Genomic DNA, 576,716 nt, shown 5'->3' with positions numbered 1-576,716 from the left:
TCCCATTCGTGTGTATGTTTGTGTTTATTCGTGTTCTTCGTCTTCTACACCATAAACGAGTCTTGGAGGATTCCGTACTCCTAGACCTCGTGCGAATCTCGTATTGATCACCGACAGACCGGGGACTTACAGGTTGGTATTGGTAGGGTTAGGAATAAGTTTGGGAATGACGTGGTTATGGCTAACGGTAAGCTGGTAGGTGCGGTTGTGGTTTCTATGGTGGATGTGGTGGTTTGGGATTGTATGGATGACATGAATGTAGAGGACTAAAATGTTATGCCTCTGATTGGTGAAGTGAATTGGTAAGTTGGTGAGGTAACGGGTGCGACGGTCCTCGGTGAGGTTAAGGTTTCAGCTTGGGTGGTTAAAGGAATGCTTTCAAACATAGATGGTGTGGGCTCGTCTATTCGGGTTGATGAGGTTTCAGGAGATGTGGTGGGTTCGTATCTAAGGGATTGTTTCTTTAGTTTGGTTTTGGGTTTGGGTTTCAGGATAATCCTTGGGTTGGGTTTTGTTTGAGATTTGAGTGGCGATTTGAGTTTGGTTTTGGATTGGGTTTTTGATGTGGTCGAGGTTTGGGCTTTTGTAAATTTATCTATTTGGATTTGAGAGATTTTATGGTCTTGGCTAACGTTGTGGGTGATCCTATGTGTGGGTCAAGTTTGGTGGGGGTTTGTGTAGCTAAGGATTCACACATCATAGCCGAAATCGAAGGAAAACGTACTTTAAAGTGAGGTACTTTGGAAGGCGAAGACTTTTTAAAATATTTGGCCTTCTTCAAGCGTTTTAGTGGAAGCTTTGGCTCGTCTTCTTCCCCCCCCCCAGCAGAAGCAGCATATTTCTTAGAGGATTCACCAGCTTTCCTCTTACCATTGTCATGTTTCTTTATCAACCTTTGTTCCACAACAAAATCCACTTCTGGCTCTGTTTTAGTCTCAGTAGTCGGTTCATCAACAGGCTCATCCTGTTCCTCTTCTTCATCACTTCCATCATCAACATCATGATCATCACCACTATCGTCACCTTCCTCCTCTACCTCAGTCTCATCACTATCAATTTCTGTTTTAGCAAACTGACCAAACATCACTCTAGGCTCCTCACCTTTATACTTGTGTACACTCCTCCCAGTAGATTCAAGAATAGCCTTCATAGCAGACTGTCGAACCACCTTCACATGAAATGGCTAATTTTCTTCAATAACATTTCCCTCTTCATCAACTTCATCCGTGTGGACAGGCTTGGGTGTGTTAGGAAGCAAGTAATCCAAGACCAACTGAATTAAACTAGGATACATCATGCTTCTATTCTTGGAAATAACATTCAATTGCATATACTTGAAAAACAGCTTTGAGTAGTTGTACCTTTTACGTGTAAGGAATAACATCACCACAACCCAATCTTCATTTAATTTGTTAAAGCCACCCTTTTGAGAAGACAAACAGTTTGAAATTACGTGAAATAGAAGCTTCCAGTAGATGGGAAGATGATTCTTCTCACACGTAGACCACTTGATATCGTACCCTATCTCCTCCAAATACTCGGAAATGTCTTCCTTGGTGAATGTAGTAAATGGGTCAGTAACGTTATCTTTGATCTCCAAGGCTTGTCGTATAACTTCTTCATTTACCATCACGTTCAGTCCATCTATCTTGGTATTGATGTTAGAACTACCCTTCTTTGTTTTTGCCTTGGTCCAGAAGTGCTCTACCCATGAACTGTGAACTTCTGGATCAACAGAGATAGCATAGGATAGTGGACAATCCCGTAAGCCCTTGATCATAGATATAACTACTTTATACAAAGGAACATTAGTGTGTGATAATTTGAGTATTAGAGTAAAAATTATATACAAATATAAACTAAAGATAAATTAGAAATAAAATAAACCTTTACAAATTTATATATAAGTTTTGGACTTGAAAAATAAAAACTGTCTAAGTATGGAGTATTCGAATTGAATGAACTGAGACTTTAGTTTAAGTTTATATGTATAATAAAAATACTATGTCCCAAGTAATCGAATCAAATGAAAGGTTTGATCATTTTTAAATTTTACAAGTATAAGCTTATTTTAATCGAATATGCACATAATCTAATCTAATCGAATGTGTATTCGATTAGATGTCTTATTGGACAAATTAGATTAGATTCAGATTTAACTAAATAGAAACTTATAAGTGTCATATGATCTAATCGAATGAAGAGCTCAATCTAATCGAATGAGGATCCAATTGAATCGAATGGTCATTGATTCGATTAGATAGTCAATTCTATTCGAATACAACCCTTATTCGATTAGATTTTCCTTAGAAAAATAACAGTTTGTTAAAAGCTTTTCTAATCGAATGGTGATTCGATTACATTGTCCTTAATGTATGTTCGATCACTTGGCACTTGGCAAATTTCATTCAAAGATTTATGTCTAATCGAATGGCTATTCGAATGCATGGTCCTTGGTTGTTTTCTCAACATATATTTTCTAATCGAATGGTCATTCGAATACTCAGTCCATGACCTATATCATTCTTATTTCTTTTCAATAGAATCTCAGATCGATTATATGTCCCTTAACTAGTTCTCACAACCATTCACTTGCTAATCGAATGATCCATTCGATTTCACAGTCCATTCGAATATAATACCAAAACTCCCAAAAGTCTATACCATAGTCTTTCAACACATTTCTGGGTTCATTCCCACCCAGTGGAAGATCTGGACAATTATAACCCATGTTCAACCTCTTTTTTGGGTTCATAAGTCCAAGAACTGTCCGAAGAACCCTAAAATTACAATAACTATACAAAGCATGATAAAAACTCAATTAAATCAAAACACACACTCTTAAAGATATTGAAAACAAGATTAGAACAACAAACAAAGAACATCATATAGACACCCTATCGGGTATGAACAGTTCCGTCAAGAACTGTTCATGTGTCCCAGAAAACAAGAACAAGAACCGAAACACGAAAATATTTTTCCACGGGAAACAAATCCATGTTTGATGAAGGATTAAGCGTGATTATGAAAGCAGATGATTCTGTTTTCTTGAAGATCTGGAGATATTTGGTAATGGAGGCGGTGGGTTGAGAGAAAAGAAGGAGAGAGAAAATTTTGTGGATAAGATTTTTGGAGTGAATGAAAAGAAATATAATTTGAAATGACCTATTTATAGGGTCAGCCTATATCGCGATAGGGTCAAAACATCACGAATTATAAACGATTTTACACTCTTAACCTCCGAACTCATGAAAATATTTACAAATTTAAACCCGCAAAATATTTACCCACTGAATCAAATCACTTTAAATATATACAAGATATATTTTTGTCGGGTCAACATTTGACAAACATTTTATAGAGGATCTGGTTGTAAAACATTAACTCTTTTTAACTAGACACCAAAAAGTAAGATAAAAAGAAATTCAAATAAAAATTATAAAATAAAAATTAAAGATAAAAATAATTTAAAATTAAAAATAAAACAAAAATAAAAGTAAAAAAATAATACAAGTAAAAATAATATTTAATGTAAATGAAAACAAAAGAAAAACTTAAGAAAACAAAAGAATATGAAGTAAAGATGAAATTAATATTATATTAATCTTAGAGTTAATTAATTTACTTAAGTAAAGCATCACATTGTCTATAACGTCCTATATCACACTTCTATTTGGATATTATTATACCAAGAACCCAAGGTCGATTGTAGATATATTTTTTCCACTTTAAACTTAACAAGTATTTTGATTTCACTGTGATACGTTAAGGTATGAATTAGGCACAATACTTGTGTGGTGCCCTGTTAATCTGACATGTTACAAACTCCATCATACCTCGAGCATAATTTATGCTCATCGGTATCACCCCGAGTTGACTCCGACCCCCTAATGATTGATCAAAACATTTTTGAGCTTATTTGAACTTTTGCAAATTTTCTTTCAAACAATATTAAAGGTTGAACCATGGACTTACATGCCATACGGACTTACAAGCCTTCATATAAAGTTTTAGGACTTACTTGTTTTCCACACGTTATGTGATTCTAATATACCCCTTTTTGTTTGATAAATTACCAACATTTTTTTTGTTGATTTTAAATACTTTTAAGCATTTTACAGTTTTTCTGCTTTAATAATTTTTCATTTTCAATATTTAAATTTAAAGAAAGAAATAACTTATTGTGACCAATCATTAACACGCTTGTGTATGATTGACTAATAAAATTTTTGCCTTCATCGATATGACTTATTTTGGAGTCGGCAACCGTTTCATAAGAGTGTAACCACTAGCATATGCGAGTATTTAAGTTTATATCACTGTGATACTTACTGATTTGTCAAGCCTATCTACACATCAAGCAATGATCTTGTTGGCTTTTGATCTACTCTTTTCATGTGCTAGGATCATTAAAGACAATTTCTTATCATATTTCAAAGGTCGGATCAATTTCTTAAAATTTTAGAGTTTTAATTATCCGACTCCGTCTAAACGGAGGCTCCTAAGAGAGAATATATTTTTGAAGCTTTTTCTGTAGTTTTCTTAATAAAACGTAATAAAATATAGAATATTTTTGGTAAGTCAAGTGACTCATTTTTGTTTTTCTTAAAGAAATTGTAACAATCTTTTTGGTGAGTTACACTTAACTCATTTTCTCCTTCTAAAATTGTGACATATTTGAAAATATACAAAATGATAAAATTAAAACATAATAAGAAAAAAATAAAGACAAACTAAAAAAATAAAATTAGAAATAAATAAAATAAAATTAAAATAGATTAAAAATAAAATAAAATAAAATTAAATTAAAAATAAAAAAATAAAAAAATAAAAGCTTAATTTTGAACAAAAGAGATCATGCCCAATGACTCAACAACATACAAAAATCGGGCACGATCAAAGGCTTTTGTAAACAGGTCCTCAAAGTTGTAATTTGTGTCGAACTGTTCAACAGTGACAAGTTTCCGGTCTTAACAATCACGAATGAAATGCATTCGGATGTCAATGTGTTTTGTCTTTGAGTGTTGGACCATGTTTTTGACAATACAAATTGCTGCCTCATCATCACACTTAATGGGGGTGTTAAAGAAATTCAAACCGTAATCCAGCAGCTGATGCTGGATCCATATTACCTGAGAGCAGCAAGCAGAAGCAACAATGTATTCTGCTTCAGCAATAGAGGTGAACACAATGACTTATTTCTTGCATTGCCAAAAGATCAACCTATCACCAAGGAACTGACATCCTCATGATGTTGAATTTCGATCAGGATTGCAACCCCCATAATAATTGTACGTGTAAGCATGCAGCACCATAGGGAGTCTTTGGGATACCAAAGACCTAAGTAAGGCTTTCCCTTATGGTACCGAAAAATACGCTTTACAGCAGTTAGGTGGGATTCTTTGGATTACATTGATATCTGGCACATTGACACATGGGAAACATGATGTCCGGCCTGCTGGTAATGAGATACATCAGGGAGCCGATCATGGATCTGTAAAGATGTTGATCAACTATAATTCCCGATGGATCTGGAGCAAGCACAGGTCTGGTAGCAATCGGAGTGAGAAAATGAGAGGAGTCTTTGAACCCAAAAAGAAAGTCATCTCTCCTAATGAGATCATCTCAAACCGGCTTTGCATGACCTCGAAAAACCCCCTACACAGTTTATCAGATTTAGATCCAAAGATAATATCGTTACACTTGAACCAGGTCCTGATCATCCTCACCTTCTTGATAAATAGCTTTTGATCGATAACTCCTCTTCTATAGCCGTTCTTTTGCAAGTGTTCTGCTAGGGTAGCACACCACGCACGAGGTGCCTGGTGAAGGCCATAAAGAGCTTTATCAAGACGGTAAACATAGTTTGGACGATTAGGATCCTCAAAACCTGGAGGGTGCTTCACGTAGATCTCCTCCTTTAATTTTCCATACAATAAAGCGGTCTTAACATCCATTTAATACACTTTGAAATTCATGTACGAGACATAGGCCAAGAAGAGACGGAATTCCTCAAGCCTAGTCAAAGGTGCATAAGTTTGATCATAATCAAGACCTTCACATTGAGAGAAACCTTTCACAACCAGTCTTGATTTGTTTCTTGTAATTACCTCCTTATCATCTTTCTTGTTTCTAAAAACCCATTTTGTCCCAATTGGTCTCTTGTTTGCTAGCATCTTGACCGGTCTCCAAACATGAAGTTTGTTAGTGCACTGTTTTGGTTGTCCGTAGCGATCGAATAAGTTATAGATAGTCTAGAATGTATATTTAATGTGAATGGCCAATTCGCTATGGATTGTATAATGAATGAGGCCCATTCGTAATAGTCTAGGCTAGTTCGTTAAGTTTATAAGCCCATTCGTTATGTAATAAAAAGAATGGAGGCTGGTTCGTTAAGTTATCATCATTCGTTATGGAATCATGACAAATGGAGTCTAATTCGTTATGAAGATATAACGAATTAGACTATATTAACGAACTGGAGCATATTGGCTATAAATAGGCTAATCCATGCTCATAATTAAAAGATCACACACATAAAATAAGTGAGATCCATGAGTTATTATGTATTTACTCTCCATAATGTATTCATCACATATTTATCAATAAACCGTATTTAAAGTATTCATGTTCTATTATGTAATCGATTTATCGACGTGGCTAGATCCATGGCGGGTTCTCTCAAAGTTTCTTGAACTGCAACAGCTCATCTTGCATAGCTTTAACCCACGAGTTTTCCTTCAAGGCCATCTTGTAGTCCTTTGGTTCAACCTGTGAAATAAAACATGCAAAAAGACATATGTTAATGGTACCGGATTTACTCCTTGTTTGGATGCCAGTAGATGGAGATCCTATGATGTTCTCTATGGTATGACGTCGATGAATAGGCAACTGAGGAATGTCTTCAACAGTGGTGTGACAGTCTCTTCTTGAAGATTAATAGACATGTTCTCTATGGGATGAAAAATGCGTGGAGCCCTTTCAAGAACATCGGCGATTGATTGAATAGAGTCAGGTTGATCAACTCTATTCTCTTGAGAAATTTGTTCTTCCCTATGATGTTCACCATATGGAACAACAATGGTATTGATGGGAGTTGGTGCAGTGTTGTCAAAATCACCAGCAGCAGGTTCTTCAACGGTAGCAACAACTTGAACAGTTTCATCTGTAGAAGAAGGTGTGGCAACAGATTCTACCACGCTAGGAGCTGCTTGATGATCTGTCACGGGTTCAGTCTGGTGTTGTTCCACATTTTTGGAAGACTAAAATGGGTCATCTGAATCGGTGTCAGATACATCTTCAACTTCAACCATCTCAGTTGAATCGGCAGTTTGAACAGCAGGATTGTCAGCAACTTGATTATTTTCTGGATGTGGAGGTGGAGGTGGGACAACATTTGGTGCAGGTGTGTTGAAAGGTCCAATAGAGAGATCCACCTCAGACAAATTGTTGATTAAATATTACATTAACAAGGGTTCCTGTAAAGAAGATGGAACTTGAGTATTTACAGGTTGTGGAATAGACATGCCGCGAAACTGTTTGAACAATTAATCATAATAAAACATCCAATCAGGTCCCGTGCGAGCATCAATAACATTTAGCTCTTGCCAGTCAACATTAAAGGATTCCAATATCAGCTTGGTCTTCTTATTGTAGACTTGATAAGCGGTTTTGTTAGAGGCGTACCCAACAAAATAGCACTCATCAGCCTTTTTAGCAAACTGAGGATCAAGCTGAGCACCCGAATCGAGTAAGGTGCAAGGACATCCAAATGTCTTGAAGTAATTTACTTGCGGCTTCGTCTTGTAGTATACCTCGTATGGAGTCTCCTTCAGACGCTTGTTAATAAGTACACAGTTTTCAATGAAGCAAGCCGCGTTGATTGCTTCTCCCGAAAAGAACAGTGGAACTTTGAAGTCTGATAACATTGTTCTCGCAACTTCAATCAGTGTTCGGTTTCGGCGTTCAGCAACTCCATTTTTTTAGGAGTATAGGGTGCACTGAAATGACGTTCTATTCCATTCGAACTGCAGAAGTTGTCTACCATTCTATTATAAAATTCGGTTCCGTTGTCGCTCCTTATACACTTGACCTTTTTATCCGTCTGCCTCTCCACTAAAGTAATGAACTTAATCAGAAATTAGGTGGTTTCATCCTTGTGCCCTAAAAGGAATGTCCAGCTGAAACGGGAAAAGTCATCAGTAATCACAAAACAATGGGCTTTTCGGCCGATTGCCAATGGATGGATAGTACCAAACATATCCATATGTAACAGCTGAAGAATGGAATCTATGGAGTTGATCGTATTGGGTTTGTGAAGGAGCTTGTGTTGCTTGTATTTAGAGCATGAAATACATTTTTCAATGCAAGAGAAAGATTTAACCGGCAATCCCCTCACATGTTCCCTTTTATCCAATTTGTTTAAGTTTTTGAAATTCACATGGCCAAGACGTCTATGCCATAGGGATGAGTTGTTCTCCGAGGCCTTAGATAATAAACGAAGAAGCGATCTTACGTGACTAAGAGATATTCATGTCTATTATATAAGCATCAGTATGCCTCGGAGTACGTATCAAAATCCATTCTTCTGGGACTTTGAAACCTGGTTTAAGAATCAAGCATTCATTCTCAGTGAATAATGTGGAGTACTGTTGGTCGCAAATTTGCGAGACACTGAGCAAATTATGATTCAGTTGCTCCACCAGATTGACATCATCGAACGTCAGAATTCCATTTGACATTCTCCCTTGTTTTGTAATGTTTCCTCCCATATATCCGGTATACGAAACGTATCCACCATCAAACGGTTTAACTTCGAACAACAAGGATTCGTCTCCTGTCATGTGTCGGGTGCAACCGCTATCTAAGTACCAAATGCTATTGACAGGCTATCTTGGCTGACCCTACACACATTAACAGCTTAATTAGATACGGGTTCCCAAGACTTAGTTGTCTCGGGAGGATCAACCATAAGGTTGTCAAATTTTTTTTCACATTGTGATTTATGTAGTGTTGGGATGTGTAAGAGTCAGAAGAACAGTCTCTAGGAGTCCATGCACGTGCAGGTTTCCTATTTTTGGAAGATTTTCTAGACTGTCTTCTCTTTGGTTTTAAAACAAAATCCTCAGATTTCTCAATCTTGGGATTCCTTTTCTGATTTCTCTTTGATGAATTCTTAGACTTTTCAGTCTTGGACTTCCTTTTTGCTCTCTCCTTTTTGGTTATCCAGAATGGAGGTTTACTATTTTTCTTATTTCTGGATCTCACATCCATTTCAATGGCAAAACTATCAGATTGATCATTTCTTGTTCTTGAGCTTGGTTTAGCTTTGAAACGGAATTGATTAAATTGACTGTTCATTTCTCTTTGCATTTTATGCTAGTTCTTGCAATGCCTTGCAAGGTGAGATGGGTTACCACACATATAACAAAGTCTTTTCCTATTATCCCTATAGAATCTGTCAGAACTATAATGCATGGGCTGTGGTGAATAAGGTGATGCTTGGAACGGAACAAACAGGTTATCTGATCTATAATCCCGATCATCAAAAACATTTGAATAGAATGAGTTGAAATAATCTTGTTGATAACAATCGTAGTACCTGTTATCAAACTAATTGTAGAGTTGAGGTTGATAAAATTGATTAGTCGATTGATAAAAATTGTTTCTATGAGGTGGAACATATATACTCTAAGTACTAGCCTTTTCTTTTTTCAAAACAATTTTCTTTAACTTTAACTTCCTCTACTTTACGATCACTTGATGAATAGCTAGGTATGCTTGTATTCACATACACATTTTCTTGCACATTTCTATTATAAACAACCTCATCAAAAATAGTTTCACAATCACTATCAGAAGTGGAAACATCATTTTCATTCACATCATCATGAGAAGTGCCAACATGAACACTCTCAGAAATTACATGATTGTTCAAAATATTTTTAGAAGTATTGTTAGTATAGACCAGGTTAACAACAGATGTTTTTAGATTCACATGAGAATTAAAAAGTGAATTTAAAATCCTTTTAACTCCACAACCCTTGTTTGTTTCCACACAATCACTTTCTTCTACACAACCTGTCGAAGAAGATGAACCACCATTAGGACTAATTGATGGTAGAATTGGATCAACTGATTTGGAACAGCAGGGACAAATGTTTTTGGTTTTCGCATGTGACCAATACCATAGAACATTTCCTCCTCAGGTGGGGAGTTAAAGCTAAAGTGAGGAAGGCTAGTATAGTTGTCGTTAAATGGAGGTGGAACTTTGGTACTATCATAGCCTATTCCTGTCTTTATATTTAATCTCATATGTGCCGCAATTATTCCGTTAAGCTTTTCAGAAGCTAACTCAAAATTCTCAATGGTTATTTTCCTTTGGGCTAAATATAGCTCTAATTTGACAATTTTAGCATTTAACCCAATCACACATTTTTCATGATGTTCAGCTAGTTTTTTTAGTTTGAAAAAGTTTTTCATTAAGTTTAGCAATGTCATTACTATGAGTTTTAATCCTAGTGGCGTAGATCTTTTCTGCTTTCTTAAGTTCATCATTCTGACACTTAATGCTAAAGATTTGATCTAAAATGGTAGCATTATGGTTTCTATAGTGCACAACTTTATCAACTCAAGCTTGTGAGTAGAGTTTGTGTACCTTGGGAATGAGAGATGCAGGTGTAGGTATTCCAATAGTAGAGCTTGACGAGGTGCTTGCTTGATTAGTAAAGGCCATTCCAGCAAAGGTCAGTGGGTTCTTCAACTCCTCAAATTGGTCATCTTCCCAATCTGGTTGAGTTGGTTCAGCAGTTCTTCTGATCATGGCCTTTGAGCTCGACTCGAAGTTTCCCTTTGATCCACTTCCTTGACAGATTCTTGGGACTCTTGGCTTCAAGGAGTAACTTGGAACGTGCCTCTTTTCGGGTCTTTTAGCACCTTCATTATCAGACATCTCGGTGATCTTGATGTCATTGACAACCATCAGTGGATTGGTGCATTCTCTAGAAAAATGACCAGTTTCGTTGCAGTTGTAGCAATACAGCTTGTCTTCTCAAAACCAATATTCTTCCCATCAGCATCCTTGAAGCTGTTCTTCCCATACTTTTTCATGAAGTTTGAAGTTCGGTGAACGGTCATGGCCATATGGTACTTGGTGTCCATTTTCGTGAGATCTTTCTTGTTGATCTCGAGAAGATCTCCTTGCTCAAAGGAAGGAGGGAGCATCTTTCCTTGCAATAACTCCTCATGGCTTGCCATAAAGGCATGAAATAGTGCCACATTGGAATCTTCAGGTGAGATGGTTTAAGGAGCAGAGTAAGCTTGATTGCTAGTTGATGCCTTGATTCCATGAGTCTTTAAGGCTTGTGCAACTGCTTTGTCAAATGCAATTTGAAAGGAGCTTGAGCTGATGGTGCTTGAGGTATGGTAGTGGTCTTAAAGGCAGAATTAGCAGTGTGAGTAACATGATGAGTTTGACTTAAGAATGATGTGTTTACACTTGACCCAATAGTTATACCAGCTTGAGTAAGAGAACTAATGTGATTACCCATTCTTAATTTCTCATCCATTTCAAATGACTTGACAATGGAGGTCAAGCCAACAAGGGTGGTGATCTGAAGGTTTGTGGTTCTCTTGATTGTTATCACAGTACTGTTCCAAGCATAAGGAAGGGAATTGAGCAACTTTTCGTTGATTTCAACCCGATCATATTCAATGCCAGCAGTTTTGATCTTAGTAATCAAGGTTTCAAATCTCTGAATGAGACTAGAAATTGATTCTCCTTGTACATAATTGAACATGTTGAATTCTCCCTTCAACATTCCCTTCTTGTTGTTTCTCATCTCAATATTTCCCTCAAACTTGTTTACCAATGCATCCTAAAGACCCTTAACTATGGTGTAATCCCTCAAGGTTAGTGCAATTTCACGTAAGAGGCATACACTAAGAATACCAAAGGCTCTGTTGTTTTCACCAAGCAATCTTCTATCAGTATCATCATAAGCACTTACGAGTTTTGTAACTTCTCCATCAGTAGTAGTAGTTGTGGGACGATATGGACCTTGTTCAATTGGCCTAAAAATACTATCATCAATGATTTTAAGGTAGTTTTGAAATCTCCACGTGAATTCTTCAAAGTCACTTTCCCAAGTCATTAGCTTTGGAGGTTTTGTCGTAGTTCCGGCCTCGTTTTCAAACATCACACAACTCCTTACGGCATCGTTTCTAACTTCTTCATTTGGATTGGCAGTTGCTTAAACAACTTCAAGATAAACACAAATACAATCTGATAATGCTGAAAATCACAAGTACAAGGTATTCGAATGAAGTGTATTCGACTGTAAAGTAATCGAATGCAAGGTAATTGAATGAGCATGCAGATTCTAAGAAAATGATTAAGCATAAAGTAATCGAATGACTTGATAATATAACCAAATGAGATTATAATCTAATCGAATGGACTATTCAAATCGAATAGGGATTCAATTCTATTAGGAGATGATTCAATTAGAATGTAATCTGGACTCGATTCGACTACTTTGGAGATTCGATTAGATTACTTTTTAGACTCGATTCGATTATGCTGACTTGATTCAATTCGATTAAAATTGAGTCCGATTAGATTACAACTTGTATCGAATCTAATGGTGATTCGATTCAAAAAGACACTCGATTCGAATAGAATATGTACTTTCGGAAGGTACAGCGTGTACTTTTCTGCCACCGTTTTCAAGATATTGCTTTTGATGAATGTCACTTCAATCAAGTTTGACCCTTTATGGATCTACACAAAACCCAATATTTTAACACCTATCTTGAAGATTTGAAGCACACTAACACATGAATATTTAACTTTTAACACACAAACTTGAATACTCGAAGCTATAACACACTTTTTATGAACTTTTTGAACACTTTTATGAACCCGTAATCCACAAAGGCTCTTGAAAATCCGTCTTTAACACAAACAAGACCAAAATCAAAGGTTGTGACCCATGATCTACAGCTAGTAGATCCCGAAAGCTCTGATACCAAATGTAGGTCCCTTGACCGGATCTAACAACACAACAACTATTACTAGTTATCTTGGATCAACATCTACACTAGTTAGCGGAAATAACTTGATAGGACCGAGATCTTGGATCTTGTTTGTGTGTGTTTATTTCCAAGAGTAAAAGAGATAAAAAAGAGAGTTTGTGAGTTATAGATAAGGTTTTGCAAAAGGTTAGGTTGTGCATGAGATACACACACCTTATATAGTGTGTGTACTCATGCACATCTATTTCATATTTACAGCCCAATGGGCTCAATTACATATGGTCTTGGGCCCAAACATACATAAACAAAAGTTCAACAAGCTAACATAACATAAACAAAACACAAAATACAAATACGAAAGACTACTCTAGAAATGGGCCTTACATGTAGCAATAGTGATACAACTATTACCTTGCTATGTGCCAAATTTATGTCGGTGTTGAAGAAAGGTGACGTAACATTCTTGAAAAACGACGGTTTAAAACCCTAACCCGATATACATTGCAAAACCTATAGTGTTAATCACGCATCATCAGAAGTATAGGGGTCGTGCTGTAAATAGTTGAAACTATGTTTAGTTGTGATTTAATAGATGTTGTAAATCTAGGGTCTAGATATGTTAAGTTGGAAGATTATAACTTCCATGTACATGTGTCAATATAGGATTGGATCATGTAATCTATAAATAGTGGCAACAATCAGTAAGTTTATTTCATTCATTCCAAGTTAGAGATTGAATCAAAGTGTTGTTGTTTATATTATCTTCTTGTTCATCTTGTAATCATATCAATTCAATATCAAAGATCTAGTTTTGGGCCAACATTGGTATCAGAGCATCAGGATTTTCATGAATTAATTGATTAGATAGAACAACTGAAGATCGGTGGTGGTTAACCCGTGTTTAGAAAAGGATTTCCGGGTAGAAAACATTCACATTAGCAGGTTTCTGGCCAGGTTTGTTTTCCGGGGTCTATCCGGCAACCCAGTTTCCCAGTGGGCCTTTTTGGGTGAAATTGAACAAGTGGTGGTTATCAATGTTGTTCTCCGTTGATATATAGAAGCTCCCGACAAAAAATAAAGGCAGCAGTGGTGTTTTTCCGCTGAAATTGGTTTTCCGGCGATTTCGTTTTTTCGGCATGGCAGTTTTTTGGGGATTTAAAGAATTTGAATTGTCGGTGCATTTCTTTGTCAAGAGGTTGAAGGTTGGTGTAAAAAGATTGGGTTTAAAGTCCAACAAATCAAGGTTTGATTTGTGGTGGTGGTCGGCGGTATTTCCGGCAAAGAAAGAGAAACCAATGATGGTGGTTCTGTGTGTTTTGGGCCGCTGATTTTCGGGGCAGTAAAATTGGAAGCGATGGTTGTTTGTTTTGTGTTTTTCAGCTACCTAGGTTTTTAATGACTACTATGTGATTTGCGGATTTTTATTGGTTTTTGGTTTCTAATGTTGGATTAATACTAAAGTAAAGAATCTTTTTACAATTGATTTGATATGCTTGCGTATCTAGTTTTGATTTATTATTGATCTTTGTCCCGCATGTGTCTAGTTGAATGTCTTATAGTTATAGATGCATGTTTAGGTTGCTTATTGTGCGTTTGTGGTTGTTTATGGTTTTTACAGACGTAGTAATCAATAGGAACATTCATTGGTGGTTTGTTAAAGCTTTATTTTCTACCTATCTAGAGACTGAGAGGTAATAGATAGTCGGGTTGTCCTTGGGATTAAGTGTTTAGGCTAGAACGCTCTAACATGAGGTTTCCTTAGATTTCCCTAGTTTCATTTTAATTTTGTGTCTTATTGATTGTTCTTAGGTTACCCCTTGCACTTTAGGGTGTATTGAGATAGTGAGGCTGACAGGTAATCTATCTTTTAGGGTACCTTTGTGTTGTTGGAGAGACTTACAGGTAATCTGACTAAACAGTAAGTTCACATCCCTTAGGGTTTCCTTTTAGGTCACACCCGGAGAATGATCAAGGATTCGTTAGGTCGCTTAAGGGTGTCGTATTTTAGAATCTCGGTTCCACAATAGTTTCCATAGCAAAGAGAGGTTAAAGATTCACAAGTAGGATTCTAAACCTATGTAGTGCTTCTCCCATCCTTGAGTTTGTCTAGGTCATAGTGTTGAAGTCTGTCAATGTAAGTTTTAGTTTAAGTATAATTTAGTTTATTACTAATAAATAAGAAAACACAAAAATCAAGCATACTTTAGTTATTCCTTAAGTTTCATATTTTTAGATACCGGTTACTAATCAAAAATTCAATTTCTTAGAGTTTACGAGTTGACTAGTAGGATTCCTTGCCTAGGTAGTTATTTCCCCTATTTGAGTTCCACCCTTATTTTTTTTATGTCAGTTTTAGTTTAAGTATTCTTTATTTTATAGTTAATAATTAAAAAGACAAAAGAACAATTAAATATATTTTGTTAAGTTACTAGTCAGAGTCTAGTTTAGGTGTCGCTAGTGTCCTTGGGGTTCGATATCTCAGACTTCATTAGGCTTTACTACAGTCGATAGGTACACTTCCCTGTCTAGTGGTCTAGCATTAAGAGATTCTAGGTTTATAAATTTAAAACAAGAGTGTCTAGGTTAGGTTAACTTTTTATAGACCACTTTCAGCACATCAGTTCCTTACTGCCCGACCTTCAGGGGTAACTCAACAAAGTTCCATACTTGATTGCCATGAATATCTCTCGACGCTCATGGTCTCTTGCCATTTCTCATATTCCAGATCTAAGACATCATATTTGTATTTAGCAGGTTCGTCATTAGATTCAGCTACTAATAGGACTTCAAGACCATCTAGATGCTATAGGTACCTATTTTGTTCTTTGCAATTCCTACTAATTGTGGGAACGCTCGTGTTTATGTCTGATGTATCAGCAACATATTTTTGATCTGACGTTCTGACTTCCTTAACAGTTGTTTGTGGTTCTCGAATTTCTTCAATATCGACAATATTATTTCCAGTTCCTCGATCGAGAATTTCCTTCTTGAGGAAGTGACCCTTCCTTTTGATAGAAATCCAATTTTTATCTGGACGGAAGAACGAATTTCTACTTTGGTTATAGTATCCAGTGGAAACAACCTTTACACCGTGAGGATCGAGCTTGTCATCAGAATCACCAGTGACATACGCATCACATCCCATACTCTATGGTAAGACAAATTGGGTTTACGCCCATGCCATATTTCATTTGGGGTTTTGTTTACCTTTTTAGTCAGAGCCAGATTGACAATGTGGGTGGCGGTCATAAGGGCAAAGCTCCAAAAGGAGTGAAGCAAGTTAGGTCTACACATATTGATCAGGCCATGTTCAGAAAGGTTCGATTTCTCCTTTGCTCAAGCCATTATGTTGGGGTGTGCCAGGTGGAGTGAGCTGTGAGACTATTCCATGCTCTTTTAGATGATTAGTGAACTTTGAGCTGAGATATTCTCCACCTCGATCTGATTGACGTATTTTAATGATTTTACCCAAGTTGGTTTTCCACTTCGTTTTGAAACTCTTTGAACCTTTCAAAAGTATTTTTCATGATTTCTAGACATGGTTCTGAAAGGGCGGCAAACATCAGTGTGTTTGAGTCCTTGCAGATCCTTTGCTCGTTCACTTATATGGGTGAAGGAGTCTTTGGTGAGTTTTCCAGCTAAGAAAGATTCGTAGTTGTCAAAAGAGTCTGGTCATGTGGATTCAAGTATCCCTTCGGATTGGAGTCTCTTAACTCATGCCCTGCTTATGTGACCAAGTCGGCAATGCTATAGAAATGTATCATTGATGCCGGTTCTGATACGTTTTAAAATATTATATACGTTATTGTTTATTTGAACATCAATCTCATAAATACCGTTTTGAGGTTTATCCTCAAAGTAAAAGACATCATTCAAGTATGTAGAAATAGCAATACCCTTAAAAGTGTACTTAAATCCTTATTCAAAAAGTAACAAACCTAAAATAATGTTTCTGGACAATCCAGGTTCAAACAAACAGTTATTCAAAGTAACTACAAGGCCAGATGGACTAACAAAACGATGTCTTCTGGTCACAAGAACTGGAACTCTCTTTCCATCACTAACAATGAGTTCCATGTCGCCTTGTTTCAGCTTCTACCACTTTTCAGGTTCCTACAAGATATTAGTGTTGTGGTAACACATCCTCTATCAAATGCCTATGTGTTTCCTTGAAACGTTGAAAAGTTCAATAACATTAATAGAAATGCCTTTAGAGGAGCCTTCACCATTGGCCCTCTGTTTCTTCAACTCGGCAAGATAGTCAGGACCGTTATGTTTCCAATGTCCCATTTTGTTGAATTTGTAGCATTGATACTTCTCAGGAGGTGGCAGTGGTATCTTTGCAACATTCTTGTCAGTGTTGTTGGCATGCTTCGCGACAACAATAACCCTTTTTTCCTTTACCGTTATGACCCCAGTTCTTGGGGTTTGGGCTTCTTGACATTAGAAGATCTAACCATCAGAATTTGATTAGTTTTATTTGGAATATTCATCTCGGTTATTGATGTGTGTCTAATGATGCTCCTTTTAAGTAACTCACAACTAAGCTTTAAATTTATAAACGAAAATCCTAACGAATCCACACACATTCGGCAAGTGTACCGATCACTAATAGTATAGACCTAAGGAAGTCCGAGTGTCGAACACAAGGACACGTGAAAACGTACTTAATACTTAACCCTAACCAAGACTCACCTAAGAATAATATTTTTTAAATGATTTTTATATTATTAATTATTTAACCTAACTTACTTTAATTAACTTAAAAGACTTAACTTAAGAAAACTAGACGAAACTTTGAGAATAAGATTTATCAATGGAGAAAATGTATACCTAGGTAAGAATCCTATTGAAGGTATAATAAGCTAATGGATTGTAAAATCTCACGACACTGGTATCTAAGGATGACACAACTAAGGTTCACTCGAGAAAGCTAGATCACCTGTCGGTCTCACTAACAAACTCTAACCTACACTTAGTTGATTTTAAGAACTAACCGGGTAACGAATTGTTAAAGTGTTCTAATGCCGACTCTCCTCTCAGTCTCACCGACACACTACCCTAATGGAGACGAATACTATGCAACCAAGGATAGAGGAACAATTTAGTTTAACTTAAACTAGGTAAACTAATCGCTCACAAACCCAATCCCGACAAGAACCGAACCCGCTCTCGCGCGATCCGAATCCTAACAAGTAAAAGCTATGAGACGACCCTACTTCCTATCACCTCTCGGTCTCTAAGAAGGTGTCTACCCGCTGATTTTAATTAATTAATATACCCACTTAAACCCTACGGTTGATCACCCCGCAAACAATCTCTAAACAAAAAGTAAAGAGTTCAAACAAGCTAAAATTAACCAAAACCGATCCAATCAATCAAAGCAAGAGGTAACTGAGTATTATTAATCAAAACACAGCCACTAAACACAACCTAATTCAATATTAAACCAAACTTTTCATTAACAATTCAATTCATGATCATCAACAATACAATTTACTTACTAAAACCTAACAATATTCATCTAACCTAGGTAGAACTAACTAGTTTAACCTAACATTAGTTTTGGATAGTAGCTAATACTTAAGTTAAACATCATAAACATCAATATAAACATAAGTAAACTCATTCAAGATTCAATAACAATCAAACACAAGTCAATCTTCAAGTTACTGGCAAAACAATCCAAAGCAAAAGATCAAATCAACTAGTTAACAATCTTGAACAAAAACACAAAGTTTATGAGTGATTACATAATGTATATGGATGAAACAAACGATGAGTAAGACCCGTAGCTGCTATATACAACCTTCCTAGGTTTTCTTCTTCTTCTTCCAGCCGCCTCCTAGCCACAACTCAGCCGCCACTTAGGGTTTTTTCTTTCTTCCCTTCCTGCTGTTTCGATCGGACTTGCTGCATGGAGTTAGGGTTCTTTTTTATTTATTTTTCTTCATATAATATGCATGTAAGGCTTCTAACTTGTGGGCTTGGGTCGAGCCTTGAGTTGTAGTATTCAAAGTTGATCAAATAAGCCACTGGAGTCTTCAAATTTGACACTTTTTCTTCCTTAAACTCATAACCTACAAGTAATCAATCCATCTTTGTAAAATCAAGTAAAAACAAGCTATAACTCTTAATAATTAAACTATAAAGCAATTAAATCATGATAAAACGATTAGGAAAGTAAGTGTGTTTTACAACACATCAAACATCCCCACACTTAAGTCTTTTTCATCCCTGAAAAAGTCTAATGCAGTTGGATCAAAATCGAAAAATACAGTCTTAAAAACATATAGGTTAATTTTTTAAAGCTTAGAAGAATGCAAAAACCGCGACACCAATATTGTTATCCACTTAAACCCATGCCTTAATCTTTACCGGGACAAATAAGATCTGACAATAATATTACTCAGTGGTTTACATAATTAAGACCCGCTTATTTTCAGCTTTTATCGGGCCAGGCCACCCCAAATTGACTTAAACCTCAAAATTAGCAGAATTAAAACTTTTGTTGCTCTATTTTTTTCATGAATAGTTAAGACGATCAAGGGTATGGTTTATCCACCTAAGCTTAAGCATCAAAGTCTACCAAGCATCCATTAGATACAATTAAGGTTCAATTAATTAATAGCTAATGTTCCCCACAACATAACATACCCCCGTTATCAAGCAATACACCGAAACCATCACCATAGGTGAGTATGCAAAATTTCATCTGTAGGGCTTACATGTAGCGTGTCCCTTGTGGTCTGTTTTTAACGGTAATGAGACGCGACCAAGGGGACCCCACATGACTAACAGCGTGGATGATCAAGTCTGTAGTGTATTTGTACTTTTGTGATCATGTTTAAAGACTTATAAGGATTTGCTCTTTTTGGCTTTATTTTAAATATCCACAACCCCACTTAGGAATTGTGAATACCTAGATGAATAGATTGCATACAGACCCATGGTCTCCGGACCCGAAGCATCCCATCAATATAAGATTTAAGGTTATAAAACCATACGCCAATGATGTGTAAAACACTAAACAAGTAGTTTAAGATTTATATCACATGCTACACGGCATACTTTAACGTTAAACCTACCCAAGCATCATATGATAACGTATTCAAATTTTTAAAACTCATGATATTTCCACTCTTTCATACCAAAATTTGAGGCTTGAGTATGGCCCGACCTTTCATTACTTATCTTCCACGGACAAAACGCCTTACCTACAAAAGATTACCGTTTTAACCATTTTATCAAATTTGCCCTTTCATTTTCAAGGATGAGCCTACCGACGCATCCCAAGTTAAGTGTGTTTTTTTATTTATCTCATATTATTAGTAGTTTGAAAAACCGATTTCCGACAAATATCATCATCTCTCAATTTAACGCAAAAAAAACTAAATTCAAGGGGCATTTTTCTTTAAAACTTTTTTTGTTTTGTTTTTTTTATATAAATATTTTTTTTAATTTATTTTTACAACTAAGTAAAACAAATTCCCATCCCCACACTTAGAACGAAATCGTCCTCGATGAGAACAAGGAAAAGAAATAAATTTAAATAAAAATAAAACTTAAAAAAAAAAGTAAAATAGAGAATATGTTACTCCCCTGGTTTAGATGCAGATTCTTCATCAGCTGTGTATCAATCGAACGACCTTATAACATTTCATTCGCGGCCGCAACCTCGGGTGAACTAGTTCCAAAACGCTATCAGAGCTACCATGCGCATAATAGCGGCGTACAAACAGAAAACAAAAACATATGAAATAAACATATTTTTGTGTTTTTGTATTTTTTAATTTTTTTTTGATTTTTTTTAAATATTTATTTTTTTTGTATTTTTATGTTTTTATAAATAATAAAAATAAAACAAATAAAAACAGATAATAAAGAAAATTATAATACAAACTCTACAATTCGGGCTGTCTCCCGAGGGATGCATCCAACACTTCTACGCCTCGGTGAATGAGTCAAGGTAGAATACACCGACTGTCTGATCAGTTACTGGCTCGCCAATGTAATGTTTCAACCTATGACCGTTCATCTTAAACTTCCCGCTCGAATCTTGTAACTCAATGGTGCCATACGGGAAAACCTCAGTGACTGTGAACGGTCCCGACAATTGGGATTTCAAATTTCCCCGGAATAACCTCAACCGGGAGTTTACACCCTATCCCCACACTTGAACTGCTTATTACCCTTCAATTTTCTATCTTGCAGTTCCTTCGTGTGCTCCTTATAACGAAATAATTGTGCATATGCGTGATCTCAGAGCTCCTCCAACTCATGCAACTGATGGAAACGATTACCCTTTGCGGCAGATAAATCAAGATTAACCCTCTGAAGGGCCCAGGAAGCGCGGTGTTCCAACTCAATAGGAAGATGACAGGCCTTCCCATAAATCATCCGAAAAGGTGTAGAACCAGTCGGAGTCTTGTAGGCTGTACGGAAGGCCCACAAAGCGTCATCTAACTTGTCGGACCAATCCCGACCATTTGAACCAACCGTTTTCTCGAGAATACGTTTTATTCCCCGATTACTCACTTCCAGTTGCCCACTAGTCTATGGGTGGTAGGCGGTTGCAAGCCGATGGTGACCCCATAGCGCTGCAACGCCTTATCCATATGCGAATTGCAGAAATGAGTACCTCGATCACTGATCAAGGCTTTTGGGACTCCAAAATGAGCAAATAGACTTTTTAGAAAACAGACTACCACTCGGGCATCATTGGTGGGTAGAGCTTTGGCCTCAACCCACTTAGACACGTAATCGACAGCCACGAGTATGTACTTGTTCCCACGCGAAGATGGAAACGGTCCCATGAAAACCTGTAACATTTCATAAAATAAAGTTTATCAACAAAAAGTTTGGTGAGCAATTCATAATTTTTAGCATATAAGTATATAATAAGAAAAAGCCACAATCTTGTATACAAAACAATAAATCATAGCAATAACTTGGATAAAAGATATCGCTAAACACATTAGCGACACCTAGCTATAAGGGGATGCCAAATAGTCTAGGATTTTATAGTTATCGTTAATAAGCATACATTAACGACACCTTGCTATAAGGGTTTGCCAAATAAACTAGGATTTATAGTTCCACCAACCAAAAGCGGTAAACACATAGGCATATAATCATGTAAGCATAGAACACCAAATCGAGCAATTATTTAAATAAAGTATATAATAACGTTTGTGGTTTAAGACTCAAGTATAAAGCATTTAGTTTGAGTAAGTATGAAATGTCACCCCCAAAACGAAGATGGAAAACGAGGTATGAAAGTACTCACATTCAAGTAATAAACTTGAAAGGTCGGTAATTTGGAGGTTAACCGGAACGACGAGTTTAACGATCAAAGCCTAGATAAGAGAAAGTCTTGAATTAAAAGGTTGTCTTGAAGGTCTTTAAATAAAATAAATGTTGAGAAATGTAAACAATTAAAGTTCAAGGTTTAAAATGCAACTATTTAAGAATTTATAATAATAACCCTTTAAAAATGTAAGTTTTCTCGAAACCGGGTTAAAGTATCTAACTTTAATATTTACTCAACCTATGTTAAGTAATAAGGTGGGTAAAAATTCAAGAATGCAAGTCCCTTTAGAATAAAGATACTAAAATGAGTTTTAACGAGTGTTCGGGTTGTTGGTTCGGGTCTTGATAATTGGTCAAACCCAAAGTAAACTTTCCAAAATAATGAATGTTATAAGATAACTCAATAATACTTAATAAAACTTAACCAAGTATGTAATTCTATTATTTTAGAACTAACAACACACGTTAAGCGAGTGTTTGGTTTTGTCGGTCCAAACTTTTTTATGAGATCAAGTTGGATCCAACATTTCCATGTACTTAAGAAAATAATTAAAATCATTTTGTAAACTATTTTTTAAAAAATATACAAGTCTTGATAGCTAAAAACACACTTGTGTGTCTTAAGCGAGTAAAAATTGGTTTAGTTCGGTTTGGTTCGGTTTCCATCTCACAATAAGTTCATAGATGGTTTCCACATGCCCAAGCATCAAAGAACTTGTATAATAATGTACAAAGTAAAATACTTAAGTTTTACAACCAAAAAGTTAACAATAAAGTCTTTAAACAAAAGTTCGGTTTTCGGTTCGAATCTTGGTTCGGGTTAAGACCGAGGTAAGATTATATAAACCCATAACGATAGAACTCATAAAAATGATTTTAGAAACTTAAATCTAACATTAAACATGTTTAAAGAATTATTTAACAAAAACTAGTAAACAAAGTTCGGTTTGCGGTTTGGAGCTAGTTACGGTTAAACCATGGTTAGACTCTTCAAACCCATAACCATGGAACCTGTAGATATGACAAACAAACTAAAATACGCAGAAGTTAAGCATGATTAATATGTATAAACAAGTTATATGGTCATATATATATTAAGGACTCGAAAGTCCTCCATGAAGCCTTGCCTTGCAAGGTCCGAAACCTCACCAATCGAGACCGGAGAAGTAACTACCAAAGGTAACAAGGGTTGTATATTATATATATGTTGTACAATCATAAACAAGTATTAATAAGACTACATAAGCTAATTAGAATGAAGATTTAATTCAGTTTGACTTTTGGAAGTCAAACCTTCAAGAACACTAAGAAGTCAGAAAATAACCTTTAGATCTTTGTATTTGAGAGAGAATTGGAAGATGTAGCAGGGGAAAATGAAGGGAAATGGTGGTGTATATATAGGGTAATGTTTGTGGTCAAATATGGGTGTGAGTTATAAGAGTTTGCATGCAAAATGGATCAAAACAAAACACAAAACAACAAAATTTGGGTCTGCAGCAGATGGACATCGCTATACGCGATGCCTTAGGGGTCTCCCCCATCGCGTATTGCGATGGGGTGGTGACTGGTACTTTCCAAACTTTCAAAAATGGAAGATTTGGCCCCCGAAGTTCGTTTTAAGTGAATTTTACGCGTTTTAAGGACTGGAAAGGATGTTTTCAAGACCCAACAAGTGTAAAACAATATTGTAAAATAAAATCCATCATTTTGATTATATCATAAGCTTCGGTTTACAAAACAGGTCTGTTTACATGATAAAAGATTATAAAACGAATACAAATCGAGACCCGAAATTGACGAATGTCACAATATCCACCTCTTCCTAGCCGGTGGTTGTAACGTGTTCGCACGAGATTCCTTCCTTAAGTCCGACGAATCCTTCATGAAAATTAAATCTCACATATGTCAATTTTTAATTAAATTTTATAAAAAATAAAATATGAAAATGATGAAATTATATATCTTGATAATAATTAGAAGATTGACCTATACCTTGAATTTTTCGGATTGTGTATACACGACATAGTTGTCCCAGTGATCTTGGTTAAGGATTATTGTCCGAAACCGTCATGGAATTTTAGATAACTTCTCTGGTTTGCCTAGGTTGGGTGTATGTCCCGTTTATACACCCTACTTCTAAAGCTTCTTAAGAGCAAACTGAGACGAGTCATTACAACTTTTCTTTTTCAACCGCTTGTATTGGGTTGTCAACGTTGGTAAAATTCAACCGATTTTATGTACATTTCTAATATTTAAGATTTCAAAATAAGTATTTCTTTTAAAGCACACAACGTAACGAACCATGTGAACTATACGACGATCTAAATAATTATGGGTGCAAACTTAATTATCGAAACCCTCGTATGGAAGCCATAGTAAGTACGCTTGTGTGGATAACTCGGACCCGAGAATAATAGACGATCTAAATAGTTATGGGTGCACACTTAATTATTGAAACCTTCGTACGGAAGCCATAGTAAGTACGCTTGTGTGCGATAACACGAACCCGAGAATGATAGAAGAAAAACGGTATAAATGCAAGATGATAAAGGCATAGTGGATACGCCGCAGGTACATCCTATATATAAGTGCCTTTATTATGTTTCTCATTTGTGGCATTTTTTCGAGTCATGCAAGGATTTATTGTTATTATTTTGCTTAATTTTTTTTAACAATTGCTTTACTAAAAACGACATTCGTTAGTAATTACCTATTTTCCTTAAGTTTATTTTAATTTCGGGACAAAATTTTCTAAAGTAGGGAAGACTGTGACATTCGTGATTTTCCGAATCGATTCGTTTTTGCCTTCATATTGTAAACCGACCCGATTCGTATCCTGAACCCTTCGATATTATTAAAATGATAGATTTTATGCTCATAATCATCTCACGCTTTTCGGATCGCAAAACACCTTTTATGGCTCTTAAAACGCTTCTGAAACGCTTAAAATGCCTCGAAACGAACGACAGGGACCAAATTTGCCAACCAACCAAACCTGACCCCCTAGCACGCCGCGCCGCGTGGCCAGGGAGATCAGGCTGGTCGCCCGGCGCCTAGCTGCAGTCACCAACTCGTTTTTGTTGTTATTTATCACATGTTTGACCCTTGTTAACCAATAAGAAAGCTTGGAAATCTCGAAAACAACCTTATGGATGACCCTAACACCTTATCCTTCGTAAAAAAAATCCAAACCACTCATTCCAACCTACTCTTTCACATTAAACTCTCTCAAAAAAAGTTCTAAGCTTCAAACTTCAAGTTCCTTCTTGTTTGACTTCTAAGAGTCAAACAAGAACCATTCTTTGATTCTAACTAACTTCATATAATTAAAAATTGTTATTACAACACATATATAATATTTACCCGTTGTTTCCTTCGGCTTACACTTCTCCGGTCATGGTCGTTTGAGGTGAAATGCTTGTAAGGTAGGGCTACATGGAGGATTATTGCAATCTTTGACTAACTTTCTAACTTGCTTAATGTTTACTAATCTTGTTTGGTTTCTGTGTATTTTAGTTTGTAAACTCATTTTTGCAAGTTCCATGGTATTGGGTATGTGGCCACTATTTTTGGTTTCATCCTGAGTTAAGAGTCGAACCAAAACCGAACATTTTGTTTAATACTTTATTGTTAACATATTTTATAAAAGATTTGAGTATTATTATTTTTAAGTTTATCTTAATGAGTTCTATGGTTTTGGATATTTGGCAAACATCCTCAGTTTTATTCTGAGTTAAGGACCGAACCAAAACCGAACTCTTGTTTAAATGCTTTATATTTAAAATCATTTATTAATATGTTAGAAGCAAGATTTGTGTATTATAATTTCTTAATTCATTTTAATAATGGTATTGGGTATGTGGCAACCATCCTCGATCTTATACCAAGTCAAGGACCGAACCAAGACCGAACTAAACCGAGTTCACTCGCTTAAGACACACTAGTGTGTTTTGAGCCACCAAATCTCACATTTTCTCTAAAACTATTTTATAATCTAATTTTAAATGTTTTCTTAAAATACTTGGTATGTTGGATCCAACTTGATCTTCTAACATGGTTGGACCGGCAAAGCCAAACACTCACTTAACGGACGCTGAGGTTCTTCCTAATAGAACTACACACTTGGTTAAGTTTCTTTTAATTTTATTGAGTTATCTCATGACATGTATCACTTTGGAATGTCAGGTTCGAACTTGACTATTTATCAAGACCCGAACCGACTAATCGAATACTTGTTAAAATCCTGTTTTGGTATATCTAACCAGGGGTCGTGCACCATTGCATTAAACCAATCCCCACATATTTACTTAACAAAGGTTAAGTACAACTAATGAGTAGAATACCAAAACCCAATTTCGAGCAAACTTACTTTTCAAAAACCGTTATTTAAAGTTCTTAAATATTTACATTTTAAACCTCAAACTTTGGTTAATTATTTAACTTGTCATTTTATTTTACTTTAAAGTCTTTCGAGACCATCTTCTAATCCGAAACTCTATTAACCTAGACTTCACTCGTTGAAGTTACTATCCCGGTTTATCACAAACAACCCTTCAAGTTATTTATTTCATGTGAGTACTTTTTCATCCACCGTTTTTCATATTACGTTTTGGGGGTGACATTGCATACTTATTCAAACTCAAATGATTTATACTTGTGTCTCAAACCACAAACTCATTAGTATATGTTACTTAAATAAATGCTCGATTTGGTGTTATATGCTTTACATGATTACATGCTAAACGTTTATTGCTTTAGGCGGGTTGGCCTCTATGAAACTATTAAGTATGATCATACGCACCCCTAACTAGATTAGCCTCGTGCTAGTAGCATAGGGAAACTATTATCCGAGTATATTAGGTTGTTACCATATAGAAAGGTGTCTCAAACTATTTACTATTTGCGTATCTAAATTGTTGCTATTATTTATTGTTCCATTTACGAGTTGTTGATTTCATCTATTATATACTTATTGTTTAAAACTATGAAAATTACTCACCAACATTCGTGTTGACAAATTTTATTTTATGCAATGTTACAGGTTTGATAATTTCTTGAACGAAGAATTGAGGAACGTAGCTTGTTTTGAGACCACTAGGAAATTAGATGAATAAGTAATATATATTTGTTTGCTTGTATTCGATTTGTTTGTACGAACAAGATGTGTTGTTTATTGATTTATGAAATTAATGAGTTGATTAAATATTATCACTTTAATTGTCTTTTGTTCTTGGGCAATCCGTTGCACCCCGGCATGTTTCGCCGCCTTTAGTCGGGGTGTGACAGATTGGTATCAGAGCCAGGTTATAAGATAGGTGGTTACGTAACGACCTAGTAAATTTTATGCTTTCGGGTCACTATACGTGTTGCCTATACGTGTTTACCCTACTTGATTGTTCATTACACTTATTTGTTTATATACTTGTTCACACACTCTCATAATAATCTAAGGTATCCTTACCTTAACACAAAAACATTAGGTTTTATTGTGTTTTATGGATCACGAGCTTAATTTGGATCCCGTTGTTTCAAATCATCTTAAAGATTGTCTCATATGAGACCACCCCTTCAAGTTGTCGAATGCAAGTGTTCAGGTTTCCTCCCTATATTTTGATGTTAAGACATAAAAGCCACGATGATAAGTGGACTAGTATTTTTAACATCTCATTGTATCTAAATTTTATTGGTTTTATTATTGTGATTTGAGTCGCAATCATGAAAGACACGGTGATACGTGCACATGTTCGACTCCACATTTTATCTTATTTAAGATTTATCATCGGGACATTATGTCACACCCTCAAAATCCACTAACGGAGTTTTACCGTCAGAGGGTGTGAACTAACAGGATCGGAATCGTCAGTTATAATCAAACCATAAAATAAAGTTTCAAAACCATGAAAACGTTTACGAGTAATTAAATGCGGAAGCGTGAAACCATAGAAACCAATGTTGCGTCACGCAGGACGACTTAAAAACCCAATGATAACAGTTTAAAATAAGTTTGCATAATTAAAAGTGTTTCAAGCAATGCATGTTCCTAAACCGCGTGCCCGCCTCGGCCACCTGAGAATAACATACTAAAAGTGTCAACACAAGGTTGGTGAGTTCACAAATTTAAATAAAAATAAAGCGATTAGCGTTTGCGTTCAGCGTGTTGCATTACAGCGTTTTGCGTTACAGCGTTTTGCGTTACAGCGTTTTGCGTTACAACGTTTTGCGTTACAGCGTTTTGCGTTACCAGATAGTGTTATGTCAATTATATATCTATAGGTAGCTAGCCTATAAAGCAAGTATTACTAAGTGTTCGACACCAAAGCTGACTGTTTATCAAGTGCCTTGTCACCAGGTCATCCAGACCATGGTACGTGTTAGCCAAAATTACACCCGCTCGACCTCCAGTCGAGTTTAGCGTTGGGTGGGGTTTGTCAAACCCAGTAGTACTACTCAACAGTGACTCGCTATTCCAAATATTAAACGGTTCGATGTGTAGGACTTCAATTGTTTCGTTTGCCACTTAGCCTTTACAAGTGATATATAATTTACTAACAAAATCTTAAATGCGTTTATCGGAGTATGTTATCTCCCCCAAGTGAAAAGCGTTTAAAACAGTTTAAAGGGGTAAGTGAAACTCACTGTTTGCGAAGAATTTCCCAAATTAAATCACCAAGATGCGCGTCACAGAAAAACTCTCTCTAGCGTTCTAAAACAACAAAGAGATTTTTCTAAGTGTCGGAATATTATCGAGTCTCTAGACCCGGCACATAATACCTATGCACATAATATGTTTCGTGTTTCGTTTGTGAATCGTGTGTGACTTTAACAAGTGTATTTGTGATACATTACATGTGCAAGCAATCATATACGTGTCATGTCCATAAAGTACATCACTAGCAATTACTCCCGGTAAGGGCATTTTGTTCAACAAATAACAATTAACTAGCCATTATTCCCCATGAGGGCAATTTGGTCAAATCATGGCAATCAATTAGCAATTATTCCCCGCAAGGGTATTTTGGTCAAAACATAGCAATTATGTAGCAAGTATCATGTTTCATGCATTTTCACAAAACTCAGCAGCTAGTTTCACCGAGACAGAACTTCTACCTAAAAGATTGTACTATTCCACCGATCATAGCATCTCAATTAATTTACCAAAAATCATCACATAAGCATATATGTCTTAGGTTTTCAGAACATATTTTATTATATTTTTATTCCACATAGTTTTCTCACAATCATCAAATCATTACAGTAAACTCATAACAATCAAATTCATGCGCAACATAATGTTATTTGCAATTCCTGTTAAACGAAAAATTCAATAAATGCAAGACCACTTGGGTTAGGTTCCTAACTCAGTAAGTCAATTTCCAGAAGTGGAACCAACCCAATTGGTCTCGTAGATCATGAGATATAACATTTACAAAATAACCTAACAGAAGGTCTAACAGCTCAACTTTGCACAACGTTTTTGTAAAATCATAAAAGTTAACCTTTACTTGTCCAAAAATTACAAATTTATACTCTATAGAAACTAGACTCAACCTAGTTTACTGTAGTATCAATAATCTCAACCAGTTTTCACCTTTACACCTCGTTACAGTCAATTTAACATCACTAACAGATTCTGTCCAGAAACTGTTTGCATCCAAACTCAACATATTAACAATCTATGAACTATCACGCATTCATATAACACTCTAGACTCCATAAACACCATCCATGCACATCAATTACACATTACATACATGATTAGGGTTTTTGTTTGAACTCAAATCAAAGACACAACAATCAACATGCAACAATATTCAATCTAGTTATCAAATCATCATCAATCAACAACAAACATATTAACTTCATACATACATGAAAAATCGGCAGCTAGGGTTTTCAATTAACCCATTAAACATCAAAATCAAGTAACAAGGATGTATAGGATAATCAATTATACCTTCCTAGCACCTAGTTCTCCAATCAAAGGCTTGATTTCTTGGTGTTATGTGTGTGTATAGTGGACGGCAGCCAAGGGAGGTGGGGATGGGGTTTCCGATCGGGGTTGGGATAATAATAATAATAGTTAGGGTTTAGTTGTTAAGGATATATTTATAATAATAATAATAATAAGTTACACTCAAGTCCCTCAACTATCAATTGTTGTTTTTCTAACTTAAATAACTAGTTTACATCTTGAGTTAACGTTTATAACCATGTTATCACACAACACATAAGTCTAACACATAATTATCGCATAATTACTGTTTTGACGTTTTTCGTTTATTCACCAATCGTTTGCGTCAACTCGTTTGCGTTTCGGTGCAATTCCCGAAAGACTACACATGTAGTAAGTGCTAAGCGTCATTAAAACCCTAGTTTAAATGTAATGAGGTGTGCGTTATAGATTCAATGATCTTAAGTTTGAATTGACGGAGTTGAGTTAACGGAGTTAATCTGAAATTGACGATTGTCACATCATTCCCATGTTAAAGAATTTTCGTCCCGAAAATTTAATTCATACCTGATGAGTGTCTGAAAAAGTAAGAAAAATTTTCAGTTTGTCATATCATCCCCTAGTAGAAAGAAATTTCGTCCCGAAATTTAATTCATACATCCGGTGATTTCTGACGGTTTGTCGGGTTTCGCGGTTTTCTGTGTTTGGTCAGCCCTTCAAAAAGGTGAGGATACTTTTTCATCATTTGATCCTCGCGTTCCCACGTGAACTCCGGTCCACGTCTTGAGTTCCAACGAACCTTAACGATTGGAATTTTGCTGTGCTTGAGTGTTTTGGTTTCCCAATCCAAAACTTCAACTGGTTCTTCAATGAAGCGTAGCTGTTCATCAACTTGCAGTTCGTCCAAAGGGACTACTTGGGTTTCATCAGATAGGCATTTCTTCAAATTGGATACGTGAAAAACATTGTGTAAACTGCTGAGTTCCGCTGGTAAGTCCAGTCGGTACGCCACCGGACCAATGCGCTCAGTTATCCGGTAAGGACCAACGTATCGTGGGTTGAGTTTGTTTCGCTTCCCGAAGCGAACCACACCTTTCCAAGGTGAGACTTTGAGTAATACTTGGTCGTTCACTTGAAATTCGAGAGGTTTTCGGCGCTTGTCGGCGTAACTCTTTTGACGATCTCTTGCTGCTGCCATGCGGTTTCGGATTTGAACAATCTTTTCAGAGGTTTCGAGTACCAATTCTGGACCAGTGATTTGGCTGTCACCCACCTCTGCCCAGCAGAGAGGTGATCGACACTTCCATCCGTACAGCACTTCAAACGGCGCTGCTTTAATACTTGCGTGGTAGCTGTTATTATACGAAAATTCTACCAAAGGTAAGTGAGGTTCCCAACTTTTTCTGAAATTCAATACACATGCACGCAACATGTCCTCTAAGGTCTGAATAGTTCGTTCGCTTTGCCCATCCGTCTGAGGATGGTATGCGGTGCTCATATCAAGACGGGTGCCTAGTGCGCTTTGCAGCGACTTCCAAAAGTGCGAAGTGAAACGAGAATCTCGATCAGAAATGATTGAGACAGGCACTCCGTGTCTAGACACTACTTCCTTCATGTAAACACGAGTCAGTCTTTCCATTTTGTCTGATTCCTTAATCGCTAAGAAGTGTGCAGACTTAGTCAACCGGTCAACGATCACCCAGATGGTATCGCATCCCGTCGGTGTCTTAGGTAAACCCGTGATTAAATCCATTGAGATGTGTTCCCATTTCCACATTGGGAGTTCCGGTTGTTGCAGTAGGCCAGATGGTTTCTTGTATTCTATCTTGACTCTGGCACAAGTCAAGCATTTGCTCACGTATGTGGCAATGTCAGCTTTCATGTTCGGCCACCAGTAAAGTGCCTTTAAGTCATGGTACATTTTATCTGAGCCGGGGTGGATAGAATATCGGGATTGGTGGGCTTCGTCCATCACTAGAGTTCTCAACTCTTCGTATCGTGGAACCCTAATCCGGTTCTCAAAATATCGGACCTCGTCCGATTTGGTTTCAAGTTGTTTGCTCATGCCCCGCATGAGTTCTGATGGAAGATTATCATCTTTCAAAGCTTCAAGTTGCGCATCGCGAATCTGATCGGGTAAGCTGGCATGAATCGTGAGTTGCAATGCTCTCACCCGTCTGGGTTTATCTGTTTGTTTTCTGCTGAGGGCGTCGGCCACTACATTGGCCTTGCCAGGGTGGTACTTGATGGCACAATCGTAATCTTTAAGCAGGTCGACCCAACGACGATGTCGCATGTTCAGCTCCTTCTGATCGTAGATATGTTGGAGACTCTTGTGGTCAGTGTAAATGGTAAACTTGGTACCGTACAAGTAATGCCTCCATATCTTAAGAGCGAACACCACAGCTCCAAGTTCCAAATCATGGGTCGTGTAGTTCTTCTCGTGAACCCGTAGTTGTCGAGAGGCATAGGCTATAACCTTCTCGAGTTGCATCAGCACACAACCGAGACCTTGTATCGATGCGTCACAATGTACCTCGAAATTCTCTGTTCCCTCGGGTAGGGCTAGAATAGGGGCGCTACAGAGTTTGGTTTTCAACAGTTGAAAAGCGGATTCTTGCGCGTCACCCCAATTGTACTTAGTGCCTTTGTGAGTCAAAGCGGTGAGGGGTTGAGCAATCTTTGAAAATCCCTCGATGAAACGCCGGTAGTAGCCGGCCAGCCCTAGGAATTGCCGCACCTCAGTCGGAGTCTTAGGTGCTTCCCAGTTTTTGATGGCCTCTACCTTACCGGGATCGACCTGGATACCATTCTCGTTGATCACATGTCCTAAAAAGTGAACCTCGCGAAGCCAAAATTCGCATTTCGAGAGTTTAGCGTACAGCTGCTCCTTCTTCAACAATTCCAGAATTAATCTCAAGTGTTCTTCGTGGTCAGCCTTGTCCTTGGAGTAGACGAGAATATCATCAATAAACACAATCACAAACTTGTCGAGGTACGCCTTGCATACTCGATTCATGAGATCCATAAATACGGCTGGTGCGTTGGTTAGGCCAAAAGGCATAACCGAAAACTCGTAGTGACCATACCGTGTTCTGAAAGCCGTCTTTGAAATATCTTCTTCGCGCACTCTTAGTTGATGGTAACCAGATCGCAAATCGATCTTCGAGTAATAACTCGATCCTTGAAGCTGGTCAAACAGATCATCAATTCGGGGCAAAGGATAACGGTTCTTGACCGTCACCTTGTTCAACTCCCGGTAGTCGATACACGTTCGGAAAGTCCCGTCCTTCTTTCTGACAAATAAGACAGGGGCTCCCCACGGCGATGAGCTAGGTCGGATAAAACCCTTATCCAACAAATCTTGCAACTGAGTGGACAGTTCCTGAAGCTCCGCCGGTGCGAGCCGATACGGGGCTCGTGCTATGGGTGCTGCACCGGGGGTCAACTCGATTTGGAATTCGACTTGTCGTATAGGAGGGAGTCCAGGAAAATCCTCCGGGAAAACTTCCGGAAAATCTCGCACAATCGGTATCTCTTCAATTCGCTTCTCCTCCGCGGGTTTCTCAACAATCTGCACCAAAATTGCCGGATGACCCTTTCGTAGATACTTCTGCGCCTTCATGAGGGTGATAACGCTGGTGGTCATGCCGCTTCTCTCGCCCCGGATCGAAATGATCTCGCCGGAAGGGGTAGTAATGTGAACTATCTTGTCGTGACATATAATCTCCGCTCGGTTCTCGGATAACCAGTCCATGCCGACAACGACATCGAAACTACCAAGCGTAAAAGGTATGAGGTCGATATCAAAAATATGACCTGACAGTTTTAACTTACATCCCGCAAGTACATGAGTCGTTACTATAGTGTTACCGTCAGCTAATTCAACAGGAAACTTAGCATCTAACGGGGTTGGAGTTAGGTCTAAGAGTTGACTAATGGCTTTTGATACAGAACTCCTATCAGCTCCAGTGTCAAACAATACAGAAGCAAAACAGTCGTTCACAGGAAACTTACCAGTCACCACGTACGGATCATTGCGGGCTTGACCCGACCCAATAACGAAAGCTCTTCCTTTACCATTGCTTCCACCACCACTGCCACTTCCATTACTTCCATTGTTCTCGTTCTGTTTCAGTTTGGGGCAATCTTTCCTAAAATGACCCTCCTGACCACATTCGAAACATCCCTTAGTCGTCATAGGTGGTTTAGGAGCACCCTTTTCGGCAAGGTCTCCTCTACATTCCTTTGCCTGGTGACCCATCTTTCCGCATCTCAGACACTTGACACGGTCACACGGGCCAGCATGATGATAGTTGCGCCTGTTGCACTTCGGATATTTCCCAGCATATCCGCTCGAACCCTGCCCGCTACCGTTGTTATTGTTGTTGTGACTCTGATTGTTAAAGCTCCGGGTGAGGATCTGGTGTTGTCAAACTTTCTCTTTCCACTGCTCGGGTTGCTGTTGCTGTTGTTGTCATTACTCGGGTTGTCACGGGCTTTAGCGGTTGAACCCCTAGGTGGTAGCGCACCTTGGGTCACAGCCTGATCCGTCAGTTTGTGAGCTAAACGGATCGCTTGTTGAATCGTGGCTGGTCTGGAAGACGTCACCATGCCCTGAATCTGCGGTGCTAACCCATCAATATACATTTCAATCCTCTTACTCGGCGGATCTACCATCCGCGGACACATCACCGCTAACTCGTGAGAACGGGTAGTGTAGGCTTCGATTTCTGAGCCCACCATCTTCAGTGACCAAAATTCTGACTCTAACTTCGAAATCTCTTCTCTCGGACAGTACTCCTCTTGCATCATGTTTTTGAACTCCTCCAGTTCATTGCATTAGCCAGTTCCAATCCAAGGATTTGCACGTTCGAATTCCACCAAGTGAGGGCAGAATCCTCAAGTGTTTCAGCAGCGAATTTGACCCTACTGGCAGGGGGACAATTGCACATTTCAAACGCCGATTCGGCCTTCTCAGCCCAACGCAGGAAGCCTATAGCTCCATCAGTGCCCTTAAACGAACTGGGCTTGCAGTCAAGGTAATTCTTGAAGGTACACGTTCCACTTGGACCTCCAGCTTGATTCTGAACGTGTGCGGCTAAAGCGGCCGCCGCATGGTCGTTCAGCAGAGTTTGGAGTTCAGCTGCAGTCAAGTTGATGTTACCACGTCCGTGTCCAGCGTTTCTTCCAGCCATCTATGTGTTATCATCCTTAGATGTCATCGTCTGAGGACACCTCTGAGTGTGCCTCCTCCTCAGCCGGTTCTTCCTCCGGTTCCTCTTCGGGTTCCTCCTCGGGATCTTCCTCGGGATCCTCCTCAGGCTCTGCCTCAGGTTCCGCTGCGTTCTGAGCAATTTGCATTTGTAAGACATCGCAACGCTCTAAAGCCATCTCGGTTCGGGTCCTTGCTACTTGGAGTTGCTCTTGCAAGTCTATCATCTCGGCTTGCATCTTTCTCATAATCTTCATCTTTTGATCACTAGCCTCTTGCATTTCCTTCATTGCCGCTGCCATGCGGGCAATCTCCTCCTTAGTCTCGGTTCCGTCTTTTAACAGTCCGGAAACGTTAGCCCTCGTATAGCGCATGTAACCCACGTCACGCTCCAAGCAAGAAACGACAGCTGCGAGAACTCGCTCTACAGGTTCGGTTATGGGTGGTAGGGTGTTGGGATAAGCATGATGGTTCGGGTGGGGTAGCGGGGGTACTTGTTCGCGATAGACCATACGTCTGATCATATTAGGGTACCAATCCCAGCTAACTTCGTTTTCGTACATGCCTCCGGATAAGCGATACCTCTTCGGTGCGGGAGCTTCGAGTTCCGGGACTACACGAGGTGGCGATGAGGTGGGTAACTGCGGTTCCTTCCCGTGAGCATGAGTCATCGGATCAGATGATGATGAGGGTGGCGTCGACATTCCTACAGGTAAGCCGTGTATGCGCGCGCGTATGAGTGAAAGAGGTAAAGAGATAAGATTACAAGACTACACAAACCTATGCAGGGCGTATCATTATAACTAATGGGTCGTCGCGGTTATAGTCTAGTATGCATGCAGCTTCTAGTTCGCTATAACCAATGGCTCTGATACCAATCTGTCACACCCTCAAAATCCACTAACGGAGTTTTACCGTCAGAGGGTGTGAACTAACAGGATCGGAATCATCAGTTATAATCAAACCATAAAATAAAGTTTCAAAACCATGAAAACGTTTACGAGTAATTAAATGCGGAAGCGTAAAACCATAGAAACCAATGTTGCGTCACGCAGGACGACTTAAAAACCCAATGATAACAGTTTAAAATAAGTTTGCATAATTAAAAGTGTTTCAAGCAATACATGTTCCTAAACCGCGCGCCCGCCTCGGCCACCTGAGAATAACATACTAAAAGTGTCAACACAAGGTTGGTGAGTTCACAAGTTTAAATAAAAATAAAGCGATTAGCGTTTGCGTTCAGCGTGTTGCATTACAGCGTTTTGCGTTACAGCGTTTTGCGTTACAGCGTTTTGCGTTACCAGATAGTATTATGTCAATTATATATCTATAGGTAGCTAGCCTATAAAGCAAGTATTACTAAGTGTTCGACACCGAAGCTGACTGTTTATCAAGTGCCTTGTCACCAGGTCATCCAGACCATGGTACGTGTTAGCCAAAATTACCCCCGCTCGACCTCCAGTCGAGTTTAGCGTTGGGTGGGGTTTGTCAAACCCAGTAGTACTACTCAACAGTGACTCGCTATTCCAAATATTAACCGGTTCGATGTGTAGGACTTCAATTGTTTCGTTTGCCACTTAGCCTTTACAAGTGATATATAATTTACTAACAAAATCTTAAATGCGTTTATCGGAGTATGTTATCTCCCCCAAGTGAAAAGCGTTTAAAACAGTTTAAAGGGGTAAGTGAAACTCACTGTTTGCGAAGAATTTCCCAAATTAAATCACCAAGATGCGCGTCACAGAAAAACTCTCTCTAGCGTTCTAAAACAACAAAGAGATTTTTCTAAGTGTCGGAATATTATCGAGTCTCTAGACCCGGCACATAATACCTATGCACATAATATGTTTCGTGTTTCGTTTGTGAATCGTGTGTGACTTTAACAAGTGTATTTGTGATACATTACATGTGCAAGCAATCATATACGTGTCATGTCCATAAAGTACATCACTAGCAATTACTCCCCGTAAGGGCATTTTGGTCAACAAATAACAATTAACTAGCCATTATTCTCCATGAGGGCAATTTGGTCAAATCATGGCAATCAATTAGCAATTATTCCCCGCAAGGGTATTTTGGTCAAAACATAGCAATTATGTAGCAAGTATCATGTTTCATGCATTTTCACAAAACTCAGCAGCTAGTTTCACCGAGACAGAACTTCTACCTAAAAGATTGTACTATTCCACCGATCATAACATCTCAATTAATTTACCAAAAATCATCACAGAAGCATATATGTCTTAGGTTTTCAGAACATATTTTATTATATTTTTATTCCACATAGTTTTTTCACAATCATCAAATCATTACAGCAAACTCATAACAATCAAATTCATGCGCAACAGAATGTTATTTGCAATTCCCGTTAAACGAAAAATCCAATAAATGCAAGACCACTTGGGTTAGGTTCCTAACTCAGTAAGTCAACTTCCAGAAGTGGAACCAACCCAATTGGTCTCGTAGATCATGAGATATAACATTTACAAAATAACCTAACAGCAGGTCTAACAGCTCAGCTTTGCACAATGTTTTTGTAAAATCATAAAAGTTAACCTTTACTTGTCCAAAAATTACAAATTTACTCTATAGAAACTAGACTCAACCTAGTTTACTGTAGTACCAATAATCTCAACCAATTTTCAACTTTACACCTCGTTACAGTCAATTTAACATCACTAACAGATTCTGTCCAGAAACTGTTTGCATCCAAACTCAACATATTAACAATCTATGAACTATCATGCATTCATATAACACTCTAGACTCCATAAACACCATCCATGCACATCAATTACACATTACATACATGATTAGGGTTTTTGTTTGAACTCAAATCAAAGACACAACAATCAACATGCAACAATATTCAATCTAGTTATCAAATCATCATCAATCAACAACAAACATATTAACTTCATACATACATGAAAAATCGGCAGCTAGGGTTTTCAATTAACCCATTAAACATCAAAATCAAGTAACAAGGATGTATAGGATAATCAATTATACCTTCCTAGCACCTAGTTCTCCAATCAAAGGCTTGATTTCTTGGTGTTATGTGTGTGTATAGTGGACGGCAGCCAAGGGAGGTGGGGATGAGGTTTCCGATCGGGGTTGGGATAATAATAATAATAATAGTTAGGGTTTAGTTGTTAAGGATATATTTATAATAATAATAAGTTACACTCAAGTCCCTCCACTATCAATTGTTGTTTTTCTAACTTAAATAACTAGTTTACATCTTGAGTTAACGTTTATAACCATGTTATCACACAACACATAAGTCTAACACATAATTATCGCATAATTACTGTTTTGACGTTTTTCGTTTATTCACCAATCGTTTGCGTCAACTCATTTGCGTTTCGGTGCAATTCCCGAAAGACTACACATGTAGTAAGTGCTAAGCGTCATTTAAACCCTAGTTTAAATGTAATGAGGTGTGCGTTACAGATTCAATGATCTTAAGTTTGAATTGACGGAGTTGAGTTAACGGAGTTAACCTGAAATTGACAATTGTCACACATTAAGTCATGGTGGTTCATGCACGATTTTTCCGCCTTTAAATCTTAAGACATTATTTACAAATTTCAAGGATTTAAACATTTTTTTCTTTTATTTTGTCATATTAATTCTCATCACAAGTTCTCATTTATATATTTTATTTTCATTGTGAATAATTCTTTTATATCTTGATTTCACATGGTAAAGTTTCTACAGAAATTTACTTATTTTGATTTCACACCACAATTTTATTACAAAATTTCATTTATTGTGATCTCTTCAATGTAAGTTAAAAAAAATATTTTGAACTATTTATAATGATTTTAATATGCCATCTTTGTTCATTAAGACTATTTATAAACAAAATATTTATTATATGAATTTCATCGTGTTAAAAGTTTTATAATAAATTTTACCTTGATTTTTCAAGTAAATTCCCATTATATAAGTTTTAAATTATCTTTAAATCCTTATACAAGATTTCATAAAAATTTATTTTATAATGATCCCGTTTATTTGAACCATCATTTCACAATATTAATTATTTAAATTCTCACGACTTTTTAATTACACCATATTATATAATACACATGGTAGGATTTTCATTACCCAAATTTATTCACATTACAACTTTCATTATACAATTTTTGGTTCATTATAAATTTTCACAAATAAAATTTACATCATACGATTTTCCTCGTTTTAATTTCACATGATAGTTTTGCCATGACTTTTCAAGAATTTCACAAATTTATAGCTTGAAATTGTCTTAAAATCTTCATGTAAAACTTCATGAAAATTCTATTTTTTTAAAGACAAAAATCATTTATTTCGATTTCTCGATTCACAATGTCGGTCATTTTAACTTACCATGATATTTTCGTTACACGATATTAAATGACGAACTTGGTTAAAAATTTCATTAACCAAATTTTTATTCCCAAGACAACTTTCATCATTCATATTGATACCTCACACCAAATTTCGACATTCACATACTCGCATACACTTAGTAAACCCGATTACAAGGAGACCCGATTACATTACCTAGACTCGCATACATTATGTATGTCCATATACATTATGGATCGATTACAATGTATGGCTCAATTGCAAAGTATGTATTCGTGTAAAGCAAGGCTACATGGAGGATTATTGCAATCATTGACTAACTTTCTAACTTGCTTAATTTACTAATCTTGTTTAGTTTCTGTTTATTTTTGTGTAAACTCATTTTTGTAAGTTCCATGGTATTGGGTATGTGGCTACCATTTTCGGTTTCATCCTGAGTCAAGAGCCGAACCAAAACCGAACTTTTTGTTTAATTCTTTATTGTTAACATATTTCATGAAAGATTTGAGTATTATTATTTTTAAGTTTATCTTAATGAGTTCGATGGTATTGGTTTAACATCCCGAAATTTCCAAGAATAATATTTAATGTATTATTCGTTTATGATGACTAGAATTAGTAGAGAAATAATAAAATAATGAAGATGGGTTAAGTAGGCTAATTAGATGGAATTAAATAAAGGAAAGTTATGTTTGTTAAACGTGTGTAATATTTAATTAAGATTAAATATAAAGAAGAGTATGGACTTGGGTGGGAAAATATGGAATAAGGGATGGGATAGGCCTTAGGTCCATGGGCTTAAGAGAGTATAATACTCCCTTAAACCTCCCTAAAACCCTAAATCTCTCATTTCCTACCTTTCATAAATCTCTACACACTCAAAACACACACACATACTCTCTTTCACGGCCGTAAGTAAAAGAAGGAATCCAAGACCAAAGCCAAGCCAAATATTGATTGATCTTGGATAAACAAATAAAATACAAGATTGTAGTTCATAACTGAGCTAAACCGTAACCTAAAAACAAGTAAAGGTACGTTCTTGATCTTTAAAGGTTATGTTTTTATTAACGGTTTTCCATGAAACTCAAACCTATAGTAGATCGGGTCTAGATAAATCATAAAGTTGCAAACTTGACGATTAAAATGGACTTAATGAACTTATGGTAATGAACAGCTCATAAAAGAAACCCTAGATCTAGTTTTGAACATGTTTAGCCCTAAAGGTTCAAACTTTATGGTTGCACGGGTCAAGTCTTAGTCGGAAATAGTCATGGGAACGTTTACAGGGTAAGGTATTATCATAATAAGGTGTTAGGGTTAAAACTAGTAAATATAACGATGATAAAAGACCAAACCGTGACCAATTATTTGAATAAGATTCAGCTCATTCGATTGCAGTGCTTCTGGTTGCATACATGGTCCAACTCTATTACAATGATCATAATCGATTACATTGGGTATGTTCTCTTAAAAACGGATAACTCGATTACAATGATCATAATCGATTACATTGTGTATGTTCGCTTACAATTATATAGTCGAATACATTGATGTATTCGGTTACAAGTTATGATCGATTACAAGAGGAATTTGAATACATATAGTAAATTCGCTTACATTCCTTACTCGATTACAATGAGCCTACCCGAATACATATAATGAACTCGCTTACAATACACAACTCGATTACATGCCCAGTTCGATTACAATGTCAACTTCAAATACAAAGAATGTAACCGAATACATCATGATTCGAATATATATGGCCAACTCGATTACTATACGAAACTTAATTACAAGTATCATTCGAATAAAATCTTGAAACTCGCTTTCAATATAGAAAACTTGTATACACTGGTCATACTCGCATACACTGAGTAAATCCGATTACATGGAGACCCAATTACATTACCTAGATTCGCATACATCACGTATGTCCGCATACATTACGGATCAATTACAATGTATGGCTCAATTGCAAAGTATGTATTTGATTACAAGAAAGGACTCGCATACAACATGCATACGTCCAATTACAATGATAAAGCTCGAATACCTTAAAGCTATTCTCTTACATTTATACTCTATACTTAACCAAATACAAAATGTATTCGATTACTAAAAACCCGAATACTATACGCATGATAGTATACAAGGAAATACTTAATTACAATAAAGAAAGAGTACTAAAATAATTAAATACCTTGTATCCAAATACGTTAAGATTTAAGAATGAAATATAATTAGATTGTAATCTAAAACAAGACAATTGGAATAGACCAGACTTATCCATTTTGGCATAACTTGAATAATATAATTAGGATAAGTATTGATACGTATAATTAATGTGCAGTTAGCCGAGCTCAGTTACGGAAAGGATTAACAATTAACGGAGAACTAAACAGGATCCAGGTGAGTTTCTAGCCCCACTTCCTTGTTATGTTTTCGGGGTTGTGTGCATACTCTATGTGATTAGTTAATACACTTACCTTAAGTGGTAAGTGTATGCCTTGTATGATTTATGTATGAATGAATGATTGACGGTGCGTGGAGGATCTTCGGATATTGCATGTACCGCCAGGTGGTAGTTTAAAGATATGATTGTTATATATGATGTATGAATGATGTATGTATGTATGTATGTATGTATGTATGTATGTATGTATGAAAGTTCTAATTATGAATATATAGACATGAATGGTATGGTTGTATGGAAGAAAGGGATCCGGGCCCTAATAATACTCGAGGCAAAAAGGGAACCGAGCCCTAATAATACTCGAGGTAGAAAGGGAACCGAGCCTTGATAATACTCGAGTTAGCAAGGGAACCGAGCCCTAATAATACTCGAGGCAGAAAGGGAACCGGGACCTAGTAATACTAGAGGCAGTAGGGCGTAATGCTCTTTAATACATAGAATTATGTAAAGTAAGGTTTAATATAAATGTATGAAAGAAAAGAAAAGAATGAAAGAAAGAAAGAAGGTATATGGTAATATATGTATGAAATAAAAGTAGGCAGGTTATATAATATGTATCTTCGGATGCGTATGTATAAACATGTGAATGTATTGTATGTTACCTGATTAACTAGAACTCACTCAGCGTGTTGACTTTTAGTATGCACGCAGGTGAATAGGCTGAGGTAGCTGGCTTGAGCGAAGACACATGGCATTAGGCTGAAGATACTAGCATCTTGAGAAGAATGTTATGATGTCATGTTTGACTATGTTTTATTTAAAAAGAAAATTTTAAATTATGTTAAGACAAGTATTTAAAGATTTATGTAATGAATGGTTTTATGTTATCTATTCCGCGAAAGTTTTATTTAACTCTGATGTTTAGAACTGCGTTTATGAGTAAATCCAACGTTCAATGTTAGGTACCGGTAACGGGGCCTTGCAAGTTGGTATCAGAGCAAAGTTCGAGAGAATTACATGCTTAGACTCGAACAGAGAATGGGATTAAAGTAAAAAAGGGAAAGAAGATGTCAGTTCAAGATAGCAATGTGTCACTAAAGCAAGCTCAATAAAGGTAAATGTATGATTAAATAATGTATTTCAATACTAGCTTAATTGCTAAGGAAGGGATATGTGAATGTTAGGGATAGGATTAAATTGACTGTCTAATTGATTAACTGTTTAAAAGTAGAACCTAGCACAAATAGACTCATAAAGGGAAGTGTATAGGACACGGAAAGAAACGTGATCAACCAATCACAGCTGGCCACTGTTATTACCTGTTAGCCTTACTATCCTTGTAATAAATAGTTCCTTGAGTGATGATGTTTGTGTTTTCCCCTTCCCGAATACGATGGCTGAATCTAGGGCAGTTGTTGGAACAGGAGGTCGCACTGGACGTCGTGGCAGGCCACGTATTGTCCGACAACCTTCTGTAGAATTAGCTTCTAACACAGGAGAAAAAGGAAGCGCAACATGGCGAAACCCGAGCAATAACGAAGGGTATCAAATCGACCCTGCAGTTCAAGCAGCAATTGTTCAAGCTGTAGCCGCTGCTGTGAAGAACTTGAGTCCTGAAGGGTCTGCTAAAATCCATGGAAGAACTGCTGAGAAGTCAGGGGAGAAGAGTAAGAAAGATGATGAAAGAGAGAAGGAGGACTCGAGTGAGGTTAAGTTGGTAAAGGTTGATGGTTGTTAGAGAGGCCTACAAGTCCTTTAAAGGTTGTGACCCGCCGAGGCTGACTGGTTCGGGAGAAGAAATCGCTACTCTCCAATGGATAACCGCAATGGATACGGTTATCCGAATTAGCGAATGTTGTCCCGACCAAGCTGTGGGTTATGATGCCCAATCCTTCGGTGATGAGGCAATGTACTGGTGGGAGTCGGTTGAGTAGAGGAAGAGTCGGGAAGATATTAAAGCCATGAGGTGGGATGATCTGAATGAGTTGGTAATGAAGAGGTTTTCTGCTAATGCAGAGGTTGAAAGGGTTGCAATGAAGTTCTTGAGTCTGAAGGCGGGTAAGATGACACGCCGCGAATACACCACTGAATTCAACCGCATGTCTAGGTTGGTGCCAGACTAGGTGAACACTGAAGCCATGCGGATTACGTGTTACATCATTGGTCTGCCACCAAATGTTCGTGTCTTGGTCAAGGCTAGTAGACCTGTTACCTTTGATTCTGTTGTGGGACTCGCAGAAATGGTATACGATGACCTGGCGGCAGACGATGTGGTGGCGGAAGAGAAGAATGATAAGAAGTGGGTTGATGTGCAAAACGCGGTCTGTTAAAACCTAACCTAACTTTGATACTCTAGGTTTAAATTTATAAATATAGACTCTCCTAATGCTAGACCACTAGACAGGCAAGTGTACCTATCAACTATACTAAAGCCTAACGAAGTCCGGATATCGAACCCAAAGGACACTAGCGACACCTAAACTAGACTATGACTAATAACTTAACTAAATATATTTAATTGTTCTTTTGTCTTTTTAATTATTAACTATAAAATAAAGAATACTTAAACTAAAACTGACATAACAAAAATAAGGGTGGAACTCAAATAGGGGAAATAACTACCTAGGCAAAGAATACTACTAGTCAACTCGTAAACTCTCGGAAATTGGATTTTTGATTGGTAACCGGTATCTAAAAATATGAAACTAAAGGAATAACTAAAGTATGCTAGATCACCTCCCAGTCTCACCAACAATACCTAAGAACCCTAAATATCATGTAAACTCACCGGTTTAATGGTTCGTTTCACCTCCCGGTCTCACCTTACCTAACTATGCTAAATTACCCAAAGACTAAATTACCTCCCGGTCTCTCTAATCACAAAACACCCTAAGGCGCAAAGGGCTATTCTTATTAAATTCGGTTATAATTCGGATCTGTAAGAATCTAATGGAATCTAGGGTAACTCACTCCCATGCAATCACTACCCAAACCCGCAAAAGACCAAAACATACGACACTTAATTACTTCCCGGTCTCTCAAGTGACAGAATATAAGGTATCTCTAAACTCTCAATTACCGTTCCTATGGAATACGTTAACAATATACCATAAACTAGTTGTAAACACACAGTAAACAAACTAATATGCACCCATACATGAAAGACATTCACAAAGACGCATATGGAACAATAAATTGATAATAAATTAATAAAAAATACGCATATGCATCACAACCAAATAAAAATAAGAACTTTACCAAAGCATGAACCAATCAATAAATAATCCAAAACAAAAAAATAAAAAGATTCTAAAAAGTGTTCATCCAAACCCAGTCAGTATAACAAGTTTAACGAACCATAATAATCGATGAAACAAGAATTAAAAATAAAGTGTGGTTCATCGAAAAAGAAATAAATATAGTTGAGCTACTAGCCTGCGAGCTTAAATTAATTGAGCTACTTGGTAGCTTGCTTTTTAATTCGTTGATAATCGTGCCCTATTGAGGTGCCTCCTTGTGTGCTTACTTATATTCTTTTCTGGTCGTGAGCTTTGAGCAGCTTGCGAGGGAGCTTGCTATTTCTATTTTTTTTTCAGCTGTGGCGCCGTAACAGGGGAGGCTCCCCTTTTGATTGGCGTCTCCCACCTCCTTTAATATTTAATTATTGTAGGTTAATATAACTCCTTTAAACTTGTGTCACACGTCTCAAACAAACCTACGGCCCTCTTGATATCTCTTTCTTCAATTTTTCACTAAACCCAATAAAAGCCATCAAATAATTAGCCCAATATTATTCTCTTTGTACTTCTTGTATGAAGTTACAATCCAACGTAACTTTTATTTGTTTGACCTACAATATAATCAAAATTAATTAATAGTTAATATAAGTAATATGAGATAAACCTTCTAGTCATAAAACCAACAAATCCCCACACTTAAACATTTTTCGTCCCTAAAAAAGCTATTTTGCAATGGAATCATAATTCGAAACTGATCCTTAAAACATATAGGTTATCTTTTAAGCACAGATAAACGCAAAAACCGCGATTGCAAATATTGTTGTCCACTTAAACCAATGCCTTAATCTTTACCGGGAAAAATAAGATCCAACAATTTATAATTCCTCAGTGGCTTACACAATTAAGACCCGCTTATTTTCAGCTTTTACCGGACCAGACCACCCCAACTTGACTTAAACCTCAAAATTAGCAGATTTAAAAATTTTATTGCTCTCTTTTTTTATGAACAGTTAAGACGCTCAAGGGTATTATTTATCCACCTAAACTTAAGCATCAAAGTCTACCAAGCAGCCATTAGATACGATTAAGGTATAATTAATTAATTAGCTAGTGTTCCCCACAACATGACATATCCCCGTTATCAAGCAATACCCGAACCATCACCATATGTGAGCATTCAAATTTTCATCTGTATGGTTTACATGTAGCGTGTCCCATTGGTCCATTTCTTAATGGTAATGAGACGCGAGCAAGGGGACCCCACATGGCTAACAGCGTGGATGATCAAGTCAGTAGTATATTTGTACTTTTTGTACGTAGTGGTCATGTTTATTGACTTATGTGGCAGAAAACTGCGGGTTTGCTCTTTTATAGCTTTATTTTAAATACTCACAATTCCTAAGTGGGGTTGTGAATACCCAGATGAATAGATTGCATACAGACCCATGGTCTCCGGACCCAAGGCATCCCATCAATACAAGAATTAAGGTTATAAAACCATACACCAATGAAGTGTAAAACACTAAAACTAAACGATTTAAGATTTATATCACCGGCTACTTGGCATACTCTAACTTTAAACCTACCCAAGCATCATATGATAACGTATTCAAACTTAAAATTTATAATATTTTTCACATTTCATACCAATAATTGAGGCTTGAGTATGGCCCGACCTTTCATTACATATTTCCACGTACAAAACACTTTACCCACAAAAGATTTCAGTTTACCATTTTATAAAATGGCCCTTTCATTCTCAAGGCTGAGCCTACCGACACATCCCAAGTTAAGTGTGTTTTCTTTTATTTAATTTCTTATTATAATAGTATTTTTAAAAACCAATCTCAAATTTTTTCTATCATTTTCCATTATTTCCAAAAATTTTCGGTAAAATTTCAGACATTTTTTTACTTTTTTTTTATTATTTTTAAAATTTTTTTAATTTTTTTATATAAAAACGTCAGTTTCCCATCCCCACACTTAAATGTCACATTGTCCTCAATGAGACAGGAGAAAGACAAAAATTAAAGCACATTCAAATATAAGTAAAGTGGAACAGACTCCCCTGGTAAATATGACGATATTGCCTCGTGAGTCGTGTCCCATAACCTCCAATTCAAACGAAAGCCTCACATTCCAGTGCTCTCTACCAAGTTGTCACTTACGAACGAAAGCGGCAATCTATAAGCAAATAGTCTCCCCACACTTGAATCAAACCATGTATCATCAATCATCCAATAGCATCTCTGAATCAACCTGAAAGCAAACCAAGAAACAGCCAGCACAAAAAAGCAAGAAAAACCCAAAACAAAAATAAAAGTAAAACAAACACATTCTACAGGGTTGCCTCCCGAGAAGCGCTAAGTTTACAGAAGACTCTTCAGCCGGACTCGCTCCTAAATTCTTAATCAGGAGGCTTTTCTTTTATCCAACCCCGGTCTAACCCGTTTAATTCCACTCGTCCAACATATTTAAACAAATAGCACATTGTGAAACTAAAAAGCATTTTAAAACATTCAAACGGGTCGGACCACCAATACTTAAACTTACCCGGACCAAACCTAATACGTGACATATAATGAGGAAAATGGTTATTCTTTCATTTTAGTGTTGTCCTATAACTCTTAATGTACCATTTTTGAACCCTCAAAATGTGCTGATCCAAGCATTTTCTCACCCTCTTTTGTGGCTTTTTCTATTTCGGTGGCGATCCACTATCTATTTCCTCAACAAACTTACTAACCTTCATAGGATGTAACAACTCAAATAACTCTAATGACTCCTCATCCTCTGTTACCACTTCCTCTTCTTTTTCTTCTTCTGGTGACATTTTGATCTCCATTGTTGGCTTCCCCATGATTAGTTTTTCTATATAGATAAGATCGCCAACAGGGTCAAATTCTTCATGTTCTTATAAACTGGTAAGCCCACTAACTCATCACCAAACTCTTCCTCCCAAGATGGTACATGCTCCTTCTCTTCGTCATCTTCCATCTGGTAAAGTGGCTCCTCGACGGCATCTTCCCTCAAATCCGTGTAACCAGGTAGCTCCAACTCCATCTCTTCTTTCATGCCCTCATCATCATCATTCCAAAATTCATCATCTCTTTCATAGACAGCTTCCCGCTCCTTGTAAGAAAAACCCTCATTTTGAATTCTAGCACTTATCTCGTCTAACCTAGCTTCGAGTTCCTCTATCTTACGGAGTCTTTCTAATTCTATCAACTTATCAAGCCTGGCTTCTATTGCCTTAATCTTATGGAGTCTTTCACGTTCCTCTTGTTCGGCTCTTTCCAACATCATCTCTTTCCAACATCTTCTATATAAAATACTCCTAAACTGACTCGATCTATTAAATATATTAACTAGACTCGATAAAATAAAACACAAACTAAATTATCCTAAACACGACTAGACACGCTTAATCTAAGACACAGACTCACAAGACACACCACAACTCAAGACACAAAATACCAATTAATCAATTAAGTTCAATCAAAGCTAGTTTCGCTATCGCCTAAGTATCCCCGGCAATGGCGCCAAAGACTTAATGTGCAAAACGCGGTCTGTTAAAATCTAACCTAACTTAGACACTCTAATTTTAAATTTATAAATCTAGACTCTCCTAATACTATACCACTAGACAGACAAGTGTACCTATTAACTGTAGTAAAGCCTAACGAAGTCCGGGTGTCGAACTCAAATGACACTAGCGACACCTAAACTAGACTATGACTAATAACTTAACTAAATATATTTAATTGTTCTTTTGTCTTTTAATTATTAACTATAAAATAAAGAATACTTAAACTAAAATTGACACGAAAAAATAAGGGTAGAACTCAAATAGGGGAAATAACTACCTAGGCAAGGAATCCTAATAGTCAACTCGTAAAATCTCGGAATTGGATTTATGAATTGGATTTATGATTGGTAACCTGTATCTAAAAATATGAAACTTAAGGAATTACTAAAGTATGCTAGGTCACCTCCTGGTCTCACCAACAATACCTAAGAACCCTAAATATCATGTAAGCTCACCGGTTTATGGTTTGGTTCACCTCCCGATCTCATCTTACCTAACTATGCTAAAGTACCCAAAGACTAAATTACCTTCCGGTCTCTCTAATCATAAAACACCCTAAGGCATAAAGGGGTTACTCTTATTAAATTCTGCTGTATTTCGGATCTATAAGAATCTAATGGAATCTAGGGTAACTCACTCCTGTGCAATTACTACCCAAACCCGTAAAAGACCAAAACATACGACACTTAATTACCTCCCGGTCTCTCAAGTGACAGAATATAAGGTATCTCTAAACTCTTAATTACCGTTCCTATGGAATACGTTAATAATATAACATAAACTAGTTGTAAACACACAGAAACAAACTAATATGCACCCATACATGAAAGACATTCACAAAGACGCATATGGAACAATAAATTGATAATAAATTAATACCTAATACGCATATGCATCACAACCAAATAAAGATAAGAACTTTTACAAAGCATGAACCAATCAATATATAATCTAAAACAAAAAAATAAAATGAGTCTAAAAAGTATTCACTCAAACCCAGGCAGTATAACAAGTTTAGCCAACCATAATAATCGATGAAACAAGACTAAAAAATAAAGTGTCGTTCATCGAAAAAGAAATAAATATAGTTGAGCTACTAGCCTGCAAGCATAAATTAATTGAGCTACCTGGTCGCTTGCTTTCTAATTCTTTGATAATTGTGCCCTATTGAGGTGCCTCCTTGTGTGCTTACTAATATTCTTTTTTGGCCGTGAGCTTTGAGCAGCTTGCGAGGGAGCTTGCTTCTTCTATTTTATTTTCAACTGTGGCGCCGTACAGGGGAGGCTCCCCTTTTGATTGGCGTCTCCCACCTCCTCTAATATTTAATTATTGTAGGTTAATATAACTCCTTCAAACTTGTGCCACGCGTCTCCAACAAACCTACGGCCCTCTTGATATCTCTTTCTTCTGTTTTTCACTAAACCCATTAAAAGCCTTCAAATAATTAGCCCAATATTATTCTCTTTGTACTTCTTGTATGAAGTTACAATCCAACGTATCTTTTATTTGTTTGACCTGCAGCATCATCAAAATTAATTAATAGTCAATATAAGTAATATGAGACAAACCTTCAAGTCATAACACCAACATATTTTATTGACCTAAACATTAAATAATAACTCATTTTTGTTGGGACATTATTTTTTTCTTTTTAAATATACATATACTTTTTACTCTTTATTGAATTGTTATACTCATTTTCGCTTGTTATCTTTTAAAACCAAATATGAACCTATTATGCGAATTATTCAATTAAAACAATTGTAAAGCTACTCAAAAGTATGAGAAATAGTTATAATATTTATATATACTTTAGCCCATATCATGGGTCGCTCCCGTCAAACGCCCAGGTACCCAGTTGTAGAACCATAAGGATAGAAGCCGAGAGTGTGGGAGAGGAAGTCGTGTAAGACTTGCGGCAAGATGCATGGTGGTGAGTGCCGATGGAGTAAGGGTTCAAACGTTTGTTATAAGTGTGGAAAGAGTCATGCTGGTGAATGCAATTTTGGTATGAACGCTTGTTACAAGTGCGGGAAGTTGGGGGTATTATGCTCCAGATTGTACCGCAAAGTCCGCATGTTATAAGTGCGGTAAGACGGGTCCTTTTGCAAGGGAATGCACTGAGAGTGAAGCTAGAGGGAGTGGAATGAATGATGCGGAACAAGCTAGACCAAAGACCAAGGCCTACATGTGAATCAAGAGCAGGCCAAGAAGATTCTAGATGTCGTGACAGGTACGTTTCTAGTAAACGGTATTTCCGTTTTCAGTATTATTTGATTTAGGTGCGAAAAAAAGTTTCGTAGCCAGGCCATTTAGTAAATTAGCTATAGTGAAATGTTTCCGAGTGTTTGAAACTTTTAAAGTAGAAGCCACTTGTGACACATCGGTTAAAATATTTAAAATGGTTAAGGATTATAAGATAGGGTTAGTGGGACATGAGTTCCCTATTACTCTATACGTTATAACCTTAGGAGGGTTCGATGTGATTTTGGGAATGGATTGGTTATCTGAGTTTGAAGCTCAGATAGTGTGTAAGAGTAGGATAATAAGGTTAAAGTCCTTCGATGGTAGTACGGTGACGGTTTATGGTGATAAGGAAAGTTCAGGGCTGAATGTCATTTCGATGATAAGGGTTGAAGGTTGGTTATGATGAGGTGCGGTGCCTACCTGGTGTATGTTGTCAACGCTACGGCCGAGACGAAGGAAATGAAAGATGTTCCTAGTGTGTGCGATTACCCAGAAGTATTCCCTGAGGATCTTCCGGGGTTGCCATCGAAACGAAAGATAGAATTCCAGATAGATTTAATACCAGAAGCCCAGCCCGTCGCGAAAGCACCTTACCGCCTAGCGTCGTCCAAGATGAAAGAATTGATGTCCCCGCTACAAGAACTCCTCGAAAAAGGTTTTATAAGACCAAGTGTTTCCCCGTGGAGCGCACTAGTGTTATTTGTTAAGAAGATGGATGGAAGTATGAGAATGTGCATAGACTATCGTGAGTTGAAAAAGCTTACGGTGAAGAAGAGATATTCGTTGCCACGGGTTGATGATATTTTTGACCAACTGCAAGGTTCAAGTTGGTTCTCACGAATAGATCTCAGATCAGGCTATCATCAGTTGAAAGTGAAAGAGGCAGACATCCCTAAACCAGTGCTTTGGACACGGTATGGACACTACGACTTCCTCGTGACGTCATTCGGTCTAACAAATGCTCCTGCAACATTTATTGATATGATGAATAGGGTGTGTCGGCCGATGTTGGATAAGTCAGTTATCATTTTCATCGACGATATATTGATGTATTCGAAGAGCGAGTCTGTTCATGCCGAACATCTGAGGGAATTATAGGAGGTTCTAAAGGAAGAGAATCTGTATGCTAAGTTTTCAAAATGCGCATTCTGGTTGCGAGAAGTGCATTTTCTAGGTCACGTGATAAATCCTGAAGGGATTACCATGGACCCAGCTAAGATTGAGGCAATAACAAATTGGAAGACTCCGCAGAATCCAACTGATACATGAAGCTTCTTAGGGTTAGCTGGCTACTATAGGAGATTCATCGAAGGCTTCTCCAAGATAGCCGCACCATTGACCGGTATGACCCAAAAGTTGGTAATATTCAGTTGGGGTAAGTTTCAAGAAGAAGCTTTTGAGGAATTAAAGAAAAGACTAACGCAAGCTCCAATCCTTGCCCTACCCGAGGTGAAGAGGATGTGGTTGTTTGTACTGATGCTTCGCATCGTGGGTTAGGTTGTGTGTTGATGGAGCGAAGAAAAGTGATAGCTTATGCATCCAGACAGTTGAAAGTTCATGATAGTACTTATCTGATGCATGATTTAGAGCTAGCAGCAGTAGTACATGCTTTCAAAATATGTATACATTATCTGTATGGTACTAAGTGTACTATTTACATAGATCATAAAAGTATAAAGTACTTCTTCTTGCAGAAAGAATTAAACGTAAGACAGAGAAGATGATTAGAGTTGATAAAAGACTACGACTGCGATATCAAGTACTACCCAAGAAAGGCTAATGTGTTCACTGACGCGCTAAGTCGTAAGAATGAGGAAGTCATTGCAACAGTGAAGTCATAGAAGTTGATTATTAGCTCAGATCTCTTTGAAGAAATCATCAAGGCACAGTCTGAGGTGCTTGCAGATGATAACCTAACGAAGAAGGAAATAATCGTTGGGCAACAAGACGAACTGATAGAAAACATTCATGGTGTTAAGATTAGGTTTGACCGTATATGGATTCCACACCATGGGGAACTCAGAGGTCGAATCTTAGATGAAGCTCACAAGTCGAGATACTCGATTCATCCAGGATCCACCAAGATTTATCAGGATTTGAAAAGAGACTACAGGTGGCCAGGGTTGAAGAATGATGTAGTAGATTATGTCAGTAAGTGCTTAACTTGTTTACAAGTAAAAGTTGAACATCAGAAACCTTATGGGAAGATGCAACTTCTTGAGATACCAGAATGGAAATGGGAACACATCACCATGGATTTCATAACTAAGCTACCTCGTACAGCTAAGCATCATGATATCATCTGGGTGATTGTGGACTGTTTGACCAAAAGTGCTCACTTTCTTCCTATACGAGAGGCTATTTCGTCAGAAACGTTAGCAAGTTTGTTCATTAAAGAGGTTGTGACCAAGCATGGAGTGCCACTGTCGATTGTGTCCGATAGAGGTACTCGTTTTACTTCAAGATTCTGGAAGAAATTCCATGAAGCCATGGGAACAAGATTGAACATCATTATGACGTATCATCCTCAAACAGACAGACAATTTGAAAGGACGATCCAAACCCTTGATGATATGCTAGGTGCTTATGTTGTAGACTTTGGAGGAAGTTAGGACGATCATATGCATCTAGCAGAGTTCTCATATAACAACAGCTACGATTCAAGTATTGGTATGCCACCATTTGAAATGTTGTACGGAAGACGTTGTAGAACTCGGAGAGATTGGACAGAAAGAGCTTGGAAGTCTAGAGGTTGTGCAAGAAACCTCTTTAAAGTTCGATCAGATCAAGGCAAGGATGAAATCCGCTCAAGACCGTCAGAATTCGTATGCTAATAAGCGGTGAAGACCGATTGAGTTTAACGTTGGTGACAATGTGATGCTCAAGGTCTCGCCTTAGAAAGGAATTATTCATTTCAGGAAGAGGGGAAAGTTGAGTCCGATGTACATTGGACCATTCAAAATTATGGCTCGTGTGGTTGAAGTGGATTACAAGCTAGATTTACCTGAGAAGTTAGAGGGAATTCATTCAACCTTTCATGTTTCTCATCTGAGAAAATGTCTAGCTGATGACACGTCTCACATTCCATTAGTAGATATCGAGGTTGATGAACGCTTAAACTATATTGTGCAAACCCGTAGAGATAGTTGATCGCAAGAGAAGCAACTTCGTCACAAGGTTATACCCTTGGTGAAAGTGATATGGAAGCATCGCAGGGATCAGATGCTACTTGGGAAGCTGAGGATGAGATGCACAAGTTTTACCCGGATTTGTTTTAGAAAAAGTTAGATTTCGGGGACGAAACCTCTTTAAGGAGTGAAGACTTGTAATATCCTAAATTTTATAATATTAAATAAACGGAAGTTATGATTATGAAACATGTGTTAATATTTAATTAATATTAAATATAAAGAAGAGTATGGACTTGGGTGGGAAAATATGGAATAAGGGATGAGATGGGTCTTAGGTCCATGGGCTTAAGAGAGATTAAATACTCCTTATAACCTCCCTAAAACCCTAAATCTCTCATTTCCAACCTTTCATAAATCTCTACACACTCAAAACACACACACAAACTCTCTTTCACGGACGTAAGCAAAAGAAGGAATCCAAGACCAAAGCCAAGCCAAATATTGATAGATCTTGGATAAAAAAAAACAAGATACAAGATTGTAGTTCATAATCGAGCTAAACCGTAACCTAAAAACAAGTAAAGGTACGTTCTTGATCTTAAATGTTATGTTTTTATGAACGGTTTTCCGTGAAACTCAAACTTAGAGTAGATCGGGTCTAGATAAATCATAAAGTTGCAAACTTGACGATTAAAGTGGACTTGATGAACTTATGGTTATGAACGGCTCATAAAAGAAACCCTAGATCTAGTTTTGAACATCTTTAGCCCTAAATGTTCAAACTTTATGGTTGCACGGGTCAAGTATTAGCCATTGATGGTCATGGGAACATTTACGGTGTGAGGTATTATCATAATAAGGTGTTAGGGTTAAAACGAGTAAATATAACGATGTTAAAATACCAAACTGTGGCCAATTATTTGAATAAGATTCAGCACATTCGATTACAGTGCTTCTAGTCGCATACATGGTCCAACTAGATTACAATGATCATAATCAATTACATTGGGTATGTTCGCTTACAAATGGACAGCTCGATTACAATGATTATAATCGATTACATTGTGTATGTTCGCTTACAATTTTATAGTTGAATACATTGATGTGTTCGATTACAAGTTAGGATCGACTACAAAAGGAATTTCGAATACATATAGTAAATTCACTTACATGCCTTACTCGATTACAATGAGCCTACCCAAATACATTTAATGAACTCGCTTACAATACACAACTCGATTACATGCCCAGTTCGATTACAATGTCAACTTAGAATACAATGAATGTAACCGATTACATCATGATTCGAATATATATGGTCTACTGGAATACTATACGAAACTCAGTTACAAGTATCATTCGAATACAATCTTGAAACTCACTTGCAATATAGAAAACTCGAATACACTGGTCATACTCGCATACACTGAGTAAACCCGATCACAAGGAGACCCGATTACAATACCTAGACTCGCATACATCATGTATGTTCGCATACATTTTGGATCGATTACAATGTATGGCTCAATTGCAAAGTATGTATTCGATTACAAGAAAGGACTCGCATACAACATGCATACTTCCGATTACAATGATAAAGCTCAAATACCTTAAAGCTATTCGCTTACATCGATACTCTATACTTAACCAAATACAAATTGTATTCAATTACTAAAAACCTGCATACTATAAGCATGATAGTATACTAGGAAAGACTTAAAAGTACTAAAATAATTAAATACCTTGTATCCGAATACGTTAAGATTTAAGAATGAAATATTCTAAGTAGATTGTAATCTTAAATAAGACAATTGGAATAGACCAGACTTATCCATTTTGGCTGAACTTGAATAATATAATTATGAAAAGTATTGATACGTATAATTAATTTACAGTCAGCCGAGCTCAGTTAAGGAAAGGATTAACGGTTAACGGAGAACGAAACAGGATCCAGGTGAGTTTCTAGCCCCACTTCCTTGTCATGTTTTCGGGGTTGTGTGCATACTTGATGTGATTAGTTAATACACTTACCTTAAGTGGTAAGTGTATGCCTTGTATGATTTATGCATGAATGAAAGCTTGACGTTGCTTGAACTATCTTCGGATATTGCATGTACCGCCAGGTGGTAGTTTAAAGATATGATTGGTATATATGATGTATGAATGATGTATGTATGTATGTATGTATGTATGTATGAAAGTTATGATTATGAATATATAGACAGGTATTCTATGGTTGTATGGAAGAAAGGGAACCGGGCCCTAATAATACTCGAGGCAAAAAGGGAACCGAGCCCTAATAATACTCGAGGCAACAAGGGAACCGAGCCCTAATAATACTCGAGGCAGAAAGGGAACCGAACCCTAATAATACTCGAGGCAGAAAGGGAACCGGGCCCTAATAATAATCGAGGCAGTAGGGCGTAATGCTCTTTAAAACGTAGAATTATGTAAAGTAACGTTTAATATAAAGGTATGAAAGAAAAGAAAAGAATGAAAGAAAGAAAGAAAGAAGGTATATGATAATATACGTATGAAAGAAAAGCATACAGGCTATATAATATGTATCTTCGGATGCGTATGTATAAACATGTGAATGTATTGTATGTTACCTGATTGACTAGAACTCACGCAGCGTAACTGACTTTTAGTATGCACGCAGGTGAATAGGCTGAGGCAGCTGGCTTGAGCGAAGACACATGACATTGGGCTTAATATACTGGCATCTTGACAAGAATGTTATGATGTGACGTTTGACTATGTTTTTTTTAAAAGAAAAAAATAATGATGTTAAGACAAGTATTTAAAGATTTATGTAATGAATGGTTTTATGTTATCTATTTTGCGAAAGTTTTATTTAACTCTGATGTTTAGAACTGCGTTTATGAGTAAATCCAACGTTCAATGTGAGGTACCGGTAACGGGGCCTTACATTTGTGTATTATAATTTCTAAGTTCATTTAAATAAGTTCTATGGTATTGGGTATGTGGGAACCATCCTCGGTCTTATACCGAGTCAAGGACCGAACCAAGACCAAACTAAACTGAGTTAACTCGCTTAAGACACACTAGTGTGTTTTGAGCCACCGAATCTCAAATTTTCTCTAAAACTATTTTATAAACTAATTTTAAATGTTTTCTTAAAATACTTCGTATTTTGGATCCAACTTGATCTTATAACAACGTTGGACCGACAGAGCCAAACACTCGCTTAATGGATGTTGAGGTTCTTCCTAATAGAACTACACACTTGGTTAAGTTTCTTTTTAATTTATTGAGTTATCTCATGACATGTTTCACTTTGGAATGTCGGGTTCGGACTTGACTATTTATCAAGACCCGAACCGACTAACCGAACACTCGTTAAAATCCCGTTTGGTATATCTAACAAGGGGTCGTGCACCATTGCATTAAACCAATCCCCACATATTTACTTAACAAAGGTTAAGTAAAACTAATGAGTAGAATACCGAGACCCGATTTCGAGCAAACTTACTTTTCAAAAACCGTTATTTCAAGTTCTTAAATATTTACGTTTTAAAACTTAAAATTTGGTTAATTATTTAACTTGTCATTTTATTTTACTTTAAAGTATTTCGAGACCATCTTCTAAACCGAAACTCTATTAACCTAGACCTCACTCGTTGAACTTACTATCCTGGTTTATCATAAACAACCCTTCAAGTTATTTATTTCATGTGAAACTTTTTCATCCACCGTTTTTCATATTACGTTTTGGGGGAACATTGCATACTTATTCAAACTCAAATGATTTATACTTGTGTCTCAAACCACAAACTCTTTAGTATATGTTACTTAAATAAATGCTCGATTTGGTGTTATATGCTTTACATGATTACATGCTAAACGTTTATTGCTTTAGGCGGGTTGGCCTCTATGAAACTATTAAGTATGATCATACGCACCCCTAACTACTTTAGCCTCGTGCTAGTAGCATAGGGCAACTATTATCCGAGTATATTTTGTTGTTACCATATAGAAAGGTGTCTCAAACTATTTACTATTTGCATATCTAAATTGTTGCTATTATTTATTGTTCCATATATGAGTTGTGGATTTCATCTATTTTATACTTATTGTTCAAAACTATGAAAATTGCTCACCAACATTCGTGTTGACAAATTTTATTTTATGCAATATAACAGGTTTGATAATTGCTTGAACGAAGAATTGATGAACGTAGCTTGTTTTGAGACCACAAGAAATTAGACGAATAAGCAATATATATTTGTTTACTTGTATTCGATTTTTTTGTACGAACAAGATGTGTTGTTTATTGATTTATGAAATTAATGAGTTGATTAAATATTGTCACTTTAATAGTGTCTTGTGTTCTTGGGCAATCCGTTGCACCCCGACATGTTCGTCGCCTTTGGTCGGGGTGTGACAAAATTCTTCATTAAACTGGTCTTCCAATTCATCATTCTCATTATATAATCCTTCCAGTTCCAAGACCTACGACACAAAGTAACATGCAAATGAGAGTTGTTGATTGCAAATAAACATATATAAAAATCCTCACATGCATTTATAGTTGTTGATCGATTCATAAAGAACACACAACCGATCAATAAACATATGTAAATCATCACAAACCTTAGTAGAAGAAGATGATTTGCTTGATGAAAAGTTTGCGTATTTCTGAAAATCGTCAATCGACTTCTAGAATAGAAACCGCCAACAGATGTGGAATGAATCATTATGAGCATGTTTCCGTAACAATAAGAATGTAATTTGTTCATGGAGGTAGTGTGAAATTTTCAATTTGAGTTAACTTTCAATTTAAGATTGGTTAACGGCGCCAATTTGAATCCTATTAATATTAAACAGTCATCATTAATCTAGATTTGAAAAATTGCGAGGGAACGATTTTGAGAAATTTGAAATTATCAACCCTTCAGTTTCCAGGCTGTGACTAATTATCATTATCTTTTTATATTTTGTTTTTAAGCCGCTAAATAAACATATTCATAATGTTACTTTTATAAATACATAATGTAAAGTAATATAGAGAAATTCCGATTGACCCCAATATTTTTTTATTACCGACCCCAATCTATTTTTATTACAGGACCCCAATATTCCTATTGTCATTTAGTTTTTAAGAATATTAGGTAACATTTTTTTATTAAATTTAAATTTTAAAAAAACATATAACAAACATAAAACTACTTATAAATTGTTTAAAATATTTAAGTTCAACTCCTAATTCTATAATTAGGAGTTGAACTTAACTATTTAACCAAATATAATTCCAAAATAAATTGATCCATTAATTAAAAACATGGCCTTTTAACCATTCAATTGTTAAAAAATAAGTCATTTCTTATTCGAACCGACACGATATTTAACAAATCCGAACTTGATCGGTATTTAGCTCGACATTTAACAAATCCGACTGGGGATAATAGAGTCCAGTTGGGTATAACGAAGTCCAATTGGGGATAATAGAGTCCACTTGGGTATAACAAAGTTCAATTGGGGATAATGAGTTCAATTGGGTATAACAAAAAGTCTAATTGGGTATAACAAAGTCCAATTGGGGATAACAAAGTCTAATTGGGTATAATAGAGTTCAACTGGGATAACGGAGTCCAATTAGAGATAACAGATTCCCATGGGGTATAACAGAGTCCAATTAGGGATAACAAATTCCAATGGGGTATAACATAGTTCAATTGGGGATAATAGTGTCTAATTGGGGATAATAGAGTCCAATTGGGGAAAACAAAGTCCAATTGGGGATAATACAGTCCTAATGGGTATGGTATAACAGAGTCCAGTTGGGGATAACATAGTCCAATTGGGGATATAACAAAGTCCATTGGGGATAACAGAGTCCAATTAATTGGATATAGTCCAGTTGGAGATAATAGTGTCCAATTGGGGATAATAGAGTCCAAATGGGTATAACATAGTACAAATTGGTATAACATAGTCCAATTGGGTATAACAGAGTCCAATGGGGTTAACAGAGTCCAATTGGACTCATTGGACTCTGTTATCCCCAATTGGACTTTGTTATACCCATTTGGACTTTATTACCCCAATCGGACTCTATTATCCCTAATTAGACTCTATTATCCCCAATTGGACTCTATTATCCCCATTTATGTTGTTCATTTAAATAATTTTAATTGCTATGTTTTTGTTTTATTTGTTTTAGTTGTTAAAAATTCGAAACCTCGGTTACATAATACTAGGGGTGGCAATCTTGACCCAAACCATTTTAAATCGGTCAATTTGGGTTGTTTTAAAAATCATATGGGTTGGTTTGGGTCATAGATTTTAATAAGATGGGTCAAAATGGGTCACTTGAAATTCCACCTTCTTATTTTCGGGTTAAAATGGGCTAACAAATTTAAAGAAATGGGTCGATGTGAGTTAGTGTCTTAAGAAAAAAAAAATGTTCGGGTTGAAACGGGTTTTGGATTGAAACGAGTTTGGTTTGGATTGGAACGAGTTCGATTTTGGATTGAAACGAGTTCGATTTAAGTTTTGGCTCGGATCAGGTTTCGAGCCAACACGAGTTTTTGCACTTAACGGGTTGGGTTTTGGTTTCTTATGTTTCTTTTTAGACAATTTTGGGTTTTTGTTTCGTTTTTGTCGAATTGTTCAGTGTCGTTTATGTTCGGTTTCAGTTTTTTAGTTTCGTTTTGATTATTTTTCTAGTTTCAACCAATTCGGTTCATTTTTGGTTTTTGGTTTCGTTTTCGTCCACTTTTCGGTTTCGGCTCATTTCTCGATTCTTTTTTTTTTGCTGAACGAGGACAACGGAGGAAACATTTTAGTTTTTTTACGTTTTTCATTATTGATTTATATTTTGCGTTATGATATTTTTATTAAATTTTTTGAATTTTTTTTAGAGGAGTTTTCTGTTAAGATTAAAAATCCTCAAAAAATATTCTAAAATAAAAAAAAATCATAACTCAAAATATAAATTAAAAATAAAAACATAAAAAAAACTAAAACATTTCCTCTATTGTCCTCATTAAAAAAATTGACCTTAACCTCGTTTTAACCCATTCCGATCTTGACCCATTCCGACCCGGATCCGTTCTAACCCGAACCTGTTGACCCTGACCAGTTCTGACCCGAACCATAACAACCCTTTCTTTAATTGACCCGTTTCGACCTTGAACCGTTTCCAGCCTAACCCGTTTCGACCCATGACTCGTTTCGACTTAACCCAACCCATTTTCCACCTCTAATACGACTATATGTCCTTGCCAACACGGATAAGGCCCATACGGTTTGTTTACAGCCCTAATCCCCAATTGAACTTTGTTATACTCAAACCCATCTCATTAACAAATTATAAACACATCACACGTAGGTTCCAAATCGAAACCTATGGGAGATATACAAAGTAAGGTATGTATTATTTCCTTCTTTTTGATTAGTAGAATAATTATGTTGTTCGATTAGTTGAAAAGAATAATTACTTGTTTGGTTTAATTATAAGTAGAATTATTATGTTGTTCAATTAGCTGAAAAGAAAGTAACTACAGAACTTCATACCTAAATAAATTATGTGAATTTGTTTACAGTGGTGATTTCAAAGATGGACAAGTTTTGGATGGCAATGAATAGAAACAGAAAGGTTTATATGGATGGAGTTCTAAGTTTTATAGATTATGCAATCAACAATTTAAAGAAATCGAGCAATAAGCCAATAAAAAAAATTCCGTGTCCATGTCAGACTTTTTAAACCACATATCATTTAGTCTACACGATGTGAAACATCACTTATTCAAACATGGCATAGATTAAAACTATACCATATGGTCTAAGCATGGAGAGAAGGATGAGCCCCAAATTAGTTATCTGGTTTGGGAAGACAACTATGAAATGCACACAACCGATTTTACATCGGAATTACCAACTGATGCAGCCCAAACAGTAAATATTGTTGAAGCTATAGAAGAAAACTTCACGGATGACCGTGATTATGCAAAGTTCGTAAAACTAATTGAAGATGCTGAGAAGCCACTTTACAAAGGTTGTCCCGACTTCACGAAGTTGTCTGTGCTGGTACAAATTTTCAATGTGAAGAGCAAGTACGGAGTTTCGGATAAATGCTTTATAGAATTCATTCTTGTCTTTAAGAAGATGCTACCAGAAGGTAATGAAATGGCTAGTAGTACATATGAGGTTAAGAGAACATTTAGGGTATTGGGGTCAGGTTATAACAAAATACACGCTTGTATTAACGACTACATTCTTTACAGGGGACTGTAAGAAAAATATGAAGTATGTCCCACTTGTGGAAAATCAAGATGGAAGGTGGATGATATTAAAAAAGCAACATATAATAAAATTCCAGCAAAAGTATTATGTTACTTTCCCATAATTCCACGGCTTAAACGAAGTTTTCAGTCACCGACGACTGCACGACACTTGAGATGGCACGCGGAAAGTAGAATAAAGTGCGGTGTTTTACGTCACCCGGCGGATTCACCCGCATGGGCTGCTATAGATGACAACTATGAATTCATTAAACAAGATCCAAGAACTTTGCAGCTAGGCATTGCAGCTGATGGGGTGGATGTTAATAGAGGAAATCGACACCACAGTATCTGGCCAGTTTTAGTTGTCATTTACAACCTTCCATCATGGTTGTGTATTCAAAGGAAGTTCATCATGCTATCCTTATTGATAACGGGGACACGAGGTAACGATATTGATGTACTTTTAGCACCGTTGATTGAAGATCTATAACAGTTATTTGATACTGGGGTAGAAACATGATGCATATGCCCGAGAAAGGTTTACACTGCGTTTTGTTGTCTTATGGACCATAAATGATTATCCCGCCCTTGGTACACTTTGTGGTTGTCCATATAGTGGCTTCTTTGGTTGTGTAGTTTGTGGTAAAGAAACAAACTGTGTTAGACTTAGAAGATCAAATAAGCAAAGCTATGGTGGCCACAGACTGTATATACCTTATGACCAACCGTTTAGAAAGCAAAAGAAGGGATTCGATGGAACACAAGAGTTTCGAAGTGAACCAGTACCTAAGAACGGGGTAGAAATATATAAAGAGATGAAATATTGTATAAACATTTGGGGTAAGGGCCACAAGAACAATGCATCAGCCGTGAAACAAGCTTCGAACGGGAGAGGTGGGAAAATAAAAAAACAAAGGAGAACAAGAGAATCAGATACAACAGAAGAAGGCAACAACGGTAAACCCTACTGTAAGAAATTTAATATTTGGCATCGGAAACTTAGATATTGATGGTTTAATTCTGTTAACCATCGTATAGATTTTTATGCATATTGAAATGAATTTGGTAAAGAGTCTGACTAGAACATTGTTAAACATTCCGGGAAAGACAAAAGATGGATTGGAGGCTCGACTCGATCCGGATGATATGCACTTAAGTACAGAGTTAACACCTAAGAGAGACGGCATAAACATTAGGCTTCCGCCTGCGAGTTACACATTAACAACAGAGGAAAAAAGACAAGTTTTGCGATACGTTGTACAAGTTAAGGGTTCCACAATGGTATTGTTCAAATTTTGCTAGTTTGATTTATCTAAAGGAAAGGAAGCTAATTGGACTTAAATCACACAACTAACACATGCTTATGCAGTAGTTTTTGCCCCTTTCAATAAGATCTATTATGCCAGAACCCATAAGATATGCTATAATATGGTATTTTTCTAAGTTTTATATTCATATCACCATATCACTCCTTAATTTTTTGGTAAGTTGGAATAAAGCATGTAGTTACGTGACCGTTTACTTTTTTTTTCAGGTTTTGTTTTTTTCTTCAAATCAATTTGTAGCAAGGAGATCGAGGTCGAGGAGGTTGACAAATTGGAGGCAGATTTGTTTGTGACATTGTGCGTTCTCGAGAAATACTTCCCTCCGTCATTTTTTATGTTATGGTTCATTTAACGGTGCAAATTGCTAGGGAAGTTAAGTTATGTGGTCCCGTATGCTTTCGGTGAATATATCCATTTGAAAGGTGTATGAAGGTTATTAAGGGGTACATGCAAAACAAAATTAATCCAGAAGGATGCATTGCTGAACAGAATGTTCTTGAGGAGACAATTAAGTTCTTGAGCGAATTCAAAAAAGACTTGGAGACTATTAGTATTTCTAATAGTTTGAAGAACTCTATTGAAAATAAGAATAGAGCAAGTAATAAAGACAGAGTCCCACTATCAATGGGCAAATCGTTGGACGACATTTCTTCGGATCTGTTCATGAAAGCACATTTCTATGTGCTGCAAAATACATTCGAAATTGTTCTTTATATCGTGTAAGTATTATGTACATGGATTATATTATTTTATTTTCTACTACACGTTGTATAAAATTCGTCAATATTTATTTACAGTGGGCACATGGCATTTCTTGAACAACATCTTGACAAGAAAACAGCATGGCTAGAGAAAGAGCACAACTTGAAGTTTGGTATTTGGTTACGATATGAGGTACGTACGTATACTACATATTTCATAACGGCCTTACTAGTTAAATATTTATTATATTTGATCACGTGGAATTGAAGTTCACCCTTGTAGTATATATATATCAGGTTGAGAGAGAGTTAGTGGAATCGCGAAAAAGTATATCAGAGACCATAAGGTGGATTTCACCAAATAGAAACGTATTGAGCAACGAAGTCTATGACATCATCGGCTATACATTTCGTACAAAATCTTGAGAAGGTAAAGTGCACTAGAACAGTGGGGTTAGTGTAATAGCAAATGACTTGGGCATTTCTAGAGAAGTTAAAACCTACACCGAGACAACTTATTCTGGGGTTTTACAGGACATATGGGTACTTGATTACCATTTTAGAAAAATCCCGCTGTTCAAGTGTGACTGGGTTGACAATAAAAATGGGGGAAAGAACGACGACATTGGGTACACATTGGTTGAACTTAGTAGATTAGGACTCAAGGATGATCCTTTCTGTAGGTTCCTGGACGGATCGTACACGGGATATCGCTAACAACGCAGGTGCGGAATCCCTGCGCAGGTAGTTACGAGTGTAGAGATAGAATCACACGAGCAATAAATCAACCATGTTATATTGATAACCGAACACGTGACTCACGGTCACTATTACAGAGAATAACACGTAACAATATGAAACACACTGAAACAAACCCTAAAACGACCAACACTCAAACTGTTTCAGCGAAACAGTTTTATACACGACAACTTCGCCATTGGCGAAGTTGTCCATAACTTCGCTGATTCAACAAGTTCGCCATAGCGAACTTGTTGACAACTTCGCGTATTACAAAACAATCATAAACAAAACATAATTACATTACAGAGTCGATTACAAATGCTAGACTATGAACTACTGACACACATGTACCAACAGACTCCCCCTTGGCAGTAGCTTCATATCTTGATCTTCAAATCTTGAGTCTTGTAATCTTCACCTCTACGCGTGCGCCCCTTCTCTCACACATACTGACACTACCCCTTGATATTTCCTAGCTTGATCCTTCCAAGCAGGAATGTAGAAGATCTTCTTCTCGTTGAGCACTTTCAAATCAGCCTGCGACAGATTAACAAGATGCATCGGGTCGTACACCCGAAGTACTTCTTGTTCATCCTCATCTTCCATTACCGCCTCAGCTGTCTCGCAATCTACGTACCACCATTTTAAATCTTTTAGGACGTTCTTAGGCATAACTTTCATCGGTACTTCTTTCAAATGACGGACTGGTTTATACTTCATAACCATCCATGGTTTGCCGTCAGCCCTCATTCCACGATCTTTGTCTTCTATCAACTTTCCTTTTTGAGGCTTTAGCAGTTCAAACTTTTTGTCTTTAATGGCTTCTTTCCATACGATCTTAGTTCAAACGTTTTGTCTTTAATGGCTTCTTTCCATACGATCTTCTCAATGATTCTTGCCATATCATCATTGCTTCTATTGATCAGCCCCAATCTCGCTAGATCTTTCACCTCACATTCTGGTAAGGAATTCAAAGATCTCAACAATCTCTTAAAGTACTGAATGCCGTCGTACCGTTTGATTACAAATAGTTTCAGCTCTTTGTCGTACAACCAGCATATGATTCCCTTCTTTGACTCTGCATAGCCCTTTATATTATAAGTCTTTCTGAACATCGTTGGCACTGCAGGCTTCTTGGTTTTAACAAACCACTGAGCACAGCCTTCTTTCCAGTTCGGCTGCTCCTCCCATACAGTCTCTTCTATCACGCTCTCATCCCCCAATTCTGATCTCTCAACAGCTGGAATCTCATGTTCCACTGAATCATCCACAATTTCACCTTCTTCTAATACATCTTCCACATTAATCTGTTCTCCAATCTTCTCAATCTCATCCATAGGCAACACGTCGTCATCATCCATCAACTCATCGTCCTCCTCCTCATCCAACTCCTTCAAAGCATCGATAACGTCTTCAACATCAGCGTCGTCATCCACAACTACAACATCATCACCAGCTGCATTTGTAGACTCCCCCTCAGTTGTGGAAGCCCCAAGAGCCTGAGAGGTTCTTGGCAGCTCATCACCTGCACCGGAAGGTGCATTAGGATCATCGTCATGATCTTCTCGTCTTTTCGTTCTCAACTCATCGCCCCTACACGTCGTCTCCCCCTGAGATGCCAAGTAATCCTTGAAGGCATCTATTATTCTTCCATGTTCAACCAGGAGGGCAGCTTGTAGTCGATTGGATTCCACTAGGCGGTCAATAGTCTTTGACTGTTCAGTAACAATCCGCTCTAGCGAAAGAATCCTCTCGGTATCTGAAGTAGGCAATGGAGTTGGTGGAACATCAGTAGCTGAAGTGACCGCAGGTGGTACCCTTGGTAACCCTGCAGTAGAAGTGATGGTCGACTCCACAAACCGTGCAACTACCACCGGTGGATTAAGCGGTTGTGGTGGTAGAGACACAACTGTTGGTGCCGACGTCTCGATCGCTGTAACCTGTGCTGTAGTAGGAATAAGAGACATACCAGATAAGGCAGGTGGAGCAAAACGTACTAGCCTTGAAGATTCTCCAGCTCCCGAACCTATACCTCTCTGTTCTCTTCTTGAACGTCTTAGCACAATCTGTACTGCCTCCTCTTCATCCACTTCATCCTCATCCTCCTCCACAGTTCTCGGCCTCTTTCCCGTAGTCCGTTCCCGAGACACCATAAGTCTTCTTGCCTCAGCAAACGTCTCGTCTAGATTAGAGTCAGCTACCGAAGTAGCTGCTCTGGTAACATCCATAAACTGAGGACCCGAGACATCCATATCAAACAAACCATGTCCACTAAAAGCAGCATCTAGATCAACTTGTTCAGCAGTGGACACAGCCTGAGATATAGTAGCTGGCACAGCAGCAGAAGATACAACAGGCGCAGCTGATACAGCATGAGGTGCTGCCGCCTGATGTGGTTGCGGATCCCTGAACTCGTCCCCTCCTGCAGGAACATACTCCGGGTTGATGAGATACCCGAAAAGTGGAGTATGCCTGGGACGCCGCTCAGGGTTGCTACGAGTGCTCGACGTCCTGCACTGAGCAAAGATACGTTTTGTTACGCACTCAACGTATCTGATAGGGCGTCTTTGCGGTATAGACGGAGCGACATGATTAATAATCATTTGTAGAAATCGAGGATACATAGTAAAACGCTCGCGCGCCGTCGCCCGTCTCTGACGATCAATCTCGTAAAAGATTAGCTGACTAAAAGAATATCTGCGGTTGTAAGTCAGCGCAATCATGGCCGATTGCATCGTCGCACCCATCCCGTCGGTTCCTGCCTTTCTGCCAGACATGCATACTATTAACACATGCATCAGAAAGCGCCATTGATCCAGCAGAAAGCCTTTCCTCCTCTGCGAGTCCCCCAGCGGACCCGAATAACCCATCCTCAAGTAAGCTCCGTCACGGAAAGGAGCTACGAACTCCGTTGGGTCGTCTCTCGTTTCATCACCGAACTGCAGAGCCAACCGTATATCTTCCGAGGAAAACTGTATGTCTTGACCATTGACAGTTGCTCGCATCACTGGAGGCTCAGGTCTGCAATCATAATACACCGTCTGCCAGAAATCTTGAATGTTGGGCAGAGATATGGGTAGTGTATTAGTGATCGCGTGAAAAACTCGTGATCGTTGGAGAAATGTGATAATCTCCCTATAGTCTTCAACGCCTCGTGCGTCTGGATCCAAAGTGATGTATTGGTTATGGGCTGGAAAGAATTGTCGTTGCTCATCACCATCATCACCACCAGCACCTCCAACAGCAGCCATATCTGCATAAAACAAATCAAGTTAGAGACCATATAACCATCTCACAAGTTCGCTGTGTACCATGTGCGAAGTTGTGATGTACAGGCGAATTTAAAGGTGAGGCGAAGTTGGAAACAACTTCGCTTCATCTGTAAGTTCGTCTGAAATCTTATAAAAAATTTGAAATAGGCGAAGTTGTGTTCAAGGCGAAGTTATGGATAACTTCGCCATAGGCGAAATTAAGCTTTAAGCGAAGTTGTGGATAACTTCGCTGAAGGCGAACTTAAGCCACTGGCGAAGTTGAGAATAACTTCGCGTTAACCTTAACTTCGCCTGAATCTGAAACGGCGACTGTTCAGATTCAAACAAGTTTTATCCGACGTTTCGGACCGATTTAAGGATATAACAATGAAGTCCAACATATTTCAATGGTGTTAGGACGAAAAGGTCGTCCATGAACACGTAACGTGAGGTCGAAAAACTTGGTTTCTAAGGTTCGACGACCCGAGGTCTCAAACCGGGTAAAACTATAAAGAGAAAGATAGGATGATATTGACAACACATACCACTAGTATAGTAGAAACAAGGAACACAAGATCGAAATCGAAAGTGAATAACAAGATCCGGATATAATGGTTATTGTAACAAGTTCGCCGGAATTTCGAAAATAAGTGATACTGTTACTGTTTAAAATCCCTTATATAGGGCAGAGTTGGTTCAGGCGAAGTTATGCTTAACTTCGCCAAGGCGAAGTTAAGCACAACTTCGCCGAATTCAACAACTTCGCCCGTAATATTCAAAATCAGCCCTTTAAGTTTGAATAATCTTGAATTTAACCTTATAAGTTACCAAAAAGAGTTAAACAAATATGATCAAGACCTAGTAACCAACAATACAATAATATAACTACAAAAAACAAAAAAACTTAGAAAAATTTTAATGAAATAAGGGATCAAATTTCAGTCTAGTCAGGGACCACTGCGTTTTAGAAAAGATCCTAACAGGAATCATACAAACAATGTGACTGTCACTTAGATCCGTGTTTAGCTGTATTATGACATAGAGACACAGGTTGTAAGCATGTAAATAACGTAAATGGTTTTCATCGTTTCTGTGATACGGATTAAGGTTCAGTTAAGCTCAAAAATTTAAGTTGGCAACATCTCAGAGATAATGATGTCTTCTATCTATTCTCAAAGCGTATTTGGCTATACCCAAGTCACCCCGAGTTGACTTCGACCCATAATGTCTGATTATCTTGTAGATACACGATGTCTGCCTCCCGTTTTCTTCTAACTCCAGACGTGAGAAGTCTTGATTGTTACTATGTCTCATAAGTATTTAAAAATATACACGTATATATATATATATATATATATATATATATTTTTTTTTTTTTTTTAACAAATATTTTTATCGACTTCGGAGTACTAAACCACTGCAAGTCCCGAATCTAGATCACTGCAGTATCTTGAAATGCTTTCTTCACGGGAATCAGAACACTTACGGGCTCGTGTATAACTGGGTAGTCGCTTTTCTGCCTATCCTTCGAAAAGATATGTATGAAGACATACAAAACTCTTAAGGAGTTTCCACGTAAATTCGAGTAAATTTAAGTTAGTATCACATACACTTTTACGCACCATAAAAATTACCATGACATACAATGACTGTTCTAAAGCCTTTTAAGCCTAATAACTTCACTAGTTAAGCACACACAATCAGTATATATATCATTTTCCAAGGTTGGATCAATTTTCTGTTAAACACAGCATTGAACTTCTTACGAAGTAACAGACTTGAAAAGTAATTTCATTTCCCAAAAAAAAAACTTTAATTTCAATCGCCCCAGTCACATCAAAGTCGTCAGGTAAACGGCTATCCTGAAGATCCAATGGATCAACTGGACCGACCACATACAAGTATGTGTCCTTCTTACTAAGTATGACCGACTAATTTTCAGCAACTGAAAGAACACACGTCATAGCTGCCCCGGTTACTTTCAGTCTTCCGGTTAATGGCTATCCTTATTTTCTAAGTCGAAAAACGAGGACCAAAACATATCCGAGGATATGTCCATCAAACTGAGGTAACCGACTAATTTTAAGCAAAAATGACCTCTTTTTTTTTTTTTTTTTTTTTTTTTTTTTTTTTTAAAACAAAGACATGGTTACTCGGGATTGATCATCCCGTTTAGCTCAATTAGGTTTTGAAATCTGGATTTATCAAACGCTTTTGTAAACAAGTCAGCAAAATTTTCAAGTGTATCAACTTTTTCGATCTTTATCAGTTTCTTCTCAGCACAATCCCGTATGAAGTGATGACGAATGTCAATATGCTTAGTTTTACTGTGCTTCACGGGATTGTTAATTACTGAGATGGCGGCAGTGTTATCAATTAAAATAGGAGTAAGTAAGAAATTCAGACCATAGTCGCGCAATTGTTGCTGAATCCACAAAACCTGAGAGCAGCAGTTGGATGCTGCCATGTATTCAGCTTCGCATGTTGAAATTGCAACTGATGTCTGTTTCTTGCACTGCCAGGAAACTAATCTTCCTCCAAGAAACTGACAGCCTCCTGTTGTTGACTTCCGACTCTGATTACATCCACCATAATCAGAATCTGTATACGCCACCAGTTCAACGTCTCCTCCCTTTGGGTACCACAACCCTAGTTTCGGCTTGCCCTTAAGATACCGCAAAATCCTCTTCACACCTTTCATGTGAGATTCCTTTGGGTTTGCCTGAAAACGAGCACAAAGACAAACAGAAAACATTATATCGGGCCTAGAAGCAGTTAAATACATTAATGAACCTATTATCGCCCGATACAGAGTAGGGTCCACATCTGCGTCACCATCTGATTCAGCGCCCAATTTGTGATTGACGCAGATTGGGGTGTCATATGGAGAACTGTCCTCCATCTTGAATCTCTTCAGCACATCATGAACATACTTTGTTTGATGAATGAACATCCCATCCTTCTTCTGATCAACCTGCAATCCTAGAAAGAAGGTTAGTTCACCCATAGCACTCATCTCGAATCGTTTCTTCATGACAGCTTCAAAATCCTGACACATGGATACTCTTGATGCAGCAAAAATGATATCATCCACGTAGACTTGAACCAGTAGGAAGTCACATCCTTCTCTCTTCACAAACAACGTACTGTCAATCAATCCTCTTTCAAAACCATTTTCTAGCAAGTAGTCTGATAACGTTGAATACCAGGCACGAGGTGCCTGATGTAACCCATATAACGCCTTGCTCAACCTGTATACATGATCCGGAAAGTCTGGGTCAGGAAAACCCGGAGGTTGCTCAACAAACACAACCTCATCAACTTTCCCCGTTAAGAAACGCGCTCTTTACATCCAACTGAAACACCTTCATCTTTTTAGATGCAGTAAACGCCAAAAACAATCTAATCGCTTCTAACCGGGCAACAGGAGCGAAAACCTCATTGTAGTCAATACCCTCTTGCTGATTAAAACCTTTAACAACCAGCCTCGCCTTATTTCTCACGATAATCCCCTTTTCATCTCTCTTGCACTTGAACACCCATTTCGTGCCTATAGCATGCACATTCTTTGGTTTTTCAACCAAAGTCCAAACTTCCATTTTTTCGAACTGAGCCAACTCTTCTTGCATGGCTTCGACCCACGAGCTGTCCTTTAAAGCCATTTGATAATTCTTCGGTTCAACTTGGCTTATGAAGCAAGAGTACAAACATTCGTTCATGATACCTGTATCTTTAATGCTTGTATAAACACAGGTGTGCTCATTCAAGCTACTTCTGGTTTGTACACTAGAGGACACATCACCTATAACATTCTCCAATGGGTGATCTTTGTGAATTCTCGTGGTCGGAACAGCACCGACATGCAAATTGTCTTCCAAGTTTGAAGAGATCTCATCTATGGTAGTTTCAGGCTGAGAGTGAAAAGGATTAATAAACTCATCTTCAGTTGAGGCCGCAGGGGTATCGATAGGGTTTGATGTGGAAGGCTGAGATTTTTCTGTCATCTGATGTTGCACTACCTCCTCTTCCTCATCAAATATCATCTTCGTCACTGCTCTTTCGTCTTCTTCAGAAATTTCCAAAGTAGGTACGTTAAACGACTTAAAAAGTTTAACATAGTCAAACAGCTCAGCAGGTCCATTGCTTGGTTTTGGCGGTTGGTAACTAGTAATGTCGGTGTTACAAACCACCTCCACCTTGCAAGTTGTCGTATTGAAGACCCGTCTGTTGGGAGTCCCAACAACATAACCGACTAGGATTCCCTCATCAGCTACTTCACCAAATTTCGAATTAGTCTTCAAAATCGAACAAGGAGACCCAAAAGGTTCAAGACCGCACAGGTTGGGCTTCCTTCCGTGCATAAGCTCGTAACAAGTTTTTCCAAGTCTCTTAACTGTTAACACCCGATTCAGAACATAGCAGGCTGTAGCAACTGCTTCAGCCCAGAACATCACAGGAAGCTTTGAGTCTGCCAGCATAGTTCTGGCTCCTTCAATCAACGTTCGGTTCTTCCTTTCAGCTACTCCGTTCTGTTGTGGAGTATACGGAGCGCTGTATTGATGCTCAATACCCTTCTGAGGACAAAAGATTTCCATCTCAAAGTTCTTGAACTCTGTCCCATTGTCGCTTCTGATGAATTTAACTGATTTACTCATGACGTTCTCGACTTTTGTAATTAGATTCTTCACCATCTGAGTCGTCTCGTCTTTCGTTTTCAGAAAATATACCCACGAGTATCGCGAGTAATCATCAGTTATCACCAAGCAGTAAGAAGTACCGCCTAGACTTTGTACATTCACCGGACCGAAGAGATCCATATGAAGTAGTTCTAGAGTACCAGCAATTGAGTTGATCGTCTTGGTGAGATGGCTTTTCTTGTGTTGTTTTCCCTTCTTGCACGCTATGCATTTATCTTCAAAGTTAAAACTCTTTAAGGGAACGCCCATCACAAGCCCATTCTTGACAATGAAGTTCATCTTACGAAGATGAATATGTCCCATTCTCCTGTGCCATAATTCTGATTCTGATTCGCTTGCCTTTGTCATTAAACAGGATTCTCCGGTGGCCATTTCAGTAGACCTCATATCCATCACGTATGTATTCGTTTCACGTGGAGCTTTCATTACTATCCATTCTTCTGGTATATGAAAACCAGGCTTCAATACAATTGCTTCATTCTTAGTGAAATGGACAGTGTATTCTTTATCACAAATCTGCGACACACTCAGCAGATTGTGCTTTAATTCCTCCACAAAATTTACATTTTCAAGTGTCATTCTCCCATTCGACACAGTTCCTCTACCAGTAATCCTTCCACCGCTTTCACCAGCAAAACTAACTCTAGCTCCCTGAACAGGTTTTAAATCTTGCAACAAGTGTTTGTTGCCCGTCATGTGCCTGGAACAGCCGCTATCTACAATCCAAAGATTGTTGGCAGCCCTGTTCAACTGTTCCTGCACAATAAAACAAAGAGTTAGAATCTTGGGACCCAAGACCAATTGGTCTTGGATCGGTACGTCCCGTACCCTGGCTTTCTCAAGTTAGCGTCAGGATAATTTCTGTAAGTCCTGTTAGGGAATCTCCTTGCAGATTGGGTGTAATGCCTTCCAAACCTTTGAGAATTGAAAGTGTTATATCTTGAGGTTTGGTTGTAAAAATGAGGTTGGTCTTTATGAAAGCTTGAATTCGTTACATTTTGGCATTTTTTAAAGTTTTCATTTTTAGCAGGAACAAAATGACGCTTATTCTCATTTTTATTTGGCTTCACACCTCTGTATCTCGGCTCCAGAGGGCAATCTGCAACTAAATGCCCTAATTTGTTACATCTAAAGCAACACCGACTCTCCAATTTCTTGTCAAATGTTGGTTTGGATGTAGAGGCAGTGTTACCAGCCGTTCGTCTCACATAAGGTGGGACATACGGGTTGAGTGGAGTACACTTTTTAGAAGATTTATTTTTATCTCCACCGGTAGGTAACAATACATTCTCTTTCGTCTGACCAGATTCGGACATCTTATCCGAATCCGATGAGACAGGACTTGAGACAGAAATATTCACACTAGAAACAGGCGAACTCGTTTCGCCACAGCTAACACTTGATTCTACCCTTGAAATCTTAATTGGAGTTGTCTGATTAACCTCGAAATCAACAGATTTCTGAACACTCGGATTATATGTATAATTGTGGTTAAAGGGTGGTGGAACTTCGTGATATCCGATTCCTCCCCTCTTTGCAGAGGTACCTGGATCACTCACGAGGTGATCAAGGATGGTTGAGGAATTCCTGAACTGCTCAAGTTTGCGGTTCAGTTCCACCACCTTTACCTGGTGGTCAGCAATTTGTTTATCCCGATCAGCAATCACTTTAGTTTTTTCCTCCAAAACTTCATAACTAAGATCAATTATTTCAATTTTCTCAGCAAGTTTAATTTTTAAGCTTTGAACATCTTTTTCACATGCTTTTATTTTAATTTTATAACTCGTTTCTCTTGCTTTCGTAAAATGGTGATCTTCTTTAATAGTTTTAAAGTCAGCATCTAAATGGACATACTGATCAGTTATCGTTTTAAGTTGCTCAGACAAATTCTCACAACTAGTACAAATAGTTTTAGGACTTACCTCGGAGCGATTATCTTTGTCATTTGCCATGAAAGCGGTTTCTTCTTCATTTGCTTTCTCAATTTCTTCAACCTTCTCACATTCTTCAGCTTCAGACTCAGCCATGTTTGCTTGCTCACCAGAACCACTTGAGCGTTGATTCCAGTTGTACTCTCCTGCCTCTCTGGTCAACATGGCATTTATCTCTCTGTTAACTCCTGAGTGTTGTGTAGGTCGACCTTGTCCTCGTTCAACCCTCTCATTTCTGCATTCCTTGGCAAAGTGCCTGTACTGTTGACAATTATAGCACCTTACCTTGGACTTGTCGAACCCGGGCCTACCACCAACAAACTTTCTTCCAGTTTTGTGCATAAACCGTTTAACACGCCTCACAATCATTGCCATTTGCCATTGCAAATCCATCTCCTCCAGATCATCAGCATCGATCTGGTCGTAGTCCTCATCCAGAACAGCAGGGTCCACAATCTTCCCCTGGATGTAGTTTTCGTAGGAAGCAATAAATGATGCATAGACTGCAAACTGCTCTTCAGCAGATTTTACACTCATAGGCATCTTGGAATAACTATTGCTTGATGCATTTGCAGAAAAACTACTTGTGGATGCTTGAGGCTTTGAAGTACTAGATCCTCCAGCAACGAAACATACATCACCATTCGTGTTTACAGAAACGTTTCCTTTATGAGACGAGTCAGAACCTGACTCCCCTTTAGAGTAATAAGCAGCAGATTCAGGCCTCGAACTTGAGCCTGAGTTAACCTTTGCACCATACATACCAGGGTCTTGTATCTGATCTGTAGGTGTTTCTTTTCGAACCATATTAAGCTCATAAGTTCTGAGCTTGTTCACTGCCGTTTCAAGATCATAATTAGGAAAGTCTCTGTCTTCCCTCACAAGAACGGTGTACATTTCCCACTTCGGTGGGAGAGCATCGAGAAGTTTTTCAACGATCTCTTCTTCTCGGTAAGCAATCGAATAATTGCTAAGCTCTGTCATTAGATGATAGTATCTGGTGATAATATCATCCAGCGATTCGTTCTTCAAAAATTTGAAGACGGAGAACTGGGTCTTCAAAAGTTTTACCTTCGATGCACGGATACCCACATTCCCCTCGAATCTATTTTCAAGAGCATCCCAAAGCTCTCTTGCAGAAGTGTACTTTCGGAACGTATGGAGAACCTCTTGAAGAAGTGCCATTGTTATCGCAGCATGGGCCTTGCTTTCGGCCTCGTACATTTTCTTTTCTTCGTCCTCCATTTTGCTGTACTTCTTAACTACGTCACGGCCTTCGTATTGCATAGTTGGAGGGATATATCCATCCTGGATGCACACCCACATTTTGGCATCCTGGTATTTGATGTATTGGATGAATCTATCCTTCCATGCCACGAAGTCAGTTCCTTTCATCAGCCTCGGGGCCTTAGTGGCAGACCCCGCTTCTACTTCCATCTTGACCAAATCGGAGATGTTGATCGACGACATCCTTGCAAAAACCTGAAAAACCTGGAAAAACAAAAAAATATTAAAACAGCTCAGTAGGCGAAGTTAAGAATAACTTCGCTTGAAGGTTAACTTCGCTGAAAGAGAACTTCGCTGAGATCTTAAATTCGCTTGAATTTGGCGAAGTTAAAAATAACTTCGCTTAGCTCTGGCGAACTTATGAGTTGAGCGAACTTGGGTATGAAGCGAAGTTGCGGATAACTTCGCTAAGGCGAACTTATGAAGTGAGCGAAGTTGTAGTTAACTTCGCTAATCCTTATATCTTCGCCAAAAACCCTAATTCCAGCGACGGCAACTTCGCCTGAAGAATGGTAACTTCGCCCGATGAACGGTAACTTCGCCCGATGAACAGGGAAGTTTGTTCAGATCTGTTTTCGTCAATCCAGCAGCTCCCGATCAATGCAAAGGCTTGAGAATGACTGTCAAGCACTAGCAAAACTCAATCCCAATAAAAACACGTCCCGCGAATAGGTCAAACGAGACGTTTTCTACACCCGCGTGAAATCCCGAACCTCACAATCGAGCCGATTGGCTCTGATACCAATTGTAGGTTCCTGGACGGATCGTACACGGGATATCGCTAACAACGCAGGTGCGGAATCCCTGCGCAGGTAGTTACGAGTGTAGAGATAGAATCACACGAGCAATAAATCAACCACGCTATATTGATAACCGAACATGTGACTCACGGTCACTATTACAGAGAATAACACGTAACAATATGAAACACACTGAAACAAACCCTAAAACGACCAACACTCAAACTGTTTCAGCGAAACAGTTTTATACACGACAACTTCGCCATTGGCGAAGTTGTCCATAACTTCGCTGATTCAACAAGTTCGCCATAGCGAACTTGTTGACAACTTCGCGTATTACAAAACAATCATAAACAAAACATAATTACATTACAGACTCGATTACAAATGCTAGACTATGAACTACTGACACACATGTACCAACACTTTCATATTGGGCTCTCAAGCACAACACGTTTTTTATGTGACAGACCAGCTCGATAAAAAAAATGTCAATAGTAATCAAGAATCCTCCAACAACTTATACGCATGCATACGAAGATGAGGAGTTTAGCACGGTGATTAGTTATGAGAATAAAAATGCATTTCCCCCTGTAGACAAAATATATTTGGGGAAGGAATCCCGAGATGACTATTACCGCAAAGACGGTCAGGATTTAATTATACGTACTAAGGTATGCATTTCTTTCTTGATAATCTACTGATGCATTTGTTAAATCTGAAACGTTAAGTTGTCAACATGTACATTTGTACAATGTAGCTAATGCTTACATTTGATTGTATCAGGCACAAGTGGACCCTTTTTAATTATCAAAGAAACGTCATTTCAAGAATCAATAGATCATCAGGAAGACGTCGACCATTGGCTCGCATCGTTACTTAATATTAGACTAATATAATATAGTTGTAATTTATTATGTAATATTTTCTCATTATTTGTTGAGTCTCATTATTATGTAATATTTTCTCATTTTTGGTGAATCTCATTATTAATTATTATGTAAATATGCTTAAATTTAGCTTTGGAATGAAATGGTTTATTAAGTTATTTTTAAAGCTGATTGGAAGTTATAGGGACTAGATCATCATGGCTAGATTTTCGGCTTGCAAGGTCGCCGTAATTACCTCCCATGTACACATTAACCTAAGTGATTGATTTATATCATAATTACCTAGGAAGTATAAAAGGCAATATTTAATTGACAATAATATCTTATTTTCTAACTATAAAATACAATATTTATGGAATTTAACCATAAAATACTAACACTAACACAAAGACATCATTAGTATTAATTTTTAGTCACCACTACTAAAATGAAAGATTACCATATTAGACTTATAGTGACATGTTTTCCAATTATCCATGACCATGCTTTATTTATAGCAACACATTAAAATAGGAGATGTGACCAAAAACAAATTACTCATCAAAAACTGAGTACCAAACATAGAATAAAGTTAGGTGATTATTTTACCTTAACAACATCAGGCCAACCATTAACATAAATTAATATCATATCAAAGCTAAATTTCATGCATATCATTAATAAGTATTAGTTAGATACAAAAAGATAATGTATTATCACATTTAAGTGATCAAAATATATATATAATCTTATATAAACATAAAATATCTAAACAAAATAGATCGTGAACAGTGATTGGTCTTGACTCCAGTTGAAACTGGCCTTCACCCCCACATCCAGCAAGGTCTCATCCAGAAAATCTCCCCACTTATGAACCTTGTAACGACGCAACTGATAATACCTATCATTCCGGCGAGCAAATGTTTCAAAAACCTCCCTTGAATCACCAAGTCCGAACTTCAATTTGAAGTTCCTCGACTAGATGTCGAATTGGTTCACAAATGCAACAGGTAGTTTCTTCAATATTGAAACAAAATTTCAAGTATAAATTAACTTCTTATACAATAATGTTTTATTGAAACTACAGTAAATTAGATAATAGTTATGTAAAACTAAAGTAAAGAATATAATTGATCGCTTAACTAAAAGGTGTAGTCAAAATTAAAAGTATAAATTAACTTACCAGAGAACCCTTAAGCACCCTCTTAAAGGTGTAATCGAATTCGATCCCTTGAACATTCATGTATTCTACTAGAGTAAATCCAAAAGTACATGCATACATATCAAATGGTTTGATCAAACTTTAAAAAATCAAAATTGGATTCGCATAATAGATTGTATAATTAATAACCCTAATTCATTTATTAACTACATTCATTACGCAAAACGCGAATAGAAAGGATGACGAAATCATGCATGGTTGCATACATTGGTTATTCATAAATCAAACGTGTAAAGCATGAAATACCTTGGTTATTGAATATCATCGTGAAGGACAATGACTTGAGTTTGAATTTCTTTGAAAACTGACTAGGGACAGGGATGACGAAAAGGCGCTTGCATACACAACTGCTTATATATCATCGTGTGTAGAACAAAAATTAGCCAAAATTATCGTATTTTGAACAAAAAGGCCCAATTAATCATCTTTTAAGAAAAATGACCCATTAAAAAACATAATGTAGTCTTTAGTCACACATTAAAATTAAAACCGTCACTATAAACACACCTAATTAATTAGTAATATTTTTACACACCTAATAAAATGAAAAATTATAATCTGGATAATACTGATCTATAAAGACGAAATCATTTTTAGAGTCACTATTGTTTAACCTTTAGTCACATTGTTGCATAAATACATGACCCTAACACACCTTTAGTCACACTCTTTTGTAAAGAATGTAACTATGGCTATAAACTACTAAGACAACAATAACGTTTCCTTAAAGAATGTAAAGAATGTAATGGACACATGATTATAAAGTACTTACACTTCACTAACATTTCCTTAGTAATGAACATTTAGTCGCACCTAACAAAGTGAACAATAACATATGTTACTTCTAGTCACATATTGTATGCATTTACCATCACCATAATATATAATTTGTCACACATCCATATTCAATTTGCGACCAAAAAGTAATTATACATCAATAACGATGATTGTCTATTGAACATTTAGTCACACCTAACAAAGTGAACAATTAGCATATTTTACTTCTAGTCACAAATTGTATGCATTTACCATCACCATAATATATATTTTTTCACACATCCAAATTGGAGATGAGACCAAAAAGTAATTATACATCGACAAAATGGCAAAAGACATCCTTTATGTTTGCTCTGATTTTCAGAAGACGTCCTTTATCGAAACTAATAGCAGAATACATAATTCATGTATCAAACATGTTGCACCTTACGTCCTTTGTCACATGTAGACCAATATGTTTTTTGAGGTTAGCTACACATGTAAAAGAGCATAAATTCATTAAATTGTATACCCAACATAAGATTGAAGACATTAAGGAGTTTTGGTCCCCACCTAGTGCAAGATTACATTGTGTAGTCAACATTGTGCTTAAATTACATTGTGGAGTCAAATAGTGCAAGATTACATTGTGCAGTCAACTAGTGCAAGATTACATTGTGTAGTCAACATTGTTCTTATATTGTGTAGTCAACTAGTGCAATCAAAATTGTGATTATATTGTGTAGTAAACTAGTTAAAGATTGGGTCGTTTGTCATGACCACAACATTAAATCAACATTACATAATATCACATTGCATAAGTCACCCTTACATTGCATTACAAATCATAGTTTAATAAAAAAAAATAGATTGACAACTCAACATTACAAATCATAGATCAAACAACATTAGATAGATATTACAAAACATAACAGGTCTTTTATTAAACTAAACAAAAGGTCCATTCCTCTAGAAGAAAACTACATAAATCATGAAAAATATCCAACTAACAATCAACATCCTTTTGAGTTTGATTGCTTTGTATCCAAGATTCTTGTTGGCTTCCTCAAGGTTGTCATTAGCTTCTTGTAGACTGATATTAGCTTCTTCCATATTGTTCTTAGCTCTTAGCAAACTAGGGATTTTGTTCGTACATCTTTGACTATCAAACCATCAAATGAACTTACATTTTGAACCCTAATTATAAGAAATAACTTTTAATTACCTGTGTTTGAACCTTTATGAAGTAAAATCTTACCTGGACTGGCCACGCATAGAAACGATGACCTGGATTTTTCAGTCCATGAAGTTTTGATTACGGCTTCTTTACCACAATAGCATAACACCATCCTTCAATCGCTTATTACGGATTTCAGTCGCACGAATCCTAATTAACCCTAATTTGACAAAACATCGACCGGGTGGGTGTTAAAAGGGGGGGGGACCATTTGACAAACTATTTAGTTAGTTTAAATTTGTAGTCACGGATAATCAAATGGAAGCTGACCATTTGTTACTTCTAGTCACATGTTTTTACATTTGTCATGACTATTAGTTATCGTTAGCGACACACTGTAATTTTAACTGTAACCATAAACTTTAACATATTGTAACACAATTTATTAGTGTGACTAATACATAAACTTAATGTCACACAAACAAATGTTTACTGTCATTATAAATTACATTTACTCACAGTTACGTTATGTCACTGAATGTGCGCCATTATATAGTGACACAAACAATTTTCATAAGTGACCCTATGTTTATCTATGGTATCACAAAATCAATTTACATTTGTGACAAACTAAAAACGTGGAAAAATAGTGACATTTGGTCACATTCCGATTAAACGTCACTAATATCTGTGACATACATTATGTTTAGTGTGACTAAAAAGGTGATTCTTTATGCAATAGTCACACAAACCCGCTGAAATCGTCACCAAAACATTCCAAGAATTTTCAAGCATACATACGGTGACACTTTTCATCGAAAGTGTCACATAAACCTGACGGGGTGTATGTCACTAAAAGTCGATTTTGTACTGGTGGGTTTAGCTATTTTGTCAATTGAAAAAGAATTTTTAAAAGAAATTGATGATGATCTTTTTAGTAAACAATATGCATTAATTAAAACTAGAAAAATAAAATTTATCTAAACATATTTTTATATTTTACACACACTAAAGGATATTTAAAATTTTATTTATTGTTTCATCTAAGCATATTTAAAAAAGGAACTTTTTAACTCCGTCAACTATAAACCCTTTAGTTTATAATTTCCGGTCTCAAACACGAGTAAATGAGGAGGGTTTATAGTGAAAATTTTTTAAAAAGGCCTCAACTTATTAGTTTTCTTTGGGCCACCAAAAACGTTGCAACGGCCTTACCCACCCCACACCCCACCCCACCCTACCCTACCCCACCCCACACACATACCCCAGTCAAACTCTACGTATGAGAGTTAAAATATTTCTTCTTTCCAACACATTTATAGCCAACATGTGTTTAACAGAATTCTTTTTCTTTTATGCAAGCCTAAATCGGTTCGCTTAGTCTGCATGCTAGCTTATTACTATTTGAATGAACAGGATGACAATATTTCACTTTTTCTTAAAATAACTAAAAATATTTGAACAATACAACTCATTCACAGGAAAGCTAAAGGATTCTTGAATTGGTACCAATAAACCCTCTACTTGAGATAAGGCTTCCTGAGGCTACGACACATGCATGTCCAAATATTAAGAATAGTTGGAAGTTAACCACCTCAGCCTACTCGTAACCCGCTATCTCATGTAGCGGCTTCCACATGTCCTGCCAGCTCATACCTTCAATGGAATGGACAACCACTTGGAAAGGTCGTTCACAACTTGGATGATATGGACTGCCACTTGAAAATGTTGCTATGTGTCACCCTAATCCGTTATCTGAGATGACAACTTACCTAAAATCACTTAAAATATAGTCAGTCACCTAAAACCAACTTTTTTTCGCACAACCATCTATTTCAGCAAAAAAAAAATCATATCGGTATGGTGTCTATCCCTCGAATAGTGAGGTGATGACTTCAGATCCTTACAAATGCACGGTTAAAAAATTTGAATGTGGAAAAATTTGTTATGAAAGAAAAAAATTTTATCAGTTACAATGGTGTATCTAAGATGTCAAATTACAATTACACCGGTGCATTTAAAAGTTAAAACGATACAACATTGCCTTTAGACCAATTACTGATGGAATAAGTCGTGGGTTTAGTAGAACGTGGGTCTAGTTGCATGTTCTTGACCGTTGAGTTTGTTTCAGTTAGTTGGAGAATAAGGTGGAGCTGGCACTTATTGTGGGAGGATAAAGTCTTAGTTTTACCATGTCTTTTTGTTTAAACTTTGTTTACTTTTATGTTAGTATTCCTTTTATTGTGGTTTCCAGTTAGTTTCTTATTTGTATTTAAAGGCTTTATGCCAAGTTAAGGTTATGCAATTTTTTACGTTCTGATTTGTTTACCAAAATATCATTTGGTATCAGAGCGTTATCCACCTCATTATTCACTTTCACATAGGTATCATGAGCAACGAAAAATTGATGGTTCCCATCTTCGATGGCCATTACAAGCATTGGAGCAAAATGATGGAAAACCTGTTGCGCGCAAAACTGCTGTGGGGTCTTATTAATCCGGGAATCATTGAGCCGGCTGCAGGGGTTGCTCAGACAGAGGGACAACGAAATAGATTGGAAGATTTGAGAGTGAAGGATCTGCAGGTAAAACACTACATGTATCAGATGATTGACAGAACTACCTTCTAGCAGATCTTGGATAGAAGAACCTCTAAGGCCGTGTGGGATTCAATGAAGCGAAGGTTTGCCGGAAATGAACGGGTCAAGAAATCCATGTTGGAGAAATTAAGACTGGATTTCAAAATATTGGAGATGAAGAATGGTGAATCAATACCGGAATATTTTGGTAGAGTGTTAGTAGTTGTAAACCAAATGAGAAGTAATGGAGAAGTGATGACCGATGGGAAGATTGTTGAGAAGATACTTAGAACGCTGTCCGAGAAATATGTCTATGTCGTGGTCTATATAGAAGAATCGAATGATATTGAGGCCATGATCATGGATCAATTACAAAGCTCCCTCGTTGCCTATGAGCATAAATTTAAACGTGGAGACAAGGAAGATGAGCAAGCTTTGAAGATAGAAGAAGGATCCTAAAGAAACACTAATTGACCCCGGGCAGATTATGGACAATCTGGGGGTTAAATAGATGTTTCCCACGAGGGGTTAGGTCCGGCAAAGATGGTTCTTCTGATGACCTGCAAAACAGACACCGTGAGCTCGTCACTGAGAAGGGGGGGGTACCTCCTTGTGACCACCCTCCGGCTTGAGAATCAGACTAGATTGCTCTTGAATATAAGTGTATATTAAGAGAATGACTAGAGCAAATATCAGGTAATATATCAAGATATGAGATATGGGATAATGTGTAAGATGATGATACCGTTACAAGGTGTTGGAGTATTTATAGCCGAAGGTAGGTTTCCAAGCAGGTACAGCCGGCTGAATAGTGTTCCTGTTCTGCCAACTGTGGGCTACGCACATGCCATGCTGGTGGTTGGTGGGTAGGCAGCGGCTGATAGTGACCAGGCCGGCTGTGTACTATTCCTGTTCCACCAACTGCAGGCTGTGCACGTCCTCCGACAGGTTGGTGAGTAGGCAGCGGCTAATAGTGATACAGTACAAGAGCGTGCTGCTCGTCATACTATTGTCAGTGAGCTGTCGTATCTTTGGTCAGATCTTTTGTCCATACCTCGTCAGGTACAGTACAAAAGATCCTCCAGTATCGTACGGACTGGCTTATTTGTGCGGGAGTGTTCCCGGCTTTGTGCGGGAGTGTTCCCGGCTTGCTCATCTCCTCTTCAGGTGACTACTGAATTATTTAAGAGTTAAGTGCCTTGTGCGTGTAGCCTTGATGCGCAGGTAGCCTTCCCTGATGGCTTGTATCCGCAGCTGCGGGAACAGGCGGAGTACTTAACCATTGGGAGGCTTTTCCTGCGGGAACAGCTTGCGTACTGCGCGTAAGGACGTCACGTCTCTGAGCATGGTGGGTCCTGCGGGCCCAGTTGGTTTCTGCGCAGACGTCCCTCTTCAAGGGGTTGCGAGTTTATCCTTTGCGCAGACGTCCCTGTTGAAGGTGAGTCTTGCGGGTTCAACTGCGCAGATGTCCCTCTTTGAGGTGAGTCTTGCGGGTCCAACTGGGCTCTGCTGGGACCTACCTCTTCAGATCCGGTAGCCGTGAGCGGGGAAGTGGTCGTGGCAGTCCTAGGGGTAGAGGACGTGGACGAGGTCGATCCTCGTTCAACAAAGAAATGATCGAATGTTTTAAATGTCACCGATTAGGTCATTTCGCCTATGAATGTGACCAAGCAAAGGAAGCAAACTTTGTCGGTTTTGACGAGAATGTATAAGTGATGTTAATGGCAAGAGTACATGAACATGTTCTTATGGCTAGAGATGGTGAAGACAAAGAATGCTATTTGGTTCCTCGACTCCGGTTGCTCCAATCATATTTGTGGTAACAAAGACAAGTTTATAAACTTTGATCAGTTTTTTAATACCTCAGTTAAGCTTGGGAATAATACAAGAATGAATGTAAAAGGGAAAGGGAATGTGAAGCTAATTCTAAACGTAACCAAATTCATAGTCACGGATGTGTATTACATCCCGGAGTTGAAAAATTATTTGTTGAGTATCGGGCAACTCCAACAGAACGGGTTGGTGTTCCTGTTTCAATCCAACTACTGTAAGGTTTATCATCTGATAAGAGGATTGGTGTTTCAAAGTGTGATGAGTATGAACCGCATATATCCTCTAACTGAAGATGTTAGGGAGTTCGAGCAACAACCAGAGGGTTGTAATTACTCATGCACCGATAGTGATGAGAGATTGTGGCATGAGCGTCTCGGACACATTAGCAAAACATATCTAGAAGAGATGATAAGGAACGGTATGGTTCGTGATCTACCTCTATTGGAAGTAAGCGAAGCTATTTGTGAATCTTGCTTAGTCGGGAAGCAAACACGTGAGGCGATACCAAAGAAGGCAAATTGGTGTACTGATGATGTGCTTCAATTGGTTCATTCGGACATTTGTGGTCCTATCGCTCCCATGTCCAATACCGATAATAGTTATTTTCTAAGTTTTATTGATGATTATAGTCGTAAGGGTTGGGTTTACATACTATCAGAAAAATCATAGGCATTTGATAAGTTTAAGGAGTTTAAAATTAAAGTTAAGAATGAAACGGGAAAGATAATTAAGTGTTTACGATCCGATCGGGGAGGGGAATATTTGTCTATAGAGTTTATTGAGTTTTGCAAAGAAAGAGGAATTAATAGGCAACTTACAACTAGATTTATACCGCAACAAAACGGTGTTGCCGAGCGTAAGAATCGAATCGTTATTGGAATGGTTCTTGCCTTGTTAGCCTCCAAAGGTATGCCTAAGGTATTTTGGGCTGAGGCAGTTTTGGTGTTTCTATGTATTGAATAGAACCCCTTCCAAGGCAAACTCCATAATGACTCCAGAAGAAGCATGGTGTGGTTTGAAACTGACTGTTGATCATTTCAAGATTTGGGGTTCCTTAGCACATGTTCATATTCCTAAAGAAAAAAGAAAGAAGTTAGATGACCGAAGTGATCCGTGTGTGTTGACGGGTGTAAGTGAAGAATCCAAGGCTTATCGGTTGATCGATCCTCAAATAATGAAGGTCGTTATCAGTCGCGACGTTGTTTTTGAGGAAGATAAATCGTGGGATTGGAGTTCGGTGAAAGGAAAGGAAAAGGAAGAGGGCCCATTGACTTGGGGAAATTATAATATTGATGAGTAGGAAGATTATCAACCAGTTGATAATTTTGAAAATTTTGAAGATGAAGCCGAAAATGAGGTTGTTGGAACTGTTGATCCCGGTCCTAGCAACACTAGAGCTAGGGAGGGAAGGGTTCGTAGACCTCTAGCTTATCTTCAAGATTATGTGACTGACATAAATTTACCTATCAAGGCTGAGGAAGAAATGAATGTGGTGATACAAAATCAAGACCTGATCCGGTTTGAAGAAGCCATTAAGTATGAGAAGTGAAGAAAAGCCATGGATATGGAGACCGAGTCCATTAGAGAGAAATTGAACTTGGAGCTTGGTAGACCTGTCGAAGGTGGTCAAATGCGTTGGTGTCAAATGGTTGTTTAAAACAAAGGTTAATGAGAAAGAAGAGGTAGAAAAGCACAAGGTACGATTAGTCGCTCATGGTTATGGGCAGAAATACGGGGTCGACTATTCTGAAGTGTATGCACCAGTGGCTAGATGGACACTATTTGTTTGATGATAGCCATGGCCGTTCAACATGGTTGGGATATTCATCAACTGGATGTTAAGTCTGCATTCTTACACGGTGTCTTACAAGAAGAGGTGTATGTTCAGTAACCTCAAGGGTATGTGGTTAAGAATAATGAACTCAATTTTTATAAGCTCAATAAGGCTTTATATGGGTTAAAGCAAGCTCCCCGAGCTTGGTTCAATCGTATTGAGTTGTATTTCATTGCTAAGGGCTTTAGAAGAAGCAAGTTTGAACATACTTTATTTACAAAAGATGGACAAGGGGGTGGTCGACTTCTTGTAAACATATATGTTGATGACTTGATTTTTACGGGTGATGATGAAAGTTTGACAAATTCATTTAAATACTAAATGAAGAGAGAGTTTGGAATATCATATTTGGGAAAGATGAGATACTTTCTCGGTATTGAGGTTATGCAGTCTCCGGTTGGTATTCACGTGTCTCAAAGAAAGTACGCCATGGAAGTATTGTCACGGTTTAAAATGTTAGATTGCAGTGCTGTTGTTAATCCGATAGTTCCGTGGAATAAATTAAAGAAGGATGATGGGGAAAAGGTGGAAGAGATTACTTTCAAGCAAATGGTTTGTTGCTTAACGTATCTTACCCACACTAGGCCCGATATTCGATTCGTTGTGAATCTAATCAGTGGTTTATGTCAAGTCCAACATCTGTTCATGTTGCGGCTGCCAAGAAAATATTAAGGTACATAAAGGGTACTGTGGATGATGGCTTTGGTATAAAAGAGGAGGAAAAGGTGAGTTAAGTGTTTACACCGATAGTGACTTTGCTGGAGATCAAGACGATTGGAAAAGTACATCGGGGTATGTGGTTCTTTGGAATGGTGCTGCTGTTAGTTGGGCGTCCAAGAAACAAAGTGTGGTTGCTTTATCATTTACGAAGGCTGAGTATATTGCGGCCTCGGCATGTGCGTGTCAAGTGATATGTATACAAGGTGTTCTAAAATATCTTGGGGTTGAAGTGGAATCCGGTATAGTGATAAATTGTGATAACACGTCTACTATAAAGTTGTCTAAAAATCCGGTGTTTCATGGAAGATGCAAGCATATTGAGGTTCGATTTCATTTTCTTCGTGAGTTGGTGAATGATGGAAGCATTGAATTAAGGCACTGTAGTACTCATGATCAAGTTGCATATATTCTAACCAAGCTGGTTCATCGGAATTGTTTTATTAACTTGAGAAAGTTGTTGGGTGTCGAGCCTCATAGTAGCAAACTTGACATTGTTGATATGTCAAGTTTGAGGGAGGGTTTGATGGAATAAGTCGTGGGTTTAGTTGCACGTGGGTCTAGTTGCATGTTCTTGACCGTTGAGTTTGTTTCAGTTAGTTGGAGAATAAGGTGGAGCTGGCACTTATTGTGGGAGGATAAAGTCTTAGTTTTACCAAGTCTTTTTGTTTGAACTTTGTTTACTTGTTTACGTTAGTATTTTTTTTTATTGTGGTTTCCAGTTAGTTTCTGATTTCTATTTAAAGACTTTATACCAAGTTAATGTTATGCAATCTTTTACGTTCTGATTTGTTTACCAAAATATCAATTACTACGTCGCATAAATGATATGTAGGATTATAGTGGTGCATCTTAAAGCACTTGTATAAACACATATACTCTCAGCTAAAATACGTTACGCATACTAGACTCACATGCAAAAATCATTTTTTGCTTACATAAACTCGTGTCCATATATATTGGTAATCAGAATAACAACTTATCAAGTTATCATCATACATTACAAAATTATTTAATAGTTTTATATCTTAGTGAAGTTTTAAAGAGAATAGAAGTAATATAATCAGTAAAAATTAATAAATTTATGGTTGTGAAACTAATTCGAAATAGACAGAATTACAAAAATTATTCTTTGTGTTTGTTTTGAATTTCACTCGTTGTCATTTATCTTTAAAATTGAAATGATTTGTACTTTACATTTTCAAACCCATAAATTTATGGGTTTGTTGTGACCCGGGTCTCCACGACCACAGACAACATACGAGACCACCAGACCATACAGATATTTGTTTAAAATATGGAAACTGTTTAATATAAACAACTCTTTAACCTCATCTTCTTCCTCATTTAAAACCCTAGATCTAATGCTCTTAATATGTTGATTGTTTGTTTGTTTTATGTTAGGGGTTTTGATAATCGGGTTGAAACTAATCAAAACCATGTAACAATTACCTCGGGCGGCGCCGGAAAGACGACGAACGAACCTTGGCCGGAGTCGAATCTTGATGAACAAACCGGGGTTATAGAGAGTATTAGAGGGGATATTGAAGATTGGTGCAAGTTTGTATGTTGATTTGGGTCCTATTTATAGGCTTAATTCGTGTTAAATTCGAGTTATTGGTGTTTTTAATAAAATCCAATTATTGGTTGATTAATACGTGTTAAATGGATCGTAAAGGGTGAAATAAATTAGGTAATAACGTTTAGGAGATGTGGAGACGTCGTTTGATATGTTTAACGGATCAAAACGAGTGATAAACGGTGTTTTAGGGTTTACCGGCGCCGGAATCCGGCAGCCAGAAAACCCACCGAAAAACCGAGAGAGAAGAAGGGGGACGGGGGGGGGGGGGGGCTGGGCTGCTTTGTTATTATTATTATTAATATTTTAATTAATTTACACTTTAAGCCCCTTTACTTTATAAATATTAATAAATTGATTTTAAAGTTTATTTATTCTTTAACCCTTGAACTTTATAATTGTACATACTTGATTAAAACTTAGTATAATTTATATCTTTTGATTGCTCATATTTTATACCCGTTAGTTTGGTGATTTATTATTTTATAAACTTTTATAGCTCGGAGATTAACACTACGAATAAGAACTGAATGGAAACAAACTTTAATCATTGAAATTGATATAAATCGATAACTTTTTAAATACGAATATATTGAAACGACTAAACAGGTCGGTTTAACAGATACAAATACAAATACAAACACAAAAAATTGACAAATGTCACAATGTTAGACCGGATGTGTTTTATAAGCAATACATTTTGTAAATGCTTCACTTCCTAACATGCGTGTTAGAAATTCTTACAATTAAATACTATGGTTTAAAGCGTTTGCCCAAACGTCTCGTTTCTTAAACCGTGAGAAGTAGTTTATTTTATATAAACTAATAAGCCTTATAATGATTTTTGTAATCATTTATTTCTTAATGAGCGTGTAAATTTGGTTTATCTTATATAAACCAATAAGTTTTGTAACGGTTTATGTAATTGTTTATTTCTAACGATAGTGTTAGAAAATAATGCACAGAGACATCCATTGGGTGAAATTTATTGAAATATAAACATAGGCTTCCATGTTTTAGTTATTGTGAAATGGTACATATGAGACTTCCATGTGTGTCTATTAAGATTCCTCTTATTAAGTCACCATTAGTCATAGCCTTAATTAAGTGTTAATGAAAACCTTAACTAAGTGTTAATGAAAGCTTTAACTATGTGTTAATTAAGTGACTCTTGGGTTAATAAGGTTTTATGAACTAAAGGTTTCACTATAATATAGAAAACGAATAGTTTAAAAAGTTTTTGTCTCAATGTTTAATTTTTCTAATAAGTGTGTTAGAAAGAGTTATTTTATAACTTTAAACAACGTTTGTCTAAACATTTTAATAGTCTAAAGTGCGTGTTAGATATGATTTTATTTTTGAAACCGATGGTTTTAAACGGTTTTGAAAGAAAAAAATTATTTTATTAAATAAACGATAAAATAAAATTATTTATGAACATAAGTTTTTTTAAAATTTACAAAGTCCATGTAGTTAACAACTTGTTGTTTTGGATAAATTTTGATTGTTTAGTTTCAAAGAAGAAACGAGGATCTTATCCTTATGAGCATATAGAGAACTATTGAGGGAGTACCTCAACTTTAGGCATAAAAGTATATCATTGTGATTATTTCTATCGGACAATGAAGGTGTTGAAGATAATAACACTTTATGATTTGTTATCTAGATGTTGCATATTATCCATTTGAATATTTATTATTAAAAAGTGTTTTACACTATATGTTGTAGTTTCGGGTGTAGTATTATTTTGTGTTCAATATCTTTGGATAACACATGCAGTTTTACAACCATATACAATAATAATTATTGTGACGTGTAAAATTATAATTTTAAATGGACACTATAAAAAGAATTTTGCTCAAGAAACAACTTGTGAGTTATTGCTTTGACTAAAGTTTATGATGACACATCAAATGTAAAACCACATCATGAGAGGGTCATTGAATAATGTGGTGAGTGTATTAAGATGAAATACACAAGAATGCGATATTTACCTCCTTGGAAATAAGTAAATGTGAATTAATATATGTTGATGGTGTATTTAACTCCTTGGAGATTCACTAAATATGAATTTTAACGTAATATCGTTAGTAAGATTTTTATATAATTGGATATTCATATTTGAAAATTCACCGAGTGTGAATCGTAAGAGATCTATTATGTTATTATTGTAATTTAATTTAAGTAAATCTTAAGAGATTTATTATAATATGCTTACCATAGCGATGAATAGATAGATATTTATAAGAGATTTATTATAATACTATGAGAAAGTTTGTCTTTCATTTTGAGAGAGGATCTCAATAAATAGTTTTAAGAGACAACAATGAAATGTATAAATCTAGTGTGAATTCAAAGAGTTTGAATGTCAATCTAGTTCACTTTCTCAATATGTAATATCCCGTTTTCTCGTTTCAGTTAATAAAATAAAATGTGAATTATTATGAGTCGGGCTAGTGTTGGGTTAAATATATATGGGTTATGGACTTTGATTAAAAAAAAAGAAAGGAAGAAAAGACCATGGGCTTGAGCCTATGACCCATAGTATATAAACCAAACTTATGCATAAATCCATTCATTTCCACTAACTCCATACACCATCAAAAACACACACTTAGCTCTCTCTCATCCTACTTTCTCTCTCTAGCCGAAACTAAGACGAAGAATCGATCCCGACCCGAGGTAATGATAGTATGATATTGTAGAGATCCAAACCCGTTAGATCTAGTCGCGAAACGACGAGCCGACACCTCAAACCGTTAAAGTCATGAGATCCGGATGGAGTCGGGTATAAACCGATCGAAATATGAGCTTAGGGATCACTCTAGCTCAGATCCGGATCGAACGGGACGAAAAACGGTGAAAATGGTGGTGAAACAAGCGAGATCTCGCTTTTCCTGCAAGTCCCCGGTTTTCCGGCGATGACGGCGCCGGAGTTATGAATACGAGGTAACGAATGACCTAACCCTAATTCTCTAGCGGGAAATTAACGAATTAACAATAACTCGTTATGTTGATTCGCTAAGGAAGAGCAACGAACTGGCTCTAATTCGTTAAGCAGTTCGTGATGATCATTCGTTAAAGTCAGTTCGTTATGGAAAGCCAGTTTTCTATGTTAAGATAACGAATTAAGTGATTTTTTACTCATACAGTTCGTTATGTTAAGATAATGAATCAGGAGATTCGCTATTCACCAATTTGTTACGTTAAGATAACGAATCGGGTGATTCGGTATTCACGGATTCACCATGTTCAGATAACGAATCAGACTGTGTTCTGGACCCTGCTAGGGGGTGCCGCCCCTAGAACCCCGCTGACATGGGCGCTGCCCCCGGACCTCCGTTTGTTGAGGGTTATAATTAAACTAGAAACACGATATGGGTAGTGATATTTAAATTGATACGTGTAATTGTTATACAGTTAGCCGTGCACAGCTCAAGAAAGGAATAACGATAAACGGTGAACGTAACCGAGTTCAGGTGAGTTTCTAGCTCCATTCCTTGTTATGTTTTCGGGGGCTGTGTGCATACTCGATGTGATAGTTAATACTCTTACCTTAAATGGTAAGTGTATGCCATGTATGATTTTTATGTTATTTATGTATATCTTAAATGGGAATGAAGGCTTGTCGGTGAGTGAACGATCTTCGGATATTGCATGCAATGTCGGGTGATGGTTTGATGATATGATTGTTGTATATAATGAATGAATGATGTATGTACGAATGAGACTTACAATTACATAAATAGAAAGGTATGGCATGATAGTAGGAAAGAAAGGGAGACCGAACCCTAATAATATCCGAGGATGGAAGGTACCGGACCCTAATAATATCCGAGGATGGAGGGTACCGGACCCTAATAATATCCGAGGAAGAAGGGAGACCGGACCCTAATAATATCCGAGGATGGAGGGTACCAGACCCTAATAATATCTGAGTTATGTAGGGAGAAATGCCCTTTATAATGTTTGTTAGTTATGAATATATATATAGAAGAATGATGCACAGTTTATGTATGTAATGCGTACCTTCGGGCACGTATATGTGTATGTAAAGTAAGTTATGTGATTAACTAGAACTCACTCAGCGTAGCTGACTTTTAGTATGCACGCAGGTGAATAGATTGAGGCAGTTCACTTTATGAAGACACTTGGCATGGAATTGAAGATACTGACATCTCAAGGAAATGTTATGATGTTTTAAGAGTATGTTTTATGTTTAAACGACTATGAACGTTGTTAAGACAATATTTGAAAGTTATGTAATATTTTATGGTTGAAGTAATATATTCCGCGTAAAGTTTTAATTAACTCTGATAATAGAACTGTGTTATGAGTAAGCCCAACGTCCAAAGTAGGGCACCGGTAACGGGGCCTTACAAGTTGGTATCAGAGCAAAGTTCGAGAGAATTAAGCATCCTACATGCTTAGACTCGAACAGAGAATGGGATTTAAGTCAGAAAAGAAAGATATGTCAGTTCAAGGTAGCCATGTGTCACTCAAGCAAGCTCAGTAAAGAGAAAGGTATGATTAAATAATATATGTTGATGTTAGCTTAATTGCTAAAGAAAGGATATGTGAATGTCATGGATAGGATTAATTGACTATCTGATTGATTAATTGTTTGGAAGTAGAACCTAGCACAAATAGACTCATAAGGGGAAGTGTATAGGACACGGAAAGTAACGTGGTCAGCTAATCACAGCTGGACACTGTTATTACCTGTTAGTCTTACTATCCTTGTACTAAATGGTTCCTTAAGTGATGATGTTTGTGTTTCCTTATAGAATACAAATGGCGGGAGCAAGAAAGTAGTCAGACAAGGAGGTCGTACAGGACGTCGTGGTAGACCTGCTAACACAAGGGAAGAAAGAAGCACAGCTGGTCAAAATCTAAGTAACAACGAAGGGTATCAACTTGACCCTGTTGTTCAAGCTGCCATTGCCCAAGCAGTAGCAGCTGCTGTGAAGAACTGGAATCCTGAAAAGTCTGCTGGAAGCCATGCGGGGACTGCTGAGATGTCTGGCGAAAAGAGTAAGAAAGATGATGAAGGAAAGAAGGGTGACTCGAGCGAAGTTCAATCTGTGAAGAGAGGCCGAGGCGGGTGTAACTACAAGTCATTTAAAGGTTGCGACCCGCCGAAGCTTACTGGTTTAGGGGACGCAATCGCTACTCTCCAATGGATAACTGCAATGGATAAGGTTATTCGGATTAGTGAGTGCCTTCCTGATCAAGCTATGGATTATGCCACCCAATCATTTGGTGATGAAGTCATGTACTTGTGGGAATCTGTTGAACAGAGGAAGACCCGATAGGAGATCAAAGCTGTGAGGTGGGACGATCTGAAGGAATTGGTGATGAAGAAGTTTTGTGAGGATGCGGAGGTTGAAAGGGTTGAAATGAAGTTTTTGAGTTTGAAGGCGGGTAAAATGACGCACCGCGAATACACCACTGAATTAAACCGAATGTCACGGTTGGTGCTAGACATGGTGAACACTGAGGCCAAGTGGATCAAGTGTTACATTAGGGGACTGCCACAGAATGTTCGCGTCCTGGTCAAGGCTAGTAAACCTGGTACTTTTGATTCTGCTGTAGGGCTCACAGATTTGGTTTACCGTGACTTTTCTGCAAGTGATGTGGTGGTGGAAGAAAAAAAAGATAAGAAATGGGTCGCTCCTGCTAAACGACCTGGTACTCAGTTATGGAACCATGAGGACAAGAAGCAGAAGGTGTGGGAGAGAAAGACATGCAAGACATGTGGAAAGGTGTACGGTGGTGAGTGCAATTGGGGTACTGGTTCGGATGTGTGTCACAAATGTGGAAAGGCTCATGGTGGAGAGTGCAGGCTTGGGACAAATGCCTGCTATAAGTGTGGGAAGGTGGGGCACTATGCTAACTAATGTAATGCGAAACCCACATGCTATAAATATGGTAAGGCTGGGCATATGGCAAGGAAGTGCACCGAGGGAGAAGCTGGAGGAAGTGGGAAGAAGGATGCCGACCAAGCTAGGCCAAGGACTAGAGCCTACATGCTGACTTGGGAACAGGCTAGACAGATTCCGAATGTTGTGACTGATAAGTTTTTAGTAAACGGTATTTCTGCTTCAGTATTATTTGATTCGGATGCGAATAAAAGTTTCATAGCAACACCATTTAGTAAATTAGCTAAAATGAAATGTTACCGAGTGTCTGAAACCTTTGTAGTAGAAACCGCTAGTGACACTTCGGTTAAAACAATGAAGATGGTTAAGAACTGTAAGATAGAGTTAGAGGGACATGATTTCCTTGTTACCTTGTATGTTATGACCTTAGGAGGGTTCGATGTGGTTTTGGGAATGGATTGGTTGTCTGAGTATGAAGCTCAGGTAGTGTGTAAGAGTAGGATAATAAGTTTAAAATCCATGGATGGTAGTGCAATGACGGTTTATGGGGATAAGGAAAGTTCTGGGCTTAATGTCATTTCGATGATTACAGCCAAGGGTTTGTTAAGGCGAGAATGCGGTGCCTACCTGGCGTATGTTGTCAACGCTACATCCGAGGCGAAAGAAATGAAAGATGTTCCTATCATGTGCGACTATCCAGAAGTATTCCCAAAGGATCTTTCGGGGTTGCCACCGGAGCGAGAGATAGAATTCCAGATAGATTTAATACCATGAGCCCAGCCCGTCGCGAAAGCGTCGTACCGTCTAGCGCCGTCCGAGATGAAAGAAGTGATGTCCCAACTGCAAGAACTCCTCGACAAGGGTTTTATTAGACCAAGTGTTTCCCCATGGGGTGCACCAGTGTTATTTGTGAAAAAGAAGGATGGAAGTATGATAATGTGCATTGATTATCGCGAGTTGAACAAACTCACGGTAAAAAATAGATATCCTTTCCCAAGGATTGATGATTTGTTTGACCAACTACAAGGTTCAAGTTGGTTCTCACGAATAGATCTCAGATCAGGCTATCATCAGCTGAAAGTGAAAGAGGCAGACATCCCTAAGACACCGTTTCGGATTTGATATGGACACTACGAGTTTCTCTTGATGTCATTCGGTCTAACAAATGCTTCTGCAGCTTTTATGGACATGATGAATAGAGTGTGTCGGCCGATGTTGGATAAGTCAGTTATCGTCTTCATCGATGATATATTGATTTATTCAAAACCCTAGTGAAAGTGATATGGAAGCATCGCAAGGGATGGGATGCAACTTGGGAAGTTGAAGAAGAGATGCGCAAGTTTTATCCAGAATTGTTTCAGTAATAGTCCACGAAACCTCTTTAAGGAGGGAAGACTTGTAACATCCCGTTTTCTCGTTTCAGTTAATTAAATAAAATGTGAATTGTTATGAGTCGGGCTAGTGTTGGGTTAAATAGATATGGGTTATGGACTTGGATTAAAAAAAGAAAGGAAGAAAAGACCATGGGCTTGAGCCCATGACCCATAGTATATAAACCAAACTTATGCATTAATCCATTCATTTCCACTAATTCCGTACAACATAAAAAACAGACACTTAGCTCTCACTCATCCTACTTTCTCTCTCTAGCCGAAACCAAGAAGAAGAATCGATCCCGACCCGAGGTAATGATAGTATGAAATTGTAGAGATCCAAACCTGTTAGATCTAGTCGCGAAACAACGAGCCGACACCTCAAACCGTTAAAGACATGAGATCCGGATAGAGTCAGGTATAAACCGATCGAACTATGAGCTTAGGGATCACCCTAGCTCAGATCCGGATCGAACGGGACGAAAAACGGTGAAAACGGTGGTGAAACAAGCGAGATCTCGCTTTTCCGGCGAGATCCAGTTTTCCGGCGATGACGGCGCCGGAGTTATGAATACGAGATAACGAATGTCAGAGAATGTCTCTGACATTCTCTGACCTAACCCTAATTTGTTAGCGGGGAATTAACGAATTAATGGTAATTCGTTATGTTGATTCGCTAAGGAAGAGCAACGAACTGGCTCCAATTCGTTAAGCAGTTCGTGATGATCATTCGTTAAAGTCAGTTCGTTATGGAAAGCCAGTTCGCTATGTTAAGATGACGAATCAAGTGATTCGTTACTCATCTAGTTCGTTATGTTAAGATAACGAATCAGGAGATTCGCTATTCACCAATTCGTTACGTTAAGATAACGAATCGGGTGATATTCACCAAATCACCATGTTCAGATAACGAATCAGACTGTGTTCTGATTAACGAATTAGACTTTAATGTAATGACAGAATAGTCCCTGGACTTAAAAAAGAATGATTTAATTACAAAAGAGGCCCTTGAACTTTTGAGTTAGCAAATAAAATAATAATTTAGATTCTAATGAAAAATGTGTTAAGACAGTTAATGAAAATAAAATTTTTTCAAGCTGACCTGACAGCTCAACCACAGCCAGGGGCTCTGCCCCTTGGACCCTGCTAGGGGCTGGCGCCCCTAGAACCCCGCTGTCAGGGGCGCTGCCCCCGGACCCCCGTTCGTTGAGGGTTATAATTAAACTAGAAACACGATATGGGTAGTGATAGTTAAATTGACACGTGTAATTATTATATAGTTAATCGTGCACATATCAAGAAAGGAATAACCATAAACGGTGAACGTAATCGAGTTCAGGTGAGTTTCTAGCCCCATTCCTTGTTATGTTTTCGGGGGCTGTGTGCATACTCGATGTGATAGTTGACACACTTACCTTAAATGGTAAGTGTATGCCATGTATGATTTGTATGTTATTTATGTATATCTTAAATGTTAATGAAAGCTTGTCGGTGCGTGAACGATCTTCGGATATTGCAAGCACTGCTGGGTGATGGTTTGATGATATGATTGTTGTATATAATGAATGAATGATGTATGTACGAATGAGACTTACAATTACATAAATAGAAAGGTATGGCATGATAGTAGGAAAGAAAGGGAGACCGGACCCTAATTATATACGAGGATGGAGGGTACCGGACCCTAATAAAATCCGAGTAAGAAGGGAGACCGGACCCTAATAATATCCGAGGATGGAGGGTACCGGACCCTAATAATATCCGAGGTATGTAAGGCGAAATTCCCTTTATAATGTAAGGTTAGTTATGAATATATATAGAAGAATGATGCACAGGTTATGTATGTAATGCGTACCTTCAGGCACGTATATGTGTATGTAAAGTAAGTTATGTGATTAACTAGAACTCACTCAGCATAGCTGACTTTTAGTATGCACGCAGGTGAGTAGATTGAGGCAGTTCACTTGATGAAGACACATGGCATGGAATTAAAGATACTGGCATCTCAAGGAAATGTTATGATGTTTTAAGACTTTGTTTTATGTTTAAACGACTATGAACGTTGTTAAGACAATATTTGATAGTTATGTAATATTTTATGGTTGAAGTTTTATATTCCGTGTAAAGTTTTAATTATCTCTGATAATAGAACTGTGTTATGAGTAAACCCAACGTCCAAAGTAGCGCACCGGTAACGGGGCCTTACACAACATAATAGTAATTGTAGACGAGTAGCGTTCTTCTTGTTGGTAATAAATGTATCCATCAAAATGTTTCGGATTAAGACTTATTTTCAAAGTCCATATAAGTAAATGGTGAAGCCTTGAAGATCAAAGGTAAAAGAGTTATGTTCCTTAAATGAATGAAAAAATTATGTATGTTCTATATACAATCACTTGTAAGACTTTCATGAATATTAAGGTTTGGGGATTGTGAATAAGTCTCATAATTTTGTCTAAACAAAGGGTTGAGTGTTTCAAATTGATATTGTAATGGATGTGAAGGATCAGAATGATGCATCTTCTGTTCACATGCTAAAGTGTTGTAGTCTAAAGCATGCTAGACTAATACTTGCTAATTATGGTTCTTTACGAAGACTAATTAACGCGAAAATTTTAAGCATCAACAACACAAGAATGAATTTGTGTATAGACAAATTTAAAGAAATTTTCATTCAATATAAGGTAACAATATAACTTATGAGGATCTTAAGAAGACCTCAACTTTCTAGGGTTTCCTTAGAGGGTAATTTAGAATCCTTCTAAGTTGGTGATGTTTGATAACAAACTTTTGACAAGTGTTACTTTATTAGTAAGCATTGATGAACTCATTGATACAAAGACATGGTCTTGTTCAAATCATGAGTGTCAAATTGTCTTCATAAGTAAAGTTAAACAAACTATATCAAAATGCAAGAAATGTGGGGGGGGGGGAGAGAATTAAGAAACTACTCTTTAAAAGTGTGTAGAAATGGTAATTGATATGATTTATCAAACTTGTGTAGAAAGGAAGAACTTTTATTTGCCCCATTATGTTATCCAATAGCACCTAAATGTGGAGGTGTCTTGCATTTGAACTTGGAAGGTTTAACAATGAGGATTATTGTAATCCAATCTAACATTGCAAACACACGACTTAGTGGAGGTCAAAAAGGTCGTAGTGCATAATGTAGATGTGTTTGACTTAATGATATGTTTATCTTATAAGACAAATATTATTACTAGATTCAGGTGGCCACTGAGGTTATAGTCTTAGAAAGTTGACAATAGGCAAAATTAACTTATATGTTAAGAACACATCATGACAACTGATCTCAGCTATGCAAGTTATCTGAAGTGACTAGACAAAGTCAAAGATAATGTGGAATGAGACTAAAGCCCATCAAAAAATGGTATATAAAGGAAAACCTAACTTAGTTGACTGGAGATCCCAAGATCTAAGTTCAATAGGACAACCTAATTATATATCTAAGGGTGGTCACTGTGGAGGCGTAGCTTATGTATAAGCTGACATATAAGCTAATATCTATATCCTCCTAAATTAAAAAGGGTGTCTAACAACTTCCTAGTCCATTCCTATAACAACAGTGACATGTTGTGAGGCTAAGCATAATGTTGGGTTAATGATTTATAACCTTAATTCTTTTAATGATTTATGAATAATCACCTATGTGAAAGAGAAGTGTGGTCGCTTCAAATGAAATTGTGGGGTGAGCAATTCCTAGAGCTTTCACAGAACAAGGCTAGTGTTCCAGGACCATAATGGACACGACAATGAGGGGATGTGCCCGGCTAGGGAGAGTATTGTGTGAAGTGTATTGTCGTCTACACAAATGGGGGTTAGTTCAAGGATACCGCGTCTACTAACCGCTAGGAGACTAAGTGTACTTCACAATGGAAGGTTCAAAGCTAACAGCTACCTATCCTGAAATACTCAAATGTCGAGTTTACCTTGGATATTTTGAGTGTGTTGATCAATCTCCATTCATGTGGGGGATTGTTGGAAAATTGGTTAATGTGAATGGAAAATTATTAAATTATTAATATTAAATTCTTTATGTCACTTGTTTGATTTATTAGAATTTATATTAGTATTAAATTCTTCATATGGTGAAAACTCTTAACTAGAGCTCTTTATGAATTTGATTAGTTTTTATTAGACTTTATGTCTCTAATTAAATTTCTAACTCTGAGAGATTCTTCACCATCCATAACTCTTATACATAGTAGGCTATGTGATGTGTTGTAAAACACACTTAATTTCCTTATCGTTTTATCATGATTTAATTGCCTTTTAGTTTAATTATTAAGAGGTTTAGCTTGTTTTTGCTTAATTTTACAAAGATGGATGTTCACTTGTAGGTTATGAGTTTTAATGAATAAAAGTGGCAAGTTTGAAGACTCTAGGGGCTTATTTGAGCAACTTTGAAAACTACAACTCAAGGCCCGACCCAAGCCCACAAGTTAGAAGCCTTACATGCATAATATATTAATTAAAAAAAAGAAAAAAGAACCCTAACAGCCCCTAAATCCCGAAATCAGCATCAACCAGCCATAAAACTTTCGTTTGGCAGCATCTAGGGTTTCAAAGAAAGTCGTTTTTGCATCTTGTGTGACCAAGTGAAGAAGAAGGAGGCTTAGGACAACTTGGTACAGCAGCTAGGGACCATATTCATCAAGAAACTCAGCCATATATCTTAAGTATTCATCCATAAACTTTATGTTCTTGTTCAAGATTCATAACTAGTTAATTTTGATCTTTAACTTGTATTGTTTTGCAAGTAACTTGAAGATTGACTTGTGCTTGATTGAGATTGATTCTTGAATGATTTTAATTATGTTTATGTTGAGTTATATGATGTTTACTTTGATGTATAGCTGTTGTCCAAATATCATGTTCGGCTAAACTTTCTAGTTCTACCTAGGTTAGATGAATATTGTTAGGTTTTAATGAGTAATATGGATTGTTGATTATCATGGCTTGAATTGTTAATGAAAAGTTTGGTTTAATATTGAATTAGGTTGTGTTTAGTGGCTGTGAATTTATTAATTACACTTATATACCTCTTGCTTTGATTAATTGAATACGTTTTGATTGATTGTTGCTTGTTAGAACTCTTTACTTGGTGTTTAGGGTTTGTTTGCGGGGTGATCAACCGTAGGGTTTAAGTGAGTGTTTTAATTGAATATAATCAGCGGGTGAACACCTTCTTAGAGACCGAGAGGTGATAGGAAGTAAGGTCGTCTCTTAGCTTTTACTTGTTAGGATTAAGATCGCGCGAGAGCAGGTTTGGTTCTTGTCGGGTTTGGGTTTTGAGCGATTAGTTGATCTAATTTAAGTTAAACTAAATTGTTCCTCTATCCTTGGTTGCGTAGTATTCGTCTCCATTAGGGTAGTGTGTCGGTGAGACCGAGAGGAGAGTCGACATTAGAGCACTTTAACATTTCGTTTCTCGGTTTGTTCTTAAATCAACTAAGTGTAAGTTAGAGTTTGTTAGTGAGACTGAGAGGTGATCTAGCTTTCTTGAGTGAACCTTAGTTGTGTCATCCTTAGGAATCGGTGTCGTGAGAATCCTCAATCCATTATCTTATTATACCTTCAATATGATTCTTACCTAGGTAGACGTTTTCTCCGATTGCAGTAAAGTTTCTAAGTTTTGTTAAGAGTTTAGTTAAGTTAAATTAAGTCTTTTAAGTTAATTAAATTAAGTTAGGTTAAGTATTTAATAATATAAAAATCAATTTAAAATATATTATTCTTAGGTGAGTCTTATTTAGGGTTAAGTATTAGATACGTGTTCACGTGTCCTTGTGTTCGACACTCGGACTTCGTTAGTGCTATACTATTAGTGATCGGTACACTTGCCGGTTTTGTGTGGCTTCTTTAGTAATTTCGTTTAATAAATTAAAGCTTAGTTGTGAGAGCATCGTTAGACACACATCACTATGTTTCTCATTTTTAGGATGCTAGAAAAAGTATTAGCTTGAAAAATACAAACAATTGTATGCATACATGAAGAGTTCTTGGTGAAGAAGAAAGTCTTGAAGATCCATATGTTGAGAACCTATTGGGATGAGTTTCTTTATTCGATTCCTCTACCTTTCATTCTTTTTATTTTTTCCACAAGTTCTAACACTTAAACTTACCTGATGTAACCTCGGGCGTGTGGACATCTCTGGCAGTACAAACTGCTTCGGCTGTTGTACCCTGGGAGACAGACGCGTTGTCTTATGTAGAGGCGCAAAATCTGTTTTAAGGTAAGCATGTTGAACACGTGCCTCGGCCTCAATCGTTAACTTTCTTTTGTTCATTCTTGCAGCCAAAGAGACTACTAGAAGCGGTTGTAAAAAAATAGAAAATTTTATTTTTAAGTTTTTGTCATGAAGATTACAAGAATATGTTGCTGAAAAATAAGTTGAAGACTTTATCATATGAAGTTCTTGAGTTAAACAATTTAAATATTTGTTATGTTTTTCATTGTTTATTTTATTTTGTATTATGGTATTTATACTACTTATTTTCTCATGTTAATAACGAGAGTATCGTTATTATTTGTATTAATTTTAATAAAAAGTGACTCATATTCCTATACATTACACTTTATATTTAACTCTAATAATTATTTTCTAACAATAAATTTTTCATTTAATTTATTCTCTAATCTTTATCTATGTTATATATAAAGGAAGAGTGATGGGCACCAAAGTCATTTCATAATTGCATGATAAGGACAAAAAGGACATTTCATAATTAATTGTTTATAAAATTACTCTTTTATCCTTTTGTTTAGGTCATTTCATAATTGTATGACAAGGACAAAAATGACATTTCGTAATTCATTTCATCTATACTTATTAATTTGTGTGCATGCCATTAATGTAATTGGTGGAATTAATGATCCAACATCCAACATAGTTCTCTTTAACTCATACAAACACAACAGCCTTGCACGCCAATCTTCTTCTTTGCAACAACACGCTTGACTTCTTCATACGTGAACAAAACTGATTAAGTCCAACAGTAATATTATGTGTCATATGGTCACTTGCTCATGTTACATAACCTCTCATTCATCTAGGTGTTTTAGAATTGTTGTTAGTGTTTATATCGAATGATTTTCATCCTTTTTTATTTTAGAGTATTCTTGACTAAATATATTGATAAAAATCTTTTTAAAATGATTGTTTTAGAAAAAAAAAAATTTGCTGCCCTCTTTGACGTATCTTACACTTTGTCGTATATACACCTATGTACGTATAAAAATAAATGAGCATTGTACATAGTAAATTTTATATTCCACAGTGCACATCACACAAAAATAATGGTGTGTTAATTGCTAATATAAAGGGCTTAAATTGAAAGCACTTTATGATAAATCTAATACGAGTTAGCAGTGTTAGATTACAGAATGTCGCATACTTTAGTAACTAACGAACCACAAATAAGTGAGCATAGTAAATAAATACTATAGCATTTATATTATTATATATATTATAATATATTTTATTATATTATATCTAGATTTATATTATCAAGCATGAGTGATGGACGAAAGAGTAATTTCACAATTAGAACACAAGGATAGAAACGACATTTCACAATTGGGCAGGAAAAGTAATTCGACAATCCCTCAATTCGGTTTTAAAGCGTTCGGTACAACTAAATAAAACTTATCCTTTTGTGACATTACTCTTTTATCCTTTTTTATCCTTTGAGAATTATACAAGAGGTTATAATAATTAAGTAATACTAATGTCCATTTTGTCATTAAACACCACACATTCCGAAGACCTTTAATGTTACGGTTACGGTCTAGCCAGCTTGATCTTCTTTATGACAATCCTTCAATTGCTATCATGCGCCCAATCAATTGAATTCAATAACCTTTGGAATGGTTAATTCTGCAATCAATGGAATGGTTTTGGGGCAATCACTTGAAGAGTTGAAACCGACCATCCTTAGAAGTCGTATGCTATAAGTATGAGCGATGTTTCACCCCCCCACAATCGCATCCGAAAGCCTAGAACTTGTACTTAATCTCTATCTGGTTAAAGATTGTTACCAATTTGATGGTTGATGTCGTGTTGCGTTTGATGGTAAAATTTATAACTGATTGGGGGTTTAAGCTTTGCACAAGATCATGTTTTAAATTTATAAAAGTGATTTCTACTAAAACTAAACACACACAAAATAGGAAAGTATACCTATCGTATATGTAGGATAGTATTGGTAAAAACCAAGTATCGATCCGTGGACACAAATGTTTCTAATAATGAATCTTTGTTTTAATGTAATCGGAGAGTTTTAGTCATTTTGAGTTGATTTTTGAATATAAATACTTATATATAATATATAGGTGACCAAGAAGAGAAATTCTAAATGAGTGTTTCAAATATATGAAGGTTACCATCTAAATCCGAGAATCCACTCCATTTGTCCTTGGTGATTATAAAGTGAACATGTGATAAATTTGCCGTAATAATATATGATAGAATAGCCCCTCATTTCTAAGTGAGCATATCCTATAACATAAAAGAAAGTAACATGCGCATTTTAAAGTCAACCCTTTCCTAATGTCATGCTACCACGAGAACGTCAATTTGATTTGGCAAGTAGTTTAATAAAGTAGAAAGATTAGGATTGAGTTCGATTTCTCAATACCAATTCTAACAACTTTGGGTGGTTATAGTTTAGTCACACAACCTCCCATTGGTTGATTTAAGTAGGTTATAGTTACACATTCCGTTAACTTATGATTTTTTTAACTAGCATGATAACCTAAGCAATCGTGTTAATGATGTTATTTCAGAATTACCAAAACTAGAGAAATAGATTATAACTTATATCTCATCATTTCTAAGTACAATATAAGGATCCATGTTTCGACAAATTATCAAAGTATTTCTATCTTTTAAGAACATCAATTGATCATGAATGATTGTCAATATAATTGTCAATCACCAACTTTGAATTGTTGATTTAAGATAGTGAAACATTTCTCATCAAAAGATAATTGCAAAATAACCATGTACTTTACTAAACTAAATCACATGTTTATATAATCATCAACTAAAACAAAGCTTCTTCATAGATTTTAGATGGTAAATAGAGTTTAGCTCATAATGAGCATGGTTAATGACATCAAAAGAGATGAAGATAACAAACACATGATCAAACTAGAATAATCTAACCAAATGTGGATAAATCTCCCTTAATGATGATGATGATGATGGATGGATGATGATGAAGATGATGATGATCTTCAAGCCTTCAAACTCTCCACAAGATCTTCAATATGAGTGTTAGTGGGTGTTTTTATAAGTGAAAACCGTATAGAACTCTCTTCAAGGCACACCAAATGAGGGCAACATGAGCCTTTATTTATAGGCAGTCTGGAGTGAGAGGCACGGCCCCGTGCTCCATGAGGCACGGCCCCGTGTCAACGTGTCCAGTCGCATTAAATGCTATCAGATCGTACATGATGACTCATCACGGCCTCGTGCTTCCAGAGGCACGGCCCCGTGCTTTTTAGTGACATGTGCTAATTTTTTTTGTCGTTTCTGAAAGGTGACCTCGTCCCCGTGTCCATTGAAGCACGGCCCCGTGTCCAGCTGTCCACTATTTTGTCTTTTCTTGTAGATTTTTGTCTTTTCTGATAGATGAGCACGACCCCGGATTTCCTGAAGCACAACCCCATGTTTTCTGAAGAACAGCCCCTTGTTTTGCTGTTTTCTTGGGTTTTCTTTGGTTTTTCTATGGGAACAAAATAACCAACCTTAAATCATAGGAATATATGCAGTGATATATAAATAGATGATTTGTTTTTATGAGCATATGTTTATGCAAAGCGTCACGTTCTCACAATGTTCACTCACACTCATTTTTATATCTGATCATACTTGTGATGTATGTATGTGAACACTCTTAGCCAAAATGTAACATGTGATAAATAGGCTTGTAAAAAGTTCAAATCTCCACCTTTGTGAACGGTTGCATAGATCATAAGGTAATATGGGTTGGTTTTGTGTGAGTAGGGATTTGGTATCTTGTGGTGGTTCAAGGGTTTAGGTTAATGAGGATGAGGACGGTAAATACAACTTCTGCTGATTGTCGGGAGTCTAAAGATTTCTTCAACGGTTAGCTTCTTTCTCCCAATTGCTATTTTTTTTAAAAAACAGAGTGGCTCTTTTAAGGTCAGATCGTCAAGAATAGTTTTGTTGAGGATGTGGATCAGTACTTCCTCAATCCTGCTCTGAACATAACTCCCAACTCTAATGGATCATTCGACTTTGAGCCTATTAGCACCCACCCTCATTAGTTCGGTATATTCATGATGAGTCTGAGTTTGACTTTTTCTACATCTTCCTTCGTGGGACCAGTTTCCGTTATCCTAAGCATCGTTCGTATTGTGTTTTTAGAAACTCCACAAATTGATGGCCTTTGCTCATCTTGGCGCCACTTTTTCTTCACCTCATTGCTAAAGAGAAAGATTCTCTCCCTAAGTTCTGGAGGCAACCTAGGTTTTTCCTAAATGCATGCAGTGAAGGAAATTGAAATCGAAAGAATGCATTTCCAGTTGTTTAGGGTCTGCCGGTAAAAGACCATTGTTGTATTTTACCAGTGAGTGGGATAAAGTGGTAAGGTTTCTGGATAAGGTTTTTGGTTTTTTGATTTGGAGAATGGTTTGAGGGAATGGTGACAATATTATCTTCTTCTTTATACAACGCTTCGTGCGGTCTTGAAATGAATATTTGCGACAAGTTCTAAATCACACGAAACATATGACTCACTCAAAGCTTCCGAAAAATAAATTTATATGGCATGAGGTTTATCTCATAGTAACGGAGGAATTGGGTATAAATGCCATATTTTGCATAAATTTATTCTCAGTATTACAAAACTTCTTTTTACTTTTTCACTTTTTGGTTATAACAGATTTCTAGTTGGTTATTTGCAAAAAAATTTCTTGTATTTTCATTTGGTTTTGTTATAAAAATAGTCTTTATTTGCTACAAAAATTTTGATATTAGAGAATATTATAATTAGTTGAGCAAGCAATAGGTCAAGTAATTCCCCTCTCCACACTTGAATCTCACATTGTCCTCAGTGTAAAAGATTCATAAAAAGATTAATAAAAAGATTCATATGAAGTATGGAGGGTAAAATGGAAAAAAACTTCCTTACGGGGCAACGAAATTTCGACAAAGCGTCCCCTGTTTTTCGTCCGTTTTCCTGTAGTGTACCTAAATCATAAAAAACTGCACACAACCAATATACATCCAAAATATAATAATACTGAAAATTATTATTATTATTATTATTATTATTATTATTATTATTATTGTTATTATTATTATTACTATTATTATTATTATTATTATTATTTTTATTATTATTGTTGTTGTTATTATTATTATTATTATTATTTTATTTATTTATTATATATTTTTATTTTAACCTATTTTCAATGCCTAGTTAAATCAGGGTCTTGGCCAGACCCTACTTCCAGTATGCTCATTGGTTTTGGTGGAGGGTTACTACCTCCGAGGCGACTTCGAATGGTCCATCGATGTACAGTTTTAATCGATGTCCATTGACTTTGAACTTATGGCCGTTAGAATTTGAGATCTCGACTATCCCATAGTCAAAAACCGATTCAACTATGTGTGGACCTATCCAACGAAATTTCAACTTTCCTGGGAAAAGACGTAAACGTGTGTTGTATAACATTACACGATCACCAATTTAGAGATTTTTGTAGTTTCTATATTTAAATATTGTTTTGTGTTTGGTTACCAGCAGACACCCCAGCGCAGCTGGTGGTGTGGTGTGTGCGTTAAACATGTGTGCCGGCCACCAGTCGCGGGTTCGAGTCCCGGCTGTGCCAATTTTATTCTTTTTATTTTCTTAAATGGTTTTGATGGATTTTAATTATAATTAATAATTAATATTATATAAACATTATTTTAATAAACGAAACTAGTAGGTAGCGTTTCTTGTTAATAAATCTCGCATTCAAGCTTTCGTACGTATATGCATATATATAAATACAAGTATATGTACGTATTATATGTATATGCTAATAATAAAATGAATTTTATTTTATTAAAATCTGAACGTCATTTTTGACGTTTTTCGGTGTTAACCGTTTCTACAAATTTCTTATATTTATATGTATGTATATATATATATATTAATAAAAAGAATATGAACGTGTTAAATGTGTTATCTATATTTATACTGTTATATTGTTTTTGTTAAAAATCCAAAATATATATTATATTATAATTATGTATTTAAAAGTTGGTATTAAATTATTTATCATATTACAAGTTATATTTATTAATATAAATTTATTATATTATTTAAATATTTATTAATTTAAATATTTATATATATGTATTATGTTTATACCTCGTAATTTGTTTATAAATATTATATATTAATGGTTTTATATTCAACTCATATTTATTTATTTAAACAAATAATAATGATTTCACATTAATAATAACCGTAGAGTTCAATCAACCGATCAATAACCATTCTAATCACAACTAACCCAAATAACATCGAAATCTCAAATCTATTATACGCATCGACTCATTTGTTAATAACTCATAATGTTACATTATGTTAAATCATTTATAACTAATTCATATTATCCTATTTAACTAGGAAGTCTTGTCAGTGTATCCCGAAGGGTTCATCATTCTCGCATTATCATTTTTATTTTTGTTCATCCGATCAGGTGAGTACCACATTCCCCTCTTTTCTCGTTTTCTCACGTTTTGGGGACATATGCGTAAATTGTATTTCTCATATATAATTATACTCAAAACTGCAACTATTGTATTATGTGTTAACAACTTATACCTTACATATTTATGTGCTTACTTGCTTGTATATTTCCGCATTCGGAGAGGTCCAACATAATCTCAGTCTTGTATGATCATACGCCAGTCCTTATAGCCCTTGTGCTTCTCAACATCTCAGTTATACTTGCTCATTTGGTTAATTTGTTATTCTCAAATGACTTGGTGCAACTACTTATTTATATATATACACTATATGTACATTTAAACTGGTGTGTTGCTCACTCAACCTCGTGTTGACAAATCTACTTTATTTTCAATGCATATGCATATTAGAGAAGAAGATACAAGAATTGAATTTTGAATGTTTATTTTACTTGTTTACTTATTATGATGTACTTAACTATTTAATAAAATTTAATAGATATTGAAACTTATAACATTGCTTGATAGTAACCTTTGAAAAGCTGTGAGCAATCAGTTAAGCCCCAGCATTTCCACCGTAGGTTGGGGTGTGACAAAAGATGGCCACCATGCAACGTTGGAAGGTGGCCAGAGCGTTACATAGTCCAGATGGCATTATTCGGTAGGCGAATGATCTGTATGGATATGTAAAGGTGGTTTTCTCATGATCTTCATGAGCAATTGGGATTTGAAAGTATCTGGAGAATCCATCAAGAAAACAGTAGAACCTTTTTCCTAATAAACTTTCTAGCATTTTATCGATAAAAGGAAATGGAAAATGATATTTTCTTGTGACGTCATTAATCTTCCAGTAATCAATGCAAACTCGCCAGCCTGTGATGGTCCTCATCGGGTTTAGCTCGTCCTTCTTGTTCATTACAACTGTCATTCCTCCCTTCTTGGGTACTACTTGAACTGGACTAACCCAAGATGAATCTAATATTGGGTATATTAATCCGGCATCAAGGAGTTTGATTACTTCCTTCTTCACCACATCTTGCATGTTGGGATTGAGACGTCTTTGATGTTGGACCACCGGTTTGTGTTCTTCCTCCATGAGGATTTTGTGAGTACAAAAGGAAGGACTAATGCCCTTGATATCCATGATCTTCCATGCGATGGCCTTCTTATGGTTTTTGAGAACCTTAAGAAGCTCGTCTTTCTCTTCTTTCGAAAGGTGAGATGAAATAATTACTGGGAGTTGAGAGTCTTTTTTCTAGAATGGCGTATTCGAGATGATTTGGGAGTTCTTTTAATTCTTAGGATGGTGGTTCTTCGATTGATGGTTTTGATTTTTCATTGCATTCGGTGATCTCACATACTACTTCTGATGTTTCTTGATTATTATTGTTAGTATTGAGATTTTTGTTTTCTAAAATGGGTATGGTGATAGTTTCGATTAAGACTTGTGTTTCGGGTGGGTTAGTGATGGAGGAATCTCGCACATAGCAACTCAAAATAGAATAGATGATATCTACACAATATAATGTGTCATCGTGATGTTACGGATATTGCATAGATTTTCCTATGTCAAAAGTGATTTCCTCGTCATTGACCCTAAGAGTGAGTTTGTCGGTGAAAACATCAATAATATCCTTTGCAGTTGCTAATAAAGGTCTTCCTAAAATCAGAGCTACACTTTTGTCTTCCTCAATGTTTAGAAACACAAAATCTAATGGGAAAACAAACTTATCAATTTCACAATCATGTTTTCAACAATGCCCCGAGGATATGTGACGGATCGGTCTGCTAACTAAATGCTCATGCGGGTGGGCTTTGGTTCTCTTATCCCTAGTTTTTCAAAAACCGCATAAGCCATTAAGTTAATACTAGCTCCTAGGTCAGCCAGGGCATTTCTAGCTGACAAATTTCCTATGAGACAAGGGATAGTAAAGCTCCTAGATCAGTCATTTTTGGCGGCAGCTTTCTTTGGAGGACAACTGAACATTCTTAACTCAAGGTGACATGCGAGAGCTCCTCCAGCTTCCTTTTGTTGGTCAGCACTTCTTTGAGAAACTTTGCATAATTTGGCATTTGAGTAATGGCTTCAATGAAAGGGATGTTGATCTGGAGTTGTTTGAAGAGTTCTAAAAACTTCTCGTACTGAGAATCCAATCTCTCATGTTTTAGCCGTCCAGGGTATGGAATAGGTGGAACATAAGTTAGGACCGGTTCCTTAGGTCGTACGGTGCCTGTTGGGATCAGTTTTTCCTGCGTTTTATCAGGGGATTCCTTCTCCATAACTGGTCCTGAAGTTGGTGAGGCAACATTGGTTGTGCCACCTCTTAAACAGCATTGGATGCTGCATTTGGGTTTGTTATAGTGTTTCTTGGAAGAGCGCCAGGTGGTCTTTCAGACAATTGTCAGGAAATCTGTCCGATCTGAGTTTCTAGATTCTTCAATGATGCTTGTTGACTTTGTAGGTCAGCTTCATGTTTCAGCAATACTCCGCTGATATCAACAGCTCTTGAGTCGGCCTTCTCTTCTGCTTCATTTGTTTTGGTCATGATTTGGATCAACATTTCTTCAATTTTTGAGTAGCTCGGGTTTTGATGGCTACTAGAAATTTGTTCTTGGAATTGGGGTTTAGGATGGAAGGATTGATTCGTCGGTCTCTTTTCGAATCCGGGTAGGGTTTGATTGTTATCTCCGTCTTTCCAACTGAAATTCGGGGTGGTTTCTCCAACCTTAATTGTAGTTGTTGCTGAAAGCGTTCTTTTGACGTGGATGAAATCAACTTCTTCCATAGCCATAATGACTTGTTTGCAGTCACTTATCTTATGAGTTCCTCCACAAGTGTCACAGGTGAGTTTGGTTTTTGATAGTTCGGCTTGAAGCTGTTCGAATTTTTTAGAAAGAGTTTCAAGCTGTGCGGTGACAAGAGTGTTAGAATCGATGTGGAGCAATCCTTTATATGTTGGTGTAGATCTTGGTGGGTTATAAGCGAAACTCTTCTTTGCTACCTTCTCCATGATTTCAAATGCTTCGTTAGGTGATTTGGATCCCAGGTATCCACCGGCGACTTGTTCGATGGCCTGTTTGTTTTGACTGAATTGTGCGTCAATGAAGGTTTGTACTTGTAACCATACACTCAGTCCATGATGTAGACATCTTCTAAGAAGACTTTTGTATCTCTCCCATGCTGCATGTAACGAGTCATCATCATCGGTCCAGAATCTAGTGATGCTAGTTCGGTATTTGGCAGTTTTATAAGGCGGAAAGTATTTGAGGAGAAATTGTTCAACCATCTGGTCCCAGGTAGTGATGGAGCCAGAGGTAAGAGATTCTATCCATTCTAAGGCTTGACCCCTTAAAGAGAAAGGAAAGAATTTGAGTTTGATCTAGTCTTCTGAACAGTTTTGAATTTTAAAGGTTCCGCAAATTCGTAAGAATCGAGATATATGAGAAAGTGGGTCTTCATCAAGAAGACCATGAAATTGAACTGAAGTTTCCACCATATGAATGGTGCTTGATTTGATTTCGAAATCATCGGTGATATCGGGTGGAGCCACTCCAGTTTCGTAGCCTTCGAGAGTTGGCTTTGCATACTGGCTCATGTTTGGTTCCATTGTTTTGTGCTTCCATCATTTCTTTGGTTTGATTTCATCCTGATGTCATGTCATCTACTGACTCGTATTTGATTGTTTCGGCGGTTTCTGCAGTCCGTTTACGCGTTCGTCGACGAAAGAGTCGTTCCGGTTCCCAAATTGGAGAAACAAGCTCAGGTCCGAATGTAGAGGACATACATGGGATTAAATCAAAATTTAAACTATTTAGATTAAACTAAAGGTTAGGCTAAGGTTAAGCTAAAAGTTAGTCTAAGCTATTCTAAAACTAAACTAAGGTATAAGCTAATTAAACTAGAGTAAGGGTAAAGGAAATTAAAGGTTAAGGTTAGCCTAGCCTTAAAATAATTAATTCTAATATAGTAATAAGTGAAAGAAAATAAAATATAAGTTAAAAATTTGTACAACTATAAACAATGATTAAATTAAAACTTGGATCATTCTTAGAAACGTATCGTGTCCCCGGCAACGGCGCCAAAAACTTGATGTCGTGCTGCGCGTGATAGTAAAATTTATAACTGATTAGGGGTTTAAGCTTTTGCACAAGATTTTGTTTTAAATTTATAAAAGTGATTTCTACTAAAACTAAACACACAAAAAATAGTCAAGTGTACATATCGTATATGTAGGATAGTATTGGTAAGAACCAAGTATCGATCTGTGGACACAAATGTTTCTAATAATGAATCTTCGTTTTAATGTAATCGGAGAGTTTAGTCATTTTGGCTTGATTTTTGAATATAAATACTTATATATAATATATCGGTGACCAAGAAGAGAAATTCTAAATGAGCGTTTCAAATATATGAAGGTTACCATAAAAATCCAAGAATCCACTCCATTTGTCCTTGGTAATTATAAAGTGAACATGTGATAAACTTGCCGTAATAATATATGATAGAATAGCCCCTCATTTCTAAGTGAGCATATCCTATGACATAAAAGAAAGTAGCATGCGCATTTTAAAGAAAACACTTTCCTAATGTCATGCTACCACGAGAATGTCAATTTGAGTTGGCAAGTTGTTTAATAAAGTAAAAAGAGTAGGATTAACTTCGATTTCTCAAATACCAATTCTAACAACTTTGAGTGGTTATAGTTTAGTCACATAACCTCCCCTTGGTTGATTTAAGTAGGTTATAGTTACACATTCCGTTAACATATGATTTCTTTAACCAGCATGATAACCTAAGCAATCGTGTTAACGATATTATTTCATAATTACCAAAACTAAAGAAATAGATCATGACTTATATCTCATCATTTCTAAGTACAATATAAGGATCCATGTTTCGATAAATTATCAAAGTATTTCTATCTTTCAAAAACATGAATTGATCATCAATGATTTTCAATATAATTGTCAATCACCAATTTTGAATTGTTGATTTAAGATAGTGAAACACTTCTCATCAAAAGATAATTGCAAAATAACCATGTACTTTACTAAACTAAATCACATGTTTTATATCATCATTAAGTAAAACAAAGGTTTTTCATAGATTTTAGATGGTAAATGGAGTTTAGCTCATAATGAGCATGGTTAATGACATCAAAAGAGATGAAGATAACAAACACATGATCAAACTATTATAATCTAACCAAAGTGGATGAATCTCCCTTGATGATGATGATGATTGTAAGGCCTCGTTCCCGGTGCCCTACATTGGACGTCGAATTTACTCATAAACGCAGTTCTAAATATCAAAGTTAATTAATCTTTACGCGGAATATAAAATTTTCAAACGAATATATTACATAACCATCAATTCTTGTCTTAACGAGCATTCAAATCGTTTAAACATAAAAAATTATCTTTTAAAATAACATAATATTTCCTTGAGATGCCAGTGTCTTAAATTCCATGCCATGTGTTTCCCCTCAAGCGAGCTACCTCATTCTACTCGCCTGCGTGCATATTAAAAGTCAGTTAAGCTAAGTGAGTTCTAGTTAATCATACAGCATACAATCAGTTCACATACTTGCACACATGCCCAAAGGTGTGTACATCATTCATACTTTACTTTACATACATAACTATCCATGCTACGTAAAGAGCCTTCCGCCCTATAACATCACATATATTATTAGGGTCTGGTCCCCAACATCACATATATTATTAGGTTCTGGTCCCTACCCTCACAGATATTATAAGGGTCTGGTCCCTATCCTCACAGATATTATTAAGGTCTGGTCCCTATCCTCACATATATTATTAGGGTCTGGTCCTTATCCTCATAGATATTATTAGGGTCTGGTCCCTTTGTTTCGTGCAACTGTAACGTACCTATCTTTACATACCTTCCTTAATAATACGTGCAATATCCCAAGATCGTTCACGTACTATTAACATAACATACATTCATCATTCATACATCATATATACCAATCATATCTTTAACTACCTCCTGACGGTACATGCAATATCCAAAGATCGTTCACGCATCGTCAATCATCATACATAAATCATACCAAGCATACACTTACCGCTTAAGGAAAGTGTATTAACTATCACATCGAGTACACACAGCCCCGAAAACATAACAAGGAAGTGGGGCTAGAAACTCACCTGAACTCTGTTACGTTCACCGTCAATGGTTATCCCTTTCTTTAGTTGTGCACGGCTAACTGTATAACAATTACGCGTATTAATTTCTATCACTGTCCATATCACATTCTATTTCAATTATAACCCTCAACGAACAGGGGTCCGGGGGCAGCGCTCCTGGCAGCAGGGTTCTAGGGGTGGTAGCTCCTAGCGGGGTACAAGGGGCAGAGCCCCTGGCTGGGGTTAAGCTGCCAAGTCAGCTTGGAATTTCATGTTAGTATTTTATTGTTAACATCTCAATCCTTTATTCGTTTAAATTTTAACTTTATAATATATTTGAAATTTATTTTTCACAGCGTCTTCCGCGTCACATTGCTACCAAGATTGATGCCTATGATGGAATGCGAATCACTTTGGTCAATCCCGAAGGTTGTAACAAAAAAATGAAACTTCATGGTGAATTGTCGGAACTGAAATTCAGATATTGTTTACCAAAACGGAAAAAATTCAAGGAGGAAAATGAATTACTAATTGGTGATAAGTGCATATTTGAATATGACATCAATGAAGGTACTTTGTTAGTTTCAAAAGTTGATTAGTGCAAGAATGCGCATTGTGTTTGGTGATTTTTGGAACATTTGTGATTTGGTGACTTTGGGAAACATTTGTGATTTGGTGACATTAGTGATTTTTGGAACATCTGTTATTTTCATGTTTAGATGGTTGTATTGATACATATTTTAGTTTATTGTTTTGAATGTTGGTTGGTTAACTTTTAAATGCTTTACTTTTATAGTTTCTTGTAACATATTATTTTGAATGTTGGTTGGTTACATATTTTAGTTTATTGTTTTAATGGTGCCTTTTGTATGAAAACTTTTAATGAATGGTAATTATGGAGTATCTTAAAACAAATCGTAAAAACAAAAAACACTTTGTTAAAAACGCTTGTGATACGCTTATTAACTCGTAAACAACACCTGGTTAAATCTAAAAATAAAACAAAAAAACACTTTGTTAAAATACACTATTACGCTTGTAACACGCTAATGTACAAATACATATATAAATATCGTGATACGCTAGTAACACGTTTATCCCCTTTAATTTATATTAAAAACTATGCCAATAATCTATTAGTTCTTAATCTATTATTAAAAACGCTTGTGATACGCTAATTAAAATATGATATATTTTTTCAAACGAGTCTATTATTTTTGTAACACGCTAATGTACAAAAACATATATAAATATCCTAGTACGCTAGTAACACACTTATCCCCTTTAATTTATATTAAAAACTATCTTCTATCAGAGTGCCCATTTTCAGCCAGAGGTTCTCTGCCAATAATCTATTGGATCTTAATTAAAAGGGAGGCAAAACTCAAAATCCTCCAAAATATTGGCTCCAAATATTCAAAAACTCCAAACTACATTTAACACTCCAAAAATCAAATTACACTCCAAATTATTATAAAACTTTTCCACTCCACAAATTAATCAGACGACACAAGAACATTCGAAAATGAAGCTTATAGATGAAACAATCGAACAAGAACATGTTTTATACTCCGATGAGGAAGCCAACGACGCTCAATCAGACGACACTGAAGGCTACTCCAGCGAGGAAGCCAACGACGACGACGGTCAAGCAGACGATGCTATAGCAACGACGGCTATCGAACCCTACAACAGTTTTGCTACTACTCAAAAACCTACAAGGGGGTTGACAAGGTCACCTAAGCTACGTACCGATTATGCAAACTCTGGAGGTGTCAGACTAGTAGTGGAGTTTGATAATCTAGGTAGGTTCACTGGCCAAAACATATCAAAGTTTGCAAGTTTTTTAGGGGATGTTATAAGGGAAATAGTTGGCTTGAGACATTTAAGTTGGAGGGAGGTCACAAAGGAGCTTAGAGATAAAATTTGGGAACAAATAACGGTTCTTCTTAATTTTTATTTGTGCATATTATATTTTGAGAAGTAATTTACCTTTTTAGTATTATATTATGCAGAAATATTTTGAGATTGAGGCGTGTCACAGGCCTTCTGTGATGAATCGGCTCGGACACCTTCTTCGGGATTTCCGAAGAAAAATGTATGCCAAATACATTATGCCGAACATCGGTAAACCTCTGAAGCTGAAGGCGATACCCAAGGGACACAGGACGATGATCAGGCAAGAAGAATGGGATCGCTTCGTTGAGTACACACAATCAGAGCAGTTTCAGGTATAAATCCTCTACTCTACAAATGTATATTGATCCAGTATATATGGTTAATTTTTTTTTTTAAATATCATGAAATGATTATAATGCGTGGTTGAAGAAAAAATTGGCTTCATCAAAGGGAGCTCGAGCAAAGAAGTTTTTGATCATCACATGGGACGAGGGGGTTATACCTACTTTCGAGAGAAACTGGTAATCACCGTCAGTTGCTTTTCTCCCTAGTTCAATGATTTGTTGGTTATGTGTCTAATGCATGACCGTCAGCTGCTTTCTCTTGAATATTTTACAAGGTCAAAAAGAAGGAAATTGAACCGGATGAGATCCCTTTGATGAAAGCAAGGGAGGACAAAGATGGTGCATACAAGAATGTTGTTGTCGAAGGCGTCGCAACCAAATTAGTATGTTTTAGGATTAAACTTTTTAAATCATGTTAAAGTCAATTCATTGCCTTATATTGGTGTCAAACAAACTTGAGTTTGTATAACTTGTCTCAACACTTGATGTGGATACATAAGCGTGTTACTAGCGTATTAGAATAGTTATATATGTTTTTGTACATAAGCGTGTTACAAGCGTAATAGACTAGTTTGAACAAATATATAACTTATTTTAACCTAATTGTTTGCAAAGTTTTTATTTACTTACAGTAGTTCATGAAATCTGACGTTTTATTCTTGTAAGGAATCGGCAGTTTTACATTTGTTTTCTTGTTGGTTCAGCATGGGGAGAAGATCGCCTCCGGAGCCCTGAGACTTGAACCGTGCACTGATGTCGTCACCTTAGTGCTTGGCAAAGAGAAAGGTGGGTTTTTAAAAGGGATTGGATACGGATTGACAACAGGTAAATATTGGGGTGTGTGTCGGGTAAAAGGCTCGTTTAAGCAACGAATTGCCCAACTTGAGTATGAGGCGGTGCAGAGAGATGAAGTGGTGAACATGTTGACGACTCTACTTGAATCCAAGAATGCTATGCTAGCATGCCGTGAGAAGGAACAGTTAGCATTTGAGGCCAGGTTAAGACATCTCGAAGGATTGTTGCCGCATGTGTCGGCAAGTCAAGTAAGTGACGTATGCTACATATTAATTAATGCATTCGACATACATAATTGTCACTGTTTTTGTCACAATTCGTAGGTAAATCCTGTTCCCAATCAGGTTGGTTCTAACCAAAGTACTAGTGCTGTGGCGCAAAATAAAATGTCAGCCCCAGTAAGCATCTGACAGTTTCTTTGTTAATTACAACTTTCCCTGTGATTTTTCATTTTCCATAACCTAATAAATTGATTTGTAGGCTAGTTCTGTGGGAAACATCTTAACCTCAGGTGAGGCTGTGCAACAAGAATCCGCTACTCAGGTAAGCATTTGACAGTTTGATTGATTTTTTCTAATAATTAACTTTCCATTGAGTGTGCTGATTTTGCATCAGTTAATTGTAGGCCAAGTCTGTGGATAAAATAGTTGTCGAAACGGTACTCGCTACCTATATCGCGAAATCAGTAAGTATTTGACAATTTCAGTACTTTTTATAATTCGTTTCCAATGTGAGTGTGCTCATTTTCTATTACCGAATTGCAGGCCATGTCCGTGGAAAAAATTGTTGACCAAACGGTACTCGATCCCCGTAGCGCGACATCAGTAAGTATTTGGCAATTTCATTTTTTATATTTTATAACCTAATAAGTCTAACAATTCCAATTTCTTTTATATTACAAATGAATCCTGTAGAGAACAATGTTGACGAAACATCAACACAACTACACCACACTCTGGATAGTAACGGCTCGAAAAAACCATCAGTAAGTATTTGGCAATTTCAGTATTCCCTTTAATTGTTGATTGATTTTCATCCATAAGCTGATTCATTGAATGGTTTTTAGGTAAAACGGAGAATCCGTAAAATAAAAGTTGATGTATCTATGGATGAAGCTTCCCCACATCCTGAAATAAAGGTATGTATTGCGCGAAACATTGTTAATTTCCCACCAACATGGGTATGTACTTATATATTGACTTCAACATTGTTAATTTCACATGCGTGTTTATAGGTGTATGAGTGTTGTTTGTGTGTGCATGACAAGCGTAACAAGGTGGCACGTGGTACAGTTCAATGGTCACCGGTTCCACACCAGTTGGATGGAAAAGCAATCCCGGAGGGTTGCTATAAAGTTAGTATTGATGAAGTCATAAAGGAACAAGCAATTATTCCTTGTGAGGCAGGTGAAATTGTGACTGTTGGCGACGCACGTGGTACTTTTGTTGCTTGGCCGGAAAACCTATTCTTATGTGACCAGGAGGTTTGTTCCCTTTTAACATAACCGAACAAATATCTATGTTCATTTTCATTTAGTTTAAAAAATGAACACTTGTGTTCGTTTATATTCATTTGTTTATAATCTAGACTAACATAATTGAACATAGATAAACGAACTTCCCGCCGAAAGGTTCACAAACAGTTAAACGAACGTTCGATTCTCTTGCAGGCCTACTATTTTGTTCTATTCAATTACAAAATATGACATTAATTATACATATTTGTTTCTCATATTCTGTTGTTCCAGCTACCACCACTCCCATCCTCAAAAGAACCAGACAGAGCTGGCAAGAACGCAAAGGCAAATTACACAACGATAGACAGGGTGACCAAACAGAAGACAAGGAGCAGTGCCAAAAAACCGACGCCTTAGCTAGTATATAGGTAGTCGTTATTTTTGTATTTTGTAAGATATTTTGCATATACATTTGCTTAAGTGAATATTATTGTTAATATAATTTGTTTCTAATTTTGTTTTGTCATGCTTGCTTATAGCTGTTTTATATTATTGCACAAAAAATGAAAATAATTATATTACCTGATTACACACAATTTGGCAACATAGAACACATTAAATAGGTGTGGCCAAAAGTAAGACAATAGCCACACCTGAAACTACAAAAATCACTATGTGTGACGAAAAGTTTGAGAATAGCCACACTTTAAATTACGAATAGCATTATGCGTGACAAACGATAAGACAATGGCCACACCAAAAACTACAAAAGAGTGTTTGAGTGGAAACTTCACATTTTTAGCCACATTGACAATAACCTCCAGTGTCTATATGTTATTCTTGGCCACACAATACATCACTATGTGTGACGAAAAGTTTGAGAATAGCCACACTTTAAATTACGGATAGCATTATGCGTGACAACGGTAAGACAATGGCAAAACCACAAACTACAAAAGAGTGTTTGAGTGTCAACTTCACATTTTTAGCCACATTGACAGTAACCTCCAGTGTCTATATGTTATGTTTGGCCACACAATACATCACTATGTGTGACAAAAAGTTTAAGAACAGCCACACTTTAAATTACGGATAGCGTTATGCGTGACAAACGGTAAGACAATGGCCACACCACAAACTACAAAAGAGTGTTTGAGTGGCAACTTCAAATTTTTAGCCACATTGACAATAACCTCCAGTGTCTATATGATATGTTTGGCCACACAATACATCACTACGTGTGACGAAAAGTTTGAGAATAGCCACACTTTAAATTACGAATAGCATTATGTGTGACAAACGGTAAGACAATGGCCACACCACAAACTACAAAAGAGTGTTTGAGTGGTAACTTGAAATTTTTAGCCACATTGACAATAACATCCAGTGTCTATACGATACGATTAGCCACACAGAACCTCACTATGTGTGACAAAAAGTTTGACAATAGCCACTCTTTAAATTACGAATAGCATTATGTGTGACAAACGGTAAGACAATGGCCATGCCACAAACTACAAAACAGTTTTTGACTAGCAAGTTCACATTTTTAGCCACACTGACAATAACCTGAAGTGTCTATATGATATTATTAGCCACTCAGTACCTCACTATGTGTGACGAAAAGTTAGACAATTGCCACACTTTCAATTACGAAAAGCATTATGTGTGACAAACGGTAAGACAATAGCCACACTATAATCTACAAAGGAGTGTTTGAGTGGAAAGTAACATATTTAGCCACGTTTAATATAATATCCAGTGTCTATATCTTATAATTAGCCACTCTAATATTAAATTTAAGTGGCCATTTCTTTGCTATATCCACACGGTATAGGCCACAATGCAAGCTTAACACAACCCTATTGGCCACATTATTGTAAAATTCATGTGGCTGAAATATTAATTCATGTGGCTATATATGTGCAATGGTCACTCATACGAAATAGTCATGTTGCCATTTTCTACCGTTTAGCCACACTTATTGGAAATGCTTCTTTATGGCCAGCAACTAATGCCCGTACCCTTTATCCACACTTATTACTACATAAGGCCACTAAAAACTGTGTGTGGCCATATCACACCTACGGTGTCGCGACCTTTGGCCACATATGACCTGAACAAAAGGTGTGTGGCTAAAGGCCTACGACCACACTTTTTTCATGTGGCCGAAGGTTAATTTTCACGTAGTGTTTGTGGGATAGTAGTTTGATCTTATGATTATATTGCTATGGTGATTGTGAGTTTGATTAGTAATTGTTAGTACAGTGTAATTCGTGTTCTTGACTATCATTTCTTGTTGCCATAGGCAATCGGGATTTATTGGAAGGGAATTAGGGTTGGCTATATAAAACTGTTATCGAGTGACAACCTTGCGTTTTTACAATCCAAGTACTTAGTCCTCTTTTATCATAATAAAACACATACTCATGAACTATGTATATGTAGTTCATCCCAAAGTAAAAGTTAACATTGTCAATCTTGGAAACCTGAAATCGGGAGAGAGCATTCTTTTTATTGAATAAGTAAAACTCGTTAAATTGTTTTTAGTTTTTTTTGTTAATCAAACAAAACAAAAAATCTTTGAAATTACTTTTTATGCAATTTAGTTTAATTTAATATAGTCAGATTACAAACCTACTTAGTAACACATTTTCCACAAAATCTCTGTGTTCGACACCCACTTACTGATATCTAATTAGTTGTATTTGGTTTATTTTTGAGTGAGTCTTCGACTTCACGTCAAATTTTGGCGCCGTTGCCGGGGAGTAGTGCGCAACGTGTGTTAGCTTTTGTCTATTTGTTTGTTATTTTTGGGTTCACGTTGGTTGTGTTAGTGTGCAGGTACTTACAGGTGTATGCATAGTAGAGGCTCTAACAGGTCATCACCACTAGTCTTTGATCCTGAGATTGAACGAACTCTTCGACGAAACCGAGTGTTACTTAGGGAGAACAAGCTTCTTGGTTCTCCAATTGCATTAAACAACACCATGGATTCACCAACTCCTACTTCAGGTCAAACATTGGCAGCCACACCTCCACCAATTCCACCTCCACCATTTTCTATTACCATACCTACTATATTGAGTGAAATAAAACCAACCTACACAACCGAGCATATGAACACTCAACTCACTTACTCAGCATCATCAACATTGCCACCTATTTGAAATCTTTTTCTACCTTTGGTGCATCATCATCTCAACAAAACCAACAACCAACCTTACAACAACCACAATCAAGTTACCAATATCAACCACCACCTTTCATGAAATATTCAAGAACACAAAGTGATGGTTATGGTGATGGGTTTGACAGGGAGTTTGAGGGGTATGAAGTGGAAGGTTACTACATGGGGGGAGGGGGGATGGAAGTCAAAGGATGAATCAAGAGAAATTTGCTTATGCTCAAGGGCAACAAACGGAACCGGTACAAGAACTTAATAGACAACCACCACCGGTTTTTCAACAACAAGTTCAACCACCACCGGTTATTCAACAACAACAAGCTCCACAACAAGTACAACCACAAGGGCAACAATTTCAACCACAAACGCCCCAACCACAATTTCAACAATTTGCACCTCCAAGGCCCGTTTATAGGCAAATGCGTTAACCTAGAGTACCAATGGGGGTACCAAGAAGGCATGCAAGAGAGATGGTAAGGGGGATTGAAGCTAATTTTCCACCGATAATCACTAATAATCAGTCTCCGGTGGTTATTCCTCACAATCAACAAGGAAGGACATTTAAGGTGAGAGTCAATTCTCTCCAAAGTCTACCGAAGTATAAGGGTCTAGCAACGGAGGAACCTTAATTTCACTTGAGGCATATAACTCAATTTGAAACACGATTGGGGGGTCAAGGTTTTTCATTGGATAAGGTTAAGTTAGTCTTATTTCAATTTTCTTTGGAAGATAATGCGAAGAGATAGTATTACACATTACCTTCTGCATCCATTTATACTTGGGCTGAGATGCAACAAAGATTCTTAGAAGAATTTTACACGGATCAAAAGACCAATGATGCATGAAGGATTTTGAGAACCTTCCAACAACAATCGGGTGAGATGTTTCATCAAGCATTCGAGCGTTTTAACATGATGATTAAAAATTGTCCTCATCATGGTATTGCTTTATGGGAATTGTTGAATGCGTTTCATGAGGGGTTGAGTATGGAAGATGAACGAGATTTGAGATCAACTATAAATGGCACATTTGGTACTAACTATGAACAAGATGATTGGGTATATTTGGAGCAAATGGCGATCACATCAAAGAGAAAGGCTCAAACCGGAAAAGAGCAGGGCTGACGATTGGAAGACCACAAGTACAAGTTATGGAAGATGGTGGAGTACAAACCACTAATCAAGTAATTGATGTTTGTACGAGTTGTAACGAGTTGGGTCATGCGTCGGATGTGTGTATGGTGGGACAAGTACAAGTAGAAGAGGCGAATGCACTTCAAGTGGGAAGTGGTAGGAATTACAATATGAACTCCAACACTTACCACCCCGGGTTGAGAAATCATCCGAATTTTCGTTATGGAAATCCGCATACTCATTCCAATCCAAATTTCCAAGGAAATTATGTTCCTCGTCAGCAATATAACAATCGAGGTAATTTTCATAGCGGGAATAATTAAGGGTTTCAAGGTCATGGGGGTGGTGGTCAAAGTGGGTCCGTGGATCAAAGTTCATCAAGTGGAAATGAAGTCATGGACATGTTGAAGATGATGCAACAAGGCATTCAACGTAGAAATCAACTTGATGAAGCTCGGATGCAAAAGGATGAAGTCCGAGACAAAGCCATCCAATCGTTAACTACCCAAATGGGCCAACTAGCAACCAAAGTGACAGAGTTGAAGAAAAACAAAGGCCAACTGCCAAACGACACTAAGGTAAACCCTTCCCATAGCTCATCCCGTAACGTTCCTATTAACCATGTTAGTGTGTTAAGAAGTGGTAAAGAGAATAAAACTGATTTAGTACCGGGTTTGGTTAATAGGGAAGTTGAGGACATTACGAGTAATGAAAGTGATGATGAAATTGAAACTAATAAACCCACTAAACATGTCACTTTTGAAAAACCGTCACAAACTTCGGGTCAAGCTTCAAATTTAAAAGATAAAAACAAGAAAGTCTAACCAAATGCGGTTCCATTTCCTTCGGCTTTGCTTGACCCGAGCAAGAAAAATGTAATTGTTAAACGAGGTCCTCAAAAGGAGGAAACGTGGGAGGTGTTTAAATAGGTAAACGTGAATACCTGAGGCAATCAAACAAGAGACCACGTATGCTAAGTTTTTAAAAGAACTATGCACTCAAAAGAGGCAACAAAAAATGCCAAAACGAGTGAATTTAACCGAGCGGGTAAGTGCTGTTTTAAAAAGGAGATCTTCCTCCTAAGCTTCAAGATCCGGGAATGCCCTTAATTAATATTCAAGTCGGCGATTTTCAAATTTCTAGGGCGTTAATAGATCTTGGGGCCGGAGTAACCATTCTCCCGGGGGGGTTATATGACCAATATGATGTTGGTACCTTGAAACGTGTTAATACCACAGTTGTATTGGTGAATTTGCCCCATAAACTTCCCCGTGGGATCGTGCAGGATGTAATTGTGAAAGTGAAGGATTTTTACTATCCTGTGGACTTTTTGGTGGTAGATTATTTATCGGGTGACCCAAGTCAACAACAAAATGTTATCTTGGGTCGACCATTTTTGAACACTTCCAATGAAATCATTGATTGTAGATTAGGTACCGTTGACATGGCGTTCGGTAATCGATAAATGCGCCTTAATTTTTTTACTAACGTTGCTAATTCTTTGAGTGGTGAAGAATGTTTTATGGTAGATGTGGTGGATCATTGTATTCCTCATGAATATGATGAAGATTGTGTGGAAGCTTGTATTTGTGATGATTCTGAACAGGTACACGTGTGTGCGTTACGGATGGAAGAACAAAAACAAGATGCTTTAGCTATGCATGAAGGAAGACCACCATGGACACATCAACTCAAGAGCTTGCCGATGGAGAGCAACTCGGACACAAAGCTATCCTTGGAGTTTCTACCAAAGGTTGAATTGAAGGAACTTCCAAGCCATTTGAAGCATTCATTTTTAGGGGATAGTGAAACCCTTCTGGTTATCATTGCTTCTAACCTGGAAGAAGATCAAGAGCAGGCGTTGGTAAAGGTTTTGGAAGCACATAAGGCGGCCATTGGTTGGACACTTGCAGATTTAAAGGGTATTAGTCCTTCGATTGCTATGCATAAAGTAATTACGGATGAGGAGGCTAAACCAACAAGGGAGACTCAAAGAAGATTGAACCCGAATTTGTGAGAAGTGGTGAAAAGGAGGTGATTAAGTGGTTCGATGCGGGGATTATTTATCCCATTTGAGACAGTGCATGGGTGAGCCCGACACAGGTAGTGCCCAAGAAAGCCGGCATCCAGGTAATAAAAGACGATAATGGTGAACAAATTGCCACCCGAACGATAACCGGGTGGTGAGTGTGCATCGATTATACAAAATTAAATAATGCAACCTCAAAAGACCATTTCCGCTACCATTCATTGATCAAATAAATGAAAAACTTTCTATTCAAAAATATTATTGTTTTTTGGATGAATATTCGGGTTACAATCAAATTGCAATTCATCCCGATGACCAACACAAGACCACCTTCACTTGTCCATATGGTACTTTTGCCTATAGGCGAATGCCATTTAGACTATGTAATGCCCATATGGTACTTTTGCCTTTAGGCGAATGCCATTTAGACTATGCAATGCCTCGACCACTTTTCAAATATGTATGATAAGCATCTTTTCTGACATGGTCGGGGATTCACTTGAAGTTTTATGGACGATTTTTCCATTTTTCGCTCAACTTTCGAGTCTTGTCTCAATGATTTAGAAAGGGTTTTAAAATGATGTGTTGAGACAAACTTGGTGTTGAGTTGGGAAAACAGTCACTTCATTGTGCAAGAGGGCATTGTGTTGGGCCATGTGGTTTCAAGTAGGGGAATGAAAGTTTATCAAGCTAAAATAAAAGTAATTTCATCTTTGCCACCCCCGAAATGTCAAAGGGGTGAGATCATTTTTGGGACATGCCAGATTCTATAGGAGATTCATTAAGGGTTTTAGTGCAATTTCAAAACCTTTATGTAATCTCTTATTGAAGGATATCCCCTATGAGTTTACTGATGAATGTTTGCAAGCTTTTAATAGTTTGAAGGAAAAATTAGTGCGAACACCCATTTTACAATCACCAGATTGGTCAAATCTATTTGAAATTATGTGTGATGCTAGTGATAGCACGGTTGGAGCAGTCTTGTGTCAAAGAGTGGATAAAAAGCCGGTGGTGATTTATTATGCAAGAAAAACTTTATCCGAGGCACAATTGAACTACACCACTACCGAAAAAGAGTTACTTACGGTAATGTATGCCTTGGATAAATTTTGGTCGTATATTTTGGGAAGCAAAGTTGTGGTGTATTCAGATCATAGCGCAGTTTGATATTTAATGGAAAAGAAAGATGCAAAACCGCGTTTGATTCGATGGGTGTTATTGTTGCAAGAGTTTGATCTTCAAATCCGGGACAAGAAAGGTTGTGAGAATGTAGTGGAGGATCACTTGTCTCGGATTCCACTTGAAGGTGTAGATGATCCGATGGAGATAAATGAAAAGTTTTCGGATGAACAGTTGCTCGTCATTTTAACCGCACAGTGGTATTCCCACTATGTTAACTATTTAGCCACGGGAGCGATTCCGGAACATTCGTCAAAGAAATGTAGACAATAATTCATGGCCCAAGTCAAGCAATACATTTGCGATGAATGGACCTTATCAAGGTTGGAACAGATCAAGTTCTTAGAAGATGTGTACCCGAGAGTGAAGTGCAAGAGATTTTGACATATGCTCATTCGTCAGCATCTGGGGGCCATTTTAGTTCCTCTAAAATAGGGTATAGAGTACTTACATGCGTGTTTTATTAGCCAACACTTTTAAAAGATGCTACTGAATATGCTCGACATTGCTTAAATTGTCAAAGAATGGGGGTATATCAAAAAGGCATGAAATGCCTTTTCAACCCATTTTGGTGGTTGACATTTTTTATGTTTGGAGCATAGATTTCATGGGCCCGTTTCCGAATTCATGTAGGTATTTATACATTCTTGTTGCAGTTGATTACGTATCGAAATGGGTTGAAGTGGTTTCAACAAGAACTAATGATCACTCTGTGGTGTGTAAGTTCGTACAATCCAATATTTTCTCAAGATTTAGTATCTCAAGAGTAATTATAAGTGATGGTGGATCACAGTTCAAGAACTTCAAGTTTGGTAAGTTGTTAAAACGTTATGGTGTTAATCATCGAATTGCAACACCTTACCACCCTCAAACGAGTGGCCAAGTTGAAGTTTCCAATTTGCCAAATTAAGGAAATTTTGATGAAAACGGTTTGGGTTGATAGGAAAGATTGGTCGGTTAAGTTGGATGATGCGTTATGGGCATATCGAACCGCTTACAAGACACCGATTGGTACCACTCCTTATCGGTTGGTGTATGTAAAGGATTGCCATTTGCCAATGGAGTTGGCTCACCGGGCATTATGGGTAATTTAGAGTGTTAATATGGATTATAATGAAGTCGGCGAGTTGAGGACGTTGAAGTTGAGTGAATTAGAGGAAATCCGGGATGAAGCGTATGAATGTGCTTCGGCTTATAAAGAAAAATTAAAAAGGGTGCATGATGCTAAGATAAGGAAGAGAACATTTGAAGTTGGGCAAAAGGTGTGGTTGTACAACTCGAGACTCAAATTGTTTCCCTGGAAGATAAAAAGCAAGTGGATGGGTCCTTAAGTCATCACAAGAGTAGGGAGGTTTGGTGATGTTGAGATTGAAGATATACGAAATCAAGTTAAACAAGTTGTGAATGGACATCGCCTCAAACCATACTTAGAAGGTAAAGATGTTAATATGCTTGAAGATGACAGGGTGAGTTTCTTTCTAAGCTCACTTGATTATTTCCACTTCGTAAAGGTCCAGGTATGCTGTATAATTTAGTTTAGCTTTTTGTTCAGATTTGGTTTTAAAAAATTACCTTTCTCGCTTTAGAGTGTGTCCAAATCAAATGTGGGGAAATTTTTATGAATTTCCAAACCGTGTTAGGGACAACTCAGGCTTTTCATAGAGGGGGGGGGGGTAATTTTTAGTTTTTATAAGTAAGCTTTTGGTCATTTGTTTTATCTTTGTATTAGAAAAAAAAGTAAACCGTGGACCATGGTGGAGACCGTGGCCCACGGTGAGTGAACCGTGCCTCACGGTGGCAAACCACACCACGGCACGATGTGGTCTGTCCGTTTTGACACAATATGACCGTGGCACACGGTGTGAACCGTGGGCCACGGTCCACCTCTGAAGGTCAGGCATAACAACGTGCACCATGGACCATAGTGTGAACCGTGCCCCACGAGTTGGCGATGGCTGAACTTGGGGGGTCTGGCTTTGGTTAAACAAAAGAGAAAAAAATCTTATTTTACATCATTCTACACCACAAATTACACCTACTTTCATTCTTTACTTTTAATTTCACCTACTTACTATCATCGTCTCCATACACCCTCTCTACAAACCCTAACTCTCTTCACCATAACTTTCTCATATATCCATCAATTTCCAAGATTCTTAACCCTATTTTGATTGGATTTTCGTGAGGATTAACAATATCAAGTCTAATTCCACTAGTTGCTAAGTGTTAATCCGTTTGTTGAGCATTGGGGTTTTTACCATTTTGTGAAGAAAGAATTAGTTTTCATCATATTCAACAACCAAAGTATGTTCTTTTTCAATTTTCTTGTATACATAGAAAAATATTGTCAAGGTAGAATTGATTTGAACTATACCCACTTGCTTGTTTGGTTAATTAGTATAATGGTTGTATATTATGGTTGTGTATAATAGATATGTGTTTTAAATATATGTTTTTATATTGATAAATTAGAAATAAAGTATTTTAGTTAAGTTATTGGATTGTGGTGAATTGAATAATGAGTTGATTATCCACAACCATAGTAACAAGCAAGTGCGGGGATGAATATGTTGAATTATTTTTGGTTTGTTTGGGTTGATTTTTGTGTGTAGATGGGTAGAACTTCGGACAAAGGAAAAGGGAAGGCCTAGTTTTACGTTGAAATACCTAGTTTTTTTGTCTTGCCCATATCCCACCATCAAATATAACCCATTACACCTTCGCATACCTCGCAATACGTCCAATTAAAACCTGCAAAAACCTTGTGTTCATCAGGCAAAGTTGCCATCATCGTTTGTAGGGTTTAAGCGAACTTATAAGGGTTAAGCGAAGTTATAGTGCAAGCGAAGTTGAGTATAAGCGATGTTAGGAAGTTAAGCGAAGTTAAGATCAAGCAAAGTTAAGATCAAGCGAAGTTAATATAACTTCGCTACCTGGTCACTGTTTATAAATAAAAAAAAACTTTCTTTGTATTTCGAGTCGTGTTTCTCGCAACTATGACTTCAATAAACATTACAGAACTGGTAAAAATGGAGGTTGAAGCCGGTTCCGCAACCAAAGCTCTAAAAATTCTTAAGGGTACCGATTTCGTTGCATGGAAAGATCGGTTTGAACAGTATGTGAAATATCAAGATGCTAAGATGTGGGTTTGCATTCAAGACGGATACATTCCACCAACATCCTTGTTTGAAGGTCGTGACCAAATTAAGAAGTACAGTAAGATGGAAGAGGAGGAAAAGAAAATGTATGAGGCAGAGAGTAAAGCTCATGCAGCAATAACAATGGCTCTTCCACAAGAGATTCTTCATAACTTCAAGAAGTACAAAACTGCTAGAGAGCTATGGGAAGCCCTAGAAAATAGATATGAAGGTAATATGGGGATACGTGCTTCCAAGACAAAGCTGCTAAAAACTTAATTCTCTGTATTCAAGTATTTGAAAAATGAATCACTTGACGATATCATCACAAGATATTATCACTTGATGACCGAACTTAGTAATTACTCCATTGAATACAAGGAAGAAGAGATAGTAGAGAAACTTCTTGATGCTCTTCCACCGAAATGGGAAATGTACACGGTTCTGATGAGAGAGGATAAAGACTTTGCCAAGATTGATTTGTAAACAGCAGTCAATAAGTTACGAAATTTTGAACTTAACATGGTTAGGAAGGAGACACCAACTGATCAGGTTCAGGATCCGGGAATGTATGGTGCGAAAGTCACTCCATATTCAAGTTCAAAATTAGAATCCTCTGCCTACTACTCAAAGGTAGAATCAAACTCAAACTCAACTCTTGATGGTCATGTGATTCTCAATATGGATGGCGACGTATGTTTCGTAGCTGGAGGTAGTAATCCTTCAAAACCTCAAGCCACAACTGGAAATTTCTCATCAAATGTTCCAAGCTACGATTACTCACAGATGCCCATGAGTGTTAAATCAGCTGAACAGCAATTTGCTTTATATGCATCCTTCATTGCATCTTATGAGAACTACATCAAAGGTAAAATAGTCGACCCTGCAACTTTGGATGAAGACTATGATCAGATTGATGCTGATGATTTGGAAGAGATGGACCTGCAGTGGCAGAAGGCTATGATAGTAAGAAGGGTAAAGAGATTCATGAAGAAAACGGGTAGAAAGTTCTTTGGAGAAAGACCAGGGTTTGATAAATCAAAGGTTCGATGTTACAACTGTCAACAGAATGGTCACTTTTCTAAGGAATGTACAAATGAGAGAGTCGAACGAAGTCAGAACAGGCCTGCACAACAGAAAGGGGGAGGTAGTGAGAATAGGGCTATGGTATCTAGACAGAATGGTGGATACAACTGGAATATACAAGTTGAGGAAGTGTTCGAACAGGCTAATTTGGTAAACATCGAAACTGGAGGAAGTGAGAGGGAGACGGGAGAAAATCAAGCATATATGGCAGAAGTGAACGATCAGCCCCCTGAGGTAAGTTCTGAACTTCATTGTATAAAATGTGAAAATCTGTCTGAACAATTGAAAACAATAACTGATCAGTTTGTTAGTTTGGACGCACAATTTAACACGTTAAAAGAAGATCATCACTATACTAAAACTAGAGAAAACAGTTACTCGGTAAAAATAAAAGCTAGTGACAAGGATATCAGAAGTCTTAAAGCCAGTCTAGCTGATAAAATACAAGTAATTGATCTTAGTTATGAAGTGTTAGAAGAAAAAACCAAACTAATTGCTGAAAAAGATAAACAGATAGCTGATTACCAAGTAAAAGTGGTGGAACTAAACAGAAAAATTGAACAATTTAGAAATTCTTCAGCAATGCTTGATCACGTCATAAGTGTTCAACGTTCCCCAGTTAACAAAGGGGGAATTGGATTTTCTGAAGTTCCACCACCGTATAACAATAACTAGACTTATAATCCTAATAATCAGCAATCTGCTAATGTTGAGATTAGTCAGACAGTTCCAGTCAAAATTTCGACTAAAGAACCTGAAGTTAATAAGAGCGAAACGAGTAAGTCAATTTCTAAGGTTGAGATTTCTGTCCCTAGCTCTGTCTCATCAAATTCGGACAAGTCATCCGAATCGGGTGAGATAAAAGAAGAGGTAGTGTTACTAAAACGTGGGGAGGAATATAAGCCTGATGAAAAGAATTCTTCCCTAAACCCGTTCGTCCCACCATATGTTAGACAAACGAGTAGTAATGCAACCTAAACATCTGCAACAACTGTTGAGACGAAAGTTGAACACAGAAGTTGTTTCAGATGCAATCAAGTAGGACACCTTATTGCTAATTGCCCTCTAAACCAGAGAAAATTTAGAGGTATGAGGCCTCCGAAAACTGAGATTAAAAGGAATATTAATTATGATACTGGTAAGAATGCGAACTCACCAAATTTCAGACATTGGACTAATCCAAGATTTCAAAGAAATCGGTCTCATTTTTTCCCAGTTAACTACCAAACCAACAATTACAATTCAGTTAATTCACTAAGGTTTGGATGGCCTCATAGTCAATCCTCGAGAAGGTTTCCTTTCAGAACTTACAGAAATCATCCTCAAACTGACTTTGGGCAACCAAAGTACTGGATGCCGGTCAACAGATTTAATCGACCCAAGACCAGTAAGTCTTGGGTCCCCAGATTTTAATCTTTTTCTTTAATTGTGCAGGAACAGTCGAACAGGGCTGTAAACAATCTGTGGGATGTGGATAATGGTTGTTCCCGGCACATGACTGGTAACAAGAATTTGTTACGTGACTGGAAACCTGTTCGAAAGAGGAAAGATCGATAGCACGCTGTTTGTTAAGAGAAAAGGGGGAGATTTTCTACTAGTTCAAGTCTATGTGGACGATATTATTTTTGCTGCATCAAAAGTCACCATGTGTCAGGAATTTGAAGCAGTCATGAAAAATAGGTTTTAAATGAGCGCCATGGGCGAATTAACTTTCTTTTTGGGATTGCAGGTAGATCAGAAGAAAGATGGGATGTTTATTTATCAAACAAAATATGTCCATGATGTGCTCAAACGCTTCAAGATGGATGATAGCACCCCATTTGATACTCCAGTTTGCGTCAACCACAAACTGGGTGCTGATTCTGACAGTGATGAAGACGTTGATCCCACTCAATATCGAGAAATCATAGGATCTTTAATGTATTTAACTGCATCTAGACCTGATATTATGTTTGCAGTTTGTCTTTGTGCTCGTTTTCAGGCAAGCCCGAAGGAATCTCACATGAAGGGAGTAAAGAGAATATTGCGGTATCTCAAAGGCAAGCCTAAGTTGGGATTGTGGTACACGAAAGGGGGAGAACTGGATTTGGTAGCTTACACAGATTCTGACTATGGAGGTTGCAATCAGAACAGGAAGTCAACAACCGGTGGATGTCATTTTCTGGGAGGAAGATTGGTGTCGTGGCAGTGCAAGAAGCAGACCTCAGTAGCCATTTCCACCTGTGAAGCAGAGTACATGGCAGCATCAAACTGCTGCTCCCAGGTTCTTTGGATACAACAGCAATTGCGCGATTACGGTATGAATTTCACTCAAACTCCTATTTGCATTGATAACACTGCTGCAATCTCAGTAACTAACAATCCCGTCAAACACAGCAAAACTAAACATATTGACATTCGTCATCATTTTATACGGGATTGTGCTGAGAAGAAATTAATTGTGCTTGAAAAGGTTGATTCTTTGGATAATTTCGCCGATCTTTTTACTAAAGCGTTTGACCGATCCCGTTTTCAAAATCTTGTTGAGCTTAATAGGATGATCAATCCCGAGTAACCTTGTTTTCCGTTTTATTTAAAAAAAACATCACTATTGCTTAAAATTATGTCGGTTTCTTAAGTTTAAAGGACATATCTTCGGATATGTTTGGTCCTTACTTCTACTAGTAGATTATGAGGATAGCCATTAACCTCGATAACTGAAACTGACCGGGGCGGTTTATGATGGGTTTTTATTCTTTCGCTGAAAAATAGTCGTTCATACTTAGTTAGAAGGACACATACTCGTATGTGGTCGGTCCAGCTGATCCATTGGGTCTTCAGGATAGCCGTTTACTTGAAGACTTTGCCTTGATCGGGGCGATAGAATTTAAAAATTTTTTTAGGGAGATGATATAATTTTTCAAGTCTATAACTTCATAAGAAGTTTCAATACAATGTTTAAAAGAAAATTGATCCAACCATGGAAAGTGATAGGAAAACTAATTCTGTGTGCTTAACTGGTGAAGTTATTAGGCCTAAAAGACTCTAGAACAGCCATTGTAAGTTATGGTAGCTTTTTATGGTGCGTAAAAGTAGAAGTGATACAAACTAAATCTCCTCGATTTAATGTGGAGAATCATTCTGAGTTGTGCATGTCTCCATATACATCTTTCCGAATGATAGGCAAAAAAGTGATTACCCAGTCATACACGAGCCTGTGAGTGTTCTGATTCCCGAGAAGATGGTGTGTCAAGTCCTTCAGTGATCCAGATTCGGGACTTGCAGTCGTCTATTATTTGAAGCTGTATTAATATGTTTATTCAAAAAAAAAATGTTGTTAAGCCTTCTGAAGCTTATGTTGATTCAAATATCAATCAAGAGGCAAGAAAGAGAACGGGAAGAAGACTCTAACGATCGATATGTACTTACTGTTTAATCAGACACTACGGGTCGAGGTCAACTCGGGGTGACTTGGGGAAAGCCAAATACGCTTTGAGAATAGATAGGAGGCATCACAATCTCTCATGTGATGTCCATCTAAAGTTTGAGCTTAATTGAACCTAATCCGTATCACAGAAGCAATGAAAACCATACTAAGTTTTATACCTGCTTACAACCTGTTTCTTTATGTCATAATACCGCTGAACATGGATCTATGTGACAGCCGCTTAATTAGTATGATTCCTGTTCGGATCTTTTCTAAAACATGCAGGTTCTCGTCAAGACTGAAATTTGATCCCGTTTATTTAATTACTAAAATTTTCATTGCATATTTTATTTTATGGTTTAAAACTCGGTTACTTGGTTCTTTGATCGTAAAGTTTAAATCTTTAATGGAGGATTTTAAAAGACAGTTGCATTTTGATCAAATTTATAAGGTCCTGTTTTGTAAATTAAGTTAGGCGAACTTATGATAAGGTAAAGAGGCGAAGTTGACCATGGTTGACTTTAAGCGAAGTTAATGGACCAGCGAAGTTGTCACAGAGGCGAAGTTAATCTTAACTTCGCCCTTGTATTTTCAAACCTATATAAGGGTCAACTTGGTCAAACACTTTACAAATTATCAGAAACCCAGCGAACTTATATCATCTTCTAACCCTCGGCGAACTTAAAACTCGAATCGAACCTCGTTATTATCTGTTTCCAATCCTTGTTAAAGGTGTGTAGGCTTGGTATAACATGTAATTCATACTAATGGTGTTAATCAGAGGCCTTGGTGATTCGATTTGTGACATAGTTTGTGCTAACTTTTAAACACTCGATAAACTTTCTGGTTCTAACATGTTTGTAACTCATTTGATCGTCTAGATCTCATTATTTCTATCTTCTCATGTTTTCATTCTCAAAAAAACACTAAACAAAACCTTGATCGGATAATAATGTACGCCGTTTCAGATTCAGGCGAAGTTAGGTTTAGGCGAAGTTGTTCTCAACTTCGCCCTAGGCATAACTTCGCCTACTCATTTTTAAATTAATTAATTAGTCTGGTTGTTCTCAGGCGAAGTTAGGTTTAGGCGAAGTTGTTCTCAACTTCGCCCTAGGCATAACTTTGCCTACTCATTTTTAAATTAATTAATTAGTCTGGTTGTTCTCAGGCGAAGTTAGGGTTAGGCGAAGTTATACTCAACTTCGCCTTAGGTATAAATTCGCCTGCTCAGGCTAATATTATGTAAAAGTTCTAGTTAGATGTTCTCAGGCGAAGTTATGGTTAAGACGAAGTTGTACTCAACTTCGCCATATCGCTAACTTCGCCTGCACATTACATGTTATCATAACTTCGCTCATGGTAACATGCGAAGTTATGATCTGCTACGTCAATGTTCTAACTTAGACCGTTTGTTGTGCAGATATGGCTGCTGTAGCAGGTGCTGGTGGTGCTGGTGGTGACGAAGGTGGTGACAACAACAGACAGTTCTTTCCGGGTCACAACATGTATATTACTTTGGATCCGGATGCTAGGGGTAACGACGACTATCGCGAGATCATATCCTTCCTTGTTCGCTCACGTATTTTTCACGCCATCACTACTACTCTTCCCATTTCTCTACCAAATATTGAAGATTTTTGGCGAACGGTAGAATATGACTGTAGAGTTGATCCTCCGGTTATGCGCGCTATAGTGAACAATCAGGTGGTGCAGTTCTTGGCAAATCAAATCAGACTCGCCTTGCAGTTCGGGGCTGAAACTACAGATGATCCAATAGATTTTCCGGCTCCATTCAGAGATGGTGCGTTTCTACGGATGGGTTATTCGGGTCCATTGGGGGACACTCAAAGGCGAAAGGGATTTTTATTGGATCAGTGGCGTTTTCTGATGCACGTGATGATTGTGTGCATGTCGGGTCGTAAAGCTGGTACACACGGTATGGGAGCAACGATGCAGTCTGCAATGACAGCCCTGACTTACAACAAGCCATACAGCTTTAGTCAGATGGTGTTTTATGAAATTGATCGTCAGAGACGCGCGGTCGCTCGTGAAAGATTTTTAATGTACCCGAGATTTTTACAAATGATTTTGGACCATGTAGCACCTACACTGCCTCAACGACGTCCTATTCGTTATGTTGAGAGTGTAAGTAAGAGAATCTTTGCGCAATGTAGGTCGTCAAGTGCTCGTAGCAAACCAGAGCTTCGTCCGCGACACACTGCATTATTTGTGTAGGTTCCCTGGACGGATCGCACGAGATATATCGGTCTACTCAGGTGCGGAATCCCTGCGTAGATCGTTACGAGCGTGGAAAGCAAACCAAACAAACACACACGAATAAACCGAAACACGTTATATATTAATAACTGAACTCACGTGATATGAATCACTGATACAGACTCTCGTCCTCACGTTACAATGAACTTGATTAACTAAATGACCAACTCTAAACCAAGCCGTAAGCTGGTATATAAATACACGACAACTTCGCCTGATATGTTCAGGCGAAGTTGTCCATAACTTTGCTTGTTCAACAAGTTCGCCTAGGCGAACTTGTTAACAACTTCGCTTAAACAAAAACATAAATAACATTACAGACTCGATTACAGACACTAGACTATGAACTACTGACATTTATGCACCAACAGACTCCCCCTTGGCAGTAGCTTCATATCTTGATCTTTAAGCACTTGTCTTGTAATCTTCACGCATGCACTCCTTCTCTAACACATACCGTGACTACTCGCTGGTACTTCCTCGCTTCGTCTTTCCAAGCAGGAATATAGAATATCTTCTTTTCATTCAACACTTGCAGATCAGCTTTCGATAAGTTAACAAGATGCATCGGATCATACACCCTCAGCACTTCTTGTTCGTCTTCGTCTTCCATCACGGCTTCAGCAGTCTGGCAATCAACATACCACCATTTAAGATTCTTCAACACATCTTGAGGCATAATCTTTATTGGAACCTCCTTAATGCATCGAATCGGTTTGTACTTCATTACCATCCATGGCTTGCCATCTGCTCTCATTCCCCTTTCTTTATCTTCCACTAGCTTTCCCTTCTGTGGCTTTAATAACTCAAACTTCTTCTCTTTTATGCTTTCTTTCCACACGATCTTCCCAATAACCCTTGCCATGTTGTCGTCGCTTCTATTGATCAGCCCCAATCTAGCCAAATCCTTCACCTCACATTCCGGCAATGTATTGAGAGATCTCAACGTTCTTTTAAAATACTGAATCCCATCAAAACGTTTCACCACAAACAACTTTATCTGTTCATTATATAGCCAACAAATAATTCCTTTCTTCGACTCAGCATAGCCTTTGATATTATAACTCTTCTTGAATATGGTTGGAACAGCAGGCTTCCTAGTTTTAATAAACCAATGAGCACAGCCTTCCTTCCACCTAGGCTGCTCCTCCCACTCAGTCTCATCTATTACTGTCTCAGTACCCATATCGGCTTTCTCAACATCTGGGATCTCGTGTTCAACATTTTCTTCAATTATTTCACCTTCTTCAATCTCATCTTCAATCACAATCTGTGCTCCAATCTTCTCAATCTCCTCAATAGGCAGCACATCATCATCATCCTCTAGCATATCATCATCCAATTCTTTCAACGCATCGATCACATCATCATCATCATCAACCATCACCACCTCATCACCACCAACTGCACCTGCAGACTCCCCCTGAGCTGTGGATATCCCAAGAGCTTGAGTAGTTCTTGGCAACTCACCACCTGCACCTTTCGGTGCATTGGGATCATCGTCTCTGTCATTTCTCTTCTTCGTCCTTAACTCGTCGCCTCTACAGCCTGTCTCCCCCTGAGATGCCAAGAACTCCTTCATAGCATCTATAATTTTCCCATGTTCAACCAGGAGGGACGACTGTAGTTTATTCTCTGCTACAAGGCGCTGAATAGCCTGGGTCTGGATAAAGTTTATCCTCGATTGCTCTGCCACGACCCGTTCAAGTGCAGCTATTCTCTCCGAGTCTGAGAGGGTTGCATCGAAATCAAACCTCATGTTAGATGTGTCTTGAGTATACTCAGCAGGGATCTCGAATGTAACCGGGACATCAGAAGCAGTTGTGGACGTAACCGCAGGTGGTATCGTGACCGACAACCCTGCAGTTGCAACGACGGTAGACTCTACAAATTGTGCCACCACCTCAGAAGGAGTAAGCGTTGGAGGTGGTAACGACACAACCTCCGGAGTCGTCGTCTGTAGTGTGATGGATGGGATGCCGACAGCTGATGTAGCCACCACGGGAACATCCGCGGCGCTTGTAACCTGTACAGAAGTAGGAACAATCGACATACCTGACAGTGCGGATGGAGCGAACCGTACAACTCTTGAAGTCTCTCCAGCTCCCATACCTGCACCTGTCCTTTCTTGTCTTGATCGTCTAATCAGCTTGTGAATATCCTCTTCTTCTTCTTCTGAGTCAGTATCATCAACTGTCCTCTTCCTCTTCCCAATCGTCCTTTCTCGTCTCACCAACATCCTTCTCGCCTCATCCATAACGTCATCAAGTTCTGAGTCAGCCACCATCGTAGCTGCTCTAGTAACATTCACTTCCCGAACCTGTGCAGCAGAAACCTGCACCTCATCTTGTGGATCAAAACGGTCCATGTCGAAGAATCCTTGGCCGCCAAATGCAGCATCAAGGTCTACATCCTCCTCAGCCGACACCACAGGCACAGTAGGTACATCTCGAGTTGCCCCTGCCTGTTGTGGTTGAGGGTCTCTGAACTCATCCCCCCGAGCTGGCACATACCCCGGGTTTATTAAGAACCCAAAGAGTGGAGTATGCCTTGGACGACGTTCAGGCTTGCTCCTCGCACTCGAAGTATTGCATTGAGCAAAGATACGTTTGCTCACACTCTCCACGTATCGTATTGGGCGTCGTTGAGGCAAATTTGGAGCCACATGGTTCAAGATCATCTGGATGAATCTTGGATACATTATGAACCGCTCACGAGCCATCGCCCTCCTCTGTCTGTCTATCTCATAAAAGACCATCTGACTAAAGCTATAACGTTTGTTATAAGTCAGGGCAGTCATTGCTGACCGCATGGTCGCACCCATTCCGTCAGTACCCGCCTTCCTCCCAGACATACACACAATCATGACGTGCATGAGGAAGCGCCACTGATCGAGCAGGAACCCCTTCCTCCTCTGAGTATCACCTAATGGACCAGAATAGCCCATTCGGAGAAACGCTCCATCACGGAACGGAGCAACAAACTCCGTAGGGTCATCCCTAGTCTCCTCTCCAAATCGTAACGCCACCCGTATTTGTTCAGACGAGAACTGAACTTCTTGGTTGTTGACGGTTGCTCGCATAACCGGGGGCTCAACACGGCAATCGTATTCCACTGTCTGCAAGAAATCCTCGATATTGGGTAAGGATATCGGCAGAGTCGTCGTGATAGCGTGGAATATCCTCGAGCGAAGGAGGAATGTGATTATCTCCCGGTAATCCTCCACACCACTCGCTTCCGGGTCTAAGGTGATGAACATGTTGTGACCCGGGAAGAATTGTCTCTGATTATCTCCGTCATCGCCTCCAGCACCTCCAGCACCTGCTACTGCAGCCATATCTGCAACAAACGAACCAAGTTAGATAAACGTTAAGGCGTACCACAAGTTCGCTTGTTACCATGTGCGAAGTTGTGATAAAATCTGTATAGGCGAAGTTAAAGTTGGGGCGAAGTTGGGAACAACTTCGCTTCATCTTTAAGTTCGTCTAATAATTAAAAAATTAAAAGGTCCAGGCGAAGTTAATGTTAACTTCGCCTCACCACAACATCTCCTCAGGCGAAGTTTAGACTCAGGCGAAGTTACGGATAACTTCGCCTAAACCTTAAGTTCGCCTGAATCTGAATCGGCGACAGTAAGGATTTCGAACGACGTGCCGTGGGCGAATTTAACGATTGTGGAGATTAAGGACTCTGAAACACAAGATATTAAGGACATATAGACGATTAGGTTGTTCATGAACACGTAAAAAACAAGGTTTAAAATCCGGTTCAAAAATCCGTCGGTCCGAGGTATCGAAACAGGTCGAAACGACCTTTGGTAAGTATTGACAACACGATGTACCGACACCACGAACCTTGAAATCGAAACGGAATCTGGAAAAAAGAACAAAGATGAAAGCGAAAGACAAGATCGCTTGTTTATCGGATAAGTTCGCTGGATATTCGAGAATAAGTTCGCTGATATTGAAAGTTATGAACAGTTTGACCTTAAAAATTCTTTATATAGGGTCAGAGATTATACAGGCGAAGTTACGGTTAACTTCGCCTAGGCGAAGTTATTCATAAGTTCGCCAGTTTAACAACATCGCCTATATTTACAAAATTAACCCTTATATTTTGAACATTTTGCAATTAAGTTCTAAAACTTCCCTTTAAGAATTAAATGACACGATCAAGTCCAAGTAACCAGTTATAAAATCATAAACTACCTAAGTACGAAAAACTTTTAAAAAATAAAGTATAAGGGATCAAATTTCAGTCTTGATAGGGACTACTACGTTTAAGAAAAGATCCGAACAGGAATCATACTAACTACGTGACTGTCACATAGATCCGTGTTTAGCTGTATTATGACATAAGGAAACAGGTTGTAAGCAGGTAAATATATTTAAGATGGTTTTCATCGTTTCTGTGATACGAGTTAGGTTCAATTAAGCTCAAAAATTAAGTGGGCAACAACTCAGAGATTATGATGCCTCCTATCTATTCTCAAAGCGTATTTGGCTTTCCCCAAGTCACCCCGAATTGACTTCGACCCTTAGTGTCTGATTAAGTTTGTAATTACTCTTCATCTCCTTCCCGTTCTCTTTCTTACTCCATGATTAAGAAGTCTTGATATGTTGAACTCTAGAATGTTTCAATAACTCATAAGTTTTTTTTTTTTTTTATGATAAACATTTACATAGACTTCAGAGTAGTAACCAACTGCAAGTCCCGAATCTAGATCACTGCAGTTTCTTGAAACGCTATCTTCACGGGAATCAGAACACTTACGGGCTCGTGTATGACTGGGTAATCGCTTTTCTGCCTATCATTCGGAAAGATATATATGAAGACATGCAAAACTCGTAAGGACTTTCCACGTAAAATCAAGTAGTTTTAGTTTGTATCACATCTACTTTTACGCACCATAAAAAGTTACCATGACATACAATGACTGTCCTAAAACCTTTTAAGCCTAATAACTTCACTAGTTAAGCACACAGAATCAGTATATATATCATTTTCCAAGGTTGGATCAATTTTCTGTTAAACATAGCTAACAAACTTCTTACGAAGTAGTAGACTTGAAAAATAATTTCATTTCCCCTAAAAAAAATTTTAACATTAATCGCCCCGACCAAAACAAAGTCTTCAGGTAAACGGCTATCCCAAAGATCCAATGGATCAGCTGGACCGACCACATACTAGTATGTGTCCTTCTAACTAATTAATATGATCGACTAATTTTAAGCGAAAGAATGAAAACTCATCATAAACCGCCCCGGTCACTTTCAGTCATCTGGTTAATGGCTATCCTCAAAATCTACAAGTAGAAAATGAGGACCAAAACATATCCGAAGACAAGTCCTTCAAACTGAGGTAACCGACATATTTTAAGCGATAGTGACGTTTTTTTTTTTTTTTTTTTTTTTAAATATAACATGAAAAACATGGTTACTCGGGATTGATCATCCCATTCAGCTCGATAAGGTTTTGAAATCTTGTTTTGTCAAACGCTTTAGTATAAAGATCAGCGAAATTATCAAGCGTATCCACCTTTTCAAGCACAATCAGTTTCTTCTCAGCACAATCCCGTATAAAATGATGACGTATGTCAATATGTTTAGTTTTACTGTGCTTCACGGGATTGTTAGTTACTGAGATAGCAGCTGTGTTATCAATGCAAATAGGTGTAAGTAAGAAATTCAGACCATAGTCGCGCAATTGTTGTTGAATCCAAAGAACCTGGGAGCAGCAGTTGGATGCTACCATGTATTCTGCTTCACAGGTTGAAATTGCGACCGAAGTCTGTTTCTTGCATTGCCACGACACCAATCTGCCACCAAGAAACTGACATCCTCCAGTTGTTGACTTCCGACTCTGATTGCACCCTCCATAATCAGAATCTGTGTAAGCGACTAGCTCCAAGTCTCCTCCTCTCGGGTACCACAACCCCAGCTTCGGTTTGCCCTTGAGATACCTTAGTATCCTCTTCACACCCTTCAGATGAGATTCTTTTGGGTTTGCCTGAAAGCGTGCACAAAGACAAACAGCAAATATTATATCAGGCCTAGAAGCAGTTAAGTACATTAAAGAACCTATAATAGCCCGATACTGAGTAGTTCTCATAGGAAGCAATGAAAGAAGCATAGAGACCAAACTGCTCTTCAGCAGACTTGACACTCATAGGCATCTTGGAGTAGTTGTTGCTGGGAGAACTTGGAGAGCAACTACTCTTGCTTACCTGGGGTTGAGAACCACTCGATCCAGCTGCTACATAGCAAACATCCCCATTTGTGTTAACTGACACATGCCCCTCATGTGATGAGTTGGGGCCCGACTCTCCCTTTGTGTAGTAGGCAGCAGATTCAGTCTTCGATCCTGAGCTAGTGTTAACTTTAGCTCCATACATACCTGGATCTTGAACCTGATCCATAGGTGTCTCTTTTCTGACCATGTTAAGCTCAAAGGTTCTGAGCTTGTTGACTGCCGTTTCAAGATCATATGTGGGAAAGTCTTTGTCTTCCCTCATCAGCACAGTGTACATCTCCCATTTTGGTGGGAGAGCATCTAGAAGCTTCTCAACTATTTCTTCTTCTCGGTAGGAAATTGAATAGTTGCTCAATTCAGTCATCAGATGGTAATATCGAGTGATAATATCATCTAAGGATTCATTCTTCAAATACTTGAAGACTGAGAACTGGGTTTTGAGCAATTTTATCTTTGAAGCACGGATTCCTACATTCCCTTCAAATCTGTTCTCAAGAGCTTCCCAAAGCTCTCTTGCTGACGTATACTTTCTGAACGTATGAAGGATCTCTTGAGGAAGAGCCATAGTAATAGCAGCATGAGCCTTGCTCTCGGCCTCATGAATCTTTTTCTCTTCTTCTTCCATTTTACTATACTTTTTAATTTGATCACGACCTTCATACTCCATAACTGGTGGAATATAACCATCCTGGATGCATACCCACATCTTCGCATCCTGGTATTTGACGTATTGTATGAACCGATCCTTCCATGCAACGAAATCGGTTCCCTTCAGCAATCTTGGGGCCTTGGTAGCTGACCCTGCTTCAACTTCCATCTTCACTAACTCAGAGATGTTGATCGACGACATCTTTCCCGAAAAGTAAGAAACCTGAAAAATTAAGAAATTTTTTTTTTTTTTATTTTTATTTTTATTTTTTTTTAAAGTACTGAAGGCGAAGTTACGGATAACTTCGCTTGAAGTAGGCGAAGTTGTAGAGAACTTCGCTGATAACACTGCTGATTAACTTCGCTGATTCTTAACTTCGCTTGAGGTAAGCGAACTTAAGAGGTAGGCGAAGTTGTAGAGAACTTCGCTTGAGTTAGGCGAACTTGAGAAGGTAGGCGAAGTTGTGGATAACTTCGCTTAACCTTATATCTTCGCCGAAACCCTACGCACAGTGACGGCAACTTCGCCTGATGAACACGGAAGATTTGCAGATCTGTAAATCGGATTTATCGAGGTTTTTGACGGTGTAAAGGCTTGAACACGATGGTAGGAGGTAAGAATGATCAAAAACACAGAAAACACGTCCCGCGAATAGTCGAAACGGGACGATTTCTACACCCGCGTGAATATCCCGAACCACACAATCGAGCAAATGCTCTGATACCAATTGTAGGTTCCCTGGACGGATCGCACGAGATATATCGGTCTACTCAGGTGCGGAATCCCTGCGTAGATCGTTACGAGCGTGGAAAGCAAACCAAACAAACACACACGAATAAACCGAAACACGTTATATATTAATAACTGAACTCACGTGATATGAATCACTGATACAGACTCTCGTCCTCACGTTACAATGAACTTGATTAACTAAACGACCAACTCTAAACCAAGCCGTAAGCTGGTATATAAATACACGACAACTTCGCCTGATATGTTCAGGCGAAGTTGTCCATAACTTCGCTTGTTCAACAAGTTCGCCTAGGCGAACTTGTTAACAACTTCGCTTAAACAAAAACATAAATAACATTACAGACTCGATTACAGACACTAGACTATGAACTACTGACATTTATGCACCAACAATTTGGTTATTTGGTGAACCCTGCTTATATTGCTCCTCTGGGAGACGAATTTCGTGACCCGGCACCGCAACAAGCTGATGTTCCTCAACTACCTGTACAGCAAGCACAGCCTGCTGATCCTGTTGTAGCTCCGGAGGAACAGGTTGTTCTTGAAGCAGCCTTTGGTGGCCAAGGTTTTTTTGACATGGAACAAATTGATCCAACTGCTGAGGTTCAAGCCCCAGTAGCTGAGGCATCTGGTGTGAATGTTTCGATGGTAGCTACGTCTATAGCAGATTCTGAGAGAACCGACTCTGACTCCTCTGCTGATGATATCGCTGAAGCACAACAGATTCTGGTCAGACAAGAAAGAATACATGGCAAGAGAAAGAAAGACTCGGATGACAGTGAATCTGACTTCGAGGAGGAGTTAGACCAGTTGATACGACGATCGAAGAAGGTCAGAACTGGTGAGGGTTCGGGAGCTGGTGAAAGCTCAAGGTTAGTTCCTTTCTCTCCACCCTTGTTATCTGGTATGACTATGGTTCCTGCTTCTATGACTGTAACAATACCGATAACCTCCAGTGTTCCCGTGTTGACAACGTTATCATCATTTGGCATTCCACCAACCACGTTTCAGTTTTCGACTCCGGAGATTGTTTCCTTGTCACCTCCTACTGTTACTCCATCGGAGGTTGTTGCAAGATTTGTTGAGTCAACGTTGGTTGCAACTGCGGGGTTATCTGTCACAATACCACCCGCTGCGGGGTTATCTGTCACAATACCACCCGCGGTTACAGTTCGGCCTGCTTCTGATACCCCAGCCAGTTTGGGAATACCTCCACCTTATGCTCAAGACGTTTCTCACATGCGTTTTGATTTTGATGCTACCTTGTCTGATTCTGAAAGGATAGCGTCTCTTGAAAGGGTGGTTGCTGAACAGTCAAGAGTCAATCTAATTCAGACTCAAGCTATCCACCGCCTTGTTGCAGAAAATCAGATCCAATCGTCCCTCCTTGTTGAGCACGGTAAACTTTTTGATGCTCTAAAACAGTTCTTAGCATCTCAGGAAGAGACGAGCTGCAAGGGCGACGAGTTGAGAACAAAGAAGAGTTAAGATAGAGACGATGATCCCAATGCATCGAAAGGTGCAGGTGGTGAGTTGCCAAGAACTGAACAAACTCTTGGGACTTCCACATCTCAGGGGGAGTCAACTGGTACGGCAGGTGGATCAGGTGGTGAAAATGTCGTGGTTGTGGATGATGAGGAAACGTTGGGTGATGATGATGTGGGTGATGATGATGTGTTAACTGTTGAGGAGATTGAAAAGATAGGAGAACAAATTGTGATTGATAGTGAGATAGAAGAAGGAGAGATTGTGGATGACAGTGTAGAACATGATATTCCAGACGTTGACAAGGTGAACGTGAGTCAGGATATGGATGTGTCAGATGAGTCTGAGTGGGAAGAACAGCCGAGATGGAAAGAAGGCTACGCTCAGTGGTTTGTTAAGACAAAGAAGCCAGCGGTTCCAACCATGTTCAAAAAGAGTTACAATATCAAAGGGTATGCTGAGTCGAAGAAAGGTATTATTTGCTGGCTGTATGATGAGCAGTTAAGGTTATTTGTGATTAAACGCTTTGATGGGCTTCAGTATTTTAAGAGGATGTTGAGATCTCTCAATACCTTGCCTGAGTGTGAGGTGAAGGATTTGGCTAAATTGGGTTTGATTAATAGGAAAGATGACAATATGGCCAGAATAATTGGGAAGATTGTGTGGAAAGAAAGTGTGAAAGAGAAGAAGTTTGAATTGTTAAAGCCGCAGAAAGGGAAGTTAGTTGAAGATAAGGAAAGGGGAATGCGAGCTGATGGCAAACCTTGGATGGTGATGAAATATAAGCCGGTTCGGTGTTTGAAAGAAGTGCCGATGAAGATAATGCCCAAGGATGTCTTAAAGAATATCAAGTGGTGGTACGTTGATAGTCAAACAGCTGAAGCAGTTATGGAAGTTGAAGATGAACAGGAGATTCTAAGAGTGTATGATCCCATGCACTTGGTAAATTTGTCTCAAGCTGACTTGCAGGTACTAAACGATAAGAAGATATTCTATATTCCTGCGTGAAAAGATGAAGCCAAGAAGTACCAGAGGGTGGTCTCCGTTTCTGTCAGACAGGGTGTTCATGCTTGAAGACGGGTGAAACGAGATTTTTGGGATTACGACACGAGAATGAAGATAGAGATATGAAGCTACTGCCAAGAGGGAGTCTGTTGGTGCATAATGTCAGTAGTTCAGTATCTTGTGTTTTGCATGTGTCTGTAATCGTGTTAGATTGTTTGTTTTGGTTTGAATATGGTTTTACACAAGTTCGCCTGTGATGTAGGCGAACTTGGTCACAAGCGAAGTTATGACAACTCCGCCTAGTATGTTAGGCGAAGTTGTCGAGGATTATATATTCCTCACTTCGGCTTGTTGAGATCACGTGTTGAAGGGTTGCAATACAATCGTGTTTATTAGTATTGTAACGTGTGTTTGTGTTTCGGTTCAACGTATTATATATCTTATGCTCGTATCGTATTACGCGGGGATTCCGCACCCTCGTGTTACGAGATACTCATGTGTAGATCCGGCTGGGAACCTACAACAATTTTGGACTTATTCTGTTTATTCAGACGATCCAATTTAGTAGGTTTCTTTGTATTTTTAATTGTTTTAGTATTCATCAATAGGATGTTTTAAGAATTATGTCTATTATGCTTCGGAAAAAAAATTTTGTTAGAGATGCAATGTTCAAAGTATTATGCAGTTGTTAAAAAAGTGAAAGAAAGAGAAGTTAGTGATGTATATAGTTGTTTATTTCATTGTTTACTTAGTTTGTTTGTAATAAGCCGGATCGTATCGTTTGAGCTACTTTAAATATTCCCTTCCATAACCTTACACCTAGCCCCGATATAACCCGTTATAAGCCCTCTTGATTTGCATTTGTGTCAAAGCATTTATATAGGTGGATATTTGATGATTGTGCAAGCGTATGCTAGGAGAATTGGTTATATGTGAAAATGTGTGTATGATCACATAGAAGAGGGTTAATGTGTAAAGGTGTGTTATGTATGAGTAAAAACTGAAAGCATGTTAGGTTTGGTTAGAATTCCAAGGTTTAAATAGAATATCAAGTATACTAGTGCAAACCTATAGTAAAGAGATTAGGGTATGACTTGGGACCTTGACTGAACCGAAATTGTTGGTATGTTTGGTGGTTATAAGTTAAAAATGAAAAAAATTGTTATTCGAGGTGTTTCTTGGGGGCAAGCAACGGTTAAGTGTGGGAATGTGACGGGTACATCGGAGTATGACCCGTAAGTGAGCTTAAACGATATAAAATTCCATGTAATAAGTGTTAATTACATGGAACTAGATGACTACTGTTGTGTGGCTATTTGTAGGTTAAAAGGAGGTTCTGGAGGTATTATCGTGTACCATGAGGCAACCGAAGGAACCAGAGACTCGAGAGTGGTCAAAAGAGACAAGTAGATAAAGATTGTGGTAGAGGACTACCGTAGCCCACGGTCTGGATCATGGGCCACGGTCCAACTAATCATAGTAGACCTGAACCCACCGTACCATGGCGTTCTGGGCCACCGTGGAGGCCACCATGGCCCACGGTGGGAACCGTGGGCCATGGTTCGAACAGTAACTGCCGATTGTTTTGTGTTTTTATTCCGTTTTTCCCAGTCTATCTATCTATCTATCTATCTATCTATCTATCTATCTATCATTAGGAGACAACCTAGGGGCGATTTTTGGGTTGAAGAGCAATAGTTTGGTGATTCCAATCATTGATTTGGTATTGTTGATTCATATGTGTAATCTAAATGATGTGATGGCAAACCGAATTATGTGTGGCTAATTTCGTTTGTGTTCTCTCCCGAATTATAAGGTTTTCTATTGAATGATTGTTAATTGTTTATGTTATTTGTGGGATAGTAGTTTGATCTTATGATATATTGCTATGGTGATTGTGAGTTTGATTAGTAATTGTTATTATAGTGTAATTCGTGTTCTTGACTATCAATTCTTGGTGCCATAAGCAATCGGGATTTATTGGAAGGGAATTAGGGTTGGCTATATAAAACTGATTATCGAGTGACAACCTTGCGTTTTTACAGTCCAAGTACTTAGTCCTCTTTTATCACAATCAAACACATACTCACGAACTATGTATATGTAGTTCATCCCAAAAGTAAAAGTTAACATTGTCAATCTTGGAAACTTGAAATCGGGAGACAGCATTTTTTTGTTGAATCAGTAAAACTCGTTAAATTGTTTTCAGTTTTTTTTTTGTTAATCAAACAAAACAAAAAATCTTTGAAATTACTTTTTATGCAATTAAGTTTAATTTAATATAGTCATATTACAAAGCTACTTAGTAACACATTTTTCACAAACTCTCTGTTTTCGACACCCACTTACTGCTATCTAATTAGTTGTATTTGGTTTATTTTTTAGTGATTTTTCGACATCACGTCACATATCTATAATTATCTCTATGTATTTGTTTTCGAAACCCCTCTACTATCAAGGCTATCAAAAAGCAATTGACGTGGTACACTATCATACGCCTTTTCCAAGTCTATTATATTATATTATATTATATTATATTATATTATATTATATTATATTATATTATATTATATTATATTATATTATATTATATTATATTATATTATATTATATTATATTATATTATATTATATTATATTATATTATATTATATTATATTATTTGAGGTGCGCTAACGTACAATAATTGTTTAACGTACATTAGGTACACGAAATACGTTCAAGGTTAAACCTTAAAACCTAAAACGTTCAGGCTTAAATCCTGATACTTTCAAGGTTAAAACCCATCACTCAAAGTCAAAAATTGATTGATTGAAGCTTCATATTGATGATTAAATGGATCAATTTCAAGGTTAATTGATCAATTTTGTTCTTCAATTTCAATTGTTCAATTTGAACAACGATCGATGGTTGTGACGGAAGAGGACGGTGCTCACGACGGTAGACTTTGGTCGCGACGATGGACGAGGCGTTGGACGACGAACATATCGCGTAGTCGTGATTTTAAGGTTAGCATGTTTTTGAAATCAAGGGTAAAGGGTGTCGTGTACGTAATATATGATAACGATTATTGTATTATCTTCAGGGGGAGTGTATGGTTGATCTATAAAAGACCAGTAAGAACCTCATGACACAAGGCTAAGCTTGGCTTGGAAATCTTCTGAACCTCAAGGAATAGGCTCTCTAGGCTTGAGATGACCCTTAAACAACCGAAAAAAGAAAGAAGAAAAGACTCAAATTTTAGAGTGAGAAAGTATAGAGAGGTAAGAGATAATTATATAAGAAGAAGTTTTTATTTCTTTCAAAGGATGTCTTATAAACTAATGGGAACCCTCCTTTTATAGGCTAAGGATGAGTATCCTTGACACCATTTCTTACATCACACTAGCCAATTACATCATGGCTTACATCACACAAAATAAAATATTAAAAACATAGACCTAAAAGAATTATCACTTTAAGAGTGATTAAGCTTTATTCTTAAACACACATTAACACACTTAGCACAAAAATAATGCACAACTTAGTGAAATCTTTCAGGAACGTATTTCTTCATTTCAACCATATCTTTGATTTCTACGGTAAAATGAGGTGGGTTGGGGTAAGGTGGATACGGGTCTTCGACTAGCGGAGCATTGATCTCTAAAACTTGGTTGAATGGCACATGTTGTTCTAGTAGTTCTAGATAACTTGGTCCCATTCTTTTGTCTTGAGGATTTTGATTGTCTAAGCATCTTCTTTTGCTAGAATCTCTTGGGGGTATATTCTCAGGGTGTACTTTGTTTGTTTTCGCCAAATACCGACAGATGTCTTGCCAAGTTAACTTTGAAGTAGTAGCTTGAAGGGCTCATTTGAAACCACCTATAGACGAGACTAGACGGATCTTTGTTTCTTTTGACAAGTTGTTTTGCATATAGTTACTCGGTTTTCCGAATAACACCAAGCAGTGGCTGCCTTGTCTAGATTACAATTGCTCAACCCATTTGTTGGTCGGGTAAAACCATTTAAGGAGTTTTAGCATTTTTGTCCTTTCTTTAGGTACTATCCCTGACTCATGGGCAATCAGGTAACTGATAAGTTTATTGGTGTTAAAGGACATGGCTACCATAAAATTCTCAAACAAATACCAAAAAAGCCTACGGCTTCTATAGATAGTTGGTTCAGATTACTGATGTGTAAGGTATTAAGAAAAAGGTAATCTGGGTGAAACCTGTAATTTTTCATGAAGGAACCATTTTGCTTAAGGGCGATGGTTAGGAAGGTTTTGTAGTTTAGTTGAGAAACATCAAGGTTGCTTGTTGTGATTAGTCCTTCAACTTCTACCAGGATTGGGGTCGAATTTGTTTGCTTGGGGTTGGTAGCTTTATTCATTTTTTGTATAGCTTTTAGAGTATGGTGGTTTTAGATGGGGTGGTGTTGGATCATGGAAATATCTTTGCTTTTATATGCCACCGGGCCTTCCCCAGCACTGTGAGGAACAATAGATATTTCTTTTAATGGAGCCTCTTGCAATGGTTGCGTTTTCTAAAGTGATACCCAAATCTTTTCTTTTCACTGTTTTCTTTTAAAGTTATGTTTGATACAACCCTTCTCGGTTATTCCCTAATCTTTCAAGATATCTTCACATGTGACATCTTGACAGTTTCTTTCGCTTTTGCGGGTTGGGCTTCTTTCTTCTGTGGGATTCGTTTGTATGTTTCTTCAGGAATCTTTACTGATATTGCACACACTGTGGTTAATTGTTCTTGGCTGTTTTTCAGGCTGGTGGGTAATCTTCCATAGTAAGCTTACTATCATTTTCGTCGGGAAGGAAACCCATGTTGTTATATGACGTTAGCATCTACATCAGCCTAACGCCATCGTGGGAGTCGCTTGTCTCCGATCCGCTTGACTCACTACTTGAACTTGAGTAAACATCATACCTGATTGAGCAAATGATCTGCTCACTTGATTCATCATCAGTTGAATATAGGGACTATAAGTCGAAAACATTTATTAAATCTACCATATTGATCTGCTGTAATAAGGCATGGGTTTTCTTCTTGTCTTTGCAATCTCTTGCAAAGTGTCCTTTCTGGTTGTAAACATAGCATCGGTAAGTGTTTCCTCCATGTTTGATTTTTTCCTTGAAAATTTCCATTTTCTGTTTGGCCTATCTCTTTTCTTATGAGACTTCTTTCTTTTTGAAGAGTAATCATTATTATAACAATACTTTCTGGAAGTATGAGAGCAGTAGTAGGAGGATTCATCTTTGCATTTTATTTTGAGATGCTAGTCATCATAGGCTGAACCATAGCGTCTTCCAGTTCTTTTAAACTCTACTAAGAACCGTTTTTTGTTTCAAATTTTTGAAAAAGCATTTAGAATCAGCTGGTATAGCTCTCCAACCGAACCTTGAGCGACTATGGTATTTTTGTTTTCTTGAGCTCTGTATGATTCATTTGACAATGATTCAAGGAATGATTTTAGGAAGACATGTTTGAGATTTACATGATCTACTCCATGTAGGCAGTGGAAGCGTTCGGACATTCTTCACAAACATCCCCATCAGCAACTATGGTATTTTCGCGTTGATTCCCTGTCAACGGTGCCGTTTTGATCGATGCCAAAGGTCAATCAAAATCATTTATAAAATTACCTCTACTAGCAAGGGCAAGTAAGGTATCAAATCCACATGGAATCAGTGGATAGTGCAAGTTATGTTTATTGTTCAGTAACTAATTAAGTAAGGCGGAGAGACGATGTCAAACGGTTTAAATATTGTTTGGTTGTAAACCAATTGAGAGAAAGATAACCAACTCCTTGTTTCAGGTTGTGAAGCAGACTAGACCAATTGATTAAACCTATTTGGAAAACTCGATTGATTACACCTAAATCAAAAGACTAGATATTTGACCTTACTTATTAACATAACTTAATCCAAACAATTGGTTTCGATGAATAATAACCTAATTGATTATCAGTTTTAGGGTTTGGTAAATGTAAGTGATTTAATTGCTAAAGATAAACGAGTCAATGACTCAAAGAACTTAATCCTAAAAGTTGATGATCACAAATCAATAAACTGATAAAAGCACAAAATATTCAATTACAAAAAACTGATAAATGCATAAACATACATAAAAGGTTAATCAACCGAATAATTGATCAACTCCAGTTCTAATGTAAAAAAATCAAATACCAAAAGTCTTGCTTACAAACACAACCCTACTCCCAGAGATGTTCACGAACGGTTTAGCCTTGCATCTTGATCTTGAATAGCTTCATTAATTGTTGCAATGATGATAACATGGATGATTATGATGATTGGAAGGTGTTATGATGGTGGAGAATGGCCCCAAAATCGTCCTTGGTGGCTAGGGTATGTAGGATTATCGACATAGGTTTTAACTGGACTTAAATATGGAAGAAAACAATCCCATAACAGACTTCCCGTCAGACCTGGCCATAGCCTATGGCTAGGTCACTGGGCCGTAGACTACGGTACTTAAGCTCTTCCTTACAGCTCCCATTATAACATTTTCATACCCTTCTCAGCTAAAAACCCAAAATTCATATATTATGGGTTCCGTAACTAATTTTTTATCCCCGGATATGCCCGTTTTACTTTAGATGCGCACGAATCACTTCCGAACATCCCCGATTGCTGCCTTTTTGCCCACAATCAATTTCTTGCCATACTAAGTGCTCCAGATTAGTTCCTTTAAGATCTGAGCACCTGTAACATAAACCCACTCAAAATACTCACGTTCGATATGTTAAAACACTTAACATACACGACATTAAACACTTAAAACACATTCTTTTTCCCACACATCACATCCCCACACTTATCATTTGCTTGACCTCAAGAAAAATCTCATGCAACACATACACCGCGCTCGATAGTTAATCAATTATCATTATAAATACTATTAAAGTATAAGGTTATAACCAATTCCTAAGAACTGACACTTTCAAGATTGATAACCCACCATATAATTTAGTGATACATTTTAAAACTATGGAACCGCCAAAACGAGTGTACTTTGTTTCCGGTTAAGACACACATGTTCATACCCCTCATAATATAACATCTCTCCTCTCGGTTTAATATCTGGACCAACATAAAATGTGCTAGTATCTCTCTGCCCTCTATACCAAGTATGAACACAATGTAATAAGTTTGGAACTAAGTCATATCTCCACCCATTACCCACCGGTTGCATAAAGAATATAACTAAGGGTTCTAATGTGGCTTAGGGTAGGGTTTGGAAGCGAATTTATTTAGTGACTTATGGTGGATGAACCCCAATTTATTTAATAAACAAAAAACTCACTCACTATTATATACAAACGATACTGACTCAAACATTGACTCTTTTTGAGTTTTTCTTTAATTTTCCAACCTTTTTTTAACTGATAAAACTAACATCAATATATAGAAAAACTGCCTGAGAAATACGTACATTGTGTACTATGCTCGACGAACAACTTATAAACAACTCTAACATCAATGTTTAAAGAATTAGCAACATATAAATATATTATTGAGGACGGGCGTAAATTGACCGATTATAAATTTTAATATCGGGCTTAATGTGATGGTCCTAACAATTTATACATTTACACTATTAACAACAAAACTAATAAAACAAAAAGAATTATGAAACTAAATCACCTTTTAAGAAATATATGCCACTCAAATATACTTGTGCTTCCTCTGAACAACCCGGCTCCTGAACTCGCTCAACAGAAGCAGCAAACTCTCACACGTGTAGAAGCATGCTTCTCACAACTGTTAGGATATGCCTTTTAAACCATTTGCAAAACTGTTCATTATAATTACCAAGCCGAATTAAATTAATTTCATAATTAAATTTGTTAAACTAGTAAACGTGTTAAAAGACCTAATTAACTTTCATAGGAATCACGATTGCATTTAGCGTATGCAACAATCCCTTTAACCCCACCCCCTACCCCGGGTGGACGAGTTAGGTCTCGTGAGGGTTTCTAGTAAACTACACCCACAAAGTTTTAAGTACAAAAAAATATACACATACCTTAATTAACCATAGCAAAAGAACCTAATTATCCGCTCACTATTTATCTCTCTTACTGGAAACTCTGAACTTCAACTAGTCTTGTGACTTCCCCACACTTGATCTTTTTTGCAAAAGTGGTAATATTGAAATAAAAAAGTTAAACAAATACAAAAACAAAATATAATAAAAATACAAACTGGAAATAAAATCCGGGTTGCCTCGCGGTCAACGCTAAGTTTTTGTTAAGGTCTTCAGCTGGACCATTACCTGATTTGGCGATTATGGTGGTCGAATGGAACATTTAGCAACTGAGTTTCCTATAAAAGCTTAGTAGTTGACACGCCGCGGTTCTGTTTTGTCTTTTATGTTCAATAAAGATGGGTCGGTGTGAATGCCCATTTACCTTCAGAATTTTCAACATATGATCGGTAGCGAACACGTCGAGCCCACACAATCTTTCTTATCTTCGAAACATCAAATATTGATTGCGGCCGAACCGGGCATTTTCTAACCGACTTTCTCACGTATGCTCGGTAGTTGAGGTGTTGTGTCCATACATTCTTTCTTGTGGTGGACACGAAAGCAGAACCAATATGGGCCCATTTATTAATACTTTGCCCACTCTCCTTCACATCCACCTTCCTCTTCTTGAAAGGTACCTTGTCTTTAACTCGGTCCACACATTTAGCTATATAATCCAAAAGGTCTAGACCTTCTTCATCAACATCCGTATCGGCAACCACAACTGATGAATTAATTGACTCTTTGGTAACTAGAGGAATTGGTGTGGTATTATTCTCCACAACTAGCTCCTCAAATTCATTCTCTATAAGATCAAGAGCCTCTTCTATCACTCCCTAATCAACCATGATACCACTAGCCAACTTCTCTATTTCTTGTTTAATTTGTTCTACCTCTTCTAAAAGTTGACTTATCAGTCCATCTTGGGCAGCATTAGACGTTTCTTGAATATCCAACCTTTGATTCAAAGCCGTATTTTGAATCTCTTGATTTTTATTCTGAGTCTCTTGATCTGTCTTCATTTGCTTCAAGAACTCAATCACATCCTTAATCAACTCCTCTTTGTTTCCTGTGGAATCTTCTTGATCTTGCTGATAATTACCTTGACATATACCTCCATGATTATAATATTGAGGAAATTCCTCGTATAATGATTGGGTTTGTTCATGGAAATAATATTTTTCCGCCTTTTTATAACTCACAATATCCCTGATAGTAGGTGAAGGCGGTGAATAATTCTGGTATTGTCAATTATGAACCTGTTGGTTAATGTTCCTTAGATTATAATTATTTTGCTCGTTATACTTTCGTGGATTGTATGAAGGTGGTTCGTGATACGGATATGAATGATAAGGATCAGCATCTTCCACGAACTCATATCCTTCATGTGGGTCAAAGACCCAACTCCCTGTCATTGTGAGTTACCTACACAAATGAAACACAAAAATACCCTGCATAAAATCAAACAAATAAAAATAAAAAGCAAAAGGAAAAACTAAACTAAGGCAAAAAAGAATAAAAACTAAACTAGCACCTTTCGCGTTGATTCCCCGGCAACGGTGCCATTTTGATCGATGCCAAAGGTCAATCAAAAACATTTATAAAAGTACCTCTACTAGCAAGGGCAAGTAAGGTGTCGAATCCACATGGAATCAGTGGATAGTGCAAGTTATGTTTATTGTTCAGTAACTAATTAACTAAGGCGGAGAAACGATGTCAAGCGGTTTAAATATTGTTTGGTTGTAAAAAAATTGAGAGAAAGATAACCAACTCCATGTTTCAGGTTGTGAAGCAGACTAGACCAATTGATTAAACCTATTTGGAAAACTCGATTGATTATACCTAAATCAAAAGACTAGATATTTGACATTACTTATTGAGACAACTTAATCCAAACAATTGGTTTCGATGAATAATAACCTAATTGATTATCAGTTTTAGGGTTTGGTAAATGTAAGTGATTTAATTGCTAAAGATAAACGGGTCAGTGACTCAAAGAACTTAATCCTAAAAGTTGATTATCACATATCAATAAACTGATAAAAGCACAAAACATTCAATTATGAAAAACTGATGAATGCATAAACATACATAAAAGGTTAATCAACCGAATAATTGATCAACTCCAGTTCTAATGTAAAAAAATCAAATACCAAAAGTCTTGCTTACAAACACAACCCTACTCCCAGAGATGGTCACAAACGGTTTAGCCTTGCATCTTGATCTTGAATAGCTTCATTAATTGTTGCAATGATGATAACATGGATGATTATGATGATTGGAAGGTGTTATGATGGTGGAGAATCGGCCCAAAATCGTCCTTGGTGGCTAGGGTATGTAGGATTATCGACTTAGGGTTTAACCGGACTTAAATATGGAAGAAAACAATCCCATAACAGACTTCCCGTCAGACCTGGCCATAGCCTATGGCTAGGTCACTGGGCCGTAGACTACGGTACTTAAGCTCTTCCTTACAGCTCCCATTATAACATTTTCATACCCTTCTCGTCTAGAAACCCAAAATTCATATATTATGGGTTCGGTAACTCATTTTTTATCCCTGGATATGCCCGTTTTACTTTAGATGCGCATGAATCACTTCCGAACATCCCCGATTGCTGCCTTTTTGCCCACAACTCAATTTCTTGCATCCTAAGTGCTCCAGATTAGTTCCTTTAAGATCTGAGCACCTGTAAACATAAACCCACTCAAAAAACTCATGTTCGATATATAAAAACACTTAACATACACGAAATTAAACACTTAAAACACATTCTTTTACCCACACATCACATCCCCACACTTATCATTAGCTTGCCCTCAAGAAAACTCTCATGCAACACATACACCTCGATCGATAGTTCATCAATTATCATTATAAATACTATTAAGGTATAAGGTTATAACCAATTCCTAAGAACTGACACTTTCAAGATTGATAACCCACCATATACTTTAGTGATACTTTTGAAAACTTTGGAACCGCCAAAATGAGTGTACTTTGTTTCCGGTTAAGACACACATGTTCATACCCCTCATAATATAACATCTCTCCTCTCGGTTTAATATTTGGACCAGCATAAAATGTGCTAGTATCTCTCTGCCCTCTATACCATGTATGAACACATTGTAATAATCTTGAAACTAAGTCATATCTCCACCCATTACCCACCGGTTGCATAAAGAATATAACTAAGGGTTCTAATGTGGCTTAGGTTAGGGTGTGGAAGCGAATTTATTTAGTGACTTATGGTGGATGAAACCCAATTTATTCTATAAACTAAAAACTCACTCACTATTATATACAAACGACACTGACTCAAACATTGACTCTTTTTGAGTTTTTCTTTAATTTTCCAACCTTTTTTTAACTGATAAAACTAACATCAATATATAAAAAACTGCCTGAGAAATACGTACATTGTGTACTATCCTCGACGAACAACTTATAAACAACTCTAACATCAATGTTTAAAGAATTAGCAATATATAAATATATTATTGAGGACGGGTGTAAATTGACCGATTATAAATTTTAATATCGGGCTTAATGTGATGGTCCTAACAATTTATACATTTTCACTATTAACAACAAAACTAATAAAACAAAAAGAATTATGAAACGAAATCACCTTTTAAGAAATATATGCCACTCAAATATACTTGTGCTTCCTCTGAACAACCCGGCTCCTGAACTCACTCAACAGAAGCAGCAAACTCTCACACGTGTAGAAGCATGCTTCTCACAACTGTTAGGATATGCCTTTTAAACCATTTGCAAAACCGTTAATTATAATTACCAAGCCGAATTAAATTAATTTCATAATTAAATTTGTTAAACTAGTAAACGTGTTAAAAGACCTAACTCACTTTCATAGGAATCTCGATTGCATTTAGCGTATGCAACAAGCCCTTTAACCCCCCCCCCCTGCCCCGGGTAAACGAGTTAGGTCTCGTGAGGGTTTCTAGTAAACTACACCCACACAGTTTTAAGTACAACAAAATATACATATACCTGAATTAACCATAGAAAAAGAACCTAATAATCCACTCACTATTTATCTCTCTTACTGGAAACTCTGAACTTCAACTAGTCTTGTGGCTTCCCCACACTTGATCTTTTGCTATAGTGGTAATCTTGAAATAAAAAAGTTAAGCAATTACAAAATCAAAATATAACAAAATTACAAACTGGAAATAAAATCCCGGTTGCCTCCCTGTCAATGCTAAGTTTTTGTTAAGGTCTTCAGCAGGACCATTACCTGATTTGGAGATTATTGTGGTCGAATAGAACCTTTACCAACTGAGTTTCTATAAAAGCTTAGTAGTTGACACGCCGTGGTTCTGTTTTCTCCTTTATGTTCAATAAAGAATTATGGGTCGGTGTGAATGCCCATTTACCTTCAGAATTTTCAACCTATGCTCGGTAGCGAACACGTCGAACCCACACAATCTTTCTTATCTTCGAAACATCAAATATTGATCGGGGCCGAACCGGGCATTTTCCTACCGACTTTCTCACGTATGCTCGGTAGTTGAGGTGTTGTGTCCATACATTCTTTCTTGTGGTGGACACGACAGCAGAACCAATATGGCCCATTCATTATAATTTGCCCACTCTCCTTCACATCCACCTTCCTATTGTTGAAAGGTACCTTGTCTTCAACTCAGTCCACACATTTAGCTATATACTCCAAAAGTTCTAGACCTTCTTCATCAACATTCCCATTAGCAACCACAACTGATGCATTCTTTGACTCTTTGGTAACTAGAGGAATTGGTGTGGTATGATTCTCCACAACCAGCTCCTCAAATTCATTCTCTATAAGATCAAGAGCCTCTTCTATCACTCCCTAATCAACCATGATACCACTAGCCAACTTCTCTCTTTCTTGTTTAATTTGTTCTACCTCTTCTAAAAGTTGACTTATCAGTCCATCTTGGGCAGCATTAGACGTTTCTTGAATATCCAACCTTTGATGCAAAGCGGTATTTTGAGTCTCTTGATTTTTTCTGAGTCTCTTGATCTGTCTTCATTTGCTTCAAGAACTCCATCACATCCTTAATCAACTCCTCTTTGTTTCCTGCGGAATCTTCTTGGTCATGCTGATAATTACCTTGACATATACCTCCATGATTATAATATTGAGGAAATTCCTCGTATAATGGTTGGGTTTGTTCATTGCAATAATATTTTTCGTTCTTTTTATAACTCACAAACGTTACAGTCTCGGGCCCATCACTATCATACTCATCTGACTCACTATATCCCTAATAGTTAGGTGTAGGCGGTGAATAATTCTGGTATTGTCTATTAGCACCCTGTTGGTTGATGTTCCTTTGATTATAATTTTTTTGCTCGTTATACTCTCGGGGATTGTATTAAGGTGGTTCGTGATACAGAAATGAATGATAAGGATCAGGATCTTCCACGAACTCATATCCTTCATGTGGGTCATAGACCCAACTCCCTGTCATTGTGAGTTACCTACACACATGAAAAACAAAAATACCCTCTATAAAATCAAACAAATATAAATAAAAAGCAAAAGCAAAAACTAAACTAAGGCAAAAAAGAATTAAAACTAAACTAGCACTTTTGTGTTGATTCCCCGGCAACGGTGCCATTTTGATCGATGCCAAAGGTCAATCAAAAACATTTATAAAAGCACCTCTACTATCAAGGGCAAGTAAGGTGTCGAATCAACATGGAATTAGTGGATAGTGCAAGTTATGTTTATTGTTCAGTAACTAATTTTCTAAGGCGGAGAGACGATGTCAAGCGGTTTAAATATTGTTTGGTTGTAAAAAAATTGATAGAAAGATAACCAACTCCATGTTTCAGGTTGTAAAGCAGACTAGACCAATTGAATAAACCTATTTGGAAAACTCGATTGATTACACCTAAATCAAATGACTAGATATTTGACATTACTTATTGACATAACTTAATCCAAACAATTGGTTTCGATGAATAATAACCTAATTGATTATCAGTTTTAGGGTTTGGTAGTTGTAAGTGATTTAATTGCTAAAGATAAACGGGTCAGTGACTCAAAGAACTTAATCCTAAAAGTTGATTATCACATATCAATAAACTGATAAAAGCATAAAACATTCAATTATGAAAAACTGATGAATGCATAAACATACATAACAGGTTAATCAACCGAATAATTGATCAACTCCAGTTCTAATGTAAAAAAATCAAATACCAAAAGTCTTGCTTACAAACACAACCCTACTCCTAGAGATGGTCACGAACGGTTTAGCCTTGCATCTTAATCTGGAATAGCTTCATTAATTGTTGCAATGATGATAACATGGATGATTATTATGATTGGAAGGTGTTATGATGGTGGAGAATGGCCCCAAAATCGTCCTTGGTGGCTAGGGTATGAAGGATTACCGACTTAGGGTTTAACCGGACTTATATTCGGAAGAAAACAAGCCCAAAACACATTCCCGTCAGACCGGGCTGTAGGCTAACCTTACTGCTTCCATTATATCATTTTCATACTCTTCTCATCTAGAAACCCAAAATTCATATATTATGGGTTCTGTAACTCATTTTCTAGCCCGGGTATGCCCGTTTTACTTTAGATGCGCACGAATCACTTCCGAACACCCCCAATTGCTTCCTTTTTTTTTCCATAACTCAATTCCTTGCTATCCTAAGTGCTCCAAGTTAGTTCCTTTAAGATCTGAGCACCTGTAATCATAAAACCACTCAAAGTACTCATGTTCGATATATAAAAACACTTAGCATGCACGAAATTAAACACTTAAAACACATTCTTCTACCTACACATCATTTGGCATTATTGGATATGGATTTTCCAATAGTCTCCAAGACTTAGGAACCAATCTTGAAGTATTCCTTAACATTGTGTTAGGAAGCGTTTGGTGACCATGTCGATGTTTTAATATTGTTATTCGGCGGAGCACCACGTTAACATTTCGACATATCTTTCTCACTATTGCGATGGTGGAATGTCATCAAAGACCGGAATATACATTTTTGTTGGTATGTGGCTCTGTTCGAGATGCTGCGTCTTCGACATCGTAATCAAATTTTTTTCGCTCCATTGGTCTTGGATGTGTCATGAATAAGTGTTCAAATTCAAAATTTGGAGCTACGTTTTCATAAGTTTCTGACCGTTCTTCAGAACTAATATGTGATTCTTCATCATAGTGATTGATCATTGGAGCACTAACCGGTAATGATTGTCGATATGTTGGAGTGTTGGACCATAGACTAGGAATTCGGATAAGCCATCATCATGATGTCATCTCTAACCTACTTATCTTTCATAGGACCACTTATGGATGGTCTCTGTTCTATGCTGCTTGAGGATGCACTGCGGTTTGAGGATGACTTTCTTGCTCTTGATATGATCTAGGCTTGCTTATTTGACTAGAGATTCATTTATGGTGATGTTTATGAGAACGGGTGTACCGGTAGCGGTTGTGGATCAAAGGTTGTTCTGACTAACAGGGCACTTGGTAGCTTCCATGGATCGTTAATCATGGTTGAAGTTCTCTGTTGCTTGGATTGCCTTTCAAGATCTACAAGTTGTACTTTAAGGATCTTCATCTTGGCTTCCTTTGTACTAGGTTGCTCGGTGTTTGCGGGCCAGGGCTTGCATGGAATATCTGGAGTAATTCATTACGAAGTCCAAGTATCTTGGTTCGAACTTCATAAATGATAATTTCAAGAGTCTGCATTCTTCCTACCAAGCTTTCTTAGGCTTGACTGAACCTGTTCTACTGAGCTAGGATAGTTTTAAGAATGTTGTTTTGAGCAACAACATTCTAACTTTGCCACTTTAGGGTAGCATCTGCAGCAGTAATTTGACTTGAGGAACCTGTGGGATTCATGGTATTGGAAGTTTGAACTTTCAAATTATGTTTGGTTTTTGGATAGGATCTTCAAACGAGGTTAAGGTCGGGAACTCAATTTGGAATTGTGGGGACGAAGTGGATGAGATATGTGTGATGACAAACATTCCTTTTGGCTTATGAGGGGTTTCGGGTGATGGAGGTTTGGCTGGATTAGGCTTTGGCTGTGATGGTGAATCACCATAAAAGACATAGTAATCAAATTTGCCCAATGGTTCACCGAGAAGACCAACGTTTGGATCTCTTGCTTCGTATCTCTTCTTTAGAGACTTGTGGTATCCTTTCTTCTTCTTAGGAATGTCTTCACCATAGTTAACCTTGTCTGCTTCTTCTAATCACGACTGACAGTTGCATATGCAATACGGGAAATGTTCTGTCTTGGGTGGGGTTATTACAGGCTGCATCATATACATAGTTGAGAAGACATCTCGTCTATCTTACTTCTTGAACTTGACTTCGACTAGAACATCCTGGTTTTAGATGAAATCTGGAGCTGTCGTTGTCTGGACCGGAGCCTGGTGAATTTGTTCATAATTAGTTATCCACTTTTCTGAAAGGAGCTTGAGTAGCTCTTCCCTGTATAGCTTCTTAGAAACATACGTACAGGTTGGAACGGCGTTGGAATTAATGTCGATGAATAACGCGTCACCTGAGTTATCATGCCTGGGAACCATGATGTCCAAAGAGTGACTTTGGACCATGTACACTATTTGTTAGTGGAAGGTTGCTTGAAAGGTGTTAACCTACGGGGAACCTCCAATATGAATACAAGCTTTTAGGGCGGTTAATAGTGATGGATCATTGAGAGGCATGTTGAAGTTTGGTAGAAGGTGACAAACACATTTCTGGCATTCAACGTGGTCTGGATAGTACCAATACAAGCATGTTGGTATTCTACAAATCAGGAATTGACCAAGGCGGTTCGGAAGAACGCTGGTAAACCTTTTTTATCGTGGAAGGTCAGGGCTAATATTATCGCACCAAAGTGGATATGGGTGAAGCCTTTTGCTTGGCAGATCCTTGGGAAGATCTTGGGGAATGGATAGGGTTACTAGGTGTTCATAGGTTGTGGTTGGAATCTTGTATGAATCAAACTTGGAAGTTTGTACATACTCATTGACACCTGGGTTGGGATTTGGACTAATTATTTTCTTGACTCTTTTTGTAATAGAATTTTGGGGTTTAGTGATGACACTATAGGGGTTAACTAAGGGCATACTGGTGATAGGGATTTTAGAATCATCTCCATGGAACGGGGCAGACTAGACTTGTGGTTCATATATGAGTTTTAACGTGACCTAAAACTTTTTGGGTTTCCCAATTCTTACTAAACTAGAGACTTACAATGACTTCTTTTCTCTATAACGTCGTCTTACCACTCACGAACAAATTATCTATCGACTCAGAGGAAGTGTTTACACGTTGTATCAGACTGTTCAAGTCCTTAACAAGATCAATTGTTCTGACGTTAGAGATCCGATCAAAGTCAGCATAATCACTTGGACAGTGGTATCAGAGCAAGTTAGAGGGAAGCTAAGATAGGTTATCAATTATTAGCCACTAAATCACTTCCTAGAAAACGATAAATTCCAACTCACACAAAAGAAGGTGTTGTTTCGGTCGTTAGTAAATACAAAAGTTATTTCTAAATTTGATATCAAAGCTGGCTTCTATAAGGGATCAACAAAGATAGACCAAATACAACATTCTGCATTCTAAATCATCATCACCAGTGGAAAGTAATGTCGTTCGGACTAAAAATCCATATGTCTTCAGAAAGGCAATGATACGCATTATTGAACCAATCCTCAGTAATATATTTGTTTATATTGACGACATCCTTCTGTTCTCAGAGACTGAAGAAGCTCATGCATAATTATTAAAAAAGTTCCATTCGGTTGTCCAGCAGTATGGGATTATGCTATCAGAAAAGAAAATGGAGGTTGTTTCATTATATTTCTTGGCATGAAAATTTCTGACGACAAGTATCAGCCTCAGCCACACATTGCTAAAGAACTCCACCAGTTTCCAGATAAACTGACGTCACAAAAAGAAACCCAACAGTTCCTTGGATTAGTCAATTATATGGCAGATTTTCTGCCTAAGTTGTCTGTTCATACAACTCATTTGTTCCCCATGCTAAAAAAATCCTCCCACTTGGACCGAAAGCTATACACAAGCTGCCAGGCGAATAAAGGAGCTTGCTGACAAGATGCCTCCTTTAAAGATTCCCGCACATACAGATAAACGAATCTTGCAGACAGACACTAGTGATGAGTATTGGACAACAGTCTTGCTTGTAGAAGATGATAAAGGTTTCAGGACAATATTGTCACACCCCGACCAAAGGCGGCGGAACATGCCAGGGCGTAACGTATTAACTGGACAGTAGCTCAAAAGACACTAATTAAAGCGACAATAATTATTTAATATTATTATTAACATTAAACAAGTACACAAATTCAATAATAAGAAACAATTGCATCATGCTTTTGTATTTAGAATAATATCATAAGGTAAAATCCATTTCTTCGATCTTGAACAAAGTAAATTACTTGTACCTGTAGCATGTAAAAAAATAGAGTGTGTCAACATGAATGTTGGTGAGAATACATAAATTTTAGTTGATATATATATATATAAAGAGAGAGATAAACCACAATTCATATGTTAATGTTGAGCATTACAATTCCTATGAAAATGTAAACAACTAAATATATGTATGTGGACTCGTTCCTATTGATACAAAATCAATGTACTTGGTAATTGTATGATCATACTAGATGAGGATGAGATATACCAACCACTAAACAAAAACTAAACATTTAAGCACATAGAGCATCATCATAGAGCATGCAATTATCACACATAAACATATATTGAATTTTGTTTTGAATATATGGGGAAATAAATCATGAGTAAAATTGAATAAGGTATATATGCTACTCCCATAATATAAAAGATGGAAAAAGGGGTATGTAAACTCACATTGAATTTGGTGAATTGAAAGATTAAGATCTTGGTTAAGCGTGTGAATGTCCTAACGTGTAAGCTCTAAATTAAAGTAATAAGACTAGTTTTAGTTTGTGTTTGATGAATAATTAACTAAGGATTATAATGGTATGAGGATATGATAACTTGTACTTGAAAAAGGAAAAGAAAGATGATAACATAACTCGGACAGCTTGCTGTTACAGCATAGATAAATTATTAATAAATATGAACAATTCCCAAAAATTATAAAAAACCCAAGTAAACTAAATAAATGTGTTAGTAATAACTTTCATTTAGAAAGTTTGGTCAGATTCGGGCCCGAGATTGGCTAAAACAATCATTCTTCGAAAAGGGTTACAGATCTGCGCACTAATTTTAATTTGACCACTATGGAGTCATAAAAATAAATTAAAATGCAAATAAAATTTTATTAGAACCAAAACTCAATAAATGTAGTCATAGGATTTGGTCTTACACAATTTCAACTTGTTATGACAAAGTTATGGCTCAACCTTTCTTGGCAAAGAATTATATCAATTATGAATCATTACAATTAGTAATGTCCTTTACATTTTGAAACAGTTTTTGATGGAAATAAATTATAAGCCATTGATGGGGTGATGAATACATAATACAAATAATATGTATCATAAACCCCTTATGGTTATTGTATCAAATAAAATCAAATTAAAACATAAAGTTACAAGGAATGTAAGAACTTTGTAAAGGTGTGACCGTTGAAGATCATCTTCCAATATTTAGTTCTTTGTCTCCTCCCCAACACACACCATGGTGTATAGATTATGTGGGATTATTGACATGAATATGTGATGGCTTTTCAACCATGTAAATAGAAAATATGAACAAGAATAAAAGAAACCTTAAAGATAGTACAACTAGTGTTACACAACAACTTGATTACCTTGTTTTTTTTTTGACAAAATAGTAACAATAAGAAAAATGAAAAAGATGGAGATGAGAGAGGGAGAGAGGAGAAGATAAATTCTTCTTTGAATTTCAAAGAAAAATAATAATGGTACAAAAGAAAACAAGGGGATGATAAGCTCCTATAAAAAACAAGATTTGGAGGGGCTAACTTAGGAAAGTTTGTTTTTGAAAAAGTTGTAAAACTTGGAGAAGGGGAAAGGGGGTGGGTGAACGGTTTTGGGGGAGTTTTGGGTTGGATTATATTGTGTTTTTAAGATATGGGAAGGAACATTTGCTACAATAATTAATTAGATATAGTACTTAGGCTAGTTACATGTTTAAAGGTCCATGTAACAGTTTATTGTGTTATAAAATGAAAGAAACACACTTATGAGTTATAACTTACTCATATGAAACTCGTGCGATACAATTTGCAGTGGGATACTTGTTTATTTAAGTATATCAATTCTCTCGTGATATAGTGTACAGTACTTATACGTATATTAGTTTTTTAATCGTGTAATATTTTACAAAAGTTTATTACGTTAATTGTTTAATTGGTTCGGTTGATACATGTTTATAGGGCTGTAAACGAGCTGAGCCAATCTAGGCGAAGCTCGAGTTTGACTCAAATGCATGTTAAGCTAGCTCGGCCCAAGCTCAAAGCTTTAAGCATGATGAACATGGGAGTTTGATCTTGGCTCATTCATAAATCAAGCCAGCTCGGCTCAACTCGAAATGGCTCGAACTCTTTTCTTTTGAGTTGTTTTTGGCTTTTTCATTAATTTGAACTTAGCCATAATATCTTACTTTGAATTAATTGTTATGAACATTATTTATAGATACTATGCAAGGACGAAAAGGTTTTGATGCAGCGGTAAAACGGAAATTAAGATCGAATCACGTTGATTCAGTGAATACCCGTGATGAACTTCCAAAACCCCCAAATCCCACCCAAAGGTCAAGGGAAAATGATGAGAAAAATGATTATTAATAAAATTCAAGTATGTCTCTCCAAATTACATAACCAGCATATAAATAAAGTATCTAATACGAAATGGGCCTAAAAAGGGTCATGGGCCAAACACAAACCCAAAAACAAAAACATAAAAAGTGCTGAAAAAACATAAAAAGGCCCATAACTTTATTTAGAAGGCGTTTTTGGGCTTCGGACAGGGGTCAAACCGCAGTAGGCTATTTTCTATAACGTGCTCCTCGTCTCAAGCTTCGATCTGACTGGTAATGGGCCTGAAACGGAACTTCGTGGCCAAGTTATGCCCGTTTTCGTGGGCCACCTTTTGTAGCGCGATCTTGGGCCTCCAAAAACATAATTGCCCGCTCTTCAACACTTAGGCCCACATCAGGTTTAGAGGTTAAAAAGTACATTTGAGAGCCTATTGATGGGGGGTGCCAAGGAAACATGAAAAATAATATGGGAGAAGCATGTTTCGAACTCGGGAAGGGAAACGGTATTGCGTGAACCAGTGTTGAGAAGTAGCAAGCCAAATGCGCCGAAACATTTTGATATTGAAATCTTTGATATATAAACTAAATACTTTACAAGAGCAAATTAATCGAGCTATCGAGCCGAGCCATCCCTGACTCAAGCTCGAAACGCTCAATTACAAAATGAGCCAGCTCGGCTCGATTTCTAATCGGGCTTTTTCGAGTGAGTTTTTTTCGAGCTTCGGGCGAGTCGTGGGTTTCCAGACACCCATATACCACCAAAAGAATTGCAACTCATATCCAAAATGATATTAGTTGGAGTTGATTTTTTTTTTCTTTTGATTTTGTATGCGTTTAAACATTTTATAGGTTTATAGTTTCATATCTAACTTGTACTTTTAGGTTTTATTGACTTGTAAATTATAATCTACACTTCGATTTTGAACTTTTCTTATATCTAAACATTGACAAAAAGAAGCACATCGTAATTTTAGGTTTGGTTGCTCAAAAACATAATGTATTTAAAGATATGAAGGGAAACAAAGTAAATAAATAAATATGTTATATTTTTGGATAAAGATGAGGGGTTAAATGAGTAACAATTTTTTGATATTACAAAAGTTATCTAAAGTTTAAGGGTAATCATTGTAAATATAGGATGAGAATGAAAATAGATTTATATAGTTGCATATCTAAGTTGTACTTTAATGCTTCATTGACTTGTACATTATAATCTACACATTCATTTTGAAAAATATTTATATCAAAACGTCAACAAAAATAAGCACGTCGTAATGGTAGGTTAGGTTTTTAAAAAGAGAAATTATATTGAAGGATTTAGACAAAAACAAACAAATAAATCAATTTGTCACTTTTTTGGTTAAAGATGAGGGGTTAAATATGTAACTATTCTTAAATATTACCAAAATTATATAAAGTTTAAGGGTAATTATTGTAACTATAGAAGAGTAATTATTGTAAGTATAAAATGAAAATGAAACATTACGGTTAGTGAATGTTGTGTAAATACCAAAATGCCCTCAAAAATTTGAAATTATAAGCATTGGAAGTTGTACAAGTTTCATTATAGGTTGGATCTCTTAAATATTAAGAGGTCCTTGGGATTCCTTTTATATATAGTAAATATTATGTATAGGCAAAATACATATACACAACTTATTAGGGACTCCAAATTTCGAGTTAGGTTATACGAGTTTCCAACCGCTTTAAATATGTAGTATAGGTAACGATGTGGGGTAACAATTTTTGATTCATCAAAACTTGCGAATATGTTAGCATGGTAAAAAGTATAACTTTAGTATCAATGACCAATAACATGATTAAAACATAGACATCCAACGTTTCATTGATTATAAATGTTTAAAATCACATTGAAAACAAAAACGGGTCGGGTTTGAAAATTAACAAATGTTACAAATATGTGGTTACAAAAGTGGCACGTTCAAAAAATCAGAAAAGCATTATCACTCCACGTACAAAGAAATCTTAACAGTTAAGAAAGGAATCAAGAAATTCCAGTTCCACTTGATTGGACACAACTTTCTAATAGAGATGGACATGTCAGCTTTCCCAAAGATGAAATTATTACGATGGGAGAATTGGGTCACTCAATGGACGTATATTGTTAAACACATCAAAGGGAAAGATAATATTCTTGCAGATTTCTGTCAAGACCAACGTTATACAAACCAAAGTACTATAAATACAAGGAGTCTCAAATGACCCAGCATCAACACACAAACACCTTCACATCCTACCAGCATTATTCATGATGAATAACCCAGGTTTGTCCAGTTCCCTAAACCCACTTAACCAAGAACACAAAAACAAAAACATTCCTGAAGAAATCATAGAAGTGATTGATAATCACACTTTACAGGAGCGATCTCTACTAAGCTACAAAACTTTCCTCACGACACTCTGAAAAAGCATGACCCATTCATGAAAGGAATCATGTTCCACCCAGATTATCCATTCATGAACATCTTTCATAGCAAAGACCTCTTTAGCTTGCCAAGAGAAGCGTTATGTCTTTTTTGGTATCTCTTTGAATCCTACACAATTATTATATCCTTCAATTCCAGGAAACTTTTCTCTTACATAGTCGATTGTCAATGTGGTAAAATGCCTAAAGAAAAGAAAAACACTTTCACCCTGATACAGTGGTTTCTCACTCCCCACCAATGGACTATAGATATAACATCCTCGAGGATAAAATATAATATTGTGTAGTGTATTTTAGAAGGCCAAGAAGTTGCATCCCTCCATCAACAGTCATAAATGGGCAGTCAATAGTTCCTTATGCCTCCTATTGTTTATTCACTCATGGTCTATAAAAAGGCCAGTGTAGGGGGAAGTGTTTACACACTGTATCAGACTATTCAAGTCCTTAACAAGATCAATTGCTCTGATACCACTGTTCAAGTCCTTTATCTATATTATATTGTATTATAAAAATTTGGTGGTTTAGTATGGTATGAAGCCTATTGTTTCACTTGGCGCACCTGACTTATACACCATTTTGTATAGTATTATTACTACATCGTCGATACCGGCCGAATTCGCGTCGGTTCGTGGTTGGAAAGCGGTTTTTTTTTCCATCACATTTTTGTTGTTTTATATAGGTTTTTTGTATTTTGGCTCGAATTCACGTTAGTTCGTGACCATAACATGCCTTTTTGTTTGTTAAATGACATCACCTTCTATAAATTCCGAATTCGCGTTGGTTCGCGGTCGCAACGCTCATGTTTTTTTTTATTTGGCGCAACCGACCAAACTATTGTTAGTGCGTCATCAACAATGGTGGGATTGGTTTTTTTAAATGTCAGTTTGTTATATTTGAGCGTTGATGAATTAATTCTTTTAATGACCACACCATAAGTTTGACGCAACGATTCAGTGTGTTACCTAGTTATTGTATCTTTAACATACCGATACATCGCATCCTTCTTCCGATCAAAACCCCTTAAACATTGGTTTGAAACTTGGAAAAAAAACTTAACGACGTTAAGTGTTTTTTAACAGAGGTCCTGATGCAGGAGCATCCGGTGCATTAAGTCGACCCGGCCTAGATGTTATTTTTATTTATAAAGAAAGGTGTTTGGTCTTTAGTTTAGGGGTTTTTTGATTGAATTTTAATTGAAGAGAACTTTGTTCTTGGAACCTATGGTTCAGATTATCGGTCTTTGATTAACGAAAGTGTCAAGAGCTATTTGAATGCTTCCGTTCCCGCAACATTTGGTATCAAAGCTTTTGGTTCTCAAATGGTGAGACGTGGAGGTAAATACTTGTATGTTCGTCGATTCGCCGACAGAGGCAACGGCAAGAGTGTTTTCAATTCGTGTGCTCGGGAAGAAGATCGACGTCCTACTCGCAGATTCGCCGATCGAGGAAGCGGTGGAGTCTATTCTGACCCACGGGATCTTAAGATGATCAAACGGCTCCGGAAGCGAGTCCAAGATCTGGAAATACAACAGTAGATCATGCGGATCCAACAAAGGATCTGAGATCTTGAATCATCATCAGCTTGGAAGGAAACGGAACCAGAAACATTCGTCGTGGACGAGTTAACCGATCCTCCCAGTGGCGATACTATCTATAATTCTTTGCCCATGTATGATGATTACCAGGACGAGGATTGGTATTCTTGGATGTATGGTGAATATTTGGATTGGAAGATGACGGAATACGCGAAAACATATGCCCCTTTTTTGATGAAATACTAAGGGGTGCATCGGCCAATAATGGTGTTGTAATTAATATTACAGACGATGTGGTTTCTACGTGTGGTTATAGGGTGGCTGTGGGTGGCGTAGGATCGGTTGTGGTTGATGGTCAAAACCCGAGGAACAAGGAAGGTCGGTCAGGTATTTTGGTAAGTCAAAACAATTTGAATTTTGAATATAGCGTTATTCACATTGAAGATAGGGATGAAGGTGATCAAACTTTTGTGTATGATGATGGTGGTGGTGGTCCTATTAACTCATACACTGACGAATTTAATGGGTAAATTGAACTTAATAGTTTGAATAATGATAAGGACGGTGAAAAAATCTCAAAAATAAACCATGTTAATGGGGAGGTTGTAGGTCTCATTAATTGTGGAATCAAATTCAATACTCTAGGCATGCATAGTGATATAACTCGAGGACGAGTTTTTCTCAAAGAGGGAGAGTATGATGCAGGAGAATCCGGTCCATTAAGTCGACCCGGCCCAGATGTTATTTTTATTTATAAATAAAGGTGTTTGGTCTTTAGTTTAGGGGTTCTTGATTGAATTAAAGTTGAAGATAACTTTGTTCTTGGAACCTATGGTTCAGATTATCGGTCTTTGATTAACGAAAGTGTCATGAGCCATTTGAATGCTTCCGTTCCCGCATCAGGTCCATTGGGACAAAAATAGTTGAAAGGTTGGACTGTTGGTAATGATTTTTAATGTGAGATTATTACTATCCAATATACAAAAAATAGATTATTATTTCCAATTTTCCTAATATAAAATCCATTCATAGTGGTTGTTACTATTTATTTATTGGAAGAAGAAGAAGAATAAGAGAAGAGAACTAGGGTTTGATTGGTTTGATTAGAATTGTTAGTACTTAATATTTTGATTATCAATGGTTATGAAAAGCCTACTTGAAGCCTTGAGGATATCCAAATGAAAAACACAGTTAGAGGTATGAGTTTTGGAGGTCCCAACAAAAACCCCTACATATAATATAATGGGTACCCAGTACCTGTAATACACGCACCTACAACTGTACATATACCCGAAAGTATCCGTACCTAAAATTAGTAAATCTATGTAGCTGGTATTCGGGAAAATATCTCATCCCTAGCTATTAGAGCCTTGCTTTATAAAATGAAATCTTAATGAAGAACATTATCAGTGTTCACGCGATCACTGGAAAAAAAATCGCAATCCTAATTGATTATTCATAGATGGAGAATTTTCGAGGAGAAGCCAAAAAAACGAAATAATTTTATTAGATTCACAAACTAGTAATGCAAGTCGAACACATCATATATAATATTTTAATTCCATGTTAATAAGGGCTTGTCTTTGTCCCTCTTCCCCTCAAAGGTGCATAAACTAAAGACGAGCAAATGGTATAGGCAACTGACACTGATACTTAATCAGGCTTCGCCAAGTCCAATTTGGTACCCACCAATTTTTGTATGGTATCGATATGATATTTTACCAAAACTTTGCCTTTGGTATCGTACCGGGTATTTTCGTTACAGGAACCATTTTTGGGGATTTCGGTGTCAGCATTTGGGGGGGGAGTAGTCGTCATCGACTCGTCTAAACGCCTTCTGTATTGTTGATTCTTCATAGTTTCCCATGTGTATCTATTGGTCGTATGAGTTCATTGTTTTTTAGTGGAGAGATTGTTCGCATGATACCTCTAAATTGTGCATATGTTCTTCAAATGGTTGCTCGCCATTGAGAGTTGTATGGTTTTGAGTACGTTTCGCTGCGTTAATATGGCAAATGCATATTTCCATTTCCGTTGGAGCAACCCCAGTTATTCTAACTTATAAAACCATGCCACTAGTATAATAGATGATTCTGAAGCTAACATAAAAACTTGGATGGTTAGTAAATCTCAAGCTATCGTTGTTATGACCAGAAATCGTGTTTCCTTTCCTTTCCACCAAACCAAGATATCAAAATTTGTGAACGCCCTCGAAACCCACAACGGAAGAAAATATGCTCCTTAATATCTCCCGAGCTTGCTACTTGGAGTGTTACATCGAGTTTGTTCACTATGATATTTTCTTAAATGTTGAATTTTACTCCACGAGTTTTCCGAACTATTAGACCCACAATAGACGTTGATTCGTGTATTTTTGTCGTGGAACAATAATTATACATACATATTCTGGCAAGTCCGGTTAAAAGCATTTTTAGCATCTTTTGAGGGGAAAAAAAGAAAAAGAAACATCATTATCACACAAACCTACTCACTTGTTAGGTTGTCAATTTACAATTTAATATCGTAACGTTTAGACAAGCGCTTGATGTCACAACACAAAAAAAAATTGTAGTTATCACGGTAAAATATATATGTAATTTTATTTTCATTTCTCTTATCATAATTTAAAAGGGTAATGTTAAAATACAAAGTACAAAAAAAATGAGAAGGGTAAGAAAGAATATAATCCGTTGATCTTAAATTTAAATGATGAAAATTAATTTAAAAATAAAAATTGATGGGAAGAACATAAAGGTGATAACCCACTTATAATGACTCTCTCTCTCACTCTCTCTCTCTCTCTCTTCACATGCAAAGCACATGTCAATTCCTCAATTATTTTAAAACGTCTATAACTTTTTCACTTTATTTAGAATTTTTTTACCATAATAACAAGAGTTTTTTAATCATTAATATGAATATCATATTGTTATATAAAATAAAAAAAAGTTAGTGGGTTTTTATTTGGTTGTCCATTGTGTTTTTTAATTGAGTTTTTTAATGCATTGTGTTATAAATTTTGGTCATTGTGTTTTTCAATTGGTACACATATTAAAGATAAAAATTAAAATAAAGATTACATCATTGTGTCTTTTTGTTCGTCATTGTGTCTTTATGCTCAGCATTTGTTTTTCTACTTATCATTGTGTTTTAGTCATTGTGCTTTACATTCACTTATGTTGAGAAAAATGGTATTATGTTCATTTTGTATTACGTTCAAGTCATTGTGTAATATGTAGATTCCAATGTATTTTATGTTTCAAGTCATTGTGTTATGTGTATTTACCATTGTGTCTTATGTTTGAGGCCATTGTGTTATATGTATTCATTAATGTGTTTTACGTTTCAGGTTATTACGTAATATGTATTTATCATTTTGTTTCATGTACTGAAGAAATATGTACTATTATTTGTTGAGTCACAAATAATTAACTGCTGAGGTTACATTATTCTTGGTGACGAGCTTGGATTAAGTATCCTTCTGAAGTATTCTCTAGCTGAGTCTGGATTCAGGATCCTGAGTCAATATTGCTATTGATGGAAGATTGTCGTATGAAGACTGATGTTTAATAACCACAACGACTCCTAGACTTAATCTACCACTTATTTCGCTACTAGACTTCTGTGGCACGTGGTCAAAAGGCACGATGGAAGAAGAGTGGAGAAGTGGCGGATTATTAGGACCTAGTTGTTAGTTTGTTAATTTCTTTTCTTTATATTAAGATGCGATCAACGTTAGAAACACACACATATGCACTCATTAGTTAACAACTGTAAAGCTTAGCTCAATAGTCCTCTATAATCTCACACACACTTAGCATCATTTGTAATCATTAATCATCAGCTCCACCTATAGTAACCCTTTTTGACATTAATAGAGTGGTGATCGACAAGTTGTCATCACCCGGGGGTTTTTTTCCTTTAATCCGAATAAGATTAAAGGGTTTTTCCTCGCAACAAATCACAGTGTTCACCCGTAATTCATTCATATATTCACTTTTGTTACCTTAGCACTAAACCTCACATAACAGATTTGGTTACTGGATCCTTAACAGATTTTTTACCAAAACAATTTGGCGCCCACCGTGGGGCAATTGGTGCTATAATCCAGAAAATACCCTATCAATTTTCACCTTTTCATACCCATAACACTTTCAATGGCCTCTCAATCAACCTCTGCTTCATCAACCATGCCATCTTCGGCTCCTCTCTCCTCAAGAACTTTGCCACCAATGCCTCCTCCATTGAAGGGAGCACCAAGGGCTACTGCTGCTGGAAACAAGACATAACTACCAGTCTTCCAGAGCTCGAAAACTACTGCTGCCACTTCGGTAGTTAGTACTAACAATGATGATTCCTCTATATTTTCGCAGGTTAAGGCTTACATGGAGCAGCAGAACAAGACTAACCAAAGGATTCTTCGAGAGATAGAAGATCTCAAGAGGACTAAGAGGCCGGCAGAGGATCAGACTCCTCTAGTGCCTAGGATGCTGATTTCATTACTCCAGAATCCTTGGCTCAACATGCGCAAGGATCATCTATCCTTCAACCGGGGTCGATGGGTCAGCTAGCTCAAGGATCCTCAACTTTTCAGCAAGGATCATCCATCCTTCAACCAGGGTCCATGGGTCAGCTGGCTCAAGGATCCTCAACCACTTGGATCCTTTTTCCATAATCAAGGATCATTCTTCCAAGATCAAGGATCCTCGGGGATTCAACATCAACGGTCCTCTGAGGTCCATGAAGGAGATATCATCCCCATGCAGACCATAGCTTCTGGTGGACCAACTCCTGTAGCATACGCTTCTTACCTCAACCACTCTTCTGGAATGCCGACCTTTACACAACAAAGAGGTAACACGTATAATCCTATATCCTTAAATGCTAACCATGGTTCCATGCAGGACGCAGGTATCAACCAATCTATGGCTAAGGAACTGCAGAAACTCAAGGATATGATATCCAGTGTACCGGGCGTGATCCGTCCAATTCTAGAGATACCGGAGGGAAGTCACAAATTATCCAGATTTGCTCCACCAATCTGTGACGCAGAGATCCCTAAATGCTTTCAAACCCCCAACATGAAAGTGTATGGCGAGACCACTAATCCTGAAGTGCACGTAGCTCAATACAGAGAAAGGATGGAGATCAACCCGATTCCTGAGAGACAAAAGGAGGCTTGTCTATGCAAAGGCTTTGGAGCCACACTATTAGGATCTGCTTTAAAATGGCTGTTAAGTCTTCCTCCCTTTTCTGTTACTTCTTTCTCACACTTAGTTAACTTATTCAACAGTCAATTTTCCTGTAGCAGGAAATTTGAGAGGTTAACCAGTGATTTATACCGCGTTATCCAACCCAGTGATGAATCTCTTAGGGATTTTGTTACAAGGTTTGGCAGGGAAGCCCTGGAAATCCCCAACCTTGACATAGCTACTGCTATTGAAGAATTCAAGATAGGAATTCAGAAGGGCTCCCCCTTTTATGATGATCTTGTGATGACTCCTTGCAGGTCTTTGGATGAAGTAAGAAACAGAGCACTAAGGTTCATACGGGTGGAGTATGACAAAAAGATCCAGGAACGGTTAGGGTCTCAAACGAAGCAAGAATCCCCTGACAAGAATAAAGGATCCTCATACAGAAACAACATTTCGAAGCCGTACTCTAAGTTCAACAGTCAAAGCGTTCGAGCTGTTGAAGAAGGAGATAACGATGAGGATTACCCCAGCATCTCAGAATATTGCTTCTCCGTAGATACACATGGCTTTATTTGTGCCATGAAGGATCTAGGGGAGAAAGCAAGGTGTCCCCGAAAGAACGAGAAGTCGACAACTTTCAGAGACAAGTCCAAATGGTGTGCCTTCCACGAAGATTTTGGCCACATGACGGACGATTGCATTGCTTTAAGGAGAGAAATTGGATAGCTCCTGAGCAAGGGCCACTTTAAGGAGCTCTTGGGAAGGAAAAAGTCCAGGATCCAGGATCCTGATAATGTTCCTCAAAAGGCAACACCGCCCCTACCAGATGCTCAAGTGATCAACTCCATCTCCGGAGGATCAGACATATATGGAACTTCATGTCTCCGCAGCTAAGAGACTAACCAAGGAGACCAAGTGGGATAACGGGGAACGACCGGTTATATCCACCACCTTGACAACAGACAAAAGGATCTTCTTCGATGAAAAAGACAAATCAAGCATCCAGGATCCCCATCATGACGGTTTGATTATTACGTTGTTATTAGTCGGCTTCAGTGGCGAGACCAAGAAGACACTGGGGGACATCAAACTCCCAATATACATCGAAGGGTTAAATTCTTACCAAAAATTATATGTTATAGATAACCTTTCTTGTTGCAATGTTATTTTAGGCAGGCCTTGGCTGCATGGGATGAAGGTAGTGGCCTCTAATTACCATCAATGCATCAAACTACCAACTCCTTGGGGAGTAGTAAGGATAGATGGTGACCAAGTCGAAGCCAAGAACTACTATTCTTCATCAATGAAGCCAGCAGCTAAACAGACGATAGCATAGCAACCACAGCAATATCCTTGAGACGTGCTGGAAGCTCGGGAAAAAGACATAAAGGAGGTGTCCTTGGATCCCGAGGATCCAGATGTGAAGGTGTTCCTAGGATCCAGTATCCCTAGTAAAATCGAGTGGATATAATATCCTTCCTAAAACGAAGAAAGTCTACGTTTGCCTTCAAACATTCAGACGTGACAGGTATTTCTAAGGAGGTAATTACTCACAAACTAGGCCTTGTTTGTCTATTAAACCCGTCCATCAGAAGCGAAGGAAATTCGCTCCTGAGAGGAACAAGATCATACAAGAAGAAGTTGAAAAACTTCTTAAGGCCGGTATGATCAGAGAGGTTAAATATCCTTGATGGTTAGCTAATGTGGTTGTTGTTTCTAAAAAGAATGGAAAGTGGAGGGTGTGTGCCGATTTTACTGATTTAAACAAGGCATGCCCCAAGGATCCTTTCCCATTACCACATATAGATTCCATGGTGGATACAATGGCAAGACATGAGATGCTCACCTTTATGGATGCTTCCTCTGGATTTCAACAAATTCAGATGGAACCATTTGATCAAAAGGATACAACATTCATGACTCCCACCGGCATATATTGTTATATTGCTATGCCATTCGGACTAAGAAATGCAGGGGCAACATATCAAAGATTAGTCAACATGATGTTCAAGGATCAGTTAGGCAAGACTATGGAGGTCTACATACACGACATGGTGGTGAAGTCAAAGAGAGCTGAGGATCACCTCAGAGATCTTGAAGAAGCATTCAATATCCTCGACCAGTATAACATGGTGAAACTGAATCCGTCAAAATGCCATTTTGGTGTTAAGGCTGGAAAGTTTCTAGGATACATGGTGACTAAAAGAGGAATAGAAGCAAGCCCCGAGCAAATCGAAGCCATCATGAACTTGAAATCCCCTGTGAATGCTAAGGATGTCCAGAGATTGACAGGAAGAATAGCTGCTCTTAACAGATTCATTTCCAGATCCTCCGAGAAGTACAAAGATTTCTACGACATTCTTAGGAAAAACAAGAAGTTTGAGTGGACAGAGAAGCATGAGGCTGCACTTAAAGCCTTAACTTATCCTCAGCACCAGCTTTGATGAAGCCTGTGGATGGAGAATCCTTATACCTATACCTAGCTGTCTCAGGAAATGCTGTAAGTGTTGTCCTTGTGAAGGATCATTAAGGTGAACAACATCCCGTTTATTACGTAAGTAAAAGTCTTTTAGATGCAGAAGCCAGGTATTCTCATTTAGAAAAATTAATCCTTACTTTGATTATGGCTTCTACTAAATTGAGACATTACTTTGAAACACATACTATTATTTTGAGAAATAATTATCCTGTTAAGAATGTGCTTAGAAAACCAGAGTTGTAAGGAAGAATGGCCAAGTGGGTTGTGAAGCTGAGTGCATATGATATTCAGTATGAGCCTAGAACAGCCATCAAATTGCAAGCATTAGCAGACTTTGTGGCTGATTTCAGCAGTGACATGCAAAAGGAAGCTGATTTAGAAGTCCAACAACTAGAAGAAACCAATGATCCTTGGATCCTCATCACAGATGGAGAATCCAACGTAAGAGGAACAGGATTAGATATCCTACTGAAATCGCCATAGGGGGACATATTACCCCAGTCTATAGCCTATGAATTCCAAGCAACGAAAAAAGAGGCAGAGTATGAAGCTCTGATCGCAGGTTTACAATTGGCTAAGTGCATGAGGATCAGGTATCTTCAAGTATATATAGATTCATTGTTGATTGCTAACCACTTTAATAGCTCATATGCTTTTAAAGGGGAAAAAGTAATTAAATATCTAGATGTTGTGAAGGAATTAGCAAAATCCTTTGAATTATTTAGCATTGTACAGGTACCAAGGGAAGAGAATGCTGGGGCAGATGCCTTGGCAAATTAAGCCTCATCTTTGAAGATTCCAGAAGACACGAAGATCCCAATCATTCATATACTCTCGCCAGCAATAGGAGAACAAGAAGTTGGAAAGATAACAACTGACAAACAAATTGTACTTTGGGATCCTTCATCCTCAAACAACCAAGGATCCTAGATCCTCCCAATTAAAAAATACATTCCAACTGGAGAGATTCCAGCCACGGGGAATCCTAAATCTTTCAAACTCAAGGTATCACAATACATTTTATTATATGATGTGCTATATAGGAAATCTCTTGCAGGTCCATACTTGAGGTGTATCGGGGATCCAGAAATTCAAGAGGTGCTCAAAGACTTTCACGAAGGTGATTGAGGTAATCACACTGGAGGTAGAGCTCTATTCTCAAGGATTCTGAGAACATACTATTGGCCAACCATGAAGAGAGACGCCATGGAATATTCAAAGAAGTGTGATGCATGTCAAAGATATGCAAACATCCTCAGAACCTATGTATCCGATATCCTCGTCATGGCCCTTCATGAAATGGGGTATGGATATTGTGGGCAAGCTACCTAAGGCACCAGGAGGAAAAGTATTCATGCTTGCAATGACTGACTACTTTTCAAAATGGATAGAAACAGAATCTTTTGTTCAAGTCCGTGAAAAAGAGGTGATATCCTTCATTAAAAGAAATATTATTACCAGATTTGGCATTCCTTCAGAAATTATTTGTGACAATGGTTCCCAGTTTATCGGGAAAAAAAGCACTAACTTTTGTGACAGTTGGGGCATCAAGATGATTACTTCAACTCCAATTTATCCTCAAGCTAATGGCCAAGTAGAATCAAGCAACAAGATAATCATCAACAACTTGTAGAAGAAACAAGGATCCAAGAAAGGCAAGTGGGTTGAAGAGCTGCCTTATGTTCTTTGGGCTGACAGGACAACACCTAAGAATGCAACAGGCCAAACACCCTTCTCATTGGTGTTTGGGTCAGAAGCAGTAATCCCTACAGAGATGGTGGTTCTTACAGCCAGAACAAGCATCCGTGATCCTGAAGCCAATGATGAAATTCTTCTTGAAGACTTGGATACTGTTGAAGAACTCAGAAACCTAGCCAATATCAGAATGGCGGCCTGTTTTGAATAAAAATCAGCTAAGGTAATGTATCCAAATCTGTCAAGTGAGGCATAGTGCTAACACGATAAAAGTGAATGTATAACCTAACTATTGGTGAACACAATGATTTGAGCACGAGGGAAAAAACCCTTGATTATGATAATCTTACATCGGTCAAAAACTAGCAAGGTAATCTTTGGTCGAATTGCTTCGATCAAAGATTAACAAGGTAATCTTTGGTCAGATGGTACATGATTATAATAATCTCAGGCACAAAAACCCTCGGACGGTGAAAACTATCACCGTCAAGTTTATTAATGGTAAAAGGTGGTTACAAGTGTTGTGGAGTTTATGATCGATGTTACAAAGTAAACTAGTGAGTATAGAGAATAATTGCTTATGCTCTAGAGTGCGTGAGAGTACAAGTGAAAACTAAGCGATCATAACTCGATAATTATAAAGAAAATACAATTAAAAATAACTCCTAATAATCCGCAAGTCCTCCACTAGCCACTCCCATCACTTTGACCACGTGCCATATAAGTCCAGTAGCGAAATAAGTGGAAGAACAAGTCTAAGAGCCGTTGTTGATATTTAAACATCAATCTTCACACGAAATCGTCCATTACTAGCTATGTTCAATAAGGATCCTGGATCCATACTCCAGCTAGAAAATACTCCATGAGGATAATTGATGCAAGCACGCCTTAAAATTGTTATACCTGTCTAACACACCACCATACTAAACGCAATCATTAGTAAACAAATAATACCGAGGATCGTTGATCCTTTATAACCTGATACACATGTCAAGGATAATCTATCCATAAGATAGCTAAGAATTAAGGATCCTCAGCATAAAATTCATGCCCTAACAATTGCCCCCAAAATGGCGGGTGATAGTGGAACACAGCTGTCATTTTGAAATAAAAATTTACTGCGAAAACTGATAGATGGGACGGTTTTGCCAGAAATATTTACCATTTAGCCCCCGAGTTAGTAATAACCGTCTATATATGCCGCCCTATATCTTTGATTATAACCATACCTTCAGCCAACACATCAGGTATCCTTCCTACTCTTTTCTTTATTTTCTTTAACAATATCTACTGCTTCATCTTCTTCAGCCGACGCATCAGGTATCCTTCCTACTCTTTTCTTTATTTTCTTTAACAATGTCTACTACTTCATCTTCTTCTTCTCCGTCTCCCTCTAAACCTTCCGACAAACCTCTGATGACTCCGAGTTGTCAGAAATGGAACCCTAATGCCTCTTAGCCAACCCGTCTGCCGAAATTTGCAAACTCACGGATCCCGAGATCGATGACTTCCGCTCGCTGTTCCCTCCGAAAACCCTATTCCGACCTTACGAATCCAGCATCCGCTGCGATGTATATTCCAAGTTCTGGGTGTGTTTTCCGGCGACTCCCTTCCTGATCAGCTACAAGTATCCCTTTCCTTCTTTTACTCAAAGCTTATTCGATTCCACCGGCATATCCTATATACAGTGTCACACCCCGACCAAAGGCGGAACATGTCGGGGCGTAACATATTGATTGGATAGTTGTTGGGACTTGTATTTTAGACCAATGCATCGAATTTATATGTGGGTGAAAAATATAATATTTGGTCTCAACCAAGGGTGGATGGCTTGAAGACCAAGTCATGCTAGACTAGTATAAAAATATGTTTTTATTCATTTGTCTAGTATGAGTGATTGTATTGTATATGTGTGAGATTTAGGGTTTTATCCCTTTGAGAGAGTCTCCGCCTCCACGATGAGCTCTCCTGGTGGCGGCTGATATTTCTTAATCGATTGTATGTATGAATGTATGTATGAGTGTTTCATCTTAATGAGAATCATTCGGCTAATATTCCATACTACCATTTCTATCTTTTGTGTTTTGATTACAATTGTTCATCCTACTTTATTGTTGATTGTTAATCAAATCAGGCTCTCTACCAATACACCTCATCCGTCCAAACATCTTTCAAGAGTGAATACGAGTGAGATTCGATCCTAACCCTAGACCCGAGCTCCACACCGTTGATTAATAACGACTATTCACGCTTCCGCACCGGGGCTCGGTTCTCTCAGTTGGTATCAGAGCGGGGTTACCAAATCGTTCAGACTAGCCGCTGAACTGATTCATTTCGCTCTTAAATCCACCATGGACGTTAAACGATGAAGTTCGTTGAAATTATTTTTGGGGGTTTTGAAATTATTTGATGATTCAGAGAAAATTTTATGGATTGATGTTTGGGTTGATGATTAGTTCGGAGTTCCAACATCAATTTCATGTTTATTTGGTCAGAACGGTCCAGATCTGATGTAACAGTGTTATTTGGCTCGTTTTGGGGCAACTCTGTTCATTTGATGATTTCCAGATCTGAAAAGGTTGATTATGATATGAAGATAGGTTTCTTTGATTTCGAGATGAGTTGGATGGTGCTACAATGATTTATTTCAGATAACGAAACTTGTTTCTGGATCTGAAGAATTAGGGTTTTTGTGTGCTCGTGCTGCACAAACAGTAGATGTGTGTTGAAAAAAATATTGCTGATGGTACAAACTGATAAGGAGAATGTACAAGTCAAGAATGAACATGTACTAAAGGCAATTTCATCATTGTTTGTTGCAGCAGATGCAAAGTGAATATTCGAGCAGGTTCTGCAAGGGCAAATCAATTACTAATGTCGCAAAAATGAAGTTTTGATGTCTCGAGCACACTATGAACAAATAATATTGGACTCGAGTATGGAAAATGACTAAGTGTTGCTTCAAGCACAGGAGGTGTTTTGCCCAAACACATCTTTGTTTGGCTCAAGCACAGGTTATTTCGAGCACATCTTATATCGAGCACATCAAATTCGAGCACACTATGTGAAACCTAGAGCATATCCTTTGTCTTCTCAAGAAAACTATCTTCTTTAAGTCTCGAGCACACTTTGTTATTTATTCGAGCAGACTCTTTTTTTTCGAGCATACTTTGTTTTGTCTTGAACAATTATGCTTGTAAAGAGAAAACTCAAGTTTGTATCGAGCACACCCTTGCTCCCGAGCACACTTTTGTTCCCGAGCATGTTTGGTGGAAAAACAAAAAGCACTAAGTAATCCGAGCACACTTTTTTTCTGAGCACTAAGTAATCCGAGCACACTTTTGCTTCCGGGCACACTTTGTGCTAGTGGAAAAAATGAAAAATCACAAGTGTTTTGCTTTTTGGGTACGCTTTGTTCTAGGAAAGTGCTTCCGGGTACACTGTGTGCTAGTGCGAAAATTGAAAAATCACAAGTGTTCTTGCTTTCCGGGTACACTTTGTGCTAGGAAAGTTCTTCCGAGTATGCTTTGTGCTAGGAATGTGCTCCCAAGTACACTTTGTGCTAGGAAAGTTCTTCCGAGTACACTTTGTGCTAGGACAGTTTTCCCAAGCACACTTTGTGCTAGGAAAGTGATCCCAAGCACACTGTGTGCTAGGAAACAGAGTTTGTGAAATATTTCAAGGTTTTGAAGAAACTTTTGAGATTTGTGGTGCCGTTGACCATTTGATCAAGTTGTTCTTTACGGAAGATATATACCAAGGGTATTTTGGTAATTTTTCTCCAATCATCAACAAGCTTATGGAATTCAAACCTCATCAAATTTCATGACTTCATCAAGAGCTTTACAAGAACATGTGTTGACCAAGCTTACAAATTTAATCACATTAAGTGTCAACCAACTTTTGAATATGTTTATCTGAGATTTTTACAATCTTGATGAGGATGATCAAGATTGTTTCACCCACACTTGATTTGAAGATACATTTATTAAGGACAATTGCAACGAAATTGGGGGAGTAAAAATCTTTGAATTTCAGTGCAAATGGTTAACTTCAAATCAAGTAAAAGACTCAAGATAAGGAAAAGCTGATCGAGATCAATAATACAAGGTTTGTCAAAGATGTTTCATTGTAAGTTTTCAGATTTCCTAGTACGGATGAGAAGATAGAGTCATCTCCAGCAACAATGTTGAAAGGATGATCAGTAGAGTTTAACCTCCTATGAAATAGTCACTTGAACAGTCAAGAACGGGTTATGGTTGACTTAAATGCTATCTTGATTCAGAGAATGGGTTGAAGATGAGTTACAAGGGAAGAAACAGATTTGAAGAATTGAAGATTATTTGATGATCACATTGAGTTTATTTATTTTTGTGATGACCTTGTTACTTGAAGTTGATCTTTGAAGTTCAAAGCCTCGTTCATATGCCCATAGAACTATATCCAGAAGTGGTATAAGAGTGATAATTCGAAATGAACAATGGGAGAAGCTTAACGTGAGGGGGAGAATTTCAACGAAAGACAACAAGTTATGAGGTGATCATGGAAGAAATTCGATGGAATTGGTCTAAGGGGGAGATTGTTGGGACTTGTATTTTAGACCAATGCATCGAATTTATATGTGGGTAAAAAATATAATATTTGGTCTCAACCAAGGGTGGATGGCTTGAAGACCAAGTCATGCTTGACTAGTATAAATATATGTTTTTATTCATTTGTCTAGTATGAGTGACTGTATTGTATATGTGTGAGATTTAGGGTTTTATCCCTTTGAGAGAGTCTCCGCCTCCAGGATGAGCTCTCCTGGCGGCGGCTGATATTTCTTAATCGATTGTATGTATGAATGTATGTATGAGTGTTTCATCTTAATGAGAATCATTCGGCTAATATTTCATACTACCATTTCTATCTTTTGTGTTTTGATTACAATTGTTCATCCTACTTTATTGTTGATTGTGAATCAAATCAGGCTCTCTCCCAATACACCTCATCCATCCAAACATCTTTCAAGAGTGAATACGAGTGAGATTCGATCCTTCCCTAGACCCGAGCTCCACACCGTTGAATAATAACGACTATTCACGCTTCCGCACCGGGGCTCGGTTCTCTCAACAGTAGCTCAAGACACTAATAAAGTGACAATAATTATTTAATTTCATTAACATTAAACAAGTACACAAATTCAATAATAAACAACAATTACATCATGTTTTGTATTTTAAATAAATATCCTAAGGTAAAAACTAATATCTTCAATCTTGATCAATATAAATTACTTGTACCTGTAGCATGTATAAAAATAAAGTTTGTCAACACGAATGTTGGTGAGAATAAATAAGTTTTAGTTGAGATACATATATAGACAAAAACCACAATTCATATGTTAATATTGAGCATCACAATTCCCATGAAAAAAATGTAAACAACTAAATAGATGTGGACCCGTTCCTATTGATACGAAATCAAAGTACTTGGGTAAATGTATGATCATACTAGATGAGGATGAGATACCAACCACCAAACATAAAATAAACAATTAAGCACATAAAGCATTATCATAGAGCATGCAATAATCACACATAAACATATATTGAATTGTGTTTTGAATATATGTGGGAATAAAACATAAGTAAACTTGAATATGGTATATATGCTACCCCCAAAATATAAAAGATGGAAAAAAGGGGTATGTAAACTCACCTTGGAGGTAAGGGAGACGATAACAAGGAGGCGGTTAAAGCAAACTAGTTAGTTAGTTCCGCGGAGAGTCTCAACAATAAGTCCTAATTGAAGTTATAATTAAGTAAACAATCTAACGACATGAAAAGAACAAGACGGGAAAAGTAGGGGTTTATAACGGATTTGGGATTTTAAATATACTTAACATAAATTTTATAACATTGACATAAAAATGTGGTCAAATTAGGTATTATTATAAGTTACATGACGATTTTTATTTAAAAATCATCAATTTAATATCGTATATATAAGAATTAAGTGAACACTCGTTTAAAGTTTAGCATTGATCAATTTGTTTGGATGAGTAAAATCATTTTAGTTTATTTGATTTTTTTTTACCTATAGATTATATTAGGTTAAATCAAGAAATATCTATATTTATAATTGTAAAGTTGTATAAAATATAAATATAAAGTTATGTGTATATCTACACACACACACCGATATACGAGAAAGTTTAAAAGACAATTTGTTTTGAGGTCTCATGGTGTTCGGTCCGTTTAAAGGATAAAATAACATTAGTTTTAATATATAAGGTTTAAAATATAATAGTAATAATACTTAAGTAAAGCAAATAATAAAAAAAATGAAAACCGGGCCTTGGGGATCGAACCTGCGCCCTAGGCCGGTTCAGCCTTAAATAACCAAACACAAACCAACTGATCTAGACTTACGATTTGATTTAGATTGATTCTAATTATATAAAAACACTAGGCTATGATTATCCCAAATTTATATAAACCCTAGATCATGATTAATTCCAATCAGGGTCTTATATCCTCTGTCAATCAAAATTGACAGAGGTGTTTTTAAGACGATTCGAAATCGATCCCAACATAAGTTTCAATTACCTTAAATGATTAAGAAATGAAAGAGAACGACAGGGTAGGGTGGCGGCTAGAACATGGATACAAAATCGGTCTTTGACAACATGTTTTGTGTAATTTCTTGAGGGCTTAGATTCGAAATGCTAAAAAGATGGTACAAGTCAGTTTAATTGAACAAACGATGAGTATTTATAGAGTTACCAAGGTCAATAGACGCGACTCATGATAATGATGAATTGGGTGTCACTGGCTGTCAATTTTTCATGTTTACATGATGATTGAACGCGTAATTGGCTCATTGACGCGTAAGAATGGTAAATCCCGTGTTTCCCGGCAGATTTTATGGATCAAAATCACTAGGGGAGGAGACGGTGATGACAGGAAGGGATAAAGGAGGGAAAAGTGTTTTGGTAATTTTGCTATTTAGTCCCTAAACTTTAGGTTTAGGTGTGTAAGTGGATAAATGTTAGTTTGGAGGCTAAACGTATTTTAATATATTATTAAATAAACGAAACAAAAACCGAGTGGTGGGAAGCGAAATAATTTATCAATGATCGAATGAATTAACAAATTCTTGAGTTTATTAAATAACGGTAGTCCGGAAAATAAAATAACACAAAGAAGGAAAAAAATATAATAAGTGGGTCGGGTTTTTGGGTTTGAAATTTGACGAATGTTACAGTATTCTCAACTTTTTGGAAATTTCGTCCCGAAATTAAAGAAGAAAGAAAAAAAATACCATAATAAAAAGAAGGAAAACAAAATCAAGAGAGATTTTTTTTTATATATATAAATAAATAATAACACAAAACTTCGAATGGCCCGTTTAACGTTACAAATGGAAGATATGATAAGGACACTTATATATAGGATGTACCAGCGGTGTAACCACCATGCCCTTATCACATCGGTATTTGTACTGTTACCCAAAATCACCCTAAGTTCCGAGTTATGACACACAACCGTATTCACCATGAGTTCCATGCGAGGATTTCGATAATTATGTGTGCACTCATAATTATTTAGATCGTCGCATGATGCACATGGTTCGTCCCGTTGTGCGGGTTGGAAAAGCAAGGATAAAAGAAAACTGTTTTTTAATCGATTTTAAAATGGAATCATTTAATCAAGGGCAATGAGCGTATATATAAATACGGGAATTTAATGATCATACATAATTAGTAAATAATCTAAAATTAATAATAATGATATAGTTGGAGTTAACCATAGAAAGTAATAACGTCAAAATGGAATAAATAGATAAAGAAAAATTTTGAAATTATATAAGTAACTTACACAAACGATGTAGAGAATACACTTGAGATGGCGACAATATTCACGCAATAATAAATAGGTTCACGCAATAAACGAACCACGGGGCTTATGATTATGATAATAGATGAGGTTTGAAACCAAGATTATAAAACCAATCAAATGAGGTAAGAGTACGGTGAGAAGGTGGTGAGTTTGGATGGTTCGGGTAGCCATGTATTAAAATATCGAAATAAAATTTGTACTTGTGACTCCTATTAGATGACTATGTACAACACATGTTCATAGCCCCAATTTCCAAAACGTTTGTAGGAAATCGGTCATAGGTAGTTCATTATACAAATATGGTGCTATTAGACAACCATGCGCATAGCCATGCACATAGTCCCGGTAAACAACCGGTCATAGACCATGTAACAATAAATAGTGCAATAATTGTTATAATAGAAATAGATGGGTAATTGAATTCAAACATAAATAACCATGATTTTTCATTTATAACAAAACTGGAGATTTAATGAAGTCAATACATTAGATTTAAATGAAAAGACCTAAATTAAAGAAACGTCATTTGCGTAGCATGTCTTCATGAAGGGTTAGGCTTAGACCCGGGAACCGTTGATGTAACACACTTGTCCTTGAGTAGCTTGGTCACTTGAGGTTGGTTGATTGGGATTTGGTTTACTTGAATTGGTTGAATGGGTTGGGCTTGAATTGCTTGGATGGGTTGAGATTGGATTGGTTGAAGTTGATTTACTTGGGCTTGGTAAGCTTGATATTGAGCGGTTTGGGTCTAGTAGGATTGAATTTGGTTCATCTGTGCGAGTCTTGGGCATGCATTGCGATAATGGCTAGGGTCTCCACAATTGTAACAAGCTCTAATAGTTGAGGGTGCTTGAGTAAACGGTTTAGCATAAGGTAAGGGTTGGGTAAGGGGTGAAGTAAATGGTTGCATCAAAAGTTGGTTGTGTTCACGACATGTGGTAAAGAGGTGACCAAATTGATTGCAATGGGTGCATTGTCGACACCTGAGGTTAGGCGAATGGTGAAAGTTACATGTATCACATAATGGGCGGGGTCCTGTGTAGGGCTTCTTGGTGGGTTGGGCTTGCAATTGGGCTAGGACATAGTTTTGGGAATTGGACTTTCTTTTATTGTTGCGGTAGTGGGGAGAGTTGTTATTATTGTGGTTGAAGGATTCGGGCTTAGAAGACTCGGGTTTGGAAGATTCGGGCTTGGGTTCTTTGGTGGGCGTGGATGCAGGCTTATCATTGGGCTTTTTGGAATTTTTTCCGTGCCAAGGTCCCGACCTTAACGTGGTTTTCGGTGAGGGTACCGGCTAAGGTGATGGCATCATGGAGGGTTTGAGGGTCACGACTTAGGACGGAATCTTGGATTTGCATAGGCAAACCCGAGATGTACTTGTCGATTGAACGCTCAAGGGGAGTGACCATGTGAGTGATGAGAACGCTCAGTTCATGGAAACGATCGTTGTAGATGGTGTCATTACCACTTTCTTGTTTCAAATTCCAAAATTCCTCTTCTAACTTCCGAAGCTTATGTTTCGGGCAAAACATCTTGAGCATGAGTTTCTTGAGGTCATCCCATGGCAAGGCCATGGCAACCTCAGCGCCAAGCGTGCGCTTCTCACCGTTCCACCAATTGAGGGCATTCTTCTTGTGCATGCTTGAGGCTTAAGTGGTTTTCTTATCCTTAGGATATTCACAATGGAGGAATATGCTCTCCATTTCTTCAAACCATTGGAGGAGAATGGTAGCACCGTCGATACCGAAGTATTCGGGCGGGTTAGCACTCTTGAATTGTTTGAGGGGGTAAGCAATTGGGTTCGGTGTTGTGGATGATGTAGGGGCATTCACAGTTTGGAGTTGAGAGATGATTGTTGGGGGGGCTTCCATGATAACCTTAGCAATGAGGGATGACATGCTACGTCCTGAGTTGCCGGTGCGACGGTTACGGTTGATAAGGCGGGAAGAAGACATGCTACAATGACGACACATGAAAATTTATTATGTTTTGGAAAAAGGTTTGTATAAATATGTGACATTTCGAGTTTTGTGAAAATTCATGAGAATACAAAATAAAATTTAAATAACCTTAACTTAGAGTAATGATGAAATTGATAATTTGAGAAAATATTCATTCTTAATAAAAAAAATTTAGGAAAAATCTCATCAATGGCTTAAGAGTGTGATCGTCACATGACCACGTGTGATACAATGAGGGTAGCAGATTCGGGTACGTTTGGTGTGATATGCTTTGGCCTAATAAGTTCCACACCCTTACCGAACGCTCCAGGAAGGCAACCAGGTCTCGCGGTTGATTAAGATTTATGCGCATTGCACTTCCTTACGCTCGCAAGCCTTGGTTTCAAGAGTTCGGTAAACAAGTGCGTTCCTCTTACAGTTACTACATATCCGTCCCACGAATCATCCCCAAGGATAGGGGAGTAAAAAGGCGGGATTTCTTAAAGAATTTCCCATTTTTTTAAATCGTCCTAAAGTTTTGAAAACAATTTTGAGAGTGAGGCATAGCCTCGGATTAAATGTGTGCTTTTGTGTACAAGAATAATATTAAGTCATTAAATAGTATATAAGCTACTGCAATCAATAATATAATTCAGGGTGCAAACACGTAAAGGCATATCACGTATAGAGACCCTAAGCATGCTACTAGGCCGTTATATCTAACCACCTATATTATAGCCTTCGGCTTTGATACCAATCTGTCACACCCCGACCAAAGGCGGAACATGCCGGGGCGTAACGTATTGATTGGACAGTAGCTCAAGACACTAATTAAAGCGACAATAATTATTTAATTCATTAACATTAAACAAGTACACAAATTCAATAATAAACAACAATTATATCATGTTTTGTATTTTAAATAAATATCCTAAGGTAAAAACTAATATCTTCAATCTTGATCAATATAAATTACTTGTACCTATAGCATGTATAAAAATAAAGTTTATCAACACGAATGTTGGTGAGAATACATAATTTTTAGTTGAGATACATATATAGATAAAAACCACAATTCGTATGTTAATGTTGAGCATCACAATTCCCATGAAAAAAATGTAAACAACTAAATAGATGTGGAACCGTTCCTATTGATACGAAATCAAAGTACTTGGGTAAATGTATGATCATACTAGATGAGGATAGATGAGAATGAGATACCAACCACCAAACATAAAACAAACAATTAAGCACATAAAGCGTTATCATAGAGCATGCAATAATCACACATAAACATATATTGAGTTGTGTTTTGAATAGATGTGGGAATAAAACATAAGTAAACTTGAATATGGTATACATGCTACCCCCAAAATATAATAGATGGAAAAAAGGGGTATGTAAACTCACCTTGGAGGTAAGGGAGACGATAACGAGGAGGCGGTTAAAGCAAACTAGTTAGTTAGTTCCGCGGAGAGTCTCAACAATAAGTCCTAATTGAAGTTATAATTAAATAAACAATCGAACCTGCGCCCTAGGCCGGTTCAGCCTTAAATAACCAAACACAAACCAACTGATCTAGACTTACGATTTGATTTAGATTGATTCTAATTATATAAAAACACTAGGCTATGATTATCCCAAATTTATATAAACCCTAGATCATGATTAATTCCAATCAGGGTCTTATATCCTCTGTCAATCAAAATTGACAGAGGTGTTTTTAAGACGATTCGAAATCGATCCCAACATAAGTTTCAATTACCTTAAATGATTAAGAAATGAAAGAGAACGACAGGGTAGGGTGGCGGCTAGAACATGGATACAAAATCGGTCTTTGACAACATGTTTTGTGTAATTTCTTGAGGGCTTAGATTCGAAATGGTAAAAAGATGGTACAAGTCAGTTTAATTGAACAAACGATGAGTATTTATAGAGTTACCAAGGTCAATAGACGCGACTCATGATAATGATGAATTGGGTGTCACTGGCTGTCAATTTTTCATGTTTACATGATGATTGAACGCGTAATTGGCTCATTGACGCGTAAGAATGGAAAATCCCGTGTTTCCCGGCAGATTTTATGGATCAAAATCACTAGGGGAGGAGACGGTGATGACAGGAAGGGATAAAGGAGGGAAAAGTGTTTTGGTAATTTTGCTATTTAGTCCCTAAACTTTAGGTTTAGGTGTGTAAGTGGATAAATGTTAGTTTGGAGGCTAAACGTATTTTAATATATTATTAAATAAACGAAACAAAAACCGAGTGGTGGGAAGTGAAATAACTTATCAATGATCGAATGAATTAAAAAATTCTTGAGTTTATTAAATAACGGTAGTCCGGAAAATAAAATAACACAAAGAAGAAAAAAAATAATAAGCAGGTCGGGTTTTCGGGTTTGAAATTTGATGAATGTTACATACAGGCTATGTTTTGGACAAAAATCTGTCAAGGATCACGTATCCAAATCTGTTAAGTGAGGTAAGGTGCTAACTCGGTAAAAGCAAGTGTATCATTGTAATATTGGTGAACACAATGATTTGATCACGAGGGAAAAAGCCCTTAACCAAGATAGTCTTACTTCGGTCAAAACTTATCGAGGTAATCTTTGAAGAAATGACGTCGGTCAAGGATTAATAAGCTAATCTTTGGTCGATTCACTCCAATAAAAGATCAACAAGGTAACCTTTGGTCGATGAGTATATGGTTATCGTGGTCTCCGGAACAAAAAACCCCCGGACGGTGAAAACTATCACCGTCAAGTTTATTGATTAACAAAAAGGTATTACAAGTGTTTGTGAAGTTTATGATCAAGATTACAACGAAAGCTAGTGAATAGAGAGAGTGCTTAGTTCTGCTCTAGTGTGTGTGTAAGTACATGTGTGTATCTATCTTGATCATATCCCGTATATATATAAGAAAAAGTAATTAACAAACTTAACAACTTCATCCTATAAATCCACTAGTCTTCCATTCTTCACCAACGTGTTGTTTGACCACGTGTGGATAGCCATTCACTAGCGAATAAAGCAGTAGACCGGGTCTAGATACCGTTGTTATTATTTAAATGTCAATCTTCTAGAGAGTTCGTCCATAATCAGCTATGTTGAATTAGGATCCTGGATCCATGCTCTAGCTAAAGGTTGTCTTGTGAGGATAATTGATGCAAGTTCGTCTTACATTTGATATACCTGTCTAACACATCACCATACTAAACGCAATCATTAGTAAACAAATAATACCGAGGGTCGTCGATCCTTTATATCCTGATGTATATTTCAAGGATAAACTATCTGTAAGACAGTCAAGGATAAAGGATCCTCGGTATAAAAATTGTGACCTAACAATTGCCCCCAAAATGGCGGGTGACAGTGGAGCACAACTGTCATTTTGAAATTCAAAATCCTGCAAAATAGTAGATGATTAGACGTGCGCCGGGCGGTTGATATACACAAACCATAATTACACGCCGCCTATATATATGATAAATATAATATTCTTATAACCACATATCCAAGCATCTCTCAGGTATCTTTCTTTCTTTTCGTTAATCTTCCTTCAACATGTCAACTGCTTCTACATCTTCCTCCTCCTCTTTTTTTTATCCTGGTGACCTTTATTCACAAAATATCCTTCAATCACCCTCCTCCGAAATCTATAAATTCACAGATTCGGATATTGATTAAATCCGATCACATTTTCCAGCGGACACAATTTTTCGAACCTTCGATCCTACAGCTCTGTCAGGTCCCAACTTTTATACGTATGGTCGATTCAGATCGGATCTTAATCAATCATGTCATAACTCACACAAAATTAATCGTGTTGACAAGCGAGTTAATGACGGGTTACTATGTTTAGAAAGATGACCGTTTGTTAAAGGCGATATCAATAACAAACATACGGTTGCAATGAATATTCAATGACAAAAGAGACACACCGGATTCACTCAAAAGATTTCCATTCATATAATGTTAATCATACAAAAGGATAATCGATTAGGGTTTAGAAGGAATCCTAGGACAGCCGTCACACACAAAATATTCTCTCAATTAATGTGTCGGTCTTATCCGTATTGTGTCGTTTCTCTCTTGTCCGTCTCTTTCGGCGGCGTGCCCTAATTATTCTATTTATAGGCCTGCCAACCTAGGACAGGCTGCCATTCCTTCTAGAAACCCTATCCGATAGTACATATTCAATTTACATATTCAAAAATATACTAAGTGTAAAAAAAGTCTTCCGGGTAGGCTTTTCATTAAACTTCAGTCTCCGAGTACGCAGTGTACTCGGCCTTCCTTCAGACTTGGTAAACATAGAAGTGTACTCGGAATCAGTTTCCAGGTAGACTTTACTTAAAGAATATTTTACCAAGTAAAATATTCACCGAGTAGACTTCAATCTTCTTGGACTTATCAAACTTTGCTCGACAAATCCTTACAAGCAACCTTGTTCTTCTATGATCCTGTTCGGCTCATTGTCAGTTGAACAACTTATTGATAAGGCGTACTCGGGAGTACATACCTTACTTGAGCAGAACCTTACTCGAGATAACTTAAAGATATTCTATTAACTCGTCAAGTATACTCGGACCATACTTATTAAAGAATACCTTGCCCGGTCTTCCAATTACTTGGCTTCTTGGACTTGGTTGACCAAACCTTACTCGGAAGAGTAAAATACTTGGTCTTGAAGAACAACCCTGCTTGACAAAGTGAACCTTACTCGGATATGCCAAATCAATGAACCTTACTCGAAAATCACTAAAAAGCATACCTTGCTCGGATATCCACTTAAGAAGACTATTTGAAGTAAACCTTGCCCGGGAGGCAAAATCTCGTACTCGGCTAAGTAAAAGCTTACTCGAAGGTCCAAGGTGTGCTTGGATTCAATACTTAGCAGTTTCTGAGGAGGTTGAGAAGATTCCAATCTTCCATATTCTTCGTTTAGGTCAAATCTCCTCATTTGGGTCAAATTCTTGACCCAACAATCTCCCCCTAGATTGGAACACCTCAGCTGACCCAAAACACTCTATGGTTACTTACACTTAGCAAAATACACACCAAATTTCATAATCAAATTACATAAACAAAATTACATAATCAAAAGTTTGTCCAAAGACATTACAAAGCAAAGCCTATTCTATCTGTTTTGTCTTTTCCTTTCATTGTAGGCTGCTTGTCTTCTCAGCTGGATTACAGATGCTGCCCTTTCTCTGAAGATATTGAGCACTTGGTAGTGAGTGTGTCCTTCTGGTATCACCAAGTCTCTTATATCAGCAAGATCACCATTGTGTAAGCATGTCAGATCTGCATCCTCTTTGATTGTTGCCAAGGCCTTTCCATCTGAGTTCCTCAGCACATAGTAGCCAGTGTCTTCTTTGTATTCAACTTCGGTAATGACACTGTTCTTCTGCACTGTATAGTTTGGCCTTCTCATTCTTCTTCCCAATCTTACACACGTATCCATGTTGGACAGTGATTCTGATCTCGGACACTTATCTGGTAGTTCAGTTCAGCCCTGTCCATTCTCTTCAGTTTCTCTGACCTTTTTGACTTGTGGAGTTGAATCATTCTCCAACTTCTCTTTTCTTTCTGAAACTTGAATCCCTTATCAGCTTCTTCATGTAAATACTTTGATAAGTCATTCATCTGTCTTCCTGCTGATCTGTCCCTGTTCCTGTAGTCATACAAGTGAAGTGTGGCCATTCTTCTTAATTGATCTTCATTATACTCACGGAAGTCACTTCTGACTACAATCTCTTTCAATAACCTGCTCTCCATGATCACTTTAAGAGAATCAGTGACTGAATCATAATACAGCTCTCTGGGTAGATCCACATCAGATTGTGGTCTTGTTCTTTGTTGTACAGAGCCGCTTGATTCTCCCCTTCCTCCTTGGCCTCTTCCTCTTGGGAATCTTTGATGGATTGGAGGTCTGAATGGAATTGATTTCTTGGGCTTTTGAGGTCCCAAGTTGAATGTTTTCACATATATGGCTTCCACCATCTTAGTAGGAAGGTTTGCTATCTCCACAATGTCATGTCCTGCTGCCTCCAGTTCAATTAACATTTTGATCATTCCTGGAGTTCTTGCTAGTCCAGCAGGTACAAATCTGCCATCAGCATAATATCTGGGATTTTCTCCTTCCCTCAATTCCTTTTCCCACTCATCTTTTTGCAGATAGAAAAGAGTCTTCAAATCCTCTTTCTCCAAAACATTAAAATCTGCTTCAGTCATCCCTCTCTTGTTTATCATTATGTTTCTTAGGATGCTGATCATTTCCTCATTCTCCCAAGGCATGAATGGTTCAGTTTCTTGTTCAGGTTTGACATCATCTTGAGGGATAGGAATTTCAACAGGTTTGACTTGCTCCTTTTCCTTCTCCCTTAAGGTCTGAATTCTTCTTTTCTTCTTTGGAGGCTCATCAGGTAGTTCAGTTTGAATTGAGCTCTCAGTATAGACCCTTTTTAACTCTTTCTCTTTCCTTTTGGAATACTGGTCAAATACTGCCTCTTTACTCGGATTTCTTACAACCTCAGGCTTCATGCCTTTCTCAATCAAATATCCACACATACCATCATATTTCTTTTTTAATTCTTCCAACTCCACCTTATCATCCTGTTTTACAAACTTTCCTGAAACTATCTCTTTCTCACTGTTGTAAAGATCTTGAATTTGATCAGCAGTGTATTTTTCCAAGGCAGATTCAAAATAGCCTCTAACTTTCAAATAATTTTTATAATGCTCAGTATTTTTCTTTCTCTTCTCAACCTTCTTTAAGACTTCCTCTGCATTGATTTCGATGTTGCCCCTTTGAATATAAGTCTCTTTAGCTTGAAGGGTCTCAGCAGTGGAGCTTGTATCAACTTTCTCACCTCCTTGATCAGGGTTGTCATCACCCTCTTCATCAGACTCCTCAGAGTCATCCTCCTCATCATCTGATAGATCAATCATGGCATTTATTTTGGGTTCATCAGAGGCAGGATGATCTGTTTCATCCATAGTTGGCACATCAGTGACACCTTGTATATGTTCACCAGGTCTTAGACTTTGTAAAGGTGTGGCCCTAATAGGACTTTGTTCAGATCTTCTTTTTCTTCTTTCATAAATCTTTTCAAATCTTCTTTCTCCCCAGTTACTGGTAGGGTTCTTTCTCAAATCCTCCTTTACTTGTTCTGCCCATTTCTTGGCAGCCATAGATGCAATTGACTTGCCAATCTCTTCGGGTATTATCATGTCAGTAATTAGATTGATTGATGGTTCAGTAGTCTCAGATTGTTGCTCCTGAAACTTGCTGACCACCCTTCCCAAAGAGTCATCAAACTCTTGATTTTTGTTCATATTCACCAAAATTTCAATCACCTCTTGATCTGCCACATCTTGAAATATCTCTTTTGCTGCATTGGCTTCTTTGATCAATAGGTCCTGCTGTGCTAACTCTTCTTCTGTCAAGGAATGGGCAATTGCTTCCCTTTCCATTGATTCTTTAATACGTCTTTCTTTCTCAGCAAGAGCAGCAGCAGCAGCAGTATCTAAAAAGGATACATTCTTCTCAACATATACAATAGGTTCATCATCAGTTGCTAAACCTTTTCCCTTTTCTTTCCTTTTCATCACCTGTTCTTCATCCTCTTGCTCATCATTTCCAAACTCATCAATCTCTCTCAATAAGTCTTTCAATTCAGAATCATGCTCTACCCTCTTGGAACTAGCTTCTTGATCATCATTTAGCTCAGTTTGTTCTAGTTCCTCAGTAGCAGCATTCACATTTACATTCTCCACACTCAGTGATCAACCATCTCAGTCAATTCTTCTGTTAACACATTCTCATCATCATTTGGCTTTTCAATTTCATTATCATTTGTTTCTTCTCCAAACACTTCTACTTCATTTTCATCACTATCATCATACTCATTTATAATCATTTTCAAACCATCAATATTTTCAACACTTTCAGCATCAGTCATAACCACATCATCATCAATATTCTCCCCCTGTTTTGGGGCAGCTCAGGTCTTCTCAACCTCCTGCTCCAGGGTTCGAATCAACAATTCAGCCTCTACTAGCCTCTGCAGCAACATCACATTCTCTCCAGTTACCTCCTCATTCCTCATTTTCAACTCCTGATTCTCTTTCAACACTTCCTAAATTCTTCTTCTTAGCTCAACATTCTCCAACATTAGATCAATATTTCTTTGAAGTGTGTTATCTTGTTGGCTTGAGGGTGGGCTTGTAGGTAATGGTTCATAAGTGGGTTGTTCAGTGATGGATGGGGATTGTGTGTGTTGTGTGCTAGGTATAAATGGTTCTGATTGGATTTGGCTTATAAGTGGTGAAGTATGTGGTTGTGGTGAGTGTTGTGTGGAAGTTTCAGGTTGATCTAAGTTAAAGGATTGAGGTGGTGTTTGATGTGGTGAGGTTGGTGGTGGTGAGTGTGGTAGTGTTGGGATTGGTTGTTCAGGTTCTTCTCTTTGCTCCCCCTGTTCTTGTGACATAATTCCCATCTCCAAATCATCTCCACCGTCATTGCCATCAACATCATCATCAGAGTCTCCTTCAGCACTCTCATCATCACCCCATTCTTCCTCCTCTGAGCTCAGCTCAGGCACAGGCATTACAGCCAGATCATGGTTTAACAGCCAAGGTAAAATTTCAAATGGAACACTTGCATCAAAGTTATTTGAGACACCTGGATTTTTTATTCTCTTGTAAGCATCAGGATCTTGGAGTTTATGTGTGACTCCAATTGTTGGTAAATCTTGTAAAGTGCTGTTGAAAATGATCTGCGGGAATCTTGGGTACTGTAAAAATCTTTTGCTTTCTGGTTTCTTCAGATTCCCCACTAACCCATCAAAAATCATCTTGGAAAAGTTAAAGGGCAGATCAAAGATAGTTCCAACTGTGGCATTTGCTAGATCATGACTCATCAGAGTCCATGATCCCTTCCTCGGAGCAAATCCATGAATAATGTGGTGAATCAGAAATCTGTACAGCATCGGAAATAAACACTTCTGAAACTGTCCCTCATGGACATTTCCTTGATACCCCATTGTTTCTTTGAAAATCTTCAATAGATGCTTTGTATCGAAGCTGATGTGATTGTGATCATCGTCATTCAGTCTTAAACACCTTCTGATCAACCTTTCAGTGATCTGGATCTCCTGTCTGGCCACGGTTGCTTCTATTCGTTTTCCATCTACATCTTCAACGAGCTCTGCTGATCTCCAGAAATCCAAGGAGTGATTTCTGTAAATAGTTGGGCTTTCAGTGAGAGTGAAGCTGATATTTGACCGTGCCATCCATAATATCATCCGAGCCATCGGTTCATTCTCTAGTGTAACTTGTAGTAACGCGCACATGTTGTGCTTTGGCTCAAAAACATACTTTGGCTCGTTGTCTGCCATATCTGTAATACATAAACAAACACATTCAAAGTGAAATTAGACATAAAGTTTAATACTTTAGACCATTTCAAGTTATAAAAATGAAGAAGAAAGAAAGAAATCTTCAAGAACCTGTTCTTCGACAAATTAATAACCTAAACACATAAACAGAGTGTTAGTACTCGAATACATAATCAAGTCACATTACAATCTAATCGTGATCGGAAAACATAATATTAATGCATACCGAGTCGGAATTAGAAGGCTGACAAAAATTAGGGTTTGGATTAATCTTGAATTCGATAAGTCGGTTATTTTTCTTAGTAAGGGAGGTTTTGCAGTGGAAGGAGAGAGATAGAGGGAAATAATGTTGAAAAATTTGCCTAAGTCCCTCTTTTATACCCTTTTGAAAATGGGTTTTAAATGCTTTTTGTCCTTTTGTGAATTATTAGCTGTCAACCAGTAACGTTATCCACTTGATATATTAGAAACATTTAATCTCATTTAAGATCATAAGACCTTACTCGAAAAATTAATTTATCCAAAGTCTACTCGGTCTACTTCCACTAACAAACCTTACTCAGTCAAACTTTGCTCGGAAAATTTTCATTTTGAATATACAAAGTTTGCCCGAATTCTTTTATTTTCAAACCTTGCTCGATCTAGTAAATTAATTTAAAGTTAAGATATAATGAAGAAAGCTTACCCGAAATACTTGATTTCTTGAGAAATAAATCACAAGACAAATAATCAAATATAGTTATCAAATAAACATTCTTACTAAGAATCAATTAAGATCCTCACAAAGATTTCTTAAATTCAAATTAAAACTTATCTAGCATGAACCCTAAAAATCATGATCACATTTTGTCATATTAACTAACATATTCAAACAACGTATTCATTCAAGTATGAATCACTAAACAATTTCATCATACCAACTCACATATTCAATCAATGCATTCATTCAAGTATGCTTGTATGAAGATTGTGCTCGAGTACTCTTTCAAATGTAAAGTGTGCTCGGACAACAATCTTATGCAAAGTATACCCGAATAACTTTCATATAATACAAAGTGTGCTCGAAACCAAATTCTAGCAGACAGTGTACTCGGAAAGTTAAGTTTTGAAAATTACCAAGTATATTGAAGGAACACAAGTGTACCCGAAATATAAAGTGTGCTCGGAAAACAGAGTTTGCCCGAAAACACTTGTAATTTCAAAGAAATCATAAACACACATATCAAAGAGCATGCTCGACATGAAATTAAACACATAAACATTTAAGTGTGCTATAGTCTAAAATTTCATAGAGCTTGCCCGAAAATCCTAAGTTAGCACTAAGCTTGCTAGGATAAACACATTCAATCATCAGGTATGCCCTTGTTCGAGGGGACTTATCATATCAAACCATACCCGAAAAATGACAAACTTAAACAGTGACATCTAAGCGTGCCCGGAAAGATTAACAAACCTTTCCTAACAACATATTCACACAAAGCTTACTCGGTGTACTCACTTAAGTGCACAAAGTTTGCTTGAAAACACAATCAGCATATAACATGCATAGCTTACTCGAAGCTAACATATAACATGCATAGCTTACTCGAAACAAGAATTTCTTGTTGACAGTTAGCTATTTCAACACATAATCATCTCAAGACTTCAAGCTTGCTCGGGAAGTGAATACAACAGTGTACTCTACCCGTAAAGTGTAAACACTTCAAAGAATGCCCGAAAATCATAAAGTTAGTCAGAAATGACTAAGTTTACTCGGAAGGTTTGAAAACTATCAAACCTTACCCGAAACAACATATTCACACATAGACAACTGTTTTGTACTCGGAAAGGTTAAACCTTACCTGAAAATACATATTCAAACAGTTTGTACTTGAGAAGGTTATAAACTATCAAACCTTACCCGAAACAACATATTCACACATAATCAACTGTTTTGTACTCGGAAAAGTTAAAATTCATTAACCTTACCCGACAATACATATTCAAACAGTTTGTGCTCGAGAAGATTATAAATCATCAAACCTTACTCGAACTTACATATTCAGCCTATTTTAGGCAAAATGCAACACTTTTTGACTTAAACCACTTTTCAAAGACATTTCTAAGTTATGTATCATTTCAGGACATAGTTTAAGAGCAAATGGTGCATTTAGAGATCAAATTTCAGTTGTACTTCACTTCAAAACAATTTCTTTTATAAACTGAAAAGATCTCAGGAATGGGATCATATTGACTAAGTAGCTTTCTCAATACTTCACTCTCAGCATTATTATGACAACTTAGATAGGTTAACAGCAGGTATAAACTTAGCATGATTTTCATATCTTTGGTGATATGATTAAGGTTCAATTTGAGCATAATGCAATAATGGTCAACACTGTGCTCTGATGCCTCATATCTCTTCTCAAAGCATATTTGGCTTTCCCCAGATCACCCCAATTTGACTCCAACCTCCTGTATTTGGTTAAAAATAGTTTTTTGTATGACAGAACTTATTTTATTTTTGAACTTTTGATATTCAAACATGTATAGAGGTTGAACGTTAGACTTACAGTTAGCAACATGCCTTTCATTCAAGATGAGACAGATTTTGTCAACATCTTTGTAGTTCTTGTTGTAACCCTCTTGTTTGATAAATTATTTAAAACATTTATCAACTTTTGGTTGATTTATTCATTCTTCCCCTTGTTTTTGATATTTTCTCAAATTTTCTTAAAGCATGTTCTTTGTCATATTTAAAAAATGTTTCATTTTGGTTGACCAAATAACAACAGGCTTGTGTATGACTGGGTAATCACTTTTCTGCCATATCATTCGGAGAGATCTATCTTGAGACATGCAAAACAACTATGCATCTCCACATAAAGATTAGCATATTCATTATGTATATCACCTTAGATTTTACATCATCATGGGAAAGCAACCATACATGTTAATGACTATACTAAGGTCTTTTTAGCCTATTAATTCCATATGATCAGCTAAATAGTCAATGTTCTATCATTTCCCATAAAATACAGTTTAATATTCAATCACCCCAATATCTCTTCATTGTCAGGTTAATGGCTATCCTGTTTTGACCAAAAGTGGTCAAACAGGACCAAACATACATGTGAATATATGTCCTTTCAAAGTCAGAGTTATTGACATAGTTTTAAGTGAAGGAATAAGAAACAAGTCATAATTGCCCCAAATGCATTCAGTTTTCAGGTCAATGGCTATCCTTTGAATCTATAGAGATTTAAGGACCAAACATACACAGGTGCATGTCCTTCCAACTGGGCAAATGACATAATTTTCAGCAAAAATAACTACTTGAGACATTTCCCTATAAAAATCCTTCTTTTAAGCTTCTTAAAAGCTTGAACTAAATAATCTTATCATATCTCTACACCATTAATCAACTTGCTCATGTTTTGACCAAAATATAGTATTTATGCAAAATTCATTATAAATTTCATTGAATCACTTAATTTTGACATAAAACACATTTTGACACAAACAGTTGCTTCACATACTCAAATCTTAATCATTCTTTCATCATCAAGAAAAACAGACTGTACTCGCATTCAATGTCTATTCTATCTTAACAACTTCAGAAGATCAGATTAAGAACATATTTAAGAAACCCTAAACATGTGATTACTCATGACATTATATAAGCAATTAATCTCACCTAAACAGATCAAACTACTTATCATAACATCAGATCAGTTAACATGATAGTCAAGAATTATCATCAATTTCAAACAAATTGCACAGATAGTTACTTAACCACCTATCAGTTAACTTCAAAACAGTGACATAATCAAAACATATTCAATCAACATTCAGTTGAAACATATTCAATATGTGTATCTCTAAGAAAATAATCAGTTATCACAGAGAGACACACACAGAAACAGTTAAGTCACATAGCATAGAACATACTCAGTAACTTATTCAGCAACATATTAAGCAACATATTCAACTACATATTCAGCAACATATTCAACATGTGTGACCTCCTCTAAAATATTCAAGTAGCACATAGAGGTACACAACCAAGCACACATCCTTAATCAGATTTCATCAGAGTTGATCATCCCCAGGGCTTTCAAAAGAAAGTTGAACCTGGTTCTATCAAGTGGTTTGGTGAATAGGTCAGCCAGATTATCACTTGTATCAACTCTTTGCATTTCAATCAAACCTTTTTCACTGCAATCTCTGATGAAGTGATGTCTGATTTCAATGTTCTTAGTCTTAGAATGTTGCACAGGATTCTTAAAAGTAAAATATGCAGCAGTATTATCAATCAGAATAGGGGTGTTTAGAAAATTCAAACCATAGTCCAGCATCTGATTCTGAATCCAGAGAACTTATGCACAGCAGGCAGATGCAGCAACATATTCAGCTTCTGCAGTGGAGATTGACACTGTGGTCTGTTTCTTGCATTGCCATGACACTAGCCTTTCACCCAAAAACTGGCATCCCCCTGATGTTGACTTTCTACTCATATTGCATCCATCATAATCACTGTATGTATATACAATCAGATTAAAGGATTGGTTCTTTGGATACCAAATCCCTAAGTCTGGTCTTCCCTTTAAATATCTGAATATTCTTTTCACAGCATTCATGTAGGAGACTTTTGGATTTGATTGGAACCTAGCACATACACAAACAGCAAACATGATATCTGGTCTTGTTGCAGTCAGATACATCAGAGATCCAATCTTGGCTCTGTATTCATGTTCATCAACTGACTCCCTCTTTTCATCAGCTATCATCTTTTCTTTGGTATCCATTGGAGTTGAGGCAGCCTTGTAATCATGACAGTTAAACTTATTCAAAATGTCCTGCACATACTTAGCTTGGTGAATGAAGATTCCTTCATCCTTTTGTTGAACTTGCAGTCCCAGAAAGAAATTCATTTCACCCATGGAACTCATGCTGTACTTGGACTTCATCACCTCTTCAAACTCCAAACACATATTTTCATTTGTAGATCTAAAGATGATATCATCAACATAGACTTGTAAAAGCAGCAAATCTGACCCTTTTCTTCTGTAGAAGAGTGTCTTGTCAATGGCTCCCCTTGTGAAGCCATTTTCAAGTAAATGAGTTGATAGCTCATCATACCATGCTCTAGGAGCCTGATGCAATCCATAAAGGGCTTTGTTTAACTTATACACCCTGTTTAGATACATAGGATCCTCAAAACCTGGTGGTTGAGCCACATACACTTCTTCATCAATCTTTCCATTTAGGAATGCAGACTTAACATCAAGCTGGAATACTCTTATGTTCTTTGAGGCAGCATATGCAAGGAAAACTCTTATGGCTTCCAGTCTTGCAACTGGTGCAAATACTTCCTCAAAGTCTATCCCTTCTTCTTGAAGACATCCCAGTGCTACAAGTCTAGCTTTGTTCTTAATCACCAAACCCCGTTCATCCCTTTTGTTTTCGAAAACCCACTTGGTTCCTATTGCATATCTGTCATATGGCTTGTCTACAAGATCCCACACATGTAGATTTCTGAATTGGGCCAATTCCTCTTGCATTGCTTCTACCCAACTATTGTCTTTTAAAGCTTGAGCTATGTTCTTTGGTTCTATTTGGGATAGAAAGCAAGAGTACAGACAGATGTTTGCTATCTCAGAATGACTTCTTGTTACTCTTTCATGAAAGTCACCAATGATATTTTCAGCAGGATGATTCTTTTCAACAGTATGAGTTTGTATTATCATATTTGTAGACAAATTTATGTCAAGATTTGTTTCATTGATTTCAGGTTCTTCAATGATCAAATCAGCTTCTGCATCATGAAACCTCTGGTGCTTCATCATTGTTTTGTCCTGAAGTGGATGCACCATTGTTTCCCAGATTCAAGCTTTGAAATAAGTCTTGAAATCTTGCTGTTGAATTGATCAATTGAATTGATCAATTGAATTCTTATGAAGTAACTCAAGTGGTTGATCAATTGAATTGATGAGCTTTGTCTTATGAGTAGACTTGTGTTGTTTTCCTTTTTGACATGAGTTACAGTGATCATCTAACTTGAATTCTTTTGTAGGCAAACCAATCACATGTTCACCCTTGACCAGTCTATTCATATTCTTCAAGTTCACATGACACAACTTCCTATGCCACAATTTAGATTCATTTTCAGTGGCTTTGGAAACAAAACATGCATCACCTCTTGAAATAGCTTCTTTCATATTCAACTCATACAAGTTGCCATTTCTTGGTGCCATCATCATAATCATTTCAGGTGGGATCACAAACTCAGGTTTTAAGATGAAACAATGAGAATCATCAAAACTGACTTTGTAACCCTTATCACACATTTGAGATATACTAAACAAATTGTATTGTAGTCCCTCAACATGAAAGACATTGTCAAAAGACACCTTCCCATTTGTCAATATCCCTTTACCCACAATCTTTCCACCATTATCATCACTCCCAAAGGCAACTGGACCCTCATATTTCTCTACATAATTTACAAGTGACCTCTTGTCACAAGTCATGTGCCTAGAACAACCACTATCCATATACCATATATCATTCAATGGAGTGGCTTGTTCCTTAGATGAAGATGCAGAGTCTATGGCCATGAATGCCACATTAGCTCTTCTGATATCATCTGTTATATCTTCCTCATGGTTACTCCAGTCAAAGCTTCCCTCATGCTGAATAGTTACTGCCACATTGCCTTGATTTCTTGGTTGATTTTGGTTTGCTGGAATGTTGTTAGTTTCAGGGTTTTGAACAGCTTGATTCTGATTGTTGTTCATTTGATATACTTGATTCTGATTCATACCCTGCTGGTTGTTCATCTGAGGCTGATAGTGGTTGTTAAAAATGGGATTGAAGTTATTGTTTGGATGGAAGTTGTTGTTGTTGGGATTGAAGCCTTGGTTATTGTTGAAGTTCTGCTGGTTGTTGTTTCTATGCACATTCTGCTGGTATTGTTGTTGGTTTCTAGGCTGTTGGAACTGATTGACTTGAAAGTTCCTTGGCATATTGCACTCTCTTGCAAAGTGTCCAGGCTGTTGACAGTTGTAGCAGATAGCCTTGGACTTGTCAAATCCTATTCTCTCATTTGGACCAGAAACTAGTGATCTACCAGTTCTATTGTACAGTCTCTTGCTTCTTAATGCCAACATTGCAGCTTGCCATTTGAGATCCATGTCTTCAAGGTCATCAGCATCTATTTGTTCCAAATCATCCTGCACTACACTTGTGTGAATCAAGTTTTTGGCCACAAATGCATTGTAGGATTCAGTGAACATAGACATTAGGGCTTGTGCATCACTCCCTTGAGCATGCCTTGCACCAGCACTTTGAGCATTTCCATTTCCCACAGAGGCTGAATCATCATCAATCAATTGAACATTAAACCTCTGTTGACCACCTTGACTGCTTGAACCACCTCCAATGAATGACCTCGGAGTCTCATTGTTATGATCACTTGGTTCTTCAATGATGGGAATTTGTTGTTGATTCTTTGTTGTAAGATTCCCCATTGGAGCAATTAAAGCATTTGACACATTGAAACTTGGTTTATCTTCCTTGATCATTTCATTCTCAATCATTTCAAGTTCAGCAGCTTGAAGAAAACATACTACATCATCCAATTTCAATTCATTGAAATTTTGCTTTTGAAGGATGAATTTGCAAGCAGTATACCATTCTTTTGGCATTGAGTTGAGCAACTTTGTATTCAAATCAAAGTCAGTCATTACATAATCAGTTGTTCTCAACTCATTCACAATACTCAGAAAACGTTCTAGTATTGACTTCAACCTTTCACCATCTCTATACTTGAATCTTTCTAACTGTTGCTTCAGTCTTTGCTTCTTAATGTTCTTCAATTCAGTGTTCCCTTCATACATCTCAAGGATTGCATCACACATTGCCTTAGCACTTTGATGATGTGCAACCTTTGTGAGGATTTCCCAAGACAGACCAAGTTTGAGCATAGCCAATGCTCTGTCATCAACCTTTCTCATTCTCTCTCTAACAGCAGCAATAGCATTTGCATTAGCACCTTCTTCAACAGCAGCTTGTGGACCATTCTTGATAGAATTCCACATATCCACATCAGTATAACAAACAGCAGCCTCAAAAAGCACTTTCCACTTGGTAAAGTTCTCCTGACCATACAATCTAGGTATCTTATTTGTAGACACCTCTTGTTCCTCATATCCAGACATTTTCTTAAAATAAAAGTTAAGTTCTTATCAAAAATAGAGTAAAATAATCAGATCTGAGAATAAATTCTTAGATCTGAGGTGTCTGATATGAATAGAACAAGATTCAACAATAAAAATCAAAGCTTTAAGTGAAATAAGGAAAAGAAAACACCTAAAACTTGTAGATCTGGAAGAAAAATGAAGAACAGAACTTCTGACGTCACAAATCAATCGAACAGTGCTCTGCTTACGTCATTCTTCTTCAAAACTTAATCAGCAACAATCTTTCTAAAAATAGCAGCAACAAGCTCTGATACCACTTGTTAGGTCCCAACTTTTATACGTATGGTCGATTCGGATCGGATCTTAATCAATCATGTCATAACTCACACAAAATTAATCGTGTTGACAAGCGAGTTAATGACGGGTTACTATGTTTAGAAAGATGACCGTTTGTTAAAGGCGGAATCAATAACAAACATACGGTTGCAATGAATATTCAATGACAGAAGACACACACCGGATTCTCTCAAAAGATTTCCATTCATATAATGTTAATCATACAAAAGGATAATCGATTAGCGTTTAGAAGGAATCTTAGGACAGCCGTCACACACAAAATATTCTCTCAATTAATGTGTCGGTCTTATCTGTATTGTGTCATCTCTCTCTTGTCCGTCTCTTTCGGCGGCGTGCCCTAATTATTCTATTTATAGGCCTGCCAACCTAGGACAGGCTGTCATTCCTTCTAGAAACCCTATCCGATAGTACATATTCAATTTACATATTCAAAAATATACTAAGTGTAAAACAAGTCTTCCGGGTAGGCTTTTCATTAAACTTCAGTCTCCGAGTACGCAGTGTACTCGGCCTTCCTTCAGACTTGGTAAACATAGAAGTGTACTCGGAATCAGTTTCCGGGTAGACTTTACTTAAAGAATATTTTACCAACTAAAATATTCACCGAGTAGACTTCAATCTTCTTGGACTTATCAAACTTTGCTCGACAAATCCTTACGAGCAACCTTGTTCTTCTATGATCCTGTTCGGCTCATTCTCAGTTGAACAACTTATTGATAAGGCGTACTCGGGAGTACATACCTTACTTGAGCAGAACCTTACTCGAGATAACTTAAAGATATTCTATTAACTCATCAAGTATACTCGGACCATACTTATTAAAGAATACCTTGCCCGGTCTTCCAATTACTTGGCTTCTTGGACTTGGTTGACCAAACCTTACTCGGAAGAGTAAAATACTTGGTCTTGAAGAACAACCCTGCTTGACAAAGTGAACCTTACTCGGATATGCCAAATCAATGAACCTTACTCGGAAATCACTAAAAAGCATACCTTGCTCGGATATCCACTTAAGAAGACTATTTGAAGTAAACCTTTCCCGGGAGGCAAAATCTCGTACTCGGCTAAGTAAAAGCTTACTCGAAGGTCCAAGGTGTGCTCGGATTCAATACTTAGCAGTTTCTGAGGAGGTTGAGAAGATTCCAATCTTCCATATTCTTCGTTTAGGTCAAATCTCCTCATTTGGGTCAAATTCTTGACCCAACACGCAGTGACAGCATTTCGAAAAACTGGGTTTGCTTCCCGGCCCAACCGTTTCTCATCGGTTATAAGTATCCTTTTCCCAGTTTTACACAAAGGTTCTTCAATTGGGCGGGAATTTTTTATATCCAGGCCACGCCAATGTTGTGGAGAGTCCTTCATACCATAGAAAGGATAATCGTAGAGGAAGGAGTCGAGTTCGGCTTAGCAGAATTAGCGTATCAATACAATCTTGTTACCCACGGTTCCCAACGCTTTGTCTTTAAATCTAAACCTCACCAAGAAAATCCCATTTCCAAAGTCACCCTTAATAGTACCCTTTGGAAAAACCAATTTTTCTTCGTAAGACGAGATTCTATTCAGGGTGGAACTAATCTTCCCAAAAAGTGGATACCAAAGGGTAGGATCCAGGATCCTTAGCTTACCAAGGCAGGATATTCTATGCTCCTGCTAATAGTTTTTATCACTTGTGCAGTTGAAAATTTCGAATTGTTAGCTGATCTTCTAGGAGTTGAAGATCGAGTGAAGAGGTTTCTGTCACTAGATCCTGCAATTAGGACTTTTCAAGCAAAGTTTGTTGAATCTTTTCAAAGATCAAACTCAGAATCAATTATGTCAAGTAAGAATATTAACTCTCAATATAAAAAGTATTAACAATTTGAAAACTTATCTATCAATTGTTGTTTGTAGGTGCTCCAAAATCAGGAAAATCTGCTTCCAAGTTTTCCCTCAAGGATATTGATTGCATGCTTACCAAGAAGAAGACTCTGAAATCTACCCCTACATCCGTGCCTCGCATGATCACAACTCAAGCAAGGTCCGGGTCCAAGAGAAAGAGGAGTTCAGACTCGGAGAATCCCTTTGATGCCGAAAAGCAGATTCTGGACATGCTTTCTACTGTAAGGATCCTTTATCTTTGTTAATTCTTATTATTCAAGCATCTTGCCAAGCTTATTCCAACTTCATCCGCAGGCCATAGATTCTGCTCGATACCACTATGAGAAGACTGTTGCTGATCATGAAAAGACTCTTGCTGCACTAAGATCAACGGTTGCTGCTAAGGAGAAGGCTCTTTCGAAGATGACCAAAGAGAAAAGAGAGATAGAGGCACATGCTGCTGCTTTGGCCGTCCAGATGCAAGATGAAATCAACCGGGTTGTCGAGGAAGCAAAAGTATGGGCAGCCAAGTCGATCCTTGAGGCTAGAATCAAAATGTTCACCGAAGCCAATGATCCTTCTTTCGATAAGTCTTCATGGGAGATCAAAGAATGGAAGCAAGCCTTGGTCGACTTGGATGGAGGCGAGGATGAGACTGAAGCTATAATGGTTGAAGCGGGCGAAGCAGGAACAAGCGGTGTGAAGGATCTGAATGAAGCTGAAGGTGGAAACGAGGCACCGGTAAAGGTGAAGACAACCATATGAACGGGCGATGAAGGATACGAAAGACAAGGCCTAAGCCCGTTTATATTTTGTTTTTATTGTGTTTTTATGAACAAGTATTATGGTCTGTAATAAACAATAGTATTTGGGATAAAGGATCTATGATCCTTAAAACAATTGGCGGGGGTGACAAAGGTGGAGGGATCCTCTGTTTGTGGGGATGAAGCCTTTGTTGCCCCTGTTTTTAATTTCCTGCACTTCATGAACTATTAGTAACTCCTACTTAACCCGGATGGATGGTCCATCTTTTCGTATGGTGAAGTCCGGGTTAGGTAATTTTGGATAAGTCCTTGGAGCTTATTCTAGTTAATATATAAATCTTTTGACTATCTATTTGTTTATTTATTTTCAAACACTTGTTAAATAAAAGTTTAGCATTATTGATAACTTGGAAAATAATTTTAAGTAAAAGACGTATAGGATAAAAGATCCTTAAGAAAATCTTTTAGGATAAAATATCCTCAAAAATAAACAGTAAGGAATCATATCTTTAATAATTGATAAAAATTTCATAAGAGAATTCTTTCAAAGGGTAAATTCTAGGATAAAGTATCCTTAAAACAGGTTAACCAATTTTAATTATAAAACAATTTTAAAAGAATAGCCTTCTAAACTTATATGTTTAAAATCATTGAAATAAATATAACACAAAGGTTAATTAATAGAGATCATACCAGAAGGTCTAGATAGACCTAAGTTACCAGAAATGTTGAATTCTCAACGATCATTGAAGGGATAGATTTAGGATTCAGGATCCTTATGTGTTAGATCTTCGTAGACAACTTAGTGATTCTGTTGCAAATATTTCATAATGTTAACTGGGATCAAACCCATTAAGCTGGGGACAAGCCCAAATAATAAACTGGGGACAAGCCCAACAAATATTTTGGGGACAATCCCAATAATAATCTGGGGACAAGCCCAACAAATATTCTGGGGACAAGCCCAAAAATAATCTGGGGACAAGCCCAACAAATATTATGGGGACAAGCCCAAGAAATTAAACTGGTGTTAAACTGTCGACATGGCCCTTGAGAAGAGGTGAAAACCCCTAAAACCTTAGAATTAATACCGGCGACAAGGCCCTCGGGAAGAGGTGAAAACCCCTAAAACCTTAGGAAATGGTACGTCTACCATATATCGTAGGATCCTCCATATAGCCGAAAGCAACGAAATTGTCAGCCACTAAGCGTGTACTGGTCCCGTTGCCCCGGACCATACGTTGGATAACGTGCGCTCCAGGCGAGAGTGTAGAAACTCTATTTATAAGAAAGGTGAAAACCTTTAAACCTTAGAGGACATGACCATCGGGAGTCATATCCAAACGTGGGCTAAGCCGAGAGAGATAGGATAGTACCTTGAATGTAAGGGAGAGGTGGCCAACCTCTTAGACATTGAACTTCTTATTGAAATCTGCATTGTTACTTAAAAAACTTGGAAAAAAATAAATGTTAAAAATTCACTATCCTTAGAATAATAAGAATATAAAATGAATAAGTAATTAGATAGATATTACCGATTTTAGGATCCTTGATTCTCTAAGGATAATACATCCTCTCAGGATATGGGATCCCGATTAGAAAAAGTACTTCTTGAGGTGGATTGCATTCCATGCTCTCGGTAGTCTATTTCCTTCCATTGTGAGCAAATGATATGCGCCCTTTCCTGCTTCTGACTCAATCTGATAAGGTCCTTCCCATTTGGGCGCTAGTTTCCCATCAGCCGGATTTGTTGTGTTTTGGAAGGCTTTCCTTAATACTAGATCTCCTTCTTGAAATCTTCTGACTCTGATTTTTTGTTGTATGCCCCAACTACCCTTTGTTGATAAGCTGTCATTCTAATCTTTGCTAGGTCTCTGAGTTCTTCTATAGTATCTAAGTCTTCAAAAAGGATTCCTTCATTGGCTTCAGGATCACGGATGCTGGTTCTTGTAGTAGGGACCACCATTTCTGTGGGAATCACTGCTTTTGATCCAAACACCAAAGAGAAGGGTGTTTGGCCTGTTGCATTTTTGGGCGTAGTTCTGTCGGCCCAAAGAACATAAGGAAGTTCTTCAGCCCATTTTCCCTTTTTGGATCCTAGTTTCTTCTTTAGATTGTTGATGATGATCTTGTTGCTAGACTCTGCTTGGCCATTGGCAGGATGAACCGGAGTGGAAGTAATCATTTTGATGCCCCAACTGTCACAAAAGTTAGTGGTTCTCCTCCCGATAAACTGGGAACCATTGTCACAAATAATTTCAGCAGAAATACCAAATCTAGTTATAATATTTTGTTTAATAAAAGATATTACTTCCTTTTCTCGGACTTGTACAAACGCTTATGCCTCAATCCATTTGGAGAAGTAGTCGGTCATAGCAAGCATAAAGACCTTTCCACCTGGTGCTTTTGGCAGTTTGCCTACAATATCCATACCCCATTTCATGAAAGGCCATGAGGAGGATATAGGATATAGAGGCTCTGCTGGTTGATGAAGGATATTCGCATGTCTTTGACAAGCATCACATTTCTTTGAATATTCCACCACATCCTTCTTCATTGTTGGCTAGAAGTATCCAGTTCTAAGTATTCTGGAAAATAGTGCTCTCCCACATGTGTGATTGCCGCAATCTCCTTCATGGAAATTCTTGAGCACTTCTTGGATTTCAGGATCCTCGATGCCTCTTAAATATGGACCTGCAAGAGATTTTCTATATACCATATCATTTAACAAAATATATTGGGATACCTTGAGTTTGAAGGACTTGGGATTCTCTGTGGCTGGAATTTCTCCAGTCTGAATGTAGTTCTTGATTGGATGGATCCATGATCCTTTATTATTTTAGGATAAAGGATCCCAGAGTATGACTTCTTTATCATTTGTTATCTCTCCCACTTCCTATTCTTCTATTGCTGGCGAGAGAATGTGGATTATTGGGATTTTCAAATCTTCAGGAATCTTCAGAGATGAGGCTATGTTTTCTAAGGCATCTGCCCCAGCGTTTTCTTCCCTCGGTACCTGTGTTATACTAAATATTTCGAAGGATTTTGACAATTCCTTCACAATATCTAAATATTTCATTAGTTTTTCACCTTTAACAGCATACAAGCCGTTAAAGTGGTTAGTTATCAATAAAGAATCTACATAAACTTGAAGACACCTGATCCTCACGCTTTTGGCTAATTGCAAACCTGCGATTAAAGCCTCGTATTCTGCTTCATTGTTTGTTTCCTGGAACTCACAAGCTATGGATTGGGGTAATATGTCCCCCTGTGGCGATTTCAGTAGGATCCCTAATCATGTTCCCCTTACGTTAGATGCTCCATCTGTGAAGAGTATCCAAGGATCCTTGGTCTTTTCTAGTTGTTGGACTTCCAAGTCAGCCTCTTTTTGTAGATCACTAGTGAAATCAGCCACAAAGTCCGCTAGCGCTTGAGACTTGATTGCTGTTCTCGGCTCATATCGGATATCATATGCACTCAATTTTACAGCCCACTTAGCCATTCTACCTGACAACTCTGGTTTTCTAAGAACATTCTTTACAAGATAGTTAGTTCTCAAAATAACAGGGTGAGTTTCGAAATAATGTCTCAGTTTAGTGGAAGCCATAATAAATGCAAGAATTAGTTTTTCTAAATAAGAATACCTGGACTCCGCATCTAGAAGACTTTTACTTACATAGTATACAGGATGTTGTTCACCTTCATGATCCTTTACCAAGATTGCACTCACTGCATTTCCTGAGACTGCAAGATATAAATACAAGGATTCTCCATACACAGGCTTCATTAGGGCTGGAGCTGAGGATAAGTAATCCTTCAGTGCTGTAAGTGCAGCTTCATGCTTTGCAGTCCACTCGAATTTCTTGTTCTTTCTAAGAATATCATAGAAGTCTTTGCACTTCTCAGAGGATCTTGAGATGAATCTATTCAAGGCCACTATTCTTCCGGTGAGTCTCTGGACGTCTTTGGCATTTGCAGGATATTTGAGATTGACAATGGCTTCGATTTGCTCCGGACTTGCTTCAATTCCTCTCGTTGTGACCACATATCCCAGAAACTTTCCAGCCTTAACACCGAAGAGGCATTTGGATGGATTTAGTTTCATGTTATAGTGGTCAAGGATATTGAATGCTTCCTCGAGGTCTCTAAGGTGATCCTCAGCTTTCTTTGACTTCACTACCATGTCATCTATGTAGACTTCCATAGTCTTACCCAACTGATCCTTGAACATCATGTTGACTAATCGTTGGTATGTTGCCCATGCATTTCTTAGTCCAAATGGCATAGCAGTATAACAATATATGCCGGTTGGAGTCATGAATGTTGTATCTTCTTGATCAGATGGTTCCATCTGAATTTGTTGGAATCCAGAGGAAGCATCCATAAAGGTAAGCATTTCATGTCCAGCCTTTGCATCCACCATGGCATCTATATGTGGTAATGGGAAAGGATCCTTGGGGAATGCCTTGTTTAAATCGGTAAAATCGACACACACCCTCCACTTTCCATTTTTTTTGAAACAACGACCACATTAGCTAGACATCGAGGATATTGAACCTCTCTGATCATACCGGCCTTTAGTAGTTTTTCAACTTCTTCTTATATGATCTTGTTCCTCTCAGGAGCGAATTTCCTTCGCTTCTGATGGACGGGTTTTAAAGATAAATCAAGGCCGAGTTTATGAGTGATTACCTCTTTTGAAATACCTTTCATATCCGAGTGCTTGAAAGCAAAAGTGGATCTTCTTCGCGATAAGAAGGATACTATATCCTCCTCGATCTTACTGGGGATATTGGATCCTAGGAACACCTTTATTTCTGAATCTTCGGGGTCCAGTAATACTTCTTTAAGATCTTTCTCCCGAGCCTCCAGCACGTTCCTAGGATGTTGCTGTAATTGCTACGCTATGGTCGGCTTGGCCGTTGGCTTCATTGATGATGAATAGTAGTTTCTGGCCTCCGCTTGATCACCCACTATCATCACGACTCCCCAAGGGGTAGGTAACTTGATACATAGGTGATATGTTGAGGCTACTGCTTTCATTCCGTGGAGCCCGGGCCTACCTAAAATAACATTGCAACAGGAGAGGTTATCTATAACGCAAAATTTTTTATATGAATTTAACCCTTCGATATAGATTGGCAAGTTGATGTCCCCCAACGTCTTTTTAGTTTCGCCACTGAAGCCGACCAGCACCGACGTTCTAGGAACGATTTCTGAATCCGGGATGTTCATCTTCTTCAGGACATCATGTTGGATAATGTTGACCGAGTTGCCACCGTCCACTAGGATCCTGCGCACATAATGATTAGAGATAAATAAAGTAATAATCAAACCGTCGTGATGAGGATCCTGGATGTTCAGCTTGTCTTCTTCATCGAAGAAGATTCTTTTGTCTGTTGTTAATGTTGTTGACACTATCGGATGATCCCCGTTATCCATCATGATCTCCTTGGCAAGTCTTTTTGCTGCGGAGAAAGAAGTTCCACATATGCCTGATCCTCCAGGGATGAAACTGACTGCTTGCGTATCCAGCTTGTCCTGCTGAAGATCCTGGATCCTTGATTTGAAAAATATTCTCTGATCAGTCACTCGAGTAGTGGGGATGAGCGGTCTTCTTTCATCATCCAACTCGAACTTCTCTACGGAATTCTCTTTGATGATACACGAATCTTTAAATAGATCATAGTCTCTGGAGACGAAGTTGATCACATGAGCATCTGGTGGTGGTGGTGTCGCATTCTGTGGAAGATATTCAGGATCCTGGATCTTGGATTTCTTTCTTCCCAAGAGTTCTTTAAAGTGACCCTTACTCAGGAGGTAACCAATTTCCCTCCTTAAGGCGATGCACTCGTCTGCTGCGTGGCCAAAATCTTCGTGGAAAGTGCACCACTTAGACTTGTCCTTGAAGCCGACAACCTTTTCATTCTTTCGGGGCCACCTTGCTTTTTCTCCCAAATCCTTCATGGCACAAATCAAGCCATGAGTATCTACAGAGAAACAATATTCGGAGATGCAAGGATAGTCTTTGTTGTCTTCTCCTTATTCAACTGCCCGTACGTTCTAATTGTTGAACTTGGCACACGGCTTCGCATTATTGTTCCTATTCCAGGATCCTTTATTCTTCTCAGGAGTTTCTTGTTTCGTCTGTCCACCGAGACGATCCTGGATCTTTTTATCTTCTTCTAAGTGGATGTATCTCAATGCTCTGCTTCTGACTTCATCTAATGTCCTGCATGGAGTCATCACTAAATCATCATAAAAAGGGGAGCTCTTTTGAATTCCCAACTTGAATGCTTCAACAGCAGTAGTCATATCAAGGTTTGGATTTCTAAAGCATCCTTTCCAAACCTCGTAACGAAATCCCTAAGGGATTCATCACTGGTTTGGATAACTGGTCAACCTCTCAAATTTCCGACTAAAGGAAAATTGAGTGTTAAACTAATTAACTAAATGAGAGAAAGATGTAACCGAGAAAGGGGGAAGACTTAGCAGCCATTTTAGTGCAGCTCCCGGTAATGTGGCTCCAAATCCTTTACAAAGTCAAGCCTCTTTGAGTTTCTCAGGTACAGAGTTAATTTCAATTCTCTCCCGATATTGGGTAACATGTTCATCAGGATCGGTGCTCCCATCATACGTCTTCATGTTGGGAGTTTGAAACCGCTTTGGAATTTCAGCATCACACATGGGCGGAGCGAATCTGGATAATTTGTGACTCCCCTCCGGTATTTCAGGGATTGGACGTGTCACTCCCGGGACACTGGATATCATATCCTTTAGCTTCTGTAATTCTCTGAGCATGGCCTGGTTGATACCTGAATCCTGCATGGGAACATAGTTAGTATCTAAAGATATAGGATCGTACCAGTTACCTCTCTGCTGGGTGGAGTTTGGTATTCCAGACGAGTATCTGGGATAAGAGGAGTCAGCAATCGGAGTAGGTCCTCCAGAAGCTATGGTCTGCATGGGGATTATATCTCCTTCATGGACTTCGGAGGATCGTTGCTGTTGTACTCCTGAGGATCCTTGATTCTGAAAGAAGGATCCTTGCTGAGGATACGTCCCAGTAGATCCCGGCGGAAAGAAGGTTGACTCTTGTTGATAATATGAGGATCCTTGGCTTTGCTGACCCATGGATCCTTGATGGAAGTTAGATGACACTTGCTGATCTAACGAGAACCCTTGAGCTTGTTGACTCACGGGCCTCTGTTAAAGGATAGAGGATCCTGGCTGAAAGAGTGAGGATCCTTGAGCCTGCTGACCCATGGACCCTGGTTGAAGGATAGAGGATCCTGGCTGAAAGAGTGAGGATCCTTGAGCCTGCTGACCCATGGACCCTGGTTGAAGGATGGATGATCCTTGCGAGAACTGTGCCATAGATTCTGGACTGCTGAAATCCAGCATCCTGGGCAGCAAGGGGGTGAGACCCTCTGCTGGCCTCTTGTTCTTCTTGAGATCCTCTATCTCACGTAGGATCCTCTGATTAGTCTTGTTTTGCTGCTCCATGTATGCTTTAACCATGCGAAAACATAGATGAAACATCACTGTTAGTACTAACCAACAGGGCAGCAGCAGCAGTTTTTGAGCTCTGGAAGACTTGTAGTTGCGTCTTGCTTCCAGCAGCAGCAGCCCTTGGTGCTCCCGTGATTGGCGGAGGCATCGGTGGCAAAGTCCTCGAAGAAAGAGGGACCGTAGCCGGCATGGTTGATGAAGCAGAGGATGATTGAGAGGCCATTAATAGCGATATGTGAAAAAGTTGAGAATGATAAGATTAATATGGATTATAGCACCAATTGCCCCACGGTGGGCGCCAAATTGTTTTGAACAAAAATCTGTCAAGGATCATGTATCCAAATCTCTTAAGTGAGGTAAGGTGCTAACTCGGTAAAAGCAAGTGTATGATTGTAATATTGGTGAACACAATGATTTGATCACGATGGAAAAATCCCTTAACCAAGATAGTCTTACTTCGGTCAAAACTTATCGAGGTAATCTTTGAAGAAATGACGTCGGTCAAGGATTAATAAGCTAATCTTTGGTCGATTCACTCCAATCAAAGATCAACAAGGTAACCTTTGGTCGATAAGTATATGGTTATCGTGGTCTCCGGCACAAAAAACCCCCAGACGGTGAAAACTATCACCGTCGAGTTTATTGATTAACATAAAGGTATTACAAGTGTTTGTGGAGTTTATGATCAAGATTACAACGAAAGCTAGTGAATAGAGAGAGTGTTTAGTTCTGCTCTAGTGTGTGTATATGTACATGTGTGTATCTAGCTTGATCATATCCCGTATATATATATATGAAAAAGTAATTAACAAACTTAACAACTTCATCCTATAAATCCGCTAGTCTTCCATTATTCTTCACCAACGTGCTATTTGACCACGTGCGGATAGCCATTCACTAGCGAATAAAGCAGTAGATCGGGTATAGATACCGTTGTTATTATTTAAATGTCAATCTTCTAGAGAGTTCGTCCATAATCAGCTATGTTGATTTAGGATCCTGGATCCATGCTCTATCTAAAGGTTGTCTTGTGAGGATAATTGATGCAAGTTCGTCTTACATTTGATATACTTGTCTAACACATCACCATACTAAACGCAATCATTAGTAAACAAATAATACCGAGGATCGTCGATCCTTTATATCCTGATGTATATTTCAAGGATAAACTATCTGTAAGACAGCAAGGATAAAGGATCCTCAGTATAAAAATTGTGACCTAACAGGCTATGCCTATGGTTTGGAGGGTCCTCAGCACTATCGAGAGAATCATTGAAGAGCAAGAGATGGATGTCGGTCTTCCAGAGTTATCACACCTGTACACCCTCACTACCCACGGTCCTGCCTGATTTATCTTCAAATCCAAGCCTCGACAACCTCACCCGATACTAAATGTCACTTTAAACAATTACTTGTGGAGGAATCAGTTTTTCTTCATAAAACGTGACTCAATACCAGGAGGGGTTGATCTCCCTTCAAAGTGGGTTAGAAAGGGTAGGATCCTGGATCCTTAAGAAATAGCAGGATCCTTGATGCTTTAACTTTAATTCTGAATCTTCCTTTTTGTTTGCAGTTGATAACTTTGCTTCTTTGGGCAAGTAACCTGGTACAGAAGAAAAGACAAAACGGTTCCTAGCACTAGATACTGAGATTATGACCTTTAAAGCCCGTTTTATTGAAGCTTTTTGTGATATCTCCTCAGGTTCCAGCTTGTCAAGTAAGTTAATAATTTTAAGATAAATAAAAAATTAGAATAAGAAAACTTATCTGTTAACTTTTTCCTTTTCAGGCGCCAAGAAATCCCAAAAATCAGCCGGCAAGTTCTCCCTAGAAGACCTTGATTGTATGGCCACCTCTCTTGTTGTCAAGAAAGAGGCTTCAAAGGCAGGCACTAGCTCCGAGCCCAAGACTGCAACGACCAGGGCTAAGTCCGCTGCCTCCAAAAGAAAGAGGTCCTCTGATCCCGAGACCCATTATGACATTGTCCTCTCTGTAAGTATCCTATATTCTGATACTTTGAGTTGTAGGATCCAATATCCTTCTGATTTTGATTGCTTTGTTGTGTGTAGGCTATGAGTTCTTTCAAAGAGCACTATGAAAAGATTATCGGCCAAATGAGTGACAAGCTTTCGGGGTTAGGGAAAGCCATGGTTTCCAAGGATAAGGCCATGATCTAGCTCTCCAAAGAGAAGAAACAGTTGGAGGATCAGCTATCCTTAGCCGAAGCCCAACGTCAAGAAGCAGTGGAGCAGGCTACAGATGAGGCCAAGGTGTGGGCTACTAGGTCGGTATTCCAAGCACGGATCAAGATGGCGAAGGAAGCCGGTGATCCAGCTTTCGACAAGACGACCTGGGATGTGGAAAAGTGGAAGGCTGCCCTTGATGATCTTGGTGATGAGGACGATGAGGAGATGGCTGAAAATACCGAGGCTGGGACTAGTGGCGTCAAAGAGGTGGCTGAAGCTGGCAAGGGAGAAGGCGCTGCTGAGGTCAAAGAAGCAGCTTAGGTGGGCGATGAAGGATACATAAGACAAGGCCCGAGCCCACTTTTTATTTTGTGTTGATGTTTTTCTGAACAATAACTTTGGTTTGTAACAGACAGTAGTAAATAGGGTAAAGGATCCAAGATCCTTAAGACAATTTGCGGGGGTAACAAAGGTGGATGGATCCTCTGTTTGTGGGGATGAAGCCTTTGTTGCCCCTGTTTTTAATTTTCCTGCACTTATAAACAGTTAGTAGTACTCACTTAACCCGGATGGATGGTCCATCTTCTGCATGGTGAAGTCCGGGTTAAGAATTTTGGATAATTCCTTGTGGCTTATGTTTTAATAATATAAAACTTTCAAATATCTGCTTGTTATTTATTTTAAAAGTTTGTTTGATATAACTTTAGCATTATTGATAGTTTTGAAAAATAATCTTGATTAAGAGATTTTAGGATAAAAGATCCTTATGAAAATTACATAGGATAGAATATTCTTAAAAGACAAGCTCTAGGATAAAGTATCCTTAAAAGATGATAAAAGTTATACAATAGAATATCCTTAAAGGACAAATTTTAGGATAAGGTATCCTTAAAAATAGGTAAAATATTTTAGTAATAAAATATCTTCAAAGGAATAACCCTCTAACTTGAAATATCCAAAATTATTGCAACTAAGATAATATATAAATTCATTAACAGAGACCATACCAGAAGGTCTAGGTAGACCTACGTTACCATAAGTACTGAACTCTCAGTGATTCTTGAAGGAATAACTTTAGGATTCTGGATCCTTGAAATTTTGATCCTCACAATGAACTTAGAAAATGTGTTGCAAAGAACTTATAGTGTTAGTGGGATTAAACCCATTAAGCTGGGGACAAGACCAAATAATAAACTGGGGACAAGCCTGTGTACTGGGGATAAGCCCGTGAACTGGGGACAAGCCCTAAACTGGGGACTAGCCCAAAACTGGGGACAAGCCCAAATACGAATGTTAACTAGGGACTCGCCCAAACGAAGATAACATGAAAACGTTATAAACCTTAACTAACATGAAAATGTTAGAAACCTTTGTCTTGAGATAACGTGAAAACGTTATAAACCGGTGGTATGGTACGTCTACCATAATTCGTAAGATCCTCCGTATAGCCGAAACAACGAAATTGTCAGCCACTAAGCGTGTATTGGTCCCGCTGACCTGGTCTATACGTTGGATAGCGTGCCTCCAGGAGAGTGTGTAGAAACTCTATTTATAAGAAAGGTGAAAACCTTTAAACCTTAGAGGATACGACCATCGGGGGTCATACCCAAACGTGGGCTAGGCTAAGGGAAATAGGATAGTACCATGAATGTAAAGGAGAGGTGGCCAACCTTTTGATCATCAAACATATTATTATAACCCTGCATTGATACTTAAAACTTGGAAAAGATAAAATGTTAAGAATTTATTATCCACAAATTAATAATAAGAAATTGAAAAGGATAAGTAATCGGATAGATATTACCAATTTTGGGGATCCTTAATCCTTTAAGGATAATATATCCTCTCAGGGTACTGGATCCTTATTAGAAAAAAATACTTCTTGAAGTGGATAGCATTCCATGCTCTTGGTAATCTATTGCCTTCCATTGTGAGAAAATGATATGCCCCCTTTCCTGCTTCCGACTCAATCTGATAAGGTCCTTCCCATTTGGGTGCTAACTTTCCATCAGCCGGATTGGTAGTATTTTGGAAGGCTTTCTTCAAGACTAGATCTCCTTCTTGAAATCTTCTGATCCTTATATTCTTGTTGTATGCCCCAGCTACCCTTTGTTGATAAGCTGCCATTCTGATCTTTGCTAGGTCTCTGAGTTCTTCTACAGTGTCTAAGTCTTCAAGAAGGATTTCTTTGTTGGTTTCAGGATCACGGATGCTCGTTCTTGCAGTAGGAACCACCATCTCTGTTGGGATTACTGCTTCTGATCCAAATACCAACGAAAAGGGTGTTTGGCCTGTTGCATTCTTGGGAGTTGTCCTGTTGGCCCAAAGAACATATGGTAGTTCCTCGGCCCACTTTCCCTTCTTGGATCCTAGCTTCTTCTTTAAATTGTTGATGATGATTTTGTTACTAGACTCCGCTTCACAATTAGCTTGAGGATGTACCGGAGTAGAGGTTATCATCTTGATGCCCCAGCTGTCACAAAAGTTAGTGGTTCTTTTCCTGATAAACTGGGAACCGTTATCACAAATAATTTCCAAGGGGATACCAAATCTAGTAATAATATTTTTTTTAATGAAAGATATCACCTCTTTTTCGCGTACTTAAACAAAAGCTTCTGCTTCTATCCATTTTAAAAAGTAATACGTCATTGCAAGCATGAATACTCTTCCTCCTGGTACCTTAGGTAGTTTGCCTACAATATCCTTACCCCATTTCATGAAAGGCCACGAAGAGGATATATGATACATAGGTTCTGCTGGCTGGTGGAGGATGTTTGCATGTCTTTGACAAGCATCACATTTCTTCGAATATTCCATTGCATCTTTCTTCATAGCTGGCCAGAAGTATCCTATTCTTAGAATCCTAGAAAACAGGGCTCTATCTCCGGTGTGATTACCACAGTCACCTTCATGAAAATCTTTGAGCACCTCTTGGATTTCAGGATCCTCGATGCACCTCAAGTATGAACCTGCAAGAGATTTCCTGTATAGCATTCCATCTAATAAAAAGTATTGTGATACCTTGAGTTTGAAGGATTTGGGATTCTCAGTGATTGGAGTCTCTCCAGTTTGAATGTACTTCTTGATCAGGAGGATCCATGATTCTTGTTTATTTGAGGATAATGGATCCCAAAGTACAATTTCTTTGTCATTCGTTATCTCTCCAACTTCTTGTTCTCCTATTGTTGGCGAGAGAACATGAATAATTGGAATCTTCGTATCTTCTGGAATTTTTAGAGATTTAAATTTTCCAAAGCATCTGCCCCGGCATTTTCTTCTCTTGGTACCTGTACAATGCTAAATAACTCGAAAGATTTTTGCTAGTTCCTTCACAACATCTAGATATTTGATTAGTTTTTCTCCTTTAACAACATAAGAGCCTTTAAAGTGGTTAGCAATTAATAATGAATCTATATATACTTGAAGATACCTGATCCTCGTGCACTTAGCTAATTGCAAACCTGCGATCAAAGCCTCATATTTTGCTTCATTGTTTGTTGCTTGAAACTCACAGGCTATAGACTGGGGTAATATGTCCCCATGTGGCGATTTCAGTAGGATCCCTAATCCTGTTCCTCTTACATTAGAAGCGCCGTCGGTGAAGAGTATCCAAGGATCCTTAGTCTTTTCTAGTTGTTGGACCTCTAAGTCAGCTTCTTTTTGTAGATCACTAGTGAAATCAGCCACAAAGTCCACTAGTGCTTGAGATTTGATTGAGGTTCTCGGCTCGTATTGTATATCATATGCACTTAATTTCACAGTCCACTTGGCCATTCTTCCTGATAACTCTGGTTTTCTAAGAACATTCTTCACGGGATAATTAGTTCTCAAAATAATAGGATGAGTAAATAATGTCTTAATTTAGTAGAAGCCATAATGAGTGCAAGAATTAACTTTTCTAAATGAGAATATCTTGCTTCCGCATCTAGAAGACTTTTACTTACATAGTAAACGGGGTGTTGTTCACCTTCACGATCCTTTACCAAGACGGCACTTACTGCGTTTCCCGAGACAACTAAATATAGATATAAGGATTCTCCATCCATAGGCTTCATTAGAGCTGGAGCCGAGGATAAGTAATCCTTCAAGGCTGTAAGCGCAGCCTCATGTTTTTCCGTCCACTCAAACTTCTTATTCTTCTTAAGGATGTCATAGAAGTCCTTGCACTTTTCGGAGGATCTTGAGATGAACCTATTGAGAGCGGCTATTCTTCCTGTGAGCCTTTGGACATCTTTTGCGTTTGCAGGAGATTTCAAATTGAGGATGGCTTCAATCTGCTCGGGGCTTGCTTCAATTCCTCTCTTAGTCACCATATATCCCAGAAACTTTCCAACCTTAACACCAAAGTGGCATTTTGACGGATTCAATTTCATGTTATAATGGTCGAGGATATTGAATGCTTCCTCGAGGTCTCTAAGGTGATCCTCAGCTTTCTTCGACTTTACCACCATATCATCTATGTATACCTCCATAGTCTTGCCCAACCGATCCTTGAACATCATGTTGACTAGTCTTTGGTATGTTGCCCCTGCATTTCTTAGTCCGAACGGCATAGCAGTATAACAGTATATGCCGGTAGGAGTCATGAATGTTGTATCCTCTTGATCAAATGGTTCCATTTGAATTTGTTGAAATCCAGAGGAAGAATCCATAAAGGTAAGCATTTCATGTCATGCCGTTGCATCCACCATGGAATCTATATGTGGTAATGGGAAAGGATCCTTGGGGCATGCCTTGTTTAAATCGGTAAAATCGACACACACCCTCCACTTTCCATTCTTTTTTGAAACAACGACCACATTAGCTAGCCATCGAGGATACTGAACCTCTCTGATCATACCGGCCTTAAGAAGTTTTTCAACTTCTTCTTGTATGATCTTGTTCCTTTCAGGAGCGAATTTTCTTCGCTTCTGATAGAAGGGTTTAATAGATAAATCAAGGCCTAATTTATGAGTAATTACCTCTCTTGAAATACCTGTCATGTCTGAGTGCTTGAAGGTAAAGGTAGATTTTCTTCGCCCTAAGAAGGATACTAAATCCTCCTCAATCTTGCTGGGGATACTCGATCCTAGGAACACCTTTATCTCTGGATCCTCGGGGTCCAATGATACCTTTTTAAGGTCTTTCTCCCGAGCTTCCAACACGTCCCTAGGATGTTGCTGTAGTTGCTATGCTATAGTGTGTTTGGTTGTTGGCTTCATTGATGAAGAATAATAGTTCTTGGCCTCCGCTTGGTCACCAACTATCTTCACAACTCCCCAAGGAGTAGGCAGTTGGATGCATTGGTGATACGTTGAGGCTACTGCCTTCATTCCATGCAGCCAGGGCCTACCTAAAATAACATTGCAACAAGAAAGGTTATCAATAACACAAAATTTCTTGTATGAATTTAACCCTTCGATATAAATTGGGAGGTTGATGTCCCCCAATGTCTTCTTGGTTTCAACACTGAAACCGACTAGCACTAATGTTCTAGGAATGATCTCTGAATCCGGTATGTTCATCTTCTTGAGGACATCATGCTGGATAATGTTGACCGAGCTCCCTCCGTCTACTAGGATCCTGCGTACATAATGGTTAGTGATAAATAAAGTAATGATCAAACCGTCATGATGAGGATCCTGGATGTTTAGTTTGTCTTCCTCATCAAAGAAGATCATTTTGTCTGTTGTTAAGGTAGTGGATACTATCGGTTGGTCTCCGTTATCCATCTTGACGTCTTTGGCAAGTCTTCTTGCTGCAGAGAAAGAAGTTCCACAAATGTCTAAACCTCCAGAGATGAAATTCACCATTCGGACATCCTGCTCATCCTTCTGAGGATCCTGGATCCTTGAGTCGAAGAAGATTCTCCGATCAGTCACTCGAGTAGTGGGGATAAGCGGTCTTCTTTCATCATCCACTTCGAATTCTTTTGTGGGCTTTTCTTCTATAGCACACGAATCATGAAACATTTCGTAGTCTCTGGAGACAAAGTTGATCACATGAGCGTCTGGTGGTGGTGGCGTTGCTTTTTGTGGAAGATATTCCGGATCCTGGATCCTGGATTTTTTTCCTTCTCAAGAGCTCTTTAAAGTGACCCTTGCGCAGGAGGTATCCGATTTCCCTCCTTAAGCCGATGCATTCATCTGTTGTGTAGCCAATCTTTGTGGAAGGCACACCACTTAGATTTGTCTTTGAAGGTAGTCGTCTTCTTGTTCTTTCGGGGCCACCTTGCTTTCTCTCCTAGATCCATCATGGCACAAATCAAGCCATGGGTATCTACGGAGAAACAATACTCAGAGATGCAGGGATAGTCTTCATCATCATCTCCTTCTTCAACCGCTCGTACGTTCTGGTTGTTGAACTTGTTATACGACTTTGTTTTGTTATTCTTGAACGAGAATCCTTGCTTCTTGTCGGAGGATTCTTGTTTCGTTTGATTCCCCAGACGATCCTGGATCCTCTTGTCTTCCTCCAACCGTATGAATCTGAGTGCTCTGTTCCTTACTTCATCTAGAGACCTACAAGGAGTCATCACGAGATCATCATAAAAGGGGGAGCCCCTCTGAACTCCCATCTTGAAGGCCTCAACAGCAGTAGCCATGTCAAGATTAGGGATTTCTAGAGCTTCCCTGCCGAACCTCGTAACAAAATCCCTAAGGGATTCATCACTAGGTTGGATAACTCGGTATAAATCACTAGTTAACTTCTCGAATTTCCTACTACAGGAAAATTGGCTGTTGAACAAGTTAACTAAATGTGTAAAAGAATTAACTTAAAAGGGAGGAAGACTTAGCAGCCACTTTAATGCAGATCCTATGAGTGTGGATCCGAATCCTTTGCATAAGCAAGCTTCTTTGAGTCTCTCAGAGATGGGATTGATCTCTATCCTTTCCCTATATTGTGCAACGTGCTCCTCAGGATCTGTGGTCCCATCATAAGTCTTCATGTTGGGGGTTTGGAACCGCTTCAGAATTTCAGCATCACAGATAGGTGGAGCAAATCTTGATAACTTGTGGCTTCCCTCAGGTATCTCGGGGATTGGTCGTATCACTCCGGGAACACTGGATATCATATCCTTAAGCTTCTGTAGTTCTTTGGCCATAGCCTGGTTGATACCTGTATCCTGCGTGGGACCACGGTTAGTATCTAAGGATATAGGATCATACAAGTTACCTCTTTGCTGGGTGAAGGTCGGCATCTCGGAAGAGTAGATGGGATAAGAGGAATCCGCGATAAGAGTTGGTCCTCCAGAGGCTATGGTCTGCATGGGGATTATATATCATTCATGGACTTCTGAGGATCGTTGATGTTGGACTCCTGAGGATCCTTGGTTCGGAAAGAATGATCCTTGATTCGGGATGAAGGATCCTTGAGGTTGGGTACTGTAGGATCCTGGTGGAAGGATGGCTGATCCTTGCCGATAATATGAGGATCCTTGATTCTGTTGACCCATGGATCTTTTTTGGAGGTTAAACGACCTTGGCTGATCTAACGAGAATCCTTGAGCCTGTTGACCCATGGACCTCTGTTGAAGGATAGATGATCATGGCTGAAATAGCGAGGATCCTTGGGCCTATTGACCCATGGACCCCTGTTGAAGGATAGATGATCCTGGCTGAAATAGCGAGGATCCTTGGGCCTGTTGACCCATGGACCCCTATTGAAAGATAGATGATCCTGGCTGAAATAGCGAGGATCCTTGGGCCTGTTGACCCATGGACCCCTGTTGAAGGATAGATGATCCTTGTGAGAGCTGAGCCATGGATTCTGGACTGGTAAAATCCAGCATCCTGGGCATCAGGGGGTGAGATCCTCTGCTGGCCTCTTGTTCTTCTTAAGATCTTCTATCTCACGAAGGATCCTCTGGTTGGTCTTGTTCTTCTGCTCCATGTATGCTTTAACCTGCGAAAACATAGATGAAACATCACTGTTAGTATTAACCACCGGCGCAGCAGCGGTTTTCGAGCTCTGGAAGACTGGTAATTGCGTCTTGCTTCCAGCAGCAGCAGTCCGTTGTGTTCCCGCAATTGGCGGAGGCATTGGTGGCAAAGTCCTTGATGAGAGAGGAACTGAAGATGGCATGGTTGATGAAGCAGAGGTTGATTGAGAGGCCATTGGAAGTGATATGGGTATGAAAAGGTTTAGAATGATAGAGTATTTTCTAGATTATAGCACCAATTGCCCCACGGTGGGCGCCAAATTGTTTTGGATAAAAATCAGCTAAGGATAATGTATCCAAATCTGTCAAGTGAGGTATAGTGCTAACACGATAAAAGTGAATGTATAACCGAACTATTGGTGAACACAATGATTTGATCACGAGGGAAAAAAACCCTTGATTATGATAATCTTACTTCTGTCAAAAACTAGCAAGGTAATCTTTGGTCGAATTGCTTTGGTCTAAGATTAACAAGGTAATCTTTGGTCGGATGGTACGTGAATATAATAATCTCCGGCACAAAAAACCCTCGGACGGTGAAAACTATCACCGTCAAGTTTATTAATGGTAAAAGGTGGTTACAAGTGTTGTGGAGGTTATGATCGATGTTACAAAGTAAACTAGTGAGTAGAGAGAATAATTGCTTCTGCTCTAGAGTGCGTGAGAGTACAAGTGAAAACTAATCGATCATAACTCGATAATTATAAAGAAAATACAATTAACAATAACTCCTAATAATACGCAAGTCCTCCACTAGCCACTCTCATCACTTTGACCACGTGCCATATAAGTCCAGTAGCGAAATAAGTGGAAGAACAAGTCTAAGAGCCGTTGTTGATATTTAAACATCAATCTTCACAGGAAATCGTCCATTACTAGCTATGTTCAATAAGGATCCTGGATCCATACTCCAGCTAGAGAATACTCCATGAGGATAATTGATGCAAGCACGCCTTAAAATTGTTATACCTGTCTAACACACCACCATACTAAACGCAATCATTAGTAAACAAATAATATCGAGGATCGTTGATCCTTTATAACCTGATACACATGTCAAGGATAATCTATCCATAAGATAGTTAAGGATTAAGGATCCTCAGCATAAAATTCATGCCCTAACACGGCCTATCAACAAAGGGTAGCTGGGTCATACAACAAAAGTATAAGGATCAGAAGATTTCAAGAAGGAGATCTAGTCTTCAGAAAAGCCTTCCAAAATACCACCAATCCGGTAGATGGGAAGCTAGCACCCCAAGTGGGAAGGTCCTTATTTGATTGAATCGGAGGCTGTTAAGGAGGCATATCATTTGCTCACTATGGAAGGCAACAGGTTACCAAGAGCATGGAATGCTATCCATCTCAAGAAATACTTTCTCTGATCAGGATCAAGTATCCTCTGAGGATCGAGTATCCTTAAAGGATCAAGGATCCTGGGTAATATCTATCTAATCACTTATTCACTTAAAGTTTTTATTTAAGGATAACATATTCTTAACATTTGTATTTTCAAAGTTTTAAGTAACAATGCAAAATTTTGGTAAGATGTTCAATGATCAAGAGGTTGGCCACCTCTCCTTTACATTTAAAGTACTAAACTATTTCCGGGGCAGCGGGACCAGTACATGCTTAGTGGCTGACAATTTCATTGTCCTCGACTATATGGAGGATCCTACGATTTATGGTAGACGTACCGTACCACTGATTTGCAACATTTTCATGTTGTCTCACGTTTGGGCTAGATCCCGGTTTGGGCGAGTCTCCAGTTGACATCCGTATCCTTGGGCCTATCCCCGGTTTGGGCTTGTCCCCAGTTTAACATCAGTTTATGGGCTTGTCCCCAGTTTAACATCAGTATTTGGGCTTGTCCCCAGTTCACGGGCTTATCCCCAGTTGCACGGGCTTGTCCTCTGCTTAATGGGTTTATTCCCAGTTAACGTTATAAGTTGTTTGCAACATATTTTCTAAGTTCATTATGAAGATCAAAACTTATGGATTCAAAATCCTTAAATTGCTTCTACAAGGATCACAGAAGGCTCATTGCTTATGGTAACTTAGGTCTACTTAGACCTTATGGTATGGTTTCTATTTGCCCATTTACGTTTGCTTAACTAAAATTCTTATGAACCTTTTTGTTTAAGGATTTAAAATCTTTGAATTATATCTACAAGGATATCCTATCCTAAAATTTTTATAATTATTTTTCATAAGGATATTCTATCCTAAAATTTTTACTCAAGGTTACTTTTAAAAACTTTCAATAAGACTAAAGCTATCTCAGACAACTTTCATACAATAAATAAACAATCAGATAGTCAAAAGATTTTATTTAACTTACTTAATGTTACCAAAACCAACACAGACTTCAGCATTCAAAAGATGTACCATCCATCCGGGTTGAAGCAATTTGTTACTAACAATTCAAAGTAGTGCAGGAAATTAAAGTTAGGGGCATCAAAGGCTTCATCCCCACAAACAAAGGATCCCTCCACCTTTGCTACCCCTATTAATTGTCTTAAGGATCCTAAATCCTTTATCCTAAGTTACTACTGTCTTGAATACACATCCCAAATTGTTCATGAAAACATCAACAAAAGAAAAACAAAGTGGGCTCAGGCCTTGTCTTTATCATCCTTCATTGCCCGTCTCCACAGCATCCCTTTTAGCGGCAACATCCTTTCCTTCGCCATCGTCACCAGCATCCTTCGCACCACTAGGCCCAGCCTCACCTTCATCTGCAGTTTTCTCCTCTTCACCAGCATCTTCCTCTTCCTCTGCTCCGCCCAGCTTTCCAAGGACTTATTCCATTCATCTACCTCCCAGTTGTCCCTATCAAAGGAAGGATCGTTCGCCTCAGTCGCAAACTGGATCCTTGCCTGCGGTATAAGCTTAGCTGCTGACATCTTTTCCTCATCAGTCGCCGCCTTGATTCCTTCTTTCATCTTCATTTCCATGGCATGGACTTGGGAATCAGCTTGTTTCTTCTCCTTTGTCAGCTTGGCAGCATGCTTATCCTTAGCAACAACAAGAGTCCTCATTCCCGCCAAAGTCTCCTCGAGATCCTTGATGATAGACCCATAATAGGAGTGGAAACCTTGGGCACCCTACAAGTCGGAAGTTCGGGATCAACAGCAAATATTTGGCAAAAATAACAAACATAATTGAGGATCCTTACCTCAGTAACTGCTTGAGCAACCGCCTCTTGAAGATACTTCTCAACGTTTTGGACTTCAGCATGAGACTCCGGTTGCTTCCTCTTCTTCCCGGACTGAGCTTTAGCCCTACTTGTCACAATGTGAGGGCTAGGAGCTGGGATAGCAGACTTGGACGGTTCCTTTTTAACCATCTTCAGAGAGATTAAATGGTCAATGTAATCCAATGAAAACTTAGTAGCAGACTGTTAGCGGATTTAGACATGCCTTCAAACACAATAAAAAGGATAAGTTTTTCTTTTTTATTAATAAAATTAAACACTTATCCTTACAATTTATACTTACTTGACATATTGCTTTGAGGTGAAGTATCTGACCGTTCGGCTTCTGAATCTGAGTCAGAGATCCTGATCTTAAAGGACCGAATGGTTGGGCTCAACTCGAGGAATGCAGCTACCCTTTCCTTTGTTCCTGGAAGCTTAGCAAGATGCGCAAAATTCTCCACTGTACCAAAGAAGGAAACAAATCAATATTCCAACTTAAATCAATAAGCAACATTAGAAAACAGAAATCCTACCCCGCCTAATCCATTTAGTAGGAAGGGTATTTCCATTTGGGATAGAGTCACGCCTAACAAAGAAAAATTGATTCTTCCAGTGAGAATCATTTTGTGTGACTTTATCAAGCGGAATCGGTTGGTGAGGTTTGGATTTAAGCAAATAGCGGGTGGAACCATGGGTATACAAGGAGTAAATAAAGGAAAGTTCAGAGAGTCCAAATTCAAGATCTTGGTCGGCTATTATCTCTTCAAGGGTCCACAGAGCTCGCCATATCATCGGCATAACCTGGATATAGCTAATGCCGGTAAGGGTGAAGAATCTTTGGGTAAACTCCGGGAATGGATACGAGTAGCCGAGTAAGAATGGACAGGCTGGAAAGCAAACCCACACCTTTGAGGATACGTCGCTCGGGGTCGAAGAATCATAAGGTCTGAATACGGTGTTAGGAGGAAAAAAGGGTGTTATTTGGTTGATCTCAGGGTCTGTAAATTTGCAAACTTCTGACGAAGGGTTTTGGATTAAACCCTGGCTTTTCATATCTTCGGCCATTTGGTTAAATGAATGTGAAAAGTAACTATCGGAAGACATCAGAATACGAAAGAGAGAAAGAAAGATAAAGGATTACCTGGATTAGGATGAAGGAAGTGTGAGAAACTTCTGGAATGAAGCGAATAAGAAGGGAGTGAAATTTTATATTTAGTCCCTACCTTGTTTAATTACTTTTTATCTAATCCCTAATTATGTCTTTTCGTATTAACAATTTGACAGATGTTTTTGAATTTTGAATGCCACTTGACAGCGGAAATATTATCAACAACCGCCAAATTGGGGGGGGGGGCAATTGTTGAGTCACAAATAATTAACTGCTGAGGATACATTATTCTTGGTGACGAGCTTGGATCAAGTATCCTTCTGAAGTATTCTCTAGCTGAGTCTGAATTCAGGATCCTGAGTCAATATTGCTATTGATAGAAGATTGTTGTATGAAGACTGATGTTTAATAACTACAACGGCTCCTAGACTTAGACTTCATAAAGCACCTTAGCAATTACTAGTAATGCCCCTATCGACCTCAGTCTTGTTTTTTTCTAGCTTTAGTCTAGAACTATACTATCTCATGAAACGTCGAATATCCCTATGATGCTAGCCAGTGAAAAAGGAAAGAGTCTACTTCTTTGCTGGCTTGACTCCAGAACTAGTAGAGGAAGGAAGCGATGATCGGTCTATCCCATTAAGCGTAATCCCCCTAGCCAATGAAAGGACTACTCTTCTTGGACTGTGAGCGACGACACCAGATCAGAGCTAAGTGAGAGACGCTAAATGCGATTAAACTGTTTTATAACTACTCGATTGATAAGTCTTGCCTAAGTCTTACTTATTTCGCTACTAGACTTCTGTGGCACGTGGTCAAAAGGCACGATGGAAGAAGAGTGGAGAAGTGGCGGATTATTAGGACCTAGTTGTTAGTTTGTTAATTTCTTTTCTTTATATATTGAGATGAGATCAACGTTAGAAACACACACATACACACTCATTAGTTAACAAATATAAAGCTTAGCTCAATAGTTCTTTGTAATCTCACACACACTTAGCATCATTTGTAATCGTTGATCATCAGCTCCACCTATTGTAACCCTTTTTGACATCAATAGTTCTTCGACAAGTTGTCATCACCCGGGTTTTTTTTCCTTTAATCCGAATAAGATTAAAGGGTTTTTCCTCGCAACAAATCTCAGTGTTCACCCATAATTCATTCATATATTCACTTTTGTTACCTTAGCACTAAACCTCACATAACAGATTTGGTTACTGAATCTTTAACAAATTTTTGACCAAAACATTATTTTTGTACATAATCATTTGATAACTACTTCAACTAATAATAGCATAAGCAAAAAAAAAAAGGCTAGGCAAACAGCCACCCCTGAATGTAGTTCAGTGTGAGGCAGGGATTGAAACATTTGAAACGCAATCATATTCATACGTGTGTACCTAAAGAGAAGAGCGGTAATGCAAATGAAGGATTCTGGTAAGTTGTGTGGAGGCTGTGGTTTTGTTTTGTGGTGGTGTTTGGCTGAGATTATCTTTTTTTTGCTTTTTGGATGGGCAAAATGTCCAAAATGCCCCTCCAAAAGCACTAAAAGCATCAAATTAAAGCTTTTTTTGCTTTTTGAAGGGACATTTTGGATATTTTGCCCATCCAAAAAAAACAAAAAGCAAAAAAAAAAAAAAACCCTCAAAGTTTTCTTAGAAACCCTAATCGAACCAAATTAATGATTTGACACGGATACCAATCTCTAATTTCTTTCTTTTCTTCTCCTTCCATTAACATACAGTAGTTTGCTTGATGATCATAATGTATCTAGCAGCTTCTTCTCGAATTGTAACTGTTATTTTGCAGGCAATTACTTCTTGTTGCTCTTCTTCTTCTTCTTCTTCTATAGATAGATCACATATCTTCCTTCCTCTCTTAATTATGACGCATTCGTTGTATGTGTAGATAGATAGATAGATAGATAGATAGATAGATACTCAATAATAAATCCTATCCTACTTGTCTTGTGTGTAGGATCAATAATAAATCAGCCTTCCAGTTGAGTAACGACTACTTTTGGTCTTAAGCTGCTATACAAATATTTCTTATCATTCGAATTCTGATTAAGATTTTACTTTTAAATAAATCAGGGAAATCGGTATGGTATCAAGGGCAAGCGTGCGCATGTGCCATGATGAATGTTTCTCAACAACTTATTATGTTTATTATCTTCATCTCATTCAGGTCTCTTTAATTTTATACCATCAATCAAATTTGCTCTTTTCAGCTGTTATCTTCCATCCTCGTTGCTACTTTTTTAACCATGGGAACTACTTTTAACCTCAACGTTACGAATTCCTTGAAGTTTTCATCAATTGTAAATTACATAAATAGGTAGTTTAAGATTGTAACTTGTCAATGACAACATCATCCCTTATCTAATACTGACATTAAACAGGAGGTTTTCTTCAGGAAAGATTAGGGATGGGGGATTATCTGGTTGGGCATGTAAACAGGAGACAAACGACGCCGCCGGTTACAACGGTGGAAACAATCATGGGAAGGACTAAAGGCAAGCCTAAACTGAATTTACTGGGTAAGGCAGTTGTTGTATGGGCTTTGTATACAGGGAACATTATTACTAGGCTAATAACTAGCAACCAAACTTTTCAATTTGCTTCTTGATGATATGCATTTAATTATTATGCAAATTGAAAAAAGTATTATTAAACAAGATAGTATAGTTAAGGTTAACTTTGTCATTAGCTTACCTTTTGTGCTGAATATATTTATATGTGTAATTTGGTATTTAGCGTTTTCTAGAATCATTATGCAAATTGAAAAATGTATTATTAAACAAGATAATATAGCTAAGGTTAATTTTGTCACTAGCTAAACCTTTGTGTTGAATAAATTTATAGGTGTAATTTGGTATAACATTAGTTTTGTTATGAACAATTAGTTTACTATTTTGTTTTCTTCAGTTATGAGAAAAATCAAACCGGGTTTGGTAAAAAGAGCTGGATCCTATGCCCGATATTTGCCTTGCCAATTTCTATATAAGAGGCTTTTTAGGGATACAACCCTAGAATTATAATAGCGCTGCTGCCGCAACGTCTTCGTCTGCATGCTCATCTTCAGCGGCTACCCTCGATTGATAATTTGTTTTCGTTCATTGAAGAGCTGTTGGTCGATCTCGTTGGCATTTTCATTATCTGCTTTTTTGAAACTCGGTATGAAATTCACTTCTCCAATCTTTTTAAATAAGATCTGAGATCCCCGTTCTTGCATCTTTGTATACGATTTTTGTCCCGTTCACAATGTGATTTTGACAAAGTTCTTCTGCTCATATATTTGCTTAATCAAGAACATTTATTGCTGTATTTGGATTGCTTTTGTCTGTTATACTCTCTAGGCTTTAGATAGATGTCTTCAATTGCGTTATAGTTGGGATTTTTATTCTTGATCTCTTTGTTTGATTAATTTTGGATCTAGTTGTTTTAATTGGTTTTTATGCAGAGTTACTTAAATCTTATGATTCATCGGTAGGGTTTATATAATTAGTTATTATCTTTTTATTTCTAAAGGTCATATTAATATTAAAGAAACCTTGTGTGGTCATTTAGAAGATTTATATGACATTATTGCTACAGGCTTTGTCCATTCAATCCAAGTTCTATATCTTGTTATAGGTTATTCAATTGTCATTTTTTTAATGCTACAAGGTGTTAACTAGCCAATACATCTTGTTTATTTTATGAACTTCATAAGTTTCTAAAGAAATCCAGATTAAAAGTTCGCTTTATTTAGTTATAAAAATGTATATTTTTTCCTTGTATTTGTAACATCTGTTTTTTCTTTTCTTTTGTTCTTTCTATATATATTTTTTTATTTTTATTTATTTTAGTTCTTTTTCTTTTATATCAAGAAGCCTAAAGCTATCAACTTTGTAAGACAGATGGACCTAAATGCCATGACAATTTCTCACTCGAATGATGTTGTGAATGTTGATGCTGGAAATGCTTCCTCTAGGGGAAAAGCAACTCTTAGTTTCGGGGGATCTGAGAACCAGGCTCATAGCGCATTAACAGCACACAGAAGAGGACCTGCTGACTTTGAAAACTATGAATATAATGTGACGATGATTTGTGAGCTCGAGCGTGGAGATCACATCACACCAGAACAGAGAACTAAACTGTCAACGTGGTACAGTGTGACAGCAGATGAGCGGGAACGTAGAATTGTCAGCACTTACATCTCAACACTCGGGGATACGCCCAGTAGCTTGGCTACACAGTTGCTTCACTCGTTTCCTCGTGTCTTTGACGTCAGCAAGAAGCCCAGAATTGGATTCTGAAGTAAGCTTTGGCAGTGACCATTAGATCAGCCTGAACTCAGCAGTGCATCTCATATTTTCGTAAGCAATTTATGAACTTTTTATTTTTCGTCAATTTACATTTGAAGTAGTTAATGCAGCTATGTTGCAGATAGTTGTAATGGATTATTTATGAATGTCCAGTTTACATTTATGATTTTGCCATGAACTTTATTTACCATTGAGTTAAGTGTATACATATTCATTTAGTCCAGTGGTTAGTTAAACACAACAAAATTCTTTAAGCAGTGTTTGGTTCCCTAGAAAGAATAGGAATTTATTAAATTGAATTCTGTTTTGGAATTTATTAGGCTATATTTGTTTTGCAAATTTGTTAGAAGGAATGATGGTTAGCAAATTGGTTTGAAATATATAAGCTGTATATAATAGCAAATTTGACTCAGAACCCTACTCTTTTAGCAGTTACGTAATTACCGCTACTGATTGCCCAAGTTGTTGATAGCTAAAGATTCAGTTGTTGCTCTATGCAGTAACTGTAGACAGCATATTTGCAGTCTAGTTTGATGGAGTTAATTGACTGACCGACTGACTGACAGTTTCTACTAAACAATTCTTTACTTATAAATGTATGTCTGTTAGTGCTCAATTACTACTAAGGAACCAAGCAACCAGATCATATTAGGGGCATTCATGGTTCAGTTTTAATGGTTTTAGGTCAAACCATTAGTAATGGTTTTTGATAATCAAAAACCGAATCTGAACTGTTGAAAATAAAAACCAAACAGTTAGCAATGGTTTGGTTCCAATTTGATGTCACATTTTGAGCTTATTAGACATTTATAAAAAATGCATAGAATATTAAATGAAAAGTTTATCCAAAGTGCATAGAACAAGTAGTTTAATAACAAGCTATCACAAATGAAATAGTTGGAAACACAGAACTGATAATGTTTAGCCAGACATTAATTTTAATTATTCATCATCCACTATGATATAGGCCTAGCATTCTTGACCCACCATCCCAAATTTTGGGTATTGTGGGTTGTTTTTAAAAACATTTGGGTTGATATAGGCGCCTGTCTCTTATAAAACGGGTCAGAGTGGGCTAACTGACTGAGACCTCTCTTTCTAACAAAACAGGTCAGAATGGGTGTTGCTGTTATTTTTCAAACGGGTCAAAATGGGTTGATATGGAACGTGCGCCCTGACGCTGAGAAGGGCGTAACATGATATCGGGAGCACGGAAGCGCAATCCGGAGTCGATAAACACTCAACTCGGCTACGGTATCCACGTAACACGATATTACCAATGCCGTTACGCGCGCAAAGCTGCATCAGACGTGTAAGCGTTGTCGGTATGCGTGTAACCTAGTTCCGGTACGCGCATAACACAACATCGAATGCGTAACCGTTGTCGGTATGCGTGTAACCTGGCTTTGGACGCGTAAGTGGCACTGGTATGCGCGTAACACGGTATTGGATGCGTAGCCATTGTCGATTGGGGAACTTCATGTTCGATTTCTGTGTCTATATTCGCTTGTTGAACTGCTGTTGGTATGTGAATTAGGTTAATTTGTTTATGGTTAGCTCATGTTCTTGCGACTACTGCTTTATTGGTTTTTTTACAATTACAATGCTATTATTTGGTATGTGTCTATATCTGGCTCATGGACCATAAACTAATAAATACACTAACAAATAACCAAGTTGTAAACGTGTTAATCAATTTTATGGATTGTAAAAATAATACGTTAAACGTGTGAATGGGCTTGGCCTGCTTAAACTAAACGGGTTAAATTAGTAAACCGAGCATGGCCAGTTAAATTAAACCGGCCAGCCTGTACACAACCCAATTTTTAGCATGCTAGATATGCCAACCCAAAAGCATGTAAGCTCATTAAGTATGCATTTTCACATTGATATAAAATTTGAATCTTTTACATGTTTTATAGAATTGCCATTATCACGAAAAGGTCAAGTTTTCAGGACCTTTATAATCTCACCTAGAGGTGGCAATGTAAGTGGGTTGGGTTGGATTTGGGTGATGGGTTAGAATGGGTATGGGTCAGGATGGATTTTTAAAATAGAGGGTTAGGATGGGTATGGGTCAAGATGGGTAAAGCTATCCCATCTTGACCCAAGTGAAGGTTAAAATACAAAGGGTTTCAAAAGGAAAATTATTAAAAAAATAATAACTGAAAATATAAATCAAAAACGCAAAGTGTAAAATAACTAAAATGTTTCTCCCGTCATCCTCGTTCATTTTGTATCGGTTCGGGCTCAATTTTTTCGGTTTTTTTCCGGTTTGGGTTTGCTTTTTTTTTTCCTTTCGGTCGGTTTCGGTATCTGTTAGGTTTCAATGATTTCGGTTTCTAGTCGGGTTCGTGAGTTTTGTTTAAAATAAAATTGGATGAAGCTTGTTTTAGTTCATTCTAACTCATAACCAAAAGTCACTAGTATTTTCCCAACCCATCTTGATCTCCTTGGAAAATTCTTTTGATCCATCCCACTCATTCCAATTTTTAAAAATTATCCATATTGACCTAAAACAACCCATTTGGGTTTTGTTTTGCCACCCCTAATCTCAACCGAATCAAATCGATGAAATTTTAGAGAGACACGAACGCCAAATTTGCCAGGCAGTTCATAGATCATGGTTCCAAAGAGGTAAAATCTTATTTACCAACTTTGACTTTTGTAGTCAATCATTGACTTATGTCAGCTGAATCTTAAAGTGCGAAGTTTTTAGGTAGCTACTGCAGAGAATGAAACAAGGGAAGGTAGAATCATATACTGAACATGTGTCTAGATTGCGTACCATGCTATTGTATATTTGCAAATTAAGCCTAAAATAGAGAAAATCGATATTTCAGATTTTAATCCCCTGTACAGGCTTTTTGCTTGAGTTTAACCAACTTAAATTTCTTTGATAAGAGTAAACAACTTATTTGGCTGTATAGATGAACAATCCAAACCATTTACTTGTTGATGCTGGGGTTTTGTTATATATATTCATGTGGATTATGATTCACTGCCGATGTTTGGTTTTTGTTATTAAGCGTTTACTTTCGACTCTGAGTAGGGTAGTTATTTGGTTTTGGTCATACGATGTTGATTTTTTCCCCCTGTTATTTTACCAAGCTCTTAAACGCGCTGTTGCTTTTATTTGTTTGTGTAGGTTTTGTCTCAGCTTTGCTTTATCGAGTCTCACGGAGTTCTGCGTTTAATGGTAAATGACTAGCGTTAATTAATAAGGTTATTAACTAATATCTAAACAACTTGCTAACTAGGGTTGATTCGGTTACCCCCTAGCAAGCAAAGTTGACATTACTAATAGTTTTAGGTTAAGACTGTTTTGAGTGTGATAATGGATATAGGATTACATATAGAGGGTATGTTTTAGTTGTTATATTTAAAGTAGGTTCTGTTAATTATGTTGTCTATTGAATCAACTAAAATTTGTGATTGAATTTTGATTTTAGACCATTTCCATTGGCAACCCAATGGTAGGTTGGGTTGCCATATGGCACTAAAAAATAATAAAAAACTAATTGTTTTATACTTCAACTCACGATCCATTCACCAAAACGATCTAGTTTGCAACCCATTGCTTTGCCAGGTGTCAACCAATCAGTAGTGCGTGTTTCTTTTTCCTTCTTGTCTTTTTTGGTTAACAATTAATTTAGTATACAATTAGAGATTTGTTTAATAATTTAAATTGTGAACTTTAAAAAGAGATTCTAAAAAAACAGCCGTGCTAATTTTTTTATTCTGAACATTTCGATATAAATTTTATTAAAAACAAAGTTCATTCCGAAATATTTAATTTTTTATTAGTTTTCCAATATAATTATCTTGACTCGTAAACTTATTATTTACACACACACATATATATACTAGTTTTTATCCCCCGTAATTACGGGGGTTGTTTTATATTGTTTGTTCTGATATATATTTATTTTTTGAATTTATATTTTTTTATTGTATGAAAGTTAATAATATATTTATGGTTTGATGATAAATTATTTTACAAATAAATAAGATGTTATAACCCGGTTTAAAAGCTATATGGTTTTGATGAGACCCAAGACCCGTTTATATTTTTTATTATAAAATTGGTTTTTTTAATTATAAATAATATTTATAAAAGTTAATAATATACTTATGGTTTGATGAGACCCAAGACCTATTTATTTTTTTTACTATAAAATTGGTTTATTAATTTAAATAATATATATATCTTTTTTAAAATAAATAAGGTATTAATTTTTAGTATATCCTATTTTATAGGATTTTTACATCAATAATATGGTGAGAATATTTTTTAATTTAATGAGATGTTATAACCCGTTTAAAGAATATCTGGGTTTGGTAAGACCCATACCCATGAATTCGGGTCAAATGCATGAGAAGCCTCCATTTATAAAATTGTCATTGAGGACGTTCGCTTTAATGAAATCAATAAATATGTAATATATAATATATATGTTTTAGGAAGAGGAACTTCTGGGGATCGCCTAAGCCAAACTCTGAAACCAATGTGGGCAGTGGCAGATGTAGTTAGTAACCAAGGGTAGCATCCGCTACCCCCAACTTCTCGTTGGCAGTACAAATGTTATTATTTATTTGATAGTTTTCGTATTTCGCTATCCCTGGAAAAAATATGACGTTACGTTACCATTGTTAGTTTAAAGCCCAACCAAATTACAAGTTAACCAATTAAAGCCCAACCAAATTACAAGTTAAAACTAATTAAAGCCCAACTAAAGTTTATAGCCTAACCAAATTTTAGCCAAATCAAATAAAACATTGTTCCTTTATGCGTGGAGGCTTGATTTAGGCCAGACATCAATATTCAATAAAACAAAGTTTCATTCAGTCACCATCCACCCCAGGATGACCCGACCCCCTGTTGTCTTCCTCCGGTCACCGGACCTCTACGCTGCAGCCCCATAGTCGACGGGCCGGTAATCCCTCAGTCTCTCATCCACAGTTCGACTTTTAGTTTTTCGATTTAGGTATTCTTCTATTTTTATTTAAAATTGTGATTGTTTAATTATATTAGATAAATTGTTAATTTGGAATTATTTATGGGCAATTGACTATTTGAATGATTGATTATGGTTTATTGGATAATTGAATAATGTAAACTGGAATTGATTAGGGAATTAGGGTTTATGTATAATTAGAATTGATTATGGATTTGTGGTTTAAATTTTGTTTCTACGTAAATTAGGGAGCTTGAAAAATGAAACAGCAAAATCTTATTATCAATCTTTTTAAACAAAAATTTAAAGAAAATGATGATATCGATCCAACACCAAATTCAAAAAAATATATATTATATGAAATATGGTAAAAAAGAATTTGTTTATTGTATAAACTATGATAAAATATATTCGTTTACATTGTATGAAATACGGTAAAAAAAAATTGAAGCATTACCCCTAAGATTTTCGTCTAGATCCGTCACTGTTGTGGGTCTGGTTAAGACAACATAGTCTGACCATAGTGAGACAACGTGACTCTCCAAATCTGGGAAGTGCGATAGCCTAATAACAAGAAAGTCGCTATTCTAAAAAAAGTAATCTTAGGAAACAGAAATATGCAATTAATTTTTTTGGCTTTGCTTTGTTTCCCGAACTATATGTAGTTAACAATCTTAAAAAGGGAGAGATACGGAACGTAAATACCTCTCTAATTTATATACAAAACATTAATTAAGCCCGATCTGATTATTAAAATATGGTACTTTTAAGGCTTTAGCCCATGTTTAGTGTTTTAACTTTAAGAAAGTATCCATTCAAATGTCCAATATTATAACCTAAGCTGGTGTTTTTAATTAAAAATAATAATGAAAACAAGAAAACAAAGAAGCGGCCGGCAAGTAGATATATTATAGTTGAGGAATTGCGATTGACAATAACCCCTGACGATCCTATTATGATTATGATTTCTGATCACTTCAGGTATGCTATTTCAACTCTACCCCTTTGCTGCTTTGTTTTACTTGTTTACAAAATTACAACTTATGATTGAATGCTTGATATTTAGTTTGATTCTCTCTTTTTATTTGACATGGCCTGACTGAAAAAATTATTATATAGTAATTGCCAATCGATCACAAAACTTTCCTACCCCAATGAAAAATTTTCTAGACCCAAAAACATGTTACTTACGGCAGTGTGAATGTGGTGAGGACAAGCTCTCCACACCCAACTTATTTGCGCGAATATCGGGCTTACACTTTTGATGGTAAATGATTGCGCAAAGAATTAAATTGTGTGTCCACAATATCTTCTTCACACAACCATATCGATCTAACACCAGCCGACTAATAAATGATCTCACCTGTCTTGTGATACTACCATTTATAGTTCTCATCATTCACAAAAGTTTCTCTCAAACCAATTTATTTCCCAAATCCAAGACAATAATGAAAAAACAAACAATTTTAAAGGGATTTAGTTATTGTTTACTTGAATAAACAAACATGAACACATGTTTTGTTCATTCATTTATGTTCGTAAACGCCCCTTTATGTTCGTTTATTTACATTCATTATAACTTTAAATATAAACATAAATACACATGTTTGGAAAATTGTGATTTATTAGAGTTGTCCGATTGCGTTCATTGATGCTAAGTTATGTTCGTTCATGTTTGTTTGGCCAATTATATTCGTTTTTGTTTGTTTAAAAATATTCATTTAAGTTTTTGTTTGTTTATGTTCGTTTGTGGTGGTGGCCGGGAAAGACAACCTGAATTGTAGGAGAGTAAGCGGCTAAATGGTGTAAGGTTTGGGTGGTGTTGCCGTATTGGTTTAAAAGTTTATCAAAAGGCTTTCTTTTTTTTTTCTTTGTCTCTGAGGATTGGATCACAATTGTCATATTTATCCAAAATAGGTAAAAAGATATAAATGCCTCTAACTTAATGTAAAAAATAGAAGAGTTAGCGATTTAAATCAAATTGACAACAATTATAAAACCTAAAGGGTCCATTTGCCAATAAACAAAAACAAAAACAAAAAATAATAATAATAAAAACTTTTAGGCAAAAGTCTAAAAAGTAACCAAACCTCATTAACAAGTTAAAAGTTTACTATTTATTTTTATATGTAATATTCGACACTAGAAGTTCATTTACCCAGTAATATTAATATTTTATACATATGTCTTACATTACATTATTAAAGTAAAAGATGATCGGTGACTAGTTTGTAGGGCCATCTCAATCTGTTTAGAGGCCCAAAATGCAAAATAAAATTTGGGATCTTTTCGTAAGAAAATTTGATTTTGATCATGTAACTCCTGTTTATAATTTTAATTTTAGACCACAAAGTCTTATCTCATAACAATCTCAAAACTAAAATTACATATCATTTTGAAATTAACCCAAATGATATTAGGTGCATTTTATTTTGTAAGAGATAGAGTGTCTGCATTCTGCTTACCACATCTATAGACCTTATAGAAGAAGAGGTGGATCAAATGTCTCTAGTTTGTAATAAGAATGCTGTTTGTTTTTTAACTTATGAAGATTGCTAAAAAACTGAAATTTAATTAAACCGATTTTTTAAACTTAAAAGAGTTTTTCAAAATTAAAATTTAAATAAGTTTTACAACACTGAAATAATATTCATTAAACCACAATAACATTTTTCTTAAGGGTTGAGTTATAATAAGAAGATTAGTTTTCCTAGGAAGGATATGAAATAATCTTGTCCATTCATTTGAGAATTGAATGGTTGAGATTAGATTAAAGATATTATCAAGTGTAAAACAAGGGTAAAGATATAATAGGGATAACACATTTGTTGACTTTTTCTCTCCACATGCAAGGCACATGTCAAATTCCTCCTTAATTTTAAAACGTCCATAACTTTTTTATATGACATTTTTTTTACAAAACAATTTCACCATAAAAACGAGTGTTTTTTTATCTTTTATATGAGTAACATATTGCTTTATAAAAATAAAAAAAATTCGTGGGTTTTTACAAGGTGTGTTTTATCATAATTGCGTTTTACAAAATTGTGTTATACAAGTGTGTTTTATTTTTTCATAGTGTTTTTTGCATTGTGTTTTTTACATTGTGTTATTTAATTGTGTTTTCATTGTGTTTTTGTCATTGTGTTTTTATTATCATAGTGTTTATTCCATTGTGTTTTTTTACATTGTGTCTTTTTCATTGTGTTTTTCATAGTGTTTTATTTTCCGGCGAAATTTCCGAAGACTTTTCCGGCAAGGTGGTGGCGGTGGGCGGTGGTAGTTGTAGGAGATGAGTGAAAATTTAAGTGGGTTTTAGTTAAGTGTGTTTTAATTAAGTGGGTTTTTGAAATTATATTAAGTGGATTTCAATATTAAGGTAGTAGACTAAAATACCCTCCTTCCTAGCCTTCTTAGGAAAACCAAACTTCTTATTTGATCCTTTCTCTTATTTTCTTACTTTGCATTAACTGGTAAGCAATTTCATCTATTAACCGAGTCATATATTCTCGATCCAATTCAGTACCATGTGCTTCAACCTCGTCTTCATCAATATCAACGTGCACATGAATATTTCGTAATGATACATTGGGTTGATCGTATTGTGGAGAGAACTCTTCGCTCAACCCTCTTTCCTTACAAAATTATGTAGCGCAAAACATGCAATGGTAATGTTCCTTTGTGTAACCAACGGAAATGGTGACATCATCTTCAATATAAGGAATCATGCTTTCAATACACCAATAACACGCTCAATGACGTTTCGAAGTCTTACATGTGCATGGTTTTATTTTTCTTTGTTGGTCAATGCAAGTCTCTGACAAAAATCTCCACGCCAATACCTCACATTACGCTATGGAGTCGTAAACCCTTGTATGTGTGGATACGCGACATCACAAAGATAATATATCTATGTAAAGATATACAATTAATTAGAATAATATACTAAGAAATATTTAACAAACCATAAACATACCTGGTGGTGGAAACGTGAATGGTGCATGTGGATATGATAATGTCTCAGATAATATTCTAGAATTATGTGCTACACTTTCCCAGCCCCCCCCCTCCCCCCGCCCCAATGAACGTAAAAATCATGTTGAAGTCACAAATTGCTAATACGCTTTGATAACAATCCCTTTTTCCCATTCCTTTGTATAAATCTTGTTTCCTAGTAGGGACAACAACATGTATCAAAGTTCCAACTGCTACACGAATCGGTTCTTTAAAACATGTCGTAGCCTTTTGTTATGTCCCATAATGTTTGGATTTGATTGAAAGAAGTTGGCACTATCATAACTTTGGCGAAAAACATCATTTTATCCAAGAATCCATTAAAATATTTATGAGTTGTTTGCTTTGAGTGTTAAAATCTACGCTTGATAACTACGTAACGTTGATTATGACCAATTATCATATAAAACATAGACATCTTCTCCTCAACTGATACATGTTTATTATCTTTTAACAAATAATTTATTCTAAAATGTGCACAAAGTCGGACAAATGATTCACGAGACATACGTAGCAGTTTAATGCATTGTTTGGGATTTCCTTGCAATAACTCAAACGTGTATTTATATCTTATCATATCTAAATCATTGTCTTGCATTCGTTTCAACCCTCTTCTCTACCAGAAGTAATTTCTTATCATAATCCATTATGATCCTTTGTTAATTAAACATAAACAACCATTAAGCATAAACGTCAAAACAACAATGTAATGTTTTAACATAGCAAAATAATAATATTAAAAATAATAATACAATGTCTTCAACATAACCAAAAGCATACAATGTTTTCACTATAACAGAAAGCATATAATGTTTCAAACATAATCAAAAGCATAAAATGTCTTCAATATAAACCAAAAGAAAATAATGTTTTCAACATAACCAAAATAATTAATGTTTTAAACAATATGGAAAAAAACCATTTTCATCACTACTTTATTAGTCATAAACTTGTAGCCATCCATCACTGTGATCCACCTTAATAAGTCAGGAATATTTGGCAATGTCATCTATGCCTCTCTCATGTCTGAGGACACTCAAAAAATATGAAAATCAACTAAGAATAGAAGATCTACGGACTTTAACCCAACCAAATTTAACTTTTTAGAACATTCTAGAACTGTTGGCCTTCTTTGCTTTTAATCAAATACTGTAGAGCCTTTTGCATATCAAATGGATGATGATTTTGAGGTTTTTGCCCTTTTGTTTGGATTATGCTTGGGGGTATACTTAGGAGTAGCCTTAGAGGTCTGATGAGAAGTGTCGGCATCATCTTCTGTGTCATGAAAACTAGTGTCCATAATCATAACTGGTTGGACCCTATAACAACAAGATGATCCAAACACTGATGTTGTTTGGGTTGACGTCCACTTTCAATTCCCATTAGTAGTATTATCATCATGCAATTGTGCACAACGTTTTGGAAAATACAATGAAACTATTTTCAATGATGCGGCCTTCGAATGCCCTTAATCCCAAAGTAAAAAAAAATGTTATAAGTTTCTGTTTATAGGTAGATGCTAAATAATTATATATACGAATATACCTTCTTAAATTCTTCCCATTCCTCGTTCGTTAAGTTAAAAGTATTTGTTTGAGCATTATCTATATTGCCAATTTTGTTTTTCAAATACACTCATCCTACGTATTTGGCTTTAAGATTATCATAGACATTTTTCGTTTATTGTTTAGACAAATCCAAGCCAAGCTTTTTTTAAGAACTCATACTAACTTAGTCCATGAGTCTTTGTGCAAACTCAATCATTTTTTACCCACAATGTTTTATCTCTACAATAAAAGTCTCTAAAAAACATTTTAGATATTCATTTGACGATTGTTGTTTCTCTCTCCATTTCTATTAATCAACAAACAAGCAACAATGAAAGACACAAATCAATTGAGCATATTCAAACAAGTTACAAGTCATTCTTTGGATTGAAAAACAAACAAAAGATAATAAACAAATAACAATAGCTTGTAGTTTTTATATGTTGTTTTCTATTTGTAGATTATGTTTTGATTCTTATTTTTCAATCCAAAGAATGACTTGTAACTTGTTTTAATATGTTCAATTGATATAAAATGCTCAATTGACTTGTGCATTTTCTGTTGTTCCATGTTTGTTGATTAATAGAAATTGAAGCGAAACAATGGTCAAATGAGCATCTAAAAATTTTTTTAGAGACTTATATTGAAGAGATAAACACTGTGAGTAAAAAATGATTGAGTTTGCACAAAGACTCATGAACTAAGTTAGGAAGAGTCGTTAAGAAAAAGCTTGGCTTGGATTTGTCTAAAGAATAAAAAATAAATGCATATGATAATCTTAAAGCCAAATACATATGATGAGTGTATTTGAAAAAACAAAACTGGCAACATATATAATGCTCAAACAAATGTTTTTACCTTAACGAATGAGGAATGCGAAGAATAGAAGAAGGTATGTTTATATATAATTATTTAACATCTACTCATAAATATAAACAAACTTATAACATTTTTTTACTCTGGGTTTAGGGGCATTCGAAGGCTGCATCATTGTAAACAGTTCCGTTGTATTTTCTAGAACGTTGTGCACAATTGTAAGATGGTAATACTGCCATTGGGAATTGCAAGTGGACCTCAACCCAAACAACATCAATGGTTGGATGATCTTTTTGTCATCGGGAGCAACCACTAATGATTATGGTCACCCTTTTTCATGTCACATATGAAGATGTCGGCACCTCTCATCAGACCTCCGAGGCTACTCCTGAGCCTACTTCCGACTCTAATCCAAACAAAATGGCAAAAACCTAAAAATCATCATCTATCAGTGGTGATGATTTAACACTTGATATGCAAAAGGCTCTATAGTATTTGATTAAAGGCAAAGAAGGGCCAACAGTTCTTGAATGTTGTTGGTTGGGTTAGAGCCAGTAGATCCTCTATTATTAGTTGTTTTTCATATTTTTGGAGTGACCTCAAACATAAATTTAGGACTAATAAAGTAGTGAAGAACATGGTTTTAATATCCTATTTTTAAAACAATATATGCTTTTGGTTATGTTGAAAACATTCTTGACGTATTAAGAAGGTGGATCGTGATGAAGGCTACAAATTGGGACTAATAAAGTAGTGAAGAACATGGTTTTTTTCCTTATGTTTGAAACATTATCTGCTTTTGGTAACGTTGAAAACATTATCTACTTTCGGTTTATGTTAAAAACATTGTATGCTTTTTGTTATGTTGAACATATAGTATGTTTGTTTTTTTGCTATGTTAAAAACATTACATGATTGTTTTGATGTTTATGTTTAATGGTTGTTTATGTTTTATTAACAAATGACCATAATGGATTATGACAAAAAATTACTTCTCCTAATTCTTATGTACTTCTATGTCCGCTTTTTTTAGAGATGTATGAAACAAATGCGAGATAATGATTCAGATATGACAGGATGTTAATACATGTTAGAGTTATTGCAAGGAAATCCCAAACTTTTCATTGAACTGCTACGTATGCCACGTGAATCCTTTGTCCGACTATGTGCACATTTTAGAATAGATTATCCATTAAAGGACAGTAAACATGTATCGGTTGAGAATCACTATGTTTTTTATGATAATCATTCATAATTAACGTTAGGTGGTTATCAAACATAGATTTTAACACTCAAAGCAAACAATTCACAAACATTTTTATAAAGTCTTGGATAAACTGATTCTTTTAGCCAACGATATGATACTACCAACTACCTTCAATCCAAATCCAAACATTCCTGGACATAACAAGAGGCTACAACGGGTTTTTAAAGGTGCGGTTGGTGCATTAGATGGAACTTTGATATATGTTTTCCCTACTCGGAAACAAGATTTATATAGAGGAAGGGATAACGGGGATTGTTATAAAAGCGTATTAGCATTTTGTAACCTCAACATGATTTTTACGTTCATTGTGGCCAGTTAGAAAAGGGTAGCACATGTGTAAGGCCCCGGTCCCAGTGCCCTACTTTGGACGTTAGATTTACTCATAAACACAATTCTAAATATTAGAGTTAATTCAAACTTTTCGCGTAATAACAAAAGTCAACCATTTCTTACAAAGTATAGAATAATTGTCATAAAACATCACAAATTGTCTCAACATAAAACATTAAAACATCATGTCTTCCATCTTTAGATGCCAGCCATTCAATTCCTGCCATATGTCATTCTCATGCTAGCTCTTTTAACCTATTTACCTGCGTGCATACTCAAAGTCAGTTACACTGAGTGAGTTCTAGTTAATCGGGCAACATACAATACGTTCATATATTACATACTTAACCTGTTTTACTTTCTTTCGTACATACATAAGTATATACCTTCATTCTTACTTTCATACTTTCTTTCTTTTATACTTACATATTTTATCTTATTTTACATATATACGTATACGTTTTAAAGAGCCTTTCGCCCTATAACCTCACATATATTATTATGGCCTGCCACCCTTAAAGAGCGTTTCTCCCTATAACCTTGCATATATTATTAGGGTCTGCCACCCTTCTTTCACAGATATTATTAGGGTCTGTCACCCTCATTTCACAGATATTATTAGGGTCTGTCACCCTTTTACCATCAATTCATACATACATTTCTTTTCTTTTATAGTTATATACTTTCATACATACTCTTAATATTTTCTATATCATTCATATATCATACATGCATCATTCATATACATTCATATATCATACATACATCATTCATAAACATTAAAATATCATACACTTACCACTTAAGGTAAGTGTATTAACTAATCACATCGAGTATGCACACAACTCCGAAAACATAACAAGGAAGTGGGGCTAGAATCTCACCTGGATCCAGTTACGTTCGGAGCTAACAGTAATCTCTTTCTTTAATTGTGCACTGCTAACTGTTAAACATATATATTTGTTAAGTAACCGTGTAATTAATTTAAGTTGGTATTTTGGTTAACCAACGCACTTGCTAAGTTAGGCTCGTTCATTTAGTTTATACTGATGGGCTAGCTTTGTTTAATTTCGATATAGGCTTAGTAAGCTAGTAGGCTTAGTTAGATCAGGCCCAACAGTCAATAATGGCATCTGGGCCCAACTGGGAACCAAGCTCAAAGCCAAAACAGAAAACTGAGCAGTAGAGAACTCAAAACCGAGAACTCCAGCAGAGAACTCAAACCCGTGAACTCCAGCAGAGAACTCAAAGCAGAGACTCCAGTAGAGAACTCAAAAATAGATGTTTTTCTCTTCTTTCTAGCTGGATGCGATTATTTTATTTAAATTTCCATTCCACACTTATAACTATAATATTTATAAGAGCATATACTAGATTTGGACTTATTTTCTACTGCCAACTAGTCCGATTCATTGAAATTTATCTAGACCCCAAATTTGATGCCCGATCTAGAGCTCGTGTACCGAGCAATCTAACTAACCCTTTTGCATAATACATGTTTAAGGGCCAAGTTTGCATTTTTTATTTCTTTTTGAGGCCCGATCTACTAATGTGACATTCGTCAATTTCGGGTCCGATTTGTATTCGTTTGGTAATCGTTTATTATGTAAACTGACCCATTTTGTAAACAGAAACTTATGATATAATCAAAATATTGGATTTTATGTTACTAAATCATTCCCACTTGTTCAATTTGAAAACCCCCTTTTACGGATTCGAAAACTCCTTTAAAACGCACAAATTACATCAAAAACGAACTTTTGGGACGCGAACGAACCACGCAAGATGCGCTGGAACCAAATTCCCCCTAGGGGCCCCGCTCCGCACGACGCCTATCCAACCTGCGGCATGTTTTTGTTTGTTTTGTGGTTTATGTTATAATCCAACAAATCCGATTTTTACCCACTAAATCTCTTGTTTAACCCATTTAATCTTATCCTATAAATACATGGCCCTCTCCCACCTTAATCCCTGATCATAGCTCGTTGCCTCACTCAAATTCAAGGTTCTTTAAGGTTGTTTTTCTTTGTTCTTGAAGGTTTGAATTTCAAAAGTCAAACTTATCAAGTTTTGCATTTTAATTAGTTTACTAACTCTTATTAATATTTGAAGCTTATGGCACAACATATATATAATATACACCCCTTGTTACCTTTGGTGGTCACTTTTCTGGTCTCGGTCGGTTGAGTGTCGAGCCTCGTAAGGCAAGGCTACATGGTGGACTTTCGTGGTCTATGTTATATAGTTTCCGCATCTAACCATCTAACTTTATTATTGCTTAATAACCATGCTTAACTTATGCTTATCTTGCTTATTTATTAAGTTCCATGGTTATGGGTTTGAAGAGACTAGCCTCAGTTTAACCGTAAATGGCTCCAAACCGTAAACCAAACTTTGTTTACTAGCTTTGTTAAATAATTGTTTAAACATGCTTATTGTTAGATTTAAGTTTCAAAAATCATTTATATAAGTTCTCTGGTTATGGGTTGTAGAATCTTACCTCGGTCTTAAACCGAAACAAAATCCAAACCGAAAACCGAACTTTCGTTTAAAGACTCTATTGTTAACTTTTTGGGTTGTAAAACTTAAGTATCATCGTTTATAAATTATTATACAAGTTCCTTAATATTTGAACATGTGGAAACCATCTATGAACTTATTGTGAGATGGACACTGAACCAAATCGAACTAAACCGATTTTCAGTCGCTTAAGATACACAAGTGTATTTTTAGCTATCAAGACTTGTATAAATCTTTAAAAATACTTTATAAACTGATTTTATTAATTTTCTTAAGTACTTGGAAATGTTGGATCCAACTTGATATCATAACAAAGTTTGGACCGATAAAACCGAACACTTGCTTAACGTACGTTGTTAGTTCTAAAATAATAGAACTATATACTTGGTTAAGTCTTACTTAATTATACTTGGTTAAGTCTTACTTAGTTTTTATGAGTCATCTCATAACATTTAATATTTTGGAAAGTTGACTTTGGTTTGACCAATTATCAAGACCCGAACCAACAACTCGAACACTCATTAAAACTCGTTTTAGTATCGATATAATAAAGGGACTTGCATTCTTGCATTTTTACCCACCTTATTACTTAACATAGATTGAGTAAATATTAAGGCTAGATACTTTAACCCGGTTTCGATCAAACTTATATTTTAAAAGGACTATTTCTATAAAGTTCTTATATTGTTACATTTTAAACCTTAAACATTAATTGTTTACATTTCTTATCTTGTATTTTAAAGTTTTCCTAAAACAAGCTTTCTAATCCAAGGCTTTTCCTTTTTTTACTTAGGCTTTGCTCGTTAAACTCCGTGCTTCCGATTTTCCCGTCTTTTACCGATCAAGTTTTATACTTGAAATGTGAGTACTTTCATACCCCGTTTTTCGTCTTTCGTTTGGGGGGTGATATTGCATACTTATTCAAACTAAATTCTTTATGCTTTAGTCTTAAACCACAAACTTTATTGTATAATTTATTTAAATAAATGCTCGATTTGATGTTCTATGCTTTCGATCCTTCCTCGGTTTGGCCGGATTTTATCAGCGATTCATTCGAAACTTTTCCAAAATCTCTTTGCCCCTCACCTCCCTCACTCATAAAGGAAAACTACTCGTTTGGGGTTCGAAAAAAGAGGAAGCCTTTCTTATTCTCAAGGACATTCTTTGCAATGCTCCCGTTCTAACCCTTCCCGATGGAAACGGCGATTTTGTTGTATTTTTCGATGCCTCCCATCAAGATCTCGGTTGTTTCCTCATGCAACGAGGTCAAGTCATTGCTTACGCATCAAGGCAACTTAATATAAATGAGAAGAATTATACGACACACGATCTCGAACTTGGTGCCGTCGTTTTCGCTCTCAAAATCTAGAGATATTACCTTTACGGTACAAAATGTGTTGTGTTTACAGATCATAAAATTCTTCAACATATTTTTGACCAAAAAGATCTCAACATGAGACAACGACGATGGGTTGAATTACTTAGTGATTACGATTGAGAAATTCACTACCATCCCAGGAAAGCGAATGTTGTCGTTTGTGCTCTTAAGCGTTACCTCCGTTGAATAAGGTAACATGTACGACGTAATGTCATGTGGTGCCGAACTTCAACTCGAAACTAAACCTGATGGTATTTTGTACTTTCTTAATCATTTGTGGGTTCCCGATCGCGATGAACTTCCTACTTGTATACTCGACGAAGCTCACAATTCGCGGTATTCCATTCATCCCAGTGTGGATAAGATGTATTTCGATCTTCGTGCTACCTTTTGGTGGCCGGGTATGAAAAAGACGTAGCGTTATTTATATCTAAATGTCTTACTTGCTCAAAATTCAAAGCCGAACATCAAAGACCTTTTGGTCTACTCGAGCAACCACCGATTCCCGTTTGGAAATGGGAAGACATTGCTATGGACTTTATCACTAAACTACCCAACACCCAAAAAGGAAACGATAGTATTTGGGTGATCATCGATCGTTTAACCAAGTCTGCTCATTTCATTCCGATCCGCGAGATGTATTCTGTCGAGAAGCTTGCTCAAATCTATGTTCGGGAAATTGTGTGCCGATACGGTTTGCCATTGCCTATCATCTCCGATCAAGATGCTCGTTTTACTTCCCATTTTTGGCGATCTCTTCAAGAAACCTTGGGAACACGTCTCGATCTTAGCACTGCTTATGATCCTCAAACGGAAGGTTAATCCAAACATACGATTCAAACACTCGAGGATATGCTACGAGCGTGTGTTCTTGATTTCGGTGGGAATTGGGATTCTCACATCCCTTTCATCGAGTTTTCGTATAATAACAGTTATCATTCTAGCATCGAGATGGCTCCTTTCGAAGCTCTTTACGGTCGTAAATGTCATTCTCCGATTAGTTGGAACGAAGTCGGTGAAGCTCAAATCACGGGACCTGAAATGGTCCAAGAATCCACCGACGTTATTGATCAAATCCGTAAGAACCTCCTAGGCGCTAGAAGTCGTCAAAAGAGTTACACCGACAAACGGCGAAAACCGATCGAATTTAATGTTGACGATCTTGTCCTTCTGAAAGTATCTCCTTGGAAGGGGGTAGTCCGTTTCGGAAAGAAGGGTAAGCTAGCTCCTCGTTTCGTTGGTCCTTTCAAAATTCTTGAACGTGTTGGGAAGGTAGCTTATCGACTCGAACTATCGCAATAACTTGCCGGTGTTCATCCGAATTTTCATGTTTCGAATCTTTAAAAGTGCTTAGCCGAGGGTAATCTCCATATACTTCTTGATGAAGTACATATCGATGAGTTGATGATCTTGGTTGAACGACTCGTTGAGATCATGGATCGCAACGAGAAGAAAACCAAGCGTAGTCGTATTCGGTTAGTCAAAGTTCGATGGGAATCACAGCGTGGTGCGGAATTCACTTGGGAACGAGAAGACACAATGAAAGAGAAGTATCCATAATTGTTTGCATCGTCATCTTCTTCTTAATTTCGGGACGAAATTTCCTAAAGTAGAGGATACCGTGACATTCGTCAATTCCGGGTCCATTTTGTATTCGTTTGGTAATCGTTTATTATGTAAACCAACCCATTTTGTAAATTGAAACTTATGATATAATCAAAATATTGGATTTTATGTTACTAAATCATTCCCACTTGTTCAATTTGAAAACCCCTTTTACGGATTCGAAAACACCTTTAAAACGCACAAATTACATCAAAAACGAACTTTCGGGACGCGAACGAACCACACAAAGCGAGCTAGAACCAAATTCTACCGTAGGGGGCGCCACGCGACCAACCTCCTTCCCGCGGCCGCACGGCCCTAGGAAACCTGTTGCATGTTTTCGTTTGTTTTGTGGATTATGCTATTATCTAACAAATCCGATTTTTACCCACTAAATCTCTTGTTTAACCCATTTAATCTTATGCTATAAATACAAGGCCCTCTCCTACCTTAATCCCTACTCATAACTCTTTCCTCCACTCAAATTCAAGGTTCTTTAAGGTTGTTTTTCTTTGTTCTTGGAGGTTTGACTTTCAAAAGTCAAACTGATCAAGTTTTGCATTTTAATTAGTTTACTAACTCTTATTAATACTTGAAGCTTATGGCATAACATATATATATATATATATATATAATATACACCCCTTGTTACCATTGGTGGTCACTTTTCCGGTCTCAGTCGGTTGAGTGTCGGGCCTAATAAGGCAAGGTTACATGGAGGACTTTCGTGGTCTTTGTTATATAGTTTCCGCATCTAACCATCTAACTTTATTATTTCTTACTAACCATGCTTAACTTGTGCTCATCTTTCTTATTTATTAAGTTCCATGGTTATGGGTTTGAAGAGACTACTAGCCTCGGTTTAACCGTAAATAGCTCCAAACCGTAAACCGAACTTTGTTTACTAGATTTGTTAAATAATTGTTTAAACATGCTTATTGTTAGATTTAAGTTTCAAAAATCATTTATATAAGTTCTATGGTTATGGGTTGTAGAATCGTACATCGGTCTTAACCCGAAACAAGATCCAAACCGAAAACCGAACTTTCGTTTAAAGACTTTATTGTTAACTTTTTGGGTTGTAAAACTTAAGTATCGTCATTTATAAATTATTATACAAGTTCCTTGATATTTGGACATGTGGAAACCATCTATGAACTTATTGTGAGATGGACACCAAACCAAACCGAACTAAACCGATTTTCAGTCGCTTACGACACACAAGTGTGTTTTTAGCTATCAAGACTTGTATAAATCTTTAAAAATACTTTATAAACTGATTTTAATTATTTTCTTAAGTACTTGGAAATGTTGGATCCAACTTGATATCATAACAAAGTTTGGACCGACAAAACCGAACACTCGCTTAACGTACGTTGTTAGTTCTAAAATAATAGAACTACATACTTGGTTAAGTCTTACTTAATTTTTATGAGTTATCTCATAAAATTTAATATTTTGAAAAGTTGAATTTGGTTTGACCAATTATCAATACCCGAATCAACAACCCGAACACTCGTTAAAACCTGTTTTAGTATCGATATTATAAAGGGACTTGCATTCTTGCATTTTTACCCACCTTATTATTTAACATAGGTTGAGTAAATATCAAGGCTAGATACTTTAACCCATTTTCGAGCAAACTTATACTTTAAAAAGACTATTTCTATAAAGTTCTTATATAGTTACATTTTAAACCTTAAACTTTAATTGTTTACGTTTCTTATCATGTATTTTAAAGTTTTCCTAAAACGAACTTTCCAATCCAAGGCTTTTCCTTTTTTACTTAGGATTTGCTCGTTAAACTCCGTGCTTCCGATTTTCCCGTCTTTTACCGATCAAGTTTTATACTTGAAAGGTGAGTACTTTCATACCCCGTTTTCCGTCTTTCGTTTTGGGGGTGATATTGCATACTTATTCAAACTAAATTCTTTATGCTTGAGTCTTAAACCACAAACTTTATTGTATAATTTATTTAAATAAATGCTCGATTTGATGTTCTATGCTTACATGCTTATATGCTAATGTTTTTACCTCTTTTGGAGGGTTGATTCATAAATCCTAGACTATTTGGCATCCCCTTATAGCAAGGTGTCATTAATGTATTCTTATTAACGATTTCATATAAATCCTAGACTATTTGGCATCCCCTTATAGCAAGATGTCGTTAATGTATTCTTATTAACGATTTCATATAAATCCTAGTCTATTTGGCATTCCCTTATAGCAAGGTGTCGTTAATGTATTCTTATTAACGATTTCATTATCCAAATTATTGCTATTATTTAATGTTTCGTATACAAGTTGTAAAATTTCTTATTATACACATATTTGTTCAAAACTATGAATTGCTCACCAACCTTTGTGTTGATAAACTTTATTTTATGCAAATTTACAGGCTTGACTTTTGGTTGACTCGAGACTTGAAGAAAACTCTATCAAAGACCGTTAGGATATTAGCAAAAATGAACATTATATTATTTGCTATATTTTGTTATCGTATGAATATTGTTATGTGACATCTTATGATTTTGTTAAATTAAATGAGTTGATTAAATCTTGTCGCTTAAATAGCGTCTTGTGTATTTGGGCAATCTATTGCACCCCGGCATGTTCCGACGCCTTTGGTCGGGGTGTCACAACTAAGGTTCCAAATCCCATTGAAATCCAAATACAAATGAGTCACCTTTAAAAGAGAACATACCTCTAATATATTTGGTTTGAGCTTAATTCCAAACGAGCTTTGATCTTGATGAAATTTCTTCGTGTAGATGTAATAAACACAAATCACCTCTAAATCTTGCTTATAATTTCTGAAATTATGAAGATGGATGGGTGGTGTAGAGATTGTTTGGCTTAAGTGTTTGGTTTTGAGTGTGTATGGAGGCTAGAAGATAAGAATGAGGGTTTTAGGGAGGTTTAAGGGGTATATATACCCTTAAGCCCATGGACAAAGGTTAATCACCACCCCTTATTCTATCTTTCATTGTCCAAGGCCACACTTTATTATTTTATTTAACTTAACTAAGTATCAACACACCCTTAAGTACACGAAATTTCTTTTATTTTTTATTATTATTTTTTCAAAAGTAGGATGTTACAACATGTTCTATAATATTATCATATCCACATGCACCATTCCCGTTTCCACCACCAGGTGCGTTGGTTTGTTAAATATTTCTATTTCAGTTTAGTATTCTAATTAATTGTATATGTTTACAGAGAAATATTATCTTTGTGATGTAGCATACGCGCACATACAGGGGTTTATGGCTCCAGTGCGGTATTGGCTTAAAATTTCGTCGAGGACGTGCATTTCCCAATAAAGTAAAAATTAATTATGCACATGCAAAACTTTAGAGCGTTATTGAGCGTGCTTTTGGTGTCTTGAAAGCACAATTCCCTATATTGAAGAGAATGACACCATTTCCGTTGGTTACGTAAAGGAACATTACCATTGCATGTTTCGTGCTACGTAATTTATAAGGAAAGAGGGTTTGAGCAATGAGTTATTTACACAATACGTTCAGCCCAATGTGTCGTTAAGAAACAGTCGTTTGCACGTTGATGCTGATAAAGACGAGGTTGAAGCACATGGTATTTCATTGGATCGGGAATATATGACTCGGTTATAAGATGAAATTGCTGAGCAATTAATGCAAATTATTAAATGAATGATTTTAAAAAATATATTATTGTGATTTAATGAACATTATTTCAGCGTGTTAAAAACAATTATTTAAATCTTGATGATGAAAATCTAAAGTTTATAAAATCGGTTTTATTTAAATTTTAATTTATTTTAACAGTTTGCATAAGTTAAATATCAAACAGCCTTCTTATTACAGACTGCAGACCTTAGTCCGTCTCTTATTCTACATATATCCGTATATGTGGTTCGCAGAATGAAAACATTTTACACCTTAAAAAGAAATATGCACCTTATTTTATAAGGTTAGAAGAAGTAAAAAAAGGTTGGACCAAGTCTGTATATAAAAGAGCTCACACATATGTTTTTTAATGAAACGTTTGTGAGAAAATAAATACTTTGCAGAAACAAATGTTTGCACATGGTATGTGCAACACAGACACAACAGCTCTCTCAGATCTTTCTTCAAAAAAACAAACACCATCTTAAACTTTAAGGATCGAACCATATGCTGGCATATCCGTTATTTTTATGTTGATTCATCACTTTTTTATCTAGACACTCTTTTTTTCTAATTATTTTGTTTTCCATTAAACTTTTATTCACTTTTTCTACGCTTCCTTTCTCTTAAATAAAATTTTAATAAAAAATTACATAAAATAACCTTCTGCCTCTGGCTTAAATATGGTTACTAATTTAAAACAATAATTATTATGGCTGTCTATGTTTGGTTTTAAAATTTTGAGGTTTTTCATATGTTTGGTTTTAAAATTTTGAGGTTTTTCACACTGATAATATGTTCAATAATTAGTTACAGGTGTACTTATAATTAAAGTTTTACATTGGCCTGAAGCAATCTAATAATACAAGGTTAGAGTCTTTGTTTCTTACGGGTGAAAAATATAATAAAAATAAAAATTAATATATGTAATACTTCAGTTTAGTTATTTAAAACATGTTTATTTATGTCTTTTTTAATAAGTTATTGATATATTATGCATTGTAATTTTAAATTGAAAACCAAACGTTGGTGTTGAATTATTTAAAGAAAAAGATGATATAATTTTGGTTTTTTTACTTAAAGAAAAAGGTGAGAAGACACTATGATATTATAAATTATGGAAATATTAACAACTAAATATAATTTTGATTTTATACTTAAAGAAAATTACATTTATATGTGTTAACTAAAGAAATCTAACATGATTACCACTTTAGTGGAGTTGATAAGCACATATGGTTTTGAAACATGAGTTCTTGGGTTCGAAACCCGTATCACACAATAATTTATTTTTGAAAATATTATAAAGTTTTACGGGTCATGGGTTATAATAGAAAAATAAGTCATGAATCATGATATTTTAGGAAAACAAGTTATGTTTTAATAGTATAAGTATTAAGACACATGATATGATGTTATCCACCGAATAAAAGATAAATCACATTATCTACATTAAAAATCAAATACTTCACTAACAAAAATCTGTTTGATTACGTAGTTAGATAAAACACATACCTTAATAAACATACAAATACCTACAAATTATGATCATGATAAAAGGCGCCGCCACAAATATATAATAGCGGATTTGGAACATAATTTCATGGGTAACATAAAAAGGAAAACGTTAGTGTACGTTAAAAAAATGATAATGAATAAAGTTAAACATGCACTTAATAGATTATCTCTGATATTTGAAAGCTTCAAATCAAACCATTACATCGCGTCCTGTTACTTTTTTAAATGCTTCTCTTTCTACCGCACAAACCAGAGTTTTGTCAAATACGCTTCACCCTTTTGCAATGTTTTAAAAACCGAGCTAGACACAAAAATGGTAGAACCAATTGAATCGGGATCGGTTCTACCAGGACATTCAATCGGATTGACTAGTTAACCATATAATTCCATAAAAATACATCTTCAACTAAAAAATAATCCAAACGTACATGATTTCATAATAAAAAGTAATCCAAAAGTTAACGTTAACCAAAAAATAATCCAAAACAATGCACTTTTTTTAAGAGATATCACCATATAAATCAACTACAATGTTAATTTAACAAAGAGATAAACAGTTAATGAACTTGGAACAAATGACTCACCATAAAATTTTTTGAGAAGCTTCAATGGTAGATTGGCAGAAAGAACCGATTTAATCGCATATCGACAAGAAGGTTGGTTATGAGTTCGATTGTATATGGGTATAGGAATGGTTGATCTAGTAACTAGTTTAAAAAAATTTTAAAAATGCAAGTTAAAAGATTTAATAGGCCGTTGATTTCTTTTCTAAAGTCTTGGCTATAACTGGTGCACTGGTTTAAAATGGTATTTAATGATAAACCAGCGTTAAAGCAATAAGCAAACTGGGCGTCCGGGTGTCCATTCGGTGGGAAGTTCATTTATGTTCATTCGTTTAATGAACAAATCGGACACGGACAAAAAAAATTGTTCAGTACGTTTAACGGACGAACACAGACAAATGTTGTGTTCTTTCAATAGTGTTTGTGAACGTCCGGTAACGTCTGTCCGCTTACGGCTGGTAACCTCTATCCGGTAACGTCCTTTTAATAGTGTTGTGTATGTTAAAATTCCTTGAAGAATGAAGAATTTGAAGCTTTTTTCTCGTAAAACACTAGAAGTTTGTGGATTTTGAACATCAAAACATTATTTTGATATAATTATGTGTTTTGGTTACTTTGTTAAGTGCTAAGTATTTTTGGATATCATGTGGTGTAATGTTCACTAGTGTTTATATTAAGTTATATTAAGTATTTTGATATGTTTATGTTTATTTGTCCATTAACGTTCATTAGTGTCCATTGATGTTTGTTTTTCAATTAGTGTTCGGTTGTCCATTAGTATATATTAGTGTCTGTTTACAATACTAACGTATGGAAACAAACGAACACAAACAAAGTCAATTCCTTAATGAACAGACACGAGCACGAATTTTTGTTCGGTAGGGTGTTCGTGAACCGTCTTTTTACCCGAAAAACGTTTAATGAACATAACAGACAATGTCTAGTCCAGTTCGGTCCGTCCGCTTACAGCCCTACCAGCGGTATGATGACCAAGACGCCAACCCAAATAATCTGGCTATATCTTGCCAAGTCCTTACCCGAAACCCGTTATAACCCTCCAATATTTACTTGCTTTAAAAACATTGTCCACTTGTCATCTATTTGATCAGGGTGATAACTAGCAATATGTGGTGTGTTAGAGGGATTCGATGGAAGATCATTCAAATTGATTGTATTTGGCATCGAAGGAAAGAAGTCAAATGAATGTTTGGGCCGATATCATCATTTTCTTGCATATCATTAGCATAATTTAGACTTGGAACATATCTTATTTTCTTGGAATTTTCTTTTAAAAAATTCCTAATAAGAACTTGTTTAGAATGTGATTTTATATTACAGGTTTCAAGTTCTCCAAGTGTAAACCATGATTAAATACACAATAACAACTTAAATTATAAAGTATAAGCTAAACCCTATCATAAACTCCAATTTCATCCCTAACTCTATCTTCCAAGCTTCAAATCCTCTAATTACATGATATAAACAATTAGGATTTAGAAATACCTGAGTCATGGACACGGTGGGGGACGATGAGCTGCCAGCGAGGGCGACGCGACAGAAGGGGAAGAGCAGAAGGTTGTTGATCCGAAGTGGAGTAGGCAGTGGTGGTCGATGGTCATCAGTTCATTGTTCAATTTTTTTTCTGCTCAAAATAATCAAAACCCTCATACAATTATAAATGAACGTTTTTTTTATTTCTATCTAACTTGGGCTTTTAAGTTTCAATTAAAGAGTGAGCTTTTAATCATCAATTTGACCGATTGTAATGGAGCGTATAAGCCTTTGTTTCCCGCTTCAAGATGCCACACAAGCACTACACATAGTCCGTTAAGTGAGGTTTAGCATATAGTAATTATTAACTACATCATATTTTCTAGAACATCACATATTAATTCCGTTCATATTACCGTTTCAGAGTTAATAGTTTTCAACTGATTATTTTAACTGAATGTTTATGTATATATATATATATATATATGGGAAAGTTAACATATGAATGAAATTAACGTGCTAAACGTGATGATAAGTAAAGCAATTATATATACAAGTAGTAATTATGTAATTACATCATAGAGTAATTACATAATTACTCTATTTGATTCTCACGTTTAGCATGTTAATTTTATTTGTATTTGATCAAAACCCTATATATATATATATATATATATATATATATATATATGTATTGGTATTGGGATCATGTGAAAACCATTTAAACCTTGAGAACCATTATCAACCATTAATTTTAGAAAAGAGGATTTTTAAGTAAAATTAAATAAGCAAGGGTAATTAAGGGACTTTGCAACTTTAGAACAACTGGGAAACACATAACTTAAGGTTAAAGTTCATACACAAAGTCAAAAATAGATTATTAAGGGAAAATTGAAGATTGATAGATGAAATTAACAATTGATTGATTATTTGATGAATATGTGACGATATGAACCGGTTTCCACAATCAATTTCACGATTTTGCTGGACTTTCACAGAATTCAATTGCTCATACTTGCAAAATCTAATCATAGAACTTGAACTCGGATCTCTTTGCGTTAGGAGTTCTAAAATAATTCTTCAATTGCGATCTCCGAGGGTTAGATTTCAGCTTCAGACCAAGTAGAAACATATAGGTGCGTAAATCTCATGAGTTAGGGCTTGAATTCATTGGTTTTGCAATTCAATTTCAATGAATTAGGTTTTCTAATAAACAAAAAGCTACACATATATCAAAGCAGATACATATTTGACTTTGTTCTACGAATCTTCACTTGAACATATGTGTATCATCGGTGAGCTCGAGCTCGACTCGTGAATTGTTTTTTCAAGCTCGGCTTGTTTAGGGATATAACATTAACCGAATCGACCTGTAAAGAGATAAAGCATATATAAATCAAGTTTGACACATTAGATAGACAATGCCATGTTTCCCCCATTAGAGATTAGTTAGTAACCTGAATCGACGCGTTAAGAGATTAATCATAACAGAGCCTGATTTGAGAGAGATAAAAGTAGACCTAAATGATATAGAATCAATAATTAAGTTTTCTTGTAGTATTGCATTAAAAACTCATTTTGTATATATTTTGGTTTTATCACCGAATTAAGTTTTGTTGTGTTTGTGATCAAATGACTCCTAACCGAATAGTTAAATTATGCAGGTGAATTATTTGAGGAGAAAGCAACCGTAGGTGGGATGATTATCAGGTCAAGTAGGTAAAAATTGAAATGAAACCACAAGTTATATATATTTGTTTAGCGAGCAGTGACTAATTGTTTAACTCGTTTGTCGGTTTTGTTTCCGAGTGATGTTGGAACAAGATCTTGTAGTGGCCCGTTTGCTTACTGGAAAGAAAGGTTTGCATAGACTGAAACAAGTTTGCTTAAAGAAAAGTTTGCATAAAAAAAGCATGAAACATAAACAATTGTTGATCTTTCTAATGGTAAAAATTCTTCCGAAAAGAGTTCATAAGTTCTGTAGGCTATTGTGCATAGCTGTATACTGCAACTTGCAATGCATGTCATCATTTTGGGTAAGGTTATGCATCATGTGGCCCAATTAAAAAAAAAACCCAACCCGCTCCAACTCAAAACCGTTCTGACCCGTTTGAACCCGAACACGTTTTGACCGAAACACGTTGCGACCAAGACCCATTCCGACCTAAACTAAAACAACCTTCTTTTTATAATTGACCTATTCTGACCATAACCCATTTCAACCCATGACCCGTCTCAACCCGACCCGACCCATTTGCTACCTTAATTTATCTCTCGTTGTTATACTTGTGTATAATCACTTACTATTATATATGTATAGCCATTCTACTATTATATATGTATAATCCATTTGGACCTGGACACGTTCTGATCGTAACCCGTTGCGACCATGGCCCGTTCCGAACCGAACTAAAACAACCTTTTTTTTATAGTTGACCCGTTCTGGCCATAACTCGTTCGACCCATGACCCGTCTCAACCCGACCCGACCCATTTGCCGCCCTTAATTTATCTCTCGATGTTTTACATATGTGCATAATCACTTACTATTATACATGTATAGCCATGCTACTTATTCATTGCCTTATTTATGCCATTAAACTATATACATGTTTGTATCCAAATTATAACAGGTACCGTGCTAGCCAAACTAAAAGTTCAATAATCAGGCTCGCATTAGTGACAACATTCATATGTGTATAGATCGCTTGAGATGCAATTTTGAAAAACTTGAAGAACGTGATTTGATATATGAATTAAAGTAGTTAAGGATAAGACTGAATACAGTTGAAAGGCTGTGGAAAAAATAAACTTCTAATTGGTTAAGGTGAAAAGGCTAAAAATAGAGCAAGAACAAGAGAAAGGGGTGATGATTCTAGGAATTGTCTTTATAATTAGGTAAACTTATGGAGAAAATGAGGAAGCAACAGACATGTGCATGGATGAAACATATAAGGAATAAATAGTTGATGAGACAAATTAAGAAGAAGTAGATGAGGATTATTAATAATAAGCGAATTACGTCATTTGGTTTGTGGAGTTTTAGCTTGTATTGTTTCAATAAATATGTTTTACATTGATATGTTCAGCTTAGACATGACTATTGTTGCTGCAATTTGTTATTAGTTGATGCCCAACTTGGTATTAGTATATGTTTTGAACAGAAACATTATTTTTAATTTTAAATGTTACTATACATATATGTATATCGTCTACAATTTAAGTATTTGTATATTTAGAAAATTATACATATGTGTATATTACATAGATTATACACATATGTTTGTTGTCTAGAATCTACATATTTGTATGCTTAGGAAATTATTCATTTGATTATGAATGTTTTTATACATATGTGTATAATACACGTCTAGAATTCACATATTTGTAGGTTTAGGAATTTATTCTTTTGTTTATTAAAATAAAATTTTAAATAATAAGTCTAAAGACACAAATAAGTTTCAACGATATATATAAATATATTTTTATATTAATTATTCTTAATTTTAATTATTATCTAGACTTCTAATTTCAACCAATCTTTTACTTTTGCTATAGTATTGCATTTGTTTTGCCTATTAGTTATTAGACCCTACGAACCCACTCCAAAATGTACATTTTTTAACAGTTTAATGCCAACATTATGCATTTATGTACAGAAATGAGATTCAAAACAAACATTTATAATCAACATTCATTTGTAAACTATTCCATCGGGATAATAAGAAGTCAAAACACAAAGATAAATTATTTCTCAGTAATATAAGTCTAGATTTCAAGTTTCATTTTCTTTAACAACTATTTATTCTTACTCTCATGCAACTCCTTTGCTTTTTTAAGAATGATGGCACAGTGGATGCTTGATTTATATAACAATAGGACAACAACATATTTCTTTTCTGATCATGAATGTATGCACCAAGTCATAGACTTACTTTTGTATGCACTCTCATCTTCACATTTAGTATCATATTAAGCTCATCCTCATATAATTCACCTAATCTAAATCTACCATTCCACATTTCTCGCTTTTCTCTTCTCTCTAGTCTATCTTTCGTCCAAAGAGCAATTGTTCTCTTGTTATCTAGCCCATTACATGTAGTATATAATACACAAGCTACAAGTAATAAAACACTAAATCATTACACATATATATACAAATAGTTAAAAGCTACACATATGTATTACATACACAAGCTACATGTAACAAAACACTAAATAATTGTACACGTATGTACAAACGGCTTCAGGTATATAATACCTACACATTATACACATATGTACTACATACACAAGCTACAAGTAAACAAAACACTAAATCATTATACACATATGTATAAACAGTTTCAGACATGTAATACCTACACATTATACACATATGAGCTCCTTAGATAAGCTACAAATACCAAAACGTTATCAAATTATACACATATGTAGAAAAACTTTTAGTTACATAAACCTACCCATTCTACACATATGTACTACTACACATGCAACAACCAACAAAACACTAAATCATTATACACATACGTATAAACAGTTTCAAGTATATAATACCTACACATTATACACATATGTAGTACATACACAAACTACAAGTAACAAAACACTAATTCATTATACACACATAGTTTCAGGAATGTAATACCTACACATTATATACATATGAGCTCCTTACATAAGCTACAAGTACCAATACATTATCAAATTATAAAAATATGTAGCAACAATTTTAGTTATATAAACCTACCCATTCTGCACATATGTACTGCTACACATGCAACAAGCAACAAAACATGAGATAATTATACACATATGTATAAACAATTTCAAGTATATAATACCTACACATTTTACATATATGTTGTACAAACACAATCTTCAGGTAACAAAACACTAAATCATTATGCACGTACAAAATACTTCAGGTATATAGTACCTACACATTAGACACATATAAACTACTTATACAATCTACAAGTTACAAAACAATATATAGTTATGCATATATGTAGAAACACTTTCAGTTACATCAACATACCCATTCGACACATATGCACGCATACATATAAGTACCATCTCAACTTAAAACATGTATGTATAATCATATTGCTTTTACAACATATATGCATAACTGATTATACATATATGTATAATCGTATTGTATATATATGTATAATCATAATTTTATACATATATGTATTGTTTTGGACAAAAATCTGCTAAGGATAATGTATCAAAATCTGTAATTGTGAGGTATAGTGCTATGATAATAATAACGATTATATGAACGAAATAAGGATGAACACCGTGATTTGTTGCGAGGAAAACCCCTTGATCTTGTTTAGATCAAAGGAAAAAAACCCCGGGTGATGACAAATTATCTATCACCACTTTATTAATGTCAAAAATCGAGTTACAATGGGTGGAGTCTATGATCAATGAATACAATAATGCTATGTGTGTGTGTGAGTACAAAGAGAGATCTGAGGTAGATGATGAACGTGTATATTGTGTTGTGCCTGCCCTAATTTTGATCAAAAACTCAGTTTATAAATAAAAATAACAACTAACTAACTCCTATTTTCATGGCACTACTCCCACTAGCTGCTCCCATCACTTTGACCACGTGATAAAGGAGCCTTGTAGAGAAATATATGGTAGACCAGGTCCTTGAGCCGTTATATCTATCAAATATTAATCTGCACATAAGAAACAATCATTAACAATACCAATTAATGAGGATCCTTGATCCTGACATAGCTCTGGAACTCTTTAAAAGGATAAGTGATCCATACACGTCTTCAAGAATAACATATCCTCAGTACTCAATTATTTGTGACTCTACAAGAAGTCCTATAAATCCGCCATTATCCCCACTAAACGTGTTACAGCCATTTGACCACGTGCCATATCTTCTTGACTGCGATTAGTGGATAGACTGAGTCTTCTAACCGTTACACATGCTAAATACAAGACTACACATGTAAACAACCGTTAATTAGTAATAAGTACTGGAGATCCTTGATTTTGACAGGATCTGGAATACATGCTAAGGATAACTGATCCAGACATATGCCAGGATAACGTATCCACAATGTTAAATTTCTACGCCCTAACAATTGCCCCCAAAATGGCGGTTGTGATAAGATCACAGCTATCATTTTGCCTTTGAATTCAAACTTCCTGCAAAAACAAATGAGATTTGACAAGCTAGATATAATTATCATATATCTATAGAGTTTCCTTGGGAACTTCCCTTCCGGATATATATCCAACTCCTCTTATTCTCCCTACAAATCATGAACAACTAGTAACACCTGCTTAACCCGGGTGGATGGTCTATCTTTTGTATGGTGAAATCCGAGCTAAGGATTTTGGATAAGTCTAGGTGACTTATATTAATAATAATCTAAATCTTTTGACTATTTGCTTGTTATTCATTATTTTGAAAGTTTGCTTGATATAGTCTTAGCTTTATTGAAAGTTTTAAGAAATAATCTTGAGTGAAAACTTTAGGATAGAATATCCTTGTAAAACATGAGTGTAAACATTTTAGGATAGAATATCTTTGAAAAAATAATTAAAAGAAAAATTTTTAGGATAGAATATCCTTAGAAACAATTCAAAGATTTTAAATCTGCAAATAAAAAGATTTATAAGGATCTTAGTTAAACAAATGTAAATGGACAAATAGAAATCATACCATAAGCTCTAAGTAGACCTAAGTTACCATAAATACAGAACCTTCGGTGATCCTTGTAGAAATAGCTAAGGATTTTGAATCCATAAGTCTTGATTCTTGTTATTGAACTTAGAACATCTGTTGCAAAGAGCTTATAAGATTAACTGGGGTTAAACCCGTTAAGCTGGGGACAAGCTCAAATAATAAACTGGGGAAATGCCCGTGCAATTGGGGACAAGCCCGTGAACTGGGGACAAGCCCATGAACTGGTAACAAGCTCAAACTGGGGACAAACCCAAACTGGGGACAAGCCCAAACTGGGGACTGGCCCAATATACGAATGTTAACCGGGGACTCGCCCAAACCGGGATTTAGCCCAAACGTGAGATAACATGAAAATGTTATAAACCGGTGGTATGGTACGTCTACCATAAATCGTAGGATCCTCCATATAGCCGAAGACAACGAAGTTGTCAGCCACTAAGCGTGTACTAGTCCCGCTGCCCCGGACTATACGTTGGATAGCGTGCACTCCAGGCGAGAGTGTAGAAACTCTAATTTATAAGAAAGGTGAAAACCTTTAAACCTTGGAGGATATAACAATCGGGGTTCATATCCATTCGTGGGCTAGGCCAAGGGAAATAGTTTAGTACCTTAAAAGTAAATGAGAGGTGGCCAACCTCTTGATCATTGAATATCTCATTAATATCCTGCATTGTTACTTAAAACTTGGAAAATACAAATGTTAAGAATGTGTTATCCTTAAATAAGCAAAAATTAAAAATGAGTAAATGATTAGATAGATATTACCGATTTTAGGATCCTTGACCCTTTAAGGATACTCGATCCTAAGAGGATACCTGATCCTAATCAGAAAAAGTATTTCTTAAGGTGGATAGCATTCCACGCTCTTGGTAACCTGTTTCCTTCCATAGTGAGCAAATGATATGCCCCCTTTCCTGCCTCCGATTCAATCAAATAAGGACCTTCCCACTTGGGTGCTAGCTTTCCATCTGCCGGATTGGTTGTATTCTGGAAGGCTTTTCTCAAGACTAGATTTCCTTCTTGAAATCTTCTTATCCTGATATTCTTGTTGTATGCCTCAGCTACCCTTTGTTGATATGCTGCCATTCTGATCTTGGCTAGGTCTCTCTGAGTTCTTCAACAGTATCTAAGTCTTCAAGAAGAATTTCTTCATTGGCCTCAGGATCACGGATGCTCGTTCTGGCTGTAGGAACCACCATTTCTGTAGGGATAACTGCTTTTGATCCAAACACCAATGAGAAGGGTGTTTGGCCTGTTGCAATCTTGGGTCTTGGTTGTTGTCCTGTCAGCCCAAAGAACATAAGGTAGCTCTTCAGCCCACTTTCCTTTCTTGAATCCTAGCTTCTTTTTAAGGTTTTTGATGATGATCTTGTTACTTGATTCTGCTTGGCCATTAGCTTGAGAATGCACTGGAGTAGATGTAATCATCTTGATTCCCCAACTGTCACAAAAGTTAGTGGTTCTTTTCCCGATAAACTGGGAACCATTGTCACAAATAATTTCTGAAGGAATACCAAATCTAGTAATAATATTCCTTTTAATGAAGGATATCACCTCTTTTTCGCGAACTTGAACAAAAGCTTCTGCTTCTATCCATTTTGAAAAATAATCAGTCATTGCCAGCATGAATACTTTTCCTCCTGGTGCCTTAGGTAGCTTACCCACAATATCCATGCCCCATTTCATGAAAGGCCATGATGAGGATATAGGATACATAGGTTCTGCCGGTTGATGAAGGATGTTTGCATATCTTTGACAAGCATCACACTTCCTTGAGTACTCAATGGCGTCTCTCTTCATGGTTGGCTAGAAGTATCCTGTTCTTAGAATCCTAGAAAACAGAGGTCTACCTCCAGTGTGATTACCACAATCTCCTTCGTGAAACTCTTTGAGCACCTCGTGAATTTCAGGATCCTTGATACACCTCAAGTATGGACATGCAAGAGATTTCCTATACAGAATATCGTGTAATAAAATATATTATGATACCTTGAGTTTGAAGGATTTAGGATTCTTAGTGGCTGGAATTTCTCCATCTTGAATATATTTTTTGAATGGGAGGATCCAGGATCCTTGGTTGTTTGAGGATGATGAATCCCAAAGTACGATTTGTTTGTCAGTTGTTATCTCCCCAACTTCTTGTTCTCCTATTGCTGGCGAGAGTATATGGATGATTGGGATCTTCATGTCTTCGGGAATCTTCAAATATGAGGCTTAATTAGCCAAAGCATCTGCCCCAACATTCTCTTCCCTTGGTACCTGATCAATACTAAACAATTCAAAGGATTTTGCTAATTCCTTCACAACATCTAGATATTTGATTAATTTTTCACCTTTAACAGCATATGAGCCATTAAAGTGGTTAGCTATCAATAATGAATCTATATATACTTGAAGATACCTGATCCTCATCTGTTTAGCTAAAAGTAAACCTGCGATAAGTGCTTTGAATTCTGCCTCATTGTTGGTAGCTTGGAATGCACATGCAATGGACTGGGGTATTATGTCCCCCTGTGGCGATTTCAGTAGTATGCCCAATCCCGTTTCTCTTACGTTGGATGCTCCATCTTTGAAGAGGATCCAAGGATCATTGGTTTCTTCTAGTTGCTGGACCTCTAGATCAGCTTCCTTTTGCATATCACTGCTGAAATCAGCCACAAAGTCTGCGAGTGCTTGTGACTTGATCGTTGTTCTGGACTCATACTGAATATCATATGCACTCAATTTCACAGCCCACTTGGCCATTCTTCCTAACAATTCTGGCTTTCTAAGGACATTCTTAACAGGAAAGTTAGTTCTCAAAATAATAGTATGGGTTTCGAAGTAATGTCTCAATTTAGTAGAAGCCATAATAAGTGCAAGAATTAATGTTTCTAAATGAGAATACCTGGCTTCCGCATCTAAAAGACTTTTACTTACATAATAAACAAGATGTTGTTCACCTTCATGATCCTTAACGAGGACGGCACTTACTGCATTTCCTAAAACAACTAGGTATAGATATAAGGATTCTCCATCCACCGGCTTCATCAGAGCTGGTGCTGAGGATAAGTAATCCTTTTTGGCTTTAAGGGCGACTTCATGCTTCTCTGTCCATTCAAACTTCTTGTTTTTCCTAAGAATGTCAAAGAAGTCTTTGCACTTCTCCATGGATCTGGAAATGAATCTGCTGAGAGCAACTTTTCTCCCCGTCAATCTTTGAACATCCTTAGCATTCACCGGGGACTTCAAGTTGATGATCGCTTCTATCTGTTCGAGGCTTGCCTCTATTCCTCTTTTGGTCACCATGTATCCTAAGAACTTCCCAGCTTTGACACCAAAATTGCACTTTGAAGGATTCATGTTCATGTTGTACTGATCCAGGATGTTGAAAGCTTCTTCAAGATCCTTGAGGTGATCCTCAGATTTCTTTGACTTCACCATCATGTCGTCTATGTAGACTTCCATGGTTTTGCCTAGCTGATCCTTGAACATCATGTTGAACAGTCTTTAATATGTTTCCCCTGCATTTCTTAGTCTGAACGGCATAGCAATATAACAGTATATGCCAGTAGGAGTCATGAATGTTGTATCATCTTGATCAGATGGTTCCTTCTGAATTTGTTGAAATCCAGAGGAAGCATCCATAAAGGTGAGCATCTCATGTCCTGCCATTGCATCCACAATGGAATCTATATGTGGTAACGGGAAAGGATCCTTGGGGCATGCCTTGTTTAAATTAGTAAAATCGAAACACACCCTCCACTTTCCATTCTTTTTAGAAACAACAACCACATTAGGTAACCATCGAGGATACTTAACCTCTCTGATCATACCGGCCTTAAGAAGTTTTTCAACTTCTTCTTTTATGATCGTGTTCCTCTCAGGAGCGAATTTCCTTTGCTTCTGATGGACGGGTTTAACAGATAAATCAAGGCCTAGCTTGTGAGTAATTACCTCCTTAGAAATATCTGTCATGTCTGAATGTTTGAAAGCAAATGTGGATTTTCTTCGCTTTAGGAAGGATATCATATCCTCCTCAATCTCACTATGGATACTGAATCCTAGGAACACTTTTACATCTGGATCCTTGGGGTCCAAGGATACTTCTTTTAAGTCCTTCTCACGAGCTTCCAGCACGTCTCTAGGATGTTGCTGTGGTTGCTATGCTATCGTTTGTTTAACTGCTGGCTTCATTGATGAAGAGTAGTAGTTCTTCGCTTCGACTTGGTCACCATCTATCCTTACTACTCCCCAAGGAGGTAGTTTTATGCATTGATGGTAAGTAGAGGCCACTGCCTTCATCCCATGTAGCCAAGGCCTGCCTAAAATAACATTGCAACAAGAAAGGTTATCCATAACACAAAATTTTTGGCAAGAATTTAACCCTTCGATGTATATTGGGAGTTTGATGTCCCCCAATGTCTTCTTGGTCTCTCCACTAAAGCCGACTAACACCGACGTTCTCGGGATGATTTCTGAATCTGGGATGTTCATCTTCTGAAGGACATCGTGTTGGATGATGTTGACCGAGCTTCCACCATCGACAGGGATCCTGCGTACATAATGGTTAGCAATAAACAAAGTAACAATCAAACCGTCATGACGAGGATCCTGGATGCTTGATTTATCTTCCTCATCAAAGAAGATCCTTTTGTCTGTTGTCAAGGTGGTGGATATAACCGGTCGTTCCTCGTTATCCAACTTGGTCTCCTTGGCCTGCCTCTTAGCTGCTGAGAAAGAAGTTCCACATATGTCTGAGCCATCGGAAATGAGGTTGATCACTTGAGCATCTGGTGGAGGCGGAGTTGCTTTTTGAGGAACATCTTCAGGATCCTGGATCCTTGACTTTTTTCTTCCTAATAGCTCCTTGAAGTGGCCCTTGCTCAAGAGGTATCCAATTTCCCTCCTTAAACTGATACAATCGTCCGTCATGTGGCCAAAATCCTCATGGAAAGCACACCATTTGGACTTGTCCCTGAAGGTGGTTGACTTTTCGTTCTTTTGGGGCCACCTCGTTTTCTCACCTAGATCCTTCATGGCACAAATTAAACCATAAGTATCTACTGAGAAGAAATATTCTGAGATGCTGGGGTAATCCTCATCATCCTCTTATTCAACAGCTCTAACGTTTTGATTGTTGAATTTGGAGTAGGGCTTCGAGTTGTTGTTCTTGAACGAGAACCATTGCTTCTTGTCGGGAGATTCTTGCTTTGTTTGATTCCCCAGACGATCCTGGATCCTCTTGTCATCATCCAACCATATGAATCTGAGTGCCCTGTTTCTGAAATCATCTAAGGACCTGCAAGGAGTCGTCACAAGTTCATCATAAAGGGGGAGCCCCTCTGAAGTCCCATCTTGAACGCTTCAACAGCAGTAGCCATGTCAAGATTAGGGATTTCTAGAGCTTCCCTGCCAAACCTTGTAACAAAATCCCTAAGGGATTCATCACTAGGTTGGATAACTCGGTATAAATCACTAGTTAACTTCTCAAATTTCCTACTACAGGAAAATTGATTGTTGAATAAGTTAACTAAGTGTGAGAAAGAAGTAACTGAAAAGGGAGGAAGACTTAGCAGCCATTTTAACGCAGATCCTGTCAGTGTGGATCCGAAACCCTTGCATAAACAAGCTTCCTTGAGTCTCTCAAGAAAAGGATTGATTTCCATACTTTCTCTATACTTAGCTACATGTTCCTCAGGATCAGTGGTCCCATCATATGTCTTCATGTTGGGGGTCTGGAATCGCTTTGGGATTTTCAGCATCACATATAGGTGGAGCAAATCTGGATAACTTGTGGCTCCCTTCTGGTATCTCGGGAATTGGATGGATCACCCCGGGTACGTTGGATACCATATCCTTAAGCTTTTGTAGTTCCATAGCCATAGTTTGGTTGATACCTGCATCCTGCACGGAACCATGGTTAGCATCTAAGGATAATGGATCATATAAGTTACCTCTTTGCTGGGTGAAGGTTGGCATCCCGGATGAGTAGCTGAGGTAAGAAGCGTCTGCTACAGGATTTGGTCCGCCAGAGGCTATGGTCTGCATGGGGATTATATCTTCTTCATGAACCTCAGGGGATCGTTGGTTTTGAACCCCTTAGGATGTTTGATCCTTGAAGAAGGATCCTTGATCGTGGACAAAGGATCCCAGTGGTTGAGAGTTGGAGGATCCTTGAGGATATGATCCGTAGGATCCTGGTTGAAGGATCAATGGTCCTTGCTGGAAAGTTGAGGACCCTTGAGCTAGCTGACCGGTGGACCCCGGTTGAAGGATGGATGATCCTTGTTGAAAGGTTGAGGATCCTTGAGCTAGCTGACCCTGGACCCCGGTTGAAGGATTTATGATCCTTGCTGGAAAGTTAAGGATCCTTGAGCTAGCTGACCCATGGACCCCGGATGAAGGATGGATGATCCTTGCTGAAAAGTTGAGGGTCCTTGAGCTAGCTGACCCATGGACCCTGGTTGGAGGATAGATGATCCTTGCTAAAAAGTTGAGGATCCCTGAAGATGTTGACCCATGGATCCCTGGTTAAGGATGGATGATCCTGGGTGAAAGATCGAGGATCCTTGAGTTTATTGACCCATGGATCCCTGTTGGAGGATAGATGATCCATGCTGGAATTTAGCCAAGGACCCTGGAGTGGTGAAATCCAGCATCCTAGGCACTAAGGGAGTCAGGTCCTCCATTGGTCTCTTAGTCTTCTTGAGATCTTCAATCTCCTGAAGGATCCTCTGGTTAGTCTTGTTCTGCTGCACCATGTAAGCCTTAACCTGCGAAAACATAGAGGAAACATCGTTGTTAGTATTTACCACCAAAGTGGTAGCAAGGGTTTTTGAGCTCTGGAATACTGGTAGTTGCGTCTTGTTTCCAGCAGCAGCAGCCCTTAGTGTTCCCGTCAATGGAGGAGGCATCGGTGGCAAAGTTCTTGAGGAAAGAGGAGCCGAAGATGGAATGGTTGATGAAGCAAAGGTTGATTAAGAGGCCATTGAAAGTAATATGGGTATGAAAAGATGAAAATTGATACGGTATTTTCTGGATTATAGTACCAATTGCCCCACGCTGGGCACCAAATTGTTTTGGAGAAAAATCTGCTAAGGATAATGTATCCAAATATATAATTGTGAGGTATAGTGCTATGATAATAATAACGATTATATGAACGAAATAAAGATGAACACCATGATTTGTTGCAAGGAAAAACCCCTTGATCTTGTTTAGATCAAAGGTAAAAAACCCGGGGTGATGACAAATTGTCTATCACCACTTTATTATTGTCAAAAATCAGATTACAATGGGTGGAGTTTATGATCAACGAATACAATAATGCTATGTGTGTGTGTGAGTACAGAGAGAGATCTGAGGTTGATGATGAACGTGTATATTGTGTTGTGTCTGCCCTAATTTTGATCATAAACTCAGTTTATAAATAAAAATAACAACTAACTAACTCCTATTTTCATGGCACTACTCTCACTAGCTGCTCCGATCACTTTGACCACGTGCATAAAGGAGCATTGTAGCGAAATATATGGTAGACCAGGTCCTTGAGCCGTTATATCTATCAAATATTAATCTACACATAAGAAACAATTGTTAACAATACCAATTACTGAGGATCCTTGATCCTGACATAGCTCCGGAACTGTTCAAAAGGATAACTGATCCAGACACGTCTTCAAGAATAACATATCCTCAGTACTCAATTATTTGTGACTCAACAAGAAGTCCTAAAAATCCGCCATTATCCCCACTAAATGTGTTACAGCCATTTGACCACGTGCCATATCTTCTTGACTGCGATTAGTGGATAGACTGAGTCTTCTAACTGTTACACCTGCTAAATACAAGACTACACATGAGAACAACCGTTAATTAGTAATAAGTACTGCAGATCCTTGATTCTGACAGGATCTGGAATACATGCGAAGGATAACTGATCCAGACATATGCCAGGATAACGTATCCACAGTGTTAAATTTCTACGCCCTAACATGTATAATGCCTACAATACCTTTAGATTTCTTTCTTGATACTCTTGTCTCCTCTAACTTCTCTACTGCAATGTATACAAACAATATCAAATGTATAATATACATAAAGCCGAATTACAAATAGGAAATAAAAACAATATGTATTGTCAATTTAGTATATGTATTTAGCAGTGAATATTCTTCCCCGATTAACAAGAGCTTCGTAAGTAAAAAAATCTAAATCTTCGCGGTGTAGGCTTGATATAACGGTATCGTCGTAACTCTCACTCGAATAAACTTCCACAAATATGATTACATACTGTAATAATAAAATATTGGATCAAATTCAGATTACGAAATTAGGGCAAAATTACATAGTAGAAACATGATTATGTACCGTAATCACATAAACTTGATAATTAATCACATATATTTAAGATTAATCCTACCAATTTCAGATTAATCGCATAAATCATTCAGAATATAGAAGAAAGGAGTTTGTGCCCCAATATCTGTCATAAAAGGGCCAAGCCATAACGTTAGTACAGGGTTTTGCGTCTCGAGTCTTTGTAATTATCGTTTTATTTAATGTAAAAGTTATTTATTAAATTAAGCTAGTTCGTTAAAGGAACAGTCTAGTTCGTTAAGGATGTTTAACGAACTAGACCATAAGTTATGTTGTCTCCTGATTCGTTAAGGATGTTTAACGAATCAGGGGGCGTTTCGTTAAGATAGTTTATTTAATGTATTGTAACGAATAAGGAGGCTAGTTCGTTACAGAATGTGTAACGAACTAAACCTGTCTTCTATATATAGTGGGTTCGTCCACTGTTTAATTTAAGTTTTGAGTTAAGATTATCGAATTGTTGTCCAGATTTCCTCTCAAGCTTCATCTTAATTAATCATCTTATATTATACATACACATATCTATACAACTAATACTAATATATATATATATATATATACAACATATAATCGTTTAAAAGCAACAATAAACTAGATCCGTTTATAGTTCTTAGATCCGAGTTAGATCCGAGGGTTTTACAAGTGGTATCAGAGCTTTCGGTGTTCGATTTCTCTTGATTTGATTGATAATTCGTTAATTAAGGACGGTTAATTGTTAATTTGGTAGTATTTTGTGTTTCATTTGATTTTGATTGAATTCAGTGTGAATTTGATTGAGATATGGATTGACTGGAACAGATCTGTGTGTGTTAAGGTATTGGGAAGGATTTGTGAGTTGGAATTGGAATTTGGATTGGTTTTTGTTGGAACCCGGATTACCAATCAATAACAATAACAGATCTCAGATCTGTGAATATCCAATTAGTACTGGATCTAGCTCATAATTAACATCGATTCAGTGTTATGTATGTGTATATATTATCAATATATTATCAGTAACGTTTGTATAACATTAGATGAAGCTTGAGAGAGAGATAGGACAGTAGTTCGTTAATTAGCTCAAAACTTATATTAATTGTGAACAGGAGTTCACTATATATAGAAGGTGATCTGGTTCGCTAACATCCCCTAGCGAACCAGCCTCTCCTTCGTTACATACATCATCATAGCGAAACACCCCCTGATTCATTAACATCCCCTAACGAATCAGGAGGGAATACATTACTTGGCTAGTTCGCTAACATCCCCTAGCGAACTAGCCTTTAACTTAGCGAACTAGATAATAATAAACATTAATTATTACCTTAATTAATAAACAATAACGTTAACGATAAATACAAAGACTCTAGACGCAAAATCGTGCACTAACAGACACCCCCTCGTCTTGAGCTCTTTGTCTTTAACTTATTTGAAGCGCTTGGACTGCCAGTCTCTACAACTATGAATTCCATGTTCATGACACACACGAACGACTCGTTGGAATTACAGTGCCAGGTCGTAATCTTCTTGGCGCTCGATCAAAATCTGCTTCCTGTGTAGCACATCATTGTCTGTCTCTAATAAATTAACCAACCACATCGGGTCGATTATCTTGATGAGCTCGGTCTGCAGTCCTCGACCACGAACAATAACGGCCTCGCCAGTACGATTTTCATAGTACCAACGGTTGAAAGACAGATAAATATCTTGAGGCATTGTCTCACATGAACCTTTTTCATCGTCTTTGGCGGCTTCACTTTCAAGACAAGTTTGTTCCAAGCGGTCCTTGGATCAATCTCGTCAATGCGCTTACGTCTTGGGACCTGGGGCTTGAAGAATTTGAAGCCATGATTGACCTCGAACAGTAAGTGTTGGTGAAACCACTCAGCTGTTCGGTAACCCCCACGATTGATAAATGGACGTCTCGCGAGGGTTCGTACATCCCAACGCGGTAGAGTTAAAACATCCATTATCTTCTCGTAATACTGGACACCCTTTTCCCACTTGACTATACATACTTTAAGGTCAGAATCATAGAGCCAGGAGACAATATCACCATGTACCTTTGAAATGGTCTTGAAGGTAGTCACCTGATTAGCCTTAACCCAAGCAGCTACAGTATCTTTTCTTTCTTGATCTGCATAACGATAAGCACTGATAATTTTACCCACTTTATGACGTTTAAACCATCTTTCTACGTCCTCATCAGTCACTTTTTTGAGTGAGGGTCAGTCACTTCTTTGAGTGAGGGTACTGTTCGCTGCACAACCTTTTCCAATTCATCCTCAGTCTCTTTAAACACCTCTTCTTGAAATACCGGAGCACCTTGCTCAACGTTCGTGTGTTGATACTAGTCCGGGTACTCATCAGCAGTCACATCCTCCATCTCAATGTCCTCATCCTCATAGACAAAGTCCGTATTCATAAACAACGGATCAACTTCCAAATCCTCCTCAGTTATCACTTCGATATCGGGCTCAGTCTCTAAAACAGTCAACTGATCGTCATTCAGCCCAAGCAGAATCGAAATTTGCTCCAGGATCTAACCACAAACTCACCAACCTCTATCTCATCTCTGTTTACCACACTACGAACCACCCCTGATCCATCAACAAATATCACTGTGTTAGTTGCAATCATTTCAATTGGCTTGGCAGCTGTTGGATCTTGATAAATAATAATTTGTTTGCTCGAATCATCACCGCCACTAACACCAGCACCAGAGGATGAACCATGCGATTGTTTAGGCTCACCTCCTACATCAGATTCGTCAGGATCATCATCGTCATTCTTGAGTTTCTTGAGGGCATCTTCTTTACAAGTTAATTGTAAAATCAACTCTTCTTGTTCCTTTAATTTCACCCCCTGAGACTCAACAATCGTACGCAACGATTTCGTCTCCTTCTGACAAAATGAAACGTAACTCATCAATCGTCGTTGATTCTTCATGAGTCGTTCTTGAGTTTGACGGTCAGCTGCCATTTGATTTTCATAAAGATGCAGCAGATTTAACAGCATCTTAGTCTGACGACCAGGTGGCAAGTTGTATAAGGATGGGTGTATCGGTTGAACAGGTCATTGAGGCCGAGTGATTCTCATGAATGAGACATCACTAGAGAGTAGTTGTTGGCAGAGGGAGAGGTCTCATTGATGTAGTAGGAGATACTGTAGACAATGCAGCAGGAGATCTCGGTATCTCGGTTAACGCCATTTGGGGAATAAGACCAAGCCTCTCGTGTGACACCAACGTCATCGTCAAAGTAAGCATCGGAGTGCTAGTAGTTAGCGGCACCGCCGAGCTTTGAGGCATTGTATGATGTGGTGGTGGGGTTCCAATGATTACCCCAGCCCCAGCAAACACACGGGGCTTCTTTGATGGTTCACCAGTAGCTACAGCTTTACCCTTTCTTTTTCTTTCCAGCTGAGCTTTCATGGTGGCAGCTAGAGCAGCATCGACTGCATCTTGTTGTTCTTTAAGAGCTCGTTCACCAGCTCCACCATCACCATCATTCCCATCATCATCATCTCCACCATCACCGTTCCCACCTTCTCCCCCTTCACGCTCGAAATCCGAATCGTTGTGGATCCAGCGCTCATTAGGAGGACATACATAATTTGGATTGATTATATGACCAATCATCCGTTTATCCTGTGGTTTCTCCTTTCTATAAATTAACATACGATGAACGGTATCAGCAGTCATGTGTTCTTTATGAAGTACATCATTCACTCTTGTATGATCGATATCCAAATTCGGAATCAATTCTTGAATAATAAGCTGTAGGAAACGAGGGTACATCAAGAATTTCTTCGACTGAAGAGTTTGATGAACCTGTTCCTTCAAATGATCAAAGACGAGTTCTGAGTAGTTGAAGGGCTTGTTCAGGATTAGGGCATCAAACGCCGACTGCAAACTTAGGCGACACTCATCAAACCCACCGCGACGCCCACTCATACAATGAAGTAGAACATGCAACAGATACTTGTAGGGTGGACACAACACGTTCTTGTTCAGCATAGATTTACGAATATCACTACCATAGTTCAAGCGTGTGAATAAACCCCTAACCAATGTCTTGTCAAATTCACTCGGGTTATCATCATTATCGTCAAATTGAAGTACCCGGAGAATGACCTCAACATCAATTGTAATTGGAATCTGATTGATTGTAGCTCGAACCAATTTATCTGTCTCAACATATTCCGCCGTGTTCCAAAATTGCCTGATTATACTAAGATACACTTTAGGTTTAGCAGTGATTGCATAGTGTATCTTTGAACGTCGTAAGAAAGTCAACATAGCTCCAAACGTTTCCAAATCAGTCACATCTTGATCAACATAAGCACAAATGTTGTGCTTTTTATTAAACGGAAATAAGATCACTTCAGCTTGTTGATCTTGTTGTGGTGGTTGATTTTGTTGTTCTTGATCAGCCTTGTTTTACTGCATAAAAAAAATCAAATATGAGAAGAGATATCAAAATATATCAACATATCTATAGATGGTGTATATACGTGATCAAAGGATATGTATAATTAATATATTTACGTGCATTAGACGTTTTAAATTCTTTAATTAAATTAATTGAATATTGAAATTAAGTTAATTAATAAATGTCATTCGTTGGGAATCACACTGATTCGTTACAATAAGATAATGAATCAGACGATTCGCTATCAAGTAAATACTTTAACGAACTGAACATAGCGAATTACTAATTAATTTTGACGAACTAAACTCTAGTTCGTTATATTTTAAGCGAATCCATATCTGATTCGTGTAACATCTTATTCGCTTAGCTAGTTCGTGTAAGATCTTAACGAATTGGACACGAAACAGTCCCAATTCGCTAAGATTAACGAATGGTCAAGATAATTAAGACTTTCTCTTTGACTCGCATAAAGTCAAGGTCAAAATTAGGATGAACATAGATAGTCAACAATATAAACCCGGGGACAATTAGGCCATAACTATCGTCGAATCATCATAAAAATGTGCTCATTGTACTCGGAATCACTCTAATACACTAAGATTGATGAGATTGAGACTCAACATCTTGAAATATCAAAGTTAGACGAACCCACTGTAACTACCGATAACAAGTAATCATAATTAACCCAGCAAACAACAATCAAATGATGATTGAAGTCCACCAAAGGTATCGAAATCACATTCCGATCACAATGACAACTAAATCATCAAGTTATTAACATAAATTATACATAAATGGGGTTTATAAACTCAGAAACCCTTAAACCCTTAACAGTTCATAATTTAACTATCAAATCTTAGCCATTTTTGACGAAACTTAGATCGCCATAAACATCTTTACCTTAGGAATCCAAAGATATCTTAGAAATGTCAAAATGTGAAGATCGAAATTTCAGAGAAAAATTTTGAATAAGGTTACTCTAAGGTGAAGGAAGAAGGCGAACAGTGAAGAACTGTTTGTTTTCTTGTCTTATATAACGTTGCACACAACCGGAGGTACAACTTGTACGAATCAGACGATTCGTTTAAATTAAAGTTAACGAATTAGCCCATTCGCTAACTCAATTCGTTACCTTATGTTAGCGAATCACTTCCTGATTCGTTTCATTAAGTTAGTGAATCAAGATATGATTCGTGGCTTAATTCGTTAAATATGAATAACGAAGGTATGATTCGTTACAGAGTGCGGAAGCGAATTAGGTGAGCGAACCAGAAGCTAGTTCGCTAAAGAATCACCTAGTTCGTTATCCATAAATAACGAATTAGATTCTAATTAAAAAAAATCTTTTATTTAATTTTAAATTAATAATTAAATGAATTAAATAATAAAATAAAATAAATAAATTAGGTTATCGAGAATGTTTTTATCCCGGCAACCAAATACCTTAAAAACGTTTCAGTTTTACGAATCATAATTTAAAAAATATTTAAAAAGAAAAAGAAAGAAAATCTTTTTGGTATTTTGTAAAATAAAAAATAAAGAATAAAGAATGTATTTACAAAAGAATATCCGAATCATAAAAATAGACAATATTTTTGTGTTTTTCAATGATTTATCAAACGAAATATATTTTTGTATTTTTGTTGAGTTTGAGCAGAGAATCATATTGACCAAATTGCCCTTCCATCACAGTTTTATATTTCAGCGATATTATGACTGGCGATAAGTCGGTCATTGGTATTGTTATCCACATAAATCTAATAACACACATTCAAGTATTTTTGTGATATGATTTATTTGTTCAATTAAAGCACAGAATATCAGAAACTATCAGCACCTAATCTCGGTTCAAGCTTAATTTGATTTTTGCCAAATCACCCCAACTTGACTTAAACCATTATATTGTTGATCAAAATTTTTTATACCAATTTTGAAATTTTGAGCAATGCATCAAGTTTCCTTTACTGTGAGTGAGTATGCACGAGTCCATCTGTCGGCTTACATACATTGTATCCCCTGGGGTCCGTTTCTTATTGGTATTAAGACGCACGCAAGGGAGGAACAATTGTACGACTAACAGCGGATTTTGATCAAGTCAGTAATTTAAATTGTACGAAGTACAGCGGTGATCAAGTTTAATGACTTTGGGTTTGCTTCTTGAAAGCGAGTGAAATATTCATGCTTATGAATACCCAGATGATTAAGCCGCATAAAGACTCACAGTGTCCAGAATCCTAACGCTTGTTATTTGCTTTATTTTATTTTTGAGTGATAAACAAATATAAGGCTTGAGTATGACTGGTTATTACATTTCTGCCATCCTTACCGAGACTTTTGCTAGAGACTAACACCTCTTTCAATTTGGCGTTTCTTTATGTTTATATCACATACTTTAATCTACTGGGTTGTTTTAAGACCTACCAATGCACCAATGCAATTAAGCACACAGTCTTTTAAGCTTACTTTTTGCTAGATTTGGGGTTAAGATAATCAATGTACTATCATGTTCTCTTTTTGCTTCAAAAACTCAAAATTTTTAGGAGCATAAAATAAAGAAAAGATAAATTTAATCGCCCCAGTTAACTTAAGTTTATAAATAAATGGCTAACCATCAATTCACAAGTGAATAATAGGACCAAGACATGCAAGCATGCTTCACAAACTTAAATAACCGACATAATTTTCAGCGAGAAAATAATCTAAAACGCCTGCAAAAATCATTTTGGTTTTTCTCTATACAAACTTTAAAAACACAATATTTTTGTCTTTTTCAATTTTCTTATAAACAAAATAAACTTCATAATCTTTTTGGATTTTCGGATTTTTCTGTACAAACATAAATCACATTCTTTTTGGTTATTCAAAATTTTAAAATGTTTTTGGTTTTTCTAAATATTTAAAAGAAAAACATTAAAGAACAGAAATAACAGAAATCACAATATTTTTGAATTTTCTTATGTTTTCTAATGTTTTTGGGTTTTATCTATACAAACGAAAAACACACTCTTTTTGTATTTTCTAGATTTTCACCCCCTAAAACAAAAATAAATTTTAAAAGAAAAATATGACAGAAAATAAAGATAGTCATCCTTGTTTAAGGATATCAGCGAGGGTCTTCAATCCGTTTAAACCAAGCAAAAATTTAAAACGTGTGCACTTTCTCAAGATCGATTAATTTCTTTTCATAGCAATCCCGTATAAAATGATATCAAATTTCAATATGTTTCGTTTTAGAATGTTGTACGGGATTTTTGGTGATACTAATAGCAGCAGAATTATCAATCAAAATAGGAGTAGTAAGAAACTTCAAACCGTAGTCGCGAAGATGTTGTTGTATCCACAAAACCTGGGAACAGCAACTCGAGGCTGCAACATACTCAGCTTCAGTGGTTGAAGAGACCGTTGTCTGCTTCTTACACTGCCAGGAAACAAGCCGGTTTCCTAAAAATTGACATCCCGCTGTAGTAGACTTGAAATTGATCTTGCATCCTCCATAATCTGAGTCTGAGTAAGCAGTAAGATCGAAAATATCATCCTTGGGGTACCACAACCCGATGTCTGGATTTCCCCTCAAATACTGAAGAATTCTCTTGACTGCAGCTAGGTGAGTCACTCGTGGACTTGCTTGATACCTAGCACAAAGACAAACAGCAAACATAATATCAGGGCGAGAAGTCGTTAAATACATTAAAGAACCGATCATGGCACGATAAAGGGTAGGATCAACGGAATCCTCCAATTCATCCGGTGATAAATTGTGCCCTACTGGAAGAGGAGTAGAAGGGATTTTTCCGGCAGTAATCTTGAATCGGCTCAAGACGTCGTTCACATACTTAGTCTGGTGAATAAAAATTCCGTGAGCAGACTGATGAACCTGCAACCCTAAAAAGAAATTCAGCTCTCCCATCGAGCTCATTTCGTACTTTGTTTGCATGGACTTCTCGAACTCCTTACACAATGTGTCGTTTGTAGACCCAAAAATAATATCATCAACATAAATCTGGACTAGGAGAAGGTCATCACCAATATTCTTGTAAAATAAAGTGCAGTCGACAGTCCCACGTTTGAAGCCGTTATCCGTCAAATGGTCGGCGAGCGTGCCATACCAACCTCTCGGGGCTTGATGTAGACCATACAGGGCCTTGTTTAATCGGTAAACACGGTCCGGATAATCAGGATCTTCAAAACCAGGAGGCTGTAAAACAAACACTTCCTCGTGTAATTCACCATTAAGAAAAGCACTTTTAACATCCATTTGATACACTTTGATGTTCTTGTAAGCAGCATAAGCCAGGAAGATTCGAATCGACTGTAATCTTGCCACTGGCGCATAAACCTCAGTGTAACCAATACCCTCTTGCTGATGAAATCCCTGCACCACTAGACGTGCCTTGTTTCTCACAATTACCCCACGATCATCCTTCTTACACTTAAATACCCACTTAGTCGGAATGGCATTCTTGACTCTAACAGGTTTGTCTATTAAGTCCCAAACACCCAAACGTGAAAATTGCTGTAATTCTTCTTGCATAGCTTCAACCCAAGAAGGATCTTCAAGTGCCTTACGAGCTGTCGTTGGCTCAACTTGAGATAGAAAGCAAGAGAATTTAGCAAGATTTACAATTCCCGAAGAATGTAAGTTAGTGTAAGCACACAATATGTTATTATCACTTGACGAAGCAACTTGGTGACGTGTACGAACGCCCACATCAAGTTCTCCAATGATATTTTCCTGTGGATGATATCCATGAAACCGAAGAGTGGGATTCTCAGGAACAACAACATTATCAAATAAGTTAGTGTAATGTTCACCTAACTCGGGAGATGAAACATTATCACTGTCAAGATCAATAACTTGAACTTCAGCTTGATCATCATCAGAAGAAGTAGAAACATTATCAATAGCAACTGGAGAAACAACTTGAGGTTCTTCAGTTGGAGCATCTGGTTGAGCTTCAACATCATTAGAACTTGAAAATCTTGGAATGGTCAAATGATCTTCAAAGTATGCTCGAACCAGATCTTCGTCAATGTGTTCAGTCGAAGGAGTAAATGAATTAAATAAACTATCGTAGTCAAACATCCAGTCTGGACCTTTTCCTTGAGAAGGAGTTATGTACTTTTGACAGTCCACATGGTACCATTCTTCAACACAACCAGATGTGAAATTAAAAACCCTTTTCTTTGGAGATGCATATCCCAAGAAATACCCTTCGATAGCTTTTTCTTCAAATTTACCCGAATCCTTCTTCAACATTGTACACGGACACCCAAATGGTTCCAGGTACTTTAAATTAGGTTTTCTATTATTTAAGAGCTCGTAGCTTGTCTTCTTGAGTCGTTTCACAGTTAGAACTCGATTAAGCGTATAACAAGCTGTATTCACTGCCTCATTCCAGAATTGGACATGAATCTTTGAGACAGCGAGCATAGTGCATGCAGCTTCAATCAGAGTTCTATTTTTCCGTTCAGCAACACCGTTTTGTTGAGTTACATAAGGTGCACTATATTCTCAGTGAATTCCCATCCAACATAGTGTTTTTGAATTCAGTTCCATTATCACTTCAGATTCTCCTCACCTTTTGTTTATACAGTGATTCGATCTTAGTAATAAGGTTTTGTACCAAAACTGGTGTTTGATCCTTCGAACTCATAAATAACACCCAAGAGTATCTTGAATAATCATCAGTCACGACAAGACAATACCAATCCCCAGAAATACTCGCACGATTCACAGGACCAAACAAATCCATATGAAGTCGTTCAAGAGGAGTATCAATGGAATTCAATAACTTAGAGGGATGTGTCTTCTTCTTCTGCTTGCCCTTTTTGCATGCAACGCAGTGATCGGATAAATTAAAATTCTTTAACGAGACACCCTCAACTAAGTCATTTGCCATTAAATAATTCATCTTTCTGACATGTATGTGACCCATTCTACGATGCCATAGAATCGAGTCTTTCTCGGTTGCTTCCGAGACAAAACATGTTTCGATCGATGTGGATACCTTAGAACTCATATTTAAGACATAAATATCATTTGATCGTGGTGATCGCATGACAACCATGTCCTCGGGAATAACATAACCCGGTTTCAAGATAAGACATTCTTTGTCAGTAAATATCGTAGTGTACTTTTTATCACAAATCTGCGATACACTCAATAAGTTATGATCAACTTTGTCACAATAATTTACTTTCTCAAACGTAATGTGATCATTTGAAACTTCACCCTCTTGTGTGATCATGCCTCCAGAATTCCCAGCAAACGCTACATAACCCCCTTCAATATTTCTTACGTTGGTTAATAGGTCGAGATTCCCAGTGATATGACGAGAACACCCGCTATCCATTATCCAGTTTTCACCAGAGATGGTTTTGGATGAACCCTACACACAAACAAAAGTGATTAGTTCAAAAAGGCAGCCCAGGCCTCTGTCTTGGGCACCTTTTGGTTTTCTCTTTGATCATTAACTTGAACAGATTTCAACTGTTGTTCAGCCACTTGTGTATAAGTTACCGGCTTCCTAGACTTTCGTCTTAAGTAAGCTGCCTGAACAATGTTTGAATTCTTGTTCTGACATATGGGTTCAGTTGGAACGAATTTTGGTTTCACTTGACCATGTGTCTCATTGACATGAAGAACCTTCCGAGGATTCACATTAGAGAACAAAATATAAGTATCATCAGCATACAACACAGGTCATTTCAGAATCTCCTTGACCAATGGAATTGGCTTAGATTTGTCCTTGATAAAAGGATGAAGATTCCGATAGTTCTACTGACTATAATTCCTCACAACATGACCCTGTTGACCGCAAAGAAAACAACTTCGCATGTCTACATGATGATGTTGAGAAGTAGTTGGAATAAATGATACAGACGGTTGATGATGACTCACATTTTTGGTCATACTTTTTGCAAACTCATCAGATAATTCAGACTTCTTCTTTAGGTAAAAATCTAAATTAGAACAGTTCGAAAAACTTTTTAGTGTATCTGTCCCAGTTGACTTCACAAAATTAATTTTCTTAGCTTGTTTTAAAAGTTGTTTTGCCTTAGTCAATGGGTCAGATTGAACTGATGTTTTTGCTTGAGCATACACACGTTCAAGTTCTTGAAATTTTGAAGTTTCATTGAGAAAAACACTCTCAATAAGTTCAGGTTTGATAATACTTATTGGAATATCTTTTTCAGTGAACATCGTATCCATTCCTTTTAATTTAAAAACTCTAGCCGATGAAGACATAGAACTCGGAGGATTAATGAAACGCATTAAGTCCTCATCAGAAATCTTTGGTTTAACTGACTTCTTTGCCCTCACTGGTTTGATTTTTACAATTCTTCCTTGTTCACTTGAGATTTGAATGAACCATACACAGCTTCCTCCAACTCTTGAGGTTCGCAAAGAATATGATTAGAACTAGGAATGTTCTTATTCTTGTATATTATCTCAGGTTCAAACACATCTTCAATAATCACTTTGTCAACATTTTCAACAAAGACCTTTTCACTTTCCACATGAGATTTTTGAGGAGCAACTTGGGGTTTGACATTTCAGGTTTAACCAATTTAGGTTTTTCAGAAATCACAGAATCTTTTTGAATCAAATCCTCTTCTTTTCTTGCAAAAGGATTAATTTTATAATCATTATGGAAAGGTGGTGGAATTTCAACAAAACCAATACCTTTCTTGGAATCCTTTTGTTTTCCAGATACCTCAATGATTTCATTTAACAAAAACGAAGAATTTCGAAATTTACCCAACTTGTTCTTCAACTCAAGAACCTCATTCTCAAGCTCAGTTATCTTAGAACGATGTTTCAAGATTTCCTGAAACTTTTAGTCATTAATTGTCATTTTCACAGATAACTCGGCTTTGAGATCATGGTTACTTGTCGACAATGCATCAATCTTTTCTCGAGATCTCATTTGAGATTCAAGAGATTGTCGATAAGTATCTTTCAGAGAAGCAATTTCTCTTATTAGACTATCATTTTGATTTTTCAATGCTTCTAACTTAGACTTGTTAGATTCACAGTCAACACATGCTGCTTTAACAAATGAAGTAGCAGAAATAGAGTTACTAACCTCATTGATCTTGGCCATGCAAGCAAACATTGATTCGGAAGGCTTGTCGCAAGAGTCGTCAGAATCAGATCCAGAATCATTATCGGAAGACATCTCACTACCAGTTGCATCTTGACAATCTTTATGTAACCCAAACATAGCCAAATTTGCTTGAACATCATTACATAGTAACCGTTGTGACCAATCAGCTCCATCTGCTAACATTGCTTGTGTTGTAGAAGAAGATGGTTTCTTTTCAGCATCATTTCCTCGTGGTGTAGAAGCATTTTGATTTTGACCATGAGGACCAGTGTATTCTTTCCTTGGTTTGTCACATTCCTTAGCGAAATGCCCAAATTCTTGACAATTATAACACTTTACTTTTAATTTGTCAAAACCCAACTTCTTGTTTAAAGCTGGAAGATCTTTTCCAGTTCTCTGCATGAATCTTTTAACTTTACGAACGATCATAGCCAAGTTCCATTTTAAATCCATGATTTCTAGATCATCTGGATCTATCTGATCATAGTCCTCATCTATTAAATCACTTGTGGCAATGTTACTACTCACCAAGTTTTCATATGAAGACATAAAAGCTGTCAGAAAAGCAAAGTTTTGTTCAGCTTCCTTCATATTAACACTAGATGGTGTAACAAATGGATTTGTATTTGTAGAACTTCCAGACCCTCCTGAATTACCAGCAGAGTAAAAAAAACTTTTGGATCATTAAACATAGTTGATTCTTGTTCACTTGCAGCATGAATAAGAAAAGCAGTGATTGGAGAGATCGTTGAACTAAGAGGCATACTTCCACCATAGAAAGCTGGATCTTGATTTTCTTTGGAGGATTTTTGACACTTAAGATCGTATTCTCTAGCTTCGATCTTTTGTAGAAATTCAAGTGCCGTCAAGTCTTCATTCACAAAATAGTCATTCTCTTTCAAAACCATTAGAAATGTTGAGTAAGAACTTGGAAGCACACTTTTAATAGTGTCAGTTTTATCCCTTTCAAAAATTTCCATTTTCATCTTGTCCATTTCAGCAATTAAATGACTAAATCTTGTAGTCATCTCTTCAAGTGTTTCTCCCTTCAATAGATTAAAGTTTTGAAACTGAAACTTGAGCATCACTTTCTTACTCTCAGCTGTGTTTCCCATGCTTCTCATACGCAGATGTTGAAATAAAGACGCACATCTCTTGATACTACTAACTTGATGAAAGATATTTTCTGGTAATGCCATAGTCAGAGTAGAATAGGCTTTTATCTCGATTTCTAAAGCTTTCTTCTCTTCTTGTGAGTATTGAGAAACAGCTTTAGGAGTATACCCAATAGTATCATCACCAATCATTGGTGCCACATAAACTTCATCAAGACAGTATGAGCAGTCAGGATGAATAGATCCCAAATGAGCACGAAACCGAGGTTCCCACTTGGAAAAGTCACTGAACTTCATCAATCTTGGACATTTAGAATGCGAACCTATCTCGGTATCAAGTTGCAACATCTGTTGCATTAACATGTTTTGAGACGCTAATGCATACATACCAGCCATCTTTGAAAGTTTAAGTGTTTAACGAATCAAATTGTGAAATAGATTAACGAATCAGTGAACAGTTATAGCGAACTGTGAATAGTTATAGCGAACTGTGAACAGTTATAGAGAACTGTGAAGTGTTTAACGAATCAACTCTTAACAAGGTTAAGATTGACCAAATGGCGAAACAGATAACGAATGAGATGAAGGTTTAGCGAATCACAAGTCAAATTAACGAATCACAAGTCAACTTAACGAATTGACCAAACGAATCACAAAGGATTAGTTTAGCGAATCATAAAGGATTAGTTTAGCGAATCAGCTACAGTGGATTAGCGAATCACACTATAGCGAATCAGGTTGTTACAACCGTTTGTAACAAACTCTGACACCTTATGCCACGTGGAAAAGGTTGTTAGGACACAAATCCCAAGTTGGACGCGTGTCACACGAATCAGTTAATCTAGATAGCGAACTAGATAACACGAACCAATAACTCACACGAATTGATTAACGAACTTGTAGCGAAGTAGCAAAAATTGATAACGAATCACAGATAAACATATAGCGAATCACCATACAGATGATAGCGAATTACGTTCATCTTCAAATCTTCAAACATTCAAAGTAATTTTCCAGAATTTTGAACATCAAACTTCGAAACCCAGAACCTCAGAAATATGCAAATCTGTAATACTTTCTCATTACTCAACCAAAACGCACAATCAACCTATCAAAATCCTCGTAATCACCTCGCGATTTCAACACCACAATCCTCGTAATCGATTATTCCCGATAACCAATCCGATTTGACCAAAACACACCCCTGTTTCGGACTTAAACCGAATCCAAATCCAAAACACACAAATCCAATCCAAACCTTAATTCCTCTTAACAATACCTTACCAATACTTAAATCAACTCAAATCCAATCCAAATTATCCATAATTCAACCAATTTAACAACCAATTGATTCAAAACCAAACAAAACCGAAAACTAACAAAAAAAAAATAATTACAACACCAATCAAGTGTAATGAGCACCAACGGCTCTGATACCGCTTGTTGGAACCCGGATTACCAATCAATAACAATAACAGATCTCAGATCTGTGAATATCCGATTAGTACTAGATCTAGCTCATAATTAACATCGATTCAGTGTTATGTATGTGTATATATTATCAATATATTATCAGTAACGTTTGTATAACATTAGATGAAGCTTGAGAGAGAGATAGGACTGCAGTTCGTTAATTAGCTCAAAACGTATATTAATTGTGAACAGAAGTTCACTATATATAGAAGGTGATCTGGTTCGCTAACATCCCCTAGCGAACCAGCCTCTCCTTCTTTACATACATTATCATAGCGAAACACCCCCTGATTCGTTAACATCCCTAACGAATCAGGAGGGAATACATTACTTGGCTAGTTCGCTAACATCCCCTAGCGAACTAGCCTTTAACTTAGCGAACTAGATAATAATAAACATTAATTATTACATTAATTAATAAACAATAACGTTAACGATAAATACAAAGACTCTAGACACAAAACCGTGCACTAACAGACACCCCCTCTTCTTGAGCTCTTTGTCTAGCCGCTAATACGATACATCAACACGAAATTGATACTTTAAATATAATACTTTATTGATAATTATGGAGTAAATACATTATGGTGGAGATAAGTTATGGAGAGAATAACTTAAACTATGTACAAGTTCTCTTATAAATTATGAGCATGAGCTCCCTATTTGTAGGCTATTTATAATATACGTTAAATACAAAGACTAAACCGCCTATAACTTATTCGATCGCTACGGACACAAAAACCATGCACTAACATTTTTGGATTGATTTGGTTTGGATCTGTTTTGGCCAAAAACAGAGTTTGGTTTTTGGTTGATTTGATCACGAGTTAAGGTTAATTTTTTACGGGATGATTTGATTTGGATTTGCGATGATGTTGCGAGTATTTTGATAGGTTAAGTGAATGATTTGGTAAGGTATTGAGGTAGTATTACAGATTCGTGACTTGTTTAAGTGTTCATTTTTTGTTCAAAATTATAGAAATGTATGATGAATGTTTGAAGATATGAAGATCTTCATCTGGGCTTGAAGATTCGTTAAATTATCAGCCAGTTCGTTAAAGTATTGTTCACTAGTTCGTGATATAATTCGTTATCTATTCTAATTCGTGTCATTCAATTCGCGTGACGCGTGTCTACTTCGTTAACTTTAATTCTAACAACTTTTTGCCACGTGGCAATAGTTGTCAGAGTTTGTTATAACCGATTTAACAAACTAATTCGTTATAGTTGATTCGTTATCAACTGTAGCTAATTCGTCATCCAGATTCGTCACCTGATTCGTTAATCTTTCCATAGTGATTCGTTACCTTAATTCGCTAAGCTTTCACTTGTTTGGTTCGTTACTTGATTCGTTAAGAAAACCACCTGATTCGTTAACCTATTTCGTCAATTTAATTCGTTACTTTGACTTAATTAGTTGACCCAGTTTGTTATAACCTATTTCGTTTGACATTGTTCCAGATTCTTTAACTTCCAGATTTGTTAAACTATTCCCGATTCTTTATTGTTCACAATTCGTTAAAAGTTCCTGTTCACAGTTCATTAAGATATTTTCAAATTTAACCCTTGAATTTTGATTGTCTTGTCTTTTCAAAATGGCTGGTATGTATGCTTTAGCTTCCCAAAATATGTTAATGCATGCAACTTGACACCGAGATCGGTTCACATTCAAAATGTCCATGTTTAATGAAAATTTAGCGATTTTGCTAAGTGGGAACCCCGTTTCCGTGCTCATCTAGGGTCAGTTCACCCTGATTGTTCGTATTGCTTGGATGAGGTATATACCGTTCTGATGATTGGAGATGAGACTATCGGCTTCACACCTAAATCCATCTCACAATAATCCCAAGAAGAAACTAAAGCACTAGAGATTGAAACAAAAGCCTACTCCACTCTTACAATGGCTTTGCCCGAATACATCTTTCATCAATTTGGTAGCATAAAGATTTGTACCTCGTTATTCCAACATATTCGTATGAGGAGTATGGGTAACACCACTGAAAGCAAGAAGGTAATGCTCAAGTTTCAATTTAGAAACTTTAACCTACTTAAGGGTGAGACTGTCGAGGAGATGACAACAAGATTCAACCATCTGATAGCCGAGATGGACAAGATGAAGATGGAACCGTATGAATAAGATAAAATTGATACTATTAAGGGTCCTTTATCAAGTTCTTATTCGACGTTTTTAATGGTTCTGAAAGAGAACAATTACTTCAACAAAAGATCTGAATTCATAAAAAAGATCGAAGCAAGAGAATACGATCTTAAATGTCAAAAATCTTCTAAGGATAGTCAAGATCCGACATTTTATGGTGGAAGTATGCCTCTAAGTTCGACAATCTCACCAATCACTGCATTTCTTACACAAAATGCAAATGAGAATGCGACAACTATCTGTAGTGATCCACGAGATTGTTTCTACAGTGCTGGAAGTTCTGGATCCCCTGATGCTTCTAGTTTTTCAAATGGATCTGAAAATTCATCCACTGCAAGTCCATTTACATCTTCACCAATGTAAACATGAAGGAAGCTGAACAAAACTTTGCTTTCTTGTCTTCCTTCATGACCTCATATGAGAATTTAGTAAGTATCAAGATTGCTCGTAGTGATTTGACTGATGAAGACTACGATCAAATTGATCCGGATGAGTTAGAGCTTATGGATCTGAAATGGAACATGGCAATGATTGTTCGAAAGGTTAAAAGGTTATGCAACGAACCGACAAAGATCTTCCTGCTTTGAATAAGAAGGTTGGTTTCGATAAACTAAAGGTTAAATGTTATAATTGCCAAGAGTTCGGCTATTTTGCAAAGGAGTGTGATAAGCCGAAGGAGTATACTGGTCCTAGGAATCAAGATCGAAGTTCATCAAGTAAAAATGGAAATGATGCTGTTAAGACTTCTGGAACCACATCTTCTTCTTCTGGATCACAAGCTATGCTGACTAATTTGGATGGAACTGACTGGTCTCAAAGACGTTTGTGCAATGATAATCAAGCCAATTTGGTTATGTTTAAGACAAATGTAGTTTTTCAAGATGCAAGCGGAAGTGGGCTATCTTCTGATAATGATACGGAATCAGATTCTGATGATTCATGTGACAAGTTTCCAACCACTTTTTCTTGCATGGCTAAGATCAATGAGGTTAGTACTTTTGTTTCTATCTCAGTTAATGTGTCGGATAATGTATCTTGTCTTGAATGTGAGAAAAACAAACCTAAGTTAGAGTCTTTGAAAAATCACAACGATAGTTTAGTGAGAGAAATCGCTTCACTAAAAGATACTTATCAACAATCTTTAGAATCTCAGATGAGATCTAGAGAATTTGGGGATGAAAACAAAGTCCATGGTTTTGTGTTTTAGAAATTAGAAATCCCAATTACATTTTTTGCCCTTTTGTTATTTACACAATTGCCATTCATTTGAAACCCTTAATCCCAAAATTAGTGGCTGGTAATGGTTCTCATGTTTCTCACTTTCTATATGGTTCTCTTAGGATCCTTTCCCTAGATATATATATAGGGTAGGGATCCTAAGAGAAATTTTGGCTTTTTGAGAACCAATATGGGCCACTAACTAAAAAAATGTAAGGATTTTTAAAGATAATGGCATTTCTGTAAATAAAAGGAAATTTAAGGGGTTATGCTGTAAATTCATATGATATGTTTACATATATATATCTCAACCCAACTTTGAAAAACAAAATCTTTTTCTTCTCTCTCTATACATCCGAACAACCACAAGCTAGGGTTTCTCTAATAATCATCTCATAGATTTGTTGAAACCATCTCAGTCGTTGGAGGTTAGCAAGAAATAGTTCACCGGTGGAACTGGAGGGGATGGTTTAGGTTTTTTTTATAGTGGAACGGCGGAGTTTGATTTGCAAGGGCAAGAGGATAAGAGGCATACGGGGAAGATTAAGATGTCGAGCTTTCAGGCACGATATTATACTTAATCTTTATATGTTCATTTCATAATCGGGATCTAGAATGTTTGATTATCTGAAATTTTGAGGGATTAATCGACTTTTTGTAGATTGTTTTATCTGAAACTGCGATTTTGTTCGCGCTGCAAATCTTCCGGTGTTCCACCGGTTCTAGCTCTAGCGACTTTCATAAAGTTTTTCATTTACTAATTTAATTATTTTAATTGAAATTGAAATTAAATTTTCACTTATTGTATTTCTACTGTTGCTAATTTTTACTTGCAATCCTACTAAGATGTGCTAATTTCTATGAATCAGATAACTGATTTAATTGAGTGGTGTTGTGTGTATCTGTTAAGTAGTGGACACATAGCTCTAGTATCAAACCTTGCATACATATGTTAAGTAGCATAAATAGAACATTAATATCAATTCAATACGGTACAGCGAGTCACATACGAACTGAATATTGAATATACATATATGTATATATATTGAATAAAGATAGAAATAAATATATAGTGAATATACAAATTGATTATTGATTATTGGATATTGAATATTGAATAAATGATTGTTTATAACAACATAAAAATTATGCATATGTATTTTGTTTGGTAATTGTAGCTTGTGTATGTTATACATATGTGTATGGTAAGTTATAAGTTTTTTTGTTTGTGCACATGCATATAATAAGTTAGCGTTTGACACTTATAGCGTTTGTATGTTGTCCTTATATATATAATGAGTAGCAATTATAAGGTTAAAATGTTTGTACATATGTATATATTCAACAATTTTATGGTAATTGTAGATTGTGTATGTAATACATATGTGTATAGTTAGTATTGTTATATATGTACATATGTGTATCAATTATTATTTAGTACTTGTAACTTTTGTATTTTGTACTTATATGTATAATAAGTAGTAGTTATAAGGTTAAAAAAAGTTTGTGTACATGTGTATAATGATCAGTTATTATGGTAATTGTAGCTTGTGTATGTTATACATATGTATTGTGACTAATTGTCCGGTTTGTACATGTATGTATAATAAGTTGGTGTTTGATACTTGTAGCTTTTGTATGTTGTGCGTAGATGTATGATGAGTAGTAACTAGAAGATTAAAATGCTTGTACATATGTGTATATTGATTAGTTGTTATACTAATTGTAGCTTGTGTATGTTGTTATATGTGCATGGTGAGTAATTGTTCTCATTGTACATATGTGTATAATAAGTTGGTGTTGGATGCTCTTTGGATATGTGTTCGTTTGATATTTTTCTTAGGGTGTTAAAAGATCAAGTGTGACATAATATACATATATATATATGCATAATAGTCCTACTAAAAATGTGTTAATATATATAATAAATGTATACAAACGTATAATTTGTTAACACACATATACAAAGTATAAGTTAGTGTTTTGATATTTGTAGCTTTTGTGCATTGTACTTATATGTATAATGAGTAGTAGTTATAAGGTTAAAACCTGTGTGTATATATGTGTATAATGATCAATTGTTATGATAATTTTAATTCGTGTACGCTATACATATGTGTATAATTTCTGTTTGTACATATTTGTATAATAAGTTAGCGTTTGATACTTGTAGCTTTCGTATGTTGTAGTTATATGTATAATCAGTATTAATAGAAGGTTAATTGTTATGGATTATGTGTGTTATGCATATGTGTATAGTGAGTCATGGTATTGTTTGTACTATTTAGTGTAGTTAGATGTAATAACAAGTTTTTGTTTGCAAATTAAGGTGCACATCAAGAAAATATATCAGTTGAAGAGGCTTCATTATGTAAGACGTGGAGACGTGAAATGGGATTGTGGGTTCTCAACCAAGGCAAAGAAGAAAAAGAGCAAGCAAAACTTACTGCACTTAAGAAAAAATATTGTTGGTGCACGGTTTTGCGTCTCGAGTCTCTGTATTTATCTTTTGTATTAATTAATGAAAGAAATATTATTATATTAAGTTAGTTCATTTAGATTGTTTAGTTCATTAAGGATGTTTAACGAACTAGAATTTTAAGTTATGTTCCCTCCTAATTCGTTAAGATGTTTAACGAATTAGGAGGCAGTTCGTTAATGTTTATTTATTAAGATGTAATGTAACGAAGTGGAAGGCTAGTTCGTTACGGAATGTGTAACGAACTAGACCCATCTTCTATATATAGACGTGAACTCCTCTATTTAATTTAACGATTGATTTAACGTATTGAACATCTGCCGAATTGTTCTCTCGATCAATCCTTCAAACAAATTAATCTATTACATAATATATACACATACTACAATTAATACTAATCACATATATTATATCTATACGTATAATCTAGTAGCCGATAAGAGTAATCTATGAACTAGATCTGTGTTAATCGTATTTGGATCTTAGATCTGAGATCCGAGACGTTCTCTAGTGGTATCGGAGCTTTCGGGGTTCGATTGCTCTTGATCTAGTGTGTTTAATTTGTTAATAGAAGTAATACTAAGATTATTTTGTGTTACTTTAGTTTCATAATGATATTGATTGATTTAAGGTTTGAATGGTCGGTATTGGAATAAATTGAGTTGTATTGTTGATTGTTAAGGTATTGGGAAGGTTTGGTTGACTGGAATTGAGTATTGGATTGGATTTGTGTTGTTTGTGATTTGGATCTATTTGTGGCCGAAACAGAGTTTTGATTTTGGTTAAATTGGATTTGGTATTGAGTGAATTGGTGTATGGCTTGTTGCGATTTGGTTTCGCAATGAGTTTCCGAGTAATTTGATACGCTATTTGAGCGATTTGGTGTTCTATTGGAGGTGTATTACGGATTTGGGTTTGGTTGTGTGTGTTCTTCATTTTCCAGATTTCTGGAAAAATGATGATGAAGATTTGAAGATCTTCATCATCTGTTGAAGATTCATCTTCGTTAAGCAATTCGTTACCTTGATTCGTTAATTTTAATCAATTCATCATCTAATTAGTTACTTAGTTCGTCATCTTTTAATTCGTGATTATCTGATTCGTCAGACACGTGGTCTGATTCGTTAATCTCATATCTAACAAACGTTTTCCACGTGGCAAAAGTTGTCAGAGTTTGTTATAACCGTTATAACAACCTGATTCGTTATAATTGATTCGCTATCAACTGTAGCTAATTCGTTACCTTGAATCAGAGATTCGTTACCTGATTCGTTAAGTTGACTTTGTGATTCGTTACCTTGGTTCGTTATATTGAATTCGGATTCGTTAATCTAATTCGTTAACTTGATTCGTCAATTTGACCTGATTTGTTGACTCAGTTCGTTTGATAATTCGTTATAGTGTAATTCGTGTGACACTGTTCCTGGTTCGTTACTCAGGTAACTTTCAATTCGTTATAAATGATTCGTTATTTTAGTTCGTTACAAACACTGTTCACAGTTCGTTATACTTACTGTTCCAAGTTCGTTAACATATTTTCAAGTTTAGTCCTTGAGGTTTGATCGATTGTTACTTATCAAGATGGCTGGTTTGTACGCATTAGCTTCCCAAAATGTGCTTATGCAGCAAATGTTACAATTGGACACGGAAATTGGATCTCATTCCAAATGTCCACGGCTAACGAAATTTAGCGATTTTGCAAAATGGGAACCTCGTTTCTGTGCTCATCTGGGTTCTGTTCACCCTGATTGTTCTTATTGTTTGGATGAAGTGTATATTGTTCCAAAGATTGGAGATGAAACAATTAGATTCACACCTAAAGCCATCTCACAATACTCTCAGGAAGAAAAGAAGGCTTTGGAGATTGAAACGAAAGCGTACTCGACTCCTACAATGGCGTTACCTGAAAACATATTTCATCAAGTTGGTAGCATAAATATTTGTGATTCGTTGTTTCAACATATTCATATGAGGAGTATGGGTAATACTTCAGAAAGTAAGAACGTGATGTTAAAGTTTCAATTTAGAAATTTTAACTTACTTAAAGGTGAGACTATCGAAGAGATGACAACACGGTTTAACCATCTGATAGCCGAAATGGACAAGATGAAGATGGAACCTTATGAAAGTGATAAGTTAGATACAATCAAGAATGCTTTGCCCAGTTCTTACTCAACTTTCTTAATGGTGCTGAAAGAGAATAACTACTTCAACAATGAAGATCTGGCGGCCACTGAATTTATGCAGAAAATTGAAGCATGAGAGTATGATCTTAAATGTCAGAAATCATCTAAGGAAAGCCAAGATCCAGTTTTTTATGGTGGGAGTATGCCCTTGAGTTCAACAATCTCTCCAATTGTTGGTGTATGCTTTGTAACAGATGATCTTTTGTGTTTGTTAGAATTGAGAGCAACAGTCAAAGGGGAGTCTATTGGTGCATTTTGTGACCGTCGCTATGCAATTCTGACCAGCGGAGACGCCATAGGCGAAGTTAGAACAACTTCGCCTACAGGCCCAAGCCCAAGCCCGCGAAGTTGGTTATCTCTATATATGTGTGTCTTGTTTAGGGTTTTGTATCCAGAAAGAGAGTATTTTGTGTGTTCAGTTCAATTGTCTAGAGAGAAACAGAGAGGGAGAGTCGTGTGGGACGGCCCGAGGTAGAGCTCACCTCGGGTCGGCCGTGTCTTTGTTTTTGTTCGGTTTGTAACGTGGTTTGGTTATTATATAAAGTATCTGCAGATTCGTTTATCCCATTCGTGTGTTTGTTCGTGTGTTTGTTTATGTGTAATCGTGTTCTTCGTCTTCTACACCATTAAACGAGTCTAGGAGGATTCCGCACTCCTAGACCTCGTGCGGATATCGTATCGATCAGCGACGCCCCGGGGGGACCTACAAGTGGTATCAGAGCCTTAGGCTCTTATGCTATGGTTCGAGATCTGCGTTTTGGTGTTTCTGGCTCGTTTCTTATGTGTTTTTGGCCGAACAGCCGCCGTAGGCGAAGTTATTGGGTTCAGGCGAAGTTGTCGCAAAAATTTTAGGGTTTTGGCGAAGTTAGTAGCCAGGCGAAGTTAAAGCCAGGCGAAGTTAATGAGGGGCGAAGTTGACTTTTAGGCGAAGTTGACTTTTGGGCGAAGTTATAGCCATGCGAAGTTAATGAGGGGCGAAGTTAACTTTTGGGCGAAGTTGACTTTTAGACGAAGTTGACTTTTGGGCGAAGTTAAAAAAAAATAAAATAAAAAAACATTGTTTGGAGTTTTCGTCTGTATGGCCAGGTGTACACGATTATTGTGAGACCGAAAGTGTTGTTCCGACAACGAGTGAAACTTGGTATCTCTTGGTCTTACGTGTGAACAAATACGGGTCAACTCTGGATATGGAGTTGAAGTTGTGAATGGGATATTGATTGAAACTGGATATTGACACATATTTGGGTGTTTGTGGGCAAAGAAATTGTTGTTGTTCGAGGTTGACCAACTGAAGAAAGTCAAATTGAACTGAAGGTTTTCGTCATTACTGGATTGCGGTCAGAGCATATTATTTATGTTATTTTCAAGGCGTTTGAGAATTGGACCCTGTTACGATTTTGGAACAAGTTGGATTTAATCGGGAATTAATTTGTTTATGTTCTTGATCGTTATCCATGGTGATTGAAGATGCTTCGGATTAATTAATGGTCATGTGTGTTAGATTCTGTCAAGGTGGTTTTGTGATGAAATTGATCACTTGATGTTGAGTAGTTGAAGATTGAACCTTATCTTACTATACAATTCCGACGTGTTGCTGAAGTTGTGGAGGGAGCCCAACTTCACGTGTTGGTGAAGTTAGAAGAACTTCACGTGATTGGTTGAGATGATCAATTAGGCACGGGGATGCATGCATGTCAAAGACCTCGATCGATATAGTCGGAGGAGCTTACACTGAAGGGGAGATCTGATATGGAAGACGCCGGGTGATTGGTAGATTTGTGGAGCTACAAGACAGTTTCAGACACGGCTGGTTGAAGACAGGATGGATGTTGCATGTATATGTGAAGTTCAAGTCTGAAGATCACAGTGCAATCGAGTCCTACAAGAAGGAGCAAACAGAAGATCATCAGTTAAGAGGGAGTCTGTTGGTGCATGCTTTGTAACAGATGATCTTTTGTGTTTGTTAGAATTGAGAGCAACGGTCAAAGGGGAGTCTGTTGGTGCATTTTGTGACCGTTGCTATGCAATTCTGACCAGCGGAGACGCCATAGGCGAAGTTAGAACAACTTCGCCTTAGGCGAAGTTAGAACAACTTCTCCATAGGCGAAGTTAGAACAACTTCGCCTACAGGCCCAAGCCCAAGCCCGCGAAGTTGGTTATCTATATATATGTGTGTCTTGTTTAGGGTTTTGTATCCAGAAAGAGAGTATTTTGTGTGTTCAGTTCAATTGTCTAGAGAGAAACAGAGAGGAAGAGTCATGTGGGACGGCCCGCAGTAGAGCTCACCTCGGGTCGGCCGTGTCTTTGTTTTTGTTCGGTTTGTAACGTGGTTTGGTTATTATAAAAAGTATCTGCAGATTCGTTTATCCCATTCGTGTGTTTGTTCGTGTGTTTGTTTATGTGTAATCGTGTTCTTCGTGCGGATCTCGTATCTAGGAGGATTCCGCACTCCTAGACCTCGTGCGGATCTCGTATCGATCAGCGACGCCCCGGGGGGATCTACACCAATCACCGCATTTCTTACACAAAATGCAAGTGAAAATGCTACAACTATCTATAGTGATCCACGTGCACGCTTCTTCACTGCTGGAAGTTCTGGGTCACTTGGTGCTTCTGGTTCTTCTGGTGGGTCGGGAACTTCAACTGCTGCACATCAATTCTCTGCACCACTAAATGCAAACATGAAGGAGGCTGAACAAAATTTTGCCTTCTTATGTGCCTTCATGACTTCCTATGAGAATCTTGTGAGTAGTAAAATTGTAACGAGTGAGTTGACTGATGAAGACAATGATCAAATTGATCCTGATGAGTTAGAGCTCATGGATTTGAAATGGAATATGGAAACGATTGTCAGAAAAGTGAAAAAGGTTTATGCAAAGGACTGGCAAAGATCTTCTATCATTAAACAAGAAGGTTAGGTTTGATTAACTGAAGGTTAAATGTTTCAATTGTCAAGAATTTGGGCATTTTGCCAAGGAATGTGATAAACAGAAGAAGGAGTACACTGGTCCTTGAAGTCAAGATCGTAGTTCTTTTGTGAAACGAGGTATTGATGCTGATACATCTTCTGAAAAGAAACCATCAACATCTGGAACACAAGCTTTACTAACTGCTGATGGAACTGATTGGTCACAACAATTGCTGTGCAATGAAAATCAAGCAAACTTAGCCATGTTTGAATCAAATGAAAATTTTCAAGATGCAAGTGGGAGTGAGCTATCTTCTGACATCGATACTGAGTCTGATTCTGATCATTCATGTGAAAATCTTCCAACCACTTTTGCTTGAATGGCTAAAATTAATGAGGTTAGTACTTCTATTCCTATCTCTGTTAATTTGTCTGCTAATGTGTCTTGTGTTGAATGTGAGAAAAACAAGCCTAAGTTAGAATCATTGAAAAGTCATAATGATTGCTTAGAGAAATTGCTTCACTTAAGGATACTTATAGACAATCTTTGGAATTTGAAATGAGATACAGGGAGAAAATTGAAGCATTGTCTGTAAGTAATCATGACCTTAAGGCTGAATTGTCTGTCAAAATGAAAATCAACGATCAAAAATTTCAAGAAATATTGAACCACCGTTCTAAGATAACCGAGCTTGAAAATGAAGTTCTTGAGTTGAAAAATAAGTTGGGCAAGTTTAGAAACTCATCATTTTTGCAAAATGAGATAATCAAAGTATCTGGAAAGCAAAAAAATTCTAAAAATGGTATTAGTTTTGTTGAAGTTCCACCACCATTTCAAAATGACTATATAGAAAATCCTTTTGCTAGAAAAGAAGACGAAGTGATTGTGAAAGAACCTATTGTTTCTGACAAACCTAGACCAGTAAAATCTGAAAATGTTAAAACCCAACCACCAACTCAAAAACATCATGTCGAAAGCAATAAAGTGTTTGTAGAAAATGTTGAGAAGGTGATCATGGAGGATGTGTTTGAACCTGAAGTGATACACAAAAACCAGAACATTCCAAGTTCTAATCACATTTTATGTGAACCTCATGAATTTGAGGAGGTCGTGTATGGTTCACACACAACTCAAGTGAAAAATGAGGAACAAGTTAAGCTTAAACATGTGAAGGCCAAGAAATCAGAAAAACCTAAAATTTCTGATGAGGATTTGATGCGTTTTATCAATCCTACTATTTCCAAGCCATCAACTGGTCGTGTATTTAAATTAAAAGGAATAGACACAATGTTCACTGAGAAAGACATTCTGATTAGCATTATCAAACCAGAATTGATCGAAAGTGTCTTTTACAATGAAACTTCCAAGATACAAGATCTTGAACGTCAGTATGCTTATGCCAAAACATCAAACACATCAGACCCATTGATTAAGCTTAGCAACTGTTAAAAACTGCTAAGAAAGTTCATTTTGTGAAATCAACTGGAACTGACACATTGCAAAATTTTTCCAACTGTTCTAATCTTGATTTTTATATGAAAAAGAAATCTGTGTCGTCTGATGATTTGGCCAAGAATTTTACTAGAACTGTGAGTCATCAACCTTCTGTGGCATCAGTTTTTACCAAATCACAACATGATCATGTGGACATGAGAAGTTGCTTTCTTTATGGACAACAAGGTCACATTGTTAGAAACTGTGGTTTGAAGAAAGCTCAACATCTTCATTCTTTTATCAAAGAACAATCCAAACATGTTCCTTTCGTTAAGGAGATTTTGAGACGACCAACATTGTTTGATGATGAAACTCACATTATGTTTTCTAATGTGAATCCACGAAAGGTGATTCATGTCAATGAGAACGTAAGTTATGTTAAGCCCAAGTTTGTTCCAACCGAACCATTCTGTAAGAACGTGAACTCAAATGTCGTTCAAGCGGCCTATTTAAGACGAAAGTCTAAAAGGCCATTAACTTATTCTCAGGTTTCTGAACAACAATTGAATTCTGTTAAATTTGATTATTCTCATGAAACTCAAAAGGTGCCCAAGACTGAGGCCTGGGTTGCCTTTTTGAACTAATCACTTTAAATTTGTGTGTAGGATACATCCAAGACCGTTTCTGGTGAAAACTGGATAATGGAAAGTGGATGTTCTCGTCATATTACTGGAAATCTTAACTTCTTAACAAATGTTAGAAATATTCAAGGAGAGTATGTGGCTTTTGCTGGGAATTCTAGGGGGATAATAACACAAGAAGGTAAAGTTTCAAATTGGCATATTACATTTTAGAAAGTCAACTACTGTGATAAAGTTGATCATAATTTATTAAGTGTGTCGCAAATCTGTGACAAGAAGTACACGACTGTATTTACTGATAAAGAATGTCTGATTCTGAAACCGGGATACATCATTCCTGAGGACATGGTTGTCATGCGATCCCCTCGATCGAATGATATTTATGTGTTAAACATGTCTTCTAAAGCATCAACTTCTGTGGAAATGTGTTTTGTTTCTAAAGCAACTGAAAAGGACACGACTCTCTGGCACAGAATAATGGGACATATTCATATTAGGAAGATGAATTATTTAATGGCGAATGACTTGGTCGAAGGTTTTTTCTTGAAAAATTTAAAATTATCCGACCACTGTGTTGCCTGCAAGAAAGGCAAACAGAAGAAAAAGTCACATCCACCTAAGTTATTTAATTCCATTGATACTCCTCTTGAACGACTTCATATGGATCTTTTTGGTCCTGTGAATCGTGCTAGTATCACTGGAGATTGGTATTGTCTTGTAGTTACCGATGACTATTCAATATATTCATGGGTCTTATTTATGAGTTCAAAAGATCAAACACCCGTTTTGGTTCAAACCTTAATCACTAAGATCAAATCACTATACAAACTAAAAGTGAGACGTATTCGAAGTGATAATGGTACGGAGTTTAGAAACAACGTGTTGGATTTATTAAGTGTTTAAAAGGGAATTCATAGAGAATATAGTGCTCCTTATGTACCACAATAGAACGGTGTTGCTAAAAGGAAAAACAGAACTTTGATTGAAGCAGCCAGAACTATGCTTGCAGATTCTAAGCTTCCAGACCAATTTTGGAATGAGGCTGTGAATACTGCTTGTTATACGCTTAATCGGAATCTGATAGTAAAGAGACTCCAAAAGACGAGTTATGAGCTTTTGAACAAATGAAACCTAATTTAAAATACTTGGAACTATTTGGGTGTCCTTGTACTATGTTGAAGAGAGATGCGGGTATGTTTGTAGAAAAGGCTATTAAAGGATACATCTTAGGTTACGCATCACCTAAGAAAAGAGTATTTAACTTTACCTCTGGTTGTGTAGAGGAATGGTACCATGTTGATTGTCAAAGGTACACCACTCCTTCTCAAGGTAAAGGTCCTGATTGGATGTTTGATTACGAGAGTTTATTCAATTCTTTCACTCAAATGAAAGATCAACCTGATGATGATTTGGTTCATGTGTATTTGCAAGATCAATTCTCACTTCCAAGATTTTCTAGGTTTGTTTATGTTGATGCTTCACAAGATGATCTTCCTGATACATCGGATGTGATTTTTATCTCGTCTGATGATGGTCATTTTGTTGATTCTTCCTCGGCTCCACTCCCTGAAACACATGATATTGGTGAATCGTCTCATGATGCTGAGGAGAATCTTACTAATTTAACCAAAAATGTTGTTGTTCCTGAGAATCCCACTCTTCGGATTCATAATTATCATCCAAAGGAAAACATAATTGGGGAACTTGATGTGGGTGTGCAAACGCGTCATCAAGTAGCCTCTTCAAGTGAAAATCATGTATTGTGTGCTTATGCGGATCTACATTCCTCTGGAATCGTAAATCTTGCCAAATATAATTGCTTTCTTTCCCAAGTAGAGCCTACGAAGACTCATATGGCACTTGAAGATCCTTCTTGGGTGGAGGCAATGCAAGAGGAATTGCAGCAGTTTAACTGACTGGGTGTATGGGACCTTATCGACAAACCTGCTCGAGTCAAAAAGCCTATTCCGACTAAGTGGGTATTTAAATGTAAAAAGGACGATCGTGGAGTGATCGTGAGAAAAAAAGCATGGCTAATGGTGCAAGGTTTCCATCAGTAAGAGGGTATAGACTACACTGAGGTATATGCTCCGGTTGCAAGATTGGAAGCCATACGAATATTTCTGGCTTATGTGGCTTACAAAAATATTAAAGTCTATCAAATGGATGTAAAAAGTGCTTTTCTCAATGGTAAATTATACGAGGAAGTGTTTGTTTTACAGCCTCCTGACTTTGAAGATCCTGATTATACGGACCGAGTTTATCGCTTAAACAAGGCCTTGTATGGTCTACATCAAGCCCCGAGAGCTTGGTATGGCACGCTTGCCAACCATCTGACTGATAACGGCTTCAAGCGAGGGACTGTCGACTGCACTTATTTTATAAGAATATTGGTGATGATCTTCTCCTCGTTCAGATATATGTCGACGACATTATCTTTGGGTAAACAAACGACAAGTTATGTAAGGAGTTCGAGAAGTCAATGCAAACAAAGTTCGAGATGAGCTCGATGGGAGAGATGAACTTCTTTTTAGGGTTGCAAGTTCACCAGTCTGCGAAAGGAATCTTTATTCACCAGACTAAATATGTGAACGATGTCTTTAGCCGATTCAAGACATCTTCCGGAAAAATCCCTTCAACTCCTCTCCCCGTGGGTTACAATTTATCACCGGGTGAATTGGAGAACATCGTCGATCCTACCCTCTATCGAGCTATGATTGGGTCTTTGATGTATCTTACTGCTTCTCGACCTGATATCATGTTTGCTGTTTGTTTATGTGCTAGGTACCAAGCTAGTCCCCGAGTGACTCACCTGGCAGCGGTCAAGTTTATTCTTCAATATCTGAGGGGTAATTCTGATATCGGGTTATGGTACCCCAAGGACTATAATTTTGAACTTACCGCCTTTTCTGACTCAGACTATGGAGGGTGAAAGATTAATTTTAAATTGACTATGGCAGGGTGTCAATTCTTAGGAAGCCGGCTTGTTTCCTGGCAGTGAAAGAAGCAGACGACGGTCTCCACTTCAACCGCTGAGGCAGAATATGTTGCAGCCTCGAGTTGATGTTCCCAGGTTTTATGGATTCAACAACATCTGGGCGACTACGGTTTGAAGTTTCTTACTACTCCAATTTTAATTGATAACTCTGCTGCCATTAGCATCACCAAAAATCCCGTACAACATTCTAAAACGAAACATATAGAAATTCGATATCATTTCATACAGGATTGTTTTGAAAAGAAATTAATCGATCTTGAGAAAGTACATACCGATTTTCAAAAAGCCGATCTATTTACCAAAGCGTTTGACAAAACTTGTTTTAACTTTTTGCTTGGTTAAAATGGATTAAAAACCCGTGCTGATGTACTGAAACAAGGTTAATTATCTTTATTTTCGGTTTATTTTTATTTAATTTTTCTTTCATTTTTATGTTTTGGGTTTTGGGGGTGAAAAATTAGAAAATACAAAAATACTATGCTTTTCGTTTGTATAAATAAATACCATTTAAAATTTAAAAAAAACAAAAATATTGTGTTTTCAGCATGTATAGAAAAATCCGAAAAACCAAAAAGATTGTGAAGTTTTTATTATGATTTATAAGAAAATTAAAAAACACAAAAAGATTGTGTTTTTAAGTATGTAAAAAGAAAATCCAAAAAGATTTTTGCATAAATTCGCTGAAAAATGTGTCAATTACCCACATTTGAAGGACATATACTTGTATGTTGGGTCATGATATTTACTTGTAAATGTTCGGGATAGATATTTATCCCCAAAATCAAAACAAACCCTAGAATCACGATTTGGCTAATCCGTTATAGGTTTGATTGATTAATGTTAGGGTTAACATGAAGCACTAATAAACGATCAAGAAGCATACACAAATTACCCAGTTCTCGTTGTGAATTGATAACGAACTACGAACGTATAATGCCGACCAAGAACACGAACCGTAACGGGTCATACGGGCTGCTATAACAAAATTAAACTTAGGGTTACAATTGGCGACGGGAGAAGCTATTGTCTGCGGGTTTAATTGAGTTTTGGTTATTGATAAACTGTATATTAATGAACGGGTTTAGGACGGTAATCAAATTAGTCAATACGATTTATAACTGATCTAGTTTCCTAATTACGATTGTCGGTAAGGACGTTTTTGGCATAATAGAAGATTACAACGATCAATTCCAATAATGCTACAAGAATTAAGGGCCAAGAAAGAAAACGGGTATACGGGCTTGTGAACTTGATCGGGTAAACGGATCGGGTTATGGGTTAAAGGGTTAAGAGTGTAATAAAAATATATATATATATATATATATATATATATATATATATAATTTTCACTTAAGTCCCTATAGTTTGAAAGTGAATACATTAACGGGTTAAATTTGGTTTAGGGTTAATTTTGCAACATGTTGAAAGTTAATTTATACATAATAAATAAATAATAAACCATTAAGAATAAAATAATAATTACTCGATAAACACTGTAATTTTTATTGATGAAATTTTCTGAACCTAAAACAGGTCGGATAAAGATCATTAAATCCGAGTTATTACATCAATAGCTTGATTTCAACCATATATGATTTTAATTTGAAGTTGTAATGCGTATGAGTATATGATGAAAAAAATAAGATAGTCATTGCCACATAAGGATTATCGTAACCTTTATGATTTGTAATGAATTATACTTTATTGTTTGGACTTTGGAATGCATGTTTAAGCTTAAACAAAACAAATTTTTTTTCTGATTTCAGATATCCAAATGGATAATCGGAATCCTAATCCGATCCAAAATTTCGGGTATCCGAACATTTTGGATACGGATTCGGATCGAGAAATCCACTATCCGAAATGTTCGGATATTCGAAGTTCGGATATCCGAAACCCCGGATATCCAACTTTAAACACCCCTAGTCAACCCATTAAAATTATGCTGCTTTATGCACATGTTAAAGTCTTAACCTACATGTAGTGTAAGGTTTGATTATAATGCTCTACAACCAAATCATATCCATATGAAAAAAACCTCGTTGAAAACGAAAACTAAATTGCAAAGAGAAAACTTGGAGTTGGTCAAATGGAAAGAAAAAACTAGGATGGAAAGAGAAAACACTTGGTGAAAGCGAAAACGTTGTGTGTATGATTGTATTTAATGCATAAATAGCGTTTACTGTGTTGATTTTGTTACTTAATTCTCTCGCACGCTAAGTTCTCTTTAATGCACATATTGTGAAATACAATCACAACTTAATTACATCGTGCTCTTCATCGTTTATACATCGTGATCGATCATGTTTACATATATGATGTATTAATTCCGCGTTGCATCATGTATAAATGTGTTTATTGTTAGATTGTGTGATATCTTGATCTTTACAAATGGTATCAAAGTCGCGTTGCTCAATTTGGAGTGTTTTAGATCAGATTAAAGGTTATGATGTATAATAATTTATTCATGTTTTCGGCATTAAAATATCTCCAAATAAGCGTAATATCGTCCAGAGGCGGATTTAGGGCCAAGAGTGGGTGGGCTCAGGCCCATCGTTCAGTCCATAGTGTTAACTGTTACTGCCCGGTTTTGGTCGTCTCGAGTCTTTGTAAGCGTTTGTAATTTATTAAAATTTTAATGTAATGGCATTTTAGTAATTTATAAGTCTCATTCGTTATTGTTAATGCTCTATAAGGCCCCGATCCCAGTGCCTCACTTTGGGCGTTGGATTTAATCATAAACACAGTTCTAAATATCTGAGTCAATTAAAACTGTCGCGGAATAATAGTCAACCATTCATTACAAACATCCACAACTTGTCTTTTAAAACATAACATAAATTATTGCATTCATAACATCATGACAAATTTTCAGATGCCAGCCTCTTCAATCCTGCCATGTGTCCCACTCAAACCAGCTGTCTCAGTCTGTTAACCTGTGTGCATACTAAAAGTCAGCTACGCTGAGTGAGTTCTAGTTAAACATACGACATACAATACATTCACATACTTACATATGCATCCGAAGGTACATACCTTCATATTTACTTACATACTTACATACATACGTACTTTCATTCTTTCTTTCATACTTACATACATACTTTCATTCATACATATACGTTTTAAAGAGCATACCGCCCTATAACATTCGCTGATAATATTAGGGTCGGTTCCCTACATTCTCCGATATTATTAGGGTAGGTTCCCTACATTCGCCGATATTATTAGGGCCGGTTCCCTACATTCGCCGATATTATTAGGGTCGGTTCCCTACATTCGCCGATATTATTAGGGTCGGTTCCATTTCTAACTATACCCTCCTTTCGTCATATAACCAATCACACCTTTCTTTATATAATAATACTTTCGTATGTACTCGTTTCATTAAGTACTTTCATACCTACATATTTCATACTATGCATACTTCATATTACGTTCCTGGTCGATACGTGCAATATCCAAACATCGTTCACGCATAGACAAGCATTCATTCATAACATTCATATATACTATCACACTAATCATTATAGCATACGCTTACCAATTAAGGTAAGCATATTAACGTTCACATTGAGTATGCACACAGTCCCGAAAACATAACAAGGAAGTGAGGCTAGAAACTCACCTGAATGTGGTTATGTTCACCGTTTGTGGTTATTCCTTTCTTTAGCTGTGCGCGACTAACTGTATAACAATTGCACATATCAATTATCTATCGCTACCCATATCGTGTTTCTAGTTTAATTATAACCCTCAACGAACGGGGGTCCGGGGGCAGAGCCCCTGGCAGTGGGGTTCTAGGGGCGGCAGCCCCTAGCGGGGTCCAAGGGGCAGAGCCCCTGACTGGGGTTAAGCTGATTCATGGCCTAATTCATTATAAGAACATGGCCTGATTCGTTACCTTAACTTAGCGAATTGGTGAGTAACGTGATGTACATCTAAATATTCATCTTTTCGGCATCAAATAATCTCTAAAAACTGCAATTTCTATCCAATAACATAGCATAAAAGACTACTTATCATAATAAAACATAATTTCAGGAGAAACCAAGCCTCAAACGAAGAAACAAGCAAAAAGACGAAGAAAAACAGAAGAAAACACAAGAAAACAAAGAAACACGCCCCCATGCCTTAAGAAACACGCCCCCATGCTTCTGAAACAAGAAAAGACAAAATCTGGAAGCAAAAGCACGGGGCCGTGCTCATCATGCACGGGGCCGTGGACGAGAACACAGAAAATACAAAGAAGAATTGAGCACATGTCATCAAAAATCACGGGGCCGTGGCCACGTCATAGAAAGGACAAAACAAATCTGGCACATGTCATAAAAATGCATAGGGGCGTGCTCATCAAGCACGGGGCCGTGCCTCACCATCCAGAATACCTATAAATAGTGGCTCATGTTGCACTCATTTGGTGTGTCTTGAAAGAATTCTCTTCGGCTTTCACTTATAAAAAAACACACTAACACTCACTTTGAAGATCTAGTGAAGAGTTTAAAGGTTTGGAGGTCATCACCACTAATCATCATTATCAACCATCATTACCATCATTAAGAAGAAGGATTCATCTACATTTGGTTAGATTGTTCCAAGTTTAATCATGTATTTGTTATTATCAATCATCTTAATGTTTATCATTATGCTCATTATGAGCTAAACTCCTTTTACCATCTAAAATCTATGAAGAAGCTTTGTTTTACTTGATAATTAACCAAGACATGTGATGTAGTCTAGTAAAGTACATGGTTATATTACAATTATATTTTGATGAGAAATGTATCACCATCTTAAATCACTAAATCAAAGTTGGTGGTTGTCAATATCTTTGGCAATCGTTCATGATCGATTCATGTTCTTGAAAAATAGAAATACTTTGATACATTATCGAAACATGGATCCTTATATTGTACTTAGAAATGATGAGATATAAGTTATGGTGTATTTTTCTATACCTTGGTAATCCGAAAATGGCTTTGCTTAGTATATCAAATTAGTTAAAGAAACCATATGTTAACTGAATGTGTAATTATAACCTACATAAATCAACCAAGGGGAGGATGTGTGATGAACTACAACCACCCGAAGTTGTTAGAATTGGTATTTGAGAAATCGAAGTCAATCCTAATCTTTCTACTTTACGAAACTACTTGTTAACTCAAATCGACATCATTGAGATGGTATAACATTAGGAAAGGGTGGACTTTAAAATGCGCATACTATCTCCTTAGTGCCGAAGATGCTCACTTAAGGCTTAAGAAGCTATCTATCATATATTGCTACGGCAAGTTTATCACATGTCTACATATTAATTATCAATGCTAAAATGGAGTGGATTCTTGATCTTAGATGGTAACCTTCGCATAATTGAACAACTCGTTTAGAATCTCTTTTCTCGGTCACCTATATATTATATATATAAGTATTTATATTTTTTAAAAAGTTTAAAAATCAACCCCAAAATGATTAAAACCTCCGATTGAAGTAAAACAACGATTTATTATTAGAAACCTTTGTGTCCACGGATCGATACTTGGTTCTTACCAATATTATTCTACATATACGATAGGTTCACTTGCCTATTTTGTGTGTGTTTAGTCTTTGTAGAAATCACTTTTATAGATTTAAAACACGATCTTATGCAAAAGCTAAATATACAACCTTTCATATTTATACAAGCCACTAGCACGCACACAATATCAAAGTTTTTGGCGCCGTTGCCGGGGACACGGTACGTTTCTAAGAACGATCCAAGTTTTAATTTAATCATTGTCTATAATTGTACAAATTTTTAACTTCTATTTTATTTATCTTTAATTTTTACTAAATATTAAACTATATAATTTTACCGCTAGCCTAATTTTTAACGTTTATTTACCTTACTTTTGAAATAGTTTAACTAACTTAGACATTAGTTTAGTTTAAAATAGCTTAACTCATAGTTCAACTTAGACTAACTTTAACTAACTTTTACTTTAGTGTAATTTTGATTTAACCTCATGTATGTCCTCTACTTTTGAGCGTGAGCTTGTTTCTCCAATTTCTGAACCGGAACGACTCTTTCTTAGACGAACTACAGAAACCGCAGAAGCAATCAAAGACGAATCAGTAGACGCCACCTCATCAGGAGAAAATCAAACCGAAGAAATGATGGCGGCCCAGAACAATGAGCCAAACATGAGCCAGTATGCCAAGCCATCTCTCGAAGGCTATGGCAATGGAGTGGCTCCACCCGAAATTACCGAAAATTTCAAAATCAAATCAAGCACCATTCATATGGTAGAAAATTCTGTTCAATTTCATGGTCTCCTCGACGAAGATCCTCTTTCTCACATATCTCGATTTCTACGAATATGCGGAACTTTTAAAATCCAAAACTGTTCAGACGATCAAATCAAACTCAAACTCTTTCGTTTCTCTCTAAGGGGCCAAGCCCTAGAATGGATTGAATCTATTTCCTCTGGTTCCATCACCACTTGGGACCAGATGGTTGAACGGTTTCTCCTCAAATACTTTCTGCCTGACAAAACTGCCTAATACCGAGCCAGCATTACCGGATTCCGGACCGATGATGATGAATCGCTACACCCAGCATGGGAAAGATACAAAAGTCTTCTGAGAAGGTGCGCACATCATGGACTGAGCGTGTGGTTACAAGTCCAAAATTTCTTTGACGCACAATCCAGTCAAAACAAACAGGCCATCGACCAGATCGCTGGTGGAGACCTGGGATCCAAATCACCTAACGAAGCATTTGAAGTCCTGGAGAAAGCCGCAAAGAAGAGTTTCGCCTACAACCCACCAAGATCTACACCTACCCATAAAGGAATACACTACGTAGACTCCAACACTCTTGTCACAGCACAACTTGAAGCTCTTTCTAAAAAATTCGAACAACTTCAAGCCGAACTATCAAAAACCAGACTCACCTGTGACACTTGTGGAGGAAGTCATAAGACGAGTGACTGTAAACAAGTCATTATGGCCATGGAAGAAGTCGATTTCATCGCTCGACAGAACAACGCTTTCAGCAATAACTACAATCCAGGATGGAGAAACCACCCGAATTTCAGCTGGAAAGAAGGAGGTAACACTCAACCTTTATCCGGATTCGAAAACAGACCTATGAATCAACCCTTCCAACCTAAACCTCAATTTCAAGATCAAAGTTCTAGTAGCCATCAAAACCCAAGATACTCGAAGATCGAAGAAATGCTAATCCAATTGATGACCAAAACAAATGAAGCAGAGAAGAAAGCTGACTCAAGAGCTGTTGATATCAGCGGAGTATTATTAAAACATGAAGCCGATCTCAAAAGTCAACAAGCAACGCTTCAGAACCTAGAAACCCAAATCGGACAAATTGCCTGACAATTATCCGAATGACCACCTGGCACTCTTCCAAGCAATACAATCACCAACCCGAATGTGACCGCTAACGCCTTTACACTCAGGAGTGGTACAACCACTGTTGTTCCACCAACTTCGGAGAAAAAGTCTCCTGATGAAACGCAGGAAAGAATGATCCCAACAAGCACAGTACAGCCTAAGGAACCAGTCCGAACCTATGTTCCGCCTATTCCATACCCTGGAAGACTGAAGTAGGAGCGATTGGAAGCCCAGTATGGAAAGTTTCTTGAACTTTTTAAGCAACTCCATATCAACATCCCTTTTGTCGAAGCTATCGCTCAAATGCCAAAATACGCCAAGTTTCTCAAAGAAGTGCTGACAAACAAAAGGAAGCTGGAGGAGCTCTCGCATGTCACCCTAAGTGAAGAATGTTCAGCTATCCTCCAAAGCAAGCTACCGACAAAGATGACCAATCCAGGGAGCTTTACTATCCCTTGTCTCTAAGAAAATTTATCTATTAGCAATGCCCTGGCTGACCTAGGAGCTAGTATTAATTTGATGCCTTATGTGATTTTTGCAAAACTAGGGATAGGAGAACCAAAGCCCACCCGCATGAGCATTCAGTTAGCTGACCGATCCATTAAATATCCTCGGGGCATTGTTGAAAACATGCTTGTCAAAATTGACAAGTTCGTTTTCCCAGTAGATTTTGTGATTCTAGACATGGAGGAAGATAAAAGTGTACCTCTAATTTTAGGAAGACCATTTTTAGCCATCGCAAAGGCTATCATTGATGTTTGCACCGGCAAACTCAGTCTTTGGGTCAATGACGAGGCAATCACTTTTGACATAGGAAAATCTATGCAATATCCGCAACAACCCTAGAAACACAAGTCTTAGACAAAACACTAAACAAACCAATTTTAGAAAATGAAAATTTCAATAACAACTACCACGAAGAATCAGAAACGATATACGAAATCATTAAAAACAATGAAAAATGAAAACCATCAATCGAAGAACCACCAGCCTTAGAGTTAAAAGAAATGCCAAAACATCTCGAATACGCCTTTCTAGAGAAAGATTCTCAACTCCCAGTAATTATTTCATCTCACCTTTCTGAAGAAGAGAAAGACGAACTTCTTAAGTTTCTCAAAAACCATAAGAAGGCTATCGCATGGAAGATCGTGGATATCAAGGGCATCAGTCCTTCGTTTTGTACCCACAAAATCCTCATGGAGGAAGAATACAAACCCGTGGTCCAACATCAAAGACGTCTCAACCCCAACATGCAAGATGTGGTGAAGAAGGAAGTAATCAAACTGCTTGACGCCGGATTAATCTACCCAATCTCGGATTCACCTTGGGTTAGTCCCGTTCAGGTAGTACCCAAGAAGGGAGGAATGACAGTCGTAATGAACGAGAAGGACGAACTAATACCAATGAGGACCATCACAGGCTGGCGAGTTTGCATCGATTACCGGAAGTTTAATGATGCCACAAGAAAAGATAATTTTCCACTTCCTTTCATATATCAAATGCTAGAATGATTACCTGGAAAAATGTTCTACTGTTTTCTTGATGGATTTTCCGGATACTTTCAGATTCCCATTGCTCCTGAAGATCAGGAGAAAACTACTTTTACATGTCCATACGGAACCTTCGCTTACCGAAGAATGCCATTTGGTTTATGTAATGCTCCAGCCACCTTCCAACGCTGCATGGTGGCCATCTTTCATGAAATGATCGAAAACTCTATGGAAGTTTTCATGGACGACTTCTCAGTCTTTGGAGATTCCTTCGATCATTGTTTGAAAAACCTAGACAAAATGCTAGCTAGGTGTGAAGAAGTAAATCTAGTGCTCAACTGGGAAAAATGCCACTTTATGGTAAAGGAAGGCATTGTTTTAGGTCACAAGATTTCTCAAAACGGACTAGAAGTTGATGGGCCAAAATAGAAACCATATCCAAACTCCCACCACCAACTTCAGTCAAAGCCATTAGAAGTTTTCTAGGTCACGCCGGTTTCTACCACCGCTTCATAAAAGACTTCTCAAAAATCTCAAGACCTATGACCAAACTTCTAGAGAAAGACGCACCATTCGTCTTCTCTGAGGAATGTGTTGAGTCATTCAATACACTGAAAGACAAACTTGTCAACGCACCAATCATGACCACACCCGACTGGACCCTTCCATTCGAAATCATGTGCGATGCAAGTGACTTTGCAGTTGGAGCCGTACTCGGACAACGCAAAGAAAAACACTTTCACCCAATTTACTATGCCAGTAAAACTCTTAACAATGCACAGGAGAATTATACCACACCTAAAAAAGAGTAACTAGCAGTAGTATTTGCCTTTGAAAAATTTAGATCATACATAGTTCTTTCCAAAACCATAGTTTACACCGATCATGCCGCAATACGATACCTATTCAACAAACAAGATGCCAAACCTAGACTCATCCGATGGATCCTATTACTCCAAGAATTTGACATCGAAGTTAAAGAAAAAAAGGGAGCAGAAAATGTAGCCGCAGACCATCTTTCACGATTAGAATGTCCAACTCCCGAAGAGCTTCAAGAAGAAAAATCAAGGAGTGATAGAAGAAAAGGACGAAAGTCCTTGGTATGCCGACTTCGCCAGTTACTTAGCTTGTAGGATCCTCAGAAAAAGACTTACTCATCAACAGCGGAAGAAATTCTTCTCCGATCTTAAGTTTTACTTCTGGGAAGATCCATACGTGTTTAGGATAGGAGCGGATCAAATCATTCGTAGGTGCGTAGCAGGAAAAGAGGCCCTAGACATTCTCAAACATTGCCATGAAGGACCAACAGGTGGACACCACGGTACCGCCACGACGGTCAGGAAAGTGTTTGATGCAGGATTTTTCTGGCCCACTATATACAAAGATACACATACTTTGATCCAAGCATGCGATGCTTGTCAAAAATCCGGGAACATCTCATCAAAAAATGAGATGGCTCAAAAAGGCATTCAAATTTGTGAAATCTTTGATGTATGGGGGATAGATTTCATGGGGCCATTTCCTAACTCATTCGGAAATAAATACATCCTTGTAGCAGTCGACTACGTATCTAAATGGGTAGAAGCACAAGCTCTTCCCACCAGCGATGCTTGAGTAGTTGTACGATTTCTGAAAAAGTTATTCTCAAGATTCGGTACTCCAAAAGCCCTCATCAGCGACAGAGGTACTCACTTCTGTAACACCTAATGAACAAGGTTTTAGCAAGATATGGAGTTCACCACCTACTAGCAACACCATATCACCCGCAGACCAGTGGGTAGGTGGAGTTCTCAAACCGAGGAATTAAGAGGATTTTAGAAAGAAGTGTGGGGATGAATCACAAAAATTGGGTAGAAAAGTTAGATGACGCATTGTGGGCCCTCAGGACGGCCTACAAAACTCCCATAGGAACGACACCCTTCAAGCTCGTTTACGGGAAGGCATGTCATCTACCAGTGGAATTAAAACATGAAGCTTATTGGGCTCTCAGAGCAGTGAATTTTGATCTAACGTCCGCCGGAGCAAACCGGGAAGATCAAATTCGTGAGCTCGAGGAACTGAGAACAATGGCCTACCAAAATTCCTAGTCTACAAGGAAAAGACTAAACGAATACACGACGCTCATTTAAAAGGAAACAAGAAATTTCAAGCCGGCGATCGTGTACTGTTATACAACGCTCGTTTACGTCTTTTCCCAGGAAAACTTAAATCCCGATGGACAGGTCCATACGTAGTTGAAACAGTTTTTGACTATGGAACCATCGAAATTTCAAGTTCGAACAGCCAAAAGTTCAAAGTCAATGAACATCGATTAAAACCATACATCGACGGTCCACTTAAAGAAGTTTTGGAGGTACTAACCCTCCAAACATTTTAATAAGACATTAAGGAAACAAGGTCTGGCCAAGACCTTCACAAAAATAGGCCTTGTAAATATTGTTTTACTTAAAAAAAAAATTCAGAAAACCACGGGGGCATGCTCCTTAAAGCACGGTCCCCTGCCTAAAAATGCGGGCCTGCATCTAAGCTGCAAAAATCTCTGTCAGACTGGTTTGTAACAGAATTGTTAGAGTAAAAACACGGGGGCGTGCTTCCAAAAGCACGGTACCGTGCTCGGTATCCTGTTTGGTTATAAAAGGCACCTTGTATCATTGCATTCCTTGCACAAACCAAAAACAAAACCAAAACCAAAAACCTCTGATAATTCAGCATGCCAACTGAGATGAATGAAGCAATTCCCGTTTCCCGACATCCAAGAAACGATGCCCGCCATGTTTCCAAAACCGAGCTTATCTTGAAACTTCAAGAACTCGTGAGAGAACTCACCGAAATGAATGTCCTCGCGGAGATGCGTCTCGTTCAACTCACTGAATCGGTGGAAAACATGAAAATGGAACTTCGAGACATCAACGAGCAACTCCAGTTTCAAGTTCTCGGTTTCACGTATTTTCCACCACCAGGACCGTTCGGAGGAGGAGAGCCTTTCGGAGAGCTCTAGGAAACTTAATTTTATGTTTTTATGTGTTAAAAAGTGCATTAAGCACAATGTGTTAGGACTTCGGGCTTAACACGATTATTTTCTTTTCTTAGGAAACCCGGGCTTATCCCGTAACTGTTCTAGGATCTTTATTTAATGAAAAGTAATCTTTAGATGACCAAACTTTCAAATTATTACAATAAGCGTCATTCTAAAAATTCTGGATCGTGAATCATGTTGAAAACTAAAAAAGAATTACACTGTGACAAAAAGCACGGGCCGTGCTTTCCTAAGCACGAGGCCGTGGTCACCCCAGAATCTTCAGCATGATACGCGCTGACTCCGTACAATTCTCTGACTCAGAAACATTTATTCTTCTAGCAGCACGGGGCCGTGCTCCAATAAACACGGTGCCGTGTTCAACTTTCCAGTCTCTATATAATGCATGCATAAATTCACTATTCCATTCGCACCAAACAAAAACTACCTAAATGGAAGGAAAACGGGTTGAATGGAAGCTAGTGAAGAAGGGGAAACAACATGAATCTTTTTTCCTTGAGGAACAAATCATGAGACTCCAATGCATCGTAAGAGAGCAAGTTGAGAGCAACATGCAAACCGAGGCTCGAGTAGTCGAGTTGATTAACAAAGTCGACCTGCTTAGGTTCGAGAACTTCCATGTTGTGGATGGCCACCACAAAGATGTGACTTCCAAACACAACTTTCTCAACCGAGAACTCGTCACGCTCAACAAAAAGCTTGACGAACTTTTGGAAGCCAAACGAGCACTACCACACATCCAGGACTTGTTCGGGGTTGGTGGCCGTTGAAGTTCTGACTTTGTTTCATTTTATCTATCTTTAAATTATGTCTTTAATTTTATGTTTTAATGAAATTTAGGATTTTTAATTACCAAATCAAAATAACCAGAAAATAAAAACCAGTTAAAAGCAAACCAGCTCGACGAAATAAACAAAACAGTACTGTCTGCATTAAGCAGCACGGTACCGTGCTCCAAAAGCACGGGACCGTGTTTTTGGTGTCAGGGCAGTTACGAGTTTTAACTTTGATTAAATAACTTACTAACACATCCAACCCTAATTTCACTGCATTCTAAACCGAGAACCGCCGACCTTCAACTATTTAGCAAATTTCTTCATCTAATCTTCAATCCTAAACCTAAGGTATGTTAATTTAACAAGTGCATTACTCAGATTCGTCATTCTAGGTTTAGATTAACCCTAAAGTTGTTCAAATCGACCAAATCGGGTCAAAACCTGAAAAGGGTATGGGTTATTATGCTTGATTATGATGAATAGATTGTTGAATGTTTGATGGTTAGGGTTAATTAAAAGAAACAATTCGGGTTTTGGGTGATAGAATAAATACCCGACAAACCATTAAACCCAATTGATATAACCAGTTAGAAACGAGGTTTCGGGTCTAAGTAAGTTAGAAATCGGTATTAAAAACACGAGCCGTGCACAAAACAACACGAGCCGTGGTCAACCAAAAGTAAAACTTCAAAGGAATTGAACCAGGAGTGGCAGCACGGTACCGTGCTCCTGAAAGCACGCCGTTGTGCTTTTCCTTCTGTTTCAGCAAATTGAAAATTTTTCATGAGTTTTGACTAGTTTAGGTTTAATTTGTAGATGGCCGAGTATGGGGAAGAGTTTCATGCATTCCTAGTCTTCGGAAACCGGAAGACTAACGACCGATCGGCAAACGAAAGATTAACCTATCTCAATAATAGATATCCTGAAGCTCACTTCCATGCATGCTAAGAAACCCTAAGACAAGTTAACCAATGGGAGCGCTATCAAAACATCGTCACGGGACCTTGGAGACGGGTTTTTAGACAAACGGGGGATTCAGTGACAGAACTTACAAAATAATTCCTATCCTCATTCAACATGAAGAAGAAAAAGTTTGACATGTGGGATACCAAGGCAATTGAGTTCCGATATGGGGGTGTTTGGCATACAACCTCTGTCACTCAACTGGGGATTAATTTGGGTATTTACATGGTCGAAGAAACTGACACAAATATTTGGTTCGAGGCTAAAACAACCTTTACATATGAGGGTGAAGATGATGAAGCTGAAGCAGGTGCCATAAGGGAAGAAGCTTGGGAACAGTTGAGTTATGGAACAGCAAGGTATAGGCCGGGTGTTTCAAAGAGCACAACACTGCGTGACCCACTGATGAGGTACATCCACCGTTTGCTGAGTCATAACGTCACAGCTAGAGGTCAGAGCGAAGGGTTTGTCAACCTAAGGGATCTTTGGGCATTGTACTGCATGAAAAACGAAATACCATGCAATATCACTATGCTATTTTGCAAGCTTTTCATGACAAATGCCACTGCCCGAGGAAATACCCCGATCTTTGGTGGTCCCTGGATCTACAATCTCTACAGGGCCTATGGTGCAAACACAGAAGGAACCCCGAGCCCAGACTCGATAGCTCTCAACCTTGATTACTGTGAGAGCATGCAGATGGTTCAGCAAATCAGCCCGGGTGTGTGGAGATTTTGTGACAAGTACAATCAGGTTTGGGACCCAGAAGACCCCGTCAGAGATGATGATACAGGATGTGCATGAGAGACGACAGTCACCACCCAGACAACACCGCCGCCGAACTTACCATCAGACAGGAGGCCCATCTTCATCAGGGGCCGACCCAGTTCATCACATGATAGCCGATACTCTTTGGAGGGTATATATGGACTAATCGATCAATTCTCAACTAAAACTACCACCTCATTTAAAAGGATCAACGAGCAAATGGCTGCCTCCGATGCACAGCGAGCAGCAGAGTATGAAGCAACGAGGCGAGAGTTTGAACGATTGGGCTATCGCATGGACAGGCAGTGGGGACCGTTTGACCCGGACACGGGTAAATGATGACTGACGGCAAAAGTAGTTGGGCAGGGGCACGGGCACGGGTTGGCGTTATTTTATGAACTTATTATTATGTGTGTTTTGAACAATTTACTTTTCATCGTACTTGTTTATTTGTGTTTATGTTGGTTTGGATACTATTATGGCCATGAGTGCCAAAGACATTATGCTAGGTACTAATTTAGCCCGAAAGGGCAAGGGATGGATGATTCCATACCCAATTTTCAGCAGTTTATGCTTGGTTGTTTGTGGATGTTTGCAGTTTTATATTTTGCACAGGTACAAAAACAGGAAAACGGACGAAAAACAGGGGATGCTCTGTCAAAATTTCGTTAACCCGTAGGGAAGTAACTCTCCATTTTTACCCATAATACTCAATTAGAATTTTTATATTTTCATGAATCTTGTCACATTGAGGACAATGTGAGATTCAAGTGTGGGGAGGGGAATTACTTGACCAATTGTTTGTCCAACTAATTATAAAAATTCTCTAAAACAAATATTTTTACAGCAAACAAAGATTATTCTAAACCTAAAAAGAAATCCAATAAAATTTTTTGCAAATAACCAATCATTTAAAAGTGAAAAAGTAAGAAAATGTTTTGTAATATTGAGAATAAATTTATGCAAAATATGGTGTTAATAAGCAATTCCTCCGTTACTGTGAGATAAACCTCATGCCATATAAATATTTTTTCGGAAGCTTTGAGTGAGTCATATGTTTCATGTGATTTAGAACTTGTCGCAATTATTCATTTCAAGACCGAACGAAGAGTTGTATAAGGAAGGAGGTAATATTTACACAATTCCATCAAAACCATTACCAAAATTACAAAACCCAAAAAACCGATCACTTTATCCATTTTCACCGGTAAAATACAACACTGGTCTTTTACCGGCAGACCCTAAAGAACTGGAAATGCATTCTTTCGATTTCAATTTCCTTTGCTGCATACACTTCTCAAAACCTAGGTTGCCTCTAGAACTTAGGGAGAGAATCTTTCTCTTTAGCAATGAGGTGAGGAAAAAGTGGTGCCAAAACGAACAAAGGACACCATTCTGTGGAATTTCCAAAAACGCAATGAAGAGAAGAGAAAAAAGATATGAACGATGTTTAGGTTGCGGAAACTAGTCCCACGAAGGAAGATGTAGAAAAAGTTAAACTCAGTCTCAGCATGAATATACCGAACTAATGAGGATGGGGGCTATTAGGCTCAAAGCCGAACGATCCATTAGAGTTGGAAGTTATATTCAGAACAGGATTGAGGAAGAATTGATCCACATCCTCGATAAAACTGGTCTTGACGATCTGACCTTAAAAGAGTCATTAGGTATTTAAAAAAAAAACTCTCGGAGAAAAAGGAGCTAACCATCGAAGACATCTCAAAACTCCCAACAAATAGTGGAAGTTGTATTTACCATTAACCCTTGAACCACCACAAAATACCAATTCCGACTCACACTAAACCAAAACCCCTTTTTACCTTCTGATCTATGCAACCCTTCAAAAAGGTAGAGATTCGAACTTGTTACAAGCTTATTTATCACAGGTTGCATTTTGGCTAAGAGTGTTCACATACTTACATCACAGGTATGATTAGATATAAAACCGAGTGTGAGTGAACATTGTGAGAACGTGACGTTTTGCATAAACGAAAACTCATAAAAACAAAATTTCTCTCTTTTATCACTAACATAAAGATTGGTTATTTTGTTTCGTCTTCTTGAAGCTCACTTAAGGGGTAGCTATGATCTAAATTTGCTGTTTTTTAGAAGATATTTATAAGAGGATTGCTTGAGGACAAGCAATGTTCAAGTGTGGGGATGTTTGATGTACATATAAATATACATCTTTTTGGCATCAAATAATCTCTAAAAACTGCAATTTCTATCCAATAACATAGCATAAAAAACTACTTATAATAATAAAACATAATTTCAGGTGAAACCAAGCCTCAAACGAAGAAACAAGCAAAAAGACGAAGAAAAACAGAAGAAAACACAAGAAAACAAAGAAACACGCCCCCATGTCTCAAGAAACACGCCCCATGCTTCTGAAACAAGAATAGACAAAATCTGGAAGCAAAAGCACGGGGCCGTGCTCATCATGCACGGGGCCGTAGACGAGAACACAGAAAAGACAAAGAAGAATTGAGCACATGTCACTAAAAATCACGGGGCCGTGCCTACCAACCACGGGGCCGTGGCCACGTCACAGAAAAGACAAAATAAATCTGGCACATGTCATAAAAATGCACGGGGGCGTGCTCATCAAGCACGGGGCCGTGCCTCACCATCCAGAATGCCTATAAATAGTGGCTCATGTTGCACTCATTTAGTGTGCCTTGAAAAGAATTCTCTCCGGTTTTCACTTATAAAAATACACACTAACACTCACTTTGAAGATCTAGTGAAGAGTTTGAAGGTTTGGAGGTCATCACCACTAATCATCATTATCAACCATCATTACCATCATTAAGAAGAAGGATTCATCTACATTTGGTAAGATTGTTCCAAGTTTAATCATGCATTTGTTATTATCAATCATCTTAATGTTTATCATTATGCTCATTAAGAGCTAAACTCCTTTTACCATCTAAAATCTATGAAGAAGCTTTGTTTTACTTGATAATTAACCAAGACATGTGATGTAGTCTAGTAAAGTACATGGTTATATTACAATTATCTTTTGATGAGAAATGTTTCACCATCTTAAATCACTAAATCAAAGTTGGTGGTTGTCAATATCTTTGGCAATCGTTCATGATCGATTCATGTTCTTGAAAAATAGAAATACTTTGATACATTATCGAAACATGGATCCTTATATTGTACTTAGAAATGATGAGATATAAGTTATGGTGTATTTTTCTAAACCTTGGTAATCCGAAAATGGCTTTGCTTAGGATATCAAATTAGTTAAAGAAACCATATGTTAACTGAATGTGTAATTATAACCTACATAAATCAACCAAGGGGAGGTTGTGTGATGAACTACAACCACCCGAAGTTGTTAGAATTGGTATTTGAGAAATCGAAGTCAATCCTAATCTTTCTACTTTATGAAACTACTTGTCAACTCAAATCGACATCATTGAGATGGTATGACATTAGGAATGGGTGGACTTTAAAATGCGCATACCATCTCCTTAGTCCCGAAGATGCTCACTTAAGGCTTAAGGAGCTATCTATCATATATTGCTATGGCAAGTTTATCACAGGTCTACATATTAATTATCAATGCTAAAATGGAATGGATTCTTGATCTTAGATGGTAACCTTCGCATAATTGAACAACTCGTTTAGAATCTCTTTTCTCGGTCACCTATATATTATATATATAAGTATTTATATTTTTTAAAAAGTTTAAAAATCAACCCCAAAATGATTAAAACCTCCGATTGAAGTAAAACAACGATTTATTATTAGAAACCTTTGTTTCCACTGATCGATACTTGGTTCTTATCAATACTATTCAACATATACGATATGTACACTTGCCTATTTTGTGTGTGTTTAGTCTTTGTAGAAATCACTTTTATAAATTCAAAACACGATCTTGTGCAAAAGCTAAATATCCAACCTTTCTTATTTATACAAGCCACTAGCACGCACACAACATCATAACGAATCACCTGATTCGTTATCTGATTCATTATCCTAGTTCATTATCTTAACATAGCGAATGGTGAGTAACGAATCACCTGATTCGTTATCTTAATATGACGAATTGGTGAATAACGAATATCCTAATTCATTATCTTAACATAACGAACTGGTGAGTAACGAATTACCTGATTCGTTATTCTGAACATAGCGAATTGGGCGCATAACGAATGACCTGATTCGTTTGTCATAACGAATTAGCATATGTTCTTATCCAGACTTTGACTTAGGGTCAAAGTCAAAAATGTCAAGAACACCAAACAGTCAACAGGTGCAGGATTTTCAATTAAATCCTCATTTCGTGATGAAATAACACGAATCTTGTATCTATGGACTCGTAATGTAACACCCCGTAACCGCAGCGGAAACGTAAACGGGATGCAACAGACACGTCTGATATCAACAACATTGTTTATAAAGAAAACACCACTACATTAATTTAAACGTATTACATTGTTCCGTGTTTCGTTACCGTCTAGGCGTTATCACATAAGTTTTACCGATAGTACATTAACATATTTAATACAAAATATAGATCCTTAATCTTCCACAAAATAGCACATATCATCAAGCACGTATCACTCATTCCAATTTGGGTGTACCTAGAAAGCATGTAAAGAAAACGGGTTAACTACGAATAGTTGGTGAGTTTCACTAATTTAAGTAAACGATGACAAATCATTATAATAATCATATATTAGCGATGAAATTATGCTGAGCCCACAAGTGAAACCTCTGTTAACCCAAGACACATCCAATAACCTCTAGGGACACTGTTAACCCAGGAACACATTTAATAACCTCTGGGGACACTGTTAACCCAGAAACACATTTAATAACCTCTGGGGACACTGTTAACCCAGAAACACATTTAATACCCTCTGGGGACACTGTTAACCCAGAACACTGTTTCGGGCCTTACGCTGTTAACAACTCAGACAATTACCATCTTAATACATTATCGTACGATTCCCGTACAATAAACATTATATAAATACATTCATTTCCATGCGTTCAGCATGTACTTAAACATTTTGATAGAAACATGCTTTCCGCCCCGGGAAAATATTTAAAGCAGTTCAGTAAAAAGGGGCTCGTGAAACTTACCTTCTCGTGAGTCAGTATGTAGTACAGTGTACAGCTATGAGCCTGAATCTGTAATATGATACCTAAGTCGTTACTATACAATTTCCATAAATTAAATCCATGTCAACCGGTACATCTGGGGACACTGTTAACCCAGTACTGTACTCGATCCGGGGACAATGTTAACCCAGAGACACTTCTCGGACTCAGATTGTGATATCTCTTAGAGTTTATCCGTCAAAATTATTATTATTATGTTTTCCCCGTTTTGCGTGCCTAGCACGGTTATCCGTTTTTATGTTTCAAAATGAGTTTGGTCACACACGACCCGAAAATAGTTGTTACTGATATTTTAATTAAAGTGGTGAAATTAGAGCTCGGTTTAGACACCCCGTTTCCGTCTTTAATACACCGGAAACTGTTAAATCGGGTAAAAATACCCAAATCATCCGAATTATTTTCGGATGATTTATTTTTACTTGATTAACTTAGTTTCATGAAAATAGTCCATTTTTAAGGTTTTTATACACCGGTCAGCTCGCTTAGGCGAACTTTGCCGGTTTACGCGTTTTAAGCTTTAAAAGTTTGTTTTTATGTTTCTTTTTAGCACAAATAATTATCCGTTTAGTCTAGGATCTTGAAATTTTGCACAAACCACTTTTTGACAGTAAGGAATTTTATAAAAATATTTCCAGAATTAATTTTTATATTTAACATTTATTTATCTATTTTTAAACGTCGTTTAAACACCAAATATGTCGAAAATACCAAACGACCTTAGAAAAATCCCAAATTTTTCTGGAATGACCCCTGCCATCCACATAGTTCCCTGTAAGTTTTCCAGAACCAAAATCTCATTTTTCATGCCATTTTCACTAAAACCGAGCTAGAAAACCCTAGAACTCGTTTTACCGAAAAGCCTACTTAGACTTCTCCAATGGACCTGAAATTTTGTGTGTGACTTTTACATGTTATGAAAAGCTTATCTGGAATATTCCAGAATTTTTCATGATGTTTAGCTATTTTTCACCATTTTTAGCCAAAACCGAGCATTAAATTCACCAAATATTCATCCTTTATCCAAAAATTATCAAATTTTCACAGATCTCATATTTTCATGTGTAGATCATCTCTGTGAAATTTCATGACCCAAATCTAAGTCTATCACAATCTGTCCAAATCATATAAATCATACGAAAAACCGAACTACCTTGTGTTTCTAGCTTTAGATCTCAAAGATCTTGCTTTCTAGCCTTTGCTAGCAACTAGATATAACACCTACAAGCACAATAACACCACACCAAGCAAGTTATACCCACAATCAAGCCATTTCTTTCATGGTTTCGGTTAAGACATCAAAACAAAGATTTTAATCGTAAAAATTCGTTTTTGACTCTTTTAACTCCTTTCTTGGACCAAGATCCCTTGTATAACTTGTATACATCACTTGATCATGCAAGAATCGGTTTCATCTCGGGTTTTCACCCATTTTTCATTTGAAACCTCATTTTCTTGTAAATGACTCGAGAAAAGAAGATGAACACGACTATAATCCGGTCTTTACCTCGGTTTCTTGGTATAAATCGAAGAGAGGTTGGATGAATGTTGGAAGGATGGAGAGAATTTGGGAGATTAGGTTTTAGAAAAAAGAAAATGAAAGGGATGAGGGGGTTACCCTCATCCGATCGGAACATATTGGATGTGGGGTGGGGCCCACACCTTCAATCTTGGCCACACATTCGGATTGTGTAATCCGGATAACGTTGTGGATAATCTGGTTCAGTTCGTTTTTCGGTTAAACGTTTAATTCGGCTTAAAACGAGGCTAAAACGGTCGTTTTTCGGCTTAAAAATGAAATTTATATAAAACCGATTTAAAAACTTTAAAAACTTAAACCATGACATTTATTGACTTAACACATCATATTGTCGGTAATTGTGCATCTTTTTCGGCTTGATCGATCGCCTCTTGCTTGGTTTGGTATTAAAGGTTTCGTTTAACGTACCGACGTACCATTAAATCGAGAACTCTTTTCTGTGCTTTAATTCACTTATCCCGAAGCTTTAATACTTCGTAACATCACTAAACATTATATATTTCGTCTATAATGTGATCTCCGATTCATTTGGGTTTCAATAACCGTCAATCGGTTAACCGTACTTCCAATACGATTAACGGTATAATCGAGTATAATTCGTACCGTGAATCATACATACTCGTATTTACACATTATAATTCATATGTTCAGTATTAAATAACACGTAAATAGTATATACCGGCTAGGGTATACCTGAATTTGCCGGAATCGTTACATTCTCCCCCCGTTACAAAAATTTCGTCCTCGAAATTTTTCGCGTCAACTACTTCCTTTTGAGGAAATAGGTGGGGGTATTTCTTCCGAAATTCGTCCTTTCGTTCCCATGTATATTCTGGGCCTCGTTGCGAGTTCCATCTAACTTTGACCAACGAGATCTTATTGTGTCTAAGTTGCTTGATTTTCCCGTCCACTATTTCTATGGGTTCCTCTACGAAATTAAGCTTATCACTTATTTGGACACCCTCTAAGGGTAACACCGATGTCTCATCCGACAGACACCTTTTCAAGTTCGACACGTGAAACACATTGTGAACTGCACTCAGTTCATCAGGCAGTTCTAATCGGTATGCTACAGGACCGATTTTTGCAGTAATGTCGAATGGTCCAATGTATCTAGGGGCTAACTTCCCCGCCTTTCCAAATCTGACTACTCCTTTCCAAGGTGATACTTTCAAATACACTTTATCACATTTCTCAAATGATAACGGTTTTCTACGGGTATCGGCATAACTCTTCTGCCGATCCCGTGCGGCCTTCAGATTGTCCTTAATTTCAAGGATTTTGCTGGTCGTTTCCTGGACCAGATCTGATCTAATAACCTGTGTGTCGCCCACTTCAGTCCAGCAGAGTGGTGATCGGCACTTCCGTCCATACAATGCTTCGTAAGGTGCTGCCTTTATACTGCTATGGTAACTGTTATTATAGGAAAATTCAACGACTGGGAGATGTTGATCCCAATTTCCCTTAAAATCCAGTACGCATGCACGAAGCAAATCCTCCAGTGTTTGGATGGTCCTCTCAGACTGACCGTCGGTCTGAGGGTGGTAAGCTGTGCTTAGATCAATACGCGTTCCCAGCGCTTCTTGTACAGCTTGCCAAAGATTGGAGGTGAAATGGCTATCTCGATCGGAGATGATTAAGATGGGTATCCCATGACGAGACACAATTTCATTTATATAAATCTGCGCAAGTCTCTCGGTGTTATAATTATTTTTAATCGGAATAAAATGTGCCGACTTGGTTAATCGATCCACGATTACCCAGATTGCATCGTGTCCACGGGACGTCTTAGGGAGATGTGTCACAAAATCCATCGTGATTTGCTCCCATTTCCATTCGGGAATTTCCGGTTGTTGTAACATCCCCGAGGGTTTCTGGTGCTCCGCCTTAACCCTCGCACAAGTCGTACACTTACCGACGTACGTGGCTATATCCTTTTTCATACCCGGCCACCAGTAGAATTCCTTCACATCCTTGTACATCTTATCCGATCCCGGATGTATGGAATATTTCGATTTATGCGCTTCGTCCATGATCAATTCACGAAGGTCATGGAGGGTCGGGATCCAAATCCGATTCTTGAAATAGAGCATTTCGTTCACGCGCTGATCGAAATTCTTCTCGTTACCGTAAAGTCCCTCTTTTTCCAATTGTTCCTCTTTCAACGCCTCGCGTTGAGCGACTCGAACCAGGTCCGAAAGGTTCGACTGGACTATCATCCCCAGCGCTCGCACTCGCAATGGCTTAACCAGATCCTTCCTACTCAAGGCATCGGCTACGACGTTAGCCTTGCCGGGGTGATAACGGATATCACAGTCACAGTCGCTTAATAACTCGACCCATCTTCGTTGCCTCATATTCAGTTCTTTCTGATCGAATATGTGTTGCAAACTTTTATGATCGGTGAAGATGGTGCACTTTGTACCGTAGAGATAATGTCTCCAGATTTTAAGTGCGAAGATAACCGCTCCCATTTCTAAGTCATGAGTAGTGTAATTTTTCTCGTGTACTTTTAATTGTCGAGAAGCATAGGCTATAACCTTATTATTCTGCATCAACACGCATCCTAACCCTCTATGGGATGCGTCACAATACACGACAAAACCATCGTTTCCGTCGGGGAGACTTAAGATCGGCGCTTGGCACAATCTTTGTTTTAGCGTTTGAAACGCCGTTTCCTGCTCTTCTCCCCATTCATACTTTCGATCCTTTTGAGTCAGAAGGGTTAAAGGTTGGGCGATGCTGGAAAAGTTCTCTATAAATCGACGATAGTATCCAGCTAAGCCTAAGAATTGGCGGATTTCCTTTGGCGATTTAGGCGCTTGCCAATTCTTAACTGCTTCAACTTTACTCGGATCAACGTGTATTCCTTGATGGTTTATAACGTGACCGAGGAATTGCACCTCTTGTAACCAGAAGTTACACTTGGAGAATTTTGCACATAACTTCTCCTGATTAAGAAGTTCTAAAATTAATCTTAAGTGTTGCTCGTGCTCTTCTTTACTCTTCGAGTATATCAAAATATCGTCAATAAATACGATGACGAATTTGTCGAGATAGGGTTTACAGACTCGATTCATGAGATCCATGAACACTGCTGGCGCATTTGTTAGCCCAAAAGGCATAACTAAGAACTCGTAATGGCCGTAGCGAGTCCGGAATGCGGTTTTTGGGATATCCTCCTCCTGAATTCTAACCTGATGGTATCCCGATCTAAGATCTATTTTTGAGAAGTAGCTCGCACCTTGCAGTTGGTCGAACAGGTCATCAATTCGGGGAAGAGGATACCTATTTTTGATTGTCAACTTGTTCAACTCCCTGTAATCAATGCACATTCTAAAACTTCCGTCCTTCTTTTTCACGAATAGTACCGGTGCACCCCACGGGGAATAACTAGGACGTATAAATCCTTTATCCAACAATTCTTGCAACTGATTGGATAGTTCTTGCATCTCAGATGGTGCAAGTCGGTAGGGCGCCTTAGCAACAGGGCCAGCTTGAGGTAATAAGTCGATTCTGAATTCGACCTGTCGGGTTGGCGGTAATCCAGGAAGTTCTTCTGGGAAAACTTGTGGAAATTCGCGCACCACTGGAATGTCATCCACTCGTTTCTCCTCAGAATCTGTGGCCGTCAAGCTCGTTAGATACGCCACGCATCCCTCGTATATATTTTAACACCTTGAGGTGGGATATAAATGGTATCATGGTGCTTGAATTTTCTCCTTGCACTAATACCTCTTCGTCATCCGACACCCGGATCTTGACGATTTTCTTTTCACAGTTTATTTCTACTTTGTTACGTGCTAACCAATCCATTCCCACTATCACGTCAAAACTACCCAATTCTACCGGTAACAAGTCAATCGGAAGGGATTGATCGTTCAGAATAAAAGGGCAATTCCGAACTATTCGATTAACTATCATGGTTTTACCGTTAGCGACTTCTACGGTATAAGGTTCTATGGTCTCACCAATTGGAAGGTTTGCTATCGACAGGAATTTAATGGAGACAAAACTTCTGTCGGCACCCGTATCAAATAATACAGAAGCGTAATGGTCAGAGACGAGGAATGTACCTGTCACTACGCTGGGGTCCTGGCGTGCTTCGCTCGTCCCCATCACGAATGCTCGGCCTCTCGCCGGATTGGACGACGATGCCTGACCCGTGGTTTGCCTCCCGTTTCCTCCCTGGTTCAGTTTCGGACAGTGTCTTTTGAAGTGATCCGTGCTGCCGCATTCATAGCAAGCACGGCTGGTGGTCACCATTTGGTTTCCTTGCGGGTTTTGCTGTCGGGCTGGTTGGGTCTTAAATGGCTGCGCACGGATAGGTTGCGGTTGTCGGTTCAGGTTGTTCAGGTTTGTCCTACATCTCGGTGCGGAGTGCCCTTCCCTGCCACACCGATGGCACACTACCACCCTGCACTCGCCACCATGTTGGTAACCGCATTTCCCACACCTGGGAAACGTTCTTGTCTGCGGTTCCTGCCTTCCGCCCGAACTAGTCATGGCGTAGTTCTGGGCAGTGGGCCTAGCACGTTTATTTTGCTGCTTTTCCTGGATCCTATGGTCGTGTGTACCCCGTTTTCCTCCAGCGGATTCTCCTGCCACCTTCAGTGACCCGCTCCTTACGAAATCATATGTGACGAGTGACGATACCAGCCTGCGTCACCGCACCCTCAAACGTCTGGTCCCCCCCCCCCCCCGCGTTAACTATACTCCTTACTACTGGAGTTAGTCCCCAAATATAACGCTCCACCCTCTTCGACTCTGGGGTGACCAACCACGGTACTAATCGCGACAGCTCATTAAACCGGTTCATATAACCCCAAGTGGTCCGCCCCCTGCATCTCCAGGTTCCACAATTCATTTTCTAATTTCTGCAATTAGTTTTTCGGGCAGAAATGTTCCAGTACAAGAGCCTTGAGCTCTGTCCAGGTCATGCGGTTTGTCGCCGCCTGACCCCGAGTCTGCACTATCGTGTTCCACCATGTCAAGGCATGGTCCGTGAATGTGCAGGTAGCATACTTAACAACACAATCCTCGGGGCAGTTGCTGATATTCACAACGGACTCTATTTTCTCGATCCACTTAACCAACCCATTTGGTCCTTCAGACCCGCTAAACTCTAGGGGTTTGCACAACATAAAGTCTTTGATCGAACATCCCCTGGATGCAGGAATCTGTTCAGTACGGTTCGTCTCTACAGTTGGTATAGGGCCATTACTGTCTGTAACGACCACCCTAGGCGGTGCGTCATTACTCGGAATCGTGTTATCGTTCTGTGGAGGATTAGCATTTTGTTCCCCGTCATTATTGGTGGTCGTTTGATTGCTCGGAGGGGTTGGATTGGTCGAATTGTTAATACTGGCGGCGATGCGCGATACTATATCCGGTATCGCCGCCTCCAACTGTTGAGCAATCAAACGACTCACATCCACTTCCGACATTTGAGCTGATCGTTTTGGTGCCATTCTACACAATATTCAGAAAAATACATGTAATTAATACAAATTCTAATCATAAAACACAACACACATTCCATTCATTAATAAACATTAGTACATATTACACATACATCCGTTCACATTACTTCCCTGTCACCATTACATAGGTTAAGTTTTCATACATAGGGCCTATGTCGGCATCATCTCGACATAACCCGCAATGGGTCAGTGCTTGAATGATACCCAAAAGTATCTATAATGATATACCCCAAAAGAGACTCCCTAAGGGCCAGTGGTTGTATTATAACTACACAAGATTCACTCTATGTTAGCATCACCACTAACTGCTTACACAGAGTATCAAAAAGCGGTCCCTGTCTACTCCCATCCTAACACAACTAAACACGGTGGTATACCAACCCCACCAACACAGCCACCAACACCACCATCACGGCCAACATACCCCGGATCCGCGTCTCCATCCGGCCGATCATCTACTGGGAGTATGAGCACTCCCTCTTCAACTGGGCAATCGCATACTGGTGGTCCAGTATGCAGTCCCCCAGATACATCCGCCTCTGCACTCCCACTGTCAAGGCGGCGGAGTGCTCATTCACCTGCTCGGTGAGCACTCGAAGCCATGCCGCCGCGTCCCTTTCCTGCCTAGGGAGACCCCACACAGGTGGAGTCACAGGCTCGGGCTGGGAGCGGGAGGACTCGCCCCGACGGGTAGCAGGTCTGGGTGGGGGAGAGGTCGGTGGAACATGCGGGACACTGATCCGCGCCGTGAGGCGGGGTCCGAATCCGGGAGGGATAGGGGTGGCCTGTGGTGCGGGTGGGGTGGGGGATCTGGCAATCCTGACTGGGGAGGACTGGCTAGAGCTCCTACGACTAGCCTCGCTAGGCTCAGAGCTGGATGATATGCGTAGACTCCCAGAGTTCCCGGAGCTGACTTCCTCCGGGTCCTCCTCCATCGATAAACTAGTAGTTCTCGACATTCTTACCTGCACACAAGTTAATCAAACATATAGTTCTTTTCATAGTGTAAACCATAATCAAATTAATATACACTTACTTATACAACTTGACCACATAACAATATTATCATATATTTGCACATATGTTGCCAATTTTACCTATTAAAGTCCCCCGTGACTTCCCCTGAATTCCCTCGTGCAGACAAGTCTGTTATTATGTTCCGGACCATAATAACTCACTTGTCCATCCAAGTTCATCCAGATCTCGTCACAATAAATTATTAGTTGATATTCAGATCCTATAACACTTGAGCTACTGGTTATATTTTAGGTATCTTTTAAAGACATCCTAATTCTTTATAACCAATGGCTCTGATACCAAGTTCTGTAACACCCCGTAACCGCAGCGGAAACGTAAACGGGATGCAACAGACACGTCTGATATCAACAGCATTGTTTATAAAGAAAACACCACTACATTAATTTAAACGTATTACATTGTTCCGAGTTTCGTTACCGTCTAGGCGTTATCACATAAGTTTTACCGATAGTACATTAACATATTTAATACAAAATATAGATCCTTAATCTTCCACAAAATAGCACATATCATCAAGCACGTATCACTCATTCCAATTTGGGTGTACCTAGAAAGCATGTAAAGAAAACGGGTCAACTACGAATAGTTGGTGAGTTTCACTAATTTAAGTAAACGATGACAAATCATTATAATAATCATATATTAGCGATGAAATTATGCTGAGCCCACAAGTGAAACCTCTGTTAATCCAAGACACATCCAATAACCTCTGGGGACACTGTTAACCCAGGAACACATTTAATAACCTCTGGGGACACTGTTAACCCAGAAACACATTTAATAACCTCTGGGGATACTGTTAACCCAGAAACACATTTAATACCCTCTGGGGACACTGTTAACCCAGAACACTGTTTCGGGCCTTACGCTGTTAGCAACTCAGACAATTACCATCTTAATACATTATCGTACGATTCCCGTAAAATAAACATTATATAAATACATTCATTTCCATGCGATCAGCATGTACTTAAACATTTTGATAGAAACATGCTTTCCGCCCCGGGAAAATATTTAAAGCAGTTCAGTAAAATGGGGCTCGTGAAACTCACCTTCTCGTGAGTCAGTATGTAGTACAGTGTACAGCTATGAGCATGAATCTGTAATATGATACCTAAGTCGTTACGATACAATTTCCATAAATTAAATCCGTGTCAACCGGTACATCTGGGGACACTGTTAACCCAGTACTGTACTCGATCCGGGGATAATGTTAACCCAGAGACACTTCTCAGGACTCAGATTGTGATATCTCTTAGAGTTTATCCGTCAAAATTATTATTATTATGTTTTCCCCGTTTTGCGTGCCTAGCACGGTTATCCGTTTTTATGTTTCAAAATGAGTTTGGTCACACACGACCCGAAAATAGTTGTTACTGATATTTTAATTAAAGTGGTGAAATTAGAGCTCGGTTTAGACACCCCGTTTGGCCGCGGGGCCCGTTTCCGTCTTTAATATACCGAAAACTGTTAAATCGGGTAAAAATACCCAAATCATCCGAATTATTTTCGGATGATTTATTTTTACTTGATTAACTTAGTTTCATGAAAATAGTCCATTTTTAAGGTTTTTATACACCGGTCAGCTCGCTTATGCGAACTTTGCCGGTTTACGCGTTTTAAGCTTTAAAAGTTTGTTTTTATGTTTCTTTTTAGCACAAATAATTATCCGTTTAGTCTAGGATCTTGAAATTTTGCACAAACCACTTTTTGACAGTAAGGAATTTTATAAAAATATTTCCAGAATTAATTTTTATATTTAACATTTATTTATCTATTTTTAAACGTCATTTAAACACCAAATATGTCGAAAATACCAAACGACCTTAGAAAAATCCCAAATTTTTCTGGGATGACCCCTGCCATCCACCTAGTTCCCTGTAATTTTTCCAGAATCAAAATCTCATTTTTCATGCCATTTTCACTAAAACCGAGCTAGAAAACCCTAGAACTCGTTTTACCGAAAAGCCTACTTAGACTTCTCCAATGGACCTGACATTTTGTGTGTGACTTTTACATGTTATGAAAAGCTTATCTGGAATTTTCCAGAATTTTTCATGATGTTTAGCTATTTTTCACCATTTTTAGCCAAAACCGAGCATTAAATTCACCAAATATTCATCCTTTATCTAAAAATTACCAAATTTTCACATATCTCATATTTTCATGTGTAGATCATCTCTGTGAAATTTCATGACCCAACTCTAAGTCTATCACAATCTGTCCAAATCATATAAATCATACGAAAAACCGAACTACCTTGTGTTTCTAGCTTTAGATCGCAAAGATCTTGCTTTCTAGCCTTTGCTAGCAACTAGATATAACACCTAAAAGCACAATAACACCACACCAAGCAAGTTATACCCACAATCAAGCCATTTCTTTCATGGTTTCGGTTAAGACATCAAAACAAAGATTTTAACCGTAAAAATTCGTTTTTGACTCTTTTAACTCCTTTCTTGGACCAAGATCCCTTGTATAGCTTGTATACATCACTTGATCATGCAAGAATCGGTTTCATCTCGGGTTTTCACCCATTTTTCATTTGAAACCTCATTTTCTTGTAAATGACTCGAGAAAAGAAGATGAACACGACTATAATCCGGTCTTTACCTCGGTTTCTTGGTATAAATCGAAGAGAGGTTGGATGAATGTTGGAAGGATGGAGAGAATTTGGGAGATTAGGTTTTAAAAAAAAGAAAATGAAAGGGATGAGGGGGTTACCCTCATCCGATCGGAACATATTGGATGTGGGGTGGGGCCCACACCTTCAATCTTGGCCACACATTCGGATTGTGTAATCCGGATAACGTTGTGGATAATCTGGTTCAGTTCGTTTTTCGGTTAAACGTTTAATTCGGCTTAAAACGAGGCTAAAACGGTCGTTTTTCGGCTTAAAAATGAAATTTATATAAAACCGATTTAAAAACTTTAAAAACTTAAACCATGACATTTATTGACTTAACACATCATATTGTCGGTAATTGTGCATCTTTTTCGGCTTGATCGATCGCCTCTTGCTTGGTTTGGTATTAAAGGTTTCGTTTAACGTACCGAAGTACCATTAAATCGAGAACTCTTTTCTGTGCTTTAATTCACTTATCCCGAAGCTTTAATACTTCGTAACATCACTAAACATTATATATTTCGTCTATAATGTGATCTCCGATTCATTCGGGTTTCAATAACCGTCAATCGGTTAACCGTACTTCCAATACGATTAACGGTATAATCGAGTATAATTCGTACCGTGAATCATACATACTCGTATTTACACATTATAATTCATATATTCAGTATTAAATAACACGTAAATAGTATATACCGGCTAGGGTATACCTGAATTTGCCGGAATCGTTACACGTAATACCAGCGCCAACAAACCCTAACCATTCATTCATCCAAATATTCTTGTTTATATGGTGCGATTACCCAGTACACGAACCCGGTTATTTATAGTAACAATTAACCTATCTAATGTTAATGAATTTCAATGAGATTTGTTGCATTGGATTCGTTTTTACCATACTCAAACAGATCTAAGATTTCCCGAACAGATCCGAACCTAAATGAACGATTTCTAATTATAAACGTACCTTAAACCAGTCGCTTTACGAACGCGGTCTAGTCTTGATGTCATTTTGGTTCGTCACAACGTTCTAGCACCAACAAGCTCGGGTTTACACCTTCGGATCTTGGCTCGGGATATAGGATTGTGTTTGTGTGTGTTTTTCTAGGTGTAGGCTAGGGTGTAGAGATGGATAAAAATGGAAATGATTATGGTTTAAGGGGTATTTATACTCCCTTAAGCCCATGGACCTAAGGCCCATTCCATCCTTTATTCCATCTTCTAAAGTCCAAGCCCATCCTCTTAGAGTTTATTATCTAAACCCACACACGACACGCTATTGAGTAAACGAAATTTCATTTATTATATAACCGAAAGTAGGATCTTACAGGCTCATTCATTAAGGATGTTTAACGAATGAGACCATTTGTATTTATTACTGTCCATTCGTTAAGGATGTTTCACGAATGGACCTTAATCGTTATTTGATACGTATCCATTCGCCATGGAATATTGATGAATGGGGTATAGCAAATGAGTCATTCTCTATATCATTTTGTTATTTATGTAATGAAGACCAATGAAGGCCATTCGTTACGTAATGTGTAACGAATGGCATTCGTCTTCTATATATAGGCTAATTAGCCTGCACATTAATTTAAGTGTTTGTATGTTATTCTCTCCTTGCCGTTACTCTGTCCAAGTGATTACTCAACACTTCGTTAACCAAATTAAGATTATTATACATATACATATATCATATAACTAGATCCGATGATCAATTGATATGAACTAATCAACTGATTGAAGCTCTAAGGCATTCTCAAGTGGTATCAGAGCATACCAGGGTTAGAATGTGTATGCGTTAAGGTATTTCATCTTGAATTAAGTGATTAATTCACTGTTTGAGTATTAATTTTAGATTCGAGTTTGTGTTTATCGATTTTCATTGAATTAGCATACTAAGATGTTAATTGGATGTTGAATTGACTGGAATTCGGTTTGGTTTTGATAATGTGGTATTGGTGGTTGTTGAATTGTGTTATTAAGGTGATTAAGGATCGAATTGGATTGAATTGCTGCGTTACGGGAACAAAGGATTGGTTAAGTTTTGGCTGTTTAATCCATAAGTTTGTAGTCATTTGTATCGTGGTTTGGATCTGGGAATTTCCAGATCTGGAAATCATCTGTTGAAGATTTGAAGATTCATACACTCATTCGTTATGATGAATTTTTTCATTTGCTATAAGTTTGATACTCGTTCTCTATCAGAGTGTAACTGAATCGTGCCACGTGTCATGGTTGTTACAACGGAATAACAAACTCATTCGTTACTGTAGCTGATTCATTATTAGTTATTCATGATATTAATTCGTCATTAATCATTTAATTCGTTATATATATATATATATATATACATATATATCCATTCACTACCAATTTCCTCAGTTATTCGTTAAGCCATTCTAGTGTTGATTCGTTATCTCTGACCCTTCATTCGTAATAACTATTCGTTATCATCATTCGTGAAGACTGAGAATCATTCGTTACATGATTCATACCCCAATTCGTTAACCAAATCTATTCGTCATTTCATTCGTCACTGTTCACCATTCGTTATTTATATTCATCCATTCGTCCTACCATTCGTTACTGATATTTTATTTTAAACCTCTAAGTATTAATTTTGGCTATTGTTAAATTTTAATCTACATTTTGAGATGGCTGGTTATTACGCACTGGCTTCCCAAAATGTGTTGATGCAACAAATGTTACATCTTGATGCTGAGATTGTATCTCATTCAAAATGTCCTTATTTAATGAAATTTAGCGATTTTGCTAAGTGGGAACCACGATTCAGAGCACATCTAGGGTCCCTACATCCTGATTATCCAACATGTCTTGATGATGTGTACACTGTGCCTATGGTTGGTAGTGAAACTACTGGATTTACACCAAAGGCTTTTTCTCAATATTCTCAAGAAGAAAAAGAAAACTTTAGATATTGAAACAAAGACATACTCCACGTTAACAATGACATTACCCGACAATATTTTTCATCAAGTGGGAAGTATTAAATTTTGTGCATCTTTGTTTCAACACATTAAAATGAGAAGTATGGGTAATACTGAAGAAAGTAAAAAGGTGATGTTAAAGTTTTAGTTTCGAAATTTTAACTTGTTAAAAGGAGAGACTGTTGAGGAAATGCTTACAAGATTCAATTACTTGATAGCTGAGATGAATAAGTTAAAGATGGAATCAAGTGAAGTTGATAAGATTGATACTGTGAAGAATGCTCTTCCAAGTTCTTACTCAACGTTTCTCATGGTACTTAAAGAAGATAGTTTCTTTAAGAATGAAGATCTTACTGCAATGGAATTTATGCAAAAGATTGAAGATAGTGACTAAGACTTAAAATGTCAAAAGTCATCAAAAGAAACTCAGGACCCAGCATTATATGGAGGTTGTTTGCCTTTGAGTAGTTCTGCTGCTCCAATTAACACATTTCTTACTCAAACTTCACAAGAGAGATCATCTTCCTATAGTGACCCGAATGTATGTTTCATGACTTCCGGGTTTATTGACATCCCTAGTGGATCAACTGCAAATGTTTTCACTATTTCACCAAGTGTAAACATGAAGGAGGCGAAACAGAATTTTGCTTTCCTTAGTGCTTTTATGAAATCTTATGAAAACTTGGTGGGTAGCATGATTGCTACAAGTGATTTTGACTGATGAAGATTATGATCAGATTTATCCTGATGATCTAGAGTTAATAGATCTCAAGTGTAACATGACTATGATAGTACGAAAAGTGAAGAAGTTTATGCAACGAACTAGAAAAGATTTACTATCTTTGAACAAACGGGTTGGTTTTGACAAATTGAAGGTCAAATGTTACAATTGCCAAGAGTTTGGTCACTTTGCTAAGGAATGTGATAAGCCAAAGAAGGAATACAATGGTCCCCCTTCTCAAGACAGAAGTTCAGGAAAGACTTTTAATGAGGTGAAAGATAAACCGTCTAGGGAAAATTCTTCAAAGGCTACGGGATCACAAACTTTACCCACCGTTGAAGGGATATATTGGAATCAACGACTGCTGGGCAATGGAGGTAATGCTAATATGGTAATGTTTGAGCACAATGAAAATTTTCAAGATGCAAGTGGAGTGGGATTGACTTCTGAAAGTGAAGTTGACAGTGAATCAGATTCAAATGTTTCTTGTAACATGAAACCGACTACCTTTGCTTGCATGAAAAAAATTGACGAGGTCAGTTCTTCATCTACTTCTGATAAATTATCTGAGAATGTGTCTTGTTCTACTTGTGACACTGTTAAGTCGAAAATTGATTTAATTAATGCTCAAAATGATTAACTGCTTAAAGAAGTTGCTTCGATCAAGGACACATATAGATAATCATTAGACACACAAAAATATCTAAGGATAAGATTGAGGGATTATCTTTAAGTAATCATAATTTGAAAGTAGAACTTTCAGTACAAATGACCATTAATGAAAAACAATTCCAAGAAATTCTCAAACAGAGATCTAAAGTAACCGAGCTTGAAAATGAGTGTTTAGAGCTGAAAAGAAAGTTAGACAAATTTATAAATTCATCCTTTTTGTTGAATGAAATTATTGAAGTATCTGGTAAACAAAAGGGTTCTAAAAATAGTTTAGGATTTGTTGAGATTCCTCCACCTTTTCATGATGACTAATCCCAAAATCCGTTTGCGGGAAAGGAAGAAGTAGTAATTGAACCAGTAATTCATGTGGGGAAACCGAAACAAAATAACAAAGAAAAATCTTCAACTCACAAACCACATATTCAAAATAACAAAGTCTTTGTAGAGAAATTCATTATTGAGGATGTAAAAGAACTAAAATTGTACACTAGGAATCAAACATTCCACGTTAGAATCACATCTTGTGTGAACCTCTTGAATTTGAAAAGGCTGTGTACGGTTCAAGTACATCTAAAATAAAAGAGACTAAGACATCTAAGGTTAAGGCTAAGAAATTAGAAAAACCAAAAATTCCTGATGCTGATTTGATGCACTTCATCAATCCAGCTCCTTCTAATGAAAACACTGGTCGTGTGTTTAGGTTAAAAGGTCTTAGCAAAGTGTTCACTGAGAAATTCATTCCATTTAATTTTATCAAAACAGAAATGATCGAGAGTATCTTTAACAATGAAACTTCAAAGATACAAGATCTTGAATATGCATTTGCTAAATCTAAAGTATCAAACACAACAGATCCATTTGTTAAAGCAAAACATTTGTTAAAATCTGTTAAGAAAGTTAAATTTGTTAATTCAACAGGAACTGACACGTTACAGAGTTTTTCTAATTGTTCAAACCTTGATTGTTATATGAAAAAGAAAGCTGTTACGTTTGATGACTTGAACAAAGTTCATGTTCTGGGAGTTTCTCATTAACCTTCGATACACCAGTTTCTGTCAAACCACAACGTACGTTTGTTTACATGAGAACATGATTTTTATGCGGTGAACGTGGTTACGTTGTAAGAAACTATTGAATTAAGAAATCACATTCTTTTCATCCATTTATCAAGGAACAAGCCAAACCAGTTCCTTTGGTTAAAGAAATTCTGAAAAGACCCATGTCTTGTAATGATGAGACTCACATCATGTTTTCAAATGTGAATCCACAAAAAGTGATTCATATCGATGAAAGCAAAGTTAATTTAAAACCCAAATTTGTTCCTACGGAACCAATTTTTAAAAATTTGAACACAAATGTAGTTCAAGCTGCATATTTGAGATGAAAATCGAAAATGCCAGTAACTTATTCACAAGCAGCTAAACCGCATTTGGATTCAATCAAAATTAACTCTTCAAGCAAAATTAAAGAGGTGCCCAAGACTGAGGCCTGGGCTGCCTTATTGAACTAATCATTTTACCTATATGTGCAAGGTTCATCCAAGACTATATCTGGTAAAAACTGGATTATCGATAGTGGATGCTCTCATCATGTTACCGACAACATCAATCTACTAACCAATGTCAAGAATATTCAAGGGGATTATGTGGCTTTCGCGGGTAGTTTTAGGGGAATGATTACAAGAGAAGGAGATGTTTCGAATAGTCATATTACATTCGAGAAAGTTATTTTTGTGATAAAGTGGATCACAATTTGTTGAGCATGTCTCAAATTTGTGATAAAAAGTATACCGCTGTATTTACTGATAAGGAGTGCATAATACTTAAACCAGAGTATGTCATTTCAGAAGACATGGTTGTTATGCGGTCTCCTCGGTCAAATGATATTTATGTACTGAATATGAGTACTAAGATATCCACTTATGTTGAAACGTGTTTTGTCTCAAAAGAAACTGAGAAAGACTAGATTCTGTGTCATAGGCGTATGGGTCACATTCATGTCAGAACTATAAATTATCTTATGGAAAATGATTTGGTGGATGGGGTTTCCCTGAAACACTTCAATCTTACTGATCATTGTGTTGCATGCAAAAATGTTGGTACATGTATGTCAGTAGTTCATAGTCTAGCATTTGTAATCGAGTCTGTAATGTAATTATGTTTTGTTTATGTTTGTTTTGTAATGCGCGAAGTTGTCAACAAGTTCGCTATGGCGAACTTGTTGAATCAGCGAAGTTATTGACAACTTCGCCTATGGCGAAATTGTCGTGTATATAAACTGTTTCAGACGAAACAGTTTGTGTTGGTCGTTTTAGGGTTTGTTTCAGTGTGTTTCGTATTGTTACGTGTCATCTTCTGTAATAGTGACCGTGAGTCACGTGTTCGGTTATTAATATAACGTGTTTGATTTATTGCTCGTGTGATTCTATCTCTACACTCGTAACTACCTGCGCAGGGATTCCGCACCTGCGTTGTTAGCGATATCCCGTGTACGATCCGTCCAGGAACCTACAATTGGTATCAGAGCCAATCGGCTCGATTGTGAGGTTCGGGATTTCACGCGGGTGTAGAAAACGTCTCGTTTGACCTATTCGCGGGACGTGTTTTTGTTGGGATTGAGTTTTGCTAGTGCTTGACAGTCATTTTCAAGCCTTTGCATTGATCGGGAGCTGCTGGATTGACGAAAACAGATCTGAACAAACTTCCCTGTTCATCGGGCGAAGTTACCGTTCATCGGGCGAAGTTACCATTCTTCAGGCGAAGTTGCCGTCGCTGGAATTAGGGTTTTTGGCGAAGATATAAGGATTAGCGAAGTTAACTACAACTTCGCTCACTTCATAAGTTCGCCTTAGCGAAGTTATCCGCAACTTCGCTTCAAACCCAAGTTCGCTCAACTCATAAGTTCGCCAGAGCTAAGCGAAGTTATTCTTAACTTCGCCCAAATCAAGCGAATTTAAGATCTCAGCGAAGTTCTCTTTCAGCGAAGTTAACCTTCAAGCGAAGTTATTCTTAACTTCGCCAACTGAGCTGTTTTAATATTTTTTTGTTTTTCCAGGTTTTTCAGGTTTTTGCAAGGATGTCGTCGATCAATATCTCCGATTTGGTCAAGATGGAGGTAGAAGCGGGGTCTGCCATTAAGGCCCCGAGGCTTATGAAAGGAACTGACTTCGTGGCATGGAAGGATAGATTCATCCAATACATCAAATACCAGGATGCCAAAATGTGGGTGTGCATCCAGGATGGATATATCCCTCCTACTATGCAATACGAAGGCCGTGACGTAGTTAAGAAGTACAGCAAAATGGAGGACGAAGAAAAGAAAATGTACGAGGCCGAAAGCAAGGCCCATGCTGCGATAACAATGGCACTTCCTCAAGAAGTTCTCCATACGTTCCGAAAATACACTTCTGCAAGAGAGCTTTGGGATGCTCTTGAAAATAGATTCGAGGGGAATGTGGGTATCCGTGCATCGAAGGTAAAACTTTTGAAGACCCAGTTCTCCGTCTTCAAATTTTTGAAGAACGAATCGCTGGATGATATTATCACTAGATACTATCATCTAATGACAGAACTTAGCAATTATTCGATTGCTTACCGAGAAGAAGAGATCGTTGAAAAACTTCTCGATGCTCTCCCACCGAAGTGGGAAATGTACACCGTTCTTATGAGGGAAGACAGAGATTTTCCTAATTATGATCTTGAAACGGCAGTGAACAAGCTCAGAACTTATGAGCTTAATATGGTTCGAAAAGAAACACCTACAGATCAGATACAAGACCCTGGTATGTATGGTGCAAAGGTTAACTCAGGCTCAAGTTCAAGGCCTGAATCTGCTGCTTATTACTCTAAAGGGGAGTCAGGCTCTGACTCGTCTCATGAAGGAAACGTTTCTGTAAACACGAATGGTGATGTATGTTTCGTTGCTGGAGGATCTAGTACTTCAAAGCCTCAAGCATCCACAAGTAGTTTTTCTGCAAATGCATCAAGCAATAGTTATTCCAAGATGCCTATGAGTGTAAAATCTGCTGAAGAGCAGTTTGCAGTCTATGCATCATTTATTGCTTCCTATGAAAACTACATCCAGGGGAAGATTGTGGACCCTGCTGTTCTGGATGAGGATTATGACCAGATCGATGCTGATGATCTGGAGGAGATGGATTTGCAATGGCAAATGGCCATGATAGTGAGGCGAGTCAAGCGTTTCATGAATAAGACGGGGAGAAAGTTTGTTGGTGGTCGGCCCGGGTTCGACAAGTCCAAAGTAAGGTGCTATAATTGTCAACAGTACGGGCACTTTGCCAAGGAATGCAGAAATGAGAGGGTTGAACGAGGACAAGGTCGACCTACACAACACTCAGGAGTTAACAGAGAGATAAATGCCATGTTGACCAGAGAGGCAGGAGAGTACAACTGGAATCAACGCTCAAGTGGTTCTGGTGAGCAAGCAAACATGGCTGAGTCTGAAGCTGAAGAATGTGAGAAGGTTGAAGAAATTGAGAAAGCAAATGAAGAAGAAACCGCTTTCATGGCAAATGACAAAGATAATCGCTCCGAGGTAAGTCCTAAAACTATTTGTACTAGTTGTGAGAATTTGTCTGAGCAACTTAAAACAATAACTGATCAGTATGTCCATTTAGATGCTGACTTTAAAACTATTAAAGAAGATCACCATTTTACGAAAGCAAGAGAAACGAGTTATAAAATTAAAATAAAAGCATGTGAAAAAGACGTTCAAAGCTTAAAAATTAAACTTGCTGAGAAAATTGAAATAATTGATCTTAGTTATGAAGTTTTGGAGGAAAAAACTAAAGTGATTGCTGATCGGGATAAACAGATTGCTGACCACCAGGTAAAGGTGGTGGAACTGAACCGCAAACTTGAGCAGTTCAGAAATTCCTCGGCCATCCTTGATCACCTCGTGAGTGATCCAGGTACCTCTGCAAAGAGGGGAGGAATCGGATATAATGAAGTTCCACCACCCTTTAACCACAACTATACTTATAATCCGAGTGTTCGGAAATCTGTCGATTTCGAAGTTCCTCAGACAACTCCAATCAAGATTACAAGTGTAAAACCAAGTGTTAGCTGTGGAGAAACAAGTTCGAAAGTTTCTAATGTGAATATTTCTGTTTTGAGTCCAGTCTCATCGGATTCGGATAAGTTGTCCGAATCTGATCAGAAAAAAGAGAAGGTAGGGTTACCCACCGATGGAGATAAAAATAAAGTTTCTAAAAAGAGTTCTCCACTCAATCCGTACGTCCCACCTTATGTGAGACGAACGGCTGGTAACACTACCTCTACATCCAAACCAACATTTGACAAGAAATTGGAGAGTCGGTGTTGCTTTAGATGTAACAAATTAGGGCATTTAGTTGCAGATTGCCCTCTGGAGCCGAGATTAAGAGGTATGAAGCCAAATAAAACTGAGTATAAGCGTCATTTTGTTACTGCTAAAAATGAAAACTTTAAAAAAATGCCAAAATGTAACGAATTCAAGTTTTCATAAAAACCAACCTCAGTTTTACAACCAAACCTCAAGATATAGCACCTTCAATTCTCAAAGGTTTGGAAGGCATTACACACAATCTGCAGGGAGATTCCCTAACAGGACTTACAGAAATTATCCTGATGCTAACTTAAGAAAGCCAGGGTACGGGACGTATCGATCCAAGACCAATTGGTCTTGGGTCCCAAGATTCTAACTCTTTGTTTTATTGTGCAGGAACAGTTGAACAGGGCTGCAAACAATCTTTGGATTGTAGATAGCGGCTGTTCCAGGCACATGACAGGCAACAAACACTTGTTGCAAGACTTAAAACCTGTTCAGGGAGCTAGAGTTAGTTTTGCAGGTGAAAGCGGAGGAAGGATTACCGGTAGAGGAACTGTGTCGAATGGGAGAATGACACTTGAAAATGTAAACTTTGTGGAGGAATTAAAGCACAATCTGCTGAGTGTGTCGCAGATCTGTGATAAAGAATACACTGTCCATTTCACTAAGAATGAAGCGATTGTATTGAAGCCTGGTTTTCATATACCAGAAGAATGGATAGTAATGAAAGCTCCACGTGAAACAAATACATACGTGATGGATATGAGGTCTACTGAAATGGCCACCGGAGAATCCTGTTTAATGACAAAGGCAAGCGAATCAGAATCAGAATTATGGCACAGGAGAATGGGACATATTCATCTTCGTAAGATGAACTTCATTGTCAAAAATGGGCTTGTGATGGGCGTTCGCTTAAAGAGTTTTAACTTTGAAGATAAATGCATAGCGTGCAAGAAGGGAAAACAACACAAGAAAAGCCATCTCACCAAGACGATCAACTCAATTGCTGGTACTCTAGAACTACTTCATATGGATCTCTTCGGTCCGGTGAATGTACAAAGTCTAGGTGGTACTTCTTACTGCTTGGTGATAACTGATGATTACTCGCGATACTCGTGGGTATATTTTCTGAAAACGAAAGACGAGACGACTCAGATGGTGAAGAATCTAATTACAAAAGTCGAGAACGTCATGAGTAAATCAGTTAAATTCATCAGAAGCGACAATGGGACAGAGTTCAAGAACTTTGAGATGGAAATCTTTTGTCTTCAGAAGGGTATTGAGCATCAATACAGCGCTCCGTATACTCCACAACAGAACGGAGTAGCTGAAAGGAAGAACCGAACGTTGATTGAAGGAGCCAGAACTATGCTGGCAGACTCAAAGCTTCCTGTGATGTTCTGGGCTGAAGCAGTTGCTACAGCCTGCTATGTTCTGAATCGGGTGTTAACCGTTAAGAGACTTGGAAAAACCTGTTATGAGCTTATGCACGGAAGGAAGCCCAACTTGTGCGGTCTTGAACCTTTTGGGTCTCCTTGTTCGATTTTGAAGACTAATTCGAAATTTGGTGAAGTAGCTGATGAGGGAATCCTAGTCGGTTATGTTGTTGGGACTCCCAACAGACGGGTCTTCAATACGACAACTTGCAAGGTGGAGGTGGTTTGTAACACCGACATTACTAGTTACCAACCGCCAAAACCAAGCAATGGACCTGCTGAGCTGTTTGACTATGTTAAACTTTTTAAGTCGTTTAACGTACCTACTTTGGAAATTTCTGAAGAAGACGAAAGAGCAGTGACGAAGATGATTTTTGATGAGGAAGAGGAGGTAGTGCAACATCAGATGACAGAAAAATCTCAGCCTTCCACATCAAACCCTATCGATACCCCTGCGGCCTCAACTGAAGATGAGTTTATTAATCCTTTTCACTCTCAGCCTGAAACTACCATAGATGAGATCTCTTCAAACTTGGAAGACAATTTGCATGTCGGTGCTGTTCCGACCACGAGAATTCACAAAGATCACCCATTGGAGAATGTTATAGGTGACGTGTCCTCTAGTGTACAAACCAGAAGTAGCTTGAATGAGCACACCTGTGTTTATACAAGCATTAAAGATACAGGTATCATGAACGAATGTTTGTACTCTTGCTTCATAAGCCAAGTCGAACCGAAGAATTATCAAATGGCTTTAAAGGACAGCTCGTGGGTCGAAGCCATGCAAGAAGAGTTGGCTCAGTTCGAAAAAATGGAAGTTTGGACTTTGGTTGAAAAACCAAAGAATGTGCATGCTATAGGCACGAAATGGGTGTTCAAGTGCAAGAGAGATGAAAAGGGGATTATCGTGAGAAATAAGGCGAGGCTGGTTGTTAAAGGTTTTAATCAACAAGAGGGTATTGACTACAATGAGGTTTTCGCTCCTGTTGCCCGGTTAGAAGCGATTCGATTGTTTTTGGCGTTTGCTACATTTAAAAAGATGAAGGTATTTCAGTTGGATGTGAAGAGCGCGTTTCTTAACGGGAAAGTTGATGAGGTTGTGTTTGTTGAGCAACCTCCGGGTTTTCCTGACCCAGACTTTCCGGATCACGTATACAGGTTGAGCAAGGCGTTATATGGGTTACATCAGGCACCTCGTGCCTGGTATTCAACGTTATCGGACTACTTGCTGGAAAATGGTTTTGAAAGAGGATTGATTGACAGTACGCTGTTTGTGAAGAGAGAAGGATGTGACTTCTTACTGGTTCAAGTCTACGTGGATGATATCATTTTTGCTGCATCAAGAGTATCCATGTGTCAGGATTTTGAGGCTGTCATGAAGAAACGATTCGAGATGAGTGCTATGGGTGAACTAACCTTCTTTCTAGGATTGCAGGTTGATCAGAAGAAGGATGGGATGTTCATTCATCAAACAAAGTATGTTCATGATGTGCTGAAGAGATTCAAGATGGAGGACAGTTCTCCATATGACACCCCAATCTGCGTCAATCACAAGTTGGGCGCTGAATCAGATGGTGACGCAGATGTGGACCCTACTCTGTATCGGGCGATAATAGGTTCATTAATGTATTTAACTGCTTCTAGGCCCGATATAATGTTTTCTGTTTGTCTTTGTGCTCGTTTTCAGGCAAACCCAAAGGAATCTCACATGAAAGGTGTGAAGAGGATTTTGCGGTATCTTAAGGGCAAGCCGAAACTAGGGTTGTGGTACCCAAAGGGAGGAGACGTTGAACTGGTGGCGTATACAGATTCTGATTATGGTGGCTGTAATCAGAGTCGGAAGTCAACAACAGGAGGCTGTCAGTTTCTTGGAGGAAGATTAGTTTCCTGGCAGTGCAAGAAACAGACATCAGTTGCAATTTCAACATGCGAAGCTGAATACATGGCAGCATCCAACTGCTGCTCTCAGGTTTTGTGGATTCAGCAACAATTGCGCGACTATGGTCTGAATTTCTTACTTACTCCTATTTTAATTGATAACACTGCCGCCATCTCAGTAATTAACAATCCCGTGAAGCACAGTAAAACTAAGCATATTGACATTCGCCATCACTTCATACGGGATTGTGCTGAGAAGAAACTGATAAAGATCGAAAAAGTTGATACACTTGAAAATTTTGCTGACTTGTTTACAAAAGCGTTTGATAAATCCAGATTTCAAAACCTAATTGAGCTAAACGGGATGATCAATCCCGAGTAACCATGTCTTTGATTTAAAAAAAAAAAAAAAAAAAAAAAAAAAAAAAAAAAAACATGGGTCATTTTTGCTTAAAATTAGTCGGTTACCTCAGTTTGATGGACATATCCTAGGATATGTTTTGGTCCTCGTTTCAACGTAGAGAATGAGGATAGCCATTAACTGGAAGACTGAAAGTGACCGGGGCAGCTATGACGTGTGTTCTTTCAGTTGCTGAAAATTAGTCGGTCATACTTAGTAAGAAGGACACATACTTGTATGTGGTCGGTCCAGTTGATCCATTGGATCTTCAGGATAGCCGTTTACCTGACGACTTTGACGTGATTGGGGCGATTGAATTTAAAGTTTTTTTTGTGGGAAATGAAATTAATGTTCAAGTCTGTTACTTCGTATGAAGTTCTATGCTGTGTTTAACAGAAAATTGATCCAACCTTGGAAAATGATATATATATTGATTGTGTGTGCTTAACTAGTGAAGTTATTAGGCTTAAAAGGCTTTAGAACAGTCATTGTATGTCATGGTAATTTTTATGGTGCGTAAAAGTGTATGTGATACTCACTTAAATTTACTCGAATTTACGTGGAAACTCCTTAAGAGTTTTGTATGTCTTCATACATATCTTTTCGAAGGATAGGCAGAAAAGCGACTACCCAGTCATACACGAGCCTGTGAGTGTTCTGATTCCCGTGAAGAAAGCATTTCAAGATACTGCAGTGATCCAGATTCGGGACTTGCAGTGATTTAGTACTCCGAAGTCGATAAAAATGTTTAATTTAAAAAAAAAAAAAAAAAATATATATATATATATATATATATATATATATATATATATATATATATATATATATATATATATATATATATATACGTGTATATTTTTAAATACTTATGAGACATAGTAACAATCAAAATTTCTCAAGTCTGGAGTTAGAAGAAAACGGGAGGCAGACATAGTGTATCTACAAGATAATCAGACATTATGGGTCGAAGTCAATTCGGGGTGACTTGGGTATAGCCAAATACGCTTTGAGAATAGATAGAAGACATCATTATCTCTGAGATGTTGCCAACTTAAATTTTTGAGCTTAACTGAACCTTAATCCGTATCACAGAAACGATGAAAACCATTTACGTTATTTACATGCTTACAACCTGTGTCTCTATGTCATAATACAGCCAAACACGGATCTAAGTGACAGTCACATCGTTAGTATGATTCCTGTTAGGATCTTTTCTAAAACGTAGTGGTCCCTGACTAGACTGAAATTTGATCCCTTATTTCGTTATAATTTTTCTAAGTTTTTTTGTTTTTTTGTAGTTATATTATTGTTGGTTACTAGGTCTTGATCATATTTGTTTAACTCTTTTTGGTAATTAATAAGGTTAAATTCAGGATTATTCAAACTTAAAGGGCTGATTTTGAAAATTACGGGCGAAGTTGTTGAATTCGGCGAAGTTGTGCTTAACTTCGCCTTGGCGAAGTTAAGAGTAACTTCGCCTGAACCAACTCGGCCCTATATAAGGGATTGTAAACAGTAACTATATCACTTTTTTCGAATTACCGGCGAACTTGTTCGAATAACCAATACATCCGGATCTTATTCTTCGCTTTCGATTTCGATCTTGTGTTCCTAGTTTCTACTATACTCGTGGTATGTGTAGTCAATATCATCCTATCTTTCTCGCTATAGTTTTACCCGGTTCGAGACCTCGGGTCGTCGAACCTTAGAAACCAAGTTTTCCGACCTCACGTTACGTGTTCATGGACGACCTTTTCATCCTAACACCATTGAAATATGTTGGACTTCATTGTTAGATCGTTAAATCGGTCCGAAACATCGGATAAACCTTGTTTGAATCTGAACAGTCGCCGTTTCAGATTCAGGCGAAGTTAAGGTTTACGCGAAGTTATTCTCAACTTCGCCAGTGGCTTAAGTTCGCCTTCAGCGAAGTTATCCACAACTTCGCTTGAAGCTTAATTTCGCCTATGGCGAAGTTATCCATAACTTCGCCTTGAACACAACTTCGCCTATTTCAAATTTTTTATAAGTTTTTAGACGAACTTACAGATGAAGCAAAGTTGTTCCCAACTTCGCCTCACCTTTAAATTCGCCTGTACATCACAACTTCGCATATGGTACACAGCGAACTTGTGAGATGATTATATGGTCTCTAACTTGATTTGGTTTGTGCAGATATGGCTGCTGTTGGAGGTACTGGAGGTGATGATGGTGATGAGCAACGACAATTCTTCCCAGCCCATAACCAATACATCACTTTGGATCCAGACGCACGAGGCGTTGAAGACTATAGGGAGATTATCACATTTCTCCAACGATCACGAGTTTTTCACGCGATCACTAATACACTACCCATATCTCTGCCCAACATTCAAGATTTCTGGCAGACGGTGTATTATGATTGCAGACCTGAGCCTCCAGTGATGCGAGCAACTGTCAATGGTCAAGACATACAGTTTTCCTCGGAAGACATACGGTTGGCTCTGCAGTTCGGTGATGAAACGAGAGACGACCCAACGGAATTCGTAGCTCCTTTCCGTGACGGAGCTTACTTAAGGATGGGTTATTCGGGTCCGCTGGGGGACTCGCAGAGGAGGAAAGGCTTTCTGCTGGATCAATGGCGCTTTTTGATGCATGTGTTGATAGTATGCATGTCCGGCAGAAAGGCAGGAACAGACGGGATGGGTGCGACGATGCAATCGGCTATGATTGCGCTGACTTACAACCGCAGATATTCTTTTAGTCAGCTAATCTTTTACGAGATTGATCGTCAGAGACGGGCGACGGCGCGCGAGCGTTTTATTATGTATCCTCGGTTTCTACAAATGATTATTAATCATGTCGCTCCGTCTATACCGCAAAGACGCCCTATCAGATACGTTGAGTGCGTAACAAAACGTATCTTTGCTCAGTGCAGAACGTCGAGCACTCGTAGCAACCCTGAGCGGCGTCCCAGGCATACTCCACTTTTCGGGTATCTCATTAACCCGGAGTATGTTCCTGCAGGAGGGGACGAGTTCAGGGATCCGCAACCACATCAGGCGGCAGCACCTCATGCTGTATCAGCTGCGCCTGTTGTATCTTCTGCTGCTGTGCCAGCTACTATATCTCAGGCTGTGTCCACTGCTGAAAACGTTGATCTAGATGCTGCTTTTAGTGGACATGGTTTGTTTGATATGGATGTCTCGGGTCCTCAGTTTATGGATGTTACCAGAGCAGCTACTTCGGTAGCTGACTCTGATCTAGACGAGACGTTTGCTGAGGCAAGAAGACTTATGGTGTCTCGTGAACGGACTACGGGAAAGAGGCCGAGAACCGTGGAGGAGGATGAGGATGAAGTGGATGAAGAGGAGGCAGTACAGATTGTGCTAAGACGTTCAAGAAGAGAACAGAGAGGGATAGGTTCGGGAGCTGGAGAATCTTCAAGACTAGTACGTTTTGCTCCACCTGCCTTATCTGGTATGTCTCTTATTCCTACTACTGCACAGGTTACGGCGATCGAGACGTCGGCACCAACAATTGTGTCCCTACCACCTCAACCGCTTAATCCACCGGTGGTAGTTGCACGGTTTGTGGAGTCGACAATAACTTCTACTGCAGGGTTACCAAGTGTACCACCTGCGGTCACTTCTGCTGATGTTCCTCCAACTCCATTGCCTACTTCAGATACCGAGAGGATTCTTTCGCTAGAGCGGATTGTTGCTGAACAGTCAAAGACTATTGACCGCCTAGTGGAATCCAATCGACTACAAGCTGCCCTCCTGGTTGAACATGGACGAATAATAGATGCCTTCAAGGATTACTTGGCATCTCAGGGGGAGAAGACGTGTAGGGGCGATGAGTTGAGAACGAAAAGACGAGAAGATCATGACGATGATCCCAATGCACCTTCAGGTGCAGGTGATGAGCTGCCAAGAACCTCTCAGGCTCTTGGAGCCTCCACAACTGAGGGGGAGTCTACAAATGCAGCTGGTGATGATGTTGTAGTTGTGGATGACGACGCTGATGTTGAAGACGTTATTGATGCGTTGAAGGAGTTGGATGAGGAGGAGGATGATGAGTTGATGGATGATGATGACGTGTTGCCTATGGATGAGATTGAGAGGATTGGAGAACAGATTAATGTGGAAGATGTATTAGAAGAAGGTGAGATTGTAGATGATTCAGTGGAACATGAGATTCCAGCTGTTGAGAGATCAGAATTGGGGGATGAGAGCGTGATAGAAGATACAGTATGGGAGGAGCAGCCGAACTGGAAAGAAGGCTGTGCTCAGTGGTTTGTTAAAACCAAGAAGCCTGCAGTGCCAACGATGTTCAGAAAGACTTATAATATAAAGGGCTATGCAGAGTCAAAGAAAGGAATCATATGCTGGTTGTACGACAAAGAGCTGAAACTATTTGTGATCAAACGGTACGACGGCATTCAGTACTTTAAGAGATTGTTGAGATCTCTGAATTCCTTACCAGAATGTGAGGTGAGAGATTTAGCGAGATTGGGGCTGATCAATAGAAGTAATGATGATATGGCAAGAATCATTGGGAAGATCGTCTGGAAAGAAGCCATTAAAGACAAAAAGTTTGAACTGCTAAAGCCTCAAAAAGGAAAGTTGATAGAAGACAAAGATCGTGGAATGAGGGCTGACGGCAAACCTTGGATGGTAATGAAGTATAAACCAGTCCGTCATTTGAAAGAAGTACCGATGAAAGTTATGCCCAAGAACGTCCTAAAAGATTTAAAATGGTGGTACGTGGATTGTGAGACAGCTGAGGCGGTAATGGAAGATGAGGATGAACAAGAAGTACTTCGGGTGTACGACCCGATGCATCTTGTTAATCTATCGAAGGCTGATTTGAAAGTGCTCAACGAGAAGAAGATCTTCTACATTCCTGCTTGGAAGGATCAAGCTAGGAAATATCAAAGGGTAGTGTCGGTATGTGTGAGAGAAGGGGCGCACGCGTAGAGGTGAAGATTACAAGACTCAAGATTTGAAGATCAAGATATGAAGCTACTGCCAAGGGGGAGTCTGTTGGTACATGTATGTCAGTAGTTCATAGTCTAGCATTTGTAATCGAGTCTGTAATGTAATTATGTTTTGTTTATGTTTGTTTTGTAATGCGCGAAGTTGTCAACAAGTTCGCTATGGCGAACTTGTTGAATCAGCGAAGTTATTGACAACTTCGCCTATGGCGAAGTTGTCGTGTATATAAACTGTTTCAGACGAAACAGTTTGTGTTGGTCGTTTTAGGGTTTGTTTCAGTGTGTTTCGTATTGTTACGTGTCATCTTCTGTAATAGTGACCGTGAGTCACGTGTTCGGTTATTAATATAACGTGTTTGATTTATTGCTCGTGTGATTCTATCTCTACACTCGTAACTACCTGCGCAGGGATTCCGCACCTGCGTTGTTAGCGATATCCCGTGTACGATCCGTCCAGGAACCTACAAAAAAGGGCAAACAGAAGAAGAAATCACACATGTCAAAGTTAATTAATTCCATTGATACTCCTGACGTGATGTCGAAGACTCACTCAAAAATAAACCGATTACAACTATTAGATAACGATAAGCGGGTATTGAACACAGGGAGTTTGTGGAAATTGTGTTACCAAGAAGTTTTGTTATTTATCTAAATTAAACTAAGTGCAAAAGTAAATTCAAAGAGTTGGTTGTTTGGTTTTGATTAACAAAAATAACTAAAACAATAAACGAGTTTTAAACATTATAAGAAAGAATGCTCTCTCCCAATTTCAGGTTTTCAATGTTTATAAAGTTAATGTTTACTTGTGAGATGAACTACACAATTATAGTTCGTGAAAATGCGTTTGGATGTGATAAGAGAGGACTAAGTACTTGGTTTACAAAAATGCAAGGTTGTCACTCAATAACCAGTTTAGTATTGTTAACCCTAATTCTCTTCTACTAAATCTCGATTGCCTATGGCACCAAGAACAGATAGTCAAGAACATGAATTTATACCATACTAACAATTACAAAACAAATACACAATAACCATAGCAAAATAATCATATGATCAAAATACTATCACACCAATAACATAAACGATTAACAATTATCCAATTAGAAAACCTTACAATTCGGGAGAGAACAATAAGAGTACTGGCCACACATTGTTTGATTAATCATCACCTCAATTAAGATAATCGAACGAATCATAAACCCAAACAAATGATTATAATCACCAAAGTCTTGTTCTTGCTCTCAAAAATTCGTCTCTAGCTTGTTTAGAATAAAGGATAGATGAAAAGACAACCCAAAAATGAGTATTAAACTAAAAAAAATCGGCAGTTACGACCTGCACCATGGCCCACGGTCTACACCGTGGGTCACGGTGGTCTTCATGGTGGAACAGAGGCCACGATACGGTGGCCTCTGTCCGTTTTGATTATATTGGACCGTGGGTCACGGTGGACTTCAGCCCCAACTTCTTGTTTTCACTTCTTTTGACCATCTCTCGCGTACCCGGTTCTTTAGGTTGCTTCATGATACACCCTAGTAGCCCCGGAACCTCCTTAGAACCTACAATTCACCAAAAACACCGTAGTTATCCAATTCCACAAAATAAACCAACTCAATACATGATTACTAATGGCATTAGATCAATTAAGGGTTGTCCCATGGACCACCCATCACATTCCCACACTTACCAGTTGCTTGCCCTCAAGAAACATCTCAACACAAAGTTTTTATTATTTTCCACTTGTAGCCATTAATCTTACCACAATTCTGGTTCGGTTAAGGTCCCAAGTCATACCCTATTCCCTTATTTTTATCAGGTGCACTAGTTCACTTGATGTTACATTTAAATCGAATATTTCTAACCAAACCTAACATGTTTTCGGTTTTTACCTATACATAACACACATTTACACATTAACTTTTCCTTGGTGATCATCCATACATTTCATGTTTAATCAATTCTCCTCACATACGCTTGTACAATCATCAAATCTCCACCTATGTAAATGCATTTGACATGAATACAAATCAAGATGGTCCTAAAAACGGGTTGTAATGGGGCCAAGTGTAAGGGCATGGAAGGGAATATTGAAAGTAGCTCAAGCGATCCAATCCGACTTATTACAAACAAACTAAGTAATCAATGAAATAAACAACTATAAACATCATTAACTTTTTTTTTCACTCAATAAATAATACTTTAAACTATGCATACATAAACATTGCAACTCTAATACAAACTTTTTTTCAATGAACTAATATAATACTTGAACATTACATACCAGCATGATAAACATAATGCTTCACATATCTAATTGATAAATACTAAAACAATTACATAGAAACTTATTAAGTCGGATCATTTCGCAATATAACACTGGGGTTGATAAAATAAAAGAATAGGCCCAATAATGTTTTCTAAAGGAACCAACCCCCGCCCCTCACATAACCATCCTCATATGTATAATGTATGAGGCCCCAACCCCCCAAAACCCACACTCTCGCTCATCCAGACGAGGCTTAACCTAAGTGCCTCTATTACTTTTGCACTCATGCCAAGCTAAGATCTCGAAATGCACTAATTGTACAAGTTCTATTAGAGAATATCAACCGTCTCACCAACCAATACTTTCTCAATTCTCAAGTGTAAACGAACGTGTTATGCAAGTTATTACACCGAAAGCATGCTAACCTTGGTAAGAAAACTACATAATCTCCTTTTTTAAAACAACTAGACATATGTTATTTGGGGAATTGTGACCATGAAAAGGGACCAAAACTTTACCACGCCATCTTACCACTTTCCGGTTTCATTAAACACACAATTTTTTTATTTTTTTTAGCTTTTCTGATTTTTTAATTTTTTCTTTGATTTTTCTTTTCTTTTCTTTTTTTTACGAAATTTTTGAAAACAAACGAAAATTTCCTCATCCCCACACTTGGGATACATTGTCCCCAATGTACGATTTTGATAAAAAAGAAACATACTACTTCATAAACACAACCTTCTTTTCAACACAACCTATAACACTTAATCATAAGTATTACATCCACCACCCATCCACCCAAAATAACTAAGGACCAAATAATAACAGCTATACAAAAATATAAAGAACAGTGTTCACCTGGAATCATGAAGCTCAATCAGTTGTAAGGCAAGTGGGCCGGCCCAAAGATAGATGTCATAAACTCTGAGAACTGGCTGAAGTTAAACGCCCCATCGCCGCCGCTGCTTCCTTCTTCTTCTTGTGGTGGTGGTGGTGCCATTGATTGCATCGGGTTGATCCACATGGAGTGATGAAGAGGTGGTTCGGGATAGCGTACCCAACCGTCATACGGAGGTAGAGTCGTGTAATCTACAATTTGTGGATCCGGTACAACCGGTTCACCTGCATGCCATTGATCATGCATCCTCCGATTCCTATCATCCAAGTATCTCATGTTCATCTCATGTTCTCGCCCATAAGCATTGGCACGGTTCCACATCTCCAACCTGTCGTGCCTCTCTTTTTCGGCCCGTTCACTATAGGCCCCCATGAAGGTCTGATGGTCAAATAATGCGCGTGGCTCATCCGACCAATTCTCATGCGTGGAAGGCCTATGCCTCTCCACCACCTCATTCAGGGACCCCACGTGGGCCCAACTATTACCATAGGAGTTATAACCATCCGAATAATCCCAACCCCCGTGTTGGGAACTGCTGCCACCACCCACATCCATGTAATCAGGCTCACCTACTTTTTCCACTTAATATATCACATCATCTTCCTCCGCCTCTACATCCTCTCTAACCATTCTCCATCTAACCTTATCACACACAAGCACGTGGTGCCTATCAGTTTTTGTGTACTCCCGACCCGGTAAATCCGACAACTTAAACTCTTTAAATACCTTGGTCATTCCCACCGACTCGTCAGTTATCACACCATGATTCTTTAACAATGTTGTGATCAGTCGACAATGCAGAATTAACTTCCGCTTATTGCTTTCCCGGCTGATCCAAATATTATGCATGAATAGATATCAGTAAGAAATAAGGGGCGTCCCACACAACAACGCATACAGCACAGGAATGTCACAGTTTCGCACTATCGAAATATCTCCCCTTCGAGGCATCACATAATACAAGCAAATAGACATCAATAACTGTGCCTCAATCTTCAAATCCTTTCTCTTAATCTGTTCACCGAACCTCCACCTCTTCTGAGAACTTTTTCAAGCATGTGGTGCCATTGAGGACGCTTGTCGGGACATTCAAATAAATCTTTGACATAAGGATACACATATGAGTTACTTGGTTTGGTGTCAAAAAGCTAGATCTGGTTAAATGTATCAAATGACCTCACCACTTCATGTCCTCCCACCGTCCCAATCAATTTAATGTCATTACCTTTTTTGTATGTGGGACATCTTAATGTAGACACCCACTCCTCAATTTCCTGATCATACAAAGTTCTGCTCTCTTCATCATAACATTTCAGAGCTGCTTCCCATCCTAATTCCTTAAATCTGTTAACTATCCCAAAAGCCTCAAAACCGGGATCCGTTACCTCCTTCTCACACATATACCCATCAATTCGTTTATTCAACGTGGCCATTTTATCAATGAACAGCTCCGCTTGCCATTCCAATGCGTACTTTGACAATCCCCCACCTTTCCATGTGGGTTTTACCGTTTGTACTTGCACATGTGCTTGCTCTTCCTGTATTCTTTGCCTCTTTAATTGGGCTGCTCAACCGCTAGAAGTTGATGCCTTTCCCTTACCCTTGTCAGAGGTTCTACCCATCTACACACAAAAAACAACCCAAGCCAACCAAGTTAATTCAACTTGAACTTCCCCATACTTTCTTGTTACTATGGTTATGGATAATCGCTCATTAATCAATTTTACCAAAAATTTCAAGAATTTCACCAACACATGATTTCAACATTATCTATTAAACAACCATAAGTTTGTAACATTTATCCACTATTCACAACCATAATGTATAATCATTATACTAATCACTCAAACAAGCAAGTGGGTATATAGAACAATTATGAATAACTTACAACATCATTGCAACATGCCATCAATAGTGAAAATAAATTCCATACCTTGGTGTTGTAGGAGATGAAGATGAAGAAAACTTCAAAGTAAACCAAAACCCCAAAAATTTTCGGACTTATTTGTCCAAAATCGACCAACAAAAAAAGAGATTCTTTCCAATGCAGTGATATAATCGAAACCCTTGTGAAATTTTAGTCAAAATAGACTAAAAAATCGGTTGATAAAGTTATAAGGGTTTGGAAAGAATCTCTTTTTTTGTTGGAAAGAATCTCTTTTTTTGTTGTGATGATATATAGGCCCATCCACTTGCTCTTTAACTTACCCGGGAACAACTTTAACCGTGAATTATACAACCACACCTTTTGACCCACTTCAAAAGTTCTTTTTCTCAACTTTGCATCATGGACCTTTTTTAGTTTGTCTTTGTATGTGGAAGCACATTCATATGCTTCATCCCGGATTTCCTCAATCTCATTTAACTTCAACTTCCTCAATTCACCCGCTTCCTTATAATCCGCGTTAACATTCTTGATTTCCCAAAACGCCCTATGCGCCAACTCCATTGGTAAATGACACCCTTACCATAAACTAACCGATAAGGAGTTGTGCCAATAGGAGTTTTATAGGTGGTCTGATATGCCCACAACACATCATTTAACTCAGAAGACCAATCCTTCCTATCGACCCGCACCGTCTTCATCAAGATTTCTTTAATTTGGCGATTGGACACTTCAACTTGTCCAATAGTTTGCGGATGATAAGGAGTAGAAATTCGGTGGTTCACATTATTTCTTTTTAAAAGCTTTCCAAAGTTGAAATTCTTGAAATGTGACCCCCCATCACTAATAATAACCCGCGGGATACCAAACCGAGCAAAGATGTTTGATTGAACGAATTTGCAAACTACCGAATGGTCATTGGTTCTTGTTGCTGCTGCTTCTACCCACTTGGACACATAATCGACCGCAACCAAGATATATAAATATCCATTTGAGTTCGGAAACGGGCCCATAAAGTCAATTCCCTAGACATCAAAAATCTCTAACACCAAAATTGGTTGCAATGGCATTTCATCCTGTTTTGAGATACTACCCAACTTTTGGCAATTCAAACAATGTCGGGCATACTCACTTGCATCTTTAAAAATTGTGGTCCAATAAAACCCACATTGAAGCACCCGGTAACCCGTCTTTTGACCGCTAAAATGACCTTCACACGCCGATGCATGTGCATGAGTCAAAACCTCCCACACCTCGGAGTCGGAAATGCATCTCCTTATCACTTGATCCGAACCAATCTTGAGCAAATCCGGTTCATCCCAAATATATTGTTTCACTTGGTCCATGAACCATTGTCTTCTTTTCTTCACCCGATGACTTGGAATAGACCCTGTTTCTAAATAGTTCACAAAGTGGGCATACAACGGTGTGGTTGACACGGCTAACAATTGTTCATCGGGAAACCGTTCGTTTATTTCCATCGGGTCATCGACACCCTCCAATGGAATTCGGGATATGTGATCCGCCACGACATTTTCACACCCCTTTTTATCCCAAACTTCTAAATCGAACTCTTGCAAAAGCAATACCCATCGAATTAAACGTGCTTTCGCATCCTTCTTCTCCATCAAATATCGAACAGCGCTATGGTCCGAATAAACAATCACCTTACTCCCCCAAATATACGAGCGAAACTTATCCAAAGCATACACCACCGCAAGTAATTCTTTTTCGGTGGTTGTATAATTAAGTTGCGCTTCGGATAAATTTTTATTCGCATAATAAATTACCACCGGCTTTTTATCGATTCGTTGATCCAAAACCGCTCTGACAGTCGTATCACTAGCATCACACATAATCTCAAATGGCTTTGACCAATCTGGTGGTTGTAAAATGGGAGCTTTCACCAACTGTTCCTTCAAAACATTAAACGCTTGCAAACACTCATTAGTAAAATCAAAAGGAGCATCTTTTAATAATAAATTACATAAAGGCTTTGTGATCACACTAAAGCCTTTAATAAATCTTCTATAAAAACCCGCATGCCCCAAAAATGACCTTACCCATTTAATGTTTTTAGGTCGAGGTAAAGACGATATCACCCGGACCTTTGCCTTATCCACTTGCATTCCCCTTTCCTAAATCACGTGACCCAACACGGTACCCTCTTCCACCATGAAGTGAATTTTCTCCCAACTTAAAACTAAATTTGTCTCAACACACCTTTTTAAAACTTTTTATAATTCATTGAGACAAGTTTCATAAGTTGGACCAAAAATGGAAAAATCCATAAATACCTCAAGTGACTCCCCGACCATATCCGAAAATTACTCATCATACAACGTTGAAATGTGGCCGGGGAATTACATAATCCGAATGGCATTCGCCGAAAAGCAAAAGTGCCATACGGACAGGTGAATGTGGTCTTGTATTGGTCATCCGGGTGGATAGCAATTTGATTATAACCCGAGTACCCATCCAAAATACAGTAATACTTTTAACCCGATAATTTTTCAATAATTTGGTCAATGAAAGGTAATGGAAAATAATCTTTAGATGTAGCGGCATTTAATTTACGATAATCAATGCAAACTCGCCACCCGGTGACCGGTCAGGTGGCGATTTGTTCACCGCTTTCATCTTTAATTACATGTATACCTGCTTTTTTCGGTACCACCTGTGTAGGACTTACCCTTGCATTATCCAAGATGGGATAGATAATTCCCCCATCCAACCACTTTATTACCTCTTTCTTCACAACTTCTCTCAAATTTGGATTTAACCTTCTTTGAGTCTCTCGGGTTGGTTTCGCATCCTCGTTGGTGATGATTATGTGCATGATTATAGATGGACTAATGCCTTTTAAGTCGGAAATTATCTAACCTATGGCCGCCTTGTTCGTCTTCAACACCTTCAATAATTCTTGTTCTTGGGCCTCTTCTAAATTAGATGCAATAATGACCGGTAACGTGTCATTATCCCCCAAAAATGCATACTTCAAGTGGCTAGGCAAATCCTTCAATTCCAATTTCGTTGGGCGTTCTAATGATGGTTTTGTACCCGAATCGATCACAGCCGGTAGACTTTCAATTTGATGAGTCCATGGTGGCCGTCCTTCTTTTACCGCTAACACGTCTTGATTATTCTCTTCCATCCTCAATGCGCAAAGATGTACCTGTTCAGAAAATTCACAAGCACATGCTTCCAAAGCATCTTCCTCATAATCATGCGGTTCACACATGTCAACATTATCTGCCATGAAACACTATCACCACATAAAGCATTAGATCTGTTAGTGAACACATTTAATCTCATTTTCCTATTTCCAAAAGGCATATCAACTGTGCCCGATCGACTGTCAATAACAGCATGAGAGGTGTTTAAAAACGGCCGACCCAAGTTGTTGGGTCGAATCAACCGATGAGTAGTCTAAGACCAAAAAGTCAACCGGATAGTAAAATTCTTCAACTTTTACTCTCACATCCCGCACAATTCCTCGGGGAAGTTTATGAGACAAACCGGCTAACAAAACCGTTGTCTCAACTCGTTTTAAAGGACCAAAATCATATTGGTCGTATAAACCCCCCGGAAGAATACTTACTCCGGCCCCAAGATCTAGTAACGCCTTAGACATTTGAAAATCGCTACTTGAATGTTAATTAAGGGCGTTCCCGGATCTTGAAGCTTAGGAGGAAGATCTCCTTTTAAAACCACACTTACCCGCTCAGTTAAATCCACTCATAGAGGCACTTTTTGTTGCCTCTTTTGAGGGCACAATTTATTCAAAAATTTTGCATATGCGGGTACTTGCTTAATTGCCTCAAGTAGAGGTAAATTTACCTTTACTTGTTTAAAAACTTCCCACGTCTCTTCTTTTTGAGGACCCCTTCTTGAAATGATATTTTTCTTTCCCGGGTCGAGTAAAGCCGAGGGAAATGGGACCGCATTTGGTTCCACTTCCTTATTTTTATCGTTTAAATTTGAAGTTTGACCCTGATTTTTTAACGGTTTTTCAAAAGTGACATGTTTAGTGGGTTTATTTGTTACAATTATATCATCACTTTCATTACCCGTAATATCCTCCACTTCCCCATCAACCACACCTGGTGATAAATCCTTTTTATATTCTTTACCACTTCTTAAAACACTAACGTGGTTAATAGGAACATTACGAGAAGGGTTATGAGAAGGATTTACCTTTGTGTCGCTTGGCAATTGACCCTTATTCTTATTCAAGTCGAACACTTCAGTTGCGAGTTGACCCATTTGTGTGGTCAATGATTGGATGGCTTTATCTCTAACTTCATCATTTTCAATGCGAATTTCATCGAGTTGATTTCTTCGTTGCATGTCTTGTTGCATCACTTTGAGCATCTCCATCACTTCATTTTCACTCGATGAACTTTAACTCGTTGACCTGCTTTGACCGCCACCCCCTTGACCTTGAAACCCTTGATTGTTCCCACTATGAAAATTACCTTGGTTATTGTATTGTTGGTGAGGAACATAATTGCCTTGATTTCCTTGAAAATTTGGGTTAGATTGAGTGGCCGGGTTTCCATATTGAAAATTCGGGTGATTTCTCAACCCGGGGTGGTAGGTATTGGAGTTCATGTTGTAATTCCTACCACCTCCCCCTTGAAGTGCATTCACCTCTTCCACTGGTGCTTGACCTACCCCACATACCTCCAAAGCATGACCCAACTCGTTACAATTTGTACAAACATCAATTACCTTAGTGGTTTGTACATTTCCTTCTTCCACGGCTTGCACTTGAGGTCTACCAATAGCCGGTCTTGCTCTTCGTCCGGTTTGGGCCTTTCTCTTTGAAGTAACAGCCATTTGTTTCAAATATCATGTTGTTCATAATTTGCACCAAATGTACCATTAGTGATCGACCTCAAATTCCATTCATCCTCCATACTCAAACCCTCATGAAACGCATTCAACAATTCCCATAAAGCAATACCCTGATGACGACAATTCTTGATCATCATATTGAACCTCTCGAATGCTTCATGAAACATTTCACCGATTGTTGTTGGAAGGTTCTCAAACTTCTTCTCGCATCTTTGGTCTTTTGGGCCGTATATAATTCTTCCAAAAATATTTGTTGCATTTCGGACCAAGTATAAATAGACGCAGAAGGCAAAGTGAAAAACCATCTCTGCCTTGTCTTCCAATGAAAACTGAAATAGAACCAACTTCACCTCATCCAATGTAAAACCTTGACCCCCAATTGTGTTGCAAATGGAGTCATATGCCTCCAAGTGAAAGTAAGGTTCTTCCGTTGCTAGACCCTTATACTTCGGAAAACTTTCAGGGATAACCACCGGAGACGGATTATTAGTAATTATGGGTTGGAAATGGGCTTCAATCCCCCTCACCATTTCTCTTGCATGCCTTCTTGGTACCCCCATTGGTACTCTTGGTTAACCATTTGCCTATAAACGGGCCTTGGCTGCATAAATTGTTGAAACTGTGGTTGGGGCATCTGCGGTTGAAACTATTGACCTTGAGGTTGCCTTTGCGGTTGTTGAATAATTGGTGGCGGTTGAACCTGATTAACAATAACCGGTGGTTGTTGTTGAGCATGTTGTTGAACTGGTGGTTGAGCTTGTTGTTGAACAACCGGCGGTGATTGTTGTCAATTAAACTCTTGCAACGGTTTCGGTTGTTGCCATTGACCATAACCAAAGTTTCCCGGATTTATCCTTTGACTTCCATCACCTCATGTGTAGTAACCTTCCACTTCATACCCTTCAAACTCATTGTCGAACCCATACCCGTAACCATCACCTTGCGTTCTTGAATGTTGCATGAAAGGCGGGGGTTGGTATTGGTAGCTTGATTGTGATTGTTGAAAGGTTTATGGTTGGCTTTGTTGAGAAGATGATGCACCAAAGGTAGGAAAAAGGTTGGAAATAGATGGCAATGTGGATGATGTTGCGTAGGTGTATTGAGCAGGGATGGGTTCGGTTGTGTGAGGTGGCAATTCACTTGATGCTGTAGGTATATTAGTAGTGATAGGTGTAGGTGAAACTAGTGGAGGTGTGGATGGTAATGTTTGACCCGAAGTGGGAACTGGTGATTCCATGGTGCTGTTTAATGTAGTTGGAGAACCAAGAAGCTTGTTCTCCCTGAGTAAAACTCGTTTTCTTCAAAGTGTTCTGTCAATCTCGGGATCAATAACTAGCAGTGATGACGTGTTAGAGCTTCTAGTATGCATACACCTGTAGGTACCTGCACACTAACACAACCAGTGTAAACCCGAAAATAATAACCTAAAAATACTTAAGCTAACACACGTTGCGCACTACTCCCCGGCAACGGCGCCAAAATTTGATATGATGTCGAAGATTCACTCAAAAATAAACCGATTACAACTACTAGATAGCGATAAGCGGGTATCGAACACAGGGAGTTTGTGGAAATTGTGTTACCAAGAAGTTTTGTTATTTATCTAAATTAAACTAAGTGCAAAAGTAAATTCAATGAGTTGGTTGTTTGGTTTTGATTAACAAAAATAACTAAAACAATAAATGAGTTTTAAACAATATAAGAAGAATGCTCTCTCCCGATTTCAGGTTTTCAATGTTGAAAAAGTTAATGTTTACTTGTGAGATGAACTACACAATTATAGTTCTTGAAAATGCGCTTGGATGTGATAAGAGAGGACTAAGTACTTGGATTACAAAAACGCAAGGTTGTCACTCAATAATTATTTTAGTATTGTTAACCCTAATTCTCTTATACTAAATCTCGATTACCCATGGCACCAAGAACAGATAGTCAAGAGCCCAAATTTATACCATACTAACAATTACAAAACAAACACACAATAAACATAGAAAAATAATCATATGATCAAAATACTATCTCACCAATAACATAAACGATTAACAATTATCCAATTAGAAAACCTTACAATTCGGGAGACAACAATAAGAGTACTAGCCACACATCGTTTGATTAATCATCACCTCAATTGAAATAATTGAACGAATCATAAACCCAAATAAATGATTATAATCAACAGTCTTGTTATTGCTTTAAAAAATTCGTCTCTAGCTTGTTTCGATTGAAGGATAGATGAAAAGACAGCCCAAAAACAAGTATTAAACTAAAAAAAATCGGTTGTTACGACCTGCACCGTGGCCCACGGTCTACACCGTGGGTCACGGTGATCTTCTTGAAATGCTGGACCATGGCCCACGGTCCCCACCGTGGGCCACGGTGGTCTTCACGGTGGAACATAGGCCACGGTACGGTGGCCTCTGTCCGTTTTGATTATATTGGACCGTGGCCCACGGTCTTAACCGTGGGTCACGGTGGACTTCAGCCCCGACTTCTTGTTTTCACTTCTTTTGACCATCTCCCGCGTACCCGGTTCCTTCGGTTTCTTCATGATACATCCTCGTAGCCCCGGAACCTCCTTAGAACCTACAATTCACCAAAAGCACCGTAGTTATCCAATTCCACAAAATAAACCAATTCAATACATGATTAGTAACGATATTAAATCAATTAAGGGTTGTCCCATGGACCACCCGTCAACTCCTTTGCAATGCCTTCTTATGGATTTGTTTGGTTCCGTGAGTCGTTCGAGTATTGTTGGAGATTGGTACTGTCTAATTGTCACTGATGACTATTCAAGATACTCACGGGTGTTATTTATGAGTTCTAAAGATCAGACAACTATTCTTGTGCAAAATCTAATCACAAAGATAGAATCACTGTACAAACACAAGGTGAGACGTATTCGGAGTGATAATGGTACAGAGTTCAAAATACTATATTGGATTTCTTTTTTATCCTAAAAGGAATTCATCGAGAATATAGTGCTCCATATGTACCTCAACAGAATGGTGTTGCTGAACGGAAGATTCGAACACTGATTGAAACGACAAGAACAATGTTGGCAGATTCAAAAGCTTCCTGTCCAATTTTGGAATGAGACGGTGAACACTGCTTGCTACACACTTAATCTTTTTTATGATTGTGAAGAAGCTGCAAAAGAAAAGTTATGAGCTTCTGAACAATCAAAAACCTAATTTAAAGTTTTTGGAACCGTTCGGGTGTCCTTGCACTATGTTGAAAAGAGATGCGGGGAAATTGGAAGAAAAGGCTATTAACGGATATTTATTGGGCTATTCATCACCTAAGAAACATGTCTTCAATTTACTTTGGGTTGCGTTGAAGAATGGTATCATGTTGATTGTCAATGATACACAACACTGCCTACTGGAAAAGGTCCTGATTGGATGTTTGACTGTGAGAGTTTATTTAATTCTTTCACTCCCATAGTTGATCAACATGATGAAGACTTGGTGCGTGTTTATTTAGAAGATCAATTTTTTTCCACACCAAGGTCTTCAGCTTCTAATTATGATAATGTTACAGAAGATGATCTTCCTGATGTGTCTGATGTTATTTCTATTTCATCGGATGATAGTAATTTTGTTGATTCCTCTTCAGCTCCATTTCCTGAAACTCATGAGATTGGTGAATCATCTCATTATGCTAAAGAGAATCTTACTAGATTAAATTATTATATTGTAGTGCCTGAGAATCCGATACTTAGGATTCACACGTATTATCCTCAAGACAACATTATTGGTGATCTGAATGTTGGTGTGCAAACACGCCAACAGATTGTTGATACAAGTGATGTTAATGTATTGTGTGTGTATGCCGATATGCATTCTTCAGTAATCATGAATCTCGCTAAATACACCTGCTTTATGTCTCAAATGGAATCGAAAAGTGTACGTATGGCGCTTGAAGACTCTTCGTGGGTAGAAGCAATGCAAGAGGAATTGCAACAGTTTAATCGACTAGGTGTTTGGGATCTCATTGACAGACCTGATACAGCTAGTGGCGGAGCTTGGGCTTAGTCACAGGGGTACCGAAGTCATGGACTCCAAAAATTTTCAGGTCGACGATTCGATTCGTGCCGGTGATTCGGGTCGGGTCGGTTCAAAATATATATATTATAGATTTCTACGTTTCCTTCATTTATTCCAACGATTATTCTTACAGTAAGAAAAAACAAAATATTTTTTTTAACCAGCAAAGACATAAAATATTCAAGATAATGTGAGAGGAAGGATAAGCAAATTTGGTATTGATACCGAAATCGGTACTGACTTGGTACCGTCGGTATCGAATATGTTCCAAAGTTTTGAGTTTCAGTACCGGTATGTCCCAAATTTACCTTCAATACCGATACCGAATCGAATACTTTGGTATCGGTACCGGAACAAAAAATTTGTGGTTTTCGGAATCAGGATTTCGGTACCGGTACCGATCTCGTCCCTATGGGTATCGGTACCGGCACCAAATATTTACATATACTACTTTGTAAATTTTGTTTTATAAATACTGCGATATTTCGTAAAAAACCCAAACGATTGGGTATTATATTCAAAAAAAAAAATTCAGTGGTGACCAGTAGCATTTTGGAAAAATACATCCGGGGTGACTGCGCTTAATACCTATAAAAATTTTTAGGAAAAATCGCGAAATTTATCCTACTAACGGAGAAAACGCAGTGACCGGGGCCACCACGGGTCCCCAAAGAGATGCGTATCTTGATAGAGTTAAGAAACCAATTCCGATCAAATGGGTATTTAAATTTAAAAAGGATGATCGTGGGGTCATCGTCAGAAATAAAGCACGTTTGGTTGTGCAAGGATTTCATTAACAAGAAGGCATAGTTTAGGCAAGTATATGCTCCAGTTGCACGATTGGAGGCTATACGAATATTTTTGGCCTATGCAGCTTTCAAGAATATTAAAGTTTATCAAATGGATGTTAAGAGTGTGTTTCTCAATGGGGAACTTCATGAAGAGGTGTTTGTGTTGCAGCCTCCTGGTTTTGAGGATCCAGATTATCCTGACCATGTTTAGCGATTAAACAAAGCTCTTTATGGTATACACCAAGCCCCGAGAGCTTGGTACGGCACACTTCTTGACCATCCGACTGTTAGTGGCTTCAAACGAGGGACTGTGGACTGTACTCTCTTTTGTAAGATTGTCGGTGATGATTTGCTGCTCGTCCAAATATATGTTGACGACATTATATTTTGTTCTACGAACGACAAGCTATGTAAGGATTTTGAGAAGTCTATGCAGACAAAATTTGAAATGCGCTCAATGGGGGTGACGAATTTTTTCTTAGGGTTGCAGTTTCATCAGTCTGATACTGAAATTTTTATTCATCAGAAGAAATATGTGAACGGCGTCTTAAGCCGATTCCAGATAATTGACGAAAAAATCCCTTCGACGCCTCTTCCCGTGGGTCACAATTTGTCACCTGATGAATTGGAGTATATCGTAGATCCAACCCTGTATTGAGCAATGATTGGTTCTTTATTGTATTTAACTGCTTCTCGTCCTGATATCATGTTTGTTTTTTGTTTATGTGTCACTCATTACCTCGATAAATAAAAGAAAAAATAACAAAGAAAAGAAAAGAAAGAAATGTGAATATGATATAAAGTGATTCTTTGTTATAATTATTATTATTTAAGTTTATGATTATTCTTAGATATTAAGTAAAAAATAAAAGTATACGTTTCTTAAAGAAGAAGAAACGTAGGGTTTTATGAACCTTTAGTTCAGAACATTCTTTTCTTTACTTTAAACCTTTAGTTTAAAATGATCTTTACCCCACTTGTTCTAAGAGCGAATCTCGCGGACGAGATTCATTCCAAGGTGGGGAGGATGTAACATCGTGAAAGTTTCGGGTTAAAAATACCAATTTCAAAAGTTAAAGGACCAAAAATGCCAAAAATCTAAACTTCAAGGTTTAAAATGAAAACATATCTCCTTGACGCATGGCGATACGCGACGGGTCAGAAGACAATCCCATCGCGTATCACGAAGGGACTATTTATGTAACGATTCCGACGAAACCAGGTATACCCTAACCGGTAGACGTTAGTTACGTCATATGTAATGTCGGGTACAAGAGTTACCACGGTAATTATACGAGAATACATGGTTCATTGTATTGATTGTACGTGAATATATAATTCACCGTATTGAATATGCGATCAAACGATCGATAGTTATTGAAACCCGAATGAATCGAGGGTTCAATTATAGACGAGATATATGATATTTAGTGATGTTACGAAGTATTAAAGCTTCGGGATAAGTGGATTAAAGCACAGAAAAAGGATTTCGATTTAATAGTACGTCGGTACGTTAAACGAAACCTTTAATACCAAACCGAGCAAGAGACGATCGATCAAGCCGAAAAAGATGCGTAATAACTAATAATATGACGTTTTAAGTTAATAAATGTCATGGATTAAGTTTTTTAAATCGGTTTTATAAAAATTTCAATTTTTAGACCAAAAACGACCGTTTTAGCCTCGTTTTAAACCGAATTAAACATTTAACCGAGAAACGAACTGAACCAGATTATCCAAAACAATATCCAGATTTCGGAAATCCAAGTTTGTGGCCAAGAATGAACTTGTGGGTCCCACCCCACCCCTTTACCAATTCCGATCGGCCTCCATGGCCCTCATTTTCTTTTTTTTTCTTTTTTCAATCAACTCTCTCAAAGATTCATCAAATCCTCTCAACTCCTTGATCAAAAACCGAGACTTTTAACAAGAAAAACCAAGGTAAAGATCGAATTATATACGTTTCCATCTTCGTTTCTTGAGTTTGTTTGCAAGAAAATGAGGTTTCAAAGATGAAAACCGATTCTTGCATGATCAAGTGATGTATACGGGTTATACAAGGGATCTTGGTCCAAGAAAGGAGTTAAACGAATCAAAAACGAATTTTTACGGTTAAATCTTTGTTTTAGTATCATAACCGTGACCATGAAAGAAATGGCTTGATCGTGAGTGTAACTTGCTTGGTATTGTGGTATGTTGTTTGTAGGCTCTGTATTTAGTGGTAGATAAGGCGGAAAGATGAGTTTGTAGCTTGTAGTGGCGGAAAACGAAAGGTATATTCGGTTATGTTCGGTTATGGGAAATTTGGACAGATTGTTGATGCTTTAGAGTTAGGTTATGAAATTTTACAGAGGTGTTAAACACATGAAAATATGAGTTCTGTGAATTTTTGGTAATTTTTGGATAAAGGATGAATATTTGGTGAATTTAATGCTCGGTTTTGGCCAAAAATGGTGAAAAATAGTTAAATATCATGAACAATTCTGGGAAATTTCAGATAATCTTTTCATATCATGTATAAGTCACACACAAAATTTGAGATCCGTTGGAGAAGTCTAAGTAGGCTTTTCGGTTAAACGAGTTCTAGGGATTTCTAGCTCGGTTTTGGAAAAAGGGCATGTAAAAGATAATTTTGGTTCTGGAAAAATTACAGGAGACTATGTGGATGGCAGGGGACATCCAGGAAAAATTTGGGATTTTTCTAAGGTCGTTTGGTATTTACGACATATTTAGTGTTTAAATGGTGTTTAAAAATAGATAAATAAATTTTAAATATAAGAATTAATTCTGGAAATATTTTTATAAAATTCCCCACTATTAAAAAGTGATTTGTGCAAAATTTCAAGATCCGAGAGTAAACGGATAATTAATCGTGCTAATTATCAAACTTTTAAAGTTAAAACGCGTAAACCGGTGAAGTTCGCTTAAGCGAGCTGACTGGTGTATAAAAACCTTAAAAATGGACTATTTTCATATATTTGAGTTAAACAAGTAAAAATGAATCATCCGAAAATAAGTCGAATGATTTGGGTATTTTTAACCGATTTAACAGTTTCCGGTACGCCAAAGATGGAAACGGGTCCCGCGGCCAATCGGGACGTCTAAACCGAGCTATAATTTCACATTTTAAATTAAATTATCAGACAACCACTATTTTCGAGTCGTGTGTGACCAAACTCATTTTTGAAACATAAAACGGATATTCGTGCTAGGCACGCAAAACGAGAAAACGACTAATAGAAATTGTGACCATGGAACTCTAAACGACATCACAATCTGAGTCCGGAGAAGTATTTCTGGGTTAACATTGCCCCCGGAACAGGTACAGTCCTGGGTTAACAGTGTCCCCAGATGTACCGATTGATAAGGTTAAAGATTATATAAACAATAATTGAATAATAACGATCGTAGGGATCATATTACAGATTGGACGTGTTAATTGATAATGATTGTTGTTACCTGCTTGCATGTGCTAAGGTGAGTTTCACGAGCCCCTTTTTATTGAACTGTTTTAAATATTTTCCCGGGGCGGAAAGCATGTTTTTATCAAAGTGTTTAAGTACATGCCGATCGCATGGAAATGAATGTATTTATATAATGTTTATTGTACGGGAATCGTACGGTAATGTATTAAAATGGTAATTGTCTGAGTTGTTAATATTGAAAGGTCCCGCAACAGTGTTCTGGGTTAACAGTGTCCCCAGAGGTTATTGGAAGTGTTCTGGGTTAACAGTGTCCCCATAGGTTATTGGAAGTGTTCCGGGTTAACAGTGTCCCAAGAGGTTAGTGTAAGTGTTCTGGGTTAACAGTGTCCCCAGAGGTTATTGGAAGGTTCTGGGTCAACAATGTCCCCAGAGGTTATTAAATGTGTTTATGGGTTAACAGTGTCCCCAGATAATATTATATTACGATATGGATTTATCATGGTTTACTAAAATTGTGAAACTCACCAACTATTCGTAGTTGACCCGTTTTCTCACATGCTTTTCAGGTACAATTTAGATGAAGTGATTGCTTACGTGCTAAGTGCTTGATGTGTGTAAGATTTGTGTGCGGGATATTAGGATACATTATAACAGATAGAATTATGTATCGTATTGTAAGATGTGTGTATCACCTAGACGGTAATGAAATACAAGATAATGTAATTTGAAGTATATTAATGCATTCAGTTTTCTTTATAAACAATGTGGTTGATATCAGAGGTGTCTGTCGCATCCCGTTTACGTTTCCGATGCGGTTGCGGGGTGTTACAGAACTTGGTATCAGAGCCATTGGTTATAAAAGAATTAGGATGTCTTTAAAAGATACCTAAAATATAACCAGTAGCTCAAGTATTATAGGATCTGAATATCAACTAATAATATATAGTGACGGGATCTGGATGAACTTGAATGGACAAGTGAGTTATTATGGTCCGGAACATAATAACAGACTTGTCCGCACGAGGGAATTCAGGGGAAGTCACTGGGGACATTAATAGGTAAAAATGGCAACATATGTGTAAAGTATATGATATTATTTATACGTGCTAATGTGTATATATATGTATGTACATATCTTGTGGGTACATGTATTGAGAAATGGGATCCGGATAAGGAACCGGGGGATGAAATAATAAAAGTACCGAGGATGCTGGAATTCTTAGAGCATCGGTTGATGATAAGTCTGACTTATCGGGTCACAGCTATGATAGCACCAAGTTAGACCTTCCGTGTGACATTAACCAGAAATATCTAGTAACCGTCACTCCCAACCAAAATTGATAAATCTCATACCCTACCAACACCGGTACCGTATATTCTAATAACCCCCTATATTCACCCGAACCGTCGACCCTCACGTACGGATGGACCTGTACCTGAACCCATTCTTATTCCATTAAGGTAAATAAATAAATAAAATAATGGTAATAATAAATTTGATAATTAATCCGCAGATAAAAATAATATATAGAAGTATATATATGTATTTCTCACTCTCAAACATATGAGACAGACCAACTTCAGATCGAGAATTACCGATTTTAGCAAACCTAGAACGCCTAAAGGACATTGACTGAGCGAGTGTAGAGTTTCCCATAATATTAATTAATAATATTTGAAGGCAACCCATGTTGCGCAATTACCTTGAACCTTGCAACTCCCGATGTTATCCTTACATCCATTAGATGTTTACACCCATGTATGCTCGAATAGAATGATTACCTATACACAAAGAAGTGTTAGAATCGTTATAGCATAGTTGGTTGTTCGTTCGTAGGAGGTATACTGTGTATGCCGGATATACGAATAAACACGGATATTATAACTCCGTGGTATGTAATCGTTTGGTGCTCATGGTGAGCATGTATCGGTTACGCTGACATGCAGACGGATATTGAAATCAAGCATATTAAACATTGATCTTTGTTGAGAAGATCTCTATGTCAGTTAGTGACAAGGGTTATGAAACGTATTTAAAAGTTAACCGACGTCAGGTTAAGTCCGTATGTTATTATATTTGTGGGACATATATTTATACTAGATGCCGGTATGTGTAATATATATGATAATATTTGGTGTGTATGTGTACCTGCTGTTATGATTGAACTGGTAACGAGTTATACGGTGAGATTAGTATTGACTACTGCGTACGGGATGAGTACTGTAGAATGACATAAAAAGAGTAACTCCAATGATGGAGATTGATATGATTCAGTTGATTGCTCAAGCATAGCAGATGATGATACCGAATGTAGTATCACAGATCACTGCTAGTGTTGATGCAAATGTGAACGCAGAATTATAGATCGGGCAATCACATGATTATGAATATTTCAATTCTTAGTGGTATTACTAAGAGTGATAATGTCCCACCGAATGCTATTATGACTACAAGTATTAGTTATATACTAAACATGAATAGTAGTCGTAATGAATTAGATCCGGTGTGAAGAATATGTTTATCGGTTGTGTTAAAGGGATTATTAATAATTGACTGATGGTAAAGGAAGGAATAGATTAGCGAGTAGATAGAAAAGATCGAAATGGTTAAGGATATTGGTAAGAGTCTAGAACATTGTGTAGTGAAATATGCTACAGATATGTTGGCAAATTATGTTGTATCGTGTTGGAACACGATGGTACAAAATTATAGTTAGAAAAATTATTGCTCAGATAATATGGACAGGATTTAAAATTCTTGTGCCAGAGCACTTTTATTCGAGTAATTAAACTCAGAGATTGGAAAATGAGCTATGAAAGATAGAAATGTTGTGTGCGGATCACTTAGAACACGCTAATCGTTTGAAGGAATTGTCATGTCTGGTAACTTGGCTAATTACTCCTGAAATTAAGCGAAATGAGCGCTAAATTGGGAACGAACTCCATCGATAAGGAGTATAGTCAACCCTGTAAAATATGCAACCTTTGGAAGGGTTGTGTCATAAGCAGAATTGATATACTTGATTCCATGGGAAGCGGAATGGAAGGACGTTAGGTGAAACGTCGAGTGTTAAAGAAGGGAAATGATAAGGGTATAGTGCAAGATAGACTTGCGAATAAGTAGGTAGGTCCTACAACCCAGAATTATACTAAGACTAGTTCTGGTGCGAAAACATGAACCGCATAAAGGGTCCTCCCTTAAATGTGGAAAATATAGTTATCGGCAGGAAGAAGAATGTCGGGTGATAGTAGGCCACAGATATGGTAAAGATGGACGTAATGCCTCATTCGTAGAACCAACTGAAGCCATGAGAACCGGCAACCCCAACCCATTCATGTACAACCACTTCGAACCCAACAACTTCAATAACAATCCATCCGAGGAAATCAAATTATGCCAAACAGTTGTACTTGCTATGAATGTGGCAGTACAGAACGTTTCAAGAGAGATTGCCCAAAGTTGAACCAAGGTGTCGCGGAAGATGAACCTCATGACAAGCATCAACCTCTGATCAAGCAAGGAGCCGTGCTTTTGTGAGTAATTCAAATAAAGCACGTCATGATCCAAAAGTGGTATTAAGTACGGTGTAGTTTTAAATCAATAGGCTTCAGTGATATTTTTACGGTCGTCGATAGAAGTTAGTTCCTGCTAACCTCCTAACCTTTGGAAAGATACCGATTAGTGAAACTATAGAACCCTATACTGTAGAATCGCTAACGGTAAATCCCTAATGGTTAACTACATTGTACGGAATTGTCCTATTATTCTGAACGATTAACCTTTCCTTATTGACCTACGACCAGTAAAGCAAAGAAGTTTTGACGTAATAGTTAGCAGGGATTGGCTAACTCAACATGAGGCAGAAATCAAATATGAAAAGAAGATGATTAGAAGCTCTCTTTCGGACGATGAAGCGATTAAATACAGAGAAAAGTGTACGGTATTATGTTGCCACTCAAATCTCATCTTGAGATGTTATAATATTTACGACAAGAAGACATGGTGTATTTAACAAACGTGATTGCCAAAGTACTTAAAGGAAAACATATAGAAGATATCCCGGTGGTGCGCAAATTTCCACAATTTTTCCCAGAAGAACTCCCTGGATTACCACCAACCCGACAGGTCGAATTCAGAATCGATTTAATGTCTCAAGCTGGCCCTGTTGCTAAAGCATCCTGCCGACTTGCACCGTCCGAGATGCAAGAATTATCCAATCAGTTACAAGAATTGTTGGATAAGATTTTATACGACCTAGTTAGTCACCATGGGGTGCACCAGTTTTAATTGGGAAATGAAGGACGGAAGTGTTAGGATATGTGTTGATTAGGGAGAATTGAATAAAGTGACGATCAAGAGTAGGTGCTCACTTCTTCGAAGTGAATGATCTGTTTAACCAACTGCAAGGGACGATTTATTTCATAAAAAAAATTGATCTTACATATAGTTATCACCAAATGAGAGATCCAAGAGGAAGACGTTGCAACAACAGTGTTTCGGACTCGCTACGGCCATTATGAATTCTTAGTTATGCCTTCCGGGCTAACAAATGCGCCGGCAGCATTCATGGAACTCATGAACCGAGTCTGTAACTTTATTTTGACAAATTTGTCATAACATTCATTGATGATATTTTAATATATTCGCAACGTAAAGAAGAGCACGAACGACGGATAAGGAAAATTGTGGAAGTGTTAAAGCAAGAGCAGTTGTACGCGAAATTTTTGAAATGCGATTTTGAATAAAGAATGCATAATCCCTTGGTCATGTTGTAAAGCAACAAGGACTTCACATAGAACCAAATAAGATAGAAACCATTAAAATTGTGCCAAGCGCCGATTTTAAGTCTCCCCGATAGAGACGATGGTTTTGTCGCGTATTGTAACGCATCGCGTAAAGGGTTAGGATGCGTGTTGACGCAGTATATTAAGGTTATAGCCTATGCTTCCCGACAGTTAAAAGTACACGAGTAAAATTACACTACTCACGACTTAGAACTGGGAGCGGTTATCTATGCACTTAAAATGTGGAGACATTGTCTCTACGATACGAAGTGCACCATCTTCACCGATCATAAAAGTTTGCAGCACATATTCGATCAGAAAGAACTAAATATGAGGCAACGTAGATGGGTTGAGTTGTTAAACAATTATGACTGTGACATCCGTTACCACCCGGCAAGGCTAACGTCGTAACCGAGGCCTTGAGTAGGGAAGATCGGGTTAAGCCATTGCGAATGAGGGCGTTGGGGATGATAGTCCAGTCGAACTTTTCGGATCTGATTCGAGTCGCTCAACGTGAGGCGTTGAAAGAGGGACAATTGGAAAAGGAGGAACCTTACGACAATGAGAAGAATTTCGAACAACGCGTGGACGAAATTCTCTACTTCAAAAATCGGGTTCGGATCCCGACTCTCCATGACCTTCGTGAATTAATCATTGACGAAGCGCATAGGTCGAAATAATCCATACATCCGGGATCGGATTTGACTATTGATGATACGGATATCTGAAAGGATTTTTATTAATGGTCGAGTTTGGAGAAAGATATGGTCACGTGTGTTGGTGAATATTGAGTTATGCAAGAAATAAGTCTGCACACCGAAAACCCTTGGGAAAGACACAATGACAGAAAATTCACCAATGATAGTGGGAATAAATTACATTGGATTTCGGGATGCAAATTCCCAAGATATATCAAAGGCATGAGGAAAATTGGGTAATCGCGGATCGATTAACCAATCCTCGCATTTCATTCCAATCTATGACGATTACCACAATGAATTCTTGCCTAAATTCCTGATGGTGAAATGGTATCTCGTCGTGGAGTGCCACTTTCAATGATCTCAGATCAAAATAGTCATCCTACTTCCATTATTGGAAGGCGGGGAAGGAAGCATCGAGAGCTTGAAGCTTTCTATGGGTGAAGTAATTATCACCAATTTGTAAATTGAAAATGGGCATCAATCAAGCCATAAGATTTGAATTGATTCGAGAAACAACCAATCGGATTTATAATATTTAAGATGAGTTGAAAGCATCGCGAGATTGGCAAAGGATTTATGCCAACATTCATAGGAAACCATTGTCATTGGAAAGAGGTGACAAGGCATTTTTAAAGGCATCACCTTAGAAAGGTGATATGAGGTTTGCCAAAACCGAAAATAGCTCCTTAATATATTGGGCCTCATGAGATTATCTCCATGATTGGTCACTTAGTTTATTGATTAAATTATTCCAGGGGCTAAGTACTATACATGATATTTTGCCATGTATACGGATTGAAAAGTGCCTAAGCGATGAGGCAACGAAAGTACTAGTAATAGAGGTACTCATAGAAGACATGTTGGATATCATAACTAATTCCGTAGAGATAGTAGACGGGAAAACTAAACAGTTTGGACATACCAAGCGTTATTAATTAAGATTGAGTGGAAATTCACAGCGAGGACCAGATTATACTTGGTAACGCGAGGGTGAATTCTGAAGGAAAAACCCCCCACCTTTCTCTCGAAAGGAGATAGTGGGCGTGTAAAATTTCGAGGACGAAATTTCTTAACGGGGGGAGAATGTAACGATTCCGACGAAACCAGGTATACCCTAACCGGTAGACGTTAGTTACGTCATATGTAATGTCGGGTACAAGAGTTACCACGGTAATTATACGAGAATACATGGTTCATTGTATTGATTGTACGTGAATATATAATTCACCGTATTGAATATGCGATCAAACGATCGATAGTTATTGAAACCCGAATGAATCGAGGGTTCAATTATAGACGAGATATATGATATTTAGTGATGTTACGAAGTATTAAAGCTTCGGGATAAGTGGATTAAAGCACAGAAAAAGGATTTCGATTTAATAGTACGTCGGTACGTTAAACAAAACCTTTAATACCAAACCGAGCAAGAGACGATCGATCAAGCCGAAAAAGATGCGTAATAACTAATAATATGACGTTTTAAGTTAATAAATGTCATGGATTAAGTTTTTTAAATCGGTTTTATATAAATTTCAATTTTTAGACCAAAAACGACCGTTTTAGCCTCGTTTTAAGCCGAATTAAACATTTAACCGAGAAACGAACTGAACCAGATTATCCAAAACATTATCCAGATTTCGAAAATCCAAGTTTGTGGCCAAGAATGAACTTGTGGGTCCCACCCCACCCCTTTACCAATTCCGATCGGCCTCCATGGCCCTCATTTTCTTTTTTTTTCTTTTTTCAATCAACTCTCTCAAAGATTCATCAAATCCTCTCAACTCCTTGATCAAAAACCGAGACTTTTAACAAGAAAAACCAAGGTAAAGATCGAATTATATACGTTTCCATCTTCGTTTCTTGAGTTTGTTTGCAAGAAAATGAGGTTTCAAAGATGAAAACCGATTCTTGCATGATCAAGTGATGTATACGGGTTATACAAGGGATCTTGGTCCAAGAAAGGAGTTAAACGAATCAAAAACGAATTTTTACGGTTAAATCTTTGTTTTAGTATCATAACCGTGACCATGAAAGAAATGGCTTGATCGTGAGTGTAACTAGCTTGGTATTGTGGTATGTTGTTTGTAGGCTCTGTATTTAGTGGTAGATAAGGCGGAAAGATGAGTTTGTAGCTTGTAGTGGCGGAAAACGAAAGGTATATTCGGTTATGTTCGGTTATGGGAAATTTGGACAGATTGTTGATGCTTTAGAGTTAGGTCATGAAATTTTACAGAGGTGTTAAACACATGAAAATATGAGTTCTGTGAATTTTTGGTAATTTTTGGATAAAGGATGAATATTTGGTGAATTTAATGCTCGGTTTTGGCCAAAAATGGTAAAAAATAGTTAAATATCATGAAAAATTCTGGGAAATTTCAGATAATCTTTTCATATCATGTATAAGTCACACACAAAATTTGAGATCCGTTGGAGAAGTCTAAGTAGGCTTTTCGGTTAAACGTGTTCTAGGGATTTCTAGCTCGGTTTTGGAAAAAGGGCATGTAAAAGATAATTTTGGTTCTGGAAACATTACAGGGGACTATGTGGATGGCAGGGGACATCCAGGAAAAATTTGGGATTTTTCTAAGGTCGTTTGATATTTACGACATATTTAGTGTTTAAATGGTGTTTAAAAATAGATAAATAAATTTTAAATATAAGAATTAATTCTGGAAATATTTTTATAAAATTCCCCACTATTAAAAAGTGATTTGTGCAAAATTTCAAGATCCGAGAGTAAACGGATAATTAATCGTGCTAATTATCAAACTTTTAAAGTTAAAACGCGTAAACCGGTGAAGTTCGCTTAAGCGAGCTGACTGGTGTATAAAAACCTTAAAAATGGACTATTTTCATATTATTGAGTGAAACAAGTAAAAATGAATCATCCGAAAATAAGTCGAATGATTTGGGTATTTTTAACCGATTTAACAGTTTCCGGTACGCCAAAGACGGAAACGGGTCCCGCGGCCAATCGGGACGTCTAAACCGAGCTATAATTTCACATTTTAAATTAAATTATCAGACAACCACTATTTTCGAGTCGTGTGTGACCAAACTCATTTTTGAAACATAAAACGGATATTCATGCTAGGCACGCAAAACGAGAAAACGACTAATAGAAATTGTGACCATGGAACTCTAAACGACATCACAATCTGAGTCCGGAGAAGTATTTCTGGGTTAACATTGCCCCCGGAACAGGTACAGTCCAGGGTTAACAGTGTCCCCAGATGTACCGATTGATAAGGTTAAAGATTATATAAACAATAATTGAATAATAACGATCGTAGGGATCATATTACAGATTGGACGTGTTAATTGATAATGATTGTTGTTACCTGCTTGCATGTGCTAATGTGAGTTTCACGAGCCCCTTTTTATTGAACTGTTTTAAATATTTTCCCGGGGCGGAAAGCATGTTTTTATCAAAGTGTTTAAGTACATGCCGATCGCATGGAAATGAATGTATTTATATAATGTTTATTGTACGGGAATCGTACGGTAATGTATTAAAATGGTAATTGTCTGAGTTGTTAATATTGAAAGGTCCCGCAACAGTGTTCTGGGTTAACAGTGTCCCCAGAGGTTATTGGAAGTGTTCTGGGTTAACAGTGTCCCCAGAGGTTATTGGAAGTGTTCCGGGTTAACAATGTCCCCAGAGGTTAGTGTAAGTGTTCTGGGTTAACAGTGTCCCCAGAGGTTATTGGAAGGTTCTGGGTCAACAATGTCCCCAGAGGTTATTAAATGTGTTTATGGGTTAACAGTGTCCCCAGATAATATTATATTACGATATGGATTTATCATGGTTTACTAAAATTGTGAAACTCACCAACTATTCGTAGTTGACCCGTTTTCTCACATGCTTTTCAGGTACAATTTAGATGAAGTGATTGCTTACGTGCTAAGTGCTTGATGTGTGTAAGATTTGTGTGCGGGATATTAGGATACATTATAACAGATAGAATTATGTATCGTATTGTAAGATGTGTGTATCACCTAGACGGTAATGAAATACAAGATAATGTAATTTGAAGTATATTAATGCATTCAGTTTTCTTTATAAACAATGTGGTTGATATCAGAGGTGACTGTCGCATCCCGTTTACGTTTCCGCTGCGGTTGCGGGGTGTTACAATTTACAAAACCCAAGAAAAGGGTAGATGGCGATACGCGATCGCCAAAACACCAACGTCATCACGTATCGCGATGACGTGGTCTGACAGGCCAAGACACGTGTCGCCACGTGTTAACTGGTGGCACTTAGTTTCGCCACGTGACACCGCGTCCGCCACGTGGCAAACCTAGCGGTGACGGTGCATGGCTACGGTGCGATACGCGACGGGTAGATCAAGGGACCATCACGTATCGCGATGGGACCCCTGATCAGTTTATAAATAGAGGCCATGGGCTCTCTCACTCCTCAACCCAAATCCACAGCAACTTTGTCTCTCTAAAATATACTCTCTCACTACCTCGAAGTACGTGCAAAGTTTCCTCGATTTTCGTGCCCGATTTCTCGTATTTTGTGCCACTAAACCATCAATAACTAAGTACCGATGACGTTATCTCGGAGTTTGATCCATCACGAGACGACCCGACGATCCTCTTGAAGTACGTGCTAGGAAGAGACGAAGAATGGGTGTGCCTCGATAAACGTGTCAAAGAAGGTGTTTATCAAGAAGCTTTGGAAAAGGAAGCGGCATTGAATTGTTGCTCAATTGTGTAGAGTTTTTATATGCCAACCAAGGTAGACATAATGCCCGAATAAAATGACAATAACTTATTAAAAGGCTTAAAACCCTAAGTCGAGGATATACTCGATACCTCGATAAATAAAAGAAAACATAACAAAGAAAAGAAAAGAAAGAAATGTGAATATGATATAATGTGATTCTTTATTATAGTTATTATTATTATTTAAGCTTATGATTATACTTAGATAATAAAAAATAAAAGTATACGTTTCTTAAAGAAGAAGAAACATAGGGTTTTAAAGAAAAGTAAAATAAGTTAAACTAAATGTTTATCTTATAAAAGAAAAGAAAAGTAAATAAGTTTAATGAAAGAGTTTTAACTTATAAAAGAGAAGAAAGAAAATATACTTTTAAACTAAAGGTTTAAAGTAAAGAAAAGAATGTTTGGAACTAAAGGTTCATAAAGAAAATATAATCAAGGTAAAGATTATAAAAAGAGACTAGAGGTCTTAAGCCGGATAGAATATCTGACTAACAAAAGTTATACTCGTACTATAGGTGCGAGATAGAAAAGAAAAGGGAAAGACCCTCGGACAGTGTATTGAAGCTGATCCAAAAGAAAAGGTGAATACGCCCCAACTTTACAAACTTATTTAAATCGAGTCAATTAAATGAAAAAGAATTACATGGGACTACGTGTCTCTAAAATGTTATAAAAAAAGTAATCGCTAGCCCTCATGTTGTCGTGTATGTTTGTTTGGATCTTTATATATGTGGTAAAAAGTCGGTGGGCATACCGCACCATACTTGGCCATGACCTCTGCCACGATGGGTCGGACCTATGTTACGCCCGTGTGAGACTGACCATGTGTATACGTATGGTACCTATGTAATGTCGATCGTTGCGGTGTTTGCTGGTGTGTCTTGTGTGTAACTTGAGTTTATAATTGTTTTTGTTTTAAAAGCTTCATTATTCATAAGCCAAGATGAGCCGGACCTAAGTTATGTCTCAAGGGGTAATCAAGTAAAAGAAAATATTTTAGCGTCAACATATTCACCAGCATGTGTTGCTGACGTATTTTCTAAACATTTTGCAGGTAATCAAGAATAGGAGCTTGGAAGCTCGAAGTGCATAAGATATCCGATGGCTCGGATCGTTTTGTTAATATAAAAATATAGATGGTGGTTTTGTAATTAAACAAGTAATCTTTGTAAAATGATTAATGGGTATTTTAATAAACCCCATCTTTTGTAAAATATATAATATTTTAATCCACATAACTTTCTCATAAAACCCGCTACTCTGATTTATTTACATATGTGGTATCAACATATGAGTCGCACGCCCTAGCCGTGGTCTGGGGTGTGACAATAATCAGTTCACACAATGACGAACATATACGTTTAAAATACAAATAATTTTATCAACACGAGGTTGAGTGAGTAAAACACCATTTAAGTGAGATACAATATAACATATATATATATATATATATATATATATATAATAACATGCAAACTATTCTTGTGAGATACCAATTGAGCCATAGCATGCGCACAATTCAAACAACTATTAAAGAAAGGGCTAAACCGTTGCCATGTGAATCGGGAAATGGTTACCAAAGATGAGTTGTCGGTGAAACCATTGTCATGCAATTGGACGTCGGCCACTACGACGGTCGTATGTAACATCCTACTTTTGATGATAATTAGTAAAAATAAATAAAAAGGATTGTGTTTATTTAAAGCTGTGTTAATAATTAATTAAGTTAAATAACATAAAAGAGTGTGGGTTTGGTTAATGAAAGATGGAATAAGAGATGGTGATGGGCCTTATGTCCATGGGCTTGATAGAGTTTAAATACTCCTTAAACCTCCTTAAAAACCTAAAATCTCTCATTCTTATCCATAAGTTTCCTTACACAGTCAAAAACACACACAAACATTCTTAACCTTACGGCCGAGATTCAAGGTCCAAGAACCAAGCTTAGATTTTAATAGATATTTAGCTAAGCAAGCAAGAACAAGTCCATAAGCTATACGAGAAGATAACCCGTAGCTTAACATACATCAAGAAGTACGTTTTATGTATTAAGATAGTGTTTTTAATAACGGTTTTCCCTAAGACTTGGTACTAAGCCAAATCGGGTATTGTTATACCATAAAGATATAAACTTGATGTTAAAATAGGACTTAATGAACTTACGAGTATGTACAGTTAATATAGAAAGCCTAGATCTAGCTTTAATAGATTTGAAATCAATAAAGGCTTAAACTTTATAGTTAAACGAGCTAGATCTTGGTTTAAGATAGAAGGAAAACGTTTAAAAGGTGATAAAATACTGAAATATGGGAATGGATGTCAATATATGTGGTAATAATGATATTAAAAAAGCTACATTGGAAGCATTCGAATAAAATTGTATTCGAATGGAAGGTTTTGGAGTGAAAAGTGTTCGAATGAGAAGTATTTGAATAGAAAGTGGAAAGGATGGAAAGCATATGAACCAAGCTATGAATGAAACTTCTGGTTTAGCAAGAAATCGAATCGAATGACCATTCGATTAGAAAGGGACCATTCGCATAGAAGTCCATTCGAATAGAATCTGACCATTCGAATAGAATTTGACCATTCGAATAGAAGTCCATTCGAATAGAATCTGGCCATTCTAATGAAAGGTCCATTCTAATAGAATCTGCCATTCGAATAGGAGGTCCATTCTAATAGAATCTGTCATTCGAATGGAAGGTCCATTCGAATAGAACCTGCCATTCGAATAGACTAAGGATTCGGTTAGAATAGCCCAGACTTAGAATTTTCTGAAAAACATTTAGTAAAGGACTGTTAATGAAAATAAAATTTTTTCAAGCAGATCTGGCAGCTCGACCCCAGCCAGAGGCTCGGCCCCTCTGACTTTGCTAGGGGCTACCGCCCCTAGACCCTGCTGCCAGGGGCGCTGCCCCTGGATCTACATAGCTAGGGGTTATAATAACTTAGAAGTATGATATAGCTAGAAATAGTTAATTGATACTTGTAATTATTATATAATTAGCCGTACACAGCTAAAGAGGGGTATTACAATAAACTCAGAAAGAAACGACATCTTCTAGCCCCACTTCCTTGTTATGTTTTCGAAGATGTGTGCATACTGGATATGTTTAGTTAATACGCTTACCTTAAGTGGTAAGTGTATGCTATGTGAATGTTTATAAATGATATATGTATGTCTATGAATGATATATGTATGTCTAAGAATGATGTATGTATGATATATGAATGATGTAGAAAAGATTTATGTATGAAAGTATATAAGTATAAAAGAAAAGGAAGGTATGTATGAATTGACGGTAAGAGGGTGGCAGACCCTAATAATTTCCGTGAGGAGGGTGGCAGACCCTAATAATATCTGTGAAAAAGGGTGGCAGACCCTAATAATATCTGTGAAAAGGGTGGCAAACCCTAATAATATATGTGATGGAGGGTAGCAGACCCTAATAATATCTGTGAAGGAAGGTGGCAGACCCTAAAAATATCTGTGAAGGAGGGTGGCAGACCCTAATAATATTTGTGAGGCTATAAGTCGAAAGACTCTTTAAAACGTATAAGTATGTATGTAAAGTAAGATTGAAATATGAAAATACGAAAGAAAGAATGAATGAAAGTAAGAATGAAGGTATATCCTTATGTTTGCATGAAAGAATGACGTTCAGGTTAAGTAAGTAATATGTATATTCGGATACATATAAGTAAGTATGTGAATGTATTGTATGTTTCCTGATTAACTAGAACTTACTCAGCGTAGCTGACTATTAGTATGCAAGGATGTGAGCAGGATGAGACAGCTGGCTTGAGGAGGGTCACAAGACAGAAGAATAAAGAAGCTGGCATCTGAAGACTTTATTTAGGATGATTAAACTAAAAGACATGTTTATTAATGATTTAAATCTTAAGACTTGTGTAATGAATGGTATACATTTATCTATTCCGCGAAAAGTTTTAATTAACTCTGATATTTAGACTGTGTTTATGAGTAAATCCAACGTCCAATTTAGGGCACCGGGAGCGAGGCCTTACAAGTTGGTATTAGAGCATAAGTTCTAGAGAATTAAGCATCCTATATGCTTAGACTCGAACGGATAATGGGACATAATAAAGAGAAGAATAAAGATGCCAGTTCAAGAAAGCCATGTGTCACCCAAGCAAGCTAAGTAAAGGTAAAATACATGATTAATTTCAAGTGTAATGTAAGAATGTGTAACGAAGTTAGCTTAATTGCTAGAGATAGGATTATATGATGATATGAACTATTTGATTGTCTAACTGTTAAAAGTAGAACTAGCATAAGTGGACTTACAAAAGGAAGTGTATATGACACGAAAAATAACTTGATCAGCTAATCACAGCTGGCCACTGTTATTACCTGTTAGCCTAACTATCCTTGTACTAAATAGTTCCTTGAGTGATAACGTTTGTGTTTCCTTATAGAATACGAATGGCTGGAGCAAGAAAGGTTGTTAGTCAAGGAGGTCAAACTGGATGTCGTAGCAGGCCATGTATTGTTCGAGAACCTTCGGTAGAACTAGTTACCAACAGAAGGGAGGAAGGAAGTGCAACTGGGAGAAATCCAAGAAACAATGAAGGGTATCAACTAGATCCTACAGTTCAGGCCGCCATTTCTCAAGTTGTAGCTGCTGCAGTGAAGAACATGTAACCTGAAGAGTCTGCTGGATGCCATGTGAGGACCATTGATAGGGCAGGTGATGACAGTAAGAAAGCTGATGATGGGGAAGGTGATTCGAGTGAAGTTTGATCTGTAAAATTTTATGAGAGAAAGAGAGGACGTGGTGGGTGTAACTACAAGTCGTTCAAGGGTTGCGACCCATCGAAACTGACTAGTTTGGGGGACGCAATCGCTACTCTTCAATGGATAACCTCCATGTACAAGGTTATCCGAATTAGCGAGTGTCATCCTGATCAAGCAGTGGATTATACCACCCAATTTTTCAGAGATGAAGCTATGTACTGGTGGGATTCGGTAGAGCAGAGGAAGAGTCGAGAAGAGATCAAGGCTTTGAGATTGTATGAATTGAAGGAGATGGTCATGAAACGTTTTTGTGCTGATGTTGAAGTTGAGAGGGCTGAGATAATGTTTGAATCTAAAGGCGGGTAAGATGTCACACCGCGAGTAAACTACTGAATTCAGCCACATGTCTAGGTTGGTGCCTGATATGGTGAACACTGAAGCGAAAAGGATCAATTGCTACATAAGAGGACTTCCGCAGAACGTCCGCACTTTAGTCAGGGTAAGTAAACATGCTACTTTTGACTCTGCTGTCGAACTCGCAGAGATGGTTTATGATGACCTGGTTGTGGATGATGAGAAGAGAGAGAAGAAATGGGTTGCTCCTAATAAGCGGCCCAGTACCCAATTATGGAACCCCAAGGGCAAGCAACTGAGGGTATGGGAGAAGAAGTTATGTAAGACGTGTGGTAAGATGCACGATGGTGAGTGCAAGTGGGGTAAGGGTACGAATGTCTGTTACAAGTGTGGGAAATCTCATGGTGGAGAATGAAGGCTTGGGTCAAATGCCTGTTACAAATGTGGGAAGGTGGGGCATTACGCTCATGAATGCAACACCGATCCCACATGTTACAAGTGCGGGAAAAAGGGTCATATGGCAAGGGAACGTGCCGAAGTCAGAGGAGGTGGGAAGAAAGATGCTGAACCATCAAGGCCAAAGACCAGAGCCTACATGTTGACTCAGGAGCAGGCTATACATATCCCAGATGTTGTGACAGGTACGTTGCTAGTATAAGGTAATTCTGCTTCTGCACTGTTTGATTCAGGTGCAAATAGAAGTTTTGTAGCTATGTCATTTAGTAAGTTAGCAAAAATGAAATGTTGTCGTGTGCCTGAAACTTTTACTGTAGAAACCGCTAGTGATACCTCGGTTAGGATAATGAGAATGGTTAAGGATTGTAAAATAGAGTTAGAGGGACACACGTTCCCTATTACCTTGTATGTTATAACCTTAGGAGGATTCGATGTGGTTTTGGGCATGGATTGGATATCGGAGTTTGAGGCTCAGATAGTGTGTAAGAGTAGGTTGATAAGGTTAAAGTCCTTGGATGGTGGTACGGTGACGGTTTATGGTGATAAAGAAAGTTCAGGGTTTAATGTCATTTCGATGATAAAAGCCGAAGGATTGTTAAGGCGAGGGTGCGGTGCTTAACTGCAGTATGTTGTCAATTCTATGGCCGAAGAGAAAAAAGTGAAAGATGTTCCTGTTGTGCGAGACTATCCAGAAGTGTTCCCTGAGGACCTTCCGGGGTTGCCACCGGAGCGTGAGATAGAATTCCAGATAGACTTAATACCAGGAGCCCAACTCGTCGCGAAAGCACCTTACCGTCAAGCTCCGTCCGAGATGAAAGAACTGATATCCCAACTACAAGAACTCCTCAACAAAGGTTTTATAAGACCAAGTTTTTCCCCATGGGGTGCACCAGTATTTGTTCGTTAAGAAGAAATATGGAAGCATGGGAATGTGTATATACTACCGAGAGTTGAACAAGCTTACGGTAAAGCACATATATCCATTACCACGGATTGATGATTTGTTTGATCAACTATAAGGTTCGAGTTGGTTCTCGCGGATAGACCTTAGATCAGGCTATCACCAGCTGAAGGTGAAAGAGGCAGACGTCCCTAAGACAGTGTTTCGAATGCAGTATGGACACTACGAGTTCCTCGTGATGTCGTTCGGTCTAGCGAATGCTACTGTAGCATTTATGGACATGATGAATAGGGTATGTCGGCCGATGTTAGACTTGTCATTCATCGTTTTTATTGATGATATATTGATTTATTCAAAGAGGGAGTCTGACCACGCTAAGCATTTAAGAGAAGTATTATAGGTTTTGAAGGAAGAGAAGTTGTATGCTAAGTTTTTGAAGTGTGAATTTTGGTTGCAAGAAGTGCAGTTTCTTGGTCACGTGATCAATCCTAAAGGGATTACCGTGGACCCAGCTAAGTTTGAGGCAATAAAAAACTGGAAGACTCCGCAAAAAACCCGACTGATATACGAAGCTTCTTAGGGTTGGCTGGCTATTATAGGAGATTCATTGAGGGCTTCTCCAAGATGGCCACACCAATGACCGGAATGACTCGAAAGACAAAAGTATTCAGCTGGGGTAAGTTTCAAGAGGAGGCTTTTGAGGAATTTAAGAGATGGCTCACACAAGCTCCAATCCTTGTTCTACCCGATGGTGATGAGGATTTGGTTGTTTGTACTGATGCTTCGTATCGTGGGTTAGGTTGCGTGTTGATGCAATGAGGAAATGTGATAGCTTATGCATCCAAATAGTTAAAGATTCATGAGAGTACCTACCCAAAGCATGATTTAGAGCTACCAGCAGTAGTGCATGCTCTCAAGAAATGGAGACGTTACCTATATGGTACTAAGTGTACTATTTACACCGATCATAAGAGTTTGAATTACTTCTTTGAGCAGAAAGAGTTGAACATGAGACAAAGGATATGGTTGGAGTTGATAAAGCACTACGACTGCGATATCAAATACTACCCCGGTAAGGCTAACGTGGTTGCTGGTGCATTAAGCCGTAAGAATGAAGAATTCATTGCAACCATGAAGTCGTATAAGTTGATCATTAACTCTGATATCTCTAAAGAAATCATCAATGTGCAGTCATAGGTGCTTCCAAATGAAGGGCTAATGAAAAAGGAAAGAATCTTTGTACAGCAAGACGAGCTGATGGAAAACAGTCATGATGTGAAGACTAGGTTTGACCGCATGTGGATTCCACACCATGGAAATCTTAAGGGTCAAATCCTAGATGAAGCTCACAAGTCGAGATACCGATTCATCTGGGATCCACCAAGATGTATCAAGATCTTAAGAGAGACTACCGGTGGCCGAGTATGAAGATTGATGTAGTAGATTATGTCAGTAAGTGCTTAACTTTATTGCAAGTCAAAGTAGAGCACCATAAGCCTTATGGGAAGATGCAGCCTTTAGAAATACCAGAATGTAAATGGGAACACGTCACCATGGACTTCATAACTAAGCCATCGGATATAGCCAAACATCATGATACCATTTGGGTTATAGTGGACCATTTGACTAAAAGTGCTCACTTTCTACCTATATGAGAGGCTATCTCATCAGAAACATTGGGAAATGTATTCATAAAAGAGGTTGTAGCTAAACATGGAGTGCCATTATCGATTGTGTCTGACAGAGATACTCGATTTACTTCGAGATTCTGGAAGAAGTTCCATCAAGCTATGGGAGCCAGACTGAACATCAGTATAGCATATCATTCTCAAACCGATGGGCAATATTAAAGGACTATCCAAACCCTTGAGGATATGTTGCGTGCTTGTGTGTTAGATTTTGGAGGAAGTTGGTATGATCATCTACACCATGCGAAATTTTCTTATAAAAACAGCTACCATTCGAGTATAGGTATGCCTCCGTTTGAGATGCTATACGGTAGACGTTGTAGATATCCTGTATGTTGGGGAGAGATTGGTCAGAAAGATATTGGAAGCCTAGAATTTGTGCAAGAAACCTCGTCAAGGTTCGATTATCTACGCAAGAATGAAAGCCGCCCAAGATCGTCAGAAGTCCTATGCTGATAAGCGGCGATGACCGATTGAGTTTAGCATTGGTGATAATGTGATGCTCAAGGTCTCACTTTGGAAGGGAATTATTTGTTTCAGGAAGAGAGGAAAGCTGAGTCCAAGGTATATTGGATCGTTTAAGATTGTAGATCGTGTGGGCGAAGTTTCTTACAAGCAAGATCTACCCGAAGAGTTTAAAGGAATTCATTCTACCTTCCATGTTTCTAATTTGAGAATATGCCTAGCTGAAGACACGTCTCACGTGCCATTGGTATACATTGAGGTTGACGAATAGTTGAACTACATTGAGCAACCCATAAAGATAGTTGACCTCAAGAAAAAGCAACTTCGTCATAAAGTTATTCCGTTGGTGAAAGTGATATGGAAGCATCGTAAAGGATCGGATGTCAGCTGAGAAGTTGAAGAAGAGATGCCAAAGTATTATCCAGATTTGTTAAGTGAAAGTTAGGTTTTAGGGACAAAACCTCTTTAAAGAGGGAAGACTTGTAACATATTATTTTTGATAATAATGAATAAAAAGGATGTGTTTATTTAAAAGTGTGCTAATATTTAATTAAGTTAAATAAGATAATAGAGTGTGGGATTGGAAAATGAAAGATGGAATAAGAGATAGTGATGGGCCTTAGGTCCATGGGCTTGAGAGAGTATAAATACTCCTTAAACCTCCCTAAAACCCTAAAATCTCTCATTCTTATCCACTAGCCCCTTTAAACACTCAAAAACACACACAAACACTCCTTAAACCCTACGGCTCATACCCGAACCTAAGGAAGGAAGATTTGTGTTAGTTCTTTGATTATACATTCAGGAACAAGTCCATAACGTACGTTGAAGTTAATCGTAGCCTATAAAATGAAAAAAGGTACGTGCTTTAAGTATAAAGGTTGTGTTTCTAAGAACGGTATTCCCTAAGACTTGGTACAAAGGCAAATCGGGTATTTTTATACCATAAAAATATAAACTTGATGTTAAAAGAGGACTTAATGAACCCGTGAGTAAAAATGATTCCCTAAAAACCGTAGATCTAGCTAAAACGGGTTTGAAATCAATAAATGTTTAAACTTTATTAATAAACAAGCTAGTTTTTGGTCTATGATGGAAAAGGAAAATGATTAGGAGGCGATATAACACTAAAATATAAAGAAGGGTGTTAGTTTATGAAGTGAAAATGAGAATAGAGGTGTTGATGCCCCAACAGTGGGCGTATTCGAATGAGAAACTTGCATTCTAATGCAAGTATTCAAACGAATGCCATTCGAATAGAAATAAAAAGAAAGAAAGGAAAGAAAGAAGGAAGGAAAAGAGGCTGAAACCTCTAATTCGAATATGGGTGACCATTCGAATAAAATGGTATGAACCAAACAGTGAAATCATTCGAATAGAAGAATGATTTGATTGGAGGATCCATTCGAATGAAAAGTTAATTCTATTAGAAGGGACCTACTCGTTCAAAACCCAACATTCGAATAGAAAGCCTATTGGAATGAGAATGTCTATTCGCATGTAATATGCCATTCGAATAGATATAGCTTTCTAATAGAAAACCTATTCGAATAGGAAAATCTATTCGAATGTAACATGCCATTCGAATAGACAGAGCATTCGAATAGAAAAGTCTATACGAATAGAAAAATCTCTCGTATGTAACATGCCATTCGAATAGACAGAGCATTCGAATAGAAAAGTCTATTCGAATAGGTTATGCCATTCAATTGGTTTGAACCCCTTTAAATGCCACACCCTAACCTACGACAGAAATGTCGGGGCGTGAACTGATTGCTCACAGCTTTTCAAAGGTTACTATCATGCAAATTGATAAATGATAATATCTATTTAATTTATTTAAATGAAACAGTTACAGTTAAGTACATTAAGTATAGAGAAATTACAACAATGATTAATTAAACTTGTATCCTAAAAGGCATTTCTATGTGATCTTCATCTTGCTAAACAACCAAGCTGATAACCTGCAAATGCGTATAAAATATGATTTTGTCAACAACACATGTTGAGTGAGCAAAACACAATTTTAAGACACAACAATAATAATATATAATAAATTAAGAAAGATGAAGACTGTTTCTGTGAGAATAAAGAGTTAAGCCATATCACATACACAATCAATCAAACCATAAAGAAAGGGCTAAACCTGTTCCATGTGAATGGGCATTGGTTACCAAAAAAATGAGGTGTCAGTGAAACCATTGTCAATGCGTCGGACGTCGGCCACTACGACGGTTGTATGATCATACTCGACTGAGAATATGTTGGACCTCTCCGAATGCGGTTCAAATAAAGCAAGTAAGAAAATATCAAGATAGGCATAAACTGATATACACACATGGATTAAACAATTGCGGTTTTGTATACTAGATAAATAGATAAATACTGTAAATACGCATAAGTCCTCAAAAGGATTTAAAATAAGTAAAAAGGGGAGTGATTACTCACCTTATTAAATGAACGAAGTGGAAGTGAGGATGAGAGCAGTTAAGCCCCTGTGGGATTCACCGACAATGATTCCTAATTATATATAATTAATATAAATTAATTATCAATGAGTCAACACGTATAATGAATTTATGATTTTGATGTGATTTGAGTTATAATTGGGATTATAATATTATATATTTGAACGATTGATCTCTACGGTTATTGTTATTGCGTAAACAATATTATAATTCACCCTTTATTTATTTTATCATTATTATTATTATCAAGATTTAAGATGATAAAGTATAAACAATATATGAATAAAATACTTAAAAAATTAATCATACGGTGATAAATTATATAATAATGTTTGATTTAAGTATTTATTTTAAATTCTTACCGAACTCTCGCTAATAAGATTGATAAATATATTAAAAACGCTTATTGCAATTGTTGTATTTTCGTTTTATAAAGAATACACATAATATATATATATATATATATACAAACACGAAAACTTGACGAAATTGATTGAAAAGAAACGAACGACTTAAAGATGTCAGTTTAATAAAAATAAAGTTTATTTAATATTAATTATAATATATATATATATATATATACCATTTAAACAAACAAAAACACTTAAAACTAAAAAAAATAACAAAACTATTACTGCAGGGACTCGGACTCACAACATCCGGCTCAAAGAATTAACGCACACCCACAACCAATTGGGCTGGAGTGGCATATGATAATCAAACAAAAAAGATTTGTTATATATAATTACCCAGTTCATCCCTAACCCAAGATAAAACCCTAGATCTTAAATCCGTAAATCCGCTAATTGTTGATTAAATTAACGTTAGGGCTTTAGTATTACGGCTTAAAACGAGTATGATGCATGTAAGAATTACCAAATATGATGATGCTTTGACAGAGAACGACGAACCTACATCGCCGGCCTGAACACGAACATGAACGGGGTATTGGCGGCCAGAAATAGTGTAATTAACCATAGGGTTACGAATCGCGACATCAAGTTGTATGGTGTACCCAGGTTTAATTGTAATATTACGATGTTTATAATGTAATTCATGAAAACGGTATATGACGGTTTGTAAATAAGTTAATTCTGTGTATTATAAGATCGTGTTTACCTAATTCACAACGTCGGTGAGTTCATTATAACCATATATACGATTACAATAATCAATTACGAGTTTAAATGTGAAGATTAAGCAACAAGATATGATACATGTCAATTGGATACGGGCAAACGGTCTGGGTAATTGGGTTTGGATCTTGGCAAATGGGTTAATTGATTATAAGAATAATATTTGCATTTAAGTCCCTGTAGTTTAAGTGTGGGCACATAATGGGGTAATAGTTTAAGTTTGGGTTAGAAGATGCCATAAGGTGAAAGTTACAACTATATAATAACAAAATAACTCGATAAATACGGTATTGTTTATTGAATAAATGTTTTTTCGAACATATAAACGGTTCGGGTATTTAAATGTTAATAAAGTAAACGAAAACCCGAGTAGTTACATTAAACTTAAGCTCGACCCCAGCTATGGGCTCTGCCCCTTGGACCCTGCTAGGGGCTGCCGCCCCTAGACCCCGCTGCCAGTGTAACATTCCTTATCTTTCAAGCCCGAAATTTGGCCCGTTTGAATTTTTGTTATTATTAACCGGACGTTTGTTTATTTATTAAAATTAATAAGTTATTAGTTTGGTTGGTCATTGATCATTTATTTAAATTACACCACTCGTAAATGTTTCGTTTATTTAATAAAATATTAGAACTATCCAACTTATGCAAAAATCACCCCTTTTCATGTTTTATCCTAACTTGTTAGCCATCCAAACCCGAAGGACCATTCTGAACATTATTAAAATATTATTTTAATCAATCTTCTTCTTTCCCCATCCGTCGAGCATCCTCTTGAACCATAATTTACGGGATAAATGAAGCAATTTGATCTTACCAAATCATCTAACAACCTTAAAAACATTTAACTAACAGTTTAATTGTGGAAAACACCAATCATTGAAAACTAATTCGTTAAAAACGACCGCGGCCAAAATCGACCCTAAACCACTATAAATATGTAAACATATTTCGATTTAACTTGCCCACACCAGCCTCACTAAATTGCGACCTAAACCCCTAAGCTAATTGCAGTAAACAAAGCCGTCAATACCCGTTTAAGATCAAAACAGAGACGCGCCTCTTGTTCTTCGTTCCCCGTCAATTCCGTCACCATAATAGGTAATTAAACTATGCATTGAGATCGGTTTTTTAGCCCTGAAACAATAAACCTAAATCAATTTTAGCAAACCTTAAACGATTTAATCAATTTAAAATCCTAGGGTTTGTGTTTGAAATTTGGGAAGAACCGAACCTGTGTATTTGAATTTCCAGTTCCATGTTGTTATCAAATCTAAGCGCTGGCCTGATAGTCGAGGCGTGTTTCTAAAAGTTGTATACTGGCCTGAGGCCCGGGTTCGAATCCCCCAGGCTTGGTTTTTGTATTTTTTTAATGTGCTTTTTATCAAATTCTTGACATTTTTATGTACATAATTCATTAAATAAACATTATTTTAATAAACTGAACCTCGGGTTATTGTTTTCTTTCACTTCTTAATTAATCATATATGTGTGTATATATATAGGTATAATTATACGTATAACAAAGATGATATTAATATTTTTTATATCGTTCGTTTAATAAACCGAACAAATGAGTTATTAACGATCGAAGAATTAACTTTCTTTTCCCGTTAATATATCTATTTATATTACAAAATAATGGTTACTCATCAAAGATTAATCAAACCTAAAAGTTATAATAATAATGATAATAATAATAATAATAATAATAATAATAATAATAAAATAATTTGGCTAAGTAATTTATAAACAAATGACATTTTTTTATAAATATATATTGTTATCGCTTTAATAATATAAGTACAAATATTTTAAAAACAGTTATATTTTATACAATATTAATTTATAAGTAATCTTTATTAATCATAAACTTTAAATAATATATGCTATACTCTCAATACCCGTTCATATCTCGTTTCTCTCTTAGTCCTTTTGTTAATTTGTAGTATTTTCCCGTTATTACACTTGTTAGGATTTGACTTTGCTACCTCTCGAGCGTGACACTTATTCTCCTACCAATCTTAACGTATTTATTTTCTTATTATCTAAGGTGAGTTTACATATACCCATTTTTCATATTTTAAATTTTAGGGGTGACATGTATACCCTATTTAAATTACTCATTTTTTTTCTTTCTCTATTCATAATACAATTCAATATATGTTTATGTGTGATTATTGCATGCTCTATGATAATGCTCTATGTGCTTAATTGTTTAGTTTATGTTTGGTGGTTGGTATCTCATCCTCATCTATTCTCACATAGTATGATCATATATTTACCCAAGTACATTGATTTTGTATCAATAGGAACGGGTCCACATCTATTTAGTTGTTTACATTTTCATAGCACTTGTAATACTCAACATTAACATATGAATTTTGGTTTTTTTTTTGTTGCTATATATGTATATATATCTCAACTAAAACTTATGTACTCTCACCAACATTCGTGTTGACAAATTTTATTTTTATACATGCTACAGGTACAAGTTATTTACATTGTTCAAGATCGAAGAAATTATTTTCACCTTAGGATATTATTCAAAATACAAAACATGATGTAATGGGTATTTATTATTGAATTTGTGTACTTGTTTAATGTTAATGAAATTAAATAATTATTGTCGCTTTAATTAGTGTCTTTTGAGTTACTGTCCAATCAATACGTTACGCCCCGGCATGTTCCTCCTTTGGTCGGGGTGTGACACAAGGGGTGCTGCCCCGGACCCCCGTAGCTAGGGGTTACAATAACTTAGAAGTATGATATAGTTATAAATAGTGTATTGATACTTGTAATTATTATATAGTTAGCCATTCACAGCTAAAGAGGGGTATTACTATAAACTCAGAAAGAAACAGGATCCAATTGAGTTTCTAGCCCCACTTCCTTGTTACGTTTCGGGGCTGTGTGCATACTCGATGTGTTTAGTAAATACACTTACCTTAAGTGGTAAGTGTATGATATGTGAATGTTTATAAATGATATATGTATGTCTATGAATGATCTATGTATGATATATGAATGACGTAGAAAAGATTATAAGTATGTATGAAAGTATATAAATATAAAATAAAAGAAAGGTATGTATGAATTGACGGTAAGAGAGTGGCAGACCCTAATAATATATGTGAAGGAGAGTGGCAGACCCTAATAATATCTGTGAAGGATGGTGGCATACCCTAATAATATCTGTGAATGTGAATGAGGGTGGCAGACCCTAATAATATCTGTGAAGGAGGATGGCAGACCCTAATAATATCTGTGAGGTTATAGGGTGAAAGGCTCTTTAAAACGTATAAGTATGTATGTAAAGTAAGATTAAAATATGAAAATACGGAAGAAAGAATGAATGAATGAAAATAAGAATGAAGGTATATCCTTATGTATGCACGAAAGAAAGAAGAGCAGGTTTAGTAAGTAATATATATCTTCGGATCTATATAAGTAAGTATGTGAATGTATTGTATGTTGTCTGATTAACTAGAACTCACTTAGCGTAGCTGACGTTTAGTATGCACGCAGGTAAGTAGGATGAGACAGCTGGCTTGAGGAGAGTCACATGGCAGAAGAATAAAGAAGCTGGCATTTGAAGACTTTATTTATGATGATTAAACTAAAAGACATGTTTATTATTGATTTAAATCTTAAGACTTATGTAATGAATGGTTAACATTTATCTATTCCGTAAAAAATTTAATTAACTCTTATATTTAGACCGTTTTTATGAGTAAATCCAGCGTCCAATGTAGGGCACCGAGAGCGGGGCCTTACGTCATATGATCATACTATTATTATGGACCTTTCCGAATGAGGTAAAAATAATGCAAGTAAGCAAATAGCAAGTTAGGCATAAAGTGATATACACACAAGGATAACATTTGCTAATGTGGATAATAATAATAATAATAAGAAAGTATTGTAAACACGCATGTGTCCCCAAAAGGTTTAAAATGAGTAAAAATAGGGAGTGAAATACTCACCTTATCAAATGAGCAATAAGATAATAATTTGATAAGAAGGATAACGGTAGATCAAGCTCTGACGAGATAGCCTAAAGAATAGTTGCGGAAAAATAAATATAAATAATTGACGGTTTAAAAGAGAGTTGGGAATATTAATAATCGGTTATTGTTGTTATGGCAATTAAATATTACTTAGATTTATTACAAATTTTATTATTTTTCTTTAATTAATATTCTTTTATCATATTATATATTTAAATTACAATTTATTAGAAATAAGATTCTTATAAGATATATATTTATAACATATATATAAAAAGATTAGTTTAACCATTTAGATAACATTAATATATTATAACCATTTTTATTTATATAAAACCTTTACATATTTAGATTTCACGACAATTTATATTTTATATATATATACACGTATATGACACATATACATATATGGGGTTTTAAACAAAGATGTGGAAAAACAACATGTAACCTTGTTGGTTTTTATAAGATATAGTTTATTTAACATTTATTATTATTAATTAAATAACAATTAAAAACCAAAAAAAATATCAAAAATCGCTAAAAAGATGGGTTGGGGACTCGAACTCATGCCCCATCAATCTCACAAGTCTTAACCAGAAGTGCACCAGGGTTGGTGGCTAACATGGTTATAACCCAGAAACGGTTAAATATATATTAACAGTTCAAAAATCTCAATTTACATAAACCCTAGGATTATCAATTAGCTTATCCCATTGTTTTTAATCCAGTTCGTCTTAGGGTTTACGTCTACTAATCAATTACGAATACAGAACACAAATCAATTACCACTTATTATCTTATATGACGGTTTCAATACGCGAACAGTGGCCGACCAAGACGAAAGCAAGAACACGACCAAACAGATTATTATAATGTATTTAAGTATAGGGGTTAGGACGGCGAGGGTTTGAGGATACTATGTGTGTGTTTAATTGAATTATGATGCTCGTTATGATTTAGATTAATGAACAAAGTGTGTCGGCTAGTATATTAGGTAAAACGAATCAGTATTTTATCAATTAACATAATAACGATTTTCGGTAGACCGCATAAGTCAAGAATAACATATACATTGATTTGGTTTCCATGTTTGCTACGAGAATAGAAGTCCAAGTTAAGATATTTGGTATATGGTTCGCTAATTGGGTCTCGTGTTTGGGTTTGGATCATGGGTAAACGGGTTGGATGGTGATACTATACAGAAATTTCACTTTAGTCCTCGGAGTACGAAGGGTGGAATAAAATTGGTTAATAGTTTAGTTTAGGATTAAACTTGCAATATCTTGAAAGTTAATTTATATATTATAAATAAATAATTAAACAATAATATTATAATAATTAAATAACTCGATAATTGCGGTATTTTATCGGTAAAATTTCCCGAACATTAAAACAAGTCGGGTAAATGATAAGAATAAAAGTTTGAAAAACCCGAGTTGAAATCACCTCCTTCTCCACCATTAATAAGGGAATGATCTTATCCACCAAATGTTTGAAGATTAAGGAGATTAAGATCTTGGAAGAAGGCATTAGCATAAAAGATTAGTCATCCAAATTGGTTAGATTCTTTTAATTTGATCATCTTTATATATATTACTTTGATGATTAACATTATGTTTATTATTGGCTAAACTTTCATAATGTCATCTTGGTTTATAATGAATCTAAATTGAAGTTAATAATATTGGTTAGACATGTGATAGGTTTTTAATTAGTAAAGGATATCTTGCAATTATCACCTGATGAGGAATGTTAGAATACTCTTAAAAGATATCCCAAGTGCCAATCTTGATGATAAGCCGAGAAATTGCTAGTCTTGTGAGGCCTTGGATTACTTTAAAATAGATACCAAGTTCCGAGCTTGACGAGATGCTAAGGAATTGCCACTCTAGTAAGGACTTGGTTGATATTTTAAATAACTTTAACGGAAACACCAAGTACAGAGCTTGATGATAAGTCGAGAAATGTCATTCTTGTAATGACTCGGTTGAGAAAAATAACATAAATCCTAATGTGAACATGGACCAAATGAAGTGTTAGTAGTAATTGATCATCTTAAAATAGGGAATGATTGGCCATGTTGTGAAAACGTATTGTCGATGTTCTTCCACTAAAATCGGTTCACTACTTATCAAATGAGTCTGCAACATAACCTATTTTAAACAACTCTTGGGTGGTTATTACATGAGTTTTATAATTGTTCATGGGCTGTGTGGGTTAATACAAAGGTTATTTTTACTAAAATATCAATGACAAGTCATTTAGTAATTTAAGGGATTGTCTCATCTTTAAGTAAATTATCTTATAAATATTTATTATAAACCACTTGCTTACATAAATGATTTTCTAGTAAATGTCATAAGTTATGCATACTTCTTTTTTTAATTATCATTTAATAACATGACTTAGAAGTAATGTGTTATTATCACATTTAATCACCATAGCAAGTTCATATCACATGTTTACCAATTACTTCCAAGTTAAGAAGAGTTCTAACCAAAATGATTCATTTTTATCTTTGATCATCTCTTTAAAAATATAAAACCTCAAAAATATTATCTTTAATTATGCTTATAAAAATTTCTCTTTAAAATTTATTTATAAACCCAAAACCACTATGAAGTTTATTTCTGGTTAAAATAAATACAACGGTTTAGTAGTGAAAATCTAACAAGTGTGTCCATGGATCGAAACCAAGTTCTTACCTATACTTTACTACATATACGATAGGTACATTTGCCTATTTGTGTCTGGTTTAGTTAAGATAATAATTATTTTTATATATTTAAAACTAGAAATTGTGTTAACAACCTTTTAAAAAACCTTACAAACTTTTCATACTACATCCACATTGCATTAGTTGGACATAATCATTACAATTTTCTATTCAATCAGTTTAATTTATTATGGCATCTCTCAATGTTCATTGAGTTTAGTTACAATTCGATTGGTTTAATGGTATCATGTAGGTAAACAGATAAGAAACCCATGATCTATTGGTCTAGTGGTATAGTGTTCCTCGCATATGTAAGGCCCCGTTCCCGGTGCCTCACTTTAACGTCGGATTTACTCATAAACACAGTTCTGCAAATCAGAGTTTATTAAAACTTTCGCGGAAATGTTGACTTTAATCGTTTGATACAAAACATTTGATCTTTTCGTTAAAACATAATATTCAGCATATTATTTAAATCGTCATTTTTCTTCCATCTTCAGATGACAGCCATTCAATCCATGCCATGTGCCAACCTCATGCTAGCTCTATAATCATATTCACCTGCGTGCATACTAAAAGTCAGCTACGCTGAGTGAGTTCTAGTTAATCAGGCAACATACAATACATTCATAACTACGTAAATATCCAAGAGGAACGTCACATAATATCTAATAAAAGAACTATTACTATTACCCCTACTATTTATGTTCTCCATAGAAGGACACTCTATATATATATTCTCCATAGAAGGAGCATCCTATATACTTTCATAGAAGGAACACTATGCTTTCCATTAAAGGAACTCTAGGCTTTCCATCAAAGGAACACTGGGCTTTCCATTAAAGGAACACTGGGCTTTCCATTAAAGGAACACTATGCTTTCCATTAAAGGAACACTTGGCTTTCCATTAAAAGAACACTATGCATTCCATTTAAGGAACAATCTATATATTATCCGTAGAGGGAACTCTATATATATAAGTTATCATTTAATATCCATATAAGGAGACAGTCATCACTATTCTTGGCAATACATGCAATATCCGAAGATCATTCACGTATCGACAAGCAATCATCCTTACATTACACACAATATCCATATCTTTATTTATAGCCTAACGGTACGTGCAATATCCGAAGATCGTTCACGTAACGTCAAACAATCATCATACTTGAATTATACAAGGCATACACTTACCACTTAAGGTAACTGTATTAACTATCACATCGAGTATGCACACAGCCCCAAAAACATAACAAGGAATGGGGCTAGAAACTCACCTGAACTCGGTTACTTCTTCCGTTAATGGTTACTCCTTTTCTTGACTGTGCACAGCTAGCTGTATAACAATTATGCGTATTGATTACTATCACTTTTCATATCGCGTTTCTAGTTAATTTATTACCCACAACGAGCGGGGGTCCGGGGGCAGCGCCCCTGGCAGCGGGGTCTAGGGGCGGCAGCCCCTAGCAGGGTCCAAGGGGCAGATCCCCTGGCTGGGGTCGAGCTGATTCGTTAACTTGGTTGGTCACATTAACCGTCTTAACACTTTTCCATTAGGATTTTAAATTATTTTCTAATTCGCCATCTTGTTCTCTATAACGAATTTAGCCTAATTCGTTATCAGACTACAGTCTAATTCGTTATCCTTCATGGTCTGATTAGCTGATTCGTTAACCTGGTTTGTCAATCTGATTCGTTGTCTGATCATGACCTGATTTGCTATTCCAATTCGTTACCTGAACACCATCTAATTCGTTATTGGAACTTGGCGAATTGGTGAGTAACGAATCACCTGATTCGTTACCTAGTTCGCTCCTAGTTCGTTAGCCTAATTCTGATGTAATGAACTGGGTGAGCTGATTCGCTACCTAGCATAACGAATTGATCTATTTTTAACAAATCATCCCTGTTCTTATCCAGACTTTGACTTAGGGTCAAAGTCAAAATTGCCAAGAACACAAAATAGTCAACATTCATCAGATCTGCAATTTAACCCTCGTTTCTTAACCAAATATCACGATTTAGGTATCAATGGATTCGGAATTACAGAGCCTACAAACCCCAACCATCAAATCGGCCAAACGTCAATGTTTAATAGTGCAATTAGGCATATAGGTTACGGGTTCTTTTAGGTTATCAATTAACCTATCAAACTGTAATGGATTTCAGTGAGGTTTGCTTTGTTAGGCTCGTTTTTATCATATATATACAGATCTAAGACTACCTAAATGAATCCGGATCTAAAGGAATGATTTCTAGTTATAAACGTACCTTAAACGAGTCGGTTTACGAACACGGTTAAGCCTTGATGTTGTTTTGGTTCTTCATGACGATCTAGCACCAACAAACTCCGGTTTTCACCTTCGGATTTCGGCTCGGGTTTTAGGATGGTGTGTGTGTTTATCAAGGTGTAGGCTATGGTGTAAATTTTGGATAAAAATGGAAAGGATTAGGGTTTAAGGGGTATTTATACTCCCTTAAGCCCATGGACCTAAGGCCCATCTTTCCCTTTTGGTCCATAATTAAGTCCATCTAAAAGCCTACTTATCCTATCATATTTTATTATTATTATTATCCGAACGAAAAATTGGGATGTTACAGCATAAATGTGATGTTGCGGGTTAAAATCTTTGCAAATGCAATGTGATTATGGAATTTTGTTGCTAGAAAAAAAAAGTAACCGTCTACCGTGAAAATCAAAACAATAAGACTCCCGTCCATGTTGTTACTGAAATGACTCCAACTTAACTAATTAATGAATGAGCATGAACATGCGTCACTCATATATGTTAAGAAAATATATTTGTTCATATTCCTTTATATTCGTTTGCTAATAATTTAAACAAACGGTTCATGAGTGTAAATGAACATAAATGAATGATGTATAAGAAATTATACATCCTTTTGGCACTGAAATATCTCCAAATAAGCGCAATTTCGGCAAATAAATTAGAATAAATAACCACTAATGTTTATAATTTCTATTTATAGGTAAATATAGCCCTAAATAAAGCACTAATGTTTATAATTCATATACGAAGAAAAATGGAGATAAACGGTGAAACAGACTAACACACCCCATGGTGAATCAAGGCATGGCCAAGTCTAGAGTTTACGAAGTAAAGACAAAATTCAGGAAGACAAAACATTGTCATATTAACCTAAACAGACCAATGTTATCAAGAACAAGAGGAAAAGACAAAATAGAAGGTTATGAAGCTTAACGTAGTCGTGCCTTCCCAAAACACGCTCATGTTTTGAGTACAAGAGAAAAGGACAAAATTTGGACTATTGTGGACTCACCACGGTCATGCCTTGATTAACACGGCCATGCTTTCTCTTGTTGAACGACCTGACAAGGAGCATTCAATGCAGCAGGACAAAATTGCCACCATGGTCGTTCTTTGCTTAGCATGACCGTGTTGTGGGCACTTAGTCAGCCTATAAATTGAATGCTCATCTTCCACATTCAATACACCTTAGAACTTCATTTACTCCAATTCAAACATCTCTTTTAAATACCATTAATAAGAGAATTATCCTATTCATCCAACCCTTGAAGATTAAGGAGATTAAGCTCTTGGAAGAAGTCATTAGCATCAAAGATTAATCATCCAAATTGGTTAGATTGTTTCAATTTGATCATGTTTGTATCTATTACTTTAATGATTAACATTGCGTTTATTATTCGCTAAATTTTAATAGTGTTATCTTGGTTTATAATGAATCTTAACTGAAGATGATAGTTAAATATGTCATCGGTTTTAATAAGCAATGGTTATGTTACAATTATCACTTGATGAAAAATGTTAGAATATTCTTAAAAGATACCCCAAGTGATAAGCTTGACGATAAGCCAAGAAATTGCTAGTCTTGTAAGGCCTTGGCGAACCTTAAAATAAACACCAAGTTCCGAGATTGATGATAAGAGGGGAATTGCCACTCTTGTAATGGCTTGGTTAATAAATTATGAATCTTTAAAAGAACGGCCAAGTTTCGAGTTTGATGATAAATCGACGAATTGTCATTCTTTTAAGGGCTTGATTGGAAAAAATGGTAAATCCTAATATTGGCATGGACCAAGTGGAGTATTAGTAGTACTTAATTATTTTAAAATGGGAACTATCAACAATGTTTGTGAAAACGGATTGTTGATATTCATCTACTAAAATTAGTTAATTGCTTGTTAAGTGAGTGTGCAACATAACCTATTTTAAACAACTCTTGGGTTATTATTATATGAGTTCTATAATTGACCAAGAGTTTTATGGATTAACATTTGGTAATTCAAGGTTAATATTTTACAACTCAACTAATCTTAATTGGTATTTTATGTATAATATAAAGGTTATTTTTACCAAAATATCAAGGGCAATTCACTTAGTAATTTAAGGGATTGTCTCATCTTTAAAGTGAGTTATCTTATAAATATTTATCATAAACCACTTGTTTACACAAAATGATGTTTTAGTGGAGATCATGAAGTTATAAATATTTCTTTCTTTAATTATCCTGGAATAACATGGCTTTGGAAAAATGTGTTGTTCTCACATTTAACCACCATAGCAAGCTCATATCATATGTTTACTAACTAATTGTTAAGCCAAGTTAAGAGGAGTTTAAACCAAGATGATACAATTTTATCCTTAATCTTCCATGTAAAAAAAAAACCCAAAAAATTTTCTTTTAATTTATGTCTTTAATTTCCTTTTGAAAACTTACTTAACCAAAACCAATATGATATTCAATTCCGGTTAAAATAAATACAATGACTGAGTAGTAAAAAATCAAACAAGTGTGTCTGTGGATCAATACTTGGTTCTTACATATACTTTACTACATAAAAGATAGGTACACTTGCCTATATGTGTGTGATTTAGTTAAGATAATAATCATTTTTATAAATTTAAAACTAGACATTGTGTGAACGAAACCTTTGAAAAACTTAACAAACTTAATGTAACATCTCGTTTTCTCATTTCGGTTAATAAAATAATAGTGTTAAGTAGTTTGAGTTGGGCTTGTGCTGGGTTAAATAGATATGAGTTATGGACTTGAGTTAAAAAGGAAAGGAATAAAGACCATGGGCTTAAGCCCATGACCCATCATATATAAACAATAATTACCCACTAATCCATTCATTTCCACTAACTCCATACACCATCAAAAACACACACTTAGCTCTCTCTCATCCTACTTTCTCTCTCTAGCCTAAATCACCAAGAAACCCGAGCATCAACCCGAGGTAATATAGTATGATATTGTATAGATCCAAACTCGCTAGATCTAGTCGCGAAACGACGAGCCAACACCTTTAAACCGTTAAAGTCACGGGATTCGGGTGGAATCGGGTATAAACAAATCAAAAGATGAGCTTAGGGGTGATCCTAGCTCAGATCTGGATCGAACGAGACGAAAAACGGTGAAAAGCGGTGGAAAACAAGCGAGATCTCGCTTTTCCAGCAAGATCCCGGTTTTCCGGAGATTACGGCGCCGGAAAAACGTGTACGAGGATGTCAGGGAATGTTCTGACATTCTGACTTAACCCTAGTTCGTTAGCGGGGAAAGGACGAACTAGCAAGTAATTCGTGAAGGAAAGATAACGAATTAGCTTCATTCGTTAAGGTCCAATTCGTTATGATAACCAGTTCGTTATAAGGTCTAATTCGTTATGAGGACTGGTTCGTTATAAGGGTTCAATTCGCTAAGAAGTTCAATTCGTTAACCAGATCAAACGAATGAGGTCCAGTTCATTATAAGTCCAATTCACTGTAAAGGTTATGGAAGACAGAAGTAACGAATGAACCCCAATTCGTTAAAGAGAAGAATAACGAAGTAGACCTTGAAAGAATTACAGAATGGTCCCTGGACTTAGAAAAGGATGAATTAATTACAAAACGGCGCTTGAACTTTATTAATTTATAGAAGATACCTTAAAGGATTGAGAGATTAACAGTAAAATATTATCATGAAATCCTAATGGAAAATGTGTTAAGACAGTTAATGGAAAATAAAATATTATCAGCTTAACACCAGCCAGGGGCTCTGCCCCTTGGACCCTGTTAGGGGCGGCCTCCCCTAGAACCCCGCTGCTAGGGGCGCTGCCCCCGGACCCTTGTTCGTTGAGGGTAATAATTAAACTAGAAACACGATATGGGTAGTGATGGTTAAATTGATACGTGTAATTTTTATACAGTTAGTTGTGCACAGCTCAAGAAAGGAATAACTATAAACGGTGAACGTAACCGAGTTAAGGTGAGTTTCTAGCCCCATTTCTTGTTATGTTTTCGGGGCTGTGTGCATACTCGATGTGATTAGTTAATACATTTACCTTAAGTGGTAAGTGTATGCCTTATATGATTATGTATGGATGAATGCTTGACGATACGTGAACGATCTTCGGATATTACGTGTACCATCGTGTGATAATTTGAAGATATGAACGATATGCATATAAAGTATGAATGATTGCTTGTCGGTACGTGAACGATATTCGGATATTGCACGTACTGTCAAGTTATAATATTATGTATAATGTACAAATGATATGTACGAATGTTATAAATGAATATAAGAGATAGCCAGGTACAGAAGAAAAGGACTGAGCCCTAATAATACTCAAGGTAGAAAGGGACTGGACCCTAATAATATCTGAGGTAGAAAAGGGACCGAGCCCTTTATAATCTCGAGGCAGAAAGGGACTGAGCCCTAATAATACTCAATGCAGAAAAGGGACCGGACCCTAATGATATCCGAGGCAGAAAAAGGGACCGGACCCTAACAATATCCGAGGCAGAATAGAATAATGTAAAGTAGAGTTTAGATTAAAGTATGAAGGTAAGTGTGTATATTATGAACGAATTATGAAAGTATGAAGTACGTATGGAATTACGTAGTTATGAATGTATTGAATGTTGTATGAGTAACTAGAACTCACTCAGCGTAGCTGACTTTTAGTATGCACGCAGGTTAATCGACTGAGACAGCTGGTTTGAGGAAGACACATGGAAGGATCCGAAGAGGCTGGCATCTGGAGATTTGTCATGATGTTTGAAATACTATCTTTTATGTTATGTTACAAAAAGACGAGTTATGGATGTTTTTAATGAATGGTTGACTTTTATATTATTCCGCAAAAAGTTTTAATTAACTCTGATATTTAGAACTATGTTTATGAGTAAATCCAACGTCCAGTGTAGGGCACCGGGATCGGAGCCTTACACTTTACATAAAAACTACTACATTCACGTTGCATCAATGAACGAAAGTAAACATATATAATTTAGCAACTGATCTTAAACAAACGAAAACTAACAAGCATAAATTAAAAAAAAAATACTAACGTAGATGAATTTAAATAAACAAACATAAACCTAAGAAATGTATACGTTAATGAAACATAACCAAGAGTTGAGTTATCCTATAAATGGTCAAAATATGAGAAATGTGAGAATAATTTATGGCATTTAGATGTTTTAGCTCAAGTTGATGGAGGGGTATTTTAGCCAAAAAGAAAAGAAAAAGAAAAGAAAGAAAAAAACTAACCTGCCCCCCTCCCCCAATTAGATTCTCATTTTTTAAGGGGTTTTAAATTCCAATCTTCTCATTTCTGACACTCTTTGTATTTTAACCTTTACTATATAGCCAAATATCTTTAAAATCAAACTGGAATGTCATTGTCACATAGGCAACAGAATCTCACTCTTTATTTTTCCCTTTTTGAGTAATGGTTTAGATAGTAAATTCAGTAAAAAGATAAATGTAAAAGCGGAGTGTATGTAGCCTAAATTCAATAAAAATGAAAACAATGCATAACATTGTCGCCCAACCAAAATTGGTGTCTAATGCCTCTGTTTGATGATGTGGTTGGAACATTATGTTGGTGCATGTCACACCCCGACCAAAGTCGGCGGAACATGCCGAGGTGTAACGATTGCCTATAAGCACATGACACTAATTAAAGCGACAATATTTAACAAACTCATTTCATTCACAACATAGAAAATGTCACATAGCAAATATTCATAAATAGTCATAACAAGATATCACAAAATATAGCAAATAAAATATTGTTCATTTTACTAATATCCTAAAGGTCTTGATGACGTTTTCTTCACAATCCCAAATCAACCAAGATGCATACATGTAACATTCCATAAAATAAAGTTTATCAATAGAAAGGTTGGTGAGCAATTCATAAGTTTGAGCATAATAGTATATAGTAAGGAAAAGCCACAAAACTCGTATACGAAACAATAATAAAAGCAAGAACTTGGATAAATAGATATCGCTAACACATTAGCGACACTTAGCTATAAGGGGATACCAAATAGTCTAGGATTTTATAGTTATCGTTAATCGCATTACGTTAACGACACCTTGCTATAAGGGGTTGCCAAATAGACTAGGATTTTATAGTTCCACCAACCAAAAGCGATAAACACATAGGCATATAATCATAGAACACCAAACCGAGCAATTATTTGAGTAAAGTATACAATAACGTTTGTGGTTTAAGATTCAAGTATAAAGCATTTAGTTTGAATAAGTATGAAATGTCACCCCTAAAACAAAAGATGAAAAACGGGGTATGAAAGTACTCACGTTTAAGTAATAAACTTGAAAGATGATAATTTGGAGATTTGCCGGAACTATGGGATTAACGAACAATGCCTAAAAGGAAAGAAGTCTCGGATTTAGAAAGGTTATCTTGAAAGTCTTTAAATAAAATAAATGTTGAGAAATGTAAACAATTAAAGTTCAAGGTATAAAATGTAACTATTTAAGAACTTATAATAATAACCCTTTAAAAATGTAAGTATGCTCGAAACCGGGTTAAAGACCTAAATATATAATCAACCTATGTTAAGTAATAAGATGGGTAAAATGCAAGAATGCAAGTCCCCTTGGAATAAAGATACTAAAACGGGTTTTTGACGAGTGATCGGGTTGTTGGTTCGAGTCTTGACAATTGGTCAAACCCAAAGTCAACTTTCCAAAATATTAAATGTTATGAGATAACTCATAAAAATCCAATAATACTTAACCAAGTATGTAGATCTATTGTTTTAGAACTAACAACGTAAGTTAAGCGGGTGTTCAGTTTTGTCGGTCCAAACTTTGTTATGATATCAAGTTGGATCCAACATTTCCAAGTACTTAAGAAAATAATTAAAATCAGTTTGTAAACTATTTTTAAAGAATTATACAAGTCTTGATATCTAAAAACACACTTGTGTGTCTTAAGCGAGTAAAAATCGGTTTAGTTCGGTTTCCATCTCATAATAAGTTCATAGATGGTTTCCACATGCCCAAATATCAAAGATCTTGTATAATAATGTACCAATGAAAATACTTAATATTTACAACCAAAAAGTTAACAATAAAGTCTTCAAACAAAATTTCGGTTTTCGGTTCGGATCTTGGTTCGGGTTAAGACCGAGGGAAGATTCTACAAACCCATAACCATAGAACTCATAAAAATGATTTTAGAAACTTAAATCTAACATTAAACATGTTTAAACAACTATTTAACAAAAACTAGTAAACAAAGTTCGATTTACGGTTTGGAGCTAGTTACGGTTAAACCGTGGTTACACTCTTCAAACCCATAACCATGGAACTTATAAATATGACAAACAAACTAAAATGAGCAGAAGTTAAGGATGGTTAGTATGTATAAACAAGTTATATATATATATATATATATATATATATATATGAAAGGCCCCGTTACCGGTGCCTCACTTTAACGTTGGATTTACTCATAAACACAGTTCTAAATATCAGAGTTAATTAAAACTTTCGCGGAATATTATAGAACATTCAACCATTACATTACATGACCATTAATCCTTGTCTTAACGAGCATTCAAATTATTTAAACATAAAACATTGTCTCTTAATTATCATAACATAACACTTCTTGAGATGCCAGCTTCTTCAAGTTCGTGCCATGTGCTTCCTGTTATGAAAGCTACCTCAATCTACTCACCTGCGTGCATACTAAAAGTCAGCTACGCTGAGTGAGTTCTAGTTAATCATACAACATACAATCTATTCTCATACTTGCACACGTGCCCGAAGGGGTGTACATTAATCATACTTACTCTTCATATATAACTATCCATCCTATTTAAAGAGCCTTCCACCCCATAACCTCACATATATTATAAGGGTCTGGTCCCTAACATCACAGATATTATAAAGGGTCTGGTCCCCAACATCACAGATATTATTAGGGTCTGGTCCCTACCGTCACAGATATTATTAGGGTCTGGTCCCTACCATCACAATATTATTAGGGTCTGGTCCCTACCACCATAGATATTATTAGGATCTGTACCATACCTGTTCTTACATACCTTCCTTGACAATACGTGCAATCTTCGAAGAGCGTTCACGTACTGTCAACATATCATACATACATTATGCATACATCATATATATTCATACATACATCATATCTTACATCATACATATCAATCATATCTTTAACTACCACCTGACGGTCCATGCAATTTCCGAAGATCGTTCATGCACCGTTAAGCAATCATCATACATAATTCATACAGGGCATACACTTACCACATAAGGTAAGTGTATTAGCTATCACATCGAGTATGCATACAGCCCCGAAAACATAACAAGGAAGTGGGGCTAGAAACTCACCTGAGCGCGATTACGTTCACCGTTTATAGTTAATCCTTTCCTTAGCTGAGCACGACTAACTGTATAACAATTACGCGTATTAATTACTATCACTATCCATATCGCATTTCTAGTCCACTTATAACCCTCAACGAACGGGTGTCCGGGGGCAGCGCCACTGGAAACAGGGTCTAGGGGCGGCAGCCCCTAGCAGGGTCCAAGGGGCAGAGCCCCTGGCTGGGGTCGAGCTCAATGTTGTAAAAGTAGGATTACAAGGTCGAGTACTCTCCTAGTACTCGCTACAAGGTATGTCACCGAGGCGAGTTTTTGTAAATCCGCCTAGTTACTAAGAATCGATCAAATGTGGTCAACCTCAGCCAGAATCACATCTTATCGGTGAACTTTGGCCGATTTTGACTCAAAAAAATAAAACATAATTGTTATTTCAATAATATTAAAGAACAAATATCATTTTTTTAATTAATGATTAGTAATTTTTAGAATATTTTATATTTAAAAATGTATTTTTTTATTTATATTAATATTCATCTATTTTGTTATAAATATCAGTAAACTTATGATATTTGACACATATATAATAACCAAATATTAATTTTCTTTATATTTACCATGTCTGAGTACTCTCCGAGTACTCCGAGTACTCCCTCCAAGGGGTCGGCCACCTAGGGACCTCCTAGCGACTTTTGCAACATTGGTCGAGCTGCCAAGTCAGCTTGGAAAAATTTTATTTCTATTAACTGTCTTATCACATTTTCCACTAACATGCTGAATCGTTAATTAACTTGCTACTTAAAAGTTCAAGGGCTTCTTTGTAATTAAATCATTCTTCTTTAAGTCCAGGGACCATTATGCAATTCTGTTAAACTTATAGTTCGTTACTTATCCTTAACGAATTGACTTGTCATGACGAACTGGTTCTTGTAACGAATTGAACCCTCTAACGAACTGGACCCTTAACGAATCAGTCCATAGTGAACCAGTCTATGTAACGAATTGGACCTTCCAATTCGTTATCTTTTAACTATAGCGAATCAAGGGTAATTCGCTATCTTTTCCCCTTAACGAACTGAAGCTAGTTCGTTATATTCCCTTAGACGAATCAGCTAGCGAATTACTTCTAATTCGTTAGTTACCCCTTAGCGAACTAGGGTTAGGTCAGGGAATGTCAGAACATTCCCTGACATTCTTACCTCGTATTCCCTTTTTCCGGCGCCGCCGCCGGAAAACCGCGGTTTCGCCGGAACTCGTTTTTCACCGTTTATCGTTCCGTTTGATCCAGATCTGAGCTAGGGTGACCCCTAGGCTCATCTTATATTCGGTTTATACCCGATTCCACCCGGATCTCGTGACTTAAACGGTTTAACGGTGTCGGCTCGGCGTTTCGTGACTATATCTAACGGGTTTAAGCTCATACAACAAAATACTATCATACCTGGGGTCGGGATCGGTTTTATCTTATATATTTCGGCTAGAGAGAGGATTAGAGAGAGAGAGAGCTTAAGTGTGTGTTTTGGGAGGTGTATGGAGTATGTGTGAAATGAAATTAAATGGGTATTAATGACTTATATAATTTTAGATCACGGGCTTAAGCCCATGGTCTTTTCCTCTTTCCTTCATAACCCAAGTCCATAACCAATTCCATTTAACCTAACACTAGCCCGACTCATAATAACTCACATTTCATTTATTAACCGAAACTCGAAAAACGGGATGTTACAATATATCAAGAACACAAAGTCCTCCATGAAGCCTTGCCTTACAAGGTTCAAAACCTCACCGACCGGAATCGGAGAAGCAACTACCAAAGGTAACAAGGGTTGTATATTATATATATGTTGTACCACCATAATCAAGTATTATTAAGATTATATAAGCTAATTAGAATGAAAGATTAAACTCGGTTTGACTCTTGGAAGTCAAAACTTCAAGAACACTAAGAAAATGACCTTAAGATCTTTGAAGTTTGAGAGAGAATTTGGGGATGTAGCAGGGGAAAATGAAGGGATATGATGGTGTTTATATAGGGTAATGTTGGTGGTCAAATATGGGTGTAATTTACAAGAGTTTGCAAGAAAAAATGGATCAAGACAAGACAAAAAGACAACAAAACTCGTCCAAAAATGTGCAGACCACACTGGGCGCCGCGTGACCTCACCTCTTACCCTGGCCGCGCGGAGCGGTGTGCCCAGGGGGTGGGGTGGCCCAGCTCGTCATGTGTGGTTCGTTACGTGTCTTGAAAGTTCGTTTTTGATCGTTTTAAAGGAGTTTTCGAATCCGTAAAAGGGGTTTTTCAAATTGAACAAACAAGAATGATTTAGTAACATAAAAATCCAATATTTTATATATCATAAGCTTCGGTTTACAAAACGGGTCGGTTTACATAATGAAAGGTTACAAAACAAATACAAATCGAGACCCGAATGTATGTTGAACATTGCCATTCCCGCCTACATTTGGAGAAAGACAGAATTTTACACGAAGTAATGGATTTGAGACAAGGTGTACCGAATACCATGGAGCAAACACATTTTAATTCAAATTTCTCATTTCCACCACCAAATCAATTTAATCTTCTGATGAACGAGAGGATGAAGATGAAGATGAAGATGAAGGAGAGGATGAAGATAAAGACATTGATGAAAATGATCTTGACTATGTTCATGATGAAGAGTATAATGTGTTAGAGGACAATCATGTAGTTGACATGAGTAGATTTAAGGCAAATGTTGATAATGATGTCAGGGAAGTTGGTGTTGGTGATGGTGATGGTGATGGTGATGGTTATGGTGATGGTGATAGTGATAGTGATATTGAATCTGAGGCTGATGTTGATTATGAAGATGATAATGTTCATGAGCAAGATGATTCTTCCACAGTTATGCAAAAGGTGGCAGCTAGGGTAAGAAGAAGAAGGAAACATTGTTGAAGTTCAAATAAATATTGTTAAAGTTATGAAAATGTGTCTTCTAACATTGTTGAAGTTCCTTTCTATGTTGGCTAACTTTAATCAAATAAATATACCATTAATAAAATGGTTAAATCTTTTGCAGTTAAGTCAAAAAGGCAACTTTATATAAAAAAAATGAAACATGTAGGTATAGAGTTGTATGTTTAGGTAGAATCCCAACATCAGTATTATGAGGGGGGCTCTGTAACAACTCGGTCTTTTCGAAACTTATAAACCCGACCCGTTTCAGTGTTCGGGTCATTTTATAAAAATATCCCGTTCAACATGCTAAATTGATTAATTTATTAATATTTAATTAGTTATAATATATCTTTAGCGTATTTACCCTTTTAGCCCAAAATATATAGTTTTTAACCCTTTTGTATCCACCTCTAAACATCAGGGACTGAAAGCGGAATATCGTTATAACCCACCTTCAAAATCTGGTTAACCCAGATCTGATAACCCAAACCCGTTTTGTTTGAACCCGTATATACCAAATCATTTACCTTGGACCTTAATTATCGTAGCAAGCTTGGAAACCAAATCAATGTATACGTTATTCTTACCATAAACGTCATCAACGACAACGTAATTAGGTTAACACGACCAAAAAGGATTCGTTTCTCGTTTTATACATGCCGACCTTAACACGACTTCGTTATACATATAAACCATTGTAAGAATCAAATTAATCTTGCAGATACTTTACCCTAACCCTAGCCGTCATTTACCCTCAATTTAATTTGATTATCACCACTGTTATAAGTCGGTTCATCATCTCGTTCAGTCGGCCAACGAAACCAATGATGACCCCCTGTTAACGTCAATTCAAGGTAATTAAAGTATATGGTTTCGTTCATCTTTGATCTGTTAACCTTAACCCTAACACAAAACTTATTAACAAATGCGGATGGATTCAATTGTTAATCCTAGGGTTCATGGTGAATAAGGATTCAATTGTTAGTTCCAGAGTCTAATCGCATGTACTAGTTAGCCCAGTTGGTTGAACACATAATTTACGGGGTGGAGGTCGCGGGTTCATAACCCCCCTAAACCCCGAAGTTTTAGTTAATTTTTGTTAAAATACTTTTTAAATCATTTAATAATTAAATTATTAATAATAATCACTAATTAAAACTATTTTAATAAAAACCGACTTCTTAATACTCGTTTAACTCATGTTTACTTTCGTGTATATACATATATATATGTATATATATATATATATATATATTAACTTATAATCATATTAATTTAATATTGTTTATATAGTTGTCGTAATAAAACTTGTACTTTACTTAGTATATCTGTATTTCTTTCGTTGCTCTTAGGCTTTAACGTTCGCGTGTGACTTTTCCCGCCTTCTCATTATCTTAATCACTTTTGTTCATCTATCGAAGTGAGTACCACATTCCCCTCTTTTTACTTTTTTTCTCACGTTTTGGAGACATATGCGTAAATATATTTCTCATATATACTTATACACAAAATACAACTATTGTCTTATGTGTTAACAACTTATACTTTACTTGTTTATGTGCTTATATGCTTTCGCATTCGGAGAGGTCCAACATAATCGCATAATAGTATGATCATACGTTAGTTGTTATAGCTTTGTGCTTATCTACATCTAAGTTATACTTGCTCATTTTTTGATTTGTTATCCTCATATGACTTGTTGCAATTACTTATTTTCTATATAAACATTTAAACTGGTGTATTGCTCACTCAACCTTATGTTGACAAAACCATTCTATTTTCAAAGCATATGCATGTTATCGTTTGATATGAAGTAACTGAAGTACAGGGTCACTTAAGGATTTATGCTAGAAGAAACTTAATGAGACATATTGTTATTTATTAATATATGTACTTCGTTTTTTTGGATTTTGTATGGATGATTATTATTTGGAAATTTATTTAATAGATATCGAAACTTTTATTAATGCATGATAGTAACCTTTGAAAGGCTGTGAGCAATCAGTTCACGCCCCGGCATTTCCCCCGTAGGTTGGGGTGTGACAGGCTCCCATGTCAACAAAAAGAAACCACCCCTATGAATAAAATGGTAAGGGGCCAAATAATGTAGGGAAATGAAAGTCCAAGGGCTCAAGTTGAAAACCTAAAAAGTCCATTAAACCCGCTTGCCCTATTGCAGTTCAGATCTCAAGACAATCTGGGCAACATGAATGGTGTGTGAAGACCATAAATAAAACTCATCACTGTGTACAAACAAGAGAAATTTGTTTGTTGACAATGAGTACTCTTGCCCGGGATATTGAACCGATTCTTGAAAACAATCCAAATATAGAGATGCACCATCTACAAAGCCCAGCTAAAGAAAAACTCTAGGTGCATTTTTCAATCAACAAAATCCGTAGAGAAAGACATATTGCTACAAAGAAGAAGGAAGGAGATTATATAGATCAATATGATAAGCTGAGTGACTATTATGATGAACTATTGAGAGCTAATCCTGGTAGCACTATCAAAATATATGTGAAAAATGCCAGCCCCCCCCCCTCCCCTCCCCCCTTTCAAAGTACTACTAGGCAATCAGAAGAACATACATATGTTTTGCCTCAATGAAACAAGGGTTTTATATGTGTGGAAGAGATATAGTTGGTTTAGATGGGCGTTTCATGAAAGGACCGTTTCTTGTCTAGATCTTGACTGCTATGGGTGTGGGTGGTAACAATGGTATATTTCCATTTGCATATGCAATTGTGGAATATGAATGTTAAAAATCATGGACATGGTTTTTAGATTTACTTAGAGATAACCTTGACTTAACAGAGGAATTTTGTTTCACTTTTATAAGTGATAGGAAAAAGGTACATTGACATTTAATTGAATCATTCATCAATAAGGTTTTTGTTGTATTAATTTATTTATCTTGTTTGCTCCATGTATGTAGGGACTTGTACCAGCTTTAGCCAAGATGTTCCCCAGAGCTGAGCACAGGTTTTGTTTTACACATATTTTACAAAACATGAAGAAGAAGTGGCGCGGAGATCTCCTTAAATGGATGGCATTGAGGGAAGCTCGTGTTACTAGCATGCCCTATTTCAATAGTGCTACCGAAGACATAAAGAAAGAAGATCCAACTTTAGCACAATGGCTTCTAGATATTTCTTCAACCAGCTGGTCAAAAACACATTTTACTGGTAGGGCCAAGTGTGCCTGATGTTGAACATTGGATGTGAAGTGTTTAACAAGCATTGTTCGGTGCTATAGACAATCCTATAATCACCTGTTTAGAGTATATAATATAATACATGACCAAGAGGATTGTTAATGTGAGGAAAATTCAAGCAACGGCTTATGGTCCATTAACACTGGTAGCTTAGTCACACTTTGACCAAATAAAAATAGAAGCCACCTAGTTGAATGTTTAAGTTGTGGATTCTACAAAATATCAGGTTAGTGGCCCAAGATCCCAGTGTGTGGTCAATGGTCAATGTCCAATAGAGAATTTGTGCTAGCAGAAGATGGGATTTAACAAGGATGCCTTGTAAACATATTGTGCCAACAATCTTAAACATGACAAACAAGGACATTGCAGCATGTGAACCTGAAAAATGGGTAGATCCATGTTACTACTTACTATCTAAGCAGATGGAAAGAGGTGTGCAAGAATGTGATGACACCAAAAAATGGACCGGTTTTTGGGCTCGTAGTAACTCGCCATTTAAAGTAACTCCTCTAAAGCATCATAAGAAGGTAAAAAATCCAACTTTTTTATACAATTTAGATCATTAATGATAATTTCTTGTCTATTGAATAGATTGGAATGCCCAAAAATAAGAGGCAGAGGTCAATGGATGAGTTAGAATATGAATTTGATAAAGGAGGAAAAATGACAAGGAAAGGGGTACAATCACTTGTAAGAAATATGGGACTACGGGAAACAACTCTGCAATATGCAAGGGTGAAGGTGCACCAATGCAACCAGAAACACAATGTTTGTGTATGTTTGTTCAAGACAATGTTTGACTACTTATATTTATGTCAAGACTTTTTATGTTTGTGTCAAATGCTACATAACTTGTTATGCATATCAAATCATTCTTGAATACATTATAAGATGGAAGTACACACTTCTTATGGTCATACATTAAACAAGACATTACAAATAGCAAACACATCCACTACAATCTTATTTCAAATGGCAATTATCATTTGACCATTCTGAGTTAGAGGAGTGCTCGCCAGGATATGGATCATGGTACTAGTCTAGGTGGTCTAATTCAGAAGAATCATAATCCCAAGCCCTTTTCAATCTTTGCATGGATCACTGTAAAATTTGTCAGGATCCAATGGTTCTAGACTTTCTTGTTTATCTTCCACGATAACTTGAGATTTTTCAACTATTTCTTGTGTTACTTCCAATCCTTCTTTTTCTTCCTCGTTAGCTTCAGTGTGCTTACAAGATGGCTATAAAAATGACAACATTATATGAATATTTGGCTCAACATTTTGCATAAACAACTTAAATGTTAGATTAAAACCATAGTCTTAACAATAGTATCTTACAACAAACATAATACGAACAACACTACATATACAAAGTGTGTAAACACTACTTCTTAGAACTTCAGGAAATAAACAACCACCAATTAACTGTTAAATATATCTTCCATTTAGTAACTTCATTTGCTTTTTTTGGGCAAACTTTTCGTGCTTCTTGATTGTCCTAGTCAAAGCAAGAATTACCTTTCCACATCTTGGGCAATTCAAGATATCAGCCCAACTAATCCAACCACAACTCCCCTTCTGTAACCAAATATGGAGAATCAGTAACTGAATTAGCTTACAGAACATATTAACCAAATTGGTTAAATTAATCTAATTAACCACAATAACCTTATCGAAGCAACATAATCGAACTTAATTTCAACACTTACACAACACAAGAACAGGCGACCCGGGTTAGCTTCAGTCTTGAGAAATCGATAGCATGTAGCAGCACCACATGAGCAGATGACATCCGACACATCATACTTGGAGTACGATATGGATGAAGAAGAAAACGAATGAGACATCGTCGGTGTGTAGATCGAAGATGAAGGCAACGATATAACAGAATGGAGACAAGGAAATGGTCGAGTTTTTAGGTTAAAAAGAATAAAATCCGTCGAGCAGGGGCAAGATAGTAATTCCACACTTCGGTTAACGCCATTACTTGACGGTGGACCAAAAGTGAAATAAAAAGTGCCACCACAAAGCTCATATCTGCAAAAATGATGCAACATGCGTTTTGGGACTCACTAGGGATGTTCACGGTCCGGTTTTCGTGGTTTTTATGTCTTCGTGACCAAACCGTTAGTAATGATTTTTAAGTTTCGTAAATAAAAACCAAACTGTTGAACTCTAAAACCGAACCAAACCGAACTATTAGTAACGGTTTGGTTCCGGTTTGGTTTCACGGTTTGGGCGTGTCGGAATTTTATATAAAATGTCTAAAATATTTATGATATTTTATTGTAAAGTTCTCAACAAATTATGAAATATGTCAAACATCTACTGATTTTGTTCTCAGTTAAATAATCGAAAGACCGAACAAAGTTTCTTGCGTTTTGGACTTGGGCTTTGCCCACTTTTGTTTTTGTTACTGTCAATATTTATTAAGGCATATCCTTGATATGGAGCCGGACTGCTAACTAGCATGAATGTGTCTAGTTATACTTATACACACACATAATATAAAATACTTGAAAATACATATGATTAAATCAAATGGTTTGGTCCGGTTTTATACGGTTGGTTTTCGGTATAAACCATAAACCAAACCGTCGCTACGGCTTGAATATTTTCAAACCAACCGATCGAAAGTTGAAAAAGAAAACCAACCGTTAAACCAAACCAATGATCATTTGCATTTTGTTATTATATTTAAACGAACCGTTAAGACTCACCACAAAAACGGAAAACCATATTTAATGTCGCATTTGCATTTTGTTATTAGGGTTGAGTTATAATAAGAAGATTAGCTTTCCTAGGAAGGATAGGAAATAATCTTGTCCATTCATTTGAGAATTGAATGGTTGAGATTAGATTAAAGATAGGGGTGTCAATTCTTGACACGACCCGAAACCCAACCCGAACCCGACATGAAAAAAAAGAGGTTTTGGGTCGGCTAACACAACCCGTTTAAAAAACGGGTCGGGTTCGGGTTGACCTGTTTTCTAAACAGGTCGGGTTCGGGTTGACCTATATAAAAACGGGGTGACCCATTAACCCGTTTAATTTTAGATATTTTAAAATTAATTTTATATTTCCTCTACAGTTTTAAAATGTCCTGGAGAATTTAATTATTTTTCATTCCCCGTATTACCTTTTTAGGTATCCTCTTAAATTCTATTTTTCCTGAACGACACTTTTAAGTTCTTAACCAAAATTTCATTACCCAAGACACATTTCTTCTATCCATTCACCATTATGCATGAACATATCGTCAAATCCATCTATATCTAAATCGACTCATGCTTAAATTTCATTTGAATTTTGCAATATATGGTTTGATTTTATTATAATTTGTATGTCTGATTATATAGATTAACTTGTTTAAAAAATATGAGTTAAACGGGTCGTGTTCGGGTCGACCCGAATTTATGTGTGTGCGAGTTAGGGTTGACATATTTGACACGAATAATAATATGGGCCGGGTTCGGGTTGCACATTTCAACACATCAACCTGCCAACCCGCAACCCGTTAACCCGCTGACCTGCCAACCCGACACGTTTGACACCCCTAATTAAAGATATCATCAAGTGTAAAACAAGGGTAATGGCATAATAGGGATAACACATTTGTTGATTTTCTCTCTCCACATGCAAGGCACATGTCAAATTCCCCCATCATTTTAAAACGTCAATAACTTTTTTATACGACATTTTTTTTTCAAAACAATTTCACCATAAAAACGAGTGTTTTTTTTATCTTTTATATGAGTACTATATTGCTTTATAAAAATAAAAAAATATTCGTGGGTTTTTACAAGGTGTGTTTTATCATAATTGTGTTTTACAAAATTGTGTTATACAAGTGTGTTTTATTTTTTCATAGTGTTTTTTGCATTGTGTTTTTTACATTGTGTTATTTAATTATGTTTTCATTATGTTTTTGTCATTGTGTTTTTATTTTCATAGTGTTTTTTCCATTGTGTTTTTAACATGTCTTTTTCATTGTGTTTTTCATAGTGTTTTATTTTCCAGCGAAATTTCCGAAGACTTTTCCGGCAAGGTGATGACGGTGGGTAGCGGTGGGCGGTGGTAGTTGTAAGAGATGAGTGAAAATTTAAGTGGGTTTTAATTAAGTGTGTTTTAATTAAGTGGGTTTTTGAAATTAAATTAAGTGAGTTTCAATATTAAGGTGGTAGATTAAAATACCCTTCTTTCTAGTCTTCTTAGGAAAACCAAACTTCTTATTTGATTCTTTCTCCGTTTTAATAAGTTTATATACGACAAGAAATAGCTTTTTGGAAAGAACGAATCTACATTGGCTTTCGCTTTAGAAGGCCCCGCATATTTATTTGTTTTCTAACTACTCCATATATATCGTTTTATTTGTCGTTTAAAAAACACAATAATTGAGTGATGCACCCGCAAGAGGTGGGTTAGTTTAAATTTAAACTTTTTTTTAAGTAATTCTTTTAAGACGGATTTTAATATTCCAAATCTTCAACTAACCTTGAAATATAACTCTTCAAACTTTAGTTCAAACTGCCTGATATCTTTTTTTTATCTGAATAATTTTAATATTAATAGTTGTTTTATAACAACATAAATAAAATTTACAAGAAAACAAAGTTACTTCTACCTCAAATTCCATTATCTTTAAAATTGAAAGTTAGAATAAATAATCAAATTGTATGTATTCATTGTTATTGAACAAGGGGCCATTTTGTGAATCATAAATACAATGGATGAACGAGAGAAATTCAAAGAGGATTAGATTGACCTTGAGAAAAAAGATTTTTTTTGGTAGAATGCTAAAATGATAAGGGTAAGTAAGCAGTATCTCCTTATAGAAGGTATTAACCGGTATTCTTGATTGATTTACAAAATAAATTACAATAGTATATAAATAACAAGAGAAATAAATATGAAAAACATATCAAACTAATAAATACAAGATAAATATAAACAAATGGAAGATATGACAATATCAACCCATATCGTTGACACCCCCCTCAAGTGAACCGGTGGGGGAGACACGTGTAACTTGTCCCGAAAGTATTCAAATAAGGGTCTTGGTAACGGATTGGTGAAAATGTATGCCACCTGGAGCTTGGTAGGAATAAAATGTGTATGAAGCTTCCCGGATAGAACAAGCTCACGAACAAAATGATAATCAATATCAATGTGTTTAGCACGTTTGTGAGAGACCGGGTTTTGGCTAATAAATACAGCACTGAGGTTGTCACATAATAAAGTAGGGCGACCAGATGGTAAAGCATGTAAGTCACGAAGAAGATGAGTGACCCAAATGAGTTCAACTACGGTGTTGGCCATGGCCCTATATTCAGACTAACAACTAGAACGTGAAACGGTTGGTTGTTTCTTAGCACTCCATGAAACAAGATTTCCACCAAGAAAAATAGAGTATCCGTATGTAGATTTGCGGGTCTCTATACAACGAGCCCAATCTGCATCAGAGAAACCGACTAAGGAAGCCGTGGGTACATTGGAGAAATTTAGACCAAAATCGATTGTTCCCCTAACATAACGAATGATTCACTTAACCAGCTGAAAGTGATCAATGGTAGGAGCATGTAAAAACAGACTTTCCTGATTAACAGCATAATATAAATCAAGGCGTGTAATTGTCAAATACTGTAAGGCCCCAACTAGAGAGCGATAGTGAGTTGGATCATGAAAAGGAGTGCTAGTGGTAAGAAACACATCATTTGTTCAGAATGGTGTAGCAATCGACTTTGAGTCAAGGAAACCCGCACGTATAAGAATATCATGGGCGTATTTGGACTGATTTAAAAACAAACCAGTAGATGCAGGGGAGACTTCAAGTCCCAAAAAATAACTTCGAGTACCCATGTCTTTAACAATAAATTCAGAACAAAGACGGTTAATAAAGGCCTGGATGGATGCTTCATCACTGCCCGTTAGAATAATATCATCAACGTAAACGAGCAGGTATAAGATGCATGAGCCTTTGGAGAACACAAAAAGAGACGTATCCGATTGACTACATTTAAAACCTTGACCGAGAAGGAAGGCGCTTAACCGTTAAAACCAAGCACGTGGGGCCTGCTTGAGCCCGTATAACGCTTTTTTTAGACGACTTACATGATTGGGAAATGTAGGATTAAGAAACCCAGGAGGCTGCTCCATGTAAACAGTTTCATTTAGAAAACCGTTTAAAAACGCGTTTTTGACATCAAGTTGATGAAGATGCCATTTACAGGTTACCGCAATAGATAGCACAATATGAACCGTAGAAGCTTTAATGTTCGGGCTGAATGTATGCGAAAAATCAAAACCTTGTATTTGATTTAAACCTTGAGCAATAGTACCATCGGCTTTATACTTGGTACGAAACACCCATTTGGACCCCCACGAAGTTAAAAGCCATAGATCGAGCAACAAGGTCCCATGTCTTTTGCTGGTGTAAAGCTTGAATTTCATCAAGCATAGCTTTAGACCAGTAAGGATCCTTGAAGAGGTAGGTCCCAGCAGAGGTGGTTAGGACCCGCAAGACTCCCTTAAAAGGAGACGTCTGCGCAGTTGAACACGCAAGACTCCTTAAACGGACGTCTGCGCAGTTGAACCCGCAGACTTCACCATAGGGACGTCTGCGCCGCGACCTACCAAACCCGCAGGACCCACCACGCTCAGAGTTGTGACGACCTCACATGCGGTACGCAAGCTGGTCCCGCAGGAAATGCCTCCCTATGGTTTCCAAGTATCCGCCTGTTCCCGCAGGTACGGATACCCGCCATTAGGGACTGGCCACCCGCGCAGCATGGCTACATGCATAAGGCTCAAACTCGTAATAATTCAGTAGTCACCTGAAGAAGGAATGAGCAAAGCTGGGAACATTCCCGCATAAAGGCGGGAGGGGGAAAACTCCCGCCTAAATGAGCCAGTCCGTATAATAATGGAGGATCTTTTGTGTGATACCTGACGAGGTATGGACAAAAGATCTGACCAACGATACGACAGCTCACTGACAGCAGCATGGCAGACAACACGCCACAGCACTGTGACCAATAGCCGCCGCCTGCTCACCAACTCCTGCCATACCACGTGCCTAGCCTGTAGTTGGTGGAAAAGGAAAAGTGAACAGCACGCCTGGTCACTGTCAGCCGCTGCCTATCCACCAATTACCAGCAGAGCACGTGTGTAGGCCACAGTTGGCAGAGTAGTAGGCCGGCTAAACCTCCTTGGAAACCCACCTTCGGCTATAAAAGACATCAAATGGTATTATCATTTCATGATCTAATATCTTGTATAATTTACCTGATAACTGCTCTAGTATTAATAATATACTTTTATATTCAAAGAGTAATATAGACTGATTCTCACGCCGGAGGGTGGTCACAAGGAGGAACCCCCCCCCCCTTTCTTAGTGACGAGCTCACGGTGTCTGTTTTGCAGGTTATCGGAAGAACCATCTTGCCGGAATTAACCCCTCGTGGGAAACGTCTATCTAACTCTCAGGTTACTCGTAATCTGTCGGGGTTCGACTGGTGTTTCTTCATTGGCGCCATCCGTGCATAAAGCTAGAACTTTATTTTTCTCCAGTTTTTTCAAAATTTCTGGAAAGATGGTTAAGGATACTCCGGTCCCAAAACCGAGTAACCAAGAGACTCCGGTAATTATGACCCCAGCTATAAGGGGGAATACCGAGTACACAAACTTTACGAACACTACCCCAGCTACCCAAGCCGGGGCAAGTGAAGTAAATAATGAGACACTGGGATTCACCGATACCCAGTTAGAAAATCAACAGACGAGGCTCCCCTGCCAAACACTCGATGAGGTTAAAGCGTGCGCCGAAGCACGTCAAAAAGAGTTCCAAGCTGAGTTGGATGAACGTTTACGTTCACTCCAACAAGTGGAAGAATTCGAATACGACGATGATTCGGAGGAATCTGAGGAAGACGCGAACCCTCGTCATAGGGCGAAAGGGAAGCGTAAAGAAACGGATTCCCAACCGAGAAGGCGTTTTGGAGAAGCATTCAGTCCAATAAACGTGGGCAACAGCCCACGGGACTTCTCCAAAACATTCACGCCAACTGCGGCAAGGGCGGGAACGTCCAAATTCGCAAGGGACATTGCGGAAGCAATCGCCCCAAGAAGTGCCAAACAAATGTCCAACATAGGCACGTACGATGGTATTTCTGACCCTGACGATCACATGAACAGATTCATCGCAGGGGCGACCGTCAGTAACTGGACGGAACCCACGTGGTGTTATATGTTCCAAATGACGCTGGTCGGGGCAGCTAGAGTGTGGTTCGACCGTCTGCCGGTCCACCACATCTACGATTGGGCAGACTTCCAACAGAAGTTCAGCCAACACTTTAGTCAGCAAAGAAAGTACACTGAGGAGCAGTGGACAATCCTCAAATGCGTCCGAGAGGAGGAAGAATCTTTGCCTGACTTCATCACTCGCTTCAACTCGAAGAAGCTAAGCCTGGGCAACGTTAGCGAAGATCTCGTTCGCGCCGCTTTCATCCAGGGCGCAAACGACCCGGAACTCATCCGCACCCTGACGGGCAAAGATGGCATGCCATCCACATGGGATGCCATCATGACCGCAGCTAAACGCTTTGCGGAAACCGAGAGGCAACTGGGTAGAGATCTTCCACAGAGCACGAACCTCTACACCCAGAAGACGAGGGAAAACAACGTCCTTACCGCCCGATTAAACAAAAAGCGGAAGCTGGGCATTTGGCAGTCAAGGGTAAACTTTGACACCCCGTCCGGTTTCCAACATCGGTTGGGCGGAAGAGATAACGTGAAACCGGAGAAGAACTCCAGGTGGACGCCACTCACAAAGAGTGTGACCGAGATATTCGCCACGGAGGAGCTCCCGTGGCCAAAGGCTCCGTTTATCCGGCATCGCCACAACGCTGATCGGAGAAAGTATTGTGATTTTCACAAAACCAAAGGCCACAACACTGAAGAATGCTTAGACGTAAAGGACTTGGTCGAAGCATTTGTCAAGGATGGGACACTCGCGCACCTTGTGGCGAAGTGAGCGTCGAGCAGGCTGATGCGTGAACCCCAGCTGGGGAAACGCACGAATAAAAATCGCAGCTTCAACGGAGACTACATACTGCGTAAACAACGAGATCCCGAACAAGATACATGTCGGCTCGATGGTGCTCCCATCCAAGCCACGCCTAATGGGAGCTCAATTACACAGTTTGTATGTAGATCAATTCCAAATTTGTAAAGAAAAGGCCTAGAGCCACTTCTAATGGAAACGATTCTCCTTCAAATTGAAGCTGATGATTTTACATTTATATTTTATGAACTTTGCACATGGAGATGCCGGTATCCGCCGCATCAAGTGAAGAATCGTTGCGCAGGGAAGGCGGCAAAACCCGCACAAACCCAAAAGCATCAAACCTTCACGCAGGTCAGTTAAAGGGGAAAGGTTCAGCCATCCCACTATGTGAAAGTGCCGGTATATCCGCATGAATCCTGGTAGAGGAAGCTGAACACTAACCTATTAACAACCACGCGTTGAACGGTCGATTCGAACACTAATGCCGGTAGTCATCGCATCAAGAAGAGTCATTGCGTGGGGAAGGCGGCAAAACCCGCATAAACCCAAAAAACGACAGAACCTTCACGCAGGTCAGTTAAAGGGGAAAGGTTCAGCCATCCCACTATGTGAAAGTGCCGGTATATCCGCATGAATCCTGGTAGAGGAAGCTGAACACTAACCTATTAACAACCACGCGTTGAACGGACGATTCGAACACTAATGCCGGTATTCACCGCATCAAGTGAAGAATTGTTGCGTGGGGAAGGCGGCAAAACCCGCATAAACCCAGAAAATGACAAGACCTTCACGCAGGACAGTTAAAGGGGAAGAGTTTAGCCATCCTACCAAGTGCAAGTGCCGGTCCTATCCGCACACTCACAAAGGGGGAAGCAAAACTTCAACCTACTGTCAACCACATTCAAGGTTAACTTATTCTAAACACTTGGGAAATCGCTAATTTAAACTAAGTATGCAAGTCATATAAGGTTTATAAAGCAATGAACCCAAAGGAAATAACAGTCTTATCCACAAAAAGATTTGTATTTCACAAAAGATATATTACAAGAATGGCCGGGCAACTACCCGCCTACAAAACAAAATCTAGTCTATCCTAGCAGCGGGAAGGGATCTTCAGAATCAAGCTTCAGGACCACTTCCACTTGGACCCGCCCCATCAGTAGAGCGTGGCGGTTCAAGGAAAGCCTTGAGGATAGCAAGTCCATCATCAGCAGCAGCGACTTCCTTCACCTTCTCCACCACCGGATGCGGGAAGGCGGCATATTGGTTCACCGCTTGGTCATATGCAGCTTCGGTGTCCACATCGAACAAAGGGAAGTTGGAAGGCGGGACGCCTTTCTCAACGAACCCTAGACCAAGCAGGAAGCCGGCCTTTTCCCCATCCTCATGAGAAGCGTTGAGGGCTGCGCTCATGGAATCATCGTAAGTAGTCTCTGAGAAGACCCGATGCACAACCTACAAAGAAAATACAAGTGTCAAACACCTTTTCTATGTACAAAGGAAAGCGTGAAGACGTAAAGCTAAACATACCTGAGACAACGCTTCTCGAAGAAGCCATTCCTTGGCAACCAGAGCTTCTTGGAGGGCGGCTTGAGCTTGGGTACGGGCGCGTTCGGCTTCGCTTTTGTTAAGGTTGGCAAGTAGCACTTCCTTTGCAGCAGCCTCTTCAACGCCCTTAAGCTTCCGCTCGGTGTGGTAAAGCACGCCCCTCTGGTCCAGGATCTCTTGGAGCTTCTTGGCATCTTCCATCGCCAAGGCATCATGAGCAAGTTGGAGAGCCTCTAATTTGGCCTTGAGCTCCTCGTTCTCCACGCGTAAAGGCTCAGCAACGGCTTCAGCCTTGGTGGCCCTCTCGGTTGCGTTCCTCGCAGTCTCCTTAGCCAGCCGAAGCTGTTCGTTAACAGCTTGGGCAGCCTTGGAGCGGGCCTCGAGTCGCGCTTGAACCTCAACCTCGAGGGCCTTGAAGGCCTTCTCCTTCTCCGCAGCAGCTGCGGCCAACTGTTGGTTCTCCTCCCGAAGAGCCCGCGCTTGAGATACTTCCTTGGCGCGAGCTGCTTTCAACTTGTCGTTTTCACGACAAAGCAGCTCGACGCGCGGCTGCATCCGGGCCTGGAGAACCCGAAGCTCATTGGTTAGCCTACCCTCCTGGTAGCTAGCCATGGCTTCCCCCAACGCACCATGGGGAGCAGCGTGGCGAGCCCATTCCACGCACTCCACAGGGGTACGAAGGGTTGTTCCTCGGCGGATGTTCCATCGCGGAACATACACTTCATTGGAATCCGACACTGCAAAAGAAACAAAGCAGTTAGGAAAAAGATGAAGAGATATATAAGAAAGGCCAAAAGAACCCTACGCACCTGTAGGGTCGATCACAGGCCGATAGCCACCAAACCCATCGCCTGAACCTAAGGGAAATCCATCCAAAAGGTCGGGCAGATGGGAAGGTGACAAAGATTGGCGAGAAGCCCCGCGCGTACCTGATGGGCCGGCCGTCGTTGCCGGTGGCGGAGGCATAGTAGCGGCCGCCGCGGTCGCCGCCGCAGAATCCGCAGCAATCGTAACCGCCGGCTCGGTGAAAGATGCTGTAAAAATCGCACTTACCACCGGCGGTGACGTCATCTCAGCTGGAACAGTCGACTCAAGGGAGTGAGCAACTGATCCAGCGGAAGCAGGCGCAGGCGCCTGGGTCGTCGCCTCAGGTAGGCTGACCGAGCCTACCGTCATCGGCGGAGGGGTACTCCTCTGCGCTCCACCCTGGAATGCGTCAACATCCACGCCTACACAAGAAGATAAGTGTTTCAATAAATTTATAAAGTGATAAATCTACAAAGATAAGGATGTTTGTACTTACGGGTTTTCTTGAGCCTGAACGTACGGACGGGCGGGGACGAGCCCGATGGAGCCGGTCTCTTGATGCCGGTCACCGTCGTCGTCGTTGGTTCTCCGGAGGTAACAGTCGTAGCCTCCGGAGCAGTGGTCTTCTCACCACCGGGGTTCCCCGCCACCTCTTCACTATCTGACTCGGTGTCAGATAGAAGCACCGGATCAGCTGTGGAGGCCACCTTCTCCTTCCCTTTCCCGCCGGCAACCCTCTTCTTCCGCACCAACGGAGGACCATCTGCGGATTCCTCAGAAGAAGACAGGATGTCAGGAATTCCAGCAGCGGGTACAGCATTGAGGGGTTGAGGATAGAGTATCGCCTTACCTGGCCGCCGGTGGCTTAGGATCTCGTGGCCCAGCGGATAGACCTCCACAAACCGATCCGCCGTTTGTTCCAGGATGGGCAACTCGTTCTCGTCTAGAGCACGAGTACCCACCCGTACGTGACCGTCAGCTTCCCGCGGGTACAGGAGAGACTCCAAATCGTTCCCCTCTGAAAGAAAAGAAACAGTTAGAAGACAAACTCATATCAGCAAGAAAGACAAGACATACCATAAGGAATAGAGTTCAAACCGTATTCGAGAAGGATGGGAAACCGAGACGCCTCCTTCCATACCCGGCTCATCCCCAGCATCACCATCCCGGACTCCGCAAACCGGTAAACCGGAGATTGGACCCGAGATATCTTCGCGAACCATTCCGCCTCCTGGTAGTTGGAAGCGTGAAGGCTCGGAAGCGCTTGCCCCTTCTTAAACTTCATGGCAATGGGGATGGCGCGGGCAGAAATGTAGAAGAACTCCCGCTTCCACGATCGGAGACTGCGCTCGGTCGCGCAAATCTTCAAACCCTTGATCCGGGTTGTCAGGGTGTACCACCCTTGGATGCACCTCCAAGTATAGAAGGTCATCAGGCGGTCCACATAGGGCTCAATGCCCAGAATTCGGCACACCCACTCGAAGTGCCGAATCTTGGCAATCGCCATCGGATGCACCTCGGTCAGGTGCACACCGTGCCTCTCCAGGACACGGTACACAAACTTTGTCAATGGGAACCTAAGGTTCCCATAAACAAAGAATGCAGCATATACCCCGATCTTGCCACTGGGGGCATCGTACACAGTCTGCTGGGGTTCAGGAAACTCAGGCTCAAGAGACTCAAGCATGAATTTCCTGACGACGTACTGGTACAGATCGAAAGGTAGAGCACACTGGCACTCGCCAGCAGTACTCCTATCATCGGCTACAGCTTCAGCATCATGGGAAGACATATTGCAGAGGAAGAAGAAACGATTTCGGAGGAATGCTCAACTAAATAATGGAGTATTCACCAGAAATCGCCTTAGAGATGAAGAGAAGAAATGAAGGTGTGAATTACAAAGGACCCTCTTCCCCTTTATATAGTGATCGCAATTAATGCGATGAATTTAATGCGGAGGAGAGAGAAATTGAAGGTGCAATGAAACCGTGACATGTGGCACCAGGCAAGCTGGCAACAGCTGTTGAAAGGACGAGTGCCATTAATTTTGCTGCCACGCGCCCGAAAAATCGCGCCCACGCGCCGTAAAAAGCGTCTGAAACGACCATATAATGTCACGTCACCATAACTTCCAGCACGTCCTGACACAGTCAGAAGAAACCGTCGCACGACGACTGTTCTTATCCTTTCACCAACTCTTCAAATTTCAAAGATTCAAAAAGATTCGAAAAGTAAGCGGGAAAAACCCCTTACCCTGGCTATCCAGTTGACCGTAAGACGGCTGCGGGTACAGTGTTAAGGCAAAACCCTTCACATACCTAGCACCCGCAGGGAACAGAGGCCAAGAATACCCAACTATGAAGTCGGGTGCGGGTACAGTGTTAAGGCAAAACCCTTCACATACCTAGCACCCGCAGGGCACGGAAACCGGAAAAACCCAACTATGAAGTCGGGTGCGGGTACAGTGTTAAGGCAAAACCCTTCACATACCGAGCACCCGCAGGGCACGGAAACCGGAAAAACCCAACTATGAAGTCGGGTGCGGGTACAGTGTTAAGGCAAAACCCTTCACATACCTAGCACCCGCAGGGCACGGAAACCGGAAAAACCCAATTATGAAGCCGGGTGCGGGTACAGTGTTAAGGCAAAACCCTTCACATACCTAGCACCCGCAGGGAACGGAAACCGGAAAAACCCAACTATGAAGTCGGGTGCGGGTACAGTGTTAAGGCAAAACCCTTCACATACCTAACACCCGCAGGGAACGGAAACCGGAAAAACCCAATTATGAATCCGGGTGCGGGTACAGTGTTAAGGCAAAACCCTTCACATACCTAGCACCCGCAGGGAACGGAAACCGAAAAAAAAAAAAAAAAAAAAAAAAAAACCGACTATAAAGCCGGGTGCGGGTACAGTGTTAAGGCAAAACCCTTCACATACCTAGCACCCACAGGGAAGTGAAGCCGAGAAAATCTTGGCATTCCACCCAACTACAAAACGGGCACAGGTACAGTGTTAAGGCAAAACCCTCCACATACCTAACACCCGTAAAAAGTCATACCTCGGCACCCAATTGTAAGTCGGGCGCGGGTACAGTGTTAAGGCAAAACCCTTCACATACCTAGCGCCCGCAGGGGATTAAACGCCAGGAACACCTCGGCAACCATAAGTCAGGTGCGGGTACAGTGTTAAGGCAAAACCCTTCACGCACCTAGCCCTGCAGGGATTTAACGCCAGGGATACCTTGGGAGTAAAGTAACTAATAAGACGAAGTGCGGGTACAGCGTCAAGGCAAAACCCTTCATATACCGAGCACTCCATGGGAATTGAAACCAAGAAGGATCTTCTGGGCCATGCTTGCAGAAACTGGATTAACATCCCCGCATAGCGGGAACGTCAAGAACTAGATTGTTTGAAACTTCAGGATGGAATTGGTGGTTATAACATGATTGATCACTATGTTCAAAACCACCAAGACCTCATGGAGAATCTACACAAAAGGTTCTAAACGCTCCTGACTTGCGGGGAGGTTACAGACCTATCCGCATCATCCCAGAGATCAAGCAGAACATTGGGAAATTCTGCGTGACATTGGGAAACCCGTGGGTAAGACTTCCCGCGGAAAACCCATAAAACTAAACCCTTTTCAAAAACCCCTTGCTTAAGTCCAAAAGTTCACCTCACTTTATTAAACATCCATGAGAAGAACATTGGACTGGGGGGACTTGAAGAGGTAGGTCCCAGCAGAGGTGGTTAGGACCCGCAAGACTCCCTTAAAAGGAGACGTCTGCGCAGTTGAACACGCAAGACTCCTTAAACGGACGTCTGCGCAGTTGAACCCGCAGACTTCACCATAGGGACGTCTGCGCCGCGACCTACCAAACCCGCAGGACCCACCACGCTCAGAGTTGTGACGACCTCACATGCGGTACGCAAGCTGGTCCCACAGGAAATGCCTCCCTATGGTTTCCAAGTATCCGCCTGTTCCCGCAGGTACGGATACCCGCCATTAGGGACTGGCCACCCGCGCAGCATGGCTACACACATAAGGCTCAAACTCGTAATAATTCAGTAGTCACCTGAAGAAGGAATGAGCAAAGCCGGGAACATTCCCGCATAAAGGCGGGAGGGGGAAAACTCCCGCCTAAATGAGCCAGTCCGTATAATAATGGAGGATCTTTTGTGTGATACCTGACGAGGTATGGACAAAAGATCTGACCAACGATACGACAGCTCACTGACAGCAGCATGGCAGACAACACGCCACAGCACTGTGACCAATAGCCGCCGCCTGCTCACCAACTCCTGCCATACCACGTGCCTAGCCTGTAGTTGGTGGAAAAGGAAAAGTGAACAGCACGCCTGGTCACTGTCAGCCGCTGCCTATCCACCAATTACCAGCAGAGCACGTGTGTAGGCCACAGTTGGCAGAGTAGTAGGCCGGCTAAACCTCCTTGGAAACCCACCTTCGGCTATAAAAGACATCAAATGGTATTATCATTTCATGATCTAATATCTTGTATAATTTACCTGATAACTGCTCTAGTATTAATAATATACTTTTATATTCAAAGAGTAATATAGACTGATTCTCACGCCGGAGGGTGGTCACAAGGAGGAACCCCCCCCCCCTTTCTTAGTGACGAGCTCACGGTGTCTGTTTTGCAGGTTATCGGAAGAACCATCTTGCCGGAATTAACCCCTCGTGGGAAACGTCTATCTAACCCTCAGGTTACTCGTAATCTGTCGGGGTTCGACTGGTGTTTCTTCAATCCTTAAAAGCTGTTTTGAAACCACGAAGTTCCTTTGTAGTAAAAAGAGCATGATGTAACATCGAGGATTTAATTATAGCCAATGTTTTAAAAACCGGTATTTTACTTGTACCAGATTGGGCTAAAAAATGGTACGACTGGTTGAACCGGGTTATACCGGAAGGTTCAACCGGTTGAATAGTTTACCTTATAATTTCCTATAAATGTAACTTCAATCAAAAAATAACCGAAAACTAGTTGATTTCTATAACAAAGAATAATTCAAAAGTTAATCTATATTAAAATAAATAATGCAAAAGCACTCAATTTTATAAAAATAGTCCTAAAATTTATACGATTGAATGTTAATTGTTGGGTTAAAAGTAATTTTGAAAATATATGGGCCGCAAATATCAAAAATTCTGCGGGATTAAAACTGGTTTGCCGGTAAAAACCGGTATTTTAGACAAAAACCGCCGGTACGATATTTTAGAAAACCGGTCAAAAATACCGGACTCAAAATACCGGCCTACTGTGCGAATCCGGTTTAACCGGTTCAACCGGCCGGTTTGAACCAGTTTTTGAAACACTGCTTCTTTATGTTTTGGGTTAAATATACCTGCCTTGGCTCGGGTTACCATCGTGTGAGCTGAACTAGAAGGGGCAGGGGCGGGTGAGGTGGGCTGTGAAGTATTTTGAGAAAGTGGAAACTGGATCGGAAGTGGGTATGGGGGTAGAAGTCTGAGTTGTGGAGTGTAAATGGGCTAGGGAAGATGGTGAGGATGGAGTCGGCTAGGCTGGAGACGATGGGTCGGTTGGGTGGAAAATATGGGCTGGTTGTGGGTGATCGAAACATGTAGGACAAGGTTTAGGCGATATGTTGGAAGTGTTGGAAATTTTTAGTGAAACATAGGTTTTCACTAACTTTGCACAAAAATAATTGTGGTTATATAATTATTTATTTATGGGTTTGTGGTCTCCTATGGGAGGCTTTGTAACGAACCAACGCGTGTTCAAACCGGAGCTATGATGAATAGGATATCGATGCTCAAAGTTGAGTGGTTTAAATTAATAATGTGGAACTCGGGTGATTTTTGTAGAAATTTGTTACATATGTTATATGTTAACAAATATTTTGTCATAAAATAATATGGATGTTTTATTTTGACATAGTCTTTTCATGATCAATATTTGGAGTTTTGTTTCAACTCTTAAAATAACATTAAACATTTCATTAATAAAGTGACGGTTTTATTTTGTATAGTAAACCCATGCCATTAATTAAATGGGAGTTTTTTAGTCTTTTGGTGTGAGCACTTAAAATAATATTTTGATTCATTTTATATACATAAACGAAAGAAAAAAAAAGTGTGAGAGGAAGTTCCATATTATTTACAAGAGATGAGTACTCTTTAATTAACCATCATCTTCATCCTTTCCATTTAAACTCTATAACACCATTTTATCCGATGAAACCTCGGGCGCGAGAGCCTTCTTCGGCAGTACACAAACTGTTTCGGTTGATGTACCCTGGGAGACAGACGGACTCTTTAGTAGAGACCCGAAATCTGTTTTAAGGGAAGCGTATTGAATACGTGCCTCAACCAACGCTCAATAAATTGTTTCGTTCATCTTTTGTTGCAGTCAACGGAGTTGGGTCAAGAACAAGAACTATAGCCATAACAAGGAAAACTAAGTCGAAGTGAAGATATTCAATGGGTAGACGATTTAAGTCAAGAAGTTTATGTTGAAGCTTTTACCAAAGACGTCGGCTTGAATATTCATATTTGTATAAGTTGTACTTTATATTTATTTCTTTTTCGCTTTTGTACACGGTATTTTCCTTATATAATGAGAGTATCGTTATATTAAATTTATTTTAAATAAAAAGTGAACTTATGTCCTACAATCTTAAAACCGATTTTGTGAGATTGTTGCTACAATCTTAAAACCTTATTTATAAGGATTTTTGGTTCACAAAAGAATTGATATAAAAATTATTGATTTTTTTTATGAAACTTTTAAAAATAATTTTGGGAAATATCATGTGTAGTACAACATTGATTTTGGATATTTTATAAGATTGGAGTACACTCTTATATCTAAAAAATTACCATGTTACATAAACTAAATGTTTGATTCGACCTTTTGGTTTAGAAACGATTTTTGTAATCGTTTGTATTCTAACAACAATGTTAGAAACGGTTTTAGGATAACCGTTAAGGTGTTACTTATTTATTTTAAACGATTTTTGTAATTGTTTATGTCTAATAATTGTGTTAGAAATGGTTTTGAGTAAACCGTTCATTTTAAAATGATTTCTGTAATCGGCTGTTTTCTAAAAGTCTAGTTAGAAACGATGCATAAAGAAAGACATTCGTTTAAAACCAATTTTGTAATTGGTTATTTTTCTAACTTGTGGGTTAGGCCGGATGTATTGGTATACAACATATGTTTAATTTAAATATCTAACATGCGTGTTAGATACGATTAATTATATATATATTTATATATTAATATATGTGGTTAAAACGTTTTATGTAAACGTCAATTTTTAACGGTCATGTTAGAAAATAATGTGTGAGACATCCATGTGTAATTTGATGAATTAGTGCACAAAAACTTTCACGAGTGTCCATTCGTATTCCTCAATTAAGTTACCATTAATTCAAACATTAACTCAGTGTTAATGGAGAGACTTTTGGGATATACATTAAAAAAACCTACATTTAAAGGTTTTATCTCAACGTTTAATGTTTCATGTATGAATAATCCTTCCTATAACGTGCATATTGTATTTTTTTATATTCTAACATGTTTGTTAGAAATTGTTCATTTTATAAACCATACTGACCGGAAATGTTTTATGTAAACATTCAGTTTTCTAGCGTTTGCGTTAGAAACATTTAGAATTGGTTTATTTTATAAACTATATCCTTGGAAAACGTCACATCTAAACGTTTAGTTTTCTAACGTGCATGTTATAACATGTTAGTGCTACAAACCTTTTTAATACATGGGCATTAAATCTAAAACGTATATTTTAGGTTTTGATTTTATAAACCCTTATTGATATTATTAATATAATATATTGCAAAACTAAAGAAATGTTTTAGAACGATTTTTAAACAAAGTTTTGCATATTTTAGATAATTCAAAATGGTTCGTTACTCATGCTAAAAGTAGTACATGTTAAACTAAGAAAACGTTCTCAAGGATACTCTATAGTGGAGAAAAACTTCGTGTTGTGTGAACAAATTTGATTGTTCAAGTTTCGTTATTTAAATGTAATTGTAGCAACTTGAGGTTGTTTTTAAACATATTTTTTCAAGAGTATAGTTTCAATATTAGAATGAGGATATGCGTGCATGAAGTTCTATTTGAGGGAGTACCTCAATACATAACATAAAATGATATCATTGAGATGATTTTGATTAGATGATGAAAGTGTTGAAGTTAATAACACTATTTGATGTCTAAATATCGTATGTGTATCCATTGATTGAATTTTTAAAAGGTGATTACACTTTATGTTGTAGTTTCGGTTGTATTATTATTTTGTGTTCAATATCTTCGGATAACAAATGCAGCTTTACAACCAAATACAACAATATTTATTGTGACGTTTAAAATTATTTTATAGGTTTTTTTTAAACGGATTTAAAAAAAAAGATGATTTTAAATTGATAGTTCAGAAAGAATTTTGCATAAGAAACAACTTGTGAGTTGTTACGTTTACTAAAGTCTATGACGGCACATCAAATGTATAACCACATCATGAGAGGGTCATGAAATAACGTGGTGAGTATATTAAGGTGAAATACACTATATTATTATATTTAAATCCTTGAAATTCACTAAGTGTGAATTATAACATATGAACTAATATATGATAACAAGAAATTTAACTTCTTGGAAGTTCAATAAGTATGAATTATAACATATGAATTAGATGACGTATTTAACGCCTTGGAGATTCACTAAACGTGAATTGTAACATAATATACGTTAATGAGATATTTATATCATTGGATATTCATCTTTGAAAATTCACCGAGTGTGAATCATAAGAGATCTATTATGTTATTATTGTAATTAAATTTAAGTAAATCTTAAGAGATTTATTATAATATGCTTACAATATCGATGAATATATGTTTCTATTCTCAACCATTTTGTTTGAACTATGTGAAAGTTTGTCTTTTATTTTGAGATAGTATCTCAATAAATAGTTACAAGAGACAACAACGAAATGTATAAATCACTTTTATGCTAGTGTGAGATCCAAGAGTTTGAGTGTCAATGTAGTTGACTTTATCTCAACATAATAGTGATTGTAGACGAGTAACGTTCATCTTGTTGGTAATAAATGTTTTCATCAAAATGATTCGGATTAAGACTTATAAGTCAATGGTGAAGCCTTGAAGATCAAATGCAAAAGAGTTATGTTCCTTAATAAATGAAAAAATTATTTATGTTCTATATACAATAACTTGTGAGACTTTCCTGAATATTAAGGTTTGGGGATTGTGAATAGGTCTCATAATTATGTCTAAACAAATGGTTGAGTGTTTCAAAGTGATATTGTAATGGTTGTGAAGGATCAGAGTGATGCATCTTCTGTTCACATGCTAAAGTATTGTCGTCTAAAGCATGCTAGACTAATACTTGTTAATTATGGTGCTTTATGAAGACTAATTAACGCGAAAATTTGAAGCATTAACAACACAAGAATTGTGTATGGACAAATTTAAAAAAAAATTCATTCAATATAAGGTGACAATGTAATTTATGAGGATCTTGAGAATACCTCAACTTTCTAGGTTTGCCTTAGAGAGTGATTTAGAATCCTTCTAAGTTGGTGATGTTTGATAACAAACTTTTGACAAGTGTTACTTTATTAGTAAGCAATGATGAACTCATTGATACAAAGACATTGTCTTGTTCAAATCATGAGTGTCAAGTTGTCTTTATAAGTAAAGTTAAACAGACTATATCAAAATGCAAGAAATGTGGGGGGGAAGTCATTTAAGAAACTACTATTTAAAAGTGTGTAGAAATGGTAATTGATATGATTTATCAAACTTGTGTAGAAAGGAAGAACCTTTCTTTACCCCATTATGTTATCCAATAGCACTTAAATGTGGAGGTGTCTTGCATTTGAACTTGGAAGGTTTAGCAATGAGGATTATTGTAATCCAATTAACATTGCAAACACACGACTTAGTGGATGACAAAAAGGTCGTAATGCATAATGGAGATGTGTTTGCCTTAATGATAAGTGTATCTTACATAACAAATATTATAACCAGATTCGTGTGGCCACTGAGGTTATAGTCTTAGAAAGTTGACAATTGGCAAAATTAACTTATAAGTTATAAACACATCACGACAATTGATCTTAACTATGCAAGTTATCTGTAGTGACTAGACAGAGTCAAATATAATGTTATGGATCCAACAACCTGAGGGTTTAGTAGAGATCAAGTTGTGAAATGAGACTAAAGCCCATGAAAAATGGTATATAAAGGAAACCTAACTTAGCTGACTGGAGATCCCAAGATCTAAGTTCAATAGGACAACCTAATTATATATCTAAGGGTGGTCACTGTGGGGGCGTCGCTTATGATAAGTTGACACATAATCTGATATATATATATATATATATATATATATATATATATATATATATATATATATCCTCCTAAATTATAAAGGGAGTCTAATTACTTCCTAGTCCATTCCTATAACAACAGTGACATGTTGTGAGGCTAAGCATAATATATGGTTAATGATTTGTGTAAATCATTATAACCTTAATGCTTTTAATGATTTATGGATAATCACCTATGTGAAAGAGAAATGGGGTCGCTTCAAAAGAAATTGTGGGGGCGTAATTCCTAGAGCTTTCACAAAACGAGGCAAGTGTTCCAGGACCATAATGGACACGACAATGAGGGGATGTGTCTGGCTAGGGAGAGTATTGTGTGAAGTCTATTGCCGTCTACACAAAAGGGGGTTTGTTCAAGGACATTGTGTCTACTAACCGCTAGGAGGCTAAGTATACTTCACATAGGAAGGTTCAAAGCTAACACCTACCTATCCTGCAATACTCAACTGTCGAGATTCAATTGGAAATGTGTGTATTTTGATTGATCTCCATTCATGTAAGGGATTGTTGGAAATTTTTTAGTGAAACATAGGTTTTCACTAACTTTGGACACAAATAATTGTAGTTATATAATTAATTATTTATGGGTTTGTGGTCTCCTATGGGAGGGATTTGTAACGAACCAACGCGTGTCCAAACCGGAGCTATGATGAATAAGGTATCGATGCTCGAAGTTGAGTGGTTTAAATTAATGATATGGAACTCGGGTGATTTTAGTAGAAATTTGTTAAATGTGTTATATGATAACAAATATTTTGTCATAAAATAATATGGATGTTTTATTTTGACGTAGTCTTTTCATGATCAATATTTGGAGTTTTGTTTCAACTCTTAAAATGACATTAAACATGTCATTAATAAAGTGACGGTTTTATTTTGTATAATAAACCCATGCCATTAATTAAATGGGAATTTTTTTAGTCTTTTGGTATGAGCACTTAAAATAATCTTTTGATTCATTTTATATACATAAAGAAACGAAAGAAACAAAAAGTGTGAGAGGAAGTTCCATATTATTCACAAGAGATAAGCACTCTTTAATTAACCATCATCTTCATCCTTTCCATTTAAACTCTATAACACCATTTTATCCGATGAAACCTCGGGCGCGAGAGCCTTCTCCGGCAATACACAAACAGTTTCGGTTTTTGTACCATGGGAGACAGACGGACTCTTTAGTAGAGACCCGAAATCTGTTTTAAGGGAAGCGTATTGAATACGTGCATCAACCAGCGCTCAATAAATTGTTTCGTTCATCTTTTGTTGCAGTCAACGGAGTTGGGTCAAAAACAAGAACTATAGCCATAACAAGGAAAACTAAGTCGAAGTGAAGATATTCAATGGGTAGACGACTTAAGTCAAGAAGTTTATGTTGAAGCTTTTACCAAAGACGTCGGCTTGAATATTCATATTTGTATAAGTTGTACTTAATATTTATTTCTTTTTCGCTTTTGTACACGGTATTTTCCTTATATAACGAGAGTATCGTTATATTAATTTTATTTTTAATAAAAAGTGAACCTATGTCCTATAGGAAGTGGGTTTGGGTGGAGATGAGGAGGAAGTACGCATGGTTTGGGGTGATGGAGTAGGAAAATTTTTATTATATGTGGTATTTAGAAGTTTGGTGAGGTCGGTAGGAATAGAGTTTGATAAAAACAAAAACAAGTTTCGTCAAAAGTGGCATTGCGTGTAATATAAACTTGGGAAACATTAGGGTCTATGCACCGATATCCTTTGTAATGAGAATGATACCCGATAAAAGTTATAGACGTTTAAAAATGATGGGGGATATAACATGTGACTTGCATGTGGAGAGAAAAAATATGTGTTGTATTACTTTTATATCCTTTTTCATTAAGCCTCTACTTGACACATGTCAATAAATTATGACTTTTCACACTTCTCATTTTTATTGACCTTTGTAAAATAACTCAACTCTTTAACTATATACTCTACAACCTAAGCTAAAGTCAAACTCCTAAGTTATTATTATAGTTATTTATTACTGTATATATTATTTACTTATAGTTTTTCACTAAAACTCTTCTCTTTAATTTAATTACGGTTCATTTAGTTTTTGTTTCTTAATTATTTACAAAGTAATAAAGCTATATTTATTTTATAAAATTTTATATCGGTTATATTATCATATAATATAATACTTTATTTATTAGATTTAAAATTGTTACTGTATTTCATTTAATTTAACTTCAGTAAATACTAAATGGTAAAAGTAATACTAACTGGTTCAATAAAATTTGAATTACACTAAATACTCGAAATTTCATTTCACTTTGCTTTCCAATTGGCCCTGTTATGAGTTCTATTTGACCAACCCTTTTTTACTCGGCCCATTTTGTGTTCACCCTAACAAAAATTCCTGGATCAGCCTCTGACGATAAATAAGTAAAACGTAAAGAATTAGAAATATAAATAATACATATTAGTCGTAATATTGAAAAGCTGTGGCAAATATGTATTAGTTTTATTGATTATATATTTGTGTTATTTGTTAATTATTCACAACAACAGTCAAGTGACGGTCGGTGGTATTGTATTCCGGGGAAATGCCTAAGCCTCAAGTTAAACTCTGAAGTCAGCGTGGGCCGGTTAAGCAGGGAAGGCTCAGAAGGTGTGTGAGCCGCACCATCGGGCGGGGGCACATAAGTTTCAGGGGCACAAATTATTTTATATATGTATTTGGTGTTAAAAATAAGGTTATTTGCAATGGTTTATGAGATAATTACATCCTCAGAATGATTTATGCTTATAATAAATCGATCGATAAAAGTTATATCCATGTACATTAACGAATAGAATAATTTTCATTAAGGTCTATGAGCCATTTTATTTTGGCTCGGTCGAGGTATTTAAATTCTCAGTGACAGCCCTGCGGTTAAGACAACATAGTCTGGCCAGAGTGGGGCAACATGGTAAATTTAGAGAATGCGGTAGCCTAAATATAAGAAAGTCATCGTTTAAAAAATGTAAAATAAATAATTTAATTAATAACAATTACATAGTATGTTGTGCCATTACCGAACACTCAAAAATAAAAATAAAATGAATGCTTTGTTCTCAACATTTTTTTTTCAAATTTTATACAAATGAAAATCAATAAATCTAATCTAATCTAATCTAATCTAATCTTATATTCTAATAAAGTAAAATAATTGTGACACATGTCAGTTTATGGTTAAACCTCATAACCTTTTTCCCTCCAAATTAAGATCTTAATTGACCCTAATACATATCCATATTCACTTTCATTTCACATTTTATTTATATTATATTTATACATTTTTATAAAAATAAATATTAACATATTATTTTACTATATATTCCAAACTACTTGGTGAAATCCAAAAATTAACAACAAACCATGTTTTTTAAAGATTGAAAAGAATATATAATTTCAAATGTTATCATTAAATATTTTACTATGTATATTGTTGAGGATTATAAAAAAACAAAACTCGAATATGCTTTCATTTTATAAAGTAATTTTTTAATTATTAAATCATAAGTTTATTCTTAAAAGTTGATCCATTTTTTTAAAAATTAATCCATTTACCTATTATTATTATTATTTTAAATTGTCATATCAATTTATAAATTTTAAATATAAGCTTTATATTATTATATTATATTTTTTGGTTTTTTTATCAAGGATTTTTAGGGTTTTGTGGAACTTAAATTTGGTTTTTACAATAAAAACTGATAATATAGATTGTTTGGTACAAGTTAATTACGTTGGGTCAAAATTTGTTATGGGTCAAAAATAAGAAATCTGTGTGTTTTTAAAAGTTTGAGAATGCAAATAGATTTATTGTCAAATTTATTACGGGTTCAAAGTGTTACTTGAAATGTCATACGGATGAAAGTTAGAAGTTTAAACATTATTTGGGTTTCAAATTATTTCAAGAATATTTTTGGAAAAAATCAAAAGGTTTGGGATTTGATAAACTGATATTTTTCAGTCGACTACTAAAATTTAAGAATAGATTGTGAACACTTACGACATACCACCCCCAAACCTATCAATGCTTCTAACCTGTATTAAATTTGAAACATTTGTGTCAGCATTAAGTTTTCCTTCAATGGTGATCAGAACGTTGTATGGGAAACATGTCATGCAAAAATATGCTCAAATGAAGCAAAATATTCATAAAATTGAACGAGTTAACATTTCATTTTTTATGTTGTCGAACTTATCAAAATCTTTTTCATGGTTTATCTCAGTAAAACATAGTTCCTGAAGAACATCCGCAGTTATAAATTAATATTCTTCTTTCCTTTGATGGGCTGTAAATTCATAAATATATCAATAAAGATAGCGTTTTTTCGGTATTTAGACTGAATTGTCGGAACTATTATTGTATGGCTATTGTATGAGAAGTCTCCCTCCTGAATTCTTTCAATTATACATATATGAGACTGACAATGAAAGTTTCAATAAAAGCAGCGTTCTCGGGTACGTTTTTGCACGTACTTTTTTTTGTTAAGTTTATTCTAAAAAATTATTTGTGATATAAATAAAATCAATTTACATACACATGATAGTATAGACACAAATATTAATGTAATACATTTTTTCATATACGTGATGTCATTATTTACATTACTTTTAATTTTATTATTTAAATAATCTCGTATACTACACAGACTCTAAATTTAGCATTTAAATATTCTATTGAATAGTTTAATAGCTAGTTAAATTATACGGCTTCTATACATTATTCCAAATAGGACCAATTTTAATTGTGGTACGAAAGTCACTCAAATTAATTGTATTACTTTAAAGTTTTCACTCAACTGTCATTAGGTTATCTAATAATCATCTAATCTGAAGTATTTTTCTTTCTGTATTTTTTTAAAACGAGGACTTTTTTGCATTTAGAATATCTTACCCTCTACATTTGAAGAGTCCTGATGTCCCACTCTGGGCAGACCATGTTGTCTTAACTTGGCCCACGCTAGATTCAGAGTTTGGCTTGGGCATGTTCTCGCGGGAAATCATACTATCGACTGACACTTGACAGTCATTGTGCCACCACAAAAGCATAAATCTCTGGCATAACACACGGTGGGACAAAAACCCGGGTGGGTTCCAGGTTCGAACTAACAACCTTTGCACAAGGCTTAGCTCAAATCCTTCATTGTCAATATCCACCAAAAAGTGACATAAATGAGTTCGAACCTAGGTTTTTACTGGAGAGCCCAAGCCTCCAAACACTAGGGTACAAGTGAAGATATTTTTTGTTTTTTTATAAGTTTGTATTTTTTAAATTAGGTAAAACAAATTAAATATATATTAATCTTGATTAATATTTGGTGATTAGTTTTTTACAATTTAATTTAAATTTAATTATTTTGAAGCTTGGTTACTCATTAGTGTATTCGTTAACTAGCTCATACTTCAATTTTACTGAAGAAAGATAATCACTGAACAGTAATTATTGTAACTTAATTTTTTTCAAAACGACATTTATTAAAAAGATAAAGATTAGAGCATCTAATAACACTTGAATTATTTAAAGGAAAAAAAATTTGGGTGACTTTTTGATTGTAAACTTGGTTGTTATTATTAAAATTTTCTTAAAAAAAACAAAAAGAAAGAAAGATAAAAAAAACTATTCACTTCAACCAATCAACCGTCATCTCTAACATATTTGTTTCCTATAAAAACCTAACCACACATACACATCCATGAACACACCTAAAAACTCCAACCCCTCTTCTCTCTCACACACACAAACACAAACACATTTAATAGTTAAGACTATTAACCATGGTGATAAAGCTAGACAAAACTCTATCAACCCTCATGAATGCAAGAATCATAGGTTCAGGAAAAGAAACTATGGTTCTTGCTCATGGGTTTGGAGGAGACCAATCTGTTTGGGATAAGGTTCTCCCTTCACTCACTCAAACCTACCAAGTTGTTGTTTTTGACTGGAGTTTCTCCGGAGCCATTGACGAACCAAACACCCTCTACGATCCGGCTAAATACAACAACTATGATGCTTTTTCCGATGACCTAATCACACTTCTGGAGGAGTTGAACTTGTACTCAATCGTCTTCGTCGGCCACTCTATGTCCGCCATGATCGGATGCATTGCTTCCATTAAAAAGCCACAGTTGTTCAAAAAGCTTATTCTTGTTGGGGCATCTCCCAGGTATATAAATAATTAATATGCATTCGTTTACAAAAGAAAACACCTATATATGATTTTATTTGTATTTTGCTTTAGGAAACTGAAATTAAACATATAGATTATACACACGCGGCTTTAATATAAAGTTTTGAAGATAAGTAATATGATGCTTACGGTTCAAAAGAGAGAGAGAGAGATCTGAAGATTATTTATGTTGGATATAATCTGAGACAAATTAAGAACACCTGTTGTGTGTTTCTATATAGGTATTTTGGCAAAACTAGCTGGTAGCTGGTAGCTGGAAACTGTAGCTCTTTAGATATATTTAGATGTTTGGCAGAGTAGCTGAAGCTTTTAATAAAACGTATAAAATTACTAAAATGGGCATAACTAAAATCAATAATAGTAAATGTATTTATTTTGGAAGGTTATTTAAGTAAATTATCATACTAAAAGCTTGTAGCTCTTTCTAAACATTACTAGTAGGAGCTTTAAGCTTTAAGCTTTAAGCTTTTTCTCCTGATCTAAAAGCTTCAAGCTCCTTGAACCAAACAGAGCTTTTAATTGAGTATGAGTTTTTTCTTAAAAGCTTGAAGCTTGTAGCTCCTAAAAGCTTCATGCCAAACATACCCATAATCTGTTGGAATTACTGAATCGTTCTTTAATTATATATGGTTTGTGGTACAAGTAAGAAGTCTTGAATTGAAGTGCAAATAAAGTTAATTAGAGGGTTATAGATAATTATCAAGTTATAAGAGTAATTATCTTACTTGGCTTTATTATTTTATTAGAGACCTATCAAGGCATGATATATAACGATTGTAATCAAGTTTTGAGTTGTTTTCTTGGTCAATATTATTGGGAGAGTATATTCCTAAACTAATATATTGTTTTACTCAAATACGTTTATATCAATTCAATTCACACTATGATAATCAAGCATAATTACACAAAATAACATGTGAAATATTTTCTTAATTTGACTGTCATAGACGTAAATAACAAGTGAAAACGAGTATATATATGTTATAAATTAGGAGAATATTTGTTGATAGTTTAGATGAGTTTGGGTGTATTTGATTTAAGTTAGAGGGAGCGCTTACGTTCAGATAATAAGTTCGAGGACTAAAAATGTAAATATGCACAGTCTGAATCTCGTAGATGATTTGCCTAATTCTTGTCATAAAATAGAAAAACTGCATTTATTGCAATATTAAATGTGAAAAGATAAAACTAAAAGGAAAGACGGATAGATGTCAACTTGCATGCATGAGCGTTTGTACCTTGTGCACTGATACAACACTTGGGTCCTTTTCTAAAAAGTTTAAAACATAAAATAGAAAGAAACCAAACACCAAAAACATAATTAAGTTGTGACCACGTCAATTACCAATGTATTAACAAAAAGCAATTGCTCTTTAATAGTCAAGACACGGTCTGTCATATTCACTATTATTTTATGTTATCAAATATTTATTATTTATCCCTGTAGTTTTTATTTATTATAAAAGCAATTGCTGTTTAATTACGTTTTTTTTTTTAGATTTTTGGTTTGGTTGGTTTTGATAAAAGTTATCAACCAGATGATTGGTGGCATAACTTATTGTACGTTTGCCTTTCATATGTAATGGTGGTGTTTATGTTTTAATTACCAAAGCTTATAAAGTCAGATAAAATCTCACTGCATGACCAAATTTTTGAAATTGATAAACTATCAGCTGTCTGACCAATCAAAAACTTGCCAAAATGAGCTTCCAAGCTAGCTTTATCTAAGGCTTGGGCTTGTTCGAGCTATTTATCGATCCGAGCTTGAGTAGCTTGTTGCGGCACACATTACAATCATCAAATGTCTATTTTCTAGTAGTGCACTAGATAAATTTCAGTTAATTAATTTTCATGAATCACAGGTACCTAAATTCTGAAGGCTATGAAGGAGGATTTGATATGAAAGACCTTGAACAACTATTCTCGAGCATCGAGTCAAACTACTACGAATGGGCAAGCTACTTCCCTTCGGTTGTTATAGACAAAAAAGACTCCGAATCTGTCAAACTCTTTGGTGAAAGCTTAAAAAGAATGAAACCCGAGATTGGTCTTTCATTAGCTAAAACCGTCTTCTTATCAGACTATTGTGACATCCTTGAAAAGGTGGTGCTTCCATGCACCGTAGTTCAAACAACAAAAGATATAGTGGTCCCACTACCAGTTGTCGAATATATGAAAAAAATGATCAAGGTAGACGTTACGGTTGAGATGATCGATACCATTGGCCATTTTCCTCAACTCACATCCCCTCTTCAGCTTTTCGAAATCATTGATCGATCAATGAATAGTTGCATCTCGGAATCTTTGAAGTGACGACATATGCATTCGGATTAATGGTTTTTATCACTTTACTTTAGAAATATTTTTGTTTTGTTTTTTTATTCTGTTTTGGGGGTGTGCCCATTTGAAAATAGTATGCAATGAATGTGTGTAGGTGGTTGGTTTGTGGGAAGATATCTTATATGTTATTGTGGCTTGAAATGCATTTGTTGACTTTTTAGTCAACGTATGCAATTTGTAAAATTGTCATTGTGTTGTAGTGTTCGAATACAAGTTGTTCTATATCAAGTCTTGTCCTTAATTAATTGACGGTTTGGTTTTCAACCTATCACCCAATAAATGGTTGTTAAAAGCTTGAGACTCATGCATATAAAGCTATTTCTATATGGCCATCAAATTGTCTTCATGACTTCATCTAGAAGCATATTGGGATGTAAATCTTATAGTTAAGTTAATGCGTACAATTTTATTTTTTATTGGAGCTATATTATTACATTTTTACAGTCAATTTCATTTTTTTTTATATGTTATTAGTATTTATAGAAGTTTATATATAAGCTTCAAATAGTTAATAATTATTTATAAGAAAACAATGGTCACAAGTTTATGCGAGTGGTCATGGCTTAGCTCGGGTAGTTTCGGATTCAACTAACACGAAGGTGAAGCATGAAGATGAGGAAAACAAGTGTTCTTAGCTAATGTGTTGAACAAAGGTAGTTTTGGGTTCAAAAAATAATGACGCAACCCTTCAGAGTATATTTTTTTGGTTCAAATGAGGTGGCATTATATCATTGGCTGATGATTTCTAGGTTAGTTTGGGGCACAAAACGAGATGCGCTTTCCACCATGAAAGCTTATATTAAAGCTAAGGGAAAGTTTGGTTCATAGATGTGCTTAAAGGAATTTGTATCAACATACAATTTGGAAATCAAAATCAATGGAATTAATTGCTACAAAAATTATAACTTGTTTGGTTTGTAAATTTATAAAAATAATTAAAATGTAACTTAACTAGAATAGTAAAAATGTCTGTTATATAACGATAAGCTTCAAATGAAACTTCATATCCTAAACGCAAGAACGATATGACTAGAAAGACATTAAAAACTTTTCCAAAGAACCTATCTTTTTCACTCTCGATCTTTTTTGGACCACATTTTCGTCGACAAATCTCTTTCACTTTCACCTTTTTTTCATTATCAAGATCTTCTTCTCCTTTTCTAGAATTGATGTATTTCTAAACAATGATAGGCACTGGAATCTGTCTTCGATAATCATTGATTATAATTTATAATTAGGTGACTTTTAATCGCATTTATAGGGTGTCCATCGATTTGGTTCATGGTTATTTAGTTTACAGATTTTATTTTCTTGAAACTGAAAACCGAACCAAAAGCGAATTCAGATAGTTTAAAACCGATCCAAAAACCAAACTTTTCTATTTTTTATTTATTTTAAAAGAATATTTTACAATTATTTGCTATTGGATTGGGTTAAGCTAAATAAATTTAGTCTAAAATTGTAATTAATTGGACTAAATGTAAAGCTTTTAAAAAATGGATTACTTTATAGAATAATAACCAACTTTAAAAGTTGTTCTAATTAGGTCATTGATAAAAACCTTTTGTTCCAATCAGGTCATTGAACTTTCATTTTTGTTCCAATCCTAGATATTTTACCTGTATAGCAGGTAATCTAGGTTTTTTTTTTTAATTTTTCAATTTTTTTACTTTGCATAATAACTTTTAAAGGTTGCCAAAATTAGTAAAAATGCGAAATATAATTTTAAAATTACGAAAATTTGCAAAAAAAAAGTTCGGAAAATTGCAATAAATTGCAAAAATTGAAAAAAAAAATAAAAAAATGTTCAAAACGAGTCAGAACGGGTTAGGGTGAACATGTTCGGGTTAGAACGGGTCAAGATCGGAACTTGTCAAAACGGTTTTGGGTCAGCTTTTTTTTTTGGACCAACGAATCAGCGCGTTTTCAACACGTTACAGCTCGTTTTAACAGCAAAAGCTCGTTTAAACGATTTTTTCAGTTCGTTTCAGCACTTAACAGCTCGTTTAAAACAATTTTTTAGCTCGTTTCAGCACCTAACAGTTCGTTTAAGCGATTTTTCAGCTCGTTTCAGCACCTAACAGCTCGTTTAAGCGATTTTCAGCTCATTTCAGCACCTAACAGCTCGTTTAAGTGATTTTTAGCTTGTTTCAGCGCCTAGCAGCCCGTTTAAGCGATTTTCAGCTCATTTCAGCACCTAACAGCTCGTTTAAGCGATTTTTCAGTTCGTTTAAGCACATAACAGCTCGTTTAAGCGATTTTTCAGTTCGTTTCAGCACATAACAGCTCGTTTAAGCGATATTTCAGTTCGTTCCGACCCGAAACCCGTTTCTAAATCATTGTTAGGTGCTGAAACGAACTGAAAATTGCTTAAACGGGCTGTTAGGTGCTGAAACAAACTGAAAAATCGCTTAAACGAGCTGTTAGGTGCTGAAACGACCTGAAAAATCACTTAAACGAGATGTTAGGTGCTGAAATGAGCTGAAAACTCGCTTAAACGAGCTGTTAGGTGCTGAAAACCAAGCTGAAAAATGGCTTAAACGAGCTGTTAGGTGCTGAAACGACTTGAAAAATCACTTAAACGAGCTGTAAGGTGCTGAAACGAGCTGAAAATCGCTTAAACGAGCTGTTAGGTGCTGAAACGAGCTGAAAAATCGCTTAAACGAGCCGTTAGGTGTTGAAACGAGCTGAAAAATCGCTTTAACGAGCTGTTAGGTGCTGAAACGAGCTGAAAAATCGCTTAAACGGACTGTTAGGTGTTGAAACAAGCTGAAAATCGCTTAAACGAGCTGTTAAGTGCTGAAACGAACTGTAAAAATAGCTTAAACGTGCTTTTGCTTTTTAAAACGAGCTGTAACGTGTTGAAAACGCGCTGATTCGTTGGTCCAAAAAAAAATCTGACCCGAAACTCGTTTTGCCTCGAATCTGTTGATCCTAACCCGTTCCGACCCGTTTTGAACAATTTTTAATTTTTTTTACAATTTTTGCAATTTATTGCAATTTTCCAAACTTTTTTGCAAATTTTCGGAATTTTATAATTATATTTCGTTTTTTACTAATTTTCGTAAACTTTAAAAGTAATTATGCAAAGTAAAAACATTGAAAAATTAAAAAAAACCTAGATTACCTGCTATCCAGGTAAAATATATAGAATTGGAACAAAAATAAAAGTTCAATGACCTGATTGGAACAAAAGTTTTTATCAGTGATCTGAATGGAACAATTTTCAAAGTTGGTTACTATTTTATGGAGTAATCCTTTTTAAAAACACTATTTGTTATTCAGTTTGAACTAAATTCATATAATGTGAAATCCAAACACCAAATTTGTAATTTGGTTGATGTAATCAACTTCTAGTTGACACTTCTTTGTCTTCTTAACCGAATTTCGGATCCTCAATCTCCAACGTTGTGGATGCCATCCCGGCAATAAGGCGAAGCGAAGAAACATTAAGGTACGTTGTTTGATGGTGGATACTACGTTGGTTGGTGTGGGTTTTAGGATTGATAGAGGGACATTATGAATAATGAGGAACAACAACGATGTTGGGGAATAAAAGTTGAAAGAATTATGAAAAAGAAGAAATTTGAAGTCTATTTGGCATTTCTCAAATGTTGAATACTTCATCAATAAGGATACGTATAATGGTTATGTGAGTGTGAAAATAAAATGTTGTCATGTAGACAATAGTAGTTACACCGCCAACACTTATTAACGTGTGTGATGGTTATGTGAACGTGAGACAATATTTTTTTAATTGATTTTATAACCCAGCTTATTAATTTTTTAAACATAAATACTTTTTAGCATTTTACATAAAATATTAATATTAGTTTCACTTTTTAAATACTACAAAGAAAACAATAACACTTCAATTATTCAAAATCATGTGAACAATGCCTCCAAATATATCATGTACCACAACAACACATTTTTTATATACAAATTAATGTTATTTGTATATTTATATTAGTGAGATTTTGTAGCATCCCGTTTTCAGTTTCGGTTAATAAAAATAATAATATTTATCTTTATGAGTTGGACTTGTATTGGGTTAAACAGATATGGTTAATGGATTTGGATTATTAAGGTAAAAAGAAAGACTATGGGCTTAGACCCTGACCTATCATATATAAACCATGTTCATTTCTTAATTCATTCATTCACTCATTCCATACACTGATGTGTGCTGCGCGTGCGGTTAAATATGAAAGGATGAAATGATTTGCTTTTGCACAAGATCGTGTTTTAAATTTATAAAAGTGATTTCTACAAAGACTAAACACACACAAAATAGGCAAGTGTACCTATCGTATATGTAGAATAGTATTGGTAAGAACCAAGTATCGATCCGTGGACACAAATGTTTCTATTAATGAATCGTTGTTTTACTTTAATCGAAGGTTTTAATCATTTTGGGGTTAATTTTCTTCAAACTTCTTATAAAATATAAATGCTTATATATAATATATAGGTGACCAAGATAAGAAATTCTAAACGAGTTTTTCAATTATGCGAAGGTTACCATCTAAGATCAAGAATCCACTCCATTTTAACATTGATAATTAATATTTGGACATGTGATAAACTTGCCAAAACAATATATGATAGATGGCTCCTTAAACCTTAAGTGAGCATCTTTGGCACTAAGGAGATAGCATGCGCATTTTAAAGTCCACCCTTTCCTAATGTCATACCATCTCAATGATGTCAATTTAAGTTGGCAAGTAGTTTCGTAAAGTAGAAAGATTATGATTGACTTCGATTTCTCAAATACCAAATTCTAACAACTTCGGGTGATTGTAGTTCATCACACAACCTCCCCTTGGTTGATTTATGTAGGTTATAATTACACATTCCGTTAACATATGATTTCTTTAACTAATTTGATATCCTAAACAAAGCTATTTTCGGATTACCAAGGTTTAGAAAAATACATCATAACTTATATCTCATCATTTCTAAGTACAATATAAGGATCCATGTTTCGATAATGCATCAAATTATTTCTATCTTTCAAGAACATGAATCGATCATGAACGATTGCCAATGGAATTGACAACCACCAACTTTGAATTAGTGATTTAAGATGGTGAAACATTTCTCATCAAAAGATAATTGTAATATAACCATGTACTTTACTAGACTACATCACATATCTTGATTAATTATTAAGTAAAACAAAGCTTCTTCATAGATTTTAGATGGTAAAAGGAGTTTAGCTCATAATGAGCATGATGATAAACATTAAGATGATTGATAGTAACAAATACATGATTAAACTTGGAACAATCTAACAAAATGTAGATGAATCATTCTTCTTAATGATGGTAATGATTGTTGTTGATGATGATTGATGGTGATGATCTCCAAGCCTTCAAACTCTTTACTAAATCTCTAAAGTGAGTGTTAGTGTGTGTTTTTATAAGAGAGAATCGGATAGAAATCTTTTCAAGGCACACCAAATGAGTGCAACATGAGCCACTATTTATAGGCAATTTGGATAGTGAGGCACGGCCCCGTGCTTGATGAGCACGCCCCCGTGCATTTTTATGACATGTGCCAGATTTGTTTTGTCTTTTCTGTGAGGTGGCAACGGCCCCGTGGTTGGTAGGCACGACCCCGTGCTTTTTACTGACATGTGCTCAATTCTTTTTTGTCTTTTCTGTATTCTCATCCACGGCCCCGTGCATGATGAGCACGGCCCCGTGCTTTTGCTTCCAGATTTTGTCCTTTCTTGTGTTTGAAGCATGGGGGTGTGTTTCTTGAGGCATGGGGGCGTGTTTCTTTGTTTTCTTGTGTTTTCTTCTGTTTTCTTGTGTTTTCTTATGTTTTTCTTCGTCTTTTTGCTTGTTTCTTCATTTGGGGCTTGGTTTCACCTTAAATTATGTTTTATTATGATAAGTAGTCTTTTATGCTATGTTATTTGACAGAAATTACAGTTTTTAGAGATTATTTGATGCCGAAAAGATGTATATTTTTATGTACATCAAACATCCCCACACTTGAACATTGCTTGTCCTCAAGCAATCTTCTTATAAATATCCTCTAAAAATATCAAGCTTAGATTATAACCATCCCTTAAATGAGCTTCCAAGAAGATGAAACAAAATAACCAAATTTTTAGTGTTAATTAAGAATGAACTTTTGTTTTTGTGAGCTTCCGTTTATGCAAAACGTCACGTTCTCACAATGTTCACTCACACTCGGTTTTATATCTGATCATACCTGTGATGCATGTATATGAACACTTTTAGTCGAAATGCAACATGTGATAAATAAGCTTGTAACAAATTCAAATCTCCACCTTTTAAAGGATTGCATAGATCAGAAGGTAAAAGGGTTGGTTTTGTGTGAGTAGGGGGTTGGTATTTTTGTGGTGGTTCCAGGGTTAATGAGGATGGTAAATACAACTTCCTACTGATTGTCAGGAGTCTTAAAATGTTTTCAATGGTTAGCTCCTTTTCTCCGAGTTTTTTTTATTATATACCTAATGACTCTTTTAAGGTCAGATCATCAAGACCAGTTTTATCGAGGATGTGGAATAGTTCTTCCTCAATCCTGTTCTGAATATAACTTCCAACTCTAATGATCGTTCGGCTTTGAGCCTAATAGCCCCCATCCTCATTAGTTCGGTATATTCTTGCTGAGACTGAGTTTGACTTTTTCTACATTTTCCTTCGTGGGACCAGTTTCCGCAACCTAAGCATCGTTCATATCCTTTTGCTCTTCTCTTCATTGCGTTTTTGTAAATTCCACAGAATGGTGGCCTTTGTTTGTCTTGGCGTACTTTTTCCTCACCTCATTGCTAAAGAGAAAGATTCTCTCCCTAAGTTCTGGAGGCAACCTAGGTTTTGTGAAGTGTATGCAGCAAAGGAAATTGAAATCGAAAGAATGCATTTCCAGTTCTTTAGGGTCTACTGGTAAAAGACTAGTGTTGTATTTTACCGGTGAAAATGGATAAAGTGATCGGGTTTTTGGGTTTTGTAATTTGGTAATGGGTTTGATGGAATTGTGTAAATATTACCTTCTTCCTTATACAACTCTTCGTGCGGTCTTGAAATGAGTAATTGCGACAAGTTCTAAATCACACGAAACATATGACTCACTCAAAGCTTCTGAAAAAATATTTATATGGCATGAGGTTTATCTCACAGTAACAGAGGAATTGGGTATTAACGCCATATTTTGCATAAATTTATTCTCAATATTACAAAACTTCTTTCTAATTTTTCACTTTATGATTGGTTATTTGCAAAAATTTTTCTTGGTTTTCTTTTTAGGTTTAGAATAATCTTTGTTTGCTGCAAAAATATTTGTTGTTTTAGAGAATTTTTATAATTAGTTGGACAAACAATTGGTCAAGTAATTCCCCTTCCCACACTTGAATCTCACATTGTCCTCAATGTGACAAGATTCATGGAAATATAAAAATTCTAATTGAGTATTATGGGTAAAAATGGAGAGTTACTTCCCTATGGGTCAACGAAATTTCGACAGAGCGTCCCCTGTTTTTCGTCCGTTTTCCTGTTTTTGTACCTGTATAATATAAAACTGCAAACATCCACAAACAACCAAGCATAAACTGCTGAAAATTGGGTATGGAATCATCCATCCCTTGCCCTATCGGGCTAAATTAGTACCTAACATAATGTCTTTGGCACCCACGGCCATAAAGATATCCAAACCACCATAAAATTAAACAAACAAGGACGACGGAAAGTAAATTGTTTAAAAACACACATCATAAGTTCATGATAATACTACCAACCCATGCCCGTGTCCGACCTACAAGTTCCGCCAGTCATCAGTTACCCGTGTCCGGGTCAAATGGTCCCCATTGCCTGTCCATGCGATGGCCCAAACGATCAATCTCTCGCATCGTCTCTGCATATTCGGCTGCTCGCTGTGCATCTGAGGCAGCCATCTTCTCTGTAATCCTGTCAAATGAGGCGGTAGTGTTAGCTGAGAATTGATCAATAAGTCCATATATACCCTCGAGAGAGTATCGGCTATCGTGTGACGAACTGGGACCGGCCCCTGATGAAGATGAGCCTCCACTCTGATGGTAAGTTCGGCGGCGGTGCTATCTAGGTGGTGATTGTCGTCTCTCATGCACATCCTGTATCATTATCTCTGCCGAGTCTTCTGGGTCCCAAACATGGTTGTTCTTATCACAAAATCTCCACACACCAGGGCTGATTTGCTGAATCATCTGCATGCTTTCACAGTAATCAAGGTTGAGAGCTATCGGGTCTGGACTTGGAGTTCCTTCTATGTCTGCACCATAAGCCCTGTAGAGGTTGTGGATCCAGGGACCACCGAAGATCGGGGTATTTCCTCGGGCAGTTGCATTTGTCATGAAAAGTTTGCAAAATAGCATGGTGATATTGCATGGTAGTTCGTTTTTCATGCAGTACAATGCCCAAAGATACCTCAGGTTGACAACCCCTTCACTCTGTCCTCGAGCTGTGACGGTGTGACTCAGCAAACGGTGGATGTACCTCATGAGCGGGTCACGCAGTGCTGTGCTTTTTGAAACGCTCGGTCTATACTTTGCTGTTCCATAACTCAACTGCTCCCAAGCTTCTTCCCTTATGGCACCTGCTTCAGCTTCATCATCATCACCTTCATTTGTAAATGTTGTTTTAGACTCGTACCAGATGTCTGAGTCGGTCTCCTCGGTCGTGTAAATTCCCAAATCAACTCCTAGTTGGGTGATAGAAGTTTTATGCCATACACCCCCACATCGGAATTCGATTGCTGCGTTATCCCACATGTCAAACTTTTTCTTCTTCATATTGAACGAGGCCAGGAATTCCTTTGTAAGTTCCGTCACTGATTCCCCCGTTTGGCCTAAAACCCGTCTCCAAGGTCCCTTCACAATGTTTTGATAGCGGTCATTGGTTGACGTGTATCAGAGTTTCTTCACACGCATGGAAATTGGCTTCGGAGTACCTGTTGTTTAGATAAGTTAATCTCGTGTTTGCATGTCTGTCCTTTGTCTTGCGGTTTCCGAAGACTAGGTATGCATGAACTTCGTCCCCATACTCGACCATCTGCAATTTACACTCAAATTAGCCAAAATTCGTGAAAGATTTGCAATTTTTGCAGAAACAGAGAGCAAAGCACGGTGGCGTGCTTTAAAAAGCACGACCCCGTGCTGGTGCCTCTGATACAGTTTCCTTTGATGTTTGAATTTTGGTTGACCATAACTCGTGTTGTTTTGGGTACGGCTCGTGTTTCTAATATTGGTTACTAACTTTCACAGACTCGAACCCTCGTTTCCAACCGGTTATATAAATTAGGTTTAATGGTGTGTCGGGTATTTATGATAACACCCAAAACTCGAATTTGTTTCTTTCAATTAAACCCTAACCATCAAACATTCAACAATCTATTCATCATATGCAAGCAAAATAACCCATATCCTTTTCGTGTTTTGACCCGATTTGGTCGATTTGAGCGATTTTAAGGTTAATCTAAACCTAAAATGACGAATTTGAACAATGCAGTTGTTAAATTATCATACCTTAGGTTTAGAATCGAACATTTGATGAAGAAATTAGCAAAATGTTGGATAGTCGTCGGTTTTCCGGTTCAGAACGCAGTGATTATTAGGGTGGGTGGTTGGAGAAAGTTATTTTATTCATTTAAAACTCGTAACTGCTCTGTGACCAAAAACACGGCCCCATGCTATTAAAAGCATGGTACCGTGATGCTTAGTGTAGACAGTGTTATTTAGATTTTGTTTATTTGTCGAACTGGTTAGCTGGTTTTTATTTTCTGGTTATTTTAACATGGTAACTAAAAATCCTAAATTTCATTAAAACATAAAACTAAAGACATAATTAAAGATAGACCAAATGAAAAGTACAACAACAACTCTCGGATCCTAACACATAGTACTAGTGGAAACAACTTCAACACGAAACAAAGTTAGAACTTCAACGGCCACCACTTCCGAACAAGTCCTGGATGTGTGGTGGTGCTCGTTTGGCTTCCAAAAGTTCGTCAAGCTTTTTGTTGAGCGTAACGATTTCTCGGTTGAGAAAGTTAAGTTTGGAAGTCACATCTTTGTGGTGGCCATCCACAACATTGAAGTTCTCGAACCTAAGCAGGTCGAATTTGTTGATTAACTCGACTACTCGAGCCTCGGTTTGCATATTTCTCTCAACTTGATCTCTTACGATGCATTGGTGTCTCATGATTTGCTCCTCAAGGAAGGAGGATTCATGTTGTTTCCCCTTTTTTACTAGCCTCCATTCAACCCGTTTTCCTTCCATTCATGTAATTTGTGTTTGGTGTGAATGGGATAGTGAATTTATGCATGCATTATATAGAGACTGGAAAGTTGAACACGGCCTCGTGTCTTTAAAACACGGCCCCGTGCTGCTAGAGGAATAAATGTTTCTGAGTCAGAGAATTGTGCGGAGTCAGCGCATATCATGCTGAAGATTCTGGGGTGACAACGGCCTCGTGCTTAGGAAAGCACGGCCCGTGCTTTTTGTCACAGTGAATTTCCTTTTAATTTTCAATACGATTCAAGATCCGGAATTTTTATAATGACGTTTATTGTGATAATTTGGAAGTTTGGTCATCTAAAAATTAATTTTCATTAAAATAAAAGTCCTAGAACAGTTACGGGATAAGCCCGAGTTTCTTAAGAAAAGAAAAATAATCGGGTTAAGCCCGAAGTCCTAACACATTGTGCTTAATGCACTTGTTTATACATAAAAACAGAAAATTAAGTTTCCTAGAATTCCCCGAAAGGCTCTCCTCCTCCGAATGGTCCTGGTGGTGGAAAATACGTGAAACCGAGAAATTTTTGTTCATTGATGTCTCGGAGTTCCATTTTCATGTTTTCCACTGATTCGGTGAGTTGCACAAGAAGCATCTCAGCAAGGAGGTTCATTTCGGTGAGTTCTTTCACGAGTTCTTGGAGTTTCAAGAGAAGCTCGGTTTTTGAAACATGGCGGGCGTCGTTTCTCGGATGTCGGGAAACGGGGATTGCTTCACTCATCTCAGTTGGCATGCTGAATTCTTAGAGGTTTTTGGTTTTGGTTTTGGTTTTGGTTTTGGTTTGTGCAAGAAATGTAATGACACAAGGTGCCTTTTATAACCAAACAGAAAACCGAGCATGGTACCGTGTTGTTAGAAGCACGCCCCCGTGTTTTTACTCTGACAATTCTGTTACAAACCAGTCTGACTGAGATTTTTACAGCGTAGATGCCGGCCCGCATTTTTAGGCACGGGACCGTGCTTTTGAAGGCACGCCCCCGTGGTTGTCAAAATTTATTTATTTGTTTATTTTTTATTATTTTTTTTACAAGGCCTAGTGAAGGTCTAGGCCAGACCTTGTTTCCTTAATTTCATATTTAAAAAGTTTGGAGGGTTAATACCTCCAAAACTTCTTTTAGTGGACCGTCGATGTATGGTTTTAATCAATGTCCATTTACTTTGAACTTCTGGCCGTTTGGATTTGAAATTTCGATTGTTCCATATTCAAAAACTGATTCAACAATGTATGGACCTGTACACCGGGATTTCAGTTTTCCTGGGAAAAGACGTAAATGAGCGTTATATAACAGTACACGGTCGCCAGTTTGAAATTTTTTGTTTCCTTTTAAATGAGCGTCGTGTATGCGTTTAGACTTTTCTTTGTAGGACCAAGAATTTTCATAGGCCATTGTTCTTAGTTCCTCGAGCTCATGAATTTGATCTTCCTGGTTTGCTCCGGCGGACGTCAGATCAAAATTCACTGCTCTGAGGGCCCTGTAGGCTTTGTAATTTAACTCTACTGGTAGATGACATGCCTTCCCGTAAACGAGCTTGAAGGGTGTCGTTCCTATGGGAGTTTTGTAGGCCGTCCAGAGGGCCCACAATGCGTCATCTAACTTTTCTGCCCAATTTTTGCGATTCATCCCCACACTTCTTTCCAAAATTCTCTTAATTACTCGATTCGAGACTTCTACCTACCCACTGGTCTGAGGGTCATATGGTGTTGCCAGTCGGTGATGGACCCCATACCGTTCTAAGACCTTGTCCATCAGAGTGTTACAAAAGTGGGTACCTCTGATTAGGCTTTCGGAGTACCGAATCTTGAAAATAACTTTTTCAGAAATCGTACAACTACTTGAGCATCGTTAGTGGGAAGAGCTTGTGCTTCTACCCATTTAGACATGTAGTCGACTGCTACAAGGACGTATTTATTTCCGAATGAGTTGGGAAATGGGCCCATGAAATCTATTCCCCATACATCAAAGATTTCACAAGTTTGAATGCCTTTTTGATCCATCTCATTTTTTGATGAGATGTTCCCGGCTCTTTGACAAGCATCACATGCTTGGATCAAATTATGTGTATCTTTGTATATAGTGGGCCAAAAAAATCCTGCATCAGACACTTTCCTGACCGTGGTGGCGGTACCATGGTGTCCGCCTGTTGGTCCTTCATGATAGTGTTTGAGAATGTCTAAGGCCTCCTTGCCTGCTACACACCTACGAATGACTTGATCCGCACCTATCCTAAACACGTATGGATCTTCCCAGAAGTAAAACTTAAGATCGGAGTAGAATTTCTTCCGCTGTTGGTGGGTAAGTCCTTTTCTAAGGATCCTACAGGCTAAGTAATTTGCGAAGTCGGCATACCAAGGACTTTCGTCTTTCTCTTCTATGACTGATTGAATGCGCATGAGAATTTCATGTGGGAAATTATTGTTGATAATTTCTTTGTGAAATTTGTCAGGAGTTGGACATTCTAAGCGCGAAAGGTGGTCTGCGGCGACATTTTCTGCTCCCTTTTTGTCCTTGACTTCGATGTCAAATTCTTGGAGTAATAGGATCCATCAGATGAGTCTGGGTTTGGCATCTTGTTTGTTGAAGAGGTAACGTATTGCGGCATGATCAGTGTAAACTATGGTCTCGGAAAGAACTAGGTATGATCTAAATTTTTTAAAGGTAAATACTACTGCTCGTAACTCTTTTTCTGTTGTGGTGTAATTTTCTTGTGCATCGTTAAGAGTTTTACTTGCATAGTAAATTGAGTGAAAATGTTTTTCTTTTCGTTGGCCGAGCACGGCTCCAACTGCAAAGTCACTTGCATCGCACATGATTTCGAATGGAAGGGTCCAATCGGGTGTGGTCATGATTGGTGCATTGATAAGTTTGTCTTTTAATGTATTGAATGATTCAATACATTCCCCAGAGAAGATGAATGGTGCGTCTTTTTCCAGAAGTTTGGTCATAAGTCTTGAGATTTTTGCGAAGTCTTTTATGAAGCGGCGGTAGAAACCTGCGTGATCTAGAAAACCCCTAATGGCTTTGACTGAAGTTGGCGGCGGAAGTTTGGATATGGTTTCTATTATGGCCCTATCAACTTCTAGTCCGTTTTGAGAAATCTTGTGACCTAGAACAATGCCTTCTTTTACCATAAAGTAACATTTTTCCCAGTTGAGCACAAGATTTACTTCTTCACACCTAGCTAACATTTTGTCTAGGTTCTTTAGACAGTGATCGAAAGAGTTTCCAAAGCCTGAGAAGTCGTCCATGAAAACTTCCATAGAGTTTTCGATCATTTCGTGAAAGATGGCCACCATGCAACGCTAGAAGGTGGTTGGAGCATTACATAGTCCAAATGGCATTCTTCGGTAGGCGAAGGTTCCGTATGGACATGTAAAAGTAGTTTTCTCCTGATCCTCAGGAGCAATGGGAATCTGAAAGTATCCGGAAAATCTATCAAGAAAACAGTAGAACATTTTCCCAGATAATCGCTCAAGCATTTGGTCTATGAAAGGAAGTGGAAAATGATCTTTTCTTGTGGCGTCATTAAGCTTCCAATAGTCAATGCAAACTCGCCAGCCTGTGATGGTTCTCATTGGTATTAATTCGTCCTTCTCGTTCATCATGACCTTCATTCCTCTCTTCTTGGGTACTACTTGAACGGGACTAACCCAAGGTGAATCTGAGATTGGGTAGATTAATCCGGCATCAAGCAGTTTGATTACTTCCTTCTTCACCACATCTTGCATGTTGGGATTGAGACGTCTTTGATGTTGGACCACGGGTTTGTATTATTCCTCCATGAGGATTTTGTGAGTACAAAAGGAGGGACTGATGCCCTTGATATCCATGATCTTCCATGCGTTGGCCTTCTTATGGTTTTTAAGAACCTTAAAAAGTTCGTCTTTCTCTTCTCTAGAAAGGTGAGATGAAATAATTACTGGGAGTTGAGAATCTTTTTCTAGAAAGGCGTATTCGAGATGTTTTGGTAGATCTTTTAATTCTAAGGCTGGTGTTTCTTCGATTGATGGTTTTGGTTTTTCATTGTTTTCAATGATTTCGTATGTTATTTCTGACTTTTCGTAGTTATTGTTGAGATTTTCGTCTTCTAAAATGGGTTTGTTGAGTGTTTTGTCTAAGACTTGTGTTTCTAAAGGAGTATTGATGGAGGAATCTCGCATATAGCAACTCACGATGGAGTCTATGATGTCAACACAATATAACTTGTCATCGTGCTGTTGCGGATATTGCATAGATTTTCCTATGTCAAAAGTGATTGCCTCGTCTTTGACCCTGAGAGTGAGTTTGCCGGTGCAAGCATCAATGATAGCCTTTGCGGTGGCTAAAAAGGGTCTTCCTAAAATTAGAGGTACACTTCTGTCTTCCTCCATGTCTAGAATAACAAAATCTACTGGGAAAACAAACTTGTCAATTTTGACAAGCATGTTTTCAACAATGCCCCGGGGGTATTTAACGGATCGATCAGCTAACTGAATGCTAATGCGGGTGGGCTTTGGTTCTCCTATCCCTAGTTTTGCAAAAACCGCATAAGGCATTAAATTAATACTAGCTCCTAGGTCAGCTAGGGCATTGCTAACAGATAAATTTCCTATGAGACAAGGGATAGTAAAACTCCCTGGATCGATCATCTTTGTCGGTAGCTTGCTTTGGAGGATAGCTGAACATTCTTCACTTAGGGTGACATGCGAGAGCTCCTCCAGCTTCCTTTTGTTTGTCAGCACTTCTTTGAGAAACTTGGCATATTTTGGTATCTGAGCAATAGCCTAGACGAAAGGGATGTTGATATGGAGTTGCTTAAAGAGTTCTAGAAACTTCTCATAGTGGGCCTCCAATCGTTCCTGCTTCAGTCTTCCAGGGTATGGAATAGGCGGAACATAGGTTCGGACTGGCTCCTTAGGCTGTACTGTGCTTGTTGGAGTCAGCCTTTCCTGCGTTTCATCAGGAGATTTTTTTCCATAACTGATTCTAAAGCTGGTGTGAAAACAGTGGTTGTACCACTCCTGAGTGTAATGGCGTTAGCTGTTGCATTCGGGTTGGTGATTGTGTTGCTTGGAAGAGTGCCAGGTGATCTTTCGGATAATTGTCGGGCAATTTGTCCGATTTGGGTTTCTAGGTTCTGAAGTGATGCTTGTTGACTTTTGAGATCGGCTTCATGTTTTAATAATACTCCGCTGATATCAACGGCTCTTGAGTAGGCTTCCTTTTCTGCTTCATTTGTTTTGGTCATTAGTTGGATTAGCATTTCCTCGATCTTGGAGTAGCTCGGTTTTTGATGGCTACTAGAACTTTGATCTTGAAATTTAGGTTTAGGCTGGAAGGGTTGATTCATATCTCTTTTTTTCGAATCCGGGTAAAGGTTGAGTGTTACCTCCGTCTTTCCAGCTGAAATTCGGGTGGTTTCTCCATCCTGGATTGTAGTTATTGCTGAAAGCGTTGTTCTTTCGAGCGATGAAATCGACTTCTTCCATGGCCATGATGACTTGCTTACAGTCAATCGTCTTATGGCTTCCTCCACAAGTATCACAGGTGAGTATGGTTTTTGATAGTTCGGCTTGAAGTTGTTCGAATTTTTTAGAGAGAGCTTCAAGCTGTGCTGTGACAAGAGTGTTGGAATCAGCGTGGTGTATTCCTTTATGTGTAGGTGTAGATCTTGGTGGGTTGTAACCAAAACTCTTCTTTGCGGCCTTCTCCAGGACTTCAAATGCTTCGTTTGGTGATTTGGATCCCAAGTCTCCACCAACGATCTGGTCGATGCCTTGCTTGTTTTGACTGGATTGTGCGTCAAAGAAAGTTTGTACTTGTAACCATACGCTCAGTCCATGATGTGGACATATTCTTAGAAGACTTTTGTATCTTTCCCATGCTGCGTGTAACGATTCGTCATCATCGGTCCGGAATCCGGTAATGCTGGCTCGGTATTTGGCAGTTTTGTCGGGCGGAAAATATTTGAGGAGAAACTGTTCAACCATCTGGCCCAAGTGGTAATGGTACTAGAAGAAAGAGATTCTATCCATTCTAGGGCTTGGCTCCTCAGAGAGAAAGGAAAGAGTTTGAGTTTGATTTGATCTTCGGAACAGTTTTGGATTTTAAAGGTTCCGCAGATTCATAGAAATCGAGATATGTGAGAAAGAGGGTCTTCGTCTAGGAGACCATGAAATTGAACTGAATTTTCCACCATATGAATGGTGCTAGATTTAATTTCTAAGTTTTTGGTAATTTTGGGTGGAGCCACTCCATTGCCATAGCCCTCGAGAGTTGGCTTGGCATACTGGCTCATGTTCGGCTCATTGTTCTGGGCCGCCATCATTTCTTCGATTTGATTTTCTCATGATGTTGTGGCGTCTACTGATTCGTCTTCGATTGCTTCTGCGGTATCTGTAGTCCGTTTACGAGTTCGTTGACGAAAGAGTCGTTCGGGTTCAGAAATTGGAGAAACAAGTGCATGCTCAAAAGTAGAGGATATACATGGGACTAAATCAAAATTAAACACTAAATTAAAAGTTAGTTAAAGTTAGTCTAAGTTAAACTATAAGTTAGGCTAAGCTATTCTAAACTATCTAAGGTTTAAGTTAATTAAGCTAAAGTAAGGTAAGGTGAATAAAGGTAAAAAGTAGGCTAGCCGTAAAATTATATATATTTTAAAAAAAAAATAAAGATTAAAGATAAAATAAAATAGAAGTTAAAAATTTGTACAATTATTGACAATGATTAAATTAAAACTTGGATTGTTCTTTGAAACGTCCCGTGTCACCGGCAACGGCGCCAAAAACTTGATGTGTGTTGCGCGTGCGGTTAAATATGAAAGGATGAAATGATTTGCTTTTGCACAAGATCGTGTTTTAAATTTATAAAAGTGATTTCTACAAAGACTAAACACACACAAAATAGGCAAGTGTACCTATCGTATATGTAGAATAGTATTGGTAAGAACCAAGTATCGATCCGTGGACACAAATGTTTCTATTAATGAATCGTTGTTTTACTTTAATCGAAGGTTTTAATCATTTTGAGGTTAATTTTCTTCAAACTTCTTATAAAATATAAATGCTTATATATAATATATAGGTGACCAAGATAAGAAATTCTAAACGAGTTTTTCAATTATGCGAAGGTTACCATCTAAGATCAAGAATCCACTCCATTTTAACATTGATAATTAATATTTGGACATGTGATAAACTTGCCAAAACAATATATGATAGATGGCTCCTTAAACCTTAAAGTGAGCATCTTTGGCACTAAGGAGATAGCATGCGCATTTTAAAGTCCACCCTTTCCTAATGTCATACCATCTCAATGATGTCAATTTAAGTTGGCAAGTAGTTTCGTAAAGTAGAAAGATTAGGATTGACTTCGATTTCTCAAATACCAATTCTAACAACTTCGGGTGATTGTAGTTCATCACACAACCTCCCCTTGGTTGATTTATGTAGGTTATAATTACACATTCCGTTAACATATGATTTCTTTAATTAATTTGATATCCTAAGCAAAGCTATTTTCGGATTACCAAGGTTTAGAAAAATACATCATAACTTCTATCTCATCATTTCTAAGTACAATATAAGGATCCATGTTTCGATAATGTATCAAAGTATTTCTATCTTTCAAGAACATGAATCGATCATGAACGATTGCCAATAGAATTGACAACCACCAACTTTGAATTAGTGATTTAAGATGGTGAAACATTTCTCATCAAAAGATAATTGTAATATAACCATGTACTTTACTAGACTACATCACATATCATGATTAATTATCAAGTAAAACAAAGCTTTTTCATAGATTTTAGATGGTAAAAGGAGTTTAGCTCATAATGAGCATGACGATAAACATTAAGATGATTGATAGTAACAAATACATGATTAAACTTGGAATAATCTAACAAAATATAGATGAATCCTTCTTCTTAATGATGGTAATGATTGTTGATGATGATGATTGATGGTGATGATCTCCAAGCCTTCAAACTCTTCATTAAATCTCTAAAGTGAGTGTTAGTGTGTGTTTTTATAAGAGAGAATCGGATAGAAATCTTTTCAAGGCACACCAAATGAGTGCAACATGAGCCACTATTTATAGGCAATCTGGATAGTGAGACACGGCCCCGTGCTTGATAAGCACGCCCCCGTGCATTTTTATGACATGTGCCAGATTTGTTTTGTCTTTTCTGTGAGGTGGCAACGGCCCCGTGGTTGGTAGGCACGACCCCGTGCTTTTTAGTGACATGTGCTCAATTCTTCTTTGTCTTTTATGTATTCTCGTCCACGGCCCCGTGCATGATGAGCACGGCCCCGTGCTTTTGTTTCCAGATTTTGTCTTTTCTTGTGTTAGAAGCATGGGGGCGTGTTTCTTTGTTTTCTTGTGTTTCTTCTGTTTTTCTTCGTCGTTTTGCTTGTTTCTTCGTTTGGGGTTTGGTTTCACCTGGAATTATGTTTTATTATGATAAGTAGTCTTTTATGCTATGTTATTTGACAGAAATTGCAGTTTTTAGAGATTATTTGATGCCGAAAAGATGTATATTTTTATGTACATCATACACCATCCAAAACACACACTTAAGCTCTCTCTCTCTCTAGCCGAAAACAAGAAGAAGAACTGATCCCGACCCGAGGTAAGGATGGTATGATCTTATATGGATCCAAATACACTAGATCTAGTTGCGAAACGATGAACCGACACCCTCAACCGTTAAAGTCACAAGATCTGTATGGAATCTGGTATAAACCGATCGAAAGACGAGCTTAATTAGGGGTGATCCGGATCGAACAAGACAAAAAACGGTGGAAAAACGAGTGAGATATCTCTTTTCTGGCGATGACGGCGTCGGAACATTAAGGAATGCCAGAGAATATTCATAGTTCATTCGTTATAGAAGTTCATTCGTTATAAAGGTCCATTCGTTAAGAAGTAACGAAGGAGTCAATTAGTTATGAAAGAACACATTCGTTAAGAAGTAACGAATGAACCCCGTTCGTTAAGAACCTGTATAACGAATTAGAGTTTGAAAGAATGACAGAAAGGTCCCTGGACTTAGAAAAGAGTGATTTAATTACATAGAGGACCTTGGACTTTATTAAGTGATGAAAGCTACATTATAGGATTAACGAGTTAACAATTAAATATTATTATAGAATCTAATGGAAAATTTGTTAAGAACAATTAATGAAAATAAAATTTTTCCAAGCTGACCTGGCAGCTTAACCCCAGCCAGGGACTCTGCCCCTTTGACCCCGCTAGGGGCTGCCGCCCCTAGAACCCTGCTGCCAGGGGCGCTTCCCCCAGACCCCCGTTCGTTGAGTGTTATAATTAAACTAGAAACACGATATGGGTAGTGATAATTAATTGATACGTGTAATTGTTATACAGTTAGTCGTGCACAGCTAAAGAAATGAATAACCATTAACGGTGAACGTAACAGGACTCAGGTGAGTTTCTAGCCCCACTTCCTTGTTATGTATATTTTTGAGGCTTTGTGCATACTCGATGTGATTAATAAATACACTTACCTTAAGTGGTAAGTGTATGCCTTCTATGATTTTATGTATGAATGAATGCTTGACGGTACGTGAACGATCTTCGGATATTGCATGTACCGCCTGGTAATAATGTGGCATGTTATAGTTTTACGAAAGATGTACAAATGTATATGAAAGTTGTGGAAAAGATTAAGTGTATGTGTGAATGTTCATAAATTTAAATATAAAGAGGGTAATGCATGGTTGTATGGAGGTATGCTTGAAGGGTTACAGTGTTGCGGACCCTAATAATATTTGCGAAGGTTACAAGGTTGCGTACCCTAATAATATATGTGAATGTTATAGGGTTGCATACCCTAATAATATATGCGAAGGTTACAGAGTTGCAACCCTAATAATATCTGCGAAGGTTATAGGGTTGCATACCCTAAAATATATGCGAAGGTTACAGGGTTGCAGACCCTAATAATAATATCTGCGAATGTTATAGGGCGAAACGCTCTTTAAAACGTAGGGGTAATTATTTATGTATAAGTAAAATAAAAGAAGAAAGTATGAAAGAAAGGAAGGAAGTACGTATGTATGAATGAAAGAAAGGTAACATGCTAAGCGTGTAAAATGTATCTTCGGATACATATGTATGTAAGTTTGTGAATGTATTGTATGTTACCTGTTTAACTAGAACTCACTCAGCGTAGCTGACTTTTAGTATGCACGCAGGTAAATAGATAGAGACAGCTGGCTTGAGGGGTACACATGACATGATAGAAAAGGCTGACATCTGAAGATTTGTCACGATGTTTTGATACTATCTTTTATGTTATGTTATAAAAGACAAGCTTTGTGAAAGTTTGTAATGAATGGTTGACTATTATTAATGTTACGCGAAAGTTTTAATTAACTCTGATATTTAGAACTGTGTTTATGAGTAAATCCAACTTCCAAGTAGGGCACCGGGTTCGGGGCCTTACAGATTTCACTAGTATGCTTTTTTTGTTTACTTATACACGATGAAAGATTGATAAGGCATTGTTCTTGTCAGATCTATCTATACTTTATATAATTGCCTACATAAAAATCTTATGTGTGCGTGTGTGTGTCTCACTCTCTGGTTGGTCCCCCCCCCCCCTCTTTTCCTCCTGTTATGCCATCAGATTGCTTCAATTTTAAATGGTAAGCACTCATTCATTTGACCCGTTTATGTTAAAAAATAAACATGGTGACATGGGTCCCAAACTATGAAAACACTTAAACGGGTTATAACAACTATTTTATTTGTGAAATCAGTTCATCATCAAAACTAATTTTCGCGGGTCATGGGTCTCAGCAAAACTGGATAGCCGTTAAACGGATTATACATCACATTTATTTATGAAACTCTTTTATCATAAAACAATAATTTTCGCGGGTCATGGGTCTCAGTAAACCCAAATAGCCCTTAAACAGGTTATAACATCTCATTTATTTGTGAAACCGTTTCATCATCAAACTCTAATTTAATTTCTTTCTTTTACATATTCTTCGCCGCCTATCTATCCTCTTCGTCACCGGTTAACTTTCGATTACCACCCACCATCGTCAACCTCCCATTTCATGATCAACCATCATCGTCACCTAGATCAACCACCCCTTCTTTGTTGGATTTCTCTTTAAGTTTAAGGCTAAATAAACACTAGTTAATTGGATGCCGACTGCCCTTTCCCTCCACTTTTTTCTATGAAACCCTATCCGGGTTAACCCGTTTTCATCTTCATCATTCATACCACCACCACCACGCCAAGCTTGATTCAAGTCCTAGAAATGTTGCTACTGGTAGAAAATTACTAACATACTATGCTATCTTAAATTTATAAAAGCATGCCTGCTTTATTTTGATGTTAATGCTCTCTGTTACAAACCTGGGTTAAATGTTCGTTCATTAGAAATTTAAATGTACAGTTCATGATCATATACGCACATAATTGAGCAAATGTAAACTAACATATATCAACAAATGTAAACCAACACAAACATATATAAACGAATATAATTAAGCACACTTAAATTAACACAAACGAACAAAATTAAAAAATTAAGTAGATGATTCATTTAAAGCTTGGTTTTTTAGTGGGATTGGCAAAAGAGGGTTGCGGCGAAGCTTGTTGCTCGTTTTCCTGCTACTTTATTGTCACACCCCGACCAAAGGCGGAACATGCCAGGGGGTAACTTATTGATTTGATAGTAGCTCAAAAGAAACTAATTAAAGTGACGATAATTATTTAATTCATTAATATCAAAACAAGTACACAATTACAATAATCAAAACAATTACATCATATTTATTATTTGGATAAATATCCTAAGGTAAAAACTAATATCTTCAATGTTGATCAATGTAAATTACTTGTACCTGTTGCATGTATAAAAATAGAGTTTGTCAACACGAATGTTGGTGAGAATACATAAGTTTTAGTTGAGATACATATATAGATAAAAACCACAATTCATATGTTAATGTTGAGCATCACAATTCCCATGAAAAACATAAACAACTAAATAGATGTGGACCTGTTCCTATTGATACGAAATCAAAGTACTGGGTAAGTGTATGATCATACTAGATGAGGATAGATGAGGATGATATACCAACCACCAATCATAAAATAAACAATTAAGCACATAGAGTATTATCATAGAGCATGCAATAATCACACATAAACATATATTGAATTGTGTTATGAATAGATGAATAAATAAAAATGAGTAATTTAAATAGGGTATACATGACACCCCCAAAATTTAAAAGATGAAAAAGGGGAATATGTAAACTCACCTTAGAGAATAAGCAAATGAATAAATACGTTAAGATTGGTAGGAGAATAAGCGTCGAGCTCGAGAGGTAGCAAAGTCAAATCCTAACAAGTGTAATAACGAGAAAACTACAAATTAACAAATGGACTAAGAGAGAAAACGAGATAGGAACGGGTATTGAGCGTATAGCATATTTTATTTAAAGATAAAGATTAATAAAGATTACTTATAACTTAATATTGCATAAAATATAATTGTTTATAAAATATTCGTACATATATTATATAAAGGGTAACAATATATATTTATAAAAATGACATTTGTTTATAAATTACCTAGCCAAGTTATTATGTAAAATAATATTATATACCTTAATTTACGTATTCTTCATAAACAAAATCTTTTTAAATATTCATTACAAAAACCCTTGTAAAATTTTAATAACTATTTTACATACATACATATATATATATATAGTGTTAACCGAGATTCGGAAAACAACGAGTTAATATGTTGGTTTTAATAAGATATAAATTATTTATAATTTATTAAGGTTTTAATCATTGAAATTGATTAGTTTAGCAAAAATACTAAAAATAAAGTCAAAACGGGGTGGCAGGGGGTCGAACCCGCGATATCCACCCCGGGATTCAAGTGTCTTAACCAGTTGAGCCATCCAACATCTTGCAACAATACCTAGAACCCAAATAATATAAACATAAGCAAACATCAACAGATTTGGCTAAGAACCCTAACTAATTCAATTGATCCAAATCTGTTAGTGTTTATCCAATAAGCCTTAGGGATTTTAATCAACACAACATCGCGATTCTAACCATGTATACAATTACCTCTAACAACGATCAGAGGTGGGCGAACGAGATCAAGCAGGGCCGACAGTTTATTGATGAAAGAAAGAGTTATAAAGAGTGAACTGGTCTAATTAAGTATAGGGGTTTAGGTCGTGATAGCTTAAGTGAGTTGCGGACGAGTTTTATTGAAACATAAACGAGTTTATATAGGGTTTTTGGAATCGAATGATCCGCGGTTCTTTTTTGGCATTGAGTTGTCAATTGGTTATTGATTAACACAATTAAGGTATGATTTGGACGGGTTTTTGATCACTTAACGTTTATACAAAGTCAATTCCGTGATTCCAGGCCTTAATCGTGGGTCATGAAGCAAGGGGTGGGGGGGGGGGGGCGACAGTGGTGACGGGAAAGGGAGAAAGAAGAGAAGGGTTTTGGACAATTTTTGCAATTTAGTCCCTAAACTTTAGGATTGGGTACACAAGTGGATAAATGTTAGCTAGGGGTGAATTTTGTACATAACTCATAGTTAAATCGATAAATAACAAAAATAAATCAATAAAAGAAAAATACATATGTTTAAACGGCGCGATAATTTATTTAGCGTTGAACGTTCGAATTAATAATAAATAAAATTAATCATAAATGATATATGTGTTAGGTTTCGGATTCGGAAAATAACGAATGTTACAGTATTCACAAGTTTTTGAAAATTTCGTCCCGAAATTATAGAAAAATATTACATAAAGAAAGAAAATATGTGTCAAGAGATATATATATATATATATATATATATATATATATATATAAATAACACAGATCTTCAGGTGACCCAAATAACGCTACAAACGGAAGGCATGATAAGGATACTTATATATAGGATGTACCAGCGGCGTATCCACCATGCCCTTATCACGTCGATATTTGTACCGTTACCCAAAATCACCCTAGGTTCCGAGTTATGACACACAACCGTATTCACCATGAGTTCCATGCGAGGATTTCGATAATTATGCATGCACTCATAATTATTTAGATCGTCGCATGATGCACATGGTTTGTCCCGTTGTGCAGGTTTGAAAACATGGGTAAAAGAAAACTCCTTTTTTTGGGGTATTTGAATAGAATCATTTGATCAAGAGCAATGAACATATAGATAAATATGGGAAATTTAATGATCATAAATAACTAGTAAATAATCTTAAGAATAATAATAATAAATAAATAAAATAAAATAAATATAAACGAAATTGTTGAAGTTAACCCTCGAAAGTGATAACAACAAAATGAAACAATTAGATAGAGGAAAAATTATATAAGTTACACCTACGATGTAGAGAAAATACTTGTGACGACGACAAAATTCACGCAATAATCGGTTCACACAACAAACGAATCACATGACTTATGAATATAATAATAGTTGAGGGTTGAAACCAAGATTAAAAAATCGATGGGATGAGATAAGAGTACCATGAGAATGTGGTGAGTTTGGAGGGTTTGGGTAGTCATGTATTAAAATATCGAAATAAAATTTGTACATGTGACTCCTATTAGATAACTATGTACAAGACATGTTCATAGTCCCAATTTCCAAAACGTATGTAGGAATCGGTCATAGGTAGTTCATTATACAAATAAGGTGCTATTAGATAACCATGCGCAAAGCCATGCAACATAGTCCTAGTAAACAACCGGTCATAGACCACTTAAATCATGATAATAAATTGTGTAACAATAAATAGTGCGATAATCGACAAGATATGAATAAATGAGAGATTGAATACCATTATAGATAACCATAATTCTTATTTATAGCAAAACTGAAGATTTAATGAAGTTAATGCATTAGATTTAAATGAAAAGAACTAAATAAAAGAAACGTCATTTGTGTAACATGTCTTCATAAAGGGTTAGGCTTAAACTTGGGAACCGTTGATGTAACACACTTGTCCTTGAGTACCTTGGTCACTTGAGGTTAATCGGTTGATCGGGGTTTGGTTGACTTGAATTGGTTGAATGGGTTGGACTTGAATTGCTTGGATGGGTTGAGCTTGAATTGGATGAAGTTGAATTACTTGGGCTTGCTAAGCTTGATATTAAGCGGTTTGGGTTGGGTAGGAGTGAATTTGGTTCATGTGTGCGATTCTTGGGCATGCATTGAGATAATGGTTAGGGTCTCCACAATTGTAGCAAGCTCTCATAGTTGAGGGTGATTGAGTAAACGGTTGAGTATAATGTAAGGGTTGGTTAAGAGGTGAGGTAAATGGTTGCATCATGAGTTGGTTGCGTTCGCGACATGTGGTAAAAAGGTGACCAAATCGATTTCAATGGGTTCATTGTCGACACTTTAGGTTAGGCGAATGGTGAAAGTTACACGTATCACATAATGGGCGGGGTCCTGTGTAGGGCTTCTTGGTGGGTTGGGTTTGCGATTGGGTCAAGACATAGTTTTGGGAATTGGACTTTCTTTTATTGTTGCGGTAGTGGGTAGAGTTGTTGTGCTTGAAAGATTCAGGCTTAGAAGACTCGGGTTTGGGAGATTCGGGCTTAGGTTCTTTAGTGGGCTCGGTGCAGCCTTATCATTGGGCTTCATGGAATTTTTCCGCGTCAAGGCCCCGGCCTTAACGTGGTTTTCGGTGAGGGTACCGGATAAGGTGATGGCATCATAGAGGGTTTGAGGGTCACGACTTAGGACGGAATATTGGATTTGCATAGGCAAACGAGATGTACCTGTCGAGTGAACGTTCAAGGGGAGTGACCACGCGAGGGATGAGAAGGCTCAGTTCATGGAAACGATCGTTGTAGATGGCGTCATTTCCACTTTCTTGTTTCAAATTCCAAAACTCCTCTTCCAACTTCCGAAGCTCATGTTTCGGGCAAAACTTCTTGAGCATGAGTTTCTTGAGGTCATCCCATGGCAAGGCCATGGCAACCTCAGCGCCAAGCGTGCGCTTCTCACCGTTCCACCAATTGAGGGCATTCTTCTTGAGCATGCTCGAGGCATAAGTGGTTTTCTTGTCCTCAGGACATTTAAAATGAAGGAATATGCTCTTCATTTCTTCAAACCATTGGAGGAAAAGGGTAGTACCGTCGATACCAAAGTATTCGGGCGGGTTGGCACTCTTGAATTGTTTGAGGGGGTAAGCAATTGGGTTCGGAGTTGTGGATGATGAAGAAGCATTCACAGTTATCAATTGAGAGATGATCGTTGGGAGGGCTTCCACGATTCCTTTGGTGATGTGGGATGACATGCTATGGCCCGAGTTGCTGGTGCGACGGTTACGGTTGATAAGGCGGGGAAGAAGACATGCTACAATGACGACACGCGAAAATAATTTATTATGTTTTGGGGAAAAAAATTTGTATATCTATGTAATATTTCGAGTTTTGTGAAAATTCATGAGAATACAGAATAAAATTTTAATAACCTTAACTTAGAGTATTGATGAAATGATAATTTGAGAAAATATTCATTCTTAACAAAATAGAAAAATTTAAACAAAAATCTCATCGTTGATATACAGTGTGATCGTCACATGACCACGTTTGATATAATGAGGGTAGTAGATTCGGGTACGTTTGGTGTGATATGCTTTAGCGTAATAAGTTCCACACCCTTACCGAATATTCCAGGAAGGCAACCAGGTCTCGCGGTTGATTGAGATTTATGCGCATTGCACTTCCTTAGACTCGCAAGCCTTGGTGTCAAGGGTTCGGTAAACAAGTGCGTCCCTCTTACAGTTACTGCATATCTGTCCCACGAATCATCCTCAAGGAGGGAGGTGAAAAAGGCGGGGTTTCTTAAGGAATTTCCCATTTTTTTAAAAAAAAATCGTCCTAAAGTTTTGTAAACAACTTTGAGAGTGAGGCATAGCCTCGGATTAAGTGTGTGATTTTGTGTACAAGAATAATATTAAATCATTAAATAGTATTTAAGTTACTGCAATCAATAATATAATTCACGGTGCAAACACGTAAAGGCATATCACATATAGGGACCCTAAGCATGCTACTAGGTCATTATATCTAACCACCTATCTTATAGCCTACGGCTCTGATACCAATCTGTCACACCCCGACCAAAGGCGGAACATGCCGGGGCGTAACGTATTGATTGGAAAATATCTCAAAAGACACAAATTAAAGAGACGATAATTATTTAATTCATTAATATCAAAACAAATACACAATTATAATAATCAAAACAATTACATCATATTTATTGTTTGGATAAATATCCTAAGGTAAAAACTAATATCTTCAATCTTGATCAATGTAAATTACGTGTACATGTAGCATGTATAAAAATAGAGTTTGTCAACACGAATGTTGGTGAGAATACATAAGTTTTAGTTGAGATACATATATAGATAAAAACCACAATTCATATGTTAATGTTGAGCATCACAATTCCGATGAAAAATGTAAACAACTAAATAGATGTGGACCCGTTACTATTGATACGAAATCAAAGTACTTGGGTAAGTGTATGATCATAATAGATGAGGATAGATGAGGATGAGATACTAACCACCAAGCATAAAATTAACAATTAAGCACATAGAGCATTATCATAGAGCATGCAATAATCACACATAAACATATATTGAATTGTGTTAAGAATAGATGAATAAATAAAAATGAGTAATTAAATAGGGTATACATGCTACCCCTAAAATTTAAAAGATGAAAAAAGGGAATATGTAAACTCACCTTAGAGAATAAGCAAATGAATAAATACGTTTAGATTGGTAGGAGAATAAGCGTCGCGCTCGAGAGGTAGCAAAGTCAAATCCTAACAAGTGTAATAACGGGAAAACTACAAATTAACAAATGGACCAAGAGAGAAAACGAGATAGGAACTTGTATTGAGCGTATAAAATATTTTATTTAAAGTTAAAGATTAATAAAGATTACTTATAACTTAATATTGCGTAAAATAATTGTTTATAAAATATTCGTACTTATATTATTTAAACGGTAACATTATATATTTATAAAAATGACATTTGTTTATAAATTACCTAGCCAAATTTTTATGTAAAATAATATTATATACCTTAATTTACGTATTCTACATAAACAAAATCTTTTTAAATATTCATTACAAAAACCCTTATAAACTTTTAATAACTATTATATATATATATATATATATATATATCTAGTTTTAACCGAGATTCGGAAAACAACGAGTTAATATGTTGGTTTTAATAAAATATAAATTATTTATAATTTATTAAGGTTTTAAATCATTGAAATTGATTAGTTTAACAAACTACTAAAAATAAAGGCAAAACGGGGTGACAGGGGGTCGAACCCGCGACCTCCACCCCGGGATTCAAGTGTCTTAACCAGTTGAGCCATCCAACATCTTGCAACAATACCCAAACCCCAAATAATATAAACATAAGCAAACAACAACAAATTTGGCTAAGAACCCTAACTAATTCAATTGATCCAAATCTGTTAGTGTTTATCCAATAAGCCTTAGGGATTTTAATCAACACAACAGCGCGATTCTAACCATGTATACAATTACCTCTAACAATGATCAGAGGTGGGTGAACGAGATCAAGCAGGGCCGACAGTTTATTGATGAAAGAACGAGTTATAAAGAGTGAACTGGTCTAATTAAGTATAGGGGTTTAGGTCGTGATAGCTTAAGTGAGTTGTGGACGAGTTTAATTGAAACATAAACGAGTTTATATAGGGTTTTTGGAATCGAATGATCCGCAGTTCGTTTTTGGCATTGAGTTGTCAACTGGTTGTTGATTAACACAATTAAGGTATGATTTGGATGCGTTTTTTATCACTTAATGTTTATAGAAAGTCAATTCCGTGATTCCAGGCCTTAATCGTGGGTCATGAAGCAAGGGGGGCAACATCGGTGACGGGAAAGGGAGAAAGAAGCGAAGGGTTTTGGATAAATTTTGCAATTTAGTCCCTAAACTTTAGGATTGGGTACACAAGTGGATGAATGTTAGCTAGTGGTGGATTTTGTACATAACTCATAGTTAAATCGATAAATAACAAAACTAAATCAATAAAAGAAAAATACATATGTTTAAACGGCGTGATAATTTATTTAGCGTTGAACGTTCGAATTAATAATAAATAAAAATAATCATAAATGACATATGTGTTGGGTTTCGGATTCGAAAAATAACGAATGTTATATTTATTGTAATCGTTTTGAGTTTAATGGGAAATAATAATAATTGAGGTTTATTAAAAAAAATTCAAATACTTAATCAAAAAATGAACATAAACGAACATAACCAAATATAAATGGATCAAAATAGGTCCAATTATATTATAAACTTTCTTACAATAAATTAATCCAAAAATATATATTCACAATATTAGAAACCGCAAATGTATATAAAAAAACCATAACACAGACATAAAAGCTAGTTGATAATATATATGACAACCACATCAATACAAATATCATTACATTGCCTCTATGTAAGTATCTTAATTGTGCTGGTAAATGTCATCTTTCATTCACACATGTGTATCTCAGATAATTTCACACATTCTATTTCAAACAAGTGCATGGATTTTAGTTTATAAACTTTTTGGTAAAAGTCCTATACGTTATATGTTAAATTTTGTATCATACAAAGTACCATTAGAGCGGTCGTGAAACCACCTCATACATGTGCGAAATCAGGTGAAGAGGGGGAAACTGCAAGTAGCTTGGTGGCGTGAAGCATGGTTTGGGAAAACTTTCACTTTTTTGATTATTAAGTAACAAAATGACCACTAATTTCACTTCATCTTACCACGCAATCACATTTCTCATTTCACTTTTCACATTTCATCACATTTCACCTTTCATTTCATTTCATTTCATTTCATCCTTTGTCAAATAGGCATGGAAACGCCTAACACTACTACGACCATAGAAAATAAGGTGTTTTTAAGATTGGCGTCATTGGGATGGCGAGTGATATTATCTGCTCCACTTTCATGCTTTGTATTTTGTTAAAGAGCCAATCACATCTTTCATTATTTTTTATTTTTTATTTGTTTAATTACATTAAAAGTTAATTAATTGGTTACATTGGGCTTCAAGCCACTACCATTGAAAAAAATCTTTATACCTTCATGGCAGTGATATGGCAGAAAAAATGATGTTTTGAAGCCCACCATTACGGATGCCAGAACTTAGTTTTATATATATATATATATATATATATATATATACACGGGAGACATATTTTGAGAACCTTGATTAATTGTAAGAACCTTAAGAACTCAATATAGACCATACATTTAATTAGGTGAGTATGGAATATGTGGCCGAGAATAAATTTGATTAAAAAATGAATCGAGAGAGAGAATACAGATTTTTTATGATTACATGAGTTTGAATGTTAGTTACACATGTGTAATAAGTCGATTCGGTGTGTAAAAATATACTGTAATTTTTTTTTACGTTACTTAACTTGCGTATTACATACGTGTAAAAAAATTCAAAAAAAAGAATTGTTATGTTGAGTTCTTTCGAGTTCTTAAAATCAAAGTGGCTCTCAAAAGAAATCAATCATATATGTATGTATGTATGTATGTATGTATACCCGCGCGATGCGGCGACGGTGAAAGTTTGGAACGCGGTACTCATTTTTGTTGAATACGTTGAATGACAAATTATTCATATTCGAAGAATTTAAAATGTGTCTGAATTAGACTCAAATTTGAATTAAAAAAATAAAATATAGCAATTCGATTAAGCTTAATCAAATCGAGTCTAATTCAGTTTTATTTGGCTTGGGAAAAAATTACATCAAAAGAAAAAGAAAAAGAAAACTAAATTACCATTTTCATGAACTTTTAACAATCAAAATATATAACGGTCTAAACTTCTAATCCAACAATATTACACCACAACCAAAAACATGCAAGATGAAACAACGTTAAAACACCAACCTCGTAGCAGACAACCTTAAAAGCTATTAGTAGCTCGAATACTATTACTAAAACTATTATCACTATAACCCTTTATTCAAACTATCAAAAAATACCAAACACAAACAACATAAAATTGCATTTGTTGACTACTATACCAAACCCAATCTGGTCCTGTATTTAGAGTCTTTCCATAAGCCAAACTATCTTTAAAGACAATTAGATTTTGTTTCTTGTTTTTGAGTTTCGCGATTCCAAGCCTACCATTATCAAGATCCCAATCAGTAACTATAGGAGTTGATACAAGAATTAAACGTGTTAACAGAATAGTATGCACAAGATGTACCTTAATCATATCTTGAAGCCCATCAAACTACCCTAAACATTCTTCAACCAAAGTCACAAACTCTTCATCAAAGTTGATTACATCCACAAACAGCCAACATAGCATAAGCATCACAACAAGTAGTATGAGCATAAATGTTATATTTCTTTAAGGGAAACAAACATGTCCACTACTACAAAACTTTCGAGTTGCCATCAATTGATGGGCCTAAAATTTACAATTAACCCATAAGCTTTCAGTTAAAATTTATCAAAACATCAGCCCTAACCCGCACACATAAATTCATGTAACCCAAACACGACCCGTGGGTCAATATTATTTCATCTGTTAGTATTTCTACTTGATCCAAATTGATTAACGTTTTGTATGTGTTTTTTTATAGATACAACAAATGTAAATAAATTAAAACTCAATCTAATAAAGCTATTAAATAGCTAAAAAAAACAAACAGACGTGTGCGCAGTGTTTCTTGCAAAATTTTACTTAGTTTTCAATAGTTTATGTCACAAAAAAGGAAAAAAAAAAACAACCCTTTTTGACCCAAACTCTTTTAGAACAAAACCTAGTACGATCCGAACCAAATTGATACTTTTAAAAAACAACTCATTTCAACCCGAACTCTTTTTGCTCATAACCCGTTTTGACTCGGTTTAACCCAAACCAGTGGATTTGATTTGTTGATAATACATTTTCTCCTACAGAGATATTAGCTCTTCCTTGTTGAGTTGTTGATAATACTCAAACCCATGTATATGATTCCAACAATTATCATTAACTTACTGCAAGATCAGCAAACTCGGCTAATGGCGTTCATTGATACTTCGATGAGGAAAAATAATACATCTAGCATTGGCTCATGTACATAAACACAAACTTGGTATGATAATGCTTAGAAAAAATAATAGTTTTAATTATGAAATCCATAAACAAAAAACTTACGACTCGGACAACCAAAGTGAAATACTCGCATAAAGAAGATCAATAGAAATCCTATCGAATTTGAATTTTAGTATCTTCCTCCATTCCAAATATAATCTTATGCAACACAAAGAATAAATCCTCCTAATAAATAAAATATAAGTAGCCAAAAACAACCTTTTAATTTTCTATTTAAACTACAAGTACTTACATCTTGATTCATATAAGAAGACCCGTCGCAAAAGATGTCAATGCCTTACCCGAGACCATGAACCTACCACCAAAGGTTGAGATTACACAACCTACTATTATTAAAGACTCATCATCATTTACTATAACTTACCCTGAGCCGGTATAACCAAAAGTAAACATAACAGAATTCGCATCTTCAACCATTTGAAATGTGTACCCTTGTAGCCGAGTAAGTTGTTTCACCCAATTGACTACGATCTACAGATAACATATTTTGCAAAGATAATAATTCAAACAATCAAATCTTAAATATATAACATCAATATATTAAGAACTTAATTTAGACACACCTGCTTAACTTGACTTTGAGCCTCCTCTCTCTTAGCAGCTTTTTTTTTTACTTTGATATAATCCGACATCAATTAAAAACTTCAAGAAAACAACAAAATTTTCATTTAATCAAATAAAGAATCCCTAATGTCATCCGTAAACACAATTAGCACAAAAATACCTTATTCATTTCTTTTTTCTTCTTAAATCTGCATCAAACAATCACGCTAACGGTTTCGTAATCCTGTACTTTTTTGACAATCAAAAACCATTCGCACTCATTATCATTACACCGAATAAGTTGTAATACTGATTGTGAATCAAAACCTTAACACTTAGGCGAGATGGTAAAATATTTAATATGAATCCACATGAGTTTACGAAGGTTTTTTTTTAATTCACATATATGAATCCACATAGGGTGCATATTACTTCCCTGCACAATCATTTAAATAGATTACAAATTAATTCATGATCTAGGTATATAAGTTAAATCTGTGATTGGATTTAAAGGTTTAGTTATTTTATCAAGCTTCTCAAATGAATTTGCATGGCAAAGGTGTCCAAACGCCATACTCTGCAACTAAGCCAAAATCCAATGTAAATTCATGACATACGGTTGTGAAAATGAAGTAGAAAACCACCAATTTTACAATTAATTTAAATATAATTTTGCATTCGGATAATTTTCAAAGTTGGGATATGCGATGAACGACGGATAGGAGTTGTAGATTGTAGAAATATAAATGGATGTTGTGCATAGCGACCAAACCAGATTTAAATCAAACAGGAATGCACTGAGTAGATCAATTGAACAACTAGGGATTTGGAAATATGTACCTTGAAGAATTTGGGACGAAGTAAGCAAGGGTTTAACCAAGAATTAGTTCTCACCATCTTCGGGACTTCTTCCCTCTAGACTTTCGATTCTCTCTGTATTTTGAAAAGTGTGTGAATTTGAATTTTGAAAACAAATTTGTGTGAATTTGAATTTTGAATCAGCCGAGAAGAGTGAAGACGAAAACCGATTGGCACTTTGTCTTTGCTTATGCAACTTATGCAGTTCTTGTTATACCTGGTGCATAATGAGTTGTAAAACTCTTAAATTTATGAGTTTTAAATTTAAGAGTTTTGAGTAAAAGACCATTGTGTCCCTCCTATATCTATTATAAAGGAGTATATATATATACATATAAATATATATATGAATTCAACTTAATTTATTGATCATTACATGTAATTCAATTAAGATATTGTATGAAAGTATAATTTCTTCTAGTCTTCTTTGAGAATTGGAGGACTTTTGATTGAATGGAAAAAGAAGGATTTTTTTTATCTACCTTGCCTTCTTCATTTTTCCTTATATCAATAACTCAATCAAAATGCAATTATCTTGACGAAAATAATGTCTATTATGCTCATTATCTTTAGTTTGATCTGTCTTAATTCTGCCCTTTAACTTTCGTACCGGATGTAACCCCTATGCCACATAATGGCTGTAGACCCCCGAAAAAAAGACGCGTGTAGATTAAAATTGAAGCGATTTCAATAGCAAGAGAAACAAGAGAAATAAATGATTCAATGATCAAATCAAATAATATTATTATTGTTCGAGAGAAAACAACAGTATCTACTCAGACACTACAGTGGAAATGTGTTGAATCAGCAGCAGATAGTAAGCTTCTTATATATATATATACATATATATAGGTATTGAATCATTTCTGAAGTTTTTTACAGCGAGAAGTGAAGGTGTAACTCCATTAATCCCTAATTTCACTCCCTTTCTTATGTGTAGGTGCGTCGTGTAGGTGCATATGTGCATATGTATGTGTGTAGGTATGTATGTTTGTATATGTGTGCGTATGTTTGTATATGTGTATGTATTTTGTATGTGTGTAGGTACATAGGTTTGAATGTGGCTCGGTACATTTATATGTTTGTAGGTTGGTTTGAATGTGTAATTAATACATAAATACAACCAACCTACATATATGTATTTAACATCATATGAAATGGAGTGAAATTAGGGATTAATGGAGTTATACATTCTCTTCTCACTATAATATCACTTCTCGCAAGATCCATACCCTATGTATATGTTTAAGTTCATGAGAGAAATCAATTTATTGCGAGAAGTGATTCCAACCAATCAAAATTTTCCTTTTTATATTGTGATTTATTTTATTAGAAGGGTATAAGAGTAATCTGGATTAACAGACTAATTAAGTGACTTCACTATTTTAGGTACGTAGTTTAATTAATTATCTCTTTCAAATTTATAAATTACAATTTTGAATTCAAAGGGGAACGGAAATGCAAGTGTATATATAGGGTAGGGTAAGGATCCTTAGAGAACCCTTTGCAAATTGAGAACTCTGAGAATCATTTTGGACCACTAAAAACACCTTTAAAAAAATATTTAAAAAAAATCATAAAACAAAAAATAACAAAAATTTAAAAAAAGTAAAAAAACCAAAATTCTTATATTTCATTCCGATTTCATAAAAAAACAAAAAAAAGGTAGTATTTTACACATATGTATAATTTTATTTAATCTTTAGTTACGTAATATCCACATATGTACAGTATCATTTATCTTAAATTATACACATGTGTATAAAAAAACATGTAAATGTACATATATGTATATATTATACATATGCGTATATAATTTAGCTAAACCGAGGTTTTTTTATGAAACCGGAATGTTAAAATAAGAATTTTGGTTTTTTTTACTTTTTTCATTTTTGTGTTTTTTTTATTTTATGATTTTTTTGGGTTTTTTTATGGTTCAAAATGGTTCTCATAGTTCTCAATTTCAAAAAAGTTCTCTCATGATCCTGATTATATATATATATATAGGTTTAAGTTCAAGAGATAAATCAATTTATTACGAGAAGTGATTCCAACCAATCAAAATTTTCCTTTTTATATTGTGAGTTATTTTATTAGAAGGGTATAAGAGTAATCTGGATTAATAGACTAATTAAGTAACTTCACTATTTTAGGTATGTAGTTTAATTAATTATCTCTTTCAAATTTATAAATTACAATTTTGAATTCAAAGGGGAACGGAAATGCAAGTGTATATATAGGGTAGGGTAAGGATCCTAAGAGAACCCTTTGCAAATTGAGAACTCTGAGAACCATTTTGGACTACTAAAAACACCTTTAAAGAAATATTTAAAAAAAATCATAAAAGAAAAAATAACAAAAATTTTAAAAAAGTAAAAAAACCAAAATTCTTATATTTCATTCCGGTTTTATAAAAAAACAAAAAAAGGTCGTATTTTACACATATGTATAATTTTATTTAATCTTTAGTTACGTAATATACACATATGTACAATATCATTTATCTTAAATTATCTTAAATTATACACATGTGTATAAAAAAACATGTAAATGTACATATATGTATATATTATACATATGCGTATATAATTTAGCTATACTGAGGTTTTTTTATGAAACCGGGATGTTAAAATAAGAATTTTGATTTTTTTTACTTTTTTTATTTTTGTGTTTTTTTTTTATTTTATGATTTTTTTGGGTTTTTTGTGACTCAAAATGGTTCTCATAGTTCTCAATTTCAAAAAAGTTCTCTCATAATCATCATTATATATATATATATATATATATATATATATATATATGTCGGTTTAAGTTCAAGAGAGAAATCAATTTATTGCGAGAAGTGATTCCAACCAATCCAAATTTTCCTTTTTATATTGTGATTTATTTTATTAGAAGGGTATAAGAGTAATCTGGATTAATAGACTAATTAAGTAACTTCACTATTTTAGGTATGTAGTTTAATTAATTATCTCTTTCAAATTTATAAATTACAATTTTGAATTCAAAGGGGAACGGAAATGCAAGTATACATGTATGTGTGAGTGTGTGTGTGTATATATATATATGTTTATGTCCATGAGATAAATAGTTTTATTGCGAGAAGCGATTCCAACCAATCAAAATTTTCCTTTTTGTATTGTGATTTATTTTATTAGAAGGGTATAAGAGTAATCGGGATTAATAGACTAATTAACTTCACTATTTTAGGTATGTTGTTTAATTAATTATCTCTTTCAAATTTATAAATTACAATTTTGAATTCAAAGAGGAACGGAAATGCAAGTATACGTGTGTATATATATATATCGAATAGAACTTGTATTAATTAGTGTAACGATTCCGGCAAATCCAGGTATACCCTAGCCGGAATATACTATTTACGTGTCATTTAAATATTGATTATATGAGTTATAGTACATATATACGAGTATATATGATTCATAGTACGAATCATACTCGATTATATAGCGAATTGTATTGGAATTACAATTAACCAATGAACGATTATTGAAAACCCGAATGAATCGGGAATTACATTATAGACGAAGTATATAATGTTTAGTGTTGTTTACGAGGTATGAATGCTTCGGGATAGGTGAATTATAGCACAGAAAAAGGATTTCGATTTAATGGTACGTCGGTACGCTAAACGAAACCTTTAACACCAAATCAAGCAAGAGACGATCAATCAAGCCGAAAAAGATGCGTGATTATTAATAATATGATGTTTTAATGTCATGGGTTAAGTTTTTAAAGTTTTTAAATCAGTTTTATATAAATTTTATTTTAACCCGAAAAACAACCATTTTAGGCTCGTTTCAAGCCGAATTACGAGTTTAAACGAGAAACGAACTGAACCAGATTATCCACAACATTATCTGGATTGCGTAATCTAGATATGTGGCCATGGTTTGAGATGTGGGCCCCCCCACACCCCCCCATGGCCGGCCATGTATACACACACACATTTCCTTTCTTTTTTCTTTTGTTACTTCACAAACTCTCCAAAATCCTCTCAAGTATTCAAGTGTTCTTCCAAATCATTGAGTTATAACCAAATCCACAAGGTATAATACTTGTTTTGAAGCTTGAATCTTGTTGTTAATTTCACAACCCTTGAGAAAAGAAAGTTCCAAGTGAAATATGGGTGAAAACCCGAGATGGAACCGGTTCTTGTGTGATCAAAGGATGTATACAAGTTATACAAAGGATCTTGATCCAAGTAATTAGTTAAAAGTGTTTAGAATAGATTTTTACGGTTAAAATCTTTATTTTTACTTAAAAACCGACATTTTGAAAGAGATGGCTTGATTGTTGGTATAGTTTGCTTGGTGTGGTGTTGTTGTGCTTGTAAGTGTTGTATCTAGCGGCTAGCAAAGGCTAGAAACCGAGATCCTTGCGATCTAAAGCTAGAAAACACAAAATAGTTCGGTTTTCGTGTGTTATGAAAAAATGGACAGATTTACGTGTGCTTAGAGTCGGGTCACGAAATTTCACAGAGATGATCTACACATGAAAATATGAGATCTGTGAATTTTTGGTAATTTTTGGATAAAAGATGAATATTTGGTGAATTTAATGCTCGGTTTTGGCCAAAAATAGTGAAAAATAGCAAAACATGATGAAAAATTCCGGAAAATTTAAGATAAGCTTTTTATAACATATAAAAGTCACCCACAAAATTTGAGCTCAGTTGGAAAAGTCTAAGTAGGCTTTTCGGTGAAACGAGTTCTAGGGCTTTCTAGCTCGGTTTTGGGTAAAAATGGCTTGAAAAATAAGTTTTAAATTCTGGAAAAATTCCAGGGAGTTATGAGGATGATAAAGATCATCCCAGAAAAATTTGGGATTTTTCTAAAGTGTTTTGGTATTTTTGATATATTTAGTGTTTTACCAAGATTTAAAAATAGATAAATAAATGTAAAATGTAGGAAAATAAATCTGGGAAAATTCCAGAAAGTTATGAGGATGATAAAGATCATCCCAGAAAAATTTGGGATTTTTCTAAAGTGTTTTGGTATTTTTGATATATTTAGTGTTTTACCAAGATTTAAAAATAGATAAATAAATGTAAATGTAGGAAAATAAATCTGGGAAAATTCCAGAAAGTTATGAGGATGATAAAGATCATCCCAGAAAAATTTGGGAATTTTCTAAAGTGTTTTGGTATTTTTGATATATTTAGTGTTTTAATAAGATTTAAAAATAGATAAATAAATGCAAATATAGGAAAATAAATCTGGAAAATTCTATAAAATGTTCTTTCTGTCAAAATAAGTTTTGAACAAAATTTCAAGACCCGAGACTAAACGGGTAATTATTTGTACTAAAATGAACATAAAAACAATTAGTTAAAGCTTAAAACGTGTAAACCGGCAAAGTTCGCATAAGCGAGCTGACTGGTACACGAAAAACTTTAAAATAGACAATTTTCATAAATCTAAGTAAATTAAGTAAAAATAAATCATCCGAAAATAATTCGGATGATTTGGGTAATTTTACCCGATTTTACCGTTTCCGGCACCGAAATACCGGAAACGGGCCCCACGGCCAAACGGGGTGTCAAACCGAGCTATAATTTCATCACCTTAACTGAATTGACTGTCAAACTCTAAGCAATGTCAATCTGAGTCCTTAGAAGTGTCACGGGGTTAACATTGTCCCCGAATCGAGTACAGTACTGGGTTAACAGTGTTCCCAGATGTACCGATTTATACATATTTAAGTTATGAGAATTGTATAGTAACGGCTAGGTATTATATTACAGATCCAGGCACGTAGCTGTTCCTTATATTACTCATCGACTCACCAAAGGTGAGTTTTCACGAGCCCCTTTTAATGAATTGTTTTAATTATATTTTCCCGGGGCGGAAAACATGTCTTATTTAAAGTATTTAAGTACATACCGATCGTATGGAAATACTTGTACATTTATATATATATGGACTGATGCATAGAATATATAAAATGTTTATAATGTGTTATTGTTCTGGGGTAACATAGTTCCCAGGGGTTATATTGTTCTGGGGTAACATAGTTCCCAGGGGTTATTATTGTTCTGGGGTAACATAGTTCCCAGGGGTATTTATTGATCTGGGGTAACATAGTTCCCAGGGGTTATTATTGATCTGGGGTAACATAGTTCCCAGGGGTTATTATTGTTCTGGGGTAACATAGTTCCCAGGGGTTATTATTGATCTGGGGTAACATAGTTCCCAGGGGTTATTATTGTTCTGGGGTAACATAGTTCCCAGGGGTATTTATTGTTCTGGGGTAACATAGTTCCCAGGGGTTATTATTGTTCTGGGGTAACATAGTTCCCAGGGGTATTTATTGTTCTGGGGTAACATAGTTCCCAGGGGTTATTATTGTTCTGGGGTAACATAGTTCCCAGAAAGTTAATGGAAATGTTCTGGGGTAACATAGTTCCCAGCATGATTATATTGCTAATAAATGATTATTAAAATGATTTGTCAGTGTTTATTTAAATTAGTGAAACTCACCAACTATTCGTAGTTGACCCGTTTTCTTTACATGTTTTCTAGGTATGCCCAAGTTGGAATGATTGATATGTGCTTAACTATCTGTGCTACCTGTTGGAAGCTTGCTGCTCTATGTTTTGTAATGAATTTATTAATGTTTTATTGGTAATATATGTGTGTAACACCTAGACAGTAACGCAACTCGCAACAATGTAATATGTTATAAATTAATGTAGTGGTATTTTCTTTATAAGCAATGCTGTTGATATCAGATGTGTCTGTTGCATCCCGTGTACGTTTCCGCTGCGGTTACGGGGTGTTACAATTAGTTATTTATAAGGCATTTTATCTTGAAAATTTTGAATTTAAAGAATATGAAGCCAATTACATGATTTTTTTTTCTCCTTTTTATTTATTTATTTTTTTATGTTATAACCATAGCAAATTATTCTTCCTATACATTAAGACAACTTTCTATACATTTTGTTTTGTTGTACTACACAATCAAATATCCTTTAATTTTTTTAAAATACTTTTATTTTACACCTTATATGGCATAAATCATTTTTTTATTTCTTATATTCAACAAATTGGATCAACAAAATTCAAGTCAACGTACTCCTACACACATATATTATACCTACACACACCATTATACTTGACAAATAAAATTGTAGGATATCCTACACTGAAAAAAGAGCATACCCTACACAACCGATTTACAAAATGTAGGAGCCATTTAGGAATTGAAACTGTTGCAGTGTAGGAATAGTTAGAGTGTAGGAATAAAGTATTACAGTGTAGGGATAATTTGATATACCAAAAGAACACACCTACAAGGATGCATTTTTGGAACCGATTGAAACTTCATAATTTGGTAATCAATTTTTCAAAATAGAAGAAAATTATTGAATATGCAAATAAAGATCTGTTGTGTATTGTTAGGGGAATTGATGTGGATTATTAAATGTGCACTTTCTTACTATAAAAAGTCATCGAAGAAAGATCAATGTACCCTTTTTATCTATATTAGTAAACATGTAATTTTCCAATTATTACGAAAATGCCATTATTAGTGTTAACCGTTGATTACATATAATCAATGGTCCAGATCCACTTCTCGCACTTCTCGTTGTAATTTCATTTCTCTCATAAATCATCCCCTATATATATATATGATTAGGATCATGTGAGAACTATTTTGAAATTGAAAACTTTGAGAACCATTTTAAACAAAAAAAACACTCTTTTTAACAAAAAATATAAAAATTTATAAAACAAAAAAAAACTCAAAAATAAAAAAAGGTAAAACCAAAATTTTTTATTTTTCATCCCGTTTTTTAAAAAAAACAAAATAAATTTGAAAAAAAATATCGGTTTAACAAAATTATACACATATGTATAATACTTATTTTTTATATTTTATACACATATGTACAATTTAAGGTAAATGATAATGTACATATGTGTACATTACGTAACTAGAGATTAAATGAAATTATACACATGTGTATAATACAAAGTTTTTATTTTATTTTATGAAACAGAATGAAATATAAGAATTTTGGTTTTTTTACTTTTTTTAAATTTTTGTTTATTTTCGTTTTATGATTTTTTTAAATATTTTTAGAGGTTTTTTTGTGACTCAAAATGGTTCTCAAAGTTCTCAATTTCCAAAGGGTTCTCTTATAATCCTTAACCTAGATATATATATATATATGTATATATATATATATATGTATATATATATACATGTATATATATGTATACATATATATACATATATATATATACATGTATATATATGTATATATATATACATATATATACATATATATATATGTATATATATATATATATATATATATATATATGGTGAGGGGGTAAAGTTAAAATACAAATTACAACAAAAATGAAAAATGTGAGAAGAAATCTAATTCATTGATTTTAAATTTGGATAGTTGAGATTAATTTAAAAATAAAAATTGATGAGAGGGACATGAATGTAATAACCCACTTATGATGAGTTTCTCTATCCATATGCAAGACACATGTAAATTCCCCCATCATTTTAAAACGTGTATAACTTTTTCATACGACATTTTTTTTAGAAATTTTTTTTACCATAATAACAAATGTTTTTTTTATCTCTAGTATGAATATCATATTGTTATATATAAATAAAAAAAGGTTAGTGGGGTTTTTTATATTGCTTTATTTGGTTGTCCATTGTGTTTTTTAATTGAGTTATTCTATGCATTGTGTTATAGATTTTGGTCATCATGTTTTTCAATTGGTACTCATATTAAAGATAAAAATTAAAACAAAGATTACATCATTATGTCTTTTTGTTCGTCATTGTGTCTTTATGCTTAACATTTGTCTTTTTACTTATCATTGTGTTTTAGTCATTGTGCTCAACATTCACATACGTTGAGAAAAATAGTATTATGTTCATTGTGTAATATGTTCAAGTCATTGTGTAATATGCAGATTCCACTGTGTTTTACGTTTCAGGTGATTGTGTTATATGTATTTACCGTTGTGTCTTACGTTTCAGTCCATTGTGTTATATGTATTCATTACGTTTCAGGTTATTATGTAATATGTATTCATCTGTAACATTCTACTTTTGATAATAATAAATAAAAGAAATTTTGTTTACTTAAGAGTGTGTTATTATTTAGTTAAGTTAAATAAAATAATAGAGTGTGAGCTTGGACAATTAAAGATGTAATAGTGGATGGTGATAGGCTTTAGGTCCATGGGCTTAAGGGTATATAAACTCCCTTAAACGTCCCTAAAACCCTAAAATCCCTCATTTCCATCTTCTAGCCTCCATAACACACTCAAAAAGACACACAAACACTCCTCTCCATTTTGAATCAGATTTGAATTCGAACCAAGAAGAGTTTATGGTAGATCTTAATCATAGGAAATGAAAAAAACGTCCAGATCCACGTATTGAATCTAAGCCGAAGCAAATTTAGCCGTGCACATCTTGGGAGAGGTATTACAATTAACTCTGAGAAGCATAGGACACATGTGAATTTCTATCCCCGTTTCCTTGTTATGTTTTCGGAGCTGTGTGCATACTCGATGTGATTACTTAATACACTTACCTTAAGTGGTAAGTGTATGATATGTGAATGTTTATGAATTATGTATGTATGATAAATGAATGTATATGAATGATGTATGCATTATGAATGATATAGAAAAGATTAAGAGTATGTGTGAAAGTATATAAATATAAAAGAAAAGGAAGGTATGTATGAATTGACGGTAAAAGGGCGACATACCATAATAATATCTGTAAAAGGAGGGTGACAGACCCTAAAAATGTCTGTGAAAGGAGGGTGACAGACCCTAATAATATCTGTAAGGTTATCGGGCGAATGGCTCCTTGAGGGTGGCAGACCGTAATAATATCTATGAGATTATAGGGCGAAAACCTCTTTAAAATGTATAAGTATGTATGTAAAGTAAGATAGAATATGAAAGTATGAAAAAACGAAAGTATGAAAGTAAGAATGAAGATATGTACTTATGTATGTAAGAAAGAAAGTAAAGTAGGCTAAGTATGTAGTGTATGAATGTAATGTATTTTGCCTGATTAACTAGAACTCACACAGCGTAGCTGACTTTTAGTATGCACGCATGTAAATAGTTTAAAAGCGCTAGTATGAGGATGACACATGGAACGGATTGAATGGCTGGCATCTAAGGAAGGAAGACGTGATGTTTTTTTTTTAAGTTTTATGTTGAGACAATTTGTGATGTTTTGAGACAAGTATCTAATGGTTTGTAAGAAATGGTTGACTTAATTATTTCCGCGAAAAGTTTTAATTAACTTTGATATTTAGAACTGTGTTTATGAGTAAATCCAACGTTCAATGTATGAGACATGTCAATTAATTATGGCTTCTGACACTTCTCATTTTTATTACCTGTAAGGCCCTGATCCCGATGCCCTACGTTGGACGTTGGATTTACTCATAAACACAGTTCTAAATATCAGAGTTAAATTATACTTTCGCGGAATAAATAAAACTTTAAACATTCCTTACAAAACATTAATAACTTGTCTTTAAAAAATTCTTGTCTTTCAAAATTAAAACGTTAAATATAAAACATCATGCGCCTTCAGATGCCAGACTCTTATTCTTCTGCCATGTGTCCCCGCTCAAGCCAACTGTCTCATTCTACTCGCCTGCGTGCGTGCTAAAAGTCAGCTACGCTGAGTGAGTTCTAGTTAATCATACATCATACAATACATATACTTACCTTCCATTATGCATCCAAAGATACATAATAATTACTTTACTATTTACTTTCAATACATAATTTCATACATACTTTCATACTATATAATAAACTGTCCTTGTCTATCTCAGATATTATTAGGGTCAGATCCCTTTCTCGTCTATCTTAGATATTATTAGGGTCTGAACCCTTCCTTCTCTATCTAAGATATTATTAGGGGCTGATCCCTCTTTTCTTCTCTATCTCAGATATTATTAGGGTCTGATCCCTTTCTTATCTATTTTAGATATTATTAGGTCTGATCTATTACTTCTTCATCTTCATACATACTGCCTTTACATATCCGTAACGTATTGTCGGTCCTGAATAATCACTCACAATCACAATCAAGTCATAACTCACACAATAAATGTGTCAACAAGAGAGTTAATTACAGTTGCTATTTTAGGTAAGAAAACCGTTTGTATAAGGAGGAATCAGAAACAAACAGTGTAGTTGATAAAGGAATAACAAAAGGTAACTAACACACAAGAATCACTCAAAAGATTTCCATTCATATAAACAAGTCATACAAACGTTAATCGATTTAGGGTTTCTTGGATGAAAAGTTATATCCGTACTATTCAATGACAGCCGTCACGCTCAAATATTCTCTCACGAATTAATTGGCTTGTCCGTTAGGAGGTGTGCCATAAAATATTCCTTTTATAGGGCTGACACCTCCAAACAGCTATCATTCCTTCTAGAAACCCTAAATAAATAATACGTATTCAAATTACATATTCAAAACTATGCTAAGTGTAAAAACAGGTCTTCCGGGTAGACTTTGCATAAGTTGTCTTCACCGGGTAGGCTTTGTGCCTTTGTCTTCTTCAGGTAGACCTGGTAGCCTTGAAGTGTGCTTGGACAGTTCTCTGGGTAGGCTTTACTTAGAGTATTTTCCAAAGGAAAATACTTACCTAGCAGACTTCAATGGTCCCTTCAACTCCTTGCTAGAAATAGCTTATTAGTAAAGAAATGTGTGCTTGGTAACACTGTAGCCTGCTAGAGTTGAATCCTGCCCGATGTCACTTGTGATATTTCATTACTCTCATCAAGCTTACTCGGACCATTGTTTTATTGATGAATACCTTACCCGATCTTCCAATCACTTGGCTTTAGGAGCTTGGTTAGCCAAGAGGTTACTCGGAGGTAAACCTTACTCGGCTAGGAAGAACAATCTTGCTAGACATAGTGAACCCCACTCGGGTGTATACTAAAGAAGAATTCTAGAAGATAACCTTGCCCGATGGACAAAATACCTTGCTAGGGTAAGAAAATCTTGCCCGGGAATCCAAGTGTACCCGGATTCCATACTTATTTATGAGGAGGTTGAGAAGATTCCAATATTCCTTATACTTCTCTTAGGTCAAATCTTGACTCAACAATCTCCCCCTAGATTGGAACACCTCAGCTGTCCCAAAACACTTCTACAATTACTTACACATAGTCAAAATACACATCAAATCAAACTCAAATTTTTACATATTCAAAATGTCAAACAATTACATATTCAAATTTCTGTCCGAAGACATACATAGCAAAACCTATTCTAAGATCTTTATCTTCTCCTTGCATCATAGGCTGCTTGTCTTCGATTGGCTATCACTGTTCCTGGCCCTTAGTCGAAAGATAGAAATGGTCTGGTAATGAGTGTGACTTTCAGGAATCTTCATATCCCTTATATCTCTATGATCTTCATCATGCAGATAGGTCAGGTCTTCATCCTTCTTGATTATCCCCAAGATAAACCTATCAGAATTTCGAAGAACATAGTGGACATTATTTTCCTTATATTCAATTTCAGAAATGATGTCATTCTTCTGAACAGTGTAGTTTGGGTGTGTCATTCTTCTTCCAATGCTTATACAAGTATTCATATTTGACAGGGGATTGTTGTTTCTCACTGACACTTGATAATTCAATTCAACACTTCTTATCTTCTTCATTCTTGTTGCTCTTCTTGTTCTATCTTGTTTTGTCAACTTCCAACTTTTCTTTTCTTTCAAAAATGGAAATCCCTTGTCAGCTTCATTTTTCAGATACTTGGAGAGTTCATTTTGCTGTCTTCCGGCCAACTTGTTTCTATCATGATAATCATATAAATTCAGTGTGGCCATTTTCTCCAATTGTTCCCTTGAATACTCAGCAAAATCATCTCTGAATACAATATCTCTCAATTGTCTACTTTGCATAATCACCTTTAAAGACTCAGAGACTGAGTCAAAGTAGAGAGTTCTTGGAAGATCCACATTTGATTGTGGTCCTGTCATTCTTTGTGATCCGGCTCAACTTGATTCACCTCTGCCTGCTGATGGGTGTAGTCTTGATATAGGTGGCCTTATTGGGATAGACTTCATAGGTTTGCTAGGCCTAGATAAAGAAAAAAACATTCATATACATGGATTCAATTAGCTCAGCAGGGTAGTTGATCAGATCAGCAAAATTTTCACCTGCATCTTTGCATAGTTTAATAATCATATTAACTACCCTTGGATTAGTCATTAATCCTGCTGACACAAATCTACCATCAACGAAGCTTCTGGGGTTTTCACCCTCCAACAAGACTTTTTCCCACTCAGCCTTTTGCAAATAAAACAACTCTTTCAACTCATACTTATCCAATGCATCAAATGCATTCCCATTCATTCCCTTCTGGTTTACCATTACACCCCTAAGAATTCGAATCATTTCTGCATTTTCCCAAGGAACAATAGATTCATCAACTGGTTCAGGTTTCACTTCTACTGGGATTGGGGTTTCATCAGGAGTTGCCCCTTTTGATTTTTCTTTTTCAACTTGGGCCTTTTGTTTCTCCCTTAGGGTCATGATCTTTATTTTCTTTATAGGGGGTTCATCTTGATCTTCCCTGGGCTGTACACTGGATGGCTCATGTTGCACTCTCTTCAATTGATCTTTCTTTTTAAACTTGTTGTAGAGTGACTCAGCAGCAGCCTTAGTTAGGCTATCCACTGCTTCTGGTGCCATTCCCTTATCTATCAAGTAACCACATTTTCCAGTATATTTCTTTTTTAGAGCTTCAAGTTTCTTAGCCAGTTCATCTTCTCTTTCAAATTTTTCTTTGAGTTCTTCTCTTGTGTTATTATAAGCATCTCTGAGCTGTTCAAACTTGAAATGGGTCAAATCTTTTTCATAATAGCCATGTTTTCTCAGATAATCTCTATACTTCTGGCTATCTTTGTTCTTTTGCTGTATCAGTTTTTCAACTGTGTCCCTTTCTGTGTCCAATCTTTTCTGCAGTTCATAATCATTTAAGGAAGATAAGCTTTCAAAACTTATTCCAAAACCCATCAATTTGATCACCATAGGGTTTTTCTTTTTAGCATATATCATGATCTGCTGAATGTTTTCCCTTTGTTCTTCAGTCATTGTAACTTGTGGGGATACTACATTTTCATCATCTTCACACTGATTATTAACATCATTTTTCATTTTCAGATTCATCCTCCTCCTCTGTTGTTTCATCTATAGCATCAATTTTTGGTTCATTAGGAGGTGGAATATCATGAACTGGAACATTTGGAACTCCCTCAACTACTTCCTCGGGCCATAAGCTTTGTAGAGGAATAGCTCTAATTGGACTTCCTTACTCATCTGGGTTTCAACAAAACATTTATTATTTTCATTCATATACATGGATTCAATTAGCTCAGCAGGGTAGTTGATCAGATCAGCAAAATTTTCACCTGCATCTTTGCATAGTTTAATAATCATATTAACTACCCTTGGATTAGTCATTTGACTGATTCAGCTTCTTCAGCCTGATTATAAGTCTTTCTTTATCTGGTATACTTTTTCCCATATCTTGAATCATCTTCACACTCCCAATCAGATGGGTTCTTTCTGATATCTTCTCTTATTTGTTCAGCGTATTTGTTTGAAAAGATTGTTTCAATTGATTCACCAATTTCTTCTTCAACATTAATTTCCATATTCACAGTTTTTGTTGGCTCAGCTGTTTCATTGGTTTCATTTTGGGGCTGATTCTGAGTTTGAAACAAGCTTAGCACCATAGCTAAAGAGTTATCCACTTATTCAGATCTCTTTAAATTTATCAAAGTCTCTATCACTTCTTGATCCTCAGCCTCTTCTTCATCAATCACTTTGTTAACATTGGCTTGATCAATTAGAGCTTCCTACTCTGCCAGTTCTTCAGGATTCAAGATCAGGGCAATTATTTCCCTTTCTCTTGTTTCTCTCAGAACATTTTCTCACTCTTTCCTGGCCGCAGCAGAAGCTTCATCTTCTTCCACATTCAAACTTTCTTTAACCAGATCTCCCTTAACAGGCTCTTCTTCATAGACTTTTTCTTTCCCTTTATCCATTCTTCTTTTCAAGTCTTCCTCAGTTTCAGAGACATACTCAATTTCTTTGTCCAACTGATCCATCTCTTCATCATGCTCTACCCTCTTGGAGCTTTCAGGTTGTTCAATTTCGGGTTCAGTAAGTGTAGGCTCCTTAGTAGCAGCATTATCATTAATAATCACATAAGTTTGTCCTTCAGTCAGAATATCAGTGGCCACATCATTGGTAGCCACATTTGCATCAATATTCATCATTTCATCTCCGACCTCAGTCTCCTTCTCTCCTCTTCCCTCATTCTCATTTATGTTCTACACATTCATTATTTCATTATCAGCATCATAGTTCTGTTGATCTTCTTCAGACTCATCGGCTTCATAGTCCTCTTCTGATATCAGTCTTTCACTACTTTCCTCAGAAGCATCATATGCATTTATTAAACAAGTCAAACCATCATAGATTGACATCACACCAACATCTACCATCACAACCTCATCAGTACCAGTAGCACCAGTTGGTGCACTAATATTCTCAATCACATTATCAGTAGCATCAGTTGGCATAATGATATTCTCCCCCTGTTTTGGGGTAGCTGATGTCTTCTCAACCTCCTGCTCCACGGTTTGAATTCTTAATTTTGCAACAGCCAACTGAGCCTTCAGTTCCACATTCTCTTCCCTCAGATCTGCATTTTCATTTCTCAACTTTATAGCTTCAATAATCAAGTCGAAATTTCTTTGGTAAAGATTAGAAATATGGGGAGGTGTAGTGGGTGGTGACATGGGAAATGGGTCTGGTAAAGGATTTGAGGTTTGTGTCTAGGGTTGGGTTTGAGTCTGGGGTTGGGTTTGAGTCTGGGGTTGAGTCTGAGTCTGGGGTTGGGTCTGAGGTTGGGGTTAGGTTTCTGGTAGTTGTTGAGTTGTAGTTTGAGGTTGGGTTAGCATGGGTATGTGAGTGGGTGGTGATTGAGTAATTTGGTCATTTAATGGTGGAGAGGAATGTGGTAATTGTGGTGAAGTTTGGTTTAAGTTTATCTGTGAGGTTTGGCTTAAGGATGGTGGTGGTGAGTGTGGTGGTGATTGGGTGGTTTGGGCAATTGGTGATGGTGGGTAAGGTGGTGTTTGTGGTGGTGAGTCATGTGGTGTGGTTGGTGGTGTTGGAATGATTTGAGACTCCTCCTGAGGTTGTACATAATCTTCAAAATTTGCATCACCTCCTTCTTCCATACCTTCAGCATTTCCAGCATTGAAATCATTTCTCCCATCATCATTCCCATTATCTCCATCATCACCATCATTTCCATCATCATCATCATTACCATCATCATTCTCATTCTCATCACTTCCATCACCATCAGAGTCATCATCTTCATCATTCTCATTCTCTACAACCTGTTCCTCTTCAGCCAATAACTCATGTAAATGAGGAATTTGGATATCATCAACCATTAGCCATGGTAGATCTTCATGTACAGTATCAGGATTGAATATGTTGGTACTACTTGATATTGTAATTCTCTTGTATGTATCCGGATTTTGCAATGATTGTGTGATTCCAGTGACAGGTAGATCTTCCAAATCCTGATTGAAAATGATTTGTAAAAATCTGGGATATTGCTAGAATCTATCATGGTGTGCCTTCTTCAAGTTGCTCACCAGTCCTTCAAAAATCATCTTTGAAAAATTGAAAGGATATATGAATAGGACAGCAACTGTGGCATTAGCCAGATCCCGACTCATAAGAGTCCATGATCCCTTTCGAGGAGCAAAACCTTGAATGATATGATGAATCAAAAATCGATAAATCATGGGGAACATTCCCTTCTGAAATTGTCCTTCATGAACAGTCCCCTGATAACCCATCATCTGACTAAAAATTTGAAGAGTTGGTCAGTTGTCAAGTGAAGTGATTCTGGGTTATCATCGTTCAACCGCAAGCATCTTCTAATCACTCCTTCATCAATGCAAATTTCTTGGTTCGCAACAGTGGCTTCAATCCATTTCCCGTTAATATCATCAAACAGTCTCGCAGATCTCCAAAAATCAAGTGAATGATTTCTGTAGATAGTGGGATATTCTGTCAAAGCAAAATTTATGTTGGATCATTATAGCCATCTGATTATCACTGCAACTTCTTCATTTTGACGGAATGACTTGCAACAAGGCACACATATTGTGCTTGTGCTCAAAAACATATCTTGGTTGATTTGCATCCGCCATATCTGAAAAGAACATAATCAAACACATTCAAAGAAGAAATTAGTCCTAAAGTTCACAACTTTAACTAATTTCAAGTTATAATTTTGAAGAAGAAAAAAAGAAATATCATTAAAAACCTTTTCTTTGACAAGTTTATAACCTACACATAAAACAGAGATTTTAGTAAACATGAATAACCAGAGCCCATTGTCACTTTATCATGGTAATCCCTTTCTTTAGATGTGCATGGCTAACAGTATAACAATTACGCGTATTAATTACTTCACATTCCATAACGTATTTATAGTTTAATCGTAACCCTCAACAAACGGGGGTCCGGAGAAGCGCCCCTGGCATCGGGGTTCTAGGGGAGGCAGCCCCTAGCAGATATATTACTGGAATATAAAAACTTCAAACCAATATATTACTTAATCATCAATTCTTGTCTTAACGAGCATTCGAATCATTTAAACATAAAACATAGTCTTTTAAATAACATAATATTTCCTTATGAAGCCAGTATCTTCAATTCCATGCCATGTGTCCCCATCAAGCGAGCTGTCTCATCCTACTCACCTGCGTGCATACTAAAAGTCAACTACGCTGAGTGAGTTCTAGTTAAACGGGTAACGTACAATACTCTCACATATTCATACATACGCATCCGAAGATACATATTATATAACCCGCTTACCTTTCTTTCATACATACACTATCATATACTTTCTTTTTTTCTTTCTTTTCTTTCATACTTTATATTAAACCCTACTTTACATTATTCTATTCTGCCTCGAGAATTATAAGGGCTCGGTTCCCTTTCTGCCTCGAGAATTATTAGGGCTCGGTTCCCTTTCTGCCTCGAGAATTATTAAGGGCTCTGTTCCCTTTCTGCCTCGAGTATTATTAAGGCTCGGTTCCCTTTCTGCCTCGAGTATTATTAGGGCTCGGTTCCCTTTCTTTTATACAACCATACCATACCTGTATATGCATTCATAATCATAACTTTCATACCTACATTTCTATATATAATTCATACTTTATATACATATCATTCATATCTTCAAACTATAACCCGACGGTACATGCAATATCCGAAGATCGTTCACGCACTGTGAAGCATTCATTCATACATAATCATATAAGGCATACACTTACCACTTAAGGTAAGTGTATTAACTAATCATATCGAGTATGCACACAGACCCGAAAACATAACAAGGAATAGAGCTAGAAACTCACCTGAACTCAGTTACGTTCACCGTTTATGGTATTCATTTCTTGAGCTGTGAACGACTAACTGTATAACAATTACACGTATCAGTTTAATTATCACTACCCATATCATGTTTCTAGTTTAATTATTACCCTCAACGAACAGGGGTTCGGGGGCAGCGCCCCTAGCAGGGGGTTTCTAGGGGCGGCAGCCCCTAGCGGGGTCCAAGGGGCAGAGCCCCTGGCTGGGGTTAAGCTGCCAGGTTAGCTTGGAAAAATTTTATTTTCATTAACTGTCTTAACACATTTTCCATTAGGATTTTAAATTATTATCTAATTCACTAACTCGTTTGCTATAACGAATTAAGCCTGGTCCGTTAACTGATTCGTTATCTTTCATGATCTGGTTCGTTAGCTGATTCGTTATTCTGGTTCGTTATCCTAGTTCGTCATATTGTCATCATCTGGTTCGTCCTTTCGATTCGTTATCAGAACATGACTTGATTCGTCATTCTGATTCGTTACCTTAGCATAGCGAATGAGCATATAACGAAATACCATATTCGTTATTTTATTTAACGAATGGATAGATAACGAATTAAAGACTCATTCGTTATCAAGTCACATGAATGTGTCCCATTCGTTATGAACGTGAAACGAATGATCAACCATGAGGAAATAGCAACAGTTCTTTTCCAGACATTGACTCAGGGGTCAATGTCAAAATCGTCAAGAACACAAAATAGTCAACATAAATCATATTTGCAATTAAACCTTCGATTCTTAACAAAACATCACGATTTAGGTATCAATGAACTTGGAATCAAGGCGCTTATAAACCCTAACCGACAAATCAAACAAACATTCGTGTTTTGTAACATTTCGGGTTTTCCGTTCCCTTTCGGTTTTGTAATCATTACCCGACCCGGGTTCGGGTTCGGGTATTTTATCAATAAAGTTCATAATTGTTTAATATTTTATTTATTTATTTATTTATTTTATTGGATGTACAAAATTAACCCATTAACTAACTTTAATATACTTTTGAACTACCAACCATAGATCGATCACCAAACTGCAAATATTATTCTATTTTCTTCCCCTCTTCTTCCTCCCTCTTCCGCCGACGTCATACCCCCCCCCCACCTTTCTTGAACTAAAATTCACGTATTAATTGATGAAATTGATACTACCATATTATTCCTTACCTAAATTCGATCCTACCGACACCCTAAACATGGAAAACCCTAACTAATTGACAGCTAACAATACCAAAACGAACCGCGGCTGCCATTGACTCATTACACTAAATAAACTTTCTTATAATTCAATTAAATCACACCACATATTATTCTCTACCTCGCGACACTAAACCCTAAGTTATTCAGCCCGTACATTGTTGTTAAGATCCAGATTCGTCACCAACTTGAGCCGTGAAACCCTATTCGCCGTTTATCCTCTACAGGTCATCATTTCGGTAATTAAACATTGAATTATACTCGTTTTTAATCAACAAACTAAAACCCTAACTCAATTTGAATCAATTATAAACGAATTAAACAAACCCAGAATTAGGGTTCATATTGATTTTGGGGTTCTTTGGCATATCTGCTTATATATATCAGAGGCTATGCTTTTAACAAGTTGTAGCACCAGCCCAATGGCTGGTGCATGCTCGTATAAACTCTTAGAACCGGCCAGGAGCGGGTTCGAGCCGCCCTGGACGCGGTTTTTGATTTTTATTTTTAAAACTCTTATAAACAATTTTCTTTTATAATAATTTATGTTTATAACATTTAATAAACGAAAATTTGTTAAACCGAACCTCTAGCCTTGTTGTTTTCTCGTTGAACTTTAAATTTTTCCTCATAAAATCTTTATATATGTGTGTATGTATGTATATATATATACATATATGTGTGTGTGTGTGTGTGTGTGAATATATATGTATGCGATAAAAACTTGTTTAATAATCCAAACTTTTGTTCATTAACTACACATTTTTCTTCTTAGCTTTTACAACTTCATGAATATATTTATTAAAAATCTATTTTTTAGTATAAAGGAAGCAAACATAAATAATAATAATAATAATAAAAATAATAAATATAATAATAACCTTTATAATTAACGAAGGTATAACAATCAATATTTTAATGTTACGCATAACCACATCGACTCTCAAAACCCTTCATAGATCCTTAATATTTCGTTATGACTATATTTAACTCTCTTTGTCGTTAACAATTAGGATTAATTGTGGCAAACCTCGAGGAGCTTGATCGTTTTCCATCATAGCCTTTTCTTTTATTATCTCGTCCTCGTTTATCCCTCATTAAAGGTAAGTAAATTCACATCCCCCCTTTTACCGCTTTATAATTTTGGGAGCGTTATGCGTTCACAACCAAATTTATTGTTGATTTTTACTACGATTCCAATATATGCGTTATTGAAATTGCTCGATTAGTTGATACGTGCGAATGTGACAATGTGTTTAATTTTTTTTGTGGTGGTTGGTATCTCATCCTCATCCTCATTAGTATGATCGTACGCTGTCGGAGTAAACCGTTATCAATACGATTCGGTTGAAAAGAAAACTTTTATTTATTATTATACTAGTTGTAGTGATTTAAATTTATCGCATGGAATTGTCATTTTATTATTATATATACTCAAAAACTGTGGTTTACTTTCTCAACTTTGTGTTGACAAAAATATTATTTTCACGTATGATGCAGGTAGCTTTATCAGATGAATCAAGTATTGGAAGTTAGATGAGACCTTAGGTTGCTTGATGAATGAAGAACACTTTTATTTTAAGTTATTTATGTTTTGAATATTTAAATGTAACGATATTACTTTTGAGACAATGTTTGTGCTTTTAAATCTTGATATATGAATGAATAATTTAGATATTGACACGTGTATTTTACTTAGTGTCTTCTGAGCAATGATACACTCAATGTCGCACCCTGGCATGTTCCGCCGGTTGGGGTGTGAAAGATTGGTATCAGATCTGAATGCTATAAGATAGGTGGTTAGACGTAACGGCCTAGTAGCATGCTTAGGGTCCATATACGTGTTCCTATACGTGCACCCTACTTATTTAAATTTTTGTACATAGCTTAGCATATTTAAATTGTTTATCATATACAAATTGTACACAAAAAGCGCACACTTAATCCGAGGCTATGCCTCACTCTCAAAAATTGTTTTCATAACTTTAGGACGATTTTAAAAATGGGAAATTTCTTAAGAAATCCATCCTTTTCACTCCCCTCTCCTTGAGGATGATTCGTGGGACGGATAAGTATTAACTGTAAGAGGGACACACTTGTTTACCGAACCCTTGACACCAAGGCTTGCGAGCCTAAGGAAGTGTAATGCGTATAAATCTCAATCAACCATGAGACCTAGTTGCCTTCCTGGAGTGTTCGGTAAGGGTGTGGAACTTATTAGGCCAAAGCATATCACACCAAACGTACCCGAATCTACTACCCTCATTGTATCAATGTGGTCATGTGACAATCACATCCTTAAATTTATAACCGAATTCACGGTGATTCGTGGCTAAACTCGGTTTTTCCGTATTGTGTTTTGTTGATTGGATGGATGAAGTATGTACAATGAGGTGGTTCCCGAACTACTTCAACCATCTACCTCAACACCCCCTCAAATTCGATTTTCGATTGATTTTGTTTATTTGGTGTTCGATATTTTTCATTTGTTGGAAGGACCCATGGTGGTTCATGAAGCCCTAACCGACAAATGGACCCATGTATTTTAATTCAAGATATGTTGTTACATATATCTATTTTTCTCAAAATGTTAAAGATGATAAAATGTTATATAATCAAGTCTTGTAAGTAATGAAATTCTCAACCTCAAACACAATCACAACCTCAATGCACGATTACTATATTTCGTCAATTAATTATACTTGCAACATTCACCCGAGTCTTACAAACTTTACACCTTTTACCCTTGCAGTATGTCTTCTTGCATCATCAACCGTAACTGTCGCACCGGCAACTCTGGCTGCAGCATGTCAACCCGCATTTCAAAGGACATCGTAGAAGCCCTCCCAATGATCATCTCTCAATTACAAACTGTGAATGCTTCTTCATCATCCACAACTCTGAACCCACTTGTTTACCCCCTCAAACAATTCAAGAGTGCCAACCCGCCCGAATACTTCGGTATCGATGGTGCTACCATTATCCTCCAATGGTTCGAAGAAATGGAGAGCATATTCCTCCATTGTGAATGTCCCGGGGACAAGAAAACCACTTACGCCTCGTGCATGCTTAAGAAGAATGCCCTCAATTGGTGGAACGGTGAGAAGCGCACGCTTGGTGCTGAGGTTGCCATGGCCTTGCCATGGGATGACTTCAAGAAACTTATGCTCAAGAAGTTTTGCCCGAAACATGAGCTTCGGAAGTTGGAAGAGAAATTTTGGAATATGAAACAAGAAAGTGGTAATGACACCGTCTACAACGATCGTTTCCATGAGCTAAGCCTTCTCATCCCTCACATGGTCACTCCCCTTGAACGTGCAATCGATAAGTACATCTCGGGTTTGCCTATGCAAATCCAAGATTCCGTCCTAAGTCGTGACCCTCAAACACTCCATGATGCCATCACCCTAGCCGGTAACCTTAACCGAGAACCACATTAAGGTCGGGACCTTGACGTAGAAGAATTCCAAAAAGCCCAATGATAAGCCTACACCTGAGCCCACTAAGGAGTCAAAGCCCGAATCCTCCAAGAATAACTACCACAACAACTGATCTCACTACCGCAACAACAATAAAAAACCCAACTCCCAAAATTATATCTTAGCCCAACCACAAGCCCAACATGCCCCTCCTAACAAGAAGCCCTACACCGGCCCCCACCCGTATTGCAACACTTGCCAACACCACCACCCGACCCAAGCCACTTTCGAGTGTGCACCAATTGCCACCGATTCGGCCACCTCACCTAATATTGTCGAGAAGCACCTCGTGTGCAAGCCGCTCCACTGCGGTTCGCACCGACAAACCAACCCAACCGATCCATCCCTCGTGCTCCAACCATTAACCCCGCTAAGGCTTGCTACAATTGTGGTGACCCAAATCACCTCCGTAACGCGTGTCCTCGACTCGCCCAAGTTCACCAAGCCTATGTTACACCACAACCCTACTACACCTCCAAAGCCTATCAAGTGCAAAGTTATCAACCCCAAGTACCCCAACTCATGGCTCCTCCAACTCTTCAAGCTCAACCCAAGGTCATGCAAGCCTATCAAGCTCTAACACCTCAAGCTTCTACCTCTCAAACCCAAGCACCTTGAGGAACTCAAGGACAAGTTTTCACCATCAATGCTCATCAAGCCCGAAACTCGAAAGACGTGGTGAACGGTACGTTCCTAGTTAATAAGCATCATGCCTTGGTGTTATTTGATTCGGGAGCCGATAGGAGTTTTATTTCCTTTGATTTTGAATACATACTTGATGTGCCCCGTAGTACATTATCTAAGCCCTTCACGGTAGAGATAGCAAATGGTAGTTCGATCACTATTGACTTCGTCATTCGAAATTGCACGATTACTCTCAATGGGAAAAAGTTCTCTATCGACCTTATACTTATGCAAATGGGAAGCTTCGACATTATCATTGGTATGGATTGGCTCTCTCTCCACCATGCCAAAATTTATGTTTCGAGAAACTTATTTGAATCCCCATCGATGGGGGTGTGATTATAAACATTCGCGGTGAAAGACCCTTCTCAAAGCTAAACCTCATGTCATGTCTCGAAGCCCAACGTTACTTACGCAAGAAGTATGTCGCCTTTTTAGCCCATGTCACCACAAAATCAGGGGAAGAAAAGAAACTTTCCGACACCCCGATTATCCGCGATTTCCCCGAAGTCTTTCCCGATAACATTTCTATACTCCCTCCAATTCTTCAAGTGGAGTTCCGTATTGATCTCGTACCCGGATCAAAACCCGTAACCAAAGCACCTTAAATCAGGGGAAGAAAAGAAACTTTCCGACACCCCTATTATCCGCGATTTCCCCGAAGTCTTTCCCGATAACATTTCTATACTCCCTCCAATTCTTCAAGTGGAGTTCCGTATTGATCTCGTACCCGGATCAAACCCCGTAGCCAAAGCACCTTACCGTCTTGCACCTTCCGAGATGCAAGAACTCTCTAGCCAAATCCAAGAACTCACGGAAAAGGGTTTTATTCGGCCGAGTTTGTCTCCATGGGGCGCACCCGTCTTGTTTGTTAAGAAGAAAGACGGTACTATTCGTATGTTAATGGTTTATCGTGAGCTCAACAAGCTTACTATTAAGAATCATTATCCCCTTCCGCGTATTGATGATATTTTCAATCAACTCCAAGGAGCCGCATGTTTCTCTAAGATTGATCTCCTTTCGGGATATCACCAACTCCGTGTCCACGAAGATGACATACCCAAGACCGCCTTCCGTACTCGTTATGGCCACTTTGAATTCCGAGTTATGACTTTTGGTTTGACTAATGCTCCTGATGTTTTCATGGACCTTATGAATCGTGTTTGTAAACCCTACCTCGACAAGTTTGTGATTGTTTTCATCGACGATATCTTGATATACTCTAAATCCAAAACCGAGCACAAAGACCATTTGCGCGCCATTCTCGACTTGTTACGAAAGGAACAACTTTACGCCAAGTTCTCCAAATGTGAATTTTGGCTAAAGTAAGTTCAATTCTTGGGCCACATAGTTAAAGACAAGGGTATTCACATTGATCCCGCTAAAATTGAGTCCGTTAAAAACTGGATGACCCCGTCCTCTCCTACGGAGGTTCGTTCATTTCTTGGTTTAGTGGGGTAATACCGTCGTTTTATCTGCAATTTTTCAAAGATTGCTTCACCCCTTAGCGCACTAACCCACAAAGGGAAAGTTTACGAATGGGGTCCCGATCACGAGGAAGCGTTTCAAACCCTTAAGGACATGCTTTGCAATGCTCCAATCCTTGCTCTTCCCGAGGGCAATGACAATTTTCTTTTCTTTTGTGACGCTTCTATTCAAGGTCTTGGTTATGTTCTTATGCAACGAGACAAGGTCATTTCTTATGCTTCACGTCAACTCAAGGTGCACGAGAAAAATTACACGACGCACGACCTCAAACTTGGTGCGTTCGTGTTTGCTTTGAAAATTTGGAGACACTACCTTTACGACATGAAATGTGTGGTCTTCACCGAACATAAAAGTTTACAACACATCTTCGACCAAAAGGACCTTAATATGCGACAAAGACGATGGGCCGAATTGTTAAGCGATTATGATTGCGAAATTCACTACCACACCGGGAAAGTGAATGTCGTGGCTGATGCTCTTAGTCGTAAGACTCATGTTAAATCCGTCTTGCCCCATTGTGTCACTATCCAATCTGACCTCCAATACCGCATCTTCGACGCAAAACACGTCTCCGTCACCAAGGGTAACTTACATGACGAGATGTCGTGTGGCGCAAAACTCCAACTTGAAACCAAACGTAATGGCTTACTCTATTATTTGGACCGTTATGGGTTCCTGATCATGACGGTCTTCGCATGTTCATCCTCGATGAAGCTCATAAGTCACTATACTCTATTCATCCCCGTGCGGATAAAATGTATGCCGATCCTCGTCCCATGTTTTGGTGGCCGGGGATGAAGAAAGATATCGAGGTATATGTATCTAAATGAATCACTTTCTCTAAGGTTAAAGCCGAGCATCAAAAGTCGTTTGGTTTGCTCGAGCAACCCCCGATCCCCGTTTGGAAATGGGAAGATATAGCCATGGATTTCGTTACTAAACTCCCCACTACTCAAAGCCGCAATGATAGTATTTGGGTGATTGTTGATCGTTTGACCAAGTTGGCTCACTTCATACCGTTTCGAGAAAAATCCTCCGTAAGCAAATTAGTCCGACTCTATGTCAAGAACATCATTTGCCGCCATGGAACGCCGTTGACCATTATCTCCGATCGTGATGGTCTGTTTACCTCTCATTTTCGGAAATCGTTGCAAACTGCCTTGGGTACCCGTATTGATCTAAGAACTGCTTATCACCCGCAAACCGACGGTCAATCCGAGAGAACGATCCAAACTCTCGAAGATATGCTCCGCTCTTGCATACTAGATTTTGGTGGAAATTGGGATACTCACTTACCACTTGTAGAGTTTTCCTACAACAATAGTTTTCACACTAGTATTGGCATGGCACCCTTTGAAGCTCTCTATGGCCGAAAATGTCGTTCCCCGATTTGTTGGAACGAGGTTGGTGAATCGCAAATCACCGGTCCTGAGCTTGTTCAAGAAAATTCCGATCGAATCGCTCTTATTCGTCAAAATCTTCGTGCCGCTCGTAGCCGTCAAAAGAGCTACGCCGATAAGCGCCGTAAACCTCTTGAGTTCAATGTAGGTGATCAAGTTCTCCTTAAAGTATCTCCTTGGAATGGGGCAGTTCGTTTTTGCAAAAGGAACAAATTATCTCCTCATTTTGTTGGCCCGTTTGTGATTCTTGAAAGGGTTGGTAAAGTTGCGTATCGTCTCAATCTCCTCGTAGAGCTCTCCAACGTTCATCCATCCTTTCAAGTTTCCAATCTCAATAAGTGCTTAGCCGAGGGGAATCTCCACATACCCCTCGACGAAGTCCGAATTGACGAATCTATGCGCGTTGTCGAGAAACCTATTGAAATCGTGGATCATATGGACAAAGAAACCAAGCGTAGCCGTATTCCGCTTGTCAAAGTTCGTTGGGAATCTAAACGTGGTCCCGAGTTCACTTGGGAACGCAAAGACCAAATGGAGTCTAAGTACCCGCACCTCTTCGTTACGGCTTAATTTTTAATTTCGGGACGAAATTTCCTAAAGTAGTGAATGCGTAACATTTCGGGTTTTCCGTTCCCTTTAGGTTTTGTAATCATCCCCGGACCGGGTTCGGGTATTTTATCAATAAGGTTCGAAATTGTTTAATATTTTATTTATTTATATATTTTATTGGATGTACAAAATTAACCCATTCACTAACTTTAATATACTTTTGAACAACCAACCATAGATCGAGGACCAAACTGCAAATATTATTCAATTTTCTTTCCTTCTTCTTCCTCCCTCTCTTCCACTGACATCATACCCCCCCCCCCCACCACCTTTCTTGAACCAAAATTCATGGATTAGTTGATGAAATTGATACTACCATATTATTCCTTACCTAAATTCGATCCTACCGACACCCTAATGTAAGGCCCCGTTACCGGTGCCTTACTTTGGACGTTGGATTTACTCATAAACACAATTCTAAATGTTTGAGTTAATAAAAACATTCGCGAAATATTAAAAACATTCAAATCATTTCATTACATAACCACATTTCTTGTCTTAACGATCATTTCAAACCATATAACATAAAAATTGTCTTTAAAATAACATAACACTTCATTGAGATGCCAGCTTCTTCAAGTCCATGCCATGCGTCTCCCCTTATGCAAGCTGCCTCAATCTACTCACCTGCGTACATATTAAAAGTCAGCTACGCTGAGTGGATTCTAGTTAATCGCATAACTTACTTTACATACACATATACGTTCCCGAAGGTATGCGTTACATACATAATCTGTACTTCATTCATCCATACACATTTATAGCTAACCTTACGTTATAAAGGGTATTTCTCCCTACATACCTCGGATATTATTAGGGTCCGGTACCCTCCATCCTCGGATATTATTAAGGTCCGGTCTCCCTTCATCCTCGGATATTATTAGGGTCCGGTACCCTCCATCCTCGGATATTATTAGGGTCCGGTCGCCCTTTCTTCCATAACTTCATACCATACCTGTTCTTAGATACTTTTCTTGACAATACGTGCAATCTCCGAAGAGCGTTCACTTACCATCAACATATCTTACATATATTATGCATACGTCATATATATATTCATACATTCATCTTACCTTACATCATACGTATCAATCACATCTTTAGCTACCACCTGACGGTACATGCAACATCCGAAGATCGTTCACGCACCGCCAAGCTATCATCATGCATAAATCATACAAGGCATACACTTACCACTTAAGGTAAGTGTATTAACTATCACATCGAGTATGCACACAGCCCCGAAAACATAACAAGGAAGTGGGGCTAGAAACTCACTTGAAATCGATTACGTTCACCGTTAATAGTTATTCCCTTCTTTAGCTGTGCACGACTAACTGTATAACAATTACACGTATCAATTAACTATCACTACGCATATCGCATTTCTAGTCTAATTATAACCCCACAATGGACAGGGGTCCGGGGGCAGCGCCCCTGGCGGCGGGGTCTAGGGGCGGCAGCCCCTAGTAGGGTCCAAGGGGTAGAGCTCCTGGCTGAGGACGAGCTGCCAGGTCAGCTTGGAAAATTTTATTTCCATTAAATGTCTTAACACATTTTCCGTTAGGATTTTAAATCATTAATTAATTTACTAACTTAAAAGTTCAAGGGTTAATGTGTAATTATTTCATTCTTTACCAAGTCTAGGGACTGTTCTTGTCATTTATTAAACTTATAATTCGTTGCTGGTTCCTAACGAATTGGCTTATCTTAGCGAACTGGTTTCTATAACTAATTGAACCCTATAACGAACTGGACTCCTTAACGAATCAGTCCATAGCGAACCAGTCCATATAACGAATTAGTCCATCTAATTAGTTATCTTTTCTAACGAACTGGCTATAACGAATCAAGGGTGATTCGTCATCCTTTCCCCTTAACGAATTGAACACGAATTGTAGCTAGTTAGTTATGCTCCCAACGATGAATCAGCTAGCGAATCACCTTTAATTCGTTAAATCCCCGCTAACGAATCACCTCTAATTCGTTAACTTCCCATTAACGAATTAGGGTTAGGTCAGAATGTCAGGGAACATTCCCTGACATCCTTACCTCGTACACCTTTTCCGGCGTCGCCTTTTCGGTGCTGTCGTCGGAAAAAAGCGGTTTCGCCGGAAAAAACGAGTTTTGACTCGTTTTTCACCGTTTTTTCGCCCCGTTCGATCAAGATCTGAGCTAGGGTGATCCCTAAGCTCATCTTAGGTTCGGTTTATACCCGAATCCACCCAGATATCATGACTTAAACGGTTTAATGGTGTCGGCTCGTCGTTTCGTGACTATATCTAACGGGTTTAAGCTCATATAATATCATACTATCATTACCTTAGGTCGGAATCAGTTCTTCTTCTATCTTTCGACTAGAGAGAGAGACTATAGAGAGAGAGAGAGCTTAAGTGTGTGTTTTGGGAGGTGTAGAGAATGTGTGTGAAATGAATTAAATGGGTGATTAATGGTTTATATAATTATGGATCATGGGCTTAAGCCCATGGTCTTTTCCTCTTTCCTTCATAACCCAAGTCCATAACCCCATTCCATTTAACCAAACACTAGCCCAACTCATAATAACTCATACTTTAAATTATTAGCCGAAACCAGAAAACGGGATGTTACACCTAAACATGGAAAACCCTAACTAATTGACAGCTAACAACACCAAAACGAACCGCTGCTGCAATTGACTCATTACACTATATAAATTCGCTTATAATTCAATTAAATCACACCACACATTCCTCTCTACCTCGTGACACTAAAACCTAAGTTATTCAGCCCGTACATTATCGTTAAGATCCAGATTCGTCACCAACTTGAGCCGTGAAACCCTATTCGCTGTTCATCCTCTATACGTCATCATTTCGGTAATTAAACATTGAATTATACTCGTTTTTAATCAACAAACTAAAGCCCCTACTCCATTTGAATTAACTATAAACGAATTAAACAAACCCAGAATTAGGGTTCATATTGATTTTGGGGTTCTTTGGCATATCTACTTATATATATAAGAGGCTATGCTTTTAACAAGTTGTAGCACCAGCCCAATGGCTGGTGCATGCTCGTATAAACTCTTAGAACCGGCCAGGCGCGGGTTCAAGCTGCCCTGGACGCGGTTTTTTATTTTTATTTTTAAAACTCTTTTAAGCAATTTTCTTTTATAGTAATTTATGTTTATAACATTTAATCAACGAAAATTTGTTAAACCGAAACTCTAGCCTTGTTGTTTTCTCGTTAAACTTTAAATTTTTCCTCATAAAATCTTTATGTATATGTGTGTGTGTATATATGTATGAATATATATGTATACGATAACAACTTGCTTAATAATTCAAACTTTTGTTCATTATAACTACACATTTTTCGTCTTAGCTTTTACGACTTCATGAATATATTTATTAAAAATCTATTTTTTTAATATAAAGGAAGCAAACATAAATAATATAATAATAATAATAATAACAATAATAAATATAATAATAACCCTTATAATTAATGAAGATATAACAATCAATATTTTAATGTTACGCACAACAACATCGACTCTCAAAACCTTTCACAGATTCTTAATATTTCGTTATGACTATATTTAACTCTCTTTATCGTTAACAGTTAGGATTAATTGCCGGCAAACATAGAGGATCTTGATCATTTTCCATCCTAGCCTTTTTTTTTATTATCTCATCCTCGTTTATCCCTCATTAAAGGTAAGTAAATTCACATATCCCTTTTTACCGCTTTATAATTTTGGGGGCGTTATGCGTTCACAACCAAATTTATTATTGATATACACTATGATTCCAATATATGCGTTATTGAAATTGCTCGAATAGTTAATACGTGTGAATGTGACAATGTGTTTACTTTTTGTTGTGGTGGTTGGTATCTCATCCTTATCCTCATCCTCATTAGTATGATCATACGTCGCAGAGTAAACCATTATCAATACGATTCGGTTGAAAAGACAATTTATTTATTGTTATACTAGTTGTAGTGATTTACAATTATCGCATGGAATTGTCATTTTATTATTATATATACTCAAAAACTGTGGTTTACTTGCTCAACTTTATGTTGACAAAAATATATATTTTCACGCATGACGCAGGTAGCTTTATCGGATGAATCAAGTATTGGAAGTTAGATGTGACCTTACGTTTCTTGATGAATGAAGAACACTTTTATTATAAGTTATTTATGTTTCGAATATTTAAATGTAACGATATTTCTTTTGAGACAATGTTTGTGCTTTTAAATCTTGATATATGAATGAATAATTTAGATATTTACACGCGTATTTTACTTAGTGTCTTCTGAGCTATGATACACTCAATGTCGCGCCCCGACATGTTCCACCGTAGGTTGGGGTGTGACATGTTTAATGGGTTATTTGATTAACGCTTATATACGGTTCTTTTAGACTAACAATTAACCTATCAAGATGTAATGGATTGCACTGTGGATTAGCTCGTTTGATTCGTTTTCATCACATTCACACAGATCTAGGATTACCTAAACGAACAATTTCTAATTATAAACGAGTCGGTTTACGAATGCGGTCTAGTCTTGATGTTGTTTTGGTCCGTCACGATGTTCTAGCACCAACAAGCTCGGGTTTTTGCCTTCGGATCTTGGCTTGGGATATAAGATGGTGTTAGTGTGTGTTTTTCAAGGTGTAGGCTATGGTGTAGAGATGGATAAAAATGAAAAGATTTAGGGTATAAGGGGTATTTATACTCCCTTAAGCCCATGGACCTAAGACACATTCCATCTTTTATTCCATCTTCTAAAATCCAAGCCCGCTCTCTTATAGTTTATTATCTAAACCGATACACGGCACGTTATTGATTAAACGAAATTTATTTTATTATTATAACCGAAAGTAGGATGTTACATTACCCTTTGTAGAATAACTCAACCCTAGAGTGAAGATCTAAATGTTTTTGAAATTGAGAACTTGGATTACCATTTTAGGTCACAAAAAAAAACCTCTTAAAAATATTAAAAACTTTATAAAATAAAAAAAAAAGAAAATTTGAAAAAGTAAAAAAAAAATCACAAAATTTCTATTTTGCATCCCGATTTCATTAAAAACCTAATTATACACATATATATATTTTATTTAATCTCTATTTACATAATTGTTTTGGATAAAAATAAGCTAAGGATAATATATCCAAATCTGTAAAGTGAGGTATAGTGCTAACACGATAAGTGCGAATGTGTAATCGAAATTTTGATGAACACAATGATTTGATCACGAGGGAAAAAACCCTTGATTATGATAATCTTACTTCGGTCAAAAACTAGCAAGGTAATCTTTGGTCGAATTGCTTCGGTCAGAGATTAACAATTTAATCCTTGGTCGGATGGTACGTGATTATTATAATCTCTGGCACAAAAAACCCTCGGACGGTGAAAACTATCACCGTCAAGTTTATTAATGGTAAAAAGGATGATTACAAGTGTTGTCGAGTTGTTGATCAACAAATGTTATATGTGTGAGTAAAAAGTATCTTTGCAGCTAGAATATGTGTGTTTGTGTGTGTTCTAATGTTGATCATGACTCGGTATATAAAGAAAAATACATATAAATAACTTAACAACTATGTCCTATAATCACGCTAGTCTTCCACTCTCTTCCATCGTGCTCTTTGACCACGTGCCAGCAGACGTTTAATGACGAAATAAGCGGTAGACTAGGTCTAGGAGCCGTTGTGGTTACTTAAACATCAATCTCCACATGAAATCGTCCATTAATTGATATGCTGAATAAGGATCTTGGATCCATACTCCAGCCAGAGAATACTCCATATTGATAACTGATGCAAGCACGTCTTCAAGAATAACATATCTTATCTTTTAGTACTCGAAAATCGGTCTTATTAATCCGTTACTTCTCGCTTTAGCTTAGTCTTCAATCTTGACCATATGCTATAGATGTCTCGTAGCGGAACGTTCAGTAGACTGGATCTTAGAGTTGTTATACTTGTCTAACACATCACCATACTAAACGCAATCATTAGTAAACAAATAACACAGAGGATCAATGATCCTTTATAACCTGCTACATATCTCAAGGATAATCTATCCATAAGATAGTTAAGGATTAAGGATCCTCAGCATAAAATTCATGCCCTAACAATTGTCCCCAAAATGGCGGGTGATTGTGTAAAACAACTGTTGTTGGTGCATGATGCCAGTAGTTCAGTATCTCGTGTTTATTAGTGTATGTAATCGTTACTTTTTTCTTGTTGAACTTGTTTGGTTTATCTTGTAGTTTAGCGAACTTGGGTATTGAGCGAAGTTAAGACAACTTCGCCTACTCTGTTTGGGCGAAGTTGTCGTAGTATTAATATTGTAACTTTGGCTCATTCTTATTAACTTTGGACAGCTAGGTTTTGGTGACTATTTGTGTCACGTGATTGGTATTTGGATATTACTTTTGCAATATAACAAGTATTCTCTTATATACTCGCGTGTTTGCGTGTCATTTACGTGTTCATCGTCTTAGCACACGTATCATATACGTAGGGGATTCTGCACCCTCGTGTTACGAGATACTCCTGTGTAGATCCAGCTGGGAACCTACAATTGGTATCAGAGCATTTTGCTCATGATTTTGTGGTTCGGGATTATCACACGAGTGTTAAATGATTCCGATAGACAATTCTCGGAATTATTTCACGTTGGTATACCGTTCTTTTGCTTGTTTCTCAACTATTCCATTCAAATCGCACCTCATTGTAACCCCAAAACCTCTCGAAATCAAAGAATCTTAGCTACAGATCTGAGCCGAGCTACTAGCGAAGTTGTCGACTGTAAACTTAGGGTTTTCAGCGAAGATATAGGGTTCACGCGAAGTTATAAGGGTAGCGAACTTAGAAGGTGTGCGAAGTTAACATCTAGCAAAATTGGTAGCTGCGAAGTTGTTCCATAGCGAAGTTGGTAGCTGGGAAGTTGATCTATAGCGAAGTTAAAGTAACTTCGCTATTCACTATTCACAGAACACTATTTTTAGATTCTTGGTCTCGTTTCGTTCAAGTATGACTTCGATAAATATCACAGAACTGGTAAAGACGGAAGTTGAAGCTGGTTCAGCAACAAAAGCTCCAAAACTGCTCAAAGGTACGGATTTCGTTGCATGGAAAGATAGGTTCGAACAGTATGTGAAATATCAGGATGCAAAGATGTGGGTCTGCATTCAATATGAATACATTCCACCGACTACTGAGTTCGAAGGTCGAGAGCAAATTAATAAGTACAGTAAGATGGAGGATGATGAAAAGAAAATGTATGAAGCAGAAAGTAAAGCACATGCAGCCATTACAATAGCACTTCCTCAAGAAATCCTCCATACTTTCAAGAAGTACAAAACTGCTCGAGAGTTGTGGGAAGCACTTGAAAATCGCAATGAAGGAAACGTTGGGATTCGTACCTCCAAAACAAAGCTGCTGAAAACTCAATTCTCTGTATTTAAGTATCTGAAAAATGAATCACTCGATGACATCATATCATGATATTATCACCTAATGACCGAGTTGAATAATTACTCCATTGAATACAAGGAAGAAGAGATAGTGGAAAAGCTTCTTGATGCTCTCCTCCCAAAATGGGAGATGTACACAGTTCTGATGAGAGAAGATAAAGAATTTGAACAATTTGACTTGGAGAAGGTGGTTAATAAGTTACGTAATTTTGAACTTAATATGGTTCGAAAGGAGACGCCTACTGATCAGGTTCAGGATCCGGGAATGTATGGTGCTAAAGGCTCTCCAAACTCAAGTCCGAAAACAGAATCGACTGCCTACTACTCAGGGGGAGAACCAAACTCCACTCAAGACGGTCATGTGGTACTTAATATGGTTGGTGACATATGTTTTGTAGCAGATGGAAGTAGTTCCTCAAAGTCTCAATCCATAGCTGGTAATTTCTCAGCCAGTGCTTCTAGCAAGAATTACTCACAGATGCCTATGAGCGTGAAATCAGCTGAACAACAATTTGCTCTATATGCTTCATTCATTGCCTCTTATGAGAACTACATCAAAGGAAAAATTGTTGACCCTGCAATCTTAGATGAGGACTATGATTAGATAGACGCTGATGACATGGAAGAAATGGATCTGCAGTGGAAGATGGCAATGATAGTAAGAAGGGTGAGGTGGTTTATGAAGAAAACTGGTAGAAAGTTTGTTGGAGAAAGACCGGGGTTCGACAAGTCAAAGGTTCATTGTTATAACTGCCAACAAAATGGTCACTTTGCTAAAGAGTGTACAAATGAGAGGGTTGAACGAAGTCAGAACAGACCTACTCAACAGAATGGAAGTGGAAATGAAGTCAAGGCTATGGTATCTCAGCAGAACGGTGGGTATAACTGGAATATACAAGTTGAGGAGGTGATCGAACAACCAAATCTGGTAACTATCGAAACTGGAAGATGCGACAAAGAGACGGTGGAGGATCAAGCATACATGGCAGAAGTGAACGATCAGCTCTCAGAGGTATGTTCTGAATCTCAGTGTGAACAATGTGAAAAACTGTCTGATCAATTGAAAGCGTTAACTGATCAGTTTGTTAGTTTGGACATTGAATTCAAAAAAATTAAAAGAAGGACATCACTATTCTAAAACTAAAGAAAATAGCTATTCGGTAAAAATAATAGCTAGTGAAAAAGACATCAGAAGCCTTAAAGCCACCCTAGCTGAAAAAATTACAAGTTATTCGAAGTGTTAGAAGAAAAAACCAAAATAATAGCTAAAAAGGATAAAGAGATAGCTGATTACCAGGTAAAAGTGGTGGAACTGAACAGGAAAATTAACTAATTTAGAAATTCTTCTGCGATGTTGGACCATATTATAAGTGTTCAACATTCCACGGTTAAAAAGGAGGGAATTGGATTCACAGAAGTTCCACCACCATATAATCATAACTATACTTACAATCCTAGTAATCAGCATTCCGTAAATGTTGAAATTAGTCGGACAGTTCCAATCAAAGTCTCTACTAAAGATACTAAAGTTAATGAGATTGAAGTGAGTCAGACAAGTTCTAATGTCACAAGTTCTGTCTCGTTAAATTCGGACAAATCGTCTGAATCAGGTGAGATAAAAGAAGAGGTCGTGTTACTAAAATGAGGGGAGGACTATAAGTTTGATGAAAAGAAGTCTTCCCTAAATCCGTTTGTTCCACCGTTTGTGAGGCAAACTGATAGTAACACAACCTCATCATCTAAAGCAACTTTTGAGACAAATGTTCAAAAGAACACAAATAGATCTAACAGAAGTTGTTTTAGATGCAACAGAATAGGTCACTTAGTCAATTATTGTCCTTTGAAACAGAGAAAATCTAGAAATATGAGGCCAACTGAAACTGAGAATAAAACACATACTAACTATGAAGCTGGTAAGAATGCTAACACATCTAACAATCGTTGGACTAATCCAAGATTTCAAAGAAACCAGTCTCGTTTCTTCCCAGTGAACCACCGAACCAAAAATTTTAATTCCTCAAATGCTAGAAATTCAAGAAGGTTTGGATGGCCTCATATCCAGTCATCTAGAAATTTTCCCTTCAGGTCATATGGAAACTTCCCTCAAAAGAACTTTGGGCAACCAAGGTACTGGATGCCGGATAACAGGTTTGATCAACCCAAGATCGGAAGGTCTTGGGTCCCCCGTTTTTAATCCATTTCTTTAAATGTGCAGGAACAGTCGAGCAGGGCTGTAAACAATATGTGGGTTGTTGACAGTGGCTGTTCCCGGCACATGACTGGTAACAAGAAATTGTTACGTGATTGGAAAACCGTACAAGGAGGAAGAGTTACTTTTGTAGGAGAAAGTGGAGGAAGAATTACTGGTATTGGTACTGTTGCTAATGGAAGAATCAAGTTGGAGAAAGTAAATTTTGTGGAAGAGCTACAGCACAATCTTTTGAGTGTCTCTCATGTAACACCCTTGGCAAACACAACATCGTCCCACGCTTAGGCTATCCCATATCGGCCGTGGACAAGAGAGATCACTGGTTCATAAGTAATGTCCTGCCTCTTCAATCACCAACGCGTTTTGAGCAACCAAAAACAAATCCGCGAGCTCTTCGTGGGCAGAGCGGACAATATTGGTGGTGCGAGGGGCCGGATGTTACAGTTGGTATCAAAGCCACTCTTGTGCCGTTTGGGATGTTGGGACACGCCTCATCGAGGACGATGAGTCCAAAGGGGGGTTGTCAGTAACACCCTTGGTAAACACAACATCGCCCCACTCTTAGGCTATCCCACATCGGCTGTGGACAAAAGAGATCACTGGTTCATAAGTAATATCATGCCTCTTCAATCACCAACGCGTTTTGGGCAACCAAAAACAAATCCGTGAGCTCTTCGTGGGCAGAGCGGACAATATTGGTAGTGCGAGGGGCCGGATGTTATAGTTCATCCTAATTAATCAAAAACCCGTGATTTATGGGTCAAGCACAATCAAAATTTGGAAGGGGGGGTGCGATTGGCGACGGGAAGAAGGAAAGTGGGAGGGAAATTTTTTGTTAAATTGCTATAAGGTCCCTCAAGATTGGTTTGGTAATCAATTGTGGTGAGTAGTATATTGTAAGGGTTATGAGTGCACATAATATAAACTTTAAACGATTATAAATATTTTAATACGAGTGACGCGTAATTAAAGATAAAATCGAATAACAAAATTAATAACTCAACGTTTCATTAAATGCGACGATCCAATCACAAACGAGTACAAATACTAAATCGATTTTGACGAATGTCACATCTTAGATTTGTGACAAAGAATACACCGTGCATTTTACAAAAGATAAGGCACTCGTGCTTTATCCTGGTTTCAAGATTCCTGAAACCTGGATTGTGATGAAGGCTCCAAGAGAAAAGAACACATATGTAATGGACATGCAGTCAACCGAGATGGCGACGGAAGAGTCATGTCTTCTGTCAAAAGCTACAGAGTTTGAGTCAGAGCTGTGGCATCGAAGAATGAGTCATATTCATCTTTGTAAGATGAACTACATTGTCAAGAATGGGTTGGTACTTGGGGTCCCTCTAAAGAACTTCAACTTTTAAGACCAATGTTTATCATGCAAGAAAGGAAAACAGCACAAGAAGCCACACCACTCTAAGAAAGTCAACTCTATTGTCAGCACTTTGGATTTGCTCCACATGGATCTTTTTGGTCCCGTAAATGTCAAGAGTCTAGGAGGAACGTCGTATTGTTTGGTAGTAACTGACGATTACTCTCGGTACTCATGGGTTTATTTTCTGAAGGTTTAAGACGAAACGGTTCAGCTGGTAATTAACTTGATTACCAAAGTGGAAAATATTGTTGGGAGAAAAGTAAATTTCATCAGAAGTGACAATGGAACGGAGTTCAAGAACTACCAGATGGAGATGTTTGTTTGCAGAAAGGGATAGAACATTAGTATAGCGCACCATATACTACGCAAGAAAACGGTGTAGCTGAAAGGAAGAACAGAACTCTAATCGAAGGCGCCAGGACTATGCTGGCAGACGCTAAATTCTCGTGGTGTTCTGGGACAAGGTTGTTGCCACGGCTTGTTATATTCTTAATCGTGTTTTAACCGTTAAAAGATTAAATAAGACCTGTTATGAACTTATGCATGGTAGAAAGCCAAATTTGAAAGGTCTTGAACCTTTCGGGTCCCCATGTTCGATATTAAAGACTAACTCTAAATTTGGTGAGAAAGCTGATGAAGGTATCTTAGTTGGCTATGTTGTTGGGACACCCAACAGAAGAGTCTTTAATCTATCAAACATCAAGGTTGAGGTGGTCTATAACACTGAAATTACTAGTTACGAATCACCTAGGCCTAGCATGGGACCAGCAGAGGCTTTCGACTATGATAAGCTATTCAAATCTTTTAATGTGCCTTACTTGGATTTTGTAAACATAGATGAGAAAATGGCCACACAGATGCTGTTTGACAAAGAGGAGGCCATTGTGCAACGTCCCCAATATAATGAAAATCAACCTACCACGTCAAGTTCGGTTGAAACTCCTGCTTTCTCGAATGAAGATGAATTCTACAATCCATTCCACACTCAGCACCACTCAGATGAACTCTCTTCAAATCTTGAGAATGATCTGGAAGTTGGTCCGGTACAAACTACCAAAATTCACAAGAATCATCCTTTAGAAAATGTGATCGGTAATCCTTCTGATGGTGTGCGTATTAGAAGAAGTTTGGACGAAAACACATGTGTGTATGCAAGCATTAAAGACACTGGTATTATAAATGAATGCTTGTACGCCTGCTTCATCAGTCAGATTGAACCAAAGAGTTATAAAATGGCACTGAAGATAGCTCGTGGGTTGAAGCCATGCAGGAAGAACTGGCACAGTTTAAAAAAATGGAAGTATGGCAGTTAGTTGAAAAACCACAAGATGTAAATGCCATCGGTACGAAGTGGGTATTCAAATGTAAGAGAGATGAGAAGGGAGTAATCATTCACAACAAGGCAAGGTTGGTAGTTAAAGGGTTTAATCAACAGGAAGGAATCGATTACAACGAAGTGTTTGCTCCTGTGGCAAGATTGGAGGCAATTCAACTGTTCCTGGCATTTGCGGCACACAAAGAGATGAAAGTGTTCCATCTGGATGTTAAAAGTGCGTTTCTCAATGGGAAAGTCGACGATGTGGTACACGTTGAACAACCTCCGGGTTTCCCTGACCCAGATTTTCCTGATCATGTGTACAAACTGAGCAAAGCATTGTATGGCCTACATCAGGCACCTCGAGCCTGGTATGCAACTTTGTCAGATTACTTGCTAGAGAATGGGCTTGAGAGAAGGAAGATCGACAGTACTTTCTTTGTAAAAAGACAAGGGGATGATTTTCTTCTCGACCAGGTCTATGTGGATGACATTATCTTTGCTGCCTCACGAGTCTCTATGTGTCAGGAGTTTGAAGCAGTCATGAAGAAGAGGTTCGAGATGAGCACCATGAGCGAATTAACTTTCTTTTTGGGCTTACAGGTAGATCAAAAGAAGGATGGCATGTTTATTCATCAAACTAAGTATGTTCACGATGTGCTTAAGCGCTTTAAGATGGAAGATAGTACCCCGTTTGATACTCCAATCTGCGTCAACCACAAACTGGGTGCTTATTCCGACAGTGATGAAGATGTGGATCCCACTCAGTATCGGGCAATCATAGGTTCTTTAAAGTATCTAACTGCATCTACACCTGACATTATGTTTGCAGTTTGTCTTTGTGCTCGTTTTCAGGCCAACCTGAAGGAGTCGCACATGAAAGGAGTGAAGAGGATCTTGCGATATCTAAAGGAAAGCCCAAGTTGGGACTCTGGTACTCGAAAGGAGGAGAACTGGATTTGGTAGCATACACCGACTCTGACTATGTGTAGGTTCCCAGCCGGATCTACACGGAATATCTCGTTCTACGTAGGTGCGGAATCCTTGCGTAAGACGTTACGAGCGTAGAAGACGATACACGTTAACACGATCAAACACACGTTACAATAAACAAAGACACGTTGTATTGCAACTGGAAACACGTGATTCACTGATCACCGATTACACAAACTCGTAAACTCGTTACACAAAAACTCTAACCTTCGATACTAAACTGCCGTAACCTAGCTGCTTATAAAGCACGACAACTTCGCCTAGCATGTTTAGGCGAAGTTGTCCCTAACTTCGCTTGTTCCACAAGTTCGCCTATATCAGCGAACTTGTGAGAACTTCGCTTACATCCAAAACACAAATCCAACTAACTCGATTACAGACACTAGACACTGAACTACTGACATCATGTACCAACAGACTCCCCCTTGGCAGTAGCTTCATATCTCTAACTTCAAGCACGTGTCTGGTAATCTTCAACAATCTTGTATCTTTCATCTTCAAGCATGAACTCCCTCTCGTACACATACCGAAACAACTCTTTGATATTTCTTCGCTTCGTCTTTCCAAGCAGGAATATAAAATATCTTCTTCTCATTCAGCACCTGCAGATCAGCTTGAGACAAGTTCACTAGATGCATTGGATCATACACTCTCAGCAGCTCTTGTTCATCTTCGTCCTCCATTACTGCCTCAGCTGTTTCACAATCAACATACCACCACTTCAGATCTTTGATCACATCCTTGGGCATTTGTTTCATCGGCACCTCTTTTAAACACCGGATCGGCTTATACTTCATATTTTCCAAGGCTTGCCATCTGCTCTCATTCCTCTATCTTTATCTTCAATAAGTTTTCCCTTTTGTGGTTTCAACAGCTCGAACTTCTTCTCTTTTATACTTTCCTTCCAAACAATCTTTCCAATGACTCTAGCCACGTTATCATCACTCCTGTTTATCAACCCCAATCTGGCTAAGTCCTTCACTTCACACTCAGGCAATGTATTCAACGATCTCAACAGCCTTTTGAAGTACTGAACACCATCATATCTTTTAATCACAAAGAGCCTCAACTGCTCATCATATATCCAGCAAATAATCCCCTTTCTCGATTCAGCATAACCTCTAATGTTGTAACTCTTCTTGAACATAGTAGGGACCGCCGGTTTCTTCGTTTTTACGAACCACTGAGCGTAGCCTTCTTTCCATCTTGGCTGCTCTTCCCTTTCTGTCTCAACGCTACCCATATCTTGACTCATATCTGCCTTATCAACTTCCGGAATCTCATGCTCAATGTTCTCCTCTACAATCTCTCCCTCTTCAATCTCATTATCAATAACAATCTCTGCCCCAATCTTCTCTATCTCTTCAACCGGTAATACATCATCATCACCTATAAAATCATCATCCACCTCAGCATCCACGACCACCACATCATCACGTGTACCGCCCGCTGACTTGTTGACTCCCCCTGAGATGTGGAAGTCCCAAGAGCTTGTTCAGTTCTTGGCAACTCTCCACCTGCACCTTTCGATGCATTGGGATCATCGTCTCGATCATTACGCTTTTTCGTCCTCAGCTCATCACCCTTACAGCTCGTCTCCCCCTGAGATGCCAAGAACACCTTCAAAGCATCAATGATTTTGCCATGTTCGATCAGCAGGGACGATTGTATCTGATTCTCTGCAACGAGGCGCTGAATAGCATGGGCCTGGATAAGATTTACCCTTGATTGTTCTGCCACGACCCTTTCTAGCGCTGCTATTCGTTCCGAGTCAGATAAGGTTGCATCAAAATCAAACCTCAGATGTGATATATCTTGAGTGTACTGAGGAGGGATTTCCATTGTAACCGGGACCTCAGAAGTAGGCGTAAACGTAACCGCAGGTGGTATCGTAACTGACAACCCTGCAGTAGCTACAACTGTCGACTAAATAAATCTTGCCACAACCTCTGTTGGAGTAAGAGTTGGAGGTGGCAAAGATACAATCTCCGGAGTCGATAGATGGAATGTAGTGGGTGGGAGGCCGAATGAGGATGAGGTAGCCACCACGGAAACGTCCGTGGCGCTTGGCCTTGTAACTTGCAATGGTGTAGGAACCATGGTCATACCGGACAGTGCGGGTGGAGTGAAACGTACCACCCTTGAGCTCTCACCAGCTCCCGAACCTGCACCTGCCCGTTCCCTTCTTGATCTACGAATCAGCTGATGTACTTCTTCCTCAAAATCTGACTCACTGTCATCATCAGCTCCTTTTCTTTTCCCATGAATTCGTTCTTGAGTTACCAAAATTCGTCTCGCTTCACCCACATCATCATCTGAATCAGAATCAGCCACCGTCTGAGCTGGCCTAGCAATATTCACACTCGAAACCCTTTCAACTGAGACTTGCACATTTTCTTCAGGATCAACAAGATCCATATCAAAGAAACCTTGACCACCAAACGCTTCATCAAGGTCTACAGTTTCCTCCGGTGACACAACAGGAGCAGCAGGTATAGCTTGAGGTGCTCCAGCCTGTTGTGGTGCCGGATCCCTAAACTCGACCCCACGAGCTGGAACATACTCTGGGTTGATCAAGTACCTAAATAGTGGAGTATGTCTAGCACGGAGCTCAGGTTTACTCCTCGCACTGGATGATCTGCACTAGGCGAAGATCCTCTTGCTGACACTTTCTACATATCTGATCGGGCGGCGCTGAGGTAACGTTGGAGCAACGTGATTCAAGATCATCTGAATGAATCTTGGATACATAAGAAATCTCTCACGCGCCACCGCTCTTCTTTGACGATCAATCTCATAGAATACCATCTGACTAAAGCTGTAACGCTTATTGTAAGTCAGAGCAGTCATCGCCGACTGCATGGTCGCACCCTTGCCATCTGTACCAGCCTTTCTCCCTGACATACACACGATCATTACGTGCATGAGAAAGCGCCACTGGTCTAGCAAGAACCCCTTGCGTCTCTGAGTATCCCCCAAGGGACCAGAATATCCCATCCTCAGAAACGCACCATCTCGGAATGGAGCCACAAAATCTGTCGGATCGTCTCTCGTTTCATCTCCGAACTGCAAAGCCACCCGGATCTGTTCAGACGAGAACTGTACTATCTGATTATTGACCATTGCACGCATAACCGGGGGCTCGACTCGACAGTCATATTCCACTGTCTGCCAGAAATCCTCAATGTTTGGCAAAGATATCGGCAGTGTTGTGGTAATCGCGTGGAATATACGCGAGCGTAGTAGAAACGTGATGATCTCGCGGAAATCATCAACACCGCTCGCATCCGAGTCCAATGTGATGTACATGTTATGCCCCGGGAAAAACTGTCGGTTGTTGTCTCCACCTTCATCACCACCTGCACCACCTGCTCCAGCTACAGCTGCCATTTCTGCAACAAACAGTCTAAGTTAGAGAATCATCAAGGCAAATCACAAGTCCGCCTGTTACCATGAGCGAAGTTATGATTTATTCTGTATAGGCGAAGTTAGAGGTGGGGCGAAGTTGGGAACAACTTTTGCCTCAACTTGAACTTCGCCTGTTAGCAGTTAATTAAAATTAAAAGGGCCAGGCGAAGTTAATGCTAACTTCGCCTAACCACAACTTTGCCTCATAAACTGTTACATAATTAATTATCAGGTGAAGTTAAACCTCAGGCGAAGTTAAGAATAACTTCGCCTAAACTGTAACTTCGCCGAATATGAATCGGCAACAGATAGACGATTCAAACGAATTGATTAGGTCAATTTGGAGATTGCAGTCAGTTAAACACATGTTTTAGAGACGATCTAGACGATTAATATGTTTACGACCACGTGAAAGTAAGTTTGAAACTCGGGTGTTAAGGTTTCGGAAAATAGAGGTCGTGAATCGGGTCGAAACGACCTTTGATTAACCTTAATGAACGTGATTATACGATACTACAATCGTACACACCTTTAATCACGGATTAGAACTGGAAAAATGAACACAGAAGAATCGAGATATAAGTTCGCTTAGGGTTTCAGAAGATAAGTTCGCTGGTTTTTGAAATAATGAACAGTTTGACCAATGAAAATCCTTTATATAGGGTCAAGGTTATACAGGCGAAGTTATGGATAACTTCGCCTATTGCAGGCGAAGTTATGCACAAGTTCGCCGATATTATACTTTACAAAACTAACCCCTATAATTTGAAAAATTTGCAATTAAGTTTGAAAACATCCTTTAAAGAGTTAAATGATACGATCAAGACCAAGTAACCAGGTATAAAATAATACAACTATATAAGTAGAAAAAAATTTAAAAATAAAGTACACGGGATCAAATTTCAGTCTCGACAGGGACTACCATGTTTTAGAAAAGATCCGAACAGGAATCATACTAATTACGTGACTGTCACACAGATCCATGTTCAGCTGTATTATGACATAAAGAAACAGGTTGTAAGCAGGTAAATAACTTAAGATGGTTTTCATCGCTTCTGTGATATGGGTTAGGTTCAATTAAGCTCAAAACTTAAGTGGGCAACAATTCAGAGAGTATGATGCCTCCTATCTATTCTCAAAGCGTATTTGGCTTTCCCCAAGTCACCCCGAGTTGACCTCGACCCGTAGTGTCTGATTAAATAGTAAGTACTCTTTCGATCTGTAGACTCTTCTTCCCGTTCTCTTTCTTACATCTTGATTGAGAAGTATTAACATTATGAACTCTAGAATGTCTCAATAACATACACAAAATTAATTTATTTTTTTTAAGTATTTACACAACTTCAGAGTAGTAAACAACTGCAAGTCCCGAATCTGGATCACTGCAGTTTCTTGACACGCTATCTTCACGGGAATCAGAACACTCACGGGCTCGTGTATGACTGGGTAATCGCTTTTCTGCCTATCATTCGGAAAGATATATATGGAGACATGCACAACTCTTAAGGAGTTTCCACGTAAAATCGAGTAGATTTAGTTAGTATCACTTCTACTTTTACTCACCATAAAAAGCTACCATGACATACAATGACTGTTCTAAAGTCTTTTAGGCCTAATAACTTCACTAGTTAAGCACACAGAATCAATATATCTATCACTTTCCAAGGTTGGATCAATTTTCTGTTAAACATGGTAAAGGAACTTCTTACGAAGTAGTAGACTATGGTTGTTGCAATCAGAACAGGAAGTCAACAACCGGTGGATGTCAGTTTCTCGGAGGAAGATTGGTGTCGTGGCAGTGCAAGAAGCAGACCTCAGTAGCCATATCCACCTGCGAAGCAGAATACATGGTAGCATCGAACTGCTGCTCCCAGGTTTTATGGATACAACAACAAATGCGCGATTATGGTCTGAATTTCACTCAAACTCCTATTTGCATTGATAACACTGCTGCTATCTCGGTAACTAACAATCCCATTAAACATAGTAAAACTAAACATATTGACATTCGTCATCATTTTATACGGGATTGTGCTGAGAAATTAATTATGCTTGAAAAGGTTGATTCACTGGATAATTTTGCCGATCTTTTTACAAAAGCGTTTGACCGATCCCTTTTTCAAAACCTTGTTGAGCTAAATGGGATGATCAATCCCGAGTAACCTTATTTCTTGTTTTTCGCTTAAAAAAAACATCACTATCGCTTAAAATTATGTAAATTTTGATCTTAATTAAAGCTAATCCGTATCACAGAAGCAATGAAAACCATACTAAGTTTTATACATACCTACAACCTGTTTCTCTATGTCATAATACCGCTGAACATGGATCTGTGTGACAGCCTCTTAATCAGTATGATTCATATTCGGATTTTTTCTAAAAACATGCAGGGTTTCTTCAAGACTGAAATTTGATCCCGTCCTTTTATTTATCTTTTTTTATGTGTTTTGTCTTATGGTTTGTTTTCATAAACACTTGGTTACTTGTTTTTGATTGTTTTCCTTAATTTTATTTAACTTATTTTTGGGCGAAGTTGACTTTAAGCGATGTTAACTTCCAGCAAAGTTGACTGATGGGGCGATGTTGCTTAACAGGGCGAAGTTACCCAAACTTCGCCCTTGGGGTTTTTCAAAAGTATTTAAGTGGCAACGGTGGTCAAAAGAGGTCAATCATTTTTCTTCTTATACCCTCGGCGAAGTTATACATTGAATCAAACCAAATTTTTATAAGTTTTAAAACGCAATCAAGGTTCGTCTGATTGTAGTAACTCATAATTCATATTGAGTGTTTGTTAATCTGTACCGCAATGTCCTGATTTGAACCCGTTTTATTACCAAACCATATAGTAACTTGTCACGTCGATTGAGGGTTGTTTTGGAAAATCAAAAGTTGATAATAACCCTAATCGCTCTTCACGCTGCACATGTTAAACCTCCGTTTGTCCATTCTTTAAACAAATCGCGTGTTCTTGATTAACCGCATTAGTGGCGAAGTTAGGGTTTCGGTGAACTTAATATAACTTCGCCAGTACCTCAACATCGCTAAAGCTACAACTTCGCCTGTATCATGCAGGGCGAAGTTGTCATCTGCTGCTATACTAGTCTGATTTCACTCGTTTATTTTGTAGATATGGTTGTTGTGGCTGGTGCTGGTGGCACTGGTGATGATGAAGGAGGAGGTGATAAGAGACAGTTCTTTTCGGGTCACAACATGTACGTCACCTTGGATCCGGATAGCCGTGGAACTAAGGATTTTTGAGAGATCATCTCGTTTCTTATCCGTTCACGTATTTTCCATGCTATCACAACTACTCTCCCGATATCCCTTCCAAACATTGAAGACTTCTAGAATACGGTCGAGTATGATTGTCGAGTTGACCCACCAGTGATGCGTGCTAGGGTGAACACTCACGTGGTGCAGTTTTCAGCTGATCAGATTAGAGAAGCCTTGCAATTCGGAGATGAAACAACTCAAGACCCCACGGACTTTCCGGCTACTTTCTGAAACGGTGTGTTTGTTCGTATGGGGTACTCGGGTCCGTTGGGGGATTCTCAGAGACGTAAGGGGTTTCGGTTAGATCAGTGGCGATTCTTGATGCATGTGATGATTGTGTACATGTCTAGTCGTAAAGCTGGGACAGATGGTATGGGTGCGACGATGCAATCTGCAATGGCTGCATTGACTTAGAACAAGCCTTATAGTTTTAGTCTGATGGTATTTTATGAGATTGATCGTCAGAGGCGAGCATTGGCACGGGAAAGGTTTTTAATGTACCCAAGATTCTTACAGATGATTCTGAATCATGTTGCTCCCAACCTGCCTCAACGTCGTCCTATCTCTTATGTGGAAAGCGTCAACAAAAGAGTTTTTGCACAATGCAGGTCCTCTAGTGCTCGTAGCAAGCCTGAACTTTGTCCCGGGCACACAGCATTGTTTGGGTATTTGGTGAATCCTGCTTATGTTGCTCCTCCAGAAGATGAATTTCTTGATCCGGCACCGCAACAGGCCGATATCCCTCAACCACATCCTGTGGTTCAACCACCACCCGTGGTACAACAAGCACCTCCTGCTGACCCTGTTGCAGCTCCTGAAGAACAGGTTGATCTTGAGATTGCCTTTGGAGGGCAAGGTTTCTTTGTTATGGAAAGGGTTGATCCGGTAGCTGAAGTTCAAGCCTCGGTGGGTGAAGTTACTGTTATGCCTGCTTCCACAGTTGGTCCATCTGTGGGACCGTCTATTTCTTCTATGGAGGATTCAGAGGAAACCTTATCTGATTCTTCCACCGATGACGTTGTGGAGGCACACCATGTTCTGGTTGCACAAGAGAGAATTCATGGAAAACGAAAGAAGGACTCTAATGATAGTGAGTCAGATTGTGAGGATGAGCTGTATCGTGTTGCTCGTAGATCAAAGCGGGCCAGGGCTGGAGAAAGTTCAAGTGTTGTCCATTTTGCTTCACCATCGTTATCTGGTATGTCTATGTTACCTTTTTCTTTGGCAGTTACATTGTGAGTAATCTAGACTGTACCTTCGGTGACCGTATCATCATTTGGTATTCCTCCTACTACGTTCCAGTTTTAAGCCCTGAGATTGTTTCTTTACCACCTACTACCCTTACTCCATCAGAGGTGGTTGCTAGATTTGTTGAGTTCACGCTGGTAGCAACTGCTGGGATATCTGTCTCTTTACCATCCACAATTACTATACAACCTACTTCTAGTATTCCTGTAAGCTTGGAAATTCCACCACCGTATGCTCAGGATACCTCTCACATGAACTTTGATTTTGATCCAACTCTGTCTGATTCTGAGAGGATTGCGGCTCTTGAAAGGGTGGTTGCTGAACAGTCACGGGTAAAGGTTAATAAGACTCAGGCTATTAATCTTCTGGTGGCAGAGAATCAACTTCAGATTGCCCTACTTATTGAGCATGGTAAGTTATTTGATCAGCTGAAGCAGTTCTTAGCATCTCGGGGGGGAGACTAGTTGCAAAGGTGATGAGCTGAGAACAAAGAATAGACAAGACAAAGACAAAGACAATGATCCCAATGCATCGAAATATGCAGGTTGCGAGCTGCAAAAAGCTGAACAAACTCTTGGAGCCTCCACATCTCAGAGGGAGTCTGCTGGTCTGTCGGGCAGTGCAGGTGAAGAAACTGTGGTGGTTGTAGACGATGAGGATGAGTTGGGTAATGATGAGAATGAGTTAGTTGATGATGTGTTGACGGCTAGTGAGATTGAAAAAATTGGAGAACAGATTGAAGTTGAAAGTGAGTTGGAGGAAGGAGAGATAGTTGACGATGATGTTGAGCATGATATTCCAAGTGTTGATGAAGTGAAGTTGGGTCAAGATGAAAATGTAACAGGTTATTCTGAGTGGGAAGAGCAGCCAAGATGGAAAGAAGGATGTGCTCAATGGTTCTTCAAGACAAAGAAGCCTGCGGTACCAACAATTTTCAAGAAAAGTTACAATATCAAGGGCTATGCCGAATCAAAGAAAGGTATTATCTGCTGGTTGTATGATGAAAAGCTAAAATTGTTTGTGATAAAGCGATATTATGGGGTTCAATATTTTAAGAAGGCATTGAGATCGGTCAACACCTTGCCTGAGTGCGAGGTAAAAGATTTGGCTCGCTTGAGATTAATAAATAGAAGTGATGATGATTTTGCAAGATGGGTTGGAAAGATTGTGTGGAAGGAAAGTATTAAGGAGAAAAAGTTTGAGTTGTTGAAGCCTCGGAAAGGGAAGCTAGTTGAAGATAAGGAATGTGGCATGCGGGCTGATGGTAAGCCCTGGATGGTGATGAAATATAAGCCAATCCGGTGTTTGAAAGAAGTTCCGATGAAGCTAATGCCCAAGGATGTGTTGAAGGATCTCAAGTGGTGGTTTGTTGACTGCCAGATTGTTGAAGTCGTGATGGAAGATGAAGATGAACAAGAGATCCTGAGAGTGTATGATCCAATGCACTTGGTTAACTTGTCTCAAGCTGATTTGCGGGTACTAAATGATAAGAAGATTTTCTATATTCCTGCGTGGAAAAATGAAGCAAAGAAGTACCAGAGGGTGGTCTCTGTCTGTGTGAGACAGGGCGTTCATGCTTGAAGACGGTGGGTACGTGATTTTTGGATTACAAGACACGAGAAAGATGTTAGAGATATGAAGCTACTGCCAAGGGGGAGTCTATTGGTGCATGATGCCAGTAGTTCAGTATCTCGTGTTTATTAGTGTCTGTAATCGTTACTTTGTTCTTATTGAACTTGTTTGGTTTATCTTGTAGTTTAGCGAACTTGGGTATTGAGCGAAGTTAAGACAACTTCGCCTAGCCTGTTTGGGCGAAGTTGTCGTAGTATTAATATTGTAACTTCGGCTCATTCTTATTAACCTTAAACGGCTAGGTTTTGGTGACTCTTTGTATCACGTGTTTGGTATTTGGTTATTACTTTTGCAAAATATAACAAGTATTCTCTTATATACTCGCGTGTTTGCGTGTCATTTACGTATTCATCGTCTTAGCACTCGTATCGTATACGTAGGGGATTCCGCACCCTCGTGTTACGATATACTCCTGTGTAGATCCGGCTGGGAACCTATAGTTGTCATTTTGAATTTCAAAATCCCTGCAAAAAAGAAGGTGATTAGACGTGTGTCAGGCGGTTAATATCGATAAGCCATAATTATATGCCTCCTATATATGAGATAATCATAATTCTCTTATAACCACAGATTCAGGCGTCTTCCAGGTATCCTTCTTCTTCCTTCTTTATTTTCTTTCAGTATGTCGATTGCTTCTGTATCCTCTTCCTATTCTTCTTTCAATCATACCGACCCCGATGGTCTATACTCGCAAGGTATCCTTCAAACCCCTTCCTTCGAGATCTGTAAGTTCATAGATCCGGAGATTGACAAAATCTGATCACACTTCCAGCCAACACAGTTTTCTGACCCTTCAACCCTTCAACCCGTAGTGACATTATATCGAAAAACTGGGTTTGCTTTCCGGCCCAACCGTTTCTTATAGGCTACAAGTACCCTTTTCCCGATTTTACCCAAAGATTCTTCACTTTGACGGGGATTAGTTATATTCAAACCATGCTGATGTTGTGGAAAGTTCTTCACACCATATAGAGGATAGTCGAAGAAGAAGGTGTCGAGTTCGGCTTAGCAGAGTTGTCATGCCTATACAATCTAGTTACCCACGGTTCCAGTCGCTTCGTCTTCAAATCGAAACCCCACCAAGTGATCCCCATTTCCAAAGTTACCCTAAATGGTACCCTCTGGAGGAACCAATTTTTCTTTGTAAAAAGGGATTCCATACCGGATGGAACTGACCTTCCCAAAAAGTGGATACCAAAGGTTAGGATCTAGGATCCTTAGGTAACCAAGGTAGGATACTTTATTCTTTTGATAATATTTTTCATTTCTTGTGTAGTTGAGAATTTTGATTTGCTATCTGATCTTCCTGGAGTCGAAGAGAGAGTTGAGAGGTTCTTATCGCTGGTCCTGCAATCAGAACCTTTCAAGCCAAGTTCATTGAAGCTTTTCAAGAATCACACTCAGAGTCAATCATGTCAAGTAAGAGTAAAAAAAAAATTTAGTATTAAAAAGTGTAATAATTGAAAACTTATCTGCTAATTACTGTTTACATGCGCTCAGAAATCAGGAAAGTCTGCTTCCAAGTTCTCCCTTGAGGATATCGATTGCATGTTTGCCAAGAAAGAGACCCCGATACCAACTCCTACGTCCGAGCCTCGTCCAATCACAACTCGAGCCAAGTCAGGAGCTAAGAGGAAGAAGAGTTCTGAACCAGAGAATCCTTTTGACACTGAGAAACAGATCCTGGAAATGCTTTCGACCGTAAGGATCCTTATCCTTTCAATTTTTATTATCCAAGTATCCTTTTAAGCTTATCCTATTTTATTTTATAGGCCATCAATTCTGCCCGAAGCCATTATGAGAAGACTGTCGGAGAATATGAAGAAACCCTCGCTTCTATGAGATCTATGGCTGCCGCTAAGGATAAGGCCCTCTCCAAGATGACCAAAGAGAAGAGACGGATAGAAGAGCATGCCGCCGCACTCGCAGTCCAAATGCAGGACGAGATCAATCGGGCTACTGAAGAGGCAAAGGTCTGGGCAGCCAAGTTGGTTCTCCAAGCTAGAATCAAACTGGTGACTGAGGCCAATGATCCATCCTTCGACAAATCTTCATGGGAAATCAAGAAATGAAAACAAGCTTTGATTGACTTGGGTGGAGGCGAGGATGAAGCTGAAGGTGAGATGGTTGATGCAGGTGAAGCAGGGACGAGCGGTGTGAAGGGTCAGGATGAAGCTGAAGGTGGCCATGAGGCGACGGTGGAGGTTGAAGCAACTGCATAGACGGGCGATGAAGGATACAGAAAACAAGGCCCAAGCCCGTTTTATTTTGCTTTTATGATGTTTTTATGAACAATAATTTTGGTTTGTAATAGACAGTAGTAACTAGGGTAAAGGATCCATGATCCTTAAGATAATTTTCGGGGGTGACAAAGGTGGATGGATCCTCTGTTTGTGGGGATGAAACCTTTGATGCCCCTGTTTTTGTCTTTCCTGCTCTCATGAACAGTTAGTAGTACTCACTTAACTCGGGTGGATGGTCCATCTTTTGCATGGTGAAGTCCAGGTTAAGAATTTTGGATAAGTCCTGGTGACTTATGTTTTAATAATATAAACTTTTAACTATTCGCTTGTTATTTATTTTAAAAGTTTGTTTGATATAACTTTAGCATTATTAATAGTTTTGAAAAATAATCTTGAGTAAAAGATCTTAGGATAAAAGATCCTTATGAAAATTATTTAGGATAAATTATTCTTTAAGAATAAACTCTAGGATAAAATATCATTAAAATCTAGGAAAAGCTTACACAATAGAATATCCTTAAAGGGATAACCCTTAAAACAATTTGAAATTATTACAAGTAAGACAATATAAATTTGTTAAAAGAAACCAAACCGGAAGGTCCAGGTAGACCTAAGTTACTATAAGCATAGAACCTTCAATGATCCTTGAAGAAATAATTTTAGGATTTTGGATCCTAAGAATTTTGATCTTCACAATGAACTTAGCAAATCTGCTGCAAACAATTCAACTGGGATTATACCCGTTAAACTGGAGACAAGCCAAAATAATAAACTGGGGACAAGCCCAAATACGGATGTTAACTGGGGACTCGCCCAAACCGGGATTTAGCCCAAACGTTAGATAACGTGAAAACGTTATAAACCTTAGCTAACATGAAAATGTTAGAAACCTTTGTCTTGATATAACGTGAAAACGTTATAAACCGGTTGTATGGTACGTATACCAAAAATCGTAGGATCCTCCATATAGCCGAAAGCAACGAAATTGTCAGCCACTAAACGTGTACTGGTCCCGCTGCCCCGGACTATACGTTGGATAGTGTGCGCTCCAGGCGAGAGTGTATAAACTCTATTTATAAGAAAGGTGAAAACCTTTAAACCTTAGAGGATATGACCATCGGGGATCATATCCAAACGTGGGCTATGCCAAGGGAAAAAGTATAGTACCTTGAATGTAAAGGAGAGGTGGCCAACCTCTTGATCATCAAACATATTATTAGAATCCTGCATTGTTATTTAAAAACTTGGAAGGAACAAAAATTGTTAAGAATATGTTATCCTTAAAAGAGTAATAAGACATTTGAAAGAATAAGTGGTTAGATGGATATTACCAATTTTAGGGATCCTTGATCCTTTAAGGATACTTGATCCTTAGAGGATACTTGATTCTGATCAGAAAAAGTATTTCTTGAGGTGTATAGCATTCCATGCTCTTGGTAACATATTGCCTTCCATTGTGAGCAAATGGTATGCTCCCTTTCCTATCTCTGACTCAATCTGATAAGGTCCTTCCCATTTGGGTGCTAACTTTCCATTAGCCGGATTGGTAGTATTTTGGAAGGATTTCTTCAAAACTAAATCTCCTTCTTGAAATCTTCTGATTCTTATATTCTTGTTGTAAGCCCCAGCTACTCTTTGTTGATAAACTGCCATTCTGATCTTGGCTAGGTCTCTGAGTTCTTCAACAGTATCCAAGTCTTCAAAAAGGATCTCTTCGTTGGCTTCAGGATCACGGCTCATTCTTGCTGTAGGAACCACCATCTTTGTTGGGGTTACTGCTTCTGATCCAAATACCAATGAAAATGGTGTTTTGGCCTGTTGCATTCTTGGGTGTTGTCCTGTCGGCCCAAAGAACATATGGTAGTTCCTCGGCCCACTTTCCCTTCTTGGATCCTAGCTTTTTCTTTAAATTGTTGGTGATGATTTTGTTGCTAGACTCCGCTTGATCATTAGCTTGAGGATGCACTGGTGTTGAAGTAATCATCTTTATGCCCCAGCTGTCACAAAAGTTAGTTGTTCTTTTCCCAATGAATTGGGAACCATTATCACATATAATCTCAGAAGGAATATCAAATCTAGTTATAATATTCCTTTTAATAAAAGATATAACTTTCCTTTCTCGAACTTATACGAATGCTTCTGCTTAAATCCATTTAGAGAAGTAGTCCGTCATGGCAAGCATAAAGACCTTTCCACCTGGGGCCTTTGGTAGCTTACCAACAATATCCATTCCCCATTTCATGAAAGGCCATGAAGAGGATATATGATACATTGGTTCTGCTGGTTGATGAAGGATATTTGCATGCCTTTGGTAGGCATCACACTTCTTTGAATACTCTACTGCATCCTTCATCATCGTCGGCCAGAAGTATCCAGTCCTAAGTATCCTGGAGAATAATGCTCTTCCCCCTATGTGGTTGCCGCAATCTCCTTCGTGAAAATCTTTAAGTACCTCCTGGATTTCAGGATCCTCGATGCACCTCAAGTATGGACCTGCAGGAGATTTTCTGTATAGCATATCATCTAATAAAATATATTGTGATACCTTGAGTTTGAAGGATTTTAGATTCTCCGTAGCTGGGATCTCTCCAGTTTGAATGTACTTTTTGGTTGGGAGGATCCAAGATCCTTGGCTGGCTGAGGAAATGGATCCCAAAGTACAATCTACTTATCACTTGTTATTTCTCCAACTTCATGCTCTCCTATTGCTGGCAAGAGTATATGGATAATTGGGATCTTCGTATCTTCTGGAATTTTCAAGGATGAGGCTAAATTCGCTAAGGCGTCTGCCCCAGCGTTTTTCTCTCTTGGTACCTGTAGTATACTAAACATTTCGAAGGATTTTGCCAATTCCTTCATAATATCTAGATATTTGATCATATTTTCACCTTTCACAGTATAAGAACCGTTAAAGTGGTTAGTTATAAGTAAAGAATCCATATAAACTTTAAGATACCTGATCCTCATGTTCTTGGCTAAAAGTAAACCTGCGATGAGTGCCTCGTACTCTGCCTCATTGTTGGTAGCTTGAAACGCACATGCAATGGACTGGGGTATTATGTCCCCTGTGGAGATTTTAGTAGTATGCCCAAACCTGTTCCTCTTACATTGGATGCTCCATCTGTGAAGAGGATCCAAGGATCCTTGGTTTCTTCTAGTTGTTGTACTTCTAAATCAGCTTCCTTTTGCATGTCACTGCTGAAATCAGCCACAAAGTCTGCTAGTGCCTGTGATTTGATAGCTGTTCTAGGCTCATACTGAATATCGTATACACTCAGCTTTACAACCCACTTAGTCATCCTACCTGACAATTCTGGTTTTCTGAGAACATTCTTAACAGGATAATTAGTTCTCAAAATACTAGTATGAGTCTCAAAATAATGCCTTAATTTAGTAGAAGCCATAATTAAAGAAAGGATTAACTTTTCTAAATGTGAATACATGGCCTCTGCGTGTAAAAGACTTTTACTTACATAATACACTGGGTGCTGTTCACCCTCATGATCCTTGACGAGGACGGAACTTACTGCATTACCTGAGACAGCTAAGTATAGATATAAGGATTCTCCATCCATAGGCTTCATCAGAGCTGGAGCTGAGGATAAGTAATCCTTCAAGGCTGTAAGTGCAGCTTCATGCTTTTCCGTCTACTCAAATTTCTTATTCTTTCTCAGAATGTCATAGAAGTCTTTGCATTTCTCGGAAGATCTTGAGATGAATCTGTTGAGAGCGGCTATTCTTCCCGTGAGCCTTTGGACATCCTTGGCATTTGCAGGCGACTTTAGGTTGATTATGGCTTCAATCTGTTCTGGGCTTGCTTCAATTCCTCTTTTAGTCACCATATATCCTAGAAACTTTCCAGCCTTAACACCAAAGTGGCATTTTGACGGGTTTAGTTTCATGTTATACTGGTCAAGGATATTGAAAACATCTTCAACATCCCTGAGGTGATCCACAGCCTTTTTTGACTTCACCACCATGTCGTCTATGTAGACTCTCATGGTTTTGCCCAACTGATCCTTGAACATCATGTTGACCAGTCTTTGATATGTTGCCCCTGCATTTCTTAGTCCAAATGGCATAGCAATATAACAATATATGCCGGTGGGAGTCATGAATGCGGTATCCTCTTGATCAGATGGTTCCATCTGAATTTGTTGAAATCCAGAGAAAGCATCCCTGAAGGTAAGCATTTCATGTCCCGCCGTTACATCCACCATGGAGTCTATATGCGGTAATGGGAAAGGATCCTTGGGACATGCCTTGTTTAAATCTGTAAAATCAACGCATACCCTCTACTTTCCATTCTTTTTTGAAACTACAACCACATTAGCCAACCATCGTGGATATTGAACCTCTCTGATCATACCAGCCTTAAGAAGTTTTTCAACTTCTTCTTGTATGATCTTGTTCCTATCAGGAGCGAATTTCCTTCGCTTCTGATGGACGGGTTTAATAGATAAATCAAGGCCAAGCTTATGAGTGATTACCTCCTTTGAAATACCTGTCATGTCTGAATGTTTAAAGGCAAAGGTAGATTTTCTTCGTTTTAGGAAGGATACCATATCCTTCTCAATCTCATCGGGATACTGGATCCTAGGAACACCTTTACATCTGGATCCTCGGGGTCTAAGTATACTTCCTTTAAGTCTTTCTCCCGAGCTTCCAGCACATCCCTTGGATGTTGTTGTGGTTGCTATGCTATAGTTTGCTTGGTTGTTGCTTTCATTGATGAAGAATAATAATTCTTGGCCTCCACCTGGTCACCGTCTATCCTCACAACTCCCCCATGGAGTAGGTAGTTTGATGCATTGGTGATAAGTTGAGGCCACCGCCTTCATTCCATGTAGCCAGGGCCTGCCTAGAATAACATTGCAACAAGAAAGGTTATCAATAACACAAAATTTTTTATATGAATTTAACCCTTCAATATAAATTGGAAGGTTGATGTCCCCCAATGTCTTCTTGGTTTCTCCACTGAAACCAACTAGCACTAATGTTCTAGGGACAATCTCGGAATCTGGAATGTTCATCTTCTTAAGGACATCATGCTGGATGTTGTTGACCGAGCTCCCCCCGTCAACTAAGATCCTGCGTACATAATGGTTAGTGATAAATAAATAATCAAACCGTCATGGTGAGGATCCTGGATGCTTAGTTTGTCTTCCTCATCGAAGAAGATCCTTTTGTATGTCGTCAAAGTGGTGGATACTATTGGTCGGTCCCCATTATCCAACTTGATCTCTTTGGCGAGCCTTTTTGCTACGGAGAAGGAAGTTCCACATATGTCGTAACCTCCAGAGATGAAGTTGACCATTCGTACGTCCAGTTCACCCTGGTGAGGATCCAGGATACTCGGACCGAAGAATATTCTCTCATCAGTTATTCGAGTAGTAGGGATGAGTGGCCTTCTTTCATCGTCCAACTTGAATTATTCTTTAGGATAAGATGTTTGAAATATGTCACAGTCTCTGGAGACGAAGTTAATCACGTGAGCATCTGGTGATGGTGGCGTTTCTTTTTGTGAAGGATCTTCTGGATCCTGGATTTCTTCCTTCCCAAGAGTTCTTTAAAGTGACCCTTGCTCAGGAGGTATCCAATTTCCCTCCTCAAGCCAATGCATTCGTCTGTCATGTGGCCAAAATCCTAGCGGAAGGCACACCACTTAGACTTGTCTTTGAAGGTAGTAGTCTTCTCATTATTTCGGGGCCACCTTGCTTTCTCCCCTAGATCCTTCATGGCATAAATCAAGCCATGGGTATCTACGGAGAAACAATACTTGGAGATGCAGGGATAGTCTTCATCATCATCTCCTTCTTCGACTGCTCGTATGTTTTGATTGTTGAACTTGTTGTACGGCTTTGAGTTATTGTTTCTGTATGAGGATCATTTATTCTTATCAGGGAATTTTTGTTTTGTCTGAGCCCCCAATCTTTCTTGGATCCTTTTATCATCTTCCAGCCGTATAAACCTTAGTGCTCTGTTCCTTACTTCATCAAGAGACCTTCAGGGTGTCATCACAAGATCATCATAAAAGGGGGAGCCCCTCTGAAGTCCCATCTTGAAGGCTTCAACAGCAGTAGCCATGTCAAGATTAGGGATTTCCAGAGCTTCCCTACCGAACCTCGTGACGAAATCCTAAGGGATTCATCACTTGGTTGGACAACTCGGTATAAATCACTAGTTAACTTCTCAAATTTCCTGCTACAAGAAAATTGACTGTTGAACAAGTTAACTAAATATGAAAAAGAAGTAACTGAAAAGGGAGGAAGACTTAGCAGCCATTTTGATGTTGATCCTGTTAGTGTGGATCCAAAGCCTTTACTCAAGCAGGCTTCCTTGAGTCTCTCAGGAATGGGGTTGATTTCCATCCTTTCTCTGTATTGTGCCACATGCTCTTCAGGATCAGTGGTCCCATCGTAAGTCTTCATGTTGGGGGTTTGGAATCGCTTCAGGATTTCAGTGTCATAGATAGGCGGAGCAAATCTGGATAATTTGTGGCTTCCTTCAGGTATCTCGGGGATTGGTCGTATCACCCCGAGAACACTAGATATCATATCCTTGAGCTTTTGTAGTTACTTGGCCATAGCTTGGTTGATACCTACATCCTGCATGGAACCACGATTAGCATCTAAGGATATAGGGTCATACAAATTACCTCTTTGCTAGACGAAGGTTGGAATCTCGGATGAGTATCTGGGATAAGAAGATTCAGTGATAGGATTTGGACCACCCGACGCGATAGTCTGCATGGGAATGAAATCTCCTTCATGGACTTCGGAGGATCGTTGATGTTGGACTCCTGAGGATCCTGGATTCTGATAGAAGGATCCTTGAGATTGGGAATTATAGGATCCTTGAAGATATAATCCAGAGGATCCTGGTTGAAGAATGGGTGATCTTGTTGGAAGTGTGAGGATCCTTGAGTTTGTTGACCCACGGACCCCTGTTGAAGGATAGATGATCATGGCTGAAACAGTGAGGATCCTTGAGTCTGTTGACCCATGGACCCTTGTTTAAGGATAGATGATCCTTGAGTGAACTGGGCCATGGATCCTGGACTGGTGAAGTCCAGCATCCTGGGTATCAGGGGAGTGTGATCCTCCGCTGGCCTCTTAGTCTTCTTGAGATCTTCTATCTCACGAAGGATCCTCTGGTTGGTTTTGTTCTGCTGCTCCATGTATGCTTTAACCTGCGAAAACATAGATGAAACATCATTGTTAGTACTAACCACCGGGGGTGGCAGCGGTGGTTCTCGAGCTTTGGAAGACTGGCAGCTGCGTCTTGCTTCCAGCAGCAGCAATTCGTTATGCTCCCGTGATTGGCGGAGGCATCGGTGGCAAAGTCCTTGATGAGAGAGGGACCGATGACGGCATATTTGATGAAGCAGAGGTTGATTGAGATGCCATTGATAGTGATATGGGTATGAGAAGGTTGAAAATGATAGGAATAATATGGATTATAGCACCAATTGCCCCACGGTGGGTGCCAAATTGTTTTGGATAAAAATAAGCTAAGGATAATATATCCAAATCTGTAAAGTGAGGTATAGTGCTAACACGATTAGTGTGAATGTGTAGTCGAAATTTTGATGAACATAATGATTTGATCACGAGGGAAAAAACCCTTGATTAAGATAATCTTACTTCGATCAAAAACTAGCAAGGTAATCTTTGGTCGAATTGCTTCAGTCAAAGATTAACAATGTAATCCTTGGTCGGATGGTACGTGATTATTATAATCTCCAGCACAAAAAACCCTCGGACAGTGAAAACTATCACCGTCAAGTTTATTAATGGTAAAAAGGATGATTACAAGTGTTGTCGAGTTGTTGATCAACGAATGCTATATGTGTGAGTACAAAGTATCTTAGCAGCTAGAATACGTGTGTTTGTGTGTGTTCTAATGTTGATCACGACTCCGTATATAAAGAAAAATACATATAACTAACTTAATAACTATGTCCTATAATCACGCTAGTCTTCCACTCTCTTCCATCGTGCTCTTTGACCACGCGCCAGCAGACGTTTAATGACGAAATAAGCGGTAGACTACGTCTAGGAGCCGTTGTGGTTACTTAAACATCAATCTCCACACGAAATCGTCCATTAATAGATATGTTGAATAAGGATCCTGGATCCATACTCCAGCCAGATAATACTCCATAAGGATAATTGATGCAAGCACGTCTTCAAGAATAACATATCTTGTCTTTTAGTACTCGGCAATCGGTGTTATTATTCCGTTAATTCTCGCTTTAGCTTAGTCTTCAATCTTGACCATATGCTATAGATGTCTCGTAGCGGAACGTTCAGTAGAGTGGATCTTAGAGTTGTTATACATGTCTAACACATCACCATACTAAACGCAATCATTAGTAAACAAATAACACCGAGGATCATTGCTCCGTTATAACCTGCTACATATCTCAAGGATAATCTATCCATAAGATAGTTAAGGATTAAGGATCCTCAGCATAAAATTCATGCCCTAACAATAATGTACACATATGTATATTATCAGTTATCTTAATTGTACATATGTGTATAAAGAATAACATGTATAAAATCAAAAAATAAGTATTATACATATATGTATACTTTTTCTAAATCGATATTTTTTTTATTAAACCGGGATGAAAAATAAAATTTTTGGTTTTTTTACCTTTTTATTTTCGCGCTTTTTATTTGTTTTTTATAAAGATTATTTCTTTTTGTGGTACAAAATGGTTCTCAAAGTTCTCAATTACAAAATGGTTCTCACATGATCTAAATCATGTATATGTATATATACTAGGTTAGGTAGCCGTGTACAATACGGATTTAACAAATTTAAATTTATAAGTCTAAAAACATTCGAAATATCATAAAACATATATGGGTATTAAATATAAATAGTAGAAACATACATTGTAGTTAAAAAAAATAATAAAACATTAATTATAAAACATGTAAAATATTATATGATCGAACACAATATAAATGATACAGTTATTCATGTAGTGAGTACAAAAATACAAAAAGTGGTAAATTACAGTAAGTAAGGAAGAAATTAAGTTACAATCAAATTTGACGAAGTTAAACATAAATCGCAAATCTTGAAATATTAATAATTTGTAAGTTTCTCATGTGTATCCACTATTAATAATTTGACTTCATCTCTGCTCTTGACAACCGATAGTGCCACATACAACTGTCCAGTGTTGAAAACCGGATTTTTAAATACAAACAACTTTAATAGTGACTGTCCTTGACATTTGTTCATCTATTAGATGAGATTTTCAAGTACAATCTGGCACCCGATATCCTCAAATTAGTTGGTGATCAAATCTTTTATTGAACTTGTAACTATAAACACATACTTATATTACAAATAATATATAAGCTCTAAACATGCAGTATATGTGAGTGCCTATATGGCTAAAATTATATGATAAAAAATTGTATAAAAACATTTTCTTTAAAATTACGAAAAGGAACATCAAACAGGTATCATATGAGCTTAAAATTGTACAAAAATCCTTCAGGTAATCAACATAATCATAAATTTATAATTTATATACATGTATATGAATAAGAACATTTTATTTAATAATAAAGAACACAAAACATCAAATAGATATCTAAGTGCGTTATGGTTGAGTAACTACATCAGAAAAAAAATAATATATTTGTAGTGAATGAGTCTTTGAGGAGCAAACTTAACTAACCCAGTTATAGCTCGATTGGGTTATATTTTAATCTCTAAAAGTTTTTTTAATAATGCCTGCAATGCTTCAGAAAAAAGGCAACATAGCTAATCATGTAAATCAATAATAAGCTGCAACCTTGTTGGAAAAAACGACCACCTAGCCACGAACGGTAAACAAAAAGTGCGGAATTAATTTTCGTTTGGCTAAATTTTTTCCCGACCCGAATGAACCAATGAGGATGCAAACAAATATAGGGTAAATAAAAGTAAATAGGACACAATAATTTTAGCGTGGAAAACCTCTCAAGGCGAGAGTAAAAACCACGGGACTACTAGAGCCGCTTCAAATTCACTATCACCAATAATGAGCAATACCAAGTTCTTCTCTAGGTAAAACTAGAGGCATACACAAATCATCATATACTTGGTACAAACTAACATCAAGTATATGGAATAAAACAAAGAGTAAGAGATTTCACCAACAAGAAAAATACCGGTCTCTTGAATGTCTCTTATCTTCAAAATCACCAAAAGGAAATAACACCAAATCTTTTTGCTTCGTCTCTGTTGTTTACCAGAGGAATACACCAAAATTATGTTTTAACCTTTTGCGTGAGAATTGAGGTCGGCTGAATACCATTCAAAGTAAAGCATATAACCTACTAATATACTTCAATGTGTCATCCACACAAAAGCCCAAGAAACAAAAAAATCACAAGCCCACCAAGGTACCAAACAACCAATTTGGTTGTGTAACATACTGGCCAAACAAATACGTGAATCCCTTTTTTTTTCTTTTCTTTTATTAATAATAACTATAATAATAATAGTATTAAACCCATGTAAGATATATTTGTTGGGCTTTCTCATAGGCAAAAAATACCCCAACAAATCTCCCTCTTTTTGTCTATGAGAAAGAACTCACCACCCCGGCGAGTGAGCAACATATCTTCAGCTACTCCCTTGCCAAAGCTTTGGTCAACATATCGGAACAATTATCATCGGTGTGAACTTTATCAAGTTCAAACAACTTGTCTTCAATTGCATCTCTAATCCAATGATACCTCACATCAATATGTTTTGTTCTCTTATGAAACATAGCATTCTTAGCTAGGTGAATAACACTTTGATTATCACAAAGAACCACGTAGCGTTGTTGCATAAAGCCAAGCTCTTGCATAAATCTTTTCAACCATAATAATTCTTTGCATGCTTCTGTTGCTGCCATATACTCAGCCTCGGTAGTAGACAAAGCAACACACTTTTGCAGTCTTGACTGCCATGACACGGCTCCCCCTGCAAATAACATCAAATATCCAGAAGTGGATTTCATGTTGTCCTTATTTCCTGCCATATCAGAATCCGTGTAACCAACAAGCATCGGCTCCCCATTTCCAAATGTTATACCCAATTTGGAAGTACCTCTTAAATATCTAAGTATCCACTTAACTGCTTCCCAATGCTTCTTACCCGGATTTGACAAGAACCGAGTAACAACACCAACTACATGGGCAATATCAGGCCGTGTACATACCATTGCATACATCAAGCTTCCAACCGCTGATGCATATGGAACACCATCCATTTCTTCAATCTCTTTCTCATAACTAGGGCAACTTTTTCTGTTAACTTAAAGTTGGGAGTAAGAGGTGTACTAACCACATTAACTTTAGACATCTTAAATCCGTTAAGCACCTTTTCAATGTATTGCTCTTGTGACATGTGTAACTTCTTTGAAGCTCTATCTCTAGTAATCCGAATGCCAAGAATATTCTTAGTTGGCCCCAAGTCTTTCATAGAAAACGACTTGCTTAACTCTTTCTTCAGCTAGACAATTCTTTCTGCATTCTTGCCAACAATCAACATATCATCAACATAAAGCAATAAAATGATGAAATCATCATCACCAAACCTCTTAAAGAAAACACAGTGATCAGACACAGTCTTTCGGTAGCCTTGCTTCCTCATAACTGACTCAAATTTCTTGTACCACTGTCTCGGTGCTTGCTTCAAGCCATAAAGACTTTTATGAAGTTTACAAACATAATCTTCTTTACCTTTAACCTGAAAGCCTTCAGGTTGCTCCATATAGATTTCTTTATCCAGATCACCATGAAGGAATGTTGTCTTGACATCCATTTGCTCAACCTCAAGATCAAGACTAGTAGCTAAACCAAGGATCACCCTGATGGAACTCATCTTCACAACTGGAGAAAAAATCTCATCAAAATCAATACCCTCTCTTTGACTGAACCCTTTGACCACCAATCTTGCCTTGTACCTAGGCTGTGAGGTATGTTCTTCAGTCTTCAATTTGTAGACCCACTTGTTTTTCAAAGCTCTTTTGCCCTTAGGCAACTTCATTAACTCAAAGGTATTGTTCTCATACAAGGAATTCATCTCATCTTGCATGGCTTCAAACCACTCTCTTTTATGCTTATGTTCCATGGCCTCTTTATAATACTCGGGCTCTCCCCCATCAGTGAGTAAGACATACTCACCAGCCGAATAACGAGTAGAAGGTTGACGATCTCTCGTAGACCTCCTGAGTGGGACAAATGCAGGCATATCTACTGGTAACTCGGGATGAATATCCTCATCCAAATCCACCTGCTCTTGATTATCAACATTATCGGTACCATGTTGTTCGTCGTTTTGAATACCATCTTTGTGATGTGGCTCAGAACGCTGAGTAGGAATAGGGTCCAAATCAATGAGATCATCATTATACTGAGGAACTACCTGTGTCTTCTCAATATCTTTCAAACTCTTGTCTTCCACAAACACACCATCAAGACTTCTAACAAGCTTCTTCGAAACCGGATCATTTAGCCTGTATCCAAACTCATCTTGCCCATAACAAAGGAATATACACTGTCTAGACTTCACGTCAAGCTTTGATCTTTCATCTTTGGGGATATGCACAAACGCTTTGCATCCAAAGACCCGCAAATGACAATACGAAACATCTTTGCCACTCCAAACCCTGTCTGGAACATCATTATGCAAAGGAATACAAGGAGTAAGATTAATAACATGTACCTTTTTATGTAAAGATTCTCCCCAAAAGGAATTAGGCAACCCTGCATGTGAGAGCAAACACTTAAACCTTTCAACCAAGGTTTGGTTCATCCGTTCTGCTAAACCATTTAACTGTGGTGTCTTAGAGGGTGGCCTTTGGTGTCGAATACCCTTCTCTCTACAATAAGAATTAAAAGGACCAATGTATTCACCTCCATTATCTGTACGAACACACTTGAGCTTCTTCCCAGTCTATCTCTCAACTAGAGCATGAAACTGCTTGAACACATCAAATACTTGATCTTTAGACTTTAAAGTATAAACCCATACCTTCCTTGAATGATCGTCTATAAATGTGAAAAAATATTAGCAGCCCCCAAGTGTTCTAGTCTTCATAGGACCACATACCTCTGAATGCACCAAGTCAAGTATACTTTCTTTTCTATGAGACGGATGACTATGAAAAGAAAATCTCTTTTGCTTACCATTCATACAATGAGAACACTTTTTCAAATGAACATCTTTCACACCGTACAAGGCATCTTTCTTCAATAAAATAGACATCCCCTTTTCACTCATGTGAGCAAGTCTCTTATGCCACATATCAGTCACATCAGAATTCATCAATGAATTAACCGAGTCTCTGGAAATCTTTGGATGTGCCATGTACAACTTTGAAGTTCTTTCACCTCTTGCCACGATCAACGAACCACGAGTGAGTTTCCAAATTCCACCACCAAAGGTACTGTGGAAACCATTATCATCTAGTGTGCCTGCGGAGATCAAATTAAGTCTAATATTCGGAACATGTTTCACATTGTGTAAAACCAAATCCATCCTAGTATCAAACTTCAAACAAACATCCCTAACACCAACGATCTTTGATAGCCCATTATTACCCATCTTGACATTCCCAAAATCACCAGGAGTATAAGACGAATAAAAATCCCTTTGTGATGTCACATGACAAGTAGCACCACTGTCTACAACCCAACTCGAATCATCACGTGCAATGTTCACCCTATCATAATCACAACAAATATAAAACTCTTCTGTGGCAGTATTAGTTTCAGAAGTACCTTCATCACCGTCATCTTTTTGTAGTTGTTCTTTTTATTGTGGTAATTAGCCTTCTTGTTCTCCTTTTTCAGTTGCCTGCAATATTTTATTGTGTGCCCATTTCTATCACAATGATGACACTCATATTCTTCAAACTTCCCTTTGGACTTACTGCGGTGCTTTGCTCTATTACTCGGACCTCTGCTATGGCTTCTCCCCCTACTTTCGGTAACCAAGGCATCTGGCTGTGAAGAGGAACCTTGTGACTTTCTTTTCATCTCTTCATTTATAATATTACCTTTAGCCAATTCCATAGTAATAATACCGTTAGCTGCGGAGTTGGACAACGATGTCCTAAAAGTCTCCCAAGAATCTGGTAATGTATCAAGAAGCCATAAACCTTGTATCTCGTCTTCAAACTTAATACCCATACCTACAAGCTGATTAATAACACCCTGAAAAACATTCAAATGATCAGTAACAGGAGTTCCATCACGGTATTTCAAGTTAATCAAATGTTTAATCAATAACAACTTATTGTTCCCGGTCTTCCGAGCATACAACTCTTCAAGCTTGGTCCATAGAGTACGAGCATGACTCTCCCCGCTAATATGGTTCAAAACATTATCATCAACCCATTGCCAAATATACCCGCAAACGTTCCGATGAAAAATATTCCATTCTTCATCAGTTTTATTTTCAGGTTTATCGATACTAAAAACAGGCAAATAATAATCCTTCACATAAAGGTCTTCCATCTTGCCTTTCCAAACATGATAATTGGAACCATTCAAACTCACCATCCTACCCGTATTAGCTTCCATCGTTCAAACAAGTCTTAACCCAAGAACAAGAGCCGAAGCTCTGATACCACTCTGTTGGGAAAAACGACCACCTAGCCACGAACGGTAAACAAAAAGTGCAGAATTAATCTTCGTTTGGCAAAACATTTTCCCGACCCGAATGAACCAATGAGGATGCAAACAAATATAGGGTAAATAAAAGTAAATAGGACACAATAATTTTAGCGTGGAAAACCTCTCAAGGCGAGAGTAAAAACCACGGGACTACTAGAGCCGCTTCAAATTCACTATCACCAATAATGAGCAATACAAAGTTCTTCTCTAAGTAAAACTAGAGGCATACACAAATCATCATATACTTGGTACAAACTAATATCAAGTATATGGAATAAAACAAAGAGTAAGAGATTTCACCAACGAGAAAAATACCGGTCTCTTGAATGTTTCTTATCTTCAAAATCACCAAAAGGAAATAACACCAAAGCTTTTTGCTTCGTCTCTGTTGTTTACCAGAGGAATACACCAAAATTATGTTTTAACCTTTTGCGTGTGAATTGAGGTCGGCTGAATACCATCCAAAGTAAAGCATATAACCTACTAATATACTTCAATGTGTTGTCCACACAAAAGCCCAAGAAACAAAAAAATTACAAGCCCACCAAGGTACCAAACAACCAATTTGGTCGTGTAACATACTGGCCAAACAAAAACGTGAATCCCCTTTTTTTTCTTTTCTTTTATTAATAATAACTATAATAATAATAGTATTGAACCCATGTAAGATAATATTTGTTGGGCTTTCTCATGGGCAAAAAATACCCCAACAAACCTAACAACGGATCATGTTACAAATAAAAATGGGTCATAGTGTTACATTTTTATCATTATATTTAATAGTAAGTTAGTATTATACAATAATAACTTGGAAGCGACAACATACCCAAGTAAGGTGGCCAACACATGTAAACTTGTAACGCCCCGTATTCGGTGCCTTATATTGGACGTTGGATTTACTCATAAACACAGTTCTAAACATCAGAGTTAATTAAAACTTTACGCGGAATATAAAAACTTCAAACTAATATATTACTTAATCATCAATTCTTGTCTTAACGAGCATTCAAATCGTTTAAACATAAAACATAGTCTTTTAAATAACATAACATTTCCTTGAGAAGCCAGTATCTTTAATTCCATGCCATGTGTCCCCATCAAGCGAGCTGTCCCATCCTACTCACCTGCGTGCATATTAAAGTCAGCTACGCTGAGTGAGTTCTAGTTAAACAGGTAACGTGCAATACTTTCACATATTCATACATACGCATCCGAAGATACATATTATATAACCCGCTTACCTTTCTTTCATACATACACTATCATATACTTTCTTTCTTTCTTTCATTATTTTCTTTTCTTTCATACTTTATATTAAACCATACTTTACATTATTCTATTCTGCCTCGAGAATTATAAGAGCTCGGTTCCCTTTCTGCCTCGAGAATTATTAGGGCCCGGTTCCCTTTTGTAACATCACGTAAATTTCGGGCCAAAAATCTCAAGTTTCAAAAGTCAAGGGGCCAAATCCGTAAATTTCTAAACTCCAGGGACTAAAATGTAAATTCTGAATTTTCTGACCCATTGCGCTACGCGATGGATCAAAAAGAGACCTCCATCACGTATCGCGATGGAGTGTCTGACACGTTGTGACATGTGTGCCACGTGGCACACGGTGGCATCGTCTGCCGCCACATGTCACCACGTGGCAACACGTCCGCCACGTGTCGCCACGTGGAGCGGGGCCTGCCACGTGTCACCACGTGGCAGGTCTACTCTCTGACTCAACAAGCCTACGTTGCGGTACGCGACGGGCTTGCCAAGGGACCCGTCGTGTATCGCGATGGGGTCCAAAATCAGCCCTATTAATAGCAACCACAGGATTCATTCTCAACACACCAAAAATCTCACACATTACTCTCTCTCTAGCTTCTCTCACTACCTCGAAATACGTGCCAATGATCCACCTCGTTTTGCATGCCCGATTCCTCATTTTCCGTACCATATCTCGATATTTGTGCCATTCCCCGACGATATTCCAAACAAGAAAGAAGATTTGTCCCAACATCCCTACAATCGTCTCGAAGTGTGTGCCAAGAAGTGTTGGTGTCTCGAGAAGCGTGCCAAGAGTGGAAAAGATCAAGCGGCGTCGAAGTGCTGCCCAAGTGACTAGGGTATTTCTAACCAACAAAGATAGGCATGATGCCCGGCCAAAATATAATAAAATATTATAAAGGCTTAATACCAAGTCGAAGTTATTCACGATAAACGAAGAAACATATAACAAAGAAAAGAAAAACGAAAACATATATGTGAGTATATATATGAATATGATTAATCTTTGTTATAAAATATATTATTTAAGAATAATGAGTATTCTTAAATAATAAAGAAAAGAATATGTTTCTTAAAGAAGAAGAAACGTCGGGTTTTAAGAATAAACTAATGGTTTATAAATTACTATTAAAACTAAAAGTTTTAAAGTTAAAAGAGATTATGAACTAAAGGTTCTTCGAGATAAATAAGACTAAAGGTCTTAAGCCGGATCGTGTATCCGACTATAATGACATTTGTGGTACCTAAGTACGTCGAAACGCTGCGGTGTTTTGCTGGGGTGACCTAATGTAGAGACTCGAGTTTATAATGACATTTGTTTTAACTTGATTATTCCTAAGCCAAGATGGGCCGAGGTTTACGTAGTCACCAGGGGTAATTAAGTAAAGAAATATTTTTGCGTCAGCATATTCACCAGCATTCGTTGCTGACGTATTTTCTAATATTTTGCAGGTAACCAAGATTAGAGCTTGAAGGAAGAAGAACTCAAGAATCCGATGGCTCGGATATTTTGTTTAAATAATAAAATATGATGTTTCTGGTTAAACTTATAAACAAGTAAATCTAAACGAGACTTTTTGTCTCGTCTTTTGTAATGTAAATATCTTAACTTTAAATCTACATGTTTATTAAAGTCTTCCGCATTAACCCGCAACTCTGATTTATTTACAAATGTGGTACCAACTATGGATCATACTCCTAGGCCTAAGATAGGGGTGTGACACCTTTCTGCTTCGAGAATTATTAGAGCTCGGTTCCTTTTTTGCCTCGAGTATTATTAGGGCTCGGTTCCCTTTCTTTTATACAACCATACAATGCCTTTATATGCATTCATAATCATAACTTTCATACCTGCATTTCTATATATAATTCATACTTTATATACATATCATTCATATCTTCAAACTATTACCCGACGGTACATGCAATATCTGAAGATCGTTCACGCACCGTCAAGCATTCATTCATACATAATCATATAAGGCATACACTTACCACTTAAGGTAAGTGTATTAACTAATCACATCGAGTATGCACACAGCCCCGAAAACATAACAAAGAATGGAGCTAGAAACTCACCTGAACTCGGTTACGTTCACCGTTTATGGTTTTTCCTTTCTTGAGCTGTGCACGAATAACTGTATAACAATTACACGTATCAATTTAATTATCACTACCCATATCATGTTTCTAGTTTAATTATTACCCTCAACGAATAGGGGTCCGGGGGCAGCGCCCTTGGCAGGGGGTTTCTAGGGGCGGCAGCCCCTAACGGGGTCCAAGGGGCAAAGCCCCTGGCTGGGGTTAAGCTGCCAGGTCAGCTTGGAAAAATTTTATTTTCATTAACTATCTTAACACATTTTCCATTAGGATTTTAAATTATTATCTAATTCACTAACTCGTTTGCTATAACGAATTAAGCCTGATCCGTTAACTGATTCGTTATCTTTCATGATATGGTTCGTTAGCTGATTCGTTATTCTGGTTCGTTATCTTAACATCATCGGGTTCGTCCTTCTGATTCATTATCGGAACATGACTTGATTCCTTATTTTGATTCTTTACCTTAACATAGAGAATGAGCATATAACGAATTTCTAGATTCGTTATCTTATTTAACGAATGGATAGATAACGAATTAAGGGCTCATTCGTTATCAAGTCACATGAATGTGTCTGATTCGTTATGAACGTGTAATGAATGATTAACCATAACGAACTATCAATAGTTCTTATCTAGATCTTTGACTCAAGGGTCAAAGTCAAAATCGTCAAGAACATACGCAGTCAACTTTCATCAGATCTGCCATGAAACCTTCGATTCTTAACGAAACAACACGATTTAGGTATCAATGAACTCAGAATCAAAGCGTCTACAAACCCTAATCATAAAACCTTCCAAATATTACACTTTAAGGGGTGTGATGGTTACATACATACATACATACGGTTTCTTCATACGCGAATTAACCCATCAAATGTTAATCAATCTCTGTAAGTTTTGTTTCGTTATATTCGTTTTCACCATACTCAAACATATCTATGATTTCTAAACAATTCCGAACCTATATGAACAAGTTCTCGATATAAACGTACCTTAAACGAGTCGGTTTACGAACACGGTCTAGTCTTGATGTTGTTTTGGTTCGTCACAACGTTCTAGCACCAACGGGTTTGGGTTTTCACCTTCGGATCTAGGCTCGGGTTATAGGATAGTGTTTGTGTGTGTTTTTGATGGTGTAGGCTATGAGATGGATAAAAATGGAATGGTTTAGGGTTTAAGGGGTATTTATACTCCCTTAAGCCCATGGACCTAAGGCTCATTCCATCTCTTATTCCATCTTTTAAAGTTCAAGTCCACCTTCTATTTGTTTATTCATTTAAACGATAAACGACACACTATAAAATAAAAGAAATTTATTTTATTAATTCCTATCAACAGTAGGATGTTATAGAACTTCAACTCTGCAAGGCGATGCATCTAAAGCAAATGTAAGACCGCCCAAATAAGCTTGGATGCTTAAGATAGTAGTGGTATTTTTGGTTGTTAGATTATATCTCACAAACATAAGCCAAATAAAGAAAGCAGTGTAGTTCTATTACCTGCAAAATTAGCCAAAACATGTAACTTTATAATATGACAATTTAAAAAATAGTCCTAATTTTAAATAGAGAATAATACGATATAATATAATGTACAGTTACTTTTTACATACATATGCAACATATAAACATATATCACTTTGTCATAATGAACTACCACATTAATTCTTCCAGTTTTGTTCAAGGCATAATATAAATTAAACTCATAGTATGAGTAATTATCTCAAGATTTAATCCCATAATAACTACCAAACCAGAAGCCACCAATGGTAAGACCTTTCCAACCTATCCAAATGTTTTTCCAACAAACGAACCTGCTACATCGAATGATGCTTGTGCAGTGGCTAAACCCATATTGCAAATAATATCGAGTCCCATAAATTAATTTAAACTATTTATATACAAGTTAAGTGCAAAAATTAAAAAAAATAAAATAAAAAAGGAGATAGGATAAATAATAGTATAATCTATTTACCTCATGTGTACTTTTTCCAGGCCCAAATGCATCTAAAATGGTGATATCATTCCAGGTCGGTATCAAGGTTATTAAACCAAGGTAATTCTATAAAGTTAATGTTTTTGCCAATATAACCAAGGGTAACACTTAAGATTTATAGGCATGTAGACGGAAAAAATCGATATATGTAACTATAATTTCATATTTGTAAACAAAATAATCAAAATCAGCAAAACTTATATAAGATAACAAATTTAATTGATAAATGAACCCAGCAGAAATAGTATACATGAAATAGATCCCCAAACTTAAACATCAAAAAGTTTGTAAAACACATAGAAAGAAGGAATCAAGAACGAATTGTGTACCTAACCGCCATAGCAAGATTTAACAAAACGGCTTTCTGATCGAAATAAGAAGAATACGGTGGCCGAATCGTTGAGACATGGATGATAATATGACGCTATGATAGGAATTGCATGATTGAAAAGAAAAGAAAGAGAGAATGGATTTTGGTAAGGATGACTTAGGGTGTGTATGAATGACGGCGAATCAACAGCGGTTACGAGTTAGTAGATGTAAATCGAGTCGGGTAAGGATTTGATACGGGTTTCTAAGACCCTCCACTATGGGCGCGGATGAGATGTTTTCCGGGCGCGGAACACCACCAAGGGGGCGCCCTTGGTGAATGTGGTCAGAACGGCCGGCACGGAAGAGGAGAAACAAGGTGGGCCCCAGCCAACAACGGATATATTACGGTTTAAAAAAAATTCAAAAAATATTTTTTATATATATGTGTATATCATTCACTCAATCTCTACAAAAACATATCCCACACTCTTTAAAACTTATATAATTTTCTTCAAAAATATGTCTTCCGAATCACCTTCGACACTCGACTGCTACCCCGATCTCAACGTTATTTCATACTCGGATTCAGGGGATGAAGTGATATTTAGTGCTATTCGAGATGTTGCCCGAATCTTAGTCGAGCATTGTGAAATCTCACAACCACGAACAAGACGACCTCATCTTCAACTAGATCGTGTAGGTGCTCATGAACGGTTGATAAAAGATTACTTTTCGACGGACGCAACTTTTGATTCTGAACGATTTTGGCGTCTTTTTCGGATGAGTCGCCAACTTATTTTTACGAATTGTTGGTGATTTAGAACGCAATTATGCGTTTTTTTCAACAACGGAAGGACGCGAGTGGTAGACCGGGTTTTTCTCCATTGTTGTATATGTAATGTACACTTGTATTATCTTGCATAATATTATATTGGAGGACTCGGGTGGAGCAATTTGTCAAGACGAGTACAACGACGCGCCAGAGCCGATCACAACACTAAATGAAGATGAGAAACTTGCTAACTTATTAAGAACACGATGAAGGGAAACAAATTTCAGTCTTCGATCGGATTTGGTTGAACATATTTGGAGACACAAGCAACATAGCGGCGATGACGACGACAACAACTAAAAATAGTTGATATATATATATATATATATATATATATATATATATATGTTTTTAAATTTAATTTAGTTTGATTTTTATTAGTATTATATTTAATAAATTTTTGGTGTTTTTTGTTTTATAAAATAAAAAAAAACTAAAGGGGCATTGCCTCCTCACCATAGAGAGGCATATTTGGGTGGGGTTTTAAGCCCCCAGTGCCCACGTGGCGCTGTGGAGGGGCATTAATGCCTCTCACCATAGAGGATGGTTTAAATGGAGTGTGGTGGGAGGCGGGAATGTGAGAGTAATAATGTTGTAAATGGATGACACGTGCTATATTTATTTAGTAATATAAATATAGATTGGGCTACAACATCCTAAAATGAATATCGTCTACTTTGTTGGCGTGACATCACATGTTAAAATTGCCTCATTTTATAGTTCTTTACTACACATGTCCTGAGTTAAAACCTTGACCATTAATTCATATACAATTTAACTTCACTAGTAATAACTTATTCATTTAGTGTTTCCGGTCTCATAATAAAGAATTGAGTGGACTCGAATTTTTCTCTTATAGACTAATCGTGAATTGTCTTTAAACATCCAAAGATCTTGGAGCGAATTTTAGAAAGTCCAAAAAATTGCTTTTAAAAAAATAACAAAACCTTAATTTAAATCTTAAAAATAGAAAAAGAAAAAAAAAAGACCCTTACTCATAAAAGTCAAAAATAATTCTTCACTTTTTATTAAAATATTTCAATAAAATGATTGTTAGGATTTAAATACACAAAATATGTAAAAACAACTCCTTATTCTTATCAACCAATAACATCATCAAACTTGATAAACAACTACAGTACCACCACCATCAATCTTCTCCCATACATAAAACACGAAGAAATCCAATGCAAAACCATACTAACAAGAGACAACACAAGCCGAGGTTTCCTCCAAAACCGGAACACTTCCAACGACAGGCTGAAAACTAGCAATACTTTCAAGGCGCTCCCATGTCAGTCGCCGCCTCTCGGCCACCATGGTTGACTTTGACTTGTTTTCCTCTGACTGCCCTTGGCATAACAGCACCAACTCTTGATCCACATCACTCAACATTTTCATCATGTTTTGTGCAAGGTTGAGCACCGTGCGGCTCCAATGATTTTGTGAGTTTTGCTCTATTGACAAGTAGACGATAGATATAATGGTGTGGCGGTTACACATGATAAGATGGAGGATATGTTCATTGTTCCATAAGAAATGTGCTTGCTCAGCCACCTGCACATAAAGTCAGATGTGTTAAAACAGGAGCCTTCGTATACAATTTTTCTCAAGTGGAAAAGGGTCAAATACAATATAGTTAGCTAAAAAAAGAGCAAAAACCACCCAAAATGTATTTTTGAATTTTGATACCTAATAATAGGGATAAATCATGAAATAATAACAAAGGTTTAACATTGTTCCAATAAAGTGGTCACTCGTATTATATTTTTCTAAGTTCTAACTATAGAAAACCACTCAAAGTTTCACTATTGTGCCGTTGTGAAATTTCTTTACAAGGGTTACAAAATTTTAAAACCAAGTGACTTAATTGGAATAATTCCATATGAAGCGTGGTTCCTATTTAGTGATTAGGTTTACAAGTTGACTTATACTGAGCAATTATATAATTTGGTCATTACCTCCTACTTCAGTAAATTCAAAAAAATAATTACTAAATAGTAGCCAAGATCCATATATGTTCCATTTAGGTCACTTAGCTTAAAAGATAACATTTATAAAGAAATTCACAACAATGCTGTTACAGGAACACGGAAGAAACTTGTTGCTGTTACCTAAAGGTGCAATAAAAGAGGGGAAAAAAACCACAGAAAACAAAACAAATATACCTGAAAATGGGTACTGCGAAGACAGCAATTTAAACGCTGAAACAACGGAACCATAATTTTCTCAAACTCATCAGTATGAATCTTCTCGAGCAACTCTTCCAACTCACTCAAAAACATCAACTGCTTCTGACTACTCGTAACGGGCCAATATTTCAACAACCCCTTTATAACCGCACACGAGAGTTTCGGTTCCTTCTCTATAAACTGAACCACACAATAAGTTAGTTGGTGATGATAAACCCCGACACACCTCGGTTTGTGTAAAGGAACAAGAGCCCTTAATAAAAATATCTTATGTTCATTCTTTAACGGCAATGCGAACCCACTAATCACACTCCCAAAAATCTCCAATAACTCTGCAATCCCATTATGTTTTTCGGTTTCAAAAACAAACCGGTATATAATATTACTCACAACCATTCGAATAAAGGGTCTATGCACCATGAACTTACCATAAACGCGATGTAAGACCGATTTCAAACACACTCGTTCTCGAGGGTCTTCAGTATCAAAAAGATCGAGTAACCGAAGTATGAACGAGTGGTTGATATACTGTTTGGCAATTTTGGGGTCTACAGAGGTTTGACTTAGAAATCTGAGTAATATTTCATATACAAGTTGTAGATGTGACCATGCAGGATCAAAAGATGGTTCATCGTCTTCTTTTTCACCACGAGGCGAATAAAATAACCGTTTTGGCAGGAAATCTCTAAAAAGATTGTTACCACACATTTTACAAACTGCAAACATCGCGGGTTCGCTAAGTTTCGGTGATTCGGATGACAAAAAGTCGATAATTTCTAATAAAGTTTGTCGCTTTATGTCTTTTTCAGTAGAATCTTGATCTTGATTTTGGAAATCATATAACTTTGAACAAAGATTTAGTTTGCTGATTAGAAGTCTTAGTTTATCTGAACTTTGGACATCTTTGAAAGGTGTATGGGGATCAATCATTTCGCCTCCTGACATTATGGTTGTTGGGAAAATTGAGGATGACATTTGTTTGACCGTGTTTAAACGGCTTGAAATGGCATTGTAAGTATTGATGAAGCTGTTGTTTCCAGCATCAGTTGTGATGTTACTTGAAGAATTGGCTCCTTCAGTATCGGTTGTGTTGGATTTTGGTGATTTTCTTGGTATTTTTGCAAGAAATTGTTTGATCATTGTGGAGACGGTTGAATTTGAAGCCGATAATAAGCCTAAAACAAGCCCAAAAATTTAATGTGACTGTTAAAATAATCAAGAAAGCATATCCTTTATTATAAAAAAAAGAGGCAGAATTTTTAGTTTTGAGGATGAAAACGAACCTAAATATTAGGTTAGCTAAACACTTTGGGCATATTTAATATTCTTCTATTAAGGGCGTTTTCAATACAGAACCAAATTTTAGTAGAGAACTGCAAGTAAGGGTGTTTCAAAGAAACCGAAAACCGAACTGTATCCGTCACCAAAAAACCAAACAAAATCAAATTTTGAATTCGGGTTTTGGTTCTATTCCTAACTGTATCTGAATTGTGACTTCAGTTCAGTTATTGGTTCCACAAATCTTGCTTATTCGGATAACCGAACCAAATTTAATTAAATAAGCAGAATAATAACCAGTTTAATCGGATAACCGAACCAAAAATAACAGAAATTGGTTAAATTCGGTTGGGTTAGACACATTTCTAAATTCTAATTTGGCTTCTTTTCCGGTTAGGGCCAAAAAAATTTCAAAACCGAATAAACTGATATCCAAATCAATGAACACCCCTGACCATAAGTTATACACTATGTCATGTGTATCACAGTTAAAGTAATATTAACAGTTGTTTATGTGGTTCTCCCTTTTATTAAATCATTAAGGGACAAATACCAGCATATTGTTGCTTCTAGTTGTAGGTAAAACATAAATGAAAAAGAATATAAAACCTTGCAAGATTCAACTTGTTTTGGACAAAAGCTGTCAAGCAAGATAAGTTTTTTATATGCATATACATTTCTGCATATTGTCCAAAATGACTGTCAATTCTGTAAATCATATTTGTATTTTACCATACTTGCAACTACCATGTTTAATTTGTGACCAAAAAAAAAAACCCTTAATCAAACAACAATTTCATAATGATGTAATCTCAAAATGGGCATAAAAATTGAAACTTTATTTTTCAAGAAAACCCATAATGATTGGCCCAAGTTGAAATGAAAGGTATAAGAAGTAAAGATCCAGATCTGTAACCTGGACAAAGATCTGTAAAGACAGAATTCAAAACCTAAATCATAAACAGACCAACAAATCCCAGATTGTGGATAAAATGCTACAAAAGTAAACAGTGAAGAAGCAAGAGATGTATACATGTTAATAATAATAATAATAGAGAGAGAGAGAGAAGGAGAAAGTACCTGAAGTTTCAGGAGGAAAAATGGACATGGGTTTGTGATAGAAGAGAAGAAGACATAACATGATGGAGTAGTTGGCTACCGGCTAAGTGCAACATTTTTATGTGGCGAACTTTATTAGATCGGATTCCTACAAAGGTTGCCCTTAGAAGACGGAATATCTTGGTAGGAGACTGCAAGTGTGTCCTATGTGGAGAAGTTGAAGAGACGGCTGAACATGTGTTCACGGTGTGTCGATTCGCTGACGGAGTTTGGAATGGAATCGCTCGGTGGTGTCACATTCCTCCGATCTTCTTATTCTCAATTAATGATATACAGACTATTGTTGATCAGTCGGGGAGTTCGAACCGGAAAAAGGAGCTGCTTCATGGCATCTTGGTGCTAACATGTTGGCGCATTTGGAAGGCGAGAAACGAGAAGGTGTTTACGAAGAATAATACAAAGATTACTGAGATTATTTCGGACGTAAAGTCGATGGGTTTCCTTTGGTATAAAAGTAGGGGTAAATGTGATGTAGATTGGAAGGGTTGGCATTCTTCCAATCTTTCAATTTTTTGATGTAATTTAGCCGTTTTTCCTTGTTGTGGCTTGGAACTATCTCCGTCTTGGAGTTAGTTCGTTTTTTGGGTGTTTAATGAAATTTGCCATTCAAAAAAAAAGAAGACATAACATGAGAGAGACAGAGACAGAGAGTTGTGTTAATTTCTTTAAATTGAAGGCATAATTATAATATTAATAATTTTAATGGAGGATTGTGTCTTCTGTTTGTGTAATAAGCATCCGAGAAATAAATAGGTTTTTCACCTCATCTCATCTGATCTACCTTGGAAGAATTATTATTATTATTATTAATTTTATTATTATTATTATTATTATTATTATTATTATTAGTATCTTGGTTTTTTAGCTTGAAATTACCAACTTTTAACAAACAAAATCCAGGGTTAAAAATGAGAAATGGGCAAAAAGAAAAAAATTAAGATTTTATGTTAAACCCCTAATATAAAAGTTTGTAAATATGTCGGTGGGTTTGTCACTTTGTGGTATGTAATTGGGATTTTCTTTTTCCTATGCATTAAGTTATATTTTAGGACTCATGGATTAAAACTTGTGTGTGCAACATAAGATTTTGATTCAATTTTATTACATATAAGAATTTTGATTCAATTTTATTGCACTTAGCCTACATTACAAGCAGATTTTGATGAAAATTGTTGTTTTGAACTCGAATGTTGTATGTTTGGTACAATTGGTTAATCGTTTAATTCTTGTGGTTCTCATGCTTGAATGGATTGTCAAGAGCATTTCTATCAGTGAGTTGATTTGTGGGTTTTTATCTTGAAAGGCAATGATAGAAACTAAGGGCCTATTTGGCTCCTGCACGACTAGTAACGACACCAATGATATACAGTGTTTTGACAATAGTGTGTAGGTCATCAGCAGTGACGCTTTGAGAGAAACAGAGGGGTCGAGAGATGAGGAGAACTTTAAGGGTTCAATAGCTTAGTAACCAATCATTTTTTTGGAACAACAATAGCATAAAGTTATTTGAGATATATGAAAGTCATCAAGTTAAGCGGGCGGTTCACATCAAGTTGTCTTTTCCGTGAGGTTGACGAAGACTTACGGAACCTATACATGGTGCTTTGGTGACAAGATGTTGATCGATTTGACTTTAAACTGTGAATCCACGTATTTGAGAGAGGCGACAAAGAGTTAGTAAATTGTGTGTGTGTGGTGGGGGTGTGTGTGGGGCTGGGGGGGGGGGGGGGTGTTATAATTATTATTATTTTAATAATAAGGATTAATCTTCTTTTAAAAAATGTTAGACATCTCTTTTTAACAGCAACTAGTAAAAAGATACCCGAAGAAACATGAATTCACCCCTCAAGGTCTAACACGTTAGTCCGAGGGTAATGATTAAGTATTCTACACGATGGGTTATAAAACCTCTTTGACGCAGACGAATGTAACCTGCAAAACAGAGCACCGTGAGCTCATTACGACGAATGGGGGGATTCTCTCGTAACCACCCTCCGGCGTGAGAATCAGTACTTGATAGTATGAGAGAGTATAATTTGATAGTGATAGTAGGAGAAAGTATATCTTTTACCATTTGGAGGTTCATTGGTATTTATAGCCGAATGAGAGAGAGTGAGACCAACCACCTTGTCAGGTTTTCCACCAATAATATTCCCCACTCGTGTGGTCGTGGTGGTTGGTGGAAGTTGGTGGGCATCATGGCCTTTTGACAGGAACGTGGTTGTATTGTTTGTACCGTCCTTTATGTGTTTTTTAATCCCCATTGGTTTGGTGTTTATCCCTATGTGGGTTACCATCCTTTTGTCCCATGCTGGTGGGACATTTGCATTACCATTCCCGAGATGTCAGGAAAAGTTTATATTTGGCTACACTCTTCGCGCCATGCACTACGCCTGGCGTTAGTGACTTCCTGGCGCCTAGTGTTCCGCCCAGCGTATGCATTTAGTGTTATACTTTGTCGAATGGTGGATTTCATACCCTACCTCAACAAGTCCCCCCTAGTCCATAGTCGCCCTTCTTTCAAGAAGTGGGGGCTGTGGACTTATCATGGGCTTTTGGTTATGCATGTTATTTGTTTTCCACAGATTTACCTCGTTGGTTTGGTTTACTTTTGTGGACAATTCCGCGTATCGGGCGGGTGATTTCATTAATTGTACCCGCAGTTTAGCGATTAATTTATGTTAAATCATCCCGTCTGAGCTGCCTTTGGCTGGCGATTTATCTTAAATCATTTTCATGGCGGAGCATTTTTGTCTGGTGATTTATCTTAAATCACTCTATGGCGTAGCCTATTTCGGTGAGTGATTTATCTTAAATCATCCCATGGCGTAGCCCATTTTGGCGGGTGATTCATCTTAAATCATCCCATGGCGGAGCCTATTTTGGCGGGTGATTTATTTTAAATCATCCCACGGCGGAGCCTATTTTGGCGGGTGATTTATCTTAAATCATCCTATGGCGGAGTGATTTATTTAAATCATCCCATGGCGGAGCCTATTTTGGCGGGTGATTTATCTTAAATCATCCCATGGCGGAGCCTATTTTGGCGGGTGATTTATCTTAAATCATCCCATGGCGGAGTGATTTATCTTAAATTATCCCATGGCGGAGCCTATTTTGGCGGGTGATTTATCTTAAATCATCCCATGGCGTAGCCTATCTTGGCGGGTGATTTATCTTAAATCATCCCATGGCGGAGTGATTTATCTTAAATCATCCCATGGCGGAGCCTATTTTGGCGGGTGATTTATCTTAAATCATCCCATGGCGTAGCCTATCTTGGCGGGTGATTCATCTTAAATCATCCCATGGCAGAGTGATTTATCTTAAATCATCCCATGGCTGAGCCTATTTTGGCAGGTGATTTATCTTAAATCATCCCATGGTGTAGCCTATCTTAGCGGGTGATTTATCTTAAATCATTCAATGGCAGAGTGATTTATCTTAAATCATCCCATGGCGGAGCCTATTTTGGCGGGTGATTTCTTAAATCATCCCATGACGGAGTGATTTGTCACACCCCAACTTACGGTGGAAATGCCGGGGCACGAACTGATTGTCACAGCTCTCAAGGTTACTATCATGCACAATATTTAAATGACAGTATCTATTAATTGAATTCAATTATCAAATAAATCAAATACAAACAAGTACATAATTCATACAACAATACAAATTTTATATTTCTTGATTAAAATATTCTTCTAGCTAAATTCTTCACTAAGTCTTCACCAACCTGCATATGCGTATAAAATAAAGTTTTGTCAACAACACATATTGAGTAAGCAACACACCAGTTTAGTTTTACATATAGTATATATAACAAAAATATGTAGCTACAACAAGTCATGTGAGAATAACAAAATAACCAAATGAGCAAGTATAACTGAGATGTCGAGAAGCACAAAGGCTATAACGACTGGCGTATGATCATACTAGACTGAGATTATGTTGGACCTCTCCGAATGCGAAAGCATACAAAGCAAATAAGCACATAAACAAGTAAGGTATAAGTTGTTAACACATAAGACAAAGTTGCAGTATTGTGTATAAGTATATATGAGAAATATTATTTACGCATATGTCCCCAAAACGTGGAAAACGAAGTAAAATAGGGGAATGTGGTACTCACCTTAAAGACGAACAAAGGAAGATTAAGACAACGAGAATACGGAAAAGGTCACACGCGAACGCTAAATCCTAATGAGAAAAGAGAGCAAACGAGTATGCTAAGTAACGAACTTATTATGAACACTAACTAAACAATATTATAATAATTTAATATTATATATCAAGATTATTATATAAAACAATTATTTTAAATAAAAATATAACTTAACCAATATTATTTGTAGTTTTATAAAATTAGTTTATTTGATTTATATATTTACTAAAACATTTGTTTTTTAAGTTATAATATCCTTTATGTATACATATATATACACCTTTATGTTTACGAAAACATGAATTAAACGAGTATTACAAACCGGCTTTTATTAAAACAATATCTTTCGGTTATTAGTATTATTAATTCATTAAATCCGTTTAAAATTGTATTATATTATTTTATTAAAAAAAATATTATTTAACTAAAATAAATCTTTAAAAATATTTATTAGTTTGTTAAAACATTTAATATTGTATTTACGTGGTATTATATATACGTGTATATACATATATGTATATCTAAATACACGTATACATACATACATTCACGGACAAAAGATGTGAGAAACAAGTATTATATGATCGTTTTTAACGAAATAGTTTTATTTAATCATTAGTATTATTAAAGGTTCTGAAAAGAAACAAATATACAAAAAATAATAATAGAAAATCGGGGTGGCAGGGGGTCGAACCCGCGACCTGCCCCCCTGCACCCTTAAGAACTAACCAGCCGGGCTTCAACGGCTTATGTAACAAATACTAGAAACGTTATAAATTATAACAGAAGCATAAACGAATCAGGTTTAGAACCAAACCCTAGATTAACAAATCACGTAAATCAGTTGTTGTTTATTGATCGAATGATAGGGTTATTGATCATCAGCCAAGCGCGTACTCAAAACAGGAATCAATTACCGTAAATGATGATCGGCAGTTGGTGAACTGGTCACAACAATGGCCGGCGGTTAGAGGTAATGAACGAACAGGTAGCGGCTGATCATAGTACAATTAATTAGGGGGTTATGGACGGCTAGGGTTAGATGATTGTGTATACAGGTTTAATTGAATTAATACGAACGATTGAATGTATTTTGAATTAAGTTTAGGGTCGGCTACAATAATAAGGAAATACGAATCAATTATAAACGAATTAACAAAAATAAACTGTCGGTTAGGCCGAATTCAGTAAAGGAATCAATATCTTAATCCAATTTCCATGTTTAAGACGAAAACTGTGGTCCAAGATAGCAGATTTGGTATGCGGGTTGTGATCTGGGTCTGGGCATAAGCAAACGGGTTCCCATTTAAAAGATATATTATAATAAGTTATAGATATTGCAGATCAGTCCCTAGATTGAAGATGGAAACATAAGTGGGTAGAAGTTTTAGTTTGGGCAATTTTTGTCAAATTATGAAAGTAAATTAATATAATAATAATTGATTTACTCGATACACGCGATATTTTCTTTAATAAAAATGACCCGAACATTGAACCGAGTCGGGTGAAAATATATGTTCGAAACCCCGAGTTGTTACAGTCTCCCCTAATTTAGGGAATTTCGTCCCGAAATTAAGGAATAATAAAACAACACCATTAAAGTTTGAGGAAAAGAAAATTTTAAAATAAAATTTAAAATCTATCATAACTCATAACTTTGAATAGTTAAAACAACGCTCCAAATGCAAATTCGATAAGGGCACTTATATATAGGATGTACCAGCGGCGTATCCACCATGTCCTTATCATTTATACATTTGTACCGTTATCCCAACTACTTTCAATTCTATATTATGACACACAACTTTACGCTTCATGATTTCTATGCGAGGACTTCGATAATTATGTTACGGACCATAATTATTGTTATCGTCGGATGGTCCACATGATTCGTCTCATCGTTTGGATTTATAAAACGTTTGATTAAAAACATGACTTTGAGGAAACAAAGTTTTAAAGAGTTTTAATTTTTAGCACTAGAAAATCAACAATGTATAAAACAATTTTAAAAGTTGGAGTGAATTTTTAATAGGGCAAGAAACTTTAAGACGACTTTTAAACGTAAAGATATATAAAATTTAAGAAGGGTAGCTTATAAATAGTTAAGGTTAATGATGATAAAGAGATAAGATAGAAGGAGGTTTTAGTAAACAATCTATTGAATCTAGAGAAACTTAATTTATTAGATAGAAGGTAAATAGTTCAAATAGCCATAAGAGGCGTTACAATAATTAAGAAAAAGACAAGATAAGGTAAGATAGATAAAGGGAATGACAAAGGTCTTCAATATCGTTGAGTAGCTCGATTGACGTAACTTGAGGCACCATGAGGAGTTGCAGGAGTTGGAGCAGTTGAGGTAGATTGACTCAGCATTACTTGGAAAACTGGAGCTTGAATGGTTTGCAAGAGAGTTGTTTTGTGGAAATATGTCTGGTAACTTGAACTTGCGGTTGTGATATTTTGTAGTGTTGGGCTAAGTAAGGTTGACCTTGATTGATGGGAGGAGCTTGAGGGACATGAGGTTGATGGATTTGAGCCTGGTGAGCATGGGTCAAGTGGTAGGGTATAGTTATAGATTGAGCTTGATGAGCTTGGGTAAGTTGCGAGCACGCATTACGAAGATGATTTGAGCACTTACAATGGTAGCAAGCACGGGTATTAGGAACAATAGGTTGAGCAAGAAAGGTAGGTTGTTGTGGAACAGCTTGTGCAGTAGGTGGGACACGGCAAGTGTTAGCAAGATGGCCATAACGATTACATTGGGAGCAACGACGACATAGGGATTTAACTGGGTGATGATGGTTACAAATGGAGCATAACAAAAAAGGACCGTGGTCAAGTTTCTTGTTTGAGGAGACTTGCGGGCGGGTAGGATTTGTTGCAGCAAGGTTCTTACCTTTCTTGTTGCGATGATGAGTGGAGGTAGATGGTTTGTAGTCACGGGTAGAGGAATTAGTGGGAAAAGTTGAATCGGTTGCATTGGTGTTTTGAATTTGCGTCACTATCCTAGGGATCGCATCAGCTATCTCTTTGGTGATACAGGCAGCCATACGGTGCTCACGGGAATCAAACGATTGATGTCGAGGATAACGTTGGTTTATTGAATGAGACCTTATATAGGACCAAAGATAAAGATTATAAGATAAAGGATAAGTTGAGAAAAATATTTAGAATAATTAAATGTTTAATTATGAGATGACTTATGGTAACGTTTCCTTAAGAAGTAAGAGGAATTGCATCATGAGGATTAAAAGTAAAAGTTTATAAGATGAGGGGGTACATTGCGTAAATAGTTATTAAATAATGTAGTCAATATGATTAATGTGTGATGACTACATGAGGAGTTAAGTCAGTTTAAAATTTGGATTATTAAGTTTACAATAAACTAACGAAATATAAATTGTGGATGTTGGCCTCCCATGAGCTTTCCATGGCAATTTGAATGGCCCAACAAACTAACGAAAAACAACTGAGTTGGACAGCCCATGAGCGTTACATGGCAATTTGATTGTCCCAACTAATTAACGAATTAACAATGCAATGAAGTTTGTCGGCCCAATGAGCGTTACATGACGTTTTAACCGACCAAACTAAATAACGAACTATCGAAATAAATATGGGTAGTCGGAGAATCTTGAGAATCACCACGTTGATTACTCTAACAAAATACGGAATAAAGTTAAGAAATGGATAGTAGGAGTGCCCATGGTTCCATGGATTTTTCACCCAACTAACCATTTAAATAACGGAACACAATAATCGGGAAAACCGAGTTTAGCCACGTATCATCTTGAATACGGTTAAAATTAACCTAAGGTGTCGGTCATATGGCATTTATGGGTCTCGCTCGGGTCCATAGGGTTGAGTACTGTGGTCAGGTTATCACCCAGGTAAGGAATAACGTCTTAACTTTGGTTCTTGGAACCGTTTTGCCAGTGCCCAACTCACATTTTCTCTTCCTCTTTCATTTATCATAGGGACATGCCACATAACCTAGCCTTAAGGTGTACGAGTGAAAACAACAGGTGAGAATTCTTAAAGAATTTCCCCTAAATAAAAGCAATCTAATTTTTGAAAAGTTTTCTTTGAATGTTGAGGCATAGCCTCGAAATGTGTGTGTGTGCATAACAATAAATAATAGGTAATTATCTAAGAAAGCTGTAAATACCCAACTAACCATTTAAATAACGGAACACAATAATCGGGAAAACCGAGTTTCGCCACGTATCACCGTGAATTCGGATAAAATTAACCTAAGGTGTCGGTCATATGGCATTAATGGGTCTCGCTCGGGTCCTTAGGGTTGAGTACCGTGGTCAAGTTATCACCCAGGTAAGGAATAGCGTCTTAACTTTGGTTCTTGGAACCGTTTTGCCAGTGCCCAACTCACATTTTCTCATCCCCTTTCATTTATCATAGGGACATGCCACATAACCTAGCCTTAAGGTATACGAGTGAAAACAACAGGTGGGAATTCTTAAAGAATTTCCCCTAAATAAAAGCAATCTAATTTTTAAAAAGTTTTCTTTGAATGTTGAGGCATAGCCTCGAAATTTGTGTGTGTGTGCATAACAATAAATAATAGGTAATTATCTAAGAAAGCTGTAAACAATTTAAAATTGAACACATAAAGGTAAACAGATAGGCACGTATAGGGTTCCTAAACATGTGTCTAAGGCAATTTCTAACGACCTATCTTAAACCTTCGGATTTGATACCAATCTGTCACACCCCAACCTACGGCGGAAATGCCGGGGCGCGAACTGATTATCACAGCTCTCGAGGTTACTATCATGCACAAGATTTAAATGACAATATCTATTAATTGAATTCAATTATCAAATAAATCAAATACAAACAAGTACACAATTCATACAACAATACAAATTTTATATTTATTGATTAAAATATTCTTCTAGCTAAATTCTTCACTAAGTCTTCACCAACCTGCATATGCGTATAAAATAAAGTTTTGTCAACAACACATGTTGAGTGAGCAACACACCAGTTTAGTTGTACATATAGTATATATAACAAAAATATGTAGCTGCAACAAGTCATATGAGAATAACAAAATAACCAAATGAGCAAGTATAACTGAGATGTCGAGAAGCACAAAGGCTATAACGACTGGCGTATGATCATACTAGACTGAGATTATGTTGTACCTCTCCGAATGCGAAAGCATACAAAGCAAATAAGCACATAAACAAGTAAGGTATAAGTTGTTAACACATAAGACAAAGTTGAAGTTTTGTGTATAAGTATATATGAGAAATATTATTTACGCATATGTCCCCAAAACGTGGAAAACTAAATAAAATAGGGGAATGTGGTACTCACCTTAAAGACGAACAACGGAAGATTAAGACAACGAGAAGACGGAAAAGGCCACACGCGAACTTTAAATCCTAATGAGAAAAGAGAGCAAACGAGTATGCTAAGTAACGAACTTATTATGAACACTAACTAAACAATATTATAATAATTTAATATTATATATCAAGATTATTATATAAAACAATTATTTTAAATAAAAATATAACTTAACCAATATTATTTGTAGTTTTATAAAATTAGTTTATTTGATTTATATATTTACTAAAACATTTGTTTTTTAAGCTATAATATCCTTTATGTATACATATATATACACCTTTATGTATACGAAAACATGAATTAAACGAGTATTACAAACCGGCTTTTATTAAAACAATATCTTTTGATTATTAGTATTATTAATTCATTAAATCCTTTTAAAACTGAATTATATTATTTTATTAAAAAAATATTATTTAACTAAAATAAATCTTTAAAAATATTTATTAGTTTGTTAAAACATTTAATATTGTATTTACGTGGTATTATATATACTTGCATATACGTATATGTGTATCTAAATATACGTATACATACATACACGGACAAAAGATGTGAGAATCAAGTATTATATGATCGGTTTTTAACGAAATAGTTTTATTTAATCATTAGTATTATTAAAGGTTCTTAAAAGAAATAAATACACAAAAAAAAAAATAATAGAAAATCCGGGTGGCAGGGGGTCGAACCCGTGACCTGCCCCCTGCACCCTTAAGAACTAACCAGCCGGGCTTCGC

General features: G+C 37.2%; 2 protein-coding genes across 2 annotated transcripts; one reads left to right on the top strand and one right to left on the bottom strand.

The window, feature by feature from the left end:
• Positions 1-160,230: 160,230 nt before the first annotated feature.
• LOC143623782 (strigolactone esterase D14-like) lies at positions 160,231-454,212 on the top strand. Its single transcript, XM_077094622.1, has 3 exons — positions 160,231-160,234; positions 451,317-451,720; positions 453,607-454,212. Exons 2-3 carry the CDS (start codon positions 451,332-451,334, stop codon positions 454,055-454,057), a joined length of 840 nt encoding a protein of 279 aa, XP_076950737.1. The 5' UTR covers positions 160,231-160,234; positions 451,317-451,331; the 3' UTR covers positions 454,058-454,212.
• A 108,670-nt stretch (positions 454,213-562,882) lies between these two features.
• On the bottom strand, positions 562,883-566,449 carry LOC143623790 (serine/threonine protein phosphatase 2A 57 kDa regulatory subunit B' kappa isoform-like). Its single transcript, XM_077094626.1, has 3 exons — positions 566,397-566,449; positions 564,015-565,213; positions 562,883-563,403 (listed from the first exon to the last, which is right to left on the bottom strand). The coding sequence occupies exons 1-3, from the start codon at positions 566,422-566,424 to the stop codon at positions 563,047-563,049; spliced, it is 1,584 nt and encodes a 527-aa protein (XP_076950741.1). The 5' UTR covers positions 566,425-566,449; the 3' UTR covers positions 562,883-563,046.
• Positions 566,450-576,716: the final 10,267 nt, after the last annotated feature.

Source organism: Bidens hawaiensis, unplaced genomic scaffold, assembly GCF_021521415.1.
Source record: "Bidens hawaiensis isolate Kalapana, Puna unplaced genomic scaffold, B.hawaiensis_p1.1 tig00003540_1, whole genome shotgun sequence".
NCBI classification, from domain to species: domain Eukaryota; kingdom Viridiplantae; phylum Streptophyta; class Magnoliopsida; order Asterales; family Asteraceae; genus Bidens; species Bidens hawaiensis.
This window is presented reverse-complemented; position numbering and strand designations above follow the sequence as displayed.

What these genes read in the sequence shown, in the direction of transcription:
- LOC143623782 (XM_077094622.1), top strand. Translation starts at nt 451,332, where the DNA reads ATGGTGATAAAGCTAGACAAAACTCTATCAACCCTCATGAATGCAAGA. An exon ending in CTTGTTGGGGCATCTCCCAG is followed by an intron (nt 451,721 to 453,606) that starts GTATATAAATAA and finishes CATGAATCACAG; the next exon opens with GTACCTAAATTCTGAAGGCT.
- LOC143623790 (XM_077094626.1), bottom strand. Translation starts at nt 566,424, where the DNA reads ATGTCCATTTTTCCTCCTGAAACTTCAG. An exon ending in TTTTCCTCCTGAAACTTCAG is followed by an intron (nt 565,214 to 566,396) that starts GTACTTTCTCCT and finishes GGCTTGTTTTAG; the next exon opens with GCTTATTATCGGCTTCAAAT. An exon ending in TTCGCAGTACCCATTTTCAG is followed by an intron (nt 563,404 to 564,014) that starts GTATATTTGTTT and finishes CTTTATGTGCAG; the next exon opens with GTGGCTGAGCAAGCACATTT.